This window comes from Marmota flaviventris, chromosome 17 (genome assembly GCF_047511675.1).
Source record: "Marmota flaviventris isolate mMarFla1 chromosome 17, mMarFla1.hap1, whole genome shotgun sequence".
In the NCBI taxonomy this organism is placed as follows: domain Eukaryota; kingdom Metazoa; phylum Chordata; class Mammalia; order Rodentia; family Sciuridae; genus Marmota; species Marmota flaviventris.
The window spans coordinates 62,183,193-62,668,765 of record NC_092514.1 but is presented as its reverse complement, the minus strand read 5'-3'; the positions used below and the strand labels follow the sequence as shown (position 1 = coordinate 62,668,765).

The 485,573-nt window shown below is 42.3% G+C and overlaps 11 protein-coding genes, 1 long non-coding RNA gene, 4 other non-coding genes and 1 pseudogene across 58 annotated transcripts; 6 read left to right on the top strand and 11 right to left on the bottom strand.

Annotated features, from left to right (window-relative positions):
- Positions 1-31,939: 31,939 nt before the first annotated feature.
- Positions 31,940-46,708, bottom strand: Mettl2a (methyltransferase 2A, tRNA N3-cytidine). Its single transcript, XM_027946238.3, has 9 exons — positions 46,493-46,708; positions 46,196-46,287; positions 43,907-44,265; positions 42,716-42,765; positions 39,957-40,017; positions 38,608-38,747; positions 36,749-36,855; positions 33,869-33,934; positions 31,940-32,476 (listed from the first exon to the last, which is right to left on the bottom strand). Exons 1-9 carry the CDS (start codon positions 46,600-46,602, stop codon positions 32,322-32,324), a joined length of 1,140 nt encoding a protein of 379 aa, XP_027802039.1. The 5' UTR covers positions 46,603-46,708; the 3' UTR covers positions 31,940-32,321.
- A 5,370-nt stretch (positions 46,709-52,078) lies between these two features.
- On the bottom strand, positions 52,079-159,320 carry Efcab3 (EF-hand calcium binding domain 3). 15 transcript variants are annotated; one of them, XM_071603940.1, is made up of 30 exons: positions 159,230-159,320; positions 149,467-149,520; positions 147,900-148,004; positions 144,072-144,125; positions 140,764-140,868; positions 138,436-138,489; positions 134,618-134,722; positions 133,837-133,890; positions 132,892-132,996; positions 123,627-123,680; positions 122,496-122,600; positions 121,045-121,098; positions 120,510-120,614; positions 118,528-118,581; positions 117,859-117,963; positions 117,071-117,139; positions 116,131-116,235; positions 107,547-107,600; positions 106,190-106,294; positions 102,534-102,587; positions 100,610-100,663; positions 94,279-94,366; positions 88,236-88,297; positions 83,017-83,160; positions 81,164-81,235; positions 78,816-78,936; positions 62,776-62,969; positions 62,250-62,434; positions 55,582-55,704; positions 52,079-52,822 (listed from the first exon to the last, which is right to left on the bottom strand). In XM_071603940.1, exons 1-30 carry the CDS (start codon positions 159,234-159,236, stop codon positions 52,496-52,498), a joined length of 2,877 nt encoding a protein of 958 aa, XP_071460041.1. In that variant the 5' UTR covers positions 159,237-159,320; the 3' UTR covers positions 52,079-52,495. The 15 variants fall into 15 exon arrangements, with proteins under 15 accessions (XP_071460041.1, XP_071460044.1, XP_071460045.1 ...); XM_071603943.1 differs by having other exon boundaries at positions 100,610-100,651; XM_071603944.1 differs by having other exon boundaries at positions 117,071-117,124.
- Positions 130,733-131,967, bottom strand: LOC114101284 (heterogeneous nuclear ribonucleoprotein H-like; annotated as a pseudogene).
- On the bottom strand, positions 158,963-197,378 carry LOC139702516 (leucine-rich repeat-containing protein 37A3-like). The gene is given in 16 exon segments (XM_071603863.1): positions 158,963-159,128; positions 159,230-159,373; positions 159,454-159,505; positions 160,920-160,969; positions 168,835-168,939; positions 169,299-171,118; positions 173,223-173,341; positions 174,649-174,723; positions 175,442-175,513; positions 185,296-185,376; positions 185,925-185,996; positions 189,862-189,933; positions 190,920-190,991; positions 193,602-196,225; positions 196,227-196,861; positions 196,960-197,378. Coding segments are annotated over 15 exon segments (6,333 nt in total). The 5' UTR covers positions 197,309-197,378; the 3' UTR covers positions 158,963-159,128; positions 159,230-159,238.
- LOC139702571 (small nucleolar RNA SNORA51) lies at positions 179,145-179,276 on the bottom strand. Its single transcript, XR_011705188.1, has one exon. It is a non-coding gene; the product is annotated as a small nucleolar RNA SNORA51 (small nucleolar RNA).
- A 2,184-nt stretch (positions 197,379-199,562) lies between the features above and the next one.
- LOC139702537 (uncharacterized) lies at positions 199,563-207,785 on the bottom strand. 4 transcript variants are annotated; one of them, XR_011705156.1, is made up of 5 exons: positions 207,066-207,785; positions 205,818-206,021; positions 205,516-205,572; positions 202,087-202,272; positions 199,563-199,650 (listed from the first exon to the last, which is right to left on the bottom strand). It is a non-coding gene; the product is annotated as an uncharacterized lncRNA (long non-coding RNA). The 4 variants fall into 4 exon arrangements; XR_011705157.1 differs by having other exon boundaries at positions 202,087-202,268; XR_011705158.1 differs by lacking the exon at positions 205,516-205,572.
- A 9,597-nt stretch (positions 207,786-217,382) lies between these two features.
- LOC139701309 (mediator of RNA polymerase II transcription subunit 24) lies at positions 217,383-241,324 on the top strand. 7 transcript variants are annotated; one of them, XM_071603704.1, is made up of 27 exons: positions 217,383-217,428; positions 217,904-218,070; positions 218,156-218,238; positions 225,989-226,027; positions 226,442-226,515; positions 226,865-227,097; positions 227,233-227,289; positions 228,642-228,753; positions 228,890-229,040; positions 229,310-229,423; positions 229,956-230,003; positions 230,438-230,520; positions 230,786-230,872; positions 231,448-231,559; positions 232,426-232,568; positions 233,014-233,051; positions 233,578-233,660; positions 234,350-234,528; positions 234,646-234,745; positions 235,058-235,233; positions 237,572-237,836; positions 238,100-238,281; positions 238,484-238,574; positions 238,919-239,018; positions 240,155-240,235; positions 240,575-240,723; positions 240,863-241,324. In XM_071603704.1, the coding sequence occupies exons 2-27, from the start codon at positions 217,941-217,943 to the stop codon at positions 240,977-240,979; spliced, it is 3,027 nt and encodes a 1,008-aa protein (XP_071459805.1). In that variant the 5' UTR covers positions 217,383-217,428; positions 217,904-217,940; the 3' UTR covers positions 240,980-241,324. The 7 variants fall into 7 exon arrangements, 6 of the variants coding, with proteins under 6 accessions (XP_071459805.1, XP_071459807.1, XP_071459804.1 ...); XM_071603706.1 differs by having other exon boundaries at positions 217,406-217,428; positions 217,932-218,066; XM_071603703.1 differs by having other exon boundaries at positions 217,406-217,428; positions 217,932-218,070.
- Positions 233,279-233,382, top strand: LOC139702578 (small nucleolar RNA SNORD124). Its single transcript, XR_011705193.1, has one exon. It is a non-coding gene; the product is annotated as a small nucleolar RNA SNORD124 (small nucleolar RNA).
- Positions 241,325-242,726: 1,402 nt separating the features above from the next.
- Positions 242,727-246,861, bottom strand: LOC139702461 (granulocyte colony-stimulating factor-like). Its single transcript, XM_071603708.1, has 5 exons — positions 245,057-246,861; positions 244,731-244,891; positions 244,264-244,371; positions 243,990-244,136; positions 242,727-243,652 (listed from the first exon to the last, which is right to left on the bottom strand). Exons 1-5 carry the CDS (start codon positions 245,163-245,165, stop codon positions 243,488-243,490), a joined length of 690 nt encoding a protein of 229 aa, XP_071459809.1. The 5' UTR covers positions 245,166-246,861; the 3' UTR covers positions 242,727-243,487.
- Positions 246,862-259,589: 12,728 nt separating this feature from the next.
- On the bottom strand, positions 259,590-305,070 carry LOC114108463 (pleckstrin homology domain-containing family M member 1). Its single transcript, XM_071603939.1, has 12 exons — positions 304,976-305,070; positions 298,385-298,473; positions 295,996-296,243; positions 293,634-294,260; positions 286,407-286,803; positions 279,883-280,153; positions 275,940-276,860; positions 273,193-273,338; positions 268,068-268,261; positions 263,030-263,093; positions 262,456-262,613; positions 259,590-261,721 (listed from the first exon to the last, which is right to left on the bottom strand). The coding sequence occupies exons 2-12, from the start codon at positions 298,430-298,432 to the stop codon at positions 261,610-261,612; spliced, it is 3,186 nt and encodes a 1,061-aa protein (XP_071460040.1). The 5' UTR covers positions 298,433-298,473; positions 304,976-305,070; the 3' UTR covers positions 259,590-261,609.
- A 286-nt stretch (positions 305,071-305,356) lies between these two features.
- Wipf2 (WAS/WASL interacting protein family member 2) lies at positions 305,357-422,608 on the top strand. 11 transcript variants are annotated; one of them, XM_071603957.1, is made up of 12 exons: positions 305,357-305,507; positions 305,938-306,107; positions 306,685-306,777; positions 309,538-309,651; positions 312,335-312,480; positions 392,284-392,415; positions 402,769-402,901; positions 403,584-403,700; positions 404,682-405,338; positions 414,071-414,277; positions 417,437-417,538; positions 417,728-422,608. In XM_071603957.1, exons 6-12 carry the CDS (start codon positions 392,353-392,355, stop codon positions 417,766-417,768), a joined length of 1,320 nt encoding a protein of 439 aa, XP_071460058.1. In that variant the 5' UTR covers positions 305,357-305,507; positions 305,938-306,107; positions 306,685-306,777; positions 309,538-309,651; positions 312,335-312,480; positions 392,284-392,352; the 3' UTR covers positions 417,769-422,608. The 11 variants fall into 11 exon arrangements, with proteins under 11 accessions (XP_071460058.1, XP_071460059.1, XP_071460060.1 ...); XM_071603958.1 differs by lacking the exon at positions 305,938-306,107; XM_071603959.1 differs by lacking the exon at positions 309,538-309,651.
- Positions 322,451-360,988, bottom strand: LOC139702515 (leucine-rich repeat-containing protein 37A-like). The gene is given in 17 exon segments (XM_071603861.1): positions 322,451-322,612; positions 322,714-322,856; positions 322,937-322,988; positions 324,403-324,452; positions 332,300-332,404; positions 332,764-333,500; positions 333,503-334,576; positions 336,696-336,814; positions 338,123-338,197; positions 338,918-338,989; positions 348,897-348,977; positions 349,526-349,597; positions 353,472-353,543; positions 354,531-354,602; positions 357,212-359,835; positions 359,837-360,498; positions 360,501-360,988. Coding segments are annotated over 17 exon segments (6,477 nt in total). The 5' UTR covers positions 360,919-360,988; the 3' UTR covers positions 322,451-322,563.
- LOC114084527 (small nucleolar RNA SNORA51) lies at positions 342,771-342,902 on the bottom strand. Its single transcript, XR_003581332.1, has one exon. It is a non-coding gene; the product is annotated as a small nucleolar RNA SNORA51 (small nucleolar RNA).
- On the bottom strand, positions 361,093-370,773 carry Rdm1 (RAD52 motif containing 1). 6 transcript variants are annotated; one of them, XM_071603967.1, is made up of 5 exons: positions 369,474-369,673; positions 369,176-369,232; positions 365,692-365,877; positions 363,170-363,255; positions 361,093-361,449 (listed from the first exon to the last, which is right to left on the bottom strand). In XM_071603967.1, the coding sequence occupies exons 2-5, from the start codon at positions 369,195-369,197 to the stop codon at positions 361,348-361,350; spliced, it is 396 nt and encodes a 131-aa protein (XP_071460068.1). In that variant the 5' UTR covers positions 369,198-369,232; positions 369,474-369,673; the 3' UTR covers positions 361,093-361,347. The 6 variants fall into 6 exon arrangements, 5 of the variants coding, with proteins under 5 accessions (XP_071460068.1, XP_071460071.1, XP_071460069.1 ...); XM_071603970.1 differs by having other exon boundaries at positions 365,692-365,873; positions 369,474-369,671; XM_071603968.1 differs by lacking the exons at positions 369,176-369,232; positions 369,474-369,673 and adding an exon at positions 370,701-370,773 and having other exon boundaries at positions 365,692-365,873.
- On the top strand, positions 418,023-436,144 carry Cdc6 (cell division cycle 6). 2 transcript variants are annotated; one of them, XM_034635435.2, is made up of 12 exons: positions 418,023-418,069; positions 426,295-426,508; positions 427,320-427,601; positions 427,730-427,929; positions 428,541-428,716; positions 429,063-429,169; positions 430,087-430,226; positions 431,107-431,207; positions 432,363-432,427; positions 434,512-434,714; positions 435,065-435,205; positions 435,480-436,144. In XM_034635435.2, the coding sequence occupies exons 1-12, from the start codon at positions 418,043-418,045 to the stop codon at positions 435,567-435,569; spliced, it is 1,746 nt and encodes a 581-aa protein (XP_034491326.2). In that variant the 5' UTR covers positions 418,023-418,042; the 3' UTR covers positions 435,570-436,144. The 2 variants fall into 2 exon arrangements, with proteins under 2 accessions (XP_034491326.2, XP_071460056.1); XM_071603955.1 differs by lacking the exon at positions 418,023-418,069 and adding an exon at positions 425,290-425,515.
- Positions 429,691-429,767, top strand: Trnav-aac (transfer RNA valine (anticodon AAC)). Its single transcript has one exon. It is a non-coding gene; the product is annotated as a tRNA-Val (tRNA).
- A 14,998-nt stretch (positions 436,145-451,142) lies between the features above and the next one.
- Rara (retinoic acid receptor alpha) lies at positions 451,143-485,231 on the top strand. 4 transcript variants are annotated; one of them, XM_027922526.3, is made up of 9 exons: positions 451,143-451,314; positions 463,222-463,766; positions 477,531-477,679; positions 478,861-479,002; positions 480,967-481,127; positions 481,366-481,542; positions 482,769-482,973; positions 483,746-483,904; positions 484,497-485,231. In XM_027922526.3, exons 2-9 carry the CDS (start codon positions 463,589-463,591, stop codon positions 484,712-484,714), a joined length of 1,389 nt encoding a protein of 462 aa, XP_027778327.1. In that variant the 5' UTR covers positions 451,143-451,314; positions 463,222-463,588; the 3' UTR covers positions 484,715-485,231. The 4 variants fall into 4 exon arrangements, with proteins under 4 accessions (XP_027778327.1, XP_027778328.1, XP_027778329.1 ...); XM_027922527.2 differs by lacking the exon at positions 451,143-451,314 and adding an exon at positions 462,896-462,984; XM_027922529.3 differs by lacking the exons at positions 451,143-451,314; positions 463,222-463,766 and adding exons at positions 472,337-472,427; positions 472,912-473,014.
- The last annotated feature ends 342 nt before the right edge of the window (positions 485,232-485,573 follow it).

The following is a 485,573-nucleotide window of genomic DNA, read 5'->3' as shown; positions in this document are numbered from 1 at the left end:
TTCCTAACGTTTTCCTTTGGAACCACCACCTTGGTTTTAGTTTGTTTGGTTTGGGTTTTTTTGCAGTATGGGGAATTGAATCCAAGGCCACCTAACCACTGAATCACATCCCCAGCTCCCCACCCCCCTTTTTTTTGGTACCAGGGATCGAACCTAGGGGCCCTTAACCACTGAGCCACATCCCCAGCCCTTTGTTATTATTTTATTTAGACAGGGTCTCACTGAGTTGCTGAGTGCCTTGCTAATCTGCTGAGACTGGCTTTGAACTTGAAATCCTCCTGCCTCAGCCTCCCAAATTACTGGGATTACAGGTGTGTACCACTATGCTGGGCCCCAGCCCTTCTTATTTTTTTTTTTTTAAATTTTGAGACAGAGTCTTGCTAAGTTGTTTAGGGCCTTGCTAAATTGCTGGGGCTATGGACTTGCAATCCTCCTGCCTCAGCCTCCAGAGCCACTGGGATTACAGGTATGTATCACCACGTCCAGCTCTACCCTGGCTTTTGGTTGGTTGGTTATTACAGGTTGCCTTATGGGAAAGGTGTCCTGAGGAAGACACTGGGGAAAACTAGAGTAGTTTGATCTTCTTTTGTTCTGTTACCTATACTGCACTAAAGATTGTTAAGCATTACCTAGTAATGGTGACACATGCCTGTAATCCCAGCTACTAAGGAGGCTGAGGCAGAAGGATCACAGGTTTGAAACCAGGCTGAGCATCTTAGTGAGACCCTGTCTCAAAAGAAAAAAAGGCTGAGGTTATAGCTCAGTGACAGAGTACATGCAGAGTATGAGTTCCTGGATTCAATACCCAGCACCAGGGGTAAAAAAGAAGTTGTCTAGCATTTTCTCGGATGTTCCATAATAGCTACCATCTTCATCACAAAGATGGTGGCAGTGTTTGGAATGTAGCTCAGTGGTAGACTGCTTGCCTAGAATGTACAAGGCCCTACGTTCAATACCCAGCTTAACAAAAAAAAAAAAAAAAAACTGTTGTTAATATACCAAGTGAGTTGACAGTCCTCAGATACCTTAACCTGTATGATTGTACTGCTGCTGTTCTAGGCCTTTTCTGGAAAGAGACGATAGTTATAACCAGATCAGACCCTACTCAGGGCCATCTGTTTTAATCTTGCTCTTGCCTCTCATCATTAAGCAAGATATTTAACTGCTTTAAACCTCAGCTTCTTTATCCATAAAATGGTGTTACTACTTCACAGGACTGTTGAAGGATTAAGTGAGATAGTACATTTGCTTCACAGTAACCCTGAATTAATGGTCCCCAGATGTAACTTCACATTTCTGCCAAGGATTTATATATTTGTCATTAGATTGATTTAGCAGCACAGAGTTTAACTTAGGACACCTGACTGCCAATGTACTGAGTCATTAGTGATACTATTTTCTTCATAGCAGAAAAAGGATTTGATGTCATTTTAATGCAACTATTGCATTTGTTGGGGTAGATAGAGGAATAATATAAAAACTTCCCAGTCTGTTTATGTTATTTCCCCCACCTCAAAAATTTAGAGGGTTTTTTTGGTTTTGGTCTGGTTTTGCTGAGGATTGAACTTAGGGCCTATACCCCCAGTCAAGGGTTTAAAGGAATAAGGAATTTTGTGAAGGCAGTATTTCCATTGTGAATTATACTAAGCAAGCCAGTGTAGAACACAGGGTATTGTGGTCTTACAGAACTGCATTCCAGGGCCGGGTGCAGTGATGCATGCCTATAATCCCAGCGGCTTGGGAGGCTGAGCCAGGAGGAACAAGAATTTAAAGCCAGTCTCAGCAATTTAGTGAGGCCCTAAGCAACTCAGTGAGAACCTGTCTATAAAAATATAAAAATATAAATATAAAAAAAAAGGGCTAGGGATGTGGCTCAGTGGTAAAGTATCCCTGATACCAAAAAAAAAAAAACTGGTTTCCAATCCCATGTCTTTACCTCTCAGTTTCCTCATCTGAAAATTGGCCAACAACATACTAATTCCATGAATAGTTTTGTTTTGTTTTGTACTAGGAATTGAACCCAGGGATGCTATACCGGTGAGCTACTTCCCCAGCCCTATTTAGAGAGAGAGAATTTTTTTTAATATTTATTTTTCAGTTTTCGGTGGACACAACATCTTTATTTTATTTTAATGTGGTGCTGAGGATCGAACCCAGCACCCCGAGCATGCCAGGCGAGAGTATTATAGCTTGAGCTACATCCCCAGCTCTCCTTTTTATTTTTTATTTTAACATTTTGAGACAGGTTCTCACAAAGTTGCTTAGGGCCTCACTAACCTGCTGAGGCTGGCCTTGAACTTTCGATCCTCCTTGCCTCAGCTTCCTAAATCATGGGAATTACAGGTGTGTGCCACTACATTTAGCCCATGAGTAGGTACTAACTAAAATTGAAATAATGTTGGAAAATAGCCTTGTAACAATGCCTGGTATAGAGTAGACATTTAATCAGTGTTATTTCCCCTCATTTCTTAACAAAATGAAAAAGTGTCTGGAAAATTCACCACCGATTTTAAAAACTCAGATCTCAGCCTTCGTAAAGTTCTCTGTCAATCATCCTCCTATCTCTGTCTATGCTTTTTGTATCCTTCTACCACCCAGCTCGGTTCAGAAGTTCCTAAGCAAGTCTCTTTGACACCATTTGTTTTACTTATCAAGTCAGGCGTTCTTCCTCACAGCCCACTGAAGCTGGAACAATCTTCCATTCTTGTGGAGAGCAACCTTGCTTTTCTAATATCCTCTTTCACCTCTCTCCCTGAATGTTACTGCTTTTTAATCATTGTCTTTTTCGTGCAGCATGCTCCTTCTTTCCAGCTGATAAAATGTAAAATAGAGAGGAAAAGAATGAACTCCACTTTTATGTAACATCCTCTCTCCCCTTAGCTGTCCATTTTTCCATAGCGGTCTTTCTGAGAAAGAAAACTTCAAAGATAAAGACAATGGCAAACACAGTGTATTGCTTGAAACTGGCAAATCATATTTTTAAAAGCTCTGTTCTTCTGCCATTTCATATTGGCCTGAGTAATAATTCTCCCTATATGCTAACACCGGTCATGGGGGAATGGGGCCTGAACCATATACCCATAGAGAAGAAAGAAATGGATCACTCTAGTTACTGATAGGTGGCTTGGGCTTGGATGGGGTGTGATTAAAGAATGGAGTATTAATCATGTGATGTAGATGAGAAAAACGAGCGACTCTAAAATGTTCCTGAAGAAACATGAAGGCTGCGGGTGTGGTGGTGCATGCCAGTGGCTCAGGAGGCTGAAGCAGGAGGATCATAAGTTCCAAGCCAGCCTCAGCAATTTAGCAAGGCTCTAAGCAACTTAGTGAGACCCTGTCTCAAAAAATAAAAAGGATTGAGATATGGCTCAGTGATTAAGCACCCTTGGATTCAATCCCTAGTACCAAGAAAGAAATAAGAAGGCTGTGGTTTGTTTTTTTGTTTGTTTATTTTTTAGTAGTGAGGATTAAACCCAGAGGAACTTAGTCACTAAGGAACATCCCATCCCTTCTTTTACTTTTTTATTTTGGGACAGGGTCTCACTAAGTTCCTTAGGGCCTTCCTAAGTTCCTGAGGCTGGCTTTGATTTTGTGATCTTCTTGCCTCAGCCTCCTGAGTCAGTGCTGTTACAAGCAGGCATGTGTCATGGTACCTGGCAAGGGGTTGATTTTGAATAATGTTGAATATTTCGATACAAAGAAGACAGGGAAGGATTAAAGGGAAAACAAAAAGTAGAACTGGCACGGTGGTGCACACCTGTAATCCCAGCTACCCAGGTGGCTAAAGCAGGAGCATCCAAAGCTTAAGGCCAGCCTGGGAGACCCTGTCTCAAACTTAAAAGAGCTGGGGGAATAGCTCAGTGGTAGAGCACCATGGGTTCCAACCCCAGCACCTCCCCCCCCACACACACACACAAACTGGGAGGTAGTTCAGAGGTAAAAAGCTAAGGAGAGAAGACAGACTAACTTTTAAGTGCCACACACCCAACACTGCACTGAAACCTTGCTTCCTGAGGTTAATTTTCACCACTCCAAAAAGCAGGTTGCTGCTTAAACCACACAGCTGTGGAGGATTCCAGTGAGACCAAAACTGTTCAATGGTGATACTGGGGAGTACCTATTGTCCCCAATAATGGGATATCAGAATTAAATCTAGACTATTGTACCTTAAGTAGGAGGTCAGTCATTTGAGCAGAACCTGCTTGCCTTATTTTATAAAAGAGGTATGGGGAGTGATATTAGTCAAATTATATTGTTATATTGTGTGTATGTATGAATATGTAAGAAAAACCCCATCGTTAGGTTCAAATATAATGCACCAATAAAACAATGTGGGAGGAAAAAGGTGCTTTGAGGTGGGTGGGACGTAAACCAGAGGTCAGCAGACACCAGCCTCAGAGCTAAATGTGCCCCATCAGTTTTTATATAGCCTGTGAGCTAAGAATGATTTTTACATTTTTATTTTTTAAAAGATGGGATCACTGAGCACATTGTTACACGCCTATAATCCCAGCAATTCAGGAGCCTGAGGCAGCAGGATTTCAAATTCAAGGCCAGCGTCAGTAATTTACCCAGACCCTGTTTCAAAGTAAAAAACAAGACTGGGCATTGGTGCTCCTCTATAATCCCAGGAGCTAGGGAGGCTGAGACTGAAGGATTGGAAGTTCAAAACCAGCCTCAGCAACTGCGGCAAGGCACTAAGTAACTCAGTGAGACCCCATCTCTAAATAAAATACAAAGTAGGCCTGGAGATGTGGCTCAGTGGTCAAGTACCCCTGAGTTCAATCCCTGGTACCAAAAAAAGAAAAAAAAAAAAACAAGAAGGTAGCCTGGCATGGTAGCACACGCCTGTAATCGCAGTGACTCGGGAGGCAGAGGCAGGAGGATCACGAGTTCAAAGCCAGTATCAGCAATTTAGCAAGGTGCTAAGCAACTCAGTGAGACCCTGTCTCTAATAAAATACAAAATAGGGCTGGAATGTGGCTCAGTGGTTGAGTGCCCCTGAGTTTAATCCCTGGTACCCCCTCTAGGAAAAAAAAAAAAAAAAAACAAGAAGGGCTGGGGATTTAGATTTAGCTCAGTGGTCAAGGGCCTCTGGGTTCAGTCCCCCCCCCCCAAAAAAAAAAACATGGGATCTCCCTATGTTGCCCCAGCTGGCCTAAGTCCTGGGCTCAGGTGATCTCAAGAATTAAGCATTTTGTTGTTTTTGTTGGCAGTACTGGGGATGGAATCCAGGGCCTCATGCTAGGCATGGGCTCTACCACTGAGTTACATCCCCAGCCTGACTTACATTTTTTAAAATACAAAATAGGGCTGGGGATGTGGCTCAGTGGTGCCCCTGAGTTCAATCCCCGGTACCAAAAAAAAAAAAAAAAAGAAGAGTGTTTGACACATGAAAATTGTTTCAGACTCAAAGGTTGGTCTCACTAGATAGAACCAGTTCCAGATCCTTTACATACTGTTTGGCTTCTTTGGCACTACAGTGGGAGAATCAGGCAGTCATAAAAGGCCCCTAGAATTTGAACTATTGACTCTATGGGGCTTTGCAAACTTTACACATCCTTGGGCATCTTACTGAAATGCAGATTCTGACTGGGTAAGTCCAGGCAAGGATCCGAGATTCTGCATTTCCAGTGGCTTTCAGGTAATTACAATCCTGATGCTGCTATCTGCAGATTACACATTAAGAATCAAGGCCCTTAAAGTTCATTCCATTAGTACTGTTTTAGTGAATGCTTTCTAGGGAAACACATCCAGAAAATGTGAAAACCTGGAGTGTGATCCATAATAACTTCAAACTGATTTTCCACATTTCATGCCCTTGCTTTGGCATCATGTGGCAGCCTGAATGGATGTGGAAACAACTGCCAGCTAGAAACCTGGTAAGGCCAGAGGAATTGCAGCCCCACCACTCCTGCACTGTGTATATCCTTTTATTTGCCCAAAACTCAGGCCAACTACAAAAGGGTCTTTATTCTGGTTTTCCAGAATTTGGAGAAGACATCAGAGTTTACCTTATCCAAATGATTCCTGATTTTTTATTTTAATTTATTTATTTTGGTACTAGGGATTGAACCCAGGGCACTTTTCCATGGAGGTGCGTTCCCGGCCCTTTTTGTTTTTATTTTGAGACAGGGTCTCAGTTGCTTAGGGTCTTGCAAAGTTGCTGAGGCTGACCTGGAATTTTCAATCTGCCTCAGCCTCCTGAGTCGCTGGGACTACACGTGTGCCTGGTGAGTCCTGATTTTTTCAGGCTTCAAACAGGTCTTTTCTCAGCTCTTCCTTTAGTTACCAGCACTTCTTTGGGGAACAAACCCTGAAGAAGCAGCCTGGGCTCAAATCCCAGTCCTTCTGTATGTGACTTGAGGCCTAATGACACAACTTCCCCAGCCTTAGTTTCCTTATTGTGCAGTGGAGAGGCCATATGTGAGCTACTCAGTGTACTGTCTGATTTATGGCAGGTGTTTCCATTTAGATGTTGAAAGCATCTCAAAACCTGTCCTCCCTCCACCTGACTCATTTTAGCAACTGTCAGTTCAATTTTTTCAGTATTTAGATCAAAAACCTTGAAATTATCCTCTCTTCCCTAACTCCTGCACTCCAGCCTCACCCACCTTCTCCCACCTTAGGGCCTTTGCTCTTGCTATCCCTCACCCTGCAACACTACCTACCAGATACCTGGCAGACCTGGCTGCGCGCTAGTTACATTGTGTTGGAGTACATCCTCCTTCTGGAGGCATGAGAGAGCTGGCAAGTAGCTGCTTTTCCGTGACAGAGAAGAGTCTCCCGGGGCAATAAACACATAGTTATATGTCAGGGACAATGACAACCATAAGCAGGGTACCTGGAAAGAGTGCTAGACCCCAGAGGCAGCAGTGAGAATGTTACTTTATATAGGGAGGTCAGGGAGAGCTTGTCTCTAATAATGTGGCATCTGAGCAGGTACCTAAGTGAAATGAGGTGCAAACCCTGGCACTGCCTGGAGAAGAGCCCTCTAGGCAAAGAACAGTAGGTGAAAACGCCAGGGGCCAGAACTTGCCAAGTTCCAAGCTGGACCACTTGGTTGCTGTCAGGCAAAGCTGCAGCCACATTTCTGAACTTGCCATGACACAGAGAGGCCTGCTGTGTAGCAGAGTACACAGCAGATCACAGTTCCACCAGAGTTTCAGGGTAGCAAGGAATTGCACACTGTGGCAAGTTTCAAGGTCTTGAGACAATGTTTAATGCCTAATCCCACAGAGTAGGGAATATAACAAAAAGCACTTACTGAACATTATGGGACAGGCACTGGAATGAAAGCATGTTCATTATCACACTTAATCCTCACAACCTTGAGGGAGGCTCACCTGAGGAAGAGAAGGAAGCAGAGAGGGGAAAGGAAATCCCCAGGGACAGTGGGAGGCAGCTGAGGGGGACTTCTCCCCCAAGACACTCTGGCTCCAGAGCCAGTGCTCTTCTGCTGGGTTTAGGCTGGATGAGGCAAGCAGAATACACGATGAACTCTGCCTCTCCTCCTACACCTTCCTGACTCATGACTTGCAAGGCTCCATTGATACATTTTACTGGTTGTGACCTGGATAGAATTCTCCATTTTTATTTATTTGCTTGTTTCAGGTCGGGTGCCAGATACAAAGACCCGAACTGCTTAGTAGCTCCCCACCCACTTTTCAGCCCCACTCTTCTTATTTCATCCTTTGCAGAAGTGTACACTAGAGTTGGTTTGTTGTTTTGTTTTGCAGTGCTGGGGGCTGATCCCAGGGTCTTGTGCAAGTGCTCTACCACTGAGCTTACATCCTTGGCAAAGACTTCCTTTTCTTTTCTTTCCTTCCTTCCTTCCTTCCTTTCTTTCTTTTTTAACATTTTTTATTTGTTGGAAGTAGTTGGAAGCAGTACCTCTATTTTACTTATTTATTTTTATGTGGTGCTGAGGATCAAACCCAGGGCTTTGCACGTGCAAGGCGAGTGCTCTACCACTGAGCCACAACCCCTGCCCCGCCCCCCCCCCCTTTTTTTGGTGTAGCACTTCTGTAATCCCAGCAGTTCGGGGGCTGAGGCAGGAGGATTGTGATTCAAAGCCAGCCTCAGCAAGGGCAAGGTGCTAAGTAACTCAGTGAGACCCTGTCTCTAATAAAATATGAAAAAGGGTTTGGGATATGGCTCAGTGGTTGAGTGCCCGAGTTCAATCCCTGGTACTTGACAGAGAGAGAAAGAGAGAGAGGGCTGTGAATGGGGGCAATCTCAAGAGAGAGATGCCCCCCCCCCCCTTTTTTTAATATAAAGGATTGAAACTCAGTGTGTTTAACCACTGAGCCATATCCCCAGCCCTTTTTATATTTTATTTTGAGATAAGGTCTTTCTAAGTTGCTTAGGGCCTTGCTAAATCGCTGAGGCTGGCCTTGAACTTGCAATCCTCCTGCCTCAACCTCCTGAGCTGCTGAGATTAACACGTGTGCCACCCTGCCCAACAAGAGCTGAGTTCTTAAGACCTTCAGGCTCCACTTGCTCCTATAGTTTGGTTCAACTAACTCTAACTTTCCCTCATAACTTTCTGTTTTCTTACGTATTACCTCATGTTCATGTGTTCTACAGCCTTCCTACCTGGCCATTAGTTTCTGCTTCCCATGTAGTTTTAGCAGGAGCATGTCAAATTCACCATCACAGCTAGTGGTGCACTGTGAGAAATAGAAAGTCTGAAGAACCATTTTCTTTGTCTTTTAAAAAATATTTTTATATTTATGTAAATTTATATATAAATATTTATGTATTCACGTTATATTTATATTTTATATTTATTTTTTAGTTGTAGTTGGACACGATATCTTTATTTCACTGAGGATGAACCCCGGATCTTGCACATTGGAGGCGAGTGCTCTACTGCTGAGCCACAACCCCAGCCCTGCTGGTCCATTTTGAAAATATAATATTTTGCCTTAATTGCATTCAATTTTAATGATTTTAAAATTTTAAAGTCCTTCCCTTTTGCCCATCCCAATATTTTTTGTGGGGAGGGTCCCAGGGATTGAACTCAAGGGCACTGGATCACTGAAGCACATCCCCAGCCCTATTTTGTATTTTATTTAGAAACGGGCTCTCACTGAGTTGCTTAGTGCAAAGAGTCCTGGGCCTGACCCCAGAGTTTCTGCAGGTAGGGGATGGGGCCTGATATTTGCATTTCTAACATCTTCTGGGGTGAAGCTGCTGGTCTAGAAACCACTTTGACATAAACTGAAAACTTTCCAAGCTCCCTTCTTTTTCTGTGCACCTAAAATCTAAACACTCTTGTTTCTCCTGTGAATATAGCACTTAGGATCTTATGCAATAGTGGCTGGGGTCGGGGTCTCCAGGATCCTTCCTTACACTTATCTAGCTCCTGTCCGACAAGGGCACTTTGTGCACCATTCATTAACAACTCACAGGGTTAGGTCAAGGCCATCCTTGAGGATGAAGTAATCACCCACATTCACAGAGGCTGTCAGGGTAGAGCTTGGACTAGATCCCACCATGCTTTGTGGTGGACTTTGCTGAGCTCTGTGCAACCTGGTCCCAGCCCTGACATTATTTAGAGCAGAGATTTTTTCCCCCTTGTCTATCCAGAAATATACCTGGAAGGGAGACATTCCCTGCTCAGACTAGACCTTGGGTGAGTGGGAGTTTGGTTTATTTTTGTTACTATTTGCTTCTAAATGGACTATTTTAGTTTGTGATATGTTTGGAGTCTTAAATTCAGATAGCTATCTGCTGTGAAAACCATTGTTCCCGAGTTACAAGGACAAAATTGAAAAAGTTATTTAAAATGACCTCAGATCAGGCAGAATCAAGTTTGTTGCTGATAAAGTAGGAATAATAATTTAGTGCTTTCTCATTTTTTTCGAGGTACTGAGGTTGGAACACAGGGCCTTCCCTGTTTGGCAAATGCTCTACCACTGAGCTACATTTTCAGCCCTTTTTATCTGCCCCACACTGGCAATTGAACCCAGGGGTGCTTTACCACTGAGATACTTCCCCAGCCCTTTTTATTTTAATTTGTTTAGGGCATCAAACTTGTGATCCTCCTGCTTCAGCCTCCAGAGTCCCTGGGATTACAGGCGTGGACATTCACATTCAGCCAGCTCCATTTTTTTTTTTTTTTTTTTTTTTTTTGAGATACGGTCTAAGTTGCCAGGCTGGACTTGAACTTGTCATCCTCCTTCCTTAGCCTTCTAAGTAGCTGAGACCCTCTCCATCTAGCTGGGTTCCAGGAGAATTGCCCAGGGCCGTATGGCATCTGCTGCTCATCTGGATTTTAGTGCAAAAGCTGTGACTCAGCATCCTGAAGCACAAGGAATTCAGCACAGCAAAGAGCAAGCTGAATGGCTGTGGCTTAGAACTCTTTCTGATATTCTCTCTCCCTGCCACCTAATTACCCCTGCCTGCCAATCAGTTTTGCATCAATAAACTTTATGTTCCGCTCTTTGCCAGATGAATGAAAGGAGAGCAGCTAAAGGCTGATCTCTGACCTTGGCACATAAACAGCCTACAGATTGGACTTGACAGTTAATAAAGGACAGGCCCAGTAATTCTCTGATGCCTTTTTGCCTTAATTAGATTGAGCATTCAAAGGCTATGGGGGAAGTCTTCCATTTGAAGAGAAAGACCCTACAAGGCAGGGAAGTCATGTCTCCACTCATTCACTCCTTCATTCACTCAGACTGTCAATCATTCAGTCACAGTCTCCTACATCAATTTGCCCTGTTACCTGTACTCAGCTCAGTGCTAACTGCTTTCAAGTAAAGTGGCTGCAAGAATTCCAAAAGTCTACCTCATGCTCTGCTGGATGACAGTGTATAGCCAGGTGGTCAAGGGCACAAGCTTCAGTTCAAACAAGTTGGAGCTTGTATCCTGTTTCTGCTGTGTAACCTTTGGCAAGTTATTTAACCTCTCTGACCTCAGTTTCCTCTAGGGGCTAATAATACCAACCTCCAGGGGTTGTCATCAAGTCTAAGTGAGACCATCTGTGTAAAACAGCCAGCCAGCCAGGAGCTCAGCACGGTTTAGGGCAGTGCAGTGTGGGTGGAGAACACAGCGCCTGTCAGGAGCGGAGCCTAGCAGCAGCTCCCTCCTCCCCTCCCTCTCTGCCCTCTTCCCCTGGAACTGTGCTCATCACTGTCCCCCCACCCCCCACCATGACAGATGAGATGATAGATGATGTACACATGATCCCTGCCCTTGAAGATATTAGAGACCTGTTGTTGACAATGCTTAGTTTCTCCATCTATAAAATGGGCAGTGGCCATATCCCCAATGGATCTAGAAAGAGCATTACTATAGAAGCCAGCAAATGTACTTTGCCTAAGGAAAGGACTGTGGGAATATTAGATTACAGTGGCAGCCTCTGGCTTGTCATCAGATGTCACTGCAGCCCTGGGGGCTGTCTTTAATAATAGATATTTTTAAATTCCTGAACCCACTTCATGCTATATTTGCTCACACATGGAGGCTTATTCAGTGTTAATCACATTAATGTGCTGTTTCATGCTGTGTGATGCGAACTTCAGTGAGAACAAGGAGAGCAGGATTTACTCTCAAAGGATCTCATACTGTGCTTAGCCAACAGGCACCTTGCCAAGGCTTCTCAGAGCCCCTAGACCTCTGGGCCACCCCCGCTCCCCTAGGGGTTCCCTGAAACCTTAAGCAGCCTGCCTTTCAAGTATCTCTCTTTATTTATGGGTTTTAACCCTCGTTTAGAAACTTTGTAGGCAATTGTCTAATTTTTACTAGCTATCCTTAATTTGTCCTCAGTTTAATTAATCTATTTTTTTTGTGCATGCTGGGAGTTAAACCAAGGGCCTTACATGTGTTAGGCAAGAGCTCTCTCACTGAGCTTCATCCCCTGGACTTTAGTTCTTCCACAGCCAAACACATGCTCGTCAGTGTATAGTATACTTCCTATCACTTCAGTAAGAGACTCTGAAGAATCCTTGGAAATCTCCCAGTTCAGTTTCCTCCTGTTACAGATGTAGAAATTGAGGCCTAGGAGTGTAAGGAAATCTCTCTTCAGGCTCCTTCCCTAAGCAGATAAGCAATCTTCATTTAGATCTTAAACACAAGACAACAACTTCCACCAGTTTTTTCCTTGGCCCTTTGCCCCATTAACCATAACTGCTTGACCCTCCCATGGTCCTCTTGGCCTCTGTCAGCAGAGAGTCTCTGATCCTGCTGGGTGGAAAGAATGGAAGTCATCAGACCGGATCGCCCACCCCAAGCCACCTTTCAAGCAAGTCCAACCCCCTGGGCCACCACCTGCTTCCTCCAGGATTGAACATGCACCTCTCCCCTGCTTTACATTGTCACCTCCTCCCCTTTCACAAGAAGGATCCTATCTGCAGACATATAACTTATTTTTAAAAACATCTGTGAAGCTGGGCATGGTGGTACCAGTTACTTAGGCTGAGAAAAGAAGATTGCAAGTTGAAGACCAGCCTGGGCAACTGAGGAGGACCCTATCTCAAAATAAAAAATAAGGGGCTGGGCTGGGGCTCAGCAGTAGAGCGTTCGCCTAGCACATGCGAGGCTCTGGGTTCGATCCTCAGCACCACATATAAATAAATAAATTAAAATAAGGGTATTATGTCCAACTACAACTAAAGAAAAAAATATTAAAAAAAATAAAAAGACCTGGGGATATAGCTCAGTGGTAGAGTACCCCTGGGTTTAATTGCTAGTACAACAACTACAAAAAAACAAAAAATAAAAACTAGAATTTTTTCAGGTTTTCCCGTTTCAGCAGTACAAGAAATACTATAACATGTCTCCCCTCAGGACCAGAATTCTCTCTTACCACAGACCATTATCATACACAAGAAATTAAATGTCAAAGCTGCGCATGGTGGTGCATGCCATAATTACAGCAACCCAGGGGGCTGAGGCAGGAGGATAACAGGTTTGAAGCTAGCTCAGCAATTTAGCAAGACCCTGTCTCAAAACAAAAAATAAAAAGGGCTGGGGATGTGACTCAGTGATAAAGCACTCCTAGGTTCAATCCCCAGTACCAAAAAAATAAAACAAAAAGAAACTGAATGTCAATATTATCTAATATAAAGTCTTAAAAAATTTTTGTTTTGTACAAGCTAGGAATGAACCTAGGGCCTTATGCCTGGTAGGCAAGTGTTCTACCATTAAGCTCCATACCCAACTACACAGCTATTTTTCCTTATTTTTTTTTTTTTTAATTTTGGCACTGTGGCTTGAATCCATGGGCACTTAACCACTGAGTCACATTCCTAGCCCTTTTTTTTTTTTTTGCGGTGCTGGGAATTGAATCCAGGGCCTTGTCCATGCAAGGCAAGCACTCTACCAACTGGCTATATCCCCAGCCCTTTTTAATTTAATTTTTATTTTTAATTTTGAGACAGGGTCTTGCTAAGTTGCTTAGGGCCTTGCTAAATTGCTGAGGCTGGCTTTGAACTTGGGATCCCCCTGCCTCAGTCTCTTGAGTCCCTGGGATTATATGTATGCACCATCATGCAGGGCCCCAAATTTTTTCAGGTTTTCCTGTTTATCAATCCAAATTCTAGTCAAGGATGAAACCAGGCTGGTGACCATGCAGTTTCTCTTCAGCCATTCCCATTTAAATTCCAGATCATCCCTCCCCAGATTGCTCAAGGTTACAGGGAGGAATTTCCATTGCTAAATCTAAAGGATCCGTCTCCATCCTGGGGTGCTGCTTTTGCTGGCTTCCAGCTCACATTTTCCTCACTCATTTGCCTGTACTCATCTAAGCTGTGGCTTTTAAACATAAACACCTGTCACATGCTGATGTCACATTTTCAGCATAGTGTCCAGCCTTGACTGTCTCCCAACTCCAGACTGATATATTCCGCTGCATTCTAAGCATTTCCATGTGGATGTGCCTTGGGTCAATGTGTCAGAATAAGCGTCAGAATAGAAGACTCCATGTCTTTCCTTCCCATCCCAGGAATAACAACACCTTCACTGCCACTGATCCTTGACTTCACCGCCCCCTACCCAGCCCCTCATCTTCCTGCTGCTACTGAAGGCCGGCCCATCCTCGCTGCCTACATACTGCAAGGGCTGCACACTGCTCTGCTCTCACCCCACTCTCTCACAAGACTGATAAAATGTCAGTCAGATATGGCCACACCTTTTCTCAACACCCTTCAATAGCTTGTAATGAGAACATAGCCAACTCTGCCCAAGCTCTGTAGGTCCAGCCCTGCCCCTCTCCCCAACCTCCTCTGCCATTTTTTTCTGGTCATCCTATGCTGGCCTTCCTTTAGCCTTGAATGCTGAGATTAGCCCACTTTGGGGCTTTTGTCTGCACTTATTTTTACCTCTGCTCTCACCTTGATCTCAAAAGGCTGTCGTTTCTTCAGCCTTCATGATGCAGCTCCAAGGCTCATACTGTACAGACCCCGACACCAGTTCACAGTCCTGGGAAGGAGCTACAATTGGCTGAGCTTATATGCACACAATTGTCCACTCATCTGTTGGCCACAAAGCAGGCCACAGGCAAGTAACGGCCTCCAAAAGCCAACCTTGTTCCCTCAGGGAGAGGAAGCAGTCCTTAGGAAATGGGGGCGGCCCTAGGCCCAGTCGTGGGCTCTGCATCTCTGCCCAGTCATCAGGGTGCTTGGCTTCCCAGCAGCATCTAACCTGTTGGCATAATAGGGGCTTGAAATTGTCCTTCATTCCCCTTCCCTTTGGCCTCTTCACCCACCTCTAATCCTTTGGCTGAAGAGAAACCCCACTGCTAAACCTTTTTGTATATTCACAGAACCAAGAAGGTCTTTGAAACACCCTTCCTTAGTCTACTTCAGGTGGTGGAAATGCATGGAGATGTTCTAGGGAAGACCCAGCCCTGGCACAAGACCCTGCCCATGCAGCAGCCTCCCTGCCTCCTGCCCTCTGTAGGAGAACCCTTTGAGCCCCTGAGCTGGGGAAGATGTGGAAAGGAGGCTGTGAGGAGCTGCTCCTGTCTTCCTCAGGGCCAGCTTTGAATAAGCCTGACTCTCTCCTTTCACAGTAGTCTCCCTAATATGGTTCTTGTGGCAGGCAGCCTGGACATTTGATTCTGGTAACACTGGGACCTACCCCTTTTATTTTTCCAATAAAGGGTGTTTTAAATATAAAAAATGAGGATATAAGCCCAGTGCAGTGACACATAAATGTAATCCTCGCAATTCAGGAGGCTAAAGCAGGAGGATCCCAAGTTCAAGCCAGCCTCAGTAATTTAGTAAAGCCCTCAGCAACTTAGTGAGGCCCTGTCTCAAAATTTAAAAAGAACTGGGCCAGGCATGGTGGTGCACACTTGTAATCCCAGTGACTCGAGAGGCTGAGGCAAGAGGATCACAAGTTCAAAGCCAGCCTCAACAATTTAGTGAGGCCCTGAGCAACTAAGCAAGACCCTGTCTCAAAATAAAAAGGGCTGGGGATGTGGGTCTGGGGTGGTGGCTCAGTGTAGAGCATTTGCCTAGTGTATGTGAGGCACTGGGTTAGATTCTCAGCACCACATATAAATAAATAAATAAATACAAAGGTCTTCAACAACTTAAAAACAAATTAAGGGTTGGGGTTGTGGCTCAGAGGTGGAGCACTCACATAGCATGAGTGAGGCACTGGGTTTCAGCCTCAGCACCACATAAAATAAAATAAAGACATTGTGTCCACCTATAACATATATATATTGCTTAGGGCCTTGCTAAATTATATATATATATATATATATATATATACACACACACACACACACACACATTTTTTTTTAAAAAAGGGCTGGGGATGTGGCTCAGTAGGACTGGGTAAGAAATGCAATGCTGGAGGCATCACAATATTTGACTTTAAACTATACTACAGAGCTATACTAACAAAAACTGCATGGGACTGGCAGAAAAACCGACACATAGACCAATGTTACAGAATAGAAGATACAGAGACAACAAACCTGCACATCTACATTCATCTGATCTTTGACAAAGGTACAAACAAACAAACATCATCAACAACAACAACAACAAAACACACATTGGAGAAAATACAGGCTTTTTTTTTTCTTTTTTTGGTGTGTGTGTGTGTGTGTGTGTGTGTGTTGCTGGGGATTGAACCCAGGGCCTGCATATGAGGCAAACACTTTACCAACTGAGCTATATTCCCAACCCTAAAAGACAGCTTTTAAACAAATGGTGCCGGCAAAATTGGTTATCCGTATGTAGAAGAATGAATGAAACTGTAACTTTATCTCTCACCTTGCATCAAAATCAACCCACAAGGGATCAAAGGCCCAATAATTAGACCAGAAACTATGCAACTCCTAGAAGAAAACATATGGTCAACACTCTAGATTTTAGGCACCGGCAATGACTTTGTCAATAGGACCCCTAAAGCTTGAGAAATAATGCCAATAATAAAGGGGACAGCATCAAACTAAAAAAGCTTCTGCACAGTAAATTAAAAATTAGGAATGTGAAGGGAACCCACAGAATGGGAGAGAATCTTTGCTAGCTATTCCTGTGACAGAGGATTAATAGTTAGAATATATAAAGAGCTCAAAAAACTTTACACCAAAGAATCAAATAACCCAATTAATAAATTGGCAAATGAACTAAACAGATACTTCTAAAAAAAATACAAAGGTCAACAAAGACATGAAAAAAAAATTAAGCATCATTAGCAATTAAGGAATTGCAAATCAAAACTACACCAAGAGGCTGGGGATATAGCTCAGTTGGTAGAGTGCTTTCCTCGCATGCACAAGGCCCTGGGTTAGATCCCCAGCACCATTAAAAAAAAAAAAAGAAAAAGAAAAAAAGAAATAATGCAAAACTACACTGAAATTATCCTATTGCACCAGTCAGCATGGCAGCCATCAATACAAATAATAATAAATATGGAGAAAAAAGGACAATTTTACACTGTTAGTGGGATTGTAAATTAGTATAACCAAAATGAAAATCAGTATGGAGGCTTCTCAAAAGAGTAGGCATGGAACCACCATATGATATTCCATTCCTCGGTATTTATCCTAAAGAATTAAAGTCCTCATACTAAAGTGACATATGCATACCCATGTTTATAATAGCACAGTTCACAACAGCCAAACTATGGAAATAGCCTAGGTGTCCGTAAATGGATGAATCGATAAAGAAAATGTGGCCTATACATCTCTAAAATGGAGAGTTTTATTCAGTCATAAAGAAAAATGAAATTAAGGCATTTGCAGGAAAATGGATGGAATCAGAGAACATCATCTTAGTGAAATAACTTAAACTCCGAAAATTAAGGGTCTTATGTTTTTTCTCATATATAGAATTTAGAGAGGAGAAAGGAAAACAAAGTTGGTGATGGATCTCCTAAAAATCAAAGGGAGATCAGTAAAAAAGGGACCAAGCAGTGAGAGATGGGGGGAGAGGGGATAAGTGCTGGGGAATGATATTGGCCAAATTATATTGTTACATTGTGTGCATGTATGAATATATAATGATGAATCTCATCAATATATATAATTATAATGCACCAAGAAATAAAAACTTTGGAAAAGGTGGGGGGGATCTGAGGATGTGCAAATGTATTTCAGTGGTAAAGTACCCCTGGGATCAATCCCTAGTGCAAAAAAAAAACAAAAACAAAAAAACCCCAAAAACCCCAATACAATATATATAGTTACTCCAAAGAGTTAAAATACAGAAAATAGGGCCTTACTAGTGTGAGGGCCTGGGTTCCATTCCCAGCACTGCAAAAACCAAAACCAAAACCACAATAACAGAAACCCCTCTCCCAATTCCACTACCTGATGACAACCACAGTCACAGTCCCCCTGGTCCTGGTGTCCTCTCTAGCCTTGAAGGGCTCTTCCCCAGCAGGTTGCTCAGTAGTTCTGGTGTCTCTCCCCCATTTTGTGAATTTAATCTCATTGACAGCAATGGCCTCTGCCACTGCCTTTGTGCTGATGAGTCCCTCGCTGTGAGGCTCTCCTGCCATTTCTCAGCTCTAAATGATGCCTGGGGAGCTTCAAGTCACAGGCTCTTTTCTCTTCCCGGAGCCCCTCAAATCTCTTCTTCCTACTCTTGACTGAAGCTGTAATCATGATGTCAATACCACCTCATGGTCAAAGCCAGAAACCTTAAGGTCATACTCAGCTTCTCTCACCCCCTCCCTCCCTCCCTCATGCCTGCCACCAGTCCTACCTGTCATGCTGGTTAGATGTGTCTCCATTCTGTCCCTGCCTTTGGGTCCCTGTTCTCAGCATTGTCCATCCTGTCTTCCTGGCACTGGTGGAAGCTCTCTCATGCCTGGTTCTCTTTCCAAAGAAAGACTTCACTTTCTTTGTTTTTTTTTTGTTTGTTTTTGTTTTTTGGTACTGGGAATTGAAACTACTGAGTGACATCCCCAGCCCTTTTTATTTATTTTGAGGTGGGGTCTTGCTGCCGGCTAAGGGCCTTGCTAAATTGCTGAGGCTGGCCTTGGACTTGTGATCCTCTTGCCTGTTTCCCAAGTTGCTGGGATCACCAAACTCTCTGACTTCAGGACAAAGCCTCAACCCTTCAACATAGCACTGGAGGCTTTCACAGCCTGTTGGGGAAGAAAGACTAGAAGGCATTTCTAATTTTCACAAGGCGCTCCTAGAACTGCCACAGGCACCATCCTGTGGCGTAGCTATGACCCCATCCATTTGCAGTTATACCATATAAATGGATTTTTGTGAAACTCCATTTCTTTGGCCAAGCACCAGCACCTCTGTCCATATCCACCTGGAAGAACTCTCCATTCTTCAAGAAGCCATCCAGGGATTACCTGCTCTGTGACATCCTTCCCTCATCTGTGCTTTAGGAAGATGCAACTTATAGTACAATGAAACATACAAACAGAAGTGATTTCCATAATAATAAATATAAAAAGTCTGCATTTTTTTCTTCAATGCCCTGGATGACACTATTCAAAGCTCCCAGCCCACTGACATTTCTCCCAAACATCTAGCGGCTTGCTATGCCCCCCGCATGTCTAGACATGCTACAGACTTCACAGAATTCTTCTGGCAGCACATATCCATGAGATGGCAAGTCTTGGGCAGAAGGGAGAGTAGGAGTGAAGGGTTCATCCACATTTCCACCAACTCTACTCCTGGAAGGAGATGCCAGCCCAGGGCAGGGCCACATTGTGAACGTGGGTTTTGCTTTTGTTTTCATGGGCCTCTACCTCCATTAACAAAATATTAAAATTTTAAAGCTGTGTTGGTCTGAAAATAATCAGGCTGAGGATGTAGCGCAGTGGGCTAGCACCTTCCTAGTACACAGGAGATTCTGGGTTCAATCCTCAGCACTGTGAAACAAACACAAACAATCTAATCTAGATTCATTTTCTTTTCAACCCAACTTCTTTTTAAAATTTTTCTTTTAAAAATTTTAATTTTTTTATTTTGGTGCTGGGGATTGAACCCAGAGGTGCTTTGCCACTGAGTTACATTTCAGCCTCCCTATTTTTTGAGGCAGGGTCTCTCAAAGTTGCTTTAGAGCCTCACTAAATTGCTGAGGCTGGCCTTCAACTTGTGATCCTCTAGCCTTAGCCTCCTGAGTCTCTGGGATTACAGGCGTGTACTACAGCACCCAGCTAGATTAATTTTAATATTCATTAGTATTCATTTTTTTTATCTGATTGAATCCAAGGCCTCACACGTGTGAAGTACATTCTACCACAGAGCTATACAGCTCTGAATTTTAAATAAAACAGTTTCTAGGTTCCCTAAAAGTACCACAGGGCCCTGTGCCTATTTGAGCTATTGACCCTGCCTGAAAATGAAAACTGAAATTCTTTGAAAGCTGAAGAAATGTAGATTAGTGCTCCCTGCTACAAATCTTATCAAGTCTCATTCACTAATATATATCTATTCTCTCCAGGCCAAAGTTCCCAAGGGACATACCACTTAACTGCTAGATACACAACATAATGAAATCTGTCCTACATCAGGCTGTAAGTACAGAATAGCCCCCAGAGACTAGCATTCCATGCTGTTCTCTGCAAGGAGTTACCACTGTGTTATGGGGGCCACTGAGACTGCGAGATTGTGTATATTCTGGTGTTGAAACTTGTTTCCAGTTGAGGAAAACTGAGCATCAGAGGAGTTCAGAAACTTGGTGAAGATCAGATCACTGGGAGAACAAAAGATGTTGATTCTGGGATTTCAACCCATTTGTTCTTTTTTTCTTCTTCTCCCTGCCCCCCCCCCCCCCCCCGCCCCAGTACTTGGGATCAAACCTAGGGATGCTCTACCACTGAGCAACAACATCCCAGCCCTTTTTATATTTTTATTTTAAGCCAGGGTCTCACTAAATTGAACTTGGATTCCTCCTGCCTCAGGCTCCTGAGTAGATGGGATCACAGGTGTGTGCCACCACCCAGGCTTCCAGGGTATATTTGGATCAACTAATCAAAGGCTCGAGACACTTGGCTGGTGACAGAGACGTGAAGTTATGTGTCTTGATGTCATTGAGAGAGTCACAGTGTCTCCACTCTTCTGCTCTTCCCGGAGTCCTGGGGCCTAGAATTAACCTGCAGCTTTGAACCATCTGCTCCTAGCTCCTCCCCTGGCAGCTGGCAGCCTTGCTCCCCTGTCGGCTGTGGCTCCCTCCTCTTGTCCACTCAGGGAGAAGCTTCTACCTGCAGCATGGGCCTCCATGGCCAGCCTCCCTATTTCTCAGTGGGTTATTTGACAGAACTTGACTTCCCTGACTTTGGTGCTGGTCGCTCCCTAGGTTCCCAGCTCCCAGGTGACATTCTAAGCACCCACCCACCCAATAAACATTTTTGAGCCCCTTCTATATGCCAGACACCATTCTATGTACTGAAGACACAACTGTAAGCAACTCAGTGAGACTCTGTCTCTAAATAAAATACAAAATAGGGCTGGGGATATGGCTCAGTGGTCGGGTGCCCCCGAGTTCAATCCCTGATACCCACCACCAAACAAACAAAAAACCCCAAAAACCACTAGTGAGAATTTCAGGAGAGGACAGTGTATGTAGGTCCTTCTGTGATTAGGGGACTGTACCTGAGATGAGGTACAGAATCCAGGTCCCTGCTTCACACAGGCATGGCACTGAAGGCATGGAAAGGTGGAGACTTTTTAATTCTTTTTTGATGAAAATGTTGAAAAAAAAATTATGTAGCCAATTTCATGGAGTGTGTGTGCACAGGCTGGGTATCAAACCCAGGAGGTGGTGCACAATAGGTAGTACTCTACCACTGAGTTACACTCCTAGCCCCCAATGCCCCTCCTTAATCTGAAGCTAATTATTTGTGATTATTAGTTATCTGACCTTGGTAAGCAACTTACTGTCCTTGAACTTTGGATTTTCTCATCTGTAAAATGGAAATAATTATATCTATGTTTCACAGAGGCACTGTGAAGATTAAATATATGAAAAATGAAAAGCTTTTTTCTTTTTTTTTGTACCAAAAATTTGGTAACAATCGAGGGGTGCTTAACCACTAAGCCATATCCTCCCACCCCCTTTGTTATTTTTGAGACAGGGTCTCACTAAATTGTTTAGGGCCTCCCTAGGTTGTTGAGGCTGACTTTGAACTTGTGATCCTCCTGCTTCAGCCTCCTGAGCAGCTGGGATTACAGGTGTGTGCCACTGCGCCTGGCTCTAGTGTATTTTTAACTACCAACTTCTGATCTACATTCCATCTCTCAAGCAGCTGCCCTTCCTGGGGAGATCCCCTCAGCTTTGACAATTAGGTTTCAGCTCCTAGATCAATAATCCTGCTTTGTAAACCAGACTTTTTTTTTTTTTTTTTAATTGTACTAGGTACTCAGCTTTGCCACTGAGCTACACTCCTATCAGTACCCTCCATTTTGGGGGGTACTGGGGCTTGAACTCAGGAGTGCTTTACTGAGTACATTCCCAGCCCTTTTAACTTTTATTTTGAGACAAGGTGGCACTAAGTTGCAGAGACTGGCCTTGAATTTGAGGTCTTCCTGCCTTCTGAGTTGGTGGGATGACAGTGCTCAACCCGACTTCTTTTTAAAATTTTTCTTTTAAAATTTTTTGTGGGGGGCTGGGGATGTGGCTCAAGCAGTAGCGCGCTCGCCTGGCATGCGTGCTGCCCAGGTTCGATCCTCAGCACCACATACAAAGATGTTGTGTCCGCTGAAAGCTAAAAAATAAATATTAAAATTAAAAAAAAAATTTTGTGGGCATGTGGCTGTAGCTCAGTGGTAGAGTGCTTGCCTAGCATGTTTGAGGCATTGGGTTTGATCTGCAGCATCACATAAATAAATAAAATTTATTTTAGGTATTGTGTCTATTATTTTAGGTATTATTTATTTTAGGTATTGTTTCCATCTACAACTAAAAAAAAAATTCAAAAACTTTTTTTTTCCCCCCCGTGTGTGTGCCAGGGATTGAACCCAAGTGCATTTAACCATTTAGCCACATCTCCAGCCCTTTTTATTTATTTTGTGACAGGGTCTTGCTAAGTTACTTAGAGCCCTGCCAAATAGGTGAGGTTGGCTTTGAGCCTGCAATCCTCTTGCCTCAGCCTCTGAGCTTCTGGAATTACAGGTGTGGGTCACAAGGTCTGGCTTAATTTTTAATGTGGACACAGGATCTCACCAAATTGCTGAGGGCCTTGCTAAGTTGTTGAGGGTGGCCTTGAACTTTCGACCCTCCCATCTCAGCCTCCCTTGTGGCTGGTATTATAGGAATGTGACACTGTGAGCCACTGTAACCCAGATTCTTGTGAGTTGGACTGGCTTCCTAATAGTCCCTAAATAAACTGGGAATAACAGAGGCCTTGGACAGAAGAGTCAATTGGGAACAGGTCATCATTCTCACTCATATCTTGGTATATGTTATTACTGTTATCAAAGCCTTCTGAAAGTAGATGCATTCATTACAAGAGTGAGCAATGGTACCATAAGCTTATATTCCTGATGCAGTGTTTGCCTTTGCAGGGCTGTTCCTTCTACCTGGAAGATTTTCCATGAGGAAGTGATCTGCAGCTCTATTTATTGTGTAACTACCTTGGGTCATATGCTTTGCTACTCTGCTAAGTGTTTAGAATGCACTAGTTTCCTCCAAGGAACTCAGGACTTAGTGATCTCTACTGAGTATGAGTCTTACTCATGCAGTAAATGTTGAGAGATAATGGGAGCAGGGTACAGAGGGTGGAGGGGGCTTGCCAACAGAGGGCCATTTCAGGGCTTTCTCCATTCCTGCTGGCCCCTTGGAGGTGTTTTTCTCTTCTCTCTCTTTTTTTTTTTTTCCTTTTTCGTGGTACTAGGGATTGGACCCAGCCAGGGGTTCTCTATTATCCAACTACATCACAGTCCTTTTAAAATTATTTTTTAAGGGCTGGGGTTGTGGCTCAGCGGTAGAATGCTTGCCTTGCATGTGCTGAGGCACTGGGTTCGATCCTCAGTACCGCATAGAAGTAAATAAATTAAAGGGGACTGGGGATGTGGCTCAAGTGGTAGCACGCTTGCCTAGCATGCGTGAGGCACTGGGTTTGATTCTCAGCACCACATAAAAATAAAATAAAGATATTGTGTCCACCCAAAACTAAAAAATAAATATTAATAAATAAATAAATTAATTAATTAAAGATGTTGTGTCCATCTGAAACAAACAAATATATATATATATATATATATTAAAAAAATAAAATAAAATTATTTTTAAATATTGAGACAGGGTTTAAATTGCTGAGGCTGTCCTCAAACTTGTGATCCTCCTGCCTAAACCTTCAGAGTAGCTGGGGTTACAGGCATGTGCCACAGCATGAGGCTTGAAGGTGATTAACATGCTACTGCTGATAAATGTTTAAAGTATGGCTCCTTTTAAGAATATTTTAGAAAACCAGGTCAGCCTCAGCAACTTGGCAAGGTTCTGTCTCAAAGTAAAAAATAAATAAGTCTGGTGATATAGCTCAGTAGTAGAGTGCCTCTGGGTCTAATCCCCTGTACAAAAAAAAAAAAAAAAAAAAAAAATATGGAAAATGAGTGAGTGAATACAGTCTGGGCTCTCCTCAGGATGAATATACCAGATACCAGGCTTAAGCTTTTGGTCCAGGTGATTGGCTACTGTGTCTCAGGAGCTCCCAATGGAACATGTAGTCAGACTGTGATTATTTGTCCCAAAACTCAGTCCTGTGCAGTGTGTTCCACTGTTATAGCCAAGAGACAATGTCTAATCATGAACTTAGATCTTCACTGCAATAAAGGAAGGCTGTGATGCACTCTTTTTCAGTGTTTTTACCTGGGAAATTCACCATCAGCCCTTCCTCCACCTTTTTTGGGGGGTACCAGGGGTTGAACTCAGGGGCACTGGACCACTGTGCCACATCTCCAGCCCTACTCTATATTTTACTTAGAGACAGGGTCTAACTGAGTTGCTTAGCACCTCGCTTTTTGCTGAGGCTGGTTTTGAATTCTTGATCCTCCTGCCTCAGCCTCCTGAGCTGCTGGGATTACAGGCATGCGCCACTGTGCTTGGCCCCTTCCTCCACCTCTTGATGAGGGTCCCAAATCATAACCTGCAGATCAAGTAAGAAGCATGTAAAAATCTGGAACACCTCAATGTGGCCAGGTTCTTAAAATAGCAGCTATAGCCACAAACCAAAGAACAACCCTTTGTGAACAGAGTGAAAGAAACTGTTTGTCCTAGGCTCATCTTTTAAGCCTTAGAAAGCTCCACACTTTACTGAAGTAATGTCTTCAAAGTAAGGATAGAAATCAATTATATGAAAGTAGGATACCTCTGTGTACATTAGGTTTTCCTTTTCTCTACTAAGTTTCCAAGGTCCTAATTTTTTAAACATACATAGCCCCAAGAGTATGAACCTTACATGAAGGGAGATAGGAGACCCACTGAAAAGCATTAATGGAGACCATGCTCAAGATTGAAACATGCAAGTCCAGGAGATGGGGAGAGTTTTTTTTTCTTCAGGGTTGGGGGGTTACTGGGGATTGAACTCAGAGGCACTTGACCACTGAGCCATATCCCCAGCCTACTTTGTATTTTATTTAGAGACAGGGTCTCAATGAGTTGCTTAGCACCTCAACATTGCTGAGGTTGGCTTTGAACTTGATACACCTGTCTCAGCCTCCCAAGCTACTAGGATTATAGGCGTGCACCACCCCGCCTGGCTGAAAACCAGGAGATGAATCACCTTTGTTGTATGAGACCCACACTCTTGGGAGTGATCACGGTTACACCCTACCTCTGGGCATGGCCTTTGGGAACATGGCTTCACTCCAACAGCTCCACCGTGCCAATCCCAAATTAAACTCTCAATTTTCAATTTGAATTTATCTCCTCAGCCAGACTGCCACAGCTTAGTTTAGGAAGATAAGATAAATTGCTGAGGCCTGCATAGAACTTGCGGTTCTCTAGTCTCAGCCTCCCAAGTCCCTGGGATTACACATGTGCGCCGCTGTGCCTGGCTCAAAGCATTTTCCTACAGAACACTTATTAGTAACTTTATAGACAGTGACTGTTACGGTTTACATATGAGATATCTGTCAAAAGCTCCTATTTATGTATATTCAAAGGTGAAACATTACTTAGGAGAGCTATAACCTGGAAAGTCCATTCTAGTAGGCAAGTGGGGCATGGCTGGAGTACGTGGGTCACTGGAGACATGCTTTTTTTCCTGTGGCCTCTTGCCCTGTTTCCTTACCCTGCCATGAGGCAAGCCGCCCTTCTACCATGACGTGCTGCCTATGTTGGGCCTAGAGCCAGCTATGGACTGAGACTTCTGAAATCATGAGCACTCAATAAATGATTTCTCCTCTTGAGTTGTTCTTGGTGGGTATTTTGGTCACAGCAACACAAAAGCTGACTAAAACAGGGACCCAGCAGATATCACATAGTTTAAGCGACATCACCAATAGGGAAATTATCACCTAAACCAATGAAAGGAATACAACATCACTTGATATAACTGCCCCAAATGCATAATCTGAACTAAATCATGAGGAAACACCAACAAATCTTACAGTTTATAAAACAGCCTGTAGTCTTACAATGTCAAGGTTAAGGGAGCGAGCCTGAAGAATTGTTCTAGGCTAAAGGAGATCGAGATAGAACTATTAAATGTAACACAATGAGCTTTTATGTGGTAAGGACATTATTGAGAAAATGTGAATGGTCTGTAGTTGGTAGTGATGTTACCATGTGCTTCTACTTTTGATGCCTGTATTATGTAATATAATCTCTCCAGTTACAGACATTACACATTAAAAAACACAGGGAAGTGGGACATTCCCCTTGCAACTTACTTTTTCATTTTGAGATAGGACTATGCTAAGTTGCCCAGACTGGCCTTGAATTTACAATTCTCCTGCCCCAGCCTCCTGAATAACTGGAATTACAGGGGTGTACCACCACACCCAGCCTTTTAAAATTGCTTAGACTGATTATGAACCACAGACAGCCTTCCTAATACCTGAGACTAGAGTGTATGCCCAAGTCTGGCCAGTGCTTTCAATTCTTTAGATACAGATTACAGGGGCAACAGGGCTTAAAGTCCAGGGAACTAAGATTTATTTTTGTATGTGTTGGGGACTGAACTCAGGAGTGCTTTGCCACTAAGCTATCCCCTTACCCATTTTTTAAGTTTTGAGACAGTCTGGCTAAATTGCCCAGGCTGACCTTGAATTTATAACCTTCCTGCTTCAGTCTCTGGGAGAGCTAGCATTAGTGGCATGTGCTACCGTGCTTGCTCTGACTTTTAGATTTATTTACTTGGTATTGGGGATTGATCCAGGGGAGCTTTACTACTGAGCTAAGTACCCAGCTCTTTAAAAAAATTTTTGAGACACAGTCTAAGTTGCGTAGGGCCTTGCACAAGTTGATGAGGCTGGCTCTGAATCTGTAATCCTCCTGCTTCAGCCTCCTGAACTGCTAGGATTACTGGCATGTACCACTGCACCTGGCCAGCTTTTTATTGTTTTGTACTGGGGATTGAACCTACTGGTGCTTTACCATTGAACCACATCCTTAGCCCTTTATTTTATTTTATTTTGAGACGGGGTTTCATTAAAATTGCTCAGGGCTTGACTAAATTGTTGAGGCTGGCTTGAACTTGCAATACTCCTGCCTCAGCCTCCAGGGTCGCTGGGAATACAGGTGCACACCTCCATGCACTGGCTTTTTAAATTTGTAATTCCTATGTATAAAATTTCAGTTATTAAAAAGTTTCAGTTATTAAAAAAATCTCAAGGGGCTGGGTTGTGGCTCAGTGGCAGAGCACTTGCCTAGCACATGTGAGGCACTGGGCTCCATCCTCAACAGCACATAAAAATAAACAAAGATATTGTATCCATATATAACTAAAAAATTTTTTTTAAATGAAACCAATTTTTAACAATGAAAACCAACAGCGGGAGGTAGTACAGTAAAGGAAAAAATAACCAAAGAGGAAAAACAAATCATGTTAAGTAACATAAATAAACAAATATGGCTGGAAGTACAAACCATAACTCAATAGTAAGCCTAAATGTCAATGGCTTAAATTCACCAATCAAGAGACACAGGCTAGTAGAATGGATCAAAAAAAAAAAAAAAGATCCAACAATATGCTGCCTACAGGAGACGCATCTGATAGGAAAAGACATACATAGACTGAAGGTGAAAGGTTGGGAAAAATCATATCACTCATATGGACCTCGGAAGCAAGCAGGAGTGTCCATACTCATATCAAATAAAATAGACTTCAAGCCAAAGTTAATCAAAAGGGATAAAGAAGGACACTACATACTGCTCAAGGGAACCATACACCAACAAGACATAACAATCATAAATATGTATGCCCCAAACAATGGTGCAGCTATGTTCATCAAACAAACTCTCTCAAGTTCAAGAGTCAAATAGACCACAACACAATAATTATGGGAGACTTCAACACACCTTTCTCACCACTGGACAGATCTTCCAAACAAAAGTTGAATAAAGAAACTATAGAACTCAATAATACAATTAATAACCTAGACTTAATTGACATATATAGAATATACCACCCAACATCAAGCGGTTACACTTTTTTCTCAGCAGCACATGGATCCTTCTCAAAAATAGACCATATAGTATGTCACAGGGCAACTCTTAGAAATTATAAAGGAGTAGAGATAATACCATGCATCTTATCTGATCATAATGGAATGAAACTGGAAATCAACAATAAAAGAAGGAAGGAAAAATCCTATATCACTTGGAGAATGAACAATATTTACTGAATGATCAATGGGTTACAGAAGACATCAAGGAGGAAATTAAAAAATTCTTAGAGATAAATGAAAACACAGACACAACATATGGGAATCTATGGGACACAATGAAAGCAGTTCTAAGAGGAAAGTTCATTGCTTGGAGTTCATTCCTTAAAAAAAGAAAAAACCAACAAATAAATGATCTCACACTTCATCTCAAAACCCTAGAAAAAGAAGAGCAAAACAACAGCAAAAGTAGTAGAAGGCAAGAAATAATTAAAATCAGAGCTGAAATCAATGAAATTGAAACAAAAGAAACAATTGAAAAAATTGACAAAACTAAAAGTTGGTTCTTTGAAAAAATAAATATGATTTATTTTTAAGATCGACATACCCTTAGCCATGCTAACGAAGAGAAGAAGAGAGAGAACTCAAATTACTAGCATACGAGATGAAAAAGGCAACATCACAACAGACACTACAGAAATACAGAAGATAATTAGAAATTATTTTGAAACCTTATACTCCAATAAAATAGAAGATAGTGAAGGCATCGATAAATTTCTTAAGTCATATGATCTGCCCAGATTGAGTCAGGAGGATATACACAACCTAAACAGACCAATATCAATTGAGGAAATAGAAGAAGCCATCAAAAGACTACCAACCAAGAAAAGCCCAGGACCGGATGGGTATACAGCAGAGTTTTACAAAACCTTTAAAGAAGAACTAATACCAATACTTTTCAAGCTATTTCAGGAAATGGAAAAAGAGGGAGAACTTCCAAATTCATTCTACGAGGCCAACATCACCCTGATTCCTAAACCAAACAAAGACACTTCAAAGAAAGAAAACTACAGACTAATATCTCTAATGAACATAGATGCAAAAATCCTCAATAAAATTCTGGCAAATCAGATACAGAAACATATCAAAAAGATTGTGCATCATGATCAAGTAGGATTCATCCCTGGGATGCAAGGCTGGTTCAATATACGAAAATCAATAAATGTCATTCACCACATCAATAGACTTAAAGATAAAAACCATATGATCATCTCGATAGATGCAGAAAAAGCATTCGACAAACTTGTAGAGCTGGTCAAACAAATTCAGCAAAGTGGCAGGATGTAAAATCAACACGCATAAATCAAAGGCATTCCTGTATATCAGTGACAAATCCTCTGAAATGGTAATGAGAACAACCACCCCATTCACAATATCCTCAAAAAAAAATAAAAAAATAAAAAATAAATAAATAAAACACTTGGGAATCAACCTAACAAAAGAGGTGAAAGAACTATACAACGAAAACTACAGAACCCTAAAGAGAGAAATAGAAAAAGACCTTAGAAGGTGGAAAGATATACCTTGTTCATGGATAGGCAGAACTAATATCATTAAAATGGCCATATTACCAAAAGTACTCTATAGGTTTAATGCAATACCAATCAAAATCCCAATGGCATTCCTCACAGAAATAGAAAAAGCAATCATGAAATTCATCTGGAAAAATAAAAGACCCAGAATAGCAAAAGCAATTCTAAACAGGAAGAGTGAAACTGGCTGTATAGCGATACCAGATTTTAAACTATATTACAGAGCAACAGTAACAAAAACAGCATGGTAATGGTACCAAAACAGGCAGGTAGACCAATGGTACAGAATAGAGGACACAGAGACCAATCCACAAAATTACAACTACCTTATATTAGACAAAGGAGCCAAAAGCATGCAATGGAGAAAGGATAGCATCTTCAACAAAAGGTGCGGGGAGAACTGGAAATCCATATGCAACAAAATGAAATTGAATCCCTTTCTCTCACCTTGCACAAAAGTTAACTCAAAATGGATCAAGGAGCTTGGAATCAAACCAGAAAGTTTGTGTCTAATAGAAGAAAAAGTTGGCCCTAATCTCCATCTCGTGGGGTTGGGCTCCAAATTCCTTAATAGGACACCTATAGCACAAGAGTTAAAATCAAGAATCAACAAATGGGACATACTCAAACTAAAAAGTTTTTTCTCAGCAAGAGAAACAATAAGAGAGGTAAATAGGGAGCCTACATCCTGGGAACAAATATTTACCCCTCACACTTTAGATAGAGCTCTAATCTCCAGAGTATACAAAGAACTCAAAAAATTAAACAACAAGAAAACAAATAACCCAATCAACAAATGGGCCAAGGGGCTGGGGATGTGGCTCAAGCGGTAGTGCGCTCGCCTGGCATTCGTGCGGCCCGGGTTCGATCCTCAGCACCACATACAAAGAAAGATGTTGTGTCTGCCGAAAACTGAAAAAAAAAAAAATATTAAAAATTCTCTCTCTCTCTCTCCCTCCCTCTTTCACTCTATCTTTAAAAACAAAACAAAACAAAACAAAAAAAATAAAACAAAAACAAATGGGCCAAGGATCTGAACATCGACACTTCTCAGAGGAGGATATACAATCAATCAACAAATACACGAAAAAATGCTCACCATCTCTAGCAATCAGAGAAATGCAAATTAAAACCACTCTAAGATACCATCTCACTCCAGTAAGAACGGCAGCCATTATGAAGTCAAACAATAATAAGTGCTGGCGAGGATGTGGGGAAAAGGTACACTTGTACATTGCTGGTGGGACTGCAAATTGGTTCAGCCAATTTGGAAAGCAGTATGGAGATTCCTTGGAAAGGTGGGAATGGAACCACCATTTGACCCAACTATTCCCCTTCTCGGACTATACCCAAAAGACCTAAAAAGAGCATACAACAGGGACACAGCTACATCGATGTTCATAGCTGCACAATTCACAATAGCTAGACTTTGGAACCAACCCAGATGCCCTTCAATAGATGAATGGATAAAAAAAAAAATGTGGCATTTATACACAATGGAATATTACTCAGCACTAAAAAACAACAAAATCATGGCATTTGCAGGGAAATGGATGGCATTAGAGCAGATTATGCTAAGTAAAGCTAGCCAATCCCTAAAAAACACATGCAGAATGTATTCTTTAAGGGGAGCGACTCAAAACAGGGCAGGGAGGAAGAGCATGAGAAGATTACCATTAAATAGGGATGATATGTGCGTGGGAATGGGAGAGAAGGGGAATTGCACAGAAGATGGTAGGAGCCCCTCATTGTTATGCAAAATTACATATAAGATGGTGTGAGGGGGAAGAAAAATGAGAGAGAAACATGTCACAGTAGATTGGGTAGAAAGAGGGGAGGGGAGAGGAGGGGGGATAGGAAGGGCAGCACAACACAACAGACACTAGTATGGCCCTATGTATAAACGTGGTTGTATAACCAATGTGATCCTGCAATCTTTGTACACATGGAAAAATAAGATTAAGATTACGTACCCCATTTGAATCAAATGTATGATATGCCAAGATCATTGTAATGTTTTGAGCAACTAATAAAAAAATTAAAAAAAAAAAATCTCAATTACTAGTTGCAACATGGCAATACAGAACTCAGTGAAAGAACTTGAGAAAAGTATGTTAATGGGCTTTATAAACATAACATGATTGTGAAAATTGATTAAAATAATGTTTCCTAGGGCTTGAATCCAATTATTGAGGGCTTGAATTTGAATTTATTTGTTGTGGTGCTGAGGACAGAACCCAGGGCTTCCCATCCTCTAGGCAAGTGCTCTACCACTGAGCGACATCCCCAGACCTTTCTTTCCTTTTGGTACCAGGGATTGAAACCAGGGGCACTTAACCACCAAACCACATCCCAGTCCTTTTTTATACTTTATTAGAGACAAGAGTTTTACTGAGTTGCTGAGGCTGGGTTTGAACTTGCCATTCTCCTGCCTCAGCCTTCCAAGTTGCTGGGATTGCAGGCATGCCCCACCGCACCCAGCCCCAAGTCTTTTTTCTTAATTTTGAGATAAAGTCTTGCTAGTTGCCAAGGGTCTCACAAATTGCTGAGGCTGGCTTTGAACTTGCGATCTTCTCGTCTCAGCTTCCCAAGTTGCTGGGATTACAGGTGTGTGCCACTGCATCCAATCCTTGTTTAAATTCTTGAGTTGTCCAACATCAAGAAACCAGCACTTCAGATGTACTTTTTAGAAAAGTCCCCAAACAACGAGCTTGTGCTGTATCAGGAACAGGTGCCTTTCAGCTGGTGGTGGACAGAAGAGGCTTGCGGTATTTGCACTGAATCCAAACTCGGTACATTATCAGCTGCTTCCCTCGGTTCACTTGCAATCGACGATCCACCAGATTCTGTACCTTTTCTAGTCCGGCAGTAGTGAAAAGTGTGTCCAGTTCATCTGGTTTGGAAAGAGAAGATGTTTATGTATTTTCCCCTGAAGAAAAGTATTTTGTTGACTACCTCCTATATTAAATGGGCTGTGAGAGTTGCTGTCATTATGCCTTTTAGGTGGCACCAACAGCATAGTTCTGTTACTCACGCAGTGATGGCTTGGTAACAGCAAGTGCACGTTCAGGCTGGGGAAGCCAACTTCATGGGAAGGGCAGTGTGAAACCCAGAGGAAGATCTTTTCAGAGTCAGATGATGGGGAGGGGTTTTTAAGTCAAAAGTTACAGGCCAAGATTTTAAAAAATTCTTTGTTTCATATTTGGTGTCCAGGGCTTTATGAGCACCTTAAATTTAAATCTAAAAGCTGGGTGTATTGGTGCACTCCTGAAATCACAGTGGCTCAGGAGGCTGAGGCAGGAGGATCTCAAGTTCAAAGCCAGCCTCTGCAACTTAGCTAGGCCCTAAGTAACTTTGAGAGACCCTGTGCCTAAATAACATATTTAAAAAGGCTTGGGTATATAGCTTGGTGATTAAGCACCCCTGGGTTCAATCCCCCATATCAAAAACAAAAACAAAACAAAAAACAACCAACAACCTGTATATGTGTACATCAAAGCAACTATTTTTAGGGGAGAGATTTCATCACTTCATCCAAAAACTCAAAGTATGTGTGTGACCTTAGAAAGGGCTCATGAACAGAATATTCATAAAATACTGGTGAAGGAAGATGCCTGCAAACAGAGCAGACAAGAGGAAAGCAGTTCCAGGTTATACTTGGAGCTCAGAGGAAATGACTCACTGAAGTAGCTGCACCTCAAGTACAGCCCAGTGTCAAAGGCAAAGCAGGCTGGCCTGAAAATGAGTCTTATCTTTTCCACTACTGGGGACTGAACTTAGGCAAGCTCTCTTCTGCTGAGCTACATCTTCAGTTGTTTTTATTTTTATTTTAATATTTATTTTTTAGTTGTAGTTGGACACAAATACCTTTATTCCACTTATTTATTTTTATGTGGTGCTGAGGATCAAACCCAGGGTCTTGCACATGCGAGGTGAGCGCTCTACCGCTGAGCCACAACCCCAGCCCAGTTGTTTTTATTTTGAGACAGGTTCTCACTAAGTTATGGAGGCTAATCTCGTCAAGCTTGCAATCCTCCTGCTTCAGATGCTGTGTCCGGCCAGAAATGAATCTTGCAAAACAAGTAAATTTCCATTTTGGATAAAGTGACAGAAAGAAAGAGCAAAGTAATGGACTGAAGGCCAGCATAAGTGGGTGGAGAACTGCCGGAGAAACATTGTCCAAAAGCTAAGAGGGGCCAAGTCAATCTTCTTCTCAAAGTATACTGAAGCACTTATCTGGCATCTTGGAGACCTTTAGAGTAAATACAGATCATCTTTTTCATACCTTGTGTGAAGAAGTAAACTCTGGTTCCATCACCTCTCACATAGAAATTTTCAGATAGACACTGACCTGTGGAGGGACATGGTAAAAATCAGACACACTTCAAAGCACTTTTTAAATACACTGCTAATCAAATGTGCATCAACACTCTGATTTCTCACCAGGGCATGAAAACTCACATGTAAAATTCCAGCAATTCAGGAAGCTACGGCAGGGGGGCTGCAAGTTTATCAGGGAACATGTAATTCTTTTTTTTTTTTAACTGATTACAGAATGCATTTCAATTCTTATTATACATACATACCACAATCTTTCATATCTCTGTTTATATAAAGTAGGTTGACACCCAATTTGTGTCTTCACACATGTACTTTGGACAATGATGTCCATCACATTCCTCCATCATTGCTAACCCCCTGCCCCCTCCCTTTCCCTCCCACCTCTCTTCCCTATCTAGAATTCACCCATTCCTCCCATGCTCCCCGTCCCTACCCCACTATGAATCAGCCTCCTTATATCAAAGAAAACATTTGGTATTTGTTTTTGAGATTGGCTAACTTCACTTAGTATTATCTTCTCCAACGCCATCCATTTACCTGCAAATGCCATGATAATTTATTCTCTTTTATTGCTGAGTAAATTTCCATTGTGTATAAACGCCACATTTTTTTTATCCATTCATCCACTGAAGGGCACCTAGGTTGGCTCCACAGTTTAGCTATTGTGAATTGTGCTGCTTAACCATTGATGTGGCTGTGCCCCTGTAGTATGCTGTTTTTAAGTGATTTGGGTATAGTCCATGGAGAGGGATAGCTGGGTCAAATGGTGGTTCCATTCCCAGATTTCGAGGGAATCTCCATACTGCTTTCCATATTGGCTGCAACAATTTGCAGTCCCACCAGCAATGTATGAGTGTATCTTTTTCCCCACATCCTCGCCAACACTTATTGTTTAGTTTTGATTTGCATTTCTCTAATCGCAAGAGATACTAAGCATTTTTTCATATATTTGTTGATTGATTGTATACCTCTTCTGAGAAGTGTCTGTTCAGGTCCTTGGGCCATTTGTTGATTGGGTTATTTGTTTTTATGGTGCTTAGCTTTCTGAGTTCTTTGTATACCCTAGAGATTAGTGCTCTACCTGATGTGTGAGGGGTAAAAATTTGCTCCCAGGAAATAAGCTCTCTGTTCACTTCACAGATTGTTTCTTTTGCTGAGAAGAAACTTTTTAGTTTGATTCCATTCTATTTATTGATTCTTGGTTTTAATTCTTGCGTTATAGGAGTCTTGTTAAGGAAGTGGGGGCCTAATCCCACATGATAAAGATTAGGGCCTACTTTTTCTTCTATTAGAAGCAGAGTCTCTGGTTTAATTACTAGGTCCTTGATCCATTTTGAGTTAAGTTTTATGCATGGTGAGACAGGTTTAATTTCATTTTGTTGCATATGGATTTCCAGTTTAGGGAACATGTAATTCTTAGCTCTGTATGCTAGACTTAGCTGATGAAAACAATAGTTTTTTTTTTTTTTTTTTTGGGGTGGGGTTTGTTGTTGTTTTTAATCATCCCCAAGCCCCAGATTAAGTTAACAGCACCATCTTTTTTTTTTTTGGTATGGAGGATTGAACCCAGCACTTAATCACTGAGCCACATCACCATCCCTTTTTATTTTTTGACACAAGGTCTCATTAAATTGCTGAGGCAGGCTTCAAACTTGCTATCTTCCTGCCTCAGCCTCCTGAGCTGCTGGGATCACACAAGTGAGCCACCACAACTAGCTTTACTTTTTATTTGAGACAGAGTCTCCATAAGTTGCTTAGGGCCTTGCTTAGTTGCTGAGTTCAAGGCCAGCCTCAGCAGCTAAACATGGCCCTAAGCAACTTAGTGAGACCCTTTTCAAAATAAAAAGTAAAAAAGGCTGGGCATATGGCACAGGGGTAAAATACTTCTGGGTTCAATTCCCAGTACTAAAAATAAAAAAAATAATAAGCACATACCTTTCTTTGAACTAGCCAATGAGAGGGTTAGAAACAATTATTTCTTTATTAACATTTCCTCTAAGTTTTGTTTACTGGCCATTTAGATATGCTCTTCTGTGAACTGCCTGTTTTTTGGGTGGGTCAATGATCTTTTCCTTATCAATCTCATGACAGCCTTTTGAAGGGCATAGATACGAGTCTATCTATTAAATGTTCTAGAAATACATCTATTCAATTTCTCATTTGTCTTCTAATTAAGAGAAAAAAATTCAATGCTAGTATGGAACCCAGAGCCTGGTACACACTAGGGAAGTGCTCTACCACTGAGAGATATCCCCAGTCATTTTAATTTTGAGACAGGTTCTTGCTACATTGCCCAGGCCTTGAATTTGCCATCCTCCTGCCTCAGTCTCCTGGGTAGCTCAGATTACAAGCTTGTAGCTCTGAACCCAGCCTCTTCTAATTTTTCAATGGCATCTTTGATCATACTAAATTTAATATTATTTATGTAATCAAATATCTAAGCATAGCTCTTTTAAAGTAGTTATTTTGGTTTAAAAGACCTAAAACCCAGATTGCACAAAACTCTTATTAAAAGTTTTTGTAAACATCATCCCTTTCCTTGTTATGTATCAAGTGGCTTACAAACTGGGCTCTAATTCTGAAGTCTCCTTCCACTGACGTCTAGGTCTAGTCTGATGGTAAAACCACCATTTAAGGGCTGGGGTTGTAGCTCAGTGGTGGAGCGTGCCTCGCTTGTGTGAGGCACTGGGTTTGGTCCTCAGCAGCACATAAAAAATAAAATGAAATAAAGGTATTGTGCCCATCTTCTACAATAACAAACCCCCCCAAAACAAAAATAAAACAAATAAACAAAAAACACCATTTAATAATAATGGCAAAATACCTTTTTTAAACCGCAGCTGGGCCATGTCATAGCGACCATAATCTCGCAAAAGCATCATTCCTCCAGGCTTCAGAAGTCTGCTCAGCCTATTGATAGCTTTTTGCATCCTGTGGGGAAGAAGGGAAGAAAGATTAGGCCTCCTTAGGAAAAGGGCTCCTTTTCCCTGCCGCATATCCCTAAAAGCCCGTGGACTTCCTAACTTGGACACATCAACCCTGAAATTACAGCTCCTCTGCCTCTGTTTCAGTTAAAGAAGCTCAAGGAAAGCCTGCTTTGCCATAGGGCTCTGTAGTGAGCAAAGTTCCAAATTCTCCATTTGGCTTACTTTATCCTGGGCCCGGGATTGCTACCCCACTCTACTCATTTTTTGTAGTACTGGGGATTGAACTCAGGGACACTTTACCACTGAGCTATACCACCAGCTGTTTTTAGTTTTTATTTTGAGGAAGGGTCTCTTTCACTAAATTGCTGAGCCTGGCTTTGAACTTGCTATCCTCCTGCCCCAGTCTCCAGAGATTATAAGTGTGAGCCACAGTGCCTGACTCTTGTGCTATATACTCCTGTGGCTCTCTGGGAGCCCTGACCAAACAATGTGGGGACTGCTAGCAAGTCATATACTACCCCAGTAGACTTGAGATCTTTCAATGCAAAGACTGTCCCCAGTGGCCTCCCTCCCTCCAATAGGGGACTGAACTCGGGATACTTTACCACTGAGCTACATCTCAAATTTTTTTTTTTTTTTTTAGTTGTAGATGGACACAGTACCTTTATTTTATTTATTTTTATGTAGTGCCAGGGATCAAACCCATTGCCTCACACGTGCTAGGCAAGTGCTCTACCACTGAGCCACAACCCCACCCAGCCCTGTCCCAGTTCTTGTTTAAATTTTGAGTCAGGTGTGGTGGCACATGCCTGTAAATCCCAGCAACTCAGGAGGCTGAAGCAGGAGGATTCCAAGTTCAAGACCAGCCTCAGCAAAGTATCAAGAACCTAAGTAACTTAGCAAGACCCTAACTCAAAAGGACTGGCGATGTGGCTCAGTGGTTAAGTATCCCAGGTTCAATCTGCAGTACCCCCCCCACACACAAAAACAAACAAACAAAAAATATACATATGTATTTGAAACACAGTCTCACTAAGTTGCTGAGCTAAGGCTGGTCTTGAACATGTGATCCTGTTGCCTCAGCCTTCTGAGAAACTGGTATTATAAGTGCATGCCTCTGTGCCTGCTGAGACTGTTTTTGTTTGTTAAATGAAGTCCTTTCCTTAAAAACTTACAATTTCTGAGCCAGGTCTGGTGGTGCATGCCTGTGATGCCAGCAACTCAGGAGTCTGAGGCAGGAGGACCACAAGTTCTAAAAGCCAGCCTCAGCAACTCAGTGAAGCCCTGGGTAACGTAGTGAGACCCTGTTTCAAAATAAAAAATAAAAAGGGCTGGGGATGTGGCTCAGTATTTAAGCACTGGTGACAAGCAAACAAATCAATCACAGATGGTATGGCTTCTTCATGTCCATTAGAACATAAAAAGACTTCTTAATTTTAGAACTTTTAATTTAAGTTTTCTGACCAAAACTTTCTTTTTGCTAGGCTACTAGTTAAAGGACCTAAAACTTACTTGTCTGAGCCAGGCACAGTGTTGCGCACCTGTAATCTCAGCTATTTGGGAGGAAGAAGTAGGAGAATCTCAAGTAAAAGGTCAGTCTGGGTAACTTAGCAAGATCCTGTCTCAAAACAAAATAAAAAGGGCTGGGGGAGAGCTCAGTGGTAGAGTGCTTGCCTTGCATGCATGAGGCCCTGCGTTGAATTCCCAGTCCAAAACAAAACAAAAAATCAACCAACCAACCAACCAACAAACTTACTTGTCTGGAAGAACTGCTGAAAGAACAAATATGAGAATGATGACATCAACACTGTCCCCAGGCACTGGATAATTCTGATCTTCATCACAGAAATCATGAACAAAAGCAAAACAGCGAGAAGAATCATACTCTGAATTTGTCTGCACACAGGCGGAGAAAGAAATGGGTCAGAATAAGTGAGCATAGCTTGAGATCAGCTTGTCGCTGCTATTACTTCCAGCAGAGGGACCTACTTCTAGTAAAACAGATAGGGAAGATCCTGTGCAATTCAAACTGGTGCTTTTAAAAAATTATTAATTATATATTTTTAATTTTTTTAGTTGTAATTGGGCACAATACCTTTGACTAATTAATTAATTAATTATGTGGTGCTGAGGATTGAACCCAGGGCCTTGCACAAGCTACGTGAGCACTCTACTGCTGAGCCACAACCCCAGTCCCCAAACTGATGCTTTTAAAAGGAGCATTTCTAACTACTTTATTTCTTTATTCTGATGCACTGTCACACCAGTCAGATATGAAGTTAGATCTGGGGACTGGAGAATGCCAAGAAAATTAAGAGACCAAAAAACTCATAAGGAGAAAGACAAAGTATATTTAAGTGATCTTGAGCCACAAGATTAACTATTTCCAAGCTGGAAATGGTGGTGGTGTATGCCTGTAATCCCAGCAATTTGGGAGACTGAGGCAGGAGTCACAAATTCAAGGCCAGCCTCAGCACCTTAGCAAGACCCTGTCTCAAAATAAAAAATAAAAAGGGGCTGGGAATGTAGCTCAGTGTTAAGGGCACCCCTTAGTTCAAACCCTAGGGTATCTTCCCCATCCATGTATCTTCTTTTTCTTTTTTATGGTACTAGGGATTGATCCTAGGGGTGTTCTACCACTGAGCTACATCTCCAGCCCTTTTTGCTTTTTAAGACGGGATCTAAATTAGTGACCCAGAGTGGCCTTGAACTTGTAATCCTCCTACCTTAGCTGCCTCAGTTTCTGGGATTACAGATGTGAGTCACTGCACCCAACCATGTCCCTTTTTCCCAAAAATGTGACTTGGTTCCCCACTGGTCACAGCTGAACCAGACAGAGTGAGTAGATTTCTAAGCAGGGCTGAATAAATCAGACTATTTCTGGGATTTTAGAATTGGGACAGTCATTCTGGTGAACATAGGTTTGGAAAGGTGAAGAGCCCTGTTCTAAGTTCTACAGTTGGATGGTGGCAGATTCAGTATTTAGTATACCTGGCTCTTAACCCGGCTGTTTCACTAAATCTTTTATTTAGGCCATAGTGCCAAAACATAGTGAACCCCTTTATTTAGTAAGTAAAAAATCCTGATATGAGCCACTGAACTTACCTGGACTAGTTCCACAGCTGTGGAAGAAAAATCACAACAGTAAACAAAGAGGCCTGGGTCACTGAAATGGGCAGGAAAAAAAAAAAAAAAACAGAAAAATTAGGCTGCAAAATAGACTGTGTCTATTTTCTTTCTTGTAGCAGATAAAGTATCAAGTGGCAGAGTACTGTACCATTCATTCAAAGAAACCGTACCTATTAGTTACAACACATATTTATTAAAAATATTACTTTGCCTTCAAATCAAGCTGGGCCTGATGGCAGCCTTCCTGCATCTTTCTGCTGAGCTTCCTTAGAACTTTCTCCATGCTAGGAATACATCTGTGCCTACAAGCCTGGCTCCACTACACAGTGAATGGTGTGAAGACAGAGATTACATCTTATACTTAATTCCTTCGTCAAATGCTGAAAGTCTACTTTGCTGGACATCATCCTAGATATTGGGGCGAAAAAGAACAAGATAAAATCCCTGTTTTTATTCCTTTTTTTTTTTTTTTTTTGGTACCAGGGATTGAACCCAGGGCACTTAACTATTGAGCCCTTTTAAAAAATATTTTATTTAGAGTTAGGGTCTTGCAAAGTTGAAGCTGACTTTAAATTTATCCTCCTACCTCAGCCTCCTGAGCTGCTGGGATTACAGGCATGCATGACTGCACCCAGCAAGGCCATAATTACTGTTGTTGTTATTATTATTAAATATTTATTGTTTAGCTGTAGTTGGACACAATACCTTTATTTCACTTATTTATTTTTATGTGGTGCTGAGGATTGAACCCAGGGTCTCACACGTTCGAGGCAAGCGCTCTACCATTGAGCGACAACCCCAGCCCTGTCTTTTATATTTTTATGTGGTGCTGAGGATCAAACCCAGTGCCTCACGCATGCTAGGGAAGCGTGCTACCACTGAGCCACAACCTCAACTCCAAGATACATGTTTTTTTTTTTTAGAGAGAGAATTTTTATTTATTTATTTATTTTTAGTTTTTGGCGAACACAACATCTTTGTTTGTATGTGGTGCTGAGGATCGAACCCGGGTCGCACGCATGCCAGGCGAGCGCGCTACCGCTTGAGCCACATCCCCAGCCCAAGATACATGTTTTTAATGAGGTTAATGTGTCACTAAATCCTGTTTGGCAAATTATTAAATAGAACCTTTGAGAAACAATGGGTTTACAGGAAAATATGGAATTAGAATGTCATTTCTACCTGTGGCTTGAGAATAGCTGTGTAAGAGATGTAGTTTGATTCTAAGCTGAGTTTATAAAACTATAGAAATTTTGTGAGTGGTAGGAGTGTTTCATGTTATTTGTAATAAGTCTCTTTGGGATCACACTGAATTTATGCTAAAGTTAGAGTAGAGCCCCTAGGTAGCCAAAAAAGATCAAGTGATTAGTCAATCACAGTGGTGAAGACCTGCAATCCCAGCAACTTGGGAGGCTAAGGCAAGAAGTTGATTTGTGGACGGCCAGCCTCAAGAAATTTAGCAAGACCCTAAGCAACTTAATAAGACCCTGTCTCAAAATAAAAAAATGGCTGGGGATATAGCTCAGTGGATAAGAGTGCTTGCCCCACATGCACAAGGCCCTGGATTCAATTCCCAGCACCAAAAATAAATAAATAAATAAACAAACCAATAAACAAACACACACACACACACACACAGGTGAAGCACCCCTGGGTTAAATTCCTAGCACCAAAAAACCATACCAAAACAAAAAAACAAAAAACTCCCACAAAAAACCCCAAACCAACCAACCAATAAAAACCCAAACCTACTTATCTACTATCTCAATCAAGTGATTTAGAGGGTTCTAACTTCCAGCTCCCTACCAACCTGCCAGGAAGGGAATAGGGGAAGGATATTAAGCTCTATAAAGATTCCTGATGGAGGGTAGGTGGGGATGATTTTTGCCGAGCTACTGGGTTGGTGAACACATCCACAGGCTGGGGGTGTATGGGAGGAAGAGATACATCCCATAATTCCATTGGGGCTGTTCTGAAACTCAGGATTTTCAGGTCTCACCCTATATATCTCTTCATTTGGCTGTATATCTGTACCCTTTATAATATCTTTTATAGTGAACAGGTAAATGTAAATAAAGTATTTCCCTGAGTTCTGTGATCTACTCTTAAGAAATTACCAAACCCAAGGAGGGTATTGTGGGATCCCAGATTTATAACCCACAGGAAAAAATGTGAAGGCCTATATTTGCAACTGGCATTTGAAGTGGGAGTGCAGTCTTTTGGAATCTGACGCTAACTCCAGGTAGACAGTATCAGAATTGAATTGCAAGAACACAGCTGGAGTTGGAGATTTGGTCAGTATGTGGAAAACAGCACACACATCTTGTGTGAGAATTGTTCTGAGTATAGCAATATTTGAGTTTATATCAGAAATGGAGATAGGTCAGCTTTCTCAACTCTACTCAGGGATTAATGATAATCTAGTGATTGTTACAGAGGTCAGGAAGGCAGAGAAATAGATTAATGAACATGTTCTAAGCATCTTAGAAAGCACTATATATTAACACTATAACAGGTTTTTAAATCTAGTTTCCCCCATGACAAAGGTAGCTTACACAGCAAATTAAATTAAAACGACTCACAAATGGAGAATGTTGAAACCTAAATTCCTTGTAATCCATGTTTCTGGACAACCACTGCTGACAGTTTAATACAATAAGAGTTCTAAAAGAACAAGGGACCCCCAATCTTTGTCCTCTTTGCTGCCATATAGTTACACTTGACAATACACTTACTTGTTAGTTTGTAAAATTGGAAAGACTGTATTTCCCACACCACAACCAACCTAGAGATAAAAATGAGCTATTAGTCATAGAAGCTATTAATAATATTCACAAAACCATTAACTCTCTAAAGCTAAATAATCAATAAATAACTTTGCTAATTGTACAAGGGAAGGTATAGTGACTAGAGCTTAACAGTACCCGTTACATTATTTAATCTTGATGTTCTTAAAGAGGTAGCCATAAAAGACAGGAGCATGGGCTTTCATTAGAAGGGAGCTGGTTCAGAATATGGGCATGGGCTACCTTATTTATTTTTTAACAGTATTAGGAATAGAACTTGGGGTTTCATGAATGTTAGGCAAGTGTTCTACCAGTGAGATATATCCCCTGATACTTTTTTTTTTTTTTAAATTATTTTTAAGTTGCCCTAGATGGCCTTTAACTTCTGATTCTCCTACCTTAGGCTCCCTAGTAGCTGGGATTACAGCCCTTGTACCATCACATCTTGCTATCTTTACTTTTTAAGTCCTAGCAAATGTCCCATCGATAAAAATATTTTCCTACTGAGTTCCACTGTACTATTACTGGAAAAACAGACTGAATTGAAAACTACAAAAAAGGATACCTTATTAACTTTGTCCTAAATACAGCACTGCCTGTGGTAATAAAAACAGCAAGCATATACTGATACTGATGGCTTACTACATGTCAGACACTATTCTGGTATGTTTATGTACATTATCTCAATCTTCCTAACAATGAGGAGGCCAAGAAGCAACAAATCCCAATACTCTGGGAAGCGCAGGCACTTGTCCAAAATCTCTCCAGAGAGGGGGTAGGGGTGTAGCTCAGTGGTAAAGCACTTGCCTAACTTGTACAGGCCTTGGGTTCAGTCCCTAGCAACATACACACACACACACACACAAAGTCACACCACAGGACTCAATTGCAAGGCCAACCAGCTCCAGAATTAGCTTTCAGTGGACTGTATATTTCCTTTATTGTGAAATTCTATTATAATACCCATCTAAACATCTTTCCAGTTCAAAAAATACAGGCAATTCCAGGCCAATATAAGGGTCAAGTTTAGTCAACTTCATCAGATAAGAGTCATTTTTGTGGTAAGGCTTTCTATTTTATTTTGTGTACACAATGTGACAGCTTCACTAAGTCCACTAAAAGGAACCTAAAGGAAGTTACCTCAAGTATTCGGTAAGTGGCTGAGGATCCAGGAAACTCATCAGCACAAATTTCCAGGTGACTGAGTTTCTGTGTTACAGTCTCCTCCACAGAAAACATCTGTGCTGTATGTTCAAGGGTGCTAGAAGAACACTTGTGTTGTTCTCCCACTGTTAAGCCATGTCCATCTTCACTGCTTCTACATGCAGAGATTTCATTCCTTTTGTTCTCCAACATTAAATCCTTTAAGTGATTTTGATTTTGGCTAGGTGCCAGTTCGGGGAATTCAGTAAAAAGCCAGTGTCTATCCTTGAAAAATCTATTTTCATGAATTTTGTAGAAGTCATTCCAGTATTTATGGGCATTGACTTCATAATCAACTGTAAAGAGTCAAGAAAGAATTTTATGAGTCAGGTCTCAAATATTTTACATTATCTAATGTCAATTATCCTGCTTCACTAAATATCATTTTACACTAAAAGTAACCACATGTAGAGCCATAGTCACAGAGCTGAAGGCACTTGAGGTAATTTAGTTCTGTTATTATTACACCCAAATCCCCCTGATTTGTCATTCCCAGGGAGTTTAATTTCTGTTGGAACCATCACACAGGGAACTTCCTACCTATCATTTTCCTTTCATGTCTCTGGATGGCTACTCAGTATTGGAAAATTCTAAAATTAAGCAAATCCCTAGCATCACACACACACACAAGCAAATATCTGTCCAATCACTTTTAGTAAAAAGATCCTATTGTTTCTTGGGGCCAAAATAAACAACTTTTTAGTATTTGTGGGCAGCTACTTTCCCCTCTAAATATTTTATTTTACAAACTAAATGTCCCAGGATCTTGGGTTGTTCAAGTAAACTTAATGGTTACCTATGTAATCAGAGATCTTTGTTAAATATGTCTCTCTCTCTCTGGTTCTTCAGAGTGTGAAGTCCAGATAGGAATTCAATATTACTAGTAACTAAAAATGAAACAAGGCTCAAAATAGACAACATAAAAATGTCTGTAGGTGAGAAGGGTTTTAAGGAACCAAAGAGACTAAAGGAAGAAATGTGGACTGAAGCTGGGCATGGTGGCTCATGCCTGTAATCCCAGCTACTCAGGAGGCTAAGGAAGAAGGATTGCAAGTTTGAGGCCAGTATAGGTTGCAAGACAAAAAAGAAAAAGTTAAAAACATTTAAAGTGATTAAGGCAGTCTCAGATTTGTTTACTTCTTTGCCAATACAAGGTCCCAACTTGTGTAGGGAGTTTTTTTTTTTTTTTTAAAGTAAGGAATTGGATTTTAGTCCCTTCACTTATATTACTGACAGCTTACCTTTGGGCAAAACACTTAATGTCCTGTAGTCCAAGCTTCTTTCCCGCCCCCTTCTTTTTGAGACAGGATCTTCCTATGTTTCCCAGGTTGGCCTTGAACTCCTGGGCTCAAGTGATCCTCCTAAGCAGTGGGATAACAGGCGCACACTGCTGCACTCAGCTAAACTTTCTGTAACTGTATAAAGATGAAGTGTACTACATGATTTTCAAAATCCCTTTAACTCTACCTTGCTTTACCTAGCCTTTCAAACTATGCTGGGTGAATAATTTGTAATTGGAATATTTTTATTATTGTATAGAACTCTTTTAGTGGGCATTACTCTCAAACTTCTAGTTGGACCATCAATTGTCTCTTAGGACATAGGACCAACTAGTCTCTAGGTTAATTTTGCCTACTCTCCAAGGAGGGACCTGTTTTCCCTTGGCCAGACTTCTGTATTCTGCTTCATGCATCTTTCCTTGAGAAGTTCTAAGTCCTCAAACCCATCCCATAAGGAAAAGACACATAAATACTAGCTGTTACTCCTTCCCAACAATATTTAAAATCTGTTCACTTAAATCTATCTTCAATGGCAACTCTCAAGTACCATGTAAATCATGAAGAAAATACATTCACTAACATAACGTACCATACAGTTTCCAAAGACTAACCACATCAATATAGTACTAGTCAACAAGGTTAAAAACTCAATTGCTAGAATAAGTTGTCCTCCCCCAAGTAATAAAAAAAAAAAAAAAAAAAAAAAACCCACAGGAAACCCTAAAGTTAAAACATGCTCTATGCCCCCAGCAAGGCTAGGTTAAAAAAAAAAAAAAAAGCGCCTTTTCCCTTCTTGTTCCTCCCTCCCCCTCCCGTTCTACTCCCGAGTTCTTCATCAGGCAAGTAACCAAGGACCTTGGCAGCTGCGGTTCGTTGGCCTCTCTGCAAGGCACATTCTCTAGCACGCTGGCTGAGATACCAACCACCGACGCCTGCCCGGGCGCACCTTGTTTCTCTGGGCACACCCGCTGAGAGCTGTTCTCCTGCACTTTCCTCTCTGCCGCCGCGGCTTGCTCTTCCGACCACTCCACATCGTCCCTGGGAAAACCAAACAGGCAGCTTAGGGGCCTCTCATCTCAGCTGCGAGCAGGGTCAGTCGCCGGCCGGGAAGCACGTCTTCCCGGGAGGAGCGCGCCATGGCCAGGGCAGTTGTACTAGTGGCCTGTGGTCAGGGGCTTCTCCAAGCGCTCGGAGCAGCGGGACGGGGGCGAGCCGCAGGCCGGACGAGGGGCAGGGCAGTTACCAGGCATTGTGGTGGAAGACGCGCGCTGGGTCGCTCAAGAACCGGCTGCCGAACTGTTGCCTCTTCCCGCCCAAGGCGGCCGACACACCTTCAGGACACGAGTCAGCCATGGTACCGGAGCCGGAAATGCCTTCTTTCCGTAACGCGAGAACCCCTGTGGGCCACGCCCCTTCCTGGACGCCTGGGACCCGGCCGGGAAAAGAGGGAGGCGGGGCGGCCAACGAGTAGGCGAAGGGAGCTGGCGGAAAGGGTGCGAGCCGAGTCGTTTCTTCCCGACGAGTTGTTGGTGGGCGGGCAGGGTGTGAAGAAAGTGGGAGACATCCCTCTTGAGCCCCAGTTCAGTGCTGGGCTCCTAACAGGTTCCCCAGTTAAGTTGTGTGGAAAAATCTTGAATCACTCTAGTGAGGGTACGTGGCCTCACTGTGGAGCTGATAGCCGGAGAACTGAGGAAGGTAGCAAGCCGCGGAATAACTGGAATGACAAGCGAGCGCCACTTCCGCCATCAGCACCTTTTTTTAAAAAAACAATCTGTAGCCTGGTTTAATACACCCAAGATCTAGGGCTTGGGTTCAGTCCCCTCCAGGGGTGGGCGTGGGGACCGTAATACACACATACCAATAGTCTGTAGTATTAATACATTTTCAGCTTACATTTCTATTTCCAGAACTACTACGAGTTGATTCACAAGAGTCTAGAAATAGGCTGTCAATATAAAATAAGGCCCGGCATGGCGGTAGCACGCCTGTAATCCCATTTTCTCTGGAGTCTGAGGTGGGAGGAGGCCAGCCAGGGCAATTGAATGAGATCCTGTTTCTGAAGGACTGGGGATGTAGATCAGCAGGCAAGGCCCTGGGTTCAATCCCGGGTACAGAATTTCCCTATCTATCTATCTGGTTGAGAAGACTTTCAAGAGAAGTGTGATGACTACTACCTAGGAAAGGGTTATTTAATTAGTGCAGTGCTAGACATGGTACATTGGTATTCTATTGCAGATTCTTTGTATAGGTAAAACTAAGGAGAGCAACGAGAGAGTACTTTTCCCATTAAAGAAGCGGAAACAAACCCAAAGCGCTCTCTATCCATGAAGAAAAAGACATGGATTGATTAAAAAAGAGAAGATAAGATACTCAAGAACATATACTTTGTTTGAAGACAAAGTACTTTTGTTATTTTCATGGACTTCTGAAGCGTTTTGAACAGAAGCTCCATTCCAAAATACAAATACAAGAATTTCTTTCTTTTCTCAAGGCCAGCTGTTTGCAGATAAGGTGGCTGAATTAAATTTATTTTTGACATCATCTTCTTTCATCTAAGGGCTATTTTTCTACCCTCATCAAAAGCTGTTAGAGTTTCCATTCCACAGTTCCACTGCATATCTTTTCTTGTTTTCTTTTTGGTACAAGGGATTGAATCCAGGGGCGTTTACCACTGGGCTACATTCACAGCCACCTCCCACCCCCATTTTTTAAAAAATTTAATTTTGAGATAGGGTCTCCTTAAATTGCTCAGAACCTCACTAAGTCTTGGCTTTGAACTTGTGATCCTCCTGTCTCAGCCTCCTGAGTCACTGGGATTACAAGCACACTCCATCATGCCTGGCTTCCATATTTTCTCCTTTTTTTTTTTTTTTTTTTTTTTTTACTTTAAAAGACTATTTTAATTTAGCAGACAAATGTAAGGCCATTTATTTCCAAAAAAAAGTGTCTAAATTTACCATTTCATTTTTTTTTTCTGTTTTACATAAACTCATTAGGAGCCTAAAATCTAGTCCAGCAAGTTGGGGATCTGACCAAGGTCAATCTGATGGTTTAGAATTAGACCACTTGCACGGTTTAAGTTAGCTGTGAGAGGGACACAATCATGTTGGCGGAGTCGTGGCTCTATGGGTAGATGCATTTGGAGATAGATCCACCACATATTTTCTTGCAGAGAGATTCTTTTCTGTATTTGTTGGCAATATTCTATTAGTTCCAAAATTGGTCATTTAAAATATTCAACAGTTTGGGTCTTTTTTGTAAGATGTTTTAAAATATCCTAAACTCAATTTTATAGAATTATCTTTGGTTGGCTTGTACAACAGAATCTTTTGAAGAATCTGAAATAATTGTTCAGAAGAAGTTTGGAATACACGCTGGGAGTTCTGTGTGACTGGATTGAAACACTATTTCAGAGGAGCTAAGGGTCCCTCTGGTGGTGAGTAATGAGAACTCTTCTAGCTCAGCAAATGTTATGGGTTCAAAGCTTGTGAAGAAGGTTAATAACTCTTGTTCCTTATGTGTTAACCCAGGACAAGGATAATTAATTATTTCACGCTTTTCTTTCAGTTCGTGTCAGAATTTTGGGCTGTTTAAGCATGAGCTCTGGGGAAGAATGACTGGGGAAGGATCCTGATGTCCTAATTTGCTCTGTTTAAGGTTTCACAGAGCCAGATCATTCTTCTAGTTGCCCTAGGTAATTGTAAAACCTGGTTTAACAACTTTATCTATTTTTTGTGGTACTGAGAACTAAACTCCTGGGCACTGTACCACTGAGATGCATCCCCAGTCTTTATGTCTTCTTATTTTGAGACAAGGTCTTACTAAGCTGCCTAGGCTTAAGCTCCTGCCTTAGGCTCCCAAGTTGCTGGTATTATAGGCATGCACCACTATGCTCAGCTTCTTTAGTATTTTTTGAGATGTGGTTTTGCTATGTTGCCAAGGCTAGCCTTGAACTTGTTTTGTTTGTTTGTTTGTTGTTGTTGTTGTTTTGGTACCAGGGATTGGACCCAGGAGCACTAACCACTGAACACCATGCCCAGCCCCTTTTTATATTTTATTTAGAGACAGGGTCTCACTGATTTGCTTAGGGCCTTGCTAAGTTGCTGAGGCTGGTTTTGAACCCGTGATCCTCCTGTCTCAGCCTTCTGAGCTTCTGGGATTATTAGCTTTGAACTTGTGGGCTCAAGCAATCCTCCTGCCTCAGCCTCCTGACTAGCTGGGACTACAGTTATGTGCTGCTATGCCTGGCTTGCAAATATATTTAGATTTTTTAATATTTGTGGGAGCACAATTATTTTAATGCTATTTTTATAATTGTTTTGGGAGGTCTTCACTACCTTCACTACTTTTTCCTGGAATTTTATAATTTTACGTTATAATCCACTGTCCTTATCAGTATTAAACATGTCTTTCCCTTTTTCTGGATCATATTTTTCTAGAATAATGATGTAAAAAGCATTAGTTCTACCTGGGAATGGTGGCTCATGCTTGTAATCGCAGTAACTCACAAGGTTAAGGCAGGATGATTGTAAATTTGAGGACAGCTGGGCAATTTAGTTTCAAAATAAAATAAAAAGGGTTGGGGATGTAGCTTAGTGATAGAGCTCTTGACTAGTATGTGTGAAGCCCTGGGTTCAATCCCTAGTAACACACACACACACACACACACACACAGAAACTAAAATGGCTGGGGGTATAGCTCAGTGTTACAGCAAACTTGGGTTCAATCCCCAGTACCAAAAACAAAACAAAACAAAAACAAAAAACCCCACATTTGTTCTAGACTAATGTTTAGTTTTTTGGTCTTGCATCTTTTTCAGTAAATATGAACCTGGCTACTGTTCAAGAAACCTATAGGGGCTAGAAATGTAGCTCAGTGGTAGAGTGCTTACCTAACATGTGTGAGGCACTGGGTTCAATTCTCAGCACTGCATATAAATAAAGTTTCATCAACAACTTAAAATTTAAAAAAATAAATAAACCCACAAATAGGAATTACCTTGCAAATGATTCATGACTGATCATGATCTAAATAAATTTAAAGCAACTGTAATATTCAGAGGATTAGCTTTAGCTCCGTTTCCATTTATTAACTCCAAACTGAGAATGTATAAAGATAAATAATAATTAATAAAAATAAAAATTTATTAATTATTAATAATTAATAAATTACAGTCTTCCCAATAACTTGTATTATAGTTATATATTTGTTTCTTCATTAGATAATCTCTGCCTTTTATTAAATTGATTGTATGGGGCTGAGGAGGTAGCTCAGTGGTAGAGAACTTGACTAACATGCCTGAGGCCCTGGGTTAGGTCCCCAACACTGGGTGGCATGGTGGGGGAACATTTGTACCATATGATGATTTGGGGTGGATTAGCCACACACCTGCAAATCATTCTCTTGGATAATTCTTACAAATAGAGGATCTCTTCCCTTACATTTTTAGATCAGAATTAGCTATGGAAACAACACTTTTGATATCTTGACTATATATTAAAAGGCTAGTATAAACTGGGTATGGTGACTCACACCTGTAATTTGGATTTGGGAGACTAAGGCAGGAGGATTGAAAGTCTGAGACCACCTCAGCAACTTAGCAAGGCCCTATACAACTTAGTGAAACCATGTTGTAAAAAATAAAAGGGGTTGGGGATATGGCTCAGTGGTGAAGTGCCCTTGAGTTCAATCCCAGCTACCCCCCCTAAAAAAAAAGTTGATTAATGTTGGTACAATCCCAAAATTGTCTATGATCAGTTCTCAAGAACCATAGGGGTTCTAAGAACTATAAGAGTGGAGCTGAGCATGGTGGCACATACCTCCAGTAGCTTAGGAGGCTGAGGCAGAGGGATTGCAAGTTCAAAGGCAGCATCAGCAACTTAGCAAGACACTGTCTCAAAAGCAAAAAACAGATTGGGGATGTGGCTCAATAGTTGAGTGCCCCTTGGTTCAATCCCTGTTACCAAAAGAGGGGGAAATGAGTGGAACTAGGAAGAATAAAAATGTAACAGATATGATGATAAACATTTAAATATTATTTAAAATAGGATATTTTATGTAATGTACATTTAAAAAATATTTTTAGTTATACATGGACACAATACCTTTATTTTATTCATTAATGTGGTGCTGAGGTTCAAACCCAGTGCCTCTCTCATGCTAGGCAAGTGCTCTACTACTGAGCACAACTCCAGCCCTTATGTAATGTACATTTTACCACAATAAAAATGACAGTCTTCCCAATAACTTGTATTATAGTTATATATTTGTTTTTTCATTAGATATGTGTTCTTTAGTAGCAAAGGTAATAGATGAGATCAACTATGGGTAGGAGCAAGCCAAGAGACAGGTGTGTGGCTAAGGACACTTAGGAACATCCAAATTTAATCACCATTCCTCTGGGGGTGGTGGTGGTGACATTATTCCCTGAAATGGAAGGGTTATTGTCATGCACTGCCTCTAACCACTTCCATGTACATTTGAAAACCTAGTCCCTGGCCTGGGGTTGTAGTTTAGTGGTAAAACACTTGCCTAGCATGTGTGAGGCACTGGTTCTATCCTCAGCACCACATAATTATAAGTAAATAAAATAAAGGTACTGTGCCATCTACAACTAAAAGTATATTTAAAAAAAAACAAATGGCAAATGTTTTCTCTGAAACATAAGGCGACTGACTCATAGTTGGGTAGGGAGAGGGAGCAATGGGAGGAATTGATGAACTCTAGATAGGGCAGAGGGGTGGGAGGGGAAAGGAGGGTCAGGGGGTTAGCAATGATGGAGGAATGTGATGGACATCATTATCCAAAGTACATGTATGAAGACACGAATTGGTGTGAACATACTTTATATACAAAGATATTAAAAATGTGCTCTATATGCCTAATAAGAATTGTGATGCATTCTGCTGTCATGTATTTTAAAAATAAAAGCAATTAAAAAAAAACTAGTTCCCTTTTATAATTAGTCACTCAGATGCTTACCTGTTTTTTGAACTTTCCTGCTGAGGCCCTGGCAGTTTTATGCCAGGTGGGGGCAGCAGAGTGTAGCTGGAACTAACTGTGGCATCTACTTATCAAAGATTTAGGAAAGGAAACCATTTTATGACTTACAGATTTTTACTGGTCAGAATCCAAAAGATGGCAAAATTTCCAGCTGCTAAGAATGTACTAGACAAAAGCAAGAAATCATAATTTTGATAACTGAAAAAGTAGTTTTTGATGAGTTGTTTAGGAAATGTAGAAATTTCATTGTTGAAACATTCTAAAACCTTTCCGTTTTCTTTTTCTTCCTGTCTCTCTGTCACATTCACTGACATCCGATGCGGAAGAGAATCCGGAGTTAAGTGGGAAATTTTTATTGGTGTAGGCATCATATAACCGTAAGTCCTTAGGAGAAAGTAATTCTTGGCAAACATTCCAGGACCATGTATAAGTAGAAAAGGTGTCATAAAAGGACTCATTGTTAGTGTCTATTCCAATCAGATCCCCTCGTACCTTCTGCCAGAGATTTAACATTTCTTTCTGATGTGCAAGGGCAACTCCTAAATTATAGTTTTCTGTAGCTCTCTTTACCTGCAATGAGAACATAGTTTACTGTAGTTACTGCCAAATATCTTTGACATGTGGACTACAATCATAGTAGCCCAAGAGTTATGTATTTGAGAATCATTGAGTCTGTACATTAGGTAGTGCCTCTTAAGGACATTTGAGCTAAGAGTTGCTGGACAATCAAAATGTGTTGCTTAGGAATAATGAGATAATAAGAAATTTTATAAAAATATAATGGACTAAAATAAGGAGAAGTATGGGATGGAGATAGGTTGAATTGAGTACTAATTATATCTCCTAAAACAGGAGAACCAGGGAAAAGAGTTAAGCTAAGTCCTTAAGTATTTGGTAATATTGAGGGAGTGAGTGGTGATGGGAAGGTGTTCTAGGGAGGAGACAGAATAAACAAAGGCTGAAATACAGTCAGCCTTCTGGAATTGATCAGAGGATTCAGGCACTTTGGTATTGCTGGAGTGTCACATTGAAAGTGGGAGGGAAAGCTGGTCATAGTGACACACGCCTGTGATCCCAGTGACTCCAGAGGCTGAGGCAAGAGGAGTACAAGTTGGAGGCCAGCCTTGGCAACTTAGCAAGACGTTGCCTCAGGTGAAAAATAAAAAGGCTGGGAATGTTGTTCAGTAGTAGAATGCCTCTGGGTTCAATCCCCAATATTGAAAAAAAAAGTGGGAGGAATGGAGTGACAATGGAGAAGCAGCAGACTCTTAAAACTTAATCTTATAAATCAGTGATTCAGTATGGGTGGGGAGAGTCATTTCCTTGTGAAAATCATGTTGTAATGAAATAAATCCTTCAGTGTGTTTAGTAGAAAATTGAAAAAGCCTGCTATGGCTGAGAGGGAAGCCTTCGCATTTTAGCAGGATAATGACCTGGTTGGATCTTCATGTTAGATCATTGGTAGCTGTGTTGAGATTGGTTGGAGGGGAGCAGCTACATGGCTAAGGATAGTGGGCTGGAGGCTGTTATACAGGTGAGACCTGTGGAGGGCCTCAACTTAAGGCAGAGGTAATAGGGATGGGATGAAGATAGATTTCAAAAATTCCCCAGAATGAGAGGATGGGTTTGGGGACTGGTAGATGTGTGGAATGAGGAAAAATGCAAAAATTAAGGATAGTTCCTGGCCTTAAAGCTTCAGTGATTGAGTGGATTCTGTATCAATAACTGAGATGCAGAATCCCTAGGTAGAGCCAGTTTGCTGCAGAAGATGAGAAGTGGTTAGAGCATGTTGAATTTTATGTGCTATGAGACAGCATAGAGGTGGAACTTTTTTCAGGTAGATCATTGAGACAAAGTATAGGAAAAAAGTCTAGGCTTGGGACAAATTTAAGTATCATTATATGGGTGATGGCTGAAACAAGGAAGGTAGATTGAAATAGCTCAAAGAATGTCACTCTAGCTATTCCTTTACCTGATACAGAGATGCCAGTGTTCTTCTGTGACTGGATTACAAGGATGCCAAACTATTTGATCTCAAGCTTCTTAGCCCTTGGGGCAGTTGGTGCCCCAGGGATGGAGGCCTCTAGCTATATGCAGCTTCCTTTTACTTTAGTGTGCGTGTGACCACGATGAGACTGCTGGGAGCTCGCTCCTCTGTTTCTGTGGCGTGTACTACAGAACACACATAATTCATTTATCCCAACCCAAGCCGAGGAGAGCTTGATTGTTAGTATCAAGTGCAGAGGGACAGGAGGCTGAGGCAATAGGATCACAAATTCAAGGTCAACCTTGGCAACTTAGTGAGTCTCTGTCTCAAAAAAATAAAAAGAAGTGGGGATGTAGCTCTTTGGTAGAGAGCTTCTGGGTTCAATTCCTAGTATGGCCCAAACACACGCACACACACACACAAAAAAAAAAAAAATGCAGAAAAGAAGTGGCAAAAAGTAATTATATCCTGCTCTTTTTCTGTGGGGTACACAAATTGCTAAAAGTTAGGTCACAAAACTAGACAGGAAGCATAGAGTTGTTAAAAGTGTTTATTCTGGAGCCACTCTCCCCATGTTTATAATCCTTAATCTGTTCCTTACTAATTTAGTGCCTTAACCTTTTTATGCACATGACAAGGAATAATAACAGTACTTGTCTCAAAGGGTTGTTGTGATAATTAAATGAATCAGTACCTGCAGAGCACTTGTAGAATGTTTGTATAGTGCTGTGTCTAGCACTTGCAAAGTACCTTTAAGCTATTGTTAACATTGTTAGTTGCTATAATGATGATGCTTTCATTCATCTCAATTCTGAGTACATCACTCATGGTGACAGTGGATTTATTACCTTAATTTGTTTGCTATTTCTATCATGAAACAAATGAATGTTATAGAACTGATGCTAGGTATACCTACTTAGGTGATTACCAGGATGAATCCTAACATTTAACATTTGAATCTGTTTGATTATAGAGCAAAAAATATTATCATTACAGTGGATACAAATGAGAAACCATCGTGTTTCATTTTAATTTTTTTTTGTACTAGGAATTGAACCCAAGGGTGCTCTACCATTGAGCTACATCCCTTGTCCTTTTTATTTTTTATTTTGAGACAGAGTCTTGCAAAGTTGCCCAGACTGTCCTTGAACCCATGCTCCTCCTGTCTCAGCCTCTCAAGTTGCTGGGATTACATATGTATATCACCATGATCATCTTTCTATCTTGTTTCATTTTAAAGACAGAGAGCAGATAAAAATGCTCTTGGGTTTATGGGAGAGTATTGAAATGGAAAATATTTTTGTTAATGTGGCTGGGAAGGCGGTCAACTATGAACACTCACATGCTGTTTAATAGCAGCTGCATCAGCCACTGTCCATCTGTGCTTTTTCTTGAGTATTTGATTGATGGCAAGGATGTCATCTGAATAGTTTGAAGAAATGTTCACAGGCTTTATGTTTGCTGCCTTTATGTACATTTAAAAAAGAAGATTAGTAATACATTTTAGTTTGAATTATACATACAAAAAGATATAATAAACAAAAATATATTTCAGTATGAGAGAATTTGCATATGATTTATAAGGTTATTGTTAAACTATTTGTCAGTTGTGTTGGAGCCCCTAGAATAGTGCCACATGTAAATTGGATATTTAGTAAAGGTTCTTTAATAATGACAAAACCTATTCATAAGAGAAATACAGATCAGATGGCTTATGGACTAGATATGGAGAATAAAGAGGAGCCAACTCCATCCTGACCCAAATGTCCCAAGCTATTACAAGCACCAAAAATGAAGGTACCCTCCACAGAGTACCACTTGTATTACTTCCAGACTTCTGACAGGCAACCCATGGCTATTTCCCCTGTACTGTGCTATTGAACAATTGCTAGTGGAAATTACATATACTGCTTGCTCTTTTTGAAAATGTCTTATCATGTAGTCCTGTCCAGGCCTTTAGTACTGCTTGACATTCTCTTTCTTCATTCACTCTTACCATAGTGGCTGCTGGAAGCCAGATCTTCAAACTTTCTCAACTGATGATTTTGGCTCTTTTTCTGTTTGTTTATGGTATTGGAGATTAAACCCAGGGCTTTGCATGTGCTAGGCAACTGCTCTACCATTGAGCTACATCCCCAGCCATTTTTATTTTTAATTTGGTGGTAGAGTCTTACTGAATTGCTCAGGCTGTCCTCAAACTTGTGATCCTCAGCCTCCTGAGTAGCCAGAATTAATTGTATGCCAACATGCCTGGCTGATCTTGTCTCTTTAAAGCTATCTAACATGAATTCTCTTAACTCTTCTGCCTACCCTATGATTTCTCCATCCTTTAACCATTTTTTCCTCTTTTCCTTTTATATGAGAAAGTTTTTCCTGATTTCCTAGGGCAAACTCAATCCTGTATTCTCTATTTGTTCCTTCCTGGGTTTTTTTGTTTGTTTGTTTGTTTTTGGTATCTGGGATTGAACCCAGAGGCGCTGAACTACTGAGCCACATCCCCAGCCCTTTTTCTTTCTTATTTTGAGACAGGGTCTTGCTAAGTTGTTTAGGGCATGGCTAAATTGTTGAGGCTGGTCTTGAACTTGAGATCCTTCTGCCTCAGCTGTGGAATTACAGGCATGAACCATTATGCCTGGTCCTTCCTGGGATCTTATCCCTTCACTTTTCCTTTCTCTAAGGGCCAGCTTCGTGGACATGTGATCTGTACAATTATATAGGGGTCACACTTAGGAATGCCCTGCATTTGGTTTAATGTTCTATTATTGCTGTATTGAAATGCCTTTGTGTATGTGTGTGTGTGTGTGTGTGTGTGTGTGTGTGTGTTGCTAGGAATTGAAATCAGGACCCCATGCATGCCAGGCAGGTGTTCTACCACAGAGCCAAATCTCCAGTCCTCTATGGTTGCTTTTTTTTTTTTTTTTAAATATATTTTAGTTGTAGATGGACACAATACTTTTATTTTATTTGTTTATTTTTATGTGGTGCTGAGGATCAAACCAGTACCTCATGCATGCTAGGCAAGCACTCTACCACTGAGCCACAACCCCGGCCCTATGGTTGCTTTTAAAGTGTTTTTTTCCATGAACTTTAATTTCACTGCAGTATTTCAAGTTGGTTTTGCATTTATGTACCTTGCTCCAGAGTGCTTTCTTCAATCTAAGAATTCATTTTTTTTCATCACTTTAGATAATCATCAGTTTATGTAACTCTCAGCCATTATCTATTCAAATATTGATTCTTCTCCACTCCATTTTTTTTTCCTTTTGGAGCTCTTTTTGTATTCTGTTGGAATTGCTCATGTTACCCTTCATGTTTATTATCTTTTCCTTTAGTTTTTCTTTGTGTTGCAGTTTAGGTAAGTTCCTCAGCTCTGTCTTCCAGTTCACAGTCTTCTTACTATAAATAATCTACTGTTTATTTTTTTTAATTAAATGCTATATTTAAAAAATATTCATTTTTAAATTGTAGTTAAACACAATATCTTTATTTTATTTATCTATTTTTATGTGGTGCTGAGGATCAAATCCAGGGCCTCACATGTGCTAGGTGAGTGCTCTATCACAATCCCAGCCCCTGAATGCTATATTTTTCATCTCTAGTAGTTCTATTTGGTTCTTTTCAAATGAGCCCTCTTCCCCCATTCTGTATACTGCCCCCACCCCCAATTAGGTTTTCTATTCCTTTTGAAATTTCTCTTTAATTATTTAAAGACAGTAGATTTAATTTAATAATAATAATAATATTTTATTATTATTATTATTGGTACTGGGAATTGAAGCCAAGTGTTCTTTACCACTGAGCCACATCCCCAGTCCCTTTTATTTTTATTTTGAGAGAGAGTCTCACTAAATTGTTAGGGCCTTGCTAAGTTGCTGAGGCTGGCCTTTAACTTGAATTCTTTCTGCCTCTGCCTCCCAAGTCTCTGGGATTATAGGTAGGTGCCATCACACCCAGCAAAAAGTAGTATTTACTTTAATAGTGTTTTAGACATTAACTCTGTTATATTGAATTATTGTAATGCTACTCCTATTTATTTTATTGCTGACTTTTTCAGAGTAGATTATTTCCTTGTATGACTGTAATTTTTGCCTATCTTCCAAAGAATTGTGTGTGTGTGTGTGTGTGTGTGTACCATGTGATTTCTAGGATTTGGATATGTTTGTGTCTGGCAGACTTCTCAAGGTAGCTATAGTCTGAAGTCGGTTTTTAAATTTTTAATATATATATATATATTATTTTACTTCAGTGCTGGGGATCAAACTCAAGGCCTCATGCTAGGAAAGCACTCTACTGCTGAACTACATCCCCAGACCCTAAAAACCGTTTTTAGGATAATTTTAAAGCTTAAGAGATTTCATCAAATATGGAAATTATAAATTCAGATAGCATATCCATGTATTTCACAATCTCAACTTTGAAATTTATCACAAAATACTTGCTTTTCCATTCAGAGCTTTGGCAAATCACATTTATGCCTATGTAGAATTTTTTACTTCTCTTTTCACTGAGAGGGCAGCCCTTCCAAAATTTGTTTTTTTGTAGAGGTCTCAATTGCCAGCTTATCTCTAAGGGTACATATTTCCTAATCCTGGATGGTTCCCCCTACCCTAGCCCCTAGACATGAGGGCCTGGAGCCATGTGCTCTACCTGCCTCCCCTCCCTGGCCACTCCCAGGGCCACTTTATGAGCTTGTCATTCTGGCTTTAGGTTCTCGCTTGCATTTTGTTTTTATTTTTCATTTTTAAAAACTTATGTATTTATTGCTATTGGTAATTGAACCTAGGAGAGCTTACCACTGAGCTATATCCCCAGTCCTTTTTATTTTTATTTTGAGACAGGGTCTTGCTAAGTTGCTAAGGTTGGCCTTGAATTTGAGATCCTTCTACCTCAGCCTCCCAAGGCACTGGGATTACAGGTGTGCACCACTGTGCCAGCTCTCTCTTGCTTTCTGAAACTTGAGAATTTTCCTTGATTGGAATACTTTATTTATTGTACTGGGAATTGAACCCCAGTGAGCTACATACCCAGTCCTTTTTTGTTTTTTATTAGATACAGAGTCTTGCTAAATTGCCAAGGATGGCCTCTAACCTACAATCCTTCTGCCTCAGCCTCCTGAGTAGCTGAGATTATAGGTGTGCACTGCTGTGACTTGCCAAATACATTTTGTAATGTTTGTCATTTAATTTAATTTAATATCATCCAGTATTTTTATGTTCTCATGGGGAATCTGTGAGTGGGTTGGGCCATGAAGAACAGCTGGATGGGTGGGGGAGTGTTCATATAGCTCCCTTACTTTCATTCTAAAACTTGAAAATCCCATTTCCTGGTTCCAATTAACATTTACAAGTATATAGTAGATTAGATGTGTAGTATATTAGAATAGATCTACCACACAGTACATGAGATCTCATAATATATATACATTATTTAACATACTATATATTTATACATATATTCTATTATTATAAATGTAAATTTATATCTTATAGCATATTAGATGAAGTATAATATATATGGACATAAATATTAGATAAAGTGGATATAGATGTAATATACATATATATGCAAAATATGTGATCTATTACATGAAGAATGTAATATATTAGCTGGTAATAAATGTTATGGAGAAAATCAGGGAAGGGGATGGGGATATTGGAAGTTGTAGATTTTTTATTTCTTTGATTAATTTTTTTTTCTGTACCAGGGATTGAACCCAGGGTCACTTAACATTGAGCCACATCCACAGCCCTTTTTTATATTTTAGAGACAGGGTCTTGCTGAGTTGATGAGACTGGCTATGAACTCACAGTCCTCCAGCCTCAGCCTCCGAAGCCAATGGGATTACAGGAGTGCACCACTACACCTGGCCTAATTATTTTATTTTGGGGGGTCAAGGTTTCCCTACATTGCTTAGGTTCTCTCACCAACTTCTGAGGCTGGCCTTCAACTTGTGATCCTCCAATCTCAGCCTCCTGAGTTATTAGGATTAGAGGTGTGCACCATTAGAGGTGTGATTTTATTTAAATACATGTTAAATTTATTGAGATGAAAATTCATATAACATAAAATTATCCATCTGAAGTGAACAATTAAAGTGGCACTTGCACATTAGCAATGTGGGGATTATCATTTTAATATGATTGCTAGAGAAGGCATTCTGAAATGACATTTGGGACAAGACCTGAAAGAGGTGAGGGAGAGAGCTATGCAGATGTCTAGGTAACAGCATTCAAGCAGAGGGAAGAACAAAGCTAGAGTGAGATGGAAGCAAGTAAGGCACAGTAGTGAGACATTGCAGGTAGAGTGAAGTGTGCTGGAAGGTGAGCAGTGGGAAGAGAGATCGTTGGATCTGCAGGGAGGGTCTAAGTCGGTGATGTCCAATAGAACTTTTCACAGTGATGTAAATGTCCTATTTTTGTGCCATCTAATATGGTGTCCATTTGCCACATATGGCTACTGAGCATTTGAAATGTGGTTAGTATGACAGAGGAACAGGATTTATTAATTTAAATGTAAATAGCTACTAGTGGTTGAAGTTATTGAAAGGCTTAGATTTAGATTTTGTAGGATCTAAATTGTCATAAAGATTTTGTTTTTAATCTCTGAGGGAGCAGATTTCAAGCTCAATTTAACAGAGCCATTTTGGTTAGTGTATGGAGAACAGATTGAAAAGGACAAAAGTAGAAGCCAGGTGACAATATAGCAAGCTATTGGTGCTTTCTCTATTAAAATTATTAACACATAGGATGCCCTCAAAAAACAAACTATTTGTGTTATAATTTTCTTTCATCCAAAGGGGCTAGGAGTGTAGCTCAGTGGTAGAGTATATATACTTAGCATGTTTGAGGCTCTGGGTTTGATTCTTAGCACCAAATCAGACAAAAAAAAAAAAAAGGCCAGGCTTTGTTTTAAGTGCTAGAGATACTTATCAAAAGAAATAAGGTTCTTGTCTACATGAACTTTTTATTCTAGTTGGAGAAACTGATGATAAAAATAATGGGAGAGGGGTGACTCAATGTTAGGACATAATTTTTTATAGTGGAATTTTTTATACCTTTATTTAATTTAGTGCTGAGGATCTAACCCAGTGCCTCACACATGCTAGGCAAGTGCTCTATCATTGAGCTACAACCGCAGCCCCTTGGCACATAAATTTAAAGAGGGATGAGTGTCCTCTTATTTCCATCTTATCAGTGACATGTGCCTGGGTGTGACTTTGTTTGGGGAGATAAAGTAAAAGTCTGACCTCAAGGTAATTTTTGACAGTGATATCCCTCCAGAATCACATAAAAACCCTTTGTTTGAAGGGCCTTCTAGTGATTTCATAATGAGGTGAACCAGGCATGGACCTCTGGAACTCAATATATGCCCCTATAGCCTGGGCTGGTTTCTAGACAAATCTTAATTCTTTTGTTCAAGCAGGGAGAACTGCAACCAATCTGGGGTAAGGCCAGAGCTTCCTGAGAGAATACCTCTGAAAACATGAGCATATTTACCTGTGACCTTAAAACTAATGAGGACAACATTTTCAGGGAAAAATAAGTTAGAGACAATAGAGCTTAAAGCAGGGCCAGAGGTACAGCTGGGATTCTGGGTCAAGCTCAGAATGGTCCCTCTCCTCACACCATTGCTTAATTTGTGTGGACCTGGGTCCTCTCATCCCATGGTGTCTGGCCAACTACAGTCTTGAGATGGTCAAGGGAGTCCAAAATATAGCTTCAAATCCCTGACACAGTGGGGGAGCAGTAGAGAGAGACTTCAGGCCTTCTAGTGTTATTATTCTTGAATTCTATATCCCAACCCCAAATTTAGGATCGTCATTTTTCAGTAAGTCTTAACAATTTGTTGAAATTAAATGAAGTATCTACATCTGGGCTTATATTTAGGAACGTGGTTATGGAATCTGGTTTGAAATATAATGACTAAAAATAAAAAGCATGTTATTCTGTTAAATTGGTACTTAAAAATGTAAAATTTAAATTAGCTAATGTGACATAACCTAAATCTCACCTGTATTTTCCAGTCTCTTTTATGGAAAAAATAGTCCTCAAAGAAATTCAGAGGCTCCTTTCTCCTTAGCATTTCTAATTTTTGTGTGTCTCTGAATGGCTTTCCCATCACCACCCCATCCACATTAGGAAACAATGGAAAGATGGATATTTTTGAATATGGGCTATCTGAATGGAAATTGCATCCTAAAAAGATAAAAACAAAAATGGTATCACTAACAACATAAGTCGTTCCCATAAAAGACAAACGTGGTACCTATTTTGCTTTTTCCCTATTCTTCTCTCATTGGTCATGGCCCTCCTTCACTTTCCTGTTCCTACTCCACACCCATCTGCAGACTTTAGGCTTCACCCAGGAATCTGAAGACTCAGGTGAGGGATACCTGTGCATCCAAATGGTATTTGTGTGACAGAGAGCAGTAACTCAGAAGAGTCTCAGGCCCTGCTCTTGGCCTCTAGGTTTTATTTCTGAGTAGTCATATAAATAAATCCTTTTAAAAAGTGGGGAGGGAACAAATGGCTCTTACTTTTGAGCTCTTCAAGAAATTTAAATAAATCCTTTTCTTTCATTATTGCAACCCGAGCAGCATTAGCAAAGGCAGCGGTGCTTGAGCTTGGAGGTGTGCATATATCTGGCATAAATCTCCTTTTTCCATATTCCCTAGAATGGGGATTCCACAATATTTCTCCACTGGCCTCCTGGAATTTTCTTCGGAAATAGCTTTAAAAAAAGAAAAAGTAGTTCAGAAGTGGATAAAATGAGTTATAGGACAAAAAGAAAAAGTTTAATTATAAGTTTCATATGCTGAGTAAATTAATTTTAAATTGAATTTGCATAATCATTCAATAATATTTGAGTGTCTAGTCCTGTGACATTTGAGAATATTCTGACACTTTTCACAGGTCCTTTTCCTTTTTTTTTTTTTTTTTTTGGTTCTGGGGATTGAACCTAGAAGTGCTTTCTCACTAAGCTACATCCCTGACCTTTTATTTTAAAATTTTGAGACAGGGTCTCAGTAAGTTGCTGAGGGCCTCATCAAATTGCCTAGACTGACTTTGAACTTGTGATCTTCCTGCCTCAACCTCCCGAGTAGCTGGGATTATAGGTGTGTGCTACTGCGCCCAGCTTCCATAGGCCATTTGACTATTTTATATCTGTAGTTCTTAGTCTTTGGTTTTCTTCCTCTTCTCCAAGACTTCATGGTCTTATGTAGAAAAATAAATACTTAAGGCCATTGACAAACTGGATATGGTGGTACACACTGTAATCCCAGTGCTCTGGATACTGAGGCAGGAAGATCACAAGTTGGAGGCTAGCTTCAGCAATTTAGTGAGATCCTGTCTTGAAATAAAAATAAAAAGGGAGGAATTAGAGAAATGCAAATCAAAACTACTCTAAGATTTCATCTCACTCCAGTCAGAATGGCAGCTATTAAGAATAAAAACAATAATATGTGTTGGCGAGGATATGGGGACACTCTTACATTGCTGGTGGGACTGCAAATTGGTGCAACCAATATGGAAAGCAATATGGAGATTCCTTGGAAAACTTGGAATGAAACCATCATTTGACCCAGCTATCCCATTCTTGGTTTTTACCCCAAAGGACTTAAAAACAGCATACTATAGGGCTGGGATTGTGGCTCAGCAGTAGAGCACTTGCCTAGCACATGCAAGGCCCTGGGTTCGATCCTCAGAACCACATAAAATAAAGGTATTGTGTCCAACTAAAACTAAAAAATAATTTTAAAGAAACACAATGTACTACAGGGACACAGCCACATCAATGTTTATAGCAGCACAATTCACAGTAGCTAAATTGTGGATCCAACCTAGATGCCCTTCAGTAGATGAATGGATAAAGAAAACATGCTATATATACACAATGGAATATTACTCAGCATTAAAAGAGAATAAAATCATGGCATTTGCAGGTAAATGGATGGAGTTGGAGAATATAATGCTAGGTAAAGTAAGCCAATCCCCCAAAAACAAATGCAGAATGTCTTCTCTAATATAAGGATGCTGATTCATAATGGGATGGGGGAGGAGCATGGGAGGAATAGACTTTAGATAGGGCAAAGGGGAAGGAGAGGAAAGGAGTGGGCATGGTGGTAGGAAAGACAGTGGAATGAGACGGACATCATTACCATAAGAACATGAGTAGTGTGACTCTACTTTGTGTACAACTAGAGACATGAAAAATTGTGCTCTATTTGTGTAACATGAATTGACTTGCATTCTGCTGTCATACATCACTAATTAGAATAAATAAAATAAAATTTTAAAAAAGTGCTAAGGATGTAGATTAATGATAGAGTACTCCTGAGTTCAATTCCCTAGTACTGAGAGAGAATATTGTTTAATTTTCATATATTTGTACAATTTCTAAAGTTTCTTTTTGTTGATTTTTATTTTTATTTCCTGCAGAGAATATATGCTATGATACAATATTTTTGAATTTTTGAGACTTATTTTGTGGCCTAACACATGTTATATGCTGGAGAATGTTCTACATGCTGATGAGAAGAATGTTTTCTGTAGCTGTTGGATGAAAGGTTTTGAAAATATCTGTTAGGATCATTTGGTCCACAGCATAGTTTAAGTCTGATGTTTCTTTGTTGATCTTTTTGTCTGGATGATCTGTTCATTGATGAAATGATATGTTGAAGTCCCTATTATTGAAATAGAATCTCTCTTTTCTTTTATATCTAAATCTAATCAAGTTTGTTTCATATAATTGGGTGCTTCCAGCTTGGGTGCATATATATTTACATTTATTGATTCCTTTATCAGTATAGAATGACCTTATTTATTTATTTTTATATAATGACTTCTTTCTTTTTTTTTTTTTTAAAGTATAGATACTCTTACTAACTTTTGGTTTCCATTTGCATAGTATATCTCTTTCCATTCTTTCATTTTCACTGTATGTGGGTCTATACTGGCTAAGTCAATTTCTTTTAGGCAGTGTTATCCTTGGGTCTAGTTTTTTTTTTTTTTTTTTAATCCATTCAGACAGTTTATGTGTTTTAATTTGGTAATTTAATACCCAGTTTTTGTCTTGGAAAGTTTTTATTTCTCTGTAATTTCTGAAGGATTGCTTTGTTGTGTATAGTATTATTTACTTTCAGCACTTTGAATAAATCATTCCATTCTTTCCTGGCCTGTAAGATATTTACAGAGAAGTCTGTGTTTAATCTAATGGGGATTCCCTTATATGTGACTTGATGTTTTTCTCTTGTTGTCTTTAGAATTCTCTGTCTTGTACTTTGACAATCTGACTCTAACATGTCTTGGAATCTTTTTTGGTTGAATCTATTAGTGTTGGTAAAGATGGCGCCCAGAGTGCTTCTCTTCTGGGAGCTCAGGTCCATGACGCACTGAATGGCGCGTGAACCGTCACCTCCAATCTCTGTGAATGGCACGAACTTTGAATGAAGCACCTCCAATCCCTGAAGTGGCGCAAAGTCTCAGCCAATGAAGAAGTAACAGCCCACTCGCCTTGCTCCTCCTCATCCTGTGTTAAGCCCATAAGTATCAACACCCTGTTCGTGCTCGCTCTCTTATTCTCCCGCTCTCTTTCTTACTTTACTTCTCTTACTCTCCCCCTCTCTTTTTCTCTCTCCTCCCTCTCTCTCTCTCTCTCAAAACCTCCTTCTCTTCTGTGACTGGCCGCTATGGTCCTGCTAATAAAATCTCAGACAGGTAAACGGCTGTTTTGGCTTGTTGAGTTTACCGAGCTTTTCCACCGTTCCTTACAATTAGAGATCCTTTGAGCTTCCTGGACCTGGATGTCCATATCTTAAGATTTGGAAAGTTTTCACCAATTATTTTTTTAAAAAATTTCTTTTCTATGCCTTTTCCCTTTTCTTCTCCTGGAACAGTCATAATGCCCGAGTTTTCTTGCTTGATAGTATCTCTGAAGTCTCTAAGGCTTGCTTCATACTTTTCAATTTTTCTTCTTCTTTCTTTTTTAAAAATCTGAATCATTTCAAAAGACCTGTCTTCTCAGAAATTCTTCTGCTTGACCAATTCTGCTGTTAAGTCACTTAACTATTTTTTATACCATTTATTGAGTTCTTTATCATTAAGAGTTGTGATTGGCTTTTTATTTTTCTTTTGACACTTGAGATTGAACCCAGGGGTGCTTTACCAATGAGCCATATCCCCAGCTCTTTTTATTTTTAATTTTGAGCAGGGTCTCACTAAGCTGCTTAGGGCCTTGCCAGGTTGCTTAGGTTGACCTAGAACTCACAAACCACCTACCTGCCTCAGCCTCCAGAGTTTTTAGGATTCCAGGTGTGTGTGAGGATGGCCTTAAGCCTGAGCCTAAGCAACTCCATTTTAAAACTCCAGTTTGAAATCTGCAGTCTCCCCAGGCACACCCACAGAGCCCTCCAGTATGACCTCAAACAAGTTACTTCCCCTCACCCTGATAAATAGAGTGAAGCCCCTGGTAGGCTGTCCTGGCCTGATAAGAGGGAAAGGCAAGAAGATCAGGGTGGAGACCACCAGACCAGATGTCATGGAGAAATCCCATGGTAGCTGATAAGATTGAAAGAGGGTCAAAAGCCTCAAAATTTAGTATAAATAATAGAGCTGATAAAAGGGATTCAGCCAGCCAAAACAAGGATGCACTTGAGCTAGAGAGCCTGATGAGGACTTTTCATCCCATTACTTATCCTTGGTTCCTGATCCTTTGCATGATCCTCACTGTTCTCAAACTCTACTGCCTGGTCTGGACCTTGGTGAGAGCTGCAACTTCTCCCTAGGATCCTCTCCTCAACTAGTCGTCCACTCCATGCCAGGAAAAGCCTGCCTTGGTTCCAGACCCTATCACCACGGTCTAAGAGTGTGCATCTGCTGGACATAAAGCCTAAGGCTTGAGACTTTTGAACTTGGCATGGAGAGGGAATGTCTGTCACCTGTCATGATTAAGTGTTTTTGAAGTGCTTAGAATTAATCTAGAATTGTTTGCTGTGAATGGATTATATCTATTGCAGTGCCTAGTATAAAGGATTGTCGTTTTCTTGATTAAGAATCTGTAGAGTGAAACTGTATTGAGTAATTTGAGTAAAATTGGGAGTTCATAACCAACTTGAATCTATTGTATCAAATATGATATGTCAATAGCTTTATAATGTTTTGAACAACCAATAAAAAAAAAAAATTAAAAAAAAAAAAGCATTGAAAGGGGCAGAAGCGCATGGACATTCTTTATTTCTCCCCTCGACTGCATCTGATGCAATTTTGCCCCCTCGTGACAGTGTGTGCCACCACAACCAACTTTTCATTCTGTTTTTTTTTTTTTTTAAATAGTACTGAGGATTGAACCCAGGAGTGTTCTACCACTTGAGTAGCATGCATAACTCTATTTATTTATTTTCCTAGTCCTTTAAAAATTTTTACTTTAAAACAGGGTTTCACTAAGTTGCCTAGGTGTGGGGATGGCCTTAGGCCTAGGCCTAAGCAATACCATTTTAAAAACTCCAGTTTGAAACCTGCAGTCTCACCAGGCACGCCTAATGGAGCCCTCCAGTATGGCTCTCAAGCACAAACAAGTCACTTCTCCCCCACCCTGATAAATTCAGAGTGAAGCCTCTGCCTGGCTGTCCTCACCAATAAGAGGGAAAGGCAAAAAGATCAGGGTGGGGACCACCAGACCATGTTTTAACCCCAGGGTAAATGATGTCACTGAGACCCAGTGGCATCTGATAATGATTGAAAGGGGGGGGGGGTTCACAGCCCCCAAATTTGGTATAAATAATAGAGCAGATGAACAGATAGCCAGACGACACTAATGGCCTCATACTGAGAGCCTGATTAGGACCTGGACTGACATTCCAACACTTTTTATGGTTGCTGATCCTCTGCATTTTCCTTACCACTCTCAAACTCTCAGCCATATCTTGACCCTGGTGACAGTCACAACTTCTCCTTAGGACCCTCTCCTCAACCAGCTGTCAGCTCCACCCCAGGAGAAACCTGCTTTGGTTTCTGACCTGATCACCTTGGTCTAAGTGTGCATCTGCTGGATTTAAAGCCTAAGGCTTGAGACTTTTGATCTGACACTTGAATTTAGCACGCAGAGGGAATGTCTGTCTTGAGCCTGTCCTGATTAAGTGTTTGCAGTGCTTAGAATAATTGATCTAGAATTGTTTGCTGTGAATTAATTAATCTAGAATTGTTTGCTGTGAATTGATTATATCTATTGCAGTGCCTAGCATTATGGATTGTCGTTTTCTTGATTAAGAACCTGTGGAGTGAAATTGTATTGATGATTTGAGTGAATAAAGGATTGACTAGGGCAGAAGTGCATGGACATTCTTTATTTCTCCCCCTCGACTGCATAAGTCACACCTTTTGCCCATCATAACACTAGGCTAGCCTCACACTTGTAATCCTCCTGCCTTAGCCTCCTGAGTAGCTAGGATTATATGCCACTATGCCCAGATCTGTTTGGTTCTTTTAAATATTTTATTTGTTTGTTTATTGGCTTTTTTAAAAAATGGTTTATATCTCTTTGCTGAATTTCTCATTCATATCATATAATTCTGTTGGATTGTCTATCTGTATTCTCTTAAATTTCTTTTTTTTTAAGAGAGAGAGAGAGAGAGAGAGAGAAAGAGAGAAATTTTTTTTTTAATATTTATTTTTTAGTTCTCGGCAGACACAACATCTTTGTATGTGGTGCTGAGAATCGAACCCGGGCCGCACCCATGCCAAGCGAGCGCGCTACCGCTTGAGCCACATCCCCAGCCCTGTATTCTCTTAAATTTCATTGTTTTCTTTTTTTATTGGTTGTTCAAAACATTACAAAGCTCTTTTTTTTTAATTTTAATTTTTTATTGTTGGTTGTTCAAAACATTACAAATTTCTTGACATATCATATTCCACACTTTGATTCAAGTGGGTTATGAACTCCCACCTTCACCCCATACACAGATTGCAGAATCACCTCAGTTACACATCCATTGATTTACATATTGCCATACTAGTGTCTGTTGTGCTCCGCTGCCTTTCCCATCCTCCACCCTCCCCCCTCCCCACCTCTCCCCTCCCCTCCCCTCCCCTCCTCTCTCTCTACCCCCTCCACTGTATAACCCTGAGGGTCTCCTTCCATTTCCATGCAATTTCCCTTCTCTCTCCCTTTCCCTCCCACCTCTCATCCCTGTTAAATGTTAATCTTCTTCTGCTCTTCGTCCCTACTCTGATCTTAGTTACTCTTCTTATATCAAAGAAGACATTTGGCATTTGCTTTTTAGGGATTGGCTAGCTTCACTTAGCATAATCTGCTCTAGTGCCATCCATTTCCCTGCAAATTCTATGATTTTGTCATTTTTTAATGCAGAGTAATACTCCATTGTGTATAAATGCCACATTTTTTTTTATCCATTCGTCTATTGAAGGGCATCTAGGTTGGTTCCACAGTCTTGCTATTGTGAATTGTGCTGCTATGAACATCGATGTAGCAGTGTCCCTGTAGCATGCTCTTTTTAGGTCTTTAGGGAATAGACCAAGAAGGGGAATAGCTGGGTCAAATGGTGGCTCCATTCCCACCTTTCCAAGAAATCTCCATACTGCTTTCCAAATTGGCTGCACCAATCTGCAGTCCCACCATCAATGTACAAGTGTACCCTTTTCCCCACATCCTCGCCAGCACTTGTTGTTGTTTGACTTCATAATGGCTGCCAATCTTACTGGAGTGAGATGGTATATTAGGGTGGTTTTGATTTGCATTTCTCTGACAGCTAGAGATGGTGAGCATTTTTTCATGTACTTGTTGATTGACTGTATGTCCTCCTCTGAGAAGTGTCTGTTCAAGTCCTTGGCCCATTTGTTGATTGGGTTGTTTGTTCTCTTATTGTCTAATTTTTTGAGTTCTTTGTATACTCTGGATATTAGGGCTCTATCTGAAGTGTGAGGAGTAAAGATTTGTTCCCAGGGTGTAGGCTCCCTATTTACCTCTCTTATTGTTTCTTTTGATGAGAAAAAACTTTTTAGTTTGAGTAAGTCCCATTTGTTGATTCTAGTTATTAACTTTTGTGCTATGGGTGTCCTATTGAGGAAGTTGGAGCCTGACCCCACCGAATGTAGATCGTAGCCAACTTTTTCTTCTATCAGACGCCGTGTCTCTGATTTGATATCAAGCTCCTTGATCCATTTTGAATTCACTTTTGTGCATGGCGAGAGAAAGGGATTCAGTTTCATTTTGTTGCATATGGATTTCCAGTTTTCACAGCACCATTTGTTGAAGATGCTATCCTTCCTCCATTGCATGCTTTTAGCCCCTTTATCAAATATAAGATAGTTGTAGTTTTGTGGATTGGTTTCTGTGTCCTCTATTCTGTACCATTGGTCCACCCGCCTGTTTTGGTACCAGTACCATGCTGTTTTTGTTACTATTGCTCTGTAGTATAGTTTGAAGTCTGGTATCGCTATACCGCCTGATTCACACTTCCTGCTTAGCATTGTTTTTGCTATTCTGGGTCTTTTATTTTTCCATATGAATTTCATGATTGCTTTCTCTATTTCTACAAGAAATGCCGTTGGGATTTTGATTGGCATTGCATTAAACCTATAGAGAACTTTTGGTAATATCGCCATTTTGATGATGTTAGTTCTGCCTATCCATGAACAGGGTATGTTTTTCCATCTTCTAAGATCTTCTTCTATTTCTCTCTTTAGGGTTCTGTAGTTTTCATTGTATAAGTCTTTCACCTCTTTTGTTAGGTTGATTCCCAAGTATTTTATTTTTTTTTGAAGATATTGTGAATGGAGTGGTTGTCCTCATTTCCATTTTAGAGGATTTGTCGCTGATATACAGGAATGCCTTTGATTTATGCGTGTTGATTTTATATCCTGCCACTTTGCTGAATTCATTTATTAGCTCTAATAGTTTCTTTGTAGAGCCTTTTGGGTCTGCTAGGTATAGAATCATATCATCTGCAAATAGTGATAATTTAAGTTCTTCTTTTCCTATTTTTATGCCTTTAATTTCTTTCGTCTGTCTAATTGCTCTGGCCAGTGTTTCGAGAACTATGTTGAACAGAAGTGGAGAGAGAGGGCATCCCTGTCTTGTTCCAGATTTTAGAGGGAATGCCTTCAGTTTTTCTCCATTCAGAATGATGCTAGCCTGAGGCTTAGCATAGATTGCTTTTACAAAATTGAGGTATGTTCCTGTTATCCCTAGTTTTTCTAGAGTTTTGAACATAAAGGGATGCTGTACTTTGTCGAATGCTTTTTCCGCATCTATCGAGATGATCATATGGTTCTTATTTTTAAGTCTATTGATGTGGTGAATAACATTTATTGATTTCCGTATATTGAACCAGCCTTGCATCCCAGGGATGAATCCTACTTGATCATGGTGCACAATTTTTTTGATATGTTTTTGTATCCGATTCGCCAGAATTTTATTGAGGATTTTTGCATCTAGGTTCATTAGAGATATTGGTCTGTAGTTTTCTTTCTTTGAAGTGTCTTTGTCTGGTTTAGGTATCAGGGTGATGTTGGCCTCATAGAATGAATTTGGAAGTTCTCCCTCTTTTTCTATTTCCTGAAGTAGCTTGAAAAGTATTGGTATTAGTTCTTCTTTAAAGGTTTTGTAAAATTCTGCTGTATACCCATCTGGTCCTGGGCTTTTCTTAGTTGGTAGTCTTTTTATGGTTTCTTCTATTTCCTCAATTGATATTGGTCTGTTTAGGTTGCCTATATCCTCCTGACTCAATCTGGGCAGATCATGTGACTTAAGAAATTTATCTATGCCTTCACTATCTTCTAATTTATTGGAGTATAAGGATTCAAAATAGTTTTTGATTATCTTCTGTATTTCTGAAGTGTCTGTTGTGATATTGCCTTTTTCATCCCATATGTTAGTAATTTGAGTTCTCTCTCTTCTTCTCTTTGCTAGCATCGCTAAGGGTCTGTTGATTTTGTTTATTTTTTCAAAGAACCAACTTTTAGTTTTGTCAATTTTTTCAATTGTTTCTTTTGTTTCGATTTCATTAATTTCAGCTCTGATTTTAATTATTTCTTGCCTTCTACTTCTTTTGCTGTTGTTTTGCTCTTCTTTTTCAAGGATTTTGAGATGAAGTATGAGATCATTTATTTGTTGGTTTTTTCTTTTTTTAAGGAATGAACTCCAAGCAATGAATTTTCCTCTTAGGACTGCTTTCAATGTGTCCCATAGATTCCGATATGTTGTGTCTGTGTTTTCATTTATCTCTAAGAATTTTTTAATTTCCTCCTTGATGTCTTCTATAACCCATTGATCATTCAGTAACCTATTGTTCATTCTCCAAGTGATGTATGCTTTTTCCTTCCTTCTTTTATCGTTGATTTTCAGTTTCATTCCATTATGATCAGATAAGATGCATGGTATTATCTCTACTCCTTTATATTGTCTAAGAGTTGCCCTGTGACATAATATATGATCTATTTTTGAGAAGGATCCATGTGCTGCTGAGAAAAAAGTGTAACTGCTTGATGTTGGGTGGTATACTCTATATATGTCAATTAAGTCTAGGTTATTAATTGTGTTATTGAGTTCTATAGTTTCCTTATTCAACTTTTGTTTGGAAGATCTGTCCAGTGGCGAGAGAGGTGTGTTGAAGTCTCCCATGATTATGGTATGGTGGTCTATTAGACTCTTGAACTTGAGAAGAGTTTGTTTGACGAACATAGCTGCACCATTGTTTGGGGCATAAATATTTATGATTGTTATGTCTTGTTGGTGTATGGTTCCCTTAAGCAGTATGTAGTGTCCCTCTTTATCCCTTTTGATTAACTTTGGCTTGAAATCTATTTTATTTGATATGAGTATGGACACTCCTGCTTGTTTCCGAAGTCCATATGAGTGATATGATTTTTCCCAACTTTTCACCTTCAGCCTATGTATGTCTTTTCCTATCAAATGCGTCTCCTGTAGGCAGCATATTGTTGGGTCTTGTTTTGTGATCCATTCTACTAGCCTGTGTCTCTTAATTGGTGATTTTAAGCCATTAACATTTAGGGTTATTATTGAGATATGGGTTGTTCTTCCAGCCATATTTGTTTATTTCTGTTACTAAACATGGTTTGTTTTCCTCTTTGATTATTTTCCCCCCCTTTACTGTCCTACCTCCCACTGTTGTTTTTCATTGTTATTTTCCATTTCCTCTTCCTGTAATGTTTTGGCGAGGATGTTTTGAAGAGATGGTTTTCTAGCTGCGAATTCTTTAAACTTTTGTTTATCGTGGAAGGTTTTAATTTCATCTTCCATCCTGAAGCTTAATTTCGCTGGATACACAGTTCTTGGTTGGAACCCATTTTCTTTCAGTGTTTGAAATATGTTATTCCAGGATCTTCTAGCTTTCAGAGTCTGTGTTGAAAGATCAGCTTTTATCCTGATCGGCTTACCCCTAAATGTAATCTGCTTCCTTTCTCTTGTAGCTTTTAAAATTCTCTCCTTATTCTGTATGTTGGGCATCTTCATTATAATGTGTCTAGGTGTGGATCTCTTATGATTTTGCACATTCGGCGTCCTGTAGGCTTCTAGGATTTGGGATTCTGTCTCATTCTTCAAGTCTGGGAAGTTTTCTCGTATTATTTCATTGAATAGACTGCTCATTCCTTTGGTTTGGAGCTCTGTACCTTCCTGTATCCCAATGACTCTTAAGTTTGGTCTCTTAATGTTATCCCATATTTCTTGGATGTTCTGCTCATGGTTTCTTAACAGTCTTGCTGAGCTGTCTATGTTCTTTTCCAGTTGAAATACTTTGTCTTCATTGTCTGATGTTCTATCTTCTAAGTGTTCTACTCTGCTGGTAGTATTTTCCATTGAGTTTTTAAGTTGGTTTATTGCTTCCTGCATTTCTAGGATTTCTGTTTGTTTGTTTTTTATAACCTCTATCTCCCTGTATAGTTGATCCTTTGCTTCCTGGATTTGTTTGTGTAATTCATTGTCGAAGTGATCTTTCATTGTCTGATTTTGCTGTCTAATGTCTTCCTTGATACTCCAGATCATCTGAAGCATGTATATCCTGAATTCTTTATCTGACATTCCATCTGCTGCAGCTGTTACCTCTTCTAAAGTTGCGTTGACCTGCATTGCTTGTGGTCCTTTCTTTCCTTGTCTTTTCATACTGCTTGCGTATCTTTCCTGCAGGCGCGGGCGGCGGCTCTGCTCTCTCCTTATTCCAATTGGGGTGTCGTGGCTACCACACCGGCAGGTCACTGGGCCTGTTCTGGGTCCTGGCGGCGGCTCTGTTCTGCCCCTACTCCAATTGGGGTGACGAGTGTACCACGCCGGCAGGCCACCGGGCCTGATCCGCCGGTCAGTTGCAGGTTTGCCTACCCTGCAGGCGCGGGCAGCGGCTCTACTCTGCCCCTACTCCAAATGGGGTGACGTGTCTGTCGTACCGGCAGGCCACTGGGCCTGTCCCGCTGGTCGGTCGCAGATCTGCCCACCTTTCGGGCATCTGTGGCGGCTCTGCTCTGCCCCTACTCCAATTGGGGTGTCGTGACTACCCCGCCTGCAGGTCGCTGGGCCTGTTCCTGGCACGGGCGGTGACTCTGCTCTGCCCCTACTCCAATTAGGGTGGTGTGTGTACCACACCGGCAGGCTCCTGGGCCTGATCCGCCGGTCTGTCGCAGGTCTGCCTACCTTGGAGGCGCGGGCGGCGGATCTGCCCTGCCCCTCCTACCACGCCTGCGGACCCCTGGGCCTGATCTGCAGGTTGGTCACAGGTCTGCTCACCCTGCGGGCATGGGTGGCGGTTCCGCTCCGCCCCCACTCCAATTGGGGTCACGTGGCCACCACACCAGCAGGACCTGATCCGGGCGTGGGAGAAGGATCTGCTCTGCCCCTACTCCAGTTGGGGTGACGTGTGTACCACACTGGCAGGCCACTGGGCCTGACCCGCCAATCTGTCACAGGTCTGTTTACCTTGCAAGCGCGGGCGGCGGCTCTGCCCTGCCCTCCTACCACGCCCATGTACCACTGGGTCGCGGGTCTGCCCACCCTGCGGGTGCGGGTGGCGGCTCCGCTCCGCCCCCTCTCCAATTGGGGTCACGCGGTCACCACGCTGGTGAGCCGCTGGACCTGCTCCGGGCGCTGGTGGCAGCCCGGCTCCTCCCCTCTGGCTTGACGACAAATTGAGGAGACTCGGGTGTCTGTGCCTCACCCCCCCTACCAGGAGACCAACTGTTTCTGTCGCCGCTGGTATTGATGAAGTTCTCTCCTCCGCCGCTTTCTGATGACATCAGATCTCTGCCATGTTGGTATCCTATGCGAATGGCAGCATTTCGTTCCCCTTGCCGGGCAACCAAAGCAACGGGTGAGTCCTGACCGGCCCTCAGCAGGACCCGGACCGAGAAGCAGTTTCCGTGGGCTCCTAGCCCTGGGCCAGGGCAGTTCCGGGAGCCGGAATTCGGCCGCTTAGTGCTTGGTGTATGCTCTGATAGGAGCAGGGTCCAAGAAGCAGCCTCCGCAGGCTCCCCAGCCCTGGGCTAGGGCGGTTCCGGGAGCCGGAACTCGGCCACCCCGCGCTCGGTGTTCGCTCCGATAAGATCAGGTTCTAAGAAGCACCCAGGCACTGAACCCTAGCAATCTGTCTGCAAGCCGCAGGCGAATGGCAGCCTGAAATTACCTGTTCTATGGCTGAATGAGCTGCGGTCAGTCGAAAATAGGGATGGTGACATCAGCTTTCCAACATGGTGGCTGCTGGCCTCCTCTGTGGTCTGACCGGTGTGGAGAACCGAGATGGACCGCTTCCTTCCCCCGTCTCGAACCAAGAATTCAGCCCTGAGTACGGTGCTTGCACGGCTGGCAGAAACTGCAGCGCTGTATCCCTGTGTCGCTATCTCCTCATTTCCCAGCGTGCGCTGCAGACTCTAGCCGCGGGGCGATTTGCTGAATAAGCAGTGTTACCCTCCGTGCGACAAACCTCTCGCGTTTGAGTCCCCGTAGCCGATCCTCGTGTGATGGAAATCCTTCCTCCAGGTTCCGGAGCACCCCACTATTGCTGGAAATTCCTAACAAGATAGCCTTTAGCCGTCCTGACTTGTCATACTCCCACACAGTGAAGCAGCACACGGGGGCAATGCACTCCCCTCGCCGCCATCTTCCATTACAAAGCTCTTGACATATCATATTTCATACATTAGATTCAAGTTGGTTATGAAATCCCATTTTTACCCCAAATACAGATTGCAGAATCACATCGGTTACACATCCACATTTTTACATAATGCCATATTAGTAACTGTTGTATTCTACAATTTCATTGTTTTCTGAAATTCATTCTTTTGAATTGTCAGGCAGCTCATTCATTTCCTTTTCTTTGAGGCCTATTGCTAAAGAGTTATTGTGTTTCTTTGGAGGTGTCATGTTACCTTATCTTTTATGCTTCTGGTGAATCTGGCAAGGCAGTTGTCTCTACCAATTTTGTAGAGTGGCTTTGTAGTAAGACTTTTTTGCTGGTGCTATGTGCTGAAGTGTCTGTCAATTGAATATACTATGTTGACTGTGGTTCTAGATGGATGCTTTAGTGTAATGTCCATCTAGTTTCTTCAGCTGTGGTCCATGTTGGTGATGTCTGATTGGAGTTTCCTTTCTAAGTTTCCCCTTAGGCATTGTTTTAAACAATTTCAATCTCCTTAGGAACCAGACAATAAAGAGATGATCACATAATTAACAACCAAATTAGATAACCAGATAAATAACAACCCCAATCCAATTTCAATAAAAACACTAACATAGGCTAACATTTCCTCTATACTTACTGGGTGTGAGAGGAAGCATAGGGAATAGAAAAAAAGCTTGGTTTCCTAATCAGGATGCTAAAATCCAAGCATCACTTTCTCCTGGGCAAGTTATTTAACTGGCCTATACTTCAGGGTTTGTTTTATCACACCAGGGACTGAACTCAGAGGTGTTTAACCACTTAGCCACATCCCTAGCTCTTTTAATTTTTTTTCTTTTGAGACAGATTCTTGCTAAGTTGCATAGGGCCTCATTAAGTTGCTGAGGTTGGTTTTGAATTTTTGGTCCTCTTGCCTTAGCCTCCTGAGTTGCTGGGATTATAGGTGTGCACCACTGCGCCTGGCTGTTTTTTCATTATAAAAATTGGGATGATAGTATATTCTCATTAGGGAGGCAAGGGTTTAAAATCAATGATATGTATATTCTATGCTTAATGTAATTATTTCCACATAATATGACATTTATGGAACTTTGTAATGTGCTAAGCACTTCACATATCATGTGTTTTCACATATCGTTCCCACAACTTCCCTTTAAGGCAGGTATTATTATCTTCCTAATTTTATGGATGAGGAAATTGAGGCTGAGAGATTAAGTGCCAAATTTGTGTACCAACAGCAGAAATTTAATATATATATATATATATATATATATATATATATATATATTAAATTATCTCTAAATAACTAAATTAAATTAATAATACCAGGTGCCGTGGCACATGTCTGTAATCCTAGCCATTCAGGAGGCTGAGGCAAGAGTACTGCAAGTTCCAGGCCAGCCTGGACAACTTAGGGAGAACCTGACTCAAAATAGAAAAGGGCTGGGGATATAGCTCAGAGCTAGAGTATCCCTGAGTTTAATCCCCAGTATCCTCCCACACACACAAAAAAAGATCTTTGAACTTGAATGAAATGAAAAGTAGAATTTTGTGCACCCTTCTCTGTTCAACATCTGATGAAGAGAGAGGATAATACAGGTTACCTATTTAGAGGCATAAGAATATTTTTACCCTTTTTTGGTAGCATTCTGAATTTTAAGTCTTAAGTATGATACCAGAAAACTTTGTAGAATGTGAATTTAACATATTGATAATGGGAACATTTAATTTCTATAATACAATGATAAAAATAGATTGAAGAAATTTGTTTTTAGTGCTATTTGCTGGAATAAATTATTTCACTTGCCTGTGAGAATGTTTTCTTCTCATCCTTTATACTCAATTCTAATTCTGGCCCCATGCAGTATGTTGGGAAATCTGAACTTACTACACCTCTCAAAGTCTAGTGGGTATGGGAGTGTCTTGTATTCCCCACTGGATTTTGAAGCCATTTTAAATCATTTCTGCACACCTTAAATCTCAGCAAATCTGTAGGCTGAGATAGGAAGATGGTAAATTTAAGGCCAGCTTCTGTAATTTAGTGAGACCCTAACCAACTTAGCAAGACTCTGTCTCAAAATGAAAAGGGCTGGGGATGGAGCTCAGTGGTAAAGCACCGCTGGTTTAAATTCCCAGTACCAAAAAAAAAAAAAAAAAAAAATCATCCCTGAATAAGTCTTATTCTTCTGGGATTCTCTGGTATTAGGTAGGGGAGGCTGAACTTTTTTGGATGTCTTAAGCCCACAGCAGGGTCCTGGTTTGTCTGAGCTCAGCCTTTGAATTTCAGAGCTAGGTAGAAATGTTGTGGCACATGACCATTTGCTTTGATACCTTTCTCCTATGTTTTGGGCCAGACCTCGTGGAGTAGGATGTTAGTAAGATATCCTTATAAGTGCTTCTGAGAAGGTTGTTCTTTTGTCTCTTTCCTTGACACTTACCTTACTATTTCCATTATAGCCTTTCTGGGTAGGGCTGAAGTCTCTACAAGCTTTGATAGGATTTCAAATAATAGGATCCCCGGGTTGTCAGTTAAATCTAAATAGGTTTCCTTTTCTGGAACTATGGAAAAGGAAACAGATTTCAAAATGCATTCTGAACAAATCATTCATCAAAAAGTAATATAATAGATAATCTTTTTTAAAAAATATTTTTTAGCTGTCAATGGACCTTTATTTGTTTATTTATATGTAAATAAATTGAATATGTAAATAAATAAATATGTAAATAAATGCCTAGAATCAGAATCCAGTGACTCACACATGCTAGGCAAGCACTCTACCACTGAGCCACAACCCCAGCCCTACAGATAATCCTTTTACTGAGTATTTCTTATAATAACATCAAGTAAGGGATTAGAGATATAGTAATCATTAAAATTTTGTTCTAATTGGTAGAAAGTTAATTTTGATTACTTGACCAGAGTAATCCCCAAATATAAAAATACTTTTTAGTTCAATGACTTCTAAGTAAATACAGTAATACTTTCAACATAAGCATGAACTGTATGCTATGAACTACTGTCTTGTTCTTCTAGGCAAAGAATTTTTTGATAAATTTATCTCTGGTTTGCAGGAAAACTCCCACTACTATCAAAGTATTTGCAAACAGTAACTTTTATCTTTATCTTAACTCTTTATCTTAAGGACAATTCATAATTTACGAATGGGCCTGTTTTCAAAACTGTGTGCAATATTTGGAATTTGGAATGTACTTATCCTAGAAAACAAGATATGAAAAGTGATTAGATTTTCCAAAGAAGGTTGTTAAGTTCCTAAACAAACCGTGAGAGTACAAATAACAATATTTCAAGTATACCAATAGAGCATGTATAGCCTTGTGTGAGAAAATGCTCTTTAACCCCAAGCAGACTTTCACAAGGGTAGAAGCATCATCAGAGTGAAGATATACTTTTTCTTTTCTTTCTTTCTTTCTTTTTTTTTTTTTTGGTACCAGTGAACCTAGGGTGCGTAACCACTAAGCTATATCCACAGCCTTTTTTATTTTTTCCTTTGAGACGAGGTATCATAAGTTGATAAGGATGGCCTTAAACTTGCCATCCTCTTGCCTCAGACCTGCTGGGATTGCAGGCATGTGCCACCATGCCTAGCTAAGAGGTATATTTAAAAATTTATTATTTTTTTATTTGTTCTACTTAGTTGAACGTGACAGCAGAATGCATATCAATTCATTATACATAAATGGGGCGCAGCATTTCAATTCTCTGGTTCTACATGAAGTAGAGATGTACCACCGTGCAATCATAAATGTGCCTATGGTAATGATGTTTACATCATTCTACCATCTTTCCTACCCCCATAAAAGAGGTATTTTTTTTTTTAAGAACAGTATATTATCAGCCAGGCACTGTGGCACATGTATGTAACCCCAGCAACTTTGAGGATCATAAATTTGAGATCAACCTCAGCAACTTAGCAAAACAAAACAAAACAACAACAACAACAAAACCCAAAACTGGGGATGTAGCTTAGTGGTAAAGTACTCTGGGTTTAATCCCTAGTACTAAAAAGTAAAACAAGCAAGCATATAAAAGACCCTATTATCTATGCCCCAAATCTTCATGAGAGCATGTTTCTTTTTCTAAAGAAATGTTTTTTTTTTTCTTTTTGTAAAAGGAATGCCTCTGAAAGTAGTGCACATCCTCAGTAAGTAATTAAAACACTATGAAATGAGACTAAAATTTTCTGCCCTTGTTACTTCCTGAAGGTTCTCATTGGAAACTAAAGGGCAGTATCACGTGAAGTAGGTCTTTAGACAATACCAGTACCTGCATGATTATTTAAATTAAAATTCTAAAACTGGGTTTGGGCATGGTGCTGCACATCTATAATCTATAAGTGGAAGGCTGAGGCAAGAGAATTCCAAGTTTGAAGCCAGCCTTGGGCAACTTAGTGAGAATTTTTCTAGAATGAAAAATAAAAACTGGAGGTATAACTCAGTGGCACAGCACCCCTGGTTCAATCCCCAGTACCAGATGACCACCACCACCACCACACACACACACACACACACACACACACACCAAAAAAAAAAAAAAAAAAAAAGGAGAAGAAGAAAAAAGAAAGAAAGAAAAGAAAATAGCAAAAAAAACCCTTAAAGTATCAATTTGTTTAGCAAAGCAGTACAAAAATAAATCATATCCTCAAAGTACAGCTTTCTGATTTGTCTCCACATTGGAGGCCTAAATGAATAATGTTTACATGTAGTGGGCTGTAGCTACCCAACTGCCATCTATTCAGGAACACCTGTCAGGAACACCTCTGCTCACCAACAGCTTTGAGGAAGCGGTTCTTATCTGTTAGCACCTTTATGAAGTCAGAGAAGTTCACCTTCCCGTCTCCTGCAACAGAAATATAAGCTCAGAACAAGAATAAGATGTATTGAAATTGTTAGAGTACATATTGAGTGTAAAAGTTAAAGCACTCTGGACCACTTAATACTTAAAATCAGAGCATTTTGAACTGGGGATATAGCTCAGTTGATAGAGTGCTTGCCTCACATGCACAAGGCCCCAGGTTCAATCCCCAGAACCACAAAAGTTAAAATAAAATAAACAAAACCACAGAGCATTTTAGGGCTGGAGAGATGCTATAAACACTCAGCCAGGGCTCCCAACCGCTGCGGGCCTGTCCATGGGCCTGTCCATTCACTCCTCGTCCAGAGTTTTGCCATTTTTACAAGGAATCTACCCAACATCCCACTCCATATCCAGCCCTATTCTACTATAAAATAGCCAAGCTTTAGCCCATTTCTTCTAAAATTAAAGATAGTGCTATTAAAGCGGATGTGTATATGCTTCCTAGGAAGAATAGAAAAATTATGCATAGTTAGTGGAAACAAGTGATACCTTAACTGGTGACATTGAATCACATGTGGAACTAATGCTGACTGAGTGGGCACTGACAGTGGGTGAGGTGAGGTGAGAGGAGATAATGTGCTGAATATATTTTTCACACAATGTATCAGCTTGAACTAGGTCAGGATTCTCAATAGAAACATGATCTTTATTATTATTATTTCTTACATCACAATAGAGGAGTGCATCACATTCATAATTTTTTTGCATTGCAATTCTTAATACACCTTTATACCACAATTTCTCAAATCTTTGTATATAAGGTATGTTGACACGAAATTCACATCTTCATACGTGAATTTTTTTATATGATGACCGTCTCCTTCCACTATTCATTCCCAATTTAGCTAAAATGCACATCATTCTAATATCCTTGCTAGTAAAAACATGATCTTGATGCTTTAAAAATATAAAAAAATTCTCTGTCATTTAAAACTCAGTGTAGGTAGACCCTAATGATGCAAAGAGGATTCATACTATTATAACTTAAATGGAAACAAAGGGCTTGGATTTTCTGGGCATCATGTCAGTTTTTAAATTGTTTATGTTTTTGTATTTGTGATTTCAAGGTATCTTTCAAAATGAACATCATGAAAAATAACCTGAATTTGATATTGAGATAGTCACTCAGTTTCCACACAGGATTTTTCAAAGAATAGTTCTGAGGATTAATTTGATTTCATAATATATATACACACACACACACACACACACACACATACCTCAATGATATCTTTACAGGGAAATAAACTCATATACAGTAATCCCCTTTATCTGCAGAGGATATATTCCAAGACCTCCAGTGAATGCCAAACACCTCAAATAGTTTATTTTTGGTACCAGGGATTGAACCCCAGGGTGCTTAACCACTTAGCCATATCCCCAGCCCTTTTTTTAAAAAAAAATATTTTTAGTTATAGTTGGGCACAATATCTTTATTTATTTATTTCTATGTGGTGCTGAGGATCAAATTCAGTGCCTCTCACATGCTAGGCAAGTGCACTACCACCAAGCCACAACCCCAGGCACCCCCCACCCCCCATCCCCAGCCCTTTTTGTATTTTATTTAGAGACAGGGTCTTGCTGAGTTGCTTAGGGCCTCACTAAGTTGCTGAGGCTGGCTTTGAACTCATGATCCTCCTGCCTCAGTCTCCTGAGTTGCTGGCATTTAAGGGCATATGCCACTGTGCCCAGCAAAAATATGTATTTGTAAAAGTTTTTAAAAAGTCTTTTATGAGAAGGTAATGAGAAATTAAAATACTCACGATCAATATCAGCACATTTTAATTCATTATAGATATCATGCTTGGTTACATTCATTCCCAATTTAGCTAAAGTGCACATCATTCCATGTAAATCAATACAGCCAGTTTTATCCTTGCTGAAGAAGTCGTAGGCATGATGGAAGGCTGGAGAATGGAATTAAGTTACGGCAGTTATTTAAGAAGAAATACATATGCTAATAAGACTAGAACAGATAATACAGCTGGAGATCATGTTCTAGAAAAGTACTGAGAAAAATAGGCATTTAATACTTTTGGGGGGAGGGATACTGAGGAGAGCTTTACTTCTAAATTACATCCCCAGCCCCACCCCACTTTTTGAGGGGTACTGGGAATTGCACTCAAGGGCACTTGACCACTGAGCCACATCCGCAACCCTATTTTGTATTTTAGTTAGAGACAGGGTCTCACTGAGTTGCTTAGCACCTTGCTTTTGCTGAGGCTGGTTTTGAATTTATAATCCTCCTGCCTCAACCTCCCAAGCTGTTGGGATTACAGGCATGCACCATTGCACCTGCCTCCCCAGCCCTCTTTATTTTGAGACCTTGCTAAATAGTTTAGAGCCCCACTGAGTTGCCCAGGCTGGCCTTACATGTGATCATCCTGCCTCAGCCCCCCAAGTCACTGGGATTACAGTCCTATACTACCACACCTGGCTTTTAATAGACATTTCTGATACCTGATACTGCCCTTCCTTAGGATTTGAAGTAGAACAAGCTAATTGGTATGTGAGATAGCCTTCCAAAGAAGTCCATGCCCGAATCTCTGGAACCTATGAATAAATTACTTTATATGGTAAAAGGGACTTTGCAGATATAATTGAGATATGTTATCTTGGATTATCTGAGATAATCCAAAAAATATATTGAATATATTCTTTCCTTCCTTCCTTCCTCTCTCCCTCCCTCCCTTCCTTTCTTTCAGTAAAGATATTGGGCCCAATCTAATTATATAAACTCATCATAGAGCTAGAAGCAAGACAGATGTGGCAGAAAAAGAAATTCAGGGCATGAGAAGATTTCCCCCACCATTGCTTGTTTGAAGATAGGGTATGGGGAGCAACATGGTATACAACATAGGTAGCCTTAAGGGGCTGAGTCTCCTGGTTGACTGGCAGCAAGAAAATTGGGACCTCAGCTATGCAACTGCAAAGAACTCAGTTATGCCACAAATCTGAATGAGATTGGAAGCAGATTCTCTGGACTTTCCAAATAAGAATCCCCACATAAGGGCTGGGGAGGCAACTCAGTGGTAGAGAGCTTGCCTAGCATGCCAGAGATCTTGGGTTTGATCCCCAGTAATGTAAAAGAAAAAAAAAAAAAAAGATATTCTCCCAAATAAGAGCCCAGGCTGGATAACACCTAAGTTTGTTTATTTCCTTCTTGTTCCTTCCCCTGATTTCCTTCCTTTCTTCCTTCCAATACTGGCAATTGAACCCAGGGGTGCTCTACCATGGTGCTGCTTATTATTTTTTATTTTGAGACAGGTCTTACTAAATTGCCCAGGCTAACCTTAAACTTTCCATGTTTCTGCCTCAATCTCTGGAGTCTCTCTGATGCCAGGTGTGTACTAACATGCCTGTCTCAACCCCTGAATTTGGAACCTCTAAGACCTGCAGGAGAGAAGCGAGTCAAGCCTATCTGGACTTCTGACCTGTACAACCTGCTGTTTTATGCTGTGAAATTTGTGATAACTTGTTATGGTAGCAGTAGAAAACTAATACACGAAGTTGGACCCAAATTGAATATGTATATGTATGTTATACATATCTAAAGTGTTTTTCAAAGAAATACTCAAAGCACCAATTGAAGCCAAATTAGGTATGTGTTTTCTAAAATTAGTGAAAGAAGAAATAAATCCAGATCAAAGTATATTCCAAATGGCACCAGAATAGAATGCATTTCATATACATTCAAGTCTCAGCATCTCTATGTATAAGAAGTGATTAATCCTATAAGATAATGATACTTACCTTGTAACTGTATGAAAAGATAACACCTATCTCCCTTGACAAAAGGTAAGCTTTTCTAGAGCTGGAATCAAACCATTTCTGACTCCTCTCTATCTTCTCACAGCCTCTTTATCATGTTGTAGGCATTCATGCAATTTAGCAAATATTTATTGCATGCTTTCTGTGTGCCAGGTACTGTGCTCTAAGTGCTTAGGATACACTCCTGCATGAAATACACAAACGTTTCTGTCCTCATATAAATAAAATAAGTAGGTAAATTAGATACTATTTTAGAAGGTGGTCTATACCATGAAAAAAACAAAAAGTAATGCTGGGTTGGGGATTGAAAAAAAGAGACAAATAGAATTTTGACAAGACTCCCACCTTCTTTTCCTCTCTCCCTTCCTTTCCTTTCTTTTAGGTAATGGGAATTGAACCAGGATCACTTTACCACTGCGTTATATCCCCATCCCTTTTTTTGTATTTTATTTAGAGACAAGGTCTTACTGAGTTGCTTAGTGCCTCACTAAGTTCTGAGGCTGGCTTTGAACTTGTGATCCTCCTGCCTCAGCCTCCTGAGCTGCTGGGATTATAGGGGTGCACCACTGTGCCTGGCCTTCCTACCTTCACTTCTACCTGTCTACCTTTATCAGTAATAATACTCTGATTTCTTCCCTATTCCACAAATGAACTTTATACTTTCTTTTTTTGTAACTGGGAATTAAACTCAGAACCTCACACATAGTAGGAAAGTTCTATCACTGAGCTACATCCCCAGACCTGAAATTTATACTTTTATCTAGATCCAGTTACCTCTATTGTAGATTATAATGTATCCCCTCTCTCATATTCACAGATATCACCCTCTAAAAGGTCCCTGTCTCCAACACCAAATTTTCACTATTATAATAGATATTCCTATTATCATACAAATACACTGTTACTTCTCCTTAAAAATACATTGTGGGGGCTAGGGTTGTGGCTCAATGGTAGAGTGTTTGCCTAGCATGTGTGAGGCACTGGGTTTTATCCCCAGCACTGCATATAAATAAATAAATAAATAAATAAATAAATAAATAAATAAATGTCTATCAACAACTTAAAAAATGTATTAAAAATACATAGTGACCTCATTTCTCCCTTTAGTACAACTGACTTGGCCATTTGTGTCGTCTTTGTATTAAAAATCCAATCATTTATTTATTTATTTATTTTAAATATGTATTTTTTTAGTTATAGATGGACACAATACCTTTATTTTATTTTTATGTGGTGCTGAGGATTGAACCCAGTGCCCCATGTGTGCTAGGTGAGCGCTCTTCCTCTGAGCCACAGCCTCAGCCCCTCAATCATTTATTTTTATCATTATGGACTCATGGATGTTTATTTTATTCTTTGAGTTATAATCTAATTCTATATTGTTTAGTTATGTTGCTCCAGTTGTTTTGGAAAGTAGAGTATGTGGGTACACATGCTGGTAGGGAAGTAGATATGCAGGTGAGAGTGAAAATTTTATTCTGATTGCTTCAGTTTTCTGCAGAGAAGTAGGAAGTAAGGATATCATTTGAGAGCAAGGATGGGAGATTTTGGGGACTTTGAGGTATTCAATAAATGCATGTAGAATGAATACATCTACTTCTCAGAAAAGCTGTGAGGATTAACACTACAATAATCATAAGCTTATTAGTAGGGCATTCATTTTAGTATTACAATTAACATGTAGAAATGCAAATCTGATATTGACAGTCCTTCATTTTCCAAACCAGCTTTCTCAGCAATAAAGGTGATTTAAAAAAATTTTTTTTGGTACTAGAGACAGAACCCAAGGATGCTTTTTTAACCACTGAGCTACATCCCCAGCCTGTTTTTATATTTTATTTAGAGAGAGGGTCTCGCTGAGTTGCTCAGGACCTCATTAAATTGCTGAGACTGTTTTTTTTTTTTTTAATATTAAAGAACTTTAGCTGAGACTGTTTTTGAACTTGCAATCTTCCTGCCTCAGCCTCCCAAGTCGCTGGGATTACAGGCATGCACCACCACACCCAGTTAGAGGTGATTTTTTTGGTACTCAGGGGTGCTTAACCACTGAGCCACATCCCCAGCCCCTTTTTGTATTTTATTTAGAAACAGGGTCTTGCTAAATTGCTCAGGGACTCGCTAAATTGCTGAGGCTGGCTTTGAACTAGCGATATTCCTACTTCAGCCTCCCAAATTGTTGGGATTATAGGCATGTGACACCACGCCCAGCTAGAGGTGATTTTTTGATTGCTTGACTTTTAGTTGTTATTTTATCTTTTGTGGTACTGGGGATTGAACACAGTGATACTCTACCATTGAGCTACAACCCCAGCTTTTTAAAATTTTTTTGAGACAGGGTCTCACTAAGTTGCTAAGACTGGCCTTGAATTTACAATCTTCCTGCCCAAGCCTCCCAAATAGCTGAAATTCTTCTAGCTTTTCTACTGTAAAATGCTCTCCCTTTTCTCTGGGCATTTATAGATCTGTTCTTTCTACCTGAAATGCTCCTCTCTCTGTTCTTTGTCCAATTTATTCCTACTTACCATTCAGCTTTCTCTGGGACTCCCCTTCCCTTCATGAGACCAAGTCAGGACACTTCCTGTTATGCTTCTATAAGACTGTATACTTCCATATCACAACACATATCATATTGCACTTTAAATGATTCATTCAACAAATTCATGGTTTAACCATTGGTCTTCCCTGTTATACTTTCTATTAAGGCAGGGACCATGTCTAACTTATTTTATTGTGTTACTCATGCCTGGACATTGTTGGTTTAAAATAGGTATTTGTTGTTTGGATGAATGAATTATAGACACTGTAGCTCATTTTATTATTATAATTATTCTCTGAGAAATCCTTGGAACTTCAGCTGTGCTTATATTTTTCCATAGCTTGATTTACATTTGACCTTGAATTTGTTCTTTTCCACTCCCCAAAAGTTCTCCTTTGAATAAAAATATTTGGTCAGGAACTTTAAAATTCTACAGAGATGCCAATTTGAAAGCAGTTCCTCTCCAATCCCACAAAAAGCTAGGCAAGTACTCTACAATTGAGCTATATTCCCATCCCCTACAAAAAGTTTTTTAATTTAATTTAATTTTTTCTGTCTTAGTGATGGGGTAGTGTAGACAGCCCTTCAAATCTCATATCTCTATTAAAGAAGAAAGGATCAGATATATTAAGAGGCTGTTGTTTATTCCTTAATTTCTAGGATGATTCTCATTACCTTCTATTTGTGAAGGGCTCAACTTTTCTTTGTGTTGAAGATGTTCTGGTAAATTATTATCCCTGAAAAGATACATAAAAAGATTAAGACTTAATACATATATGAAACCAGCAAAAGTCAATCTTCTTCATCAATTTTTGCTGAATGGAATGACTGAAAGTATCACAATTTATCCAGAGTCACAGTACCTAAAGGGACCAGTTACTGTCACTTGCCAACAGTTGTAGTATGGACAGTAAGTAAATGTTGGCCACTGAAATATGCACTTCGGTCCTATACTTGCAAATCATCCTCACCTTCCTTAAAAAAATCTGATTTCACTTAAACATGGGCGTGCACCTGAGGAACTTCCGGATGCTACGGCCTAAACATGGAGGACTGAGGAACTTCCAGATCCTAGAGTCTCAACATGGACGTGCACCAAAGGAACTTTTGGATCCTAAACATGTACGTGTGCCTGAGGAACTTCCGGATGCTACGGCCTAAACATGGAGGACTGAGGAACTTCCAGATCCGGGGGCTTAAACATGAACATGCACCTGAGGAACTTCCGGATCCTAGAGCCTAAACATGGATGCCTGAGGAACTTCCGGGGGGGGGGGGGGGGGGGCTTAAACATGGACGTACCCAACGAACTTCCTGATCCCCTAGGGCTTAAACATGGACGTGCACCTGAGGAACTTCCAGATCCAGGGGCCTAAACATGGACGTGCAACTGAGGAACTTCTGGATGCTACGGCCTAAACATGGAGGACTGAGAAACTTCTGGATCTGAGATCCCAAAGATGGACATGCACCTGAGGAACTTCCAGATCTGGGGGCCTAAAATAGGACGTGCACCTGAGGAAATTCCGGATCTGGGGGCCTAAACATGAACAACTGAGGAACTTCCGGTCCTAGAGCCTAAACATGGATGTGCACCTGAGGCACTTCCAGATGCTATGGCCTAAACATGGATGTGCGCCCGAGGAACTTCTGGATCCGGGTGGACGTGCACCTTTGGAACTTCCGGATCCGGGGGCCTAAACATGGACACTTGAGGCACTTCCAGATCCGAGGGCCTAAACATGGATATGTCTCTGGAACTTCTGGGTCCTTGTGCCTATAAAGGGCAGGGTGTGACTCTCAGAAGGGTCGTGGTCCATGAAGAGGAGCGGAGTATGGGGCCTGTTGGGGGACAGACTGAGCTGTCGCACCCTGAACTTGAATGTGATGGTGGCCTCACTTCCCAGCCTTCCCCTGGGTGTCACTTTCCTCCCCTTCCAGGAGGTGCCGGGAGGAAGTGAGACCAGGCGCAGGGACCAGGCCCTGAGGAGGGACACCGTTTTTCTCCTTGCTTAGCCAGGCGCCCAGCCTGGCTGGGGACAGGGACATCTTGTGACACTGGCTGCCTCCTGCATCCCTGCACCAGGACCTCAGGGACCACAGGCGGGGATAGTCGTTGATTCTCCCCTGGCTGCTGACTCTCAGTCCCGGGGTCTGCCCAGGGAGAGCTCTGTCTCCCAGAGGGTCAGGAGGCCCCTGTGACCTGCTGCTCCTTACCCACCATCATCCTGGGCGAGCACAGGTCAGAACACCAGATGCTACTGAGAGTGACATCTCCTAGATGGGCAGCTGGGGACTTTGCCTCTGTCCCCAGGCCTCGGACACCGGATGATCACCCCCAGAGACAGAAAATAACCCCACACTGCCCAAGACTTATTTTAAGCTTTGGATTCTGAAATTTTCCTGCTGTCACCTTCTTTGTGAAGCCAGTTTTTCAACAGAGACAATATTCTGGGGTGGGGGGGAACAACAACATGGAGTTAATCAAACCAAGCTGACACATCTGGTCCTCTAAGAGAAATCTGGATTGGAGGGAGAACAGCCATTCTCAACTGGCGAAATTGTGAAGTTCCCTTGTCCTTATTTTGTTTAAGAAAAATAAATAATCTGATGTTAATTCATCAAATTATTTTTGATGAGTGCTTGGCTCATAGGAAAAAAAAAATCTGATTTCATCCATTTCTAGAACAGGAAACTGAGGCTCAAAGGAATTAAATAACTTATCCAAAGTCACACAGAGGTGGGACAGACTTGAGATTTAAGTTTGTATGATTCAAAAGCTCAAGATTATAAACCTTTAACTATTCATGTTGTTATAAATAAAAGTTTTTTTTAACTTTGTAACTAATATAATTAATGTTGTGATGAGTATCCTTATAGAGAAAACTTTGCATCCATTATTGCCAGATTGTATTTTTTTTTAATATTTTTTTTTTTTAGTTGTAGTTGGACACAACATCTTTATTTCACTTGTTTATTTTTTTATATGGTGCTGAGGATCGAACCCAGGGTCTTGCACGTGCAAGGTGAGCACTCTACTGCTGAGCCACAACCCCGCCAGACTGTATTTTTTACCACATGTCAGAAATATACAGAAAAAGATAATAGAGTTATAAAACCTTTTGGAAAGTTTGGGACTCTGTTTTGACCTTTCATTTCCTTGGGAAAATAAAATATGGAAAAGGAGAGAGAATGTTAATATTTTGGGAACAGTTTGCATAGATCTGCAGTAATTTATTTAGGAATATAGAAATTATTGTGTAAATCTGGACTTGTAAATATGGTAAATAAACAATTAATTAAATGTAAATTAATAACAAAATAAAACTATAATTTTATAAATTTATTTTATTTAATTCTGAGAACCAAAAGTTTAAAAACTATGGAATCACTTGGTTTTGGTAGTTTTATAAAAAGAAGTTAAAAAAGGGAAATGAGAGACTAGAGGAGAACGGATTAAGCCCTGGCAGCTGTGGGGAGGTGACCTGGCTGGGGGAAATACCTGAATATGGAGAATCCCAGTGCTGGGCATTCAGGGCCAAATCCATATCCACCAATGTCAGGTAACCCTGGAGGTTCTAATCTTGGGCATCCATCCACCACATCCACCACCTGACAATCTGGCCTTTCCTCCTGGTCTCTGTCCCACTCCCCTAGAAGGTCCCCAGGAAATGCCAAGTTTTCCTCCACGTGGGTCCCCTTATTCTCTGCCAGGACACCAACCCTCAGGTCCCTACTCTCCTTCACACCCACCATCTGCTCCTGTTATGCCTCCTGTGAACCACATGGCTCCTGGCATGGTAGGCCCAGGAATGATTATGGACAAGAAGATGTGGAAGAAAATGAAGAAAAGATGCACAAACACCACAAGCATGGCAAGCATCCCTCCTCTTCCAGCAGTGACTTTGACTGAATACAGAACCTGGAGCCTCCTCTCAAGTCTCACCAGTTCTGCTGTCCCATCAAGTTTCAGCTGCTGTGTTGTATTAACCAATGTGCTTCCTAGCCTGCCCCACGTGAGCCTTAGCTCAGGGAAGCTGAATTGGGAAGAGAATTGCCATTGGCTAGCAAAGATAGCCTTCTCATTGCTTGATACATCTTATTTATATGGTTGAAGAGTTCAGTGGAAAGCTGTATTTTGAAGTTGGTGAGACCTCTGAGCTAGATGCTGAAGAAAAGTTTAAATTCTGTAAAATGTGATATTTTAAAATTTCCTTTTGTAATATGTGTAGTTTGGAGGGTTTATGGAAATTTTTCTATGATGAAAAATCACCGGGGTGATTTAGTGGCATATATATTTCCCAGCAGTCCTTTTATTGATTGCACTAACAGCAAGGCTGCTGGGAAGTAGAGTCCATTTGGCTGATGAGCTCTGACTGCCCTTTTGTAAGCTAATATCTACACCTTAGCTCAATATGTTATCTCAGGTCCTAGTCTCATTCTCAAGCTCTGGGTCCAAATAAAACCATTTCTTCTCGGAAAGAAAAAAAAATAAAAAAAATAATAAAAAATAAAATTATTATTTAGTGTCCTGTAGAGTATTTATTAGATTTAACTCATTTCAAAGAGGGACCTGGGAGAAAAGAAAGTGACCAGCTTTTATTTATTTATTTATTTGCATTGCTGGAGATCAAGTCTAGGGCCTCTGCTACGTAAGGGCTCTCCCACGGAACTACACCCATCCTGGCTGTGATAAGGTTGTTTTGTTTTGTTTTTGTTTTTTGGCAGTCCTGGTAGTTAAAACTGTACCACTGAGCAATATCCTAGCCCTTTTTAAATTTTGAGACAGGGTCTCATTAGGGTGTTCAGGCTGGTCTCAAACTTGTGATCCTCCAGCCTCAGCCTCCTAAGTAGGTGGGATTTTAGGTGTATACTGCCACACCTGGCAATATTGATTTCTTCTGATGTTTTCTTTTTATCATCTACTTGAACTTCTAAAGACTCTTAGATTATTTTATAAACTATTCTTTTTTATTATTTTTTTAGTTGTAGATGGACACAATAGCTTTATTTATTTATTTATTTTTTGTGGTGCTGAGGATCAAACAGTGCCTCACAAGTACAAGGTAAGTGCTCTACAGCTGAACTACAACCCCAACCCCTAAATATAAAAATATTTCTGTCAGATGATGTAAAAAGATGCAGCAGATGCAGAGATATAATATTCTTAAGAATCCAGAGGAAAGTGGAATGCCAGGCAGTATAAATTTTTTTTTTTTTTTGGTACTGGTATTGAACCTAGGGTGACTTAACCAAACCTTTTATTTTTATTTTTTATTTTATTTTGGGACAGGGTCTTTGTAAGTTGATTAGGGCCTTGCTAAATTTTGAACTTGTGATCCTCCTGTCTCAGCTTCTTGAGCTACTGGGATTACAAATTTTTGTTTCTCTTACTTTTAGTCATTGGTGGATGTTTATTGAAATTTGTTAATAGCTGACTCAGAAAAACCTATTTTATCAGATCTCATTTTACTGGTTATATTTGTAATGTGTACTCTTTTCTCTATATTTTGACTTGCTTAGGAGTTAATTCTTCTTTATGATCTTTTTATTTATTTATTTTTGGTACCAGGGATTGAACCCAGGGGTGCTTAACCACTGAGCCACATCCTGATGCCCTTTTTAAAATATTTTTATTTAGAAACAGGGCCTCACCAAGTTGCTGAGGCTGGCTTTGAACTCATGATCCCCCTGTCTCAGCCTTCCAAGCCACTGGGATTAGAGGCTGCGCCATCATGCCAGGCATGATGTTTTACACTTATTCTTTAAATTGGCACTCAAAATACCTTAATGAATAACTTATAACTCCTCGATCCCTCTATGACATTCTATGTCCTAACAGAAAATAGATTTTCATCTAGGAAAGTAGGAAGGATAACTGTTTCTCCAGTCTAAAAGAATAGTTGGCCCAGTACAGTGGCATATACCTATAATCCCAGTGGCTCAGGAGGCTGACACAGGAGGACAGCAAGTTCAAAGCCAGCCTTAGCAATTTAGCAAGGCCCTAAGCAACTCAATGAGACCCTGCCTCTAAATAAAATACAAAAAAAAGGGCTGGGGATGTGGCTCAGTGGTTAAGTGTCCCTGAGTTCAATCCCCTGAACCTCCCCCCACCCCCCAAAATTGTCTTTTTCTTCTCATAAAAAAAATCTTTCTCAGTCAAGCATGGTAATCCTAGCAACTGGGAGGGTCTGAGGCAGGAAGATCACAAGTTCAAGTTCAAGGCCAGCCTTTGCAACTTCATGAAGCCCTATTTCACTATTCAGAAAAAAAAAAAAGACTGGGGATGTATCTCAGTGGTAAAGTACCCCTGGGTTCACTCCCCAGTAAAACCCCATCTCACACTCCCCCCACATATACATACACACACATAATCTTTCGGTTGTCAGGCACAGTGATGCATACCTGTAATCCTAATTTCTCAGGAGGCTAATAGAGTAGGATCATAAGTTTGAGGCTACCTGGGTAACTTAATGAGATTTAAGGGGTTGAGGATGTAGCTCAGTGGTAGAATGCTTGTCTAGCATTCAATCCCCAGTATCTCAAAAAGAGAACAAAATAATCTCTGTCTTTAATTCAGAAATTTTGCTTTATACCTAAATTTGCCACAGAACAGATACTTGAAGAGCATTCTAACTTGTCTAGTCGTAGCCTCTATGGGTATTTAATATAGTCATCACTTAATAAGTTATTACATATTAATACTTTAATTACCTACCTCTTGCTGTGGAACCCAGGTACTTTTAAAGGATTTAGCTTAAATTTTGGATTAACTTCTGAAACTGCCATTTGGCCAGTGACTCCGTCTGGAATTCAGAAGATATTATTAGGAATCAACTCACATATTATATATATTCTATTGCAACTTTCCTAGCTCAAGGCCTAGCATTTGAAAAATCTAGAGCTTTAAGGAATGGTACTAGAGTTATGTGCAAAGTTGGAGGGATGTGGAAGGGTCCCTTTGATATCACTAGATTTCTAAGCAAAACTTCTTGCCATTACTTCCCCTTTCAAATACTATCATTCTGATGCTATGTAAAAATAAATGCTGGGCTGGGGTTGTGGCTTAGTGGTAGAGTGCTTGCCTAGCATGTTTGAGGCACTGGGTTCGACTCTCGACACCGCATAAAAAAACTAAATAAATAAAATAAAGATATTGTGTCCACTACAACCAAAAATATTTTTTAAAAAATGTTACCAGGTGCAGTGGTAAACATCTGTAATCCAACTGACTCAGGAGGCTGAGGCAGGAGGATTGCATGCTTAAGGCTAACTCAGCAAGTTAGTGAGGCCCTAAGCAACTCAGTGTGACCTGTCACAAAATAAAAAATAAACAAAAAATGGTCTGGGGATGTCTTTCAGTGGTAAAAGCCCTCTGGGTTCGATTCCCAGTTCCAAACAAACAAATGTTAAGAGAAATAAATCAGCTACATAAAGACAAATACTGTTATGTTCTTAATTATATGTGGAATCTAACAGTTATATGAAAGCAGAGAGTATAATGCTGGGAGAAGGGGGCTATGAGATATTGGTCAAGAGGTACAAAGTTTCAGTTACACAAAATGAGTACTGATGCTGTAACATGGTGACTATAGGTAATAACACTGTACTGTATACTTGAAATTTGCTAAGAAAGCACATCCTAAATGTTCTTACTCTTCTGCCAACAGTAACTGTAAGGCGTTGGATATATTAATGCTGGATGGTAGAACTATTTCATAATGTGGAGATATATATATATATATATATATATATATATATATATATATATATATATCTCAAACCATCAAGTTGTACATAGTAAATATTAAAAAAGGGGTCACTCTGATGCAGATAAAGTATCTTAGAACTATGTGGAAGAAGTTATTTAAAGACAGAATTTATTTATGCAACAAAAACATTTCATGCACAATTAATTGACAAAGAATAAAATGTTTACACCATTTCTAAAATATTTGCTTACTTATTTCTGTTTTTATATATCTGTCTGGTAGTAAGTAGATTTTCCCAGGGTTTTTTACTGGAACACATATCACTGCCCTGTTGGTTCTTTTGAACTCACTGGTCTTTCTTAAAAGTAGGAGCAGGTAAGGAATACAGTGCTGTTTGCTACCTTAGATCCTCTTGTATGGCCTCTTCACTGCTATGGCCTCCCTAGTCCTCCCTTTCCATTTCTGCATAATTTGAGACACAGGGCCTGTGGTCCAGGAGCTAGGGGTAGGGCTTTTCCCTTTATTATTTTTATTGCTCCAATAGAGTGTATCAAGTGGTTCATTGACAAGTAAACTGGGTTCCTAACTTAGGAATAACAAACAATAATACTACTTTTAAACTATGAAAAGGTTTCTGAATGTTGGGTTAGAATTGATTTTTCCCAGGTCTTCACCTCAGAACCTGGAAAGCAGTTGTTTCTACACCACTCAATTACATATGTTCAGAATCTAGGAACCTACCACAGAGCTGGAACGCCGGAGATGCTCAACAATTTAGGCACTTGAAAGGTGCTGTGAAATCATCCTCATGGCTCAAAATAATCATTACTTAAAAAAAGAATCTTCAATCTTTTATAGAGATAATAGTTTTTTTTTTTAAAAAGGACTCAGCCTAGAATCATAAAAATCCTGATATTTACTACTTTTAAGCTGGGCTACTAACTACTTTGGGACTTCAATCAGATGAAGAATCCAATAAAAGGTTTGTTCCATCATACAACTGTGACCTCATTCAATGCTCAGTCTCAGGCCAGGGGGAGAATGAGCCACCAATTTCTTTCAGTGTTAACAGAGAGTTAGTGTTTTCAGTGTGGTTCATTCAGCACCCTTGGGGTGTGTGACAGTGTGAGCTACAGAATCAGAACATTTTGACATTGTTGAGATTTCAGGGAAGGGGAAATTTTTTAGTTTTAAACATTGTATTAATATATTTTCATTAGTTAGTTGAAAGTTGTTCAAGTAAAACATTTTTTCCAGGTACCTTGACCGAATGGTGATTAAAAACCATTTCATTGTTTAAGCCTAGAAAGAGGGGGGAAAATCAAACCCTCATAGACTGTGGTTTTTAATATTAGTAGGAAAAATGACTTAAAAAGAGTAATTGAAGCAAAGATTGTGTTAAGCAGAAATCTTGATATTCATTATCTGACTTGTCTTGTGGCATTGTAAATTGTCCAGCACAAGAGTAGGAGTGTCTTTAGTCTGTTATGGCTAAACAAAGCAATGGCACCTAAGGTTTAGCTAGTGATAGAGTGGGGCTTTCAAAAGTGCCCCAGGCTTCACTGCCACTAAGCCTCTCATTCTGGTCAGGAACACAAAGGGAAAGTATGAGAAGGTTTAATTTATAAATTAATTCAACAAATATTTGTATTAAGGGCTCACTGTGTTAAAGGCTACCAAGATTTAAAATAGGTATAATGACAGTTCCTATCTGATGCGGTTGGTGAGAAGTAAAATTTTATTTTTTAGAGATAGGGATCACCATATTTCCCAGATGGCCTCAAATTCCTGGGCTGAAGTGATCCTCCTGCCTCAGCCTTCTAAGTACCTGGTATTATAGGCGAGTGTTACTGCACTCAGCTAGAAGTAAAATTTTAAAATTATGATTTACCTTTAACTGTGGTAGAATACATATCACATAGAATTTACCATCTTACCAATTTTAAGTGTATGGCTTACTATCATTAAGTATATTCACTTTGTTGTGGAACCAATTTATGGAATGTTTTCATCTTGAAAAACTGAAAGTTTATATTCATTAAATAACATCTCCCCATTTCCCACTTCTACCAACCCCTGGCAACTATCATACCTACTCTAGATATCTCATATAAGTGGAATCATATGATATTAGTCTTTTTTTTATACTGGGGTTAAACTAGGGGTACTTAAACCACTGAGCCACATCCCAGACTTTTTTACTTTTTTATTTTGAGACACAGTAAGAATAAGTTTCTGAGGCTGGTCTTAAACTTACTTTTCTTTCTTTCATTTTTTAGTTTTGAGTACTTTTTTATTTAAAATTGTTTTTATTAGAACTTTATAGTTATACATAGTAATTGGGTTCATCCCAATAAACTCACACATGCGTGGAATTCAATTTCGTTCATTATCCTGCCTTTTCCCTTCTGTCCTCCTCCCCGTCCCATTTTTCTTCCTCTGCTCTACTGGACTTCCTACTCATCTATTTATTTATATTTGATTGGTTCTTTTTACCTATGCATAAAAATGAAGTTCCTTGTCATATATTTATCTATGCATATAACATGATTTTTAAAAAATTCATTCTGCCGTTATCTCTCCTTACCCATCCCTCCATTCTGTCTCTCAGTTTCCTTCTTTCATGTTACTGATCTTCCCTTTATCTTTATGTTACCTTATCCTTCCCTTCCCTTTTCCTTTATTTTATTCTAGCTTCTGCATATGAGAGAAAACATTTGAGTTTTGAGTTTCTGAATTTGGTTTATTTTACTTAGCATGCATGAGATTCCCCATTTTCATCCAATTACCAGCAAATGCCATAATTTCAAACTTTTGTGTATATATATATTCCAAAAATTCAATATACATATATACATACTGTATGTATATATACTTATGTATATATTATACGATAATTTCTTAATCTATTCATCTACTGACAGGCATCTGGGTTGATTCCATAATTTAGCTGTTATGAATTATGGTTCTATAAACCCTGATGTGGCCATCCCAAGCCCTTTATAAACTTATTTTGAGACAGGAGCTCACAAAGTTTCCCAGGCTGGCAGTGAACTTGTGATCCTCCTTTATCAGTATCCTGGAGTTACTGGGATTATAAGTGTGTGCAACTACACCTTGCTTATTTCTGGAATTTTCCATTTAATACTTTGGACTACAATTGACTATAGGCAACTGGAGCTACAGAAAGTACAACTGTGGAAAAGGGGAAATATCTGTATTTGTCTCTTTATTGTTGAGTTACAAGGATCTTTATATATTTTAGATACTAAGTCCTTGTCAGTATATAATTTCCAACTATTTTTTCCCATTCTGTACGCTGTATTTTCATTTTGATAGTTTCCTTTCAGCTGCAAGTTAATCCTAGAATTTTATTTCATTTTTTAAGAATTTAATATTTATTACAATTTTTACACAGTAACAACAAAATAATGCTAGTAAGTTACTATTTTTCTAAAAACACTGCAAAATGATAAGGATAAAACAGTAGGAATGACATTATGAATTTAATACTCAAAATTTAAAATATAGTCATCTGTCTTTTAAACAGATTTAAACTGATGATTTCTACATGAACAAAAACATTTAAAATATAGAAATAATCTTTCTTAATAATGTACTAGATACTATCTAAAGACTCAACTTTATTGCACATTTTGGTTTAAGCTTATTTGATCATGTACCATGCAGAAAAATAAATTATGAGATAAAGAAAAGTAGGAAGGATGTTACTTTGTATTACAAAATTAGATGAGGGATGATACACTTCACAGTTTAATCTTCAGAAAATTTTATTTAATTATTGCATAAAACCACTGTTTGGGGAGCCACAATGAATGACCACACCCTTCCAATCCTGATGCCTCAGATTCTGACCAACCACTGCATTCTCTGTGGCTTGGGCAAGGTCTATCTTGGATAGTAAGGGTTCTTCTTTGTGGGATGTGCCCCTAGGGTTCAGTTACACTCACCTATCCTTTGTAGTCCTGCCCCTTCTGCCCTTTTTTGGATAGAACTTTCTAAGAACAGAGTCCCCCCAATAAAAGCTCACTTCCAAATGTGCTCCTTCTCTCTCGTCAGCCTGTCTTAACTTTCTCTTGCTCTCCCTTTTGGGGAGCCTGAGGCGGAGAGCAGGGAAGCCTTCCTGTAGCTTGTGTAAAGGTAAATTGTGTCTGTGTTTTATTTGGTGTCCCTGCAAATTCACACTAGTGATCTTAAGTTCAGTTGCCTGTGCTGGTCAGGGGCGGCACCACTGGTTAAAGTCATTTATTACACATTCAAACTAAGAGATATTAAATGTAGTAAAATAGCCCTGTTCTTATATAAGCTTCTCTTTTCACTGATACCAATTATCACTCTCTTTAGCCACCTAAAAAGGTGTTCTTTGTCTAATTTTTAAAAAACATTAAATGACAAAATCCTAGTGTGTATGAATTTTTGGCTATGTCAAGCTATTCACATAATAGGCACATAATCAAAATTTTATCATTTTAAATGTGAAAAAAGTAGGAGGATCTGGGGTTAGACATAACCTATAAGCCAGTTTCTCAATAGAGCTAGCAAACTTCTGTTTTACTTCTTGAATGTATTCAGTCAAACACTATGTTAGTGGTATTGAATGTAAACATTCTCATTTATTTGTACAGATTACTGAGGTAATCCAGAAACTATTGTTATTACAATAGCCTCACAATTTAATATCTCTGCAAATATGCTTTGGAAAAATTTAAAAAAGCAAACAAAAATTTAAGTGTAGACTCAGCCAGGCTCATGCCTGTAGTCCCAGAAACCCAGGAGGCTGACACAGGAGGACTGCAAGGCCAGCCTCAGTGACTTAGTTACACTCTGCCTCAAAATAAAAAATAAAAAGGGGTGGGAATGCAGCTCAGTGTAGAGCACCACAGGGTTCAATCCCCAGTACCTCTCTAGTCCTAGAATTTTTTAAAGCTAAAAGAGAAGTAATAGATTATCAGCCACATTCATCCTTTTCATTTTATTGCTAAAGAGACTAAAGTTTTGTTTCTTTAATGGCAGAACCAGGAACACCTACTTTGTAAACTGCACTGTGATTAGAAGGTAAAAAAAAGTAGCAAGTGAAGCCACTAGAAAACAATATAAGATACCTAATAATCAATATGATGCTGTGTGGTATGGCAAAGGCAAAAGGAACTTAGAAAAACTTTTGAGAACTAACGGTGTCCAATCACCTTATGGATTAGTAGACAGAGGGTAGAAACCAACAAAACCATTAGGGAAAAAAACTGTGGGATTAAAAGCTATAAATCAAAGTAGTAACCCCTGTCTTCACAACGCCTTCACATCAGGTTTCACACTCACCTTTAATAGAACTGGGAGCTTTTATCAGCTTCTGTAGAGACACTGTTCTTTTTGCTTAAAGACAAGATTAAGAGTCAAGATGGGGGTGGGGGGCTGGGGTTGTGGCTCAGCAGTAGAGCGCTCGCCTAGCATGTGCAAGGCCCTGGGTTTGATCCTCAGCACCACATAAAATAAATAAGTGAAATAAAGGTATTGTGTCCAACTACAACTAAAAAAAATTAAAAAAAAAAGAGTCAAGATCATATAAATTTCTGAAGTTACAGAAAGTGAAATAGGAGGGGTATAGTTTATCTTATTTTCTCCCCAGAGAGTGGGAAACTGAAGAAAATGTTGAAATTATCTTAATTCATATTTCTTCTTTTGCCTCCTTAATGTATTAAACTCCAAAAGCAAAAAAATTAAAAGCACTAGAATCAGAATTGAAATCAAGACTATTCATTTATCATTTATTCATTTTTTGCCCTTCAAAATGTGAGGTAGTTTTTTAAACATGATGAGATTAACTCTTAGGAGAAAGATGATGGACATAACAGCCTGGTTTCTTATATCTGGTTTGGTTTGGTCTAGCCAGAGAAGCCAACTCTGTACTATTTTAAAAACAAGAAAAATTTGTGGTAGGTTATGAAAGCATGAAAAATGTTTAGTGATACCTTTAGGTTATGGAGGCTATACAAGGTAATATATCACGCAGAAAGTAGTACACATAAAGTAGAAATATCCTCTTTATTGAGGGAAGGTTAATTCAAATATGAGCACATATAGTTTGTAGAATTAAGAAAAACCTATCAAATGCCTTTTATATCCCTTTGTCTGATCTCTCCTCCCACACATTTTCTTCTCCCTATTGTTTGATTCTTCTCCCTTCCTAGAGAGTAGTTTGCTAGAGGTACCCTATGTCATTCTTAGACACTGCATGTAGCACCATTCTGGTTGAGAATGTGACATAGATAATTTCTTTTTAAGACAAGAATCAGACTTTATTTTTTACACTTATTTTTTTTCTAAATGTATATTAGAGTTTCTCTATATCTCTTATAAGTGTAGTTTTGTAAATTCTCGAGTAGAACTTTGTAATCCATGTACCTCTGAAGTCTGGGAGGAGTTCTGAATGTTCAGTATCAAAAGACAGAAATATTAGCAGGTCTTGAGGTTGTACATATGTTGATATAGGTATTTCTGTTATCATTCTCAGGTAACTGAAATCTATACTCTTTTTTTCTTAGAAATACAAATGATACATTAGAAATTGGGGAAAAAGTTACTTAAGTGTGAAAATATCATTGTACTTATGTCTAGTCCAAGTATCTGGGATTACAGGTTTGTGCTACTATGCCCGACTTGTTTGTCTTTCTGAATAATATTTTTTTTGAACTTGAAAAATATAAGTATAGGTACCCAGAATTGAAGTTTGTTTTTTCTTATTAAAATTCATTTTATGTATACTCACATAAAGTTCCTTAAATCAATCTTAAATTCTTTTTTGAAACACAATGAGACTTTTGGAGACATATCACAATTTTTTTTTTTGTCATACTTGTTGGGAAATGTAGGCATAGAGAGCAAATAAAAATTACTTAAGAATAAAGCACAGGTTGAGGTTCTGTGTCTATGAGAAGAGGGCCAAAGACAAGCTTTACTTTGTCTCCTCTTACCAATTTCGTAGCATAATGTTCAAAACTCGCATTCATTCTTTTCTATACAAGCACAGAACATAAACACATAAGGGAAGTGTATAAGGGAAAGTTTATGGTGATAAAATTATGGATTATCATTGGAGGGTAGAATTATTAAAATTTTCCTTTTTTATTCATTCTCTAAATAAAGAAAAATTTTTAATATTTACTTTTGTAATCTAGAAAACACATATAAATTAAACATAGCATCAGACTATCAATTTTAAGTTGTATCATGAATTTTCACTCACGTCTAAACTTCTTCAGGCCCTCCATTATTGAATTCACGGTAACCTTCCCATTTCCTGCAAAACATTTTGATTCACATAAAAACTCATAAAAGTTGATAAAAACTGTTAAGTTATAAAAAGTAGCAGTGGGCTGAAACTTACTCCATGAATTTGCTTTGGAATTTGGAATCCTTTTTCCTTTAGGTGAGTGTGATGAAAAAGAGGATAACTTTTTTCAGGGAGACAAACATCTCTAGTCTTTTTTAAAAAAATTAGGTACTGGGGATTGAACCTAGGGCCTCAGGAATGCTAGGCCACTCAGTCCCAGCCCTTTTGAAAATTTTTATTCTGAGGACAGAAAAGGACCCTGGATGGCACTCTTAAGAATTCTAAGGGGGTGTTGAGGTACAGGAACCTGAAGCTGCTGCCCCTTGTTCTGCTTTCACACTGTCTCTTCTCCCAGCTCCTCCCAGACCCCAGGAGCCAGGCCATAGCTCTTACCACTAGCTGCTTCCCATGAAGCAGTATGCTTTGGCTATGCTCTGATGTCAACTTATTACCAAAAAAGCTGGGGGCCCCAGCCTGGTGATGAGCCCTTCTCAGCCCACCCAGTCAGGGTGCTCCCCACCTGCAGGCAGAAGGCAACACCTGTCTGCTACCATCAGCCCCTTCCAGTACCCATCTGCCCTTCTCAGCCCTTCCCTGCTTAGCCTTTCCCTGCTCTGTCCTATCTGGGGGACTGTACTCAGGGATGGGCTGGTAGGGTTGCACCTAGCCTCCTTGGTAAGCAGAGACTCAAGAAACCTCTAGGGTCCTGTTTTGTGATTGTATGATCCCAGGAGGGTACAGAGGCCCATTGGGTGTCTGAATAAAAAGGAAAGGGAGGGAGGGCCATATTTCTGTAGTTCTGCTCTGCTGATATGGAGGGCAGCTGCCCACCCCCACTCCACTCCACACCTTGGGCTCCTGAGTTGGCAGATTAAGCATTTTATAAATACATGTTTTGAATTTATCAAAGAGAGAGAGAGAGAGAGAGAGAGAGAGAGAGAGAGAGAGAGAGAGAGAGAGAGAGGATTCTGATAAGAAAGTAATTTTTAAAAAATGTGTGGAAATGAGTAAATTTGATGATGGAAACTGTGGGAGGAAGGCAGGCTAGTTGGGGAAAGGACTAGGAGGAGGAGGGATAGTTTCAGGCACATTGTAGGACAAGTAGACTTATTTTTAAGTTCTTCAAAATATTGTATGCTTTTGTCTTGAGAGTTAACAGCATTCACCTCTTTCTCCCTCACTTTTTTTCAGAACTCTAACCATATTTCACTTTGTTCCTTCCCAGCAACAAAACGTGAGGCTGGAGCTTGAGGAACAGAAAATGAATAAAAATTCCCCGAAGTTATGAATGGTTGTAGAATCTGTAAGGATAAGGCATCGATTATTCAATTTGAAGCAGTTTCAGTAAAATCAGCTACCCATCCAGGATTGAGTTAGGAAGTGTTGGGATTAGACAGTGTCCTGTTGAGTTACAGCAACATGTAGAAGGAATGCAAAGCAGAGACTGAAGATTCTTTCAAAGTAGGAAACCCAAACTATTAATGAATAAGCATTATTCAGTATCTACTAAAATAAGATTGATGCCCAATTTACCCCATTCAAGGGATGATATCATCTCAGCAAACTGAAGGGTTTATGCACCTTCTTTGGGGGTGGGGGATAGTTTTCTAGGGAGGGTACAAGATATCTGTGGAACTTTCAACTTGGTCTGTGTGGTTGAAGCTGAACACACACAGAGGAATGGAAGGAGGCTGGTGGTATTATCACGAAGACCTTGAGGCAAGTGGAACATTTTTGAAAGGTTTAAAACTATGGCATGATCATATTTAGGTTTTAGAAAATACCCTGGGGCTGAGCATGGCAGTGTACACTTGGAGCAACTTGGGAGGCTGAGGAAGGGGGATCACAAGTTCAAAGCCAGCCTTGGCAATTTAGGGAGATTCTGTCTCAAAATAAAAAGGGCTGGGGATGCAACTCATTGATAAAGCACCCCTGGGTTCAATTTCTAGTACCAAAAACAAAACAAAACAAAAAATAACAAAATCACCTTGGGTGCAGAATGGATTGGAAAGAAGCATGAAAGCATGATTGGGAGCAGGGAGATTAACAGAAAGGCCACCACAGTCAATTAGGCAAGAGATAATATTGGTCAGTATTAGGATTCAGGATGTAGGCAAGAAAAGTAGGCAAAAAATGTTTATGAGCATGAATTAACAGAACTTGATGAATGAATGTGAGAAACTGAGAGGAGAAAGCAAAGATAAGGCCTTAAGATTTTGGCTTGAGCAGTTGAATATATGTCCATTAATTGAAAAAGGAAACACAGGAGGAATTTTTTAGAAAGAGTAGATAATCCAGAAATATCAGAGATTGGTTTTCCTGTTCTCAAGGAGCTAGAAGCATATACAAAATAACAAAGTATAAGACAGAATATTCTGAGTTTCTAATGAGAAGAACTGATAAAACCCTATAAGAGTTCAGAGAAGGGAGGTGGAAGTATAGCTCAGTGGTAGTGTCTACCTACCATGCATGAGACCCTGGATTCAACTCCAGTAACTCAGGGGAGGGGAAGTAGTTTAGAGAAGGGAGAGTTGACTTCTGACCAGGGGATGGCTGGATCGGTGGATTGATTGATTTATCTTTCTATTTATTTATTGGTACTGGGGATTGAATCTAGGGGTGCCTTACCACTGAGCTATATCCCAAGTTCTTTTTATATTTTATTTTGAGACAGGGTCTTGCTAAGTTGTTAAGGCTAGCCTTAAACTTGTGATTCTCCTATTTCAGCTTCCTGAGTTGCAGGGATTACAGGCATGCACCATTGTGCCTGGTATCTTAGATAATTTTTTTATTTTTTGTATTGGAACAACAACAAGAAAGTGGTAGAAGTTAAAATGTAGTTATATAATATAAGGGCCAGTGGGTTAGCCATGTAACTAGACTCAATAAACAATATTAAAAATCTCAATAAACAAATAAAAAAAAAATCAACCAACCCCAAACTCCTCTTCCTCCTGTATGTCCCTCTCTAATATTTATTTTTCTTTTCTTTTGTACCAGGGATTGAACCCAGAGGTGCTTAATCACTGAGGCACATCCCCAGTCCCTGGCTTGGAATTTGTGATTCTCCTGCCTCAGCCTCCCAAGTCACTGGGATTACAGGCATGTGCCACCATGCCCAGCTCATTTTTATTTTCTTATGTCAACCACTTTATTACTTTCCCTTATTTTTTTTTGGACTGGAATCATTCCCTTAGGGAAAAATTAGCATATTGGTTGTACTTATGATTTTAGAAAATAAAAGTCCAGGCAAAACCTTAATATATTATCTGTTTTCTTCACCTTTTAGATCCTTAGTAGGCAAAATGTGGTCCGTGGACTACCATCCCTGGCATCACTTGGGAGTTTATTAGAAAGGCAGAACCTCAGGTTCTACAGTGAACCTGGATCAAAATCTGCATGTTAACAAGATGATGAGATGATTTATATGCACATTCAAATTTGAGAACCACTGCACTAGGTGATGTAAAAGTAAGGATCATTTTGAGGATCTTCTATAGAAGATACCAAAAATGTACTTTTAGGAAGAAAATATAATTTTATACACCCCCCCCCCACACATATCTCACCATTAAATGTCAAGAGAGGCATCAGATCCTTCATTTCTCCTTCGGTGAGCTCAATCCCCTCACTTGCTAAAAGGTTGTCTAAGTTCTCGACATCAATCACCTCTCCTTAAAAAAGGTGAGAAATGAGTTGCAGAAATATTATGGAACTATTTATTACGATCAAAAATACTAACTGTGTTTATATATACCATCACCCACGTGCAACCAGAATTAATAGGAGAGTCAGAAAAAGGTCCTGTCTTTAATTCTGTTTTAGAGGATCATAAATTGGCTACAAAAAAGAAAAGTACACTGATGGTAAGAATTGACTGGTAGGTTGTTGCAAAATCCCTGCCAAGTTAAGCTACTTATAGAAATTTAGTTTTACTCTCTCCCTTCCCTTTATCCCATGTAAATACTGAACTTTTTCCTATACACCTATTCTATTTATAATTTTTTTGAGACAAAGTCTCCCGGTATGGCCCATGTTACCTATGTTGCCTTTGTTGTCAAACTGGCCTTAAACTTGTGATTCTCTTGCCTCACCCTCCCATACTACAGGTATGTGCCACTGTACCCAGCAATTCATATCCATTTTGAAAATTTAAATTTTATTTATTTAAAACTATATTTGCCTATAGTTTGCTTCTCTGGTCACTATGTATTCCAGGAATTTTATTAATCTCAATACAATCAGAATGCATTATTTTCTCATGTATTATATAAATAATGTAATAACAATAAAGAAAATATAATAATGTAAAAGGGGAAAGTATAATTCTACTACCCTATCATAATTTTTTTTAGTTGTTCATACCCCATTCTGGTCTTGAAAATAAGATTGTACTTTTGTAATGTGAAATTTTAATATGTGTACAATTTTGTATTTTGCTTTTCCAACCTAAAACTATTCCTTTATAAACATGTTTCCAGGCTGCCACATAATTTTCACAGTTGGTATTTCAACACATTCTGCCCCATTAAACCGAATACCATGGCTTATGTAGTAATTTCCATATGGTTAGATATTTCTAACCTTTTTCAGTTTTCTTACTAATATGAGAATGAAAGTCTTTGGGCAGAATTTTTTTCTTTTACTCAGTAAAATTAATTCCATAGGATGAATTTCTAGTGGGGAAAAGGGTACAAGAAGTTTTGTGGTTCTTGACATTGAAGTCTTTGGAGAAAATTTCAGAGAATATCATGGACATCAATATATAAATATAAATTTGTGATTGTTTTCTCAGTTCAACAGCATCCCACAAAAATGGAACATAAGTTATACGAAAGGTTATGGGAAATATTTTTTTCTACTATTAATTGCAAAGTATTAAGATGCTATTTATAAGATTTTTTTCTATCATAGCTGGAAACTCACCCTTGACATAACTGACTGTATCCATCAGATCATTCAGATCAACTGTTCCATTATCTGTAAAGCAAGGGAAATATATCCTTAAGACTCAGATAAGCCGATTTTACTGAAACTCACAAAATTTGAACTGTTTTAAGTTCTAAAATTACAAAGATCAGAAGAATTCATTGATCTTTTTTGTAATTTTCCTCAGAATTTTATGGGCCTATCCTCAGGGATACTGTTATCTTAGAAAAAAATTCTTTTAGTCTATAATGAATCATCATCATCATCTTGCAGTATGAGGGGTTGAACCCAGGGCCTCACACTTGCTAGGCAAATGCTCTACCATTAAGCTATATCCTCATATATATGAATCATTATTATATCTTCCTTTTTTCTTTATTTAGAGACCATCAGAATTGTTTAAAACAAGTGATTGATTATGTTAAACGAAAGGAGACAGGGTAAATAAGCCTGACCCTACATATTTTTATTTCATATTTATGGAGCACCTTCTATGTTGCTTCCATGTGCTCTTTGCACTTTGTTAGGCCTTGAAGGTACAAAAATAAGTAAGTTGACCAAATTCTTGTTTTCAGGGAATGTACAATCTAGTGAGGAAAGCAAAAAACAAAATGTTTAAAAAAAAGAATACAATTTGAGGCTCTGTTAAAATGGTATAAAATAGGTGCTAGGCATACACCTATAATCCCAGCTACTCAGGAGACTGAGGCAGGATGATCACAAGTTTGAGGCCAGCCTGTTAGTAAAACTCTGTCTAAAAAAAAAAAAAAAAGGAAAGAAAGAAAAGGAACCGGGGAGGTATTCAGTGGTAGAGTTGTTCTAAGTTCAATCCCAATACTGCAAAATAAAATAAAATGTAATAAAGAATAATAAAAGATAGGATTGTATCAAATGGACAGATCAGGGATGGCCTCTCTGAGAAGAGTCCATTTGGATTGAGGCCTGAATGATGGGAAGAATATTCCAAGAAGAGTATGTGCAATATCCTAAGATGGGAATGAATTTGACATGATGAAGAATCAGAAAGAAGGCCTGTGTGAAAGGGGCCAAATCAAGCAGTTCTTGCTAAGTTGCCTGGGCTGGCCTTGATTCTCCTGCCTCAGCCTCCCCATAAACTGGGATTACAATGTATGCCACTGCACTCAGCCTAAAGTTTGATTTTTAAGATTCAAAGTTTGATTTTTTTCCAGTTGCAATGAAATGTCATTGGATGCCTTGAAGAAGGGGAGTAACTTGACCTGATTCAACTGTCAAAAGTTATCACTCTGGCTTTTGTGTATAGGATTAGGAAACTGGGGAAATGGAGAGAGATTGAGAAGATTATTTCAGGAAAATAATCTTGCAGTATGAGGGGTTGAACCCAGGAAGGAGAGGAAGGTGGCTTAAGCTATGGTTTCAGCAGTGGAGATAGATTCAGGGTATGTTTTTCAGGTAGGGTCTAGATTTGAATGTGGGATATACAGGAAAAAGAACTCAAGAATGAAACTCTCCCCCTATTCACTAAACAACAGGATGAATGCATGCCTTTACTGCACTAGGTAGGGTTTGAGACTTTCCTGGGGAATTGTAAATGCAATTGAATAGGTGGTACCTTTTAGAAATCCAAGGGGGAAATACCAAATAGCTAGTTTGATATGCCATTCCTGGCTTAGGGAGATTGAGCTAGAGAAATATATTTACTTGATTAGTTTGGAAAAGTTATCTGGCCCAAGAGGACTGGATGCAATCTTCTAGGAAGAGGGTAGACAAAGATGCCATAAACACACACTGGAGAAAAGATAGCCTTTTCAACAAATGGGTTTGGGAAAATTGGAAATCCATATGTAGCAGAATGAAACTGAACCCCTATCTCTCACCCTGCACTAAACTCAGAGTAGATCAAAGACCTAGGCAACTACTAGAAGAAAATGTAGGCACAAAACTTCATCATGTTGGCTTAGGAAGTGACTTCCTCAACAAGACTTCTAAAGCAAAAGAAGTAAAATCAAGAATCAATAAATGGGAGGATATCAGACTAAAAAGCTTCTTTTCAGCAAAGGAAACAAGAATGTGAAGAGAGAGCCTATAGAATGGGAGAAAATCTTTGCCACCTGTACCCCAGATAGAGCATTAATCTCCAGGATATATAAATAACTCAAAAAAATTTAACACACACACACACACAAAAACAACAACAACAACAACCCCCCCCAAAAAAAAAAAACCCCCACAAATAACCCAATCAATAAATGGGCAAAGGACCTAAACAGACACTTAACAGTCGAAATACAAATGGGCCACAAATGTATGAAAAAATGTTCAACATCTGTATCAATTAGAAAAATACAAATTAAAACTACACTGAGATTCCTTTTCACTCTAGTCAGAATGACAACAATCAAGAATACATGTAACAATAAATGTTGGCGCGGATGTGGGGAAAAGAGCACACTTATACAGTGGGACTACTCTGGAAAGCTCTATGGAGATTCTTTAGAAAATTTGGAATGGAACCACTATTTGACCCAGTTAACCCACTCCTTGGTATACCCAAAGGACTTAAAATCAGCATACTATGGTGACCCAGCCACATCAATGTTTATAGCTGCTCAAATCACAATAGCTAAGCTATGGAACCAACCTAGGTGTCCTTCAACAGATGAATGGATAAAGAAAATGCAGTATTTATACACAATGGAATATTATTCAACCATAAAAAGAATGACTTTATGACTTCTGCCGGTAAATGGATGGAGTTGGAGACTTATGCTAAGTGAAATAAGCCAATTCCATAAAACCAAAGGTCAAATGTTCTCTTTGATATGTGGATGCTAACACATAATAAGGGTGGTGGAAGGGAAGAAGAGAATTTCATTAGATAAAGGGAATGAAGGGAAGGGACAGAGAACAGGAATAAAAAAGACAGTAGAATGAATCTGACATAACTTTTCTATGCACATATATGAATATACCACAGTGAATCTCCACATCATGTACAATCACAAGACTGGGATCCTAATTAGAATGAAATGTATTCCATGTCTGTATAAACATGTCAAAATATACTCTACTGTCATGTATAACTAAAAAGAACAAAAAAAATCCCCATGCCATTTGTTAAATTTTATTTAAAGCACACAAAGCAACACTTGCTTATCCTTTTAACATCTGGAAAATAAAGTAAGATGCTTTTTAAAAGTCATACAAAGAAAAAAAAAAAGGCAGCCATGGATTGATTCCTGGGGTATTTAATTATTTAGAGATCTTGTAGGGGAGGAAGAATCAGAAAATGGAGAAGAAGCTGTTAGTAAGGGAAAAAGAAAGCCAGGTGAATATAGACTTTGAAGGTACAAAGAAAAAAATGTTTTAGTAAAGAGAGGGTAGCCACTTAAGTCAACTGCTGCCAAGATGTCAGATGAAATAAGAACAGGCAGTCAATTATGAATCTTGTCAAGAATCAGGTAGGTCATCGGTGATCTTTTTTTTTATTTTTAGGTGGATACAATATCTTTATTTTATTTTAATGTGATGCTTAGGATCAAACCCAGTGCCTCATGCATGCCAGATGAGCACTCTACCCCTGAGTCACAACCCCAGCTCATCTTTGGTGACCTTTTTGAGAGCTGGTTCAGTGGTGTGGTGGGGATGAAAACCTGATTAGAACGTGCTGAAGAGTGGAAGGTGAGGAAGTGGAGACAGTGAGTAATGGCAGCTTTTTAAAAACAACTCTCTTGCAGACAGGAACTAAGAGGAGTAATGGCTGATAGGGAGCAAGTGTGATAGAAAAGCATATCTGCATGTCAATGGAAATATCTAGAGAGCTACAGCAGAGGGGGAGAAATCAATGATGCTGGAGAGAAAGGGAGAATATTCTACTAGTATAAGTCTTTGAGAAGACAAGAGGAATGGGTTCTAGAGCACAAGTAGAAAGGTTGACCCACATGGGAACAGTAAATCTTTTCCTTTTATAGCAAGACAAAAGGCGGGGTGTGTGGGCAGGGATACAGGAAGGCTCACAGAAACGGAGGTAGAAGAATGAGGAAATTTTCACCTAACTGTATCTAGTTTTTCTATGAAGTCTGAAAGTGGAGGTGAGGAGTTATTGGAAATTTGAACAGAAAAGGTGTAGGGCTGTCTCTGAGAGTAAGAAAGTGAATTTATTTAGAACATTTAGTAGTATATCCCTTGGCAATGTTAAGGGCTGGCTTGAAATCTGTGGCCATTATATGAAGTGGTTATTTTATTTTATTTATTTATTTTTGGTACAAGGGATTGAACCCAGAGGTGCTTAACCACTGAGCCACATCCCAACCCTTTTTATTTTTTATTTTGAGACAGGGTCTCACTAAGTTGCTTAGGGCCTTGCTAATTTGCGGAGGCTGGCTTTGCGATCTTCCCGCCTCAGCCTCCCAGGATGCAGGGATTACAGGTGTGTGCCACCATGCCCAGCCTAAAGTGAGTTCTATCAGCATGGTTTTAAAATTTTCTCTAGCAATGTTAACCTGTTCAAGGGTAAGCACAGAATAAGGAGATTGCTGGGGTTTTGCCAAGCAAGTTTGAAAAGAGTTTTGAGAGTTTGTGAAGTTATATGATGTTAAGCATGGAATCTAATTTGAGGAAGAAAGGCAATGAAGACATGGTGGTGAAGGGTTGTTGAACAATGGGTCATAGTGGCTGGAGAGAAGCTGAGGTTGGTGTTCTGTCCTCTGTTCTGCTGTAGTACATTTCATTAGCACCAGTGGTATCATATTCAATAGGTAAATGGAACAGTGTCATAGTAATGTGGAAAGTGTGTGGATTCATTCATAATTTTTCCTAATTAAGAGAAGTAGGATTATAAACTTCAGCAAGAAAAAAAATCCTGGGTTGGCCACAGCAGGAGTCAAGACTATTTTATTTTAATAAAATAAACAAACAAAAAAAAATAAGTGCCAGTGATGTAGGTGTTGGGGAACCAGGTTCACTTGGATGAGTTCTGCTTCATCTACATTATCTAAGAGTGGTAAGCAAGTGTTTCAACATTTTTTTAGGGTGTATATGTTTATACAAACTTTTTTGGGGGTATTAGGGATTTGCCGCAGTCTGGCTGGGCACAAATCACGAGCCACTGAAGCAGGAACAAACTTTATTTTTAAACTGCAGGAAAACACTTCACACAACTCCCGGGGAATCCTCCCGAACGCGCCACGAGGCTTGTCCAGGAACCCCCAGCCGGAAAATCTCTCCCGGAAATACCTCCTCCTGCACTTCCCCAACCAATGGGAACTCTCGGGGAATCCCCGGAAATCCCCACGAGAACTCCAAAATAGTGCGAGAACTCAAAAGTTGCGGCAGAGGCGGATAGTAATGCCTCGCCTGTCAATCAATACTGTTGGCAAAATGCCAGGGGCCATACAGACTCAGCCGTGGCTCTCAGCAGGGATTCAACTCAGAGGTGCTTGATCAATGAGGTACATCTCCAGACTTTTTTTATTTTTTATTTTTGAGATAGGATCTCACTAAATTGCTGAAGCCACCTTGAACCTTCAATCTTCCTACCTCAGCCTCCCAAATCACTGGATTACAGGTGTGTACCACTGCACCCAGCTACATGCATTTTTAAATTGCCATTCTGAGCTATTTGCTTGTGCTGTTCAAACTTCCTCAGAGAATATCAATTGCTACTTTTGTTAGTGCTATGGTTACCGTGTGGCATAAACTTTTGAATGTGGTTACAGAATTTCCCCCATAAGCTTAATTATTTCAGTGGAGAGATTTATAGAATGAGAGGTTTTTAGGAGTTGCTATCGTTTTATGGTAGAAATGTCTGCACAGGAAGTGAACTGGGAGGATGTAGAGAGTGGGTATGTAAAAGAGATTTTGGAAGTGATAAAGTAATAGGTGAGGACAAGGTCTAGGTCATTACCATACGAGTGGAAGTTAAAGATAAAAGGGAGAAAAAGATGATTGAAATTAAAGAGGTAAGTGTCAGATCAGGCGAGGCTGGTAGCAACCAAAGGAGGCAGATTTAAAAAGGCCTCTGAACGAGGCTTTATTGAGGTATCACTCCCAGGCGGAACTCGATTAGACCCACAGAGTGGACAGGAGAAGGGTCTGAGAAGAAACGGCGTGGGAGCTCCACCGGACTGGGATTTTATGGGGCTCACGGCAGGAAGGGAAGGGCTTGGGACAGTAAAGGGGATTTTTAGGGTCCCTTATCCTGCTGGAGTTGGTCAGGGGAGCTGGCTGAACTCCAGGATTGGCCAGGGGCTCCTGCTGATTGACAGGCATTAGTTAGGAGATCCTGCTGATTGACAGGTGTTTCTGACAGGGCCTGATTGATGTTACTTTCCTTCCCCTGGCTTCTTTGTTCTAAGACACCGCCACCGGACTTAACAGTAAGTAATAGGAAGTATAGATGATCTACATTAGTTCTTAACCTGGGATCCATGTACTCTATTTTGAGGGAATTCTGGAAGTCCTTGAACTTGAATGGGAAAAAAATCCATCTTTATTTTCATTAATTCTGAACTTGAATTTAGCATCATTTTCTTCAATTATTAATTTAGACATCAAGCCATGGTAGTAGTAGCAGAACCTGTACTTTGATACTAATGTAAACCACTGACACTTTCATATTGTAGTATCATTATTGCAAATATGTTGAAATGATGTTTATATTCATCAATACTTTAAGATTCTAAGAATTATTTGACCTGCAACTAGAACTTGTTAAGTGTTTTAACAAGTGCTAACAATTATATTTTAAATGTTTGATAAACTGTATTTTAATATGTTTTTTATAATCTTATGTATTTTATTTTATGCATTTTGAAACATTATACTCAAGTGTTTTATTCATTAGATTTTCATAGGGGTCCCTGGAACAGTAAAGTTGAAAACCCCATATGTATATGGAAGGTACTGAAATTTCTGAGAGAAAGAACAGGAGGATTTAATCCAGGGACAATTTCCACTCAGCTATATCCCCGGCCCTTTTTGTTTTTTATTTTGAGACAGGATCTCACTAAGTTCTTGTTAAGCCTTGTTAAGCTGCTGAGGCTGGTCTTGAAACTGTGATCCTACTGTCTCAGCTTTCTGAGCTGCTGGGATTACAAGTGTGTGCCACTAAGCCCTTAGTGCTATGTTTCTTGTAAAATGTCCTAAATTGTGTCTTGTCTTATTTATAAAAAGTTATAATTAATAAACATTTATCTCTGTTAGGACTTATATTTTCATTGTAGGCAAAATTTGTTCATAGATCATGGAATTTCCTTTTCTTCTTTCTCTGTTCTTCAATATCTTTTATATCTTTCTCATCATCACTAACATTTACTGAGTATTCTGGACTACAGTGGGCGCTTTACATGTATTATCTATATTATTTTCAGAGGCAAGAAGTGACCATTAAGAAGAGAACCATTAAGTTCAACTCCCCTTTTTATGTATGAAGGAAGTAAGATTAAGTAGGGTTGAATTATTTGTCAGCAAGTTTGTGGCAGAACATGGATGGTGATTCAGCACAAAGAAATACTATATGCTACAGATAAGGGATGTAGTGGATTCACTTGAAAAAAGGGAAGATCTTTTTTCTCCCTATTTACTGCAAGATGACCCCCCCATGCCACTTTTTATTGGTGCATCATAGTCATTCATATTGATGAGATTTATTGTTACATATTTGTACCTGCCTACAAAACAAAACTTTTTTTTTAATATTTATTTTTTAGTTGTAGTTGGACACAATACCTTTATTTCACTTATTTATTTTTATGTGGTGCTGAGGATTGAACCTAGGTCTCCCACATGCAAGGCGATTGCTCTACTGCTGAGCCACAACCCCAGCTCTACAAAACAACTTTTATAAAAAGATGTATAACAATGGAAATACTTACTCAAACTAGATACCCTCACAAGAACTAGATATTGTCAGGCTTATTAATTTTTGCTAGTTCAAGGAGTGAAAATAGTTCTGAATCATGTTTTATTTGTATTTTATATTTTCATGATTATTGGTGAAATTAAACATCTTTTCATATGTTATTGGGCATTTACATTACATTTCCTTTTCTACAGTCACCTATTTGCATATTTGCCTATTTCATATTCTGTTTCTTACCAATATGCAAAACCTTTTTCTACATTAGGGATATTAGGTCTTTTTCTTGCAACCCTTCTCTCCTAGTTCATCATCTGACTTTTGACTCCCTTAATTTTTCTCTTAAATTTCCCTTCAATTCATTCTTTTAAAAAATTTTTAGTTGTAGATGGACATGATACCTTTATTTTGTTTATTTATTTTTATATGGTGCTGGGGATTGAACCCAGTGCCTCACACATGCTAGGTGAGTGTTGTACCACTAAGCCACAACCCCAGAACCACTTCAATTTATTCTCTTAGTTCCTTAGGTATGCAGCACTTTCAGGCATGGCTGAGTCCTGCAAATAGCATCCCAGACTTCCATTTTTAAAGGCATTTTTAAAGATGGTGTTTTTCATGACTCAGGAGTAAGTCTTCCTATTTTCATTTATTTCCTTGTAATACTAAAAAGTTTTCTTTCACCTGTTCTAATAGGAGAGCTAATGTTTCTGTGAAGAGCAAATTGATGTCCATAATACTCACCATCAGTTGATAGTTCAGTCATTAGTTCCCAAAGTTCTTCATCTTTGATTTTAATTCCCATGTTTTCCAAAAGAGATTCCACTTTTTTGATTTTGACTCGTGGGCCTTAGGAAGAAAGAGAATGGAATAAGAACATGAGTATCATTGCCTAAGAATGAAAAATACTGGGGTTTGGGGTGTGGCTCAGTGGTAGAGCACTTGCCTAGCATGTGGGTTCGATTCTCAGCACCTCATATATAAATAAATGGATAAATGGATAAAACAAAGGTCCATCAACATCTAAAAGAATATTTTTTAAAAAGAATGAAAAATGCTAATCATGGTCATACATCAAAAATCCTAATTGGAGGATAAAGCAAAAAGCATAAAAAATTGTGTGTGTGTATGTGTGTGTGTGTAGATTTAGATACAGTTGTTAGTAATAGGGGAAAAAATTGAGAAAGATACCACTGAATTGCTAATGGTATCTGTCTTCATGGGGAGAGATGAGATTGGTAGTGGTTAGGGGATGTTTACCCAGTTCTTTTTACCAGTTTTCAAGTGGTTAGAGTTATCACTTTCATGTATTTTAAAATATATTTTCAAAGTAAAGGAATAATTGTTTGCACAAAGTTAGTATATGAAGTAGAAGTAGGACATTCCCCTTTAATACTGATCTGGGTTTGTTTATTGTGAGTAGATAGGAGTAGGCAACTCCTGGTTAAAACAACAGCCAGTCTATACAAGTAAAACAGTGTCAAAAATTTCCTACAGTAATGCAATACTTTACTTATAATCCCCAAATTCTGTGCACCCAAAGAAGACTCATAAGTTATGTGTCATAACAATGGAAAATAGTGCAGAAAGCAAAGTTGAACATCTGAAAGAAATTTCTAAGCAGAAGTTTTCTTTTTTTAAAAAACTTGCTCTTTCACCAGTAAGGTGAAACTTGCTCACTCACCAGTAAGGGCTTTCACACCTTTTAGCAATCCATTCTTATATATCTTTCCACCACCTGTAAGATAAGACACTATTCAGAATATAGGTTAAGTGATGGGAAGACTAACAAAGACTGCACAAAGACAACACAACATCCTTAATTTTGTGGGAAAACACCGAACAACTTTCTGATTTGTTTGGAAGTTCATTCTCTTTTTACCTTCATGTGAGAATTAAACCAAAGATAAAGTAAGCGCTTTCTGTTATTAATGTACTCATTGATTAAATTAAAAAGTCTTAATTTCCTGTTTCTTGCTTTTTCCTTCCTTCTCTTACTTCCCTGACTTCCCTCTTCTTGTAAATGACTTAGATTAGGCAATGCCCCCAGGACTACAGAAAAATTTGTATTTGATAGTGGAGACTAGTGAAAGAGGTTGCCAGCTTCCAGTATTAAAATATAAATCACCTGCTGAGCACGATAGTGCATGCCTATAGTCCCAGCGATTCAGGAGGATATCAAGTTTGAGGCTAGCCTTGGCAATTTAGCAGGACTCTATCTCAAAATAAAATGTAAAAAAAAGGACTGGGGATGTAGCTCAGCGTAGATGTCTTTGGGTTCAATTCCCAGTGCCAATCAACCAATCAGTCAATCAATAAAATATAAGTGACAAAAACAGGAAACAAGATTTCTTCTAGTGCAAGAATTGTGCTTTCTAAATGGGTTTTACTGGACAAACACATAACATAACTCATAAGTTTTCACATCCAAGTTCCAAAAGCCTATCTTCAAAGAGTGTGCTAAATACTTACTGTTAGTGGGCAGAGTTTCCAGCAGCTTCTTTTGCTCCTCATTGGTGAGTATCAGCCCCATTTTCCTCAGCACTTTGCCCAGATCACTGACATCAGCCTTCTCTTCTTTAGAAAGACAGGAATTGTTAACATGGAGAATTTTTTTCAATAGCCTAATGATTTCAAATTATGAAAAAGATTACCTATGTGACATTCTCCCTAATTACAGGAGCAAATTTACAATAAAACTTGTCAAATTACACAGATTAAAGGACATGTGATTGTGCAGTTAGAAAGAAAGTCTATACTTTAAAGTCAAGAGAAAGAAAAGTCCATATAATTCCAGACACAAGTCAAATACCATCATATCACCTGAATTATGAGGTCTTTTTGTAGTAACTATACTACAAAAGCTTCACCTTGATATTGAAAGTACTGAGTTATATTTTGTTTGTTTAAACAGCAGTGATGTGGAAATACTATTATTCACAATGCTACATAATATAGCTTTGTATAGGAAAAAATCCAAAATCAAACAATAGGTTTATGAAACAAACATTTTGCTATTAAATTTTAGAGGAATCAATTTAGCATGTCATAAATAGCCTGAAGAGAATATGACTGTTTTTACAAATCCTGTTCTTTCCGATAAAGCATTCAGGTCTTAGTTAACCCTAACTTCTCACTTACCTGTAAAAGTTTTTGCTGCATCCATCACCACTTTTAAACCAACACTTTTGTTCTCTGTAAGAAAATATAATTCAGGCAGAGACCAAATCTTAGACTCAGAAAAGTGACATGAAAAATGTAATTTGTAATGTAAAGGGTTACAGTTCAGCTGTTTTTCAAAATTTTCTCTAGTAACTCTTTTAACTCAAACAAGAAACAGAGGGAAGAAAAAATCAAGATGTTAATTTATTAATTTTGTTACTGTGGATTCAACCCAGGGATGCTTTACCATTGAGCTATATGCCCTGTCCTTTCCATTTTTTGAGACAGGGTTTTACTAAGTTGCTGAGGGTCTTGCTGAGTTGCTGAGGCTGGCCTTCCACAAATGATCCTCCTTCCTTAGCCTCCTAAATCACTGGGATTACAGGCATGTACCATTGTGCCCTGCTCAAGATATAAATTTAAAGTGAACTTTCATTTAACTAATACCATTTTGAGATAGAGAAGTTTAACAGTAGTTCCTTTTAATAGGCTTCTTCCTCTTTTAGACTCATAAGAAGAGCATGTTTCAATAGACAAGATTGAATTTGAAATCTGAAAGTCATTTATTTACATAAGCAGCTAACCCTTAAACCATAACAGTATGAGTCACACTCTTTAAATTTTGCATATGTTCCCTATCTCTACCCCTTAAGACTTTAAGCTATTTAAGACTTGGAATCATGCCTTAATTTTCTTTATACCACTAGATAGAAATTTTTCACTTTAGTTCAGTGTTTTGCATTAGTTTAGCTAGTTTGTAGCTAGTTTGTACTAGCTAAACAAATGAAAGAATGCAAGTGGTACAATAGACTGTTGGATTAGAAAGAAAAAGTCATTTAAGCCAAACATGGTGATGTACATCTGTAATCCCAGTTATTTGGGAGGTTGAGGCAGGAGGATCTCAAGTTCAAGACCAGCCTCAAAAGTGTAGCAAGAGTCTGTCTCAAAATATATAATAAAAGAAAGACTGGGGACATAGTGGTAGCATACAGTACTTCTTAAAAAAAAAAAAAAAAAAAAGAGGGAAAGAGAGAGAGAAAAGAAGAAAATATTGTCATCAAAAAAAATTCAAGGGCTCTTAAAAATACCTTCTGGCAACAATACCTTCTCCAGTAGGGAGCATTTGAGGACTCCTTAGATAATATCATAAATAAAAAATACATATTATATATTTTTTTTTATTAAGGAAAATGAGCCAGACAAAATTATGGATAATTACAGTCTTGTTAAGCCCAGGGGAAATGAAGTTTTTTTTTTTTTTTTTTTTTTTTTTTTTAAATATTTTTAGTTGTAGATGAACACAATAGCTTTTATTTATTTATTTTTATGTGGTGTTGAGGATAGAACCCATTGCCTCACAGGTGCTAGGCCAGCACTCTGCCACTGAGATACAACCCCATCCCTGAGAGTGAAGTTTTAACTACAAGCTGTTTTCTATGTTAGCATGAAAGATGCCAGAAGGTAGTAGTGGCCCTGATTTAGGAGAGAAAAACTATTTATTCTGGATTGGCCTATTCTGGTTCTAGTGAAAGATATGCTGTCTGTGTCTCTGATGGAAATTGGCTCTGGGTTAGAATCCAACTACTCTCTAATAAGGAAATCTTAGCTTGAGGCTAATTCCTTAATATTTTCTTCCTAATGAATTATGCTAGTTTTGACAATTTATCCAGCTAAATTGATCTAATTGAGTCATCACTGCAATTTTATCTTATTAAAAAAGGTATACATGAGAAAGAAGGAAGGAAGGGAAGAAGGAGAGAAAATAGATAAAGCAAATATGACAAAAAGATAGCATTTGTTAACTCTGGCTATTGGGCACCTGATGTTTGTATTGCTTTTATGTATGTTTGAAATATTTCATTAGTTTTTCAAGAAGATTGGAAAATAAGTTTACTTTCAGAAGCCCACCCATGGAAGCCCTAAGATTCCTCCCAGGTACAGTGGTATCTGAAATACTTAACCATCAATTGGCAGATGGTTTAGTAGGTCCTCATATTCCTCTTCCTCAAGCTCGAGTTCCAAATTCTCCAGAAGTGTTTCCAGCTTACTGACATGGACTCTTTTTCCTTAGGATATAAGAAATACAAGTAAATTCAAGAAGATGCTAGCTTTGAGAGGAGGCATCACCCTAAGTGGAGAGTAAAACATTGGCTACTTAGATGAACCCAGAAAGTCAGTGTCAGAGTTGAGAAAATGCTCCCTCAGCACTGAGCTATAACTTTGAATTGAAGTGAAGATCCTGGATGTGATAAAGGAAAAATTAGACAAATCTCATGAATTGTAATAAAGATAACCAACCTAAATGGAAGCAAAACTTAAAAACTACTAACAATGATTTTCTCAAATATAATTATACCCAAAGAAGAATGATTGGTTAAGACACATATTTTCAGAATCAGGAAAGTAGTAGAATAGTAGAATAGTATAATTCTAATAAGTGAGAAATAAAAAAAAGCAAGGCACAATCATTGTAGCTGCTGTTTTCATGATTCTTACCCTTGAGGGGCTTCAAACCATCCAGTAATCTTTTAATATACACTGTGCCATCTGCTGTAAAATGTAATAAAATACAAGTCAAAAGGAGGATAAGAGACTACAATTTTGTAAGATGTTTTATATGATCATCTACAAAATATTATTCTATTTTACCCTCAATAATAGAGGATAAGGACTGCTGTCAATATGGTCAGTCTAGCCCCTTGCTGAAACACATGGCAGTAGCTGATGTGTATTACAAACAGGCACACATGGGTGTTTTTTTCTCCTGCTGACTTCTTGTTCTCTTCTTTTGTTGCACTTTGACCCCCCATCTTTTCCTCTTTTCCCTGTCTCTACTGTGGGCCCATGAGGTGTACTTATATGTTTAGCTCAAAAGGTAACCCCATTGCAGAGATGGTTTAGAAACAGTTATCAACTTGAATAGTAATAAAACAATATTTAAATAAAAATTAAAGAAATGTTTTCTTCCTCTAAACAAACTCTATAAATGGAGGTGAAATGTAATTGAAACAGAGAATAGGTAGTCATCTACTAGCCCAATCTGTCCTCTAGTGTCCTGTCTTTCCCCAGAGGTCTCCATTTTGGGGTGGGAGTGTCTGGAGTGTTGAAGGAGCCCTCAGTGCCTGCCATCTCTCTCTCTCCCATAGTCTCCCTTACAGTCTGTTTTCATCTTCTTCCTGCTTTCTCAGAACCAAAGTACTAACAAAGAAGCAATTCTTACAACTGGCTCTCTGAGAGATCAAACTGGGGGCAATGTCAGACACAATGAAGTTGCCATAGTCTTAAGTTATTCGAGGAGAATTCCAATGGATATGGAACATTTGCTGTCCAGTTGGCTACTTCTGCCTTCAGGGTCACTAGCCCCTTTGGCAATGTGCAGGTTTGCTCTTACCTGGGGGACAACTGGGGACAGAAACTATGGGGCTAGGTAAGGATGTCTGTATGGAGGTCCCTGAGATCAAGCAGGAGGTACAGGTGAGCACTGGCTGGCTTCTAGGGTTTATGGGTGAGCCTAGGCAAGTGTCCAGGAGGAAGAACTTTTGAGGGGCTGACGGGTTGTGTCAGTGACCAATCAGAACAGATAATGACAGGCCCATGAGCCTGGAGGCCCTCTGACCTCAGGTGTTTACCTTTTTAAAAAAAAAAAAAAAAAATTTAATATAGTTGGATTTGGGGGAGGTAGAAAATTTTGCATGGGAGAGATTGAAGGTGCAGGGTACATAATGGGGGATATTTAGCTGTGTCACTATGAAAATATTTAGAAGGGGTCACTGGTTGAATGCAAAAGAGAGAAGTTTCTCACTTCTAAATTAAAATAAAAATAACAAGAACAGCATTTCTAATGCCAGTACTACATTATTTTCCCTTAGGGTATTCCTCAGAGTTCTCACCAGAAGCCCACAACATCACATTTCCCTGAACATCAGGGTGGTATGCTAAATACTCACTAGAGATGGGCAGAGTTTTTAACAGTTTCAACTGTTCTTTTTCAGTGATCCGGATTCCCATGTTTCCCAGCACATTTTTTAGGTCACTAGTTTCAACCTTTTTTCCTTTGAAGAGATGGGAATGTTTCAGATGAGCATATTAAGGGATTTAGTTATTCCAAATTATGAATAATATAATGAAATACAGCATTATTTTTAACTTCAGAATTAAGTTTAATACATGAGCCAACTTCATTTACATAGAGTTATTTTGAAATTCAGTATGTGAAAGAATTCTTTTAATTCAAATAAGATTATACTTTGTGTATGGCATACAGTATGTGGCATTATGTTAGAGTAGTAGGAATGAACTAAGATAGATGGCATAAAGAATTTACATGATTCAGGGGTTAGAGTTGTAGCTCAGGGGTACAGCAGTTGCCTAGCATGTGTGAGGCACTGGGCTTGATACTCAGTACCACATAAAATAAATAAAACAAAGGTATAAAAAAAGAATTTACATAATTTTACCTTAAAGTAACAACTCTGTTATTACTCCATGGCCTGAATTAAAGGAATAACTATTCATAATAACCATAATATCCTGATGTAAAAACTTCACATTGAAATTTACTGTGTTCATCTATATTTTGGTTCTTTGAACACCAGTGAAACAAACACTACTGAACCAGATATTGAATAAGTTAGTACTTCTCTTTTGAGAGTGTCCATACTTATCCTAAATTTTTAATAATCTGAATTGTTGTTAGTAAGACAAAATTATCAATTAATAGACAAAAGAGTAGAATGAATTTGTAACACTAATTGCTGGAGGGAGTTACCTACTGCTACAAAAAGGCAATTCTGTTTTTTGTTTTTTTTTGTACTGGAGATTGAACTCAAGAGCACTTGACCACTGAGCCACATTCCCAGCCCTATTTTTTTTATTTTTTATTTAGAGACAGGGTCTTAATGAGTTGTTTAGTACCTCTCTTTAACTGAGGCTGGCTTTGAACTTGTGATTCTCCTGTCTCAGCCTCCTGAGCCACTGGGATTACAGATGTACACCACCATGCCATGCCTGGCAAAAGGCAATTCTCTATAAAGATTTACATCTCAATTTTGTAATATCTTATATAAATTTTTACTTACCCATAAAATGTTTTGCTGCATCCATCAACACATCTAACTCAACCTTTTCATCTTCTGTAAGAAAATTCAGAACTTGGATTCAGAGATGAAGATCGTGAGATACAAAATTCTTAAATTAAAATATGGTATATGGAATTACAGAAATTTTTATGCTTTACCTTAGAATTATTATTATTATTATTATTAATTCACAGGAACATGTAGAAAAGAAGTTTTAAGCTCTATTAACATATCCATTCAACTAATATAACTTCTTTTTTTTTCTATAAGTTATTAGCTGTTAAACATCTTTAGAGCATTATGGTGTGTGAGATTTTGCCTGTTTGAAGTTAGCTCCATTCCATAGTCAATCTTTCTCTTTTCAGACCTAATTCTTTTGCACCATGTAGAAGGTTGAGGCATATCAGAGTAGTGGTTCTCAAAGTGTGGTCCATGGATCTCTGAAGCCACTCAATACCCTTTGCCTTTTTCAAAGTGTTGGCATTTGCACTGATGGTGCAAAAGCAAAGGTGAGTAAAACTGCTGGCATCTTTGCATGAATCAAGGCAGTGACAATCAGCTGTACTGGCAGTCACTGTGTTCTTCATTGTATATAATTGTAAATACTTAAAATAATGTCAGTCACTTAAGAACATCATTGATAAAGCAGTTGTTCCATGGCTCAGCATATAAGCAGTGGGAGTACTGCTTCTCAGCAAGATGAGTGAAAGAGGAATTTCATTAAAATTCAATATTGGACAGTGTTTTAGAGACTCTGAAACTTGGGTGCATTAAACAAAGAACAAAAAAAGAGTACATTGGATCCATCTGGGAGTGGTAGTGGCAGCAAGGATTTACCATAGAGGGGAGGGATAGCACAGAAACACAGGGGTCAGATTTGGCAGGGCAAACCCTGTAGATAAGAAAAGCAGCCTGGGGCTGGGGTTGTGGCTCTGTGGTAGAGTGCTTGCCCTGCACATGTGAGGCACTGTGTTCCATCCTCAGCATCACATTAAATAAATAAATTAATAAAACAAAGATATTGTGTCCATGTTAAACTAAAAAAATAAAAATAAAAAAGAAAGAAAGAAAAGCAGCTTGAAATGAGCTGATCCAGAGGGTGCACAGTGAACTGGTGTTTGGAAAATGTTCTGTTTCTCAACTGGCAAGTGGAGAGTTGAGGCAGAAACCATCTTTGGGGAGCCACGCTGCAGCAGGAGCCCAGGAGATTGTAGCAAACATTGCTATACTTCCCTAGCAAGTGCCTAATATGTGGCTTCAGGTGTACCTAGAAGAACCTGAGAATATACCCAGGGGATTCAAGTCAGGAAACAAAAGAGAGCCCAACTTGCTTTTCCTTTGACTAGCTGAAGAATGCTGGGAAACTGAACCAGGAGGTGTGAATATACTCAGGGACTAAGCCAGAAAGGCTATATTCATGGGCAGCAGAGTGTGTGGATGCTTGGCTCCCCTGCCCTGTGAGTAGAATTCTTGGAAGACTCATGAGATTCAGACTACCAGCAGAGATCAGCATTTGCTAGCATTAGGAATATGTTGATCTAATCTCTCCAGAGCAAATACCACCCAAAAAAATTGTTAAACAGGCCTGATTAGAACTAAGCCCCAATTGCCAGAACTCCCCTCATAGAACTCTGCAGCAGCCCTACCTTGGGAGTGCCTTGATCTGGTCTATGAAACTCCAATCTGCAGTACTTCTCATTACATATTTATACTATTAAGAAGGGAAGCTAAGAGCTAGTTCAACTAGCTCCAGTTTTAGGATACACCAACTGGCAGCTTGGTGGGCAACACAAGAACAGGAAGAGGTTAACAACCCCCAGCCTTTCTTTCTTTCTTTTTTTTTAGTTGAACATGGGCATAATATCTTTGTTTTACTAATTTATTTATTTTATGTGATGCTGAGGATGGAACACAGTGCCTTACGTGTGCTGGGCAAATGCTCTACCACAGAGCCACACACACATGCTCTCTCTCTCCTTCTCTCAGTACATAGTCCAAGAAAAAAATAGAAAGAAGGAAAGTTGGGCATATGCAATGATCATCCATTCTTGTTGACTGTTTTGATCACCTCAGTGAAAAATGATTCTTTTACTTTTCACTAAGGATCTTTTTTCTTTTTTTTTTTTTTTTTTTTTTTGTGTGTGTGTGATGTGTTCTTGCTGTACTGATTGGTCCATGGACATATATAGAATATACATATTTCTTTGTTTTTCTCATTTTTAGCATTTTTTTTAACAATAGTTATTTTTCCTTGCTTTATATTTTGAGGGCTGGCTTTCGGTCTGTTTTGGTTTTGTTTGTTTCTCTTTCTCTTCTTTCTTCCACTTCACCTTCTCTTTCCCTTACTTTGTTTTTCCTATTATTTCTCCTTCTTTATCATCATCACTTGCTCCATTTCTTTTGAATCTGTTCATATTTTGAACATTCCCCTCTTCTACCTTCCTATTACATTTCCTTTTCTCTTAATGAATTGAATTTTTACCATATTTTGGTACTATTTGGTTTTTATAAATCCTGTCCCCACCATTTATATTGTAAAAATTATTAGTGCTATGGATGACATAGCTGACACCTTCTGTTTACTTTAATGCCAGTTCTAGTTCACAGTTATGTATTATTTTTAATGTTGGCAGTTGCTGACTCCACAATTCCTGTTTTTATGGTGGTGTTGTAGATGTCATAGTATGCACCAGGTATTTATTTTAATGCAGCATTTGGTTTGCATTGGTTGTTGCTGTTGTGTGTTTTTTTCTTTTCTGTGAGGTTCTGGGAAGCTATGTGGACATTATAAGTTCACAAGGTAGAGACTGCTTCTAAACAAAAGAAGAGAGTGTACTTTTTTGTTCCACACACAAATTAATGATGCTCAAACTTCAGCTATTGCTTTAATACAAAGAAGAGACAAAGACACTAATGACCAGGTCCCTAATAGGAATAGCTAAGGGTGGGCCCTTGGGTCCCACTCATGGACATAACTCCTACAGCAAAAACATGAAATTAACACAAAGTCTGTGGATATCACACCTATGAGGGGGTCTTGATCTATATCACTCTAGGATACTTTGGCAAGAAAAGGCAGTGCCCTAAAAAGGCCCACACAGATGCATAAAAGTCAACACAGAATACGGTAAATGTGAAAAAAACCATAAGGTAACATTATCCTTCATAAAATTCAGAATTCACCAGCAACTGATTACAAAGGTACTGAAGAGGATGAAATATCAAATAATGAATTTAAGAGAATGATTATAATCTCAGAACTGGACGACAATGTGATCAGCCTTGAACATTCAGACAGTATTAAAGTGAATAAAATAAATAACCATGATCAGGATATACAACAACTCTGGAACAACATTAAGAGACCAAATTTAAGAATCATTGGAATTGAAAAGAGTTGTGAGATGCAGACTACTGGAATGGATAACCACTTCAGGGAAATAATAACAGAAAATCTTCTAAGCCTTTAGAGTGAAATGGACATCAGATACAGGAAGTGTTTAGAACCCCAAATAGACAAGAATAAAAAAGAACCTCTTCACCACATATCAAAATTAAAATGCCTAACATACAAAACAAAAATAGAATTTAAAAGCCTCAAGAGAAAAATGTTTGGTCACATTTAGAGGCAAACCAATCAGAATTATTTTCAATTTCATAGCACTAACTTTAAAAGCCAGAGGGCTTGGAATGATGTGTTCTAAGTCCTGAAAGAAAACACCTGTCCACCAATATTGCTATATTCATCAAAGCTATCCTTCAAAATCTAAGAAGAAATGAAAACATTTCAAGGCAAGCAGAAACTAAACAAATTTATGACTACCAAGCTGGCACTATAAAAAATACTTAAAGAAATACTTCACACAGACGAAATAAAAGCAAACCCCAGAGATCACAAATGAACAAATCTCATTTGAAAAGTAGCTAACTATATGAAAAACAGGACCAAATTAAACATCAGAAATAAATCAAAATGGTAGCAATTAATAAGCATCTCTTTATAGCATCTCTTTTTTTAACATTGTATGTTAATAATCTAGACTCTCCAATTAAAAGACATAGGCTGGCAGAATGGATCAAAAAATAAGACTCAAGGGGCTGGGGCTCAATGGTAGAATGCTCGCACAGCATGCATGAGGCACTGGGTTCAATCCTCAGCAACACATCAATGTAAAATAAAGATATTGTGTCCATGTAAAACTAAAAAAATAAATATTTAAAAAAAACAAGACTCAAAACTATATGTTATTTACAAGAGACTCATCTTATAGGCAAGAACAGCCACAGGATGAAAGTGAAATAATAGAAAATTATGTATCATGCAAATGGAGCCCTCAAAACAAGGAGTAGTTACTCTCATATCCAACAAAGCAGACTTCAAGTCAAAATTAATCCAAAGAGACAAAGAAGGTCACTTCATACTGGTAAAGGGAACAATTCAACAAGATGGAATGATAGTAAATATTTATGCCCTAAATGTGGGTGCAACTAATTACATAAAAGAGACACTGTTAAAATTAGAGCCTCAGATAGACACCAGTATAATAATACTAGTGATTTCAACACACTTCTCTCACCAATAGATATGTCATTCAGACATAAACTCAGTAAAGACTCTTTAAGTCTAAAAATATTATAAATCAAATAGAATTAATGACATCTATTGAATATTTCATCCAACAAGAGCCAAATACACTTCTCAGTGGCTCATGGAAACTTCTTCAAAATATATTATATTCTAGTTCACAAAGAAATTCTTAACAAATACAAAAAATTGTTATAATTTCTTGTATCTTATCAAATAATAATGAAATTAATTTAGAAAAGTCAATACCAAAAAACCCTACAGAAACTACATAATCATATGGAGATTGAGCAATACACTTTCCAATGATGAATGGTTGATAGAAGAAATTTGGGGAAAAATTTAAAAATTCTTAGAATCAAACAAGAATAGTGATAGAACACACCAGAATCTCTAGACACTATGAAGGCAGTTCTAGAGGAAAGTTTATATATGAGTATCTATATAAGAAAATCAGAATTTTTCCAAATAAACAATCTTGAATAATGCATCTCAAGGCCCTTGAAAAAGAAGAAAAAATCAATTTTAAAACCGGTAGAAAGAAGGAAATAATTAAGATCAGAGCCAAAATCAATGAAACCAAGAATGAAAAAAATCAAGGAATCAATGCAATGAAGACTTGGTTCTTTGAAAAGATAAACAAGATTTATAAGGCTTTAACCAACTACTCAAAAGAAAGAGAAGATCCAAATTAATAAAATTAGAGATAAAAGGAGAAATCACCACAGACATTACAGAAATCCAGTGCATCATTTGGGACTCTTTTGAAAATGTATATTCTAAGACATTGGAAAACCTAGGAGAAATGGATACATTTGTAGAACCACACAACCTGCCAAAATTGAATCAAGAGGACACAGAAAACCTAAACAGACTAATAAATTGTAATGAGACAAAAGCAGTAATAATAAGCCTTCCAACAAAGAAAGATCTAGGACCAGATGGATTTGCAGCTGAATTGTATCAATGAACCAAGGCTCCTTAAATTATTCTATAAAATAGAAAAGGATGGAACACCTCCAAATTCATTCTATGAAGCCTGTATCACACTCTACCAAAACCAGATAAGGACACAGCAAGGAAAACAAACTACTGCCCAATATTTAGATGTCAAAATTCTTAATATAATATTGGAAAATCATATTTAACAACACATTAATTAAGATTGTACATCATGACTAAGTTGGATTTATCCCAGAGATGCAAGGGTAATTTAACATATGCAAATAAATATCTGTAAATTCATCACATAAATAGAATTAAGGTAAAAAATCAACTAGTCATCTCAACAGATGCAGAAAAGCGTTCAACAAAAGTCAGCATTCACTCATGAAAAAAAAAAAAAAAACACCCAAGAAAGTAGGTATATAAGGAGCCTACTTCAATATCATAAAGACATCTATGAAAAACCCCAAATCAACATCATAGCGAATGGCGAAAAACTAAAAGCATTTTCTCTAAAATCTGGAATAAGACAAGGATGTTCACTCTCATCACTCCTACTTAATGTAGTACTAGCCAAAGCAATTAGGCAAGAGAAGAAATAAAAGGGATAAAAATAGGAAGGGGTCAAAGTATCACTGTTTTAAGATGATATGAGCTTACACTTAGAAGATCCAAAAAAGCTTCATCAGAAGATTGCTAGAGCTAATAAACAAATTCAACAAAGTAGCAGGTTACAAAACAAACACCCCAAAATAAATAGGTTTCCTATATACTAATAATGAATCTGCTGAGAAAGAAATCAGGAAAAAAATTCCATTCATGATAGCCTCAAACAAAACAAAACAAAACAAACTAGGAATAAATCTAACCAAGGAGGTAACATACCTCTATGATGAAAACTATAGAACACTGAAGAAGGAAACTGAAGAAGACATAAGAAGATGGAAAGCTCCCTACTCCCATGTTCATGAACAGTCAGAGTTAATATTGTTAAAATGACCACACTACCAAAAGCAATGTACACATTCAATGCAATCCCCATCAAAATGCCAATAACATTCTTCACAGAACTAGAAAAAATAGTGCTAAAATTCATTTGGAGAAATAAAAGACCCAGAATAGCCAAAGCAATTCTGAACCAAAAAAAAAAAAAAAAAGAACTGCTGGAGAGATCACAATACCTGTCTTCACAGAACTATAGTAAAAAACAAAATGCATGGTACTGGCATAAAAGCAGACACAAATACCAGTGGTACAGAATAGAATACAGAGATAAATAAAGAGTCATCTGAATCTTGACAAAAGTGCCAAAAACATATGTGGGAGAAAGACAGCCTTTTAAACAAATGGTGCTGGGAAAAATGTTTATCCATATGTAGAAGAATGAAACTAGACCCTTTTCTCTTTCTCTATACAAAGGTGAACTCAAAATGGATTAAAGGCCTAGGGACTAGACCAGAAACTATGCAACTCTTAGAAGAAAATATAGGGTCAACACTCTAGCATATAGCAAGCATCTCTCCAACTCCGTTCACACCCTTAGATGCATGACTTCCACTACTGTAGGAGCTGCTGTTCATTGTTCCTTGGCTACCTGTGCAATGTTTGGTTGAAAATCACTGCTGTTTTCCTGTAAAACTTGGTCGTATCCACCCACTCATGCTGCTCTGTCTGCCATAGCTGTCTCCATAACCACCACTCAGCTGGGTCACCATAACTGGACTGGTTTGACAAGCCCATGCCTCCCATCATTTGGCTACCATAAGCACCACTGCTTGCTCCTGCTGTAGAATTCAAGAAGAATTATACATATCTATGTTGCAAATTTGCTTTGTCTTTTGACATAGTTGCCATAGCATCTTCATGAGTAGCAAACTCGACATCTGCTTCACCATTACTCTGCCATGGGGACCAATCTCAGTGTGTACTCTCATAGGGTTGAGTGGTGAAAAAAAATTATAAATGTCATTCTCAGTAGCTCTGAAAGGTAATCTCTACAGGTGTACACAGTGTCCTGTTGTGCTCTGGAAGGTAGAGCCACCAACCCAAAATCTGTGATCAGACATTCTCTGACCTAAATCCATAGCCATTATTATAGCTGTTATGGTCATTGTAGCCTCTGTAGCCTCTACCATAAGCACCACACCTCATCCTCTCAAACCCAGCTCCTCTGCCAATGCTGTTATATCCTCTGCCAGTCCCAGGTCTGTCACAGAGACTTGGCAGCTGCGTGGCCATAAGCTTTCGTGGCAGATCATAATAAATTCTAACTTCAGCTTGTATATTTAAGAAATACCTGTGCCCTATTGTTTCCTTGTGTTTCTTTAGAGACTTTTCCACTATTTTCTATGAAGCAAATTGCATGAAGGGCTCCTCTATACTCTTCCCTGGAAGTCCTCCAGCAATGTTATCCCATTTGGCACGATTTCCAATCCTGAGAACTGGACAATGTCTTCCTTACTACAGCCAAAGGGGAGTCCTCTAAGCCCATATGAAGCCATCAATGGCCATATCAGGACTACTTGAGTAGCAAACTCAAGTAGTATGCTTCAACACCCAATTCATTTCAATGTTGTTTGACTTGAATACTTCAACATATTGGTGTTCCATAGTTTCTCTGTCTTTTTTCAGGGCCAATTCGACTTCATCTTCTGAATCAAGTTCAACAAAAGCCTTGTCATTCGGTCTGCCTTCTCTGGTGTATGTGAAATGAATACCTCGAACCCCATTTTGAATTTTGCAGTCAGAAAACAAATATTACACTTCATCAGCTGAACAAAACCAGGGCAAGTCCTGGACCTTCACCATGAATCCTTCTCTGACTTTGGAGCTCCACATTGTGTCTCTTCGAGGATCCTGGCATCAAAATAGATTATAAACACGACTTTAGCGTGGCTAAGAGGAATATCTTGATATCTTCTTTAATTCCAACAAAAAGCAGCTTTTTTACAGTCACATAAGCCCTTGGTTATCCAGATTCCTCTTGTTATGTCTCATTTAACTCTCCCATCAATTGAACGGGCTCTTGCAGTCACAGTAGCATCAACCTCAGCCACAGATGAGAAAATTACAAAACTGGATCCTCTTGATCTTTTGCTTGCAGCATTCCTCATAACCACACAGTCTCTAAGGGTCACCATTGCTCACAGTACTTTGCTAAACTTTTTTCTGTGGTTTCAAAGTTTAAGCCACCAACAAAGAGTTTACGGAACTGTTCCTTTTCTTTCTATATTAGATGCAGTCACTTCCGCTGGATTTCCCATAGCCAGTGAGAAGAGAGAGATCTCTACAAATGAACATGAACTGGACTGGTCTTGGCGCTGTAGTGACTTCTGCCGCTGCTTGAGAAACAGCACTAAGAGCACCTCCACAGGGACCCGGCATTGCTGCTACTTAGATAGCTTTATCTTAAAGATCAATAACTTTAATAATTAGGCTATGAATTTTTAATTGTCTGATACTGAATGTCCTACAAAGTACCTCAATTCAACTGACATATTCTAGACATTTTCTTTTCATTTTGCTCTCTCTGCTGTCCTTTCCCTCCCATTTTTTATGAGTTTTTGATAATCATGTAACTTACCACGACAGATCAGTCTTCTCCATATATCACCAGTGAGGTTCCCTAGGTAAGGTCCTTGTCAAGAGCCCCTTAAATGGTGCCTCTGCTTCCAGTTTTTCCCTCCCCAACATTTCTTTCCTCATTGTTTTAAGAGTAAACTATTCATTGCTCACCAGTAACTGGTATGTGAGCCTGAAGGTCCTTAATTTCTTTGGGTTCAAGAGAAAACCCCGTGTTTTGTAGAACATTTCTTAGGTCACAGATACCAACCTTCCCTCCTTAATAAAAAAAAAAAAAAAAGAAAAAGTAGATAAGGATGAGATACAATGACAAATGCAGGTATCAATCCCTAACTAGAAACAAAAGTGAAAAGAAACTTTAAGTCATGTGGGAGTCAGGAATATACTTTCATAATTAAATTTCTGAGAGTTTATATTGAGGGAAAAAAGCAGAGTTTGGCTACTCTGATGAGTTAGGCAAAGATGACAATCAAATCATGTTATGCTGGTCCAAAAAATAAGATTTGAAACTTGCTATAGTAATAAAAAACTACTTCCCATGTGTTATTGTACATAAAGGAGAACTCTGATGAATGAGGAAGAATTACTGAAAACCATTGGTGGTCTTTATTAAATCTGTCTTAAATATGAAAGTTTGAAGAATTTATGTATATGATTTCTCCTTGTTTAACTCATCTGAAGTATATGTATATCTATCATAAAAATGTTTATATTCTATATCATAGAAGAAATGATTGCTAAAATTAAATATATAAAGTGAAAAAATATCCATATATCAGAATAGATAAAATGGATAGAAAATAGTTTGTAGTTGCTTGGGTCTGGGAGGATAGGAGGTATGGATTGTAACTGCTAATGGATACAGAATTTCTAAATGAAATTCTAAAATTGGGGTGATGAAATTCTAAAATTGATTTTGGTAAGAGTTGTACAACTCTGTACTAAAACTCTTTGGTTTATACACTTTATTTATGTTTTGATGCAGGAGATTGAACCCAGCATCTCACGCATACGAGGCAAACACACTACCACTGAGCTACACCCCAGCCCTTGAAAACTGTCTTGAACATTATTGTCTTTATTCTTTGTCTCACTTACCTCTGAAGGATTTCACACCTTCCATTAATTCTTTCTCAAAAATCTTTTTATCAGCTGTAGGATAAAACACAATTAGGTTTTTGGAGAATTACAAAAATCAATGTTCATACTTAAAGGAAGGGAAAATTTAGAAATTTATCATAATTCTTTATTACTGAAATGAAAGATGTATAGAGAACTCACTGCAATGAATCTGTCCATTGGACAGAATACAAAACGACTGTTACTGGCATCCTAGTAAGGGTGAATAGTGCATAGCTTTTTCTTTCCTGTTTTCTCCTCTCTATTTTGGCTTAATTTTTTCTTTCTTCAGCTTTCCTACACTTCTGTCCTACCATCTCATTTCTTCTAAAAAACTTGTTTCTCCTATGATAGGACTTTTGACTGGCAAGGTCCCTGTTTCCTAAGCCAAAATATAAATGAGAAGAACAGGACTTTTTTAGAAATGCTAGCTAAAATTGGGTCTCCCTATCCAAGCCACACTGGGGGTGGAACCCAGGGCTTCATGCTTGCTAGGAGAGGACTCTACCACTGAGCTACATCCCAACCCAGACTGTGTCTTTTAAAAAATATTTTAAGTTGGCATAACATGTTTCAAATATTAGGATTACTAGTACAAATCCTTAAAATCAGTCTTCCCAGGAACTTGGAGATATGGACATGGTCCCTGATCTTCCAAAGCTGAGGATAGTGCCATACTTGTAACTGATCTTCAAAAATGTTTGTTGAATGAAAATAAATTTTTAGATACTAGTGAAATAGAACACAGTAACATACTTACCAGAAATGGGCAGAGTTTTCAGCAGCTTTTTGTATTCATTATTTGTGATTTCTATTCCCATTTTTTTCAGAACATTTTTTAGGTCCCCAGTATGAATCTTCTTTCCTTTAGAAAAAGAGAAACAGTCTTAGGTGAGAATATAGAATTATATAACATTTTATTATTGTCTAAAACACATACATACATACATACATATACAAACATATATATGAAATTCATCATTCTTAGCTGTAGGGGGAAGAACAAGGTGCAATGAAGACTTGCTTAGCTTTTTTTAGTCAAGGAGGGGAGTCAGAAATTTTTCTTTCAACCTAAGTAATAGGGAATCTCATAACTATAAAAAAATAACATATAATAAGCAAAATAGGGAATTATAAAATTTCTCAGTAATTTTAATGCTGTTTTATGGCTAATATAAATAATTCAACTTACTATTATAATAGATTTTTTCTTCTTTTTAATATTTCTTTTCCTTCTCTTCTGGTCTTCTCTAACCCCTCCCCTTACTCCTCTTTAGCCTGAATTACAGCATGTTTTAAAAATAACAATGAAAGCTGATATGTTTCATCTTGAGTGAATTTATATTATATAGTCACACAGTAAACTTTGGGAGAGCAGGAAGCATATCTTTCAAAATTCAGCTGTAAACCATATTTCTGCTCTGCCAGCAGGCCCCTTTAAATTCTGACAATAGAGGGTGCTAGAGAATGTGAGCTTGAAAGGCGGGAGAGTAAAGTTTCTTCCAGAAGCTATGGCTGAAGCCTGTTTTATCAGTTTTACCTTGTGGAATCAGCTTCATTGTACTTTCCTTCTGATGCTAACATCCGATTTTAGAGTTTTAAGGTAAAATGACAGTCTATAAGTCTAGATTTAGCCAAATTATGATTCAAGGATGCATGTAAAATAAAAAAAAGTTTTAAGACAAGGACCCCTTGTTGAAATAACTGAGGAGGCACTGAACCTAAAACTAAACCCAAAAGAAAGTAGAAAGTTAGAAACAGTAGTGAGCAAAGAAGATTGGTAATTGTGTTGAAATCTTGCAGAATATTGGATTTAAATCGCTCTGTTCTTGCTTTCGATATATGACAAAACCCCATCCCAGGTTAAATGTAAATCTCTTACCCTTTGCCTGTGCTAGCTGAACTAGAACCAAAGTAAACTCTGCTGATGGTCCTCCCTTTAAATTACAGTAATGAACTTCAAATGAATCCTTATTGCAACTGAGCAACCACATTATTCTTTGCTAGTCTATAACTTCCCCACTCTTAATGACTACTTAACATCTTTTTTTCCTCTTTTCAAATCATGACTACCACTTTTATATATATATATATTTTTTTTTTTTTTTTTTTTTTTTTTTTGTAGTGCTGGGGATTGAACCCAGGGCCTTATGCATGCAAGATAAGCACTCTACCAACTGAGCTATATCTCCAGCCCCCATTTTATTTCTTTAATTAAAAGAAAGCTTTTTTTTTTGGTACTGAGGATTGAACCCATGGTCTTGGACATGCTATGCAAATGCTCTATCACTGAACTATATCCCCAGCCTTTTTGGTTTTATTGAAACAGGGTTTCACTAAGTTGCTGAAACTGGGAACTTGTAATCCTCCTACCTCAGCCTCCCTAGTCACTGGGATTACAGGTGAGTGCCACTGCAACCAGCAAGAGCCTCTCTCTTGATAACACCTCATTCTTTAGATATTCACACTGTTTCTAAATCTTATCCTCCCACGTGTTCAAATTTATTCCAGTCAAATTTCTTTACATCATATCCCTCCCAAGCAAACTACCTGCATATGTATCCTTGTTTCAGAGTTTGTTTTCTGGGTTCACCCAACCTAATTTAATATCCTTTATTTTGCTTCCAGGATACCACATTCTCTTCATTTCCTTTTTCTTTTGATACATGGGATGGAACCCAGGGGCACTTAACTATTGAGCCACAGGCACAGCCACATTCCCAGCCCTGCCCCCCCTCCCCTTTCTTTTGAGACAGTGTCTTGCTAAGTTCATTAGGCCTTGCCAAGTTGCTGAGGCAGGCTTTGAACTTGTGATCCTCCTGCCTCAGCCTCTTGAGTCACTGGGTATATAGCCTGTGCCACTGTGCCTGGATCAGCACCCCTACCTGTGGTGAGCCATTCCTATAGACCGTGGCCGCCATTAGAAGATGGCGCCGGCTTCCACTGTGGCCTGTGATAAACAACTCCTTTTTTGGAGAGTTGGCACGTAATCCCTTATCACCCTATGAGAAAGCTCCACGTGGCAGCTTTGCATTGGGGCTTGAGATGCTTTATTAAGGCTGGGAGGGGCATCCGAGAGAGAGAAGAAGAAATATCAAGGGCCTGAATAAACTGCTGAAAGAAGATTCCTGAGTTGCGTCTTCCTTGCGGGCAAGGGGTCGCGACACCTACCCCCTTTTTACATTTTATTTTGAGACAGGTTCTCACTAAGTTGCTGAGGGCCTTGCTGAGTTGCAGAGGCTGGCTTCAAACTTGTGATCCTCCTCTTTCAGCCTCTCAGGTTGCTGAGATTACAGGCATGCACCATTGTGCCCAGCTCTCTTGGTTATCCTACTGTATCACCAGCTACTCCTTGTCCCCTTTGTTTTGAATCTCTTCATCTTGAAGTGCTCCAGGATCCATTTATTATCTCTCTTCTCTTCACCACTTATACTCCCTTGGGTGAATTTATTTCATCTCATGACTTTAAATACCATTTATATACCTGTGGCTTTAAATTTCATATTTATACTCTATATATCTTAAATTTGAGTTAGTCTAGAAACTTTATACTTGAAATCTGAATTTGGAATCTATCAGACCTCAAAATGGCCCAAACAGAACTTCTAATTTTCTTCCATCCCAATTTGTACAACTGCTTAGATTAAATAAGTTATTATATGCTAACTTTTTTCATGTCAGTTAATGTAAGACTAATGTTACCATTTTGTTCTAGACAAAACAAACACAAAAACAAAAAACAATCAAAAATCTTAGAGCTGGGGGCAGTGGTGCATACCTGTAGTCCTAGTAACTCAGGAGGCTGAGGCAGGAGGATCACAAGTTCAAAGTCAGCCTCTAAAACTTAGTGAGGGCCTAAGCAACTTAGCAAGACCCTGTCTCAAAATAAAAATGAACAAAAAAAGGGATGGGGATGTGGCTCAGTGATTAAACACCTATGGGTTCAATCCCCTGTACCCCTGCTCCCCAAAATCTTAGAATCATTCTTGACTTTCCTTTATCTAGTACTTTCATCTAATTCATCAGAAAAAAATTTAAAAAACTACTTTTAATAATCTCCATTGCTTTCTACCTTGGTTTCTGTCACCATCTTCTTCATCATTGGCTATACTAAAAACTCTGGATGGTTTCTCTGTTTCTACTGTAGGCCTGATCTCCTATTTAGAAACACAGCGGCCCTGTCTCCCTAGCAAGTCCTGCTTGCCCAGTCTCCTTTATGCTATTCTACTTTTTATTATAGCACTTGCTGATATATATATATATATATATATATATATATATATATATATATATATATATGTGTGTGTGTGTGTGTGTGTGTGTGTGTGTGTGTAAAATGTTTGTTGTTTAATGCTTGTTTTCCCTGCCAGAATGTAAACTTCATGGAAGCAGTGATCTTTGTTCTATTTGTTCTGTTTACTGATGTATCTTAATGCCTAGAATAATGCCTGGCATGTAGTAAATCTTCAATAAAAAGTTGTCAAATAAATAAATGGAGGAAATGCTTTTGTGTTAAGATATATTTCAATACAAAACAAAGATCACACAATATCATACTCACTGTAACACCCCACTCACCTGTAATCGTTTTAACTTCATTCATCAACACATTTAAATCAGTCTTCCCTTTATCTTTAAGATAAAAAAGCATCACACAGATTTGTAAAACTATAATATCTTTAAATTGTGAAGCAGAAACCCCAAATTCAATCATTCAAAAATGCTTCCCTAGAAGTTTGTTATTTTTTTCATATCAGCTCCTCATCAACTTAATACAGCTACTGCTATCTACCCCGTAAGCTCAAAATCCACACGGCATAATGCGAGAGCAAAGCTGAAAGCACTTTTCTTTCCTTCAGGACAAGCTATTCTCTATTAAGTTAGTCTTTTCAGGGCTTGAGACTTTTTCAGAATTTATAATTTTTGTGTAAAAACAGCCTTTCTAATTGTTAATGCTAATTGCCTCTTTTAGCCTTTTAATCCCATTGGCACCAAGGGATCTGCTATGATATGATATGATATAATGTGATATGATATGATATGTACAATAGTCTGGCTATTGTTAGATTGTGAACATGATAATAATCATGTTGATATATTCAGTTAAAGTCCATTTATGATGACAAAACTTTGTTTTGCAGTGACCATTCTCAAATGAAAAATATCTTCATAGATGAGGTGCTTAATTTCTTTACTTAGTATTTCTCAAATTAAAGTCTGAAGCCACTGAAGGTCAGTGGTACATTTAAAATGCTTTGTAAAATTGCAAGTTGGAGAAACAGTAGTTTGGGATGTTGAGATAGTAGTTAAAACATACTACCATTCTAATAGGTTAGACATTTAAACTGCCAATGTACATCCTCTTTTCTCATTCATTATGACTTGATTAAGGATGCCAATAAATCACTGTTCAAACACATTTATACTGTTATATTATTTGTAATTCTCCTAAGATGGTAATTTCCTCTGAGAGTGAGATACCAAGAATCACTCTGAGGTATCAAGAATCGTACTATTACCTAGACATTAGTTTAATGCCGCACAAGATTGATGCTACATAAATATTTATTAAATAAAAGTAATAGCAAAATGCAAACATTGTAGAGAATGAATTAGCTTTAAAGTCAATATGTATTCCAGGTTCTTAGATGCAAAATTTATCCTTGCTTGTTCCTTTTTTATGCTTTTACCTTTTTTGGTATTCTTTTATAGTCTCATATTCTATTATTATTAATATAATTTTCAAGTAGGATAAGGAAGAATCCTTTTTGATAAAATTCTGTGCCTGTAAAGAACAAATGCCATCACATCCTTAATTTTGTGTGTCTTCAGTTATTTCTACCAAGGCCTTTTGGACCTCTATTCTATCCCAGGTGATTACACAGATGTACAAGGTATGCCACTAAATTTATATTAATAGTTTCACACTTTAAATCACTGTCATGTTGAGGTTCTAGTATACTAGGATATGAGGAAAACCACAAAAATCTACAGGACATTAATTATATTGGTAGATTAAAAGAGCTATGTAAAGGATTTAAAGAAATAAAGAAAAAGTCATTTTTGGAAAAACTGTTTACCTCTTATTAAGGCAAAAGTCAATGCCTGATACATGATAAGCATTAAAGTTAATGTAATGAAAAGTACTATTGATTTAGAAATGCACATGTTAATTGACTTGGATTAATCTTATATTTAGTGGCAAAGTGTTACCCCAAATTTCTTGATGAAATTTTTCCAGTTCTACTAGCATGAGACCATGTAATATGACAAGTTTAATTAATTATATTGCTGAAATTACTATGAATGACTTAAATTTGTTAATTCCAGCAGCTCATGGAAGTAGAGCATAATGGTTTCTTAAGCCAGATTGCTTTTTTTTCCCTTGGCTCCATCACTTACTAGCTTTCTGACTTTGGGCAAACTACTTGATCTCTCTGTGCCTTAATTTCCTTATAGGTAAAATGAGAGGTAAAAAAGAACCTACCTTATAGAAATGTTTGCAAGATTAAATAAGTTAGTGTATATAAAGTGCTTAGTATAGTACTTGTATATGCCAGGAGTATGTATTATTAGTTATTGCTACTTACTGCTGGATTAACAGTAGTAACAACAAGATTAATACTCTAAGTATCCTCATTATACCTTGTTATTTCCTGTGGTGTTACATGGAGAGTTAACACTTGCCATTCACACTGGCATTATTTTTGGTGATTCTTTCCAAATGGTAGCCACCAGGCTGAGTTTAGTAGCTATATTTAAGTCCTCTTTCCTTTCTTCTTTCTCTCACTCTCTTTCTCTTTTTTATGTATACCTTATTTTCAATTATTCTAGCTTTACCACTGGATTCATTGGACTCATTCCCAAAGTTTTACTAAAAGTTATATTGATTTTCAAAATTCTCACCATCAACTGGTAGATGCTCCTTCAGTGTCAGGATTTCTTTCTTCTTGAGATTAATTCTTGCATTTTTAATGAAAGTTTTTGCCTTACCTGAAGATACCTTTGTCCCTTAGGAAAAAATGGGATAAATATGAGAAATATTTGTAACGATATCAAGAGTGGGTCCCTCTAGCTTATGCCTAGACATCAGCACTATGAAGAGAATGAAGAACAATTAGGAATCCCTAAATCCTGATCCATGGAATTCTGTCATGACTTTTTTTTTGTGGTTGGGATTGAATCCAGGGCTTCCTACATGCTAAGCACATACTTTACAATTTAGTTATACCTTCATCCTGGCTTTTAGAAGAAATTTTAAGAGAAAAAAGTTCAGGATTTCTAGTAAGTCATGGCAAAGACCAAAATCAATCTTTATAAATATGTCTGCACAACAGAATTTTAAGCTTGAGAAACAGAAAAAATAAAGAAAGTTTATGATTTACTTCATCATAATCCTCTAGGAAACTTTTTAAGAAATTAAATTTATTTTTAACTGATAGATAAAAAAAATGAAAATTGTATATATTGAAAATAGGGTAATGTGATGTTTTCACACATATACACATCATGTAATGTTTAAGTCAGGCTAAACATATCTATTTCTGCAAACATTTATTATTTCTTTATAACAAAAATATTCAAAGTACTTTTTTCTAGCTTTTTGAAGTGTATAGTTTGATAGCATTATCTGTAGTTGCCCTTTTATACAATAGCATACCAGAGTTTCTTACTTCATCTAGCTGCAATTTAGCACCAATAGACCAACTTTTCCCATCCCATCTTCTACTCTCCCCAGACTCTAGCCACTACCATCCACTCACAAATTGTGAGACCAATGTTTTTAGATTACATATATGAGTGAGATCGTGTGGTACTTGTCTTTCTGTGCTTGGTTTAGTTCATTTAACATAAAGTTCTATAGTTTCATCCAAGTTGTTGCAAATGACAGAACTTCATTTTTTAATGGCTATTATTCCATTATGTATATGTATCATATTAAATTAATTTTATCAATAGTACATAATAATTATACATAATAGTGGGATTCACTGCGGCATATTTATAGATGGACATAACATAATCTGATCAATTTCATTCCCAAATACCTTTGTTGAGCCTGCTTTTCTTTCTTTCTTTCTTTCTTTCTATTTTTTTTTTCTTTGTGGTACTGGGGATTGAACTCAGGGGAGCTCTACCATTGAGTTACATCTCCAGTTCTTCTAAATTTTAAAAATTTTGAGACAGAAACTCTTATCTTGAGATAGGGTTGCTTAAGGTCTTACTAAAATGCTGAAGCTGACCTTGAACTTATGATCTTACTGCCTCAGCCTCCTGAGTTGCCAGGATTACAGGTGTGCACCACTATGCCAAGCTTATTTTTTATTTTTATTTTATCTTTTCTTCAGTGCTAGGGATTAAGCTTGGGGCCTTGTGCATGTTGGGCAAGTACTCCATTGCTGAGCTACACTCCCAGCCCAGCTGAGGGGACCAGTCCAGTCTCACTTGAACCCTGGCAGACATTTATATTAAAGAAAACGAGGGTCACATGCTCCTAGCTGTCAACATGTGCCCAGATAGGCAGAACTAGAGGGAGTCTGAGATCCTGCTCTTCTGGGTATCCCCACCCTCCACCCCAAAGCAGCATCAGAGAGGAAAAACACAATAATTGCTGATACTACAATTTAGTTGTCCTGAGATTTTTCATCCTGTTTCTTGGAGAAGTATAATAATTTATCAGGTGTGTGTGTGTGTGTGTGTGTGTGTTTGGTGGCTGCAGCTAGTTGAAGTTGCTCTCACATGGTTTCTTGCTGAAGGAGTTAGGGCGGTATGTGAGTAGCACCAGGCATTTCTTATCAAATGAGTCTGGGAGGAAAGTGGTCCACACCTGCTATATGTTATCTCTGTAGCCTTTTAGGCTATGTGCTCAGGGATGGGGCCAATGCAGAAGCCACGGTGGGCCCTACTTACCAAATGAGTCAGGGTGGAATGCCGGTTGTGCCAGGCATGTTCTCCAGAGCCCTCCAGGTTTCATGTGTGGGGGCAGGACAAATCCCAAGGCCACAGCAGGTCCCTTTCCAAAACTAATTAGGGCAGAAGGCCGTTCCAGGCATATATTCCCCAGAATGTGCGCCTCAGGGCAGGGCAAATGCTGAAGCCACTGTGGGTTCCTAGATGCCTCGGGGGATGGTGGCAGGGAGACAAGGGAACTTGTGCTGGGGCAAGGATTGCAGGAACCATGGCAATCTGCCATTTCCCCACTCTAAATCCTGTGTCTTTAACTTGGACACCCCTGTCCCCACATGTGAAACCACATGACTGGTCCTGCTCTGGGTCTTTAGAGGGCAGGCTGATTAGCTGATTCCAGAGGGTGGTGTCTTTCACTGCTCTCTGCATTACACTAGGTGTTCCTTATCCACACAGAACTCTCAGCAGATTCATGTCCCTCCCCTAAGCCAGGACAGTCTCTAGGGTGACTTCTCCAGTCCAGTCAATGTAGCAGAGTATCCACAGGGACCCAGAGAGTTGAATATGCCACAGTTTTTGATCCCCAGAGCAGTATAGTCTCAGACAATAGGCTCCTTCTGAAGATGGTTCTTGGCTGCAGCATTCTGAGAGTTCATTGGGAAATGCAATGAGATTCTTCTCTGTAACTAACCTGCTAAGGAGAATCCAGGTCTCTTATTTATTGAAGCTGTCTGCGGGGTTCAGATTTTTGCATCAAACTGTGACATTCTCTTTCACCTTTACCTCCTTGGAGGGAAGAGTTCTCCAGTGGTGGCATCAGATACTAGGTACTAGGGCAATCTTGCTACGTCAGTATCCCTGGTGTCTAAATTTCATGACATTTTAGTCTCTGCTGTTGTGTTGAGTGCTAATCTTCCTCCACTCTCCTCCCTATGTAGTTACACATCAGCTACTTTGGTTCTGTCCCATGGAGAAGCAGATGAGTGCTGGGTACCTTGGTTCTGCCATTTTGCCCCTTTCTTGACTCACTTTTTAAGGATCTGCTCATGTGTTACACACTCTATTAAACTATTTCCTAATCTATCTTCCTCTATGCGGTGCTAAGAATAGAACCCAGTGCCTTACACTTGCCTCACTTCTCCTTTGGCTTTTAACATTTCATTGTATTTATTTATATGTATTTTCTTCCAGCTATATAAAGCCTAACTACATAAGCCCCAACTACATAGAGCTCTTAGGAGTTTGGTTTTTTAGTTCTATACTTGGGATATGGAACTCAATAATGAGTTAGTAAAAATCTAACTCACCAGTAAAAAGATCCCCTTTGTCCATTACTGCACCCACATTAACATTCCCCTTATCTGTAAGACAAGACAGAATTTATGGATAAAGATGATAAAAGAAGTGGAAAAAAAGATAATAAAGTCATATTGAAGTAAAACACAAAATTCAGCAAATTTTTGTGATTTGTTCTGGAATTCTATCCTGTTTTCATTCCAAATGGCAAATGTGGAAAGACAAAGCTTTGGTTATTAAAAAGACATTTCATATTTATAATATCACTTTTTAATTCTAATAAAGATAGTAAACTCTAAGTAGAATGCCAGGCTGACACTGGAAAAGTAGCCCTCTCTACTTTTAATCTGGAAGAACTCTGTTTTATTGATTACAAAGCTGGCAAGCAACTCAAATAGAGCAAACGCTCCAATAGGAAAGATTTTACTTAGGGCAGACAGCATGAGAGATGATCTATGCCTCATAGGAAGATGTCTTATCCATTTTCATATATTTTAGTTAGCTTCACAGGAGACTTATTTTTTTAAATATTTTTTTAGTTGTCAATGGACCTTTATTTTACTTATTTATATTTGGTGCTTAGAACCCAGTGCCTTACACATGCTAGGCAACTGTTCCACCACGGAGCTACAACCCCAGCCCAAGAAGACTTATGAATAGCCTGGAATAGATCTCTAGTACTATTTCCTATTGGGTCATTGACTTTAAAAGTAGCAGTCATGGAAAGGGTTGATACTTCTAAAACCAAAATCACTGTAGCGTTTCAAGATACCTAGAAAATGGGATAAGAAAAATCATGTCCTTCTATAGGTAGATTAAAAAAAAAACTGGGAAATTATATATTTTCAACAATAAAGAAAAAATATCCTATGGAAAATAGGATATAATTTACTTTCTTCTAAACATAGCAGAGGCATAGCTAAGGGGCATTGTGCTAAGATGGATGTATATTGGTTGCTATTATTAACTGCAGTGAAAGCTACTATGAAATGCTTATTTTATGGTAAAGCCTATGCTAAGATCTTAGAGAAGCCATGAAAGGTAGCTATTATTTTCTTTTTAGCCAAAAGGAAATAAGATCCAGAAGGGTTAATCTGACCAATCTTGTACTTCCATTTAGAATTGAAGTTTGGATTATCAAATTCTAGCTTCTTTCCACTGTGCCATGTAATCAATGAAATCAGTGGCATGAATCCAAAGTTGTTGTTATTTTTCCCAAGAGGTTTATTATTTTGGAAAATTTTCTTATTGGATACTTCTATCATGCACTGTTATGAGGCCATGCTCATATGTGATAGATATGATTGAGGTTAAAAACAAATTACTTTGAGGATTGCTATTTTCATCTTAAACTTACTGTTTATGGTAGTTAAGAATTTAGGTAAAATTTTATTTTTTCTTCTGTTAATAATGTTTCCCTCCTATTCTATTTGCTTAGTTTCAAGTCTTTCTTATCAAATAGTACCACCATTTAAATATTTTTCTTTTTTTTTGTTCTGCTAATAATCTCAACACTTCTCTAAAGTTGATAAAGCTTTGCTAAATTTGTGGACTGCTAATTTTATCTAGTTAAAGGGAAAGAAGATTAACTACTACTACCACTACTACTGCTATTTTTTTCCTGGCGCTACTAGGGATTGAACCCAGGGATGCTTTACCACTGAGCTACTTCCCCAGCCCTTTCTATTTCTTATTTTGAGAAAGGGCTTTGCTAAGTTGCTGAGCAGCACCTTGAACTTGCAATCCTCTTGTCTCAGCCCCCCAAGTCACTGGTATTGCAGTCATGTACCACCATACCCAGTCCAATAAGATGAATTATTATTCATTTCTAACCATTTTCATGTATATTTGTAACTCAGTGTGTTATGGATATATCAAACACAACCTGCCTAAAACTGAAACGATTCTCTTGGTTTGTGATATGACTGATGTTTTACCAGTCAAGATAGGCCTACCTATTTTTTCTTCTTTTTTATAACACATATAATCAACCACCAAGTTAAATTAAGCTTTTTTTTTAATTTTAATAAATGAATTCTAATTCTGAAGTATTCCTCAAATCAGACTCTTATCTATCATTAAGTTCACTTTCCTTTCCTAGGCTTTCATCATCTTTTATTGGATTATGTCAATACCTTCCAAATTTAAGCCTTGGCTTCTAATATTGCCAACTACGTTGTCATCAGTTTGACTTTTCAAAAGAGAAGTACTCTAGATGTGCCACTGCCTCAAGTAGAAAGGCTAAAATTGAAGGGAAAAATGGACAATTTGAGCACAATAATTGAAAACTATAATAGCCCACTCTCAATTAATGCATAGAACAACTAAAGAGAAAATCAAAAGGATAAAGAAGAGTTGACCAGTATTATCACCCTTGAAATATTTGTCAGGATAGACCATAACTAAGCTACAAAACAAGTCTCATTCAGTTTGAATGACTGAAATAACAGAAAATATATTCTATGACTCAAAAGAAATTAATTAAAATTGAATAGCAGAAGGAAGTTTGGGAAACGGAAATATTTGTAAATTAAACAATGCATTTCTAAAAAACTTATGCATTGAGAAGAAATCACATAGGAAAGTAGAAGGTATTTTGAACTGAATGAAATGAAAACACAATATATCAAAAATCTGGGATGCCTCAGCAACTTTGTGAGGCCTGAAACAACTTAATGAGAGTGTGTCTCAAAATAAAAAAAAGTAAAAAAAGGACTGGGGATGGGTTTAATCCCTGGTTTAAAAAAAAAAGAAATCTAGAAAAAGAAGAGCAAACTAAACCAAAGGCAATCTGAAAGAAGGAAATAACATAGATTAGAGCTGATGGACATGGTGGTGTGTGCCTGTAGTCTCAGCTATTGGGGAGGCTGGGGAGGAAGGATCACTTGAGCCCAGCAGTTTGAGACCACCTTGGGAAACAAAGTGAGACTCTGTCTCACAAAAAGATTAGAGCTGAAATCAATAAGATAACAAAAAGTCAGGAAAATCTATGTTCTTTGATTTTTAATTTTTTAAATTAATTAATTAGTTAACTAATTAATTTCTGAAGTACTGGCATTGAGCCAGGGCCTTAGCTCTTGCTGAGGAAGTGCTGTACCACTGAGCTACATCGGCAGCCCAGTTTTGGTTCTTTGAAAAGATCAACAACATGGACAAACTACATATATATAAAAAGACACAGATGAGAGAGAGCATCATCACTGACTACAGAAATTAAGAGGATTATAAAGGAATACAATGAACAATTTCTTGCCAACACTTACACAATTTAGATGAAATGGAAAAATATTTTAGAAAGGCACAAATTACAGAGCTCAGGATAAACTCCATAATCTGGTTCAAGGTCCTCCCAATCTTAGCAACCTACCTTTTTAGGACTTTTTCCTGCTACTTTATAACATGAAGCATATGTTCTAGAAAAGAAATACTTGGTGCTCTCCTAATATTCTGTGATTTTGCACACAATTATGCTTTTATATGCATGAAAAACTCTTTATTTTCAGAATCTCTGTATATCTCCTGATAAGCCTTTCTCTAATTCCAATCCTGTAAAACTTAACTTTTTCCTTATTCAGAATCTCACTGAATATATATGTAGTGTAATAAAAACACAACATGGTTCTTAATGCTGACCTGTTAGTATTTAAGACCATGACTATGAATTCCTAGAGGTCAGAGAATCTGTCTTCTTATTTTTATATTCCTAAGAGCTATGAATACTAGCAGTCAATAAAATCCACTGCATGAATTGTTGAATTCTTTATTACTTCTGCACAACTCCAACTATACTCTCAGAAATTCTCATATGAACCTAGAGTTTCACAGAAGAATCAACTCACCATCAATAGGCAGACTGTTCATCAGGTCTTCATATTCCTTTTCCTCAGGTTTAAAACCCATATATTTCATGAATGGTCTCAGCTTATTAGCATCAAGTTTCAATCCTTAGGAAAAAGAAAGATGGAAAAAAATTAAATAATAATGACAAATGAAAATGCTAGTTATGTCCATGTATTAATTAAAAGATGAACAATCAAAGGAACAATAAAGTTGTTTAAGTGATAAGAACTGTCATAGGAATCAAGAAAGGAACCTGTTTTCTCATTTTTTTGTCTAGAGGATCTGACTATAGCTCTCATAAGACATTTTTATGAAGAAAGAACTAAAGAGTTTGGCAAGTCTTGAGAATTCTGATGAGAAACAGCCTTTGTAATCTATTCAGAAAAAGGTTCACTCATACACTGCTGGTGGGACTGCAAATTAGTGCAACCAATCTGGAAAGCAGTATGGAGATTCCTCAGAAAACTAGCAATGGAACCATAATTTGACCCAGTTATCTCACTCCTCAGCATATACCCAAAGGACTTAAAATCAGCATATTATAGTGACATAGTCACATCAATGTTTATAGCAGCTCAGTTCACAATAGCTAAGCTATGGAACCAACCTAGGTGCCCTAAACAGATGAATAGATCAAGAAAATGTGGTACATATACACAATGGAATACTACTCAGCCATAAAGAAGAATGAAATTATGGCATTTGCTGGTAAATGAATAGAACTGGAGACTATCATGCTAAGGGAAATAAGGCAATCCCCCAAATCAAAGGCTGAATGTTCTCTCTGATAGGTGAATACTAACACACAATAAGTATGTGTGTGTGAGAATAATAGAAATTCATTGGGTTAGTCAAAGGGGAATGAAGGGATGGGAAGGGAGATAGGAATAGGAAAGACAGAAGAATGAATTGACATAACTTTCCTATGTTCACATATGAATACACACCAGTGAAACTCTACATCATGTACAACCACAAGAATGGGATCCTAATTAGGATAAATTATACTCCATGTATGTATGTCTAAATACACTCTACTGTCACGTGTCCTTAAAAAGAACAAATAAAAAAATTCTATACTAAAAACAGTTTTGAAATAAGTGATGGATTAGCTAACTCACAATATAGCAGGGAGGGGAAGAATAGAAATTCAGTAGATTAGATCAAGGAGAATGAAGGGAGGGATAGGAAAAGACAGTGGAATGAATCTTACATAATTTTCCTATGTACATATATGAATACACCACAATGAATCCCACCATCATGTACATCCACAAGAATGGGGTCCTAATTAGAATAAGAAACATTCCATACTTTTACAGATAGATCAAACTGGATTCTACAGTTATTATAAGTAAAAAGAACCAAGAAAAGGGAAATGCAGTGATGAAGAATAAAAAAATAATTTCTTCAAAGGTGATTATTTTAAACTAGTAAATAATGAGACAAAAATCATTTAAATAAATAAGTTAATTGACAAATTTGTCATTACTAAAAATGTGTGTGGTTTTTAAAAAGTAAATTCAAAACATAGGAAGTTTCGATTTGACCTGGTGTTTCACTTACCTGTAACAGACCTTATACCATCCAGCAACTTATGCTGATACACCTTTCCAGCAGCTGTAAGACAAGGCACATTATTGCTGGTAGCAGGCCCGCCCTGGCCCCTGGGGACTCAACCCCCAGTTCTTTGTTATGCATGTCAATGTGGCCAGCTCACAAGGCCCTGACACGGGCTTGCGGTTCCCTGTTTATCTGCCTAGAGCATATGTGTCTCTCGGGAACATCTTGACCTGTTCAAGCCTCCTGATAGGGGACGGTGACATGACGGTAACCCAAGGACGCAGTTATTACTCTTCCCTCCTCACTTTTGAGTGATTTCCCGCAGCTGTTAAAAATATATATAAGGGGAACAAATTTGGCAATAAAGCACGCACACGCTCCCTCCTGGATGAAGAACCTTGGTGTCCTGTGTATTTTTTTTTTTTTTTTTGATAAAATTTTGTTATGTTTTTATTACAGTTATACACAATAGTGGGGTTCCTAATGACATACTCATAAATGCATATAACATAATTTGCTACATTTCATTCCCCAGTATTTCCCTTTTCCTTCCTTTCTCCCACAACCTGATCCCCTTCCTCTATTCTACTGGTCTTCCCTCTAATTACTTATTATTTTTTAATTGGTACATTACAATTATACAGAAAAATGTGATTCATTATGGTATGTTCTTACATACATGTAGCATAACTTGGATGATTTCATCCCACAGTTCTTCCCCTTGCCTACTCCTCCCTCCTCCTTGATCCTCTTCCTCTAGTCTATTGTTTTCTCTTTTATTTTATTTATTTTTTTTTTTTAGTTTTTTATTGTTGGTTGTTCAAAACATTACAAATTTCTTGATATATCATATTTCACACTTTGATTCAAGTGGGTTATGAACTCCCATTTTTACCCCATATACAGATTGCAGAATTACATCAGTTACACATCCATTGATTTACATATTGCCATACTAGTGTCTGTTGTGTTCTGCTGCCTTTTCTATCCTCTACTATCCCCCCTCCCCTCCCCTCCCCTCCCCTCTTCTCTCTCTACCCCCTCTACTGTCATTCATTTCTCCCCCTTGTATTATTTTTCCCTTTCCCCTCACTTCCTCTTGTATGTACTTTTGTATAACCCTGAGGGTCTCCTTCCATTTCAATTTCTCCTTCCAAATGTAGCAATTTCCCTTCTCTCTCCCTTTCCCTCCCACCTCTCATCCCTGTTTAATGTTAATCTTCTTCTCATGCTCTTCGTCCCTACTCTGTTCTTAGTTACTCTCCTTATATCAAAGAAGACATTTGGCATTTGTTTTTTAGGGATTGGCTAGCTTCACTTAGCATAATCTGCTCTAATGCCATCCATTTCCCTGCAAATTCTATGATTTTGTCATTTTTTAATGCAGAGTAATACTCCATTGTGTATAAATGCCACATTTTTTTTTTATCCATTCGTCTATTGAAGGGCATCTAGGTTGGTTCCACAGTCTTGCTATTGTGAATTGTGCTGCTATGAACATCGATGTAGCAGTGTCCCTGTAGCATGCTCTTTTTAGGTCTTTAGGGAATAGACCGAGAAGGAGAATAGCTGGGTCAAATGGTGGCTCCATTCCCAGCTTTCCAAGAAATCTCCATACTGCTTTCCAAATTGGCTGCACCAATTTGCAGTCCCACCAGCAATGTACAAGTGTACCCTTTTCCCCACATCCTCGCCAGCACTTGTTGTTGTTTGACTTCATAATGGCTGCCAATCTTACTAGAGTGAGATGGTATCTTAGGGTGGTTTTGATTTGCATTTCTCTGACAGCTAGAGATGGTGAGCATTTTTTCATGTACTTGTTGATTGACTGTATGTTCTCCTCTGAGAAGTGTCTGTTCAGGTCCTTGGCCCATTTGTTGATTGGGTTGTTTGTTTTCTTATTGTCTAATTTTTTGAGTTCTTTGTATACTCTGGATATTAGGGCTCTATCTGAAGTGTGAGGAGTAAAGATTTGTTCCCAGGGTGTAGGCTCCCTATTTACCTCTCTTATTGTTTCTTTTGCTAATTTCGCTGGATACACAATTCTTGGTTGGAACCCATTTTCTTTCAGTGTTTGAAATATGTTGTTCCAGGATCTTCTAGCTTTCAGAGTCTGTGTTGAAAGATCAGCTGTTATCCTGATTGGTTTACCCCTAAATGTAATATCTTCCTTTCTCTTGTAGCTTTTAAAATTCTCTCCTTATTCTGTATGTTGGGCATCTTCATTATAATGTGTCTAGGTGTGGATCTCTTATGATTTTGCACATTCGGCGTCCTGTAGGCTTCTAGGATTTGGGATTCTGTCTCATTCTTCAAGTCTGGGAAGTTTTCTCGTAGTATTTAATTGAATAGATTGCTCATTCCTTTGGTTTGGAGTTCTGTACCTTCCTGTATCCCAATGACTCTTAAGTTTGGTCTCTTAATGTTATCCCATATTTCTTGGATGTTCTGCTCATGGTTTCTTAACAGTCTTGCTGAGCTGTCTATGTTCTTTTCCAGTTGAAATACTTTGTCTTCATTGTCTGATGTTCTGTCTTCTAAGATTTCTACTCTGCTGGTAGTATTCTCCATTGAGTTTTTAAGTTGGTTTATTGCTTCCTGCATTTCTAGGATTTCTGTTTGTTTGTTTTTTATAACCTCTATCTCCCTGTATAGTTGATCCTTTGCTTCCTGGATTTGTTTGTGTAATTCATTGTCGAAGTGATCTTTCATTGTCTGATTTTGCTGTCTAATGTCTTCCTTGATACTCCAGATCATCTGAAGCATGTATATCCTGAATTCTTTATCTGACATTCCATCTGCTGCAGCTGTTACCTCTTCTAAAGTTGAGTTGACCTGCATTGCTTGTGGTCCTTTCTTTCCTTGTCTTTTCATACTGCTTGCGTTTCTTTCTGCTTGGTGAAACTGTTGTGTTTTTGAAATGTTTTTTTCTCCTATATATTTATATTGCTATTGTATAGTTGAAAAGTCTCCCTTGCAGGGTCGGGCGGCGGTCTGCCTACCTTGCAGGCGCGGGTGGCGGCTCTGCCCTGCCCCTCCTACCACGCCCGTGTACCACTGGGTCACGGGTCTGCCCACTTTGCGGGCGCGGGTGGCAGCTCCGCTCCGCCCCCTCTCCAATTGGGGTCACGCGATCACCACGCCGGTGAGCCACTGGGCCTGCTCCGGGCGCGGGCGGCGGCCCAGCTCCTCCCCTCTGGCTCAAAGACAAATTGAGAGAGACTCGGGTGTCTGTGCCTCACCCTCCCTACCAGGAGACCAACTGTTTCTGTCGCCGCTGGTATTGATGAAGTTCTCTCCTCCGCCGCTTTCTGATGACATCAGATCTCTGCCATGTTGGTATCCTATGCGAATGGCAGCATTTCGTTCCCTTTGCCGGGTAACCAAAGCAACGGGTGAGTCCTGACCGGCCCTCAGCAGGACCCGGACCGAGAAGCAGTTTCTGCGGGCTCCTTAGCCCTGGGCCAGGGCAGTTCCGGGAGCCGGAACTCGGCCGCTCCATGCTCGGTGTATGCTCTGATAAGAGCAGGCTCCAAGAAGTGTCCTGTGTATTTTTAACCCCGCCGTCCCTCGCCAGACTCGGCTCCGTTAGCCGGACGCGGCATCTGGAGGTTCCCACCGAGATCTGGAAAGCAGGGGTGAGCGGACGGGGCTCACCTTCTAAAGGTAGAAGGGGGAGGATTGGTTTAAAGATAATTTAAAGAGACAGGGTACGTACCATGGGTAACTCAACAGCGAAGGTTCGTCTGGCTAACGAATTAAAAGAGCTGTTAAATACACAAGGAACAGGAATAAAAACTAAGACTGCAACCGAATTCGTTGAAACTATAGCCCAGGCTTGTCCTTGGTTTCTGACAGGAGGCTTTCTCAATAACAATGATTGGGATTTAGTTTGGCAACAGCTTCGCAGGGCTGTGTTGTCCGGAGGGGATTTTTTGTTGTGGAAAAGTGAAAATCAAGAGAGGTGTCGCGAGCTAGCCTGAGTCAATCAGGACGCCGGCTTCCCATGGTGTAACCTCGAAATGTTAACAGGCTCGGGACAATATGCTGTCATAAATCAGCAAATTAATTATGATCCTGGGATCTATGCTCAGATAGCCACAGCAGCCGTTCAGGCCTGGAAGGCTCTACCTGTTTCAAATGCTGAAACAAAAATTTCAAAAATTGCTCAAGGACCCTCTGAGCCTTATTCTGACTTCATAGCCCGATTAATGCAGATAGCGGGAAAGATATTCCCTAACTTGGAACAAGCCATGCTGGTCATTAAACAATTTGGAGCAGCGAGTGCCGTTCTAAGTTTGATGCTCAGGGACGCCCACTACAGCCGGGAAACGGGAACAGGGGCCTGCCCCGGGCCCCAGAAGCCAAGGTGTACGGGGCAATCCAGGGATGGAATGGTGCCCCGGGGAGTGGGCGACTTCGTCATCTTCCTCAGACCAACCCCTTTCTATCTGGGAGCTCCCAAGGGGAACGCCGGGAAGTGCAGGATTGGACCTCAGTTCCACCTCCCGAGCAGTACTGACTCTGCAGATGGGTCCCCAGACCCTGCCGATGGGAGCCTTTGGCCCTTTGCCGGAGGGAATTGTGGGACTGATACTGGGAAGAGGCAGCACTCTGCATAAAGGGCTCAGAATTCTTACAGGTGTGGTTGATGGTGATTACCATGGGGAGTTAAAAATTGTTGCCGAGGCTACCCAAGGGATCGTTATTATTCCTCCCGGAGAACGCATAGCACAATTATTGCTGCTGTCGGCGGCGTCCCTACCCAGCCGCGCCCTACAGGCAGCCCGGGGTAATGGCAGTTTTGGTTCCACCGGCACCCCTCAAACCTTTTGGGTAGCACACTTGGACTCCCGACCACAGTTAACCATTAAAATACACGATAAAATCTTCAAAGGGATATTAGATTCAGGAGCTGATATCTCTGTTATCTCTAAGAAACAATGGCCATCTGCTTGGCCTCTCCAAGATCCCTCAGCTGTATTACAGGGGATTGAGCAGACAAGACCAGAAAAAAGTGCCTCCTTTCTAAAATGGAGAGATGAGGAAGGAAACAGTGGTTATTTTCAGCCTTACGTAGTGGCTGGACTCCCCACAAACCTTTGGGGAAGGGACCTACTTCAACAAATGGGAGCTATCCTCACCACTCAGACCCTAAAAGGGAGTAATAAATTTGTTAATGACATGATGTTAGATATGGGATGGCTTCCCGGAAAATGACTGGGGAAAAGACATGAGGGAAGGGCAACGCCTGTGGACCCTACAGAAGAAATTACCAGAAGTGGAGGAGATCAGAGGGGGCTAGGAAATTTATCCTAGGGGCCACTGAAATGTGGCCACGTCCTCTATCTATTACTTGGTTATCAGATGACCCTGTGTGGATAGAACAGTGGCCCCTAACTAAGGACAAATTGCAGGCCGCGACCCTTCTGGTTCAGGAACAGCTTAGGGTGGGGCATGTAGTGCCTTCCACTTCCCCCTGGAACACTCCTATTTTTGTCATAAGAAAGGGGTCTGGAAAATGGAGGCTTCTCCAAGACCTGCGGGCTATTAATAGTACCATGCAGCCCATGGGACCTTTACAGCCAGGACTACCCTTCCCCACGGCTATCCCTAAAGATTGGCATCTTATTATTTTGGACCTAAAAGATTGCTTCTTTTCTATTCCCCTGGCCCCCCAGGATCGCAAATGTTTTGCTTTCTCTTTACCTTCAATAAATTTTAGGGAACCCTATCAGCGGTTTGAATGGACTGTCTTACCTCAAGGAATGGCCAATAGCCCTACTATGTGTCAGTACTTTATAGCAAAAATTCTGCAACCCTTTAGGCAACAATTCCCAAACTTTTATCTCGTCCATTATATGGATGATATATTGTTGGCAGGCCCTGATAGGAAAGCACTTTTCCAGTCTTATGAAGTCCTCCAGTCCCTGTTAAAGGGGGCCGGACTGATTATAGCCCCGGAGAAGGTGCAGATTCAGTATCCTTATAACTACCTAGGATATACTATTAACAAGGTAGGGATCACTCCCCAGAGGCCTCAATTTCAGGTGAACCAGCTCAAAACCCTGCACCAATGGCAGACATTTCTGGGGGAAATCCAATGGCTGCGGCCTTCCCTCCATGTCCCTACTGGTGAACTTAAACCCCTGTATGACCTTTTGAGAGGAGACCCCTCACCCACCTCCCCACAAAAACCTACTCCAGAAGCCTTGAAGGCACTTAGATTGATAGAGACAGCCTTACAAGAGATGCAGGTGATGCAGGTGGACTACTCCCAGTCCTTGTTATTCATTGTTCTGCCATCAAAACTCACCCCGACTGAAGTCTTTTGGCAGACTGGTCCTATTTATTGGGTTCACTTACCTGCATCCCCCTCCTGGGTCTTGATACCTTTCCATGATCTGGTAATACAATTAGTTTGGAAAGCAAAATATCTAGGAGATGCCTTGTTTGGGAAAACTTTTGATGTTCTCATATTACCATATAATCAAGACATTCTTTCTAAATTAAGACAGGAACATGATCTCTGGTGTCTTTTCTTCTGTAGTTTCATGGGACAGGTTGACAATCACTGCTGGGAGCCATTAGCCAAGTAGGTATGACAATTTCCTTGCCAGCGTACCCCATGTTGCAGTGACATTGAATGTAGGTGACCTTGCTCAAGGACCAAGGCGGATTAGGGTGTTCCCGGTTTAAGATAATCGGGTTTAGGGCGTTCCTGGTTTAGGTTCCAGGTTTAAGGTTTAAGATTATTCCTGCTGGGAATAGGGCGTATCCTGCTGCCTGAGTTCCCCTTGAGTTCTCACGGGATTTAGACAGTATTTTTTGGGAGACAGAAGCCCAGTGGAGGTGGATTTGGGCAGAGAATGTGGATTTGGGCAGAGAACGTGGATTTCCCCAGAATGTGTTTGTAGAGTGCCGGTGTGAGTTCGGGAATAAAGAGTTGCTGTTTGAATCTACAAGCTGTGTGGTGGCTCGTGATTGTGTGCCCAGCCAGACTGCGGCAAATCACTACCCTAAAAGCAGGCTCCTTGAAAGCCTAAAGACATGTCCAATAATTTTCCCAAAGATCCTAAAAAAGGATCCTCTCCCGGGGGCACAAACCGTCTTCACTGACAGGGCCAAAAATGGGTTTGCTGTCGTTTCAGATGGGACCCAAGTCATCCGCAAGAGAGTGGCCGATTGTTCGGCCCAAAAAGCGGAGGTTGCAGCCTTAATATTGGCCTTACAGACCTATAGCTCGGTGCCCCTTAATGTTTTCACAGACAGTCTCTATACCGCCAGGCTCGCCTCCGCGATTGAGACGGCACCTTATATTGGAAAACAATCCACTATCATGGATCAACTACAAACAGTGCAGCTTCTTATATGGGCTAGGGCAGACCCCCTCTTCATAGGTCACATTAGAAGTCATTCCGGACTTTCAGGTCCTCTGGCGGCGGGCAACGCCATGGCAGACGCTGCCACACATGCCACTAATTTTATATATACAATAACTGAGTATGATAAGGCCCTACAACTTCATAATAAATTTCACCTAAACGCACAAACTTTGCGCTTCCGCTCAGGATGTTCCCGGGATCAAGCTTTAAAAATTGTCTCCCTATTTCCTACTTGTGCACCTTTTATCCATTCCCCTTCTCTGGGAGTCAACCCAAGGGGCTTCAGCCAAACGACATCTGGCAAACTGATGTAACTCATATTCCTAGTTTTGGAAAACTGTCTTTTGTGCAAGTCAGTATAGACACGTTCTCTGGTTTTATCTCCGGTACTTTACATTCAGGAGAAAAGGCTAAGGACATGATACAGCACTATGTTAAAACCTTTTCCTTTATGGGAACCCCTCGATGTATAAAAACAGATAATGGCCCAGCTTATATTAGTCAAACCTTCCAAAAATTTTGCTCACAGTGGGATATTATACACAAAACAGGAATCCCATATAACCCCCAAGGACAGGCCATTGTTGAACGGGCCCATCAACATCTTAAAACCTATTTGCAAAAAACAAAAGAGGGGGAGATATACCAGAGTTGTCAGGGACCACATGCACTATTAAATATAACTCTATTCACTTTAAGTTTTTTGCTCACTGACGCCGAAGGCTGTACAGCAGTGCAGCGTCACTTTTCCCCTCCCACCATACAAAAAGCACAGATAAGATGGAAGGATCTGGCTACAGGGAAGTGGCAACCCCCTGCTCCACTCTTGGCTAGAGTGAGAGGAGCTGTATGTGTCTTCCCTCCAGGGATGGAAAAACCCATTTGGATCCCGGAGCGCTGCACCAGACCAGTGAATGAAAATTCAAGACAAAATGAAGTTCCCAAGATGGCTGATCCTGCCGCTGTTGTTCTCACCCCTTCAAGTGAGTGCCGAGACACACCTCATGAGCTGGACCCCGCTTGTGGCATTACCTTCTGGACAGGTTTGTTGAAGGAGGGCTTGACCCCCCACCTGGGAATATTCATGAATATCTTTTTGGAGCCCCTTGTGAGTGTAAGGGAGGGCCCCGGCACTCGGCCCCCTCTGGTTATACCCAGAGCGTTGATTGTAGGACTAATGTAAGCCTATATGGCGGCTGAACTCAATCAAAACATCGGAGGATTTAAGCAACCAAAATGGGTATGTGTTAATAAGCCCGGACTTGTTGTCCCTAATCCGACCGAGACTCTTGGAAGCTGTTCCGTCACTTGTCATTACACCCCGGCGATGAACATCTCCTATTATACATCAGCCTCAATTTGTGTTAATAATCAAGGAAAACAGTATTTTGAGGCCATCCTAACTAACACCCGTGGAGAAGGGGGGACCACTTATAATTTTATTCCTTTTCTTGGTGACCGGGGAGGGGAAGGCATCACAACTCGGTTAACGGAGTAGCTTTATACATGTTTTCCAAAATAAAAGCTCAAGGAGGGAAATTACTGCTCTAGCATGTTCTTTACCCTATCCTGCTAGATGTCCAAGGGTCAACATTTTAAAAATGAAAAACCAATAAACCAATATTAATTTTCTACCAGCTTTTAAAGGGTGGAGAATCCCCTACGAAGACAGGGTATATGTTTGCACATGATTTGAAGGCTTGGGAAGAAAAGCACAGCTTGGCCCCACAGTGCAGCAAGTTCAATGATTCAAATATTCTGGCAACCCCAATACCTGATGAGAGGGGCCAGAAGGTGGAAGATCTTCATGGGCATGAGGTCAACTAAGTTTCAAACGATTGGTTCTTGAACCAGAAAGAGCGCACCAGAACAACTGGTATTTTATTTAGAAATCCACACTCCTTGAAGATGATGTGTTTTCTGGCCCTCTGAAAGATGATTATTTACACTGGGGCATGAGGCCTAGAAGCTCTTTCCAACTCTGCACACACTGCCTCTTACAGAAGCATGGCTGCCATAGAGGATTCTAGCTCTAGACCAGCTCTACTTGCCTATGCCCTTGTTGTTTATATACACATATTTCACTATTTACATGTTACTTTTTACCACATGGCTAGGATTGGTTGTGAATTTTGTACCTTTTAATATGAGAAAAAAAAGTATTTTACAAGCACTGATGAGAAGCCAATATTAGAAAATAAAATTTGCCAGTCGCTTGAGGCAAGACAGATTTACTCTCCGCCCTCAGTAGGAGCAGAGGTCTGTGATGGGGCTTCATCCCTGGGAGAAGAACAAAGCCAAGGTTGTTACTCTTGAAAGGAGCAATTAAGCTTTTCCTTACCTCTTCACTTGAGAATTTTATATCACCCCCAGTCACTTACCCAGCATCCTTATTGAAAAATCTCATCCTCATCAGAGGAGTCCTTGTCATGTAGCTTCTGTGCCATGTTTTTCTTACGTGTGGCATTGAGAGGTCTGTACGTATCTCTAAGCCAAAGTGGCCGCCTTAACCAGAAAAAGCCCTCCTAGAAAACAGAAAGTGGAACATTAATTCTGCTTCCTGCTGCCTTCCCTGGCCACAGCACTGGGTTCTCTTCAGATTTACCTGATTTTCACTTTCCGTTGAGCTTCTCCTACACAGAAACCCGAAACAGCTCCTGGGGGGAAACACATGCACAAGACAATTAGTGATGGATGCCATTTTTCATGTCTTTTTGTAATGTGCACCTTTGGTCTTTTTAGGACAAAGCCTATACCTTAGTTCATAAGCACAATGAGCAAAATCATGCTAGACCTGGGGTCCTAAAAACAATTCCCTGCATGCTGGGCTACCAGAACTCTCTATGTATGTTCCCAAAGAGCCACATGAGCATAGGCAGGATTAGCAACTCTGCTTACCCTCTTGGCTAAGTACCTTGTACAGTACACAACCATACTGGGCTGAAGTGTTTTACTCTCTCCAGAGCCTTTCACATCAGTCCTCTTTGGACTTAAATCTCAACATGTATCATCATTTTGGGGTGGGGAGCAGGGTGGCTCTTGAGGGAGAAGGTGTTTCTATTTCCTAGCTGCTTTATCCTACAAGTTGAATGACATCAAGTAAATACCAAAGTCCAATTAGTAAAGTTGTCTAGCTCACTGATTTCCATATAGCAGGCTGTCACTTATGATTGAGTTGTAAAATCAGTTTAGACATATACATAACAAAAAACAATAGGAAAAAAAACCCTGTGCATTGTTTCAAACATTGCTGATGTTTACATTGAAATGTGTCTACTAATTCACAATATCAAATGTTGCTCACAGCCCAAGTGTGGGTATAATTAATGGAGAAGTACCTAGCTGGAAAGGAACCATTTTCTGACACTAACTGTGACCACAGGGTAAGATATTTTCCCTTTCTTATTCTCCGTTTCTTATTATAAAAGGAAGAGACAAACTACTATTTCTAAGCTCCCTGTTAAAATTCTATGAAATCTAGGTAAAAGGAATAGAGAGTGGGGGTGAGAAGGTGACCAGTAAGGCAAGAAGGTAAAGTTTTCCTACCACCTGGAGGAAGGACTCATACATTCTACTTCTACTTCCGCCAGCCTGGAAGGGGAATAGCACAGCACGCTAATGACCCAAGGTCTTCCCTGTCCCTGAAAGCCTCAAAGAAGGGCTCCAGCTGAGTCTGATGCACGTGAACAGTGGGAGCAGGCACAGCCCAAACCTCTTGCCCTCCACTCTCTTTCCTTAAGGACTGGAGACAGCAGATGCATCCCTGCTAGTGCCTTTGACCTCAGCAGGCTGGGAAACTAGTTTTCCTGGAGCCAGGGGAGACATGAGAGGAAGTATTCTTCCTGCCTTTAGCAGTTTCCTCACTGTTAAGATTGAAATAGATGAGTTCTAAAATTCTCATTTAGGGGCTGGGGTTGTGGCTCAGCGGTAGAGCGCTCGCCTAGCATGTGCGATCCTGGGTTCGATCCTCAGCACCACGTAAAAATAAATAAAGATATTGTGTCCAACTAAAAAATAAATATTAAAAATAAAATAAAATTCTCATTTAAATACTGCCAGGCTCATAGTTACCTTAAGGACTTTTCTTCATCATCTTGTGGTGCTGTTTTATGGGAATAAATCTGTTTTGGAAGAAAATACAGTCATAAGTATCACAATGACCACTAATCTCCAAGTCTCTATTCATTCCTTATATTTATTTTAAGTCTTATCTACCCAGTGAGATAATAACTTTTCTGAGGGCAGGAATTCTATCCTTTTAATGGTTCTCTGACTCTTCCATAGTACCTAGCTTAGGGTCTTGCATGCAGCTGGCACTTAATATATTTTATTGACTGTTTTAGATAAAATCCAACAGATAATTCCTAATAAAAACACTTAATAGTAGAAAAAGAAAGAACTACTTAACTTGATAAACATGTCTGCCAGAACTTTAAACAACAGTGTCGTTTTAAAATCAAGAATAAGAGTAGGATGCCTGTTATTGCTGCTGTTCAACCTCATTGAGGAGGTCTTAATCAATGCAGTATGAAAAATAAATGAGGGCATAAATGGGGAAAGGAACTGAAACTATATATCAAAATGGATTCTACTGTCATGTATAACTAAAAAGATCCAATTTAAAAAATCTATGTAGTGAAAATACTAAAATTCAGCTGGATGTGGTGGCACAAACTTATATTCCCAGCAGTCCGAGATATTAAGGCAAGAAGATCAAGTTTAAGGCCAGCCTGGGTAACTTTGAAATACCCTGTCTTAAAATAAAAAATATTTTTTAAATTTTTTTTAATTGTAGCTCAGTGGTAGAGCACTTGCCTACCATGCGTGAGGCACTTGGTTTACCGCATAAAACTAAAATATGGAAGGAAATGCTTCCTTCTAAAAAATAAAAATAAAAAAGACTGGGAGTGCAGCTCGGTGGTGGAGTGCCCCTGAGTTCAATCCCTAGCACCACAATAAATAAATAAATAAATGCACATTAAGAAGAAATGAATATATGGCATGAGATTACATGTTCCCAGAATGTTGTAAAGATGTTAATTCGCAAATTCATTTTCAAATTCAATCTAGTCCTATTCAAATTCAAAGACAGTTTTTTTGTTTGTTTGTTTGTTTTTGTTTTTATTTTGTTTTTCTTTTGGCAGAGAAAATATATAAGAATAGTGATGAAATGTACGAAATGATCAGGAGAGCAGGAGCTTGCCCTACCAAATATATAGCTTGAAATATGTTATAAAGCAACTGGAATTAAGTGGTGTGATGTTAGTACTGGTATAGAAAAAGACACCTGGATCAATGGGAAAAAAGAGTCCAGATAAAGATGGTATTTTACATCAGTGAAGAAAGAATCAACCATTAATTAAAATAGTTTTAAGGGCTGGGGTGGTGGCTCAGTGGTAGAGCACTTGCCTGGCATGTGTGAGGCACTGTGTTAGATTCTCAGCAACACATACAAACAAACAAACAAATAAATAAATAAAGGTCCATTGACAACCAAAAAAAAATATTAAGAATAAAATAAAATAGTTTTGAAACAACTGGGTAATCATGTAGGGGGGGAAAAGATTCCCTACTCCAACCATACTAAAACAAAACACAAATTCCAGAAGGATTAAAAATATAAATAAAAATGCAATGTTAGAAAAGCAGTAGAAGAAAGTATCTGAAATCACCTTTATTCCATGAGGTAATAGAGACCACTGGTTATAACAATAGCTCATCCATGGCCACAAGGCAGTGCTGGTGACAGAGGTGGGTGGCTTGACTAGAAACACACCTACTCTTCACAGCCCTCCCCCTTGTCTTTTTTCTTATGGATTTATTTTCTTAAGGACTAACATATTTACTATAAAAAAAGTTTTATAAATCCATGTTAGTCCTTACAATGGTTTGCAATGGTTTTCTTTGTATTTCAACATTTCAAATATTTCCCAGTATTTTTGTCTCTTAAGGAGGTGAACAGGCTTTGTAATAGGAACTGGAATTTTGCTCTTGGTTAGCCACCCAGGTCAGTTGATCTCCTTCATTTGTAAAAGAGGGTTTATAATATTATCCTACAGGATTTTTGTGAGGATTAAATAAAATAACATGTGGAAACTGTTTGTTCTATATGCTTCACATCCATACATACTGTTTGCTAATGGGCATCAGAGATAGGATGGTCACATCTGCTAAAGACTGCTAAAGGTTTCTGCCTGTGATATCAGACTTAGAAAGCTCTTTTCCCTCAGGTTATAAAAAAAAATATTGCTTCTATTTTCTTCTACTACTATCATGATTTCTTTCTTTTTTTTTAACATTTACTGAAATATGTTTAAGGTGAAAAGTAGGCATCTTTTATTACTTGCTCCTTCATTAGGCTTCTATTACTATTAATTCATTTTTTCTCCAGTGATTTGAATATTTTTTTATATTTATTTTTAAGGTGTAGATGAACAAAACACAATGCCTTTATTTTTATGTGGTGCTGAGGATCAAACCGGTCCTGCCTGTGCTAGCCCGTGCTAGCACTCTACTGATGAGCCACAATCCCAGCCCCCCAGTGATTTAAATTTTAAAAGATTACATTTAAAAAACCATATGATCATCTCGATAGATGCAGAAAAAGCATTCGACAAAGTACAGCATCCCTTTATGTTCAAAACTCTAGAAAAACTAGGGATAACAGGAACATACCTCAAGATTGTAAAAGCAATCTATTCTAAGCCTCAGGCTAGCATCATTCTGAATGGAGAAAAACTGAAGGCATTCCCTCTAAAATCTGGAACAAGACAGGGATGCCCTCTCTCACCACTTCTGTTCAACATATTTCTCGAAACACTGGCCAGAGCAATTAGACAGACGAAAGAAATTAAAGGCACAAAAATAGGAAAAGAAGAACTTAAATTATCACTATTTGCAGTGACATGATTCTATACCTAGCAGACCCAAAAGGGTCTACAAAGAAACTATTAGAACTAATAAATGAATTCAGCAAAGTGGCAGGCTATAAAATCAACACGCATAAATCAAAGGCATCCCTGTATATCAGCGACAAATCCTCTGAAATGGAAATGAGGACAACCACTCCATTCACAATATCCTCAAAAAAAATAAAATACTTGGGAATCAACCTAACAAAAGAGGTGAAAGACTTATACAATGAAAACTACAGAACCCTAAAGAGAGAAATAGAAGAAGATCTTAGAAGATGGAAAAATATACCCTGTTCATGGATAGGCAGAACTAACATCATCAAAATGGCGATATTACCAAAAGTTCTCTATAGGTTTAATGCAATGCCAATCAAAATCCCAACGGCATTTCTTGTAGAAATAGAGAAAGCAATCATGAAATTCATATGGAAAAATAAAAGACCCAGAATAGCAAAAACAATGCTAAGCAGGAAGTGTGAATCAGGCGGTATAGCGATACCAGACTTCAAACTATACTACAGAGCAATAGTAACAAAAACAGCATGGTACTGGTACCAAAACAGGCGGGTGGACCAATGGTACAGAATAGAGGACACAGAAACCAATCCACAAAACTACAACTATCTTATATTTGATAAAGGGGCTAAAAGCATGCAATGGAGGAAGGATAGCATCTTCAACAAATGGTGCTGGGAAAACTGGAAATCCATACGCAACAAAATGAAACTGAATCCCTTTCTCTCGCCATGCACAAAAGTTAATTCAAAATGGATCAAGGAGCTTGATATCAAATCAGAGACACGGCGTCTGATAGAAGAAAAAGTTGGCTACGATCTACATACTGTGGGGTCGGGCTCCAAATTCCTCAATAGGACACCCATAGCACAAAAGTTAATAACTAGAATCAACAAATGGGACTTACTCAAACTAAAAAGTTTTTTTCTCAGCAAAAGAAACAATAAGAGAGGTAAATAGGGAGCCTACATCCTGGGAACAAATCTTTACTCCTCACACTTCAGATAGAGCCCTAATATCTAGAGTATACAAAGAACTCAAAAAATTAGACAATAAGATAACAAATAACCCAATCAACAAATGGGCCAAGGACCTGAACAGACACTTCTCAGAGGAGGACATACAGTCAATCAACAAGTACATGAAAAAATGCTCACCATCTCTAGCTGTCAGAGAAATGCAAATCAAAACCACCCTAAGATACCATCTCACTCCAGTAAGATTGGCAGCCATTATGAAGTCAAACAACAACAAGTGCTGGCGAGGATGTGGGGAAAAGGGTACACTTGTACATTGCTGGTGGGACTGCAAATTGGTGCAGCCAATTTGGAAAGCAGTATGGAGATTTCTTGGAAAGCTGGGAATGGAACCACCATTTGACCCAGCTATTCCCCTTCTCGGTCTATTCCCTAAAGACCTAAAAAGAGCATGCTACAGGGACACTGCTACATCGATGTTCATAGCAGCACAATTCACAATAGCAAGACTGTGGAACCAACCTAGATGCCCTTCAATAGACGAATGGATAAAAAAAAATGTGGCATTTATACACAATGGAGTATTACTCTGCATTAAAAAATGACAAAATCATAGAATTTGCAGGGAAATGGATGGCATTAGAGCAGATTATGCTAAGTGAAGCTAGCCAATCCCTAAAAAACAAATGCCAAATGTCTTCTTTGATATAAGGAGAGTAACTAAGAACAGAGTAGGGACGAAGAGCATGAGAAGAAGATTAACATTAAACTGGGATGAGAGGTGGGAGGGAAAGGGAGAGAGAAGGGAAATTGCATGGAAATGGAAGGAGACCCTCAGGGTTATACAAAATTTCATACAAGAGGAAGTGAGGGGAAAGGGGAAAATAATACAAGGGGGAGAAATGAATGACAGTAGAGGGGGTAGAGAGAGAAGAGGGGAGGGGAGGGGAGGGGATGGGGGATAGTAGAGGATAGGAAAGGCAGCAGAATACAACAGACACTAGTATGGCAATATGAAAATCAATGGATGTGTAACTGATGTGATTCTGCAATCTGTATACGGGGTAAAAATGGGAGTTCCTAACCCACTTGAATCAAAGTGTGAAATATGATATATCAAGAACTATGTAATGTTTTGAACAACCAACAATAAAAAAAATTAAAAATAAATAAATAAATAAAAAGTCTCAGGGGTTGAGAGTGTAGCTTAGTGGCAAAGCATATCCAAGGCCCTGGGTTTGATTCTTAACACATAACATGCATGCATATAAATATATGCAAACGTCTTAGGATCACTTGAGTCTCTCTATTGCTAGACTCTGTATGCTACTTCAGATACTGGATTTACATGATTCCTCATTGTGGAATTGACATAATATCTCATCTCTTTTCTTTTGAACACCATATTGTCCACTATAGTAGTATCTACTACTACATCCTCCCTTGTCTTCCTAGAGCTCATCATCTAATTGGGGAGAGGAAATAATAAAAATATAAATAAACACGAATATAAGATTGAATTGTACATACAAATTTGTTTGGGGCCAGGGATAGAACCCAGGTGCATTTAATCACTGGCCATACTCCAAGCCCTTTTTATGTTTTATTTTGAGACACAGTCTCACTAAGTTGCTTAGGGCCTCACTAAATTAACCGAGGCAAGCTTTGAACTTGTGATCCTCCTGCCTTGGCCTCCTGAGTCACTGGATTATAGCCATGCACCATGATACCCAGCTGTATAAACAAATTTAAATCAGTATAAAATTTTACAGAAATTTCAAGAAAGGCCACATGCCACCCAGAGATGCAGATCATACCATCTGTGCAATGGTCAGTGATAATCTTCCCAGAGGCTTTTTGCAAACTGACCCCATGTGTAAGCACCCCCTTAGGCTCAAAATTTGACTCTGTCTTCACTAAGAGAGAACTTACTTCTTTTCTTCCGAGAAGTCTCACCTTATAGATGCTACAGGACTGACCCCAACACAGATTGCCAGAAAATGACCTGATAGTAAGAAATACTTCTGCTCCACAAACAGAACATCTGTCTACACCACAAGGGAATTGCTTCTCTGTAGAGAGGCCTCTGAGGCATACTTAAGCCCAACTGGAAAGCTACTTGGTGAGAATAGAATTAGAACAAAAGGGCTAAGGTAGATAGATCCATTCATCTCCTCTCCTGGCCAGGGGTTGTCCGGCCAGTGAAACTGACTCCACACCTGCCCAGAGATCCATTGCTACTCTCGCAAAATGTTAGGATGGGCACTATTCAAACCAGTTTCTTTTTTTTTTAATATTTTTTATTGTTGATGGACTTTATTGTCTTTATTTTTATGTGGTGCTGAGGTTCAAACCCAGTGCCTCATGCATGCTAGGCGAGGACGCTACCACTGAGCCACAACCCCAGCCCTCAAACCAGTTTCTTTCTTGTCTTTTCTGTGCTTTTACTACTGACCAGCTCTCCTGTAGATATATTTTTCTTTTCTTTTTTTGGTACTGGGGATTGAACCCAGCCTACTCTAGCTACTCAGCCCTTTCATTTTTTTTTATTTTGAGAAAGGGTCTTGCTAAGTTGCCCAAACTGGCCTCAAATTTGCCATCTCCCTGCTTCAGACTCCTAAGTCACTGGCAGTATAGGTGTGTGCCATCACTCCTGGCCTGGACCTATTTTTCTGTAGATATGTAATATACTCAGTCAGGTTTCTATTCAAGTCTGAGCCATCTGATCCTTATATATCTCTGTTCCACTCCATTAATGGAACAGAGATGTTGGTGTTTCTCTCTCCTATAGTCATCTTTTAAAAAATTGTTTACCAAAAATTTAAATTATGAGGGGAGGGACAAAGCTTCACAATCACCTCAAGAAATGGAAACAAATCTCATAGTTGGCATAGGTCCAGGAGAACTGGGGTATTCAGAGAAGGCTTTGTAAAGAAAGATGAACTTGAATTGGTTTTTGACAGATTCATAAAACTTCCACAGACATGGCAAAGTAAGGGAATTTTAGATAGGCAAGGAATGAGCATGGTGTGACGGGTATATGGAGAGGCTGCTCTGGCTGGAATGGAGGACTGCTATTACAGTAGAAAAGGCAAACTAGCTAAGTTGGATGGTTGAATTGGGAGGGTAGAATCAAGATTGTCAGCTCGTTAAATGACTCTTAATATTCTAAACCTGCCTATTGAGAAAAGTAATAAACCATCATGTAAGCAAACAGAAGGTAAACAGAAGCCAGAGCCAGGAATATACTATTATCACTAGGACCTGCTCTGGAGTAGCCTGATGAGAATTTAGCTGCAGTGCTTTACCTGAACACCTACTTAGACAATACCTCACACACTGGAGGAGGAGGAAGCTGTGTGGATCCACTGAGTCTACATATAGCACTTTGATCTTTTAGCCCTCTCCTTTTACCCCAGGGTAATGACTGCTGCTTGAGAGTGAAGTCATCTCTTGTCATTTCAGTAACAAGGAAAGAAATCAGTGGTAGAATGAAAGTACATCAAAACTTTACAAAAATGAGAGCAACAAATTGTGGACATGGTTTTGGGTTGGACAAATTTTGCTACGATGACATCTCTGGCCATATTAGTCTTAATTTCTTAAGAAATTATAGCTTGTTCTCTTGGTTTCAATTTCTCAAAGATTCCCTGGAAATGAAGTTCCTTTAAAAGTCTCTGGGGCTGGGCACTGTGAAGCACACTTATAATCCCAGCTGCTTGGGAGGCTGAGGCAAAAGGATTGTGAGTTCAAAGCCAGCCTCATCAATTTATCAAGGTACTAAGCAACTCAGTGAGACCCTGTCTCTAAGTAAAATACAAAAAAGGGCTGGAGATGTGGCTCAATGTTCAAACACCCCTGGGTTCAATCCCTGGTACCAAAAAGTAAAATAAAAAAAATAAATAAAAATCCCTAGAATATATTATTCAATAAAAGAACAAAGCATAACTCAGTGTTAGTGACTGAAGAGAAATGTCAAGTAGTAGGTGGGGAAGGAACTTTGATTTTCAGGGTATACGTTCTAAATCTATTACAATGATAAGATGTATTCTGGAAACCTGAATTGATTGTTGTCCTTACCTCAATCACACAGAAAATTATAATCAAAATCATCACCACTACAGTCACAGATATTGCCAAGATGAGTTTGTTGTTATAACCATATCCCGGGACTCCTTTTGTGAGCTAAAAGAAAGAAAAAGAATGATTTTTATTAAGTAAAAAAGAGACTGGAAAGGATGAAAGTTAACTATTCAAAATTTCCATTCTTCCAGGTGAATAGCTTGCAGTTTCTTAAAGAACACACCAAATTTAATATGTTACATCTTATTATCACACATTTTTCTTCCTATTATTTGTTTATCTTGTGTGTTAAGTCCACTTTATTCTCTAATGGAACAAAATGGGGATCACTGTCTTGGGCAAAGTTATGTGGCCAAGACAAGATGTGGACTAGAAGCCCCTGGTCTTCCCACTTGAATGCTTCAATTGTATACCCTAAATGATGAAAAAGTCTGGGCTTCTTGCTCAATAGTTTCCCTCACCTCACTTGTCTCCTCATGCTCTTTGTTATCACCCTGGGCTTCTGTGCTCTCATTGATATAGTTCTCAGTTTTCCACTGGTCCTTATCCCATTCGGCCTTGGACACATTGATTTCTTGCTGCTCACTGAGAAGCTTCATCAGGAGGCCTGATCTGGAGATGAGCTTGGCACAGGCCAGTTGCACATAGGGTTCAGAGCAGTCCAATTTCAAAGTCCGAATAACATGACAAATGAGCCTTCTCACGTCATTGTTGGGGATGAGGGACCGAAGTTGCTGGTTTAGCTGAATTTCAAACTGATCACCTGGGGATGCCGTCAATGGGTAGGATAAGTCTTCAGGCTTGGGTTGTGAGTCAGTGTTCGCGTTGAGGTATTCCCATTGTGTCTCATTGGTTTGTTGAACAGTTGGCATTATGTTGAAAGGAGTCACAGCAGAATCTACAGCCTCTGCACCAGCGTTTTCATAGGTTGCATTTTCAGAGGTGGGTTCATCCAACACAGTATTGTTTGCTTCAAAAATAGTTCCTTCAGAAGGAATTTTTGCAGTATTGTTTTCTGCAGGAACACTTTCTATAGGTTCTGAAAGAGCATATAATCCTGAGAAAGGATTCTCCTGAGAATTCAGGTCTCCTAAAGATGAAAAGGCCCCTCGTGGGGGGGAATTTATGAGGCTCCTTATTGCAGAGAATGGGGGCCTCTTTGCAAGCATCAGTCTATTGTGCAAATTATCCTTTCTGAACTTTCGACTCACTTTGGCCTTGGGTATTCTGTGGGCTGCAAGAGAGTAAGTTTTATGAAAGCTGTGAGTCTTTTTGGAACGTATGACTGGTTTATCAGCCTTCAGGCTTTTAACTCGAGCATTTGCATCTTCTAAAACAAAAAGGGTGTAGGTTAAGTCTTTTGCTTTGTTTCTAATCTCAGGGTGTAATTTTGAAATGGAAGAGGTGGGAGATTTGCCCAAGGAGTATTGTTTCAAAAAAGAAGAGACTGCTGCCTTATGTTCATTTGTAAATGAAGCGTCCAGGAGGGAGTTTCCCACTAACTTCCTGGGCCTCCTCCGCAACTTGTGAAGCTGCTCTAGTTCCCTTGGGATTGGTCTCCTGAGCCTGCCTTCTTGGGCAACATTCTCCGCAAGTGCCCAGGCACTCTGTTTCCTTCCCATACTCTGTTTTCTCATTTCATTGAGGTGTCTTTTCCGTATGCCCTTCGGCCCCTTGATGACTCTGTTTACTCTCCTCAGCCTTTTCTTTGTACTCTCAATCTCTGCTAGGCTGTTTTCCTGTGGTTGGGCAGTTTCCAATTTCTTTTGAAAGATTTGGAGTTTAAATTTGGGACCTAAAAGCCTAGATTGCATAAGCATGGCAGTTTTTTCTTTTTTTTTCACCTCATCAATTTTTTCCTGAATTTCTGCATCTAACAAATTTTCCGGAAAATGAAGCTTCTTTAATTTGTTTTTATAAGTTGAATTGTTGGATGCAGTTGAAAGAGAAGAGTTCTTTGTATTGTTCTTCAAATATTCCATGGCATTACCTCCATCTTGTACGTTTGAAAAAAGCAGTTTAATGAATGGTAATAATGTTGACTCTACGTCTTCTAGATTTCCCTCTGAGAAATATGGCAATATGTAATTTAATGCACTTATAACATCACTTTCATCATTGAAGTCTAGCTGTTCATTTAAGAATCCCGAAAAGGTGACACCATTTTTATCTGAAGCTGGCTTTTCAGGCTCAATAGAAAGTTCAGTGCTAGTGTTCTTCTTCCGGGCCTGTAACACCTTCATGAATGATCCTTCTGCATTCCCTACAGATGCATCTTGAACTGTCAAAAAAGAAGAGACTACTTTTGATAACAGAAGACTGATGGACAGCTTTTTGTCAGTCCACAGCCATACATTCCAGCCAAACATTTAAGTGTCATTTAGAAGAAAGAAAAATAATTTCATAATTAAACCTATGAAATGGCAACAACACAAAGAAAAAAAAGACATCTTTTTTGACAAAGTGCTACTTAACTCAGAATATTCCATACTGTGTATAAGAACTCTGTTTAGGACAGCCAATTGCCCAATACTCAATAAAAGCCCAAGACTAGAAGAGAAATATTCATGGGCTCTGAGAGATTCTCTACAGATCAGCTGTGTCTCCTTACATTTACATACCCCATGCTGTCCCCACTCAGATACAGAGGGGGCACAAGGCTTCCTCTATCCACCTCTTCAGTGTGTCATGTTCCTTCACATCACAGATGATCATGACAAAGGACATTCTTCCAAGGAGAATAAGAACCAAGATGCTAAAGCACAGGCTCCGCTCTTTCTGTTAACACATCCTCCCTCATCTGAACATGTCCTTTCCACCTACTCACCCAGTTCCTTCACCTGGCCCCTGTTCCCCATACATCTTAGGCTCCATAACAGATGCCTCTACACACACACAAAAAAAACACCCCACTATATCCATACTGGTTCTTTCCCTAAATTAAGGCAGGGATCTGAGATGTGAGTTAAAAGATTTTTTAATTTGCCTGGTTCTATGCCAATACTGAATGTGCAATAAATCAACAGAATAACAGCATTTTCTGGATAAACAATACTTGAGGTTCTGAAGTACAGTAATGGAAAAGCTATTTTTGTCAGAAGCCTTCCCTGTTTTCATATTAGATGTGAAAACTAGCAATTCTAGCTCTGGGAATCATCCAAAGCTTCTAGCTAAATGAGGTCAAGTGTACCATTGTGTAGCTGGATTTTTTTTTCCTTTTTTTTTTGGTACCTGGGATTTGAACCCAGGGGCACTTAGCCATTGAGCCACACCCCCAGGTCTTTTTTATTTTTTTTATTTTGAGACATGGTCTCACAAAATTGCTTAGGGCCTCACTAAGTTACTGAGGCTGGCTTTGAATTTACAATCCTCCTGCCTCAGCCTCCCAAGCCACTGGGATTACAGTCCATCATACCCAGCAATAGCTGGTTTCTTTCCCAGGAGAGCTAAAAGTATTTTTTTGTGTGGTGAGAGTCAAGGAGGAGGTAAGGTTGGAGACAAAAGAGGAATGTGGGTTAGAATTGGGTACAGAAGACCTGGGTTCAAGGCTATAGCACTTGACACCTCCCATCTTGTTTTCCTTATCTGTAAATGAAGATGAAAAATACTTGTTCTGCTCACCTCTGGGGAAAAAGGAAATAATGTAACTGGTGAAAAATCATTTTGAAAAATAAGTTATATGCATGTAAGTAGCAAAGTGCTATTAGTTATAATTTGCCCAAGATCACTGGTAGAGACCTATATTTGAGCTATTTGGATATGAAAGCAACCACATTTTGAAAGTCATGAAATTAGTGCTAATAAACCTAATACACAGAAAAACATTTGAAAGCACATGAATTACCTGAGGTTAGAAAAGTTTGAGATTAAGAGAAGTTCAGAGTTGGATGGTCTAGGTGCAATTTCTTATTATAGAATCAGAAACTCCTAGACTTCAAATAAAATATTTATTCTCTTTTATAAAGTTGCACAAACAGAACAAAATAGATTGATGCCTGCCCTATAAGGCAGAGGACACTTGAGACCTAGTGTATAAAAAAAACAGCTTACTAACTGCATTGTACTATATGAATAAGTTATCACTGGAAAACAAAGTACCAAGCAGAAAGCACAGGACACCATGTGTGGCCATTAATATTATTCCTTCTCCCTTCTATTCCTTTCTCTTCATCCTTAGGCATATGGAATAGCTATATTATTAAATTATAGCTGAAAACCTCACTTTGAGCAAGAGAGCAATCCAGAAATTTAGGGAGTTGAATTCTAGACAAATAAATAAAAATAAAGCAGTTTCATCATTAGTTTGAAAAATCTATGATCACCAGTTAAAAGTTGAATAACAAAACAAAAGTTAAAACATTTCTCATCAGGCAATTCAGACTCACGGCAACGTGTATTGTTTGTCCGACATGCACTGTCACATCGCAGCTTCACTGTCTTGCAGACAACTTCAATATTATTTTTAAACTGGCAGAGGCAGCAGGCCAAATGGCTAGGTAAGATCCTATAAATAGAAACACAGAGGATTAAGTTAATGGAAAAGGAGTTACTTGAGTAGTAGAAGAACAGTCCAAGGCTACCACAGGACAGTGTAGAAAGGAGTTCTTGATACATATAGCCTGGACAAGTTGGATAGAAACCAATGGTAAACTGCTTTTCTAATTATTATTTTTGTACCAGGGATTGGATCCAAAAGTGCTTAACCACTGAGCCGTGTTCTCAGTCCTTTTTATTTTTTGAGACAGGGTCTTACTAAATTGCTTAGGGCCTTGCTAAGTTGCTGAGGCTGGCTTTGAACTCATGATCCTCTTGCCTCAGCCTCCTGAGCAGACAGGATTATAGGCATGTGCCATGGTGCCTGGCATGTGGCTCTTGAATACTGTAAATATATAGGAAGGAGGAGGGAGATGCCCACCAGAAAGGAAAGCATGGCAGTGGGTATGGAAGGCCTAAATAAAAAAGAAATTAGAATTGGGTGACAGTAAAAAGCATCTCCTTTCAACTTAAAATCTTGCTCTGGGTTAGGAGTGCACAGGAAGATAGAATTCTAAGAAGGATCTGAATAAGTCTCCAACTACTGGAGTCCATATCTCAATTCCGCTTGAGAGTGGTAAATGGTAGACATTATTCTGGGCATAAAAAATAGCTTAGTTTAACTCACATTGTGTGGTTAAACAACAATAGAGATCACATTGGCCAAATCTGGACACTTTGAACATGTAAAAGCATAAAGAGAAGAAATGTGCATAAAAATAGATATTAAATATCATCAGCTATTAAAGAAATGCAAATTAAAACCACAATGAGATACCACTACATTCCTACTAGTAGAAAGGCTAAAAAAATATTATTCCTTGAAACAAGGAATAACTTGAAACAAGGATTAGATGAAGACATGGAGAAACTGCAGCTCTTCTATTCTGATAGTAGATATGCTAAGAATTATGCTAAGTGAAAGAAGCTAAAAATCTACTACTAGATGATTTTATTTATAAGACATTCTGGAAAATTTTAAACTATAGGGAAAGATAAAAGATTTGGTGGTTTGTAGGGGCTGGTGGTGGGAGGAGTGGATGAATACAAAGCGATGTAAGGGGCTATTTTGGGAATGACAAATGTTCTATATCATCAGGTGGTGGTAACTACATTATTATACATCAAACTGTATGCTTACAGTGTGAATTTTATTACATGAAAATTATACCTCAATAAAGTTAAGAAAATAATGTATTAAAATAATTTTAAATTCAAGATATGAAAAGAGACCTAAAAAATATCAAGTAAAATAAATCTAAGAAAAAAAAAACTTACAGTTTTTCCAATTCAAGAGTCATCAGGAGGATATTCTCAATTGTCGAAAGTGATACTTGAGTTGTTCCCATGTCTCTGAAAGAGAAAGCCAAGATATTCATGATGAACCCCAATAAATATTCTATACTTGAAAAAATATTTCAAGGACATGTGATAACTTTTCTATTTTGGCTTCTCATAAAACAAGCTGCCTTAAGAGTTTATTTCGCATAGAAGATAATTCCATAAAGCTCTTATTGAAGATACGTAAGTTTACTATTTGCACCATCAAATAATGATCTTGGCATTGAAACATAGAACTTACATCTTTTTTAAACCATCATCTTACTTCTTATTTTCATATTGCATCATTTCTTTCTTTTTTTTAGATGTAGATGGACACAATATCTGAAATTATATTTTTATGTTGTGTCGAGGATCGAACCCAGTGCCTCACACATGCAAGGCAAGCGCTCTACCACTGAGCTACAACCCAAGCCCCTCTTTTTTTCTTTTTTAAAAATAATATACATGTATTCCTCTGTGCTTTCTGGGATAAATAATATATTCTTACATGTGTTTACATGTTCCATATCTGTAAGTGTTCTTTAATATGGCTGCCTTCTTCTGATGGCTGTCTTGCCCCATGATATATCCTTCCTTAACCCTTCTTTACCATAACATTTTTCTCCAGTAACTAATTAAAATTAAAATTATGACTTTTTAGTATTAATACAAAATACTTAACCCTTTGATGAAGTAAACAAGAAGAGCAGAAATCATATCTTGAGTTTGAAATTGTTGTAATACTTACAGATATTTTAATGCTGGCAATTTAAAAAGATATGAATCTTCAACAGTTGTCAGAGGATTACGACTGAGAATTCTGAAACATGCAATGGAATTAAAATTATATTTTCAACATGCATGAGACTACTTTTTTATAAAGAACTTATATGTTTAAAAAATATTTTGTCTTTATATATAAATCACCCTTAGAATTTCATAAGGCACTTTTTTATTTGGGAATTATCCAGCTCTCTAGAAGATCAAGTGGAAAAGAGAAAGAAAAAGAAAAAAGGAGGGGAAAAAAAGTGAACACAAAGAAAAAAATATGGCAAAGAATTTTCAGGTCAAAAACCCTAGAAGTAACTATACTAGTAGGAAGCCCTTGCCCTATAGGAAACAGTATTTTTAGTGCCTTCCATATTTCAAGGTGTTTGTCTTTCATTTTTAGAAATTTAAAACATTTCATGGTCTCATTCACTTAGTTAAGAAAAAATATAGAACCAATTCCTTGGCTTGGAAGTCAAAGGAAAGGGGATAAAGCTAAGCAATGGAACTGGTAGAAGTCATGCTCCCAGCACCTACTGTCACTGGTATTTTTCTATCACTTCAGAGCCTTTGCCCATAGCACCTGCTGACTTGTCAGTCTCCTGGCAGGGAGAGGGCAGGGATCTCATTTTACTATCATTGTCATTCCCGTGCCGGGTATAGTGCAGCAAATTTTCTAGGTATTAGTAAATGTTTGTTGAATAAATAAATAACATTATGTTTACATGTAAATAAAATGAATAAATTCTCTCTTTTTGAGATGGGATCTCACTATGTTGCTCAGGGTGGCCTTGAACTCCTGGGCTCAAGTGATTCTCCTGCCATAGCCTCTGGAGTAGCTGGGACTATAGGAATGTGCCAAACACCAGAAATAATTTTTTTTTTTTTGTATGCAGGATTGAACTAGGGGTACTCTACTAGTGAGCTATATACCCAGCTCTTCTTATTTTTTATTTTGAGACAGGGTCTTGATAAGTTGCCCAGGCTGGCCTTGAAACTGCTGAAGCTTGCCTCAAACTTGCAGTCCTCTTGCCTCAGCCTCCCAGTGTAAATTTATTTTTATGCAAATGTTTACTTTAAAATACTGAAAGATATTTCTTCAATTCATTAAAGCAAGCAAACAGAAAACAAAAAGACAAAAGAAATAGGAAAAAAGAAAAAGAAAATCTGACTTTAGCTTAACTCTACTCAAGAATCATTAGTGTATTCCTACAGAACACTTTTTGGGGGGTCACCAGAAATAGTACCCAGGGGAACTTAACCACTGAGCCATATCTCTAGCCCTTTTTATGTTTTAAGATACAGCCTCACTAAGTTGCTAAGGCTGGCTTTGAACTTGTGATCCTCCTGCCTCAGACTCCTGAGCTACTGGAGTTTATAGGAATGTCTTACTAAACCTGGCTAGAACATTTTTTTTAGTTGTTTCTTTATAATTATTCATAACATTTTAGGATTCATTTTAACATAATTATAAAAGCATGTAATATAATTTGCTCTAATTCGGTCCCTAGTACTCCCTGTTCCCCCTCTTCTCCTTCCCCCTGTTCTCTCCCTTCTACTCTACTGATCTTTCTGCTATTTACTTATAGTTTTTAAGAATAATTATTGCAGCTAACATCTATTAGGCTGCCAGGCATCTATGATCAGCATTTCATATTTAATCCTCATAATAAGCTTATGTGGTAAATGTTATCATGACCCCATTTTACAAATGAAGAAACTGAGGCACAGAGAGGTTATATAACTTGTCCTAGGGCCACCAAACTAGTAAGAAGCAAAGCTGGAATTTGAACTCATTTCTGACCCCAAAGCCCATAAAAAAAAAAAAAAAAAAAAAAAAGGGGTGGGGGGGTTTAAGACAGAAGACAGATGTTACTTTAACCTTAGCTTTGAGAGAACTAAATTCAGAAATGCCTCGATAAACTTCATCTGCTCATCTGGAAAAGTCTATGAGAATTATACTTTTACTTCTTTTCCCTAATTATTTTCCATGATTAAATAATTAGCCCACAAAACTGAGACTGTAGAGATTTAAAACCTTTTTATAGGTGACATCAGTGAAAATTGGTGGAGTAAGGATATCTGAAAATACATCCCTCCACAAAGGCAACAACAACAACAAAATGGCAAAATGGTCAAAATCACTTTTTCCAGTGTTCTGGAAATTTAATCAAAGGCTTACAGCAAACTAAGAAGCATTTATTCCAGAAAAACAGCTGAATTTCTATACGAACAGTGAGATTTGTGTTGTTCTTCCATTCCTCACTCTCTAGCTCAGTGATAGCTTTGAAAAATAGCCCAGCTGGGTGCGGTGGTGCACCCTGTAATCCCAATGGCTCAGGAGGCTGAAGCAGGAGGATCATGAGTTCAAAGCCAGCCTCATCAACAGCGAGGTGCTAAGCAATTCAGTGAGACCCTGTCTCTAAAAAAAAATTCAAAATAGGGCTGGGGGGTGGTTTAGTGGTTGAGTGCCCCTGAGCTCAATCCCCAGTACCCCAAAACAACAACAACAACAACAAAAAAAAAACCTCTTAGGATAAAATATAGGAGTAAATGCTCACAACCTTGTTTTAGGTTAAAAGTTTCTCAGATATGACACCAAAAGTATAAATAACCAATGGAAAAATTAGGTAAATTAGATTGTATCAAAATTTAAAACTTTTATGCTTTGAAGGACACTATTAAGAAGGTGAAATGACAACTTATAGAAGGGGATAAAATATTTATAGATCATATAGCTGATAATACACAGAATACCCAAAATGTATAAAGAACTCCTATAACTCAGAAAAAAAAAAAAAAAACTCAATTTTAAAATGGGGAAAGTCATGAATAAACATTTCTTCAAATAAGATATGTAAAGGCCAACATGCTCATGAAGAGAATGCTCAGTTTCTCAAGTCATTAGGAAAATGCAAATTAAAACCACAAGATACTACTTTATACTCATAATGTTATGAAGAGAAAGACTGGTTAAGCATTGTTCCTTAATATAAGGCTTTAAATAAAAATAAGACAGATAATAACAAGTGTTGACAAAAATACAGAGAAACCCGAACCCTCATACTTTGTAGCTGGGAATGTAAAATGGTGAAGCCACTGTGGAAAACGGTCTGGGAATTCCTCAAAGAAGTTAACTATAGTTACCACATGACCCACCAATTCCCTTCCTAGGTATGCACCCTAGAATTCCCTTCCTAGGTATGCACCCTAGAATTAAAAACATGTGTCTACACAAAAACTGGCATTATTCATAATAGCCTCAAAGTAGAAACATCCCAAATATTCATTAATTAATGTTTAGATGAATTGATATAATGGTACATCTATACAATGGGATATTATTCAGCTGTAGAAAGTACTGATAACTGTTACAAGGGTGAACCTAGGAAACAATAAACCATGTGAAAGCCAGATATAAAAGGCCATTACAATATAACTTGTCTATGTGAAATGTCCAGTATAGGCAAATCCAGAAGGACAGAAAGTAGTGAATGCCAGGGACTGTGGGGAGAAAGAAAGAGAAAGTGATAGCTAACTGGAACCATGTTTCCTTTTGGAGTGATGGAAACGTTCAGGTAGATAATGGTGATTGTTGCACAACCTTATGAATGCATTGAATATCCTGAATTGTGCTTTGTAATGTTGCTTTTTTGTGGTGTGTTATATCAATTTTCTTATTTCCATGTTTCCCCATTCACAAGACAGAGCAGGCACAGGGCCTGGGTTGAAATGTACATGGGGTCGGCTTATTCTGCTCCCTCTTTCTGTACGGTTAATGTAAGAACACAGCCTGTAGTAAGCAAGAGGAGGGAAAAGAACCATATTTTAATGTATAGAACACCAATTGCTATAAGCCTAATCATGTCAGTAGATGGAATAAAGAGGAGTGACATTTCATACTCTTCCATGACTAAGGTCAAAGTGACTAACTGGTGAAGCCAGCAGCCACATAGCTTGTTCTTGCCTAGTGCATTTTTCCAGATATTTTTCAGTCTCATTAACTTGCCCAATTTATAACACTAGTTGTGATGTTATAAAGACAAAAAAATTTGAATGACACAGGTTTGTTCCCAAACTTGGGCTTTAAACATTCTCTGCCATGAGTGGGGGCATTAAAACCTGTAAGATGGCTGGTGTGTTCTGTAAAAGTAAGCTCCTACACCTCTATCTCCTCCTGTTCCCTTTCCACTAGCCTTTAAGAATGACTGTAAAGCAATATGTAGCCAGAAGAATGTAGCAAAGTTTGTTATTATCTTTCCTTTAAAATGATCTCAGTTCTTCAGTGCTTCTCTCTTTTTTAGCAGTTCGCACATGGCTTTGTGCCCTTCATCTCAGCATTTCCTCTCAACAGACAGCCCTTCTACAACTGACACTGGGGTCTTTGTCCCTAGTGAAATTAAAACATGAAGCCACAATCTAGATTATCCTATTTTTTTCCTCCTGTATTAGAGCATCATTTTCTTCATTAAGGTTGTACCTGTGCAATGGAGAGAGTGAGGGGGAAGCTGGAACACGCTATAGTGACTCTTTTTCATGAACCAAACATATGAACATTTGTAGATTCAGAGTGGACACTTCACTAGAGATCATTTCCATTTATCCCTCAATTCCCTGATTTTATAGATAAACTAAGGTGCACTGACTCCTCATCCATTGCCTTTTTGATACCTTTGTGGGAGTACCAGTGGCTAATTTTTTTTTTTTTTTTTTTTTTTTTTGCCTTAAAGACTGTCTCAGAGGCAAAGTTTGAGATGCATTGCCTGTTTGTATGTTTGTTTTGTGTTACCGGGGATTGAACCCAGGAGTGTTCTACCACTAAAGCCACATCTCCAGCCTGTCCCTGCCACCACTTTTTTTTTGAACCAGGAATTGAACCCAGGGGTGCTTAACCATTAAACTACACATCCAGCCCTTTTAATTTTTGAGACAGGATCTTGCTCAGTTGCTTACAGCCTCACTAAATTGTTGAGGCTGGCTTTGAACTTGTAATCCTCCTGCCTCAGCCTCCTGGGCTGTTGGGATTACAGGCATGAACCCCTGCACTCAGCTTCTAGCCCTTTTTATTTTATTTTGAGATAGGGTCTCACTAAGTTGCTAAGGCTGGCCTTGAACTTGCGATTTTCTTGCTGTAGGCTCTTCCCAAGTAACTGGGATTACAGATGTGCATCTCTATGCCCAGCTTGAGAAGTACAGTTTTAAGTGATTTTAAAAACATACCTTATTGGAAAAGGAAAACTCAAATATGTTTGCTCAAGCCTTTTGCTGTAGGAACAATGGGACAGAATAAAGGTAAGCTCACAAAATAAGGGAACATTTCTTATCTGTTATTTTTTTTTCTCCAAATTCTTCTATACAGGTCCAGACAGATGGGCTATGTTTCCTTTCTATTAACTGAGGAGACAGAGAAGAATTGAGGACTGAAGCGTCATCACTGTCCTGAATGTACTGAAATCCTAACAGCTTTAGCTGAAAATATGTCCAAAGCAGGCAGTCAAAACAAACTTAAAATAGGACAAACTCCAACACTATCTATCTATGCTAGAATCACAAGGCAGGCAGGGAAACTGGTTCCTTTGAGGAAGGTAGTCAAAGAAATAAGCAGAGTAGCCCTCACCCTGTTCCAGCATGTTTGAAGTACTTGGGGATGGAGTAACCCCTTTCCTTTGTTCATCTACATAGGTCCATGAGCCATAAGAAAATGACTGCCCACATGAAGCTCCTCAATACAAGACCTCTGACTGCACCACGTCAGTCCTTTCTAAAGGCAAAGACTAAAGGAATCTGAAATGGCAAGCCTGTATCTGAAAGTGTTGAGAAGAACCTTGAAGAAGACTCCCTGGCAGTGAGGAACAGAAGAAGCAGCAAGGACCCTGGAATCAGGCAGACCTGGGTTTGAATTCTGACTCTGTCACTTTCTACTGAAGTGACTTGAGTCACAAACATCTATGAGCCTTATTAGTAGCATTTTCCTCACATCAGGCAGTCTGAAGATTAAATGAAAGAACATGTTAAGGCATCTAGAATGGGCTGGGCCCAGAGAAGGCTGTGATGATGTCAAATATGCACTGGCCAATGAACAGGAACCCTGGGGATGCCCAGAGGTGGTATGGCCATAGCTCTAGAAGTGCAGAATTCTCAAAGGGAAACAGAGCTCTCTGCTCCAAAAGTCCTATGCAAATCAGAAGCCAACGTCAAGATACAATGCACAAAGAGCCAAATTGTTATCAGCCAGCTCCTATTACAAGGAAACAAATGCTGCATGGAAAATTATTTGTAAAGTTTGTGATTTTGCCACTTACTAACAGTGTGAACCTAGGCAAGATTTCTGAATTTCAACTTTTTCATCAGAAAACTGGGAAATAATAATATCAACATTGCAAGAGTTCTTGGGAAAATAAGATAACATGTTTTGAATATTTATCATGTGTCAAGCACTATTCTAAGGCTTTTCGGTATGTCATCTCATTTGTATAAATACTTAATATAGTGCCTGGAACATAATAAACAACTAGTAAATTAGGCATTAAATAAATGTAATGGGCAGAGGAAGAATTACTAAGGTTCCAAGAGGAGAGAAGAGAAGATGCCTGTGTCCACAGGTGGGAAGAATAAGATGCAACTGGGAGAAGAAAGGTATAATAGTTACTGGATATGAGACTCTCAAAACTTTTGAACCATTACAGATTAAACCAACCTAACTCACCCCAAAGGACAGAACTGAACTCTTTTTTCATCTTTAATGTTTATGCCTCTCTGAATCTGAAAGAAGCTGCCAGGATTCCAGTACAAACCAAAAAGTGATGACCATACCCTGAAGCATGCAAACTTTTGTGTCTCTACAGCTGTCTGTAGGAAACTGGTGCTAGTGGACTATGGAGGAGCAATAGGGTGTTTCTGGGACCGTAGCTCAATTTGCTTTTATAGTGTGGACACACCTACCGCATGGATATTCTCAGTAGTGGAATAAAAAACAGGGATAAATCTTGGATTTCCCTCTTATTCGTTCTTTGTGTTTATGTTCTTGGCACAATATTGATGTGTCATAGACAAGTCAGCATGTGAATGTGCTCTATCTGAATAGAGCCTGCCTTTCTACCTTGTAGAGTCCTTCAATTTCTAAACTCATGGAGCTTGTATTGTTAGAACCAATGAAGTAACTCAAAGAATTTTTAAAAAATAAGCCATCAGTCTGGACCTGTGTAGGTGAATGAAGGAGAAGCACTTTAAAGTCAGGGGGAAAAAAGTATACTTAACATTTAGGATTATCAACCAGTACTAGTTTTCCATAATATGTTTCATTTCTGATTTCATCTGGAAGAGATATGATTATTACTACCATTTAAACAGTGGTACTTTACTAATAAGCTCTTGGCACATCTTTTTTCAGGTTCAAAATAGTCTAACATACTGCTAAGTTGTTGCATCAGTGTTTGTCAATAATAGAAAGGCCTTATTCGAGAGATTTACCAGGTTGTATTACATGGAACCCAGAGGTGAATCCAGACTTTGTGGGGCCTGAAACTTATCTAATTTGGGAAATGACCTCTGATAAAAACATGCAAAATTTATGTATATAGAAATTGGGAGGGCCGGGTGTGGTGTCACACGCCTGTAATCTCAGTGGCTTGAGAGGCTGAAGGAGGAAGATCGCGAGTTCAAAGCCAGCCTTGGCAATGGAGAGGCACTACACAACTCAGTGAGACCCTGTCTCTAAATAAAATACAAAATAGGGCTGGGGATGTGGCTCAGTGGTTGAGGGCCCCTGAGTTCAATCCCCAGTACCAACAAAAAAAAAAAAAAAAAAAAAAAAAAAAAAAAGGAAAGGAAAGGAAAAAGAAAAAGAAATTGCGAGGGCCCCAATCAGAACCTTACAAGAGACCTGAGCAAGGGAGGAGACCCAGAACTTAGGTTCCATTCAATTCATGATATATCTACACCAGCTGAGACCTCTGTACAAACTTTTATAGTTCAGAGAAAATTGGTATTTTAACTTATAAACACCCCAGTACATTCATATTGATCATAAAATTACTGGCATCTTCCCTTGGCAAGTTGCCTTTGGAAAGAAATTTAAGAGGCTTATCTCTCACTATGGCAAGTGTTTCCTGAAGCAAAATGGCTTTATCTATTAGAAAAATTTTACCCAAAACAAAAGTGCTCAGCTCCCAATACACACTCGGTGGATCGTGACCATTGCGCCAATCTTTTTTTTTTTCTCTCTCTCTTTTTGGTACTGGGGATTGAACTCAGGGGCACTTAACCACTGAGCCATACCCCCAGCTCTTTTTTGTATTTTATTTAGAGACAAGGTCTCACTGAGTTACTTAGGGACTTTGCTAACTTGCTGAGGCTGGCTTTAAATGCATAATCCACCTGCCTCAGCCTCCTAGCTGCTGGGATTATAGGCGTGTGTCACTGTGCTCAGCTCTTTTCTTCTTTTTTAAGAGACAGGTCTTACTATGTTGCCCAGATTGGCCTTGAACTCCTGTCTTAGCCTCCCAAATGGCTGGGACCACAGCTGTGCACCTTGTCTGGCTCATTGTGCCAATCTATGAAAGCAACTATGAATTGGTCTGAGAGGCAGAGCTCCATTCGCACTGCATGAGTGTTAATGTCCATTGCCAGTTGGCTCTGATTTCTCATCATGAAGCAAATGCTTTTTTCTGTTCAGATGAACACAGAAACTAGAGATAAGTTGGTGCCACCTCCATTATGAGTCTTTTCTGACCCACCACTCATCCCTGCTTTGTTTGAAAAGTAGACCCTCCATATTCTTTCCCCAAGTTAGGCTTCAGCAAATTGATGAATGGGAGGAGGTGGCTGCAATAAATGAGCATCTGAAGGAAAAGTTAATCCAGCTCCAGGCATACCATAACCATCCCTTCATGGAACCCAAAATGAACCATGTGAACCTGGATTTCTGATCCACGAGACAGGTGAACAATTTTTTCCAAAATTGAGTTGAGGGGAGAACTTTCACCTTGAGTCTTAAATCCCTTTCAGGGTTAGGGGTATATGTTGCTCAGTGCCAGAGTGCTTGGCTAGAATGCCCAAGGCCCCTGGGTTCCATCCTCAGCACCGAAAAACAAAACAAATCAAATAAATAAGTAAAAACAAAATTCCCTTTTGAGCTGAAAGGAAATAAAACCCATACTTCTTGTTGAGGGTAGTCAGGAAAGAAAGTATATGTAATTAGGTCAGAGCAATGTATTTTCTTTACAAATATTTTTTACATTATATCATAAACATCATCTTTCTCACACCTCAAAGATTCCTACTGCCTACATACAATTCATGACTTCAGAGGCAGGTATTTTTAGAAAAATAATGCTCTGGGTGATTGGGGAGAGAGGTCCCCTGAATGAGGTTTAAAAGAATTCGTTTCTGCTTTCCATTGAGAAAGCACCTGCATCTGTGCTCCCTGGAGGGCTTTATGCTAAACTTCATTCTTTGTAGCCCTGTTGCATATATTTAAGCAGTTAGGGACTCTAAATGTGAGATGGAATCAGAGTTAAACTCAAAAATGAAATTCAAGGACAATTCACATGTCAGAGCATCATCACTGAGACGACCATGGCAATGCTAATTTGGGTGTTGCTTGCATGATGCTTTCTATTATCTATGCCAGAGATCAGTGCTAGGGAAAGCAGAGCATGTCCTATAAAAATTACAAGTCTCTTGGCCTCTCTGTACCTTAGTTTCCTCATTTGAAAAGAATGAATGGATCTTAAGACATACTTCTTAAGACAGCTAACCAATAACAGTATAATGTTTTTAACACATAGTTTTGGGGGGTTTTTTGTACATGCGTGTATCTTCTATTTCACTTACAACTTGTGTAAAAACTGCAGTCCATGCCATGCCTGAAATGTTCCAAAGCCCAGTTCTGTCAGTAAATTGCAACCAAGATTTCTACAAAAAAGATAAGCCAAAGAAGAAGGAGAAGAGAAAAGATATTCTTTCAGAACATTTATCATTTGGCAGTGATTCTAACTTATATATGATGAAATGTAACCTCAATACTTTTTCCGCACACTAAAGAAATCTTGCTGTGGAAGATCCTGACTTATGACTTATATTTCTGCGTTTATACATGCAGAGCCTTAGCTATAAAACAGTGAATGCTCAAAAAATACTTGTGATATTTACTTCTCTAAAACAGGGCTTCACAACTTCAATGCTATTGACATTTTGGGCTGGAAAATTCTTGTTGTGGAGTTTTGTCCTGCATATTGTAGATGTTTAACAGCATCCCTGGTGTCTGGCCACTAGATGCCAAAATGTCACCTGTGTGTAAAATCACACTAATTGAACCACTGCTCTGTAATGACTCATTTCAATCCATGTATAATAATTCTCATACTTATCTTTGCTAGATACGTAAATTTTTAATCATAATTTCAAATGAGTAGCAAGGGGGTTTATAAAATTTCAAATATCAAGGTATACCTGTAACTTACATAAACTGCAAAAAAGGTAGTGGTTCAAATGTATGTCTTTCGATAGATTGTATTTTATTGCAGGATAAATCTCTAGGAAAAGTAAAAGGAAAATATTGCCTTGATTAGATATTAGCTATCTAATTAGTATGAATAAATAGAATCCAGAATTGATAATATTGAATACCTAGTTTTTGTTTAAATTCTAAACCTTTGGACTTATATTTGAACTTTTTAGAGTTTTTAACCCTGCCCACTCTTGAGTCTCACTTTCATAAATAAAATATACAACTTTATATCTTGACAGGTTTTGAGATAGTCTTTCCTGACAGTAGGATAATTATTATGTGACCTTTTACAGTTTATCAAGTTCAAGATTATGAGCTACAAGTATTAATTTCTGCATGTAATTTTTTAAATTAAAGGGAATATTCTCATGTTCCTGGCTTAATTTGGTTTTTCTTTCACACATGCATGTGTGTGTGTGTGTGTGTGTGTGTGTGTGTGTGTGTGTGTGTGTGGTACAGGGGATTGAACCCAGGGCCTTGTGCATGCTAAGCAAGCACTTTAACACTGAGCTATACCCCTAGTCCTTTATTCTATTTTTCTAACCCAGTTTAATACTAGAAGAAAAAGATACCTTTCAAATCATTTGAAAGACAGTTACTCCACTAATTAATACATGACTTTGAACTAATTCAGAGTTGTACTTTCTATCATACTAATGGAAACTCATTTTGGTTTCATATTACCTTAATACTCCATGAAGTCACTGCTTCAGTTGTGTAGTGCTGGGACAATGAAAAACAACATGGAACTGCATTTTTATTTGAAAACACCCATTCTGATTAGAGTTGACTCTCTTACTTCCACAGATTTCAGCTTGTTCCTCACTTTTCACCTGGATGGGTAGAACTGTCATGACTGGTGTCTCCAACTCTAGGCTCTCCCTTTCTAATCAATCCCGAACACAGTCACCAGTTAGGCTGTCTAGAATTGGTTCTTAAAGACCAGTATTACCTGGGAACTTTTGAAGAATGCAAAATTCTCAGCCCTACTCCAGAATGACTGAATCAGTAACTATGAGGGTGGTATCCAGAACCAAGTTCTACAAAGTCCTCCAGGTGAATCTGAGAGGAGACTCAAGGTTGTTTTAGAGCACTGCAGATGGTTCCCCACCACAGCTCCTTTGCTTGGCACTCAAAGTCCTAGAAGGTTGGCCTCCATTCTCTCTCTTGTGCCCTACAGGTGCCCATGGCACTCCCCAAACACATTTCTGTGTTTTGCCTTTCTCCCACTCTCCCTTTGTAAGCTTTGTATATTTTCCCTAAGATGCCTATCTGATGATTCCCAGTGAGGCCCTTCGAGGTCCTGTTGAAACAGCACTGCCATAGGAACATTTTCCTTAAACAGTTGGAAATCTTTTCTCCTCTTTTGTGCTGTAGACACAATTTATACCTCTTAGTGCCCATATTCATTTGTTTTCAATTCAATTGGTTTTGTATCCCATTTCTTCTGATACAAACTCTGTGAAAGCCTGGACTGGGTCTTGCTCATCTGTGTTGCCCTCCAGGTTTAAAACTGACACAAGTATTTGAGAAACTAAAATATTTATAAAACAAATGAATATCTAGGGAGTGAGGAGGGGGACAAAAATGACTAGTTAAAAAGGAATGCAGTTTGTGACTTCACAGCTGGCCCTTCTGCTGCACCTCTTTAGCACTTTGTCATCCACTGGGTACTTGCTGCATTATGGTTTGAGCTTAGCCTTGTCTCCTCTGTGAGCCCCTAAGTTCCTAAAGAAGAGGAACTTGTCTTACTCATCTTTGTCCTTCCAATACTAGGGAACAGTGTTTGGCATATTCTTTTGAGCTCTTTTTTATTGGTTAGTGTTTTTTTTAAATAAATGCAAAATATATATGCTAACATGAAATAATTAGCTAACAAAGTATTACATAGTAGAAATAATGAAAAGTCTACTCCATTAAGCAGTTATCTCATTTGTTTTCTCCAAACCTGGTTTGTAAGGTTTGAGGCAGAAGTGACTAAAACCAGCAATACAAAAGCAGTTGTCCCTGAGGGCCTAGGAGGTTTGATAATTCAAAGGACTACTTTTAGTATCATGTGAAGCTCTTTATACTCACTTCTTTTAAGCCTTCTACATCTGAAAAAAGAATATATTTACTAAAAACATCATTAGTTAGCTTAATAGGGTTAATGACCCACACATATCTAGATACCACAGACAAAGGATAAAAATCAAGCTTTCACAGCAAAGAACCTAAATTATCTTTAACCAGATAAAAATACTATGTAAGTGTTCCCTCCTTGACAATAATAATAGAGAGATTTTAATTTTGTGATTAATGAAAAGTTATAGGCAGTTCTGATCTGCTTACTTAGTGTAAACGTTGCAAGCTACACTATTTAACCATCATTTCAAATATCTATTTTCTGGAGGGGGATACTGAGATTGAACCCAGGGACAATTTAAAACTGAGCCATATCCCCAGCCCTTTTGATTTTTTATTTTGAGATTGGGTCTCACTAAGTTGATTAGAGCCTTGCTAAATTGCTGAGGCTGGCCTTGAACTTGCAATCCTCCTGCCTCGGGCTCCTGAACTGCTGGAATTACAGGCATGTACCACCATGCCCAACTTTTTCACATTTTTTATTGGTGTATTATAGTTGTACATAATGCTGGGATTTGTTGCTACATATTCATACATGCACACAATGTAACAATAAACTTTGGCCAATATCATTCCCCAGCACTTCCCCCTTCTCTCCCTTCTTCTCACCCCTTGGTTCCTTTCCTCTTTTCTACTGATCTCCTTTTGATTTTCATGAGCCTCACTCCCATCTTTCTTTTCTTTTTTCCTCTCTAGTGTCCACACATGAGAGAAAACACATGATCCTTGACCTTCTTTATACTTCTGTGTTTGGCAAATATCTAGTTTTAATGAAGGTATGCCAATTCCTGCATTGAAATCCTTAATACTGCTTAGTAGTATTAGCTACTACTACTAGCTTAGTAGTCTTGAAAATATTATTATGTAATTTACTTACTTAGTTATTTAGTCTTTTTTTGTTGTTGTTGTTCCAGGGATTGAACTCAGGGGCACTCAACCACTGAGCCTCATCCCCAGCCTTATTTTGTATTTTATTTAGAGCCAGGGTCTCACTGAGTTGCTTAGCACCTTGCCCTTGCTGACATTGGCTTTGAACTTGCAATCCTCCTGTCTCATCCTCCTGAGCCACTGGGATTACAGGTGTGCGCCATCATGCTGGCCACCATGCTGGCTAGTTATTTAGTCTTTAAGCATTAATTTAATTCAGTTTAATTGTTAAAACATTCTGAATTAATGGCATTCAAATGAATATAGGTGGCCTGTTTTTTTTCTCTCCTCTAGGCACCAAACTGAGGTTAACTTTAATTCCCTCTGTTCTACTAATCCAACTTTTTAAAACCTTATTTGCAAAGGCCAGATAGTAAATATTTTAGATTTTGCAGGCCACATACGATCTCTGCTACATATTCTTTCTTATTTATTTTACAGCATTTTAAAAATGTAAAAATAATTCTTAGTTAATGAGCTGTATAAAAATTGACTGTGGTTTGGTTTTGATCCATGGGCTCTAAATTAGATATAAATACATGTAAACACTTATAAAACAAGGTTCATATGAGTGTTAGTAATTGCTCTGATCTTATTACCACTTTTCCACTGTAAGTGGAGTTTTTTTTTTTTTTTTTCCCATCCGTATCTTGTCTATATAATTTTTAAAACTAAAAATGCTTAGGAGGTATTTAATGCTGGAGATGGGTTAAAATCTATACAAACTTGCACAATCACAGAATTTAATTGCTGGAAGAGATTTTACAGATTATCTAATATGAATCCCTTATTCATTAGATAACTCATAACTCACAGATAAATATGATTAAGTAACTTACAAATACTGGAGGGATAGCAGGCCTTCAAAGGAATCTTTGTGTAATTCAGTCAGGGAATTTTCACTGAGAATTCTGAAAGATGAAAAGGTTATTTCTGGACCAAAATTCAGCACAAAGATGGAGAATATCCAGTGGTAAAAAAGTATGAGAAAATGAATGCTGTCATATTCTCTTGCCAGGAGTATAAAGTGGCATAACCTTTTTGCGGGTAGCTAAAATTTCATATCTACAATAGTCTTCACCCCCCAAAATCTCATTTCTATTCTATAGAATTATATGCCCATGTTCACAAAGAAGTATGTTTATTGACATTATGCATGTAAACAGGAAAACCATATACACTCTAAACATCCATCAGTAGGGGAATTATTTTTAAATAAACCATGATATGTTCATACGATGGAATATTATGCATGAGTTCAAATGAATAGGGTAGGCTCTGTGTACTAAAAAGAAACCTGACATATGATGAAGTGAAAGAGTCAAGTTGCATGAATGTTACCATTTATGTAAAAAAAGATAATAAAACCATGCAACAAACCTATTTTGCTATATGTAAATATGTGTGTAGGCAAATGCATGGGGAAAGATCCAGAAGGTTATATATACCAAACTCAGAGTAGTGGTTTCCTCAGGGGTGGAGGGTTAGAGCACAGGGATGGTGTCTCACTATACCTATTATTTCATATTTACTCATTAAGAATGTAATTATGTATTACTTACAAAATGGAAAATAAATTTAAATTGTTTTTTACTTACTTCAAAGGGGGTCCACGAAATTGAATTTTTATTTATTTATTTTTTGCTGTGGTCCTGGGGATGGAATCCAGGTCCTTGCTCATGCTAGGCAATTACTCTACTTACTACTAAGCTACAAACCCAGTCCCCATGAAATTTAATTTTTAAAATAACCACCAAATTTCACTCAATACAGGCTGAATTAATTTATGGAGGGGAAAACCTTTTTCTAACAGTATTGACCTCAACATTCTAGACTAAGAAGGATCTTACAATGCATTTCTTTTTTTTGTATTCATGTTTGGAGAGAATATACTCACAGTTTCTCAGCCCAACGGTAAGATTTCCATATGTTTTCTTCAATGTAAGAAATAACGTTTCCTTGGAAATTCCTGTGAAGAAACAGTTTATACCTTTGAATAAGTAGGGAAAAAATGAACAGAAAAAGTAAAACAATCACGGAGAACATTCAAATATAGAAAAAACAAACGAAACAAAAACCCAGCTTTCTAATTTTCGGAACTATCAGCTTCCCGGTTTCACAATAAGATAATAATGTGAGCCACTGGCACAAATGATAAAGCAGAAGTTTAACTTCCTATCTGTCGAATTTCAACAGAAAAATGGCAAGAATTTACCATATTAACAAATATGAATTAAGAAACACATTGCAAGTGACACCAAAGCTTTGCCTAAGTGCCCTCTGTTGAAATATCTCCAGGTATTAGGAGGATAAGGACAATTAGAAATCACGGGAACTAATGTGCTGATGTGGAAAGATCTCTTGAACATGTTGCATAGAAAACAAGTATGAATCAGTGTTTTTTTCTTTTTTAAACTTCATCAGGGAAAATTATGCATAGAAGAGAAAGCAGAAAGAAAGACACACACCAATATGTAACAGGGGTCATCTTATGGGTGGTAGGGCATGGACAACGGGTGAAAAAGGATAGAGGTATAGATTTTCACTTTGATCCAATATACTTCTGTTGACTTTTTTTTTTAATGTGAGAATGTATCTATGAATGACATGTTTAAAGAAGCTGTTAAATTATGTTCAGTTTCAACTCTGCAGATACCTTCAACTTTTTTTTTTTTAACTCTGTCCTTATCCCTTAGCAATAACTTTTCTGTTTATACATCTTTACATAGACTTTTTCTTGGCATTTGGGGTTGGAGGATAAGCCTGCTCATCTAGTGGACAAATGCCTAGTGGACATTTCCACTCAACCAGAAGCCTTCGGAGGGCTTTATGTTCCCCACTAAGAAATGGCTAAGACTGAACTCATTTCTCTCCAACTGGCTTTCCTTCCTGGTGTTGTTTTCCACCTGCTACATCGCCAGCATTCTCATTTTTTATCCAGGACAAAACTCGTGGAGCCATATTTTATTTTTCTCTTTTCTATACACCTCATCCCCTAACTCTTTTAGTCAATCATTAAAGCATTTGTTATTCTTCTAAAGCTCCCAGGATTTTTTTCCTTTTAACAGACTAAAGTCAAACCTTAAAATGTTTTTAATATCTTACTTTTAAAACCTGGCATTTTTATTTGTTATCAAACAGAATAAATAATTTGATTTTTCTTGTTCTAACTTTTATTTGTCCTTTTTAGTTATGGCAGTAGAATGTATTTTGACATATCATATACACATGGAGTATAACTTCCCATTCTTGTGGTTGTACATGACGTGGAGATACACTAGTTGTGTATTCATATATGAACATAGGAATGTTATATCTGATTCATTCTATTGTTTTTCCCATTCCCATTCCCTCCTCCTTCCCCCACTCCCCCTTGCGCTCCCAGGATTTTCTTTCTACTCCCATCACAACCACTCTGATTAAGCTCCTTCTTGCTTTACTCATAGATTTTGCTAAAGTTTTCTAGGTGGCCCCATTGAATTAAGCTTTCTCTTCTAGATCACTCGAAAAATGGATTATAAAATTATCTTCCTGTTTTAATTATTTTTATCTCTTGCTTGAAAACTTTCAGTGGCTCTTCATTTCTCACTGTGTAACTTTCAAACACCTATAGTTGATATTTAAGATTTTTCATATTACCTTTCATTGATTCTAACCCAATACTTTGTAGGCCTACTAGTCTACCAAATCCTGGTCATTCTTGCAGCCATTCCTTTGTGTAGATATACTTCCCGTTTTTTTCTTTAACAATTATAGCCACTTTCAAGCACCAGGTAACATTTGAGCCTATCTGTACAGCTTTCCCAACATCCATACCTCAGTAATGAAAGATTCTGAAGAATTACAGCACCTGTGGTCTGCATCCTCTTTTAGTACTTAATTATATATCATCTCCATTTTTAGTCTTCTTCCCACCTATCATTTTCGTGTTCTGTAAACAATGTCATATTTCTGTGGCTCCCATAGTACTTAGCCCTCAGTTGGGCACAAAATGGATGTTATATGAAAGCCAAGGCTAAGATGAATTCTGGACATAACTGAGGGACTGAATAATTATATTAACAGCTAGTATTCATATATGATAGGCACCGACATGAGTATTACATGTACTCTCTCATCTAAATTTCACAACAATCCTATGAACTGGTAACTATCATAATCCCCATTTTCCAAATAAGGAAACTGAGACATAGAGCTTTTTTGCCCAAGGTCACAATGCTAATAAATGAAAGATCTGGGTTCAAAGTCAGGCAGTCTTATTCTAGAATCTACTCTTAACCACTTGGTTGTATCATCATTAATGAGTTGTAAAGCAGATGGAGCAAAATGGTAAAGCTTAAGCAATGATATGATAGGGCTAAATAAAAATGGGTAAGAAAATAAAGGATGATCACAAGTGAAAGATTGGAGAAAGGACACAAGAGTAAGAAGGAAAAAGAGGATATGGAGAAGTTGACAAGCAAAAACTAAAAGCAAAAAGTCAGTCAGTGTGGGTTGGGGAGATGAGAAAGGTCCCGGAGACCCTTGAGGAAAAGGGTAGGCAGAATTCAGAGCACAAATGAGGAAAGGTGATTCTTACAAGACTGTGAAGGTGCCATTGTAGCTGTAGGGCTCTAGCACATGCACTCGGTGGAGTTTCTGCATTGGGGCGAGACCAACACACAACAGTGTCTCATCTTGGCAGGTACAGAGCTCACATATACTAGTGTTCTTGGTGACATTTTCTTCCTTTTCTGTGGCATAAATTTTGGGGAAATGAGTTGTGGTTTGGTCTGGCTCCACTTGTGCAACTGTGAATTCAGTCATATTTGTTTGCTGTGAAGTTGTTTCAGTTGTTGAAAGAGTTGTAGGAGTTGTAGAACTTTCAGTTGCCACACTGGGTAGTGGAGTCAGGGTAATTGTCACGTCTGGAGGTTGAACTCCAACACTAGAGGACTCCGACACCGGAGTTGTACTTATTGTTGGAAGTGTAATCTCATAATATACAGGAGGATTCGCTATAATCTCTGTATATGGCTCTGGAAGCTGAATTGGCTTCCCCGGCAAGGTTTGAGAAGACGCAACATTAATGTTGGGTTTTGAAGTTATGGTAATTTCCACTTCAAAAGATTGAGCTATGACTGAAGTTTCCTTGTGGTTGATTTGAGGATTTGTAGTCTTTTGGTATGGATGTGGAAATGTCACATCAGGGGGCTCTGGAGGAAGATTTGTAGTTTCCAGATCTAGATGTGGAAATGTTGTCTCCGGGGGTTTTGGAGGAGGATTTGTAGTCCCCTGGTGAGGACGTAGAAGTGTTACCTCATGGGGCTTTAGAGGAAAAGCTGTCGAATGTTTAACTCCCACATTGGGCTCTGGAGTTATGGGGAGTTCCACGTCATGGGGCTTTGGAGGAAAAGCTGTAGGATGTTCAACCCCCACATTGGGCTCTGGAGTTGTGGGGAGTTCCACTTCCACAGGTTTAAATGCGAAGCTGGGTACTGTTGAATAATGAACTTGATTCTCAGTTAGGACCTGTGGCTGAGTTGAAGTTTCTTGTGTTGGAATTATTCCTTCTTGATACTTTGGAAGCAAAGTTGAAGTTTTCTGCATGGTTGGAAAAACAAATACGGGGACCGTTGGAAGAGATATAGAGAACGTTCCAATAGCTATAGGGAACGATGAAAGAGCTACAGGCTTCTTCTTCACTCTAGAACGTTTAGTGGGTTTTGGAGTTGAGGTGAGTTCCAGGTCCAAAGGTTGAAATGTAACACTGGGTGATGTTAAATCCTGAGCTTGATTCTGACTTAGGACCTCAGTTGAAGTTTCCATCTGAGTTGTGGTTGCTTGTTGGGCTGAAGAAAATCCAAAGTTTTCAGGGAATCCTGGAGACTGGGAAGGGGCATTAGACTGGGTTGGATAAAATGTAACTTGCTGGGTGGAAACTGGCTCAACTTCTTTAGTGGCTTCTGAAGGTACAGTAACTATCAGAGCCACATGTTGAACTGTGGTTTTAGGCAAATTTGAAGACCCACTTCTGAACATTACTTCTAGATCTTGAGGTGAAAATGACATGGAATCACTGAAGGAAGCAATAGTCGGGACAAATGTGGATTCTGGAGGTTTAGTTGGGAGTGTTTCCTGGACTGGTGGAAGTTCAACACTCACGGGGGGCGTTGAGGGCAGAGATGAGCTCTCCTGCTGACTTGATAAAGATTCCTCAGGCAGCTCTTCAAGCTGACTGGGGACCTCTTGATCAGTTGGAGGTTGTTCCTCCTCTAGAGGGGGGCTTGGCTGAGGTTCCAACTGCTCAGGGGACACTGAGGACTCATCTAGGGTCTCCTGTTGCGCTGAAGTTTCAACCTCATTATTCAATTCTGGAGTAGGAGACTCAGCTTGATCAGAACCTAGAGAAGAACCTGTCACATCCTCACCTTCTGGAGATTGACCTACATCGTTAGGGAGCTCTGGAGGCACAGTTGGAGCTTCAGGCTGGGATGCAGAAGGTCCTGACTCATTAGTTGGAATTGAGGGAAGAACTATAACCTCACCATTGATCATAGAAGTTCCCAGCTCTGTAGTGGGTTCAGGTGTTATAGTCATTAGTACATCTGCAGGTTCACCGGTCACACTGGGCAAGTCTAGAGATTGCACCGGTACTTCCAGCTGGCTTTCAGAAGACTGGTCCTCCCCAGGAGACTCAGAAGGCTGAGTTGGGGTCTCTTGCTCACTGAGAGAAGGTTCAGTCTCCACAGGAGGGCCCGGAGGCTGAGCTGGGGTCTCTTGCTGGGTTAGAGAAGGTTCTACCTCCTCCGCATACTCTGGAGGCTGAACTGGGGCCTCCTGAACTGGAGCCTCCTGAACTGGAGCCTCCTGAACTGGGGCCTCCTGAACTGGAGCCTCTGGCTGAACTGGGGCCTCCTGAACTGGAGCCTCCTGAACTGGGGCCTCCTGAACTGGAGCCTCCTGAACTGGGGCCTCCTGAACTGGAGCCTCTGGCTGAACTGGGGCCTCCTGAACTGGAGCCTCCTGAACTGGGGCCTCCTGAACTGGAGCCTCCTGAACTGGGGCTTCCTGAACTGGGGCCTCTGGCTGAACTGGGGCTTCTGGCTGAACTGGGGCCTCCTGCTGGGCTAGAGAAGATTCGGCCTCCTTGGTAGGTTCCGAGGTTATGGTAATTTCCACGTCTGCAGGCCTACCTGTAACACTGGGCAAGTTATAATATAATAACTTGATCCTGACCAGCTAAAGAGGGTTCAGAGAGCTCTGAAGTCTGAGCTGGAGCCTCTTGTTGGGTTGATGAAGGTTCTACTACTTCAAGACCCTCTGAAGGCTGGGTTGCGGCCTGCTCCTGGCCTGAAGGAAGGTGAATCTCTTTATCTGCCTGCGGAGTTATGGTAACCAGATCTGCAGGTTTACTTGTGACAACCGGCTGAGTGTCACTTCTTAGAGATGAAAGCTTATGATGCATTGATGCTTCACCTCGAGCCTCCTGGTCCTCAGGAACTTCTTGCTGGGACGAAGAGGACTGGAGCTCCTCAGGAGTCTCTTGGGCCTCCACAGAAGGTTCAACCTGGTCAGGAGTTTCTGGAGACTCCTCTGAGTTCTCCTGGGATTCCGGAGGTAGGTTGCCAGAAGAAGCTACATCTGTACTTGGATACACATAATCATCCTGCAAGTTGTTCTGAAGCTGAAGTTTTGCAAATTGCTTTGGAGTTCCACCAACAACTTTAGCAAATCTCGGATGCTGAGCTACATCCTTCTTCAGATTCAGTGGTGAAACAATAAACTTTGCTGCTTTTGCACTCTGACTATCTAGAGGTGGAACAAGTACTTCAAATGACTGGTGATCTGTAGACTGATCTACATTGACAGTATGAATCTTACTTTTGAGTCGAGCATTGGAACCAATTCTGGGAGCCTCTCTTGCCGAATTAGTTTGTCTTGATGCAGATCCTGACGTGGAACAGCAAACTGATCCACCTCTGGGGGCGGCTCTCCAGGTGAAACCCTGCCCAAGAATGGAAGCAAACTGTCAGTTAACTTCCGTGGTGAGTCCAACATCTGGGAGCGAGCAGAGGACCCCAGGTCATCAAAGCCTCCCGGGTCTGCCGGGGGTGTAAGCGCATGGGGCGATAAGGGTGGGAGTTCAGAGGAGACCAGAGACCAGGGCTTGATAGGCCCTGGGTGCTCAGCGGTCAGCTGGAGAGGGTCCTGGGGCGACTCCAGAGGCTGAGCTGCCTGGACCAGCAGCCACAATGGTTGCCACGTGAGGAGAAGCCCTGGTGCCCAGAGGCGCAGCAGGGACATGACGTGCGGAGGCTTCGGGGCACAGCGACCCAGGCCAATGGGGCGCGGGGCGCGCCTGTGGGAGCCTAACCACCTGTGGGAGCCTAACCCTTATGGCAGCCCCTTGAGGCGCCGCCTGGGAAACCTCAGTGGCCCCGCCCCACCCTTTATTTATGACACCTTGATTATGACGTCTTTGATTACGCAACCTTTATTAGGCTCAACCTTTATTAGGCTCGCGGGGAGCCTTTTCCCACAATCAACCAACCCAAGCTTCCCTTCCCCAAGCAGGGGCCACAATCGACTCCCACAGGCCCCCTCCCCTACATCGAAGCAGGATCTGGGCCCTAGATGTGGGTGGCACCAGGACTCTAGCAGCCCATTGGGTGGGGGGCGGCAGAGATTCCCAAGGAAGTCACAGGACTGAGCCTCTGGGGATATTCAGTAGTGCTAGTCCAGTTCTGGCAGCCTGAATTCTTCCTCTTCCAGGCTGAAATCCCAGAGATATTCTTCCTCCCCTTGGCTATACTGCTTCCAAGAGAAGCAAGTGACCTGTAAAACGAGGGCCAGTTAGGTTAGCAGGCAGACTACACATTAAGGTTATTTATTCCAAAATGTTGCCATTTGCTCTAAACTCTCTATCCTATTTCATGTTTGATAATTAATTCATCACTCTGTTAGGCTGGGGCTACCATTGAAATCAGTGATGACTCCGAAATTTCTATAGGAGGGGTTTTAGGCAGTGGGCAATTCAGTCTGAGAAAGGGGTGTGAATCCGTGTGGACAGCCCTTTACACTGGCATGGGAAAACATCTCCTTCCCACCTTGGCTCACGTAGGCATGACAACACCACTTTTTTAAAGGTGACTCTTGTGCACATATCTAGAGAAGGCAGGATGTTAAAGCCTGCAACTTAAATAGTTTTCTTGAAACACTACTAAGACTAGAACCCAAATGACTTTTTTTTCAGAGCCCTTATAGTAATCTGTTTTATTACTTATTACCTGACACAACCCTAGTGCATAAAGATGTGTCATCTTCTCATTCCCAGTGCCTTGCATATGGCTGAGCACATAGTAATGGTTTTCAAAGTCACCTCCTTAAGGGGTGGATCTGCTCTTATAATGGGATTTCTACAGTCAGTGTGGACTTACTTCCTTTCACATTTCACAGGAAGTGAGACTTCTTAAAGTTAAGTTTCCTTAACTGGTTTTATTTAAATTGAACTAAAACTTTTACATGGAAATAACTTAAAATACTGTTTCAGAATGCAACCCACTTCCTCTGCCTTTTCAAAATAAAACACCCCACATTTTTGAAGAGAGTCATATAATTGAAAATCTCCAAATTAATCCCCCCGCCCCCCACATAAAACATATTTTTGTGCCTCCCCCAAATATCTTATACATAGTAAATAATGCCTAATCTAGAAATTACTTTGGCAACTTACTCCCTAGTTAAGGGCTTTCATATAATTGATTTACAGAAAGGTTCTTCAGCAAAATATTCTACTTGAGTATAGGGAGATGTTGAGATTTAGGTAACACACCACATTTTTGGAGGCATAATAGTTCTCAAAGCTACAACACAATCAAACCTAAGGCTGTAGTTACTCTGTTGCCAAATCTCTGTGATCCTACTTGAGGGAAAATCTAAAAAGACAAGCAGCCCACTTTCTCTAACTCTGGAAAGGGAGCCTAGCTCCTCTTTTGAGTCTGTAACTACAGTAGTCCCTTGAGAGGTCTCAATTCTACTCTCTAAACTTCAAACAATGGGTCAGGAAGTCCATAAATCCCCTATAATCAAAAGCAGTTTTAGAGTTTCATTTTTCTAAGAATGATACATGATGAAATGCTGAAGTCTTTCAATAACACTGGTTTCTTTTCTTTTCTTTATGGTACCAGGGCGCTCAACCACTGAGACATATTCCCAGCCGTTTTTTTTTTTTTTTTTTTAATATTTTTAGCTGTCAGTGAATCTTTATTTTATTTACTTATATGTGGTGCTGAGAAACAAACCCAGTGCCTCACACATGCTAGGAAAGTGGTCTACCACTGAGCTATAACACCAGGCCACCTAGCCCTTTTTTTTTAAAATTCTTTTCTTTTGAGACAGCATCTTGCTGAGTTGCTGAGGCTGGTTTTGAAATCGTGATCCTCCTGCCTCAGCCTCCCAAGCTGCTGGGATTACAGGCATGAACCCTGCACCCAGCCCACTGGTTGTTTTCAATCATGGCTACACTGACTATGGAACCCCTGAGCTTTCATCTTCACATACTTGAATTATATCATGTAGTTCTTCTTCACTTCTGGCAACTCTGATCTCTTCACTGGGTCTGTACACCACAGCTATTTTACCACTCTCTGAAATAAAGTTAACAAGAATTAATTCAGAATTTTTCTTATTCTAAAACTTATTGCACACCATGGTAGCACCCTAATGAGACATGCCTTTGATTTCTGAAAGAAAATAAGAGCATTTCTTAGAAATGTCCTCACCTATGCATCAGTCTTAACATAACTATTTGTTTAAAAATACATAATGAAGTATCAACAATGTTTGGTTAAAAGAATGCTGTGATCTTAGAGATAGGAACTAAGAAATAATGACATAGGAAATATTCATAAACAAAAATGTACAAATGGTTCAGTAGATCCGTGGCCTAGAACCCAAGTGTAGATCCGTGGCCTAGAAGACACTTCGTATTAGAAGAAGGAGCAATTTCCTACTCCCTGAGAACCAAAATTCCACCAGAAACAATGAGCAAATTTTTGGAGAAAGTACTAGCATCTTTTATTGGCAGAAACTGGTCTACTTACCTTATAGACAATACAGTTTTCCTTCAAAGCATAAAGCTTTTGATCTAAAGAGTTTTGAGTTCATATAAGCTTAGTTCCTTAGTTCTTCAAGATTGTTACTCAAGAGTTGACTGTTGGAAATTCTAGCTCATGAACCCGGAACGGCTGCCCAGATTGGAAGGCTGAGACCAATCAGGGCTACCTCTTACAAGCAAATAAGGGTATCTGATAACTTAATTAGGATTTCTCAGTTTCTAAGCTTGTAAGCCCATGAACTAGGAGAGCAGTTGTGTTTGGAAATTCTGCTAATCATCACATTTTTTTTGAATGTGGCCTGTAACATTCACATCACAGGAGAACTCAAGTGGGAGTGTGATGTCATTCAAAACCTGCTTCTTTGAAGGCTCACATGAAAGCAGCTAATTATTATATAAGAGTCATATTTACCCAATATGTCAATGCCATAAGTAAAAACTGAACTGAATTCTTAATTCAGCAGAGTTTATTTATCTGTTTACTCAGAAAGAAAATGATAACAATGATAGTGAACATATTATGTTTGCTTATCATGTAAGCATAGTTCTGAACTTTTTACATTTATAATCTCATTTATTCTTACAATATCCCCTATAAGGTAGGCAGAATTACTAGCCCTATTTTACAATAATGAGATTGCAATTTAGAGATATTAAATACCTAAAATCTGTCTGACTATAAAACCTAAATTACTTTAAAAATCTAAGATACAAGCTAGGCACGGTGGTATACACCTGTAATCCCAGCAGCTAGGGAGGCTGAGGCAGGAGGATCTCAAGTCCAAAGCCAGCCTCAGCAACTTTGTAAGGCCCTAAGCGACTCAGTGAGATCCTGTCTCTAAATAAAATACAAAAAGGATTGGGGATGTGGCTCAGTGGCCGAGTGCCCTTGGGTTCAATCCCTGGTACCCCCCCACCAAATAAAACAAAACAAAACAAAAAAACCTAAGTTAGGACTCAAACCCAGGTGTCCAAAACTTATAATCACTATTCTGTATGACAGGCAAGCAATTGAGAAGGAAGACTTGGATCAAATACTTTCTGCATGAGCTTAGGCAAGTTGTTCTACATTCATAAACTGGGGACAATAATATTTGCAGTCATTTTTCTCACAAATATCACAGGACAAATTTGAGACCATTGCTATGAAAGAATTTAGTGAATGAAAGCATTATATGGAAGGTTTTAGATATCCACATTTTCATCCAATTAACTTTCAAAATGAGTTTATTTGCTCATTGAAACTGAAGTACTTCAAAGACAAAGAAGTCTTACCTAAAACTACAATGAACAGTTTCTGGAATGCATCTGATAAAGCCTTCTGAACAGCAAGCTTCTGGGCCTTCTTTCTTTTCATAAGGGTCTTGGCTAAGTTGCTGAGGCTGACCTCAAACTTATGATCCTCCTGTCTCAGCCACCAGAGTTGCTGGGGTTATATGTGTGCCTCAGCCTGCTCCTTATAGGTATAGTTCCTTGGTTGTCACTTAAGCCCTCTCCTCTTTTCTCTATAATTCTGAGCCGAGATTTTATTATTATATTTCTGTTTGGGGAGCTCTTGATACATAACAAACTATTCCAAACTGAGTGGCTAACGGACAACAACCGTTTTATAACTTCTCATGAGGGCTTAGCTGAATGGTTCTTTTCTCTCTCTCTCTCTCTGTACTGGGGATTGAACCCAGAGGCACTTTACAACTGAGCTATATCCCCAGTCCTTTTTATTTTTTATTTTGAGACAGGTCTCACTAACTTTCTTAGGGCCTCTCTACAGTTGATGAACTGGCCTCAAACTTGCAATCCTCTTGCCTCAGCCTCCTGGAATTGCTGGGACCTGTAGTCTTGGCTTAGACCTGGGACTTGGCTCAGGGGATGATTCTGCTAGTCTTGCTTTAGGTCTCTCACATGGCACTGTTAGAAGCTGTCTGGAGCTAGATTGTCTAGGATGGCTGGCTCCCATGTCTCTCACCCTGGTAGGAAGAGCTGGGTTGCTGGGATGGCTGGACCTTTCTCTTTCTCCATGCCAAGGTCTCTTCTTCCAGATTTCTCATAAGGGATCTTAGAGGTCCTGAGAGCACAACAGTGGAAGCTGCCAGGTCTTCTTTAGGCTTAGTTCCGGACATAGGATGGTCTCGCTTTTGCTCCATCTCACTGGCTTAAGAGAGTCTCTAGTCAGCTCAAAGTCAAAGAGTACCTGGAATCCTGCTTCACTGAAAGCCACTTTTTAAATAAAAAGTGAGACCTTTATTTATTTATTTATTTACTTATTTTTATGTGGTGCTGAGGATCGAACCCAGCACTTCACATGTGCTAGGTTAGTGCTTTACCACTGAGCTACAACCCCAGCCCCTGAAAGCCACCTTTGGAGACCACCTACTAGTTTCTGAGTCCCAAATTGCTATCGCTCTTTTCAGTGACAGAACCAAATATCCACTGGTCTACTAAACATCTCTTCTTGGGCGTCCCACAGGCTGCTCAGGATCCTTGACCACCCCAAACCCTCTTCCTTTCAGTTCTCTCCAGCCAACTGTTAGCCTCACCACCACATAGGAGTTCGAGCCAGAAGCTTAGCCATCATCTCTGATAGCTCCCTCTCTTCAGTCCCTACATTCCATTTCTTAAATATCTCTAGAACTCTCCATCTCTACTGCTAATAACCTCTTGATCATGGCTAAGAAAACTGCAAACTGTCCATGTGTGTACATACTTGGGACACATTCCGTTTAGTATTATCTTCATTTTGTGGATGAGGACCCTAAGGCTGGCAGAGATTGGAATAACTTGCCCAAGGTCTCACCTCAGCAAGAGAAAACTAAATAGTGGAAAGAACTAAGTTTCCTCCAGCTCAGCCGATAGGCAGCTCTGCCTCTAAAACCTAGTGCCCCTTGTCAGTACAGATTACTGTCATCTCTCCTTTGGACTTCCACAGCTGCCTCACACCCAGCATTCCTTCCTCCATGTTGGCTCCATCTAATCCATTCTTCATGCAGTCAGAGGGATTTTTTTAGAGTACAAAATGGTCATGGCACTTCTCTGCTTATAGTTTTCAATGTTTTCCCTCCTGCCCTTGAGGTAAAATCTATTAAAGTCTTTCAGAAATTGGTCCCTGTCAACTTGACAGTATAGAATGGGCCAATGGTTTACATGGGGACATTTTGGAAATTTGAATTTTTGTCTTTCTCAATTAAAAAGACATGCTACTGGAATTTGGTCAGGAATTCTAGAGTGTTGCAATTCAAGGGATGATTCCTTATAACCAAGAATTCTCTTGCGTTTCACAAGACTTTTGGATGACCTGCTGGATGTACTATGTGAAAAACGTCTTTGTAATTAGCTGATCCCAGGATCTATCTCCATTAACCGTACACTCAAGGGAGAAGGGGACAAGTTTATTTCTGGATTTCTGGATTACTCTTATCATGAGAATGTAGTCCTTTGAATCCCACCTTTATGGAAGGAGAAACTCCTACTAAATTCCTCTTATTGAGGTTGTTCTGGGGTGTTCCCTTTTCCCATGAAACATTCACAAAAATCTCAAATTCACCTAGTTAGGCAATCACCTTCAGAACAAAAGCCTGCTTCAGTGTTCCACTTACATCTCTCTGTGTCCCCGCCTTCACTTACTGTGTTTTGCCCTGAAAATTCCTTACTTTTCTAAGCAGTGCATCAAAGCATTTGAGATTTTTATTTTTTTATTTTTTTTGGTGGGGGGGGTGGGTACCAGGGATTGAACTCAGGGACAGTTGAGCACTGAGCCACATCCCTAGCCCTATTTTGTATTTTGTTAGAGACAGGGTCTCAAGGTCTCACTGAGTTGCTTAGCACCTGGCTAAATTGCTGAGGCTGGCTTTGAATTTGTAATCCTCCTGCCTCCGCCTCCCTAGCTGCTGGGATTGCAGGTGTGCACCACCATGCCTGGCTCAGCATTTGAGATATATATTTTTAAAATATTTATTTTTTAGGTATAGATGGACACAACACAATGCCTTTATTTTTATGTGGTGCTGAGGATGGAACCCGGGTCCCGCCCGTGCTAGCCAAGTGCTCCACTGCTGAGCCACAATCCCAGCCCAGCATTTGAGATATTTAAAAAATATTTTTAGGGGCTGAGGCTGTAGCTTGGTGGTAAAGTACTTGCCTCACATGTGTGAGGCACTGGGTTCAATCCTCAGCACCACATAAAAATAAATAAAGATACTGTGTGTTAATCTACAACTAAATAAATATTAAAAAATATTTTTAGTTACAGATGGACAAATACCTTTATTTTATTTTATTTATTTTTTAATGTGGCACTGAAAATCAAACCCAATGTCTCACACATGCTAGGCAAGCGCTCTGCCACTGAGCCACAACCCCGGCCTGAGATTTTTTTTTTAAACATTTTTTTAGTTGTTGATAGATCTTTATTTTATTTATTTATAGTGGTGCTGAGAATCAAACTCAGTGCCTCACACATGACAGCCAAGTGCGCTACCGCTGAGCCATAGTCCCAGCCCTCTGAGATTTTTTTTTAAATATATTTTAGTTGTCCATGGACCTTTAATTAATTAATTAATTAATTAATTAATTAATATGTAGTGCTGAAAATCAAACCCACGGCCTCTCCCACATGCCAGGCAAGCATTTTACACTGAGCCACAACCCGAGCCCCAGCATTTAAGATTTTTTCGGTACTGTGGATTGAATTCAGAGGCGCTTAATCACTGAGCCACATCCCCAGCCCTTTTTTTGTATCTTATTTAGAGACAGGGTCTCACTGAGTTGTTTAGGGCCTTACTAAATTGCTAAGGCTGGCTTTGAACTAGTGATCCTCTTGCCTCAGCCTCCCAAGCCACTGGGATTACAGGCATGCACCACCATGCCCAGCAGCGTTTAAGATTTAAAAAAAAAGTTTTATCCAGGATTTTAGTTGTTTTTAGGTCTTTTAGGTTCTTAGCCTGAAAAGGAAAGCACAAATATGCAATATTTTTGCACATATTTAATATGACCTGTCTTTTCCAGTAATGCAACCACTATGTAAATTGTTTTGTATTGTTCTGAACTTTATCAAGAGTTGTTCACCATTTTGGAAAGTCAGACCAATGGCAATTCTGCCTAATTCAACTCTCCTCGGTCAGTCTATATTTTTCCCTATCACATTCTTAGTGATTCTAGGGCTGGGGGTAGAGTTTCCTATTTTCCTCTAACTTCCAGTGTAGAATAGTGCCCAAGTATTTGCATATTGAAATGCCTTCTTCTTGTCTTTATTTTTCTTTAATAGCCAGAAAATTATATTGATCTGCTTTTTAAATTGTGTATCCAGGTAATTTATATTGCTTGTTAATTTCACTTCAGGGTAGTAGAGTTAAATATTTGTTTTTAAAAAGATGCATTGAAGCCAGGTGTAGCAGTGTACCTGTAGTCCCAGCTACTTCCATGAGTTTGAGACCAGCCTGAACAACATAGTGAGACTCTGTCAAAAAAAAAAAAAAAAAAGATAAAAAGAGGACACTAGGAGGGGACAGATTTACTGATGTGATCATTAGAGTTCAAAATTTGGAGAATTTCTGCTATTTTGAAGGCATGTGACTTGGAGCACAATGGTTAACTTTTTGGCATTGGGGTGTAGGTCAGTGGTAATGCTTGTGCTCAGCATGTATAAGACCCTGGGTTCAATCCCCCCCCCCCCATGCCCCTTCATCCCTCACCCCCACACACCTCAGAAAAGATGGTTAACATCCTCAGTTGTTCACACCTGTAATCCCAGCGGCTCAGGAGGCTGAAGCAGGAGGATTGCGAGTCAAAGCCAGCCTCAGCAACTTAGCAAGGCACTAAGCAACTCAGTGAGACCCTGTCTCTAAATAAAATACAAAATAAGGCTGGGTGGGTGGCTCAGTGGCTGAGTGCATCTGAGTTTAATCCCTGTACCAAAAAAAAAAAAAGAAAAAAAAATAAAGAAGAAAAGGTGGTTAACATTGTTGAATCTTGGTTTCCTTGGTTTCTTCATCTGCAAAATGGGGGTGGTATTATGTACCCCACTTCTGGGGCTGGAGCCAGTATTGAGAGGCAGGTTCCCATTTTACTGGCTTTCCTTCTATGTGCCCACCCCTCCAATCCCTGGAATTGATGGCTCTTTCCATTGCTTGTCATCCCTCCAGGCCTTCCTTTCACATTGGACAAGGGAGGGCCCTAGACAGAGAAGGGGCACCAGAGACACGTTGCAAAGGGAGGGAAACAAGGAGGGGGCACACAACACAGCTCTATTCCTTCCTCTCTGCCCCAGCCATGCCAGCCAGCAACTCTCCTAAGTCATCTAGAGACCATCAAGCACATCCTCACCACTACATGCACACGCTCCCCCCACCCCACCCCACCAGCCTCGTTTTTTTGCAATTAGTAATGTTGCAACCAGAAAGCCATGCTCAATTGGGGAGGCGGGTGAGGGGAGGGGGACTTCCCTCTCCTCCGATCCACGCAAACCTCCCCACCACCACCACCACCACCGCACTCACACTGCCCTCCGCAGCTGGAGGCAGCTTTTGCAAAGGCCACTCGGCCTCCGAGGCTAGGGGTGGGGGCTGGTGGGGGCAGTCCTCCTGCGCACCGTGAACAAACGGCGGCGCGGCGGGCGGGGGAGCTCCGGCAGCGGGGCCGGCCTGGGAATGCGCAGCAGACCGGCCGGACAGAGGCCGGGCGGGCCCTCGAGGGGGAGGCCCAGACGCCATCTCCTTCGGCGAACCCTGGGGCCCACCGACCTCCCAGCAGCACCTCCCTTCCCCAGGGAGTAAGTTGCAAGCTCCCAGGCTGTGACAGGGTCACCGGGGCGCCTGGAAAGGCTGAAGCTGGCAGCGGGCACCCGCTGGGCGCCCCCAGCCCGCGTGCAAGCTGCCCACAGAGACCCGCGGCTTTGCATAATCAATCGCGAGACATTTGCATATTAATGCCCCCTCGCTCCCTCCTCCTTACCTCGGCGTGGCGCGCTGGACCGGGGTGGGCAACAACGCTGGGGTCTCAGCGCCCCGAACCGGGGGCGTCCATGGGGGGCCGGTGGGGGGACCCAGGCCGCAGTCTGGCTGGGCACAATCAGAAGCCACTTGTCAAAAGAAACTAACTTTATTTTTAGAACCAAACAAAACAGCCTCTCAGGAAAAATCCTCAGAGCCTCAACTGCCACCACCGGCTTTCCACAAGCCTCTCTCTCCCCCCACAAGCTTCTTTCCACATCCCACAATCCTCCTGCTCTTGAGGCCGATTGGCTGGGTCACGTGGGCAGAGCCAAAAAGTCCCCCAATGAGCAGCTCCGTGGTCTGAAAGGGCAGGGAAACAGTCCAATGAGCATCACCGCAGAGGAGCCAATCAGCTAGATGTTGCTGGGGCCGAGGAGCCAATCAGCTAGATGTTGCTGGGCCGCTGTGAGCCAATCATCAGCCGGCAGCTGGATTGCTGGCAGCTGGAAGTTTGCTGGGGCCCCTTCGGCTGTGGCTCTCAACACTCCTTACCTCGGCGTGTCCCGCTGGACCGGGCTGGGCAACAATGCTGGGGTCTCAGCGCCCCGTACAGGGGGCGTCCATGGGGGGCCGGTGGGGCCCGGGCCGCCCGCCTCCAGCGCCCGGGTGTGAGAGCGAGTGAGCGCGAGGGGGCGGGGGGCGAGTGTGGCAGCCGGTGGCGGCTCTGGCTCCTCCCTCCTCCGCCCCGCTCGGGCTGGGGCTCAGGCTCTGGATCTGCGCGCCAGGCTGGCTCGCGGCTGCTCCCTGCAGGCCGCCTTGCAGCCGCCGGCCCCCGCCCCCCGCCCCCCGCCGCGCCCCGGGACCCTGGCCAGCGGCTCGGCTGCCCGCCCCCCGGCCGCCCGGGCCCCTGCCGGGCTCGGACCCGCCTTCCCACTTCGACGGCTCTGGCAGGAGTGGTACTTGGTGACATGATTTGGAAAAGATGTCATTTAAAAAACAGCCTTTGCGTTTTGAGGGAATTGGGGGTTTGAGGGTTTGCATCTTGGGGTGGGGGAGGAAGTATTGAAGAGCTGCTTCCACCTAATAAATTGGGAAAGAAGGCCAAATATAAAACGCTTAGAGGTGTAGAGTATGTTTCGGAGTTCGGGTCCCTTATCTACCAGTCACTCACTTGTATGACCTTGAACAAATCACCACTGCTGCGGGGGTAGAGTTACCTCCAGTTAAAAATGAGAGGATTGAGCAGGTGAATCCTGGGGTCCTCTTAACTATGTTTTTAATCCTTCGGGGGAATCCTTCTTCTTAACCACCTTCCCTCATTTCTAACATTAATACTCATCCACTGCCTCCCCTTTCAAACTACACCCTTCTCAGTAGGGGCTCTTTGTATTCAAGGCCACCTGCCATTTCCCTAACAATCTGCTCCCCGGGCTGAGCTTCTAAGGGGTCAAGACTTGCCATAATCCCTCATCTCCCAGCTTTACTGAAGTGGTATTTCCTCCCATGTTTGCCCCAACAAAATCCAAATGGTACCAGGGCCAACCTAAGGAGGAGGGAGGGCTGCGTACACATAGATCCCCTTCCCGGAAGAAGAGGTCTCCACTGCAGCCCCACCCCCCTACACACACACACACACACCTGCATTCATGGACATAAAACCATGCCAGTGACGCCAGAGCCCCTTTCATCTCAGGACCTCTTAGCGCCAGGCAGAGGTCTAATTATTCTAGCACCCCCCCCCTGGCCCCGCCGGTTCCCCCGCTGTCATTAGCCCAGTTTTACCAGCGGGGGCCACAAGCTTCCCACGGTTCCCAGGGCGGGGCACTGCCTTCACAGGCTGTTCTTGGGGAGGAGAGAGAGAGAGAGAGTGTGTGTGTGTGTGTGTGTGTGTGTATGAGGTGGGGGGAGTGCGGACTGCTCTGCTCATCGCCCAGTTTATACTGGGCAGAATCACTTGCTGAGTTGAGGTTCTGACCAACAGCCTATCCAAGTTCGGCTCCCTTTGCCCATCTTAGTCTTAGCCATCTCCATTATCTGATGGAACCACTTCTCTTACAGCAAGTGTTAGGGTTTGCAATACATAACAGAGGGGAGGATTCCTTTCTTGGAGCCCCTGAGACCAAGAGGATGAGAAGGGCAGCTGGGCTGACACACCCATGGGGTGTGCAGTTAATTGGTGGTGATGAGGGCAATGCAATAGGTGAAGGGCACCTGCGGTGTGCAGTGGCAGCTGCAGTAGGGAATTGAGGTTGCAGTGTGCAGAATCAGCACGCAGTAAGGGCACCTGTGTTCAGTCTGGACTCAGAGCGAACACATTCAACAGCTGCAGTGTGGGGCGGAAGGCTGCAGTGAGAAGTCAGTGCAGTGTGCAGTGTAGGTGCTTCGAGGGTGGCTGCCTGCCAATTGATGCCACCTCATCAGTGATCAGGTTTGACTGAAACCCTGGGGAGCAAGGCTGCAGCGTGCATGCTCTATCCTGCATGAAAATAGTTTCTCAGGTCCAGGCTGCCCTGGGAGTTGGGAGACAACCTGGGTGCATGAGATACACATTTATATTTTGCCTCGACCAGGTAAAAATAGGAGGCAACAGAGAGGCCCAGCAGTCATCTGGATTAGGGCAGGGGGGAGGAATCCAGAAGGGGAAGATGAAGGTGCTATTGTTTTTGTTTCCCTTCTATTCTCTCTCTCTCCACCACATCTGTCTTTGATGCAGTGTCCTAAAAATACTGGGCGGGGGAGACTTTCTGAAATCCTAGATGCCCTCCTCCCCAAAGAAATACTAAATCCAGGGCTAAAAAAATGAAATGCCTCAAGATCTACCTCCCTCCAGCCCCTGCTAGGGACAGAGTGGGGTAACTTGAACCCTTCCCATCTTCTCCTGACCTCTCCCTTTTTCCTGATTTCCCAATAGAGTCTGGTAACAGACCTGGGCAAGGGCAAAATGAAGGGCACACTGCCTCCAGAGCAGGTGTCTCACCAGACGCCCAGATCCAACCCAAGTCTGGGCTTATAGCCCCTGTCCCTGTGTTGCATCCTCCTCTTCTCACCCGGTCACCCTGCCCACCTGTTTCCTGAAGCTTCTCGCTCTTCTCAGATTCAGATTCAGTTCATCCCCAGCTCCTGTTCCCTTCTTGCTATGAAACCCTTCACCTAGACCATCCCCTCCCATCCCTGATACTCTGTTTCACGGCACACCCAGCTCCTATGGGGAGAGCCAGAGGGTGGGGTATGAATGTGAATGGTTAGGGACCCTCCAAGGGGGATAAATCTGACGGTCCCCCTCCTTTCCACTCCAGCTTAGATTTTGGTTGCCAAGGAGGCAGCAGGAACAGACTGTTCTCTGGGCTCTAGTAGGAGCAGCCATGCCCAGGCCCCTCCCTCTCTCTTTCGCTTCTCTCCCTCCCTTCCTCCCAGACTGTTGCTAGGAAGCACCCCAAGATTTCTTGAGGATCTAACCCCTCTCAGCCAGAGGACCCAGATATCTTTCTGAAGAGATTCCTCCTTTCTTTCTGAAGAGCATCCTTCACCTCTGCCAAGAAGCATCATACATCTTTGATAATTTGGGAAAACAGGGGACAAGCCTCTGCCAGCTAGCCCTGGAGCTAACTCTGTGGCCTGAACTTTAATAATTTCCCTTCCCTATCTCATTATTTATTTGTTTATTTGGTGCTGGGGATGAACCCAGGGCCACACTCACAATAAACATGATCTCTACCATTGAACTACACTACCAGTCCCCCTACTGCATCTTGACCTCCTGGACTTTGGGTAATGTCAACAACTAATAAGTGTCCAGCAGATACCCCTTCACTCTGTAAACACAGCCCCTCTTATTAGAGGTGCTCTGGAAAACTGAGGAAACTATGGTACCACCAGCTAAGAGAACATAAAACTTGGATGCTTTTCCCCTTTAATGATCTCCTAATCAAGAATAAATGATGCTTGGATAAAAAAAGAAGAAGAAGAAGAGATGAAAATGGAGGAGGAAATTAAGTTTGGGGGCAGCTGGGCATGATGGCACATACCTGTAATCCCAGTGATTTGCAGAGGCTGAGGCAGGAGGATCGAAAGTTCAAAGCCAGCCTCAGCAACTTAGTGAGGCCCTAAGTACCTCAACAAGACCTTGTCTCAAAATTAAAAAAAAAAAAAAGAATAAATAAGAAAGGTTGGGGATGTGGCTCAGTTGTAAAGCACCCTGGGTTTACTTGCCAGCACCAAAACAAATATACAACAACAACAAAAGAGTAAAATAGCCACTTATTTCTCCCCTATCACCTTTGTCTCATTAAACACCCTAGCTATGAATCATCAAAGAGGGAGTCAGGGGAAGGATCACATCTGGTGGAGGCTTGCTTTTGGTAGTAGAAGCAAGAAATGGAAAAAGAAGCAGGCATCTGTCTTTTAGGGATTCTCCTACCTTTATTTTTAAATTTGACACTTTTTTTTTTTCCAGTAATAGGAGCTGACTCAGGGCTTCAAGAATACTAGGCAAGTGCTTTACTACTGAACTACACCCTCAGTCCTTTTTATTTTTTTATTTCCAAACAGGGTCTTATTAAGTGTCTTTCATGCACTTATCCTGCCTCAGCCTCCTTAGGTAGCTGGGATTACAGGTGTACACCACTGTGACCAGTGACCAGTCTTTCTTTCTTTCTTTTTTTTTTTTTGGGGGGGGGGGCAGGCAGGGAGTATTGGGGATTGAACTCAGGGGCACTCAACCACTGAGCCATATCTCCAACCCTGTTTTGTATTTTATTTAGAGACAGGGTCTCACTGAGTTGCTTAGTGCCTCGCCATTGCTGAAGCTGGCTTTGAATTTGCAATCCTCCTGCCTCAACCTCTGGAGCTGCTGGGGGATTACAGGCGTGTACCACTGTGCCCAGCAATTTTTTTGTGTCAGATATTGCATCCCCCAATTGTTCCCAGTCTCTGGTTCCATTTCCCCACAGAACCCCCTCAACTTACCTTTGTCAGGAGAGCACCGGGTGTGATGGCGCATGCCTGTAATCCTAGCATCTTGGGAGGCTGAGGCAGGAGGATTACAAGTTCAAAGCCAGCCTCAGAAATTTAACAAGGCCCTAAGCAATACTGTCTCAAAATTAAATATATATATATATATATATATATATATCTCAAGGGCTGGAGATATAGCTCAGTGGTTAACCTCCTGGGTTCAACACTTGGTACCAAAAAAAAAAAAAAAAAAAAAAGAGGAGAGCGGAGAAGAGAAGAGGGAGCAGTCTCCTTTACCATCAGAATTGGGGCTTACTATTCTGAAGGATGGGACAGTCCTGTGTGGAGGTATAAAATAGACTCCAAAGGCAGTGGTGCGTGCTTATAATCCCAGCTATTCTGGAGGCCGAGGCAGAAAGATTGCAAGTTTGAGACCAGTCTCAGCAGTTTACTGAGAGCTTGTCTCAAAATAAAAAATAAAAAGGGCTGGAATGTGGGATTGGGCTGGCTCAGAGGTAGAGTGCTCGCCTAGCATGCATGAGGCACTGGGTTCAATCCTCAGCACCACATGAAAATAAAATGAACCTTGTGTCCATTCACCTATAACTAGAATAATAATAATAACATAAAAAAGGGCTGGCGATGTGGCTCAGTGGCAGAGCACCACGGGGTATAATGGGGTTCAATTCACAGTACAAGGGGAAAAAGGTGTCGAATGAATAAAGGTAGAAGAAACCCTGAAATACAGCCAGGAAAAGTAGAGTGGCTCTCAGGGCCTGGAGCAGGTGCAATACGCAGGAAATGCAGGCTGGTCTCCCTTCCCTGATACTGTCAGGCTTCAGGATCACTACACCTTTCTTCCCTGCTGTGCGGGGAGTGTGGAGAGGGCGGGTGTCCTCCAAAGTATTAGGGTTAGTTCAAATTCTGCCTTTCTTGAAACAGTGTGAAGACAGAGATAGGGATCTGAGAGTCCAAGGGCTGTCCTTGGGGCTTTGCTTGAGGTTATAGACATTCCACAGGCCTCTTATCTGTGATTTCTTCTTCCAGATAAGTAGAAAGCAGGGATTTTTTTTTTTTTTTCTCTTAATACTAGGGATTGAACTGACGGATGCTTAACCACAGATCCCCCAGCCCCAGCCCATTTTATCTTTTACCTCTATCTTTTATTTTGAGACAGGATCTCACCAGATTGCTTCCGGCCTTACAAAATTGCTGAGACTGACCTTGAACTTGTGATTCTCTCTCCTACCTCAGCCTCCCAAATCTCTGGGATTACCAGCCGCCACACCTGATGAAAGCAGGGATTTTGATTTGGGAACTGGTAGGGAGAGGAAACAGCTTTGGAGCCATCCGTGTGGGACTGTATGGTAACAACTCTCTTTTCCCATTCACCTACGGCTCATAGTTGGGGGACCCAGGAAAGCTTCCAGAGGAAATTGTTCTACCTTGGGGACAGGAATGACTCAGTTTCCTTCTGGAGCAAAAGGAAGCTATAAAGCTCTGTTTCTTATATGCTTACTGATAATTTCAGTGTGTGGGGGTCTAGACTCTTGCCTCTTTTCCTCGATAGCCTAGATAAAAAATGTCCCCTTCCCCTTGAGAACTCCAAAGCCTATTTCTCCCAGCCTCTTACCAGACCCTGGCTTAGATGCTTTCTTGCCACCATTTTGTGTGTGTGTGGTGCATGTGAGGCAAGCACTCTATCAACTGAGCTATATCCCCAGATCTTTTGATGCCAGTGATGCCATTCTTTTATTATTATTATTATTTATTTTAGTTGTAGATGGACACAATACATTCATTTTATTTATTTTATGTGGTGTTGAGAATCAAACTCAGTGTCTCACACATGCCAGTGGAGAGCTCTACCACTGAGCCACAACCTCAGCCCTTGCCACCATTTTTTTATGTTTATTTTTTAGAAGTAGTTGAACACAACACCTTTATTTATTTATTTATTTCTATGTGGTGCTGAGGATCGAACTAGACGAGCACTCTACCACTGAGCCACAACCCCAGCCTCTTGCCACCATTCTTGATGTTGCCAGGTCACTCTGCCTGTTTGGCTTCTGCCTGCCCCTCCCCTCCAGCTAGACCCTTTCCTGTTGGGACCAATCAACAAGGTAAAAATGTTGGGGCTCAGGGGTGGGAGAGCAGAGGTGGGAGCGCAGCCTTGTTGGTGCTGAGAGACAGCCAAGGACAGTGGAAAGTTAGGAGGGGACTTTAAGGGGGGTGTTCAGGCGACACTTCCTTTTAATCCAAAGAGGACTTCAGCATCTTTTCTGATCCTCTGGAAGATTTTTGTGAAGTCTTGTTCCTATGGTGGGCAAGGCAGAGAGCTTAAGAGGATCCCCAGGAAGATATTTTGTTGCATGGGTAGAGGTGATTAGGGAAAGGCTGTCTCTGATATTTACAGAGTAAAGAGTAGAAAGTAGAAAAGAGTCAAAGTAGAGAAATTGAAAATAGCCCTTGCCCAGAACTAAGGGAGTCCTTGAATAGGAATCTGGTCCTTGAGGAACCCTGCCAAGACTAGAGAAAGGACTGCTTGTGAGAGGTACGGTGATAGGGAAGGCAGATGACTTGACTACAACAGTTGCCTTCCCATCACTATGAAATGGGGAAGAGGCATTTCCTTAGAAATCTTCCAGGCTTCCTGCCAGAGGGCATGGTTTGAGCTCAGATTATTACTATCCTCAGGGTCCAAATATTCCCCCCTCCCAGGTGGACCGGAGTCAAGACCCACTAACTCAGTGAGGTCAAGTGCAGTCACCACATTAACAGCTTCTCTCCAAGAAGGGCAGTTTGGGCTATGAGGGATGGGATAGTAGCACAGGATCCAGGAATGGCCCAAGGCTGGGGGGCTTAGGCTTCTGTAATAGAAAAGGAATAGGAAGTGGGGGCAGGCAAAGGTGGAGTGAGGGTCCTGGGAGAAAAGGGGAAATCAGCTATGTGAGAGACTACAGAGAAATAGGGCTTGTAGTGGTGTCAGGTGTGTGTGTTGGCGGGGGGTTTCTGGGGGAGCCTGGAGGTTAAGCATGAGGAGTATGGGTTCTCCCTCCTTCATGTTTTTAATACTTTAGCTACACATATTTGACAACTGTCTTGTATAAACACTCTTCTCTAGTAGTGTCACTTGGGAAGGCACAAAGGGAACAGAATGGAGGGGAATGTGGGTGAGTAGAGTGGGGAAAGCCATAGGCAGTATCAATCTTAGAGGGATATGCTGTGGCCCTCCTGACCTTTGGACAGTATTCCTATCTTCCCATTTAGACCATGCTCCAGAAAACCAGGATCATGTTATTATCTGCCCACATAGCTACAAGGTTAGTTTCAGAGCTTGAGTGGGATGCTCTTCTGGAATCATCAAGATTTTCCTTCAAAAGATGGCCTAGGAGGAGCCAGTTGTGGTAGTGTACATCTGTAATTCCATTTATACGATTATTTTATTTATTTTTTTTTTTTTTGATGCTTGGGATTGAATCCAGGGCCTTGTGCATGTGAGGTAAGCACTCTACCAACTGAGCTGCATCCCCAGCCCTCCTCTTACTTGGGAGGCTAGGATAGGAGGACTGTGAGTTAGAGGTCAGCCTGGGCTACATAGTCAAAATCTGTCTTAGAGAGAGAGAGAGAGAGAAAGATGGAGACTAGACTCATGGGTTGGGATATCATGCTCTTCAGAACATGGGTTTGGGGGCTAAAAATGAGGAATGACAGAACATTGGTGGCGGGCCTCCATGTTATTCTTGTAGCTGGTTGTTCATAGAACAGGAAAGGCATGGGGACTTTGAGAAGGGACGCTCAGACATCCGTACCAGAGGTGGATAACATTTGGTTTTGGGTTTCCCACTGGAGGGAAACAAGCAAAAGCTGTGGACATAATAAACTACAATATGGTTCTTAGGAATAAAGAGAGTTTTAAAAATGAACTTCAAAAAGCTCTAGATTTTTAGGGAAAAATTTGAAGATAGTAGAGGGTCTCCACATACTTGGAGATCTTTTAATTTTACCTTCTGTGCTATGAATGGAACCCAAGGCTTTATGCAAGTTTTTACCACTGGCCTCCACACCGGCTTCCAATTTTTCTTTTATTAATATCCTGATATTAGTATGTTACAGTTATAACCTTTAATTAAATTCCATGCTTTATCAGATTTCCTTAGTTTTTTTTTTCTTCCTTTTCTTTTTTCAGTACTGGAGATTGAACCCCGGACCTCAAACATGCTAGGCAAGCACTCTACCACTGAGTTACAAGCCAACCATTTTTTGGGGGGTAGTACCAGGGATTGAACTCAGGGTCACTCAACCACTGAGCCACATCCCCAGTCCTATTTTGTATTTTATTTAGAGACAGAGTCTCACTGAGCTGCTTAGCGCCTTGCCATTGCTGAGGCTGGCTTTGAATTTGTGATCCTCCTGCCTCAGCCTCTGCAGCCTCTGGGATAACAGGTGTGGCCACAGCGCCTGGCACAACCCAACCATTTATATTTTTATTTTTAAAAATTTTTAATTGTAGATGGACACAATACCTTTATTTTATTTATTTTTTTATGTGGTACTGAGGATCAAACCCAGTGCCACACACATGCTAGGCAAGTGCTCTACCCCTGAGTCACAATCGCAGCCCCTATTTTTTGTTTTGACCCAGGATCTTGCTAAGTTGCCCAGCCTGTCCTTATATTTTCAATCCTCCTATCTTGGCCTCCCAAGTCACCGGACTTAGAGGCATGTGCCACCGTGCCCAGTAAGATTTTCTTTAATATTCTTTTTCTGTCCCAGGATCTCATTCACAGTACCACATTACCTCATCACGTCTCCCTAGGTCCTTTTGGACAGTTTCTTAGACTTTACTTGGTTTGGTGATCTTAACCTGCATGCAAGCAGTATGCATAGCCTGGAGATTCTGGGAGAACTGTCAGATTTTAGAGTGAGGTAGTGATGTGTGCAACTAACTACGCCTCAGTGTCACTTCTGAAATACAGGTGTAGAAATGAGAACTCTGGTGGTGCCAGGGCTTTGGAGTGAGTGGGTGAATAGGGCAAAGCCGGAAAAGAACGTGTTACTGAGCATAACATGCTTGCAGTGCCTACTAACTAGGGGTGTCAGAATGCAGTTGAGGGTCTGGTAGACAGTGACGTCATTGGACAACGCCTGGTTGCTTGCCTAGCCTCTGAATCTTTTGATGCCTCAGCTCCTTGATGTTGTCCTTTGAAGGAGAGAAAGGCCCACTAGATTAATTCCGTAGTTTTCGCGCTAGTTTAGACATACGCGACCGGGTCGAACGAACTACAATTTCCAGAAGACACTGCAGCGGGAGCCTGTCTCTTGCTGCATTCTCATTGGTTAGTATCTGGTATCCCCAGCCAATAGAAAACGAGTTCCTTCATAGGTGCCAAAATGGCGTTGCCTAAGATCTAGAACTCGACTGTATGGTAGGCTTAAATTTGGGGTGGTAGTGGATGAAATGGAAGTGGGGAATTATAATTTCAGGAGAAGATGGGGAAAAGAGGGCTGTCAGGATTTGGGGTGGTATGGCTGAGGGACACAGCGAGAGCTAAGGGCGTAATGAGACAACCGGAGCTGGGTTAACCCCTTCCTGCCCTCTGTTAGTTTTTGTATCAGCCCCTTTGACACTCTCTTTTTTATTTTTCCATATTTTTTTTTTTTACTGGTGCATTATAGTTATACATAACGTGACACCTTCTTTTAGTGCCCCAGTTTAAGGGAGGATGTTCAGGAGGGGAGATCTTGACAGGATCTCTGCCTTGCACCCTTTCTCTTTATTTTCCGTCCGGTTCTTATGCTTTGTTTTATTTTCCCGAATCTCCTTTCTGTTTAACTCTACCTTCCCTGTTCTTGCCCTCAGCACCTCATCCCTTCTCTCTTTCCATTTCTTTTACCTCAAAGCTGGCGACTGTCGGCCTTGCCTCCTCAGAGTGAAGTCATGAAGGTGGTGAACCTGAAGCAAGCCATTTTGCAAGCCTGGAAGGAGCGATGGAGTGACTACCAATGGGCAATCAACATGAAGAAATTCTTTCCCAAAGGAGCCACCTGGGACATTCTCAACCTGGCAGGTCTCAAGTAAAGCGGGAAGGATGGATGGGAGGAATAAACCCCCAAAAGCAACCACTCAGTCTTACTTTGTTATTTCCCTTGCAGAAGCACTTTTGGAGCAGGCCATGATTGGACCTTCCCCTAATCCTCTCATCCTGTCTTATCTGAAGTATGCCATTAGTTCCCAGGTAAACTGCCCCCATCCCCAAAAGAGTGAGGGTTTTAGAGGTAAAACACTTGGAATGCAGTTGTCAGTTTACACATTTTAAGTGAATTTGAATAGAGCACTTTCTGAACTGCACTTTTCTTGCAAACATAATAACTCATTTATCTTGATGAATATTACATTCAGTTTACCAATAAGTGTTTACCAATGCTGCCAGGCATGGTGGCACAAGACTGTAATCCCAGCTGCTCAGGAGTCTGAGGAAGGAGGATCTGGAGTTCAAGGTGAACCTCAACAATGTAGCCAGACCCTAAGCAACTTAGGACCCTGTCTCAAAGTAAAAAGAGCTGGGAATGTAGCTCAGTGGTTCAATCCTAGTACCCCACACCCCGGAAAAAAAAAAAAAAAGTGTTTGCAAATGCTTTAAAAAAAAAAAAAAGTGTTTGCAAATGCTTATATTTGCCAGACAGTGCTAACTCCTGGGGACATAACTATAAACGAGCTGATCTCAGTACATAAGGGATGTAGTGGGTAATAACAGATGTTTAATCAATCACAGGATATATTTATGATAAAGAGTATAGGTACTATGAGAGTACACAGAAGGGGTACCAATTTCAGTCTGAGCAATCAGGGAAGGCTTTCTGGAAGAAGTGATGTTTAAGCCATGTTAAACTATTCAGGCTTAAGATCTGAATGTTTTGTAAGAACCAGGCAGATTGATGAAAGTGTATAAAGCAAAGAGAAAAATGTGTGCTAGGTCTGGGAGGCAGAAATCACATGGTGTTGTTTTTTTTAAAAAAATATTTTTTTAGTTGTAGATGGACACAATATCTTTATTTATTTATATTTATGTGTTGCTGAGTTTTGAACCTAGCGCCTCATGCATGCAAGACAAGTGACCTACCACTGAGCTATAACCCCAGTCCCCTCATGGTATTTTTAAGAACTGAAAATAATTTGTTATGGCCAGGGCAGCATTTTTGCTTTCAGGACTCCTTTGTTTTCTTAAAAATTATTATTATTATTTAAATTTTTGTTTTAGTTATAGATGGACACAATATCTTTGTTTCTTTATTTTTATGTGGTGCTGAGGTTTGAATCCAGTGCCTCACATGAGCAATGCAAGTGCTCTGCTACTGAGCCACAACCCCTGCTCTCTTAAAAATTATGACTCTCACAAACCTTTTGTTTATGTGCATCATATCTATTCATATTATCTGATAAATATTTCTTATGTTTCTCAGTTTTTAATTTATGAATTCACTTAAAAGTAAAAAAAATTTACATATTTTCCCCCATTACATATTAACATAAATAACATTATGGTGAATAATAACCATATTTTTCAAAACAAAAAATATTAGTAAGGAAAAGGCACTGTTGCCACATGGAGGCACGCCTGGAATTCCAGCGACTCTTAGAAGGCTTAGGTAGGAAGATTGCAAGTTTGGGCCAGCCTCAGTTATTTAGCAAGACCCTATCTCAATAAAAAATACAAAGTTCTGGGAATATAGCTCAGTGGTAGAACACCCCTGGGTATAATCCCCAGTACTATCGGAAAAAAAGAAAAGAAAGAAAAATAAAATGGCATTGTTTTACTTTTTTGCAAATGTAATGTCTAGGTTAAATAGACATGTGTATTCTCAAAACTGCTTCTGAATTCAATTTTTTTTTTTTTTTGTGGTACTGCAGATTAAACACAGGGACACTTTACCACTGGCTGCGTCCCCAGCCATTTTTATTTTTTATATTATTTTGAGATAGGAGCTAGCTAAGTTCCTAAGGCTGGCCTAGAATTTGCCATTCTCCTGCCTTAGTTTCTTGAGTTGCTAAGATTATAGGTGTGTGCCATAATACCTGGATCTACATTCAATTGTCATAATAGGCTATTTTGCTTAAAGCATAGGAAGAAAATCTGATTTTACACATTAGATGTTTAATTTGAAAAGAAAAAATATTAATAAGTTTAAAGATAACTGAGGAGGCTGGGGTTGTGGCTCAGCAGTGGAGTGCTCACCTAGCATGTGCGAGGCACTGGGTTTGATCCTCAGTACCACATAAAAATAAATAAAGGTGTTGTGTCCAAATACAACTAAAAAATTTTTACAAATTAAATATATATATGTATATATTATATATATTTAAAAAATAAATAAAGATAACTGGATGTTTTTCTTTGATACTGTACTAAAATTTGACAGGTAATCTGAAGCCCTATCAAAGAAGAATTTACATGCTATTAACATTAGAATCCATTGATCTCTCTCTCTTGCACTTCAAATAGATCTTTTATCCAGGTATGATTTTTGCAAATCACAGATTTGTCATTTGGAAAATATTCATGACTGATTCATATAGATACTCCAATATTGACACATTTAATTAGTGGTAGAGTGCTTGCCTGGCATGCATGAGGCACTGGGTTTGATCCTCAGCACCACATAGAAACAAAATAAATGTATTGTGTCCATCTACAGCTAAAAATATAATAATATAAAATAAATTTTAAAAAAAAGGTCTGGGGGGCTGGGGATATAGCTCAGTTGGTAGAGTGCTTGCCTCACATGCACAAGGCCCTGGGTTCAATCCCTAGCACCATGGGGGGAAAAAAAGAGGCGGGGCTCAGGATGTGACTCAATGGTTGAGTACTCCTGAATTCAATCTGTGGTACTAAAAAAAAAAAAAAAAAAGCCAAGGGAGGAGCTGGGGGAGGAAGAGCTGTTGGCTAGCATCAATCCCAAGTACTGCAAAGGACAAAAAGAAAAGAGAAGGCAAGGGAAAGGAAGATGGATAAACAAGGAAGTTGATCAGAACAGATCCAGTGGGTTTAACAGCATGAGTTAGTTGATGACTTTAACGAGAAGGTTCACAGAGTGGTCAGAACAGAAGTGATTGGAGTGAGTTGAAGAGCACACGGAAGAGGGTGGGTAGAGACAGTGAGTAGCTAAGTGGAAATGTGGGGTCTGCGGGAAGCTCTTTCAAAAGTAGACGAATCTTGAGATGTGTAAACAGTGATGAGAAAGGCAAGAAGGAGAAAGAGGCTGAAGAGAGTAAGAAATAAATATACATGAAAGACCTTCATGACCTGTCAAGTGCTATGCAAAATCAGTAATTCGTTCTTCAGAGTCAAGAGGCTCTTTGGTCCAGTGTTGTGCCTGGAGAGGGCACTTAGGAGTAGTTGGGGTGTTGAATATGAAGAAGAGCAGAGAGGATTAGAGAGCAGCTGCAAGGTCAGGCTGGGCGAGCCACGTGTCCAGCTGGCCATGCCACTGTCCTCCAGCCTCGGGGGTTTGTGGTGGTTCAGAGCTAGCATGTTGATGGAATTAATGAGACTGGAATAGGTTAAGTCCTGCTGTGTGAAAGTTTACCACGTGGAAAGTGTTTTCAGGTCTCTGGAGCAGTGTTTTATTAATATACTTAACAAAAATTTGATGAACCTACAGAATTCACAATTTGAAGACCATAAATTAATTTTGTCTAACAACATTCCTCAAAACATGCAGAATTAGGAGTTTCTTTCCTTATAGTGTGGGGTCTCTTTTACTGGGAACAGCCAGCTCCACCTAGAGGCTGGTATCCAACAAAGTTCAGTTCTTTGCCAAGCTCTTGCTATGGAGACATCAGTTGTAAATAAACAAACACTAGCCTGGAAGGTTATGCTCATTCTGCCCAGGCAGGCTCCCAGCTTCCTGATCACTGTCAGACACTAGCTTTGGCTTCACAGTATGTCCTGCTGATGGTATTTCTGAACACTGATTGTATTTAAGCCCTCTCTGTGTTTTGCTCCTGTTCAAGAATTCTAGTTAAAGATGTCTGAACAGAGAGCAGTCTGTTTAGGTGATGGATCATTTTTATATGTAGAGGGAAAATGCATACTCAGGTCATTGAAGCTGATGTAGCTTTCTTCTCAAATCTTTGGAGGCTTCTTCTCCTTAAGCGGAGACAGACAACCCAGGAGGTGGGTGATTATTCTGGTAGTTTCTATCATTGCATTCTGCTTTTTAATTTTTTTTTTATTTTTATAATTTTGTGCTAGGGATTGCACTTAACCACTGAGCCAAATCCCCTGTGTTTTTTTATTTTGAGATGAACTTGTTCCAGGGCTAACCTGGAACTTGTGATCCTCCTACCTCAGCCTTCTGAGTCACATGGGTTATAGGTATGCATACCAGATTATAATTATTTTTTAAACATTTGACAACTTGAGAGATTTTATGTATGGACTAAATTTATTCAGTATAAATTCTTCATCTCAGGCTGGGGTTGTGGCTCAGTGGCAGAGCACTTGCCTAGCATGTGTGAGGCTCTGGGTTTAATTCTTAGCACCATGTGTCAATAAATAAATTAAAGGTCCATTGACAACTGAAAAAATATATTAAAAAATTTCCATCTCAATTTTTTTGAGCTGGAGATTGAACCCATGGCTTTGTGTATACTAGGTAAGCATTCAATAAATGAATTATACCCCTAGCCCCAAGGATAAATTATTTCTTCTGAACTGGGTATCCTCCATCTTATGGTGACGAATAGGTTTTACTTTTTTTTTTTTAATTTTTAAATTTGTTTTAATTAGTTATACATGACAGTAGAATACACTTATATACTTCGATATATCATACATAGATGGGATATAATTTCTCATTTTTCTGAGTATACATATTGTAGAATCACATTGGTCATACAGTCACATACATATATAAAGTAATAATGTCTGTTTCATTCTACTATCTTTCTTATGCTCACATCTCCTACCTTCCCCTGAATAGGTTTTACTAACAAATTTATTTTAAGATAAATTTTTTTTCAGAATGTAGCTAATTAATTAATAGAATTCAACTTTTTTTTTTGAAAATATTTTTTAAGGGGCTGGGGACGTGGCTCAAGCAGTAGCGCGCTCACCTGGCATGCGTGCAGCCTGGGTTTGATCCTCAGCACCACATACTAACAAAGATGTTGTGTCCGCCGAAAACTAAAATAAATAAATAAATAAATGTTAAAAAAATAAAAAAAAAAAGAAAATTTTTTTAATTGTAAATGGATCTTTAATTTAATTTATTTATTTACATGTGGTGCTGAGGTTCGAACCCAGGGCCTCACACATGCCAGGCAAGTGCTCTACCACTGAGCCACAACTCCAGTCTCTAGAATTCAACTTTTTTTTTTTTTTAGCTGTAGTTGGACACAATATCTTTATTTTACTTATTTATTTTTATGTGGTGCTGAGGATGGAACCCAGGGCCTCACACATGTTAGGCGAGTGCTCTACCACTAAGCCACAATCCCAGCCCTAAAATTCAACTATTTAAAGTAATGAAAACTTTGTTAGGAGCAGGCCCGGTGCTAGGTGCTGGAGAAACAGATATAAATTCAATACTCTTCCCAGGTCCTCAGGGAACTTTCTGTTCATGTAGAATTTCCCAAAATGTATTTTGGAAATACTAGGTAAATGAGATCCTTTGGTCAAAAAAATCTGAACAATTTTGCTTGTTTTATCTCCAGCCATCTTAGAAATTCTCATTGTATATGAATATATTATAGTTCTGAGAAGTCCTACAATAAAGAAAGCTCTATGTAAGCTGGCTGTGGTGGTGCACACCTGTAATCCTAGCAACGCAGAGGGCTGAGGCCAATTTTGGCAATTTAGACCCTGTCTCAAAAGTGGTAGGGCTATAGCTCAGTGGAATAGCATTTGCCTAGCATGTACAAGGCTCAGTACTACAAAAAGAAAAGGAAAGAAAAAAGAAAACTATGTATATATGTTTAATCAAGGATTCCCAAATTTATATTACCCAGAAGCTATGTATTAGCCGTGCGTGATGGTGTATGCCTGTAGTCCCAGCAGCTTGGGAGGCTGAGACAGAAGGATTGTGAGTTTAAAGCCAGCCTCAGCAACTGATTGAGGCACTAAACAACTCAGTGAGACCCTGTCTCTAAATAAAAATATAAAAAAGGGCTGGGGATGAGGCTCAATGGTTAAGCACCCCTGGGTTCAATCCCTATTACCAAAAAAAAAAAAAAAAAGAGCCCTGTGTTTGTGTAATATTTGGGTTTTTTTGGGGGGAGGGATCAAACTCCAGGCCTGTGCATTATAGGCATGTAATCCTGAGCCGCTGGGATTATAGGCATACCCCACTTCACCCAGCCAAAGATACATTTTAATTTATTCTATAAATATCAAGATTGTAGTAGTCAACTAGGCATAGTGGTGCATGCCTGTAATCTCAAAGGTTTGGGAGGCTGAGGCATAAGGATCACAAGTTCAAAGCTAGCTTCATTAACTTAGCAAGGACCTAAGCAACTCAGTGAGACCCTGTCTCAAATTTAAATAGATAATTAAATAAACAAATAAAGGATGGGGATGTGACTCAGTGGTTAAGTGCTCCTGGGTTCAATCCTTGGTACTAAAACAAAAAAACAGATTGAGGTAATCATTGAATAAGAGTGTCGTTATCTTCAAAGAGCTCCTTGATTGTGGGGGCAGCATGTGTAATGATGGTTGTAAGGGAATTACTTGGAACATAGAGGAAAAATTTCAACTTTGGAAGCTCACTCCATATTTCAAAGTGAAGGTAGCCCTTGTTCATCATAGATGTTTGTTTCTGTTTAGTTTCTGCCCAAATAAGATTACTCTTTCCTTTTTCCCTTCTTCCTCTCTCTTTCCCGCTCCTCCTCCTCTTTTTTTATTAGTGGTGCTGGAGATTGAACCTAGGGCCTCATTTATGCTAGGCAAGCATTCTACCACTGAGCTGTACCCTCAACCAAGATCACATTTTTTTTTCCCAGTACCAGGGATTGAATCCAGAGTCTCTACCACTGAGCTTTGCTCTCAGCCCTTTTTATTTTATTTTGAGACAAGGTCTCACTAAGTTGCTGAAGCTAGCCTCAAACTTGATGTCTTTCTGCCTAAGCCTCCTAGGTCACTAGGGGTACAGGTATGCACCACCACGCCCAGCTCAAATTACTCTTCATGATAGAAGTTATAGGAATAGGGCTGGGGGAGTTGTAGCCCAGTGGTAGAATGTATGCTTAGTATACACCAGGTTCTGAATTCAATTCCCAGCACCCCAAAAAATAAAAAAAAAGAAGTTATAGGAATAAAATAATATAGCCTTCACTTTTGCTGGTTCTTTTCCTTTTTCTTTTTCTTTTTTTTTTTTTGTGTGTGTGTGGTGCTAGGGATCAAACCCAGGGCCTTGTGCATGCAAGGCAAGCACTCTACCAACTGAGCTATATCCCTAGCCCTTGCTGGTTCTTTTACTCACTGGTAGTCAGTTAAACCTTGCTTATATGGACAAGTAGCATGTGAACATGAAATATAGCACCTTTGGGTACCCCCAAACTTATCTCTTTTTTGTAGCAGGGATTAAACTCAGGGGCATTCAACCACCAAGCCACATCCCCAGCCCTTTTTTATATTTTACTAGAGACAAGGTCTTGCTGAGTTGCTCAGGGCCTCAACAAGTTGCTGAAGCTATGTTCAATCTTGGAATCCACCTGCCTCAGCCTCTTGAGTCACTGGGATTACAGGCATGCGCCACCACACCTGGCCCTAAACTCATCTCAATGGGCTTATGTTGATGGTATCATTTGCAATGAGTCTGATAGAAGTAGAAATAGGGCAATGTATGGCATTATTATATATTGTTTAATGGGTTGAGGAGGCCTCTTGAAGGGGTCAGAGTCTCAGAGCTGCAGCAACATTAAGCATCATTGTTCCTTTTGAGTAGGAGACTAGTAATCTGAATATTTTCTTTCTTCTTTCCCTCTAGATGGTGTCCTACTCTTCTGTTCTCACAGCTATCAGTAAGGTATGAACATAACCACTCACCAGCCAGGTAGGATACAGGGACCAGAGAGCTATGATAGTGCCAGCAAGGCCCACCTCTTATGACTTGTGAAGCTGGATGCTGCCCTTACCATCAGGAAAGGAGGTCCTGGGAAGTGGGAGCTAGCAAGTAGAAGCCATCTATCTATCTATTTATTTATTTATTTATTGTGGTGCTGGGAATCGAGCCTAGGGCCTTGTGCATGCTAGACAAGCACTCAACTGAGCTATATCCCCAGCTCTAGAAGCCAATTTTTAATATGAGAAGGCTGTTGAATCTGAAACCTGAGATTGGAGGAAAGAAAAGCAGGAGTCCTACTTGTGCCACCTGTTCTATGTGTGAGATCCAGGGGTTGGCTGGGGCATCCTTGAACCTCTCTATTGTTTTTTTCCACAGTTTGATGACTTTTCCCGAGACCTGTGTATTCAGGCTTTGCTGGATATCATGGACATGTTTTGTGACCGACTGAGGTAAGGGCTGGGTGACGAGATTCTCACCCAGCATTCTCTCAAGGTATAGGAGAAGCTCCTAGCATATAGTATGAGATCAACTCTGTGGATTCCCACATTTTTTCTACCCAACTGCCCATCCCCATATTTTCTATTTATTCCCTTAAGTCGAAATGCCTCTTTACTTGGAATAGCTCATTTGAAATCTTGTCTGGTGGAAGGCAGCCGAGTTCGGTGTCTTCCCTAGGACTTTGCTAGCTTTCCAGCTCTCTTCCCTAGTAGGGGAGTGCCAGAGTTCTCTGGGGAACATTGGTGTGGGTCAGATTTCAGCCTCTGGATCAGAGACAGACTTCACATCCTTTCCTGGTAGCTGTCACGGCAAAGCAGAGGAGTGCATTGGGCTGTGCCGAGCCCTTCTCAGCGCCCTCCACTGGCTGCTGCGCTGCACCGCGGCCTCTGCAGAGCGGCTCCAGGAAGGAGTGGAGGCCGGCACTCCAGCCACTGGGGAGAAGCAGCTTGCCATGTGCCTGCAGCGCCTGGAGAATACCCTCAGCAGCACCAAGAATCGGGCCCTGCTGCACATCGCCAAACTAGAGGAGGCCTGTATGTCCCCTGATTACCTGTGCCACTATTCTTGTAGCTGTTCCTTTTAATTGAGAGGGGAGAGGCAGGATGCCATCCCACTTCTTTCCAGGAGGATCTGAAACCATCCCACTTCCTTTTTTCTCTCCCCATAAGCATTGCATACATCCCAGGGACTTGGGCAGGGTGGCACCCGAGCCAATCAACCAACAGGTATTTACTGAGCATTGTCGTCTGCCCAGCACTGTGCCAGGTGCTGGGGGAGGGGGGAGGGGGGCTCCCAAAGGAGCATGTGGCAGGGTCCCTGCCCTCAACAAGCTTACACACTAGTGGGAAGCAAGACTAGTGCATCATATGTGCAAAGAAAATTAGAGGACAAGACAACTATACCATCTGTTCTTGTGTGTTTCCATATTACTCATCTTCTGGAAGCAAATAACTCTTGAATTTGAGTATGACCTGAAATGTCCCTTTAAACTCGGTGCCTATCAGGCCTGTGTACCATCCATCTCTTCACTCAAGTTCAGATGCTAAAATGTTGGAACTTTCCAGAGCCTGAGAACAGGAAGATCTGTGGGAGGGAAGCCTTCCATCATCCCTGAGGGGTCTTGAGGCCATAGTCTTGCTTAGACTGTGGTGACTCAGGACCACCTAAGGAGCTTTTGTCTTCTGATAAGTGTTAGAGTGGGTGACACCCAGTGTCCTGGGTTGGAGAGCTTAGTTTATTTATTACTTCTCTAAATATGTTTTATTGTCTGGGAATGCAAAGTCCAGAAAGAGAATCTGTGTCAAAATAGGCTATGTTGACAGTTTCTTGCCTACTTTGAACATGTGATAAATGTTTATTGCTGGAAAGTGAATGAATATTTATTTTTAATGGATCTCAGGTCTTGTCTTCTTCCCCCCGCCCATGCTACATGATAGTCAGTGGGCTGGTTGGTGCCATTATTCATCATTGGACCCTCTGGAATTGTAACTAGGATAAATGACTTATAACTAAGTGATAAATATGCAGTATAGGCATTTAGGAGAGAGATGGGTGGGTTAGACCAGTTGGGCAGGTTATTAAGGGAACAGAGCCATGAAGGATGTATAACTGAGGCATTTCAGAAGGGGGGAGCCCTGATCATCCAGCCCAGATGAAGGGTGGGTAGTGTGTAGGATCCCAGCTTGCCCAGAGTGGAGTGATGGCCACTACAAGGCTGGCCTTTTGAATTGGCTGCTTCTGACCCAATTTGTGGTCACTTCCGTCTTTGTGCTGCTGAATTCTAGCCTCCCTCACTTCTCTCTCTCACTGCCTACATGTGCCTGCCAGTCAGTGAAGTCAGTTGTGTAGCCCCTGGAAGTCAGGCCCTCGGGAATGGCTTTAAGGGGCTCTGGCCTTTGATGCTCACTCCCTTCTAGTGCATGCTGCCCTCATGGCCCAGACCTCTGTGTCGTCCTCAGGGGAAGCCTCCCTGTGCGGTTTCCTGGGCCCAGGGAGTGCCACGATTGAGGAGATTGGGGCCAGGCTCTGCTTCTCCTTTGTTTCCCATCATGGCTCTGCATTTCTTTCTCTCTGCCAGCCTCCTGGACTGCCATTGAGCATTCGCTCTTGAAGCTTGGGGAGATCCTGGCCAATCTCAGCAACCCCCAGCTCCGGAGCCAGGCTGAACAGTGTGGCACACTCATTAGGAGGTACCCAGCTTCCAGGGTGAAAGTGGTGAAGGGAGAGAGGAAATGCCCTGGGGTGTCAAGGGAAGATGTGGTACCTACTCTGTCCTCTCGCTCTTACCTTCAGTCCCCAACACTGCCCTGTGTCTGTTCTCTTCAGCATCCCCACCATGCTATCTGTGCACTCAGAGCAGCTGCACAAGACTGGCTTTCCCACTGTGCACGCAGTGGTCTTGCTCGAGGGCACCATGAACCTGACCGGTGAGACGCAGCCCCTGGTGGAGCAGCTGATGATGGTGAAGCGCATGCAGGTGGGAGGGGCCGAGTGGCTCTCCTTTCCCTAAGGGGGGCTGGCCATTTGGGGAAGGAGGGAGGAGTCTTCTGGTACTTCTTGGGAGGAATAGGTTTTCTTTTGGTCCCTGATACTAAGTGGATGCTCTGATACTAAGTGGATGACAGTCCTGTCATTTAACATTAGGTCCCTAGTCCTAATGTTGACCCAACCTGGTCCCCAGAGCCTGCAGAAGGATGAAGGGGAACAGGGCACTCTCTTATACTCCACCCTTGGATCTTCCTATAGCATATCCCCACCCCGCTTTTTGTCCTGGAGATCTGGAAAGCCTGCTTTGTGGGGCTTATTGAGTCTCCTGAGGGCACGGAGGAGCTCAAGTGGACGGCTTTCACCTACCTCAAGGTACCTGGGACATGCGAGCAACAGAGAGCCCGTCTAGGGATAGTTCTTAGGAGAAGCAGTGAAATGCTGGACATGTGCCTTCTGCTGGCATCAGACCCTGCCTGCTAAGTCCCCAGCACAAGTTCCAATTGATTATTTCCTCTGAAAGTCTTTTTAGCCCACTTGACAGGGCTCTGTTGTTTCTTGCCACAAGGTGCTGTTTAGTTTGTCATTGGTCATGTTGGTGCAGGGCAGCTGAGGGAGTCAGAGAAAGTGGTCCTGGTCCCCCTTGAAGCTTGGGTTCCACTTTTGCAAATGACATTTTTTTGTTGAATCAGCATAAGTGAGAGGTCACCAGGTCTTTTTAGGTGAGGGGAATCAGGTGCTTGGGTGCCCATGGACTTTAAGATTGGTCTTTAATAAGAATGCTTTCATTTCCAGGGCAGTAATGTTCCTGTTACTGTGTCCAGGGCAGGGAATGGGGGGCCTTCAGTGGCGGGTGAAAGAGAAAAGAAATTGAAATTCCTGTTTTTTCTCCTACCTCACTCCCTAGATTCCACAGGTTTTGGTGAAGTTGAAGAAATACTGTCATGGGGACAAGGTGAGTTGGAGAAATGAGATGGCAGGATGGGAGCAGCTAAGGGTATTTCTTCCCTTGAGAAACAAGGGCAAGAAGAGGTCCCTCAGACCCTGGCTGAGCAGCAGAGTGTGTGTGCCGGGGGGGGGGGGAGGCTAGAATTCCATGGATGTGCTTGAGCACCTGGGAGCATCCTTGGATGCACTCCTGGGCTTCTGATAGGACACATCTCAGTTTGGACCCTCCACAGGCAAGGTTGCCCATGATGGTTGGGCAAGAGTGGACACGTGGGAGCAGTGATGCCTCCAACATTTCCCCACCCAGCTGCTGGGGCATAGTGGTGGGTGCAGCCTATTTGAGGCTCCTGTACCCAGCATGTTATCCTTGTGAGTCTACACCATAGGCTTCAGGAGGCATGGAGGACCCAAAATCCAGGGGAAGTTGCTGACTCTTTGCAGGACTTCACTGAGGATGTCAACTGTGCTTTTGAGTTCCTGCTGAAGCTCACACCCTTGCTGGACAAAGCTGACCAGCGCTGCAAGTATGAACTCCCCTACTTACCTCTATGCTACTAGAAGATGTCTGGGCCCTTCCCCTGCTCTCTATGTCAGAAGAATTTCAAGGGATCCTGTCTCCTTGTTGGTGACACAATGTTGTCAAGTATCCACAGTCATTCTGCCTGCCTTCGGGCACTCCAAATTGTCTTCATCCTGAAGGAGGGAGGAGACAGGGCAGGAACCCATTGTTCCCATTCCTCAAAAGCCCTAGCTCTGTGCCCACTTCCCTCATCCTGTTTTCCCTCACAGCTGTGACTGTACAAACTTCCTCCTCCAAGAATGTAACAAGCAGGGCCTTCTGTCTGAAGCTAATTTCGCCAACCTTGTAGCCAAGCGGTAAGTGCAAGTCCATTTGGGCTGCCTCAAGAGCCCCGTGACATCCCTCTGTCATGTCAGACTGGCTGCTGGTACCTTTCCCTCTTCTGTTTGAATTCTGGGTTGCAAGTGACTGGCACTATACCTTGTAACACAGGAAACCAGGGGGGAAAGAAGATGCTGACTTCAGACCGGAGTTTTACACTATTCTTTGCTGTTCTTTAACTCACCCTCTTTTGTGACCAAAGAAAAAAATTCAAATTTTCAAAACAAATCTTAAATTAACTTTCAAAATAAATGTAATGACTCATGACAAATTGAAGTGATTCCAGTATCGAACACCTTTTCATAAACTTCATCCCAACACCAAAGTTTTTTTTTTTCCCCTTTTGGTCGTGCTGAAAAGAGAACCTAGGACCTTGTGCATACAAGGCAAACACTGTACCACTGAGCTACATCCCAGCCCCCCCGAATTTCTGTATGCTTCCCACCACCTCTGTGCCTCTGCTTCTGGGGTTGGACTAGGGAGTAGGGAGCGTTTGAAAAATTTCTCTTGGTTCCTGTCCCCTTCTCTTGCCAACTGGTCATGGCCATAGCTCAGCAGATCGGGAACATGCACCCCAGCAAAAGTCATCAGAAAATGCCAACATCCAGCCTAATCCCGGGCTCATCCTCCGTGCAGAGCCTACTGTCACAAACATTCTCAAGGTGAGTGCATCCTTTCCTTGCCACCAGGATCTTCCCTTTCTTTTTTTTTTTGTACCAGGGATTGAACTCAGAGGCACTTGACCACTGAGCCACATCCCCAGCCCTACTTTTGTGTTTTATTTAGAGACAGCTTCTCACTGAGTTGCTTAGTGCCTCACTTTTGCTGAGGCTGGCTTTGAACTCACGATCCTCCTGCCTCAGCCTCCTGAGCTGCTGGGATTACAGGCGTGTGCCACTGTGCCCAGCAGTCTTCCCTTTCTTCCTTCTGGTTTTCCTCTATGTCCAGATAAATAAACAGGGCTCATAGATCTCTCTCATCTGGATTCCAGTCATAGTTACTTTAGAAGCAGAGAAAGGGGGAAGGCAAGGGCAGCTACCACTATAAGCTTCATGTGTAGGTGTTTCAGAGATGCCATCTCACAAGGACACAGTAGCCAGGTGTAGTGGTGCAGGCCTGGGATCCCAGTGACTTGGGAGGCTGAGGCAGTAGGATTGCAAGTTCAAGGCCAGTCTCAGCAACTTAGTAGGACCCACTCAAAATAAAAAAAATAGAAGGAAATGAGAAAGTAGCTCATTGGTAAAACAACTCTGGGTTCAATCTCTAGAACTGTCGGGGGGGAAGGACACAATAGCCAAGCTTCCTATCCCCACTACCATCATGACAGTATGGTTGAGAGGGGTGGATTATAGAGCAGTGTTTAGATTTTGGGAATGGTTTCCAGGTTGGAGGCAGAACGACAGATTAAATTGCAGAGGTGGTATGCTAGCTGCTAGAGACGTGAAGAGAGGAAATATGCCTGGCTGTGTCTGGGTGGGGTGGGGATCTTCAATGTTCTTCAGGACTTGACTTCCTGTCCTGTCCCCAGACGATGGATGCAGATCATTCCAAGTCCCCAGAGGGGCTGCTGGGGGTCCTGGGACACATGCTGTCTGGGAAGAGCCTGGACTTGTTGCTGGCTGCTGCTGCTGCCACTGGGAAGCTTAAATCGTTTGCCCGGAAATTCATCAAGTGAGAATGACTGAGCCCTTGACCTTGGAGGGGAGGACATTCTAAAGGGAGGAGGTGGCAGAGTAGGAGTTGGGCACCAGGGTCTGGGTCTACCTTGAGATGCACAGGCCAGGCCAGGGCAACCCAGCCAGAGGCCTTGACAGAGGAGCCAGTTCTCTTGACTCGAAGAGGTCTTTTCCTTTCCCAGTTATTAATAAGGAACTTCATATTTCTGTTGCCTTTTTTAATTTTCCTGGAACTTGACATATAGAACATTGTTCCATCAATGAGCTATTTTCTAGGCCTAAAAACTCTTTTAATAATAGAAAAAAAAATTTTTCCTGGTATAATGATGTTCATTTTAAGCTTAGCCTGTAGTTTATATTCTAGTGACTGCCCCTCCGAGCCCTGCGGCCCTCAGTTCCTGGCTGTTGCTTAACTCTTACCCTGTCCATTTCTTCCACAGTTTGAATGAGTTCACCACCCATGGCAGTGGAGAGAGCAGTAAGTCAACTTTGCAAGACCTCAGTGGCAGTAGGGAGGGTGCAGAGAGAGGGGCTGCCTTTGCTTCTTCTGGGGCAGCTGGGTTTCCTCCTCTGAGCCATTACTGACTAAAGCTTTGGGAGCCTTGAGTGAAGGAGATGCTGGGAATGGGATCTTCTAATGCCATCCTTTTGCTTTTCTCCCACCTGCTCCCTTTGTGATTTGTTTGTGTATTGGAGGATACACAAGGATTCCAAGGAAGGGATGATGTTCTAATTGAGACTCAAGAAAAGGATTCTGAGCCTCAGAGCTTTGAAGGAACCATATGGTCCCTGACCTTCCTTAAGACAAATCCTGGGCTAGTGATGTGGCTCAGTGGGAGAGTGTGTGCCTAGCATGTACAAGACCCTAGGTTTGGTCCCTAGCTCCACTAAAAGAAAAAAAAAAAAAGCAACAACAAAAAGACAAATTCTGTTCTCATGATCCAGACACAGGCCTTGGGTCTTCACCCTGGGCTGAGGGGCTGGCCTTCTTCTCCCTTCCACAGCCAAAACAGCCTCAGTTCGTGCCTTGCTCTTTGATATCTCCTTCCTCATGTTGTGCCATGTGGCCCAGACCTATGGCTCAGAGGTGAGTGAAAGGACTACAGGTGGGGTTAGGGAATGACAAGTAGGCAGGGCAAAGATGAAGCAACCAATCAATATCTTCCCCTCACCCCGTAAGTCTTCCAAGCCATTATTTTGGGGGTTTTGTTTTTTTGTTTGCCATTGGTCAGAATTTTTATTCTGATTCAACTAATTGACGCTATAGCTTCTTTAACATTATTTTTGTTAAAACATGGAAAATACACTTGTATTTTCTTGGGAAAATTCTTTGGACTCTTAGGGCCTTAATTTATGTGTGAGGTAGAAGTGTTATTCTGGATTACATTGCATTTTCTTTTTAAAATTTTTATTGGTGCATTATAATTATTCATTGTTATGTGGGATTCATTGTTATGTATTTGTACATACACACAGCATAACAATATAATTGGTCAATTTGTTCCTCACCAAGCCAGTTGGTGTTGCTGGACTCAGAAATCAGGTGCCTACCCCTGGGGGAAGTCAATAGATGCCCCTAGTCATACCTCACATACTTTAGTGCCACAGCCACACCAACCACTAGGTGGCAGCATAGGCCCTGTCTGCATCCCTTGAGACCAGTTTGCCCCTAGTTCTTCAGGCTGGGAAGGAAATAGCAGGGGGCAGGAAACAGAAATTAAATCCCAGGCTCACCCTCCTCACTTAACTAGGGTCTCTCCTTTCACTCTTGCCCAGGTGATTCTGTCAGAGTCAAGCACAGGAGCAGAGGTACCCTTCTTTGAGACCTGGATGCAGACCTGCATGCCGGAGGAGGGCAAGATCCTGAACCCTGACCACCCCTGCTTCCGGCCCGACTCCACCAAAGTGGAATCCTTGGTGGCCCTGCTCAACAACTCCTCAGAGATGAAGCTGGTGTTAGTGGTTTGGGTGCCTGCTCTAAGGGCAGTGGTGGGATAGAGCCAAGACCCTTTCTCCTAAGCCCTTCCTTACTCCCCTGTGGTGATTTTTCTCTTACTGCCAACTCTTTGTAGGCAGATGAAGTGGCATGAAGCTTGTCTGAGCATTTCGGCTGCCATCTTGGAAATCCTCAATGCCTGGGAGAATGGAGTGCTAGCCTTCGAGTCCATCCAGGTAGCCCCATCTTTCTAGCAGTTTTTCTTTTCCCTGAGACCCAGAGTCAGACATTGATAGCTTGTTTTGTTTCCTAAGAACAAGAAGATCTTTAATCCGGAGTTCATGTTTTGCCATCAGTCTTCCCTAGAATGGTAGTCTTAGCCACTTCCTCACTCAGGTAGCTCTGGGAAAGTCAGACTTGTGGTAGAAAGAGGCGTGGATTGTGGCCTAAGACTATAGCTGCTGCACTCAGCTGCCCACTGAGGCTGGGGAAATGATGGCAGGGCAGGGGAGAGAGCGATTCCAGTCACCCTTTTCCCCTCCTCTTAGAAAATCACTGATAATATCAAGGGAAAGGTATGCAGTCTGGCCGTGTGTGCTGTGGCTTGGCTGGTGGCCCATGTCCGGATGCTGGGGCTGGACGAGCGTGAGAAGTCACTGCAGATGATCCGCCAGCTGGCAGGGCCACTGTATAGTGAGAACACCCTGCAGTTCTACAATGAGAGGTCAGTAAACTGTCCCTGCCCTTCTCATACCCTGCAGGTATGTCGTGATAAGTCAGCACCTCCAGTAACGGACATCCTTCTCTCACCATCCCAAACATGACACTCATTCCTGCCCTCACTGGCTTCCATTCTCACTCAGGTCCTTCCATCCAAGTACTAGCCAGCCTGGCCCCGTTTAGCTTCAGAGATCAGGAACATTCAGGGTAGCATGGCTGTAGACTTGCTCACATTCTGCTTCCCTCCCCCGCCCCCGCCCCCGCTCCCCCCCAATTCTTTTTTTTTTTTTTTAAGTCAATGATATTTTTTTAAAAATATTTTTTAGTCATTGATGGACCTTTATTTAATTTATTTATTTGTATGTGGTGCTGAGAATTGAACCCAGGGCCTCACATGTGCCAGGCAAGCACTCTACCTCTGAGCCGCCACTCCAGCCCCTCCCCCCCCAATTCTTTTTTTTTAAATATTTATTTATTTTTTTAGTTCTCGGCGGACACAACATCTCTGTTTGTATGTGGTGCTGAGGATCGAACCCGGGCCGCACGCATGCCAGGCGAGCGCGCTACCACTTGAGCCACATCCCCAGCCCCCCCCCCCAATTCTTATTCAAACATTTATTTAGCTGGCTCAGCAAACATTGAATGTGTATTTCTATGCCAGGAGTGTTTTAATCCAGCATCTCTGTGTACCAGAAATGGAGACCCCAAACAGCTACGATTCAGATCCTCAAAGGGCTCAAGTTCTAGAGAACTAACTGAGCAGAAAAGCAAAGGGCTTATCTGGCTGTGTCGCTCTCGAGGAACTATGAGCCATCTGTGGATTTGACAGCCTTCCCCGACCGATCTTTGTGACATTTATTTCATGTCCTGGCTCTTGCATGACCTCTCTGATGACCTCTGCTGTGTTGAACTCAGTGATTCTAGTTCATGTAGTCACCAATAAGTTGTTTAGTTGGCTTTTTTTTTTTTTTAACTGTGACAAGAAGCACATGACAGGAAATTTAATTTTAACCAAGTTTAAGACTACTGTTCAGGGCTGGGGCTGGGGCTCAGTGGCAGAGCACTTTCTTCACACATGTGAGGCACTATGTTCGATTCTCAGAACCACATAAAAATAAGTAGACAAAATAAAGACATTCTGTTCATGTGTAACTAAAAAAGTATTTTTAAAAAAAGTACAGTTCAGTAGTGTTAACTCTGTGCACATTATTGTGCAACAGATTCCAGAACATTTTTTATCTTGCAAATCTGAAACTCTGTACACTAAACAACAACTTCCCTCCCCCAGTTCCTGCAGCCACCATTCTACTTTCTGTCTATGAATTTGATGACTTTAGATACCTCATATCTGGAGTTAGGCAATATTTGCCCTTTCGCAACTAACTTATTTCACGAAGCATAAGTTCCTCAAAATTCATCCATGTTGTAGCATATGACAGGATCTCCTTCCTTTTTAAGGATGAGTAATATCCTATTGTACGTGATATACTGCATCTTGGTCACCCATTTATCCCTCTGTGGACACTTGGGTTGCTTCCGTTTCTTGCGGCTGTGAATGTGTGTTGAGTGACAATTCACAAGACAGCTGTAGAGGATATTTTAGGAGATATAGCTGAAGTGAGGTTCCAGGGGCTCTGTGAAGTCACACCTGCTTTCCTTTGCTCCTTTCTTTTTTCCTTTCTTCCCTCATTTTCCCTCAACAAGTCATGTAATATTTGCTGTGCCATCACCCATCCTAAGCACCTTAAGACCTTTTGGGTAAAGAACAGGGAGAATCTGTGGCTCCGTTGTATGGGTGAAAAAAGTGGCTCTGAAAGCTGAAAGTGATAGAACCTTCCCGGAGCCACACAGCGTTCTCAGAACAGTCAGTGCTCAGACCCCGGTCTGTACGTACAGCTCAAGTTTCTCATGACAGGATTCTAGATAGACGTATGTACTTGCCCAGCTATCCAGGGCTGGGAAGATTCCTGTGGGGCAGGCGTTGGGCCCTCTCCTGGAAGTGACAGTTTACTTTGGGAAGAGGCCAAGGCTGGGTGGGGACCCGCCCACCAAGCACTCAGCCCAGGGGGAAGTGATTGTATTTATTTATTCCAGAGAGTTGGCAAGATCCAGACCTGGGGGATGGGGACTTTTGAAGAGGGAGAAGGCAGAGAAAATATAAATATATTGCTAGATCCATCTATAGATCCAGCTCTTGCCTGGTACCTTTACTAGGCTTTGTGCCCAGCAGGTGAAAGCCCAGCCAGTTCCATGGCTATGGGGTTGTCTCTTCCACTAGCACAGAGTGGCATTAATTCCCTCAACCCAAGTCTGGCCTGCATATTCTTCCCTGGCCCCTGCAGAGTGGTGATTATGAACTCAATCCTGGAGCACATGTGTGCAGATGTGCTACAGCAGACAGCCACTCAGATCAAGTTCCCATCCACGGGGGTGGACACAATGCCCTACTGGAACCTGCTGCCCCCCAAGCGGCCCATCAAGGAGGTGTTAACAGACATCTTTGCCAAGGTGCTGGAAAAGGGCTGGGTGGACAGCCGCTCCATCCACATCTTCGACACCCTGCTGCACATGGGAGGTGTTTACTGGTTCTGCAACAACCTGATTAAGGTACTTGGGCTGGGTGGGTGTGGGCTGGGGTGGGCAGGTGTCCTCAGCCTGAGACCAGCCTCCATCCCCTCTGGCTAGGATTCTCGTAAAGATGCTGCTGTGAGCTGGGCAGCCTCCTGGGAATACTGAGTATGGGATGGGGGTGGGGGAATAAAGCACTCTGGCCCCCGTACCTGCCTAGAGAGCCCACAGGAGTGGTAGGGGTGTTGAGTGCCAGAGTCGGGCCTTTAGCTCCTCAGCAGCCTGGCTCACCTGCCCATCAGGAGCTGTTGAAGGAGACTCGGAAGGAGCACACGCTGCGGGCAGTGGAGCTGCTCTATTCCATCTTCTGTCTGGACATGCAGCAAGTGACCCTCGTCCTGCTGGGCCACATCCTGCCTGGCCTGCTCACCGACTCCTCCAAGTGGCACAGCCTCATGGATCCCCCCGGCACTGCACTGGCGAAGTAGGATTCTCTTCAGAGCCTGCCTGGCTCCCACACGTGGGCCTCCAGCCCCTGCCGCCCAAAGTTAGGCACCCCAACCTGTACCGCCTTGGGAGCTTGGCTGTGGGCATATCCTGTGAGGTGGGGCTTGATCAGTGTGGACACAGGTACCTTGTTCTGGTTCCCACTAACTGTACCTCCTTTTCCTGGAACCCTTTGCCAGACTAGCTGTATGGTGTGCCCTGAGTTCCTACTCCTCCCACAAGGGACAGGCATCCTCCCGCCAAAAGAAGAGACACCGGGAAGACATTGAGGTAGAGGCTTCTCTGCTCACTTATTAATGTCTCTATTCACCTTTTCTGAGTGTTTGCTGGTAAAAGAGGCCTCCTCGGGAAGTAGGGTCAGAAACATGGGCACTGCCCTCGCCTCAGCTGGTCGGACCTGGTCAGTCAAGATCTGGAGAGGTGGCTTGTGTGGACCCCCAGCTGCCCTTGGCTGAGGTCCTGTCTGCTCACTGGGTCTGTGGAGGGGTGAGGCAAGGGACCAGCATGCTGGCAATGCTGATACTGTGGGCTCAGACTTGAGTTCCAGTCCTCTTTGCTGGTGGCTGGAACTTTGAGGACTGGGGGTAAGTGTTAGTGACTTTCCTGCTCTCCAGGATTACATCAGCCTCTTTCCCTTGGACGACATGCAGCCATCAAAGCTGATGCGACTGCTGAGCTCCAATGAGGACGACGCCAACATCCTCTCCAGTCCCAGTGAGTGTGTGGGAGGGCTGCATGGGCCCCTCTTTGCCTGGGCACTCACTCTTCCCTGGGGAAGCTGCTCCGCTTGATCCCTGCCATGGGCCTCAGCCCTGCACCTCAGCTACAGCCTTGGTCACCAGTCTGTGCTGGCTGGTCAGAGGGTGTGGCAGGGGCTTGTGTCATTTTGTTCCCTAGGGGATGCTCCCTTGCTTACCCCTAGAGATAAGGTCACTGTTCTCTGTCCCTAAAGAAGCTCTTCTGCAGGCTGGGGATATAGCTCAGTTGGTAGAGTGCTTGCCTCGAATGCACGAGGCCCTGGGTTCAATCCCAGCACTATAAAGGAAGGAAGGAAGGGAGGGAGGGAGGGAGGGAGGGAGGGAGGGAGGGAGGAAAGGAAAGGAAAGGAAAGAGGAAAGGAAAGAGGAAAGGAGGAAGGAAAGGAGCTCTTCTGCCCAGGTCCTCCCAGCCCCACAGCTACCCCTCCCGAACCTCCTCAGCACAGGGTTAAGGGGTGACCCTGCATTAAGGGAGTTCACTACCTCGGCACAGCCTGTGCCATTGACTCACCAGCTGTGGCCTTCGTTCCTTCCCCCCGAAACATGCCCTGTGGCCTGGAGCAGGCCCAGGCTGAGACTTGAGGCTAATTCCCGCTCCTCCTGCCCTCTCCATCCTGCCTCCTTGGATGTCATTACCTTCTCACTGTCCTCCCCTCATTGCGAGGCTTCCTGCCAGAGGCGGCTTCGGCGGTGTTTAATTTCTCCTATTTCCAGAGGTTGTAGAAGTTTCTTTGGGGCCTTTCAGAGACTAGGGAACCAACCACATGCTTGAAAGATGCTGGGTCTGCCACCTGTAAACCTGTGACCTATAGCTGGTTACTTTGCAAATCTGAGTCTCAGTTTTCCCATTTGTAAAGTGGGCGTTGAGAGCGTTAAGCCACGTACTCCATGAGAAGTGCCAAGGTTGGCCCTGGTGGTGCTTGTTAGTTCTTCTCACTCATCTCCTGTATTTGGGGCCCTACTGTGACTCTTGATCCAAAGATCTTCTCTTAACACAGCACACACCAAATACCTCCTGTGGGTGGACAGGTGAGGACTAGCCCCGGGAGAGTCAGTTTTTGAGTGCATTGCCCCCTCTGCCCTGTCCCACAGCTGACCGGTCCATGAACAGCTCCCTCTCAGCCTCTCAGCTCCACACAGTCAACATGAGGGACCCTCTGAACCGAGTCCTGGGTGAGTCTTCTCAACTGCATCTGAATCTGGGGGCTGAGCTGGAAGGAGTCCCCTTTCCTCAGGGGAAGCCAGCAGGCCTTGTCGTGGAAGGGGTCCTCCTAGTACCCCCTCACTGCCCTCCACCGCATGTCCCCACCTCTCCCCTCCATCTCTCCTGTCTCCCCGGCTCCCATTTGCCCCCTTCTCCTCTCTGTTTTCCTCTTTGCTTTTTCTCTCTGATATCCCCATCCGGAGCACTTCCGGCACTTCTTTGTCTTCCTTTCTCAGTCCCGTCTTCCCCCTGAGTCTGACCTGTTCTCAGATCCTCCCATGAATTCTCTGTTCTCCCCCTCCGCACAGCCAACCTGTTTCTGCTCATTTCCTCCATCCTGGGCTCCCGCACCGCGGGCCCCCACACCCAGTTTGTGCAGTGGTTCATGGAGGAGTGCGTGGACTGCCTGGAGCAGGGCAGTCGGGGCAGCATCCTGCAGTTCATGCCCTTCACCACTGTGAGTACCACGTCTAGATGAGGAGGGTGGCAAGCCTTAGGGGTAGCGGTTCACAGAAGGAAGGGACTCCTTCCTCCTGGGACATCACACCTGCCTGAACTACCCCAGTGAGCAGCCGTTTGTCCATCTTTCTTTGCAGGTTTCAGAACTGGTGAAGGTGTCAGCCATGTCCAGCCCCAAGGTGGTTCTGGCCATCACAGACCTCAGCCTTCCTCTGGGCCGCCAGGTGGCTGCCAAAGCCATTGCTGCTCTCTGAGGGACTTAGAGGAGCCACAGTGAGTGGCTAGGTTCCAGCCCAAGAGCGTTAGATGGGAACATTTGTTGCTCAAATCCACATGATATGAGAACCCTTTGTCAGTTTCCAGATTTTTGCTCTTCTCTGGACTTTCACAGTTTCTTTTGTGATTTCCTCTCCCTTATGCTAATGCCTGAAGAGCGTGAGCAGCCTGGATCTTCAGCCTTTGGTGTCCCCCACATTCCAGAAGTACACTTAGCCCTGAGGAACTTTACAGATTCGTATATGTATATAAATATATTTTTATAGTAACTGAGGGAAAGCTCACTTGTAAATAAAAGTCCTTACGGGTCCTTTGTGCCTCTAGTACCTGTGTTGCCTGGATCAGGATGGGGACTTCTCCTTGCACTCTTCCTGCTGGGCTGTGGCCGGGAGGGGCTCAATCCTGTGGTGAGGAGGGAGGAGGAGAAGGAAGAGGTGCAGAGGCAGGCAGGACTCAGGTTCCCGCTTGTCCACTCAGGAGGACAGGGCAGGCCAGGGGATGAGAACAGCTGCTTTCCACAGACTCGACTGGGGTGGAAAGGAGAGGTACCGCCTTCCCTGCCCTGAGCCATACCCTGAGAAGGGAGCCTGGGCAGAAGGCCATAAGATGCTGGGGCAGGGTGTCCTGCTCTTCTCTCATGCCCCACCCAGTCTGATTGACCCATAATTTGATCTGTCCCCTCCAGAAAAAGAGCAGGGGTGATAAGGACAGGAACTCCTTAACCCTTTTTTGTTCACAACCCACTCTCCAAGCCTGAGGCAGAAGGCCCTGAGCTATCCTGCAGGGCTCTGACCCTGCCTAAGGACCAGGTGGGGAAGGGAATGGAGGTGACTGAGGAGCCACAGGTGGGAGGTCTTGAGGATGGTGGCTCCACTTGGCTTGGGGGACACTCCCAAACCAGGCAGGGACCCTTCAGTTACAGGTGTGCCTCACACACGTGGTAAGGAGGCGAGGACCCAGCTCTCCCTGGCCACATCCCAGCCCTGCCCTGGGACCTCTTCACCCGCAGGCTGAGCCAGGCAGGAAAGGGCTGATTGGACGAGTGCTCTGTGAGGAAGAGATAACCGGGCCTGGAATTTGAGTTCTCTTTTTTTTTAAATTTAATGTTTTTATTTATTTATTTATTTACTTTTTGGCTGTAACTGGACATGATATCTTTATTTTATTTATTTATTTTTATGTGGTGCTGAGGATCGAACCCAGGGCCTCCCATGTGCTAGACGAGCGCTCTCCACTGAACCACAATCCCAGCCCCTGGAATTTGAGTTCTTATCCAAGTGGTCACCAAACACTCGGCTTCCTCATCTTCCGTCTTTGTGGGCAACTCTGGATGGGCTCAAGTTTATGGCAGCTGGTAAAGCAGCCAGCTGTGCACATGTTCAGGACCCCTGGCTATAGCCCAGTCGGCCTGTGTCTGGCCCGGTGAGCCCACCCTAGCCCCAAGCCTTCTCTCGCCTCCAGCACCCACAGTCTGTCTGCGTTCTGCCTTTCCTACAAGGCTATGGCTGCACCAGGACAAGGAATGTGTGCTTTTTATTGCTCTGTCCCTAGCACAGCCCAGCACTTGCAGAGTAGGCGCCCAGGCGGTACATGCTGAAGGAGTCAGCGCTGGGTGAGCTAGAGGACCTGCCTCCTCCTCAGCCTCCTCCCCACTCCCTCTGGCCTCTCCCACCATTCACCAGCCCCTGGCCAGGCACTAGCTGGACTCAAGAAGAAGGAAGGACATTTACTAGAGGACATTTATTATCCTCAGCACAGTTACAATGAAGAGTGGGGACAGGGTAGAGGCTGAGCTTGGGCTTCCTTTCACATCACACTCCCTTCGTGATTGCCCCTTGTCTTCTCCCTTCCTAATCCCAGTCCTAAAAGGAGAATCTGACTTTGGTGGGGACAGGGGCAAGAAACCCAAGGACACTGATGTCTGAGCTCCTTGTACTGGGAGTCAAACATGCCCCCCAAAACAGAAAGAAACTAGATTCTTCAACAAATTCCAGGTCCAAGACTCCTAGTCCCGGCTGCCTGTGTTTCTCCAGAGACTTAATAATGCCTATGGGGATGGGGATGTGAGGGGACACAGGACTTGGCTGACCAGAACGAGGAATACAAGGATCCAGTTGGGGAACACTGCTGTTTAAATATTAAACAGGGTTGGTTTGTCTCCCACATGGGAGACCTTCTCATGCTTCCTGGGGCCCCAAGGTAGATACCTCAGGGTTCACTGTGGCTCTTCTTAGTGCCCCACAGAGCCAGGGCCAGGGAGCAGCTCCAGGAAGAAATACTTGGTATTTACCTATCTACCTCCCACCCAGTGGACAGGAGGACAGGAGCTTTTTCTCACTGCTACAGGCAGGAGAATGAAACTCGGAGATGGAGGGAAGGATACAGAGGTCTGGGGCTCTGTTCTCTCTTCCCTGACTTTAAATATTAGGCTTAAATAAGCATAAATATTAAATAGAGATAAATACACTGGGTGGGGAGGGCTTTGCTCAGGGCTCAGCAAGGTGGCGCAGAACCCGGTACACCAGCTCCAGGAGCCTCTGCAGTCGGGAAGCAACCAGGACACCTACTGCCCGGCGCTGGAAGGCAGAGGTGAAGGTTGGCATGGTGCCCTGGGTGGGATGCACAGCAGGGGCCACCCCTAGGTCTTCCATCTGCAGATGAAAGAAGAGATGAGGGATCAGGCTCTGCTGAGCAGGAGTTGCTGCAAGTGAGAAAACACTGGAGGGGGCTGTTGCGCAGGGCTGTGGGCAGCCACGCAGTTCATGGTGGAACTGAGACTCAGGTCTGAGACCTGACTCCTTGCCCTTGGCTTGAGGGACTGGAGGTAGGCCAGCAGGAGAGTCCTGAAAGCAGGGGTGTGGCTGACTGCACAAGGCCCCCCGAGAATGCTCTCTCGACTGTAGCGAGCTTCCAGGATGTAGTGTGGCCATGGCAGTATGACCTGGTCTCCACCCCCGTCAGTCACTTGCCTCTCTCTCCAGGGCTCACCTGCTGCCAGACAGTGGTGGCAAAGTTGGCAACATCCAGCTGTAGCATGTCCACAGTGGGAGACAACTCGGGGGATATCCCTGCCAGGGCCTGCAGGAGGCCCTGGTAGAGGAAGAGGCCGCTCTGCAGTTGGCTCAGGCAACCTGTCTGGAGAGCAGAGTAGGAGAGGTAGGCGCTGCATGGGGTGGGCCACTCCCTGTTCCCAGGCACCTTGGCATAGGGGTGTGCTCCCTCCCTCTGACCTGCCTCTCCCCATTCCCCTCCAGCCACTCACCAGCTGCAGGCCTTGGCTGGAGCAGTTGCTTAGGGGAGCCTGAGGAATGCCCAGAGAGTGGCCGAGCAGCGCCAGCTCCTCAGGATGGCACAGCTGGTAGGTGGCACACTGGGAATGGAAGGATGTTGAGGACCACTCACCAGGGCCAGGTTGCAGGCTGCTCCTCCTTAAGCCTTCCCATTTCCCTGGGCTTCCCTTCCCTCAGTGTCCTGCCCAGTTTCTCAGCCCCATTCTACTCTGCGCCCCAATTCTGACTGCCCTGGGCCCTGCCCTTCGGCCTCAGCTCCACTCTCTTAATTCTCTTCCATGTCCCCCATGTGTCTCACTCTTTACGCCCCTTCCTGATGACATCTTCTCAGTTCCCTCAGTTAGCTCCCCTTTCCTCCCTGCTCCCTCCATCTCTCTCTCTCTCTCTCTCTGGTCTTCTTTCCTCCACACCCTCAGGCGGCTTCCACTGTCTCACTCACCAGCTTCTCCTGTAGCACAGAGCCTTGGGCCTGGATCTTCCTCACTTGCTCTAAGCACTTGAGCACGAAGCTCTGGGGGACAGGCAGGGAGCTGGCAGGGTCCAGGGGCACAGCCTCTTGCCCCGTCCAGAATGCACTGTGCCACAGCAGCAGCTGTAGGGCTGGAGCAGACCCTGCTCAGGAGATGCTGTCCCCTCCCACCTGGCTCCCTCCCGGGGACAAGGCCAAGTGTCTCCAATCCCCCAGCCCAGAAAGGAGATCCCAGCCCCTCTGCCACTCCGGACTCCCTCCCAAACCCAGAGCAAATAGGTAGCCAGGATCCTCACCCATCAGCTTCGTGGGGCTCCGGGCAGCAGGGCCAGCCATGGTCTTGTGGGGTCTGGGCTGCAGGCTCTGGGCTCTGTCAGGGGCCAACTCCAGAGGGCCTTTATACATAACCCCATGGAGGCCTGGGAGGAAATTACCTGGGGCTGCCACTAATAATGCTTAGTAATAACTTCCAGGATTTATGCAAATTTGGCGTCCAGGACAATGCAGGGGGGGTGGACAAAAAGCTGTTTGCGAAAGTTTTGTGAAATTGTGGAATCTCTGATCCTTCTTTGATGTCTAGTCCCCCTCAAACTCTCTTCCCCCTTCCAGCCCCACCCAGGCCTAAACTGCCCCCAGGGTATTTGAACAGAACTTGTCAGGAGGCTATGCGGCTGGTCAGAGCCCTGGAGGCAAGAGTCTGTTCAGGCTGCTGACCTGACGCTGCCTCCCTTCCTCTGGCAGATGTGCTGGGCAGCTCCTTTTGCCCCTCGCTTTATCTTTGGTAAAAATTCTAAAAGATTGTGCTCCATTTGTGTACAATGTGTCAAAGTGCATTCTACTGTCATGTATAACAAATTAGAACAAATTAGAAAATAAAATAAAAGATATTTTTAAAAAAGATATTTTTAAAACACCTCCTGTGTTGCTGGGATTACAGGTGTGCACCACTACACTGGGCTTATTCTCTGAATTTTATGTATCAGTATTTTTGCACGTCATCATAAGTTGTTTGTTTGCTTTGATTCTGTCCTTCCTATCAGAGATTTTCTTCAAATATCTGATAATTTTTGGCTCTCTGTTTATTTTTTCAAAATATTTATGTTTTAGTTATAGGTGGATACAATATATTTTCTTTATTTAATTTTTTTTTTTTTTTGTAGTTGTAGATAACAGACTACCTTTACTTTATTTATTTGTATGTGGTGCTGAGGATTGAACCCAGTGCCTCACGAATGATAGGCAAGTGCTCTGCTACTCAGCTACAGCCCCAGCCCACACAATATATTTTACATTTATGTGGTGCTGAGGATCAAACCCAGTGCCTCATGCATGCTAGGCGAGTGCTCTCCTCTGAGCCACAATTCCCGCCCTTCTCTGTTTATTTTTAAGAATGAGACACTAAAAAGCTCAAACTAGGTGGCCCTGGGCTCATCACACCCGTAGGGTAAACTGGCAGGCTGGTCAGAATATTCTTGCCTATAGAGTATAGGCCCGTGGCTGGTGTTTGAGTGTGTCTGACAACTGCTGATTCTGGAGCCACATAGGAGAAGAGAGTTGGGGAGGGAGAAGAGGACTTGCTATTTGAGTAGTTAGATATTTTACTTGATCTCCCTATTTTCATTGTGGCATTCCTGTCTTATCTGTGACAGGTCCCTTGGTTCAGAGGCCCTCTTGTTCAATTTTCTCAATCTTCTAAGTGGTAGCATGGAAGAAGATAGAGGAATATGTTGTTGTTGTTGTTTTTAAGTAGACTTCCAGTCTACCACTGAGCCAAAAACCTCAGTCCTGTATTATACCCTCCTACATCCTCTTTTCCAGAAGTATCAGGCACCTCTAATTTCTGAGCCTTTTCTAAATGTTTTTTCTTCTTCCTTTTGGAACTGAGAATTGAACCCAGGACATTTTATTACTGAGCTACATCCCCAGTCATTTTAATTTTTTTGTTTTGAAATAGGGTCTTGCTACATTGGCTAAGGCTGGTTTCGAACTTGTGACCTTCCTGCCTCCGCCTCTGAGTCTCTTGGATTCCATGCCTGGCTTCTGTGAAGTTATTTATTCCTAGTATATCTGCATTCCAGCTTTCAAAATGTTGTTGACATCTTTCTCCTCCTCCTCCTCCTCCTCCTCCTCCTCCTCCTCCTCCTCCTCCTTCCTCCTCCTCCTCCTTCCTCCTCCTCCTCCTCCTCCTTCTTCTTCTTCTCCCTCTCCCTTCTCCCTTCTCCTCCCTTCTCCCTTCTCCTCCCTTCTCCCTTCTCCTCCCTTCTCCTTCCTCCTTCTCCTTCCTCCTTCTTCTTTTTTGTTTTTTTCATTGTTCTTGTTTTGTTTTGTTTTTACATTTTTTTAGTTTTGGGATTGAACCCAAAGCCTCATGGTACATGCTAAGTACTACACATTCTACCACTGTGCTGTAGCTCTAACTTGTTTTTTCTTTTCTTTTCTTTAGGTTTGTATCTTAAAAAAAAAAAAAGAAAAGAAAAAGAAATCTCTGTTCTGTTGCTGGCTTTTTTTTTTTTTTTTTTGAGAGAGAGAGAGAGAATTTTAATATTTATTTTTTAGTTTTCTGCGGACACAACATCTTTGTTTGTATGTGGTGCTGAGGATTGAACCCAGGCCGCATGCATGCTAGGCGAGCGCGCTACCGCTTGAGCCACATCCCTAACCCGTGTTGCTGGCTTTTCTTTTCCTTTTTTATTTCTGTATTGGGGATTGAACCCAGGGGACACTTTACCACTAAGCTACATCCCCAGCCCCCGACCCTCTTTTTTTTTTGTTTTTGTTGTTGTTGTAGATGGACAGCATGCCTTTTTTTATTGTTTATTTTATTATATGGTGTAAGGATCAAACCCAGTGCCTCACACATGCAGGGCAAGGGCTCTGCCACTGAGCTACAGCCCTAGCCCCTCCCCAGCCCTTTTTAAATTTTCTTTTTTTGAGAAAGGGTCTTGCTAAGTTGCTTAAGGCCTTGCTGAATTGCTGGGACTGTTCTTGAATTTGTGATACTCCTGCCTTAGCCTCCCAAATTGCTTTGATTCCAGGTGTGCACAACCAGGCCTGGCTCTTTGCTGTCTTTTTTTTTTTGGGGGGGGGTAGTTGGACACAATACCTTTCTTTTTATTTATTTATTTTTATGGGGTGCTGAGAATCGAACCTAGGGCCTCTCACACACTAGGCAAGTACTCTACCACTGAGCCACAACCCCAGCCCTTATTTTTTTAAATTGTACAACCAATTAGAACATAGATTCTAATAGTTATCTCCAACACTTTCTTATAACTTTATTTTATTTATAATAAAATAACTCACACATGCTAGGCAAGTACTCTACCACTGAGCCTCAACCCCAGCCCATCTTTGCTGTCATTTTAATGGTGTTTTTATGAGGGAACATTGATAAATGCATTTAGTCTATCATGTTTAACCTACACATTCATCAGCTTTTTCTTGCAGATGTCCATTCAAACACCATAGTATCTGTGCAGTGTAATACTGTGTCTGTGATTAGTAATACTCCTTTGATACAGTGTTTTCCAGATTTCCCTAACCCCAAGAATCACTTAAAATGCTTCTTTAATATATAAAATATCAGGTCTTCTGGAAATTTTCTGATTTTAGTGGGTGTGGATTTAGGGCCCACAGATTTATTTATTTATTTATTTAGTTAGTTGTGGTTGGATACAATACCCTTATTCATTTATTTTTATGTGGTGCTAAGGATCAGACCCAGGGCCTTACATGTGCTAGCAAGCACTCTACCACTGAGCCATAACCCCAGCCCCCACAGATATTTTTGTGTTTGTGTTTTAAACAGATCCTCTAAATGTATCTTATCTTAAGGCATATTTGAAAACCCTGATTTAGAAGAGTTCTTTCTCAACTATGAGTGACATCTCATGCTTCCATGACAAACTCCTTAGCTATCACCTAGCATTGCTTTTGTATTCAGACTCTGTTTTAGTCTGTCTAGCTTTGGTCTGCATTTCTAAATTAGGATGTGTCTTTCATCTGATTAACTCCCCTCTCTTCCCTAGTATTAAATATTGACTGATGATAATAACTTTGGCCTTGTGTGACTCCATTTTTCTGGCTAAATCCCTAAATCCCCTGGTTCTTAGGATATGTGGGTGGGGAGGAAATATTAATTATGAGTATTTAGCTACTCTATATTTTGCTGCCTAAATCCAGGAATCTATTAATGCTTTTGGAAAAATGGAAAATTGACACAGGCTTTGAAAATAGATGTAATAATCATCTGCCTTGGATTTATGCAACATCTTTTTTGAAGATGTTATAGCACTGTGATTTCAAGTTGTTTTTTAGCTTTGACAATACAAAGAGGCACATTTTCTTTTCCTTACTGTATTGTAGATCCTAGGACTGGAAAGGAAAAATGGCTAGTATCTTTTACTGCCTATATATAAAATGTCTGGAAATGTGTGTGTAGCTTCTGCTTGGTTGCAGTGAATTGCTTGGTAGTCAGGGGCTAAAATGTACTTGGTTTGGTAACAGGACAGAGGACAACTGTAGTACTCTTATCTTCAATCTTAGAAATCTTGTGGTTGTTATTAGCTAAAATTTAGCCTGAGGAAGCCATGGTGGCTTTGGCATAGAGCTGATATGCATTCTAAGATGAGCAGCCACTAAGCCACATTCCCAGCCCTTTTTATATTTCAGTTTTGGGGATCAAGAAATGCAATTTCCTAGCTGGATACAGTGATGCACACCTATAGTCCCAACTGCTTGTGGGAGCTGAGGCAGGAGGACTGCTGCAGACCAGCAGTTTTGAGACCAGTCTGGACAACATACTGAGACAGAAGGAAAGAAAGGAAGAAATGGGATTTCCTTGAGACCAATCATTTTAGAAGTAACTACTGTTATATCTTTGGCTCCTATTTTAATGTCTTAGGGTAAATTACTTTCCTGGTTTTAGCCTCATTTTGTGAAATGCAAATTAGTTACAAACTATAATAGAGGGCTGGCCTGAGAGTAAGTGCTTATAATCTCAGCAATTTAGGAAGCTGAAGCAGGAGGATTGCAAGTTTGCCAGCCTTGGCAACTTAGACCCTGACTCCAAAAAAAAGAAGAAAAAGAACAATAGCAGCAGCAGCTGGGGTGTAATTTAGTGGTGGCATGCCCAGGAGTTCAATCTCTAGTACAACAACAACAACAAAAAAAAAACTATAATAGGGGGACAGCAGTATATTTGAGTGCTGTTTTGTTACTTGATAGGTGGCTAACTTTTCATTGGTAGTTATGCTCTGATCAGCTTCCATGAGTGTGACTGTGGGGGGCAGCTATTGTAGTTTTTGAGTGCTGTTCTACTACTTGATAAGTGACTACCTTCTCAGGTGGTAAGTTATGCTCTTATCAGATTCCGTGAATGTGCTTATACCAGGTGTCAGTAAACTATGGCCTATGAGTCATATCTGATCCATAGCCTATTTTTATTTGGCCCTCAAACTAAGACTGGTTTTTTATTTTTAAAAGATTGTGAAAATCAAGAGAAGAAAAAGACAGGCCACAGACTGGGAGAAAATATTTGCAGAAGACATATCTGATAAAGGACTGTTATCTAAAACATATAAAGAGCTCTTGAAACTGAACAATAAGAAAACAAAACAACTCAGTTTTAAAAAATGATAAATAGAAAAAAAATGATAAATAGGGATTGGGTGTAGCTCAGTGGTAGAGCATGGGTTTATCATGGTAGAGCCCTAGGTTTAGTCCCCAGCACACACATACAAAAAGTCAAAAGACCTAAACAGACAGCCTCACCAAAGATGATATACAGATGGCAAGTAAGCATATGAAAATATGTTTAACATCATGTCATTAAGGAATTGCACGTTAAAACAAGATACCACCACACACCTTATACAACTGCCAAAATTCATACATCTTAGTGGTAGAGCACATGCTGAGTATGTGCAAGGACCTGGGTTCCATCCCCAGTGCTGGCAAAAAACAAACAAATCCTTTTTTATGTGGTTGCAGTAGTGCTTGCCTATGTTTCCAGTAACTTGGGCTGAGGCAGGAGGATCGCAAGTTTGAGGCCAACTTGGGCAACTTAGCGAGACTTTGTCTAAAAAATAAAAAGGGCTGGATATGTAGCTCAGTGGTTGAGTGCCTTTGGGTTCAAACTCTAGTACTGCAGACCAGCAAACAAAGAAAAAAAGAATAGCCAAAATCCAAAACCACCCATGCTGCAAAGATGTGAAGCAAAATGGTACAGCCACTTTGGAAGAAGTCTGGCAGTTTCTTACAGAATACAACATACTTTTATCATGTGATCCAACAGTCACACTGCTTAGTATTTACCCAAAGGAGTTGAAAAACCCTTCACATGGATGTTTATAGCACCTTTCTTCAGAATTGACAAAACGTAGAAGCAACCAAGATGTCATTCAGTAGGAATGGATGAGCAGACTGTAGTATATCTAAACAATGGAATATTAGTCAACACTAAAAAAGAAAAAGAGCTAAAAAATGGATGTAGTATCATGTGACTATTGTCCCAGCAACTCTGAAGCTGAGGCAGGACAATCACTTGAGTACAGGAATTAGAGATCAGCCTGGGCAATATAATGAGACCTCATCTCAAAAGAAGCTAAAAGAGATGTCAAGACATGAAGGACTCTTAAATGCCTATTACCAAATGAAAAGACAATCTGAAGATGCTCTATGGTATATGATTTCAACTATATGACATTCTAGAATCAGAAAGACTATGAAGATAGTAAAAAGATCAGTGGTTGCTTAAGAATTGGAGGGATTGGCTGGGGTCATGGCTCAGTGGCAGAGTGCTTGTCTAGCACATGTGAGGCACTGGGTTCGATCCTCAGCACCACATAAAAATAAATAAAGAAATAAAATAAATTGTGTCCATCTACACTAAAATTTTGTAAAAATATTTTTTTTTTTTTTTTTTTAAAGATAGAGTGAGAGAGGGAGGGAGGGAGGGAGAGAGAGAGAGAGAGAGAGAGAGAGAGAGAGAGAGAGAGAGAGAATTTTTAATATTTATTTTTTAGTTCTCGGCGGACACAACATCTTTGTTTGTATGTGGTGCTAAGGATCGAACCCGGGCCGCACACATGCCAGGCGAGCGCGCTACCGCTTGAGCCACATCCCCAGCCCATGTAAAAATATTTTTTAAGTTGTTTGATGGACCCTTATTTTTTATTTGCTTATTTATATGTGGTGCTGGGAATCGAGCGCAGTGCCTCACACATACATGGCAAACACTGTACTGTTGAGCTAGACGCCAGCCCCTACACTAAAAATTCTTAAAAAAAGAAAGAAAGAAAGTCCAAGCCTAGCCTCCACAATTTAGTGAGATTGCTGCCTCAGAATGGAAATTAAAGATTACCTCTAGATAGGGAATAGGGGTGGGAGGGAGAAGGAGAATAGCAAGGATGGTGGAAGGGGATGGTCATCATTATACAAAATACATGTCTGAAGATGTGAATTTGGTGTCAGCATATCTTATATACAAACAGAGATATGATAAATTGTGTTATAAAGGTGTATTAAGAATTGTAATGCAAAAAAAATCAATAAGAGAACTCATGTATAATCGCATAATTTGCTGTGAACATACTTTATATACAGAGTTATGAAAAATTGTGCTGTGAATGGATAATTATGAATGTAATGCATTCCACTATTTGTCATATATGAAATAAAAAAAGAAACACAATAGGTATATCTGTTAAAATGAAAGTTATTAATTCAGTGAATATTTTTAGTAAGTTCTTAATAGACTTTCTATATGCCTGATGATAAAATAAGAATTAATAGAAAATAAAATGTTGATATTTGCTAAGTTTAATTAAAAAAAAGAATGAAAATTAAAAAGGGCTGGGAATGTAGTTCAGTGGTTAAACATCTTACTCTGGGTTTAGTCCTTAGTAATGGGAAAAAAGAAAGAAGCTTATGGAATAGATTGGTAAGAATACAAAGTTTCAATAATGGGAGGAAAAAAAAACAGGGAGGCAGCCACTCTAACCTTACCTGGGCTGTGAAACCTCCTGGTATCACATAATAAAGAAGGAATCTGTAGCTGGATAATCTCAGTGGCTTGGGAGACTGAGAGGAGGATCACAAGTTCAAGGCCAACCTTAGCAATTTAGACCCTGAGCAATTTAGTGATACTCAGTCTCAAAAAGAAAAAGGGGCCAGTTGCGGTGTTGTACCCCTAAATCCCAGTGGTTTGGGAGGCTGAGATAGGAGGATCGTGAGTACAAAGCCAGCCTCAGCAACAGCAAGGCCCTTAACTCAGTGAGACCCTGCCTCTAATAAAAATACAAAAAATAGGGCTGGGGATGTGGCTCAGTGGTTGAGTGCCCCTGAGTTCAATCCCTGGTACCAAAAAAAAAAAAAAAAAAAAAAAGGAAGGAATCTGTGCCTTCTCATTTTAGTAAAATTTACAAGTAAAAGTAACTTCTGACAAAAATGGTCCAGAGGTGTGTGTGTGTACATAATATATATACATATGCATATGTGTGTGCACATAATTATTTATATAATTAGGTATTTAATAGGTAAGAAATTGTGTCTTGAAGAGGAAAAGTGACTTGCTTAATTTGAGGCCAGCTTGGGTAACTTAATGAGACTGTGTCTCAAAATAGAAAGGGCTGGGGGGCTGGGGATATAGCTCAGTTGGTAGAGTGCTTGCCTCGCATGCACAAGGCCCTGGGTTCAATCCTCAGCACCACAAAAAAAAAAAAAAAAAAAAAAAAAAAAAAAAAAGACTGGGGTACAGTTCAGGAAAAGTAGGGAGTGGGAAGGGGAAAGTGACTTGTTTAATTAGATTGGTCTCAGAAGTAGGACTAGAGTTTAGATCTGCCAACTTGTACTTATTTTCCCCATAACCTCTGGTTTTCAGACATCTTCTTAGGATGTATATGAACTCCATTTGAGGTGAAATTTTGTATGCAAGCTCATTAAGAGCTACTGTGGCTATAGTGGGAGGAGGAAGGGGAGGCAAAGGCCCTGAGGAGAGGTAATGCTTGAACTGAGTCTGAAGTGAGCAGATTTTAGTCAGAAGAAAGGCACTTAAAGCAGAATGTGAAAGGATGGTGATTTGTGAGAAAGCATACGGAGGTTTAGATTATTACTTGAGATGATGTGATAGGAGATGAAGCCAGAGAGGCTGAGGGTTTGGATTTTTCTCTTGTGGGGAGTTGTTAAAGTATTTCAACAACTGGAGCAACCTGTTCAGTTTGTATTAGAAAGGTCACTCTTACAGTGTGGAAGTGGATTAGGGGTTGGGACTCCACAAAAGACTATTGTTATTAAAAATTGAGGTTCTGGGGGCTCCAATTGTAGCTTAGTAGTAGAGTGCTTGCTTAGCATGTGTGAGGCCTCGGGTTTGGTCCTCAGCACCACATAAAAATAAATTAAATAGAGATATTGTGTCTATAACTAAAAAAAAATTTAAAAATTATAACTAAAAAAAATCTGAGGGTCTGGACTAAAGCAGTGAGGATGAAGAGTGGACATGATTTAGAAAGTAAATTTTTTTAAAAAAATTTGTTTATTTAATTGTAGTTGGACACAACACCCCAATTTTATTTTTATGTGGTGCTGAGGATCGAACCCAGGGCCCCGCACATGCTAGGCGAGCCCTCCATTGCTGAGCCACAACCCCAGTCCTAGAAAGTAAAATGTTTTTTAAAAATATTTCTTTTTAGTTATAGATGGACACAATGCCTTTATTTAATTTATTTTTTTATGTGGTGTTGAGGATTGAAGCCATTGCCACACACAAGCTAGGCAAGCACTCTACCACCATGCTACAACCCCAGCCCAGAGAGTAAAATCGTAAAGAGTTTGGTGACAGAAAGAGGAAGGAGATTTGAGAGATTTGGGAGCTAGATTGATGGTTTTATTTAAGAAATAATTATGTTTGTGAAAGAGCTCAGTTTTGGACAAGTTTAATAATATTTTCTTTACAAAAGTAATATGTTCAGCTGGGTGTAATGCATACCTATAATCCCAGGGTCTCAGAGGTTGAGGCAAGAGATTCATAAGTTAAGCCCAGACTGGGCAATTTAAAGAGGCCTTAAACAACTTAGAGACCCAGCCTCAAAATAAAAAATAAGCCAGTGTGTTGGCACACACCTGTTCCCAGCAGCTCAAAAGGCTGAGGCAGGAGGATTGCAAGTTCAAAGAAAGCCTGAGCCAAAAGCAAGGTGCTAAGCAACTCAGTGGGATCCTGTCTCTAAATAAAATACAAAATAGGGCTGGAAATGTGGCTCAATGGTTGAGTCCCTTGGAATTCAATCCCTGACCCCCCAAAAATAAATAAATAAAAATGAGAAATGAAAAGGGCTGGGGACACAGCTCAGTGATAGAGCACCCCTGAGTTCAGTCCCTAGAACTGGAATGGGGGGGAGATATATTTAAAAATTTAGAAACTGTGGATAAGGAAAAAGGAATAGCCACTCATAATCCAATCTCCCCCCTTATCAGGGATTGAACTCGGGCACTCAGCCACTGAGCCACATTTTGTATTTAATTATTTAGAGGCAGGGTCTCACTGAGTTGTTTAACACCTTGCCATTGCTGAGTCTGGCTTTGAACTCGAAATCCTTCTGCTTCAGCCTCCTGAGCTGCTGAGATTGCAGGTGTGCACAACTGCACCCAGCTTATAATCCAGTCTTCATAATGGTTTTATGTATATCTCCTCCTTCTTCTTTCCCTTCTACTTAAAAAAAAAAAAAGAGGCTGTGCATACTATACATACTGATTTCTAATCTGCTTTTTTTTTTCATTACTATATTGTGAATGGTATGAATGGCTTCTCATGTCCTTAAATGTTTAATAGTGTCATTTTGGGGGGTATTGAGTAATAGTATTTTCAGAACTGTTATTGTAATGTGATTGTGGAGCTGGGTACAATGGCACAAACATGTAATCCCAACAACTCTAGAGTCTTGAGAAAGGATTGCAAATTCAAATTCAAGGCCAATCTGGGCATCTTAGTAGGATTCTGTCTCAAAATAAAAAGGCCTGGAAATGAATTCTGTACATGAGTGAGTCCCTGGATTCAATCCCTATTACCTCTCCCCCCAAAAAAGTTTCTATAAAATTAGGAAATACTAATAAAAGTAAAAAATGCCAAACTATGGTTAACTTTTGTTAAGATTGTGTTTTATATTTACTGTAGGAAAATTAGAAAATACAAGAAAACCAAGAATTATTGCATGATAATAATCTTCAGTAGTATATCATTGTACAGTATGTACTTGCAGAAATTTTCTGTGTATACCTTTTTTCCTCCTAAAGTATATATTGTTTATTGAGCTTTTACTATATATACTAAGCACTGTACTAACAATCTTTTTAAAAGTGTGACCTCATAGCTAAGGAGGCTGAGGCAGGAGAATCACAAGTTCAAAGCCAGCCTCAGCAAGACTCTGTCTCAAAACAAAAAATAAAAATAAAAAGGGCTGGGGATATGGTTTACTGGTTAAGTGTGCATAGGTTCAATCCCTAGTATCCCTCCAAAAAGTAATAAATAAAAGTTTGATCTCACTAGGAATGTAGCTAAGAGGTAGATAGCACTTGCCTAATGATGTGTGAGGCCTTGGGTTCAATCTCTAGCACCACAACGAAAAAAAAAAAAAAAAAAAGAAAAAAGTGGCACCTCATTTAATTCCCAAAACTACCTGTGTGACAGGTTCTATTGTTATTCCTGTTTTATAGAAGAGAAAACTGGAGTAACACTATTGTTTTGTAATATTTTTATGATTGTGTCAAAATGTTTACTGCTGAGACAGATAGTTCTACATCTTTAAGAGCTTAACTGGTACTCCATTGTATAGTTATATTTTCATTGTTCCTTTTTGTTGAACTTTTATATTATTTTCAGTTATATGCTGTTATAAATAATTTATTGCAATTAGTAGCCTTGTGCATTTTTCCCCCCCTCAAAACTAATTCCTGGGGCTGGGGTTGTGGCTCAGTGGTAGAGCACTTGCCTAGCACGTGCAAGGTGCTGGGTTCCATCCTCAGCACCACATAAAAATAAATAAATAAAATAAAGGTAATGTGTCCAATTACAACTTAAAAAAAAAGTTTAAAAAAATAAATAAATAAAAGTTAGGCTGGGTGCCATGGCATACACCTATAATCCCAGCAGCTTGGGAGGCTGAGGCTGGAGGATTGGGAGTTCAAAGACAGCCTCAGCAACTTAGCAAAGCACTTAGCAACTCAGTGAGATCCTGTCTCTAAATTAAAAAAAAAAAAAAAAAGGATGGGGCTGGGGTTGTGGCTCAGTGGTAGCGTGCTTGCCTAGCTCTGAGAGGCACTGGATTTTATCATCAGCACCACATATAAATAAATAAACAAAATAAAGATATTGTGTCCATCTACAACTAAAAAGGGGGGTGGCTGGGAATGTGGTTCAGTGGTTAAGTGAGTTTTTTGGATTGGGTTCAATCCAAAAAAAAAAGAACAATAAAAAAACCAAAAATTACCTAAATAAATTTAAAAAATAAGAAGTTACACTAATAGTGAACCTGTTTTAAAAAAAATACAATTGGGCTGGGATCATCGCTCAGTGGTAGAGCGCTTGCCTAGCATGTGTGAGGCACTGGGTTCGATTCTCAGCACTGCATATAAATAAATGAATAAAATTAAGGTTCATCAACATTTAAAAAATATTTTATAAAAGCACAATAATAATAATTATTATTATTTTGTACTGGGGGGTTGAACTCAGGGGCATTTAACCACTGAACCACATTTCCAGCCCATTTTTTGTTTTGTTTTTTTGTTTTCTGTTTTCAGGGGGGCGAGTACTGTGGGGATTGAACTCAGGAGCACTCAACCACTGAGCTGCGTCCCCAGCCCTATTTTGTATTGTATTTAGAGTCAAGGTCTCACCGAACTGCTTAGCACCTTGACATTCCTGAAGCTGGCTTTGAACTCATCCTCCTGCCTCAGCCTCTTGAGCTGCTGGGATTCAGGTGTGCACCATTGCACCTGGTCTGTTTTGTTTTGTTTTGGTTGAAAGCTAACACTTAGGAGGTATTTACATTCTCGGAGAAGGTTGTTAATGCAGCTGAACCATTATTAATCATTTTAGTGGCCTGTAACATTCATAGAGGTATGTGTAGTCTCACCTCTAATATGGGTTTGTAACTTGGTGAGTGCAGTTCATCTAAACTGCTTTTTAAGTCATATTCTCAAGCAGGAGCTACATGATGGGTAGACAAATAATTTATTTTTCCATATTTTTATTGGTGCAAAATAAAATTTCTTTGCTCTCGGGCTGGGGATGTGGCTCAAGCGGTAGCGCGGGTGGAAGGAACAGTTGTGCCCTCTCCCTTAGATGCTTGTGCTGAGAGCTGGGTACTTCAGGTGAGTTGAGTGTTTGATTGGAAACTGAATCTGGCCATGCTCTTTCTTGAACCCCATTTCCTCCACATCTTTGACCCTGTGAGGGGTTGCCCACCAGTGAGTTCTCCTTATGCTAGTAGAATCTCAGTGCATCTGAATTCTGGTGGCATCTTAAGATCCCTGAGGCAGTCACAGCAAAACTCAGCATTGCCCTGCATACTTAGAAAATAGTGACTGGATTGGACCCTCCCTCCACCCCACCTCTTAGGTCTCCCCATCTGTCCTGGCTAGGCAGGATGGCAGTGGCTGGTAGTGATTGTACTCCTTGTTTGGGGTCTAGCAGGCTGATGTCCAGCTCTGTCCTGTGTTGGCCTTTAGACATTGTGAGTACTGACTTATGTCTGCATCTCAGCTTTCTTTCCAATAAACTGGGGATAGTAACGCCTACCTACTATAGGCTTGCTGAGAAGATAAAATGAGATGCACTAAGAGCAGTGTCAAGTACACACACTTCATTATTATTACTACTTTTACTGAGATGAGCTCTTTGGGGTTGAGCTGTGATCTCCAAACCTCCCGTTCTCTAGGTAGAAAGGGAGGAAGGGGAAACATGTGGCATTAAAGGTATTTTGGGTTGAGTCCAAGGGCAGGGCAGCATGAGCTCACATGCCCATGGCCCTCCCCTGGGCCTGCCCCCCCCAGCCCTCAAACCCAGTTCCTCTTTGCATCTCTGGGCCTACCATCTACTGCCCCTGGAAGAGGGAAGACCCTTGGAGGAAGCTGGGGCTCATGGATGGGCAGAGGGTTTCCATGATGGGTTGAAAGGGATCTTCAATGGCAGGAAACTGCAGACCTGAATGTTATTCTTTTCTGCTCCATTTTCCTGCAAACTGACTTTCTGGGAATTAAGTCTGTTTCCTTCTTTTGTTCTTACATGGACAGTGGGGGGCTTCCCCCTAGAGTCCCCCCCCACCCCTACCCCAGGGGCTTCTGGAACTTGTGAGAAAGGCTGGCAACCAAATAAAAGCCACTTTGAGCCCTAAATCCAAGATTCATGATTCTGGGGCTCTGCTTAAGTCACCTGCTCCCCTCCCACCCGTCCCTTCCACACTGCTTTATTTCTCCAAGAATTCCTGCCGTGTTCGTGATCAGTGTTGACATTTAAGGAGCAGGAAAGAAGCCATGGGGGAGTCAGCTTCAGTTGTCACAGATGAATGTATGAGTGAACCTCCCCAAAGTCCCTAAAATCCCATCCCAGGGGGGATCCCAACTCCTGGGCGGAAGGGTGGGACTATACACTGTGATTTATGGGCTCTTTTCTCGATGGCCACTCCTGGTACACAGCTGCTGCCTCCCAGTGTTCTTCAGTGACCTGGAGACCTCCCTATGCCCAGGGGCTAATGGGTAAGTGGGGGGCTCATCCAATGGTTATGATGGCTGGTTTCCCCACCTCCCATGAGTTAGGATTCAGAAGTCAGACGGTGATTAGAAAGATCAGGTCTTTACTGCAAAATCACTCAAATATCACACAGCCGCAGTTCCTTCAATACATTGCAAAATCTCAGGGCCAGAGCCCTACTTTCTAGAAAGTTTATTGCATAAAATAACATTTTAAGAATAGTGTGGGCACTGCTGAGGTTCACCTCGGCTTTCCACTGGAGGCGGAGGGTAAGAGTCAACTCATCCAACAGCATTAGCAGCTTTTTTGGTACTGGAGGAGAGGGCAGCTCTAATGCACATAATCCCAGGGGTGAGGAGGCCCCATCAATCAGGGCCTCACTCCTGCTGCCTCCCAGGGCACCATATGGAATATACACCCAGGACCAAGGCCCACACCAGGCCAGACTCCTGCCCACTCAGGGACCTGGGGCAGTTGATAGCTCTGATCAGGCGGTGTTTACAGGGGAGAGTTAATGCTGGCTATGGGAGGTGGGTGGGGAAGGGATATGGTCACACTTCCTGGCTCAAGAAGCTTTGGTGTTCTGGGCACAGGTGTGCACCACCTTCCACAATGGGGACACAGGAGCTATGTGGCAGCCTCCACTGCCTGCCTACTGTCTCCTTTGTTCTATTGCACAATTCATCCAACCCTGTGGGGCTGGGTGGGTGACTCAGCAGCTCCATCACTCCAGGGAGGATGGGGGAAGGCTCACCTCTTGACAGTGACAGGTACATCTCCACCTGAGGCCTCTGACTCCAAGCTGAGGGCAGGTGAGACAGTGAGAGGAGCCTGCTGGGTCCAGGAGAGGAGGAGAAGGCCGCAGAGACCACCCACCCTCCCCAAACTTCAAGGACCTAGACATGCCTAGAGGGGAACTCCAGGCTCCCATCCAGCCCCCAGGACCCCTTCAAAAACCGATTCTACTCCAAGGAAATTCTCCAAGTCCTGGCAGACCCTTGCTGGGCAAGTCCAGGGCAGCTTTGTGAATTCATGGCTTTGTAAGACTGAGGCTGCAGAAGCACCCACAGGATAGCTTCTCTGCATGTCCCTGCACAGTTCAGCAGCGGAAGGACAGGGTCACTTCTCCACAGGGTAGGGCTCGGCAGTCACGGCAGTCATCTGAGGCAGCCCCTGCCCTTGGTCACTGCTCTCTCTGGGGTCCAGCCTACTCAGGAGTCAGTCAGGCAGGGGTGTGACCTCAAGAGTCAGTCTGAGGCAGGTCCTGCCCATCTTTGTGGGAGTAAGGTGGGTGGGGGGAGGAGAATGGGCAAGATGAGGTCCTTCCCCCAACCGAGGAAGGCTCAAAGTGCTGACAGTGCTGGTTTTGAGTCATTTCCCCTTCTGCACAATGACTCCAGACTAGAGAAGAGCGAGGGGGCTCTGACTCTTAGAAAGGGAGGACTTTCCAGGTGAGAAGCGAGGGGATAGGAAGTCAAGATGAGATGGGAGAGAAAGGAGGTAGTCATCAGGATGACTACTCGTCCTGCTGGAAGCAGTTTGGCACGTGGCACTGGAGTTGTCAGCAGCAAGTGCCAGCAAGGACGAAGGAAAGGCACCTGTCCGCTGACAGGCCTGACTGCCTGCCTTCGGGCCAGGCCTAAGTGTGCACATCCACCAGGGTGAGAAGGCCCGGGTTTCTTGGGTGACTTGTGCAGGGTCAAGAATAAAAAAATATTTTCTGTTGCAATATGAAGGGAAAAAAACCCACCTTAAAAAACTAGACCTTTTAATCAGGAATGTGGAATTGAAAATGTCCCCCAAGTCTCATTTCCACAGCGTTTGAACAGCCCTAATGGAGGTGTGACAGTGAGGTGAGCCCAGCCTGATGAAAGGCCCCATTGAGCCTTGAGCAGAGGACATCTGGTGGTGTCCTTGCTCCTGAGACAGAGGGAGGTGGGAGGCCATGGGATGTCATTGGGCTTCCTGGCTTTCTCTGGGAGGCCCATGCTCTCTAGTCACACCTGAGGGTCTTCCTGAAAAGGGGAGACATTGTGACACACCAAGAGGAGCCTGGGGTGATGGCAAACCCGGCTGGGACGGCTTGGGGTGGGTGAGGAGATTGGCCTAGGTTAGAGTGTTCTGTTCCTGGTATTTGCGCCGGCGGGCACAGCGGGGGCAGCCCTTCTTCACCACAGCCTGGCAGCTGTGGTGGAAGACGGTCTTGCACTCAGCACACCTGGGGAGAGAGCAGCGTGCACAGTTTGTGCCAGTTGACTAGAGGCCATCCTGGGGTCGGGGCTGGCCAGGGCTCTGGTCAGATCCCATAGTGAGGCTGTGTTCTTCTTGGCAGCCCCTACCTGCCTGCTTTAGATGATGAGATCACAGCCATGCCGGGCATGGAGATTCTCCATCCACTTCATTTCTCACAAGTGCTGCCTGAGTGTCCCTAAATGATTTCTTACCTATCTTTAAAAACATAGTTTCAAAAACAGCTCCAGGCCCATGCAGGGTTGAACCCTGGCGGGTGTACTCACTGGAAGTGGAGGAATGTGCTCCCTGGGGCAGCTTTTTATTCCCCATGTCTGGGTGAATTTTTCAATTCAGAGGCTTCTGATATTGAGCAATGACTGGGGATAAGAACAATCGCTACAGTGGCAGAAGCTGTGGCAAGCACCACCCATAGGTGCCCATTCTGTGCCAGGGGTTTAGGGCCAGGGCCATAGCTTGTTCAGTCCCTCCTCAGCTTGTTTGCAGACTGAGGTGGGGGTCCCTCTCAGTACCGGCAGCCACCTCTTCTCCAGGGTGATGGATGCTCAGTACAGGAGGGAGCCATGGGAGCCCCAGGCAGGGGCTGCTCCAGACAACTTTGCCAGCCAGGCTCTGGCACAGAGTGGATGTTCACTGTTCCTGAGTGGCAAAGCTAGGGCTACTCCCTATAGTGCTGTGCAGAGCTGTGGGTGTCGTGCATACCTGATTGTGGTGTCAAACTCAAAGGGGAAGATGATGTCATGGTGGTGGCAGATCTGGCAGATAAAGCCCCGCTGCGTGCACAGGTCACAGTGGTAGACATGCTGGGAGGCGAACTCGATCAGGGCCTTGAGGAACCCTTCATACACCCCATCTGCAATCTGTAGGGATAAGCACAAGCCTGGCCTCAGGCAGCTGCATTGTGGCACCAGACTCCCCGCTGAGAGGAACTGCCTCCAGCTCCTCTATTAGCAAGGAGACTTCCCCAATTTGGGCTGTCACGGGGAGTTACTGGATTTACAGATGAGATCCAAATCTACTCCATTCTCTTGAGCAAAGCAGCGTCCTACACTTTCAACCCAGGATTCTAGAGTCTGCTGCCTGCCAGGGAACCAGGGGAGTCTGTCACTGCCCAGGATGTACTGGGGCAGCAGGGAGGCCCATTCTGAGATGTGAAAAAGTTGAACACTGCTATCTGGTCTCAATATTCGGAAACACCCCTCTTCCATCTCTTTTTCTGATTTCTCCAGGAATGAGGCCTCTCTATAGAGATTTGGGGAGAGTTGGACACATTTACCTGCTGGAGGTCAGCAACACTGAACTTGTGGGGAGATTCCAAGAGATAATTCCTGTGGTTGAGCCTGCAAAGAAAACACAAGAGCTTCCTCAGAAGGGCTTTGGAGGCTGGGCCACCCTGCATTGTCTGTTTTCCTTCCCTCAGCACTGCTAACCAACCATAACCCTTCTGCCTCGCCAGGCAGGGCTAAGAGCACAAGTCAGCTGGACCAGACTTGCCCTGGCCTCCCAGGTAAACTAACCAGCTGGTGGGTCCTTGGGCAAGTTGCTTAATCTCTGAACCTCAGGTATCTTCCTCTAAGAAGTGGAATTGTTTTTGATGATTAAATAATCTATTTAGAGCATTCGGTACAGTGCCCGGCAGGTAGTGAGCACATAACTAATACTGATGAGGGTGGAGCTGGGGCTGTGGCTCAGTGGTACAGCACTTGCCTAGCATGTGTGAGGCACTGGGTTCAATTCTCAGCTCTGCATATAAATAAATGAACAAAACAAAGGCCTATCAGCGTCTAAATTTTTTTTTTTTTTAAATAATAATGAGGATGAGGATGATGAAAACTGACAGCCAGTACCAGGAACTGGCTGAGATTTTACCCTCAGTCACTCATCTGTCCTTGCAACAATGCTCTGAGGCTGAGCCTGTTGCAACTCCCACTTTGAGAAAATGGGCAAATGTGGAGAGTTTAAATAATTTGCCTGGGGTCACACAGTAAGAGTCAGAGCAGGAGCTTGCATGCAGGTATCTGGTTCTAGAGCCAGCATCCTTCTCCACTCCACTGAAACTCTACCACCATTACATATCAGGGACCCTGCTGAGGACAGAAATGCAGAAGATACAGCTGCTGCCCTCTGGCAGCCCCTGGTCTAGCTGAAGAAAAGACATTCCAGTATCTGGTTTCAGTGCTACATGAAAGGAACTCAGATGTGTTCTAAGCACAGCAGATCCCGTTTCAGAGGGGAATGGAGTGGAGGACAAGGGCTGCCGCCAGCCCTGTTTTGGTTCCCACTACACCAACAGCCGAGACTCCGGGTCACATCCTGAGGGATGGAGAGGAAGTGCCTGCAGAAAATCCCTGGCACAGAACCCTATCCAGCCTTGCTCATGTGCCTGTGCAGGTCCTGGGGTGGGGGGTGGATACTCCAAGTCAGAGGAAGCTTGGGAACCTGCACAGGATGCCCTGGACATCTGGAACAGATGGTGTCTGGCATCAGGAATGGGGGCTTGGCCATACCCCATCCAATGGCCTTAGTGTGGTTCAGGGGGAGCCCAGTGTGGGATGGTCCCACAAACAGCCAGGCAGGCCACACTGTGCCATGTGGGGTGAGGACACTGCCAACTTGCCTCTCAGTTTACCATGCTGGTTTCCTTAGTAAACTTCCAGCTTTCTGGGAACAGGAAGCTGCCATTTATCACCGGGAAAACATGGTGGGAGATAGGCACACAGGCTGGCTCCAAGCTGGCAGGAAGGGTGGGGCTGAGTTGGATGGAGAGGTCCCTGTCTTCTACCTCTGTCTACAGTCCTGGCAGCCAGTCAGGCCTATAGCCTGATCTGAGAGTCACTGTGCCCTGGGCCTGTCACACTCTCAGTGGGGCTCTATAACTGATGCTCTGTCAAGGCCAGAAGGAAAGCAGTACCACTCATGCTGTCCTCCAGGAGAGAAACACCTGGGCACTGGAGAAAACCCTGGGCTACTCTGGGCCTCAGTTTCTCACCCATACAATGGAAAGACCCCTCTTAGTCCTCTGGTGTGAGGCTGATTGTCTGGAGAAGGGACCGGAGAGAATTTCAGGGGTCTCTGGGAGACAGTGGAAGTTGGAGAAGGTTGCTTTTTAACTCCTGTAACTTACAGGGTAATGGGACAGAAGGCCACATGAACATAGGGATCACTGACCCTGGCAAGGCCAAATGATCTGCAGGTCTCCAGTGGGCAGCCTGGGTGCTACCTCTTTCTGAGCCCCTCTTCCTCCTCTATCTACCTCTACTCAGCTGTTGGTAGGAGCCACCAGGTCTGGTGGGAACATCCCTGTGAGGCATTTCTGTGATGGTTCCTTCCCAAAGGCCCAAAAGAATGCTTTTAGAAACATGTCCCAGACCTGCGAGAGGACCCCTTTCTCTCAGGGGACCCACCAGTCTGTTGCCATTGGCAAGGGGCAGCTCCTCTTGACTTTACCTCCTACATCCAGAACCTGATCGTGTCCTCTCCTTTCTTGTCCTCCCAGCCTCCCCTCTGGCTAGCTCGGTCAGGTCTCCCTAGACCCTGGGGTCAATAACGACACCAGCCACCTTGCCAGGACTCTCTCCTTAGCTCTTGCACCTTCGGTTGCTAGAACGGTCTCTTAACCACAGACTGAACCATGACAATCTCGGCTCAGACCCTTCAGTGGCTCCATGCTGGTGGCAGATGAAGTGCAAAGGACTTCAGTGGGGGCCACAGGGCCTCCGAGTTCTGGTCCCTGGCCCGGCATCCAGCTGTCTTGAGCCTGTTTGGGCCCTTGTGAACTGTGCTCCATCCGCTGCCCACTTAAGGCCCCTCAGCCAGGAAAGCCAGGCCTTTCCCTGGCCCTTTCTTCTCTTGCTCCAGTGTGCTGACAGTGAGGCCTGGGTGCAGGTGGTGGTGGAATCTGAGAAGAGCTGACATGCACGTTCTGTTTCATTCCCTTTTATTATAAACACCCCTTTCAAATTGACTAACTTTGTAAAGAAAATAAGTATTTTCTTAAAATAAAAGAATGCTGCAAACCCTTAACCCTGATGCCATCTCTTGGAACCCCCTGGCCCTCTGGCCCCTGCCCAGTTGAGTCAGGTGCCCCCTCAGGCACATACCAAGTTGACCCAGGCCATCTGCCTGCTTATCTGTAGCTCAGACACTGAGCCCCTCACCATGACGTGGAAGGCCACATGAATATAGGGATCACTGACCCATTTTACAGGCAAGAAAGCTGGAACTCAGAGAAGTGACTTCCCTGAGTCATGTGGGTCTGGAGCTGGGCAGGAGCTATTCCTATGCTCTTTCCCCTGTCTTGTTAATTCCTCTAAAAGGGGACTTCCACAAGTGTGGCCTCGTCCTCTAGCAGGCCAGGTACACAGGGATGGGACAGCAGGGCCAGAGAGTCAGAGGCAGGCTGCCCATGGCACCAATCATAGGCTGGCTCAGAGACGGTTCAGCAGGCAGAGTATGGGATGAGGTCAGTGCCAGCCCACCCTGCAGGTGTCAGGAAGGGTGACAGAGGTACCACTTGTCACCTGTTTTTTTTTGTGTGTGTGTGTGTGTGCACGCGTGCATGTGTGTGTGGGGGTGTGTCTGGGGATTGAACTCAGGGCCTCACACATGCTAGATATGACCCCAGGTTTTTACCACCTGGTTAGGGGCAGGAAGGCAGACCTCTGGAGAGTCTGGAGTCCTGGGTCACAGAACCTCAGAAAAGAGAGGAGAGAGTCAGCCTCACTGAAAAGGGCGGGCCCAGGTACCCAGCTGGTGTGGGATGGCAGAGCCTTTAGGGGCTTTCTGTTCTTCCAGGCCCTGCAGAAGAGAAAGCCCTGGGGGCTCTATGGGCCTGTGAGGGACCAGTTCTCCGAGTACCCACCAGAGAGCTCCCTGCAGCACTGGACAGCCCCAGGGGACCTGTATGGGCATACCCTTGCCCGGAGGAGCAAAGCAGGCATGACTCTAGGAAAAACAACTGCACTCAGGGCCGAGAAGACACCCTTCAGACAGTGCTCCCTGGCAGCCCCTGAGGAGGTGAGGCTCTGGAGAAGGTGGAGGTGCTTATAAATTACTCTGGTTTCAAAGACCCAGAAAAGGTGAACCCAAAGCCCATGCTAGGCTAGGAGAGGTTTGTGATGGCAGGGAGACTATCTGAGTCCATCCTGAAGCTTGCAGTCACCTTCCATCCCTGGGAAACAAAGGCCTCCAGGCCCTGGGTACCCAGGAGCTTCTTGGAAGGGCTCCTGAGGGTGTGCTCTGATCACACACTCCTGGAGGGTTTCAGGAAGGATGCTGCCATGGACAGCAGCATCTAACAGTCAAGGCACGGAGGCTGGGCCGGCAGGAAGGAGACCCGGAGCACAGCCATCATCACCTGGCTAGCTGTGTCTCGCCTGCCTCTACGCACGCTTCCTGCCTCCCTTTCCACTCCAGACAATGCTCTCCCTGTGCTTTCTGTGTACAGTGCCTTCCTTTGGGGCCTGTACCTGCTATTCCTCTCTCTGGAACACTCTTCCCCTCCTCTTTCCTCTTCTACCTCCTAATCAGTTTTCAGGTCTCACCTTACGCGTCACTTCCTCCAGGAAGTCTTCCCCACTGGGACCTCCCCGAATCTGGTTAGAGGTCTTACTTGAGCTTCTGGGTATACTTCTCCTCTCCCCACCGCCCCCTGATTGGAGTTGCTGGTTAGCTCATTGCCTTCCCTCCTAGACCAGAGGCTTTCAGAGGGGAGGACTCTGGTATACTTTACTCAGCATTGCACCCTGTACAGCTTGCCAGGTGCTTGAGTATGTTCTCAACAAATAAATTACACCCCCCCACACACACACACTCCCCACCCTCACACCCACACATTTTTGGTGGTACTGGGGATTAAACCCAGGGATGCACCACCACTGAGCTACATCCTGGTCCTTTTTATTTTATGAGACAGGGTCTCATTAAATTGCACAGGCTGGCCTTGAATTTATAATCCTTATTACTCAGCCTCCCAAGCAGTCAATTTGTTGAATAAATAAATAAATATATGAACAAAATCTACCCCTGAGGGGCTGGAGTTGTGGCTCAGTTGTAAAGCACTTGCCTAGCATGTGTGAGGCACTGGATTCGATCCTCAGCACCATATAAAAATAAACAAGTAAAATAAAGGTATGTTGTTCATCTAAAACTAAAAAAAATTTTTAAAATTAAAAAAAAAAACAACTCAAAAAACAAAACACCCCTGAAGGATGTGGTGATTTTGCAAGCCCAATGGGAAGTTCTCTGCCCAGCCCTGGCATTGCTCAAGGAGCCGCCTTGAGCGTGTGTGGCCTGTGCATGTAGAAGGTACTCACCTCTTGCTCAGCTCCTTCAGGGCACCACTTCGACATAGGCCCAGGTAATCCCCCAGAAGCTTCAGTTGTTCCCGACTCCTGCCAATGAGCCGCATCTGCTCCACATGCTCGTACAGAGAGGCATTCACCAGCTGCAGGTTGACGAGGGGCTGGGCCCGGATCTGCACCAGAAACTTCAGGGCCTGCCGACAGACCTGGGGACACCATGGAAAGGCTGGCTGTTAGCGACGCCTACACTGCCCAGCTCTCACCTGCCCTGCAGCTCTCTCCAAGGGATGTAGCACTAGCTTCATCTTATAGACTAGGAAACTGAGGTTCAGAGCGATGACGCTACTTGGCCAAGAGCACACAGCTCAGAAATGGTACAGTCCGACTCCCAAACCAGCTTTTCCTCTAATGACACCCGTGTTGCCCCCTCCCAACCATGACAAGATATGGGAGGTCACTCTGGATAAGGCCCCCTCCTCCGGGCCTCACAGTTCTTTCCCACTCTTTCCTGTATGCCCAACTTCCTTTTCCTGCCTATAGGAAACAGGTGCTCCCCTCTGGGCCCTGACTCAGGAACCAGGTGACTGGTGTTGCGGCTCTAGCTACAGGAAACCACAGAGCAGACACAGCTTAACAAGGTTCCCCAAGTGCACTGGGCTCTTGCCAACAACCACCAGGACTCCCCTGTGACTCTGTGGAGCTGAGTGATCAATCTCAGCTTCTCTCAACAGATTGAAAGAGAGTTGAAGGTTCTACCCAAGATCCTGGCCCTAATACAGTTTGCCAGACATAGGGAGGGACCTTGATCATATCCTCTTTTCATCCACAGAACAAGCCATGGGGAGAGGTGGCATCATTTCTATTCTATAGATGAGGAAACTGAGGCTCTGAGAAGCTGAAGTATCTGACCTGCCTGTGGAAAGTGGAGCCCAGGTCTGAGCTGCAGTGTTGTTTCTGAACACCAGGCAGCCACTCTGACTAGAAGAACTCCTTGTGGCATGCTAAGGAGCTGGGGCTAACTGGAGGAAAATCAAAGGATCAATGCCAGGAGACTATTTAGCAGTGCTGGGAATTGAACCCAGGTCCTTGCTAGGCAAGTGCTCTACCACTGAGCTACATCCCAGCTTCCCCACCCCCTTTCTTTTATTTTGAGACAGGATCTTGCTAAGTTGCCAAGCTGGCCTTGAACTTGGGATCCCCCTGCCCCAACCTCCCAAGTGATTGGTATTACAGGTGTGTGCTACCATGCCTGGCAGATTATTTTGAGTTTATATTAAAAGATATTCCATGCAAGTATTTGGCAAAGGGCCTGGCACAGAGTTCATCTTCAGTAAATGTGAACTTCTGTCAGCGACTATTTAAGAGCCTGTCTGTCCCTTTGAGGGTCAGAGAATGTAATGGGGCTCTCAGAATTGTCCCTATATCTGGGAGCTGAGGAGACCTCTGGCCTCTTGTCTTCCAGCTCCACCAGCAACACTCTCTCCCCCTGCCACGGACAACTCCTTTTTCCATATCCTATAGCCCTGAGGTAGCAGTCCCCCAGCTCGAGGGCAGCCCAATGGCAAACCCCTGGTGACCTGGGTCAAACTGCTGTCCTCCAGCCATGGCTCAGCTCTCCTGTAACAGCATCTGTCTGGCCTTGAGTGAGGCTCAGATGAAATACACACAGGAATGAGTGCCAAACACTGCCCAGTGCTAGAGACTGGCAGGGACTTTGTGCTCCCCAGGGGCTGTCCCTATCCTGTGGGCGTGGAAGAGAAAGACAAAAGCAAAAACCACACTCTGGGGCTGACATCCTGCCAAGTGCCAGCTGGGCTTCAGAACAAGTGGGTCAGCCAGAGCTGCAATAGCAAACAATAAGGCCCCAAAGCCCTGGCCAGCCACTTTCTGTTTGGACTTTCTTGTCTCTCTCAGGTGGTTGATCTTTGATAGAGAGCTGGATATTTCCTGATCTCAGATAAGCCTAGAAAAGTTTTGCAGTTTCCTAGGGAGAAGGAAGGAAGAGCACAGGATTCCAGTACTGAGTAAGGAGGTGGCCCGACTGAAGTATCAGGGTCTGGGGAAGAGGGAATGTGCTCACGGTCAAAGGTGCATTCCTGGTGACTCTGAGGGTTAGTTTTCTGTGCGTAGTTAGTTAAATACTACTGAGGGCAGGGGTGGTGATGGGTGAACAACAGAATGGCCAAAGCAAAGCCAACTTTGGAGTTTTTCCTCCCCAGAGGAGTGGAATTTACTTGGAGTCACCTTCCCTGAATTCTGAGGACACATCCATGAGGCAAGACTGTGTAGCGTGCAGGTCCTGGGCCTCGAGAGAAGAAAACAACTGCTTCCTTGTGTTTCTGTGTCTGTCTTAGTAGAAATCTATGCTTTGGAAAGAAGGCAGATTTGAAAGGAGAGGGTAGCATTTGAGATAGGATAGAATAGGATGGAATAGGACAAGACAGGACAGGAAAGATTTATTAATGGATTTGTGGTTGAACAGATGAATGGATGAATAGGTAGACAGATGGGTGGTCTTGAATTAGGGACTGAACAAGTGAATTAGGGACAAGAGATAGGAATGGCCTCAGGGGAGGGAAAGGGCACTGTTAGAAGGCACTGTTCTAAGTGACAGGCAGTACTACCACAGTCTTCACAATAGACCCAAGACATACACTATTTTTTTCATTTTGGGGGGATCCTAGGGATTGAACTCAGGGCACTTAACTACTGAGATGGCTTTTTTATATTTTATTTAGAGACAGGGTCTTGCTGAGTTGCTTAGGGCCTCACTAAGTTGCTGAGGCTGGCTCTGATTTCTTGATTCTCCTGCCTCAGCCTTCCTAGCTATGGGGATTACAGGTGTGCACCAACATGCTCGGCCTGAGACATACACTATTATTAAACCCCTTTAAGAAAAGAAAAACAAACCAAAAACCTTAAGAGATTAGGGTTCTGAAGCTAACTTGCTCATGACAACACAGCTAGAAAAGTGGCTATAATCCTAATGGCTTAGGAGGCTAAGGCAGAAGGATTGCAAGTCTGAAGCCAGCCTCAGCAACTTAGCAAGACCCTAAGCAACTTAGTGAGAAATTGTCTCAAAATAAAAAATTAGGGCTGGGGTCATAGTTCAGTGGTAGAACATTTGCCTCTCACATGTGAGGCACTGGGTTTGATTCCCAGCACCACATAAAAATCAAATCAAATCAAATAAAGGTATTGCGACCATCTACAACTAAAAAAATATTTTAAAGAATTAAGAATTTAAAAAACCCAAAAGGGCTGAGGATGTGCTCAGTTGTTAAATGCTCTTGGATTCAATCCCCAGGAAAGGAAGGAAGGAAGGAAGGAAGGAGAATGAGACAGACAGAAAGGAAAGAAGGAAGGAAGGAAGGAAGGTGGCTAAGCCCACCTAGAGAAGAGGACAATCTGAAAGATCTTAGAATATATCTTGTTCAAAGAAAAAAAGTATCTTGTTCAGAAGCATCTGGTGGACATACAAGAGTACCCAAGATATAATATTAGGGGCTAGGGATGTGGCTCAAGCGGTAGCGCGCTCGCCTGGCATGCGTGTGGCCCGGGTTCGAGCCTCAGCACCACATACAAAAAACAAAGATGTGTGTCTGCCAAAAACTAAAAATAAATATTAAAATTCTCTATCTCTCTCTAAAAAAAAAAAGATATAATATTAAGTGAACAAGATGGGAGAGAGGAGGGGAGGGGAAGGGGGGAAAGGAAGGACAGCAGAATAAAATAGACATTATTATTGCTGCATGTATATATATGACTGCATGACCAATGTGATTCTGCAACCTGTACACTCAGAAAAATGAGAAATTATACCCCATCTGATTCAAATGTATAATACGTCAAGATCATTGTACTGTCATGTGTAACTAATTAAAACAAATTAAAAAAAAGAAAAAAAATTAAGTGAACAAAGCAGGATGAGTCCAATATGATCCCAGCACATGTGAGGCACTGGGTTCGATTTATAAAAAATCGAATTACTATCACAGGGCTGGGGATGTGGCTCAAGTGGTAGCGCACTCGCCTGGCATGCGTGCAGCCCGGGTTCAATCCTCATGGCCATATGTAATTAATGCACAGAAAAGGCTGCCCCCCAGAATATTAGTAGTGATTACCTCTGGGTGATGACACATAATTTTGACTGATTTGTCTTTGGGCTTTTCTGTAAGTTTTAATGTTGAACAATAATCCTGTATTGGACTGGGGTTGTGGATCAGTGGTAGAGTGCTTGCCTAGCATGTGCAAGGCACTGGGTTCGATTCTCAGCACCACATATAAATAAATGAACAAAATAAAGATCCATCGACATCTAAAAAAAAAAAAAAAGTCCTAGTTTTCTGCATAGGGAAAGCTTTTAAAAAAAATAACCATATATTATCTTTATAACGGGTAGAGGCCCAGAAAAAGTGCACTTTTCCCCCCCAGCCATATATATAATTATTTTTTAAATTTAGAGACAGGGTCTTGCCAAGTTGCTTAGGGCCTCACTTGCTGTGGCTGGCTTTGAACTTGCAATCTTCCTGCCTCAGCCTCTCAAGTCGCTGGGATTACAGGTATGGACCACCACACCTGGCTAAAAGCACACTTTGGAAAACATGAAATAAGTAGCCCACACAGGGCTTGCAGTCACCCGGGGCCCTCAGGGTTGGCAAAAGTAAGGTTGAATTGCTCTTTGGGGTGTGGCCAGCTGGCTGGGCTGTCCATTTACTTATCTAGCAATCCACCCACCCAGCCATCTACCTAACTCCATCCATCTATCCATCTATCCACCCACCCACTCAACTATCCAGCCACACATCCATTGACATATCTGATCTATCTTATCCTGTCCCTCCTTCCTATCTGCCTATCTACCTAGTTGCTGGTGCCTTACACAGTTTTGTCTGTTTCTTGGAAGCTGCAGAGAATCATCTTCAGAGGTCTACTGGGGACTCAGGCAGGTGTTTTCAGAGCTCTGTTTGGGAGCTGCAGATAGGCACCAAGCTTTTCTCTTGGTCTTGAACCAGTGATCTTGCTCCCTAGAGCCAAACCACTTCAAACATACAAACAGCAGCAGCGAAATGGGGAGGATATTCCTCTGTCATTCAGCAGCCATGTAGGATCATGACTCGCTGGGCCTGAGACTTACCGGGCGCTTGGTGAGGTCCCAGTTGTGGATAATTCTGGCCGGAATCACTGAAGTATCATCTTGGTGGCAGATGTCACAGTAATAGAGGCCAGAGAAGGCACAGAGTTTGGGTCGTACAAAGGAGAAGCCAATCTGCCGGGAGCAGCCTGGGGAGATAGGCAGTGAGCAGAGAGGGGCAGAGTCAGCTCCAGGTATCACAGAGCTACTATGGTGGGAGGGGCCTGCTAGTTTTATATATATAAACATAACTAACATAACTAATATATATATATATATGTTATATTTTTTAAAAGAAGAGCACAAGGGTAAAAATGACTCACTTATATTTCCACCACTAATGATCAACACTATTAATGTAACAATGCACTATTAGAATTACTATCACAGGGCTGGGGATGTGGCTCAAGTGGTAGCGCACTCGCCTGGCATGCGTGCAGCCCGGGTTCAATCCTCATGGCCACGTACAAACAAAGATGTTGTATCCACCAAAAACTAAAAAATGATAAATATTAAAATTCTCTCTCTCTCTCTCTCTCTTTAAAAAAAAATTACTATCACCATTTTACAGCTAAAGAAATTGATGCTCAGAGGTGAAGAAATCTGTCTGGTTACACAACAACTAGTTTACACAGTGGAAATCAAATTTGGGCTTGGTTGGTCCCAAGCCTGAGATCTCTTCCATGATACTCAGCCTCCTTCATCCAGTGGTTCCACTGCTTGCTCCCCAATGCCACCTCCTCTCCATCCACCCCCTACCGGGGCCCAGTAACGGAAGCAACCAAGTCAGGGCCAGCAGTGAAAGAGCTGAAGAAGGGTAGTGGATGGGGAAGCCAGCAGGAGCCAGGGTGGCCTGGACATTTCCTGAGACCAGCTTGAACCCTGAGCAGCCTGTTATCTCAGGGGAGTGGGATAGGGCCAGTTTCAGCTGCTTGGTTGAAGGTCTCAGGGGGCACTGGGAGTGGGGTGTGGCTAGGGCAAAAATCTAAGGCTGGCTCAAATCCTGAACACATGTTCTGCCTCCCACAGGGGCAGGGGAAAGGGTCCCCCTACCACTGAGCCACTTTGGCCTTGGGACCAAAGTGCAGGATCTCTTGCTTAGCAGCTGCCTCACCCTGACCTTCACCTAATTTTCTCAAGGTTTCATTTCAGTGTCTATAAAACTCAGCTGCTACTTGCTATTTTTGTGGGGATATTACAAAGTAATAGTGAGACCATGTTCTGAAAGTGACCCGCAAACTGAAATACAACCCAGTGCGCACCAATGTCTGCCCAGCCACGGGGCTGTGCTGCAGGGTGGAGAGGAAGCAGGAAGTCGGGGTTTCACAGTCCTGGCTGTCAGGCTATCAGGTGAGAGCCATGGGGAGACCTGTTCTCTGTGACAGCACTTACTTCACAGGTGGGAAGTGTCCCCTCACAAGTGCTAAAGTCCTGCCCTTGGGCTGAAGAGAGAAGGGTGAGTTCTGGGGCACAGTGCTGCTTGCAGGTGTTTTCTGTAGGAAGCTCTGCTCAGCCTGCTTCTCCCATCCTCCAGGGGGCTACCGCAGGCCACTTCCTTCCAGGCATTTAAGGAGGCTTTCCCCTCTGGTCTGGCAGGCTCCTCCCTCCCCCCAGGTCAGCTCTGAAATTGGAACTCAACTTATTGTGGCCTTCTGCAGCAGTGCAGCTGGCATGTCCCCCTGTACACCGGGGAGTGGTACATCACATAGGCTTGGACAATTCAAGGGCAGAGAGCCTCTGGGGTCCTCTCCACTAGCACAGGCTCCGAGGGAGCAACCATCAAGGTCCAGTTCTGTCTCTAACACTTACTAGCTTGTATGAGCCTGAGCCAAGGCACTTACCAGCTCTGGGCCTCAGCTTCCTCACCTATAAACAGAGTAACAGCCCCAGTCTCTACTAAATGAGATAATCCAAATAAAGCATCTGGCTCAGTGCCCCACACAAAGGTGATTCAATGGTGATAATAACAAGGCAGATGCAGTGACATGAAATAATACCCATAATGTATTACTAAGGAGAAAAAACCAAGTTGCAGAATAACACATAGAGCTGTGCTGCCCGAGACAGTGCCATGCACCATAGGGGTCCCTTTTAAGTGAATTTAGCAAATTAAAAAAAATTTTTTTTTTTTTTTTTTAGTTGTAGAAGAATACAATACCTTTATTTTATTTATTTTTATGTGGTGCTGAGGATCGAGCCCAGGGTCTCACACATGCTAGGCAAGTGCTTTACCACTGAGTCACCACCCCAGCCCTTAAGTGAATTTAAATGGAAAACAGTTCCTTATGCACACTAGCCACATGTTAAGCATCCAGTGACCACACGTGGCTCACAGCTACCACAGCAGACAGCACAGATCTAGAACTTTTCATTAACACAGGAAGTTCTACTGGACAGCATGGAATAGCATGACTTGCAAAATCATGCACAAATATTTACTTTGGGAGAATCCCAGGCCCCTTTTGTAAAAGAATATGACAGTGTAGCAAGAAGATAATGCAGAAAGGAGACAGCAACAGGAAGCATGGTTGTCACCCACAGGTCCCACCCAGCAGCAGGAGAGGGGAGAGACAGGGGGCTGCCCAAGAGCAGGCAGCTGGCCCCACTGGGTGCTGGGGAGGTGCGGAGGCTTCCTGGAAGCCTACTGTTACGTCAACTCAGGGGAAGGATGAAGGCACAGGGAGGGCCCCAAATCAGGAAGTAGAGCAAGGCTGGCAGGCAGTGGGTGGTGGGAAGGTTCAAGTCAGCACCTGCGCAGAAGCAGCCCTGGGAGTCCAGGCCTTTCTCCGTGGGGATGGCCACCAGGTACTGCAACAGGAAGCCATTCTCCCGGGTGGCGAACTTCAGCACCTCCTGACAGTTTTCATCCAGACTCCCGCCAAGTGTCACGGCCTCCTCGGCTGTCTCCAAGTATGATGCCAAGACCTTGCGGACCAGGTCCCTCCACAGGGCAGCCTCCTCGGCGGTCCCTGCCTGCAGCTTCAGCACGGCCTTGGCTGTGATGATTTTGAAAAAGGCCGGGCCCCCTAGGCTTGTGTCCGGCAGGATGTCTCGGATGGTCTCCACTCCATGGCTGTCACTTAGCATCTTCTCATTGTTTTTCACTCGGAAGCATTTAAGAGACTCCAAAGACAGGGAGAAAATATAGGGTATCCAGGTCCTGTCTGCATACAGGTACAGAAGGGATTCTTTGATAGCATCTGGCTCCGGAACCTGGGCAGATGTCCAGTCAAACTGTGTGCCCTGGGGGACTGTGGGCTCCGGAAGCAAGGCTGAGTAAGAGAGGTGTCCACCTAGGGGAGCCTCAGCGGGGTCCTCAGGTTGGTCTGGATACTGGATGTTCACCCACTCATCTTCCTGCTGAGGCCGGACCTTCTGCAGGGCCTCCCGCACCCGGTCAAGCCAGTCCTCAGCCTCATCCTGAGAGGAGGCACGCAGGGCCAGCTTCTTGCCAGAGAAGACTAGCTCAAAGCGCCCATCACTGTGGGCCGGCCCCACAGCCTCACAGCGCAGCAGAGAGCAGCTTTCCACACAGGTGCGCTCCTCATCACTCAGGTAGAGGCGGAGCTCCAGCGGGGAGAGCTCGCAGAAGAACTCCTTCCAGATGCCCATGGCCCCTCGCCGAGCCACTGTGCCCAGCTTCATGAGGCCCCGGAATGGGTTGGACAGCCCTGGAAGCAGAAAGAGGCACTTTAGAGAATGGGCCACAGTGGAAATCCCCAGAACACAGCTGGTCGTGGGCCACTGTCAGATGGGATTCTGAAAGCTGGATGGGAATATTTTTGAGCACCTTGGCCAATCCTCCTCAGCATTTGTTAGAGTCTGTAAACAAGTCTGGATGGCGCCTGGCATTTTGCCAGAGGGAGTGGTTTGTGAAGTAACACCATCGAGCCATTAAGTGTGGAGATTCCTTATTGGTTGACTGATGTATCTAGTTTATGCTAATTAGATAAGCTGTGTGGAATGTATAAATACTGCTCCTGTCCTGCAATAAAGGGCTCCTACTCCTGCTATATCAATCTACACAAGTTGTTCGTCACCCCCCGGTTATTTTGCCCAGCCAGCAGGGCTGCGGCAAGCATTGACCTCATTTCCTGCACTTTGCTGAGAAGAGGAATGTGCTCATATACACTATATATATACTCTGGCATCTGGGCCTTCATTGGACCTTCCCTCCTGTCATTAGGTTGTGCTTCTAAGTGAGGCCAATCCCTCCCCACACCCACACAAGGCCAAGGACATCTTTCCAGCAATTCCCTTTCTCCTGTGTCGCTCTTTCCTCCCTTCTCTACTTGATCAGGCCCTCTGGCACACAGAATGCTGTAATTTCTCCCATCTTTAAAATCTCTCTCCTCAACTCACATCTCTAATTACTACCTTGTTTCTTAGTCCTTTTTACAGAAAATCTGCTTAAGAAGTACAGGCATCTCTGGCTCTATTGCTGCTCCCATTCCTTCTTGAACCTGCTCCAGTTAGACTTCTGACCTCTCACTTTACTGAAACTACTCTTGGGAAGGCCAACAACACCCTCCTTGTGGCCAAACCTAAGGCCTCCCTGGAGGCCTTACCTGACCCTTATCTCCTCAGCTCCCTGACCTCTCAGGGCTGGAGCACTCTGGGGCTCAGCCCTGGGTCCCTGTCTGTTCTGTGGACACCCACTCCCTAGCTGAGCTTACCTGCTCTCAGGGCTTTATGCCCACAGACCCCGCCCCCTTTTTTCCTCTAGCCTGGACTTCACCCATGAACTTTAATACATCCACCTGCTCCACATATGTCTAATAGATGCCTTAAAGTTGACATGCCAAAAATGAATTCCTAATTCTCTTGCTGCAAAACTGCTTCTTCCCTAATGTTCCTTACCTCATAAAATGGAGAACTTCATCCTTCTAGTTTCCTAGGCTAAAAACCATGGAGTTATCCCAGATTTTTCTTTTTCACCTTATATCCAAACCTTCAGCAAATCCTCTTAGCTTCAATACATATCTAATAGTCCCCTGCTTCTCCACCACTTCTACTACCTCACAGCTCAGGCCACCGTCATCTCTTACTTGGATTATGACGACAGTCCTCTGACTGGTTTGGCATCCCCTGCTGTCCTTCAGTATAGGAGCTGGAGTGATTAGTTTAAAAGATAAGCTAGAACATGTCCATCTGCCATTCTGTCCCCAGAACAAATGCCTACCTACTTTTCATGGTCCATAGGCCTCCATGTAACTGACCTCATCTCTCACCACCCCTCCCCACTCTGCACCAGTTGCTCTGGTCACCACTGTCCCCTGAACATGTTAAGCATGTTCTTGGCACAGGATTTGCATTTTTCTCACTGTTTGAAACACACAGATGACCTCATGCCTCCTTCCCTTCTCCCTTCCCATGACCTCACATGTCACCCTATTTGTGAGGGTGCTCTGGCTACCCTCTTGCCTGGCACTCCCTGACTCCTTATTTTCTAGGGCTCTAATCACCACCTAACCACACTCTATGATTACTTGACAGTTTTTTTATTTCCTGGATCCCCCTGCCAGAATCCAAGTCCCATATGCTTCCCCCTGTGTCCTACACATCTAGAATACTGCCTGGCACATTAGAGACACCAATGAATACCTGCTCAATGAACAAAGGAATGAAGGCCTGTGACCCACACTGCTCAATGCCCCTTGCTCCTCTGGAGTCTGCTACATTATATGGAGGGGTCCAAAGGCCACAAAATTCTCTTTCCCCCAGCCTGGAGATTTGTACTGCATAGGGTTTCCTGACCCCTTGGATATCCTAAGTAAGAAGCATACCACTGGGGGTAAGGGTTGTGGCTCAGTGGTAGAGTGCTTGCCTAGTATGTGTGAGGAACTGGGTTTGATGCTCAGTACCACATAAAAATAAATAAAAAAAATATTGTGTCCATCTACCACTAAAAAAAAAAAAAAAAAAGAAAGAAAGAAAAAGAAAAAAAAGAAAGAAAGAAAGAAAGACAAAGAAAAAAGCACACCTTCTCAGACATGGTTAGAGACCACAGCCAAAAGCAGGTGGGACAAACCCAAAAGAAGCCAACATGGAGATCAGGGCTCTTCTCACCCAGAGCCCCATGGACCTGACAGAATTCTCAGCTAGGTCACTATAAACAGAAAATGAGGAGAAACTGATGCCAGGACCCCATTACATTATTTTGTTTGTTATAAAAGGAACTCATTTTGAGGGTTACAGAAAAATTAGGTTATGGTTATTTAGTGCTTTCTGGAATTTCATAGGGTGGGGCCTTCACAATAAATAGCACATGGAGGACAGAAACAAACACAAGACCTGATAAAGCCCACCAGCGCTGTTAAATGAACCATCTAAAATAAGGCTTTTAGAAGGAGCTGTTAGAACACCTTGGCCTCCGAGGTGCAGGGTGCTCTGAGCACAGAGAGAATCAAGAATCCTCTGTAATTCTCAATTTTATAGTGCAATTTCAGGGAGCGTATCTCTGTTTCAATATATGAAACAGTATTTTAATTCTCTGTAGATAGGTTTTAACACTATCTCAATAAGATTTTATAAGAGAATACAGTACTTTTCCTAAAATGCTCTCCTGAATTACTAAGCATGAGTATGCCTCTTATTACATTCTGATATGAAGTTTCTCTAGGGGAACACGCCACCCATTGGATAATGGCAAACAAGACTTTACAACTGCTCGGTCCCTGCCGAGCCACCTACCCATCTGCCTGCGGTGCACCACCCGGAAGTTCTTATGCTCTGGAGCTGGTGCTGCCCTGGCTTTCCTGCTTCCTGGGGAAGGCACACATGCTTTGTCTGATGCCCCCAGGGAGCAGCTCTTTCTTGGTCCTTGAGAAAAATGCCTGTGGAGAGCAGGCCTTGACTCTGGAGTCCCTCGAGAACCAGCTCCGGAGCCATCTGTGGTGCTCTCAGGGGCTTGCTCCTGGGTAGGCCGGTAGAAGTCATCTTCAGAGATCCAGTTTCTGCTTTTCTGTTGAGAAAGAAGTAAAGATAGAGATTGTCTGATGTTTAAGGTTTAAAAAATTATATACCATAAAATGACGCCCCCCCCCCCTTTTTTTGTGGTGCTGGGGATCGAACCCAGGGCCTTGTGCATGCAAGGCAAGCACTCTACTAACTGAGCTCTATCCCCAGCCCAAAATGAACCCATTTTAAAGGGTATATAATTCAATAATTTGGTATATTCCCAGAGTTGTGTAACCATCCCCTTAATCTAAGTTCAGAACATTTTCATCACACCAAAAAGAAACCCATACCTACTAGCAGGCACCCTCATTTCCCCATTACCATTCCGGCTCTGGGAAACCACTCATCTATTTTCTGGTTTTATAGATTTACACAATCTGGCTATTTCATATAAAAGGAATCATATAATGTGTGATCTTTTGTGACTGACTTTTTTCTCTTAGCATAATGTTTTCACCAAGTATATGTGAAAATTCAAATTCTTTTTTATGGCCAAATAATTGTATAGATGAACCACATTTTATTTATCCATTCATCAGTTGATGGGTACTTGGGATGTTTCCACTTTTGGCTATTGTGATTAATACTGCTATGAAAATCCATGTACATGTTTTTGTGTGGATTCAGGTTTCCCTTTTCTTGGCTACATACTTAGGAGTGGATTTGTGGGGTTGTATGTAACTCTAAGTTTAACATATTGAGGACCTGTTAAACCATTTCCCAAAGTGGCTACACAATTTTACATTCCCACCAGGAATTTATGAGGCAACTAATTTCTCTATAAACTCTCCAATGTTTGTTATTTCTTGATTACAGCCATCCTGATGGGTGTGAAGGGCTATCTCATTGCAGTTTTCTTCTTTTTCTTTTTTTTCTCTCATTGCTGTTTTGATCTGCACCTCCCTAATGTCTAATGATACTGAACATCTTTTCATGTGTTGGGTGGTATTAATATATCTTCTTTGAAAAAAAAAACCAATTTGAATCCTTTGGCCATTTTTAATTGAGTTATTTATCTTTGTTGTTAAGTGCTGAGTTGTGCCCCCCCACCCCACCCCCCGCAAAGACTTGTTGAGCTCTTAACCCCAGCACCTCAGAATGTGATCTTTATTTAGATGTAGATGTAATTAGTTAAGATGAGGTCATACTAGAGTAGGGTAGACCCTTCATCCAAAACGAGTTATGTCCTTATACGAACAGAAGGCAAGACACACACAGAGGAGAACACCAAGTGAAGACAGAGCACAGAGGGGAAATGCAGGGGAAGGTGGAGGGTGAGTCTACAAGTTCAGGGACACCAAGGTTTGCTGGCTACACTGGAAGTGAAGAGAAAGGAATGGCACAGATTCCTCACTGTAATCTCCAGAAGGAATCAACCCTGCTGACATCTGGATTTTAAACTTCTAGCCTCCAGAGCTATCAAAGAACACATTTCTGTTATTGTAAGCTGTCTGGTTTATGGCATCCTATCATGGCAGCTCTAAAAAAAAATATATATATATATATATATATATATATATATATATATATATATATATTTTTTTTTTTTTTTTTTTTTTTTTTTTTTTTGCAAGGGTTCTTTAACATTCTAGGAACTAGACCTTGACCCAGTTATATGATTTGCCAGTGATCTCTCCCATTCTGTGGCTGTCTTTTCACTTTCTTTCTTTCTTTAATTTGTTCTTTTTAGGTATACATGACAATAGACAACAGAGTGTATTTTGACACATCATGTATACATTGAGTATAACTTATTCTAATCTTTCACTTTCTTTTTTTAATTTAACCTTTATTTTTTTTAACCTATTTATTTTTTATGTGGTGCTGAGGATCGAACCCAGGGCCTCACCCGTGCTAGACAAGTGCTCTGCCACTGAGCCACAACCCCAGCTCTCTTTTCACTTTCTTAATGGTGCCTCTGGAAGCACAAAAGTTTTTAATTTTGATGAAGTCCAATTTACCTATTTTTTTCTTTTGTCTCTGCTCCTGGTGTTGTAACTAAGAAACCATCGCCAAAGCCAGCGTCATGAAGATCTACTCCTACGCTTTCTACTAAAAGCTTTACAATTTTAGCTCTTACATTTAGGTCTATGCTCAGTGTTAATTTTTGTGCTAGGTCTAAGGAAGGAGTGCAACTTGATCCCTTTGCAGGTGGACGCCAGCTGCCCAGCATGTTGGTTCTTCTGCCCTGCTTATGGGGCTGGAGATGAGGGAGGTGTGGGGAACGGACTCAGTTCTGTGCCTGCCTCTGCCTTGGCAGCCCTGGAACGCCACCACAGGCAGGCCCTTCCCCGCCCCTTCTGCGGTGCTGTCTGCGTGCCCTCTCTGTCTGAAGCTCACCTAACAGAGGAAGTCGGAGAAGTGTGGGGTCTGTGGGCTAGTGGGAATGAATTCTAGTTCCTTTGTTTCACTATTTCAAGCCCTCCCTGCTTCTGTGCCCCAAAATGCAAAAGCAGAGGCAAGGAAGCTGACTGGGCTGTCCTGTGTGGCTGTCTACACAGAGGATATGAGTCACAAGAGGGGTGGGACCAGACCAGCTGTTTTGTTAAGTGCCATCAGCCTCACCCTGATGTTGCTATTTCCAACCCCTAAATCAAGACATCCTCCTTGCTTATGTAGACAGGGAAGAGGAGCTGGGCTGGGGCTGGCTGCCCCAGAAGGGTACTTTTTCACAGTTTAATCCATTCAGATGCTCTAAGACTCCTAAGTCAAGAGCTGCAAGTCTGATTCAGGCACTTGGGGAACCTCCCAGAACTAGGTCCCCAAGGCCTCCTCCACAGACCCCTCAGAATTGGCAGGTACATCCTCTGTCAGGGATGGGAAGATCTGTCAATGGCTACTGGGGAACATGTACAATGCTGCATTCTTAACAAAGACTGCCTCTGACATCAAGACCCTGAGGAAAACAGGCCGAAGCAGCTCCCTGAAATCATGATGCTATCCTGGCAGCCTCTCACACACTTGTGACATCCTTCTCACCATCTGTAGCCCCTGCTCATAGCCCTGATGGGAGACATCATCCATCACCTCCTCCTTAAGCTTCTTTATTGGTTCTCAACCCACACTTCCTCCCACAGTCCCAGATGGGCCAGGGTCCCCTAATGAACCCAGTGATATTCTATGCTTAACCCCATCTTGTTTGAACAGTCCTATTTTTCTTGATATCTCCCACTAAAGGACATGGCACAGGGTCATAAAAGATGGGGAATAAATCTTGATTGTCCCAATGTTTTTAGTATAATATAAGAAAGGTGGGTTGAAGGAACTGGAAGGATGAAAACAAATGTGAATGTTATGACCATGGATAGGGAGGGCTTCTCTCTCCACTGAGGAGAGGGAGACTACTAGGAAATATGCAGACCCTAGTTCACTGACCACAGAGCAGCCTCCAGGAAAAGGTTCTTTAGAGAAAACCTTTGGCTCTCTCAAACAACAGGGAAAAGCATTGGGAAGCAGATTCCTTGGAAAAAGCACTGAGAGTATGTGTCCTGCAAAACCCTATCAAAGAACACACCCAGGCAGGTGCAGTGGGGAGGGAGAGAATGTGCCTGCAAAACCATCACACAAGGGTTCCCTTTTCTCTCTCCTTTTCTATGCCTGTTGGTTCAGGGGCTCACATTTGTCCAGCTCCCTGCCCCTTTAATAGTGGGGGGAATCACTACTGACCCAATAACTATATTAGAGTACCACCTGCCACCAGGGACCCAAGACAGAGGAATGGCCACCCTGAGTTACTCAGGTACCATGATGACACTGTACACAATAGCTAAGTTCCAGAAAGAGAGATCTAGCTAAGGAATGTGATGCTGGGTCTTTGGATCACCTTCAAAAGGATTGGACATTCTGTCTAGGCTGTCCTCATTATGACAGGCAAAGGGACTTTGTACCCACGACTGTGCCATAGGTGGGTGGTCCATGGGGGATTGATTTGACCAACTCATAGATAGTCACTCTGGGTAGCTTCCAGCTTTCTGCACCTTCCTACCCAGCACTTAGCACAAGTGTAATTGTGATGTGGATCATCATTTGTCTAATCTAGTGTCTGTCCCCAAAGGATAGGGATCTTGTCTGTCCTGTTCCATCTCTGTATCCCTAGCATCCACCATGGTGCTTGGCTCATAGTAGATGCTTTCTGTTGAATTAATGAAAAACTAAACATTTTTAAAAGAAAAGCTGAATGGCTCTGAGGGCTATAAAACTTGACATTGACCCCCAACATTCCTCCAAACATTTTTGCTCAAATAATAAGCATGGAAGCACAGAAAGATAAGGAACTCAGGAACAGGCACACAGGGCACGGCTCAGCATAACCTTCAGCATGGCTTGGCAGTCACCTTGCACAACCTTTAGGGGCCCATAACATTCATCTTCCAGAAGTACATCCAAAGCCATTTTCAGGATAGTAAATACAGAGAATCTAGCTCACATTTATAGTTATATGATTTATATAGTCATATTCAATAATGCGTGAATATGTAGTGAGACCCCCTAGCAGCTTAGCGAGACCCTGTCTCAAAATAAAAGATAGAAAGGACTGGGGTTTAGCTCAGTGGTAAAGTGCCCCAGGTTCAACTACCAGTAACCCCTCCATCATGAATATACACAATCTTATGAATACACTAAAACCCACTGAATTATACTTTGATTAGGTGAATTGTATTTCAAATAAGGCTGTTAGGAAGTGGGAGAAGTGCCTCTCTAGGCTTCATGGCCCTGACCCCAACCTGAGTCATATGATCTAGAAGCTAATACCCAGGGAGAAATAAGCATGGATAGAGCTGAAAAAGCAAGACCACATCCCAACCTGAGCCCCAGATGGCAGCTGGGATAAACTTGGGGTTTTTTAATTTCTGTCTCTGTTTCTCACGACTCTCTTTTGCCCTCCATGGTATAGTTCAACTGTAAAGGCCAGAGAGAGTCATCAGAGAAACTCACACCTACAAAGGGGTTCATTTTCTCTCTTTCACTGTGGCCTCTCTCCCTCTTCCTCTATAGGTCTCCAGAGGCATTCCAGAGCAGCTAACTTCACTCACCCTGCCCTGTTAGGTAGCTGGGACTTGAGTCATAGAAAGGGCAGATACCACGCACATACCTTCCTGCAAACACTCAATAAAAGTCAATAACTTTGGGAAATGTCAAAGGCCACAGGAACAAGTGTAAAAGGCTAAGGAGCTCGAGTGCACAGCTTGACAGGTGCTTCATTGGGCCAGCAGTCCTAAAGCCTCTCGGCCCACAGAGCTCTCAAGGAGAGGCCCAGGGCTGTCTCTCCTAAGGTTCCTAACAAATCGGACTGGCCAATGCTATCTACTAGAAAAACAGTGTGGGCCACATGTATAATGTTAAATGTTCTAGTAGGCACATAAAAAAAGGCAAAAAGAGAGTTAGGGGCATAGCTCAGTGGTAGAGTGCTTGCCTCGCATGTGGAAGGCACTGGGTTTGATCCTTAGCTCCACATTAAAATAAGATAAAGGTTCATCTAACACTAAAAAAAAAAAAATTTTAAAAAGGTAAAAAGAAACAAGTGAATTTTAATCTATCTTATTTAGTCCAATATGTCCAAAATCTTTTCATTTTAACATGGAATCAATAAAAAATCATAAAAATAAAAATTATTGAGGGCTGGGGAGATAGCTCAGTTGGTGGAGTGCTTGCCTCCAATCCCTAGCATCACAAAAAATATTGAAAAGTTTTTATTCTTTTATCTTTTTCACACTAAGTTGTCAAAATACGGTGTTTATTTTATATTGCATATCTCAGTTTGGACTGGTCATATTTCAAGTGCCCAACAGCCACATGGACTGCCACATTGGACCATGTAGTTCTAAAACCTGGGTCAAGGAAAAATGTGTATTTTCAAAGCCTGGTATTTTATAAAAATATTAATTTAATAATAATAAATACTAAGGAGGAAACTAAGGCTCAGAGATGCAAAGTCACTTGCCTAAGGCCTTAAGCTGGTGAGTGGTAGTGGTTAAGAGGAGAGACTGTGACCAGGTAGGGATTACCTTCTTCACAGAGTTGATGTGAAGATGACGAGGGGTACATACATGGGAAGTGATTGGCACAGCACCTGGCTCATCTCTACTCCTCACAGCCCAAGAAACACTAGCTCATCATTTCCATGCTATTAACAATACTGCAGGCAGGAGAGGTAGGTTAATGGGGAGAAGGCAGAGACTCAGGGTCATTAGCTGGGGAAACCCTGCTTCTGCTCTGAATCATTTCCCCAGGACTTCCCCAAATCCTGCACCACTCACCGGGCTGGTGGGGGAGGAAACCACAAGCTTCAGTCCAACCGTACCATTCTCCAGGGCCTTCTGCTGGGCACTCCTGTGGCTGACTGCTGCGCCTGTCTCTTTCGTAGCACTAGAGGGCTGCTGGTCTGAAGTGCTCCCCATAGGGTCAGCTTGGGCAACATCTGGTTGCTGCACATCTGGGATGTCAGATGCCTGGGAAAGTGATTCCTGCTTGTGACCACCATCTGGGCTCCCAGAAGATGCTTGGGCAGCAAGGGATTCTGCAGGCACATCAAAGTCCAGGTGTGTACGTGTGGCCAGGGAGAGTGAGGCCTGTAGCGTGGGGATCTCCGTCTTTTGGCTTAGTCCGTTGGTTGGCACAGAGTTTACCTGGGCTTTGCTGAATTCTGACAATACCCTATCACAAAGAAATCTGTGTATAAGATGATGGATAGAATGCCTAAGGCTACTGGGACAATGGTAAGAATGGAAAAATGCTGTTCTGTGATTTAAACAACCAAATAAAACAACACTCTCTTCAATACCCATTGCACTCCCCAGCCCCCAGCCCCACACAGCCCTCTAGACATACCCCACAAAGGTTGTCCCTGGTCAGGGCTTAGTCATACCAGATGGTCAGGTGAGCTGTGTAGTCAGGATCTCAGGTAAAATGCTCACAGGGTACAAATGAACACTTGCACATGGAACGAACTGCCTTTCTGAGAGTCTGCTCAAACAAATGGTTGTGTGGGCAATTGTTTCCCCAACACTGTCTGTGACAGAGACTCCAAGACAGATGGTGTCTACAGTGGGGATCCCCATCAGCAAAGCAGAAGAGACACCAAGACTGCTGGGACAGGGACTGGGTGAGATGAGGTTGTACTTTGTCTTGTGACAGTCACAAGGGCAGCAGGGAGGGAATGAGGTGCAAGGGTTAATTCCCCTCAGAGCTGGACTGGGTGTGGGATCATAGAAACCTCATGTCCCCAGAAGTTGAGCCCAGTGTACACCAAGAGTAGAAGGGTGTGTACAAGTGTACACGGGGTGTATCTCTTCATGCTCCTGTGGGACTGCCACTCCTTGTCTCTGAGGCACTTTCTGGGGCCACAGGGAGTCAATGTTACTGTCACAGTATCCATGTATACTGCACAAAACGTATTTCTGAGCCTTCTGAAATGTGCCCTGGCTAGTGACTGCTCCTCCCTCGCCTGTGGTTTCTGAGAATCCAAGTTTGTTTTCTAAAATAAACCTATTTGCTGTTTTCTCTTCGGCTTATAAAATCAGCAGAGTTTGCCTTAGATGGTAACAAGGTTGTTTGCAGTCCAAAATCTGCACACATCTACTTAAACTGGGTTCAGAAGATGTTAAACGCCCCTTAATTGGGCCTGACAGACATGAGGATTTTAGCACCCAGGTTGCTTACCTGCTTGTCTTCCCACTGAGCTGTGCTCTTTCCTATGCCATCCTAACTCAAAACATTCCAAGACAGATAGTCAGAATTAGGAGACCAACCCATACACTTATGAGCAACTGACTTTCAACATGGACACCAAGACATTTCAATGGGGGAAAGAACAGTATTTTCAACAAATGGTGCTAGAAATCAGTGAACAGACACATGCAAAAAGAATAAAGTTTGAATGTGATCTCACACCATATAAAAAAATTAACTCACAATGAATCAAAGACCTAAATGTAAAAGCTAAAGCTATAAAAGAAAGCTAAAGCTTAGAAGATGATATAGGTATAGTTGGGTGCAATGATGTATGCCTGTAATCCTAGTTACTTGGGAGGCTGAAACAGGAGGATTTTGAGTTTGAGGCCAGTCTAAGCAACATGGTGAGATCCTGTCTCAACAAATAAATTAATTAAATAAATAAATAAGGCATAAATTTTGTGTCTTTGGATTAGGTAATGGTTTCTCAGATGTGACATCTAAGCCTCAGTGATTAATACAGATAAATTGGATTACCTCAAAATTAAAAACTTTTGTGTTCCTAATGATCTATCAAAAAAGTGAGGGGCTTGGATATATAGCTTGGTAGAGCCCTTGCCTACCATGTACAAGGTCTGGATTCCATCCCTAGCACTGATAAAAACTAAAAAAAAAAATAAAGCATAATGACAACACACAGAATGAGAGAAAATATTTGCAGATCATACATAAAAGTCTAATATACAAATATATAAGCAATTCTTACAACTCAATAATAAAAGACAATCAAATTTTAAAATGGAAAAAGGATACGAATGGACTTTTCTCCAAGAAAGATAACAAATGACAATAAGTACATGAAAGGTATTCGATATCATTGGCTTTCAGGGAAAAGCAAATCAAAACCATAATGAGATACTACTTTATACCCATTATGATGGTTATATTTAAAGAGAATAATAAGACTGGTAAAGACGTGAAGAAATTAACTCATATTAGTTGTGAGAACGTAAAACAGTGCAGCTACTGTAGAAAGAGTTTGGTAGTTCCTCAAAAGGTTAATCATAGAGTTACATGTGACCCACAATTCTATCCCTGGGTATATGTCTAATAGGCATAAAAATATGTTCACACAAAAACTTGGATATGAATGTTCAAAGAAACATTACCCTAAATAGCCAAAATGTGTGGGGGAAAATGTCCATTAGCTGATGAATGGATGGACAAATTGTAATAGATTCATATACTGGAGTATTATTCAGGCATGATATGTGTTATAAAATGGATGGATTCTGAAAACATTATACTAAGTTGAAAAAAAAGGCCACATATTATATGATTCCATTTATATGAAATGTCCAGAATTGGCAATCCATGGTACCTGTAAGGGGCTTCCCTTTGGGGTGGTGATATTGTTCTTGAATTAGATGGTAATGATGGTGCACAACCTGGTGAACACACAAAATACCACTGAACTATATATTCTCTTTAAAAGGTGAATCTTATGGTATGTGAAATCTATCACAATAAGAAAAATGGATAACCAATCAGAGAAAGGTGGAAAGGTGTTTGAGGAATGGTTGGGGTGAAAGGAAAGTGGGCAGGTGCTGTTTCTTGCTCTAAGGTCTCATTCTAAAAACAGATCAATGAAAATTCAAGAGTGCATCTTGCAGGAGTGGGGAGTGCTGAGTTCTGGAAACAAAGGGCTTCTACAGGCAGAGAAGGAAAGTAAATTTGCTAACAACTGTAAGTGTCCATACCACTGGGACAGAATGGAGCCACTTCTGCAATGAGGCAGGGAGGCAGAGTTTTGGCAAATCTGCCTTGTGAGGTACCAGTTGCCCACGGGCACCTGGAAGACGGTGTAGTGAATGACTGAGAGCAGGGCTCCTGAGTCTATGTGGTCTCACTTAGTACACTGCTGTTCTTTCAGCTCCTCAACTTCAATTTGTTTATCTGCATAGCAGGACTGATAATAGCACCCACTTTTTATGACTGTGACAAATACTAAAGAGATAATGTAGGCAAAATGCTTAGCAGAGTGTCTGGCACAAAGTAAGTAATCAATAAATGTTAACCTCAATTTTTTAGTAGTTACTTTTATCACTGATAAGATTGCTTAGCCTCCATGTACACAAATATAAACATTTAGAGAAAAAAGTCAAATTATGAAAATACTTGTTAGCACTATAAAATGATTATCAATTAATGAATCCTAATGTAAGAAAAATTTTAATGACAAAGTAGACTAGGGGTATTAGAATAAATGAGTGAAATGCCTAAAGATAGCAGGAAACTTATATGATAAATCAGTTTCCACTGAATCAAAACCATGGTCAAGATGAAAACAAGTTCAGTTTCACCAACATCAGTACCAATCTTCAGAGCCAGAGAATATAAGAGAGACACGTGCATCAAGCGGAAAAAACTGCTAGCTAGAGATGAGATTTTGAATGAAAAGTAAAAGAAAAGAAATTTTTGAAGAATTGTGAAAAAATTGCAACCAAAATGGCTACAGTCCTTCCATTTCTATTTGGCTCTGGGCACCAATTTCCAGAAACTTTTAATAAAAAAAATTTTTTAAGGCTGGGGTTATGGCTCAGTGGTAGAGCACTTGCCTAGTATGTGTGAGACACTGGGTTCGACCCTCAGCATCACATTAAAAAAACAACAAAATAAAGGCATCGTGTCCATCTACAACTAAAAAAAAAAAATTTTTTTTTAATTTAAATGTGCTTTATTTTAGAAAGCAATTTGAATAGACTATGTGTCAGCTGGGCATAGAGATACACATCTGTAATCCCAGCTGCTTGAGAGGCTGAAGCAGAAGGATCTCAAGTTCAAAGGCAGCCTCAACAATTTAGTGAGGTCCTAAGCAACTTAGCCTGTCTCAAAATAAAATATAAAAAGGGGTTGTGGCTCAGTGGTAGGGTGCTTGCCTAGCATACGTGAGGCGCTGGGTTCAATCCTCAGCACCACATAAAAATAAATAAATAGAGTTATACAATTAAAAAAAAAAAAAAGAGGAGGGATGTGTCTCAGTTGTTAAGTACTCCTGGGTTTAAAAAAAAAAGAGTATGTGATTTGTGTGTGTGTGTGTGTGTGTACACGCACGTGCCCATATATATATATGCTTATACATGTGTGCAGTAATTAAAAAAACATGGCCTGGAGAACCACCTTACAAAACAGTACTGCCAAATGTCTTGTGTTGGTGGAACATGGTACTGTTTTGACAGGCAAGGGCCACTGAAATAAGCACAGAGGTGGGCTGCATATACTGAGAACCATTTCCCCCAAGGGAAAGATTCACGACAATAACATCTGACAAATATTAACAAAGCTTTTGCAGCAGTTTTTAAATTTATTTATTTATTTTGGTGGTGGTTGTTTTGATTTTTGGTACTGGGAACTGAACCCAGGGGCACTTAACCACTAAGCCACATCTCTAGCCCTTTTTGTTTTTAATTTTAAGACAGGTAATCACTAAGTTGCTTAGCACCTCACCATTGTTGAGGCTGCCTTTGCACTTGGGATTCTCTTGCCTCAGCCTCCCAAGCTGCTGGGATTACAGGCTTGTGCCATTAAATCCGGCATAAGTAAACCCTTAAGTGCTGGTGAGACACTTATATCTAAGAAATGCTGATCTCTGTGGATGTTCAAATACTTACTTCAAGGCCAAGCTCTAAGAATGATGGTGTTAGACATGCATTTGTGCATCTGTGTGTTTAATGTTTGTCAGGGGTTCACCTCACTGTCCACAGTGTTTGTCTATACATTCTGACCCTTGTCCCTTGAGTTTCCCCATAAAACCCAAGACAATGCCTCTCACACAGGGTGGATGGTTACTGATTCAATGACCTCAAGTTGGAATTTTCCAATCATAAGATTCATGAAAGATAAAGACCAGGTATATGACATAGCAAAGCAGGATGGTCTGTGGAGAAGGCAGAGACACAAAAAGAGCTGAGACAGGTGAGCAGACCTACATCATGTGGTAGAGACTGTTCCTCCCCAACATTCCCTATCCATTTGACATCAGGAAACACCATCTCACAGGCTCAGTGCTCAGAAGCTGTCTCTGGAGCCAACCATACAGTCTCACCTGTGTTGCTCACCAACAGGCATCTGACTTGATTCTCAAACAGCCATGTGTAAAGGAATCTCCATCTTAAAGATGAAGAAACAGAGCTTCAGCAAGAGTCAGCAGCATGCCTGACATTACTGGACTTGTAAGTGGTAGAACAGGACTGCAAACTAGTCAACACACCACCTAACTCCAGTGCTATTTCCGCACTGGGTGGGAACCCTGGAAGGACCTGAATCAAGGTCAGGGTGGGCAGCAGGAGTGGGAAAAGGTCCTAGATCAGGCTGATGGAACACGGGCTTACCTAAGGGAGACTCAATATAAGGTCTACATTTTCATCTATTAAATGAGCAGATATCCACAAGTTTGGTAATAACTTGTGGCAAGGTAAAAGGATAAGGCTACACCTCTGGTAGAGTATAAACAGGCAGTGCCTGAAAAGCACATATTAATTCATCCTTTGGCTCAGCAGTTTTGCCTCTAGGAGTTTACTGAACTGAGATATTTACATAAAACTAAAAGACCACAAATACAAGATTATTTATGGAAATACTAAACTCCAATGTCCATTAAATATAGGGCTGATAAAATAAACTAATATATATTCAAGCAATGGAATAACATATGATAGAAAAAAGAATGAAGACAATCTGATAGGAAAAGATCTCTAAAACAAGGATAGAAAAACATACTTCCTTTTGTGGAAAAGGGGATAAGAAATAAGGAAGATATTTTAAAAATTTGCATACTATTATTTGTTACAGATGCATTTAGAAACTTTGGAAGAATATGCAACAAATCAACAATTTATTAATAAATGAGGAAGAAGAACAGGATAGATGCAGGACAGAGAAGGAAAATAATTTTCACTGTATATGGTTTAGATTTCTTTTGCCATAAAATAATTATTAAAAAAAAAAAAACTTTAGCTGGGCGTGGTGGCACATGCCAGTAGTCTCAGTGGCTCAGGAGGCTGGGGCACCAGTATCACTTGAGCTGGCCTCAGCAACTCAGCGAATCCCTATGCAATTTAATGAGACCCTGTCTCTAAAAAAATAAAAAGGACTAGGAGGTGGCTCAGTGGTAGAGCATCTCTGGATTCAATCTCCTGTACCAAAAAAGAGAAGGTTGACATGGTGGTGCACACCTGTAATCCCAGTGACTTGGGAAGCTGAGGTAAGGATGGCGAGTTCAAGGCCTGCCTCAGCAATTTAGTGAGAACTTGTCTAAAAAAATAAAAAATAAAAAAGGGTTGGGATGTAGCTCAGAGCACCCCTCATCTGAGCTAAAAGAAAGAAGAAGAAAAAAGGTGGCTGAAGAAGGTTGTGCCCCGGCTCCCTCTAAGGTCAAGTGAATCAGACACTTTTCCACACACTTCCTTGCTTATCCCTGTTGTCCTGAGTTTTGTGTCCTCTAGGAAGTCTTCTATGAAGTTACATCCTTATGCATTATGCTTCATAGTATTTGCTAGAAATTGCACATATTCTCTAAACGATTAAACATATTTTACACTAAACCTCAGAGATACTAAGTGACTTGTTAAAGGTGGCTCAGGAGCAAAGCTGGAGTTTTGTACCAGCTCTGAGCCTTTCTAAATCTAAGAGCCATGCCTCCCTTTGACTTTCTTATACCTTGACAGAGTTCAGTGACAGAAAATCACGTGTGATCAGAAAGAAGAGAGAAAAGTGGGAGGTAGAGAGGGCAGGGCTGTGGGAAGGGCACTCACTCTTGTAGAGACGGGTCAGAATCATCAGCATTTGCTGTGCCCAAGTCTGAATCGTAGGACATGGGTTCCTCAGAACGGTCTGGACTCTTGAAGCCATTCTCTTGAAGTAGGCAGCTATTGGAGTTTAGGCTGCAGGACAGCTGGGATGAACTGGCTGTATCCAGGCTGAGGGAGGAGGCAGTGAGCTTCCTATTCCGCCGGATCTTATGACCCGAGTGCTGGACTTCGATGTCCTCTGAGCCTGAGGAATGGGAAATTGAATCCAAAGACTCCTTCTGCTGTAGTTCTGCACCAGAGGTAGTGAGAGGGTCAAGCTCAGAGAGTGGGCAAAGCCCAGAGAGGGCCAATGGGGTGAGTGTCCATTCATTTAAGATGGCAGACTTATAGGACAGTTCAAAGGACAAGGATGTTAGTCCCTGCAGGAAACTAAGGAGGAACTCGCCCTCCTCAGCGTCTCGAAGCAGAGCTGTGGGCTGATAGTACTCGCACAGTCGGGCCTGCTCCTGCAGCAGCAGTTTCAGGTAGCACTCCATCAGGCCGTCGTTGAGGGCCAGCCGCAGCCAGGCCCGGCAGCGGCCCACATCTGTGTTGACGAAGACCAGGTGCTCCAATTCTGAGATGATGTGTCTGGCATGGGGAAGAGGATTACTTGTTTCAAGAAATTTTCTCAAATCATTGAGATGTCATTTTACCCACTGGTTAGCAAGAATCCATCATAACTACTGCAAGTATTATAGGAATAAAAAATACTTGGATAATATGTTTTAAAGGGAATATAGAAACATTAAGCTATAACTCCTGACTTCTTGTTGGTGTCATGAAAGATAATTGCCATGTTCAATATAACCATCCCTAGAATCTGTAAAATCATCTGCTTATCTAAGACATGTGTGCTAAGCCCTCAAGTCTTTGGAACTGAGAAGAAACAGAGCGAAGTAACTGCCTTTATGTTTTTGTGGTGCTGGGGAACAAACCCAGGGCCTTGTGTGTGTCAGGCAAGCACTCTACCATTGAGTTACTCTCCTAGCCCTAAGTAACTGCTGTTCACAGGCACATGGACATGAGCCCTTTAGTTGAAGAAGCTGTCGTGGGAGGTCAGACCATAGTTTCTGGGTTGTTGTAAGAAAAATGCCACAGAAAGGAAAGTATCTAAGCTAGAACCAAGGACTTTCAAGAAGCAGAGATAGAGAAACTTCTAGGCAAAATGGATGCACAGAAAAAGGACACAAGTGGTAGGAAAACAACAGACCTGTAACAGGATGTGAGCACTCTAATTACAACAAGTGGAGGGAGAGTGGTTGATTTGGTTATGAAATCAGGCAATGGAAGGTCTTGAGTAAAAACTGATAAGGCTACGTAAAGCAAAGTTTCCCACAACTAGCTGCACAGAAGCCCTTGGGGAGCTTACCAGGATATAGATTCAGGGGCCCCAACTTAGTGAACTAGACTCTAGGGCAGCATTTGGGAGCTACAGGTTTCTGTATAGGAAAGTGACCTGCCCACACCTATGAGGACTGCTTTAGGATAGACTGCTCTGGATAAGGAGACCAGAAACTGATATGAGAAACTCAGCTCCCACATCCCTTGGTCTGACATAAATGCCCTTCTGTGAGACCACAATGCCTGTGTGTGTCTCCCATGGGGGAGTGCAGACCACTGGACTTGGTGGCTGAGCTGTAGCTAGTTTAAGCTCAGTAAGTGTTAAGCAGCTGATGACTTAAGGAAGACACAGTGAGATAATAGGGACAATTAAAGCCACTGTTGCCCAGGAGAGAGGTTAAAAACCTGAGATAGGACAGTGTCAGTAGGCGGGGAAAGGAAGCTCAGAGACTAATAAGGCACCTTGGGCTAAAGGTGGCACTGAATAGCTTTTAGAGGCACTGTGCCAGCCACTTGCTCAAAAGTCCCAGCAGTTAGAGACAAGGTCAGAGACACATGACTCAAGTGAACATTCAGATGCTCTACTTGCATTCTAGTTCTTGATAAAACAAACAATAAAAACCCATACCTCATTATGAGTATAATATTTACACAGATGTTAAAATATTTGAGGATAGAGCAACTTTTTCTATAAAGGGCCACAGAATAATATCTTAGTTTTAACTGCCTGACTCTGCCATACATGGTCAAAATGTCATTGGCCCTGGGGTGCCAGGACCACTGATCTTGCCCAAGGGCTGAGACTCTCAGAATCTCAAGGTCTAGGGTCTGTCTGGGAAGCTAGGTCTGGTGATAAACCTTCTCTAGACACTCTCCAGGCTTCTCTCACCCCATCTCTACTCTAGAAGACAGCGAGAGGATAAAACTAGCATCCCACACTCTGAAGCTCCTCCCCTAAGAAAACCTCTCCAGCTGATCTCACTTGTGGGTGACAGCTTTCAGGAGGGGCCAGAAGACAGGCTGAGGCAGAGGCTTCTGGTGGGCACTTTTCTTCCTTTTCCATCCAGCCTCCGCACAGATGTGCTTGGCATGAAGGCCATGGATAAACACAGCCTCCAAGGCACTGCACATGGTGTTGGCATCTCCATCTTCACTAGTGACCACTGTGTCCAGGGACATATACTGCTTCTGCAATGCCTTCACAGAACCCACCAGCTTCTTCTTGATGACCTAGGTAGTGCCAAACAGAAGATAAGCCATTAGAAGAGAATCCTCTGGAGTGCCCCTGGAATATAACCCTCAGCCACTTGCCAAATATGTGTGCAGACACAAGCAGACACACCTGTGTAAGCATCTGTAGATTCCTTCAGCAAAATTAATACATGTTCATTACAGCAAATAAAGATAAAGCATAGTGAAGGAAAGGAAAATCACACAACCCTACCCAGAGGTATTGTTGCCCAGGGTAACACGACTGGACTGTTTTGAACATCATTTGCTGTGGATAATTTTGCTTTCGAAATCAAATTCCAGTGACTCTATAGCCATATAATTATTATTATTATTATTTTTTTTTTGGTACTGGGGATTGAACCCAGGCATGCTTTACCACTGAGCTAAGTCCCCAACATTTTTTATTTTTAATTTTGAGAAAGGGTATTGCTAAATTGCTGAGGCTAACCTCCAACTTGTGATTCTCCTGACCCAACTTCCTGAGTTGCTGGGATTATAGGCTAGCCATATACTATTGTATTTAAATACTTGCTCCATCATAGATACAGCTATGAGAGCAATGGATGGGGTGAGGCTTCCCAGATAGGTTATACAACTATCATTCTGCAGAGAATCAACAAGCTAAGGGGCAAAAAGTGCTGCTTTGGAACAATAAAAACATAGAGAAAGGGCTGGGGGTAAAGCTCAGTGCATGAGTGCTCAGCACACACAAGGCTCTAGATTCAAACCCCACCAAGACACACACACACACACACACACACACACACACACACACACATCAAGACAATAAGAGTATGGCTACATTAAGAAAGATTCTAGGTTTGGGAACCAAAGACCCACATTTAGTTCCAGCTCGTCAGTAACCACCTGGATCACCTCAGACACTTCACTTAACCTCTGAGCCTCAATTCCCACATGCGTTAAATGGAAATAATTTCTCCTGATCAAAAAGTATTGGAGCATCGTCCCTTGAGGGCAGGAGCAGTTTTATATTCATCCTTGTGTCCTCAACATGTGACACTGTGCCTGGCACACTCAAGAACTCAATAAATGTTTGTTAAATGAAAATATTAGAAAATGTGCAAGATTGTGAAATACCATCTCAAAAAAATAAATGCAAGACATTAGTAGATTATATAAAAACTAAAAACACTTTTGAGTGTCCACAAGGTATTAAGGTAAGGTATGCAGGGACAGAGTAGGCATATACCCTCAAGAAACCTATAACCTCAAGGAGTTAGCCATGCTAGAAGGCTGAGCTGGCCCCTGCTCTGCTCCAGAGAGGGCCCTGGGTGTGATGGAAGACCATTAGGGATGGAGTGGGGATGTGGAAGGGGCCTCTGTACAAAGTCCGGCTGGGAGCTGAGTGCCATGCCACACATTTACAATCCCAGACTCAGGAGGCTGAGGATGGAGGATTACAAATTTAAGCCCAGCCTCAGCAACTTAGTGAGGCCCTAAGCTATTCAGTGAGACCTTGTCTCTAAATAAAATATAACAAAGGGCTTGGGGTGTGGCACAGTGATTAAGTGCTTCTGGATTCAATCTCTAGTACCAAAAATAAAATAAAATAAGACAAAATAAAATAAAAAGGGCTGGGGATATGGCTCAGTGGTAAATGCCCCTGGGTTCAATCCTGGGTACCAAAATAAACAACAAAAAACCAGGTGAAGCTGAACCCTCTAGTGGCCAGGAGGGGAAGATATATCTCTGAGGGCAGAAGTTCTTTTCAAGCAGAAAGTTCTCTGAACTGGGAGAAACAGCAGAGAAGAAAGGGCAATACTGGCTTCTCCCAAGAAGCCACCTCAGGATTCTGCTGAGAGACCAGTCCAAAAGCTCTCCGACCTTCTGTGTCTCCAAGGGAAGTGACAGAGCCAGTCTACAGGCCCAAGACAACTCTGGGACCGGCACAGGGCAAAGGACTCTCCAAGAAAGGGGATCTGAGGGGTCTCTGATGAATTGGTGACAAGCAACTTTGTTTAAAAAATCTTAGAAGGGGCAGGATCTCCTCAGGATCTGCCTCTACTATCACCTTTTCTCAACCTGAGGCCTCTTTCTAGGCACTGTCCATTCATTTCAATTAGAAAAGCCAATAAAATGGCAGTCCTTTGCAGCCCTCCCCACCCTTGCCCACCTACCGGGATGGCAGCCCGGGGGTCCAGTCCATTCTCCACCACTGAGAGCATTTCCACTCAGGCAGCAGCTCCTGAGGAGACTCACATGACACCTGCAGGGAGAGATGGTGGCCAGGTGAGCAGGCTCCCAACTCACCCCTGCAGCCTGAGTCCCCTCCCAGCAGGCAGCAGGTGGTAGGCCCAGCTCACCCAAATGGCCACTGAGAGGCCTCTGAGCAACACTGAAGTAAAAACTGAAAGTGGATTTTAAGGAAGGAAACGGAAGGGAAAAATGTCAGAGGCTCAATACTTGGGAGGGGAGGAGCCCCGCGTGCCATGAGTGGGTGGTTAAGGGTTCTTCACACCAAAAGCTGCTCCCAAAGCCAGTGCCTGTGGGATGGGGGCAGGGATAAGGAACCAAACACTGATCTAGGATACAAAGGGGAGGCTTCAGCTGAAGGTGCCAAGAACCAGGGGGATCGGGACACAGAGCTCACAATTAACACTGAAAGCCGGGGGTCCTGTGGCAGCTTCCCAATTCTTGTCCCCTCCAGGGTCTACCAGCTCAGCAGTGGAAAACCTAAGTGGAGCAGCACCAAAATAGAGAGAGCTCTCTTCCCACACTTCTGCTTCTCCTGGGGTGGGGGGCCAGGGATGTGTCTAAACAGACCAACAGGAGTCTGCTTGCAATTTACCCCTAACCAACAAGGCACAGAGGGCGCAGTATCAGACTTCTCCAGTGGAGAATAAGAACTTGTAAAATTCTTACTGGTATAAATAGCATCTATAATCTAATGGTGTGGCCACCCAAATCTATAAGCAAAGAATGCCATTGCCCAAAATAGTTGGAAGTCAGTACAACATTAAATCCCTCAGGGCAGCTGGCTCCCTCCTTGGACCTGAGCAAGTGTGAAGGTGCTGTTGGAAGGCCTGGCCCCCAGCAGCTTAGGTTGGGAGGGCCCTCATATCTAAACAAATCTCCAGTGACTACTCTGCTAGGCTTCAGGGGAATTAAAAAAAAAAAATGGTGTTTCTGCTCTCTCAAGTAATTGTGACCCGAAGAAGTTAACAGAACCAAGGAATGTGACATAGACTGCCTCATTTAAGCTCCTCCTAGTCACAGCAGTCCCATTTTATTATCTCCACCTGACAGATAAGGACATGGAAGTTGATAAGGTCAAGCAACTATCATAGGTGCCATGGCTCACAGTGGCCTGGCTCCATAGCCCCCAGGGTAATGCCAACCCCAGCTCAAGGGAATTCCTGAGTGAGTGCCATCCTTAGAGCCAGGACTCCAAGGTGGGCTGGGAGAAAGACACTTCACCTGGGGGCCCAGGCTGGGGTGCAGGGACAGCAAGACCAGCCTGGAAGCAAGGATTACAGGAGAGTGGCAGAGCTTGAGGTCTGAGAAGGAGAAAGCAGGGTGGCCTTCAATGAAACGCTGCTTCAATCTATGGCCTCTGTGGTGGGCCAAGAATAAACACGCCACAGAGAATTAGGGTCTGAAGCAGACCTTCTAAGCCAGGCCACAGAGGGAGGCAGGTGTGTGTGGACGGTGGCCCTGGCAGACTGCCTGGAAGAGCCCTTGGCCCTGGCTACAGCTCCTGGTTGACCACCTCACCCTTTGCCACATGCTGCTGCTCCATGTACCAGTGGATTCTCAGAGCTTCCTGAGACCTGCTCTACACACTGGGCATCAGAGGAAGAGGAAAAGGGATACATACTGTAGTCAGTCATGCCTGGCAACATGCCTAGATCCTGGAAGCTGGGTTCCTTCAAAGTTAACCTCATGCTGTCCAACAGGTAAAATCTGGCCCCTGGCTCAAGAACCAGGGATGCAAGCCTAATCCACAATTTCAGTGGCCTAAACCACTCCCTCAAGCTTTATAGACAGAGCCCTTAAGCTTCAAAGTTTCCCTTTCCTCAACCAGTTATAAGGACCCTAAGGGCATAGACTTCAATAATCTGTATAGTAGCTTGGATCCATTAATACCTCATTAACTAATTAGCTGAGAGTAACACAGCACTCATTAGGAGAAGCTATCAATAATTAAGTGCTCTGGCCAAGGACCAGTCTGCTAAAACAAACAAAATAAACTGAAGTTAAGAGCGGTCAGCTGGGCGTGGGGGATATTCACCAGCAATCCCAGCAACTTGGGAAGCTGAGGCAGAAGGATCCCAAGTTCAAGACCAGCCTCAGCAACTTAGGGAGAACCTGTCTCAAAATTAAAAGGGTGAGAACATAGTTCACTGGTAGAGTGCTCCTGGGTTCAGGAAAAAAGAGAGAGAGATGGGGGGAAGGGAGACAAATAACTTGATAAGAGACAAATAACTTGCCTAAAATTAAGGGTTAGAAAGCCACAAAATTACTAACAGCTAAGAGGAATTCAGAACAGCCATTTCACAATTTACAAAACAGAACCAAGACTTTGAGGCTCAGGCCACAATTCAGGATACCTCTACCTTTCTTTGTAGGAAGCCCAAGCAGCCTACTTATTCACAGCTCTTCCACAGTACTTCAAGGAGGCAGGAACGTGACCATCAATGACGTAAGAACTTTCTGGTGGAAACTAATGGAGGCTTTGGTCACTGTTCCATTATCCATTTGGTGGCTCAGACCCTAAATCTGCCACTAGACCAGCTGGTGTCATTTCCTGTCCTCAGAATATCCCTTATTGACACCAAAAACCAAACTGGAAAGAACCATGGCTTCACTGAAGGGGAAAGAGAGAACTTGGGCAACACTACTAGGGAAAGAATGGCAGGGGAAAGGTGACTACCACTATTTAGGAAACCCCGAATCACAATAAGGCTATCTTCACCCCTAAGCTGACATTAATTCAACCTTCTGCTGCTTTCCAAAGTAAACAAAGCAAGTTTCTCTGATCTGGTTTTCCAATCTCATTTAATTCTTAGAGTAATCCCATAAAGATGATCATCCCTATTTTACAGAGGAGAAAATAGAAGTTAAATATAAATAGGGCTCAGCTAAGGGACAGAATTCTCTGGTCTCCTTGTCCTTTCATCATATCAAACTATCCTAGGTCTTTGGCTTGAAAGTTTTTAAGGAAACTACTATTTCCAGACTCTTCAGAGCTGTGGTCAGAAGCTCTGCTTATAAGGCCTGTAAGCAACAAGACACAATCCTGTGATCAGATTCATAGTCCCAAACAGCTAAGCCCAAGTCCTTCTCAGGGTACCTGAGTTTCACAGCTGTCTTTTCTAAATGTTTCAACACCAGGAAAAAACCGTCCTAGTTGTTTTTCTTCATTATACTGCTTGTCCTTCTATATACAGAATGTCCAATTTCATTTCCTCCAGAGATCAAGGAAGAAATAAAAAGAGAAGAACAGCTTAGACAAGACTTACATTAAATGAAGAAATGGATAAGCTGACGTTACCACTCTCAAAACATTCAACCCATCAGTAAACAGCAACCTATTTCTCTTCAGAGAATTCTCAGCCTCTCCTAACAGCCTTCTGTCTACTGTCTGAATCTTACCCTGGTTGTTCAGAACAACAGACTGGTGTTTATGCCATCTAACTGCTGTACTAACTGATGAGTCATGTTGTTTCACTGGGAAAAGAATGACAAAGTTATCTTCTGATTCGGAAAGGCAGCTGATCTTTCAGACATGTGAGTGCTGAATGAGTAAACAGCATCTCCTTCTATATGAAGCAAGGTGGATTTCTGGACCAGTGTCCTTCCTGGATGGGGTGGGGTGGAGGGAGAGGATAAGTCCTTCAGAACAATAATTTCAAATGAAATTTGCTGGAGGATGAGGCAGTGTGTGGTGGTACACCACTGTAATCCCGGGCTGAGGCAGGAGGATCACAAGTTTGAGGCCAGCCTCAGCAATTTGGCGAGGCCTTAAGCAACTAGGTGAGACCCTGTCTCAAAATAAAAATAAAAAGGGCTGGGGGTGTGACTCAGTGGTTAAGTGCCCCAGAGTTCAATTTCCAGTTAAAAAAAAGAAAGAAAAAGAAAAAAAATTACACTGGAGGGTGAGAAATTTCTAGCTTGTAATTCTTGGACCAAGGATTAGTGGGCAAAGGCAGAATTGTGAAAATGGTAAACACTGAATATCTTTCTTTCCTCCCTCCTTCTTTCCATCCAAAAACAACTATTTCCCCATATTCTTGTCCCATGTGCTGTAGAATTCTAACAAAATGTAAATTCTGGTTTTGTTGTTTGTTTACTGGAGCTTGAATCCAAGAGCACTTTACCACTGAGCTACATCCCCAGACCTTTTGATTTTTATGACACAGTCTCAGCAAGTTGCCCAGGCTGGCCTCAAACTTGCAATACTCCTGCCTCAGCCTCCCAAGTCACTGGTGTGTACCACCATGCCTGGCAAGGAACAAACTCTGAATGAAAGAAAATAGTAACTCTGCCTGAGTCATTCACATTGCATTTCTATACCTAGAACTGTGCTTAGCACACAGTAGTACTTGGAAAATGCTTGTTGAATGACTTGATGAATAAAATTAAAACAGGGCATAGTGCAGGTAGATTCATTTTTAAGACTGTGGAAAACTGAGGTACACCATTCTGAAGTGGTAGGGGTACTGTGGAACTCCCGCCATTAAACAAAGCTGCCAGTAAGGGTGAAAGCCATTCATGTAAGTCACATCTTAATGGCAGGATATTGAAGGTAGCAGTGTATTCAGTTTTCAAAAGAAAAGACCATAGTGACAAGCAAAGACAATGGGTCCTCTTGGGGGCCCTATAAATCCTGACAGGGCTTGGGGTGTAGCTCAGTGTAAGCATGTGCAAGGCCCTGGATTAGATCTCAGCACCAAAAAAAAAAAAAATAAACAAATTGCCATCAAATGGCTAACCCTTCTGAAACCAGGTCATCAGAATTCAGAGGAAATGTACATCAAAAAGTCCCCAGGAAACTAACCACTGAGCATGAGCCCTAGGTGCCTCAGAAACATCCCTCTGCCTCAGTTACTGTGAGATAATGTGGCTTCCTGTGTTCATGAAACCCAAATGGCTAAAATTCAATGACCCAGCACAGAAAAGAGGAAGCAATTCAACAGCTTCTGCACCCACCTACACTTCAGCTTCCTCAGGACCCACCACCTCTACTGTTCACATGTAACATGCCTCTGACACCATGTGATCCCTGTGTTTAGTGCTGGAACTGATCTGCCATCAGCTCTGGCAAGGAGCACTGGGACAGGATCCTCCACAAGTGCCAGGACAAGACACATGGCCATGGCTCTGTAATTACAGCCAACCCCACTGGCATTCTCTGAGGTTTTCCAGAGCCAGAATACCAGTCAAAAGAAAGCAAGGGCTTCATCTGCCCCAGGGTGAGTGAGCTGGGTGAGGGACCATCTCTCACCTTGCAGAAATTTCAGTGACACCTATCATTCCAACAGTCAACACAAGTAATATAATATGAACGGTGAAAAAACAATCCCTGGGGACAGGTATAAGGACCAGACATCAGGGCTGGGGTTGTGGCTCAGTGGTAGAGCGCCCGCCTAGCACAGGCAAGGCCCTGGGTTCGATCCTCAGCACCACATAAAAATAAATAAACAAAATAAAGGTATTGTGTACCACTAAAAAATAAATAATAATAATAATAATAAAAGGACCAGACACCAGGAAAAAATCTCTGACCCAAGAGTAGAGGAACTCTACTCCCCTGCACTCATTAACCAAACAAGCTGCATGGTCTATCAAGCTGCTCACCTCTGAGCAAGCACCTAGACTTGACTGTTCAGGGTTAGCTGGTGGGGTTGGCAGGGAGCTCTGCACTACAATTTCAGGCTGAATGGGAGCTGTCAAGGGAAGAATGGGCAGAGTTGATGTGAAGAGTTGCTACGGGGACAAAAGGTGAAAGGACATGGAGGATCTCTGTTAATAAAAAGGAAGAGGGTGATAGGAACTGAGGCAACTAGAGATGGGGACAGATAAAGACTTAGGAATGGGGTTTCCTCGCGATGGTAGAGGAGGGAAAAGAAATACATAATGAGCTAGGAAGTTAAGAGCAAAGTCTGTGAAGAAGCTACACATAAAATTTGGGAGAAGGCTGAAAGAGGAGTTAACACGAAGCGGGTGAGCTCAACAGGGCATGAGAGGAGGAGAGAGGTAGACGTTTGGGATAAACAGACCTTAGGGGGCTGGGTAGACATTGGGAGCTGGGGATGAGAGAGCTGAGCCAGAAAAGGGGAAACATGAATGGTGAATTTAGGGGAGGTTTGTGCGGAGTATTAGGATTGCCAGGGGGGTTGTGGGGTGAGGATTAGATAAAAAGGAGGTAAGGGATACATCCAGATCGGAGTTGCAACTAGGTTAAAGAGAGGTCACGAGTGAGGCTGCATTTATGCAAGACCGGTGGTAAGAAGATGGGAGCAAGAGCTGAGGTTGGGTCACGGGTAGGAGAAAATGGACGGAACAGGCCAGCGGTGGCAGCGCGGACCGAAGGCTACGGTGGGAGCCCGGTGCGGGCTGGGAGGGCAGAGGGCTCCGAAGCCGGACTGTCTCCAGGCAACCAAGATCTCTGGGATCACCGCGAGGGCTGGAGGACCTACTGCCCGTTGGCGTAACGGCCCCGCCGCCCCTGCGCTGCCCTCTTCACCCACTGACCCCTAACTCACCAAAAGGAGCAGGGAGCGGGGCTGGGGGCGCTCCTGGCCGCGGCAGCCCCTCAGCCTCGGAACCGACGCTGCGGCCTCCTGGCCATTGACAACAGGAAGCGGCGCCCCAGCGCTGCCCTCTTCACCCACTGACCCCTAACTCACCAAAAGGAGCAGGGAGCGGGGCTGGGGGCGCTCCTGGCCGCGGCAGCCCCTCAGCCTCGGAACCGACGCTGCGGCCTCCTGGCCATTGACAACAGGAAGCGGCGCCCCAGCGCTGCCCTCTTCACCCACTGACCCCTAACTCACCAAAAGGAGCAGGGAGCGGGGCTGGGGGCGCTCCTGGCCGCGGCAGCCTCTCAGCCTCGGAACCGACGCTGCGGCCTCCTGGCCGTTGACAACAGGAAGCGGCGCCCCAGCGCCTGACGCCATCTTGTTGGTTCGGCGCTCCGGCCCCGCCTCCAGCCCGAGGAGTCAATAGTGAGGCTCGGAGGATCAGAGGGCCGGGGCCAGGAGTTCTTCCAAGCCTGAGGGTGCGGAGCCCCATCCGCAGGTGAGTGGATCTAGATCTCTGTACACCGGCCCAAGTCGGACCCGCGCTGGTAGATCCAGGCTTCTGGGTCCCTGACTCCGCTCGATCGGCATCAACTGAGCGACTTTGGGGTAGTGACTTAGCCTCACAAAGCCGACGACAGTCCACTTGAGTAGTACCAATAATACCCACTCTTAATACCTACTCTTCCTTTGCCTCCGGAAGGCATCAGTCCAACCCAGTGGGTAGAGCCTGGGCTCAAATTGGAGCCTTCCTCCTGGCTTTTAAGAGCCGGGAATACACACCTATTTTGAAGGCACCTAATACCACGTGATCACCTTGAGGTTTCTCTGGGCAGTCTCATGTGTTCAACACAATCCTGAAGACCTGAAGCCCAGGGGTTCGCTTTTCCTCTTCCAGCCTTGTAGTTGTTTGTTTTCTTTCCTTGTAGAAGTGACATCGCTCTTTCAAATGAACTTAGAAGAAAAATATCAAGAGCAGCGACTGCGCCTGGAACCCTTGGAGCCAGGGACAGTTCTTTGGGCACTTCACACTTGCAAACTTCGATCAATGGGAGCCTAGGGCCTGAGCATGGACTGTAAATTATTAGGGTCAGGAGAGGTACTTGCGCGTCCTAAGAGAGTAGCACAAGGGTGACCAGGGACAGGCCAATTCTTGGAAAGAAGCTACACTGACTTTGGTTGGAGGTCTTATGCTCCCTTGGCCTCTAGGCAAGGAAGGTGGCCCTCATATCTCCACAAATCTAGGGGGCCCAGTTCCTGTTTCCATTTATAAAAACAACTGTTGGGTGTGGTCCCCCACCTTGTTAGTGGGCTGCCTGCTCAGTAATTCTCCTCCCCTCAGTTTCAGGCTAGATGGGTCACAGTGTTCATTCATTACAGTTGATATTGAGTAGGAAGATGACAAGTACGCACGTACAAACTGTTCTTTTGTGTCAAACTCATTTTAAACAAGAAGGAAGGTAAGGTGTTTTCTAGGGAAACTTACCTACCTTGGCAAAAGGATAGCTGTTTCTGGTCATAATCATCACAGACAGATATTGGTGGTTTAGAAGAAGCATGTCCTGCCCCTAAATCAAGCACTTCATGTCCCTCAGTTATTCCCTTGCATTTTTGTTCAGCTGTTGAAAGGATAACTGTGTGGAATTCCTCAAAATAATCTCTTGTCTGTTTTTCAGGAGTCTCTGTTTCCTGGTCCCTTATTTTCCAGGCTCCTGATATCTGAAAAGTTTCCATGCTTGTCTACCTCTTCTCATCTTGCTCTATACAAGGTGAAGCTATATAAAGGCCTGGAGTTAAGATGGGGGAGGATGGAGGAAGTGGCAGGAAAGGGCAATGCACAAATGCACATAAATATTGCACATTTCCACAAAACATTTCACAATGGACCATGAGCGCACCAGGTAGACTCCAGATGGGGAAAAAAAATGTTACCCTGTGACTGGAACAATAATAAAGGTGCCTGCAAAATACTATCGAACCAGAGAAAAGAATTTGAGAGGTTTCCAGATGCATAGTATCCATGAACTTGTGAAGAAGTGTTGAGTTTGTGCTTTAAAGGTTAGTTCAATCTAGCTTCAGTCTTTGATCCTCCATTATTCATCTCATTCCCTTGTCTTTTGGTAATAGAGCCTCCCGTAACACTTCATGCTTTGAATATAGCCCTTGCTGCTCTGCCACATTGACTTATTATTATTTTTTTAAATTTTTTGGTATCAGGGATTAAACTCAGGGGAATCAACCACTGAGCCACATCCCCAGCCATCCTCTTCCTCCTCCTCTTCCTCTTTTTTTTTTTTGGAGATAGGATCTTGTTAAGTTGCTTAGGGCCTTGTTAAGTTGCTGAGGCTGACTTCAAATACATGATCCTCCTGCCTCAGCTTCCTGAGCTGTTGGGATTACAGGTGTGTACCACCACAGCCACACATAGACTTATTTTTTAAATAGACATGTTTTTTTTTTTTCTCTCCCCTTCCCTAGTTTTCCCTTCCCTGATCTCAGGGGAAACAGGATTACTCTTCCTCTCTATCCTAGGCCCAGTTTTCTGTCTTTGAGCACACCTTTAATCATAGGAATAAAGTAATTCAGACTTGGGGGATGGCTCAAGAAGATCTAAGAAATCTCCCAAATTAACAAGTGAATTCTCTCTCTCTCTCTCTCTCTCTCTCTCTCTCTCTCTCTCTCACACACACACACACACACACACACACACACACACACCCATCAGACATACCTGGAATGTAGCCTCTGGGACAAGAGTCCCCTCTGTTTTTTCCCTTTTTTCTTAAAACTGTGTCCTCATTACTGGAGTGGCATTGGGGACAAGGACCAATCTTTTGGTACCACTCTTATTTTACTTTAGGGATGAGCCTCCTTCACTCACTGTGATTCTGCTAGGTTTAAGTCCCCCACCCCAGGATATGTGCAAGACAATGGCCAGCCAATCAGAGTCTCCTCTTCCCTGAACTGTGACCCAACAGGCCAATCAGAGACCTTTTGAGGAAGGTCTTTCTCTGAGCCATTTCCTCCACAGCAGTGGAGAATTGGACCATTCTTGCAGATAAGAGGAGTCTTCTCCTATGTAATGTTTTGAACAACTAATAATTAAAAAAAAAAAAAAAGAGGAGTCCTCTCAAGGCTGAAGTTATCACAGAGGAAAGTGGACCTGAGATGCAGATAGGGAGTGGATGCAATGAGTGATGGATGCAGCCAGCCTTAAGCCCTTAGGGGTTCCTGTTATATAAGCTGATATGTCATGTTTTTATTTAAGCATATTTTAGTTGAATTTCTTTCATATGGAAAAAAAAAAGCCCTAATATATTATCTTTTTGAACTTGGGCAAGTTATTTATCCTCCAGCTTCAGATTCTTCAACTATTAAATTGGGGAGAATAAGATCTCCATTCTAAGTAGATGTAAGATTTAAATGAGATAACATGCATATACATTCAATATATGATTACTATTAGTGATATAGTGATTATATTTTTGGGAGACACAGACAGGATTTATTTGCTCTGCAAATAGTGCATGGTGCACACATGCATTCAGAGGCTTCCTGCTGTGATGGGCTCTCCAAAGATCTGCAATTATTAATTGGAAATCACTGTTCCAGAGGTTACCTTTTGAGTAGGGCAACCTTTATTTTCCTGTCCCCTTCCAGTCTATGTGTATTCTTCCTTTAAGAGAAAGTTTGGTGTTATAGTTTTCTCCACCATGTTCCCATCTAATTAGCCTAGATTCAGGTTACTTCCAAGCAGATTCCCCATCCCTTATTTTGCTAATAATCAAACTTGCTTAGGAGGCATGGTGTTTGGAAGTTGTACATGAACGCTTATTTCTGTAACAAAACTGGAAACACCCTTAACAAGAGGAACTATGGCTGCTGATTATTCACGTGGAATATAATCACAATGACCCACACACATTTCTTGGAGGAAAAAATGTCAACCAGTGCATGGCAGCTGGTTGAATTTTTCCTTTAATGTTCCCTTGCTACTTATTAATTCACTTTGTTGCCTGTGAGCTCCTAAGAGGAGAGAGAGACTGGCAGGAGCTAAAAAGTTTAAGCTGTTTTTTGTAAAAAAAAAAAAAAAGTAAAAGTAAAATAATGTCTATAAGCTTGTTTTAGGCAAATTTAGGTAATTTCCTGGGAACCACTGTCCCAGTATAGTGACCTAATTCCCACTTTGTATTTTTTTCAAATTCATTGTTAAATACCCAGTGATATTGCAGCCTCCCAGTTGCCCTCTCTGAAACACCCTTACCAGCATGTCCATCAGAATTGTAGAGATGAAAATAGTCTACTATGCTATCTGATATGGTGGCCATTAGCCATGTGACTATTGAGCCCTTGATGTGTGGCTAGTGTGACTTAGAAGTTGACTATAAATTTTTAATTTGCATGAATTTATATTTGCAAAACATATTATACATAAATATTACATACTTTTTTAATACTAGAGATTGAACCCAGGGCACTTTACCACTGAGCTACATCCCGAGTCCTTTTTATCTTTCATTTTGAGACAGGATCTCACTGAGTTGCTGAGGCTGGCTTTGAACTTGTGATCTTCCTGCCTCAGCCTCCTGAGTCCCTGGGATTATAGGTGTGCATCACTGCCTGGTGCAGCATGGGCTTTAAAGGTAAATCTCACTGTCTTGAAATTGTCCTTAAGCCATGTGGATCCTTGACTAGCTTGGTGCCTTCAGACAGCCTTCCTCCTAGGATATTTCAGGTGATGAGACTCTTTCCAGTTTCAAATGGCCTCTAGAGAAAGAAATTTCACTAACCTGTTTTGGTGTTTAGTCCTGTCTTCTGGAGGTCCCTACGGGAGGTAGCAGATTCAAAACTGGCATGAGTCAGATCTGGGCACAGATCTCAGCTTCAGATGGCACAATCTCTTTACATTTTATGGGGCAAATACTTAGCACATGTCTCTCTTTTGTAACAAATCACATGGTGAGAATGAAGGAATGGTTTAAAATTCACTCAGTAATATTTCTGAGTCATCCCTAAGGGCAGGGCATGGTGCTAGGCACTGGGAGAAAGGGAGCAGGAGCAGGGTAGAGAGGAAGGAGACATGATTCTTTCCTTGTCAGGACTCCTGATCTAATTGAGAAGGTGGCTGAATCACCACAGTGGTGGCATTTCTTTTCAGTAGGCTGCAATTCCAGGTGATCACTAGAAGAGTGGGTCCAAATTGTGTAACCTCCAAACCAGGGATCATCACATACTACGAGAGAATTACTGGCCCCAATTTCTCTCCCCTCCTGGCATCCATGGTCTCCATGTAGTGGGAATGTCCTTTCCTGTCCTCTGGCTTTGGGCTTGCTTTGACCCTTCAAATAAAGTACAAAAGGCCTGCTGAGGTTTTGCTGGCCCTTGTGTGTTTTTGCATTCACCAGGAGAAGTACATCTCTCAGGCAGCTACTGCATCTCCAGCCTGGACTGCAGAATGAGCACACTTGGAACAGAGATGCAGGGAGAGATACCGCTCAGTGGTTAGCATAGCATTAGAGAAGTATCTATATTAGACAGCTACAGGATTCTGCTGCAGGGATCCTTATTCCAATGTGGCATTTCGATAGCAATCCTTATTCCAATGTGGAGTTTTGGTAGCAACCGCTAATCCATTCCTTTATTAGGTTGTTGGTCCAGCTGCTACAAGTGACACCCAGCCCAATAGTGGGTTAAGAATGTTCTCTGAGTTGTCATGTAATAAAGCCAATAAAGAAGTCTGGTGTTTCCTACACACACCATCATGTAGAAAAGACAGCAGAATGAATTGGACATAACTTTTCTATGCTCATATGTGACATATGACTAATGTAACTCTACATCATGTACTCCACATCAAGAATGGGATCCTAGGCCTGGGGTTGTGGCTCAGTGGTAGAGTGCTTGCCTAGCATGTGTGAGTCACTGGGTTTGATTCTCAGCACCACATATAAATAAATAAAATAAAGGTCCATTGACAGCTAAAAAATATTAAAAAAAAAAAAGAATGGGATCCTAACGAGAGTAAGTTGTACTGCATGTATGTATGTCAAAAGACACACCACACTTCTTCTGTCATGTATGACTAAAAATAAATAATAAAGAATTAAAAAAAGACACTCCACTGTCATGTATATCTAAAAAGAATAAATACAAATAATAATAAAAAGTCTGGTGGTTCATATGTCAGAGACCCAGGCTCTATCTATCTTCTTGCTCCACCTTCCTCAGGGTATGGCCCTCATCTACATGAAGCCCTCTTAGTATTTCCAGTCTAGAAGCCCCTTGAGGAAAGAGATTCTGTCCTAGTCAGCTCTTAACCCCAATACCAGAAACGGTGTCTGACTTATAACCCAGACTTAGCTCAAGCTGCATCTTTTTCATGGGTTCTCCTTAGATGACCTTTCCCTCCCTGAACCCACACCTCCTTTCTGTATAGTTTTTGCCCAATAGTACATTGGCCCATTTCATCATCATCTTTTTTTTTTTTTTTTTTTTTTTGGTACCAGGGATTGAACCCAGGGGTGCTTAACCACTGAGCCACATCCCTAGCCCTTTTTATTTTTTAATTTAGAGACAAGATCTTGCTGAGTTGCTCGGGGCCTTGCAAAATTATTGAGGCTGGCTGTGAATTCACGATCCTCCTGCTTCAGCCTCTCGAGCTGCTGGGGTTACAGGTGAATGCCACCTCGCCCAGCTCCATCACCTTCTTCTTGTATGTTTTATTCCCCAGGCTGAGGATCAAACTCAGGAGTACTCTAGAGAACTCTGTGAGGATGGCCTTAGGCCTGAGCCTAAGCAACTCCATTTTAAAAGCTCCAGTTTGAAACCTGCAGTCTCATCAGGCAGCCTAATGGAGCTTCCAGGATGGCCCTCAGGCCCCCACCTCAATAAACTCAGAGTGAAGCCTCTGGCAGAAGAGGGAAAGGTGCCCTATAATTGGGAAAGGCGAAAAGATCCACCAGATGTTTTGTTTTTAAATATTTATGTTTTAGTTGTAGTTGGACACAATATCTTTATCTATTTCCATGTGGGGCTGAGGATCGAACTCATGGCCTCACATGTGCTAGGCAAGCGCTCTACTGCTGAGCCACAACTGCAGCCCCCAAACCAGAAGTTTTAATCCCAGAGTAAATGATGTCACTGAGAAATCCAGTGGCAGCTGATAAGGATTGAAAGGGGGGTCGAAAGCCCCCAAATATAGTATAAATAATAGAGCAAATGAACAGACATTTATCCAGCCAATACTGATACACAGAAGCTGGAGAGCTTGATGAGGACTTGGACTGACATCCCATCACTTGTCATTGTTTGCCTGATCCTCTGCAGGTCTCACCGCTCTCAAACTCTACAGCCACATCTTGACCCTGGTGAGAGTTGCAACTTCTCCCTACAACCCTCTCCTCAACCTCAACTAGCAGTCAGCTCCACCCCAGAAGCCTGCCTTGGTTCCTGATCTGATCACCATGGTCTGAGTGAGTGTGCATCTGCTGGACTTAAAAGTCTAAGGCTTGAGACTTTTGATCTGACACTTGAACTTAGCATGCAGAGGGAATGTCTGCCATTAGCCTGTCATGATTAGTGTGTTTGCAGTGCTTAGAATTAATTATCTAGAATTGTTTGCTGTGAATGAATTAATCTAGAATTGTTTGCTGTGAATTGATTGTCTATTGCAGTGCCTTAAGCATTAAGGATTGTTTTCTTGATTAAGAACCTATAGAGTGAAATTTTTTTAATATCTTTTTTTATTTTTATGTGGTGTGAGGATTGAACCCGGGCCTTGCACATGCTAGGCGAGCACTCTACTACTGAGCCACAATCCCAGCCCTAGAGTGAAATTATTGATTTGAGTGAATAAAACATTGAAAAGGGCAGAAGCACGTGGACATTCTTTATTTCTCCCCCTCAACCGCATAAGTCGCACCTTGTGCCCATTGCGACAACCACTGAGCTCTATCCCCAACCCTTTTCATTTTTCATTTTGAGACAGGGTCTCACTAAGTTGCTGAGGCTGACTTCAAACTTGTGATCCTCCTGTGTGCCACTGTGACTGATTTATCTTCTTTGAAAAAAATGTCTCATTTGTCTGACATATTTTACTGGAATTACAGTTTTCATTAAATGCGTTAGCCACTGGCCTTGTATCCACTTCTATTGAGAAACTGATGTGACTCCATTTTTGAAAAATAACAGCAGCTTCTACCTCAAGACCTGTCCTAAGGAAGGAGGTGTGACCCTTGTCTTTGGAAAAACCCACAGAGCACTCCTAAGCACATACCCACCGTGCTGAGTTGTTTGTAAATAACAGGACAGATCTGTGGAGCCAGGTGTCCCTGACTTATTAGGCTAGGTGAAGACCCACAGCAATCCCCTAGAGACCACCAATCAGCATGAGACAGGGAAAATACCTGGGATGTCAGATGACCCCCCAGTAGTTTATGGTGGTTGATAACATGTTGGGAAACCATGTAGTTTAGCACGTACACCCCTCGTGGCCTAAACCAATCAGTTGAAAGGAATCCCCCTCTTGTACTAACCAATCACCCCTACCCAACTTGTTCCTGCCAGTGAATGTGCTAATCAATGTTAAGAGTTGTTGACTGTCCCGCGGTATTGAATGATTTGCTGTGTGATGTTGTGATGCATAGAGTATCCTCCCAAAACTACTAACCAATCACCCCTACCCAACTTGTTCCCGCCAGTGAATGTGCTAATCAATGTTAAGAGTTGTTGACTGTCCCGCGGTATTGAATGATTTGCTGTGTGATGTTGTGATGCATAGAGTATCCTCCCAAAACCTATAAAATCTCACTGGACAAAGGACCGGGACTCACTCCCTGGGACCGCTGCATCGGAAACGGTTGTGAGTCCAGGCTCGAGCTTGCAATAAAGACTCTTGTGTGATTGCATCGATTCAGTTCCTGGAGGTCTACTGGGGTCCCACGAATCTGGTATTACACTATTATTCAGGATTCAGTTAAGATCTGGTCTTCTGAGCTGTTATTTACCCCTTGGTAAAATGGAGGCAGCCATGTTTTGTACCACCTGGTCCTGGACACTCCTCCTCTTCTACATGTATGCACCCTTTCAGTGAGGGGTGCATACTTGGTCCAATGACACATAGCTCGTCCACAGACTGGACAGACAGAGATTCTGGACACTGGCACAAACTCAGCCCCATTTAGGATGAGCTAGGAAAGGCAGACACTCTCTCAGGAGTTTTACTTTAGAACGATGGTTAGAGTAGCATTTGAGATTAATAAGAATTGTACACACTTGAGATAGTGATACTAAAAAGCATTCTCTAAGCCTCATTGTGTATGTCAAATTTGAAGTAACATAAATATGCAAAATAGTAACTTCTAGCTGTTCAGACTCCAGGGTTGAGAGAGGAACATGGAATGATTTATAAGGAAATGTCTAGGTTCCCTTTGTTCACAGCCTTTACAAGCCTCTAGGAATTTCCGTTGTTTCTGTGCTCCTGTGTGCTCTTTGAGCTTCTTTGACTGCAAAAAGGGAGATTTATACACACAGCCCTCTGAAGATTCCTTTGGCCTACAATCAGTATAAATTCTTTATTCCAGTCTTTATCCCAGTGTTCTTCTGCTGCCAAACCTGGTCTCAAAAACCTGGTCTTTATCAAATAGAGAACCATGGCCATCAGAAGGAAATAGAAATTTTATTTTCTTTCTTTCTTTTTTTTTTTTTGTACTGGGGATTGAACCCAGGGGCACTCAACCACTGAGTCACATCCTCAGCCCTATTATATTTTATTTAGAGACAGGGTCTCACTAAGTTGCTTAGCAACTTGCCATAGCTAAGGCTGGCTTTGAATTCTTGAGCTAAAGTGGCACCCCCTTTCTCCACAGAAAAGCCCTCTTCGCCATGGCTGATTTTAGGACTGTCAGCAAAAGAGTCTCTGCGAAAGAGTCCAATGTAGATAAACTTCCTATTTTCATGTTGCCCTGTTTTACTTGGCCACTGGCGAAGAAGATACCAGCACTCCAGGTGCTGGACACCCCCCCTTACTAGTTTTTCACAAACATATCCAGTATAGTACTTTGTAGAAATGTGCAAACAAGGCCTCTGGCCTTGAGCTGGGGTTTCACAGAGATGTCTACATTTTTAAGATAAGTTATAAATGGGCTCCATGGTAACAGCTGGCAGGGGGAGGAAAGAAGAGGGAGAAGAAGCTCTCCCCTTTTCAGGTGTTGTCCTTGAAGAATTAACTTGCCCAGAACAGTGAAAGAAAAAGCTGCTTTTATATGAACTTTTGCAGACTGTGAACTTCTGAGCCCTTCCCCTTACATGCTGGGTATAAAACTCTGAAACTCCCTGAACTTGGGGTTCAGGGGATTAATTGATTACAGCAAAAGCTGTGCCCTCTGAAACTGTATGCAGCCAAACAAAACTGTTTCCTGCTGTCTTCGGTGTCCTGCCTCGTTTGTCCCTACAACAGAGCCACTGGTATTATAGGTGTACACCATCATGCCCAGGCAGGAAATATAAATTTTAATACCATTTTACAGCTCAGCCTGTTCCGTAAAAAGGAAGAAAATAATCTGAGTTTCCTATGTGCAGGCCTAAGGACTTCTCAGACCTTATTTAAAAAGCCCAAATTGCACCAATCCTCCATGCTAAGTGAGGCCAAATCTCCTCTCCTTCAAAGTTCATTAACTAATGGGAGGCTCAACACAGATCAAGATTCACTACAAAAAGGGGTTCCATGTTCTCCCAGGGAATTACAAGTCACATGGTAAGGGTAGATAATCCAGAGGCTTGCATTTTTTTTCATGGCCACCCATGAAAAAGCATGTGGGTTATGACCAGACTGGTAAGGCAGCAGTTAAATCCAGAGGTCATGCATGGAAGGAGGGGTGGAAACCGCTGAACGCTAGAGGCTCCAGCACTGGGGGGACAGTTCCTTGGTGCAGGCACCTATGGGTTCTGCTCTTTTATTGGTTCATTTTGTTGTTCAGAGGAGAGCCTTGTCCTCAAATATTGTTGGGAGATAATGTCTCATAATTTTCCACATCCAAACCTGGCCTGATTACAGGGGGAATGAAAAAAGGGACTCCAGAAGAAAAGCAGTTAAAATGCCCTATGCATGAGGTTTGCCTCTCAAGCTCAAAACAGCATCTTCCCTTACTTAACTTCTGTCAGATCTTGATCTCTCCAAGACTTGCATCTGAAATGTAAATTGTGGAGGCCTACAGAGCTTGCAAGATTCACAAGGCTTGTAGAGAAATGGTTGAGACCAAAGGGGGAGGGGGAGGGGGAGGGGAAAGTATCACTTTTAAACTCAAGTTGCTTGTGGGACCTAAATGGCTGGCAATCTTATCTCTTCTTGCCGTCTACCATGTTGCTTTCTTAACAAGTTCCTCCCTAAACACTACAGCACGGGGATCTCATACATATATAAGACCTCTTTACCTCGAAAATCATTACTAAGGATTTCAGAGCTCTCTAATTTTTTCAGTATCTGAACTGACTCTAATCTGAGCCAGAAGAGCACACTGATCTGATAAAGATGTTCTGCTTTCTCTTTTACTAGAGTAATTATGGCCGTGTCTTTTTTTTTTTTTTTTTAAATAGAATTCCTGTTTTTACGTTTGATCCTGTGTGCTTAAATTAATATATTTTTCTGATCAGTCTTTTTTAAAATATCTTTTTTAGTTGTAGATGGACACAATGCCTTTAATTTTATTTGTACTTTTATGTGTGGTACTGGGGATCGAACCCAGTGCTTTATGCACGCTAAGAAAGCACTCTGCCACTGAGCCATAATCCCGGCCCTCGGATCAATCTTATTTTATTTAACTATTGAATTTGTTTTTTACAATCTGTTTTTGTTTAGAGGCCAATTTTCAAGGGTTAGCTCTCAAATGCATTGGGAAAATCTCCTTCACAAAATCCTAAAAAGGATTTATATATGGAGGTGTTGGTAATAAATCTAATAGTCATTAAGGACAAGTGGCCACCTGAACCTTTGATTTCAGTGTCCACCATGGCTGCCAGACTTCACACATAGTATTTCCAAGTGTCTAGGCCTACCCTATGTTTAAATCATAATGTAAAAGTCTGATAGGCTCTATTTTAATTTCTAACAGGTCAAATCTAATAGAGTTTTTAATAAATATCTGCAGCGTTGCCTCCTGCCTGTGGAAATCTACCTCCACACAGCTATAAGATCTTTGTTTCCTGTCTGTTTTATGTATGTGCACACCTGTGTATTGTATTGTGCCTACAATATGTGTGCTTATGTCCATGTACATATCATACATATCATGTACATTGGCATATAGATAAATGAGTACTAAATCAACATTTAGAAGAAAAATGGATCCAAATATCTTTTTTAGTTCATGTGACTTAAAAAAAAGGGCTCAATTTAAAAATGGATGAGAATAAAGATGTCTTTAAAATTGCTAACTAATGGGGCTGGGGATATAGCTTAGTTGGTAGAGCATTTGCATTGCATATACAAGGCTGTGGGTTCAGTTCCCAGCACTACCAGTAAAATTGCTAACTCACAAGTTTTTCTAGGTGGTCAGATAATTAACAGAGTGTTAGTTTCTATGAAATGTGTACAACGTAACATCCATTGCTTTTAGGATTTTTCTTCAACAAGGAAGAGATGGATAGTACATTCACTATACTTGTCTAATATTGGTTTTTACAGTTAGAAATGAGTAAATTAGATTTATCATCAATGGGATTAATCTTTATAAATGTGTTTCTTAGAGACATCTGATAAATTTACAAAGTTAAAGTGCTAAAACATCAACGGCTAAATATAAAATTAAGCTAGGTACATTGGCACATGCCTGTAATTCCAGCAACTCAGGAGGCTGAGGCAGGAAAATCATGAGTTCAAAGCCAGCCTCAGCAAAATTGAGGCACTAAGCAACTCAGTTGAGACCCTGTTTCTAAATATAATACAAAATAGGGCTGGGGATGTGGCTCAGTGGTCAAGTACCCCTGAGTTCAATCCCTGGTACCAAAAAAAAAAAAAAAAAAAAAAAAAAAAATCAAAATCAAGTACTCTTGACTTCTTAAATTCTATAAGGTAATATATTTAAACATTAAATGTGTTTTCATAAATTAGTAAATGGAAAATGGATTGCTTTGTTTCTGTGTCTTCACTAAAAACAAGGTTACTAAGAGTTAAGGTTCTAGCAAGTGTTAATTTGTACACAAACAGTATAAGAGGTTTCAGTTGGGTTTCAATTAAAGTACTATAAGAACATAAAAGTATTTCATCTTATTAAAATAATTTATCTAAATTAAAAAAATTTTATAAGGGTTGTTTCAGAATGAATTTTTAAAAGGGGTCAACAACTAGGAAATAGATATATGTTTTAATATGAAAGTTGAAGGAAAAAGAAATGTTTCTGGATGGTAAAGTAAAAAGTTGTAAAATGTCTAAGTAAGTTGCAAAAGGTTTATAGAGGGCAAATTTCAGAAAGTTAGTGTAAAACTTAGTTATATATATAAGCAGCACAATCAGTTAAAGTTATTCAAGGTTTTCCCCTAAGGTCAAATATTAAAACATTAATCTGTTCTTATCAAGATAATTTCTTATGTCTGTTAAGTTTTATTATTTAGAGGAATTAGTCTTAAAGGAATTACGGTTTATACAACTCTGGTTAAACAACAACTGTTATTTTAGAGTATTATACTACATTACAGATTCTGAATTTTTCTTTAAAAGCTAAACTTAGTTAATATAAGAACATCAATGTAATTGTGGTGCTGTTACTGGCCTCTTTGTATACTAAATGTATTCATATCTTCCAAGTATACAAATCTTTTAGATATAAGGTTTAGAAGAACATTTTACCAAACTGGTATTCTTCAAACTAAAGTTTAAAGAAAAGTTCTGGGATTATAAAAATTATGTTTTACAAAAACTATGTTTCTTAGTTCATAGCTATTATACAAACTAAATATGTTTTTACTCTTGCTAATTTCATTTTGTATTTTAAGGAAAATACAAACTTTATAATTGTTATCTGCTAGTGCCTTACAAAAGTATAATTTCTAATGTAACAACCTGAGTTAATTTGAGAGAATAGGCCATCACCTACAGGACAAACAGGATATAAGGCTAACTTCCAGTACTAATACTGATCCCAATTAAATATAAGGGGTAAATAATTGTTAAAGGTATAGATATTCAAGTTAAAACCCAGTACTTTTACTTTGAGACTAGTGAAACTAGCTTGCTGGGATGTTTAAGATCAAAGCTTAGAGACTAAAGTTAAGGAAGTAAAAGGGCCAGGAAAGAAAAGAGCTGATATTTGGCTCTTGCCCTGTTAGGTCAGCTTGAACACAGGGAATAAGGGGACTTCTCTAAGGGCTTTTGAGACTTTGGGTCACATGACATTCTGATCAGAGGGATTAATGAGACCCTGGAGAACAGAAAGCCAACCAATGCACATGCTGCAAAGAGGAGGGTCATTGTAGAGGGAGATATCCATGATGCTTCCAAGGGAAGCCCTATGGTCAACAAGACCCTCACCCATTGTGGCAGATAGCACTAAAGGAACTAAGAGGCTGCTGTCAAGTTCCCAAGAGCGACCCCCCCTGAGGGAACTCAGCTAACTCTTTTTTTTTTTTTTAAAGAAAAAAAACTTTATTCATTTATTTTTATGTGGTGCTTAGGATCAAACCCCAGCTAGGCAAGCGTTCTATCACTGAGCTACAACCCCAGCCCTCAGCTGACTCATAACAATAGATAAGAACAAAGTCAATTTGACCAGCTAAAACAGTTGTAACAAAAGCATAGCCCTATCCAGGCATTTAAAAGGAAAGACAATAGTTATTTTAACGTAAGATGTACATTTGTGTTAGCCCCACCAAGAATAAGTAAGACTGGAGGCTACAAAAGAGGGATTCTTAGACAGGAGTACCTAATAATTATCAAAAGAGATTATCAGAGTCAGAAGTTTTTTTAGTCAATAGTCAATTTAAGGGCAGGGGTTGTGAGTCAATGGTAGGGCACTTGCCTAGCATGTGTGAAGCACTTGGTTTGATTCTCAGCACCACATTAAAAAAACAAACAAAATAAAGGCATTGTGTCCATCTACAACTAAAATTATTTTTTAAAAAATTAGTCAATTTAAGGCTACAAATCTTTCTAACTTTCTACACAAGTAGGCCTGATCTGTTTGCTAGTATGATTATCTAGCCTTAAGTGACAGAAATAACTGGATCTCTACTAAACATAAAAATCAGAAAACTACATAATTAGAAAACTACATCTTATGGGGCATCCATGACATTATAAAAACTAAGTGTTGAGTTTCCATTCTTTAACTCTGGCAATGTAACTAATATCCTTAAAGATTTACATTCCCAAATAGAGGTCATGTCCCTCACTGGCCTTGTTATAAGATCAACTTCTTAGATCTTACACCTCCTGGTGAGAGATTACTGATTTCTATCAGCATTATGATATTCATTGACATGTTCCAGATGCCGTGACATTTTTTTCATATTAATCTTATTCCAGTACTCATCTTTTTCTCACAGAAGCATCTACCTCTCCATGACTTTAAAATCTGTTGCTTCCAAAACCAAACTTTTAACATCGACCCTCAATTGGAACTCAAAACATTTCTAAAAGGGAAACCCAAATGGCTTACCCCCGTCACCCCTCTCAGCCCACAGCAGCCAGAGCAGTCATCAATCATTTCCCCTTATTGCAGAAAGGGCTCCATTCTCAGAGGGGGGATTGGTTGAAGGGGGGAAGCAAAAGAACAGGCAATGCAGGTGATAAATGATTGGGTTGGGAAAACGGGGGCTGATTCAAGAGGAAATAAAATACTAATACCTACCTTTCCTCCAACCTATTGCCAAGGATCCTCCCTGCAAAGAGCTGTCAATGAATGCTCCCCACCCTGCGACATCCCGCTTCCTGCCTGTACCCCTGGAAGGCTCCTTTCCCACATTCTGGTCATATAGGCAAGATAAGGGGAGGAAGGGGGGTATGAGAAGGAAACCTGAAATGTGTAAAAGCGCAGGACACTGCCACTCTCTTGGACACTGTTAGATATAGAAAATCAAAACCCGAAGACGGTGTGGCCTGGGAAAGGGGAGTGAAAAAAAAGCCATACATTGATAGCTTGAATCTCTTCCAAGATAAATCCTCTCCAGGTGCTGGCCACTGACCCAATCCCCATTGCAAAAACCCAAATTCTTGAGTGCCCAAACTGACACACTCATTAAATCACCTCTATAAGCCTATATAAGCCCAAACTCCTCCTTTGGTCAGTGGCTCATTTTTCCACCAGGAAAATGGGTCCCGCAGAGACCCTGTTGCCCATTCCTGCATAGCCTATTCCTGCATGAAACTTTGTTCTTGAATAAAAGGCTGAGATGATCCCTTAAGTTTGCTTCTGGCCTGGTCTTTTTGTGCTAACAGGCACCAACTTGGACCCCCACCTCTGCAGAGAAGCCTCTGTCCCTCTCTCTCTCTGTTCTATTCTTTAAATAAAACTTTTTGTGCTTGCCTTGGAGTTTCTTGGGTGTTCAGTCTTCAACACTGGGGGAACAGGATTCAAACTTGATTCTCAACACAGGTATCACTAAATGTGATTTATTACCAACTTTGTTGCTAAAGATGGGAGTGGAGGAATGCTTGCATCTTTTGCAAATTATCACTTGTAATCCTGTAGTTGTGGATGGTGCTGGATGAGGCAGGAAGTGGGTAGGTTTGGGGTTGGATGGAGTTGAAGGGAGCTGAGTACACATGTGACCCTAAGTGGGGTCAGGAGAGGCTGATGCAGTCCATATGAATGGAGAAGTAGCTTTATACATGTTTTCCAAAATAAAAGCTCAAGGAGGAAAATCTAGGGAAATTACTGCTCTAGCATGTTCTTTACCCTATCCTGCTAGATGTCCAAGGGTCAACATTTTAAAAATGAAAAACCAATAAACCAATATTAATTTTCTACCAGCTTTTAAAGGGTGGAGAATCCCCTACGAAGACAGGGTATATGTTTGCACATGATTTGAAGGCTTGGGAAGAAAAGCACAGCTTGGCCCCACAGTGCAGCAAGTTCAATGATTCAAATATTCTGGCAACCCCAATACCTGATGAGAGGGGCCAGAAGGTGGAAGATCTTCATGGGCATGAGGTCAACTAAGTTTCAAACAATTGGTTCTTGAACCAGAAAGAGCGCACCAGAACAACTGGTATTTTATTTAGAAATCCACACTCCTTGAAGATGATGTGTTTTCTGGCCCTCTGAAAGATGATTATTTACACTGGGGCATGAGGCCTAGAAGCTCTTTCCAACTCTGCACACACTGCCTCTTACAGAAGCATGGCTGCCATAGAGGATTCTAGCTCTAGACCAGCTCTACTTGCCTATGCCCTTGTTGTTTATATACACATATTTCACTATTTACATGTTACTTTTTACCACATGGCTAGGATTGGTTGTGAATTTTGTACCTTTTAATATGAGAAAAAAAAAGTATTTTACAAGCACTGATGAGAAGCCAATATTAGAAAATAAAATTTGCCAGTCGCTTGAGGCAAGACAGATTTACTCTCCGCCCTCAGTAGGAGCAGAGGTCTGTGATGGGGCTTCATCCCTGGGAGAAGAACAAAGCCAAGGTTGTTACTCTTGAAAGGAGCAATTAAGCTTTTCCTTACCTCTTCACTTGAGAATTTTATATCACCCCCAGTCACTTACCCAGCATCCTTATTGAAAATCTCATCCTCATCAGAGGAGTCCTTGTCATGTAGCTTCTGTGCCATGTTTTTCTTACGTGTGGCATTGAGAGGTCTGTACGTATCTCTAAGCCAAAGTGGCTGCCTTAACCAGAAAAAGCCCTCCTAGAAAACAGAAAGTGGAACATTAATTCTGCTTCCTGCTGCCTTCCCTGGCCACAGCACTGGGTTCTCTTCAGATTTACCTGATTTTCACTTTCCGTTGAGCTTCTCCTACACAGAAACCCGAAACAGCTCCTGGGGGGAAACACATGCACAAGACAATTAGTGATGGATGCCATTTTTCATGTCTTTTTGTAATGTGCACCTTTGGTCTTTTTAGGACAAAGCCTATACCTTAGTTCATAAGCACAATGAGCAAAATCATGCTAGACCTGGGGTCCTAAAAACAATTCCCTGCATGCTGGGCTACCAGAACTCTCTATGTATGTTCCCAAAGAGCCACATGAGCATAGGCAGGATTAGCAACTCTGCTTACCCTCTTGGCTAAGTACCTTGTACAGTACACAACCATACTGGGCTGAAGTGTTTTACTCTCTCCAGAGCCTTTCACATCAGTCCTCTTTGGACTTAAATCTCAACATGTATCATCATTTTGGGGTGGGGAGCAGGGTGGCTCTTGAGGGAGAAGGTGTTTCTATTTCCTAGCTGCTTTATCCTACAAGTTGAATGACATCAAGTAAATACCAAAGTCCAATTAGTAAAGTTGTCTAGCTCACTGATTTCCATATTGCAGGCTGTCACTTATGATTGAGTTGTAAAATCAGTTTAGACATATACATAACAAAAAACAATAGGAAAAAAAAACCTGTGCATTGTTTCAAACATTGCTGATGTTTACATTGAAATGTGTCTACTAATTCACAATATCAAATGTTGCTCACAGCCCAAGTGTGGGTATAATTAATGGAGAAGTACCTAGCTGGAAAGGAACCATTTTCTGACACTAACTGTGACCACAGGGTAAGATATTTTCCCTTTCTTATTCTCCGTTTCTTATTATAAAAGGAAGAGACAAACTACTATTTCTAAGCTCCCTGTTAAAATTCTATGAAATCTAGGTAAAAGGAATAGAGAGTGGGGGTGAGAAGGTGACCAGTAAGGCAAGAAGGTAAAGTTTTCCTACCACCTGGAGGAAGGACTCATACATTCTACTTCTACTTCCGCCAGCCTGGAAGGGGAATAGCACAGCACGCTAATGACCCAAGGTCTTCCCTGTCCCTGAAAGCCTCAAAGAAGGGCTCCAGCTGAGTCTGATGCACGTGAACAGTGGGAGCAGGCACAGCCCAAACCTCTTGCCCTCCACTCTCTTTCCTTAAGGACTGGAGACAGCAGATGCATCCCTGCTAGTGCCTTTGACCTCAGCAGGCTGGGAAACTAGTTTTCCTGGAGCCAGGGGAGACATGAGAGGAAGTATTCTTCCTGCCTTTAGCAGTTTCCTCACTGTTAAGATTGAAATAGATGAGTTCTAAAATTCTCATTTAGGGGCTGGGGTTGTGGCTCAGCGGTAGAGCGCTCGCCTAGCATGTGCGATCCTGGGTTCGATCCTCAGCACCACGTAAAAATAAATAAAGATATTGTGTCCAACTAAAAAATAAATATTAAAAATAAAATAAAATTCTCATTTAAATACTGCCAGGCTCATAGTTACCTTAAGGACTTTTCTTCATCATCTTGTGGTGCTGTTTTATGGGAATAAATCTGTTTTGGAAGAAAATACAGTCATAAGTATCACAATGACCACTAATCTCCAAGTCTCTATTCATTCCTTATATTTATTTTAAGTCTTATCTACCCAGTGAGATAATAACTTTTCTGAGGGCAGGAATTCTATCCTTTTAATGGTTCTCTGACTCTTCCATAGTACCTAGCTTAGGGTCTTGCATGCAGCTGGCACTTAATATATTTTATTGACTGTTTTAGATAAAATCCAACAGATAATTCCTAATAAAAACACTTAATAGTAGAAAAAGAAAGAACTACTTAACTTGATAAACATGTCTGCCAGAACTTTAAACAACAGTGTCGTTTTAAAATCAAGAATAAGAGTAGGATGCCTGTTATTGCTGCTGTTCAACCTCATTGAGGAGGTCTTAACCAATGCAGTATGAAAAATAAATGAGGGCATAAATGGGGAAAGGAACTGAAACTATATATCAAAATGGATTCTACTGTCATGTATAACTAAAAAGATCCAATTTAAAAAATCTATGTAGTGAAAATACTAAAATTCAGCTGGATGTGGTGGCACAAACTTATATTCCCAGCAGTCCGAGATATTAAGGCAAGAAGATCAAGTTTAAGGCCAGCCTGGGTAACTTTGAAATACCCTGTCTTAAAATAAAAAATATTTTTTAAATTTTTTTTAATTGTAGCTCAGTGGTAGAGCACTTGCCTACCATGCGTGAGGCACTTGGTTTACCGCATAAAACTAAAATATGGAAGGAAATGCTTCCTTCTAAAAAATAAAAATAAAAAAGACTGGGAGTGCAGCTCGGTGGTGGAGTGCCCCTGAGTTCAATCCCTAGCACCACAATAAATAAATAAATAAATGCACATTAAGAAGAAATGAATATATGGCATGAGATTACATGTTCCCAGAATGTTGTAAAGATGTTAATTCGCAAATTCATTTTCAAATTCAATCTAGTCCTATTCAAATTCAAAGACAGTTTTTTTGTTTGTTTGTTTGTTTTTGTTTTATTTTGGCAGAGAAAATATATAAGAATAGTGATGAAATGTACGAAATGATCAGGAGAGCAGGAGCTTGCCCTACCAAATATATAGCTTGAAATATGTTATAAAGCAACTGGAATTAAGTGGTGTGATGTTAGTACTGGTATAGAAAAAGACACCTGGATCAATGGGAAAAAAGAGTCCAGATAAAGATGGTATTTTACATCAGTGAAGAAAGAATCAACCATTAATTAAAATAGTTTTAAGGGCTGGGGTGGTGGCTCAGTGGTAGAGCACTTGCCTGGCATGTGTGAGGCACTGTGTTAGATTCTCAGCAACACATACAAACAAATAAATAAATAAATAAATAAAGGTCCATTGACAACCAAAAAAATATTAAGAATAAAATAAAATAGTTTTGAAACAACTGGGTAATCATGTAGGGGGGGGAAAGATTCCCTACTCCAACCATACTAAAACAAAACACAAATTCCAGAAGGATTAAAAATATAAATAAAAATGCAATGTTAGAAAAGCAGTAGAAGAAAGTATCTGAAATCACCTTTATTCCATGAGGTAATAGAGACCACTGGTTATAACAATAGCTCATCCATGGCCACAAGGCAGTGCTGGTGACAGAGGTGGGTGGCTTGACTAGAAACACACCTACTCTTCACAGCCCTCCCCCTTGTCTTTTTTCTTATGGATTTATTTTCTTAAGGACTAACATATTTAGTATAAAAAAAGTTTTATAAATCCATGTTAGTCCTTACAATGGTTTGCAATGGTTTTCTTTGTATTTCAACATTTCAAATATTTCCCAGTATTTTTGTCTCTTAAGGAGGTGAACAGGCTTTGTAATAGGAACTGGAATTTTGCTCTTGGTTAGCCACCCAGGTCAGTTGATCTCCTTCATTTGTAAAAGAGGGTTTATAATATTATCCTACAGGATTTTTGTGAGGATTAAATAAAATAACATGTGGAAACTGTTTGTTCTATATGCTTCACATCCATACATACTGTTTGCTAATGGGCATCAGAGATAGGATGGTCACATCTGCTAAAGACTGCTAAAGGTTTCTGCCTGTGATATCAGACTTAGAAAGCTCTTTTCCATCAGGTTATAAAAAAAAAAAATATTGCTTCTATTTTCTTCTACTACTATCATGGTTTCTTTCTTTCTTTTTTTAACATTTACTGAAATATGTTTAAGGTGAAAAGTAGGCATATTTTATTACTTGCTCCTTCATTAGGCTTCTATTACTATTAATTCACTTTTTCTCCAATGATTTGAATATTTTTTTATATTTATTTTTAAGGTGTAGATGAACAAAACACAATGCCTTTATTTTTATGTGGTGCTGAGGATCAAACCAGTCCTGCCTGTGCTAGCCCGTGCTAGCACTCTACCGATGAGCCACAATCCCAGCCCCCCAGTGATTTAAATTTTAAAAGATTACATTTAAAAAACCATATGATCATCTCGATAGATGCGGAAAAAGCATTCGACAAAGTACAGCATCCCTTTATGTTCAAAACTCTAGAAAAACTAGGGATAACAGGAACATACCTCAAGATTGTAAAAGCAATCTATGCTAAGCCTCAGGCTAGCATCATTCTGAATGGAGAAAAACTGAAGGCATTCCCTCTAAAATCTGGAACAAGACAGGGATGCCCTCTCTCACCACTTCTGTTCAACATAGTTCTCGAAACACTGGCCAGAGCAATTAGACAGACAAAGAAATTAAAGGCACAAAAATAGGAAAAGAAGAACTTAAATTATCACTATTTGCAGTGACATGATTCTATACCTAGCAGACCCAAAAGGGTCTACAAAGAAACTATTAGAACTAATAAATGAATTCAGCAAAGTGGCAGGCTATAAAATCAACACGCATAAATCAAAGGCATTCCTGTATATCAGCGACAAATCCTCTGAAATGGAAATGAGGACAACCACTCCATTCACAATATCCTCAAAAAAAATAAAATACTTGGGAATCAACCTAACAAAAGAGGTGAAAGACTTATACAATGAAAACTACAGAACCCTAAAGAGAGAAATAGAAGAAGATCTTAGAAGATGGAAAAATATACCCTGTTCATGGATAGGCAGAACTAACATCATCAAAATGGCGATATTACCAAAAGTTCTCTATAGGTTTAATGCAATGCCAATCAAAATCCCAACGGCATTTCTTGTAGAAATAGAGAAAGCAATCATGAAATTCATATGGAAAAATAAAAGACCCAGAATAGCAAAAACAATGCTAAGCAGGAAGTGTGAATCAGGTGGTATAGCGATACCAGACTTCAAACTATACTACAGAGCAATAGTAACAAAAACAGCATGGTACTGGTACCAAAACAGGCGGGTGGACCAATGGTACAGAATAGAGGACACAGAAACCAATCCACAAAACTACAACTATCTTATATTTGATAAAGGGGCTAAAAGCATGCAATGGAGGAAGGATAGCATCTTCAACAAATGGTGCTGGGAAAACTGGAAATCCATATGCAACAAAATGAAACTGAATCCCTTTCTCTCGCCATGCACAAAAGTTAATTCAAAATGGATCAAGGAGCTTGATATCAAATCAGAGACACGGCATCTGATAGAAGAAAAAGTTGGCTACGATCTACATACTGTGGGGTCGGGCTCCAAATTCCTCAATAGGACACCCATAGCACAAAAGTTAATAACTAGAATCAACAAATGGGACTTACTCAAACTAAAAAGTTTTTTTCTCAGCAAAAGAAACAATAAGAGAGGTAAATAGGGAGCCTACACCCTGGGAACAAATCTTTACTCCTCACACTTCAGATAGAGCCCTAATATCTAGAGTATACAAAGAACTCAAAAAATTAGACAATAAGATAACAAATAACCCAATCAACAAATGGGCCAAGGACCTGAACAGACACTTCTCAGAGGAGGACATACAATCAATCAACAAGTACATGAAAAAATGCTCACCATCTCTAGTAGTCAGAGAAATGCAAATCAAAACCACCCTAAGATACCATCTCACTCCAGTAAGATTGGCAGCCATTATGAAGTCAAACAACAACAAGTGCTGGCGAGGATGTGGGGAAAAGGGTGCACTTGTACATTGCTGGTGGGACTGCAAATTGGTGCAGCCAATTTGGAAAGCAGTGTGGAGATTTCTTGGAAAGCTGGGAATGGAACCACCATTTGACCCAGCTATTCCCCTTCTCGGTCTATTCCCTAAAGACCTAAAAAGAGCATGCTACAGGGACACTGCTACATCGATGTTCATAGCAGCACAATTCACAATAGCAAGACTGTGGAACCAACCTAGATGCCCTTCATTAGACGAATGGATAAAAAAATGTGGCATTTATACACATTTTACTCTGCATTAAAAAATGACAAAATCATAGAATTTGCAGGGAAATGGATGGCATTAGAGCAGATTATGCTAAGTGAAGCTAGCCAATCCCTAAAAAACAAATGCCAAATGTCTTCTTTGATATAAGGAGAGTAACTCAGAACAGAGTAGGGACGAAGAGCATGAGAAGAAGATTAACATTAAACTGGGATGAGAGGTGGGAGGGAAAGGGAGAGAGAAGGGAAATTGCATGGAAATGGAAGGAGACCCTCAGGGTTATACAAAATTTCATACAAGAGGAAGTGAGGGGAAAGGGGAAAATAATACAAGAGGGAGAAATGAATGACAGTAGAGGGGGTAGAGAGAGAAGAGGGGAGGGGAGGGGAGGGGATGGGGGATAGTAGAGGATAGGAAAGGCAGCAGAATACAACAGACACTAGTATGGCAATATGAAAATCAATGGATGTGTAACTGATGTGATTCTGCAATCTGTATACGGGGTAAAAATGGGAGTTCCTAACCCACTTGAATCAAAGTGTGAAATATGATATATCAAGAACTATGTAATGTTTTGAACAACCAACAATAAAAAAAATTAAAAATAAATAAATAAATAAAAAGTCTCAGGGGCTGAGAGTGTAGCTTAGTGGCAAAGCATATCCAAGGCCCTGGGTTTGATTCTTAACACATAACATGCATGCATATAAATATATGCAAACGTCTTAGGATCACTTGAGTCTCTCTATTGCTAGACTCTGTATGCTACTTCAGATACTGGATTTACATGATTCCTCATTGTGGAATTGACATAATATCTCATCTCTTTTCTTTTGAACACCATATTGTCCACTATAGTAGTATCTACTACTACATCCTCCCTTGTCTTCCTAGAGCTCATCATCTAATTGGGGAGAGGAAATAATAAAAATATAAATAAACACGAATATAAGATTGAATTGTACATACAAATTTGTTTGGGGCCAGGGATAGAACCCAGGTGCATTTAATCACTGGCCATACTCCAAGCCCTTTTTATGTTTTATTTTGAGACACAGTCTCACTAAGTTGCTTAGGGCCTCACTAAATTAACTGAGGCAAGCTTTGAACTTGTGATCCTCCTGCCTTGGCCTCCTGAGTCACTGGATTATAGCCATGCACCATGATACCCAGCTGTATAAACAAATTTAAATCAGTATAAAATTTTACAGAAATTTCAAGAAAGGCCACATGCCACCCAGAGATGCAGATCATACCATCTGTGCAATGGCCAGTGATAATCTTCCCAGAGGCTTTTTGCAAACTGACCCCATGTGTAAGCACCCCCTTAGGCTCAAAATTTGACTCTGTCTTCACTAAGAGAGAACTTACTTCTTTTCTTCCGAGAAGTCTCACCTTATAGATGCTACAGGACTGACCCCAACACAGATTGCCAGAAAATGACCTGATAGTAAGAAATACTTCTGCTCCACAAACAGAACATCTGTCTACACCACAAGGGAATTGCTTCTCTGTAGAGAGGCCTCTGAGGCATACTTAAGCCCAACTGGAAAGCTACTTGGTGAGAATAGAATTAGAACAAAAGGGCTAAGGTAGATAGATCCATTCATCTCCTCTCCTGGCCAGGGGTTGTCCGGCCAGTGAAACTGACTCCACACCTGCCCAGGGATCCATTGCTACTCTCGCAAAATGTTAGGATGGGCACTATTCAAACCAGTTTCTTTCTTTTTTTTTAAATATTTTTTATTGTTGATGGACTTTATTGTCTTTATTTTTATGTGGTGCTGAGGTTCAAACCCAGTGCCTCATGCATGCTAGGCGAGGACGCTACCACTGAGCCACAACCCCAGCTCTCAAACCAGTTTCTTTCTTGTCTTTTCTGTGCTTTTACTACTGACCAGCTCTCCTGTAGATATATTTTTCTTTTCTTTTTTTGGTACTGGGGATTGAACCCAGCCTACTCTAGCTACTCAGCCCTTTCATTTTTTTATTTTGAGAAAGGGTCTTGCTAAGTTGCCCAGACTGGCCTCAAATTTGCCATCTCCCTGCTTCAGACTCCTAAGTCACTGGCAGTATAGGTGTGTGCCATCACTCCTGGCCTGGACCTATTTTTCTGTAGATATGTAATATACTCAGTCAGGTTTCTATTCAAGTCTGAGCCATCTGATCCTTATATATCTCTGTTCCACTCCATTAATGGAACAGAGATGTTGGTGTTTCTCTCTCCTATAGTCATCTTTTAAAAAATTGTTTACCAAAAATTTAAATTATGAGGGGAGGGACAAAGCTTCACAATCACCTCAAGAAATGGAAACAAATCTCATAGTTGGCATAGGTCCAGGAGAACTGGGGTATTCAGAGAAGGCTTTGTAAAGAAAGATGAACTTGAATTGGTTTTTTACAGATTCATAAAACTTCCACAGACATGGCAAAGTAAGGGAATTTTAGATAGGCAAGGAATGAGCATGGTGTGACGGGTATATGGAGAGGCTGCTCTGGCTGGAATGGAGGACTGCTATTACAGTAGAAAAGGCAAACTAGCTAAGTTGGATGGTTGAATTGGGAGGGTAGAATCAAGATTGTCAGCTTATTAAATGACTCTTAATATTCTAAACCTGCCTATTGAGAAAAGTAATAAACCATCATGTAAGCAAACAGAAGGTAAACAGAAGCCAGAGCCAGGAATATACTATTATCACTAGGACCTGCTCTGGAGTAACCTGATGAGAATTTAGCTGCAGTGCTTTACCTGAACACCTACTTAGACAATACCTCACACACTGGAGGAGGAGGAAGCTGTGTGGATCCACTGAGTCTACATATAGCACTTTGATCTTTTAGCCCTCTCCTTTTACCCCAGGGTAATGACTGCTGCTTGAGAGTGAAGTCATCTCTTGTCATTTCAGTAACAAGGAAAGAAATCAGTGGTAGAATGAAAGTACATCAAAACTTTACAAAAATGAGAGTAACAAATTGTGGACATGGTTTTGGGTTGGACAAATTTTGCTACGATGACATCTCTGGCCATATTAGTCTTAATTTCTTAAGAAATTATAGCTTGTTCTCTTGGTTTCAATTTCTCAAAGATTCCCTGGAAATGAAGTTCCTTTAAAAGTCTGGGGCTGGGCACTGTGAAGCACACTTATAATCCCAGCTGCTTGGGAGGCTGAGGCAAAAGGATTGTGAGTTCAAAGCCAGCCTCATCAATTTATCGAGGTACTAAGCAACTCAGTGAGACGCTGTCTCTAAGTAAAATACAAAAAAGGGCTGGAGATGTGGCTCAATGTTCAAACACCCCTGGGTTCAATCCCTGGTACCAAAAAGTAAAATAAAAAAAATAAATAAAAATCCCTAGAATATATTTTTCAATAAAAGAACAAAGCATAACTCAGTGTTAGTGACTGAAGAGAAATGTCAAGTAGTAGGTGGGGAAGGAACTTTGATTTTCAGGGTATACGTTCTAAATCTATTACAATGATAAGATGTATTCTGGAAACCTGAATTGATTGTTGTCCTTACCTCAATCACACAGAAAATTATAATCAAAATCATCACCACTACAGTCACAGATATTGCCAAGATGAGTTTGTTGTTATAACCATATCCGGGGACTCCTTTTGTGAGCTAAAAGAAAGAAAAAGAATGATTTTTATTAAGTAAAAAAGAGACTGGAAAGGATGAAAGTTAACTATTCAAAATTTCCATTCTTCCAGGTGAATAGCTTGCAGTTTCTTAAAGAACACACCAAATTTAATATGTTACATCTTATTATCACACATTTTTCTTCCTATTATTTGTTTATCTTGTGTGTTAAGTCCACTTTATTCTCTAATGGAACAAAATGGGGATCACTGTCTTGGGCAAAGTTATGTGGCCAAGACAAGATGTGGACTAGAAGCCCCTGGTCTTCCTGCTTGAATGCTTCAATTGTATACCCTAAATGATGAAAAAGTCTGGGCTTCTTGCTCAATAGTTTCCCTCACCTCACTTGTCTCCTCATGCTCTTTGTTATCACCCTGGGCTTCTGTGCTCTCATTGATATAGTTCTCAGTTTTCCACTGGTCCGTATCCCATTCGGCCTTGGACACCTTGATTTCTTGCTGCTCACTGAGAAGCTTCATCAGGAGGCCTGTTCTGGAGATGAGCTTGGCACAGGCCAGTTGCACATAGGGTTCAGAGCAGTCCAATTTCAAAGTCTGAATAACATGAGAAATGAGCCTTCTCACGTCATTGTTGGGGAAGAGGGACCGAAGTTGCTGGTTTAGCTGAATTTCAAACTGATCACCTGGGGATGCCGTCAATGGGTAGGATAAGTCTTCAGGCTTGGGTTGTGAGTCAGTGTTCGCGTTGAGGTATTCCCATTGTGTCTCATTGGTTTGTTGAACAGTTGGCATTATGTTGAAAGGAGTCACAGCAGAATCTACAGCCTCTGCACCAGCGTTTTCATAGGTTGCATTTTCAGAGGTGGGTTCATCCAACACAGTAATGTTTGCTTCAAAAATAGTTCCTTCAGAAGGAATTTTTGCAGTATTGTTTTCTGCAGGAACACTTTCTATAGGTTCTGAAAGAGCATATAATCCTGAGAAAGGATTCTCCTGAGAATTCAGGTCTCCTAAAGATGAAAAGGCCCCTCGTGGGGGGGAATTTATGAGGCTCCTTATTGCAGAGAATGGGGGCCTCTTTGCAAGCATCAGTCTATTGTGCAAATTATCCTTTCTGAACTCACTTTGGCCTTGGGTATTCTGTGGGCTGCAAGAGGGTAAGTTTTATGAAAGCTGTGAGTCTTTTTGGAACGTATGACTGGTTTATCAGCCTTTAGGCTTTTAACTCGAGCATTTGCATCTTCTAAAACAAAAAGGGTGTAGGTTAAGTCTTTTGCTTTGTTTCTAATCTCAGGCTGTAATTTTGAAATGGAGGAGGTGGGAGATTTGCCCAAGGAGTATTGTTTCAAAAAAGAAGAGACTGCTGCCTTATGTTCATTTGTAAAAGAAGCGTCCAGGAGGGAGTTTCCCACTAACTTCCTGGGCCTCCTCCGCACCTTGTGAAGCTGCTCTAGTTCCCTTGGGATTGGTCTCCTGAGCCTGCCTTCTTGGGCAACATTCTCCGCAAGTGCCCAGGCACTCTGTTTCCTTCCCATACTCTGTTTTCTCATTTCATTGAGGTGTCTTTTCCGTATGCCCTTCGGCCCCTTGATGACTCTGTTTACTCTCTGCAGCCTTTTCTTTGTACTCTCAATCTCTGCTAGGCTGTTTTCCTGTGGTTGGGCAGTTTCCAATCTCTTTTGAAAGATTTGGCTTTTAAATTTGGGACCTAAAAGCCTAGATTGCATAAGCATGGCAGTTTTTTCTTTTTTTTTCACCTCATCAATTTTTTCCTGAATTTCTGCATCTAACAAATTTTCCAGAAAATGAAGCTTCTTTAATTTGTTTTTATAAGTTGAATTGTTGGATGCAGTTGAAAGAGAGGAGTTCTTTGTATTGTTCTTCAAAGATTCCATGGCATTACCTCCATCTTGTATGTTTGAAAAAAGCAGTTTAATGAATGGTAATAATGTTGACTCTACGTCTTCTAGATTTCCCTCTGAGAAATATGGCAATATGTAATTTAATGCACTTATAACATCACTTTCATCATTGAAGTCTAGCTGTTCATTTAAGAATCCCGAAAAGGTGACACCATTTTTATCTGAAGCTGGCTTTTCAGGCTCAATAGAAAGCTCAGTGCTAGTGTTCTTCTTCCGGGCCTGTAACACCTTCATGAATGATCCTTCTGCATTCCCTACAGATGCATCTTGAACTGTCAAAAAAGAAGAGACTACTTTTGATAACAGAAGACTGATGGACAGCTTTTTGTCAGTCCACAGCCATACATTCCAGCCAAACATTTAAGTGTCATTTAGAAGAAAGAAAAATAATTTCATAATTAAACCTATGAAATGGCAACAACACAAAGAAAAAAAAGACATCTTTATTGACAAAGTGCTACTTAACTCAGAATATTCCATACTGTGTATAAGAACTCTGTTTAGGACAGCCAATTGCCCAATACTCAATAAAAGCCCAAGACTAGAAGAGAAATATTCATGGGCTCTGAGAGATTCTCTACAGATCAGCTGTGTCTCCTTACATTTACATACCCCATGCTGTCCCCACTCAGATACAGAGGGGGCACAAGGCTTCCTCTATCCACCTCTTCAGTGTGTCATGTTCCTTCACATCACAGATGATCATGACAAAGGACATTCTTCCAAGGAGAATAAGAACCAAGATGCTAAAGCACAGGCTCCGCTCTTTCTGTTAACACATCCTCCCTCATCTGAACATGTCCTTTCCACCTACTCACCCAGTTCCTTCACCTGGCCCCTGTTCCCCATACATCTTAGGCTCCATAACAGATGCCTCTACACACACACACAAAAAAAACACCCCACTATATCCATACTGGTTCTTTCCCTAAATTAGGTCAGGGATCTGGGATGTGAGTTAAAAGATTTTTTAATTTGCCTGGTTCTATGCCAATACTGAATGTGCAATAAATCGACAGAATAACAGCATTTTCTGGATAAACAATACTTGAGGTTCTGAAGTACAGTAATGGAAAAGCTATTTTTGTCAGAAGCCTTCCCTGTTTTCATATTAGATGTGAAAACTAGCAATTCTAGCTCTGGGAATCATCCAAAGCTTCTAGCTAAATGAGGTCAAGTGTACCATTGTGTAGCTGGATTTTTTTTTCCTTTTTTTTTTTTTTTTTTTTTTTGGTACCTGGGATTTGAACCCAGGGGCACTTAACCATTGAGCCACACCCCCAGGTCTTTTTTATTTTTTTTATTTTGAGACATGGTCTCACAAAATTGCTTAGGGCCTCACTAAGTTACTGAGGCTGGCTTTGAATTTACAATCCTCCTGCCTCAGCCTCCCAAGCCACTGGGATTACAGTCCATCATACCCAGCAATAGCTGGTTTCTTTCCCAGGAGAGCTAAAAGTATTTTTTTGTGTGGTGAGAGTCAAGGAGGAGGTAAGGTTGGAGACAAAAGAGGAATGTGGGTTAGAATTGGGTACAGAAGACCTGGGTTCAAGGCTATAGCACTTGACACCTCCCATCTTGTTTTCCTTATCTGTAAATGAAGATGAAAAATACTTGTTCTGCTCACCTCTGGGGAAAAAGGAAATAATGTAACTGGTGAAAAATCATTTTGAAAAATAAGTTATATGCATGTAAGTAGCAAAGTGCTATTAGTTATAATTTGCCCAAGATCACTGGTAGAGACCTATATTTGAGCTATTTGGATATGAAAGCAACCACATTTTGAAAGTCATGAAATTGGTGCTAATAAACCTAATACACAGAAAAACATTTGAAAGCACATGAATTACCTGAGGATAGAAAAGTTTGAGATTAAGAGAAGTTCAGAGTTGGATGGTCTAGGTGCAATTTCTTATTATAGAATCAGAAACTCCTAGACTTCAAATAAAATATTTATTCTCTTTTATAAAGTTGCACAAACAGAACAAAATAGATTGATGCCTGCCCTATAAGGCAGAGGACACTTGAGACCTAGTGTATAAAAAAAACAGCTTACTAACTGCATTGTACTATATGAATAAGTTATCACTGGAAAACAAAGTACCAAGCAGAAAGCACAGGACACCATGTGTGGCCATTAATATTATTCCTTCTCCCTTCTATTCCTTTCTCTTCATCCTTAGGCATATGGAATAGCTATATTATTAAATTATAGCTGAAAACCTCACTTTGAGCAAGAGAGCAATCCAGAAATTTAGGGAGTTGAATTCTAGACAAATAAATAAAAATAAAGCAGTTTCATCATTAGTTTGAAAAATCTATGATCACCAGTTAAAAGTTGAATAACAAAACAAAAGTTAAAACATTTCTCATCAGGCAATTCAGACTCACGGCAACGTGTATTGTTTGTCCGACATGCACTGTCACATCGCAGCTTCACTGTCTTGCAGACAACTTCAATATTATTTTTAAACTGGCAGAGGCAGCAGGCCAAATGGCTAGGTAAGATCCTATAAATAGAAACACAGAGGATTAAGTTAATGGAAAAGGAGTTACTTGAGTAGTAGAAGAACAGTCCAAGGCTACCACAGGACAGTGTAGAAAGGAGTTCTTGATACATATAGCCTGGACAAGTTGGATAGAAACCAATGGTAAACTGCTTTTCTAATTATTATTTTTGTACCAGGGATTGGATCCAAAAGTGCTTAACCACTGAGCCGTGTTCTCAGTCCTTTTTATTTTTTGAGACAGGGTCTTACTAAATTGCTTAGGGCCTTGCTAAGTTGCTGAGGCTGGCTTTGAACTCATGATCCTCTTGCCTCAGCCTCCTGAGCAGACAGGATTATAGGCATGTGCCATGGTGCCTGGCATGTGGCTCTCGAATACTGTAAATATATAGGAAGGAGGAGGGAGATGCCCACCAGAAAGGAAAGCATGGCAGTGGGTATGGAAGGCCTAAATAAAAAAGAAATTAGAATTGGGTGACAGTAAAAAGCATCTCCTTTCAACTTAAAATCTTGCTCTGGGTTAGGAGTGCACAGGAAGATAGAATTCTAAGAAGGATCTGAATAAGTCTCCAACTACTGGAGTCCATATCTCAATTCCGCTTGAGAGTGGTAAATGGTAGACATTATTCTGGGCATAAAAAATAGCTTAGTTTAACTCACATTGTGTGGTTAAACAACAATAGAGATCACATTGGCCAAATCTGGACACTTTGAACATGTAAAAGCATAAAGAGAAGAAACGTGCATAAAAATAGATATTAAATATCATCAGCTATTAAAGAAATGCAAATTAAAACCACAATGAGATACCACTACATTCCTACTAGTAGAAAGGCTAAAAAAATATCATTCGTTGAAACAAGGAATAACTTGAAACAAGGATTAGATGAAGACATGGAGAAACTGCAACTCTTCTATTCTGATAGTAGATATGCTAAGAATTATGCTAAGTGAAAGAAGCTAAAAATCTACTACTAGTTGATTTTATTTATAAGACATTCTGGAAAATTTTAAACTATAGGGAAAGATAAAAGATTTGGTGGTTTGTAGGGGCTGGTGGTGGGAGGAGTGGATGAATACAAAGCGATGTAAGGGGCTATTTTGGGAATGACAAACGTTCTATATCATCAGGTGGTGGTAACTACATTACTATACATCAAACTGTATGCTTACAGTGTGAATTTTATTACATGAAAATTATACCTCAATAAAGTTAAGAAAATAATGTATTAAAATAATTTTAAATTCAAGATATGAAAAGAGACCTAAAAAATATCAAGTAAAATAAATCTAAGAAAAAAAAAAACTTACAGTTTTTCCAATTCAAGAGTCATCAGGAGGATATTCTCAATTGTCGAAAGTGATACTTGAGTTGTTCCCATGTCTCTGAAAGAGAAAGCCAAGATATTCATGATGAACCCCAATAAATATTCTATACTTGAAAAAATATTTCAAGGACATGTGATAACTTTTCTATTTTGGCTTCTCATAAAACAAGCTGCCTTAAGAGTTTATTTCGCATAGAAGATAATTCCATAAAGCTCTTATTGAAGATACGTAAGTTTACTATTTGCACCATCAAATAATGATCTTGGCATTGAAACATAGAACTTACATCTTTTTTAAACCATCATCTTACTTCTTATTTTCATATTGCATCATTTCTTTCTTTTTTTTAGATGTAGATGGACACAATATCTGAATTTATATATTTTTATGTTGTGTCGAGGATCGAACCCAGTGCCTCACGCATGCAAGGCAAGCGCTCTACCACTGAGCTACAACCCAAGCCCCTCTTTTTTTCTTTTTTAAAAATAATATACACGTATTCCTCTGTGCTTTCTGGGATAAATAATATATTCTTACATGTGTTTACATGTTCCATATCTGTAAGTGTTCTTTAATATGGCTGCCTTCTTCTGATGGCTGTCTTGCCCCATGATATATCCTTCCTTAACTCTTCTTTACCATAACATTTTTCTCCAGTAACTAATTAAAATTAAAATTATGACTTTTTAGTATTAATACAAAATACTTAACCCTTTGATGAAGTAAACAAGAAGAGCAGAAATCATATCTTGAGTTTAAAATTGTTGTAATACTTACAGATATTTTAATGCTGGCAATTTAAAAAGATATGAATCTTCAACAGTTGTCAGAGGATTATGACTGAGAGTTCTGAAACATGCAATGGAATTAAAATTATATTTTCAACATGCATGAGACTACTTTTTTATAAAGAACTTATATGTTTAAAAAATATTTTGTCTTTATATATAAATCACCCTTAGAATTTCATAAGGCACTTTTTTATTTGGGAATTATCCAGCTCTCTAGAAGATCAAGTGGAAAAGAGAAAGAAAAAGAAAAAAGGAGGGGAAAAAAAGTGAACACAAAGAAAAAAATATGGCAAAGAATTTTCAGGTCAAAAACCCTAGAAGTAACTATACTAGTAGGAAGCCCTTGCCCTATAGGAAACAGTATTTTTAGTGCCTTCCATATTTCAAGGTGTTTGTCTTTCATTTTTAGAAATTTAAAACATTTCATGGTCTAATTCACTTAGTTAAGAAAAAATATAGAACCAATTCCTTGGCTTGGAAGTCAAAGGAAAGGGGATAAAACTAAGCAATGGAACTGGTAGAAGTCATGCTCCCAGCACCTACTGTCACTGGTATTTTTCTATCACTTCAGAGCCTTTGCCCATAGCACCTGCTGACTTGTCAGTCTCCTGGCAGGGAGAGGGCAGGGATCTCATTTTACTATCATTGTCATTCCCGTGCCGGGTATAGTGCAGCAAATTTTCTAGGTATTAGTAAATGTTTGTTGAATAAATAAATAACATTATGTTTACATGTAAATAAAATGAATAAATTCTCTCTTTTTGAGATGGGATCTCACTATGTTGCTCAGGGTGGCCTTGAACTCCTGGGCTCAAGTGATTCTCCTGCCATAGCCTCTGGAGTAGCTGGGACTATAGGAATGTGCCAAACACCAGAAATAAACTTTTTTTTTTTTTTTTTTGTATGCAGGATTGAACTAGGGGTACTCTACTAGTGAGCTATATACCCTGCTCTTCTTATTTTTTATTTTGAGACAGGGTCTTGATAAGTTGCCCAGGCTGGCCTTGAAACTGCTGAAGCTTGCCTCAAACTTGCAGTCCTCTTGCCTCAGCCTCCCAGTGTAAATTTATTTTTATGCAAATGTTTACTTTAAAATACTGAAAGATATTTCTTCAATTCATTAAAGCAAGCAAACAGAAAACAAAAAGACAAAAGAAATAGGAAAAAAGAAAAAGAAAATCTGACTTTAGCTTAACTCTACTCAAGAATCATTAGTGTATTCCTACAGAACACTTTTTGGGGGGTCACCAGAAATAGTACCCAGGGGAACTTAACCACTGAGCCATATCTCTAGCCCTTTTTATGTTTTAAGATACAGCCTTGGGCTGGGGATGTGGCTCAAGTGGTAGCACGCTCGTCTGGCATGCGTGCGGCCCGGGTTCAATCCTCAGCACCACATACCAACAAAAGATGTTGTTCTGCCAATAACTAAAAAAATAAATAAATAAATATGTTTAAAAAAAAAAAAGATACAGCCTCACTAAGTTGCTAAGGCTGGCTTTGAACTTGTGATCCTCCTGCCTCAGACTCCTGAGCTACTGGAGTTTATAGGAATGTCTTACTAAACCTGGCTAGAACATTTTTTTAGTTGTTTCTTTATAATTATTCATAACATTTTAGGATTCATTTTAACATAATTATAAAAGCATGTAATATAATTTGCTCTAATTCGGTCCCTAGTACTCCCTGTTCCCCCTCTTCTCCTTCCCCCTGTTCTCTCCCTTCTACTCTACTGATCTTTCTGCTATTATAGTTTTTAAGAATAATTATTGCAGCTAACATCTATTAGGCTGCCAGGCATCTATGATCAGCATTTCATATTTAATCCTCATAATAAGCTTATGTGGTAAATGTTATCATGACCCCATTTTACAAATGAAGAAACTGAGGCACAGAGAGGTTATATAACTTGTCCTAGGGCCACCAAACTAGTAAGAAGCAAAGCTGGAATTTGAACTCATTTCTGACCCCAAAGCCCATATAAAAAAAAAAAAAAAAAAGGGGTGGGGGGGTTTAAGACAGAAGACAGATGTTACTTTAACCTTAGCTTTGAGAGAACTAAATTCAGAAATGCCTCGATAAACTTCATCTGCTCATCTGGAAAAGTCTATGAGAATTATACTTTTACTTCTTTTCCCTAATTATTTTCCATGATTAAATAATTAGCCCACAGAACTGAGACTGTAGAGATTTAAAACCTTTTTATAGGTGACATCAGTGAAAATTGGTGGAGTAAGGATATCTGAAAATACATCCCTCCACAAAGGCAACAACAACAACAAAATGGCAAAATGGTCAAAATCACTTTTTCCAGTGTTCTGGAAATTTAATCAAAGGCTTACAGCAAACTAAGAAGCATTTATTCCTGAAAAACAGCTGAATTTCTATACGAACAGTGAGATTTGTGTTGTTCTTCCATTCCTCACTCTCTAGCTCAGTGATAGCTTTGAAAAATAGCCCAGCTGGGTGCGGTGGTGCACCCTGTAATCCCAATGGCTCAGGAGGCTGAAGCAGGAGGATCATGAGTTCAAAGCCAGCCTCAGCAACAGCGAGGTGCTAAGCAATTCAGTGAGACCCTGTCTCTAAAAAAAAATTGAAAATAGGGCTGGGGGGTGGTTTAGTGGTTGAGTGCCCCTGAGCTCAATCCCCAGTACCCCAAAACAACAACAACAACAAAAAAAAAAAACCTCTTAGGATAAAATATAGGAGTAAATGCTCACAACCTTGTTTTAGGTTAAAAGTTTCTCAGATATGACACCAAAAGTATAAATAACCAATGGAAAAATTAGGTAAATTAGATTGTATCAAAATTTAAAACTTTTATGCTTTGAAGGACACTATTAAGAAGGTGAAATGACAACTTATAGAAGGGGATAAAATATTTATAGATCATATAGCTGATAATACACAGAATACCCAAAATGTATAAAGAACTCCTATAACTCAGAAAAAAAAAAAAACTCAATTTTAAAATGGGGAAAGTCATGAATAAACATTTCTTCAAATAAGATATGTAAAGGCCAACATGCTCATGAAGAGAATGCTCAGTTTCTCAAGTCATTAGGAAAATGCAAATTAAAACCACAAGATACTACTTTATACTCATAATGTTATGAAGAGAAAGACTGGTTAAGCATTGTTCCTTAATATAAGGCTTTAAATAAAAATAAGACAGATAATAACAAGTGTTGACAAAAATACAGAGAAACCCGAACCCTCATACTTTGTAGCTGGGAATGTAAAATGGTGAAGCCACTGTGGAAAACGGTCTGGGAATTCCTCAAAGAAGTTAACTATAGTTACCACATGACCCACCAATTCCCTTCCTAGGTATGCACCCTAGAATTCCCTTCCTAGGTATGCACCCTAGAATTAAAAACATGTGTCTACACAAAAACTGGCATTATTCATAATAGCCTCAAAGTAGAAACATCCCAAATATTCATTAATTAATGTTTAGATGAATTGATATAATGGTACATCTATACAATGGGATATTATTCAGCTGTAGAAAGTACTGATAACTGTTACAAGGGTGAACCTAGGAAACAATAAACCATGTGAAAGCCAGATATAAAAGGCCATTACAATATAACTTGTCTATGTGAAATGTCCAGTATAGGCAAATCCAGAAGGACAGAAAGTAGTGAATGCCAGGGACTGTGGGGAGAAAGAAAGAGAAAGTGATAGCTAACTGGAACCATGTTTCCTTTTGGAGTGATGGAAACGTTCAGGTAGATAATGGTGATTGTTGCACAACCTTATGAATGCATTGAATATCCTGAATTGTGCTTTGTAATGTTGCTTTTTTGTGGTGTGTTATATCAATTTTCTTATTTCCATGTTTCCCCATTCACAAGACAGAGCAGGCACAGGGCCTGGGTTGAAATGTACATGGGGTCGGCTTATTCTGCTCCCTCTTTCTGTACGGTTAATGTAAGAACACAGCCTGTAGTAAGCAAGAGGAGGGAAAAGAACCATATTTTAATGTATAGAACACCAATTGCTATAAGCCTAATCATGTCAGTAGATGGAATAAAGAGGAGTGACATTTCATACTCTTCCATGACTAAGGTCAAAGTGACTAACTGGTGAAGCCAGCAGCCACATAGCTTGTTCTTGCCTAGTGCATTTTTCCAGATATTTTTCAGTCTCATTAACTTGCCCAATTTATAACACTAGTTGTGATGTTATAAAGACAAAAAAATTTGAATGACACAGGTTTGTTCCCAAACTTGGGCTTTAAACATTCTCTGCCATGAGTGGGGGCATTAAAACCTGTAAGATGGCTGGTGTGTTCTGTAAAAGTAAGCTCCTACACCTCTATCTCCTCCTGTTCCCTTTCCACTAGCCTTTAAGAATGACTGTAAAGCAATATGTAGCCAGAAGAATGTAGCAAAGTTTGTTATTATCTTTCCTTTAAAATGATCTCAGTTCTTCAGTGCTTCTCTCTTTTTTAGCAGTTCGCACATGGCTTTGTGCCCTTCATCTCAGCATTTCCTCTCAACAGACAGCCCTTCTACAACTGACACTGGGGTCTTTGTCCCTAGTGAAATTAAAACATGAAGCCACAATCTAGATTATCCTATTTTTTTCCTCCTGTATTAGAGCATCATTTTCTTCATTAAGGTTGTACCTGTGCAATGGAGAGAGTGAGGGGGAAGCTGGAACACGCTATAGTGACTCTTTTTCATGAACCAAACATATGAACATTTGTAGATTCAGAGTGGACACTTCACTAGAGATCATTTCCATTTATCCCTCAATTCCCTGATTTTATAGATAAACTAAGGTGCACTGACTCCTCATCCATTGCCTTTTTGATACCTTTGTGGGAGTACCAGTGGCTAATTTTTTTTTTTTTTTTTTTTGCCTTAAAGACTGTCTCAGAGGCAAAGTTTGAGATGCATTGCCTGTTTGTATGTTTGTTTTGTGTTACCGGGGATTGAACCCAGGAGTGTTCTACCACTAAAGCCACATCTCCAGCCTGTCCCTGCCACCACTTTTTTTTTGAACCAGGAATTGAACCCAGGGGTGCTTAACCATTAAACTACACATCCAGCCCTTTTAATTTTTGAGACAGGATCTTGCTCAGTTGCTTACAGCCTCACTAAATTGTTGAGGCTGGCTTTGAACTTGTAATCCTCCTGCCTCAGCCTCCTGGGCTGTTGGGATTACAGGCATGAACCCCTACACTCAGCTTCTAGCCCTTTTTATTTTATTTTGAGATAGGGTCTCACTAAGTTGCTAAGGCTGGCCTTGAACTTGCGATTTTCTTGCTGTAGGCTCTTCCCAAGTAACTGGGATTACAGATGTGCATCTCTATGCCCAGCTTGAGAAGTACAGTTTTAAGTGATTTTAAAAACATACCTTATTGGAAAAGGAAAACTCAAATATGTTTGCTCAAGCCTTTTGCTGTAGGAACAATGGGACAGAATAAAGGTAAGCTCACAAAATAAGGGAACATTTCTTATCTGTTATTTTTTTTTCTCCAAATTCTTCTATACAGGTCCAGACAGATGGGCTATGTTTCCTTTCTATTAACTGAGGAGACAGAGAAGAATTGAGGACTGAAGCGTCATCACTGTCCTGAATGTACTGAAATCCTAACAGCTTTAGCTGAAAATATGTCCAAAGCAGGCAGTCAAAACAAACTTAAAATAGGACAAACTCCAACACTATCTATCTATGCTAGAATCACAAGGCAGGCAGGGAAACTGGTTCCTTTGAGGAAGGTAGTCAAAGAAATAAGCAGAGTAGCCCTCACCCTGTTCCAGCATGTTTGAAGTACTTGGGGATGGAGTAACCCCTTTCCTTTGTTCATCTACATAGGTCCATGAGCCATAAGAAAATGACTGCCCACATGAAGCTCCTCAATACAAGACCTCCGACTGCACCACGTCAGTCCTTTCTAAAGGCAAAGACTAAAGGAATCTGAAATGGCAAGCCTGTATCTGAAAGTGTTGAGAAGAACCTTGAAGAAGACTCCCTGGCAGTGAGGAACAGAAGAAGCAGCAAGGACCCTGGAATCAGGCAGACCTGGGTTTGAATTCTGACTCTGTCACTTTCTACTGAAGTGACTTGAGTCACAAACATCTATGAGCCTTATTAGTAGCATTTTCCTCACATCAGGCAGTCTGAAGATTAAATGAAAGAACATGTTAAGGCATCTAGAATGGGCTGGGCCCAGAGAAGGCTGTGATGATGTCAAATATGCACTGGCCAATGAACAGGAACCCTGGGGATGCCCAGAGGTGGTATGGCCATAGCTCTAGAAGTGCAGAATTCTCAAAGGGAAACAGAGCTCTCTGCTCCAAAAGTCCTATGCAAATCAGAAGCCAACGTCAAGATACAATGCACAAAGAGCCAAATTGTTATCAGCCAGCTCCTATTACAAGGAAACAAATGCTGCATGGAAAATTATTTGTAAAGTTTGTGATTTTGCCACTTACTAACAGTGTGAACCTAGGCAAGATTTCTGAATTTCAACTTTTTCATCAGAAAACTGGGAAATAATAATATCAACATTGCAAGAGTTCTTGGGAAAATAAGATAACATGTTTTGAATATTTATCATGTGTCAAGCACTATTCTAAGGCTTTTCGGTATGTCATCTCATTTGTATAAATACTTAATATAGTGCCTGGAACATAATAAACAACTAGTAAATTAGGCATTAAATAAATGTAATGGGCAGAGGAAGAATTACTAAGGTTCCAAGAGGAGAGAAGAGAAGATGCCTGTGTCCACAGGTGGGAAGAATAAGATGCAACTGGGAGAAGAAAGGTATAATAGTTACTGGATATGAGACTCTCAAAACTTTTGAACCATTACAGATTAAACCAACCTAACTCACCCCAAAGGACAGAACTGAACTCTTTTTTCATCTTTAATGTTTATGCCTCTCTGAATCTGAAAGAAGCTGCCAGGATTCCAGTACAAACCAAAAAGTGATGACCATACCCTGAAGCATGCAAACTTTTGTGTCTCTACAGCTGTCTGTAGGAAACTGGTGCTAGTGGACTATGGAGGAGCAATAGGGTGTTTCTGGGACCGTAGCTCAATTTGCTTTTATAGTGTGGACACACCTACCGCATGGATATTCTCAGTAGTGGAATAAAAAACAGGGATAAATCTTGGATTTCCCTCTTATTCGTTCTTTGTGTTTATGTTCTTGGCACAATATTGATGTGTCATAGACAAGTCAGCATGTGAATGTGCTCTATCTGAATAGAGCCTGCCTTTCTACCTTGTAGAGTCCTTCAATTTCTAAACTCATGGAGCTTGTATTGTTAGAACCAATGAAGTAACTCAAAGAATTTTTAAAAAATAAGCCATCAGTCTGGACCTGTGTAGGTGAATGAAGGAGAAGCACTTTAAAGTCAGGGGGAAAAAAGTATACTTAACATTTAGGATTATCAACCAGTACTAGTTTTCCATAATATGTTTCATTTCTGATTTCATCTGGAAGAGATATGATTATTACTACCATTTAAACAGTGGTACTTTACTAATAAGCTCTTGGCACATCTTTTTTCAGGTTCAAAATAGTCTAACATACTGCTAAGTTGTTGCATCAGTGTTTGTCAATAATAGAAAGGCCTTATTCGAGAGATTTACCAGGTTGTATTACATGGAACCCAGAGGTGAATCCAGACTTTGTGGGGCCTGAAACTTATCTAATTTGGGAAATGACCTCTGATAAAAACATGCAAAATTTATGTATATAGAAATTGGGAGGGCCGGGTGTGGTGTCACACGCCTGTAATCTCAGTGGCTTGAGAGGCTGAAGGAGGAAGATCGCGAGTTCAAAGCCAGCCTTGGCAATGGAGAGGCACTACACAACTCAGTGAGACCCTGTCTCTAAATAAAATACAAAATAGGGCTGGGGATGTGGCTCAGTGGTTGAGGGCCCCTGAGTTCAATCCCCAGTACCAACAAAAAAAAAAAAAAAAAAAAAAAGGAAAAAGAAAAAGAAATTGCGAGGGCCCCAATCAGAACCTTACAAGAGACCTGAGCAAGGGAGGAGACCCAGAACTTAGGTTCCATTCAATTCATGATATATCTACACCAGCTGAGACCTCTGTACAAACTTTTATAGTTCAGAGAAAATTGGTATTTTAACTTATAAACACCCCAGTACATTCATATTGATCATAAAATTACTGGCATCTTCCCTTGGCAAGTTGCCTTTGGAAAGAAATTTAAGAGGCTTATCTCTCACTATGGCAAGTGTTTCCTGAAGCAAAATGGCTTTATCTATTAGAAAAATTTTACCCAAAACAAAAGTGCTCAGCTCCCAATACACACTCGGTGGATCGTGACCATTGCGCCAATCTTTTTTTTTTTCTCTCTCTCTTTTTGGTACTGGGGATTGAACTCAGGGGCACTTAACCACTGAGCCATACCCCCAGCTCTTTTTTGTATTTTATTTAGAGACAAGGTCTCACTGAGTTACTTAGGGACTTTGCTAACTTGCTGAGGCTGGCTTTAAATGCATAATCCACCTGCCTCAGCCTCCTAGCTGCTGGGATTATAGGCATGTGTCACTGTGCCCAGCTCTTTTCTTCTTTTTTAAGAGACAGGTCTTACTATGTTGCCCAGATTGGCCTTGAACTCCTGTCTTAGCCTCTCAAATGGCTGGGACCACAGCTGTGCACCTTGTCTGGCTCATTGTGCCAATCTATGAAAGCAACTATGAATTGGTCTGAGAGGCAGAGCTCCATTCGCACTGCATGAGTGTTAATGTCCATTGCCAGTTGGCTCTGATTTCTCATCATGAAGCAAATGCTTTTTTCTGTTCAGATGAACACAGAAACTAGAGATAAGTTGGTGCCTCCTCCATTTTGAGTCTTTTCTGACCCACCACTCATCCCTGCTTTGTTTGAAAAGTAGACCCTCCATATTCTTTCCCCAAGTTAGGCTTCAGCAAATTGATGAAGGGGAGGAGGTGGCTGCAATAAATGAGCATCTGAAGGAAAAGTTAATCCAGCTCCAGGCATACCATAACCATCCCTTCATGGAACCCAAAATGAACCATGTGAACCTGGATTTCTGATCCACGAGACAGGTGAACAATTTTTTCCAAAATTGAGTTGAGGGGAGAACTTTCACCTTGAGTCTTAAATCCCTTTCAGGGTTAGGGGTATATGTTGCTCAGTGCCAGAGTGCTTGGCTAGAATGCCCAAGGCCCCTGGGTTCCATCCTCAGCACCGAAAAACAAAACAAATCAAATAAATAAGTAAAAACAAAATTCCCTTTTGAGCTGAAAGGAAATAAAACCCATACTTCTTGTTGAGGGTAGTCAGGAAAGAAAGTATATGTAATTAGGTCAGAGCAATGTATTTTCTTTACAAATATTTTTTACACTATATCATAAACATCATCTTTCTCACACCTCAAAGATTCCTACTGCCTACATACAATTCATGACTTCAGAGGCAGGTATTTTTAGAAAAATAATGCTCTGGGTGATTGGGGAGAGAGGTCCCCTGAATGAGGTTTAAAAGAATTCGTTTCTGCTTTCCATTGAGAAAGCACCTGCATCTGTGCTCCCTGGAGGGCTTTATGCTAAACTTCATTCTTTGTAGCCCTGTTGCATATATTTAAGCAGTTAGGGACTCTAAATGTGAGATGGAATCAGAGTTAAACTCAAAAATGAAATTCAAGGACAATTCACATGTCAGAGCATCATTACTGAGACGACCATGGCAATGCTAATTTGGGTGTTGCTTGCATGATGCTTTCTATTATCTATGCCAGAGATCAGTGCTAGGGAAAGCAGAGCATGTCCTATATAAATTACAAGTCTCTTGGCCTCTCTGTACCTTAGTTTCCTCATTTGAAAAGAATGAATGGATCTTAAGACATACTTCTTAAGACAGCTAACCAATAACTGTATAATGTTTTTAACACATAGTTTTGGGGGGTATTTTGTACATGCGTGTATCTTCTATTTCACTTACAACTTGTGTAAAAACTGCAGTCCATGCCATGCCTGAAATGTTCCAAAGCCCAGTTCTGTCAGTAAATTGCAACCAAGGTTTCTACAAAAAAGATAAGCCAAAGAAGAAGGAGAAGAAAAAAGATATTCTTTCAGAACATTTATCATTTGGCAGTGATTCTAACTTATATATGATAAAATGTAACCTCAATACTTTTTCCACACACTAAAGAAATCTTGCTGTGGAAGATCCTGACTTATGACTTATATTTCTGCGTTTATACATGCAGAGCCTTAGCTATAAAACAGTGAATGCTCAAAACATACTTGTGATATTTACTTCTCTAAAACAGGGCTTCACAACTTCAATGCTATTGACATTTTGGGCTGGAAAATTCTTGTTGTGGAGTTTTGTCCTGTATATTGTAGATGTTTAACAGCATCCCTGGTGTCTGGCCACTAGATGCCAAAATGTCACCTGTGTGTAAAATCACACTAATTGAATCACTGCTCTGTAATGACTCATTTCAATCCATGTATAATAATTCTCATACTTATCTTTGCTAGATACGTAAATTTTTAATCATAATTTCAAATGAGTAGCAAGGGGGTTTATAAAATTTCAAATATCAAGTTATACTTGTAACTTACATAAACTGCAAAAAAGGTAGTGGTTCAAATGTACGTCTTTCGATAGATTGTATTTTATTGCAGGATAAATCTCTAGGAAAAGTAAAAGGAAAATATTGCCTTGATTAGATATTAGCTATCTAATTAGTATGAATAAATAGAATCCAGAATTGATAATATTGAATACCTAGTTTTTGTTTAAATTCTAAACCTTTGGACTTATATTTGAACTTTTTAGAGTTTTTAACCCTGCCCACTCTTCTCTTGAGTCTCACTTTCATAAATAAAATATACAACTTTATATCTTGACAGGTTTTGAGATAGTCTTTCCTGACAGTAGGATAATTATTATGTGACCTTTTACAGTTTTATCAAGTTCAAGATTATGAGCTACAAGTATTAATTTCTGCATGTAATTTTTTAAATTAAAGGGAATATTCTCATGTTCCTGGCTTAATTTGGTTTTTCTTTCACACGTGCATGTGTATGTGTGTGTGTGTGCGTGTGTGTGTGTGTGTGTGTGTGTGTGTGTGTGTGTGGTACAGGGGATTGAACCCAGGGCCTTGTGCATGCTAAGCAAGCACTTTAACACTGAGCTATACCCCTAGTCTTTTATTCTATTTTTCTAACCCAGTTTAATACTAGAAGAAAAAGATACCTTTCAAATCATTTGAAAGACAGTTACTCCTCTAATTAATACATGACTTTGAACTAATTCAGAGTTGTACTTTCTATCATACTAATGGAAACTCATTTTGGTTTCATATTACCTTAATACTCCATGAAGTCACTGCTTCAGTTGTGTAGTGCTGGGACAATGAAAAACAACATGGAACTGCATTTTTATTTGAAAACACCCATTCTGATTAGAGTTGACTCTCTTACTTCCACAGATTTCAGCTTGTTCCTCACTTTTCACCTGGATGGGTAGAACTGTCATGACTGGTGTCTCCAACTCTAGGCTCTCCCTTTCTAATCAATCCCGAACACAGTCACCAGTTAGGCTGTCTAGAATTTAAAGACCAGGATTACCTGGGAACTTTTGAAGAATGCAAAATTCTCAGCCCTACTCCAGAATGACTGAATCAGTAACTATGAGGGTGGTATCCAGAACCAAGTTCTACAAAGTCCTCCAGGTGAATCTGAGAGGAGACTCAAGGTTGTTTTAGAGCACTGCAGATGGTTCCCCACCACAGCTCCTTTGCTTGGCACTCAAAGTCCTAGAAGGTTGGCTTCCATTCTCTCTCTTGTGCCCTACAGGTGCCCATGGCACTCCCCAAACACATTTCTGTGTTTTGCCTTTCTCCCACTCTCCCTTTGTAAGCTTTGTATATTTTCCCTAAGATGCCTATCTGATGATTCCCAGTGAGGCCCTTCGAGGTCCTGTTGAAACAGCACTGCCATAGGAACATTTTCCTTAAACAGTTGGAAATCTTTTCTCCTCTTTTGTGCTGTAGACACAATTTATACCTCTTAGTGCCCATATTCATTTGTTTTCAATTCAATTGGTTTTGTATCCCATTTCTTCTGATACAAACTCTGTGAAAGCCTGGACTGGGTCTTGCTCATCTGTGTTGCCCTCCAGGTTTAAAACTGACACAAGTATTTGAGAAACTAAAATATTTATAAAACAAATGAATATCTAGGGAGTGAGGAGGGGGACAAAAATGACTAGTTAAAAAGGAATGCAGTTTGTGACTTCACAGCTGGCCCTTCTGCTGCACCTCTTTAGCACTTTGTCATCCACTGGGTACTTGCTGCATTATAGTTTGAGCTTAGCCTTGTCTCCTCTGTGAGCCCCTAAGTTCCTAAAGAAGAGGAACCTGTCTTACTCATCTTTGTCCTTCCAATACTAGGGAACAGTGTTTGGCATATTCTTTTGAGCTCTTTTTTATTGGTTAGTGTTTTTTTTAAATAAATGCAAAATATATATGCTAACATGAAATAATTAGCTAACAAAGTATTACATAGTAGAAATAATGAAAAGTCTACTCCATTAAGCAGTTATCTCATTTGTTTTCTCCAAACCTGGTTTGTAAGGTTTGAGGCAGAAGTGACTAAAACCAGCAATACAAAAGCAGTTGTCCCTGAGGGCCTAGGAGGTTTGATAATTCAAAGGACTACTTTTAGTATCATGTGAAGCTCTTTATACTCACTTCTTTTAAGCCTTCTACATCTGAAAAAAGAATATATTTACTAAAAACATCATTAGTTAGCTTAATAGGGTTAATGACCCACACATATCTAGATACCACAGACAAAGGATAAAAATCAAGCTTTCACAGCAAAGAACCTAAATTATCTTTAACCAGATAAAAATACTATGTAAGTGTTCCCTCCTTGACAATAATAATAGAGAGATTTTAATTTTGTGATTAATGAAAAGTTATAGGCAGTTCTGATCTGCTTACTTAGTGTAAACGTTGCAAGCTACACTATTTAACCATCATTTCAAATATCTATTTTCTGGAGGGGGATACTGAGATTGAACCCAGGGACAATTTAAAACTGAGCCATATCCCCAGCCCTTTTGATTTTTTATTTTGAGATTGGGTCTCACTAAGTTGATTAGAGCCTTGCTAAATTGCTGAGGCTGGCCTTGAACTTGCAATCCTCCTGCCTCGGGCTCCTGAACTGCTGGAATTACAGGCATGTACCACCATGCCCAACTTTTTCACATTTTTTATTGGTGTATTATAGTTGTACATAATGCTGGGATTTGTTGCTACATATTCATACATGCACACAATGTAACAATAAACTTTGGCCAATATCATTCCCCAGCACTTCCCCCTTCTCTCCCTTCTTCTCACCCCTTGGTTCCTTTCCTCTTTTCTACTGATCTCCTTTTGATTTTCATGAGCCTCACTCCCATCTTTCTTTTCTTTTTTCCTCTCTAGTGTCCACACATGAGAGAAAACACATGATCCTTGACCTTCTTTATACTTCTGTGTTTGGCAAATATCTAGTTTTAATGAAGGTATGCCAATTCCTGCATTGAAATCCTTAATACTGCTTAGTAGTATTAGCTACTACTACTAGCTTAGTAGTCTTGAAAATATTATTATGTAATTTACTTACTTAGTTATTTAGTCTTTTTTTTGTTGTTGTTGTTCCAGGGATTGAACTCAGGGGCACTCAACCACTGAGCCTCATCCCCAGCCTTATTTTGTATTTTATTTAGAGCCAGGGTCTCACTGAGTTGCTTAGCACCTTGCCCTTGCTGACATTGGCTTTGAACTTGCAATCCTCCTGTCTCATCCTCCTGAGCCACTGGGATTACAGGTGTGCGCCATCATGCTGGCCACCATGCTGGCTAGTTATTTAGTCTTTAAGCATTAATTTAATTCAGTTTAATTGTTAAAACATTCTGAATTAATGGCATTCAAATGAATATAGGTGGCCTGTTTTTTTTCTCTCCTCTAGGCACCAAACTGAGGTTAACTTTAATTCCCTCTGTTCTACTAATCCAACTTTTTAAAACCTTATTTGCAAAGGCCAGATAGTAAATATTTTAGATTTTGCAGGCCACATACGATCTCTGCTACATATTCTTTCCTATTTATTTTACAGCATTTTAAAAATGTAAAAATAATTCTTAGTTAATGAGCTGTATAAAAATTGACTGTGGTTTGGTTTTGATCCATGGGCTCTAAATTAGATATAAATACATGTAAACACTTATAAAACAAGGTTCATATGAGTGTTAGTAATTGCTCTGATCTTATTACCACTTTTCCACTGTAAGTGGAGTTTTTTTTTTTTTCCCATCCGTATCTTGTCTATATAATTTTTAAAACTAAAAATGCTTAGGAGGTATTTAATGCTGGAGATGGGTTAAAATCTATACAAACTTGCACAATCACAGAATTTAATTGCTGGAAGAGATTTTACAGATTATCTAATATGAATCCCTTATTCATTAGATAACTCATAACTCACAGATAAATATGATTAAGTAACTTACAAATACTGGAGGGATAGCAGGCCTTCAAAGGAATCTTTGTGTAATTCAGTCAGGGAATTTTCACTGAGAATTCTGAAAGATGAAAAGGTTATTTCTGGACCAAAATTCAGCACAAAGATGGAGAATATCCAGTGGTAAAAAAAGTATGAGAAAATGAATGCTGTCATATTCTCTTGCCAGGAGTATAAAGTGGCATAACCTTTTTGCGGGTAGCTAAAATTTCATATCTACAATAGTCTTCACCCCCCAAAATCTCATTTCTATTCTATAGAATTATATGCCCATGTTCACAAAGAAGTATGTTTATTGACATTATGCATGTAAACAGGAAAACCATATACACTCTAAACATCCATCAGTAGGGGAATTATTTTTAAATAAACCATGATATGTTCATACGATGGAATATTATGCATGAGTTCAAATGAATAGGGTAGGCTCTGTGTACTAAAAAGAAACCTGACATATGATGAAGTGAAAGAGTCAAGTTGCATGAATGTTACCATTTATGTAAAAAAAGATAATAAAACCATGCAACAAACCTATTTTGCTATATGTAAATATGTGTGTAGGCAAATGCATGGGGAAAGATCCAGAAGGTTATATATACCAAACTCAGAGTAGTGGTTTCCTCAGGGGTGGAGGGTTAGAGCACAGGGATGGTGTCTCACTATACCTATTATTTCATATTTACTCATTAAGAATGTAATTATGTATTACTTACAAAATGGAAAATAAATTTAAATTGTTTTTTACTTACTTCAAAGGGGGTCCACGAAATTGAATTTTTATTTATTTATTTTTTGCTGTGGTCCTGGGGATGGAATCCAGGTCCTTGCTCATGCTAGGCAATTACTCTACTTACTACTAAGCTACAAACCCAGTCCCCATGAAATTTAATTTTTAAAATAACCACCAAATTTCACTCAATACAGGCTGAATTAATTTATGGAGGGGAAAACCTTTTTCTAACAGTATTGACCTCAACATTCTAGACTAAGAAGGATCTTACAATGCATTTCTTTTTTTTGTATTCATGTTTGGAGAGAATATACTCACAGTTTCTCAGCCCAACGGTAAGATTTCCATATGTTTTCTTCAATGTAAGAAATAACGTTTCCTTGGAAATTCCTGTGAAGAAACAGTTTATACCTTTGAATAAGTAGGGAAAAAATGAACAGAAAAAGTAAAACAATCACGGAGAACATTCAAATATAGAAAAAACAAACGAAACAAAAACCCAGCTTTCTAATTTTCGGAACTATCAGCTTCCCGGTTTCACAATAAGATAATAATGTGAGCCACTGGCACAAATGATAAAGCAGAAGTTTAACTTCCTATCTGTCGAATTTCAACAGAAAAATGGCAAGAATTTACCATATTAACAAATATGAATTAAGAAACACATTGCAAGTGACACCAAAGCTTTGCCTAAGTGCCCTCTGTTGAAATATCTCCAGGTATTAGGAGGATAAGGACAATTAGAAATCACGGGAACTAATGTGCTGATGTGGAAAGATCTCTTGAACATGTTGCATAGAAAACAAGTATGAATCAGTGTTTTTTTCTTTTTTAAACTTCATCAGGGAAAATTATGCATAGAAGAGAAAGCAGAAAGAAAGACACACACCAATATGTAACAGGGGTCATCTTATGGGTGGTAGGGCATGGACAACGGGTGAAAAAGGATAGAGGTATAGATTTTCACTTTGATCCAATATACTTCTGTTGACTTTTTTTTTTAATGTGAGAATGTATCTATGAATGACATGTTTAAAGAAGCTGTTAAATTATGTTCAGTTTCAACTCTGCAGATACCTTCAACTTTTTTTTTTTAACTCTGTCCTTATCCCTTAGCAATAACTTTTCTGTTTATACATCTTTACATAGACTTTTTCTTGGCATTTGGGGTTGGAGGATAAGCCTGCTCATCTAGTGGACAAATGCCTAGTGGACATTTCCACTCAACCAGAAGCCTTCGGAGGGCTTTATGTTCCCCACTAAGAAATGGCTAAGACTGAACTCATTTCTCTCCAACTGGCTTTCCTTCCTGGTGTTGTTTTCCACCTGCTACATCGCCAGCATTCTCATTTTTTATCCAGGACAAAACTCGTGGAGCCATATTTTATTTTTCTCTTTTCTATACACCTCATCCCCTAACTCTTTTAGTCAATCATTAAAGCATTTGTTATTCTTCTAAAGCTCCCAGGATTTTTTTCCTTTTAACAGACTAAAGTCAAACCTTAAAATGTTTTTAATATCTTACTTTTAAAACCTGGCATTTTTATTTGTTATCAAACAGAATAAATAATTTGATTTTTCTTGTTCTAACTTTTATTTGTCCTTTTTAGTTATGGCAGTAGAATGTATTTTGACATATCATATACACATGGAGTATAACTTCCCATTCTTGTGGTTGTACATGACGTGGAGATACACTAGTTGTGTATTCATATATGAACATAGGAATGTTATATCTGATTCATTCTATTGTTTTTCCCATTCCCATTCCCTCCTCCTTCCCCCACTCCCCCTTGCGCTCCCAGGATTTTCTTTCTACTCCCATCACAACCACTCTGATTAAGCTCCTTCTTGCTTTACTCATAGATTTTGCTAAAGTTTTCTAGGTGGCCCCATTGAATTAAGCTTTCTCTTCTAGATCACTCGAAAAATGGATTATAAAATTATCTTCCTGTTTTAATTATTTTTATCTCTTGCTTGAAAACTTTCAGTGGCTCTTCATTTCTCACTGTGTAACTTTCAAACACCTATAGTTGATATTTAAGATTTTTCATATTACCTTTCATTGATTCTAACCCAATACTTTGTAGGCCTACTAGTCTACCAAATCCTGGTCATTCTTGCAGCCATTCCTTTGTGTAGATATACTTCCCGTTTTTTTCTTTAACAATTATAGCCACTTTCAAGCACCAGGTAACATTTGAGCCTATCTGTACAGCTTTCCCAACATCCATACCTCAGTAATGAAAGATTCTGAAGAATTACAGCACCTGTGGTCTGCATCCTCTTTTAGTACTTAATTATATATCATCTCCATTTTTAGTCTTCTTCCCACCTATCATTTTCGTGTTCTGTAAACAATGTCATATTTCTGTGGCTCCCATAGTACTTAGCCCTCAGTTGGGCACAAAATGGATGTTATATGAAAGCCAAGGCTAAGATGAATTCTGGACATAACTGAGGGACTGAATAATTATATTAACAGCTAGTATTCATATATGATAGGCACCGACATGAGTATTACATGTACTCTCTCATCTAAATTTCACAACAATCCTATGAACTGGTAACTATCATAATCCCCATTTTCCAAATAAGGAAACTGAGACATAGAGCTTTTTTGCCCAAGGTCACAATGCTAATAAATGAAAGATCTGGGTTCAAAGTCAGGCAGTCTTATTCTAGAATCTACTCTTAACCACTTGGTTGTATCATCATTAATGAGTTGTAAAGCAGATGGAGCAAAATGGTAAAGCTTAAGCAATGATATGATAGGGCTAAATAAAAATGGGTAAGAAAATAAAGGATGATCACAAGTGAAAGATTGGAGAAAGGACACAAGAGTAAGAAGGAAAAAGAGGATATGGAGAAGTTGACAAGCAAAAACTAAAAGCAAAAAGTCAGTCAGTGTGGGTTGGGGAGATGAGAAAGGTCCCGGAGACCCTTGAGGAAAAGGGTAGGCAGAATTCAGAGCACAAATGAGGAAAGGTGATTCTTACAAGACTGTGAAGGTGCCATTGTAGCTGTAGGGCTCTAGCACAGGCACTCGGTGGAGTTTCTGCATTGGGGCGAGACCAACACACAACAGTGTCTCATCTTGGCAGGTACAGAGCTCACATATACTAGTGTTCTTGGTGACATTTTCTTCCTTTTCTGTGGCATAAATTTTGGGGAAATGAGTTGTGGTTTGGTCTGGCTCCACTTGTGCAACTGTGAATTCAGTCATATTTGTTTGCTGTGAAGTTGTTTCAGTTGTTGAAAGAGTTGTAGGAGTTGTAGAACTTTCAGTTGCCACACTGGGTAGTGGAGTCAGGGTAATTGTCACGTCTGGAGGTTGAACTCCAACACTAGAGGACTCCGACACCGGAGTTGTACTTATTGTTGGAAGTGTAATCTCATAATATACAGGAGGATTCGCTATAATCTCTTTATATGGCTCTGGAAGCTGAATTGGCTTCCCCGGCAAGGTTTGAGAAGACGCAACATCAATGTTGGGTTTTGAAGTTATGGTAATTTCCACTTCAAAAGATTGAGCTATGACTGAAGTTTCCTTGTGGTTGATTTGAGGATTTGTAGTCTTTTGGTATGGATGTGGAAATGTCACATCAGGGGGCTCTGGAGGAAGATTTGTAGTTTCCAGATCTAGATGTGGAAATGTTGTCTCCGGGGGTTTTGGAGGAGGATTTGTAGTCCCCTGGTGAGGACGTAGAAGTGTTACCTCATGGGGCTTTAGAGGAAAAGCTGTAGAATGTTTAACTCCCACATTGGGCTCTGGAGTTATGGGGAGTTCCACGTCATGGGGCTTTGGAGGAAAAGCTGTAGGATGTTCAACCCCCACATTGGGCTCTGGAGTTGTGGGGAGTTCCACTTCCACAGGTTTAAATGCGAAGCTGGGTACTGTTGAATAATGAACTTGATTCTCAGTTAGGACCTGTGGCTGAGTTGAAGTTTCTTGTGTTGGAATTATTCCTTCTTGATACTTTGGAAGCAAAGTTGAAGTTTTCTGCATGGTTGGAAAAACAAATACGGGGACCGTTGGAAGAGATATAGAGAACGTTCCAATAGCTATAGGGAACGATGAAAGAGCTACAGGCTTCTTCTTCACTCTAGAACGTTTAGTGGGTTTTGGAGTTGAGGTGAGTTCCAGGTCCAAAGGTTGAAATGTAACACTGGGTGATGTTAAATCCTGAGCTTGATTCTGACTTAGGACCTCAGTTGAAGTTTCCATCTGAGTTGTGGTTGCTTGTTGGGCTGAAGAAAATCCAAAGTTTTCAGGGAATCCTGGAGACTGGGAAGGGGCATTAGACTGGGTTGGATAAAATGTAACTTGCTGGGTGGAAACTGGCTCAACTTCTTTAGTGGCTTCTGAAGGTATAGTAACTATCAGAGCCACATGTTGAACTGTGGTTTTAGGCAAATTTGAAGACCCACTTCTGAACATTACTTCTAGATCTTGAGGTGAAAATGACATGGAATCACTGAAGGAAGCAATAGTCGGGACAAATGTGGATTCTGGAGGTTTAGTTGGGAGTGTTTCCTGGACTGGTGGAAGTTCAACACTCACGGGGGGCGTTGAGGGCAGAGATGAGCTCTCCTGCTGACTTGATAAAGATTCCTCAGGCAGCTCTTCAAGCTGACTGGGGACCTCTTGATCAGTTGGAGGTTGTTCCTCCTCTAGAGGGGGGCTTGGCTGAGGTTCCAACTGCTCAGGGGACACTGAGGACTCATCTAGGGTCTCCTGTTGCGCTGAAGTTTCAACCTCATTATTCAATTCTGGAGTAGGAGACTCAGCTTGATCAGAACCTAGAGAAGAACCTGTCACATCCTCACCTTCTGGAGATTGACCTACATCGTTAGGGAGCTCTGGAGGCACAGTTGGAGCTTCAGGCTGGGATGCAGAAGGTCCTGACTCATTAGTTGGAATTGAGGGAAGAACTATAACCTCACCATTGATCATAGAAGTTCCCAGCTCTGTAGTGGGTTCAGGTGTTATAGTCATTAGTACATCTGCAGGTTCACCGGTCACACTGGGCAAGTCTAGAGATTGCACCGGTACTTCCAGCTGGCTTTCAGAAGACTGGTCCTCCCCAGGAGACTCAGAAGGCTGAGTTGGGGTCTCTTGCTCACTGAGAGAAGGTTCAGTCTCCACAGGAGGGCCCGGAGGCTGAGCTGGGGTCTCTTGCTGGGTTAGAGAAGGTTCTACCTCCTCCGCATACTCTGGAGGCTGAACTGGGGCCTCCTGAACTGGAGCCTCCTGAACTGGAGCCTCCTGAACTGGGGCCTCCTGAACTGGAGCCTCTGGCTGAACTGGGGCCTCCTGAACTGGAGCCTCCTGAACTGGGGCCTCCTGAACTGGAGCCTCCTGAACTGGGGCCTCCTGAACTGGAGCCTCTGGCTGAACTGGGGCCTCCTGAACTGGAGCCTCCTGAACTGGGGCCTCCTGAACTGGAGCCTCCTGAACTGGGGCTTCCTGAACTGGGGCCTCTGGCTGAACTGGGGCTTCTGGCTGAACTGGGGCCTCCTGCTGGGCTAGAGAAGATTCGGCCTCCTTGGTAGGTTCCGAGGTTATGGTAATTTCCACGTCTGCAGGCCTACCTGTAACACTGGGCAAGTTATAATATAATAACTTGATCCTGACCAGCTAAAGAGGGTTCAGAGAGCTCTGAAGTCTGAGCTGGAGCCTCTTGTTGGGTTGATGAAGGTTCTACTACTTCAAGACCCTCTGAAGGCTGGGTTGCGGCCTGCTCCTGGCCTGAAGGAAGGTGAATCTCTTTATCTGCCTGCGGAGTTATGGTAACCAGATCTGCAGGTTTACTTGTGACAACCGGCTGAGTGTCACTTCTTAGAGATGAAAGCTTATGATGCATTGATGCTTCACCTCGAGCCTCCTGGTCCTCAGGAACTTCTTGCTGGGACGAAGAGGACTGGAGCTCCTCAGGAGTCTCTTGGGCCTCCACAGAAGGTTCAACCTGGTCAGGAGTTTCTGGAGACTCCTCTGAGTTCTCCTGGGATTCCGGAGGTAGGTTGCCAGAAGAAGCTACATCTGTACTTGGATACACATAATCATCCTGCAAGTTGTTCTGAAGCTGAAGTTTTGCAAATTGCTTTGGAGTTCCACCAACAACTTTAGCAAATCTCGGATGCTGAGCTACATCCTTCTTCAGATTCAGTGGTGAAACAATAAACTTTGCTGCTTTTGCACTCTGACTATCTAGAGGTGGAACAAGTACTTCAAATGACTGGTGATCTGTAGACTGATCTAGATTGACAGTATGAATCTTACTTTTGAGTCGAGCATTGGAACCAATTCTGGGAGCCTCTCTTGCCGAATTAGTTTGTCTTGATGCAGATCCTGACGTGGAACAGCAAACTGATCCACCTCTGGGGGCGGCTCTCCAGGTGAAACCCTGCCCAAGAATGGAAGCAAACTGTCAGTTAACTTCCGTGGTGAGTCCAACATCTGGGAGCGAGCAGAGGACCCCAGGTCATCAAAGCCTCCCGGGTCTGCCGGGGGTGTAAGCGCATGGGGCGATAAGGGTGGGAGTTCAGAGGAGACCAGAGACCAGGGCTTGATAGGCCCTGGGTGCTCAGCGGTCAGCTGGAGAGGGTCCTGGGGCGACTCCAGAGGCTGAGCTGCCTGGACCAGCAGCCACAATGGTTGCCACGTGAGGAGAAGCCCTGGTGCCCAGAGGCGCAGCAGGGACATGACGTGCGGAGGCTTCGGGGCACAGCGACCCAGGCCAATGGGGCGCGGGGCGCGCCTGTGGGAGCCTAACCACCTGTGGGAGCCTAACCCTTATGGCAGCCCCTTGAGGCGCCGCCTGGGAAACCTCAGTGGCCCCGCCCCACCCTTTATTTATGACACCTTGATTATGACGTCTTTGATTACGCAACCTTTATTAGGCTCAACCTTTATTAGGCTCGCGGGGAGCCTTTTCCCACAATCAACCAACCCAAGCTTCCCTTCCCCAAGCAGGGGCCACAATCGACTCCCACAGGCCCCCTCCCCTACATCGAAGCAGGATCTGGGCCCTAGATGTGGGTGGCACCAGGACTCTAGCAGCCCATTGGGTGGGGGGCGGCAGAGATTCCCAAGGAAGTCACAGGACTGAGCCTCTGGGGATATTCAGTAGTGCTAGTCCAGTTCTGGCAGCCTGAATTCTTCCTCTTCCAGGCTGAAATCCCAGAGATATTCTTCCTCCCCTTGGCTATACTGCTTCCAAGAGAAGCAAGTGACCTGTAAAACGAGGGCCAGTTAGGTTAACAGGCAGACTACACATTAAGGTTATTTATTCCAAAATGTTGCCATTTGCTCTAAACTCTCTATCCTATTTCATGTTTGATAATTAATTCATCACTCTGTTAGGCTGGGGCTACCATTGAAATCAGTGATGACTCCGAAATTTCTGTAGGAGGGGTTTTAGGCAGTGGGCAATTCAGTCTGAGAAAGGGGTGTGAATCCGTGTGGACAGCCCTTTACACTGGCATGGGAAAACATCTCCTTCCCACCTTGGCTCAAGTAGGCGTGACAACACCACTTTTTTAAAGGTGACTCTTGTGCACATATCTAGAGAAGGCAGGATGTTAAAGCCTGCAACTTAAATAGTTTTCTTGAAACACTACTAAGACTAGAACCCAAATGACTTTTTTTTCAGAGCCCTTATAGTAATCTGTTTTATTACTTATTACCTGACACAACCCTAGTGCATAAAGATGTGTCATCTTCTCATTCCCAGTGCCTTGCATATGGCTGAGCACATAGTAATGGTTTTCAAAGTCACCTCCTTAAGGGGTGGATCTGCTCTTATAATGGGATTTCTACAGTCAGTGTGGACTTACTTCCTTTCACATTTCACAGGAAGTGAGACTTCTTAAAGTTAAGTTTCCTTAACTGGTTTTATTTAAATTGAACTAAAACTTTTACATGGAAATAACTTAAAATACTGTTTCAGAATGCAACCCACTTCCTCTGCCTTTTCAAAATAAAACACCCCACATTTTTGAAGAGAGTCATATAATTGAAAATCTCCAAATTAATCCCCCCGCCCCCCACATAAAACATATTTTTGTGCCTCCCCCAAATATCTTATACATAGTAAATAATGCCTAATCTAGAAATTACTTTGGCAACTTACTCCCTAGTTAAGGGCTTTCATATAATTGATTTACAGAAAGGTTCTTCAGCAAAATATTCTACTTGAGTATAGGGAGATGTTGAGATTTAGGTAACACACCACATTTTTGGAGGCATAATAGTTCTCAAAGCTACAACACAATCAAACCTAAGGCTGTAGTTACTCTGTTGCCAAATCTCTGTGATCCTACTTGAGGGAAAATCTAAAAAGACAAGCAGCCCACTTTCTCTAACTCTGGAAAGGGAGCCTAGCTCCTCTTTTGAGTCTGTAACTACAGTAGTCCCTTGAGAGGTCTCAATTCTACTCTCTAAACTTCAAACAATGGGTCAGGAAGTCCATAAATCCCCTATAATCAAAAGCAGTTTTAGAGTTTCATTTTTCTAAGAATGATACATGATGAAATGCTGAAGTCTTTCAATAACACTGGTTTATTTTCTTTTCTTTATGGTACCAGGGCGCTCAACCACTGAGACATATTCCCAGCCTTTTTTTTTTTTTTTAATATTTTTAGCTGTCAGTGAATCTTTATTTTATTTACTTATATGTGGTGCTGAGAAACAAACCCAGTGCCTCACACATGCTAGGAAAGTGGTCTACCACTGAGCTATAACACCAGGCCACCTAGCCCTTTTTTTTAAAAATTCTTTTCTTTTGAGACAGCGTCTTGCTGAGTTGCTGAGGCTGGTTTTGAAATCGTGATCCTCCTGCCTCAGCCTCCCAAGCTGCTGGGATTACAGGCATGAACCCTGCACCCAGCCCACTGGTTGTTTTCAATCATGGCTACACTGACTATGGAACCCCTGAGCTTTCATCTTCACATACTTGAATTATATCATGTAGTTCTTCTTCACTTCTGGCAACTCTGATCTCTTCACTGGGTCTGTACACCACAGCTATTTTACCACTCTCTGAAATAAAGTTAACAAGAATTAATTCAGAATTTTTCTTATTCTAAAACTTATTGCACACCATGGTAGCACCCTAATGAGACATGCCTTTGATTTCTGAAAGAAAATAAGAGCATTTCTTAGAAATGTCCTCACCTATGCATCAGTCTTAACATAACTATTTGTTTAAAAATACATAATGAAGTATCAACAATGTTTGGTTAAAAGAATGCTGTGATCTTAGAGATAGGAACTAAGAAATAATGACATAGGAAATATTCATAAACAAAAATGTACAAATGGTTCAGTAGATCCGTGGCCTAGAACCCAAGTGTAGATCCGTGGCCTAGAAGACACTTCGTATTAGAAGAAGGAGCAATTTCCTACTCCCTGAGAACCAAAATTCCACCAGAAACAATGAGCAAATTTTTGGAGAAAGTACTAGCATCTTTTATTGGCAGAAACTGGTCTACTTACCTTATAGACAATACAGTTTTCCTTCAAAGCATAAAGGTTTTGATCTAAAGAGTTTTGAGTTCATATAAGCTTAGTTCCTTAGTTCTTCAAGATTGTTACTCAAGAGTTGACCGTTGGAAATTCTAGCTCATGAACCCGGAAGGGCTGCCCAGATTGGAAGGCTGAGACCAATCAGGGCTACCTCTTACAAGCAAATAAGGGTATCTGATAACTTAATTAGGATTTCTCAGTTTCTAAGCTTGTAAGCCCATGAACTAGGAGAGCAGTTGTGTTTGGAAATTCTGCTAATCATCACATTTTTTTTGAATGTGGCCTGTAACATTCACATCACAGGAGAACTCAAGTGGGAGCGTGATGTCATTCAAAACCTGCTTCTTTGAAGGCTCACATGAAAGCAGCTAATTATTATATAAGAGTCATATTTACCCAATATGTCAATGCCATAAGTAAAAACTGAACTGAATTCTTAATTCAGCAGAGTTTATTTATCTGTTTACTCAGAAAGAAAATGATAACAATGATAGTGAACATATTATGTTTGCTTATCATGTAAGCATAGTTCTGAACTTTTTACATTTATAATCTCATTTATTCTTACAATATCCCCTATAAGGTAGGCAGAATTACTAGCCCTATTTTACAATAATGAGATTGCAATTTAGAGATATTAAATACCTAAAATCTGTCTGACTATAAAACCTAAATTACTTTAAAAATCTAAGATACAAGCTAGGCACGGTGGTATACACCTGTAATCCCAGCAGCTAGGGAGGCTGAGGCAGGAGGATCTCAAGTCCAAAGCCAGCCTCAGCAACTTTGTAAGGCCCTAAGCGACTCAGTGAGATCCTGTCTCTAAATAAAATACAAAAAGGATTGGGGATGTGGCTCAGTGGCCGAGTGCCCTTGGGTTCAATCCCTGGTACCCCCCCACCAAATAAAACAAAACAAAACAAAAAAACCTAAGTTAGGACTCAAACCCAGGTGTCCAAAACTTATAATCACTATTCTGTATGACAGGCAAGCAATTGAGAAGGAAGACTTGGATCAAATACTTTCTGCATGAGCTTAGGCAAGTTGTTCTACATTCATAAACTGGGGACAATAATATTTGCAGTCATTTTTCTCACAAATATCACAGGACAAATTTGAGACCATTGCTATGAAAGAATTTAGTGAATGAAAGCATTATATGGAAGGTTTTAGATATCCACATTTTCATCCAATTAACTTTCAAAATGAGTTTATTTGCTCATTGAAACTGAAGTACTTCAAAGACAAAGAAGTCTTACCTAAAACTACAATGAACAGTTTCTGGAATGCATCTGATAAAGCCTTCTGAACAGCAAGCTTCTGGGCCTTCTTTCTTTTCATAAGGGTCTTGGCTAAGTTGCTGAGGCTGACCTCAAACTTATGATCCTCCTGTCTCAGCCACCAGAGTTGCTGGGGTTATATGTGTGCCTCAGCCTGCTCCTTATAGGTATAGTTCCTTGGTTGTCACTTAAGCCCTCTCCTCTTTTCTCTATAATTCTGAGCCGAGATTTTATTATTATATTTCTGTTTGGGGAGCTCTTGATACATAACAAACTATTCCAAACTGAGTGGCTAACGGACAACAACCGTTTTATAACTTCTCATGAGGGCTTAGCTGAATGGTTCTTTTCTCTCTCTCTCTCTCTGTACTGGGGATTGAACCCAGAGGCACTTTACAACTGAGCTATATCCCCAGTCCTTTTTATTTTTTATTTTGAGACAGGTCTCACTAACTTTCTTAGGGCCTCTCTACAGTTGATGAACTGGCCTCAAACTTGCAATCCTCTTGCCTCAGCCTCCTGGAATTGCTGGGACCTGTAGTCTTGGCTTAGACCTGGGACTTGGCTCAGGGGATGATTTTGCTAGTCTTGCTTTAGGTCTCTCACATGGCACTGTTAGAAGCTGTCTGGAGCTAGATTGTCTAGGATGGCTGGCTCCCATGTCTCTCACCCTGGTAGGAAGAGCTGGGTTGCTGGGATGGCTGGACCTTTCTCTTTCTCCATGCCAAGGTCTCTTCTTCCAGATTTCTCATAAGGGATCTTAGAGGTCCTGAGAGCACAACAGTGGAAGCTGCCAGGTCTTCTTTAGGCTTAGTTCCGGACATAGGATGGTCTCGCTTTTGCTCCATCTCACTGGCTTAAGAAAGTCTCTAGTCAGCTCAAAGTCAAAGAGTACCTGGAATCCTGCTTCACTGAAAGCCACTTTTTAAATAAAAAGTGAGACCTTTATTTATTTATTTATTTATTTATTTACTTATTTTTATGTGGTGCTGAGGATCGAACCCAGCACTTCACATGTGCTAGGTTAGTGCTTTACCACTGAGCTACAACCCCAGCCCCTGAAAGCCACCTTTGGAGACCACCTACTAGTTTCTGAGTCCCAAATTGCTATCGCTCTTTTCAGTGACAGAACCAAATATCCACTGGTCTACTAAACATCTCTTCTTGGGCGTCCCACAGGCTGCTCAGGATCCTTGACCACCCCAAACCCTCTTCCTTTCAGTTCTCTCCAGCCAACTGTTAGCCTCACCACCACATAGGAGTTCGAGCCAGAAGCTTAGCCATCATCTCTGATAGCTCCCTCTCTTCAGTCCCTACATTCCATTTCTTAAATATCTCTAGAACTCTCCATCTCTACTGCTAATAACCTCTTGATCATGGCTAAGAAAACTGCAAACTGTCCATGTGTGTACATACTTGGGACACATTCCATTTAGTATTATCTCCATTTTGTGGATGAGGACCCTAAGGCTGGCAGAGATTGGAATAACTTGCCCAAGGTCTCACCTCAGCAAGAGAAAACTAAATAGTGGAAAGAACTAAGTTTCCTCCAGCTCAGCCGATAGGCAGCTCTGCCTCTAAAACCTAGTGCCCCTTGTCAGTACAGATTACTGTCATCTCTCCTTTGGACTTCCACAGCTGCCTCACACCCAGCATTCCTCCCTCCATGTTGGCTCCATCTAATCCATTCTTCATGCAGTCAGAGGGATTTTTTTAGAGTACAAAATGGTCATAGCACTTCTCTGCTTATAGTTTTCAATGTTTTCCCTCCTGCCCTTGAGGTAAAATCTATTAAAGTCTTTCAGAAATTGGTCCCTGTCAACTTGACAGTATAGAATGGGGCAATGGTCTACATGGGGACATTTTGGAAATGTGAGTTTTTGTCTTTCTCAATTAAAAAGACACGCTACTGGAATTTGGTCAGGAATTCTAGAGTGTTGCAATTCAAGGGATGATTCCTTATAACCAAGAATTCTCTTGGGTTTCACAAGACTTTTGGATGACCTGCTGGATGTACTATGTGAAAAACGTCTTTGTAATTAGCTGATCCCAGGATCTATCTCCATTAACCGTACACTCAAGGGAGAAGGGGACAAGTTTATTTCTGGATTTCTGGATTACTCTTATCATGAGAATGTAGTCCTTTGAATCCCACCTTTATGGAAGGAGAAACTCCTGCTAAATTCCTCTTATTGAGGTTGTTCTGGGGTGTTCCCTTTTCCCATGAGACATTCACAAAAATCTCAAATTCACCTAGTTAGGCAAGCACCTTCAGAACAAAAGCCTGCTTCAGTGTTCCACTTACATCTCTCTGTGTCCCCGCCTTCACTTACTGTGTTTTGCCCTGAAAATTCCTTACTTTTCTAAGCAGTGCATCAAAGCATTTGAAATTTTTATTTTTTATTTTTTTTGGTGGGGGGGGCGGGTACCAGGGATTGAACTCAGGGACAGTTGAGCACTGAGCCACATCCCTAGCCCTATTTTGTATTTTGTTAGAGACAGGGTCTCAGGGTCTCACTGAGTTGCTTAGCACCTGGCTAAATTGCTGAGGCTGGCTTTGAATTTGTAATCCTCCTGCCTCCGCCTCCCTAGCTGCTGGGATTGCAGGTGTGCACCACCATGCCCAGCTCAGCATTTGAGATATATTTTTTAAAATATTTATTTTTTAGGTATAGATGGACACAACACAATGCCTTTATTTTTATGTGGTGCTGAGGATGGAACCCGGGTCCCGCCCGTGCTAGCCAAGTGCTCCACTGCTGAGCCACAATCCCAGCCCAGCATTTGAGATATTTAAAAAATATTTTTAGGGGCTGAGGCTGTAGCTTGGTGGTAAAGTACTTGCCTCACATGTGTGAGGCACTGGGTTCAATCCTCAGCACCACATAAAAATAAATAAAGATACTGTGTGTTCATCTACAACTAAATAAATATTAAAAAATATTTTTAGTTACAGATGGACAAATACCTTTATTTTATTTTATTTATTTTTTAATATGGCACTGAAAATCAAACCCAATGTCTCACACATGCTAGGCAAGCGCTCTGCCACTGAGCCACAACCCCAGGATGAGATTTTTTTTTTTAAACATTTTTTTAGTTGTTGATAGATCTTTATTTTATTTATTTATAGTGGTGCTGAGAATCAAACTCAGTGCCTCACACATGACAGCCAAGTGCGCTACCGCTGAGCCATAGCCCCAGCCCTCTGAGATTTTTTTAAAATATATTTTAGTTGTCCATGGACCTTTAATTAATTAATTAATTAATTAATATGTAGTGCTGAAAATCAAACCCACGGCCTCTCCCACATGCCAGGCAAGCATTTTACACTGAGCCACAACCCGAGCCCCAGCATTTAAGATTTTTTTGGTACTGTGGATTGAATTCAGAGGCGCTTAATCACTGAGCCACATCCCCAGCCCTTTTTTTGTATCTTATTTAGAGACAGGGTCTCACTGAGTTGTTTAGGGCCTTACTAAATTGCTAAGGCTGGCTTTGAACTAGTGATCCTCTTGCCTCAGCCTCCCAAGCCACTGGGATTACAGGCATGCACCACCATGCCCAGCAGCGTTTAAGATTTAAAAAAAAAAGTTTTATCCAGGATTTTAGTTGTTTTTAGGTCTTTTAGGTTCTTAGCCTGAAAAGGAAAGCACAAATATGCAATATTTTTGCACATATTTAATATGACCTGTCTTTTCCAGTAATGCAACCACTATGTAAATTGTTTTGTATTGTTCTGAACTTTATCAAGAGTTGTTCACCATTTTGGAAAGTCAGACCAATGGCAATTCTGCCTAATTCAACTCTCCTCGGTCAGTCTATATTTTTCCCTATCACATTCTTAGTGATTCTAGGGCTGGGGGTAGAGTTTCCTATTTTCCTCTAACTTCCAGTGTAGAATAGTGCCCAAGTATTTGCATATTGAAATGCCTTCTTCTTGTCTTTATTTTTCTTTAATAGCCAGAAAATTATATTGATCTGCTTTTTAAATTGTGTATCCAAAAAAAAAAAAAGAAAAATAAAAAAAAAAAAAAAGAAAAATTAAATTGTGTATCCAGGTAATTTATATTGCTTGTTAATTTCACTTCAGGGTAGTAGAGTTAAATATTTGTTTTTAAAAAGATGCATTGAAGCCAGGTGTAGCAGTGTACCTGTAGTCCCAGCTACTTCCATGAGTTTGAGACCAGCCTGAACAACATAGTGAGACTCTGTCAAAAAAAAAAAAAAAAGGATAAAAAGAGGACACTAGGAGGGGACAGATTTACTGATGTGATCATTAGAGTTCAAAATCTGGAGAATTTCTGCTATTTTGAAGGCATGTGACTTGGAGCACAATGGTTAACTTTTTGGCATTGGGGTGTAGGTCAGTGGTAATGCTTGTGCTCAGCATGTATAAGACCCTGGGTTCAATCCCCTACCCATGCCCCTTCATCCCTCACCCCCACACACCTCAGAAAAGATGGTTAACATCCTCAGTTGTTCACACCTGTAATCCCAGCGGCTCAGGAGGCTGAAGCAGGAGGATTGCGAGTCAAAGCCAGCCTCAGCAACTTAGCAAGGCACTAAGCAACTCAGTGAGACCCTGTCTCTAAATAAAATACAAAATAAGGCTGGGTGGCTCAGTGGCTGAGTGCATCTGAGTTTAATCCCTGTACCAAAAAAAAAAAAAAAAGAAAAGAAAAAAAAATAAAGAAGAAAAGGTGGTTAACATTGTTGAGTCTTGGTTTCCTTGGTTTCTTCATCTGCAAAATGCGGGTGGTATTATGTACCTCAGAAAGTTATTGTGAGGATTAAGTGAGTTATGATATGTGAAGTTATAATAGTACCTGGCACATGGTGTTAATGTCAGACCTTGCCAGGCATTGGGGACATGCCTGTAATCCTAGCAATTTAGGAGGCTGAGGCAGGAAGATCACAACTTCAAGGTCAGCCTTAGCAACTTAAGTGTGGCCCTAAGCAACTGAGTGAGACCCTGTCTTAAAACAAAATAAAAAAAGAAAAGAAAAACAAAAAGGGCTGGGGATGTAGCATGGTGGTAGAGTACTCCTAGTTTCAATTCCTACTACCACACAGACACACACTCACACCCTCCTCCCCTCACACATACACACCCACAAAGTCACAGGCCCCATGATTATGCCTTTGACCCAATTTCTTGTCTCTTCCTTAAGTTCTAGCTCTCATCACATCAAAATACTTTTCTTGGAAAATGCCATGATTCTTCCTGTTTTGCATATACTCTCCCTGGAATCCTCCCTTCTTTGAAACCCTGTCTAATTCCTATCCATCCGTCAGATCTCACTCAGAAAATGGGTAACAGCCTTACTTAGCTCTTTCTTCATGAAGTCTATTGCTATCTCCACAAGTGATGTGTCCCTGTTTTCACCACGGTGGCTGCCCTTATCACAGAGTGATGTTACAGAGCACAAGGGCTTACATTAGCTACAGTGGGCAGGGAATGCCTTCTGTAGAGGGGCATTTGAGCTAAGGCCTGAAAAATTAAAGAGGATAGATAGTACAAAGGCTCTGAGGTCAGGGCTGCCTGCAGGACCACACAACATAAAAGTGATTGAGGAGGGTACAGGTAGGACATGAAGATGAAGATCTGGGAGGCTCTAGCAAGAGTTAGGATCCACTCCCGCATTACCTCACCTTCAAGCATGCAGAAGTACATACCTGGACATCTTTACTTTTGCATCTGTTGATCTCTATGTCTGGAATGTGTTCCTTGCTTCTCTGATTATTAATAAAATCCTACTCATCCTTCAAGGCCAGTTAAAAACCATTTATGAAATCTTCTCTCATTCTTTATCAGGAATTAATCACTCCCTTGTCTGATGTCCCCATGGCACTAATCACATGCTGACTTGTACCTCAGCTAGCTGTTTACATGCCAGTCTGCCCACCAACACGGTGAGTTCCTGAGGACAGAGGCTCTTAGTCATCTCTGTTATCAATCTCCTGGTGCCTGGCCCACATCTGATACATAATGAGACACTGACTTGACTAGTGGGTGGGGTCCAGCACTACTCATGGTGGAACAGAGAAGGAAAACAAAAATAATAACAATTATGGCTTATCACGTGTTGTCCCATTCATTACCTGATTTGTGCCTTCCAACAACACTAAGAGACAGAAGGGACCAGGCATATGCATCAATTTTACAGACAGGGTCGCCGAAGCCTTTTAAGTTGTGGGGACTAAGTCCCAATCCTGTCTCTTACTTCAGATTCAGCGCTGGGAATGGAACTGACCCAAAGAGCAGTTTGAGGATATAAATCAGTGGGATGGGCTGCAGTGACAAAGTGCTTTTGTGGGTGGACTTGGGAGAAATCCTCAATCAGTTGCCAAGGAGTTAGCAATTGCGCCAGGAAGGGCAAAGTATTTCTGTCTCTGAGCCAAGCAGCTGAAGGATTTCGCAGCACCATCTCTCATCACTGAAAATGGGAAACCCTTGGCCCACGAAAGATACCGTTTGGATCTGGTGGCTCAGTTGATGTAAAGGATGACTTGTTAGCAGGGGCCTGCTTCTCTGTTGCCATGACAACCAGAGCTTGCCTATTGGGCCCTTGCAAGGTTAGTTGAGGCGTTCTCTTCGTTAACTCGAGATTAGGGAAGGACACTTACGGGGAGGGTGTGTGTGCGAGCGCGCCTAGTGGACTAAAGATGAAAAAGAAGTATATTCAAGAAACACGATAGCTGAGTGGTTCTCCACCTCGGTGACATGTTAGAATCACGCGCATTAAAAGTCCCGATACTAGGCTGCACTCGATCAATTAAATCAGAATCTCTAGGACTACAACCCTGACATCAGTAGCTAGCTGAAGCTCTCCAGGTAGTTTCAATTGTAGTCAAAGATGCAAATCCCGGTTTTAGCTGCTAAGTGGAGTTCTTGCGACCTTCTCAAGATGGCGACCGATCCAGCCACTTCCGTCTTTACGTGCGCCAGGCAGGGGGCAGGTTTTCCAGAGGCGCATGCGTTTAGCGTCTCTTTGCTCCCCGCTCCCTCCTCCTTTTTCCCCCGCCTCCATTTTGTTCGCGGACGCTGGGGACGGTGGGAGCACATCCATTTCCGGGTTGGCAAAAGGGGCGGCGGCGGCGAGAAAGAGAGCTTGCTGGGGGGGCGAGTGAGACAAGACGAAACCAGAGCAGAGGTGGCGGAGGATTTGCTCCCGGAGCAGCTGCAACCAGGTCGGAAAGAGGCTGAGAGGGCTGAGTCCGTCGCTGAGGTGACCTGCGGACCTGAGTTGGGAGGGAGGACCGGGAGAGGGGGGCTTTGGGCGGGGCTTGAGGAGAGTGGGGGGCACCGGAGGAGGGGCCTGAGGGGGAGAGAGGGGCTCTGGGGGCGGGATTTGGGGAAATGGGGGTTGGGTCTGGAGAAGCTAGAGTGGGGGCGTGGGTCATCTAAGGAGGAGTGGTCAGGAATTGGTACTGGGCGGGCGAGGACTGCGAAGATGGGCGAAGTGCTTTTTGAGAGACAGGAAATACAGCATCTTGAAGGGTTGGTTGAGGTAAGACGGAAACTCGCGGTGAAGAACGAGGTAACCGTGCGCAAAAGGGGAGATGGGAAGGGAGTACCTGTTGGGAACAGGTAATTAGTAGGATGCTCTGGGTGAGGAGGCCCGTGTGACATTTTGAGAATTGATTTAGATAAAAAGTCATGGTTGGGAGGATGGCTAAGCAAACTGCTTACATTAGATAGAATCTTACGAGCGTTAGTTGAGAGGCAGTCAGAATGGAGTTAAAGGTTGGATTGAGAAATGTTGAGATACGTTTTGGTGCACCTGGAGTTGAGGGGTTCCTGTTGGAGTGCTAGATGTGGGCGTTGTGTGTGATTGAGTTGCTGATCAGGAAGGAAAATTCTGAAAAGATGACATTGTAGTGAGGAGTTGGAAGAAGCTGGTGTACTGGAATTCATATTTTTAAAGGGGCTTGAAAAATACTGTTTTGGGGTCTTCCAGGGCCCATCTCCTTTTCTTTCTTTCTTTTTTTTTTTTTTTCATGCTGTTATTTTTGACTTAAGTTTTGGTTTCCGAATGACTTATTGAATGTTTCCGGCTACTCTTCTCCTTTTATGAACCAGAAAAGAGCTTAGAGAGTAAAAACTGTTCTAGCACACCTCTGGCTTTACTCATTAACTTTGAGGCAAATCATTAAACTCTTCATTTTCCCCCCCTTTGTAGTATAGGAGGAATTTACTTTTGCATCCTTTGATAAAATTCTACTCATCCTTCAAGGCCAGTTAGAAACCATTTATGAAATCTTCTCTCATTCTTTATCAGGAATTAAAATCCTCATCCTGTTCTCTAAAAGACTGTGTTAAACAAGTGAGATGTTGAAGTGGTTGCAAACAAGTGCTCTGGAAACAAGATTGAGATATTGCTATTTGAAAGACATTTTTCTCAGTCTCTTCCTCTTGGTCGCGTGTGTGTATAATAGTGTATATATATGCACACACACATATATATACATTATTATATAAAATGTATATCTGTGTGTAAATATGTGTGTTTGTGTGTGTGTGTGTGTGTTGCCAGGAAAGAGTTGGTTTAGATTTGATGCATGTTCAGTTTTTAAATTATATCCCCCCCCCCCCCCCCCCCCCCCCCCCCCCCCCCCCGTAGTAGTGGGGATTGATTTCAGGGCCTTGGGTGTGTAAGATGAGCTACATCCCCAGTCCTTTTGTGTGCATGGTACTGGAGATTTTTTTTTTTTTTTAAATATTTTTTTAGTCATAGTTGGATGCAATACCTTGATTATTTATTTATTTACTTATTTGTTTTATGTGGTGCTGAGGATCGAACCCAGGGCCTTGCACATGCTAGGCGAGCGCTATACCGCTGGGCCACAACCCCAGCCCTGTACTGGAGATTTGAACCCAGGAGTGCCCTACTAGTGAGCTACATCTCAGCCCTTTTTATTTATTTAAAAAAAAATTTTTTGTCGTTGTAGATGGACGGAATACCTTCATTTGTTTATTTTTATGTGGTGCTGAGGATCGAACCCAGTGCCTCACAGATGCTAGGCAAGTGCTCTGCCACTGAGCTATAGCCTCAGCCCTTTTTATTTTTATTTTTTATTTTGAGACAGGCTGGCCTTGAACTTGCCATTCTCCTGGCTGGCCTTCAACTTGCCATTCTCCTGCCTCAGCCTCCTGTGTTACTAGGATTACAGGTGTGCACTACTGCATCTAGCTTTTAACTATTCTTTTAAAAAATTTAAATATATGTATGTTTTTTAGTTGTAAATAGACATAATACCTTTCTTTTTATTTATTTATTTTTATGTGGCGCTGAGGATTGAACCCAGGGCTTCACACATGCTAGGCAAATGCTGTGCCACAACCGCAGCCCCAGTGTGAAACTTTTATAGTTGAAAATTTCTAATTATTGTGTTACATTTTATTGGCTACCATCAAAATGAAGATAAGGAAATTAGAGTTGGGAATGAATGAGGTCAGCTGATGGAGACTAGGAGAATGTAGTATTTTATTCTTGACAGAAACTGGGTTTTTCCATGAGCTCTTTTTTTCTTTATTTTTTTAGTAGTAGATGAACATAATATGTTTATTTATTTATTTTATGTGGTGCTGAGGATCGAACCCAGTGCCTCACACGTGTGAGTCAAGCGCTCTGCCACTGAGCCACAACCTCAGACCCTCCATGAGCTCTTTGAGAATTCACTGAAAAATAATATTTTGGACAATTGAGCCTTATGTTTTAATCCAGTCACTATCTATGGCCTTGTTGTCAGTTGGTAGGGATGAGTGTGCTGTGGACAGTTTTAGCTGCTTTACTGGTTTTTTTGTTTGTTTGTTTTTGCTAATTTTTTTTTTTTTTTTTTTTTTTGGTAGTGCTAGGTATTGAACCCAGGGCCTCTTTCCAACTAGACCACTCTACCACTGAGCTATATTCCTGCTTCATTGTTAATTCTTCAAAATCCTGTTTCAACTTTTTTTTGGGGGGGTGGTACTAGAGATTGAACTCAGAGGCACTCAACCACTGAGCCACATTCCCAGGCCTATTTTGTATTTTATTTAGAGACAGGGTCTCACTGAGTTGCTTAGCACCTCAGGCTGGCTTTGAACTTGCAATCGTCCTGAGTCGCTGGGATTGTAGGCATGTGCCACCACATCTGGCTTTTTTAACTTCTGTAGGCGTGATTCTCTCTACACTTTGCACATAGGTAAACTTATTTAATCTAGAAGTGTTCCTGAAAGTCTTGGCATTTCTGAGGTTCGAGGTGGATTTGCTAAAGAGAGGGCATTTTTTAATTCTATCTCCCACTTAATATCAGAATGGTGTTTACCCTAGTTAGTACTGATTAGCTGTGTGATGTCAGCACAAAGGTGAAATGCAGGGGAGACTGGAAGATATTGAGAACAATGGGGTTTTCAGGTTTTACTGATGGCTTTCAAGAAGGGAAGAGAGGAGTCTTGTGTTGAAGAGAAAATTATAGAATGTTTTTCTTGATTTCTTCTGCTTTCTGGTTGGCTCTGGTGTACTTGGTTCTATTTTCCTACTGCTGAAGTAGTTCTGAAATTCAACAGGCTGTTGGTTCAGGCTGTTTGAGTAAACTATAGCCTTCACACCCACTCCAGGAAGAGCTGCAGGCTGTGGTATATATGTACTTATATGGGGGTAAAAACCTGTGTAATATCCAGATTTTTCAACCTACAGTGTGACTTTTTTTTTTTTCTTTAAAGGATCCTGGGGACTGAACCCAGTGTCGTGCATACTAGACAAGTGTGCTGCCTCTGAGCCCTTCAAGTTTTTTTTTTTTTTTTTTTTTTTTTTGCAGTACTGGGGATTGATCCCAGGGACACTCTACCACCAAGCTGCATCCCCAGCCCTTTTTATTTTTATTTTGAGACAGGACCTCACTAAGTTGCTGAGGCCTTGAACTTCTGCCTCAGTCTCTTGAGTTGCTGGGATTAAGGTGTGTGCTGCATCTTGGTTCATTTGTTGTTGTTGTGGTTGCTTTGGTACTGGGGATTAAACCCAAGGGCACTGAGCCACATCCCCAGCCCTTTTTTTTTTTTAAAGATTTTTTAAAAGATGGACACAATATCTTTATTTATTTTTATGTGGTGCTGAGATTCGAATTCAGTGCATCACATGTGCGAGGCAGACACTCTACTGCTGAGCTATAACCCCAGCGCGCCCCCCAATCCTATTTTGTATTGTATTTACAGACAGGATCTCACTGAGTTGCTTAGTGCCTCACTAAAAAGTCTGGCTGAGGCTGGCTTTGTACTCATGATCCTCCTGCCTCAGCCTCCTGAGCTGCTGGGATTACAGGTGTTAGCCACCATGCCTGGCTATCTTCATTCTTCTTCTTCTTCTTCTTCTTTTTTTTGTTTTTTAAATAGTTTTCAGTTGTAGGTGGATGCAATACCTTTATTTTATTTGTTTATTTTTATGTGGTGCCTTAACATGCTAGGCAAGCACTCTACCACTGAGCCATAACTCTAGCCCTCTTGGTTCATTTTTTTTCCCTCTTTAATATTTATTTTTTAGTTGTAGTCGGACACAATACCTTTCTTTTTACTTATTTATTATATTTGGTGCTGAAGATTGAATCCAGGGCCTCGTACTTGCCAGGCCAGCGTTCTACCGCTGAGCCACAGCCCAGCGCCCCCCTTGGTTAATTTTTAAGAGATTTCTGAGATAACTTATAGAGGCTCAGAGCTCCTGGGGAGGCTTTTGGTATAGCTTGCTTCCTTAATATAATGTTTTTCAATTTTTCCTGTTCTACATTTTCTTGTTGCTCTGCTTGAGCTATTACTAAGTGGAAAATGGCAGATTTCACATTTTCCCCCCCTCCGTTTTAGTTTCTGGTGGATATCTTGTCTGTGTCACAGTTTGATATCACCAAATTGAAAGGATTCTTGACTGCTTCAAATGGGGAGGGTGACAGAAGCTGACTTGGGTTTCCTGCACCAGAGAATGGACTCTGTCAAAGCAAAGAATAGTTGCAGATACACAAACCAGGACTTTGAAGCTGTGACTAACATTTTGGCAACATGCATCCCTTTGCCAAATAACTTCTTTTCTTCTTGAGTGTGATTGTTGATCTCCTTGTCAAAGTAGGCTCTTGTTGCTACTGTTCTTCACACAGCTCCCAAGCAGAAGTTGGCAGAGTTCCGGTTGACTGACTGTCTCTTGAGCCTGGATTAGAGTGGATGGGGCGTTCCATGTCAAAATGAGGTTCATTGGCAGATCCTGAGAGCTGTTCTGCAAGGAAAGAGAGGCAGCAGTCTTTACTGAATGTTCTTGCAATCATTTATTATTTTTTTTCTAAATTCAAATCTGGTTCTTATTCATCTAGTGGTTAAATGCAGAATCATTGCTTTTGCCTAGCTTTGCAAGTCTAGGGCATTGAGGAAGAAAGGTAGTATTTCCAATCTCTGCCCCAAATCCCAAGCCTTTGAGCCAAAGGAACCTTATAAGCTAAGCTTATGAACATTTCTTTCTTTCTTTTTTTTTTTTTTTTTTTGCAGTTCTGAGGAATGAACCCAAGACTTTGTGAATGTGAGGCAAGTGCTCTACCATTGAGCTACAACTCCAGCCACCAATGAGCCTTTCTGTATATAATTTAAGGAGGTATATTAAATTGCTGGGCATGGTAGTGCATGCCTGAAATTCCAGCTAATCTGGAGGCTGAGGCAGGAGGATTGCAAGTTTGAGGCCAGCCTGGGCAATTTAGTAAGATCCTGTCTTAAAATAAAAAGGGCTGGGGATGTAACTCAGTGATAGAGTGCTTTCCTAGCATGTAAAAGGCCCTGAGTATGAACCCCAGTATGGCAAAGAAAGAAGGGAGGGGAAAAATGCTAAACACAACATTATGATGTTAATAGAGGAAAAAACTGTGGTAGGTTCTTTAATGTCTGTGTCACTTTTAAACCTCTCAAGATTTTTGACTTAGAATACAGAAAGAATCCATGGAGGCATATAAGTTATCAAATGGAAGAACCAGGAATTGGCTCCTACACTTAATATAATTTAGAATGACTGTCTCTACTTTGTAAATACCCTTTTGTTTTTCAGGGAATAATTAGCTGAAGACTACTTTGTTTCTGCTAAATCTTGGGATAGATTTTTTTTGGTACTGGGGATTGAACTCAGGCACTTGACCACTGAACTACATCCCTAGCCCTGTTTTGTATTTTATTTAGAGATAGGGTCTCACTGAGTTGCTTAGTGCCTTGCCATTGCTGAAGCTGGCTTTGAACTCACAATTCTCTTGCCTCAGCCTTCTAAGCCACTGGGATTACAGGCGTGCACCACCATGCCTGGTTTGGGATAGACTTTGAAGATCTTTTCTTGTAATGTATGAGTGGCCCTACGTTGCAGATAACCCCCAAATAAATCTTCTTATTAACTTTGGAATCAGTTTTTTCCTGCCATCATTAGTCCATAATATTCTGTTTCTAATATGCAGGTTCAAATTCAGAGATTTTGATATGGTTCAGGGCTTTGCTTGTGGTAGCAAATATTGAAGTTATGTTTAATGTCTCAAATCTTTCTTTCCTGAAAAGTCTCTTAAAGTTTGGTAGATCTGTATATGTAAGTAATATAGTATACTTACATGTACAAATTCTTATGATTAAGTTTTAGAACTATTTTAGTTTCTTAAACTTGGTGGATTCAAATAAACTTCATTTGGATTTTGAAGTCCCTCAGTGCAAATAATTTGTTTTTAGTCAGTATTTATATTTCTTCAGTATTAATTCACTGACCTACTTTCTATGCTTATGAAAACACTGAATCCAATAATCTTTTGTTTTAAAAAAAATTTATTTTTTAGTTGTAGTTGGACACAATACCTTTATTTTATTTATTTATTTATTAAGATGTTGACAGACTTTTATTTTATTCATTTATTTAAATGCAGTGCTGAGAATCAAACCCAGTGCCTCACATACATGCTAAGCAAGTGTTCTACCACTGAGCCACAACTCCAGCTCTTATTTATTTATTTACTTATTTATTAAAATACTCTTTTTAAAAAAATCTTTTTAGATGCTGATGGACCTTTATTTTATTCATTTATTTATTTGTGTTGCTGAGAATCGAACCCATGGCCTCACACATACTAGGCAAGTGCTCTACTACCGAGCCACAACTCCAGCCCCACTTATTTATTTTTTATATGGTGCTGAGGATTGAACCTAGGGCCTCACACGTGCTAGGCGAGCACTCTACTACTGAGCCACAATCCCAACCTTCCTTTTTTAAAAAAAAAAAACAAACCTACTAATAATCTCTTCTGACTGTGAAAACATTCCCCATATGTATTCAGAATTGGGACACTTGGTTGTTGAAAAATGGAATTTAAAGTGGTACAATCTAGGGGCTGGGGATGTGGCTCAAGCGGTAGTGCGCTCGCCTGGCATGCATGCGGCCTGGGTTCGATCCTCAGCACCACATACAAACAAAGATATTGTGTCCGCCAAATACTAAAAAATAAATATTAAAAAATTCTCTCTCTCTCTACCTCTATCTCTCTCACTCTCTCTTTAAAAAAAAATAAAATAAAAAATAAAGTGGTACAATCTAGTATGAGGTAATATGTCTGAGATTTGTGGATAAGTGAGTTTTTTCTGTTTCCATTTCTGCCCTCCCAGTGCTCATCAGGCAGGTAAGGTGTTTTGTCATCTAAGATTCAGGTATGGGGTATTTAAACTCTTTCTGTCTCTCAGAAATAAGGACATGACTATTTTTAGAAATTATTTATTTAATTTTATTGATTGATTAATTGATGGGTACTTGGAATGGAACCGAGGGGTGCTTTATCACTGAACCACATTCCCAGCCCCCCCCTTTTTTTTTTTTTGGTACCGGGGATTGAACTCGGGGGACTCAACCTGAGCCATATGAGTTGTTAAGCGCCTTGCTGTTGCTGAGGCTGGCTTTGAACTTGGGATCCTCCTGTCTCAGCCTCCCGAGTCGCTGGGATTACAGGCATGTGCCACCGTGCCCAGCCCTTTTTTAAAAAAACTTTATTTATTTATTTCGGTGGTGCTGAGGATTGAACCCAGTGCCTCACACATGCTGAGCTACAACTGCAGCTCAGATTTTATTTTTCAAATAGCATAGAATTCAAAAGGTAAAAGATATACCCTCAGATATACATTCTACCCTTCTCATCAGTCCAATTCATTGTCCTGGATGCAACTGATACTATGTTCTTAAAATCCTTTCTAGAGATACCATCCATGTATAAAGCAAATGTATATATTTCTTGCTTGAAAAAAAAAAAAAAAAAGACCAAGCGTAGCACACTGTTGATACTATCTGCATCTTTTTTGTTTTTGTTCTGGTACCAGGGAACCCAGGAGCACTTAAACACTGAGCCGTATCTCTTACTTCTTTTATTTATTTTGAGATAGAGTATTGTTAGTTTGTTAGGGCCTCATTAAGTTGCTGAGACTGGCCTCAAACTTGCAGTCCTCCTACTCTCAGACTCCTGAGTTACTGGGATTATCCTCATAAGCCACCATGCCAGGCTCTTTTGTTTTTGAATTTACTTTGGCCATTATCTTTATCAACAAAAAGAGTTTGATACCTTCCCTGAACTGATAATCTTCTAATTGTTTCCAGTCTATTGCTATTACAAACTATACTGATAGATCTTCTAATTGTTTCCAGTCTTTTGCTATTATAAACTATGCTCCAGTGAATAACCTATGTGTATGTGAGTATATCTCTAAGGGTAAAGTCTTAGAAGTAGAATTTCTCAGTCAGATGTGGTGGCTCATGCATAATCCCAGTAACTTGAGAGACTGAGGCAAGAAGATCAAAAATTTGAGGCCAGCCTCAGCAACGTAGTGTGGACCTGTCTCAAAATAAATAAAAAGGGCTGGAGATGTAACTCAGTGGTAAAGCACCCCGGTTTTCAATTCCTACTATGGGAGTGGTGGAGGAATAGAATTGTTCAAGCTGATTTTTTTTTTTTTTTAATGTTTCTTTCTTCCTGTTTTGGAACTAGGGATTGAACTCAGGGATGCTCTACTGCTGAGCATCCAGCCCTTTTTTTTATCTTTATTTTTTTAAAGATAATTTTTTTTCTTTTAGTTGTTAGTGGACCTTTATTTATTTATATGCAGTGCTGAGAATCAAACCCAGTGCCTCATACATGCTAGGCAAGCACTCTACCACTGAGCCACAATCCCAGCCCCTTCCCAGCCTTTTAATTTTTTAAAAAATTTGGGATAGAGTTTAGCTGAGTTACTGAGGCTGACCTCAAACTTGCTGTCTTCCTGCCTCAGCCTCCTGAGTAACTGGGATTATAGGCATTTACCCTTTTTTTCTTTTTTTGATATTTCTTATTCATTTGTTTAACAGGAATTGTTGAGCTCCTATGTGCCAAGGACTGTGCTAGGTGCTGAAGATATAGCAGGGAGCAAACTGCAGATAGTTAACAGGAATCCCAGCCCAGGTTGACTAGATGGAAGGGCTGTCAGGGAAGATCTTTGAGCAATTGACTGTTTTTTGTTTGTTTTTAAAATATTTTTTAGTTGTCAGTGTACATCTATTTATTTACTTATTTATATGTGGTGCTGAGAATCTAACCCAATGCCTCACACATGCTAAATAAGCGCTCTACCATTGAGCTACAACCTCAGCCTAGCAATTGACTTTTGAGCTGAAACCGAAGGATAAGTGTAGGACAAAAGACAATTCTAGATGGAGGGAATAGTTTACGTGAAGGTCCTGAGCAGGGAAGGAATGTGGATATTTTGAGAAATTGAAAGAAGTTTGAGCATGGCTAGTGCTTAAGGAATGAGAAGGAATGAGAAGCAGAGAAGAGGCAAGGTTAGGAAATGTGGGCTCTCCTAGAAAAAAGAAAAAGGATAAATAGTATAGTGAATTTTGAGCACAATCTCTAGAGATTTTTTTTCTGTTGATTCTTTCTACAAAAGAATTCTTTTTTAATTCTTTATTAGTATTAATAGTGAAACCATTAGTATAATAAAGGAATTAAAATCTGATGCTTCTGCAGTAGAGCATGCTTTGTATGATAACTTTCCAGGATAAAGCCTATTCTTTTTTTTTTTTTTTAAAGGAGCTTGCTTTTTTTTTTTTAAAGAGAGAGAGAGAGAGAATTTTTAATATTTATTTTTTAGTTTTCGGCGGACACAAATCTTTGTATGTGGTGCTGAGGATTGAACCCGGGCCGCATGCATGCCAGGCGAGCGCACTACCGCTTGAGCCACATCCCCAGCCCAAGCCTATTCTTTTAATCTTGATTTCTCTCAGGTCCTGCAAATTCAACTTAGTTGTCTGGATTGGGTCTTACAACTTTAGGATCTTAGAAACTGGTTTGGAGATAGAATTATTGGGTAACAGTTCTTAGATTATGGGGCATGATTGGATTGCTGGTTTGTTAGATTATGCTATTTTTAGGAAACAGAAAACTTATTTATTTCTAGGGAATATTGACCTGTTTACAATCCTCATGGGACTAGGAAAAGAGCACAGATGTTCTTATTATGAACTGGTGAATATAGTATTCTGTTATACCTGTCGTCTAGGCCATATGTTTTAACATGATGCGTATGTCCAGCATCTATTATAACTATGAATATATGAAAGCTTTTTAAATCTGGGACCATTATAACTCTGGATATAGGAAAGCATTTTTATCTGCAAGTATATTGACTTTTGTTTGGAAATCACAGCATTCAAAGCCCAGATGGTCCTGTTTGATTTCGTACCTTTCTTATGTAACTGGATTAGCTTGTCCTGTTTTCATAACTTAAAAGTAGACTCTTGATTTAGTAGTCTATCACTGGTGATCAAGGAATGAAAATGTGCATATTTCTAGCTTTTCAGGATGATAGAGAAGAGACTCTTCAATAGTGAAAGTCATAGCTTTGTTATTAGATTATCTGTGGGGCGTTGGGACTTTTAATATATTGAAATGAGGCATGACACTTCTCTTCGTGTGAAGTCTGGATCAACATTTTATGAAGCATCTGCTTACATTTTATTTCAGTCCTTTTTTTTTCTTCAGTATTTTTTAGTTGTCAATATTTATATGCGCTGCTAAGAATCAAACCCCGTGTCTCACACATGCTAGGTGAGCCCTCTACTACTGAGCCACAACCCCAGGCCACCATTATATTATCTTAGCTACCTTAAGCACCAAAGCAGGCAGTTTGTAGAACATCTGGGGCCATTCATTGCTATTGGAGGGTAATAATGGCATCTATCTGCCTTTCTTCTATCATTCAGATCTTAAACCACAGCCCACTGACAGAATTCTGGGAAATATAGTTTCCGGGTCTCTAGCCTCTTATCTCCAGGTGAATCTAGAAGGAAGTAGAGGAAAATGTTATCAAAAGAAGAGGGGGAAGAAAATAAAGAAAATTTGTAGTCAACCTAATGATGATGTGTACCAAGATTACATTTAATTTCTTGCACGGTTTTCCCCTAGATGTAACATTAGTCATTCCTTCCTTCCTTCCTTTCTTTTCTTTTTTTGCTTGATTTACTGAATATCAAACATTGATTCATCCCTAAATTCTTTTTTTTTTAAATAATTTTTTTAGTTGTAGTTGAACACAATACCTTCATTTTATTTATTTATTTTTATGTGGTGCTGAGGATTGAACCCAGCGCCTCGCCACGTGCTAGACAAGCGCTCTACTGCTGAGCCACAACCCCAGCCCCCATCCCTAAATCTGACAGAAGTATAAATCTCTTCTTTAAAAAAAAAATATATATATATATATTTATTAATTTTTATGTGGTGCTGAGGATCTAACCCAGTGCCTCCCACATGCTAGGCAAGTGCTCTACCACTGAGCCACAACCTCAGCCCTAAGTCTCTTCTTTTTTATTTTTTTTTTTAAGAGAGAGAGAGAGACAATTTTTTGATATTTATTTTTTAGTTTTCGGCGGACACAACATCTTTGTTTGTATGTGGTGCTGAGGATCGAACCCGGGCCGCACGCACGCTAGGCAAATATAAAATATTATTTTGGATGTTATAGTTCTTCAAAAATTATAAGCCCTTGCTTTGTGGTATTATGAAATTTGATGCTATTCTAACCCTGGATTTTTTTTTTTTTTTTTTTTTGTATTTAGTTGTAGGTAGGCACAATAACTTTATTTTATTTATTTATTTTTACGTGGTGCTAAGGATCGAAGCCAGTACCTCACGTGTGCTAGGCAAGTACTCTATCACTGAGCTACTACCCCAGCCCTGGATTTTTTTTTTTTTAAGAGAGAGAGAGAGAATTTTTTAATATTTATTTTTTAGTTTTTGGCAACATCTTTGTTTGTGGTGCTGAGGATCGAACCCGGGCCGCACGCATGCCAGGTGAGCAAGCTACCGCTTGAGCCACATCCCCAGCCCCGATTTTTTTTTATAACATTTTTTTTTTCCTCTGGACATCTTAGGATCTTGTTTTTTTTTTTTTTTTTTGTCCCTAGAATTGAAATACAATGATATTGTGGCTTAGTGTGGCTATTTTAAAACTCATCATGCTTAGTATTCAATGGGCCTTTTTAATTTTTTATTTTTTTGTACTTGTAGTTGGATAGCATGCCTTTATTTTATTTGCTTATTTTTGTATGTGGTGCTAAGGATTGAACCCAGTGCCTCACCCATGCTAGGCAAGTGCTCTGCCACTCAGCTCCAGCCCCAGCCCCAGCCCAGACCTTTTCAATCTAAAAGTTTATTTTTACCTATTCTGGGAAATTTTCTTGTATTATTTCTTGTATTGATAGTTTATTCCCTCTTTGATAATAATTTCTGTTCTCTATCTGGGAACCCTTATCCAGATGGTGAAGCTCCTAGGCTGGTCCTCTTATTTTTTTCCTCACCAATTTTTAATTTTTCACTTTTTTCTTTCATTGGAGTTTTAGGAGCTTTCTTTAGCTTTTTTTTTTTCCAAGTCTCTATTTCCTTTCTTTTTTTAAAAAAATATTTATATTTTAGTTTTCGGTGGACACAGCATCTTTATTTTATTTGTATGTGGTGCTGAGGATCGAACCCAGCGTCCCGCGCATGCCAGGCGAGCGCGCTACCGCTTGAGCCACATCCCCAGCCCTTTATTTCCTTTCTTTCTTTTTCCCTTCCTTCCTTCCTTCCTTCCTTCCTTCCTTCCTTCCTTCCTTCCTTCCTTTTTTTTTTTGTACTGGGGATTGAACCCGGTTGTGCTCTACCTCTAAGCTACAGCCCTAACCCTTTTTTATTTTTTATTCTGAGACACAGTCTCTCTAAGTTGCATAGGGCATCACTAAGTTGTTGAGGCTAGCCTTGCATTTGTGATCTTCCTGCTTCAACCTCAGCAGGTTGCCCAGCTTTGTAGGGTGGCTTTTTTAAAAAAAATATTTTTTGTTGTAGATTGGACATAGTAACTTTGTTTAGTTATTTATGTGGTGCTGAGGATCGAACCCAAGCCTCTGCCACTGAGTGGCAAACACTCTGCCACTGAGCCACAACTCCAACACGGCTCCTAGCCCCTTTTTGTTTTTTGAGATAGGATCTCAAAACTCACCTGAGTTGCTGAGGCTGGTCTTGAACTTTCCTTCCTCCTTTCTCAGCCTCCTGTGTTGCTGGGATTACAGGTGTGCACCACTACACTGGGCTTATTCTCTGAATTTTATGTATCAGTATTTTTGCACGTCATCATAAGTTGTTTGTTTGCTTTGATTCTGTCCTTCCTATCAGAGATTTTCTTCAAATATCTGATAATTTTTGGCTCTCTGTTTATTTTTTCAAAATATTTATGTTTTAGTTATAGGTGGATACAATATATTTTCTTTATTTAAATTTTTTTTTGTAGTTGTAGATAACAGACTACCTTTACTTTATTTATTTGTATGTGGTGCTGAGGATTGAACCCAGTGCCTCACGAATGATAGGCAAGTGCTCTGCTACTCAGCTACAGCCCCAGCCCACACAATATATTTTACATTTATGTGGTGCTGAGGATCAAACCCAGTGCCTCATGCATGCTAGGCGAGTGCTCTCCTCTGAGCCACAACTCCCGCCCTTCTCTGTTTATTTTTAAGAATGAGACACTAAAAAGCTCAAACTAGGTGGCCCTGGGCTCATCACACCCGTAGGGTAAACTGGCAGGCTGGTCAGAATATTCTTGCCTATAGAGTATAGGCCCGTGGCTGGTGTTTGAGTGTGTCTGACAACTGCTGATTCTGGAGCCACATAGGAGAAGAGAGTTGGGGAGGGAGAAGAGGACTTGCTATTTGAGTAGTTAGATATTTTACTTGATCTCCCTATTTTCATTGTGGCATTCCTGTCTTATCTGTGACAGGTCCCTTGGTTCAGAGGCCCTCTTGTTCAATTTTCTCAATCTTCTAAGTGGTAGCATGGAAGAAGATAGAGGAATATGTTGTTGTTGTTGTTTTTAAGTAGACTTCCAGTCTACCACTGAGCCAAAAACCTCAGTCCTGTATTATACCCTCCTACATCCTCTTTTCCAGAAGTATCAGGCACCTCTAATTTCTGAGCCTTTTCTAAATGTTTTTTCTTCTTCCTTTTGGAACTGAGAATTGAACCCAGGACATTTTATTACTGAACTACATCCCCAGTCATTTTAATTTTTTTGTTTTGAAATAGGGTCTTGCTACATTGGCTAAGGCTGGTTTCGAACTTGTGACCTTCCTGCCTCCGCTTCTGAGTCTCTTGGATTCCATGCCTGGCTTCTGTGAAGTTATTTATTCCTAGTATATCTGCATTCCAGCTTTCAAAACGTTGTTGTCGTCGTCGTCTTCTTCTTCTTCTTCTTCTTCTTTTTTTGTTTTTTTATTGTTCTTGTTTTGTTTTTACATTTTTTAGTTTTGGGATTGAACCCAAAGCCTCATGGTACATGCTAAGTACTACACATTCTACCACTGTGCTGTAGCTCTAACTTGTTTTTTCTTTTCTTTTCTTTAGGTTTGTATCTTAAAAAAAAAAAAAAAAAAGAAAAAGAAATCTCTGTTCTGTTGCTGGCTTTTTTTTTTTTTTTTTTTTTGAGAGAGAGAGAGAGAATTTTAATATTTATTTTTTAGTTTTCTGCGGACACAACATCTTTGTTTATATGTGGTGCTGAGGATTGAACCCAGGCCGCATGCATGCTAGGCGAGCGCGCTACCGCTTGAGCCACATCCCTAACCCGTGTTGCTGGCTTTTCTTTTCCTTTTTTATTTCTGTATTGGGGATTGAACCCAGGGGACACTTTACCACTAAGCTACATCCCCAGCCCCCGACCCTCTTTTTTTTTTGTTTTTGTTGTTGTTGTAGATGGACAGCATGCCTTTTTTTATTGTTTATTTTATTATATGGTGTAAGGATCAAACCCAGTGCCTCACACATGCAGGGCAAGGGCTCTGCCACTGAGCTACAGCCCTAGCCCCTCCCCAGCCCTTTTTAAATTTTCTTTTTTTGAGAAAGGGTCTTGCTAAGTTGCTTAAGGCCTTGCTGAATTGCTGGGACTGTTCTTGAATTTGTGATACTCTTGCCTTAGCCTTCCAAATTGCTTTGATTCCAGGTGTGCACAACCAGGCCTGGCTCTTTGCTGTCTTTTTTTTTTTTTTTTTGGGTAGTTGGACACAATACCTTTCTTTTTATTTATTTATTTTTATGGGGTGCTGAGAATCGAACCTAGGGCCTCTCACACACTAGGCGAGTACTCTGCCACTGAGCCACAACTCCAGCCCTTATTTTTTTTAATTGTACAACCAATTAGAACATAGATTCTAATAGTTATCTCCAACACTTTCTTATAACTTTATTTTATTTATAATAAAATAACTCACACATGCTAGGCAAGTACTCTACCACTGAGCCTCAACCCCAGCCCATCTTTGCTGTCATTTTAATGGTGTTTTTATGAGGGAACATTGATAAATGCATTTAGTCTATCATGTTTAACCTACACATTCATCAGCTTTTTCTTGCAGATGTCCATTCAAACACCATAGTATCTGTGCAGTGTAATACTGTGTCTGTGATTAGTAATACTCCTTTGATACAGTGTTTTCCAGATTTCCCTAACCCCAAGAATCACTTAAAGTGCTTCTTTAATATATAAAATATCAGGTCTTCTGGAAATTTTCTGATTTTAGTGGGTGTGGATTTAGGGCCCACAGATTTATTTATTTATTTATTTAGTTGTGGTTGGATACAATACCCTTATTCATTTATTTTTATGTGGTGCTAAGGATCAGACCCAGGGCCTTACATGTGCTAGGCAAGCACTCTACCACTGAGCCATAACCCCAGCCCCCACAGATATTTTTGTGTTTGTGTTTTAAACAGATCCTCTAAATGTATCTTATCTTAAGGCATATTTGAAAACCCTGATTTAGAAGAGTTCTTTCTCAACTATGAGTGACATCTCATGCTTCCATGACAAACTCCTTAGCTATCACCTAGCATTGCTTTTGTATTCAGACTCTGTTTTAGTCTGTCTAGCTTTGGTCTGCATTTCTAAATTAGGATGTGTCTTTCATCTGATTAACTCCCCTCTCTTCCCTAGTATTAAATATTGACTGATGATAATAACTTTGGCCTTGTGTGACTCCATTTTTCTGGCTAAATCCCTAAATCCCCTGGTTCTTAGGATATGTTATGTGGGTGGGGAGGAAATATTAATTATGAGTATTTAGCTACTCTATATTTTGCTGCCTAAATCCAGGAATCTATTAATGCTTTTGGAAAAATGGAAAATTGACACAGGCTTTGAAAATAGATGTAATAATCATCTGCCTTGGATTTATGCAACATCCTTTTTGAAGATGTTATAGCACTGTGATTTCAAGTTGTTTAGCTTTGACAATACAAAGAGGCACATTTTCTTTTCCTTACTGTATTGTAGATCCTAGGACTGGAAAGGAAAAATGGCTAGTATCTTTTACTGCCTATATATAAAATGTCTGGAAATGTGTGTGTAGGTTCTGCTTGGTTGCAGTGAATTGCTTGGTGGTCAGGGGCTAAAATGTACTGTACCTGGTTTGGTAACAGGACAGAGGACAACTGTAGTACTCTTATCTTCAATCTTAGAAATCTTGTGGTTGTTATTAGCTAAAATTTAGCCTGAGGAAGCCATGGTGGCTTTGGCATAGAGCTGATATGCATTCTGAGATGAGCAGCCACTAAGCTACAATCCCAGCCCTTTTTATATTTCAGTTTTGGGGATCAAGAAATGCAATTTCCTAGCTGGATACAGTGATGCACACCTATAGTCCCAACTGCTTGTGGGAGCTGAGGCAGGAGGACTGCTGCAGACCAGCAGTTTTGAGACCAGTCTGGACAACATACTGAGACAGAAGGAAAGAAAGGAAGAAATGGGATTTCCTTGAGACCAATCATTTTAGAAGTAACTACTGTTATATCTTTGGCTCCTATTTTAATGTCTTAGGGTAAATTACTTTCCTGGTTTTAGCCTCATTTTGTGGAATGCAGATTAGTTACAAACTATAATAGAGGGCTGGCCTGAGAGTAAGTGCTTATAATCTCAGCAATTTAGGAAGCTGAAGCAGGAGGATTGCAAGTTTGAGGCCAGCCTTGGCAACTTAGACCCTGACTCCAAAAAAAAGAAGAAAAAGAACAATAGCAGCAGCAGCTGGGGTGTAATTTAGTGGTGGCATGCCCAGGAGTTCAATCTCTAGTACAAAAAAAAAAACTATAATAGGGGGACAGCAGTATATTTGAGTGCTGTTTTGTTACTTGATAGGTGCCTAACGTTTCATTGGTAGTTATGCTCTGATCAGCTTCCATGAGTGTGACTGTGGGGGGCAGCTATTGTAGTTATTGAGTGCTGTTCTACTACTTGATAAGTGACTACCTTCTCAGGTGGTAAGTTATACTCTTATCACATTCTGTGAATGTGCTTATACCAGGTGTCAGTAAACTATGGCCTATGAGTCATATCTGATCCATAGCCTATTTTTATTTGGCCCTCAAACTAAGACTGGTTTTTATTTTTAAAAGATTGTGAAAATCAAGAGAAGAAAAAGACAGGCAACAGACTGGGAGAAAATATTTGCAGAAGACATATCTGATAAAGGACTGTTATCTAAAACATATAAAGAGCTCTTGAAACTGAACAATAAGAAAACAAAACAACTCAGTTTTAAAAAATGATAAATAGAAAAAAAATGATAAATAGGGATTGGGTGTAGCTCAGTGGTAGAGCATGGGTTTATCATGGTAGAGTCCTAGGTTTAGTCCCCAGCACACATATACAAAAAGTCAAAAGACCTAAATAGTCAGCCTCACCAAAGATGATATACAGATGGCAAGTAAGCATATGAAAATATGTTTAACATCATGTCATTAAGGAATTGCACGTTAAAACAAGATACCACCACACACCTTATACAACTGCCAAAATTCATACATCTTAGTGGTAGAGCACATGCTGAGTATGTGCAAGGACCTGGGTTCCATCCCCAGTGCTGGCAAAAAATAAACAAATCCTTTTTTATGTGGTTGCAGTAGTGCTTGCCTATATTTCCAGTAACTTGGGCTGAGGCAGGAGGATCGCAAGTTTGAGGCCAGCTTGGGCAACTTAGCGAGACTTTGTCTAAAAAATAAAAAGGGCTGGATATGTAGCTCAGTGGTTGAGTGCCTTTGGGTTCAAACTCTAGTACTGCAGACCAGCAAACAAAGAAAAAAAGAGTAGCCAAAATCCAAAACCACCCATGCTGCAAAGATGTGAAGCAAAATGGTACAGCCACTTTGGAAGAAGTCTGGCAGTTTCTTACAGAATACAACATACTTTTATCATGTGATCCAACAGTCACACTGCTTAGTATTTACCCAAAGGAGTTGAAAAACCCTTCACATGGATGTTTATAGCACCTTTCTTCAGAATTGACAAAACGTAGAAGCAACCAAGATGTCATTCAGTAGGAATGGATGAGCAGACTGTAGTATATCTAAACAATGGAATATTAGTCAACACTAAAAAAGAAAAAGAGCTAAAAAATGGATGTAGTATCATGTGACTATTGTCCCAGCAACTCTGAAGCTGAGGCAGGACAATCACTTGAGTACAGGAATTAGAGATCAGCCTGGGCAATATAATGAGACCTCATCTCAAAAGAAGCTAAAAGAGATGTCAAGACATGAAGGACTCTTAAATGCCTATTACCAAATGAAAAGACAATCTGAAGATGCTCTATGGTATATGATTTCAACTATATGACATTCTAGAATCAGAAAGACTATGAAGATAGTAAAAAGATCAGTGGTTGCTTAAGAATTGGAGGGATTGGCTGGGGTTATGGCTCAGTGGCAGAGTGCTTGTCTAGCACATGTGAGGCACTGGGTTCGATCCTCAGCACCACATAAAAATAAATAAAGGTATTATGTCTATCTACAACTAAAAAATTTATATATAAAAAAGAAAGAATTGGGAGGAAAACAAGATTAATAGATATAGGATTTATAAGGCCATAAAACTTCTATATAATACTATAAGATGGTAGATGTAACTCATTGTACATTAGTCAAAACCCACTGAATGTACCATACCAAGAGTGAACCCTATGTAAATTATGGACTTTGGATGTTAATGATGTGTCACTATAGAGTTATCATTTGTAACAAATGTACCTGTAGTATGGGAGGGTATTCATGTGTGGGGACAGAGGTATATGATAATTTTATGTAGTTTTTGCTCATTTTGCTGCTGAATCTAAAACTGCTTTAAAAATAAAGTTTAAGCTGGCACAGCAGTGCACACCTGTAATCCCAGCAACTTGGGAGGCTGAGGCAGGAGGATCTCATGTTCAAAGCCAGCCTCAGCAACTTAGTGAGGCCCTAAGTAACTTAGTGAGACCCTGTCTCAAAAGAGCTCAGTGATTAAGCTCCCCTAGGTTCAATCCCTGGTAATAAATAAATAAATACTTATTCATTTAAAAAAAAGAAGGGAATGGGCTTCGTTGTGCCTCAGAGGTAGAGAGAGTTCTTCCTCAGTATGCACGAGGCTTTGGGTTCAGTCCCCAGCACCTCAAAAAAAAAAAAAAAAGAAAGAAAAGAAACAGAAAGAAAGGTTAACAAAACAAAGGAAAAATAATATGCAACAGAGACTGTTGCCTAAAATGTTTGTTATCTGGCCTTTTATCAAGAATGTTTACCAAGCTCTGGACTGTATTACATCACATCTAGAATATGAGGTGCTTAGTCTTTCTAGTGCCATGCCTAGTCCTCTAGTCCTCTTAAAGTGTGCGAGACTCCTCAGTGTCTTTAATGGTAAAGTAATTCTTATGATTATCTATTTCATTTACAGGTATATGAGTGACCTAAAGCTGCAAGTAAACACGGAGAGAGAGCAGTGCCAACAGGGAGCAGGGCAAGGATGCCAATTCCTCCTCCCCCTCCTCCCCCTCCTGGCCCTCCTCCCCCTCCCACTTTTAATCAGGTAGGTAGTCTTCTACTAGTCTATCTCCAAACCTTTAAGTAAACAGATTGATGGCCTTGGTTAAAAATTCGATTTTCCTGCCCATACCAATGTTATTTTGAGCCTGCCCTTTAATTCTGTTTTTAACATCCCAGATTTTTGGTCCTAGTATTCATAGATACTTAGGAATTCCTTGTATAGACATAGTATACTCATGACATTTGGTATGGGAAAATGGAGAACCAATATTGTCTGTCCTCATCATTTAGTCTCATGACTTCTGAAGAGGTCCATTTATTACTGTAATGGCATGTTTTATTTCCTTGTCCTGGTTCATTCTAAATGGAAATTTGAACTGGTTGCATTGGATTAGGAACTTGTGTTTCTTCCTGAATTATTTGCTTTTCAAAGGAGATTGTGGAGCTGGAGATATAGCTCAGTTGGTAGAGTGCTTACCTTGCATGCACAAGGCCCAGGGTTCAATTCCCAGCCCCGCAAAAAAAAAAAAGAGCATCCCTGGGCACCAGGGGAGCACTATCCTGGATATGGTGGGGGATCACCTACTTATCAAACAATTCCTGTAGAGTTCATTGGTGTCATGTAGTCACTAAAATAGTTTAGTTATAGGATCAATAAAAAAATCCAAATTTATGGGCTGGGGATACGGCTCAAGCGGTAGCGCGCTCGCCTGGCATGCGTGCGGCCCGGGTTCGATCCTCAGCACCACATACCAACAAAGATGTTGTGTCCGCTGAGAACTAACTAACTAAATAAATAAATAAAAGAAAAAAAAAAAGGAGATTGTGTCATTTCTTTGGTATCCCTGAGAAAAGAGACAGGGATTCTTGTTGGTTGTTTCTTGCTACAAGTTCATTTTTTCCTTTTCTGCCCTGAGACAGTTTATTTTAAAGTCAAACATATCATGTTTTACACCCTATTAAGAAAGGAAGGAGCCAGCCCTGGTGGCACATGCCTGTAATCCCAGTGGTTTAAGAGGCTGAGGCAGGAGGATTGCGTGTTCAAAGCCAGCCTCAGCAAAAGAGGAGCTAAGCAACTCAGTGAGACCTTGTCTCTAAATAAAATACAAAATAGGGCTGGGGATGTGGCTCAGTGGTTGAGTGCTCCTAAGTTCAATCCCCAGTACCAAAAAAAAAAATAAGGGCTGGGAATGTGGCTCAGTGATAAACACCCCTGGCCCTGGGTTCAATTCCAAGTGCCTATCAATTAATCAATAAAATTAAATAAATAAAATTTTCTAAAAAAAGAAAGGAAGGAAGCTGGGAATGGTGGCTCAGGCCTATAATCCCAGATAGTCAGGAGGTTGAGGAAGGAAGATTGAAAGTTCAAGCCCAGGGCTGGGATTGTGGCTCAGCGATAGAGCGCTTGCCTAGCACATGTGAGGCACTGGGTTCGATCCTCAGCACCACATAAAAATAAATAAAGAAATAAAATAAATTGTGTCCATCTACACTAAAATTTTGTAAAAATATTTTTTAAGTTGTTTGATGGACCCTTATTTTTTATTTGCTTATTTATATGTGGTGCTGGGAATCGAACGCAGTGCCTCACACATACATGGCAAACACTGTACTGCTGAGCTAGACTCCAGCCCCTACACTAAAAATTCTTAAAAAAAAAAAAAAAAAGAAACAAAGAAAGTTCAAGCCTAGCCTCCACAATTTAGTGAGATTGCTGCCTCAGAATGGAAATTAAAGATTACCTCTAGATAGGGAATAGGGGTGGGAGGGAGAAGGAGAATAGCAAGGATGGTGGAAGGGGATGGTCATCATTATACAAAATACATGTATGAAGATGTGAATTTGGTGTCAGCATATCTTATATACAAACAGAGATATGATAAATTGTGTTATAAAGGTGTATTAAGAATTGTAATGCAAAAAAATCAATAAGAGAACTCATGTATAATCGCATAATTTGCTGTGAACATACTTTATATACAGAGTTATGAAAAATTGTGCTGTGAATGGATAATTATGAATGTAATGCATTCCACTATTTGTCATATATGAAATAAAAAAAAAGAAACACAATAGGTATATCTGTTAAAATGAAAGTTATTAATTCAGTGAATATTTTTAGTAAGTTCTTAATAGACTTTCTATATGCCTGATGATAAAATAAGAATTAATAGAAAATAAAATGTTGATATTTGCTAAGTTTAATTAAAAAAAAGAATGAAAAAAAAAAGGGCTGGGAATGTAGTTCAGTGGTTAAACATCTTACTCTGGGTTTAGTCCTTAGTAATGGGAAAAAAGAAAGAAGCTTATGGAATAGATTGGTAAGAATACAAAGTTTCAATAATGGGAGGAAAAAAAAAACAGGGAGGCAGCCACTCTAACCTTACCTGGGCTGTGAAACCTCCTGGTATCACATAATAAAGAAGGAATCTGTAGCTGGATAATCTCAGTGGCTTGGGAGACTGAGAGGAGGATCACAAGTTCAAGGCCAACCTTAGCAATTTAGACCCTGAGCAATTTAGTGATACTCAGTCTCAAAAAGAAAAAGGGGCCAGTTGCGGTGTTGTACCCCTAAATCCCAGTGGTTTGGGAGGCTGAGATAGGAGGATCGTGAGTACAAAGCCAGCCTCAGCAACAGCAAGGCCCTTAACTCAGTGAGACCCTGCCTCTAATAAAAATACAAAAAATAGGGCTGGGGATGTGGCTCAGTGGTTGAGTGCCCCTGAGTTCAATCCCTGGTACCAAAAAAAAAGGAAGGAATCTGTGCCTTCTCATTTTAGTAAAATTTACAAGTAAAAGTAACTTCTGACAAAAATGGTCCAGAGGTGTGTGTGTGTACATAATATATATACATATGCATATGTGTGTGCACATAATTATTTATATAATTAGGTATTTAATAGGTAAGAAATTGTGTCTTGAAGAGGAAAAGTGACTTGCTTAATTTGAGGCCAGCTTGGGTAACTTAATGAGACTGTGTCTCAAAATAGAAAGGGCTGGGGGGCTGGGGATATAGCTCAGTTGGTAGAGTGCTTGCCTCGCATGCACAAGGCCCTGGGTTCAATCCTCAGCACCACAAAAAAAAAAAAAAGACTGGGGTACAGTTCAGGAAAAGTAGGGAGTGGGAAGGGGAAAGTGACTTGTTTAATTAGATTGGTCTCAGAAGTAGGACTAGAGTTTAGATCTGCCAACTTGTACTTATTTTCCCCATAACCTCTGGTTTTCAGACATCTTCTTAGGATGTATATGAACTCCATTTGAGGTGAAATTTTGTATGCAAGCTCATTAAGAGCTACTGTGGCTATAGTGGGAGGAGGAAGGGGAGGCAAAGGCCCTGAGGAGAGGTAATGCTTGAACTGAGTCTGAAGTGAGCAGATTTTAGTCAGAAGAAAGGCACTTAAAGCAGAATGTGAAAGGATGGTGATTTGTGAGAAAGCATACGGAGGTTTAGATTATTACTTGAGATGATGTGATAGGAGATGAAGCCAGAGAGGCTGAGGGTTTGGATTTTTCTCTTGTGGGGAGTTGTTAAAGTATTTCAACAACTGGAGCAACCTGTTCAGTTTGTATTAGAAAGGTCACTCTTACAGTGTGGAAGTGGATTAGGGGTTGGGACTCCACAAAAGACTATTGTTATTAAAAATTGAGGTTCTGGGGGCTCCAATTGTAGCTTAGTAGTAGAGTGCTTGCTTAGCATGTGTGAGGCCTCGGGTTTGGTCCTCAGCACCACATAAAAATAAATTAAATAGAGATATTGTGTCTATAACTAAAAAAAAATTTAAAAATTATAACTAAAAAAAATTATAACTAAAAAAAATCTGAGGGTCTGGACTAAAGCAGTGAGGATGAAGAGTGGACATGATTTAGAAAGTAAATTTTTTTAAAAAAATTTGTTTATTTAATTGTAGTTGGACACAACACCCCAATTTTATTTTTATGTGGTGCTGAGGATCGAACCCAGGGCCCCGCACATGCTAGGCGAGCCCTCCATTGCTGAGCCACAACCCCAGTCCTAGAAAGTAAAATGTTTTTTAAAAATATTTCTTTTTAGTTATAGATGGACACAATGCCTTTATTTTATTTATTTTTTTATGTGGTGTTGAGGATTGAAGCCATTGCCACACACAAGCTAGGCAAGCACTCTACCACCATGCTACAACCCCAGCCCAGAGAGTAAAATCGTAAAGAGTTTGGTGACAGAAAGAGGAAGGAGATTTGAGAGATTTGGGAGCTAGATTGATGGTTTTATTTAAGAAATAATTATGTTTGTGAAAGAGCTCAGTTTTGGACAAGTTTAATAATATTTTCTTTACAAAAGTAATATGTTCAGCTGGGTGTAATGCATACCTATAATCCCAGGGTCTCAGAGGTTGAGGCAAGAGATTCATAAGTTAAGCCCAGACTGGGCAATTTAAAGAGGCCTTAAACAACTTAGAGACCCAGCCTCAAAATAAAAAATAAGCCAGTGTGTTGGCACACACCTGTTCCCAGCAGCTCAAAAGGCTGAGGCAGGAGGATTGCAAGTTCAAAGAAAGCCTAAGCCAAAAGCAAGGTGCTAAGCAACTCAGTGGGATCCTGTCTCTAAATAAAATACAAAATAGGGCTGGAAATGTGGCTCAATGGTTGAGTCCCTTGGAATTCAATCCCTGACCCCCCAAAAATAAATAAATAAAAATGAGAAATGAAAAGGGCTGGGGACACAGCTCAGTGATAGAGCACCCCTGAGTTCAGTCCCTAGAACTGGAATGGCGGGGGGGAGATATATTAAAAAATTTAGAAACTGTGGATAAGGAAAAAGGAGTAGCCATTCATAATCCAATCTCCCCCCTTATCAGGGATTGAACTCGGGCACTCAGCCACTGAGCCACATTTTGTATTTAATTATTTAGAGGCAGGGTCTCACTGAGTTGTTTAACACCTTGCCATTGCTGAGTCTGGCTTTGAACTCGAAATCCTTCTGCTTCAGCCTCCTGAGCTGCTGAGATTGCAGGTGTGCACAACTGCACCCAGTTTATAATCCAGTCTTCATAATGGTTTTATGTATATCTCCCCCTTCTTCTTTCCCTTCTACTTAAAAAAAAAAAAAAGAGGCTGTGCATACTATACATACTGATTTCTAATCTGCTTTTTTTTTTTTTCATTACTATATTGTGAATGGTATGAATGGCTTCTCATGTCCTTAAATGTTTAATAGTGTCATTTTGGGGGGTATTGAGTAATAGTATTTTCAGAACTGTTATTGTAATGTGATTGTAGAGCTGGGTACAATGGCACAAACATGTAATCCCAACAACTCTAGAGTCTTGAGAAAGGATTGCAAATTCAAATTCAAGGCCAATCTGGGCGTCTTAGTAGGATTCTGTCTCAAAATAAAAAGGCCTGGAAATGAATTCTGTACATGAGTGAGTCCCTGGATTCAATCCCTATTACCTCTCCCCCAAAAAAAGTTTGTATAAAATTAGGAAATACTAATAAAAGTAAAAAATGCCAAACTATGGTTAACTTTTGTTAAGATTGTGTTTTATGTTTACTGTAGGAAAATTAGAAAATACAAGAAAACCAAGAATTATTGCATGATAATAATCTTCAGTAGTATATCATTGTACAGTATGTACTTGCAGAAATTTTCTGTGTATACCTTTTTTCCTCCTAAAGTATATATTGTTTATTGAGCTTTTACTATATACACTAAGCACTGTACTAACAATCTTTTTAAAAGTGTGACCTCATAGCTAAGGAGGCTGAGGCAGTAGAATCACAAGTTCAAAGCCAGCCTCAGCAAGACTCTGTCTCAAAACAAAAAATAAAAATAAAAAGGGCTGGGGATATGGTTTACTGGTTAAGTGTGCATAGGTTCAATCCCTAGTATCCTTCCAAAAAGTAATAAATAAAAGTTTGATCTCACTAGGAATGTAGCTAAGGGGTAGATAGCACTTGACTAATGATGTGTGAGGCCTTGGGTTCAATCTCTAGCACCACAATGAAAAAAAGAAAAAAGTGGCACCTCATTTAATTCCCAAAACTACCTGTGTGACAGGTTCTATTGTTATTCCTGTTTTATAGAAGAGAAAACTGGAGTAACACTATTGTTTTGTAATATTTTTATGATTGTGTCAAAATGTTTACTGCTGAGACAGTTCTACATCTTTAAGAGCTTAACTGGTACTCCATTGTATAGTTATAGTTTCATTGTTCCTTTTTGTTGAACTTTTATATTATTTTCAGTTATATGCTGTTATAAATAATTTATTGCAATTAGTAGCCTTGTGCATTTTTTTTTCCCCCTCAAAACTAATTCCTGGGGCTGGGGTTGTGGCTCAGTGGTAGAGCACTTGCCTAGCACGTCCAAGGTGCTGGGTTCCATCCTCAGCACCACATAAAAATAAATAAATAAAATAAAGGTATTGTGTCCAATTACAACTAAAAAAAAAAAAAGTTTAAAAAAATAAATAAATAAAAGTTAGGCTGGGTGCCATGGCATACACCTATAATCCCAGCAGCTTGGGAGGCTGAGGCTGGAGGATTGGGAGTTCAAAGACAGCCTCAGCAACTTAGCAAAGCACTTAGCAACTCAGTGAGATCCTGTCTCTAAATTAAAAAAAAAAAAAAAAAAAAAAGGATGGGGCTGGGGTTGTGGCTCAGTGGTAGTGTGCTTGCCTAGCTCTGAGAGGCACTGGATTTTATCAGCACCACATATAAATAAATAAACAAAATAAAGATATTGTGTCCATCTACAACTAAAAAGGGGGGTGGCTGGGAATGTGGCTCAGTGGTTAAGTGAGTTTTTTGGATTGGGTTCAATCCCCAAAAAAAAGAACAATAAAAAAACCAAAAATTACCTAAATAAATTTTAAAAATAAGAAGTTACACTAATAGTGAACCTGTTTAAAAAAAAATACAATTGGGCTGGGATCACCACTCAGTGGTAGAGCGCTTGCCTAGCATGTGTGACTGGGTTCGATTCTCAGCACTGCATATAAATAAATGAATAAAATTAAGGTTCATCAACATCTAAAAAATATTTTATAAAAGCACAATAATAATTATTATTATTTTGTACTGGGGGGTTGAACTCAGGGGCATTTAACCACTGAACCACATTTCCAGCCCATTTTTTGTTTTGTTTTGTTTTGTTTTTTGTTTTCTGTTTTCAGGGGGGCGAGTACTGTGGGGATTGAACTCAGGAGCACTCAACCACTGAGCTGCGTCCCCAGCCCTATTTTGTATTGTATTTAGAGTCAAGGTCTCACCGAACTGCTTAGCACCTTGACATTCCTGAGGCTGGCTTTGAACTCATCCTCCTGCCTCAGCCTCCTGAGCTGCTGGGATTCAGGTGTGCACCATTGCACCTGGTCTGTTTTGTTTTGTTTTGGTTGAGACAAAGTCTTGATAAGTTGCTTAGGGATCTTGCTGGGTTGCTAAGGCTGGCCTCAAACTTTCTTTTTTATTTAGTTTTTTGTTCTTATTTTTATGTGCTGCTAAGAATCAAACCCAGTGCCTCACACGTTAGGCAAGCATTCTATCACTGAGCTACAGCATCAGCCCTGGCCTCCTATTTCAATCCTCCTATTTCAGCTTCCTGGCCTCCCGAGACGCTGGGATTACAGCTATGTGACACAGTGCCTGACTGTAAAATTAATTTCAATAAGTAGAATTCTTGTGCCAGACTTTCTTAAGGCTTTTGATACATATTGTGAAATTACTTTTTAGAAAGATTATGCCAATTTATCTTGCCCCGCATGGTGTGAGTGCCTGTTTCTCTGAATATTTATGACCACCATATGGTACTTCTTCATTATACACATTTTTTTTGAGCTCAGTGTATCAGGCGTGTACTGCAGTGAGCAGTGGTCCCTGCCTTCATGAAGCTTGTAGTCTTTTTAGTAATGATGTAATCTTTACCAGTTTAATAGGTAACTAATGATACTCTGTTTTAGCATGCATTCTTTTTTAATACTATATATATTTTGTTTGTATTGGTGGTTATTTGATTTCTTTTGTGAAGTATTGGCTATGTTCTTTGCTTATTTTCCTGTTGATTTTTAAGTCATCATTATATGGTAAAGCTCCATAGGTAGGATATTACCTTTGTGTTTATCATATATTACATTTGTCCCAGATATCTTTTCCTCCCAGTTTGTCATCTGCCTATATTCCTAAATAAATAATTTGTAATAAGTAATTCTGTCAGTCTTTTCCTATATTTTATTTGTCATGTTTAGAAGGTCCTTCCACTTACCTATTTTCTCCGTACAGTACATATATGGTTTTGTTTTTTACACTTAAATTTTATAATTCAACTAGGAATTTAACTTTATAAAAAGTTGTCATCCACTGTATATTTAGTAATCTATCTTTTCTGTACTGAAGAAATATACTTTTATTCTTCAAGTACTGGGTATTGAACCCAGAGCCTCATTACAGCAAGCTCTCTATCACTGAGCCATATCCCCAGCCTTGTTTTTTTTTTTTTTTTTTTTTTTTTAATAGCTTTATTTTATTCATTTTATTTTAGGTGGTGCTGATGTTTGAATCCAGGGCCTCACATGTGCTAGGCAAGCATTCTACCACTGAGCCCCAACTCAGCCCCTCCAGCCTTTATTATTACCATTTTATTTTAGTTGTACTGGGGTTTAAACCCAGGGGCACTTTCTTTGTTACTTAGCTACATCCTCACTCCTTTTTATTTTGAGACAGGGTCTTGCCTTGAACTGGTCATCCTCCTGTCTTGCTCTCTCTGTCTTAGCTGGGATTATGGGCATGCACCATTTTCTTATTTCTTTCTTTCTTTTTTTTTTGTGTGGTTGTGGAGATTGAACCCAGGGCCGTGTGCATGCAAGGTAGACACTCTACCAACTGAGCTATATTCCCAGCCTATTCTTATTTCTTACATTGACCTGGATCTGCTTATGAACTTCATATTTTATTGCATTTATTAGCTCTGTCCCTGTACTCCTGTTGTTACTCTTGGCTTTTGGTGGCACACGTCCTATTTTTTTTGGCCGGGGGTCGAGGGGAGTACCGGGTATTGAACTCAGGGACACTCGACCACTGAGCCACATCCCCAGCTCTATCTATATTGTTTATATGTGTGTGTGTGTGTGTGTATTTAGTTGTTGATAGACCTTTTATTTTACTATATGTGGTGCTGAGAAATGAATGCAGTGCCTCACACATGCCAGGCAAGTGCCCTATTTTGTATTTTATTTAGAGACAGGGTCTCACTGAGTTGCTTAGCACCTCAATTTTGCTGAGGCTGGCTTTGAACTCAGGATCTTTCTACCTCAGCCTCCCAAGCCACTGATATTACAGGCATATGCCACTGCACCCAGTCACAAGTCCTATTTTCTTAAAAATTCCATTTGTTTAGTTTAAAAAGCTCTAAGCTTACAAATTATGTTAAGATTTAACACATGTATAATATTGGGTCTTCCTATTCAGGAATATCATTATTGATGTGTTATACTTACAAGTAGAATATTCATTTGGAGATGTCCTATAGTCATTGGTGCATATATATGGATATGAAGCTCAGATCATAGGCATGGGTGACAAGAAAAAAAAGATGTGAGATTTTTGGGCTTACATGTGGTATGCAAACCATTAGATGAGCTTGCTCAGAAACATTTAGATGGAGGCTAAGCATAGCTCTCTGGGAATTGACATTTAAGAGGAAAATAAATTACCTGAAAAAATACATGATGTTGAAAGTTTCAATTGGGAGAGTAGACAAGGCAAGGACCTTTAAATCTTGGTTATGTTTACTAATCATGTGACATTACTTTCCTAAACCTTTATTTTCTCTTCTTTGGAATGGGAATATTATTATCCATTCTATAATATTGTTTAGAGTATAAACTGAAGAAAGATGGAGACAACAGGATATGTTAGTAGAGATAAGATGAGCTTTGTGGTCACCATTGGGGTTTGGATTTTTGCTTTACCATTTACAAAGTTGTACTGTCTTAAGAAACTATTCAGCTTCTGGTCCACACTTTCCAAGTGGGGGATAATGATAATAATACCTTTCTCATAGGAATATTTCTAGGTTTTAATGAGATAATATAGATAATATGCTTAGCACAATTTCTGGGACTCAAATGTTTGCCTTGGTGATGGTGATATGTATAGAGTGGTCAATGCACAAAACCTAGCGTATGGATAATATTAATGCAGGCCTTCTGTATGAAACTTATGAATAGGAAGAGATCTATACTCTTCACAAAAGTTTAGAATAGGAGAAAAAAGACTGGCACATTGATATGGCCACTTGGGACATATGTGTGATTGGGTCACGCAGGCCTCTTATGGAATCCAGTTTCACTTAGGTCATTTATCTTGAGCTTGTGATGAAGGGAACTATTTAGGTAAACATTTTATTTCCCTCTTCCTCCAGGCAAACATAGACCCTCCCAAGCTGAGTAGAGATGAGCAGCGGGGAAGAGGTGCCCTCTTACAGGACATTTGCAAAGGGACCAAACTGAAGAAGGTGACCAACATTAATGATCGGAGTGCTCCTGTCCTCGAGAGTGAGTCTAAGCTTCATTTCCTAGTGAGACACGAGGATTCCAGAATTGACTTGGAGATTTATCTGGGCTGTCATTTTTATTATTGAGTCTTGAGTGAGAAACTTTTGTCCTGGGACTTCCATTGGCTCTTCCTGTTTGCTCATTTGAATACTTTAGAAGTTTCTTCCTGACCCTTAACAAGTATTCTCCAAGTTAAGACTCCCACCTTCTAATGCTTGTTGGGACACATCTTTGGCTGTTCTTTGAGGAGACTACTACATTCCTAGAAACCTCTTGACTGAAACAAAACATGATTTTATAATTGCTACAAGTTTCCATTCCTGTAGTCCTCAGGAGAGTTTCCTTGAACTGTTAGCTCCCTTACATCTGGGATTTGGAAAGGAGAGCCCAGAGAACTCTGTTGAACGTTTCTTTATTCCACTTGTTATCACTTCACCCTAAGTAAGAGAAGAATGGCTCCTTGTTCCTTTTGTTTTTTTCTCTTTCATCACAGTGAAGAGTTCCATCCCCATTTGAAGCTGTGCAGTAGAAAGGTCTAGTTTTTTTAAATGAAAAGGCAAAAAAAAAAAGCAAGATTGGTTTGTTTGCAAATTAAAGCCCAGATAGAGGAGGGGTTGTCCCGGGGTTGACTGGTCATCAGCACAGAACATATGACATGAAAACTTAACGGTATGCTTTCCAGAGCCCAGAGGAAGCAGTGGTGGTTACGGCTCTGGAGCTGCTGCCCTGCAACCCAAGGGAGGTCTCTTCCAAGGAGGAGTGCCGAAGCTCCGCCCTGTGGGAGCCAAGGACGGTTCAGGTATTTGATAAATACTTTCTTAGGAGATTTCTAAAGTGCATTTGTTAATTTCTGACTTGTCCCAAGTAGGTCATCTGGAGTTGAGGACTGTGGTTGAGGTGGGAACAGAGGAGTAGTTACAGAATAAACAAAATTTGAGAGGTTAAATAAAAATGTATTCAACTTAGGTAAAGAAAATGTGATAGATATACAAAAGAATATTATTCGGCATTTAAATAGAAGGAAATTCTGTCATGCCTGTAATTCCTATACCACTGAGCCACAATAAATAAGCTAGGAGGACACTATTTTAAGTGAAATAAGCCAGATAGACACAGAAAGGCGAATACTGTATGATCTCACTTATATTTAGAATCTAAAATAATTGAATGTGGAAGTTGAGAATACAATGTTGGTTACTAGTAGCTCGGGTAAGGACAGAGATATTGATCAAAGGGGGATAAGGACAGAGATATTGATCAAAGAGTAGAGAGTTTCAGTTAGACAGGAAAAATACATTTTAGTAATCTATTACATAGCATGGTAATTATAGTGAATAATAATATATATTTCAGAATTGCTGAAAGAGTGATTTTAAATGTTATTACTGTGAAGAAATAAATATTTGACATTCTAGGTTGGTTAATCAGCTTGATTTAATCCTTCCACAGAGTATATATCACTTTTTATACCCCATAAATATGTATAGTTATTATTTGCCAACTAAAAATAAAATCAAAAAAATTATTCAGCTCATATCAGCAAAAATTTTTAAATGATTCTGAGCCTAAAATCAAATAAAAACTCAGAACTAAGTCTGGGAAGTAGCTCAGTGATAGAGGGAGTGCTTTATATTTGTCAAGCCCTGGGTTTGACTCTCAACACCACAAACAAAACAAATTCCAGAATCGTGAAAGTTGCACTGAGGAGGCAGGTGAAGTAGAGATACTATCTAATAGATACCTTGCTCTGTTGACCCAGTGTTGTCTGATGTATTTGTAGAGAACATAGCTGGTAAGCCAGCGCTACAAGTCCCCAGTTCTAGAGCTGCTGCCCCAAGGCCTCCAGTATCTACAGCCAGTGGACGTCCGCAAGATGATACAGACAGTGGCCGAGCCTCCCTCCCAGAACTGCCCCGGATGCAGAGACCCTCTTTACCGGACCTTTCTCGGCCCAACACCACCAGCAGTACGGGCATGAAGCACAGCTCCTCCGCGCCTCCCCCACCGCCTCCAGGGCGTCGTGCCAACGCACCCCCTACACCTCTGCCTATGCACAGCAACAAAGCCCCAGCCTACAACCGAGAGAAACCCTTGCCACCGACACCTGGACAAAGGCTCCACCCTGGCCGAGAGGGCCCTCCTGCTCCCCCTCCAGTCAAACCACCTCCTTCCCCTGTGAATATCAGAACAGGACCAAGTGGCCAATCTCTGGCTCCTCCTCCACCGCCTTACCGCCAACCTCCCGGGGTCCCCAATGGACCTTCCAGTCCCACTAATGAATCAGCCCCTGAGCTGCCTCAGAGACACAATTCTTTACATAGGAAGACACCTGGGCCTATCAGAGGCCTAGCACCTCCTCCACCCACCTCAGCATCTCCCTCTTTATTGAGTAATAGGCCTCCTCCTCCAGCTCGAGACCCTCCTAGTAGAGGAGCAGGTAAGTGTTTGGAAACCCCTTTATTTCCTTTCATGATTTTTTCTTTTCACCTTTTTTTCCTCAGAGTGTCCCTTCAGTGATTGAGGAGAAGAATAATTCATACACTTGTATTATTGAGAGCCATTTTTTTGGTACCTGGGATTGAACCCAGGGATGCTTAACCACTGAGCCATATTCCCAGCCTGTTTTTTTTTTTTTTTAAACATGGTGTAATTTTTTTTTAAATACCTTTATTTTGTTTGTTTATTTATTATTTTTATGTGGTGCTGGGGATCAAACCCAGTACCTCATACATGCTAAGCAAGCGCTATACCACTGAGCTACAACCCCAGCCTCCCAGCCTGTTTTTTTGTTTTTTGTTTTGTTTTTTGATACAGGGTTATGGAAAGTTGCTTAGGGCCTCACTAAGTTGCTGAGGCCAGCTTTGAACTTGTGTGATCCTCCTGCCTCAGCCTCCTGAGACACTGGAATTACAGGCATGGGGCACTGCACTCAGCTTTGAGAGCGGTTTTATATGGCAGACTCTGTTGTTAGGGAAACATGAGTAAATAGAAAAGATAAAAAATTCTTGTTCTGGATAAAGTAGTAAAACAAATATATAGTACATGGTTTACTTTGGAGAAACACAAAGGAGAGAAGAAATATGAGGGTGGGAATGAGGAAATACTTTGAGATGGAGGAGGAGTAGGTAGAGTCAGGACAAAGCCTTACTGATACAATGATTTTTTTTTTTTTTTTAGTTTTTGTTTTTTGGTATTGGGAATTCAACCCAGGGGTGCTTTACCACTGAGCCACATTTCTAGACTTTTTTGTTTTTCATTTTGAGATAGAGTTTTGCTAAGTGGCTGACACTGATCTCAAACTTGTGATCTTCCTGCCTTAGCTTCCTGAATTGCTGGGATTACAGGCATGTGCCACTGCACTCAGCACTTTTTTTTTTTTTTTTTTTTTTTTTGGTACTGGGGAATTGAATTCGGGTGCTTAACCACTGAGCCACATCTCTAGCTCTTTTTATTTTTTAAATAGTGACAATTTGGCAAAGACCTGAAATTACGATGGGTAAGCTTAGAAATTCTCTGAAGAGTATAACCATTGCAGGCAATGGGGACAAGTGAAGAGACCTTAAGGCATGACTGTTCTTTTTTTTTTTTTTTTAAAGGAGTATTTTTGACTCATTTTGGGGACAGTAGGGAGGTCATTTTGACAGGATGAGAAGGAGTAAGGGGAAGAGTGGCAGGAGTGGAGGTGAGAAAACTAGATTTCCCTGAGAGAACATTATAGGACTTTGTGAAGAGTTTGGACTGAACTCTGTGATGGGGAGCTAGCTACTGGGGGGCGGGGGTTAACAGAGAAGTAGTATTTATTTGATTTTCCATTTAATGAGACCACTAGCTTCTGTGTTGAGAACAGACTGTAGGAAGATTGAGGTGGCAAAAAGGAGACCACTCAGGAGGCTGTTGGAATAAACTAGGCAGGTGGGTAAGACAGCAGCAGATTTGGTAGAGGAGTGCTGTTTGGTTTTTGGCATTAAATAAGTTTGAGATGCCTATTAGACGTCCAAGGAGAGAGAGTGAATTGGTGATTGAATGACACTTTAAAGTTTAGGGGAGAGATCTGGGCTAGAGAGGTTAATCTGAATGGCATCAAAAACCACATGCTTGATGATATCACCTAAGGAGGTAGTTATATATAGAAAATGTCTGTGGCTGGGGCCTCCTATGTTAGAGATGAAGCAAACCCAGCAGAGGAAATAAAAATCCTCTAATGAGGAAGGAGGGAGAAAAACCAAGAGAGTGATGGAAAAACCTCAAGGTAAAGTGAGCACCTCTTTTCTGTTGAAGAGTCTGGTAAGTTGGAGGCTGAGAACTGACATTGGTCTTAGTATCAGAGGACCAAAACAAACAAACCAACAAACCAACAAACCAGCAGAGTGGGAACAATTTACCTGAATAGTCTTTGAGGAGATAGGAGGAAATGGGATCTGATCTATAGGTAAGGGGTCTTCCATAGAAACAAGAGAATAAGTAGTGCAGTAGTAGGAGTTTGTGAAGTTTCTTCTAATTTGCTTGTTTTCACAGTGAAGAACATCAGCTATAAGTGATAGGGAAGGAGAGAACAGTTTGAGGATAGAGAGAAAAGGCATGAAATGGTCATTTGGAACGTGGGAGTTGAATGGACTAGCATTCTTGGGTAGCTAAAACGTAAAAGGCCTACTTCAGATTAGGGGCCATATGTTTTAAGTAAGAGTAATCAACATGGTGTGTGTTCAGCTGTGCATTTGCAGGTACAGAATAAGGTGCAGAATTGTATATAACCAGTGTTGGCATTTTTGGGGCATGTGTGATTGTAAGGGAGAGTGGGGTGTGGGTATATAAAGCTGTATTCCTATGTTATTGGACTTTGAACCATTCCTCCCAAAAGTGGCTGTTAAGCTCTTTGTGTATATATATTAATCTTTATGTGTATAGAATGTTGATAAAGAAATTGTCATTGGGCATGGTATCATATGCCTGTAGTCTAAGTTACTCGGGAGACTGAGGCAGAAAGATCTCTTGAGCCCAGGAGTTTGAGTCCAGCTTGGGCAGCATAGTAAGATACTGTTTCAACAATAAAAGTCTTGTCTTCAAGAAGTATGCATTATAAGCCCATTAAGCCGGGCATGGTGGTGCACGTCTGTAATCCCAGCAACTTGGAATGTTGAGGCAGGAGGATGGAAAGTAACCAGCCTCAGCAATTTAGTGAGGCCCTGAGTAACTTAGCAAGACCCTATCTCAAAATAAAACATAAAAAGGGCTGGGGATGTGGTTAAGTGCCCTGGGTTCAATCCCTGGTACAAAAAAAAAAGCAAAAGTCCATTAACCTGTGCTGCTGCTTAGTTAGGTACATACAGATTTGTACTTTAGGAGTTGTCAATCTAATAAAGGCCAAACAGTAGTCCGTACGTTTTTGACCCATATTTCCCTAGTTTTTGCCATTAGGATATAGTCCTAAGGTGGCCCCTGATTCTAAGAAGTTCAGGTTTAATTAATTATTATTATTTTGTGTGTGTGAGAGATACTGGGGGTTGAACCCAGGGGCACTCTACCAGTGTGCTGAATCCCTAGCCCATTTTTTTAAAATTTAAGACTGGGTCTTGCTAAGTTGTTGAGGCTGGCCTAGAACTTGCAATCCTTCTACTCTAGCCTCCTGAATTCTTGGGCTTACAGGTGTGTGCCACCATATCTGGCCTTTTTTTTTTTTTTTTTTTTTTAATTTAATGATTTTTTTAAAAGACACTTTATTTGGAAAAAGCTTGTTATCTTTCAAACCCATCCAGGAGAGAAGCATAGAAAAACACAATTTCTGTATGGTTTGAATAGTCTATAAACGTCTTGCTTCTCACATCTCAGTTCTATGTGCTTTGTTTGGAAAATTTTGAAATTATGATCTTTGTTCTTCTATCTAGTTAGCCATTACCAATGTTGGACTGGGAGAGGCCTCGGCTTATGTCTCATCAGTAACCAGAATAGCAGTTCTTTTTTTATCTATTTTATTTTTTTAGTTATAGACAAACACAATACATTTATTTATTTATTTATTTTTACACGGTGCTGAGGATTAAACCCAGTGCCTCACGTGCACTAGGCAAGTGCTCTGTCACTGAGCTACAAACCCGCACAAAACAGCAATTCTTTTTTTTTTTTTTTTTTTTTTAATTTTTAGTTGTCAGTGGACCTTTATTTTGCTTTTTATTTATATGTGATGCTGAGAATCAAATCCAGTGCCTCCCACATGTCCAGCAAGCACTCTATCACTAAGCTACAACCCTAGCCAGAGAACAGCAATTCTTAAGAGTTGTACATTGGGAAAAAAAGATATTTTTATCTGAGGTTTTCTGAGTAGTGACACTATTTGTTGTATGGCTTTGGGCAGATCGCTCTGATTTTCTGTTTCTTTACTTATCTGTAAGTGATTCAGGTATGGTGGCACAGGCTTGCCTGTAATCCCAGTAACTTGGGAGGCTGAGGCAGGAGGATCACAAGTTCCAGGCTAGCTTCAATAGCCTAACAAGACCCTGTCTCAAAATAAAAAGTAAAAAGAGCTGGGGGTGTAGCTAAGTGTCACAGCACCCTGCATTCAATCTCCAGTATTGCAAAAATAAATTAATTAAAATTTAAAAATAAAAACATAATAAACTAAATAAAAGTATGTGTGAAAATGTGAGGTGCTGATGAATTTTACTGGTTTTATGCAAATTACTTCTAAGTAGTTTATGGATTTACCTCTTTCAGATAATACTGTGGCACTATTATGTGATAATGTCCTTTTGTTTCTATATGAATTATTTATATTTGAAGAGCATGGAATCTTTTACCTTCTCAAGAGTGCTCAGCCACCAGAAAACTTGGTTTCATTGATCCATAGAGTTTATTTTCTTAAATTTTCCTTTGAGGAGTAAAATACGGTCCTTTTTTAAGGGAATCAAAAGAGAAAATTGATCCATCATGTTTTCTTCAAAACTCGGATTATTTTGGATTCCAAAAGGCTATCTCCTACCCCAGGGCTTCTTTTGCAAGCTGATTATTTTTTTAGGGTCTTTGGACTCTTGCTCTGTCATTTGAAATAGTCTTAAAACAGGATCTGACAAAGAGCTCAGAGGCTTATTGGAGAGAGTGGGACATGGTTGGGATGACCCTTTGTGAGAAAGGAGCTGGATAAGCCAGGCCGATCACTCTTGTCTTACTCTGTTTTGGCCAGCTCAGGTTGGCATTCCTCACTGTTACCTGTCTAATGTCTAGCTGGTATCCTTGTGAACCTAGCTAACCCTCTCTGCCTTATAAGTAGATACAGTTTTTCAGGGCCCTAGGAAATCTAGGGTTTAGGGAATAAAAAAGAGCTTTGATTTGGGATAAAAACAAGGCTTAGAGATCTGCTAGGTGTTAAGGAGATTAATCTTTATTATATCCAATGACCCCTGCCCATATCTTAAACAGACCTTGAAAAGAATGAGAGAATTCACATTCTTAGCATATCTTATGAGAAACAAAAACTAACATTTATTGAGTCTGTTGTGCTAGATTGTGTGTGTTCATGTGTGTCATCCCATTACTGTGTTCAGCTATATGATCACCCTACAGGAGTTCTCACAGTATTTCAGGAGGAATGATAATATCCACTTTTATAATTAAAACAGTGTTAAGACACACTTCCAACACCTTAGTTAGGGCCAGGTGTGGTGGTGCATGCCTGTAATCCCAGCAGCTCAGGAGGCTTAGGCAGGAGGATCATGAGTTCAGAGCAGCCTCAGCTACTTAGTGAGGACCTAAGCAACTCAGTGAGACTCCCTGTCTGTAAATAAATACAATAAAGGGCTAGGGATGTGGCTCAGTGGTTAAGCGCCCATGGGTTCAATTCCTGGTACAAAAAAATTAAAAAATCTAGGGAGATAAGATCCCTATTGCTTGAGGTAGAACAGTGTGAGGATATTGCAAAGAGCAGATGTAGGTACTGGTGATATAGCTCAGTGGTAGAGTGCTTGCCTAGCAGGCAGAAGGCCCTGGGTTCAATCCCCGGTGTCTCTCTCTGTCTCTCTCTCTCTCTCTCTCACACACACACACACCAAAAAAGAGCAGATGTGTGCTGAGTCTATTTTTATTAGATCTGTGACCTTAGACAAATAATCTGAGTCCTAATTGTTTTATTTGTGAAATGGGGATAATAGAAAATACTTTGTAGGAGTGGCTGTAAGAGTTTTGAGTTTTTAAAGATTTAGTACAGGGTCTGAGGCTGTGGCTCAGCGGTAGAGCACTCGCCTAGCATATGCGAGCGAGGCCCTGGGTTCGATCCTCAGCACCACATAAAGTAAAAAATAAAGACATTATGTCCACCTACAACTAAAAAAATAAATAAAAATAAATAAATTATATATATATATAATATAAATTATATATATAATATAAATATATATTTATATTATACATATATATATAATTATATATATATGTATAATATAAATTATATATATATATATAATATAAAGACTTAGTACATAGTGAAATGCCTGGAATGTGATGGATACCCAGTCAATGGTAGCTGCTCTTGTTAATGAAAAGCCTATGATAATACAACCTAAACACTGTAGAACCTATTCCAGTGATATTGCCCTTTTCTCAGGCATGCTTTTTAAGTTTTTTTAAAATTAATTAATTTTTTTAGTTGTAGATGGACACAATACCTTTATTTTGTTTATTTATTTTTATGTGGTGCTAAAGGTTGAACCCAGTGCCCCACACATAGTAGGCAAGTGCTGTACCACTGAGCTACAACCCCAGCCCATATTTATTTATTTTTATGTGCTGAGGATTGAACCCAGTGTCTCACATGTGATGGGCCAGCGCTCTACCATTGAGCTTCAACTCCAGCCCTTAGGCATATTTTTGATATCAGCTTCTTGGCAAAGTTTTGTCTTGTAAGGATGAATTTTATTTTTGAAAATGGCCAAGAAGCAGAGTCAGAGATGGGTACACATTTTTTTGTTTTGTTTTGTTTTTTTCCTTTGTTTTGTTTTTTTCCTTTTTTTGGTATGAGGATTGAACCTAGGAGCATTCCACCTAAACCCTCTGCCTACCCCTCCCCACCTTTTTATGGGTACTGGGATTGAACTCAAGGGCATTTCCACTGAGCCACATCCCCAGCCCTATTTTGTATTTTATTTAGAGATAGAGTCTCATTGAGTTGCTTAGTGCCTTGCTAAGTTGCTGAGGCTGGCTCTGAACTCACAATCCTTCTGTCTCAGCCTCCCGAGCCACTGGGATTATAGGCATGCACCACTGCACCTAGCTCCCCTGCCTTTTTTTTTTTAAGCTTTCATAGTGACACTTTTATTTCTGTGGAATTGACCCTAGAAATGTAGTGACTGATTACAATATGTGTATCCCCAATCTTTTTTATTTTTATTTTGAGACAGGGTCTTGCTAAGTTGCCCAGGCTGGCCTTGAATTTGGGGAGCCTCCTGCCTGACTCTTTTTTTTTTTTTTTTAAAGTGTTTATTTATTTATTTTTAAAGAGAGAGTGAGAGAGAGAGAGAGAATTTTAATATTTTTTAGTTTTCGGCGGACACAACATCTTTGTTTGTATGTGGTGCTGAGGATCGAACCCGGGCCGCACGCATGCCAGGCGAGCGCGCTACCGCTTGAGCCACATCCCCAGCCCCTCTCCAACTCTTTTGAGTTGCTTGAGATTAAGGATATGCACCACTATATCCAGCCAAATGTTTTTGTTGTTGATGGTGATGTGACAACCTCAGAAGTGCAATGTGACTTCCCATAATAATATCAATGGCTCTCATAAACTGGCTTTGGAGGCACTTCCAAAAGTGGTGCTCCCAAGTTTTTTGAGCAATGAGAAAAACACTGTATATATGTAACTTCCCAAGGTGAATCTACTATATATATTCTGAAAAACACTCAATTTAGTCTGTACTGTAAAGTTTTGGAATATATGCTGTAAGATACCAAAAAAGGAGAAGCTCAAAATAGAGTAGATTGCTTTGAAGAAAGCCTTGAGAAGATAGGACTTGAATTGAACCCTGAAAGATAGATAGGATTTGGGGGCTGAGGTTATAGCTCAATGGTAGAGTGCTTGCCTAACACGTGTGAGGCACTGAGTTCGATCCTCAGCACCACATAAAAATAAATAAAGGTATTGTGTCCAACTACAACTAAAACAAATTAAAAAAAAAAAAAAAACATAGGACTTGGTATTAAGGAAAGAGGGATTTCAGAGTATTGCAGGGAGAGCCACAAGAACAACACAGGGATTCAGTTTATTCATTAGACATGGAATACTTCCCATGTGCTGTACATTTGCACAGAAGAAGGAACTATTCAGACATTAGGGAGTACATAGTATACTAGGGAAGAAGCCCATATAATGAATAGTTATAATGCAGTATAGTAGAGTGGTATGGATACACTGTGTAGTGCAGAAGAGGGGCACCTGACCCAGTGTAGAAATTAAGAAAGAAGAGCTGGACATGGTGGTGCTCTCCTATAATACTGGAGACTTGGGAAGCTGAGGCAGGAGGATTGCAAGTTCAAGGCCAGCCTCAGCAGTTTAGCAAGACTCTCAGCAACTTTGTGAGACCCTGATTCAAAATAAAAAATAAAGGGCTGGGGATGTGGCTCAGTAGTAAAGCTCTGCTGGGTTCTTTTCTAAAGAAAAGAGGAAGAAGGAAAAGAGGGAGGAAGGGAGGAAAAGAAGAGATCCGGCTTACTGATGTAGTTTACTATTTAAGCAAAGGGCTTGAAACTTTCTTTTGTACAAGATGCAAAAGCCTTGAAAAGATTGAAGCAAGTATTTTAGGAAGTTAAATTTGAGCCGTAAGAGATTGGATGCAAGGAGAATACTTGGAAGGCTTTTGCAGAACAGGCTAAATGTGAGATGATCTGAATTAGAATTGTGGAGGAAGGGATGGGAAAGCTAGGGGAAAGACATCAAGAATAGATAGGATTCTTGACTCATTTGTGGAAACTAAAAAAGGTCTGAAACTTTGATACCTGGAAAAGTGACAGTGCTATTCAAGAAATAAGCATGAGGGGGAAGGTGAATATGATATTTAACATGCTACTGAGAGGCTCATAGCACCCAGTTATTCAGGAAAGCACTAAGACACTTTTTGCCGTGTCTCTCAAATCCTCCTTCCCCTTGCCAGCTCAACACCCAAACCTAACTACTTTGAATTTTAATTGCAGCTCCTCCACCTCCGCCCCCCATGATCAGAAATGGTGCCAGGGATGCTCCTCCACCCCCACCCCCATACCGAATGCATGGGTCAGAACCCCTGAACAGAGGAAAGCCCCCACCTCCACCCTCAAGGACGCCAGCTGGGCCACCCCCTCCTCCACCACCCCTGAGGAATGGCCACAGAGATTCTATCACCACTGTTCGATCTTTCTTGGGTAAGTAGTTAGTTGTTTTGCCTCAGAGTTCCTGTGGTTACTTCACTGACTGCAGTGTCTTGGCTGCCAGATGGCTAGTGTGGAATGGGAATGGCCACAAGATAATCTTTGTTTACAGCAGTTCCTTTCTGACATTTACTCTCAATCATTTTTTTTTAATGTCTAAATCTTTAAAAAAAATTTTTTTTTATTCTACTTGTTATACATGACAGTAGAGTGCATTTTGACACATCATACATAAATGGAGTATAACTTCTCATGCATCTAGTTGTACATGATATAGAGTTACAGGGTCTGTAATCATATATGCACATAGGGTAATAATGTCCAATTCATTCTACTATCATTCCTACCTTCACCCTCTCCCCTCCCTTCTTAGCATCCACATATCAGAGAAAACATTCGGCCTTTGGTACTTTGGGGTTGGCTTATTTTGCTTAGCATAATATTCACCAGTTCCATCCATTTACTGGCAAATGCCATAGTTTTATTCTTCTTTAAGGCTGAGTAATATTCCATTGTGTATATATACCACAGTTTCTTTATCCATTCATATGTTGAAGTGCACTTTGTTGGTTCCATAGTTTAGCTATTGTGAATTGATCTGCTGTAAACACTGATAGAGCTGTGTCACCGTAGAATGTTGATTTTAAGTCCTTTGCGTATAAACCTAGGATTGAGATGACTGGGTCAAATGGTGGTTCCATTCCAAGTTTTCTGGGGAATCTCCTCTAAATTGCTTTCCATAATGGTTATACCAACTTGCAGTCTCACCAGCAATATATGAGTGTATCTTTTCTCCTACATCCTTGCCAACATTAATTGTGCTTGTATTCTTTTTTTTTAATTGTTTTTTCTTAATTGTTGATAGATCTTTATTTTATTTATTTATATGTGGTGCTGAAAATTGAACCCAGTGCCTCACACATGCCAGGCAAATGTGCTACTGCTGAGTCACAATCCCAGCCCTTGTTGCTTATATTCTTGATGATTGCCATTCTGACTGGAATAAGATGGAAGTGTAGGAGCTGGGGTTGTGGCTCAGTGGCAGAGTGCTCAACTAGCATGCATGAGGCACTGGGTTCGATTCTCAACACCACATACAAATAAGTTTAAAAAATAAAAAAAGGTCCATCAACAACTAAAAAAAATTAAAAAAAAAAAAGATGGAAGTGTAGTTTTGATTTTCATTTCTCTAATTTCTAGAGATGTTGAACATTTTTTCATATATTTGTTGATCGATTGTATTTCTTCTTCTTTGAAGTGTCTGTTCAGTTTCTTTACCCATTTATTGATTGGGTTATTTGGGGGTTTTTTTTGGTGTTGAGTTTTTTGAGTTCTTTATGTATCCTGGAGGTTAATACTATATGGAGGTGCGTGTGGTAAAGAATTTTTCCCATTCTATAGGGTCTGTCTTCACATTGTTGGTTGTTTCCTTTGCTGTGAAGCAGTTTTTTAGTTTTATTCCATCCTGTTTATTGATTCTTGATTTTACTTCTTGCATTTTTGGAGTCTTGTTAAGGAAGTCAGTTCCTAAACTGACATGGTGGAGATTGGGACCTACTTTTTCTTCTATTAGGCACATACCCTCAGACTTTCATGCCCCATCCATTGACATACCTTTCCTTATGTGAATTCTAGGCATGGTTGCTTTGGAATAGGTTGAAATATAATCAGGTGTCATGCTAACTCTAAAGCTCCTCTCAAGTCCTCCCAAGGATCATTACTTATGGTTAGTTTTCATGGCAGAGGCTGTTCCTCTTTAAGATCATTCAGACAAGAATTATATATCCTAGGAAGAGCTCCTTTTAGCTGTGTAAAAACTAAACAAGTGGGACTTGGGGTATATCTCGGCGGTGGTGCTTCCTTAGCACGTGCAGGGTCCTGGGTTCAATCCCCAGTACCCCAAAACTAAATAAAACAAGCTTAGTATGCCAAGACTCTGTTTTGATCCCCAGTATTGAAACAAACAACAAACAAACAAAAAAACATCACCCAACTCTTATCTGATCAGCAGAGATCACTGACTGACTAGCTGTGTCATTTTGAGGAAGTCACTTCATTTCTCTAGGCCTCATTTCTATTATTTGTATAGCAAGGAGATTGATTAGATCAGGAAATCACCAGATTAACTTTACCAAGTTTATAAGTATTGGGACCCCTTACCTAAAAGATTCTGGTTGTGGAATGGAGTCATAGAAAATGTGGTCCAGAGAATATTATTTATCCTCTGTGGAGGACCCCTGGAATAGAGCTTATGTAAGCTCTGTTGTAGCCCTAGCACTCTGGATTCCTTAGTGGTTGTTTTCTTCCCTCCTGCCCACATCCCCCATGTTTCAGTCTGTTCCTATTAAATGCACCAGGTGTTTGCTTTGAACACACATCCATAATGAAAAAATCTTTGTAATGTGATTAAACTGCACCTATAGGAAATTTGAGCCTTCTTGTGGAGGGCCGTAGAAAGTCGTAGTGGGACCAAGGAGGTGGCTCTCTCAAGTATGTTGCAGAACTAAATGAGGGTAACCTAGGCTGAAAGGGAACTATGTGGTCAAATCTCTCAGAAGCTGCAGAAAAATATTACCATTTGAGGTTAATTCTGTAATTTGTAGATTCAATTCAGGTAGTTTCCCATGGTGACAATCTATAAAATGACCATGTTATTGAATCTTGGAATTCTTGTTTCTTTCTGCTTCCATGCAAACAGTTGGAAGCAGTTTCCTGTTCTTGCCTGATTTTTTTTTTTTTTTTTTTTTAAAGAGAGAGGGAGAGAGAGAATTTTTTTTTTTTAAATATTTATCTTTTAGTTTTCAGCGGACACAACATCTTTGTTTGTATGTGGTGCTGAGGATCGAACCCGGGCTGCACGCATGTCAGGCGAGCACGCTACCGCTTGAGCCACATCCCCAGCCCTCTTGCCTGATTTTTGATGGGAAATTTTGAAGAATCAGCTCAAAGACTTGCTCCTTAAAATAATCAAGTTTGTGCATGGGAGCCACCTCGGGTGCTGCTTTTGCTGTCTTTAAGAACCTTGGTTAGATGGGCAAGGCAGGCCCTCCATATGTCAGAGTGCATTTAAAGATTAGTAAGGGGGGCTCATAAGTCAGAGGTCTGTGGAGCAAGAGAAGTTCAATATGAGGTAATACTCTGTTCTTTTCGCAGATGATTTTGAATCAAAGTATTCTTTTCACCCAGTAGAAGATTTTCCTGCTCCAGAAGAATATAAACATTTTCAGAGAATATATCCCAGCAAAACAAACCGAGGTAAGAGAAGTAGTAAAGAAAGTTTTTCCATAATTGCATAGAATATAGAATTTTTCTGTTTTCTTAAGTCAAAAATCTGCTTCTCCTCATCTTCATTTTCTTTAAAAGAAACAAAGCAAAACAAGAAGACAATCTAGTCCCCAGATTTTAAAAATTAGCTTAAAAAGTCTTTTTATTTTATTTTTTCAGCTGCCCGTGGAGCCCCACCTCTGCCACCCATTCTCAGGTGAAGTCTGGCTTGGTCCTGTTCCTCAGGAAAAAGGATGGACCTCCTTTTTTTGTCAGATGGTCCTCTCCATTCCCCTGAAACCTGCATGAGAGCTCCTAACATGTTTCTCCTGTGCAAACAATCCTAGACTCCAAGCATCCTTCCAGCTCACCTCCATCTATGCATCTCATCTCTGGACTTGGTGATTGGACTCTTTGCGTCGGCAGTAGGGTCTCAAACTCTGTATCCATCCCTACTCTAACAAACCCTGCTGGCCAGAAGAGGAGAAAGCCTCCATGTCTCCTGCTCTCCTCTGGGGAAAGGTGCCTTGTTGTGGTGAATGAACTCATTGTTGGGCAGGGTGGAGATTGGTACCCTTATCTGCCCTTATCCACTGTGGGGGGAGCTTGGCAGGTAGATATATTCCATCATTTAGGAGGCTGGCACGGCCAGAACTTTGGTGGGAGGGGAGGGGGCATTTTTAGTGAAGCAGTAAAGGAGTTTGCAGAGAATTGATCTGTTTTAAAGGTCAGCTTTGGAGAAAGGACAAGGAAATGGGTCTTCTTTATTTTTTAGGGGTATTTCAGTTTTGTTCTCACTGCCTACCACCCAATCCCAGGGGTAAGTTGGATATAAACACTAAATACTAATTAGTTGAACTAAAACTTTAATCAAATGAGAGGGCGAAGTAAACCGAGGATCATTTTAGAGCTATTCAGTTCTTCTGTAACTAAGGGACTAGGAGCCATTTGAGTCCTCTAGGACTTCCTGCCCCCTTTCCTCAGGGTGCTAGGCTGAAGGGTTCTGCCCCATCTCCTCAAAAGAAAAATTCCTTTTTGTCAGGGGCATCATTCATTCCTGATTCACAAATCCCAAAAACTGCTGGTAGGAAATAGGAAGACAGGGTCTGGGCCTTAACTTCAACTTCAAGTCTGCCTCAGTCTTGTCTTACTAACCCTAGCCCTTTGAGTCCTTCATGCTCCAGAATGACTTAAGAAGGGAAGGGCAAAACACTCTGCAAAAGACTTTATGGCCTGCTCACGCTGAAGTTCACAGCCCATCTGACTGAGAAAGCTCTTTCCATTCCTTTCTTTACCAGCCTCACCTTCCCAAGATTTCAGGGGCTAATGCAGCAGAGTTAAAGGGGTGAGGAAGTGAGTAGAAGTTTGTGGAGATACTCAAAATTCCTTTATTCCAAGAAGCACAAAAGACTTTGGTGTGAAGTGTGCTTCAGTCTGATAGGTCTTCCTTGGTAGCCAGCAATATGTTGTTTCTTTGTCTTCCAGGTCTTAATTAAAAGAGCATAGAGAAAATGGAGGGACCAACTGAGGTTGGATGATGGGACAGTGACTTTCCCTTCTCCAACAACAGGTTGGGGCTCCTGGGCTTCACACACCAGATGGATTGGTTTGCTACAGTTGTTGCCATATATAGAGGCTACTCAAAACTTGGCATGAGAGCAGGGAGACCAGGCTGTTTTTGAAATGAAGGGGGAAAACTATTTAAAAACCTCTTCTGAAACATCACAGGCTTGAAATGCTGCAGGGACCTTTCTAATCCATTAGATCACAAACTAAGGATCTGAGCATGATGTCAGGTGAAACCCAAATCTTCTCAATGGTAGGTGAAGGAGGGCTTAACTTGGGTTATCTGTTTGGAGTCTCTCTGTCCTTTGCCATACCTTAGACCACATTAACTCTGGATATAGACTCTCATGATTAGGTCTGTCACCAGACTTTTTCAATTATTATTTATCATGCTTCTTTTTAAATCTGTTAGCAATTACCTCCCAGACATTTCCCCAGCATCCTGAAGTGACTAGAGCTGAGAGAGAGGAGAGTACAAGAGTTGTTACTGCAGCAGAGTTCCAGGATAGATGCTGACAAGTTACTGAACTTTGACTGTGAAGTCTTCCCATTTATTTTTGAAATGGGAGTTGATGCCTTTTGTACAGTGTTTATCAAAGTGTGTTTTTCTTTTTCCTTTATTCAAACATACATAGAGCATCAAAATAAGAATCACAAATAAAACCAAACCGCAGCTTTTCATTGGGGCTGATATCTTCCTCCCCATGACCTGCTACCACTCATATTCCTCAGCATTTGGACTGTGTCACATGGATATTGATTGTACTTTAACTGTCTTGGCCTCATGAAAAACAAAAAGGCCTGGGTCTGGATCTAATCAAATGGCTTTTCTCCTTTGGAACATGTTAATGACACAGCACCTATTTAAATATCTTTGCCTTATACATTATTTCTTCCCACTGTTAATAACAGATTTATTATCATGTATATTTGCTATTGAAGATGGGAATGTGATCCTCATAATTATTGGTCTATTTTGTATGTTGTACAGAGCTTGTAATATAGGTTTAAGGTGGGCTAGCTGCAAGAGCACTAAAACTTCTCACCTTTAAAACTGTTCTTTTTATCTGCTCATGGGGATGTCAAAGATCAGGTGGTCTCATGTTGAGGCTATAGCCCAGTCCCCATTAACTCCCTTCTCCATTCCTGGAGGGAAGAGACATTGCCCAACTAAGCATCTGAGAAGCTGTGTTAACAGTGATTGTGTGGGCTTGGTTTTATGATGTTTTTCCTTAGTGGGAAAAACGTAATAGTTGTTTCTTACTGTCCTTTCTAGGAAGCAGGGCAGTGACCTCCAGGTTTTTAAATGAGCTAGATGCCTGTCTTCCCCCTCTCTGGTCACCAAACCTGGACCAAGGCATGTTGATATTCCAGGTATGGTTTTCTTCATCAATGGGATTTGATCCAGCTGCATAGCCCCACCATTTTCACAGCCTACGCCAGCAGAGTAAGAGCCTAGGACTATACCAGCTGATAGACATGAGGCTGCTGTCTCCAGGAATTTGTCCCAGCCCTCTTAACTGGCAAAGGCAAGGAGACAGGCCATTGCACTGGGGGACTCCCCTCACCCCTTTGGCTTCTCAGCTTGAAACCCAGATTTACCTCCAGGAAGAGGTGAGAAAAAAATGTAAATAGACTTGCTACAGAGCAACTCAGGGTTGGGGTGTGTTTTAATTCTCCTGATCACTTGAAATAATCTGTAGGCTGAGTGCTTATGGGAGTGGGGGAGAAGTGTTACTCCAGGGTCCTTCCTTTCTGTGAAGCTCTGGGGGTGGAGTATAGGGGATCAGAGGCCCTTTGATGGCACTACACTGAGCTGTCCTGGAAACCCAACCTACAATCAACTGCAAAATCAGATTCTTCACATTCCAGTTGTAGTCTTTCTCTCCCTGTTGAATATTAGTCCCTAGTTATGTAGTCATGGTGGCTTTCTGTTAAGCCACCCTAATTTAGGGAATGGGAGGGAAAGGGGGGGTGAGCATTATAGCTCTGCCTTCAAGACTTATATCTTAAAAACAAAATTAAACAAAACTATAACCACCTTCAAAATCACATGCAAAAAATGAAAAAGGGATAATTGACTGAAAGAAGGGTTTGGTTCCATTCAACTCCACGTTCATTGTGCCTTTACTTGTGTTAGATTTCTGTGCTTTCTTCCTTTCCCTCTGAAGTAATTAAAATCTTCCTTGATAACTGCTGTTTCCTACTTTCTACTCTTGTTTGTGACAACTTGGTGGGTTCCTTCTCTAATTATCTTAAATCTCATTCCACTGATGGCAGAGAGTGCCTAGCCTTCTTTTCTCATGTCTAACCTTTGTCATTTTCCACAGTGACCAACATGGAAGTCACAGTTAACACTGAATAAAAGACTAGAATGATGTGTGTGTGCATGTGTGTGTGTATGTGACCATCCCATCTACATGTGGATCCACTTCTTTAAAAAATAATTTATTGTATGATTTATTTTGGAGATATATTCTGATTATAGTGCTCCCTCTCCCAAATAGCACTGATTCTTTTTTTTTCCCCTTACCCCCTAAAATGTATAATCTGGTCTCAGGTTCAATTCTTTGGTACATTTCTTTCTTCTGAATGCTGTGCAGTTTAATTAAACCTTGCTTAAAAGCAAAAACTGAAAATTGTGTACTCTTGTCTGGAATACCATCACAAGTGGTGACATAGAGAGGGGGAAAAAAACCTATTGCCTCATATTATGGGTAAGTGTGATGGTTTGATTCCATGTCACTTGAGAAAGTAGATGTACTGACTTAAGCAGAAGCAGCATCTGTGGTTTCCTGAGTTTTCTCTCCTCTTCCACATGTTTTGAAATTGCAGTTCTAGTTAGTTGTGCTGACTAGGAGAACCTGACAGTCATATATATACATACACACATACACATTTGCTACTGAACCACTCTTTGCCCATGATTTCAGGGAACCCAGGAGGCCCCCTGACCTTATGTCCTTTCCTTGTATCCCTTATGATTTTTTCTACTTGTGTTGTATGTCTGATTCTCAAATTGACAGTGGAAGAAAAGATGCGGGCAGAGCATTTAGGTTCATGTGTACATTCTTATGTGGGTGTTGGTTGTTTTCCTCACTGCTTTTTAAGCTGAAATCTTAGCTGGGTGTGGGTTTTTTTGTTTGTTTGTTTTGGTTTTTTTTTTAACTTTGATTTTAGGTGTAAAAAAATTCAACCAGACATTTTTGCTTACTGTGGTCAGCTGATATAATAACCTCTAAGGTTTAATGAGCTTAACTTGAACTTTCATTACTAGCAAAGGTCTTGAAATCATTTCCTATATTGAATCATAATGGGTGTGTGTATGAATCACTCTCACATAATTTAGGTATAAAAACCTATGAGGAGGGTGAGGGGAGGGAGGGAAAAAAAAGACTCATTTCATTTTCATCCATACCTACCAGATTGGCTGAATTCCTGATTATTTGACCCATCATTGTTATTAATATGATTAATAAACTACCTATTTATTGATTTAATTGTTCTTCCTGACTGCAAATGGAGCTTGCCTAAGTGACTCTCAACTTCTTAACCATATAAGCTTTCTTTGCCTCACTGGGTGGTATTGCTTGTATGCAGATGCTGGACAGGTCCTTCCAGTGCACTTTGTTTCCTCCTCCATGATACTGTGTATGAGTGAAGTGATAAGCACACCAGTTTGTTCACTCTAATTACTACCAAGGCAAAGCTGCTTGCCTTGAATGTGCCTCTTAAGTATTTCCTGACCCAGTCTAGCCATGAACTAGCTCACTGGAAGGAAGTTGCCTAGCTCTGATTCCTACTTTGCAGACAGAGGTAAGAGAACTGAAATATTAACCTCAGGACCCTGAAGAGTCCCAGAAGATAACTTGGAGAAGGGCATCACCTTTGACATCACTGAAGCCCAATCTGGATTGCTTTTACACATAATTGAATTTCTTTTTCACTCCTAGATTTAGGGATGTGAGATTGATTTACTGGTACTGAGGATTGAACCCAGGAGCATTTTACCACTGAGCTACTTCTCCAGCCCTTTTATTTTTATTTATTTATTTGTTTTTTTTAAATTTTGAAATAGGGTCTTGCTGAGTTGCTTAGGGTCTCACAAAGTTGCTGAGACTGACCTTGAACTTGGGATCCTCCTGTCTCAACCTCCATAGTTCCTGGGATTAGAGATGTATGCCACTGTGCCCAGCTGGGGTGTGATATTTAGAGGACTACAAATATGCCGTTCAACCACACACACACACACACAATTTTCACACAAAGAGTGGATATCTACTTGGTAAGAATGTCCTTTTCATTTCTTCATTTGGCAAACATTTATTGTGTACTTCACTGTACCAGACAACCACAATGATGATGAATAAAGCATGGTCTTTGCCTCCAAGGATCCTACAGTCTAGTAAAAGACATAAAGGCAGCTGAGAAACTTCTAAAGTGTATTAAAAGTCTTTAGCACAGAAGGATGGTGAGTTGCATTCCAGACAGTAGGAACAGCAAGAGAGAGAAGCGATTGACACTGACGGTTGTGTGCATAATGTTAGTGGAGGTTCATTACTAGTGAAAAGAGAGAACTTCAAGTAGATAATCTTTTAGAAACTTTTCAGTCCTGACATTCTGTGACACTTTTGTCTGCTTCCACCGGGGACAAGTCACTTTTCTTTGGCCAATGCTGTTATTTTGTGGTGGTTTCGTCAGCTCCAATATGCACTTTACGTACTTAAGTTCTGCTCTCTCCTACTGTGAATGTAGTTGTTTACCCAAATCTCTCAAGGCTGGCAATTATTAATGGCAAGTTTTAGATGCCCAGGTTTTAAAAATATGAATAGTGAAGGTGCATCCTGGGTTCTGTTATTCTGTTAGGTCAGAAATACCATCTGATCAGAAAGCATTCTAGTTGCTCTTTTTCCATTCATGGAAGCCTGTGTTTTGTAGTTTTTAGCTGCTAGAAAGCTCCTTCACCATCGCTTCCTATTTAGAACCTGCATCTGTTTAACCTTACTCCTATGACTAAGTGGTCAAAAATTTGATTTCCTGTCAGTACAAATTCTGGCTCTTCTACTTGGTAGTTGTGTGACATTGGACAGGCTTATGCAATCCCCTCTATATCTTGGTTTCCCCATTTATAGAATGGAAATACCAATTCTGTGGATGCTTGTGAAGATTAATAAGCTGATAGTTGGTAAAATACCAAGTTCAGTCCCTAGCATATACTTAAGCTTTCTGTATTGACTCATCTATATGAACTAAGTTAACAATTAACTAACAATCATATTGTTGTGTTCCTATTTCTCAGCTTTATAAAAAGGCTCTATTTGATATTGCAGGGTAAAAGATAAATGTTTATCATCACTTAGAATTGGGTTCTGGCCTTTAAAGGAACCTGAGGCTTAGATGGGTTATTTATTAGCTTTGTAAGCTGACCTTCAAATTACTGCTCTAGTTTATATTGTTCATTAAATGCTCAACTTGCCTCCTCTATAACTGTCTTTCCTCGCCCTGAAACCCCAGGGTTTGGCCACAGAAGATTTTAATATTAAGAGGACATAATTCCATTCCCCACATGTGTGGATTAATGATAAGAAGGTGCACAGGGTATAATATTCTTATCCTGAACAGAAGTAAAGCGCTGGGATAACTACTTCTCACTTGTGAAGCACAAAAGATACTGTGTTGAAGCCACGTATAAAACTTTACCAAAAAATACCAGTTTAGGTGCCAGGACATCAGAGTCCAAGGCTCTTCATTGCCACTAAGATGGTGTGGCCTCTAATCCTGTGCACTCCTTTATTTCATGCCTTGCAGAACTGAATTAGAGGTGACTAAAATGCTAGCATCATTCCTGGCATACAGAACCGCCCCCAAAATGGTAGGTATTATGTAGTGTTACCCTGAAAATCTAACACATTGGGATAATGAAAATGGATACGTCTGGCAGTGATAAGGACAACGACATATTAATACCTGTAGTCCAAAGAAGAACGCGGAAATAGAGTCTCATGGGGCAAAGACTACATTCCCCGCCGGGCTTTGCGGCTTGGCGGGTTAACTAGAACCGCATCCGCCGCCACCGCGCGCCTTTCCGTGGAAGCCCCGGATGCACATGCCCTCTCCGGCAATGGGTGTGGTCTCGCGTTGGCTCTGAGACCTGGGGCCGTCTTATTGGCTGTAGGCTTTCCAGCTGGATTGGACACGAAGGAAGGGGTGGTGGCCAAGGCTCGTGGCGCGGCGGTGTCAGCCAATGGGAAGCGTGGCTGGGCTTTAGCGCGAAGCGGGAATGCTGCGACTGTGTGGATTTGGCGCGAGCTGACTTTTCTACTGCTGGTGTGTAGTTTGTGTGGAGCTTGTGGTAGAGAGTCCCTGAGGCCGTGTGAGACGTGAGAAGGAACCTGCACTGAGGTGACGTATCCCTGAGGGGTGGAAAGGAGAGGATTTCCCGGTGATGCCTGGGGTCTGGGAGCCAGCGGGTTGGAAGAGGGCTGCGGGCTCCCACGAGGCCCCAGGTAAAGTTGAGGAGATCTGAGATCGCAGCAAGTCTGAGGTCGGCGTCCCTAGGAAGAGGGATGTGGGCCCTCGGAATGGTGGAAAGGTTCTGGCAGTGCTGCGTGATGTAAGGAACTGAAAACTGTAGAAAGGAAATGTTCCAGAATTGAGGACTGTGTGGAGTTAGGACTACCGAGTCCAAGAGCGGACTGAAGACCGAGCTGTGCTGTCAGGGCACAGGACTGTCAGGGTGGCGGTTATGGGCTCAGATGAAGATGCCCCGCATGCCTGGAGTAAGGAGATTAGAAGTACTGTAAATGAAAATAAACTTATTGGGTCGCTCTAGCGAATAAGAAAGTGGGCTGGTGCCAGAATGCTTGGGATTAATTAATCCCTGTTTTCCTGTGATTTGGGGCCTCTGTGCATCTCAGTTGTCCCATTTGTTAGATGGGGATAATAATTGTACCTACCTCTTAGGTAGCTGTAAAACTTAAATGAGTTAATATGAGAAAATGCTTATAACAACCTTTTACACATACTAGGTAGGCAACACTGTTAGCTGTTATTGCATAGATTTGAGTGTGAAGCAGAATGCTAAAATATTATAACATAATTTACTTATGAAATGAATGTTGATCATAGGTATAAATAAATTCCATGTTAGTTATTTTCTATTCTCTTTAACACATTTACAGGCTGCTCTGTTCTTTTTTGAATCCTGCTGTGTTGCCATCATGCCTCAAACCAGATCCCAGGCACAGGCTACAATCAATTTTCCCAAAAAGAAGCTATCTCGGGCTTTGAACAAAACCAAAAACTCTAGTGACACTAAACTACAACCAACAAATGTCCAGGCTATACCCTCTTCTGGTGTAAAGAGTCTGCCTCTCAGCCCTAGAAAACGTCTAGGTAAGCTTTCCTTTGTATGAGTACAGCTTTTTGACCAGTAGCTCTCAACCTTTCTTTTCTCGGTGATAAGATGCCTGTCCTTCAAAAGACTTTCCTAAGTTCAGTTCAGTCTGCTCTATAAATTTTATTTATTTTCAGAATAAAATAAAGATTTGGTGCAAGCAAAATGGTTACTAAGTGCTTACTGAACTTCAGAGTTAAGCCACTTATTGAGATCACTTTCTGAACTACTTAATAGATCTGGTCTTCAGTTACCTAATACTGAACTTAGTTCTGTCATTGTTTTCAATTTTGTTGCAGTTATATGGTATTATGAAATTTGCCTTCATATTGTGAAATCAAGAGAAACAAATGGGTCATGTTCTTAATATTTTCAGACCTTTTCTTATTTTAGAACATTGATTGGCACCCAGGACCTCTCACATACTTGGCAAGTGCACCATAAGCCCCAGAGCATTTGTTTTTAATGGGGTGTGATTAGGTTATCAGAGCTTGGTGCAATTGGCATAATAAGTAAAAGCCAGGGGTGCTGCGAAGCATCCCATAATACACATGACGTTCTCTCCACAACAAATGAGTCTTTGGTCCAAAATGTCAATGATGCCAAGGTTGAGAAATCCTGTTTTTTAGAACAGTTTTAGAATTTTACTGCATTAGAACTCATTTGATTTCTATGAAATAATACGATTCAGCGACGCCATCTTGTGGCCAGTATTAGCTTCTAGGTGAGAAGGATGTTTATTTTGTGGTTTCTCCTCTCTTTTCACTATCTACTGCTGTGAGTGACCATGTTTTGATTTTAATGTTTCAGGTGATGACAACCTATGCAACACTCCCCATTTATCTCCCTGTTCTCCACCAAAGCAAGGCAAGAAAGAGAATAGCCCCCCTCGTTCACATACACCTAAGGGACGGAGATTGGTATTTGACAATCAGCTGACAGTTAAGTCTCCTAGCAAAAGAGAACAAGCCAGAATTCATCAAAATAAAATACTTCCCTCAGTTCAAAAAGATCAGGAGATCATAACAAATTCTGAACAGAAATGTCCAATGGAGAAAGACTCTGCACGTTTGAGATTATTCAAGCAAGAAGGTGCGTTCTTACATGGCAGCTGTTAGTGCAGCTGTTATAAACAAAGCTGATGACTTCAGATGAAGCTCAGTGAGTTTTTTTCAGTCACCTTCTGTTGTGTCTAGTTGTCCTTTTTATGTCTGATGTAGGTACTTGCTACCGACAAGCAAAGGTTGTCCTGAATACAGCTGTCCCAGATCGGCTGCCTGCCAGAGAAAAGGAAATGGATGTTATCAGGAATTTCCTGAGGGAACACATCTGTGGGAAAAAAGCTGGAAGTCTGTACCTTTCTGGTGCTCCTGGAACTGGAAAAACTGCCTGTTTAAGCCGAATTCTGCAAGACCTCAAGGTACATTGAGAATCTGAATGTTGATGCTCTTGCTAAAATGATACTTGGGATTTTTGTTGTTGTTGGTGGTGGTGGTGGTGGTGGTGATGGTGGTTGTAGATGGATACAATACCTTTATTTATTTATTTATTTATGTTTTTTAGGGTGCTGGGGTTGTGGCTCAGCGGTAGAGCGCTCACTTAGCACACGGGGCCCTTTCAATCCTCAGCACCACATAAAAATAAATAATATAAAGGTATTATGTCCAACTACAACTAAAATATATATATATTAAAAAAATTTTTTTTTAGTTGTCAATGGACCTTTATTTTATTTATTTTTATGTGGTACTGTGGATCAAACCCAGTGCCTCACACATGCTAGACAAGCGCTCTACCACTGAGCCACAACCCCAGCCCGATACTTGGTTATTAAGGGTTCAGGAAGACAAACATTTAGGAGATTGAAAATAATAAGACCTTTTTGTTTCATTGTCTAAATCTTTCCACATGAAAGTAGAACTTCCTCTCTTATATACTATTATCTCTCAAAGATAGTTCAAATTTCATCAAATCTTTATCTGAAGCCAAAATAACTGCCAAGTTTTTTATTTTTGTTTGTTTTTTTTCTAGAAGGAAGTAAAAGGCTTTAAAACTATCATGCTGAATTGCATGTCCTTGAGGAAAGCCCAGGCTGTATTCCCAGCTATTGCTCAGGAGATTTGTCAAGAAGAAGTATCCAGGCTAGCTGGGAAGGACATGATGAAGAAACTGGAAAAACATATGACTACAGAGAAGGGCCCCATGATGTAAGTATTTCTCTGCTACATATTGCTCAGTGAAAATCTGCAAGGTCTATTGCTTACCAAAAGAATATTCACAGTGTTTGCTCTATAAGAAGAGGTAGTTACATAAACCTAAAAAGAAAAGTACACTTTCTAATTTTTTAAATTGGAAAAAATGTTTTTAAAACTAATTGCTTGAAAACACTGGGATGTTGGAGGTTTCGTTCTAAGAGTGACTAGAGATTTACATAAATTACAGTCTTCAAACTTGTCTCAACTTTACAAATGTGACATAAAATTAGTCCAAATCAAACAGATTGAAGGTTTAAGAAAGTAACTATGGATGCTAATTGTTTTTCTTTCTATATAGTGTGTTGGTGTTGGACGAGATGGATCAACTGGACACCAAAGGGCAGGATGTATTATACACACTGTTTGAATGGCCATGGCTGAGAAATTCTCGATTAGTGCTTATTGGTTAGTTCTTAGTTGTTAATGTTACATGGTGGTTCTGAAACTTTTGGGTTTTTGTTTGTTTGTTTGTTTGTTTCCAATACTGGAGATTGACTCAAGGATGCTTTACTACTGAGCTATATCCCCAGCCCTTATAATTTTTTATTTTGAGGCAGGTTCTGTTGCTTATGGCCTGGCTAAATTGCTGAGACTGGCCTCAAACTTGTTGTCTTCCTATCTTAGCTTCATTCACTTTGGACTAGGCATGTAGCTTAGTGGTAGAGTACTTGCCTAGCAGGTGTGAGGCCCTGGGTTCAATACCTATATTGCAAAATAAATAAATAAATCTGTCCAGCTTTTGCTAGTAATTTTAATCTAAGGTAAATTACTTTTAAGTCTGAATAAAAATGACTTAGGAGCTGGTGCTATGATGGCATATGTAGTCTCAGGTACTCAGGAGGCTGAGGCAGGAGGATCAAAAGTTCAGGGACAATTGGGTAACATGGCAATACCCTTTCTGTTATAAACAAATAAAAATGACCTAGGGGCTGGAGGTGTAGCTCAGAGGTAGAGTGTGTGCTTAACATGCACAAGGGCCTGGGTTCAAACCCTAGCACACCCATCCCCACCTATTAATAAGACATAAAACTTTATTTTTAGAAACAATAGATTTTTAAAATTTATTTGGTCCTGCTTATCAGTGAATAATTCTGACCCTACTTTGAAAAGACCATTCTATACTATCTATCTATCTATCTATCTATCTATCTATCTATCTATATATCCTATCTAATAGGTATATTTTAGCTTTGGAATGGGGAGGAAGGCAGGTGGGAAGCAACAATTGAATGCTAGATTATAAGTGGAAGTGTTTATCTTTCAGAGGTTTCGTTTTTCTTTTCAGATGATCTGACTGATGATGCTTCTTATCTCCTCCTCAGGTATTGCTAATACCCTGGATCTCACAGACAGAATTCTGCCAAGGCTGGAAGCTAGAGAAAAATGTAAGCCACAGCTATTGAACTTCCCGCCTTATACCAGAAACCAGATAGCCGCAATCTTACAGGATCGACTTAATCAAGTGAGTGCCAACCCTTATGCCAAATTTTGTTCCTCAGATGACCTTTGTTGAGGAAACCTAACTGTAGTTCTAAATTATTTTGCTTTGATTGCTTTACTAATGGTATGGGGCAAACCTATGGACCCATAGTGGGAATATTTTTGTGTGAATTTCCGTTTATAGCTCCATTTATTGGATCTTCAGTGTTGAAATAAAAGAAGTGAAATAATTCACTCAAATGCTTTTTATTTTCTTCTGGAACTCCCTAGTTCCTGTTGAACCCAGGGGCGCTTAGCCACTCAGCCACATCCCCAGCCCTTTTTATTATTTATTTAGAAACAGGGTCTCTCTGAGTTACTTAGGGTCTTGCTAAATTGCTGAGGCTAGCTTTTTTTAAATCTCTTAATACACTTTTTTTTTTTAAGTTGTCAACAGATATTTATTTATATGTGGTGCTGAGAATTGAACCCAGGGCCTCACACCTGCTAGTCTAGCACCCGACCACTGAGCCACAACCTTAGCCCTGAGGCTGGCTTTGAAATCTCAATCCTCCTGCCTCAGCCTCCTGAGTAGCTGGGATTACAGGCGTGCATGCCACCATGCCCAGCCACTCAAATGCTTCTTTAATGACCTTTATAAATAGGGCCTATGAAAAATTTTCTTCTGAAAGTGACTAAATAGTTTTGTGGGGTTGTTTTTTTTTTTTTTTTTTTGCCAATTTATGTTCTGATTAAAATATGTGAAGACTGAAATATCTTCATTTATTTACAAATAGAAAAGACATCTCCTAATGGGTAGGAGGGTAGGAGACCAATCAGGTTTGGTCTTAATTGTGAAAATATTTACATCTAGAACCTAAACTGCAGAGAGATTCAAATTGTCTTCTATGTCTTGTCTAAAGGTGTCTGGAGATCAGGTTCTGGACAATGCTGCAATTCAGTTCTGTGCCCGCAAAGTCTCCGCTGTTTCAGGAGATGTTCGAAAAGCGCTAGATGTTTGCAGGTGAGTTATGGCACTGTAGGCTGCTTTTATTTAAAGAAATCTAGAAATGGCTGTTAATTGTCTCATGTAACTCAAGTGAATGTGGCTTAAGAGGCTCCATTCTGCTACTTTCTATACTCAGAAAAGAGGACTTGTTTCTCAGTGGGGAGCTCTGGATTTCCACCGTGTTAATGTCTGAAACATTATCAGTCCATTACCTACAGAGGGAGAAACAAATGAGATGTTGCTGGCACTCCCTGTGGTGATTATAGATTGGTTAATTACATTTGTATTAAAAAAGACTCCAGTTTACTTTTCCATTAGCTGGTTTCAAGCAGGTTTATTTATGGACCTGAACCATCTTTGCCTTTAGACTTTCTTCCCCTTCTTTCCTTTTGTAGGCACCCTTTCTTCCCTCCAGTTGGTAGTCCCCCACAGTATTCCAGACCTTTCTCCTTTCCCATCCCCCTCCCTCTCCTGCTGGGGAAAGCCTCTGTGCTGACTGATGAAATTTCTTCCCTCCCAGTAGGGACACTGGGTCCATTAAAATGATACTTGCTGTGCTGGCCCTCTGGTCCAACCTCCCCCTACTGCCTTGCAGAAGATCCAGGTCTGGTTTATGGCTTCCTGTGGGCAAAGCACTTTGGAGAGAGCAGTGGGAGAGTAAGCTCTTCCTATTGCTAGATTGCATGATCCTGAATTTAAAAGTTTCCCTAGTCAGCAAACTACTTGAGTGAAGACTATAGCTATGAACAACATTCATGTAGGCTGGCATGATTTAGCCTTTACATATCCTATGTATATATAACTCATGACTCCCCTTTTAGGTCTGCTGTGTATGGATGGTGCTAGTTTTCTTAGTCACCCACACTAATATCTTCTCTTCTACCAATGACATTTTTCCTCCTCCAAAATGTTATTGGCTCAATGTATGATGACCTACTTGGCATCTAAAAGAGGAACCATGTAGTGTGTTGAAATTTCTCAAATCCCTGGTCCATGAATTATTTCAAGGCAATTAAATCCCCTTTAGCTGAGACATAACCTAGTTTTGTTTGGGGGCTTTAAATTTTTAAAACATGTTTTTAGTTAATGTGCCTGCTTTTGAGCTTGGTGGTTGGTGTGGTATTTAGTTTGGCTCTGATGAAATTAATTTTAGAAAAAAATTTTTTATAGGAGAGCTATTGAAATTGTAGAGTCGGATGTCAAAAGCCAGACTATCCTCAAACCACTGTCTGAGTGTAAGTAGTTTATCTCCTTTTTGTCTTATTTTATAATTGGAAGCTTAACTTTGCTGAGGAAAGAGGTATAAAGATAAAATGAATGTAGTTAAATATACACTCACCCATTCCTGTATGTGTGTGTTTAGTCAGTTTCATTTATTTTACTTTAATCTTGCCTGCCAATACCATAGTCTATGAATTACTGGAAATGAACTCCCCAGGGTGTTATATAAATGGCTAGGATAGAGTCAATTTTCTTTCCAGGATCTAGGAATGAAAACTGTCAACAATAAGCTTCTTTGTGGGTGCTTAAGTTGAGTGCAAGGAGGTGAAAACAAAGTCTGATAAATAAGAGAGGTAAAAAATTGTGAGTTCATCTTGGGATATCTTAAGCCTTTAAACAAGTCTAGGAGGGTAGAGGTTCAAAGATCATATTGCTACAATAAACAGAAGGCTATCACAAATGGCAAAATTAACTTTCTTTCCCCTCAGCTTTGTTCTTTTAGATGTGGCAGATGTAAAATGGCCATGAACTACATATCTTATTGGTGTTTAATATTCAATGTTAATCTTTAAAAACAAGACAGTTTAACTTGGCTGTTTCTTCCTTCATTTCTGCACTGGTTTGGAGTTATTAAAGTTGTTTCTATCACTATAGTTCTGCATAAAATCTTTCTCTTTCATCAACTTGTTAAAATAAATAACTTAGAAAAGAAAATAACTTAAAATATTTCAGAAGTAGACAAATTTGTGTTTAGACTGAGGATAGGCAATATATGCCAATGTGTATATAAACTTAGATACTGGTTTCCTGATTCTCTTCACCTCCTCCCTCCGCCACCTTTTTGCCGTACCAGTAACATTTCGGCTTGTCAGTGAGCACCACTGGCACAAACATTGTTGAACGAAGTTGTAAGGTCTAGACTAGCCTAATTCCTATCTTGACCTTTTTTTTTTTTTTTTAGTTGTTAAAGGACCTTTGTTTTATTTATATATAGTGCTGAGAAGATTGAACCCAGTGCCTCACACATGCTAGGCAAGTGCTCTACCACTGAGCTACAACCCCAGCCCCCTCTTTTGCCTTGATATGGGTGGGGTTAACTTTATGGTTCCAGAAAGCTATAGGAACATTGAGTTCAACTAAGTAAAAGAGGGAACTTTCTAATATATAGAAACAACTTCTTTGAAATATAGTGGGTTCTGCAGCAATGAAGATATTCAAACAAAAGCTGGATAGGTGACCACATGTTGGGATTGTTTTAGAGCAGACTCGGCCATTGGGTAAAGGGTAAGAATAGACCTCTGAATTCCTTTCAATTTTAAGATTCTGTTACTTGATCTGTGAGCTCTGGTTTCTCAATTAGTCCTCTGCAGCATCCCGTTTGGTAATGAAATAGAAGCGAATTGTGTGGGGCAATTGCAAATGGTCTCAGGAAGTAACTTCAGGCAAAGGTTGTTACAGAGCAAATCCCTCCTCTGTCTTACAAGTCATGCATCTCCAAACAATAAGCCCATAGTCCTGTGCAGCTTGTTGGCAGTTTCCCAACCTCTGACTTTTGAGAGGGTGCTATCTGCTAGGATATCCAATGACATTTTCTCAAGTGTTACTCTCCTGCATTATCAGCTTGGGCAAGTGAACCAAACCTCAAAGGTCATTTCGGAGGCCCATCTGGATGACCGATATGGGATTGACTTTATTGTCCACACTTATCTACTCATTTGGTTCAAAATATTAGGTAATTTTTCCAACTATTTTCTTTTTTACGTTCTTAATAGCTGGGCATAGTTATCATTTTTTCTTTGAGGTTCTATTCTTTACCTCTGAGGCATTAAGAATTTCCAAGGCAGAAAACCATAGCCCTCTGTCTGGTCCTTACTCTATTATGAGGTAGATTTTGTCTCTCCAACATTGAATTACATTCTGTAGGACTGAATATCACTTAAATAACTCTACTTCCCAAGTCTTCCCACATTTATTTGGCATCTTTCTGAAGATATTGTCTTTTATCCTTTGGCGTCTAGTTAGAGTTGGAAACTTTGCTTTGCCATCATGTGACTGGCATGGGTTTCCTTTAGCTAAAACATTATTATTTACTTTGTAGGTAAATCATCCTCTGAGTCTCTGGTTCCCAAGCGTGTTGGTCTTACTCACATATCCCAAGTTATTTCAGAAGTTGATGGTAACAGGATGACTTTGGGTCGAGAAGGAGCACAGGATTCCTTCCCTCTCCAACAGAAGATCTTGGTCTGCTCTTTGCTGCTTTTGACCAGGCAGTTGAAAATCAAAGAAGTCACTCTGGGGAAGGTAAGTTGGGAATCTCAGCAAAAGAAGCTGAGGTAGAGATGAGAATCTGCTTTGCAGCACAGGTATTTTCCAAAGGCTTATCATGTTCCAACTGGTATGAATTAAGTGTTTTAACAGTAAGAATTAATATTGGTACTGTATAAAAGGCAACTGACTCAATTTCCCTTGGGATGTGCTTAAGCTTTAACCATTAATCACTACCCTATCCTCCCTGATATTTCTTCATCTCTCTACGAAGTTATTTAAAGTCCTCTTCCTACATTACAGTATAGGGTTTTGGGAATATCTACTGAATGCTTATTCAAGGATGGTGACTTTTAAGTAACAATTCTTCCTCTTTTTCCTCCCAGTTATATGAAGCCTACAGTAACGTCTGTCGTAAACAGCAGATGGCAGCTGTGGACCAGTCAGAGTGTTTGTCACTTTCAGGGCTCTTAGAATCCAGGGGAGTTTTAGGATTAAAGAAAAACAAGGAAACCCGATTTACAAAGGTATGACCAACTGCTTCTTTGTGACAGTGCTTTTAATTGTACTGTTTACATGGCAATAATTAGATAAGCAATTTTTTTAAAGTTAAGATTTAAGGTGTTTGAGAATAGGAGTGTGATATGAATGAGATTCCCCCCAACCTCCCAGGCCATTGTAAAAAGCAGTATTTAAAATTGCTTGCCTCTAGCGAGAGAAGTTTAATATGGTAGAAGTTAGTGTGGTAGCAACTTGGCTTTTACGAGTTCTTCACCATGCAAAATCCTTTTCTCTTTTCAGGTGTCTTTGAAGATTGATGAGAAGGAAATAGAGCATGCTCTGAAAGACAGAGCTTTAATTGGAAATATCTTAGCTACTGGATTGTCTTAAATTCTTCTCTCACATCCACCCAAAAGTATTCAGCTGGCATTTAGAGAGCTATGGAGTCTTCATTTTAGTACTTTATACATTTGCTCCAAAACCAAATATGACTTTTTTTTACTCAACAGCAAGGAATTTTAATCTATAGATTCATGAATATTAGCACAGAATAATATCTATGGGTCTTATTTTTAAACATAAATGAATAAGTAAACCCTTTTTAAATTAAATTAACTGCCTCTCCCACTTGTGTGTCTATAACCAGCATGTTTGCAAGTATACAGAATTATATTGTGGAATGTGTAAATCTTTACCTCTAAGTTTCCTCAAACATTGGTATATTTTCTTAAGAACTCGGAGGTTAGGGTAAGAAGAATGAAAAAGAATGAGGAAAAAAAAAGTCTACATGGAGATTTGAAGGACATTTCATTTCTTTATGGAGAACTACTATGTTCATGGTGCTGAATTACCACATTGTGACATTTTAAAGACGGTCATCAGAGTTTTTTGGATACTCCTAACCTTGTGGGGGTAGTTAGAAGAATGTAACTTTACAGATTGTGAATATATTTATTTATTTTCAAGTTGTATTTGTCTTTTGTGTGTGTGTGTGTGTGTGGTGCTGAGGATTGAACCTAGGGCCTCGTGCATGCAAGGCAAGCACTCTACCAACTGAGCTATATCCCCAGCCCTGTATTTGTCTTTTTAAGCATTCATATTTTAAGAGACCCCAGGCTTTCAGAAAGCAATGTGAAAATTCCTTACCAAACATTTCCAGTCTTTGCTGCCCTCAACTCTAAGCCATTGGTTCAAGATGCTGCCACTAGGGTTGGATTTTCATCTGAACACATGTTTTTCCAGTCTTATTAGATGAATTAATCCTTATGGTTACCTAAGACTCCTCTGAGTTTGGTTTCTAGTAGCATTAAATGGCAGTTTATGACAGGAACACCAGAGGGCACCATTACAACACTACTTAAAGTGTAGGTTTGGGGCTGGGGTGGTTTTGAGGGAAGGGGTGGAAAGGTACTTAGGTTTGATTTGTTTGGAAGATTGTTTGTATTACTTGAGCAAATAAATGCTTGAGATATAAACCGTGTGTGATATGAATGATCTGAGAGCCAGCACCAAGACTCTACTTCTCCATGAGCTCTTCAGTTGCCTCCTGCTTTTCTGATAGGGCCTTGGGTTTGGGAACTTGATATGTGTATAAATGATCTGTTGGCCACTGTTTCATTCATTCTGCCCACTGTATCTTTGTAAAGTGATCTGCACTACAGCAGGTGGTATGGGATAGAAGAAAGGCAAGCAGAGAGGACTCTCTGAAATGAACACTACCCACTGATGTGTAGCAGGGGAGAATCTGTGGACACAGGGCTGGATGTTGTTCTTACACTATATTAGAGCATTAATGCACTCAGAGGGCAATTTTGCAAATGGGGTACACAGTTCTATATTGAAAAGATTGGAAGGCATCTGGGGCTATAAGGGTTAACAAGCATAATTGCAAAGATTGTCCGAAGGCTGATGGAAAGCAGAGACTGAATGGGATTGAGAACAGATGCGAGGCTTGATTTAAATTACATTTTATTGGATGCTGCAGCCTTAAGAGACGTGACTGCTTTACAGTTTGTTTCCACACTGTGGGCAGCTGTCTGTTCTGTGTCCACAGTAGGATCCTGCCCAGAAAGGAGCGGCCTCCCCACCTCGTTGTGTTTGAGGCTTGGCGCCTTCCTCTTAACTGTAGAGCTTGAGTCAGGAACATGGCTTGACTCGCAGTGGGGCTGCTATGTCTCCTCCCTGGCTTCCATCCAAGATCACATTTACGGATTCAAAAGGGCCAAATTTCTTTTCCCCTCTCCCTCCTTTCTCTCCTTCCCCTGGTATTTGGAAATAGGGCTTTCTGTGGACTGGTTTGTTAGTTTCCTTTCCTTCGGTTCTCCCCCCACTGTCAATTTCTAGGTCATTGCTGCTCTTAAGACTTCAGCAATTGGAACAGGGTTGGTTCTGTCAATGATGCGTGAAGCATCATTGAAGTCCCTGCTTGGCTTCCGCTGCCCTTGTGGGAGCAAAGGCTGATATATGTTTGTCAGTAAAGTCTTAAGTGTAATTCAGACAGCCAGAGAAGAAAAGGAAGAAAACTCTTTCCTTGCTGTTTTTTCTCACTGAAGCTGAGAGCTACAGGAAGGTGGTAGGAATTTTAGTGGGATGGGATGGGCCTGTGGTTAGTAGTTTTTGCCAAGATATTAGGCTACTTCATATGGAGTAGTGGCAAAGATGCTGACCTACTTTTTTTTTTTTTTTTTTTTTAAGATGCTGGGGTGTGTGTCTGCCTATATCCTGGTTTGTCTTTTTTTTTTTTTTTAATAAGTAGATAAGCTTCCATAGTGTTGGGTATTGCCATGGAAAGAAAAAAAAACAGACACAATAATGTTGGTGTGAGTTTCAACCCCAGAGCTGCCACTGACATTTCTGGCTCAATGAAGACTCATCTGTGGCTAGCTAACTGCAAGAGTGTGTGAGGTCCAGGCTACCCAGAGATCAGGAAAGTTGGTAGAGCCCTATTTTCTCCAACCCTCCTCCCTCATTACTCCCTACCTTTAAAAACCCTTTTAAGATGCACCAATAAGAACTGGGAAGTGAGCTAGCTGGGTATGTATTACACACCTGTAATCCCAGCTACTCAGGAAGCTAAAAGGATCAAAAGTTTGGGATCAGCCTAGGAAATAAGTGAAAGACTTTGTTTCAAAATAAAAAGGGCTAGGGATGTAACTCAATAGTAGAGTGTTTGCCTTGCATGTATGAGGCCCTGGATTCAAGCCCCAGTATGGCCTGGAAGTGGAAATAAGATATGGCTTAAACCATATTTTTTAAAAATATCTAGGAGTGGAAATGTAGCTCAATGATAGAGCACTTGCTTAGCGTACATGAAGCTCTGGATTTGATCCCTAGCACTGAAAAAAAAAAATTTTTTTTGAGAAGTATTATGTTGATTACTATGGGAGGAAAAGAAGTCCAAGATTTAAGAGGTTTTGTTTTTGTTTTCTGGTGTTGGGGATGGAACTTAGGTCTCATGCCATGCATGCTAGGCAAGCACTCTACCAATGAACTACATGCCTAGGCCCAAGATTGAGATGTCATTTACATTTGTATTTATCCTCACAGTCAGTGCCTGGTGCCTAGTAGGGGGTGTGTGTGTGCGCTCGCGCAGTGGGGATTAAACCCAGGGCCTTGGGCATGTGTGAGGCAAGCACTCTACCAAGCTATATCCCCAGCCCTCCTGCTAAGTATTTAACAATTGTTCAATGATAAATGAACCAAGTAAGATGCTGTCTTTACCATCTTGATAGTTCTCAGCTGAAGGTAAACATTGTTGGTGCTTTTGTACAGAGGTAGAGCAGGCCCCTGCAAAAGAAGGGTACTTCACCTACAAAATGTGTCTTGGCATAGTTCTGGAGCATTTATTGGCCTCACAGATGCATTCCAGTCACTCCTCTGATGTAGTTGTATTTTACTTGAGACAGCCTCTATGCTGCTTGTTGCTTGAGGGAAACTTTGGCTATGGGACAAGGCTTACCTTCGGGCTGGGAAGAGGTGTGCCTGTTACCAAGTGTCCCTAGATATTGACCAGAAACTGCCTATAGTTGGCAAGGACCTAGGAAGGAACCCACTTTTGATGTCCTACTTTTTAACATTTGGGGAAAGTAGTGATCTCAGGTTCCTCTTGAAAAGTCAGGACACCCTCTAAGACACATTCTCTTGAGCTGCAAACACAGCAGGTCTTCCTCTTAGAAGTACATTCTGTAGGGGGAGAAGGTGTACTCCTCTGGCCTCCCCTTGATTTCCAGCCCCAGCCCCAAGGCACTGGCAGTAGAAGCTAATTGGGTGCAAGGGGCCTGGGTAAAGGCTGAAGACTGGCAAAAGGAGAGGCAGCTCCGTTTTTTAAAAAGCTCTAATTGAGTTCTGAATCAGCCTCACTCCCTTTGATCCCTCCTCTGTTTCCCACACTGCCTGAAAGAGCTAGATCAGCACTTTATAACAAGGGTGCGCCTGCTCCCCACACCCGCCCCCCCCTCCTGACGCTCTCTACTGCCGCCATCCACTACTTGTCTCCTTCAGTTAAGATAATGAAGATGCTGAGAGATAAAATGTGTATTTAATAAGGGTGGGGGTAGGGAGGCAGAAAGGGGCAGCCAGGACCTTCCCTAGTTTGGGGCCTAGCCAAGACTCAAGCTGAAAGCAAAGCTAGAGTAAGACTTGGCCCCAGGGTGTGGGGGTTTCTGGGCCTCAATCCAGCTGACTTCACTGCCTGCTGTTTGCCCTAAATTCCCCCACCTCCACCCTCTCACCCCCACACTCCTTTCTTTCTCTCCTTGCTCCCAATGGGAAAAAGGAGCCTTGCTTCCACTTACTTTAGAGCTGGTAAGTTGGCCTTTGGTGAGGTGCCCCCTACCCCAGTGTCAGCTGCAAGGTCGGGCTAGGGCAGCCCTTGTAGCCAAGGCCTGTAGAAGCTGTGGGTTCACAGTGGGGGGTGAAAAAGCTGGAGTTAATGAAGACCAGCTGCTTGTCTGGGTTCTGCCTACAGCTAGCTGGAGGCCAGCCTTTGGTGGTGGTTAGAGGTGCCGGGTGGGGGGGTGGAGTGTGACCTCCATCCATGGGCACAAGGATATCCTGTGGCAGCTGGGCCTGTGCTGCTCTCTGAGCTTGGTTTCATCCTTAGTTTGTAAGAGAGTAGTCTGTTTCCCTCTTCCCCTGCTCCTCCCCTCCCCAAGTAACACTCAGCCCTTATTGAGCTTTATAACTGTAGTGGTGGCCCAGCTGAGATCTGAGGATCTCCAAGTCCCTTTTGTAAACACTCATTAACTGCCTGGGAAGAACCAAGAGCCCTGTTTAACAGCTGGGAGAGAACTGAGGCACATTAGGGTGAAAGGCTTGACCTAAGTTCACCCCATGGACTCCACCCTGCGGCCCTCCATTCTTTCTGTCTAGCTCCTTTCCCTAGTTCTTCCGGCAAGACAGAAGGGGTGGAGGCCTTGTTGCCCTCTCCCCTTCTAGGAAGAGGCCATGATTTCTCCCTTCCCTCAAGTCTGTCCTGGACTTCCCCTGGCCCTTCACCCCATGACATTTTCCCTGCTCTGCTGCTGGAGATAATGTGTAACTCTCCTTGCAAAATGTTCTCAGTCCAGTATTGTGCTGATTTCTCACCCATTATTTCCCTGGCCCACCTGGGCCACCACACCTGAATTCTCCCTTTTGAGCTACAAACAAACTGACTATCCTAAACTGAGTCAGCGACCTGGAAGCTGATCTTTTTGTGTTAAGAGTTCCTCTACCCGCTGTGTTTATCCAAAATGATACCTGGGAAAAATACTCTTTAACTTGTGCATTTTGGTAATAAAGATCCAGAACCCTGTTGAGGGCTGGGTCAAGACACTAGTTGACCTCTTAATTCTGCAGTCTTTTCTTCCACTGACAGTTGCTATTTCTAGTTATGGATATAGCTCAAAGATCTTTTTTGGTTTTTCCCCTTCCTCAGCCTCTCAGACTCTCACCTGTATAGGTATATTGGTATACCCCACACTTACACACACACACACACACACACACTCCTCAGTCTAGTGATAAAATTCTGCCAGTTTTTTGGGCGTGGGTTGTAGTTCAGTGGTAGAGTGCTTACCTACATGTGTTGAGCCCTGGGTTTGAATCCCAGCACTGCAAAAACTAACCAAAAGATTTTTGCAGGTTTCCAGCTGCCAACTAAGTCATCCTGCTATTTTTACTTGCTGACCATCAATTTTCCCCTGGCATGGCCTCCTAGGCACTTAGGGCAGAATGAAGGAGACTGCTATAGTCTCTGAGGAAGAGGACAGAAATGAGTATCCATCAAAAAATAACATCTCCTTCCTCAAATTCTCAGTAGCTGAATGGCTCAGCACAAGTGGTAGAGATCTTAACCTCTTCTCTAGCACCAAAGGTCCAAATCCATTGGCTCAGGGCAGGCAGGAAAAAAATGTCTTTTCCTCCTACCCCTTGCCATCCTATCCTTAGCTTAAAGCATTCATATGCTTTATTTGAGACCAGGAATATACCTGTCCCTAGCCTATGACTGATTTCACCTTTCTTCCAGTGGGTTATTTCTCCCCCATGGGTCCTCAGCTCTGCACCTTAGGACTTCAGAGCTGATAGTAGAAGGCGGGAGAGACTACTGTTTAGAGAGTGGACTTTAGGACCCAACGGGAACCTGTGCTTCTTGCAGCAGCCTAACCCAGAAGCAGGGGGGAATCCTGAATCGAGCTGAGAGGGCTTCCCCGGTTCTCCTGGGAATCCCATCGCCCCCCTGCCAGCACACACCTGAGCAGGTAGGATCATGCACACCCCTTCCCAATTCTCCTTTTGCCACCTTTTGCCCGGCCCCTCTGCCTCTGATCTTGCCGTTTCCCTTTTCACCAGTTCAGGCTCTCATCCCTCCTCCCCCATTTTTCACTGTAGTCCTGGGAGGTGGGAGCCTAGGAACAGTGGGGTGTCTGAAAGATCAAAACCCCTGCACCCTCCAGCACCCCTCCCACATTTCCTTGAGGCATTCTTCATTTTCTAAGAAAGGAAAGTTGGGGGAAGGTCTGCCCAGGCCCCACACCCTTTGTACCCACCTTTGCAGTATTGCCCAATACCCCTTCCCCCATCTCACCTAGACTGGATAATTGGCAAGTGTTGGGGTAACAGAAAGAGTGGAAAGAGCTTGAGGGATCTGAGCCTTCCCAAGGGATTTCTCTCTTGCTTTCCTGCCCAAAGAGCTCAGGACTTTGCCCCCACTCCCTACTCACCTTGTAGGGGACCAAATGTCTCCTTCCAGGTTCATGTCACACTTCGGTAGCCAAGGGCTTTGCTAAAGGGTAGTGGAGGTTATGAGCATTTTGGTGACCTTTTCCTCTAGGGTAAGTTCTTTCAACTTAGAGCCTTTATTCCTGCCAATACCTCAATGCCGATTTCAAAAAGCCCCCTCCACTCTGTGTGTGTGTGTATATGTATAAAGACCATGTGGTGTAAGATCTATAAGTTTTGGGTAGAGGTTTCTGCATGCATCTCAGAGGAGAGATCCCAGAATATGGCCCAGGCCAGAAGAGGCTCAGTCCAGATGGCTGGGAAAGGGGGTGTAGACAAGACCAGGGACGTTGACCAGCCATGCCAGTTCCCTGGGCTCCTTGGCTTTCAGAGCCTCAGGCTCCTGGTGTTACCCTACAGCTGGGAGGTCCCCAAGCTTCTGCCCTCCTGCAGGCTCTTTGGAAGAGGTCTGGATTTCACCTACTGTTTATATTGGCATATTTTTCTCTTCTGTTGTGGGCTGACAGTCCCTGCTTTCTGAAGATCTAGAGCATACTCTGGTTTAGTGGGTTTATAAAAGGGGTGAATGACTTGTCTGAGAAACCATGTGTAAGGGTGTATCTTGCCTTAGGGAGTAGTAGACTATGGAGAAGTGTGATAGAGACTGGTCACACTTTGAGGGAACTCCTCAGGTTCTCAGTGTGTAGTGGGGGTGGGTGGCATGGACCTATCCGGTAACTGTCTGGGTATAAAGTGTACCCTGTATTCCTCCATGGCTCCTCGGGTCTCCTGAGGGTTGTATTTGGAGGAAAGGATAGATAATGGAGTAGTTTCAGACTTTATTCTGCTTTCGACCCAAGAAAGAAAATAGAGATTGAGTGTGAGCAGCGAATCGGGAATCAGAGGCCTGAATTTGAAACTCAGCCCAGGGTCACTTAACTCTGCATTTATAGTCTTTCCTTTTTCCACGCCTCAGTTTTTTCATTTGTAGAAATTATCAATAGCAAGCCTGGCTTGCCTGGCAGGGACACTGCCATTAAGACCCCATAAGATAATGTATGGTAAAGCACAGCGCAAATGGGAGCTGTGGCTGAAAGATTCTAGGATGGGATCCTTTTTCTTAAATCTAGGTCAGTCTCTCTGCCTTCAGTTTCCTTCCCCCATCCCGTCCATCTGGGGGACTGAGGAAACAGGCATAGCTGTTGCCCCAGGTACTGCAGAGTTCCCCTAATGCAGATTGTAGGTGTCTCCAGAGCACTTTGGTCGGAGTACAGATCTCTCCACCCTGCTGTTTTTCCTCTGAGGCTCCACAGCTACTCCCCTGAGCCCTGTCTCCACCTTCCTTCTGCCATTCCTGCTTTGTGTCCTTGTCTCTGTCTCTCCCCTGCCCAGTGGCCTCCTTGTCCGGCTCACTGGGCAGGAGCTCTAATCGGATTCGACAGCTGAGATATGTGTGGTGGCTGAGAGCGGGCGGGAGGGAAGCCAGTGGGAGGATGGTATGAGGGCTGCCCCTGGCATTGCCCAGGCCTCCTGAGCACCACCTTGAGCCTGCTGACTGGTTGCTTGGCTTGGCCCCAGGGAAGGGGTGCCAAAGGAAGCTCAGTAACAAATAGGCCAGGGGATGGAGATTACTGCAGGGGAAACACACTGGGCACCTGAGGACCCTGTTAGTATTTGATGACCTTAATGTCAGTACCTCTGACTTTGATAAGGAGGTGAGAGTTGGGCTTCCAATTCCTCTGGCTTCTTTTTCTTCTCTCCTCTTGTTGAGAAATACATTCATTTTTCCCATCCAGCCCTTTTGGCCAGTACCTTCTTATGGGGTCACATCTGGGAGCTGCTGGGGGTACCATGTGTCTGCGTTCATCTGGGTCATTTCCTCCCCTCTGAGGTATTTCTCTCATTCACTCTCTGGGCTAGGTGCCAGGACTCCTGGGTTTCCCGCCTGCTTCATGGACAGGGCTCCCTTGCAGGCCTCCAGAGAGTCACTAAGCTGATTTCCTGCCTCCTGTATAGGGAGGGCATTCCCCTAGGACTGGGAGGTGTCAGGAATCCCAGGTGGGGTGGGGTGAGGGCACTGTAGTCCCTGGCACCATAGCACCCAGGCTTCTCCCTCATAGCCTCTGACTCAGCTTGGGGGCAGCGCATGCCCAACCTGGCAGGCATGGCCTGTTCTCGCCTCCAGGCTTCTATCTTTACATGTGGGTAGCCAATATCTTCTGCTATCCTTTTTAGTTTTTTTCCCCATGGTATCTGGGGTGGCCATGGAAACCCCTGTATCTGCACCCGTGTGTTTTGGGGAGCAGGGGATTAGCATAATTGAGGTTGGGGCACTATTTGTCTTCCCTCCAGCTGGGTCAGGATAAAGAAAACTGGCACAAACTTCTCTACACCAATTCCCTCTGCCTCAAAAGAGCAGCCAGTGGAGCCAGGACCTGCCCTTGTGATGCCCACAATGTGGTTGGCACTGATTTGTCAGAAATTGGGAAGGTTTCCTTCTAGACCGCTTTCGTCCTTTCTCCTCCTCCCACAGAGTAGGGGCAGCTCTGTGATGTAGGCACTTATGGGCAAACCTCCCCCTAGGGAAGGGGTGTGTGATGCCCCTGACATGGCCAAGTTGGCACTGGCCCCAGGTTGGAGTGCTGGACATGGTTCTGAGCTGGGAGTTGGTGGGGGAGGACAGGGCATGAGCATCCCTGCCCCCCTCATTTCCTGCTCTTTGGGCAGCTGTGGGCGAGAAAGGCTGCAGGGACTATTTTTAGTTGGTCTGTCCCCTGGCAGGAGGGACGTGCAGAAAAGCACGGGGCAGGCAGAGGGGCTGGCCAAGGTGAGGGTAAGAGGCAGGCAAAGGAGTATGTGGGGGCACAGATTGAGGCATGTTGAGCATGAGCAAGAGCTTGCTGAGAAGGGTCTGACCAGGTAGACGGGCTGGACTTGGCAGGGGGAGTCCTGTGACCCCTCAAGGCTCTCTGTCCAACTTTATGGAACTGGAAGGGACTTTAGAGGTTACCAAGGTTACAGAGAAGGAAACTGAGGCCTAGAGGGGGATGTGGTGTGCCCTAGGACCCTCAACCAGCCACAGACTGCATTGAGACATGAACTCAGGCCCCTTGGTCATTTCTCTGGTCACTTTCCCTCTCCACACCTCCTTGGATTTCCTTCCCCTGCTGCAGGGAGGGGGACCTCAGGCCAGCACACATAGTCTATTTCCCTCTCTGCTTGTTTATACAGGGTCTTAGGTAAACCCCAGCCTGTTTTGTTTATTAAGTCTCCACTGTATGGAGAGAGTCCATGCCCAGGCTGGAAGGAGGTTGGGGTTGGGGTTTGTTTGGGTGGTCTGTGGCCACTGGTGTGAATGGAGGTGCTGGACAGGTTCCAATACACTCACAGGCTGGCGAGCTATGGGGCTTAGAGACACCTTACAGAAGGGACGTCCCTTCCAGCTGCTCCATTTTAGAGAGCTAGAGAGGGTCAGGGATTTGCCTACAGTTGCAGGATGAGTTAGGGACAGATGGAAAACATTGGACACAAGTCTCTAAACTCTCCAGAGCCCTTTGTGAGTTCCCTCCTGCCAAGACCAGCGCCTCCCTCTAACAGCCCAGTGGGTCATGGTCCTGGTTTGCCACTCCCCTCAACAAAGGAAGGGAGCAGGTCTGAGAAGTGGAGAGATTAGCACAGGCTTTTGATCACTAGTCTGTTTTCTTTCTTTCTTTTTCTTTTTTTGGTGGTGCTAGGGATTGAACCCAGGGCTTTGTGCATGTGAGGCAAGCACTCTACCAATTGAGCTATATCCCCAGTTCTTGATCACTAATTTGAAGGGAGCCCTCCTCTGAAGCCTGGAGGCAGGAGTGGGTATTTGAGAGTTAGGGGGATAGGGGGAGAAATTTGGTGGGGAATTGTGGTCCTTCAGAATTCAGTTTGTGTTCTGTCTCCCCGAGGGCCACCATGTCATACAGTTGCACAGGAAGCCATTCCTTGAACTATGAAGTGAATGGTGCTCCCTGGAGTTGTCCAGGGCCCTGTCTGTGTAACCAAGCATGGTACATCTATCTCCCCACCTTCTTTCTTCAAATCAGCTTCAGATTCAGCTGGGAGGAGGTGTTCCAGACAGCCCTTAATCCAACACCCTCTCCCCCATCCTATCTCCTGCCTCTCAACCTCTCTGGTTCCTCTGCCACACACCCCTCCCCACCAAGCAGCTCCCAGTAGGTCACAAATTATGGTGCAGGAACCCCTCCCCCATCTCCACTCAGTTTCTCTGTGTATGGGGGTGCTGATTTATCATGCCCCTCCCATCAGTCCTGCTGCAATGTGTGAGAAATCAATAGTGCAAATGGATTGAGGCTGTTCAGCTTGTCAACTCCCCTTGGGCCTCACCAACTCCACTGGGACTCTTAAAGTTACTCAGTCCCCTTCCATACATATATATAGATACACACACCTAGTGTGGAGCCAGAACACTGAGCACAGGAATTACTCTTTATGTCCATCTCTGTCTCTTTCATTCTCTTTCATATGCTGGGCTGGTCTTAGCATGACAAATACTCTTGAACATTTATTTCCTAGTTTGGGTGGAGTGGGGGTGGAGAAGCTCAAAGGGCAGGAGGCTGCCAGCCAGAGGTGGGGAGGGAGGCAGGTGGGTGAGGGAGATGGTGGGGGTACTAGCTGGAGAAGGGATTGGGTGACAGCCCACCCCATTAGCTCTAGTAACTCAATCCCTGTACCCCACCCTCCTGATTTCCCTCCCTCTCAACAACTTCAGCAGCTGTTGGCAGAAGCAAGACTGGCAGAAGTATATGCAAGTGCATGTATATGTATGTGGGGGGGGGGTGAGAGGGGCTGTGGGGGCAGGGGTGCTGCCAGGACATGTTAAAGGAGACTCAGCCTGGGTACAACTTGGGTGGCAGAAGGAGGTGGGGCAGGTAGGAGAGTGGGTGGTGAGTGATGGGCAGGGGGCAGGCTGCAGGAGGGCAGAGCAGCCCAGGGGTCTCACAGAACTTGTCAGCACTGGAGCAGGGCCTGGTGTGATGGGGGTAGATAGTAGTGAGGGGCAGGGACAGGCACAGCCTCAGCTCACTCCAGGATGCTGAAGCCTACCTTCACCAGGGGGCGCATGTAACCATGGAAGGGCACAGCCTGCCCCTGTCCCTGATCCCTGGACCATGCCTGTAGGGCAGTGCAGTCCCTGTGGTGACTAAGTCGCTTCTGTCCTGGGGCTGGCAAAGGGCCAGACTCTGCTCTTCTCGGTAGGTGAGTCACTGCCCTGGCATCTCCCCCGGATGCGGCTGAGTCACCCAGCCATGCCTGCTAGGCAGGTGGGCACCATGCTTGGGGAGGAGGTAGAGTGTTATATGTGTAGTCCCTAGTGCTTTCTCAGATCTCTCCTGGCACGATCTGGCCCCACCCATAAACCTGCAAAGCTAGGCAAGAATGGTGTTTCTCCCATGTGCTCTGTTGAGAGGTTAAAGGAAGAAGCTGCAGGCTACAGAATGATGTGGAATGTTTGATTTGGCGTAAATGCTGTCAGGGTTGGGCACAGGGGGCATTGGGGAAAGGACTGGGGTTTGAATCCCAGCTCTATATGAACTTGGAAAGGTAACTTACTTTTTGAGATTATATATATATATATATATTGTTGATGAGCCTTTGTTTTATTAATTTATTTATATATGGTACTGAGAATTGAACCCAGTGCCTCACACATGCTAGTCAAGTGCTCTACAACTGAGCCACAACCTCAGCCCTTGAGTCTGTTTCTTCATCTATACAATGGAAACAAGAGCCTTGCCCCCTCAGGACTGAGTCAAATGAGATGGTGCCTTGAAGGTAACTGTGAGAGGAACACCTTTTTTAAATAATCTGGGAGGCAAGGGAAAAGAAGGGTCAGATGGGGCTGGTTTCAGTAGAAGTCTCCTACCCCACCTGCATCCAGGTGGTCTTGGAGAGACAACTGTTTCCCATTCTCTCTTTAGATTCCACTTAATGAAATGCCTAAAGAGGCATTCCCACAGGCTATGAGAAGAGAAGGTCTTGTTTTGCTAGAAGTGTGGGCTCTCCTAGGGCTATTTTATATCTCCTTTGACTACTGGGACCTGTCACTGGATGTCCTACCTATCCAAGCTCTCTCTGGCTTCCTGTCAGTCTGAAAAGGGATCCTTGTTTCACGAAACCAGGGCTCAGATGCTCTGCCAGCCTATCTCCTGTATGCCGGGGAAGGGTAGGCCTCCTGGAGGAGTGTCTTTCCTAAAGACTAAGGTACCTCTTGCCTGGTGGCTCTTCTCCCTCTGCTGGTCTTCTGCTGCCACTTCCTGAGCACTCTTCTCCATTATCAGGGTCCTTGGTGGGAGGGGCTGGAAGCTCGAGTTCAGCACAGCTGGAGTCCAGCACAGCTGGAGTTCAGTTGCTACTGGGGATTGGAAATTCCTTCTCCCCCAACTTCTCCTGCTTCCAGGAGTCAATTTTGGGTAAGACTGGACCCCGGACAGGTGGTACTGGGTGCCCTGGGGAGGGAATACCCCAAAGGTGTGCTGGCTATGTGTTTGTACATATGGGCACAGTCTTATGAGTGTCTGACCCTCTGTGGGGGTGGGTTTGTGTGTGCATGAATTTCTTTCCTCATCTGCACATGGGCTTACTGCTGTGTTGATTCAGAAGCATGCCCCACCCTCTGCTTCATGCCCTTGTGTGTGTACACATGTCTGCATGTGCTTGTTCTTGCTGGATGTGCATACATGTGTTTTGAGGGTGTATACATTTGTTCTCTGAATGTGCAGGTAGGTATGCATTTGTATGAAGATGTCTAAATCTCTGCGTGCACGAATGTACCTGAATCCTTATGCTGGCAGGTGTATGTGAAGGTCGTACATGTTGGAGGCAGTGTAACTGTGCATACCCACTTGCATTTTTCAGTCCATGAACCTTCCCCTCTGGTCTCAGCTGGTAGGAACTAGGCTGGCTGGGAGAAGCTTGTAGAGGCTGGAAGTGGGCTGGCTCTAACTCCCCTGGCAGGCTGGATCCTTACTTGAGTGGAGGCCCCTGTGGTCGATGGGGCTTAGGCTGGAAGGCCCTGGGGGAGGGGGCTCGGATGGAGGGGAAGGGGTTAAGCGTCAGCGTCCACATCTGGGAGCCATTGGCGCATTCCTGCCGGCTGAGCACATGTTTGCGGATGGATCTGGACGGGACAGGGCGGGAGAGACTGGGCGGGCGGTTCGCACCGGCAGACGGAAATCCAGACGGGAGCTGGAGACAGCCCCAGCCCAGCAGGCAGGAAAGGGTCTGGGGAAACGCTGCTCGCACTGCCGTGAAGGTTTTCCCTTGCGGACTTCTGAGCTTAGCGTCCCACCGACCCGACCTATCCTGCCTTTGCTTCCTTCCAAGACTAGGGGGCTAACAAGACAGAGAGAGAGCAACCAGATACTTCAATTCTAGAGCCGGTTCTGCAACCCGTGCGACCGTGGACAAAACCCGGTGTCCACTCTTGGCCTCCTTTCCTAATTTGTCATGAGGGGGTTGTCGGATCGGCGGGTCAGGATGAGAGGCTCTTCACTCGGGTGATGGCTTGGGAGTGTGGCACTTCCCTTCCAGTGGGAAGTCCTGTGGGGACACTTGTGGCCACTTCTCTGTCCTGGAACGTGGCGGTGGAACGTTCCTAGGGAACTCATTAGGCTGTTCCCTAGTGAGAGTGAGTCTGATCCCTTCACCCACCCACCCAGGAAGGTTCTGCTAACGGTGGGGATATGATCCTCCCAAACCCAGTAGCAGGCAGGGAGGGAGCTCCTGGCTGTTTGGGGACTGGGGACTGCAGATGAAGCATGATCCAGATCCTGTCCAGCTGGAACATAAATGAGAAACTTTTGGGTCCTCCAACCTTGCAGAGAAGCTTGAGTCCGGGTTTTCTAGCATAGATGGATACTCCTGGTCGCCCCTACTGGAAGATCAAGGGCTATCCACTTTGGGGAAACTACTTCAATAGGTCCTGGGGGTTGGGTTGGGCCAGGATTCCTCAGACCCTAAAGAACCGGAGAGTATTTTTTTTTTTGGGGGGGGGGAAGGAGGTGTCCCTGAGGGAGATTTATTCCTGTGCTCCTTTTTTACAAATGAGAAAATTGAGGTCCAGAGAAGGGAATTGACTTGCTCAAGGTCACGCAGCTTTCAGATCCAGCTAATCCTGGAAAATAGTAATTATGAGATAGGGCCTTGACAGCGAGGGCACTGCATTCACTTCCATATTTCACCATCTTCTTTCTTCTTTCTCTCTTCCCAGGTTTAGGTGTGGTATGTGTATGTGTGTGTGTGTGTGTGTGTGTGTGTGTGTGTGTGAGAGAGAGAGAGAGAGAGAGAGAGAGAGAGAGAGAGAGAGAGAGAGAGAGAGAAGCACGTCCCTATGAGTGTGGGCGTATGTGGTTGGAAAAGGGAGTATAGGATACCACACACTGCGATCCTTTCTCCACTGAGCCCTATTTTCATTCTTTCCACAAAACTTCACCCGCTTCTCGCTCTGAATCTCACATTCTGGCGTTGAGGGAGAGATTCTCTCAGATTCCCACGGTCTAACCTTCAGCATGGAGCGTCTCCTTTAAGACTCGCCCTTCCCTAGGTCTATTAAGGAGAGAGGGGCGGGCGTGAGCCTGAGAACCCGCCCCTGACTGGTGATTGGCCGGTGGGCGGGCAGGGGCGTTCCTGAGGGGGGGCCTTCCCCCCCACCCCAGCTCCATACCCTCCGCCCCCCCAGTCTGGGGCTCCGGGTAAAGTTTCAGCCTCCGCACGTGACTCGCCATGGCCGCTGCCGTCGCCCCGCGCCCCTGAGCCGCGGCCCCCCGGACGGCTCCTCTCCCGGGACCCCACAACCCTGACGCCAAGCAGCGCCGAGGCGCCGGGTTAGGGCAGACGCCGTGCCCGCTGACTCTCCAGACGTGTTGCGTCCCCCTGCTGCGAGGTAACCTCTCCCCCGGGATTCACGGCAGCCCTCGGCACCCTCTGGCTTCGGGGCGCGGTGGCCTGCTCTTGATAGGGCAGGGACCAAGTGCCAGGCAGTTCCGACCCGAACCTGAGGGTTCCTGGGCTTCCCAGCCGTCCGCCTCCGTGTCCAGGGTGGGGGAGCCCCATCTGTGCGTCTGTCTGCGCCGAGTCTTCGCGCGCAGCCTTGAGGCGTCTGGGGTAGTCTGCTGTGCGTGTCCCCGGCGCTCGAGCCGTGTCAGAACCGCCACTGGGAACTCCTGATCTCTCTTTTCTCCTCAAAACCAAGCAAAACAAAAAGACTTTCAAACCTGTTTGGGGAGAGATCAGATGCCCAACGGACTAGCCCCCTCCCTCCTTCCTCCTGTTACCTGAGCCGCCCTGTGGTTTGGGGAGAATCAGCAAGGGGACCCACCCCCACCAGAAAGAGCTGGTTGGGGGCGGGGCCCACCCAGCTGGTGTCCCCCGTGGAGTGAGGGGAGCCGTCAGAATTGGGTGCGGAGCCAGTGTAGTCGTGTGGGGGGTGTCCTTGGGTCTTGTGTTACAATGGGGTTTTGGAAGCCTTTTAGGGTGGAGGAGGACAGAATAGACTGGCCGACCTTGCTCTGCCTAGGATGTCTGGGACCTGGTGCCACCCACGAGGCTTGGAAGCTGCTAGCCAGATGTGTGTATGTGTGTCGGGTGCGGGGGAGGGAAAAATCAGCTTGGCTATATCCCCTCTCCTCATTTCTGGGTACTGTCCTGTTGTCAGGCTGCTCCATAGGAAGAGGGGCAGGCCCCCATTGTACTAACCTGGGGGTGGGGACCAGCTTATATGAAAATCAGATTTTAAAAAGTCCACCAGCCTTGGAGAAGTTTCTTCATTCTTCATCCTGTCTTGGATAGGATGCCCAATATGTTGACATGTAAGGGTACCCCCCTCACCCCACCTTGTGTCAACTCCCTCTTCTGCTACCAGGTTATCTTCTGCCTGCTGCCTGTGTGTACGTGTGTATACACACACAAAGCATATAAATATGTATATGTGTGTGTGTGTATATATATATATATATATATATATATATATATATATATATAATATATATATATATATATATATATATATATATATAAATAAATAATGTTTTCTGAGGGGATTGTACCTGAGAACACTTCCTGACTGCTCACCCTTTGTTGCTTACCCCAGCCCTCATTTCTGCTCCTGACTCCCCCCACATTAGTGGGGAGATTGAGAGATGTCTCTTGCGCATCTTCTTGGCTGCAGTCTTTATAAGGGTATTAATACCCTTTGGGGGGAAGTGGTTCAGTAAGGACCCTCCTGGGGCTTGCTAGGAAATTAGGGCCTAGGTCCCCAAACTCCTCAAGCGCCTTCAGGACTGTATGGGGAGGCTGGACTGGGGAAGCCCCAGGTTGGAGTTGGGGTGGCTTAGAGCTTTGGGGCTTCCCCCCCTGGAGGGGTGGAGATGAGTCTGGGGGAGGGAACAAGAGAAAGTATTTGGACTTGGGATCTGGTTCTTCCTCCTGGAGGAAGAAGGGGAATGGTTGTGGAGTCAGGGAGTTTGTGGCTATGAAAGATGGTGCACAGGAGAGTTGGGACATCAGTACTGCATGAGAGTCCTGGCTATGAAACAAAGAGGTCAGTAGGGTCAGACATGAGTAGGCCTTTGGGAGCTGAGGATCTTGGATTTGCAGGGACTTTGAGGGTGTGAGCTTGTGCCTGAGGTGGTCATTGCAGGGTTGCACCACCAGACTCTTGAGGCAGTGCAGATGAAGTGGCAGTTCTGAGAGGACCCTGGGATTGGAACAGCTTAATCCTGGCCACCTCCTCCTAAATCCCTTATATCTTGCTCCCTTCAGTCTGACCCTAAATGCCCCTGCTGATACTCTGGGATACCTCTCTAGTTTCCCTCCTACTCCCAACCCTGCGTCACTCTGGCAGGAAGCTAGCTGTAGGCAGCCCCATCCTGATCGCCCCTGTTCCTCCCACGCTGGGCATAGTCACCCACTCATGCCATGACGTGGTTCCTGCCACCCAGTCTACTATGGGGGAGAGAATATTGTCTGAGTGGCCTTCAGGTTTGTTTGGGGGATATCAACCCAGAGCCCAGTTAATTAGCTCCCCTTCCCTAAACCTTTTGGTCTCTGAAGCTGGCTCTACTCTCTGGGACCTATCTCCCCAGGCCACTCTTTGCTCTGGTTCTAGAGTCTTAGGTGGGATGGTCCTCAGAATTGTGTGATGTGAGGGTAGGGCCTGCCCCCAAATACAAGGCTCAGTATCCAGATTTCTGCCCCCTGGGAGGCATGAGCAGGGCAGGACTTAGGCTTGGCTGGAGGGGTAGGTATGTTGAGGGCTGCCTTGTGGAGTCTGGTTGGGAGCACTGCTTGGGATTTAGGGTGACGGGCATTTGGGGAAGATAATCCTCTCCCTGTGACGAGGAGTAAGTGGGATAATCTCCACTTGCCCAGCACCTCACGCCCTTGTCTGGTGGTAATGGTTTGGGAGTGTGGGAAGTTGGCAGGGCCCCTGGCAAGACGTCCAGAGTTGTCTTGGCTTACTGGGTTTTGGGAAAGGAGTGTGGCAACTGATACCCTCAGCTCCCAGGGCTTTGGCTGCACATCCTCTCTGACGCCTGCTCCTTCCTCCCTTTGCTCTCCTCTCCACCCTCCGGCTGCTGTCTGGAGCACACAGGGTTTGTGGGGGGGATGTGGGGCGGAGGGTAGAGACTGGATCTCTGTGTGTGTCCAGGGAGTGTTCTGGGAATTGGCAGAACTGACTGAGGGTATTTGGGTGTTTCTGCAGGGTGGGCGGCATGTGGGGACCTGGCCCAGAGTGTGAGAATGTGTCAGAGTCGGTGTGTCTGTCCCCAGTCTGGCTTGGGTGTGGGTGTCTCTTGCTTCGTCTGGATCTTGCCTCCTGCTCTAGTCTTCATCCCCCTCCTTCCCCCAACCCCAACCAGGACTGCCTGCTTACTCTCCTTCTCCCGCAACTGGAGCCTCCCTTGCCTGTTCCTGGAATTTGGAGAGGAGGAGGAGGAAGAGGCAGGCAGACAGACCTCCCACACTCTAGCCTGCCTGCCTGCCCGCCCGCCCGCCCGCCTGCCCGCCTGCCTGCCCGCCTGGCATCATGGGGAAATGAAATAGGTGCTGTGGAACTAAGTTTTCCCTGGCTTCACCAGACTCTCCTGCATACAGTAGCCAGCTCTTACAGACGGGCCATGGGCTGCCCGCCTCTCTGGGCAATGACTCTCCTTCTACTTAGTGTCCTGCCCCACAAGGCCCCTGCTGGACCTCCAGGCACCACTGTCAGCCTGGGGAGCCAGTAAGGGGATTAGGCTGCTGCCAGCTTGGCCAGCACCTGTTGCCAATCCCAACCCTGTAACTGGAGCTGGCTAGGGAGGGGGCTGCAAAATGACAGGTGGAATTTCTGCAGCTAGGCAACCTTCCCACCCAGCCCCCAACTGGATAAGTCTTTCCTTTCTGGCCTGAACAAGGAAAGCCTGCCCACTACCTCCCCAAGTGTCAAGATGATCTTAGGGTTGATGCCCAATGACTCCCATCCCCGTCACTGACTGCTGAGCCGGGATGCCCTCCTTCAAGTTTTCAGAGCTCTGCTGCTCTGGCAGGCTAGGGTGTGTGTGTGTGTGTGTGTGTGTGTGTTGGGGGATGGCTGGGGGTGGTTCTCTGTTAATGTTTTAATTGCATAAAAACTGGGAGCTCAGCTCTGGACCAGTGGGGAGTCTGGGTCTGGCTGGCCGCCCAGTTTGGGCTAAATATAGTCTGGGACATCTGCAGAGAAGAGGAGGGGGGTGGAGGGAGGTTCCATTCCCCCCACCTCCAGCCAAGGTGCCCTCGCCTGGGCAGGCACCTTGGAGCAGGGAGGGGGATTCCTCAGCACAAAAGGCAGAGGAGAGGTAGCAGGGGCTAGGCACAGTTGGAACCTTACCTACCTGGAGACTAGTAGATACCTGAGATGAACCCAGAGGCTCATTAAAGGACCTGAATCGGGTGTGCCTGCTGGATCCTCCCCCCCCCCAACGCCCCCCCATAGCTGCCTGAGGTCAGGTTGTCTCCATATGTCACTGCGCCCATCCAGCGTTGTGTCACAGTGACCCATTCACTATGTGCCTGTGTGTACACACCTACCTTGGAGTGGCTTATTTCTAGCCCCTCCCCCTGAAGTCTCTGTCCCCTGGGTCCTACTGCAGGTCCCCAGCCCTCCTTTCCTCAGTCCCTTGCCCCACAGCGAAAACTTCAGTCCAGGAATCGAGACTTGAGAAGGGGAAGCTGCGGTGGGGAGTTCTCTGATCTCCAGTCACGGCAGGAAGTGGAGAGGAGGGGGACCGAGGGGGGAACAGTGAGTGGCAGGCAAGGAGGGAGGGCCCTGTCAACCCTGCACTGACTGGCCGTGCATATGGTGATGGAGGATGGCAACCCTCCCAGCGGTGCTCCCTTTCCCTCCAGCTCCAGGTGGAGGAAACTTGAGGGACAGCTGATTCCCCAGGGGCTGTGAACAATCTTTGTCACCCCCCAACAGTGAGAAAAAAAATGTCTTCCTGTCACGTGGCTGTCACTTCCTGTCCCACTGTGGTTCCCTGGGTGTTTGTTGTTGGTTGTCATGGTGATGGCTGCCGTAGGCACTACCCCTGGTTCTTGTGGGGAGAAAGCTGCCCCTCCCCTCAAAGCCCACAGTTGGGAGGGGGACTTGGGGGGCCTGACTAGGGGGCCTTTTCAGGCTGAGTGTGTGTGGTCTCTGATGCCCTAGGTCCCCCAGGGCCCCCCAGACTTTTGTCTGTGGAAAGGAGTCACAGCCACCTACTCAGACTGAGTGTTGGGGAGATTGTGACCGCATCTGGCTGTGCTTGACTATAGCTGTGACTGTGCATCTGACTGATTTGGCAGCCCCATCCCTTCCAACCCTCTGCTTCCTAAGATCCCAGTTCACGAAGCCCTTGCCTTCCCTATTTCCCTCATACAGTTTGGGAGCCCTCTCTCATCTTGTGTTTTGATGGACGCCACCTTCCCCAGGGAGTTTCTGTGGCTTCTTGGGATCAAGACTGGAGTGTGGAGGGACTCTGGGCAGGGTCCCCTGTGTGTTTTGGGGGTGGGAATGGATCTGTAGACTGTGCTTTCTCCTACACAGAACCAGTACCAGCTTCTCCCTTATCCTGCACCCTTGTTCTTTAGGGAAGGCCATGAGCTCTGTGACCAGATTTCCCCACCCACTGTGGGCTTCCCTGATCAGCTGGGGACAAGAGATTCCCCTTAGTTCTAGCCCCAACTGAGTGGTTGGGTGTGGAGTAGGAAGTTCCTGGGGGGTCGATGGGTGTGGGGTATGGGGCAGTGCACAGTCTGACTCAGGCCTAGTCTGGGGTCAGAGCCAAAAGGATATCCTGAGGTAGGAAGGGGGCTGTTCCTGGCTTCCCTGCAGCTTAGGTCCCCAGGGAAGGATGCTGGGAGTGGGCTGGTAGCATCTAGTCCTGTTGGCAGTTTGCCCTAGGATTCAGAATATGGCAGGCTCAGGGTTGGGGCCCAGATGAGGCCATGAGTGGGTGAGTGCTATAGCCTGTTCCCCTACTTGCTGTTCTGTCCCATTTCTCTGTGAGCCCTCTGCTCCCCAGTGCTTCCTGCTTGGTGTATTGCCCGGAGGCGGGGGACAGGGGCAGCTGCCAAGGTGAGGGTGGGGAAAGCCCCATGCCAGGCTGGGTGTGATGATGGTGGTTTCCAAACTGGGGGGTCCCCTTAGTGCCCCTCTGGTCCCCCACCAGACAGAGGTGCCTTTGTGTGGTCCATACACTCCTGTGGTCTGGCTATAGCCTCAGCAGGCTCATCTCTTCCTCTTCCTGTTTTCTTCCTTCCCCATTTGGTCCCTCTCCCTGAATCCTGGGCTGCCCCCTGCCCTTTCACCTACTCTGTGCTTCAAAGGAAGACCTAGTGGGAGGTCTTCAGCTCTGGTTCTGGGTGGGCATCGCAGCTACCCTGGGCTTTAGAGGACCTTAGTATGGCTCCAGAGGGCTCTCAGTTGCCATCCTTGGGGGTACCTGGCAGATATCCCCACTTCTCCACCTGACCTGCCCTGGGCTTGGGTTCCTGCCTGGATTCAGTCACTGCTGACATTGTGGGGACTGGGAGCCAGGCAGCTCTGTGGACATGGGGCAGGACTTGGGGCTGTGTGGAGTACAAATTGCAGGGACAACCGTTCTTCTGGAATAAAGTGCTGTCTTGAGGCAGTGGGCAGTGGGAGGCCCCAACAGCACTACTGCCCTCCCCTGATGTCTGTGAGGATGTGCTCAGGGCCTGGACATACTGGTGCAGGTTTTCAAGTCAGTCCTAGCTACAGAGAAGCTGGGATTCTGTGAGGCTGGTAGTGAAGAGGTGCCCTCCACCTGTACTAGCCTCCCCCAGGTGACCCTTCTCAAGCCCTCCTCAGGTGTTCTCTTTGAAAATGAGGCTGGGCTTGCCTTGGAGGAAGAGTGAGAGCCATGGCTAGAGCGGCCTCTTGCAAAAGGGAAAAAGGGAATAGTGGTCATCACACTCCCCAGCCCGGTCTGCAGATGGAGAAGAGTGGGGGAGGGGAGAGGTTGTGGCTTTGTGTGTGTGAGTGTGTTTTCCTGGAAAGTTTATAAATAGTTCCAGCCCACTGTTCTAGTTTGAAATGTGCCCTGTCCCGCCCTGCTTGGCCAGCTCCGCCAGCTCAGCCAGCTCCTGGCAGAGTAGGGGGTCCAGAGGAGGCAGGGCTTTGTTTTTGCCAGAGCTGGAGTCCCTCCCACCCAAGTTGAGCTTGAGCTCTGGGTGTCATTTGCATATGATTCATTAACTGTCTAGAATGCTTAGGAAACCCCCTGTCTCCCCTTCTTATAAACTCCTCAATCCTTGCCTCTTTCTCTCAGTCCCTCCGGAGGGGACTGCTTGACTTCTATTCCAGGGCAACTGTTATTTCAGGGAGCCAGGGGAACAGAGAGGAGAGAATGAATGAAGAAGAAGGCAGGCTGGGCCCAGCTGAGCTTGGGGATCCCTGGCTCCATTCCCCTGAGGATAGGGGAGGAAATGGTCTATTTCTCTTCCCCTTCTTCCCTCCCCAAATCCAGAGATTTCCCTTTTTTGGTTTGTGAAATGCAAGAAGGGAATTTGGGAAAGGGTTGTGGTCAGGCCTCCACCCACACCCCGAATATCCGTCTCCCACATCCCTCTCCTCTGTCTGGGGGAAGCAGACCCTGGAAAATGGGTAATGTTTCCTCCCTGCCCTGTCCACAGAGGTGAGCAGGAGAGGACCAAACTGCTGAGGCCCTGGGTGGGTGATAGTGAAAGGCACAGGGAGGGAGGGCCTAGGTGCCCAGTTCTCCCCCTGCACCAGGCTTCTGCTAGGTGCTTTCCAGGGCTTCATCTCTTAAATCCCACAACCAGCTGTTGAGGTAGGCAGTTCACAGGCTAGAAAACAAATGCTTAGAGAGGTTAAGTGACTTGCCTAAGGTCGCCCAGAGTGGCAGAGCTGAGATTTGACCTCTGTTTTTTCCTGTCATTTTTATGGTTCAGTCAACTCTTACCTTTTTCCTCTAGTGTGTGTGACTCTAGGGTGTGATCCTGGCACCTTTTAGAGGTGAAAGAGGCCCCAGCAAACAGGGGCACATGGCTAGTGATAGGCATTCTCGCCCCCACCCTTTTCTGTTGGGCTCAGTATATTGGAGTTGTGGGTCTGTGGTTTTCTCTCTCTCTAGGGAGGGTGTCGTGGGCAGTGGAGGTGGCTGGCATAGGGTGGGGGTTGGATGTGGGTAGTTTGTTTTCCCTCTCTTTGGTGATGGTTTCGATTCTCTGATGGGGCCTTCTCTACCCCTGTGTACAGGGTGCTGGGGCCCAGGCCCCTCCATGAGGGTCATGGCTCCTAAGGGACTTCTGAGGCGGGGCCTGTGCCCTTTCAGTCCCATCCACCATCATCCCTGTCCTTGCCCATCCCTGTTCCTTGGTTAGCCTGGCCCTTGGCCCATTTCTATGACCTTTGCCCCCTCATTTGGTTCTGGGTCCTCCCTTCCCAGGGAGTTGAGCAGCTTTGTACTGAAGTCTGCTGCAGGCTGAGCTGGGTTAGGCTATTGGAGGTTCTGGTAGGGGGCAGGGAAGGACTTTCAAGCCTGTCCCTGGGGTGTTTGTCTGGAGGGGGAATCTTGAAACCTGATCCACTTTCAAAGTCTTCAGGATCAGAATTGAGGTGTTCATTCTAAGGTGACTGTAGTTACCTCTTTTCTGGGAGCAAGGCTGAGCTCCAGAAAGTGCCCAGCTGGGCTCCAAACAGTCCAGGCTGGGTGTCTCCCAAACCCCCAAAGCCTGGGGTCTGGAGTGAATGGCTTTCTGGGCCTCAGCCTTGGCTTAGGAGGCCTCACTTTGGGTCAGCTGCTCCCTGGGCTTCACCTCTAGGGAAGCAGGCTCTGGATGTGAATCCATTTAGTCTGGATCCTGGTTGTGCATGGGGAGGCGATGTACATGGGCTCGGCTCACAGGGAGGACTTTGGAGCATTTCTTGGCAGAAGAGGTAGACAGAAGGGCCAACCTGGCTGTGTGAGGGCCAGGGAATATGCACTTTGGGAAACTGTGGGACTATGGTTGTGTGTCTTCTGGGAGTGTGTACAGGGGCCCATGCAAATTCTGAACTGTGTTCACTACATGGTGGAGCCCAGGTGTGAGATGGTATCTCCAGGTTCCCTCTCCTCACGTGCATGCCTGCACACACAGGCTGGGGTTGCAAGCATGCTCTTGCCCACCTTCATGCTTTCTATAGACCTGCATGGTGTGAGTTTCTGCAAGTGCATGGTGTATGTGTGTGAGGGTCCAACTATAGACACTGATGAGGTTTGGCCAGCCCCTCCTTTGCTTGCCTGGCTCCCCCAGCTCAAGTTCCCTTTGTGTGGGGTCCCACTGGAATAGGGGGTGGCGGGGGAGGGTGGCAGCTGGTAACTGGTCCAGTGGGTGGGGCCCCTTTTCCTCTGACTTTAGCTTTTTCTGCCTGGGAGGGAATCAGCAGGGCCTGGGAAGGGAAGAGGGCACCTCATTCTGGAGTGAGAGTGAAGAGAGAGGCCTTGTGCTTGTCATAATAAGTAACAATAAAAAATCACGGTCATTAACAAAATCCAGATTTTACTCCAGAGGCAGCTGCTTCCTTCTTAGCCAGTACCTGTGCCTTCCCTTAATCTCTCCATCAGTCTGACACAGGCTGGCTGGCTGGTCCAGCTGGGCTCAGAAGTCTTGGCCTCTTCCATAGTGGCCTTGGCAGAAAATCCCCCATCCCAGTCCTGGTCTCCAGCCAAATGCTGGCCATGTACGTGTCCTCTGGTCTCTGGGTTTGAGCCTAGGGCTTGGAGCTTGGAACCTGGTATATCCTAAGCTCAGTGGGTGAGGATGGAGGATGTTAGAAAGGGTCAGTCCTTATTTTGGGTCTCTGTAGCCCTTTTTCTTTTCTTTTAACAGCTTTATTGAGACGTAATTCACAAACCATAAAATTCACCCATTAAAGTATATCATTCAGTGGCTCTAGTTTATTCACACCGTTGTGCAACTGCCACAACACTTTTTTTTTTTTAATGTTTTTTAGTTGTAGAGGGACACAATAGTTATTTATTTATTTACTTACGTTTGTGTGGTGCTGAGGATTGAACCTAATGCCACACACTTGCGAGCAGGCACTCTGCCACTGAGCCGCAATTCCAGCCCCACAGTCACTTTTATAGCATTTTCTTTTTCTTCTTTTTTTTTTTTTGGTACTGGGGATTGAACCCAGGAGTGCTTTACTCCTGAGCTATATCCCTAGTCCCTTTTTTTTATTTGATATGGGATCTGGCTAAGTTGCTGATGCTGTCCTCAAATTGTGATCCTCCTGCTTCAGCCTCACAAGTCATTGAGATTACAGGCATATACCACCAAGCCCTGAACCTTAATAACATTTTTTTAATATTTATTTTTTTTAGCTTTAGGTGGGTACAATATCTTTATTTTTATTTGGTACTGAGTATTAAACCCAATGCCTCATGCACAGTAGGCAAGCACTCTACCACTGAGCCACAACCCCAGTGCTTTAATAGCACTTTTATCACTCCAAAAAGAGCCCCTGTACCCATCAGCAGTTACTTCCCATTTCTCTCATATCCACACCCTGGTAACCACAAGTCTACTTTCTGCCTGTATAGCTTTGTCACTCCTGGATATTTCATATAAATTGAATCATACAATAGATAGTCTTTTGTAATTATCATATTGTTTTCAAGGTTTACCCAGGTTATAGTGTGTGTTAGTACTTCATTTCTTTTTTTGGCAGAATAGTAGTCTCCTGTGGATAGTTGACATTTTATTTATCCATTTATCAGCTGATGGACATTTGAGTTGGTTCTACTTTTTGGCTATTATGAACAATGCTGCTCTGAACATTTATGTACAAGTCTTTTTGTGGACTTATATCTCTTGGGTAGATACCTAGGAGTGGATTTGGTGGGTCATATCTACTTGTGTTTAACCTTTTGAGGAATTACCAAAGCAGCTATACCATTTACATTCCCACCAGCCTTGTATGAGGATTCCAATTTCTCCATATCCTCAACTATACTTGTTATTTTCTGTCTTCTTTATTATAGCCATCCTGTGATGTGTGCATACCTTGCATACCTTTCTTCTTCTTCTTCTTCTTTTTTTTTTTTTTTTTTTGGTGCTGGGGATTAAACCCAGGGCCTTGTGCATGCAAGGGAAGCACTCTACCAACTGATCTATATCCCCAGCCCATCCTTTATTATTCTTGAGATAGTACCTGGTGGAAGAGGAAGGGAAAGAAGCAAGACTGGGCAGAGTTTCTTGTGGTTTTGATTGGCTGTGATTTATTTTTACACACATATACACTATATATATATATATATATATATATATATATATATATATATATATGATTTGTTATTTGTAACCCATAATCCAAATGAATTTAAAATATCCTGTTGTGGATCTGTTTCTCATTTTTCTTCTCTCTGCTTTGTGCTGCCTGTCTCACTGTCATAGAATCTCTGGGTTCACCACTGCCTATCTACTCCTTGTGTATCCTCTGCTCCTAGCTGTTGAAACAGGGTGTGGATCTGTGTACACACTGCTAAGGGGGTCATCTAGCCTTTTATCTTTGGCCTATCTCCCACCCCATTCCTCGGTGTGTTGCTTCTGCAGGACAAAAGTGTTGTGGTGAACTCCGAGATCAACCTCTCTTGCCCCTTCATTGCTGGAGGTGGGAGACTTTCCACCCTGGGCAGTCCTGGCCTTCTTGACACATTGCCCATCCCCCCCACTCCCGACCATCATGCTCTTAGGCATTGGAAGTGATACCTTTGATTTCCATTTTCCCCTCTGTGTGTATGTAAATGGGCCTTGTCCCCAGGCCTGTGGGACCAACCCATCTGGGGTGCTGGGAATTAGATTTGGGGTGGGAAGTGGTGTAAGAGGGGCCTCTTGGCTTAGGAGTCATTTTTCTGAGAAGTGCCAATGCTTTAGGGAAGCGGCTTTTTCTCCACTCCTCCCCCAATGCACGTTCTTTGCATCTTGACCTCAGGTAACCCACACTGAGGAAGGAGAGCCAGCTGCCTGCCTATGCTGCATTGATATTTTGAGGTGGCACTGTGGACCCTTTCCCTGAGGATTCTGGGTGAGAGGCCCTCTGATACTCTGGGCTATGTCCCCAGCCTGGCTCTGCTATCCTGCCACTCCCAGCAGTGCCTGGGCCCTGCTCCCAGGCTGGCTTTGCCAGCCAGGCATGGTGCCAGCTGTCTGCTCAGCTGGGTGCCACAGGAAAATCTCTGGTCACCCAGGTTAGGGAGCTCCACGGGGAATCCCATGTGCCTTCTCCTCAGTGCCCACTCACCTGTCTTTTCTCCTTTTGCAGCACCACAGGACATGGCCCCCCCAACTGCCTAGCTGGGGTCCATCTAGGAGTGGCATCTCTTTTGGTGCCCTGAAGGCCAGCTCTGAACCTTCCCAGGAAAGTGACAGCTCACAGAACTGCTTCGCCAAAGGACCAGCTCTTGGAATATTCCCCAACCCACCTGGCCCCCCAGCTAGGGTGGGGGCTCCAGAAGGCTGAGATTGGTTTGTTGACGTTGGACAGCAGCTCCAGGACAGAAGAGGGGGGTGGGCTGACCACCCAAACCCCCTCTGGGCCCAGGCCCCATGCCTCGAGGAGGGGCAGCCTGAAGCCCGCCACAGCTCCCTGCCAGACTATCTGCCTGCCCTTCTGACTGTGGTCGCTTGGCATGGCCAGCAACAGCAGCTCCTGCCCAACACCTGGGGGTGGGCACCTCAATGGGTACCCGGTGCCTCCCTATGCCTTCTTCTTCCCTCCTATGCTGGGTGGACTCTCCCCACCAGGCCCTCTGACCACTCTCCAGCACCAGCTTCCAGTTAGTGGATACAGCACACCATCCCCAGCCAGTAAGTCTGGGTGTCGGGGGAGGCTTTGTGGGAGGGAGATGTGGAGGGCAGCAGGCTCAGGGCTTGGGCTCTTGGCACATCTATTCTGCTGGGAGCATAATGAGTGGCAAGGTCTTTTCCAGACCAGTGGGATTGTGGTGTGGGGAGCTCAAGGATGAAAGTCCCACTGCCTGTAGGCTTGTTTGCAGTGTTTGATATTGAGGGTGGCAGAGAGATGAACCATGCTGTTCCCAGCTCCGTGGAATCCCTTGTGCCCCTCTCCTGTGCTCTGCCATTGAGGGCCTTTATAAATAGTTCCAAGGACTGGACACAGAGGCTGGAGGTGAATAAACAAACCTCTCAACATTTGGTGGAAATGGCAGCTCTGTGGAGAGCTAGAGAGCTGTCCCTCACCTACGTGCCCCCATCCACTACTCTGAGGGAAAGGGCTTCTAAGTAAAGGTAGGTGGCTAGAGTCCTCTGCTCTACCCCACTAGCACCCCCCACTAGCACCCCGTTTCTTTTTGTGGAGAGTGAGAGAGGGACTGGCAGTTGAGCCTGGTGGACAGGGTTAAGTATCCCAGGAGAGGGCGCTCGGATTGGACTCTGGCTTAGACACATGCATGGTCTTGGCAGGGCCTGTGTTTTCTGCCTCCACCCTTTGCCGTAATGGTCACCCATTGGCTGGGTGGGGGTCTCAGTACTCTTCCCTGGCTGGCCAAGCCAGGTAGTGGGAGGTGGCGGCAGCTATGGCCAGCTGGCAGAGTCCAGGCCTGAGGCCTGCCAGGCCGCTTACAGTAACTCTGGCCCCCAGGGCCCAGCTGGGCGCCAGGCCAGGGTTGGGGAGGAGGGAGCCAGGCCTGGCCTGGGGCAGGAGTGGGTGGAAGCAGCAGAATAGGCCATGGACGGCTGGCTGGCTGGTCAGCTGCTGACCTGGGAAATGTGTCCCACCTCTCCTGGCCGTCAGGGACTGAACACCCTGCCCTGGGTACCCACGGCCCCTCCCACAGCTATTGGCAAGCTGCCTGGCACCACTGCCCTATGTGCCTGGCTGGGCTGGGTTAGTGTCCCCTTCTCCATGTGGGGGCAGAACTCTCTCCCCGGAGCCAGGGAGTCTCTTTGTCCCTGGGGCAGGCCCTGGCTGGGCACCTCACTGCCCACACTGGCCGTCGGCCCACTGCCACCACTGCTTCCTGGATGGCCTCCTCTGGCTCCACCACAGCCCCCTCCCTCCAGGCCCCACCAGCCACCAGGAATAGGGACTCTATATCTGTGCTCCTCTAAAAGTTCCCTGTACTTTGTGCCCTGGGGCTAGGGGACAGACAGGTGCTGCCTCAGTTTCTTTTTGCTAACCCTTTCTGAAAGCTTCATCTTCTGTTTCTGCTCCTTCTTCTGTCTACCTCATAGAAGGGTGAGGCAGATGGAGTCTGGGAACCCCAATTCTGGTCTGGTCTTTTAGTTTGTGTTGGTGACAGGAGAAGGACAGTCTCTGGGGTTCAGGGTTGCTGGGGATTGGATGGGTGCATCTATGTGGAATATTTGCTACATTTGAAGGGAGCAATAGTCCAATCTCAGGTCATTGCAGCTGGAAGAACATCCGCTTCTTGTCATGGTGGGATTTTTAAGGAGTAGAGGAGTTGGGATCCTGCAACCTGGTGCCTGTGGATAGCTTTTCCTTCCCCAGGTGATGGGAACATAGCCCTACCTGGGGCCTATATTCACTGGAGAGTTGGAGGTGGGGGCTAGGGCCTGGTCCTTGTCCTTGCCCATTCTCTGCCAGACAGAGCAAATGCTTTGCCCTCCCCTGAGTGTTGCAAGCTTCTTCCTCTTTCTTAGAGGTGGGTGGGGAGGGATTCCTACCCCGGTAACCTTCTACCCCCAGGGTGGGGTACCCACATTTCGGGCAAATGTGGCCTCCTTTGGCTTTCTCCACCCAAGTTAAGCAATGCCCCCTTCCTGTCTCCTCCTCTGTGAGCCTGTTAGTTTCCCAGCTCCTCCCCCACTCCTAGTAAACAACAACAATTTCTCTTCCTATTTAGACCCCCAGCTTCTGAGCTTCTTTTTCTGAGGTCAGAGGCATGGCTTTGGGTTTGAAGGCATCTCTTTCCTTCTCATGTAGGGGTGGAGGAGCCTGGTGATCAGAGCTCTTCAGCTCTCGGTAGGGAAGCAGGACTGATAAAGATGTCACATGTCTGTCTTGGAGATGGAGGCAGCTTAGCTTGCCCCTTGGGGCTGACGATGGGGATCAGGCTGTTCTGGGAGAGATGAGATTGGTGGCCTTCCATTCCTGAAGTGAGCAATGGTGTACTCTGGTCCTCTTAGGAAAACTCACTGAGGATGCTGCCTTTTCTTGTTCCCCACTGAGCAAAGGTGTTGGGATGGTTCCTCCAACCCCTTTCAGCTCTCTACCCAGGTGGGGTGGAGGCAGCACCTTAGGTGTTCTGGGTGTGGCCTTCAGAAACCAAGTGGCCTGTGGAAAGACAGAACTCCTCTCTGGGTCACTGCGGGGAGAGGTGGGCATTATCCTAATGCCTGCTGCATCCTCCCAGGGAGCCAGGTGGGAGGCCCCCAAGAGAGTATGAGACCTTCCTCTCCACTTTGTGCTTGGCCTCTGAGGACTGGTGTTTACTGTGGAGGTTTGGGATGCTGTGTGCATTATGGAGGGTTTTAGGGGTGAAGGTCAAGGTTGATTTTTTGTGTTAAGAAGGAAATTAAGGGGCTGAGGATATAGCTCAGTTGGTAGAGTGCTTGCCTTTCATGCACAAGGCCATGGGTTCGATCCCCAGCACCAAAAAACAAACAAGAAGGGAATTAATGGCTAGTGTGTATTTGGTGAGAGAGTTCCAGAGTTGAGTGTGTTTTGGAAGAATCAAATCCAGTGCTCCAGAGGGGGTGTTGGCTAGCTTGTTTATATGCCAGGGCTCAGGGCGGGACATGATTTATGGCATAGCTTGTGTGTTTAAGGGGGAAGTGATCTTTCGACTGTTGTGTTTGGGAGGAGAGGGTCTCTCTTTCTTATGCTTGTGTCATGGCTCTGTTCAGCTGAAAGGGAGAACTAATCTTCCTTTTTTGTTGCTTACCCCGGGAATTCCATGGGCCAAGGGGTCTGACTGGGGGCCATGGAGTGGGCATTGGAGCTTGCCAGTCAAAACTTGGACATACTATGTGTGATTACCTTTCAGAACATGTTTCCTCATTTATAAAACAGGGATATTACCAGAACCTACCTCAGAGGACTGAGTTATGCAAGATTGTCAAGGTATTGTATTCAGCTGTGTGTGGCACATGACCCTGTGCCATTGGACCTTCGTTGTTTGTAGGTGGGAGCTGGAGAGAAATGGAGGCTATGGAGTACCTGCTGTGGGTCAGGAACTTTATCTGGGTTTTACAAATCTTAATCCCTACAATTTTGGGAGAGGGAACTTACTCCCATTTACACAAGTTAAAACTTAAGGTATGGCAGAACCCAATCTGGAGGACTGTAAAGCCGGGCTGTTTCCCACCATACAGATAGGCAGGTGTGGGGGAGACACTTCCTGGGTGGAGAGCCTGGAGGGAATTCTGTGCCAATGTTGACACTCCCTCCTGTTGTCCTATTGCTGAGGCCCTGTCTCTGCTTTAGCTTTCCTGCCTCACCCCACCCCAGGGGGTGCAAGGAAGGCACCAAGCCACACCCCCTCTTCTCTGTTTTGGATTCTGAAGGCTGGAGGAAAGGGGAGATAAGATGCCAGCCGATCTCCATCCTGTCCTGGAAGTTGTGGCTACAATCTGTTCACACCCATCCCCACCTCCAGTCTGCCCGCTGCAGCCCACAAGAGTTTGCAGAGCTCAGTGGGTACCCTCCCCCCATCTTCAGACAGACACTGAAGGAACAGCATGTAAAAGCCACAGTTCCTATTATTCTTATTTTGTTTCAATTTGTGGGGTGGGTGCAGGGAAGTTCAAAGCAGTCAACAGAGGAGCCAGGGATGGGAGCCTGAAAGCGTGGCTCCAGATTTTCCATCTAGGAGTTTGCTGTGTGTCCAGAGACTGGGGAGTGTCCCCAGGGTTTGGGTGAGCCTGGACCTGAGGCACAGTGGAGGGAGCTATGCCTTCCTCTTTTCTACTTCCTCTCCTTTGCAGTCTGTACATCCTCCCTCCCTTCTTCCCACTCTCAGACCAGGGGGAGGGGATGCTGCCTAGCAATGCCTTTTCTGGGGGTCCAAAATGCAGAGTCAACTGAGAGCCCTTGGGAGAGGGAGTTGTCTGAATGAAAATGGGATCCCTCACCTTTAATCTTCCAGCATGGATAAAGCACAGGCTCTCTCAGTGCAGGCCCTTCATAGAATGGCAGTAGAGGCTCGTGGAAGGAAGCCTCTCTTTCTCTTAGGGGAGTCAGGTTCTGAGGCATTGTGTCCACCTCATGCCAAGGGATATGTGCCCATGTGGATGTGCTAGTACAGGACCTGACAGCCCTGTGAGGGGTAATATCTGTGGAAAGAGGAAGTGGTACCTTCTCCAAGTCATGCTGGGGTGGTACCTTCTTCTCCTCCATGGCCAGGATAGACTGGAGGTCATTCAGCTCTGGCTATATCAAATAGAGGTCTTCCTCTTCCTGAAGGTGACCTGACACCCCTCTACCCTTATCTTCCCCCAAGGGCAGAAGTCCTAAAATATAGTTCTTCCTGTGTGGCCTTGGGCAGGTCACCTAACCTCTCTCTGAGTCTGTTTTGTCCTTCTTGAAGAAAGACTCCTAGTTTGTCCCTGGCTGGACTAGTTGCTGTGAGGCCACAATGACCCACTTGCTGGTGATAGCTTCTGTGAGTTTCAAATACCTTCAAGAACAGTGATAACAAGGGGCAGGGTGGAGCTGGGCATTGTCTTGGGAGATGGCCACCCTGTATTCAGATCTGGCATCAGGCCTCATGATCTGTTTAATGTCCCCTCTAGTTGAAGGTGGGGACAGAAGGGAAGACACACTGCTTAGCACAAGTGGGAGCTGGTTCAGCCCACTCTTGCTCTGGGTTTGCTAAGCACAAAGCCCTGGAGGAGCTGGAGCTGGGAGAATGAAGCAGAGGAGGATGGGGTCCAAGCTTCCACACCCTGCTGCTGGCCAGAGCCTTCCTTTTCTCCTCTTCTCGTACTGCCCCAGGATACTGTGTTCTGCTTTGACCTGCTGCATGACCTTGCAGTTGCCCAGAACAGGCACCTCGCCCCAGCTTTTCTTTTCTAGCTCTGGAAATCCTATCCATCCTTCAAGGAACATCTTCAATGCTGCCTCTTCCCCAAAATCTTCACAGATGTTCTCCTTTCCTTGCCACCCTCCTCCTCCCTCCCTCCCTCCTTTGAATGCCTGTGGCTCCTTAGTTTTTTCTTTCTTACAACACTCATCTCTTTACCAGTTACTTCTCCCTTTCCTACAGTGAGCTATAATCATTTGGGAGATCTTGCCCTGACCACAAGGGACAGTGTCAGGTCCCTTACCACTTTGCAGCTGTGAGCATAGAGCCTAGCACATAACTGGTGCCAAAGAGCTACATCATTGGACGGAAAGATACCAAGGGCACAGAAGTACTCTGTCCTCTTCTCCAGCAGCCTCATTCACTGCCAAGACTTGCATACCTATCCCAGCCCCCAGTATTCCTTCGGCAACCTTGACCTTCAGTGCTGAGCCCCAAACCCATCTATCTGCCCAGTAGCAGAATGACTTCTCTATAGTGCTGTCTCAGGAACTTAGCTATTGTGTAAGCTATACCAGATACCCTTTCCCACTCCACCCCACCCCCATTGATTCTTCCTATAAAATATCTTGTGAATTCACCTTTCTCTGTCCCTCACCACTGCCAGTTTCTTATGCTAAGCTACCTTTGCCTTAGCCTGGACTCCTGCAGTAGCTTCTAAATGGTCATTCTTGCCATCCTTTTTTAATCCATTCTTTTTGGTGGTGCCAGGGATTGAACCCAGGGCCTTGTGCATGCTGGGCAAGCACTTTACCAACCCCACTCTAATACATTCTTCACACAGTATGAATTTCTTCAGGTCTTGCTTCTTTGCTTGTAATCTTTTTATGACTTCTCCTTGCATTTAGGATAAAATCCAAAAGCCTTATTGAAACCTACATAGTCTGGTCTTAGCCCACTTTCCAGCCTGGTCTGATGCCTCTTTTTCCTCTTGAATTTCATCTGCATCCATCCTGTCTTCTGTCAGTTCCTTGAATGAATCATCAACTTCTTTACCTCCAGGACCTTTGCCCAGGCTCTTTTATTGGAACTATACTCCTTCCTGCTCTTTTCCTGATTTCTGAATTTCTAAAATGTCTCTGCTTTGAATTTTTCCTTGACCTTGACACCTTTCTTTCAGAGCACACTATACTTGTGACATAATACTCTCTCTCTCTCTCTCTCTCTCTCTCTCTATATATATATATATATATATATACACACACACATATGTACATATAATGTTTTCATATTACACATTAGTAGATGTTACTCCAGAAGGTCTTCAGGATATCCACTTTATAAAAGACATTAGAAAATACAGTTCATATTGAGTTGCTTTGGTGGAAGCATGTGCTCTGGTGACAGAAACTTGCATCTTTACCCATTATATTCATTCGTAGTGTGATCTTGCAGGACTCACCTACTCTTGCTGAGATTTCAGTTTCTTTTTTTGGTGGTATTGGGGATCGAACCAGTCTCATGCAAGCTAGAAAATGCTCTACCATTAAGCCACATCTCCAACCCAAACTGTTTATTTTTAAAGCCTCTTGCAGTTGCTGTGAGAATTAAGTGACAACATATGTAAAGCACCTGGCTTCTAGAAGAATAACGTTGTGTTTTATGTAAATTCATCTCCTTTTTACAGAGCAGGGTAATAGGATACCCCTCCTCCAGGGGCATCCCCTTTTTCTAAGGACCTACCCAACCAAGGTCCTTCTTTCAAAGAAACAGACATCCTAGGCATCCTGAGGGCTTCCGGGAGGAAGTGGTCAGCTGGAAGACACCAGACCCTCCTTTTATCTCTCCAGGGCTGGACCATTTGGCTGTGAATCCTAGTTCCCTAGCTGGGAGACACCCTGGGCGGGGCTTTGCTCACCGGAAGCACGCAGAGTGGGGAGGAGAACCCCTCTGCTTGTGTTTGTGCCAACAGTACTGCGCTGCCGCGTTGGGTTCCGGCGGGCGGGCGGGCGGGCTGGTGGCCCGAGTCACACATGATGTCACAGACAGTGACACAAGCCGGGTGTCTCATTCAGACACAGTACCCAGGTTGCACAATGTCACAACCGGGACACTAGGCACGCTGCGTTCGTGGCTCTAATGCTTGGCCACAAGCACCACAGCCAAGCACCACGGCCCAGCCCCACCTTCGGCCGTTCTCTGCGTGTCTGGGAGAGCTGGCCCGGCCCGGTCGGGCCGGGCAGGGGACCGGCGGGCGAACCCTGCGGGCGGGCTGGCGATCGGGTGATGTCACGGGCAGCGGTGGGTGGGTCACTCGGAGGTGAGGCGCCGCTAGGCGAGTTCAGCGAGAGTTCAGCCGCATTGCATTAGGCAAATGAGGCCGGGGCTGGGTGGGGGTGTGTGTTAAGGGGAGGACACGGGGACCACCCCACCTCCCCGGCCTCCGCAGCGCCTGCCCGGGGATTGACCAAAGCTGGGTGGGGGAAAGGCTGGGAGCCGGAACTGGGATGGGTGAGACGCCCGCCCCTCTTCCGCCCGCACCCCTCCTTTCCCCGTACCCTGCCTCCGTCTGTACTCGGCGTACTCCTCCTTTGGTTCGTTTTTCTCTTCCTTTCCCTCTTCTTCCCCTTCGAGGATCTCCCCACTCGCTCTTCACTTGTCTCCCTGTGTTTCGTCATCTACAGTCTGACCCGCCCCAAAAGGGTTAAGCCAGGGGCGGTGCCTGATCGGGGCGGGGCAGAGGAGAGGGGGTGGGACCGGAGGGAGGGGGCTGTCGGCCGGGGGCGGGGGCTGGGGGGGCCGCGGCGCACACACGGGAGACCCATCTAGCCTCCCGCGGCCCGTCCTGGCGGAGGCGGGGCCGCTCGGGGGGGTTCCCACCCCCACCCGGAATCCTCGCCCAGGAGAAGCCCGGGAGTCCCGGAGCGTTGGAGGAAGTGCTCGGAGACCCCCCCACCCCGCCTGCTCCTTACCGAACCCGCCTCCCGCCTGCGGACTTCGGGAGCCGTCGGACTCTTCCTCCGACACGGGAGACTTGAGATGGGAGCCCCCTCGAGGTGAAGCCGCCGAGTTCTCTGGCCTCCGCTGAGCGTCCCCTCCCAGGGACCCCAGTCTGCACACGCAACTTCCCGCTTTCCACCTGGGACTGGTGGAGAGACCGGCGGACTTAGACGTTGGCACTTAAGGACAAGGGCGCCCCCGCTGCCCGGCTGCCCGGGTCGCTGCCCGGGTCGCCAGTCGGGGCAAGGGGACGTATTCCTTGTCCCCGGCCTCTGCTCGGATGGCGCGGCCGGCTGAGTGAGGGGGCGGCACGCAGGACTTCCCCACCTGGACCTCTTGTTTTCAAGGGGGAAGATGTACGAGAGTGTGGAAGTGGGGGGGCTTGCCCCCACCCCTAACCCCTTCCTAGTGGTGGATTTTTATAACCAGAATCGGGCCTGTTTGCTCCCGGAGAAGGGGCTCCCCGCCCCGGGTCCCTACTCCACTCCGCTCCGGACTCCGCTTTGGAATGGCTCAAACCACTGTATGTACCGGCCTCAGCTCTGCTATTGTAGGAGGTGTGGGTGGCGGTGGGGCTTCCACTTCTCCCCGGGGATGCAGGCCTGGGCGCGGTAGGGGTCTTGTCCCTCCCCTTCACTTTCCCTTATCTCACTTCCACTTGAGTGCCCTAGCTGGACAATTGTCCCCAGTAACCCTGGGGTGCTGTTTCTGTTATAACCGGGCTGAGGAACTTTGAGGGTTCCTCCTTTCAAGGAAGCGTTCATTCACCTCTCTTGCACTTCTTCCAGGGGACTTGAAGCCCAGCCTCTTGCCCCCAGTTTATATCTTCTTGTTTGGAATCCCATAGCTTACCAGCAGGCTGGAGGGTGGGATAAAGGTGCTCCTGTGAGCTTGTCTGATCCCAGGGGGAGGGGCTATTTCCCCAGATCCCACCCCTGCTAAAGCCTGGGGGAGAGCCCCCTCCCGTGCACATCTGCTGACCCTAGCCCCCACTCTTGTGTCATTAGAGTGGGTATCCGGAGAGTGCTCCGGCTTTGGTGCTTCCAGTGGGGTGTGGCAGAAGGGGCAACTTCACCAGATCCTAATCTACTGTCCTGACCCAACCCTTAGGTAAGGACCAATCTTAGGGAGGGGTATCTGGTTTATCTGGGGGTGTCTTGGCCCCAGACACTGGCTGGCATCGCAAAGGATTCTTTCTCCAGGAATGGAAGGAAGAGGCTGCTCTGTTGGGAATAATCCTCCTTCCTGTAGTCCTAATCTGGGTTGAGTTTGTCTTTGTGGGTCTGGGGCTGTTCTGGAAATGAGAAATATGTTATTCTCTCCTAACCCTACTGGCCACCAAATCCTTTTGTTAGTCCAGGAAATAGGGCCAGGTGTCTTTTGCTGTCCCTAAGAGGGGCACTGATGAGAACCCTGATGTCCTGGCAGTTGAGTACCTTCACCAGTCAGGGTTTAGGCTGGAGAGGGAGGGGTTTGTGTATGCCAGGGTGAACACCTGGGTGTATTCATGCCCATCTGTGAGGTGGGCAAGAACAGGCGCTTGGGGGGTTATTGTTAGGTAACTCAGATTTCTTACCCTATCCATCTGTACTCAGCTCTTCCCAAGAGGTTCTCCCACCTTCTTAGACCTGCTGCCACTCTCTTGCCTGCCAGGGAGGAATGGAGGGGGTCTCTGGGGATCTGGAAGATTAGAAAGATTAAATGGCAAAGGACTTACCCACCCTCCCGTAGCCCCTCTTGCTTCAGGAAGAGACCTGAGGTGGACAGATAGCCCACCTCTGCCCTCTCAGAGACTCCTCTACACCAGTCTTTCCTATTGTCCTGCCCCCTGACCTTTGCCTTTGGGGCTGAATCAGCTGTGAGGCTGCAGACCAGAAGGGAGGGGTGAGTGATAACCACTGGCTTTGGAAAAAGAGGGAGGTGAAAGAGGTGACATTAGAACCCTTTCCATTATCCCAGCAGTGGAGGAAAAAGTTCCCTCTTTACATGCACACCCTCCACAGGGATAACTGGGGCAGGGCTGCCAGGCCCACCCCTTTCGCTGCCTTCTCTAGAGCACTGGGGATCTGGGAATCTGAGCCCTTGGGCTTCAGCCCCTGTCTCTTCCTTAGCCCATGGGGACAGCTCAGCTCTTCCTGGCCCAGAACTAGAAGGGAGGAGGTTTGCAGAGTCCTACATGTGGCCAGTTTGGTGAGCCTGCTTCCCCCAACCACTGGATATGAGGAAGTGGACGCCTGCTTCATACTCAGGCTGGAGTGGGTTTGAGCTAGAGGCCTGGGTTCCAGTTCCCCTAGTCAGTGTGGGGTGTGTATAGGGGGGCAGCCATGGAGTATGAGTTTGCTCTGAGGCATGCAGGAAGAACCTGTGGTGGTGGCCACTAGACCCTGTCTAGATTACATAGGACCAATGTCACTCCTTGGTATGGTAAGGCTCTCTGGGGACTGGAGTCATTTTCCAGCCCCCTCATGGAGAATTCTCCACTCACCCCTTGCCTCCACCAAGGGTGGAAAAGAGCAGGTTTGTGTGGGAGGAGACCTACTGGATCCTGCAGGGACCTGGAGACCTTGCCTCCCTCTCCGCAGCCCCCATTTCTGTGCCCTAGACAAGGGGTGCATAGGATGTGGCGCCCCATCTGTCCCCCACCAATCTCCGCAGCTCACGCCTCCGCCCGCTCCCAGACGTCCAAGAATGTGAAGCACGTGGATGCCCGTAGTGGGGGAGGGGAGAGATGCTTATCGAGCGGCCCGCTGGGCTCAGGGCTTTCTTTCCCTGGTTGGCTGGCTGTGCTACACCCAGAGCCACCCCCACCCTCTTCCCCGGTGTAGGCAGGGCAGTTGAGAGAGGGTCCTTCGCCCCCTCCCCAATTCTCCCCAGGGTTTGTGGAAGGGAGCTGTGGAGGAGAGGGCGCCAGCTGGATTGGGAGGGGAGCCGCTGGCCAGGGGCCCGGCTGATTTCCTGCTGATCTCCTCCAGGAAACCGGCCCCTTGCGCGAGCCTGCGAAAGGCTCTGGGGCGGCTCAGGGGCGTGGGGACTCCGAGTGCTCTGCGCGCCCGCCCAGGAGGGGGAACTGGGGAGGGGCACCCTGGCAGCAGTGGCGGGAGGGGACGCCGGCCAGTTCCAGCCCTCTACTGGGCGCTGGAACTTTGAGCTGAGAAGGTGTGGTCCTTCTTCTGCTTTAGTCCTGATTCAGGAAGAGGAGAGATTTGTGGGCTGGGGCCTCTCAGGAGGGAGGCCTGCAGGGAGGGGCCAGGGTAGTCCCTCCTGGGTGGTATCTTTCCCCCTCCCTCTAGTGTGCAGAATTATAGCTGTGCTCTAATTCGTGCAGAAGCAGAGGGAGCTTGGAGTCCCCACACCTCCGCCTTGTCCCTCCTGCCTTGCTGGTTGGAAGCCTGGGGAGGTGGGGACTGTGCCCCAGGCTCTGGGTTCAAAGGGCAGAGCAGGAAACCTTGAGCTGCGTTATCTGAGTGACAGGTGGGGATATGTTGGCGTGGGGGTATAGCTAGACTGTATTGCAGCCTAAAAGGTAGCCAATCAAGCTGCTGTGGGATGGCTGAAAGGGGCTTCACCCAGCCCAAACTGTAGCCCCAGCCCTGGGTAAATTGTAAAAAGCACATTTTTTTCAGTTCTATAAACAACCCCTGGACTTTGCCTTAGCTCCAAATTTCTATGAGCCTTTGCCCCTCTGGTGTGTCCCTGACTGGCTACTCTTCATCCTGGTATCCTGTGCCTTCCTCTGCTCCCCCTTCCTATCTGTACCCCAGAGCTCCCTCAGTTCTCTCCTCCTCCAGTCTGGTTCATTTTAGAGGGCGGGCTTAGGGCAAAGGATGGGTTAGAAGGGGAGGGGGGGTCAAAGCTTTCTTCCCCTGCCTGTTGGAATGCTGACCAGGATTCTAGGCCACAGCCCCCCCACCTCCTTGTCCTTGATGCCCCCCCCCCCCCAGTCCGGATTGTCTATTGTTACTGCTTTTTACATCTTGGAAAAAGTTAGCACAACAAAGGGCTCCTTTGTTGCTCACCCCTCTGCCTCCTGGCCTCACTCAGGCCCCCCAACCCCCCCTCCCCCCCAGCAGCTGTTCGTTGGCCTCCCTGCCTGTCTGATTTGCTTGTCTGGCTTGGGGAGAATGAGATGGGGGGAAAAACAGGCCAGGACAGTTTGGTGTTGGGGTGAAGAGCAGAAGGCTGGGGGTGTAGGCATAGGTACTCCCTTCACTGCAGGTTGCTCTCTGGGCAGGAAAGAGAACATGGGCTACAGCAGTACTGGTCAGCTGGGCTGACCAGCAAAGTGGTGCCCAGGCCTTACTAAGAGCCAGGAAAGCCTGCCAAGGTTGTTGGCCTGGTTCCCTGTCATCAACTGCCTGGCATCCCCTGGTATGTTTGCAGGTAAGGGGGGAGGGTGCTGCAGCCCCCACACGTCCTTTCTCTGTTCCTGGACTTTGGGGCCATAGGACTCATGTCTGTAAGGTACTTGGACCAGGAGCTGGGGGTATTTTAAATGCCAGTTTCTTATATGCTAGAGTGTAGAGTGGAGCTTGATTGGGGTGTGTGCACAAACATGTCCCTAGGGAAGCATCCTTACTCATCTTTGGCCCCAAAGAAGTGGATGTGGCAGGCCTCAGGAGGACGCTGGATGGCCCCTTGGGGATCGAGGATTACCTGTGTTGTAGTTCTTATCCAGCACACTACACCCCCAGTTGCCCAGGCTCTAGACATAGACATCCCCCACCCAGGCCAATCCTGTTTGGCCTGGGGTGATGGGCATGGAGCCAGGCACTAGGGAGATTTGGCCAGTGGGGGCTGCCCATGCTGGCTGGGTCACCCCTCCTGGCTGCCCTCTTGGAGCCGAATAACAGAAGGAGAGGGGGTAGTAACCCGGACATAGTATTGAGGCCAGACAGACAGAGCATTGATGGGAACAGACCCCCTTTGTCATGATGCTTCCCCCCAGACATCGGGCACCCAGAGTGATGGGTTCCTGGGGCCATAGGGACTCTTTTCCTGTCTTCAAGGGATCTCCCTAAATATCTCTAAGAGGCCTAGCTTGCTCTACCCCAATATTTGTGATTCTTCTTTGCACACCCTGCCAGGGGATTGTTTGGGTGGAGGAGGGGCTGTGGTTGCTGGCAGAAGGGGTGGAGGGGGGAGCGGAAGCTGAGGGGGCTGAGGGAGTGGCCGGCTTTGAATATCCTGTTGACCCCAGTTTCCTCTGCCCCCAGCTTATGTCCTCTTCTCTCCCTCCCTCATCAGGCCTTAACTCCTTCCTACCTCTGGGGAAACCAAGCCAAGATGCCTGGAGGCCCCAGCTTTGGAACTGGGCTGACTCCTGCTCCCCACCCCACAAACACAGCCATACACACACACACACACACACACACACACATCTGATGATTTATAATGTTGATCTTTCTGGTGTCAAAGGTGGGGTCCTGGAAAAGTAGTCAGGAGTGATGGGGGAAATAGAGGTGTCATGGCAGCCTCCTTCCTCAGGGGAAGGCTGAGAGTGCCAGCTTTCCTGAGACTGTCCCTGCCCCAGGCTCTGAATCCTGCTGCAATGGTGAGCATAGGCTCCTGGATGGGACCAGGAGGCAGGGTGGGGCAAGGTCTCTAACTGCTCTCTTCTCTTTTCTAGCCATTGAGACCCAGAGCAGCAGTTCCGAAGAGATAGTGCCCAGCCCTCCCTCGCCACCCCCTCTGCCTCGCATCTACAAGCCTTGCTTTGTCTGTCAAGACAAATCCTCAGGCTACCACTATGGGGTCAGCGCCTGTGAGGGCTGCAAGGTGAGTTGAGGAGTCATGGGGAAGGGCAGTCTTGATTAGATAAATGGGATGTCTCCAAATATGTTGCTCTTGAGACTTGGTAGCAGCAGTGGAGGCGTAGGGAACACCTGCAGTAGACCCTCCTCCTTGATGCCAGGGCTCCCCGAAACCAGTGGTGCCCTCCTGCCTAAGCTGCTTTCCCCATCTCCATCCTCCTGCTGGCAGGGCAAACATTGCTCTGCCACCGCTGCCCAGGTTGCCATGGTGAGCTGGCTGCCGACAGGCTCTTGGCTGGGGACCTAGGAGGCCTGCCCCCAGCGGCCCTGTCTGAACCTCACCATGGCAGCCGGGCAGAAGGCATTTGGGAGCAGGCACCCTGCCTTGGCCTCCCCTTCAGGCACCCAGTCTGTGGTGTGGGCTTCTCATGTCTGGCTGGCCCCACCCATACCTTAGACTGCAGGTTAGATGTAGCTGTACCTTTCCAGCAGCTCCTCTCCCTGTGAGTCCCTAGGTTCTTCTTCCAGAAGTAGGGCTTACAAACTGCACAGCTTCGGGGCTGTGTTTGACTCTGGGTTACAGCCTAGAGTAGCTGTCCCCAGGTGTGAGACTCAGGTCAACAGCAAAGCCAGGCCTCAGACTGTGTGTGTCTTCTTGTCCTGTCTGATTGTTCCTGGCTTCTTCCTACCTAGTCTGACTGACTCTCTATCTGGGTGAACATGTGTATTGGTCTGGTTAGTGAACCTGTCTCGCTGCCTTCTCCCAAGTCTGTGTGATTATGAGTGTGTGCTTCTCTTCTCATCTTCTTGGCTTCTTCCTTCTTCTCATCTCTTTCTGTGTTCTGAGTGCTGGGCTGTGGGTTCCAAATCTCTGCCTCTTTCCCATCCAGGCCCATGTGTTCCTATTCCTGACTCATCAGCAGCCTTGAGGTCCTGTCCCCTCAAGGGAGGAGTCGTTTATGTGGGTATAGGTTGGGAGAAGACTCCTGCCCATGCTGCAGGATTGAGGCGGGTCCTGGGATTCTCCTGAGGAGTCTCCTTCTCCTAGGTGAATCATCTACCCACCTTTTCTGGCCTGCTCAAGGCTCAATGGGCAAAGGCTTGGGGGCAGCAGCTGCTGGCAGTCTTCCCCAAACTGAGACTCCATGCTGGGCACTGCTCCCACTGAGGGTGCGGATGACCTGACTCCCTGCCCTCCATACCCAGGGCTTCTTCCGCCGCAGTATCCAGAAGAACATGGTGTACACGTGTCACCGGGACAAGAACTGCATCATCAACAAGGTGACCCGGAACCGCTGCCAGTACTGCCGGCTGCAGAAGTGCTTCGAAGTGGGCATGTCCAAGGAGTGTGAGTGCCACAGGGCTAGGGGCCAAGCCCCACCCCAGGTGGGGCCAAGGTGCTGTTGAAGGCCAGTGGAGCAGGGCCGTGTGGATGTGTGTGCACATGCGTAGACATGCATGCTATGGCATGCAGGCTCGTGGTTAAGAATGGTTTGTGTATAGCTGCAAGGGTCTGTTTGTGGTGCCAGCTGGCTGTGTGTCCAAGTGTGGGTCAGTGCTCAAGCCCAGTGTGCATATAACTATTCCATTTGCATGTCCGACTGTGGTATTTGTACATTCGTGCATGTGTATCTGCTCCCAGGATAGCTTTCTCCCAGGCCCTGCTTGGTGTTAGGGTGGGGCTCAGAGGCATACCTGATTATGCATTTTTGGGAGGGGCCCGAACTCTGGGAGGTGCTAGGTTGGTATTTCTGTATAGAGTGGGAGCTGGTACAAGGATCAGAAGCCATTGTCTAGGGAAGCCTGGGACCTGGAGTTGGAAGAGAATTAGAGCTTCTCAGATCCCAAAGGAACAGGGGTTTCCAGTTTGGGCTCAGCTGAGGCCCAAAGGAGGGAGGGAGGGGAAGGCTGGACAGGGAGACCCTCTTGTGTTGAATCATGGATGTTGCCGTGGTGACCGGTGATTGATGATGTCAGAGATAAATGACGCTGACAGACGCCTCCTTGTCTGCGTGGCCGTTGCTATGGAGCCTGAGCCTTGGGGGATGGAGTGGGGGAGGGGGCCGCAGGACCCCCTAGCCCTTTGTGGGGAGGGTAGTGAGGAGGGAAGTGGAGTGGGGGTTAAGGGATGAGGTGGTTCTGACTGATGCACCAGGAGCCCTAGACAGGAACAGAGGGGACCTGGAGTATCCTGCCATCTCCTGCCTCAGGAGGCTGGGCGTGCTTGGTTTTGAGCTCAGGAAGTGGTACTCCCTGCTGTAGAGTGGGTGACAACTTGGGACCTGCAAGCCTGAGACCATCGCAGAAGGGCTGTCACCTCCTCCTCCCTCTGGCCACCTTCCGCTCTTTTCACTTTTTCACTGCTGAAGGACCAGTATGGGGACCCCCTCTCCCTCCCACTGACAGCTCCCCGTCGCTCCCTCCTTCCCCTCTCCCGGCTGCTCTGTGCCCCGGAGCTGAGCAGCTGCCATTTCAATAGAATTAAAGCTTCCGAATGATAAACGTCTTGTCACAGCTGCAATTTTCTCTTCCCAAATTATCCCCCCACTCTCCCTCTCCCTCTCCCTCCTCTCCCCTGCACTTTATTGAATTTGCAGAATCGACATGAGTGATCTCCAAATTATGCCAGCTCCCCCCACTGCTGCCCCCTTCCTGGGCCCCCACCCCCACCCTCCCTTCCTCCCTCGTCAGCAGCCACCACCACCGGTCCTGTGAGTGATTGTGTGTCTGGGATAATCGGCTGGTAACGACCCCATCGCTTCTTTAAAGCCGAGTGGTGTGTGCGGCTCAGCGCCCCCCGGTGATTTGTCAGTTCCCCAGCTAATGGACCGAGAGATTCACCCGCCTAGCCCCCCACTCAGAGGCTGGGGAGCCCTAGTACTCCCCACCTGCTCAAGGAGCTACTCTGAGCCTCTTAGTACTAGGGATCTCCAGGGAGACTGCCGGGAGGCTGGGTGCCGAGGAAGGTCCTTCTTAGGGGGACGCCGGCAAGCAAGGTACAGAGGAGGAAGATGTGTCCTGCGGGTCCCAGTCCTGCTCTCACTCCTGAGTGTAGGCTGAAGGGGGTGCTTGGAAGGACAGCGTGTCACTGGCTGGCTGTGGGGCATGTGTGGAGATGGGTGGAGGCATAGCTGTGGTCATGGGGCAAGATAAGGGCTAGAGCATAGGGGATGCCTTTCCTGTCCGAGTGTGCATCGCGTGTCTGTGTGTTCGTGACAGCCAGGGTGACCTCAGCAGCTCTGTATGGTGGGAAGTGCTAGACCTGTGGTGGCTGCTGCAACAGCTCTCTAAGCTGCCCCTTGCCCTCCACAGCTGTGAGGAACGACCGAAACAAGAAGAAGAAGGAGGCGCCCAAGCCCGAGTGCTCCGAGAGCTACACCTTGACGCCGGAGGTCGGGGAGCTCATTGAGAAGGTGCGCAAAGCGCACCAGGAAACCTTCCCTGCCCTCTGCCAGCTGGGCAAATATACTACGGTACGTGCCCCCTGGAGTTGGGGGTGGGGAGCGCGCTGCAGGATGTCTCTTCTGGTATGCTTTCCCCCTCACGCCTGGCAGGGAGCCTGGCCGGATCTCCTTATCTCCCTTCTCCCCTCTGCTGCCACTGCCTCCAAGGAGCTCTCAGGAAGTGGAGGCTGGCTGGAGGGCAGGTCTGTGGGAGCCAGGCTGAGCATGGGTGCCACTAAAGAGGCCCTTACTCTCCTCCCTCTCCCAGAACAACAGCTCAGAACAGCGTGTGTCTCTGGACATTGACCTCTGGGACAAGTTCAGTGAACTCTCCACCAAGTGCATCATTAAGACTGTGGAGTTCGCCAAGCAGCTGCCTGGTTTTACCACCCTCACCATTGCCGACCAGATCACCCTCCTCAAGGCTGCCTGCCTGGACATCCTGGTGAGGGTCTGCCCCCCACTGTCCTGGGCACTGCCCTGTTCTTGGGGGATGTCCTCTCAGCTAAATAGTTGCTCTTCTGAATGTCCATATTGAATTGACCTGTCCAAATGCCCACCACCCAAATATCCACCTTTCCTCCCCCATGTGTCCACCCGCCCACTCATTTGCCTGTGCATCTGTCCGTACAGCCACTCAGCAGCTAGTGTGTATGCATTCACCCAGTCACCTTGTTCATAGTAAGATTCACCTACACCCATCTGGCCAATCCTTGAGCTGTGTCGGGAGCCCGAGGTGGACACACCACTGTACCCTCTCTTGAGAACCTCCCAGTGGAGGAGGCCACAATGAGTAAACAGAGGATACAAAATTGCTAAGTGCTGCCCAGAGGGAAGGGGAGGCTGTGTCCTCCCCATCAGAGAGGGTTGTGACTCCCTGGCCACCAGGGAAGATGTCTGAAAGGAGTGCCCTCTAGAAGTTGATAGAAGGGACAGGTGAGAGGGCGTCCCCTTCCCAGGAGCAAAGATTCAGGGGACCGCAAGGCACTTGAGGCTGACAGGGTGGACTGAGCTGTGGTCAGAATGCAGGAGGTGGTAGTGGGAACTGCCCAAACCGAGGCTGGGAAGAGGACTCTTCTTCCTGTCATCCCTGACAAGGGCTCAGTCCACCTGTTCCCTTTCAGACACGTCCAGGGTGAGACACCTGGGATTTGGTGAGGCTAGTGGGTGGTAGGCAGAGAGCGTGCTGTCCATGCTCAGCCACCCATCTCCATGCCCAGATGTGGAAGGCACCATCAGGGTGCACCTGGTTCAAGTCAGGACACCTCGACTGAGCTTTGTCCTGTGAACTGTGGACACAGATCTTCCTAGTTCCTTGTCTCCTGGAAATTTGTGTCCCTCTGATTCTCTGTGGAGGCAAGATGACCTAGATCTGCACTGCCCAATACAGTAGCCACTTGCTCTGTGTGGCTATTTAAATTTAAATTAATTACAATTAGACTCAGGCCAGTTCCTCAGTTGCATTACTCACATCTCAATACTCAGTAGCCGCATAGGTCTGGTGGCTACTGTGCAGGATGGTGCAGAGAGAAGCTTTCCATCATTGTAGAAAAATTCTGTCAGACAGCACTGCTCTGGCTGCCTGCCAGGTGGTCCTCTGGGAAATGCTGGTTCTGTGTGCCAGGGGTAGATGGAGCTTGAGTCCCTGAACTTGTGCCTCTCTGCACCCAGATCCTACGGATCTGCACGCGGTACACGCCCGAACAGGACACAATGACCTTCTCGGACGGGCTGACCCTGAACCGGACCCAGATGCACAACGCTGGCTTCGGCCCCCTCACTGACCTGGTCTTTGCCTTCGCCAACCAGCTGCTGCCCCTGGAGATGGATGATGCTGAGACTGGGCTGCTCAGTGCCATCTGCCTCATCTGTGGAGGTGGGCAGGGGCCCGGGTGTGGGGGCCAGGTCCAGGGTGGGAGTGCAGGCCTTGGAGCCTTTGCAGAAAACTCAGACATCATCTGCCATGTCCCTCTGAGAGAGGGACACTGAGGCCTTGAGGGGCAGCAAGACAGCAGTGTCAAGGGCCTGAACCCTGAAGCCCTATTTCTTCTAGGGAGTTCAAGAATGAGGACTGGAGGGTCAGTCTGCCCAGGTTCAAGTCCTGGGCAGCTGTGTGACCTTGAGCAGGTTACTGATTTTTTAATGTTTATTTTTAAATTTTAACTTTTGGTTGTTGAGCTTTTCCGAGCCTGCTTCAGAGCCTCTGTTTCTGTCAAATGGGGTCAATAACAGTCTACCTCATGAAGTCGAGGTGGGGTTAACGAGGTTTTCAATAAGGCAGAGCATGCCTGCAGTAAGACCCGGTTCATGTTGGTTGCTGTCACCAACGCCTGGTGGGATTGGGAGCCTGCTGGGAATCCTCCCTCTGCTTGACAGTGGTGCCGCCTGTTTAGGGGTCCCAGACCCACAAAAGGGGCTGGTAGGGAGGGCTTTGGTAACTCTGGTCCTAACTCCTCTTTGCTTACATTTAAGGGCCTCTGTTCCCACTGGGCGCTCAGAGACCCCCTGTCTTGTGGGGAGGTCTGAGGTACCCTCTGGGCTGCCCTAACTGTGGCCTGTTCAGACATGCCCTCCAGTGGCTGATACTGGGAATGCAGTTGTGTGCTAGTTGAGGGCATCTGCTCAGGGGACAGTTCTGTGCTTCTCAGACCGGCAGGACCTGGAGCAGCCTGACAGGGTAGACATGCTGCAGGAACCACTGCTTGAGGCGCTGAAGGTCTATGTGCGGAAACGGAGGCCCAGCCGTCCCCACATGTTCCCCAAGATGCTGATGAAGATCACAGACCTGCGAAGCATCAGCGCCAAAGGTGAGGCTCCCTGACCTAGAAGGGTGTGGCCCCTCCACCTAGCCTGGGACCTACTGTTCATGCCCAGGGTCTGGCCCCCAACAGCTTAGCTGGCAACAGCTCACCCTGCCCAGACAGTGTGCTGCTCACCTGGATCCACCTGTCCCTGTCTAAGCTACAGTTCCCCGAAAGCTCTCTGGCCAGATACCTTTGCATGGTAGTTCAGGGCACGGCTCTGGAACCAGATCCCTGGGTGTTGTCCATGAGCCAGAAACTAGCAGCTCTGGACCTCAGTTTCCCATCTGAGGAGTGGGGATGGTGATAGTGTCTGGAGGTGGGAGTGGGATAATCAGGAGGCCCAATGTCAAACCCAGGTAGGCAGTCTGACCCAGGAGCCCAAACTTGGTACCACTTTGCCCCATTGCCACAAGCCCCTGGACATGACGTGGGGTCTAGGAGAGCTGGTACATGTCAAATAACTAAGTCCCAAGTACAGTGTGTGGTGGGTGCCTACATTCCTGTATTGTCCTCCCGCCTCCCATGGCCCTCCCTCCTGAAGCCCTGCTTGTTGGCCAGGGTGGGGCATATTGACCTCCACCTTCCTTTCCTGCAGGGGCTGAGCGAGTGATCACGCTGAAGATGGAGATCCCAGGCTCCATGCCACCTCTCATCCAGGAAATGCTGGAGAATTCGGAGGGCTTGGACACTCTGAGCGGACAGCCGGGGGGCGGGGGACGGGATGGGGGTGGCTTGGCGCCCCCGCCAGGCAGCTGTAGCCCCAGCCTCAGCCCCAGCTCCAACAGAAGCAGCCCAGCCACCCACTCGCCGTGACCACTGCGCCACTTGGACACAGCCCTGGCCCATGCCCCGGCTTTCTCTGCCTCCTACCAACCACGCAACCCTGCCAGCCCTGCCCCCACCGGCCTCCCAGACAGAACTGGGGACCTTCCCAGGGGACAGGAGGGAGGAGGCAGCAACTCTCTGGACAAAGGCTTGGGCCCGCGATGGACTGCCCTCTCTGCAGCCTGGGCTGACGTCGGGGGCCAGGCAGTGAGCCAAGTGAGGACCTGGGCCTGGACCTTGCGTTTGTCAAGACAGCCCTGCCCGCCTCGCCACATCTTCATCACCAGCAACGCCGGGACCTGGCTCCCCATCCTCCAAACTCAAGCCATTGCTCCCCGGTTGGGGAACCTCCCCCTGCCTCGGTTGGTGACAAAGGGGTGGCTGGGGTGGGGGGTTCCCCCTGTATATACCCTGCCATACCAACACCCAGGTATTAATTCTCGCTGGTTTTGTTTTTAATTTTTTTGTTTTGATTTTTTTAATAAGAATTTTCATTTTAAGCACATTTATACTGAAGGAATTTGTGCTGTGTATTGGGGGGAGCTGGATCCAGAGCTGGAGGTGGGTGGGTCCTGGGGGAGGGAAGTGGCTCAGAAGGGCTCCCGCTCTCCCTCTGCGTCCCTGTCCCTCCAGCCCTCCTCCTCAGCCTTCTCCTCTTCAGTTTTCTCTTTAATACTGTGAAGTACTAACTTTCCGTGGCCTGTCTTCCCCTCTGACTGGGGGAGCAGCCAGCCCCTTCCTCCCTCTTCCTAACCACTGGGTGTGGACAGTTTCGGGTAACCCTTGGAAGGAGGGGTCCTGGCCTTTGGCATCTGCCTCCACTCAATGACAAGTGGGGTAGGGGGAA

Excerpts from the sequence above, each read along its gene's own strand:
- Mettl2a (XM_027946238.3), bottom strand. The coding sequence starts at position 46,602 with ATGGCTGACTCGTGTCCTGAAGGTGTGTCGGCCGCCTTGGGCGGGAAG. Across the intron at positions 33,935-36,748 it reads CCAGCTGCGGTTTAAAAAAG|GTCAGTGTCTATCTGAAAAT; the intron begins GTATTTTGCCAT and ends GTCCCTCCACAG. Across the intron at positions 32,477-33,868 it reads AGTTTACTTCTTCACACAAG|ATGAACTGGACACACTTTTC; the intron begins GTATGAAAAAGA and ends TTTCCAAACCAG.
- Efcab3 (XM_071603940.1), bottom strand. Across the intron at positions 123,681-132,891 it reads GGCTCACATACCAGTTACTG|AAGATGAAAAGGTTGAGTTA; the intron begins GTGAGCAATGAA and ends ATTTTCTTACAG. Across the intron at positions 107,601-116,130 it reads GACTGAACTATCAACTGATG|ATAATGGAACAGTTGATCTG; the intron begins GTGAGTATTATG and ends CTTGCTTTACAG.
- LOC139701309 (XM_071603703.1), top strand. Across the intron at positions 230,873-231,447 it reads GCCAACCTTGTAGCCAAGCG|CTCAGCAGATCGGGAACATG; the intron begins GTAAGTGCAAGT and ends TCATGGCCATAG. Across the intron at positions 233,661-234,349 it reads CCCAGACCTATGGCTCAGAG|GTGATTCTGTCAGAGTCAAG; the intron begins GTGAGTGAAAGG and ends ACTCTTGCCCAG.
- LOC139702461 (XM_071603708.1), bottom strand. The coding sequence starts at position 245,165 with ATGTATAAAGGCCCTCTGGAGTTGGCCCCTGACAGAGCCCAGAGCCTG. Across the intron at positions 244,892-245,056 it reads GAGCCCCACGAAGCTGATGG|CCCTACAGCTGCTGCTGTGG; the intron begins GTGAGGATCCTG and ends GGTCTGCTCCAG. Across the intron at positions 243,653-243,989 it reads CCACCACTGTCTGGCAGCAG|ATGGAAGACCTAGGGGTGGC; the intron begins GTGAGCCCTGGA and ends TTTCATCTGCAG.
- LOC114108463 (XM_071603939.1), bottom strand. The coding sequence starts at position 298,432 with ATGCTCTCAGTGGTGGAGAATGGACTGGACCCCCGGGCTGCCATCCCG. Across the intron at positions 276,861-279,882 it reads GGTGCACCGCAGGCAGATGG|GGCTGTCCAACCCATTCCGG; the intron begins GTAGGTGGCTCG and ends TTCTGCTTCCAG. Across the intron at positions 262,614-263,029 it reads GTGTTGCTGACCTCCAGCAG|ATTGCAGATGGGGTGTATGA; the intron begins GTAAATGTGTCC and ends TTATCCCTACAG.
- Rdm1 (XM_071603967.1), bottom strand. The coding sequence starts at position 369,197 with ATGGAAGTAGCTGGGACTACAG. Across the intron at positions 363,256-365,691 it reads ACCCAGCTCTTCCTACCAGG|AGAGTGGTAAAATAGCTGTG; the intron begins GTGAGAGACATG and ends ACTTTATTTCAG. Across the intron at positions 361,450-363,169 it reads AACTACATGATATAATTCAA|GTCACTTGCTTCTCTTGGAA; the intron begins GTATGTGAAGAT and ends CTCGTTTTACAG.
- Wipf2 (XM_071603962.1), top strand. The coding sequence starts at position 392,353 with ATGCCAATTCCTCCTCCCCCTCCTCCCCCTCCTGGCCCTCCTCCCCCT. Across the intron at positions 405,339-414,070 it reads CCCTCCTAGTAGAGGAGCAG|CTCCTCCACCTCCGCCCCCC; the intron begins GTAAGTGTTTGG and ends TTTTAATTGCAG. Across the intron at positions 417,539-417,727 it reads TCCCAGCAAAACAAACCGAG|CTGCCCGTGGAGCCCCACCT; the intron begins GTAAGAGAAGTA and ends TTATTTTTTCAG.
- Cdc6 (XM_034635435.2), top strand. The coding sequence starts at position 418,043 with ATGTCTCCTGCTCTCCTCTGGGGAAAG. Across the intron at positions 427,602-427,729 it reads GAGATTATTCAAGCAAGAAG|GTACTTGCTACCGACAAGCA; the intron begins GTGCGTTCTTAC and ends TGTCTGATGTAG. Across the intron at positions 430,227-431,106 it reads TACAGGATCGACTTAATCAA|GTGTCTGGAGATCAGGTTCT; the intron begins GTGAGTGCCAAC and ends TCTTGTCTAAAG.
- Rara (XM_027922526.3), top strand. The coding sequence starts at position 463,589 with ATGGCCAGCAACAGCAGCTCCTGCCCAACACCTGGGGGTGGGCACCTC. Across the intron at positions 481,128-481,365 it reads AGCTGGGCAAATATACTACG|AACAACAGCTCAGAACAGCG; the intron begins GTACGTGCCCCC and ends TCCCTCTCCCAG. Across the intron at positions 481,543-482,768 it reads CTGCCTGCCTGGACATCCTG|ATCCTACGGATCTGCACGCG; the intron begins GTGAGGGTCTGC and ends CTCTGCACCCAG.